The sequence below is a fragment of the Lissotriton vulgaris genome, chromosome 7, assembly GCF_964263255.1.
Source record: "Lissotriton vulgaris chromosome 7, aLisVul1.2, whole genome shotgun sequence".
Lineage (NCBI taxonomy): Eukaryota > Metazoa > Chordata > Amphibia > Caudata > Salamandridae > Lissotriton > Lissotriton vulgaris.
Genome location: NC_141695.1, coordinates 1,346,298,568 through 1,346,711,604, shown reverse-complemented (window position 1 = coordinate 1,346,711,604; position 413,037 = coordinate 1,346,298,568). Strand labels below are relative to the sequence as shown.

Below are 413,037 nucleotides of genomic sequence, written 5' to 3'. Positions count from 1 at the left end.
CGTGCTGAGTGCGCTGTGTAGTTGACTTGTTTTAGCCTTCCTATTAGCCTGTCGTGTTCTGCCCTAGCCTCGAGCAGTTCTGTATCATCCCCTCCCGTCGCCTTTTGCTCCTTGCGCAATAAATCCCTCTCTATCTTTTTCAGGTCTGCTTCCAGCTGTCGGCGGGTGTGTGCCTGGGTTCCTAGGCATAGCCCCCTCAAGACCACTTTGAACGCGTCCCACTCTATCTGGGGTGTGGAGGCAGTGTTATTGTTCTCCTCGAAGTGTTGTGCTGTTTGCGCCCCTATCGAGGATCTGAATGTGCCGTCAAGCAGGAGGTCTGGTTGCAGTCGCCAGGTGGGGATTGGTGGTCGCGGCTGCTCCCAGGCGAGTGTCATGAAATGAGGGTTGTGGTCCGAGTGCGTGCGGCCCATGTATTGCGTGTCTCGTATCGCCGGTAGTAAGTCTCTGGACACCATGTATCTGTCTAGGCGTACATGCAGATTATGCGCCCCTGAGTGGAAGGAGTAGGCCCTGGTGTCTGGGTTGTGGCTGCGCCATGCATCTAGCAGGTCCCATTGCGCGGACCAATCTAGGAGGGCTCGCGCTGCGTGAAGAGCTGGGGAGTTAGGGCGCGGGGGACGGGAACGGTCCAGAGAAGGGTCTAGCGTGCAGTTATAGTCCCCGCCCAGTATCCATTGTGTGCCGTGCCACGGCGCCAGGGTGTTGGACAGTTGTGTTAAGAAGTCCTGTATCCCTGTGTTGGGTGCATATATCGAGGCTAGCACTATCGGGTTCCCATCTATCCTGCCCCTGACTGCTGCATGCCTCCCCCCGGGGTCCACCAGGGCGTCCTGCATTATCCACGGGGTGCCCGGTCGTATCCATACCAGCGCCCCCTTAGCGTAAGAAGAGTGGTGCGTGGCGTATAGGTGGCCACGCCATCTGCGGCGTAGGGTGGCGACTTCCTTCGCACAGAGATGCGTCTCTTGTAAGAGAGCAACATGTACATTATGGCGTTTGAGGTATGAGAATATTTGATACCGTCTAGACGGCGTGTGCATCCCTCTCACGTTCCATGTGCATATAGTGATCACGGACATTGCTTTGTATTGACGGTCTCCCCAGGGTGTCCACCCCGTCCCCCCCCCCGCCCGCCCGCAGTTCGTAAGGAATAGTGATTGGTCCGCACGCCATTGCAGTCTTGTGAAGGGGGAAAACGGGTAGGTAACATGGCCAATAAAACAGGTAGCCAATGAACATCGCAAACATGCGAAATACCAAGAGGTCGGTGGGCAAACGTGCTCCCGTCCATGCTCTCAAGGAGAGTAACAAAGTTTAGTTCAGTTCTGGGGGCGGCCGTGCAGTGCTAGCAGTAGCAGCTGACCAAGTGTTCGTAGTGACATCGAAGGGGGGTCGTTCCCCTTCCCGGTGGGTATGTGAAGGCCCTAGTCGGCCCCAACTGTAAAAGTCATAGGTATAAAACCAACATTTAATGCCATACGTTACGTGTCTTGGCTCATGTGCAGCAGGGTGGCAGGCCACAGGAGTGGGGGGCCAGCCGTCCGGCGTCCGCTGGGCCATCGCCAGGACGAGTTGCAGCTCTCAGTTGTCCGGAGATCTCGTCGGGCCATTCGTGCTCAGTTCTGAGTCCGCAATCTCCATGTGAGTGGCCCTCCGAGCGTTCCTGTGGGGGGCTCAGTGTGCATGCTCTAGGAGACAGTTAGCCAATGTATTCCGAGGTCTGGGGGGTGACGTCCGGTCCGGGATCTGTCTCTGGAGAGTCCGACCTCCCGTAGATCGCTTCGTCGTCGCTTGGAGGGTCCTGTGTGCCGCTGCCAATTGGGTCACTGGGCGCTGGGGAGTTGCTGAGTTCCCGCACAAGGCGGAGGACGTCTTGTTTTTCCTGCTGCGTGGCGTCGGCAGGGGGTGACATCCTCCCCGGCCTGGCCGCGCGCCCCTGCGCTCGCTGCCTCGGGCGCCGTCGTCTCCTGTTCCCGCCGGGTTGGTATCTGTTCGCGCGGGTCGCCGTGGTCCTGGGGGCTGTATCTGTGCCACTGTCCAGCCACGCTTCCACTTCATCTGGGTCTGTGAAGAAATGGGTTTTCTCCCCGGCTATCACTCTGAGTTTCGCAGGGAATAGTAAGGAGTACTGTAGGCCCTGTTGGCGCAGGCGCGTCTTCGCGGCTAAAAAGGATTGTCTCTGCCTTTGTACATGAATGGTGTAGTCCGGGAAGAACATTACTTTGGAGTTTTCGATTCTCACCTCCTCTAGCTTGCGTGTTTCTCTCAGTATGGAGTCTCGGTCTCTATAATTCAGGATGCGGAGGAGCATGGGTCTAGGGTTGGAGCCCGCAGCCAGGGGCGTAGTCGGTACTCTATGGGCGCGTTCCACCACGAATTGAGGCGAAAGTGAGCCCTCTGGCAGGATGGATGTCAGCCATTTTTCCATGTGCTCCTCCGGTGTTCTCCCTTCCCATTTCTCCGGGACGCCGACCAAGCGTACGTTGTTCCTCCGCGCCCTGCCTTCCGCATCCTCAGCCCGGTCTTCAAGGAACTCCACTCGGTTCAGTAAGTCTTGTATTTGGGTATGCGACTGGCTGGCTTGGGGTTGGAGCTCCTTCACGGTTCCCTCCAGCGTCGAGGTGCGATCAGCGAGTTTTTTGTGGTCTTCGCGGAGATGCGTGAGGTCTATGGCCACACTGTCGATCTTAGTGGCTAAGGAGGTGCGCGTGAGTTGAATTGATTCCTCTAGCCGCTCCATGGCTGCCAGCATGACGTCGAGCTTCGCCGCCGTCTGATCCTGGTCCGTGGTTTTGCTAGTTTTGTTCATGTCGCCTTTAGGCCTCGTGCCCCCAGTGCCAGTCCGCGCCCTGGTCCCGCCAGACATCAGCGTCCTATGGGGAGTCCGCTCTTCTCGTCCCGGCACGGTTCAGTCCCGCCTGGCCAGCGGCGGGGAGGAGGGTGAGGGTCGTCTGCTGCTGGTCCGGGCCCGGCTGCTGGTGTCGCCAGGTCCTATCTGCGTGGTGCTCTCAGTCGCTCCTGAGAGGGCAGACAGCTGCTGGGCGCCTCGTGCTTCGGTACTGCGCGATATATCTGGGTGTATGGCACGGCTCCGAGGTGTGCCCCCTTTGTGTTGTGAGCCCGTTTATGGCAAGGGGTTCAAGGTCTGTGTGGAACCCAGTGGGTCGGATATTGCGCTGTCACGGCGGCCGATTCCGCTCGTGTGGCAGCCGCTCGGTGTCGAGCTTCGCCCTGATCGCGGGTGGTGCAGGCCTCCGTCCCCTCAAGCCGTCGCTATGTCCTCGGTGTGCGCCTGTGGTAGCGCCGGTGGGCCGCTGACCTCGTTGTGCTGCGGAGTCAATGGGCGCTGCTTGCGACCGGGGTCCCGTGTGTCGCGGCGTGTGTGGCTGCCGGCGAGTGTCGTGTTGCGTGCCCCAGCCTCCACCGCTCTCTAGCTCCTCAGGCAGCCAAAGCCCAGCCGTTCTCCCCTCCTCACCGCTATGATGCAGGGCTGGTGCAGCCCCCGATGCAGGGGCGACGCGTCCAGGCCTGGCGGTCAGGGCACTCCCGCCGGTCCGCCTCAATGTGTATTCGGGAAGCCCATCCGGGTTCCTGAGGTCATCTCGCCCCAGTTCCTCACCGCCATGGGGGGTGGGCGGCCTCCCGTGCCTTGGCGCGTGGTCCGCTATCTTTTGGTGTCGGCCTCGGTTCTGGGCCTACCGCAGCTGTTGGATCCCCGGTGTTTCCTGGGTCCGCGCCCGGGCCGGCTGCAACTTTCGCGGCCACGAGCGGTCAGCACCTCCCGGTGCGGTTTCGCGGGTCCGATCCGCGCCAAAGTCGGCCAGGCGCCGCGTCGGGTCTGTTGGGGCACTCGCCGGTGGTTTTCGGCGGCCTCAAGATAGAACTGTCCCGGAGAACAGCGTCGGGAAGGGGAACTCGGCGCGGAGCTCTACCCGCAGGCGACCATTTGCTTCGCGTGCTAAGCCACGCCCCCTCAATCAGCATTAATATTAATATTATAATACTAATTATTATTATTAGTAGTAGTAGTAGTATTAGTAGTAGTATTTAATTTTTTATTATTATAATTACAACAATACTGGAAATAAAAATAAATGAGACAGCACCATTTTTACTGATTAAGACTGAAATATTTAGCCATTTTTTCCAAACCTTCCACCAAATATTTTTAACAACCAGTGTGAAGTGGGTGAAATGAGTTTAGGACTAGTCAAAAACAAATCACCCTCAAAGAGTAGAGCAGAGAATGATGAAGAAACACAGGAGGCGACCCTGGAACAGCAGAGCACAACAATGAGGAAGCCAGATCAGGTGAACACTGGTGGCAGAGTCGTGGAGGAGTGTGGTGGCGATACAGGGCTTTCCTGCAGCACTCGAATTGGTGGTGTTACTGTAATCCACCTCCTGGATGTCAAGGATTGGACCAAAATCAAGAACAGCTTCCTGTTAAGACAGGGGGAAGAAAAGCTGAGCATTACAAAAAAAATGTGCAACACATAATTAAAATACACATAGCAGTATTTGTCCACACTATTTGCATTTGTTTGTCTTTAAACAAGTCAAGTCACTAAGGACCTAGGAAAGTTTCATTCAACAGAAATGATGCCTCTAATTTCATCAAATTGCTTGAGAAAAATCAAACTGGTTCCTGTTACCTTATTTAAGTAAATTGTTAAGATATACAGAATTTGGAAAAGGTGAGACTAGTAATGTATTAAGCACTATAACAATAACAGTATATTCACACTTTGCAAAAAAGGGCATGTTGGGACAGAAAAGTACTCTGCATGGTAAAGGACATGTACCCCTGACCTGAGTGCCAAACTGTACGGTTGTCCGAATTTTCAGTCCTGATTTTTTGTCATAGGCAAACACAAAAAATGTGTGTGTGCCATGACATTGGCCTATTTCACGGATCGTGGTCCTGTTGGACCAAGAGGGTTGCCTAAAGCGCTACCCTTATAGTAGTGGAAGACTACCACCTTCAACACAAGCTAAGTAGCACAAGTACAATGGTCGGAGCATACCGGTAGTTATCAGTAGTACTGAACAGGTCCTTTTCACCTTGTGTGACTGGAGTGAGGCCTACAGGATCACTCCGCTTTTTAAAGGTTTGGCTGCTGTGTGCTTAACTCACCCTTGGCCTCCATCAAGTAGATGTGAGTGCTATGCAATGCAGAAGTAGTGACTGAGCTGGTTGAATGTGTGCATGGGAAGAGTACAGTACAGGGATAAAGAAATACTGTGCAGTATACGTGTGGGCTTCTGGGCTATTCAATATTAAATGAGCAGGACAGCGGACGGCCCTGATTATTATTGTTCAATATCCCAGCAGCCTCTGCTCTTTCTCTTAGCACGCTCAGTGAAGATAGGGGACCTTTACATTACTTCAGGGACATTTAGAATAGGTGATTGACTGATAGGGCGTTCCATTACAGATCGGGAGAGCATGTGGGTTCCCTATCCAGAAGAATGGCCAAAAGCCCATCAGCTATTTGCAGATGGGCATCATTAGTTGCTCCACCGTGGAGGTGTGGGACCAAGGAAGTGGGTCATGACCGGAAGTGGTCATCATGATTATGCGACAAAGGGGAGGGGTTAGAGTAGAGCCCTTTAAAAGTGGGCTACCCCCATGACCCCCTCTTTGTCCCCTGATGTGCTGCGGAAGCCGGACTGAATGTTTGCTACCCACACACCCCAACATATCTACATTGGAGCCCATCGTACCCGTGTAATATGTGCCCATTTGGCTGCCTCCTTCGGGAGAAGCCTTTCAGGGGTGAGGCTGGTTGGAAGGAGGGCTGACCTGCTGGTGGCCCTACCCTTCTAGCCCTCCCTCAGGTATCCCAGGGATTATGTGGGGCATGACCAAGAGTCATGGGATGCCCCGGCAGGGACCAATGCGCTATGCGGTCTCTGGGGATATCAGAAATGTTTGACGTGTCAGTTTCTCACCTGGTCTTTCTGTGCTATGTTGCACCCAAATAATGATGTAAATAGGATTTGTGCAAAGCTGTGTTCGGGTTTGCTGTGCATTTTGTGATATTTTCTATTCAGTGGCGGCCGGCATGGCTAGCGGTTGGCGGGGCGGGTGTAGGGCGGATTGCACAGGACGGGGGAAGGGGGTTGTGCATGGTGCAATATATAAAAAACAAAATAAACTTACCTTGCTGCCATCCGGGTCCTAAATCTCTGCTCCTGCTCTCCTCGTGCACATTGCGGAACAGGAAGCAGGCCCCACTGACAAATCACAATGCTGTAATGCAGCGTTGGTATTGGTTTTCAGCGTCCTGGTTTGACGCTCAACCAGGGAATGGGGGCCTGGGCATGTTCTCCATGCAGGCTGTAATGCAGCTTGCATGGAGAACGGGGAAAGTGTTCCCGAGAGGGCCGGCCAAACAGTCATTGCGCACTTAGGAGTGGGCAAACCACTCCTCCACTGCCCTCCTCTAAGAGCAGGGCAGCTCACCCACCCACCTGCTTAAAAGCAGTGGGGCGACGCTCCTCTGGCATAGCGGAGGAGATTCCATTGTTTCTACGGTGTAATGTTATTTGTTTACAATGGTTATTATACCACCTTGTTTCATGTGCAGTAAAAACCCCGTCTTGGTCCCCAGTTTCGTGGCCTTCGGAGTTAGGAACCCCTCCATCACCAGTATCCAAAGTTAGGAATCTGGGGGTTCTATTCGACAACAAGCTAGCTTTTGTCAGCCATGCCAACGCAGTGGTCTCAGCCTCCTTTTTTACCCTAAGAATGGTAAAGAAATTGCTTCCATTTCTTCCCCCAAATGCAGGCAAGACCCTAATGTCCACTTTGGTATTGTCTAACGAAGACTATTGCAATGGCCTAATGTTGAACGCGCAGGAGCAAGTTTTCAACAAATTACAGCTTGTTCAAAATGCTGCCACAAGGATTCTAACCGGCACACCGAAGTATTCATCTATTTCTCCCATCATTCGTCAACTACATTGGTTGCCGGTTAGAAGCCGTACGAAGTTTAAGGCCTTGTGTATGACATATAAGGCATTGAACAACATTGGACCAGAATTTTTTTAAAAGGCCATTTGTGTTTACACACCTAGTCGAACATTACGTTCATCTGCAGCCCAACAGCTTCAAATCCCACGCACAAAAAAAGCCACATGGGGAGACAAACGCTTTGTGGTTGCCGCTTCTAAACTGTGGAAACTGCTCCCTCCCTACATCAAACTTAGCCCATCACTGCTAACATTCCGAAAGCATCTTAAAACCTGGCTTTTTAATCAGTAAACTCCCAATAGGAACCCCTTTGCAATCTGTAAGCTCTAGCGCCGAGACACCAGAAGGTATTTGTGCGCTATAGAAATGTTATAAATAAAATAAATAAAATGTCCTAAGCCAAGAAGTTGAGTTTTTTGCCTTTGTGGGGGGCGAGGGGACTGCGCAGTTCGTAAGGGTGGTTGACCTCACCTGCATTGCATGAGTGAGCACACAATAGAGTAGAGCTTTTCAAACAGTGTGTCCCGACACTACTGGGTCGCCTGCAAATGGTGGGTGTGTTGCAGGATGACAGCAGTATTAAGGGCACTTAGTGCTAATTTAGAGGCATTCCTTTGAAAGAGTGTCTCAGAGTCTGCCACAGCAGCGCGGACTCCGAGACACTCTGCTCTATGGGGGTCGGGCGATTCACAACAAAGCCCCATTAACAAGTAAAAAGAGTGGAAGGGGGGCTGCCGTGTATGTGGGCGAGCAGGGTACCAGGCAGAGAGCAGCGCTCAGAGCTGCAGACACAAGAGCCTTCTCAGACACCGGCTGTCAGGCAGACAGAACTGCTTTTGTGTCCCTGTAACTTCACTGTGGCCTACGAGGATTGCCCTTAATCACACTCAGTTTAAAAACATTGCCGCCATGCTGAGAAGTTCTGAAGGGGTCCCATTACAATTGTAGCACCCCTTCTAACAATGGTCAAAGCTGCCCCATTCATGTTATTGCAGCACAGCCAAGGAGTGCTGGCAATGCCTCACTAAAGGTATGCCAGGGTTGCTTTCACAGACCAAAACTATCTCATTAACACGTAGGGTTTTGCTGAGAATAGAGGAAACTGTCCCACAGAGGGTGCAGCAGCACTGCTGTGCAGGTAATGCCCCCTTAAATGCAGAGCATGACCTGATAACCAATTAGCACTATTGTCCAAAATAAACTACAACAGCCCTGCTAGGAAGTGCAACGGGGGCTCCATTCAACCCTCATGCTCGAATGAAAACGAATCTGTCCATTTAGTGTGAAGACAGTGTTATGTCCCAGCACGGAGGGAGACAGATGGAGGGAGACAGAGAAGAGGGAGACAGAGAAGAGGGAGACAGACAAGAGGGAGACAGACAAGAGGGAGACAGACAAGAGGGAGAGAGACAGACAGAGATGGAGAGAGAGACAGACAGGGACAGACAGAGATATGAACAGACAGACAGAAGCAGAGACAGAGACAGAGGCAGAGACTGAGACAGACAGAGAGGGAGAGGGAGACAGAGGGAGAGAGAGGGAGACAGGGACGAAGACAGACAGAGGGAGGGAGGCAGACAGAGGGAGATGAAATGAAATGAAATTAATTTGGACTTGTAAAGCGCACTGCTGCCCCAGCAAAGGGGCGTCCTGGCGCTGTACTCATACCGCTGTGGAACCCTTCCTGCCTTTTTCCCTATGAAATGTCCACTCCTGGGCACCCCCAAGGTGAAGCCAGGCATCCCAGCGCTGTTGGGGCCGTTGTGGAAACTAAGCAAGCTATTGCAAAGAGTTGCAGAGTGAGACCCATGATTAGAATAGGCACTGAGGAGAGAATTATCAGGTCTGAGGAAATTAAGCCCAAGACCCGCCGAAGCAAGAATTGAACCCTGGTCCCGGGCCAGACCTCTGCATTAGGGTCTGCCGCTCTAACCATTGAGCCACACATCTCCTGATAGATAGAAGGAGATAGATGGAGGGAGACAGACAAGAGGGAGAAAGAGGGAGAGAGTGGGAGGGAGACAGAGGGAGGGAGACAGAGGGGGAGAGAGAGAGAGAGGGAGGGAGACAGAGAGAGGTAGACAGAGAGAGAGAGAGTGGGAGACAGACAGACTAAGGGAGACAGAGGGAGGGAGAGAGAGGGAGAGAGATAGCGAGAGGGAGGGAGACAGCAAGAGATGGAGGGAGACAGAAAGAGGGAGGGAGACAGAGACAAACAGAGATAGAGACAGACAGAGACAGGGACAGACAGAGACATATAGAGGCAGAGACAGGGCCAGACAGACAGAGGCAGAGACAGATAGAGACAGAGGGAGGGAGACAGGGACAGACAGAGACAGGGACGGACAGAGGCAGAGATTGAGACAGACAGAGAGGCAGAGAGGGAGACGGAGAGGGAGACAGAGGGAGGGAGACAGAGAGAGAGAGGGAGACAGAGAGAGAGAGACAGAGGGAGGGAGGCAGATGGAGACAGTCAGGGGAGACAGAGGGAAGGAGAGGGAGACAGACAGAGAGAGGGAGACAGAGGGAGAGATGGAGACAGAGAGAGAGGGAGACAGAGAGAGAGAGGGAGACAGAGAGAGGGAGACAGAGCGAGAGGGGGAGACAGAGGGAGGGAGACAGAGGGAGGAGACAGAGGGAGAGAGACAGGGAGAGGGAGGGAGACAGACAGAGGGAGGGAAACAGAGGAACAGAGACAGAGGGAGGGAGACAGAGGGATGGAAACAAAGGGAGACAGAGAGAGGGAGACAGAGAGCGGGAGACAGAGAGCGGGAGACAGAGGGTGACAGACAGAGGGCAACAGACAGAGGGAAGGAGAGAGACAGAGGGAGTCAGACAGAGGGAAGAGGGCGACAGAGGGAGGGAGACAGAGGGATACAGAGAGACGGAGACAGTTCGAGAGAGAGAGAGAGAGAGAGAGAGAGAGAGAGAGAGAGGGAGACAGACAGAGCAAGTGAGAACCCCATGGAATCCCCCCTAGGTGGTTCGAGCTCGCTACGCTACACTCGCTCGCTACACTGCTTTACTGTGTCCTAAAATAATGCATCTCCAAAAAGTGTGTCACCAACATGAAAAGTTTGGAAATCTGTGCAATAGAGTAACCACCCACTCTATCACACATCTTAAAGGGGATGTCCAAGCCTAGAAGGAGCGCTCCTAATAATGAAGCATGCTACATGTACATGAGGGTTCTAAGTACTATAACAAGCTAGTTTTTTTTTACCTTAGACGTACACCTTACAGTGAGGGGAGTTCTTTTCTTTAGAGTCTGGCAGGAGGATGCTGTGAGAGAAACCAATTCGATCAAAGCGGTTTCTTTTTTGATGTTGTTAGTGTCTTTGTGCCTGTGGGCATGGATCATACCGTGCTCTTTTACTACCTGGGCTCCACCTCTTCTGTGAGCAAGTGAAGCTTGCGCTTCAGCAGACAGTGCTGTATATTAGAACTTCTGCTGCCCTCACTGTACTATTGCGAGTGTGAGCATGGTGCTTCCACGTCCCTTGCCTGGATAAGACATATTCAGGGATAGCTTCTGCAAACAAAGTTGCAACTATTCTGTTTTGTAAGGAAAGGAAGCGTGCACGTTCTTAGATTGTGCCTGTTCATTACTTGTGCATTTCTGTGTTTGTGAGTACGAAACAGCACTTTTAAAGGCAGTGTTGTAGTTACCTGAGTTCGAGCGATGTTTGCAGTACTACCTACTTTAATAGTTTAGTGTACCTGTTATGAGTGTGTGTGTGTGCTCTCTTGCATGTTGTGTGTCAGTGAAGCCAGCACTGTCATCATTGTGGTTCACTTTTTCTAAGCAAGGTTTGCACTGTTGCTCGTAGCTTCTGGTCGTGCTGTACTTGGTTTGAATGTGTATTGGGGAAGCTTGCACTTTTACTGACCCTACAGTAGTGTGCCATGTGTGTGTGTTGTATCTGTTTGAGAGTGCAAGGAAAGTTACACAACTGCTACATTACATATGATGTATCTTTCTATACACACAATGGCGGCTTCTCCGCTAAGGTGAAGGAGCGTCACCCCACTGCCATAAAGCAGCAAAAGAAAGGAAAAAATTAAATATTAATAAAGCTATGTTATAATCCTTTTATTTTTTTATCCTACAGCAGCAGCATGTGTGTGGGGGCGGGGCAGCAGAGCAGGGCAGGAGCGGTAAAACACTCCTAAGTGCGTAATAACTTGGTCGGCCCTCACCGGCGGCCCAAAACAGTCATGTGCACTTTCAGTGTTCTCCATGCAGGCTGCATTACTGCCTGCATGGAGAACATGCCCACCCCTCCAGCCTCTAGCTGAGCGCTGTGCCACGGCGCTCAGACCTATCACAATGCTGCATTGCAGCATTGTGATTGGCTGCGCGGAGTGTTGGAGTCCTGGTGCTTCCTGTTTCTCCCAGAAAGAGGACCAGGAGAGGCAGCGGCTGGCCAGGAGGTAAGTGCTTTTGTTATTAAACCCGACCCCCCAAGCCCCGCCCCCCCAGCCCCCTGCCCCCTACCCCCTACCCACGCAACAGCTGCTTCCAGGCAGCAGCCGCGACTGAATACACATGAGGGAAGACTACAGTGCTGTCTGCAGTTTTATTACATGTGTGTGTGTGTGCGCGTTTGTATAAGTAGGTTGGTTAGCTACTGCATATGCCATACCTTTGGTGCACGAGCATTGATTCTGTGTGTGATGTATTTTAACGCTTGTGTGCTTATAGGTGTGAAACCTGCACTGGTGCTGCCTGTTCTGTACTTACCTGTGTGAGTGAAGCAGAGCTTACATTGTTGTTCACGGTGTTCTAACGGCTAAAGAATTCATAGGAATATTACGGAAGCTTGCTCTATTGCTGCCAGAGCTGTATGTGTTCTGTGCACAAATGGATAGATTTGCATCTTTGTGTCAAGTAAAAGCCCACTGCTGTTTGTCAGTGCTGTGCCTGTTCTGTGCACAAATACTTGTTTCCCAGCTGCTAGCCGAGCTATACCTGTTCTTTATTTATTTATTTATTTATTTATTTATTTATTTTATATAGCGCAAACAGCTACCCAACAAAGGGTTTCCCGGCGCTAGTGATCCAGTGCTTTGATTGGTTCAGGTTCTAGATGTTAAACAACCAGGTTTTTAAGGCCTTCCTGAATTTCATATAGTTGGTTTCCTGCCTAAGTGTCACCGGAAGAGTGTTCCAAAGTGAGGGTCCGAGATATGAGAAGGATTTTCCACCCATTCGCGCCAGCCTGATTTTAGGAATCACAAAGTGGTTGGCTGTGGCTGAACGAAGGGTTCGAGATGGGCGGTAGGGATGTATTAGATTTTGTAGATACTTGGGTGCATTATTGGTTGAGATCCTATGCATAAAGCATAAAGATTTAAATTTCACCCGATTCTCGATTTTCAGCCAGTGCAATTCGCGGATGTACTTGGTGGTGGGTGTGGAGATGGGAATTTTCCACAGTAATCTCGCGGCTGCATTTTGCACTGTCTGTAATCGTCGGGTAGTGGCCTTATTGGCCCCCAAGTATAGCACGTTGGCATAATCCAGTCTGGAGGTTATTAGAGCGTTGATGACAGTTTTCTGGGTATTTTTGGTCAGCATCCAACAGATTTTTTTCAACCACTTTAAAATCGCAAAGCATGTAGCTGACGTCTTCGCAGCTTGTTGATTGAGATTAAGCGATTCATCTATGATGACCCCGAGGTTGCGGGCTGATTTGACTGGGACCGGGGGGGGTACCCATCACGTCTGGCCAGTGTTGGGGTCCCCAGAGCTCTTTGTTCTTACCCAGAACAAGTAGCTCGGTCTTATCGCCATTGAGTTTGAGAAAAAAAATTCTCATCCACTCCGCGATATTGGTTAGACCGAGTTTTAATGACGAGGTATTATTAGATTCGGTGGATGATAGAGAGAAGATAAGCTGAGAATCGTCAGCATAGGAGAACATTAGTAATCCAGTCTCTTCTATCATTTTGGCCAGCGGGCTCATGTAAATATTAAAAAGCAGTGGGCTCAGTATGGAGCCCTGAGGTACTCCATGTTTAAGGGTCATAGTGTCTGAGCAGGCGGATTGGGAGAAAACTTGGAAAGTGCGCTGTTCCAGTAGGGATTTAATCCAATTACAAGCTGCGCCCCTGATACCAATGGAATGGAGTGTTTGTTCAAGTACAGTATGTGACACAGTATCAAATGCTGCACTGAGGTCGAGTAACAGCAAAGCTACCGTTTCTCCACGGTCCAGCATTAGTCAGATGTTCTCAGTGACGCCTAACAAGGTCGTCTCTGTGGAGAAGCCTGTGCGGAATCCTGATTGGTGAAGGGGTAATAAATCATGAGTAGTAATAAAATCAGTAAGGACCCTGTGAACGTGCTTTTATAGTATTTTCGCAAAGGTTGGTAACAGGGAAATAGGTCTAAAGTTGGATGGCAAATTGGGATCTGCTCCTGCTTTTTTCAGCAATGGATGAATCATCGCATGTTTCCACTCCTTCGTACGGTTTCTTCCTGTAAGGATTTATTAAGAAGATTAGTGATTGTTTCCAGGGCCCCGTTATTGAGTTTTTTCAGGACCGAACAAGGTAGTGGATCATTAGGTGAGCCTGATTTGATAGAATTTAATAATTTGCGAACCAGGTCTAGGTCAAGTTTCGGCCAGTTGTTTAGAATGGCTGGAGGTGTTACGTCATAGGGGGGTGTGCAGGAGGACAGAGCTGTTTCAGCAGGGATAATGGGGGCTGAAGTATTGGTTTCAAAACTGGTATGAGTCTTGGCCATGTCAATTGTGGTTTGTTCTATACCCTGATATATCTTATCCACTTTTTCTACGAAGAAGGCTGCAAGGGAGTCGCATTGTGATTTATTAAGGTCTGGGGGAGATTGTAAGGTGAGGGAACCAGCTAGTTCTCTCTCAGTTTTAAAAAGTGTTTTGGACTGGCATAGGGCTTCAGTAATTTTTGTGCAGGCATGTTCAGCTTTGGCTTTAGCACATAGCCTCTGATAATTTGAAAGTTTATTTTTGTAGGCTAGTTTGGCATCTGGACAGTAGGTTTTCCTCCATTGCTGTTCTGCAGTTTTGCAGGTGCTTTTTTCGTGTTTCAAGGTCTCAGTGAACCAAGGAGCAGGGGGGCGGTGGGAATTTTGTTTTAATTTAGTTTTAGGCAGAACGGAATCAATAGCTTTTATAAGCCAAGTTTGGACCGATGTTGAAAACTCTTGTACTGTTGATTTTGTACAGGGAAGATGGCCTTAAAGAAGGAATTGAGGTTTTCTATGTCAAGCTTTTTCCATTTCCTGATTAGTTGTGTAGGTCCTGATGTTTTATCCTTGTTAGAAAATTTTACAAGAAGGGAAAATTTAATCAGAAAATGGTCTGACCAAGGCACTGGAAGGGCAGTGTGTGTGGATATGTCATTTAAGTTGGAAAAGATGGGATCCAACAAATGACCGGCTCTATGTGTGGGGCCGGAATTCTTTAAGGTCAAATTAAGGGATGCTAAGTCCGTTTTAAAATCATTAGCTATTGAGCAATCTTCTTTCTCCAAATGTAAAGTCGTATCCCCTAGAATGGTAAAGCTAGCCATTTTCATAACTAGAGGTCCAATGAGTTCAACAAGGTTAGGTAGCCATTTAGAGGCGGCTCCTGGCGGCCTATAAATAAGTGCTCCAGAAAAGGTAAAATTAGGTGTAAGTGAGAGTTTAAAAATTGCGCCTTCGCAACCCTCATATGGGAGTTTGTTGAATTCGCAGTTATAACGATTTCTGAAGATAATTGCTATTCCTCCTCCTGGTTGCTTTTCACGATCTAGTCTGACAATAGCATATGTTTCAGGGAGTGCCATAGCTAAGTCAGGGCCAGAGCTGTCTTGAAGCCACGTTTCCGTTAAGAACACGGCATCGGGAGCCTCATCCAAGAGTAAGTTAAAAATTTCCGTTTTATGCTTAGGTAATGAACGGCAGTTAATACTGAAGAATAAAAACGATTTTGAACTCGTTTCTGCATTAGTTGTAGGTTTTCTGACCTGCAAAGCTTTTATTACTGCGTGGTCAGTAGAGAATTGGCAACATTGGCATATAGCTTTCTCTAGATCAGGCTCTATTGTCCTGCATGAAGGATGACTTGCGGGTCGTAGGGATAATAGAAAATCTGTTGCATATTTTATGCGTGAAGAGCCAGTTGTGTCTGTTAATGCATTACTTATAGAAGGACATTCTAAGTATTCCTTGGTACCTGATGGAGATGGCGCCATATCTCTGGACACGTCCGGTGCACATCCGAGGCGCGGACGGGCGCAGACGGGCTGACTCTGGCGTGACTCCGGCGCAGGGACGGCGCCCCTGCAAACGCGACCGCTAGCGCGGTACACCACTGTTTCCTTATATCTGGTCCACTAGAGCGCTCCCACCACTCTAGCCCCCACTCAAGATGGCCGCCGAGTGCAGAGAAGCCTGACCCCGGTTTGAAGCTCTAACGGCAGCAAGCGCCGTGAAAAATGAGCGAAAATGCGTGCAAGTGAATTATAAGTATGCTGGGTGCATTACAGAATGGAAATATACAATTTTAAAATTTCGCTAACATTTCCCAAAAACTATCCGTTTTATTCACAGAGCGCAGGGTAAAACACACAAGCTCGGTATTACACCAATGTCACTTCAAGCTAGTACAAAGGATGGATCTCGTTCTTTATGGCTTTTACTGCTACTCTCTGTATTGCGAGGGGAGGGGGAGTGCCATTATCCCGCTTTCCAGTTGTGTTTGTGAATGAAGATTTCATGAATGATGCCTGCACTCCACTGATGAGGATGGACGTTTCAACATTCTATTTTAAAATCTTATTGTAATTAGCTATATTTCTGACAGCAGCAGTTTTGCCTCAGACCAGATAGTAAATGTATGTGGTAAAGCCACAAGGAATGCCAAATTCCGTATGTTTACAACCTGAAAAATTGGTCTCTCGGAGAGAGCGGGGCTCCCGCTACGACTGTGGGACTTGTGCTACGACTGCAGAACCTGTGCCACGACTGCGGGACTTCCGCCACAACTGTGGGACCTGCGCTAAGACTGCGGGACCTGCGCCACGGCTGAGGGATCTGTGCCACGGCTGCGGGATCTCCGCCATGACTGCGGGACCTACGCCACAAGTGCAAACGCCCTTTGTGAATCGGGTCCTAAGTATCTAGTTACACTTCTGGTTAAATAGGTCACCGAAAAGATCTATATGAAATGTGCACATGTTCCAATTCTAGTGCGTAGCCCCACTGGTTGAGAGCACCTTACTGCAGAGAACAGCATATAACCTGGAGATAACAGGTGGTTATTTACTAAGGGTTTCTGCAGGTGCTCGCATGGTGCAAAGCATTGGGTCTGTTTACTTACCATTATAAAAGCTTTTGAGTGCAGGACAGAACTGTGCAGCAGATCTAGGCCCTGGTTTCATTGCTACTAAGAAGTCTCACTCCCAGTAGTGCACTGATAGCACACACTCTCTATCAGAACAGTCACAAAATAAAACATAAATGAGTTGAAAATAAAACAAATTTACCCCTACAATGCAAACTTGTTGCAATTAAGACCAGTTCTATAACCATACATATGGTACAGTAATATCCTCAAATGTTAAACGTTCTGGGCACACACTGGTGTGTGCAATTACACTGATGTGCCTAGAATTATTTAAGTTCTTTGGTTCACAATATAAGCAAAATAAGTGCAAACGTAAACAATGACGTACTAGTGGTAAGGCTACAGCCATGTGCACATACAACAGAACCAGTAGTCAGTCAGCTTGTGTCCTGGTGGACAATAACTGTAATACGTGGACGGCTTCCAAGGAGACCTACGTTTTTAATGTCCTGGATGAAAACGGTGTGAATAGACTCCTTGGCTGCAATTTCGGCCTCCCAGGCGCTGAGTTCATCCCATTGAAAGGCTTCTATTTCCAGCATGGCCTCCTGGGGACTTCAGACAGACAAATGGACAGAGAGAAGACATCAGACTTCCTCAAATGAACAACCAATGAATCTGCTTTCAGAAGCAGTATCTACTCACCTTTAACTTCTGGGTGCTTTTTGACGCTATTTTAATATGCATCCTGTACTACAATGTTTACCATGGCAATATGTTTTATATGCACAAATAACAAACACTCTGTAATTTTGACTTTTGTTGATATGGTATTTGGTTTGTTTACACCATTTTCTCGTGGTAAATGTGGAGTTTTTTCATACAGTAATTAAGGGGCAATTACAATGCGGCCAGTAAAGACTCCAGCCCATGGTCGGAGCCTTCGGGGCAGCATCATAATGGGCTGCTCAGTTTACTCTTCAACTGCCTAATTATGTACTAGGCGGTCAGAAAGTAAACTGGCCGGTCATTCTGGTTGGCTTCTGACCAGGGCCGGACTGGGAACCAGAACCGGCCCTGGCAAAGTGCTCGGCCGGCCCCCCTCTCCCCCTCCGGGAGGAGAGGGGAGGGGGGAGAGGTGCGACCGCGCTCTGTGACAGGGCCGGTTTTCGGCCGTTTTTGTCACAGGGCCGTTTTTGCAGCATAACGGCCATGTAACAAAAACGGCCCCAGGGGCCCAAACCGGCCCCCAACCATGCGGCCCACCAGGGGATTGCCCGGTGCCCTCAACGGCCAGTTCGGGCCTGCTTCTGACGGCCAGTCGGAAGCCGGTCATTAATCTCAAAAGTGGCAGTTTCTGCCCCTGTGATTACGATGCACGGTTTCCAGCATGGTTTCCATGAAGGCCTGTCCAACATGGAAACCATGTCGGAAAGAATGTTTGGGGGCCCCCACCAGGGCCCCCTTGTGCTTGCGACCTATGGTTTGGGGCCGAGGGGGCACCATGATCCCTGCACCCCATGGCAGGCACCTTGCAGTGCCCGCCACAGGGTGCAGGGTTGAACTGCACCTCGCTTTTGTCAATGGGAGGTTGTGTTATGACCTGTTTATGGAGCAATTCCACATTTCTTTTAGTTTTTCATTTTTCTACAAAATAGAACTTTTTTCGAAGGGGAGAAACTCTCTTATCCAATACCCCCATGCCCCTAACATTGTGGTTGTTCAGTTCTCCTTCCTACCTTAGAAGTGAATTTCTCCCAGCCAGAAGTTTGTGCCCATCTCTAAACTCTCAAGGCAATCCATGACACACCTTGGTCTGCCTATTTTTCACCCATTGGACAGTGTTCACTACTGCCTAATTGTACACATTTGTGGTATACAATTACACAATAGTAAAAGTATTTACATCTGCAAGGCAACCTTTTGTGGGTACCTGTCATATATAGCTGGAGACATTTGTTCATGAAGGTTGTGTAAGTGCTTGGATATTATATTTTAGGGTGTCCATGTACATACTAAGGGTTTGAGTAGTAGGAGCAGGTAAGCACCAAATTATGCAGTAGGGCTGACTAAATTATGCAGCAAGAAAGGAAATTATGTGGCATAAGGCGGCACATTTTTTGATAGCATTACTTTATTATTTTTACACGTGATAATATTGTCTGGGCAAAGATTCCACCTTGTTACCTTTTTAAGGGGTTCTGGTTTATATTCGAGCTTTGGGTGTGTAGTGTTTTTTATTTTTTTAAGTGTGTTAAGTATAAGTTTGGGTTTCAGGTAGTTTTGGAGACGTTTTCGGTTTTATTCGTCGCTCAGTGGGGATTGTGTTTCATTTATTATTTTTGGCATGTCAGGTATATGTTTGTGGCATAGGTATTTTTAGGAATTCTCTGTTGTGTAAGGGTTTTGGATGGATAGTGTATTTGGTTAATTATTTTGGGGATGTCAGTTATATTTTGGGGGTTTAGGTAATTTTATGGGCTATGGGTTATTTAGTGCATTTTGAGGCACAAATTTAGGGTTCAGGTATTTTTTGGTGGATTTGGGTAATGTTAGGTTTTTTGTGAGAACTGTGTTTTATGAGTTAATTTAGATATCTCTGTGGTTATCTGGGCTTATATTAGTGCTTTCAGCTGGCATTGTTTTTTATTAACTATTGTTTGGGATGTTAGGTATATTATTAGAGTTCAGGTATTTTTAGGAAGGTTTCCGGTATATTAGGACTTTTTTTTGGTTATTGTGTCTTTTAGGTATTGGGGGTTGAGTACCTTTTAAGGACTTCTGGCTTATATTAGATATTTATGTTAGGGTTGTGTTTTATTCGTTCATTTCTGAATGTCTGGTATATTAAGGGGTTTCTGGGTTACATCAGGGCTTTGAGTACATGGTGATTTTTTTCTAAATATTTTCAGCTTTATTTTCATGTTTGGGGTTTATGGAGTTTTTTAACTCCTTCAGTGCTCATGACAGAATGGTTCCATCATGAGCGCCAGTGCTCCTATGCTCATGACAGAACCATTCTGTCATGAGAACAGGGGCACTAAATCCCTCTGCTGCAGAAAGCAGAGGTTTTCCTTTTTTTATTAGCCTCTGGAGGTTGTGGAAGAGCTTCCCCAACCTCGAGAGGCCAATTTACATTTTTATTCCAGTGCCGATCGCGCATGGCGCCCTGACGTCATTGCAATGAAAATGAAACAAACAGTTTATAAATAAATTGTAAATTGATACCTGTATAGCGCACTACTCACCCGCAAGGGTCTCAAGACGTTTGTACGAATACCGCTGTGGAACCCATCCTGGCTTTCCCTGTGAGGCGTCCACTCTTGGGCACCCCCAAGGAGAAGCCAGGCATCCTTAGAGTTGTGGGGGCAGTTGTGGAGATTAAGCGAGCTATTGCCCAGAGTTGCAGAGTGGGACTCCATGATTGGAATAGGCACAGAGGCGAGAATTATCAGGTCCGTGGAATTTTGAGCCCGAGACCCGCCGAGGCGGGGAATTGAACCCTTGTCCCGGGCTAGACCTCTGCATCAGAGTCTGCCACTCTAATCATTGAGCCACACTTTCAGTTTCATTGTTTCGGTGCTCGTGGGGCTATATCAGCCCGAGGACCGAAAAAGATGAGAGAGGTCTCTTTGGAGAGGGGAGAATCTCCCCTGTCCAATGGTACCCTTCCCTATGGGATCCCTGCTAGGGAATCACCCCAGGAGGGCGATCCCCAAGCAGGGATCCACCCACTAGCACCAGGGAGGGGGGAGCAGCCCCTTGGGCAAGGGCTTTTGCCCCCCCACATTTGTTTGGGCACAACAGTCTTTTTGCCCCCAATCTGCCCTCCCCGAGGGGCAGAAAGCCCACTAGAAACCAGGAATTTCTTTTTTTTATAGATGTTGGGGTGGGGGCTGCCCAAAATGGGCATGACAACGCCCCCACACCCAGTGAAATTCCAGTCTTTATGCCCCCCGGGGGGGCAGGTGTGGTTGGTAGCCTCCAATCTGCCCCCGGGGGGTGGGAAGAAAGTCCACTAGACACCAGGGATTTTTTTGTATTGATGTAGGGGTGGGGGCTACCCGGAATGGGCATGATAACGCCTCCACCCCAAAAACAATTACCACAGTCTTTCTGCCTGCACATTCGGGCAATATGCCCTTATCTGCCCCCCTGGGGCAGAAAGCCCTCTAGGCCTCAGGAATGTTCTTTTTTTTATTCAGGGTTGAGGTCAGCTCAAAATGGGCATGCCAATGCCGACACCTCCCTGAAAAAATGTCACAGTAGTTCTACCCCCCAAGGGGCGGATGGGGTCAGTAGCCCCTGATCTGCCCCCAAGGGGGCAGTAAGCCCACTAGGCGCCAGCGATTACGCTGTCTTTTTTATGTGTGGGTTGGGGGCTGCTGCCCAGAATGGGCCTACCAATGCCCCCACCCCCCAAAAACATAGCCACAGTCTTTCTGCAGGATTCCTGCCCAGGGCGGCAGAAAGCCCACTAGGCACAGACTTGTTTTTAGCAATGTGCCTACCTGTGGATTTTGGGCCCTAGCGCAACCAGCACATAAGGAAACCTAGCAAACCTGTACATTTTTTTAAACAAGACACCAAAGGAAATCCAGGATGGGGTGACTTGTGTGCCTCTCGCCAGGTTCTGTTACTCAGAATCCCTTGCAAACCTCAAACTTAGTTAAAAAAAACACATTTTCCTCACATTTCTGTGATGGAAAGATCTGGTATCTATGTGGATCCACAAAATTCTACCCACTGCTCATTCCCCAAAGTCTTAAGAGAAAAATGGTACCTCACTTGTGTGGGTAGGCCTAGTGCCGACAACAGGAAACGGCCCAAAACGAAATGTGGACACAACACAGTGAAAACTGAAATTTTTTTTGCAAAGTGCCTAGCAAACCGGTACTTTTTTTTTAAACTAGACACCAAGGGAATCTAGGATGGGGTGACTTGTGTACCTCTCACCAGGTTCTGTCACCCAGAATCCCTTGCAAACCTCAACATTTGATAAAAAAACACATTTTCCTCACATTTCTGTGGTGGCAAGTTCTGGATCCACAAAATTCCACTCACACCACATTTCCCAAAGTCTTTCGAGAAATATGGTACCTCACTTGTGTGGGTAGGCCTAGTGCCCGCATCAGGAAACTACCCAAAACGCAACGTGGACACAGCATATTTTCACAGTGAAAACTGACCCTTTTTTTGCAAAGGGTCTAGCTGTAGATTTTGAACCCTAGCTCTGCCGGCACCTAGGGAAACCTAGCAAACCTATACATTTTTTTAAACTAGACACCGAGGCAAATCCAGGTGGGGTGACTTGTCTGGTTCTCACCACGTTCTGTTACCCAGAATCCCTTGCAAACCTCAACATTTGATAAAAAAAACACATTTTCCTCACATTTCTGCCGTGGAAAGTTCTGGAATCTGTGTGGAGCCGCAAAATTCCCCCCAGCCGGCATTCCCCCAGGTCTCCCAATAAACATGGTACCTCACTCGCGTGGTTGGGTCAAGTACCCGCGACAGGCAAGTGCTCCAAAACCTATTGAAGCGACATCAAACTTACCTATCACAAAACAACCTGGTTTGAGTCGTTTCCTGTCGCGGGCACTAGGCCTATCCACACAAATGAGGTACCATTATTATCGGGAGACTTAGGGTAACACAGAAATATAGAGCAGCTGTTATTATCTACTGACTTTCGATACATTTCTGACTTCCAAATGAAAGACAATGTGTAAAAAATAAGTAATTTTGAAAAATGACCTATAATTTTCATGCTAATATGGGTACTCACAATTTTGGAAATGTGCAAATATCTATTGTTTCAAAACTCTATGTTTTGTTCCAATTTCAGAAATACATAGGGGTCTTTCATACCAATTGTTCCATGTATATATTTTCCCAAATTAATTGTTATGTGCCCGGTACATAATAAAAAACCATTGCAAGACGCTGCTCAGTTATTGGCTTTGGGTTCGTCGGCTTCTTGGTGAACCTACAAGTCCTCTATATCCCCACAACCAGAAAGGTCCAGATGCAACGGTATACTGCTTTCAAACAGCTGTCACAATTAGAAAAAGTTACAGGTGAAAACGTTGACACAAAGGGCTGTTTTTTTCAACTACTTTTCAATTTTTCCTATATTTAACGGTTAGTTTCTATAAAAAACCTTGAAGGATCTACACAAATGACCCCTTGCTAAATACCCATTTCTACCATTAACTAGAAGAACTAGAGAAGTGTGGCTCACTGGTTAGAGCAGGCAGACCCTGAAGCAAAGGTCAGACCCGGGACCAGGGTTCAATTCCCGACGCGGCAGGGTCTTGAGCTCAAATGTCCATGGACTCGATAATTCTCGCTTCTGTGCCTGACCTAATCATGGGTTCACACTCTGCAACTCTGGGCATTAAGCTTGCTTAATCTCCACAACGGCCCCCCCGCGGCGGGATGCCTGGCTTTCACCTTGGGGATGCCCTGTAGGGACTATCTCACAGGGAAAAGCCAGGACGGGTTCCCAAGGCAGGCGCGGAGATACCCCTTCGGGGGTCGATTCTGGCGCTATATAAGAAACATAATAACTGGAAAGACGTTGAAAGCAAAAATAATAGCAGAAATAGGCTATGTCCCAGGAAAATGCCAGATCTGTGTAAACAATGTTGGTTTTCTGACAAAAGTCTGCTGTCCCTGAAAGATGGGAATATGGTGATTTCAGCACCACATCCCCTTTTTGTATACCATGTGCAGGGAAAAAACAGACGCTTTTATCTGTAACCCCTTTTCCCCATTAAAAAAAAATATATATATATATATTTAGCTGTATTTTGACTAATTTATGGGTCCCCTCCAGGGGAATCCAAAACCCTGGGTACCTTTAGAATACCCATGATGTTGGACAAAATGGACGCAAATTTGGCGTGGATACCTTATGTGGCCAAAAAGTTACAGCGGCCTAAGCTCGAACCACCCCTAATAGCCAAAAATGGCTTAATATGGGGGGAACCTAGCAGCGAAGGGGTTAAATGTTCTGTGTCATCGTTTAGTTTTTGGGTAGGTAGTGTGTTGTTATTATGCTATTTTGGGTGTTCAGGTATAATTTTGAGTTTTAGGGGGATCTTGGATATATTAAGGTGTTGGGTGGGTTGTGTATTTCATGATGTTTTTGGGGTGGTCAGGTACATATCTGGAGTTCGAGTATTTTAGATGGTATCCAGTAATATTAGGAATTTGGGTGGATGTTGTGTTTTTTATATACATTTTGAGGGTGCTATATATTTTATGAATTGAATATCTTAGGGGCTTCTGGGTTACATTAGGGCCTGGGGGGATATGCAATATTAGTTACTACTTACAGTGTCAGGTGTATATTTTTGGGATTCTGGAAATTTCGGGGGTTTGGGGTTATATTAGAATTTTGGGTGGATATGGTTGTTTATTAGTCATGTTTGAGGGGTGGTGTAGCTTGAACAGCCAGCATGCAGATGCACTCTAAACGAGCTCCGCTACTCATCCTACTTATCCATCACCATGCTTCCGGTCACCCACCATCACGGCTCCTCAAGTACCTCCCTGTTTTCCTACACTGCTCTGCAGCCTTTTTCTGGGACGGCATTGCTATTGTGGAAGATGGAGGTGAGACACGGAGGCTGACTGTTGCTGAGGCCCGTGAGGTGCATTGCAGTCCCTGTGACGAATGCACTGGGATGACATTCTCGAGCACTTTGGAGCAGAGGCTGCACCTGAGCTTCAGGCCGCTGCTGTGGACCGTGGGGGCAAGCCTGAGGTGAGCTGGAGTAGCGCTGAACTCCTGCAAGCTCTGGTAAGGCCTGGCGATGCAGTTTGTGTCTCCGGAGGAGAAGACAAACTATCAGGCTCGCTGCACTCTGAGAGGGTAGGGCAGTGGGCCATACATGCATTAAGGTGTGGACAGGCATCACTGCACTAAAATGCATTAGTCGTGCACACAGAGCTCCCTGACACCTTTGGGAATCATGAGGCACTCCAAAAAGCAGCCTTGCACACAGTGCTTAATGTGTGCACTGCTGCTTTTGCCTGTGAAGCAATCTAGCCTACCAACTGGCATGGGAAACTAATTGTTATGGTGACTGGCACAGTTGGATACATTGTTTCAGTCAAAAATGAATAGTGCTCCCTCTGGTGGTCCTGCCCGGCCTCTCTGAGAAACACATGGATCATCATCAGGCTTGCACGGGCGATTAAGCTGTAAATCCATGAGGGGTGCTTCTTCCTTTGCCAGGCCTGCACACAGGAATAAACAAGCATTTACAATGCAATGGTCTCGGCATTATTAAAGGTAGAGCTATTGGCATTGCTTATGACATTATTTTTTTACAATCATAAATAAATGGCATTGTCATTTACAATGCCAATAGCAAGCCAGCCAGGGTGCAGGGAAGCAAGTACAGCCAGGGTGCAGGGAAGCAAGCACAGCCAGGGGGCAGGGAAGCAAGCACAGCCAGGGGGCAGGGAAGAAAGCACAGCCAGGGGGCAGGGAAGAAAGCACAGCCAGGGTGCAGGGAAGAAAGCACAGCCAGGGTGCAGGGGAGCAAGCACTGCCAGGGTGCAGAGAAGCAAGCACTGCCAGGGTGCAGAGAAGCAAGCACAGCCAGGGTGCAGAGAAGCAAGCACAGCCAGGGTGCAGGGAAGCAAGCACAGCCAGGGTGAAGGGAAGCAAGCACAGCCAGGGTGCAGGGAAGCAAGCACAGCCAGGGTGCAGGGAAGCAAGCACAGCCAGGGTGCAGGGAAGCAAGCACAGCCAGGGTGCAGGGAAGCAAGCACAGCCAGGGTGCAGGGAAGCAAGCACAGCCAGGGTGCAGGGAAGCAAGGACAGCCAGGGTGCAGGGAAGCAAGGACAGCCAGGGTGCAGGGGAGCAAGCACAGCCAGGGTGCAGGGGAGCAAGCACAGCCAGGGGGAAGGAAGCAAGCACAGCCAGGGTGCAGGGGAGCAAGCACAGTCAGGGTGCAGGGGAGCAAGCACAGCCAGGGTGCAGGGAAGCAAGCACAGCCAGGGTGCAGGGAAGCAAGCACAGCCAGGGTGCAGGGAAGCAAGCACAGCCAGGGTGCAGGGGAGCAAGCACAGCCAGGGTGCAGGGGAGCAAAGCCGACTATTACAGGTGCCTCCAATTTATGTCCAGATCTTGGGGCTATCCATACGAGAAACTGCCATGCAGTTAGTATATTAATAAAAATGACAAATTTTCACATTTTGTTTTTAGCCTCACAGCTGCCCTCCCGGACCTAGATTGAACACCAATGCTCTGTACAGCCAGCCCAGAAGGATTGCTCAGCGAGTTAAACATTCACCACCGAGATAAGGAGGTCCTTGTGTTTGAATTGAGGCAACGCCTGACTCAGCCTTCCATGCTCTGTACAGCCAGAAGGATTGCTCAGCGAGTTAAACATTGACCACCGAGATAAGGAGGTCCTTGTGTTTGAATTGAGGCAACGCCTGACTCAGCCTTCCATGTTTCTAAAATTGGCCAATAATATACCATTACAAGAGATCTCTTGTTTACAGAGCTAAATGAACTCGTCTTTAGATCGGCATGACACCCTATAGAAACAGAAGGTATTATAACAGAGCCTATGTGAGGAGGCCGGTTGCACCTTATATATACACATATATATCTACATTGCCTTGTGAATGTGTAAAAAAAGAATGCATGATGTCGGAGTGAACCGTGCCAATACTAAATCATCCATTCAGGACCATTATAACCCATTATTGGTTTGTAATGCTCAGCAGGGCGCTGCCACAGACCCCTTCCGAACAAAATGCAAATCCTGGTTCAGAAATAGAAGTGTGGGCAGGGTCTTTTGTAGAAAAGTCACGAGTAGAGGGAACGTGGGGGTGGTGGGGGGCGACAAGTATTAGTAAGTCTGTGACAGCGCAGGCGGCTGGACATCTGCGGCAGGTCAAGGCGGGGGCATTCCGTAGCAGCCAGGGCTCTGGGAAGTTTTATGGGACAAAGGCTGTCAGCAGCAGTTGACCACCTACCCCTCGAGCGGCCGGTGGTACGGGCGGGTCTCTCGTGCCATATGGCCCTTGGAACCATTGGGGTAGCCTGAAACGTGATCATCTGCATAATGACGCGTGAGGGGACTGTTTATGAGGGATGGGGGGAAGGGGGGGGGGTCAAGTGCAGGAGGGTCGGTGGTCTAGACAGAGGCTAGCGGTAGATGGGACTCGGTATTCATTTCCGTTTCTATGCTTTGCCTTAAATCAGGGGTGTCCAACGCCAGCCTGGGTGGGCGGATCCATGCCAGATTTAGCCATCGGAGCCCTTCACCTTTCACCCTTGATGATTAAATTAGAATTCGCGAATAACGTCAGGCGAAATTCTTAATTCTATGGATATCTAACTACCAGGCACGCTGGCTTCTCGCTGGGGTAAGGACTAAAGAGTGTGGAAGCACGTGGGATAGCAGCGGCAGTGCCACCAACCGCACACTGCATTCTGGTATATGTAGTTACTTGTGCCATTTAAAATGGCGCAGCATTTAAAACGCATCGCCCAAAAAAATAAAGGGCACTGGATTAGTTGTGTGCCCCAGTGTGGTTCTCAAGTGTAGCGCGATGTGGCTTAAATGTATTAAGATTTTCGCAGGTAAACAATTGTTAAAAGTTTGCAAGATGTTTAGTAAAGGACGATTTTCTATTTGTCAAGACGTCCACCTGTACACAAACTCTCAACCCCCTACCCTCAAAAGAGGCAAGGTGTGTGTACAGCATGATGTGGCCTCTCCTTCAGGCTGAGCTTTCCTAAAATGTTACCGATTAATGTGGGTGGGGATGCACAAGAAAGTGCAAGGTCGTTTTATGGACACAACGCATCTTTACACGGCTGTGGCTGTAAAACCAGAAGGATTTAAGTAAAATCATGTGAATTTATAATTTTACCCTGCATCCTTAGAAACGAACCCACTGTATCCGGGCCCGCATTTGTATCTACTAAGGGAGCTAAGGTAGAAGGAGAGAGCGTGATCAGCCAAAGATCACACGGTTTTGTCACATGGAGTAAGCTGGGGTTCAACCCAGGTTTCCCGGTCCAAAGTGGCATCTGAACAACTAGACCAGATCTACTCTTGTTAAAGCCTCACACATTCAGAAGCGGAATGAGCCTGCGTTCATGAGGTCTGAAAATAATATACAAGAAAATGACGGAGTCCCCCGAGTACTAATCCTATTATTATGAAGTGAACAGAGCCAGTTCTAAGTGCTAAAGAAATTGTTCAGCCCTGCCCCGAGCCTCCACGCTAAAGCTGCATGCCACATACCTGCACCATGTCCTCCGGCAGCAGCCAGTCGCCTCCGGAGGGGGTCTTTAGAGAGTCCTCTCCATAGAGACCCGGGCCGCCCCGCGGGCCCCAGGCTGCAGTGGTTTGAGCTGGGCGAAAATGGGAGGTTCCTGCTAGTGCATTCCCGGGTAGAGACGCTGCGGGAGGACATGCTCCAGGGTGTACTCCCCGGCCCCACACACCGCAGCCCCCCTCGCACCCCTCTGAAGCGCCTCGCTGCCTTGTGTAGCAGTGGGTAGGCGCCAGCAGAGGCTCAGAAGTGTAATCACACCGGTGCCGGCGGCTGCTCTGGGCCGAGATCCCTCGTCATGGGGGTGTGTGCAGCGCTGGGATGGTGTCTGGCCGGTGCTGGGAGCGCCCGCACCAGCGGAGCCCAGAAAAGCCGGTTCCACCCGTTTTGGGGCAAAAAGCAGAAGTCCGTCCATATGGGGGGGGGGGGTGCGCTGAGCACGAGTTTCTGTCCAGATCGTATAGCGCAGAGGGAGGGCTGGTGGTGAGGCCCGGACCATGGGTAGAGGCAACGGGCAAATTATGAGGTCTCTTCTGTCACGGACGAGGACGCCACCCCGCCCCATACCAGACACCGGACCAGGGCGGCGAATCAATGCACGGACGCACATTCACCCCTGCCCCAGAACAGAGCATTCCCGGGTAGAGACGCTGCGGGAGGACATGCTCCAGGGTGTACTCCCCGGCCCCACACACCGCAGCCCCCCTCGCACCCCTCTGAAGCGCCTCGCTGCCTTGTGTAGCAGTGGGTAGGCGCCAGCAGAGGCTCAGAAGTGTAATCACACCGGTGCCAGCGGCTGCTCTGGGCCGAGATCCCTCGTCATGGGGGTGTGTGCAGCGCTGGGATGATGTCTGGCCGGTGCTGGGAGCGCCCGCACCAGCGGAGCGAGAAACATCTGGGAATGCAATGGGTACATTTAACTTTCTGCGGGTGACAAAGGAGGAGAGCCCCGGAGAGCAGTGGCAGAGGCGCGGCCGCCGGCGAGGCCCCAGAGGAGGGGAGCCCCGCCTGCGGCACCAGAGGAGACGTCCAGCAAGGCCCCGAGGAAGAGAAGCCCCGCGCCAAGTACCGGTGAGTGCAGCGACCCGGGTGGGGGCCTCGCAGTGTGAGGGTAGAGCGGCCCCAGCAGACAGCTGGCCGCTCCCCTATCTCAAGGCGGCATTTGGCGATTTGGAGCCCCGAGGCTCCCGGGGGCAATTGCAAGTTCCGAGTCCCCAATGGGGGACTCCACCGAGATGGCCGCATTTCTGTAGAGCCCAGGAGGGCTCAGGGGGCAAAGTGCGTGACAGAGCCCCGAGAGGCTCAAGAGCAGTCTTCTTTCTCCCCCAAGCGGCCCCATGTGTTGACGGGTGCACTAAGAACGGCACAAACAGGGGGGCAGAGGCTTACCTGATGTCCTCGGTTGACGCTGCTCGAGCAGCAAAATGGCGTCCGGCAGCTCTGAAGTTTTTCGGATTTGGGGGCGTGGTTTTGCACCCTGAGTGACAGACGACGTCACAGGGCTAAAGAATGCAAAAAATCACGCCCCCGAATCCGAAAAAGACGGAGCCTATTCGGAGGGGCAGCTCTCTCCTCCAATGGCTGGCCTCCATTTAGAAAGCCAGCCAATGGAGGTGAGAGGGGCGAGGGAGGAGGGTTCCAAATCCCTACTAAGAAGCATACGATCTCCTCCCGGAAGCTGGCAAGCCAGCATTTCCGGTCCTCGACCGAAAAAGGACTATCTGATATGCAGAGGGTACTGGTTGTGGCGATATGAGAGAGAAGCATTTGTGATGTGACTGGAATCTGAGTATTTAGATATTTAGTGCCACTGACTGCTAGAAGCCAGACAAAAGTGAGACACTCTTGAGGGAATAGAGGAGAGCTGCAAGTGACTGTCCGCCCCCGCGGACATAGTTTTGAACTGCAGCCTGCTGCTGCAGCCTCTCACCTCCACTCCCCAGCCCGATCAAAGCCCCAACACTTCGCTTACCCAGACACTTGTGCAGCATTCGATGAGTCACTTAGCCTGCCCTGTGTTGATTTGATCTCTAGATTCTGTATCATGTGCCTAACTGTATTAGGGCAAAATAAAGAAAAAGTTCATGGTCTGAGACATGCTTTTACGATGATGTCTTTACTTTTTATCATTTAGGTACTCAAAATCTTTTGTGCCGCATGCTTAATGATGCACTTGCTATCTTGGACAATTGCCTGTCTTTATTTGGGGCACTCGTGTCATTTAAATCCTACGCTACTCTGGTGACGTATAGAGATTTCTCTGTTTGGGAAACCTGAATTGAGTGGATTTTAATGTCATTGTTCGGCATCATGGACATGACCTGTGCTTTACTGTTTTTTTTTACCCATGCTCTTGTGCTTTTAAGCAGACAGCAAATGCTCGCTCAGCGAAGGCTTCTGTTGTTCTTGGTTTCCTATTCCACTTGTGGAAGTCCCAGCATGGTGCTAATAATCACACTACTCTCTCATTGCGCTTCAGTGGACAGTCCCTACCCGATGCAGTGGTCTCTACAATTTTATCACATGCGCAAGCTTCTGGATGCATAAAAATGTTTTCTCCTTTACACATCAAGCACCTGAAGTCAGTTTCCTTCTCTCCTGCATTCCTGTGTTTTCGCATTCACAGTCTGCTTTAAAAGGAGCAATTCTGTTCATGCTCTGGGGAATTGTGACTTGGGCATTATAGTGCTAGGGGTCTCAGCCTGTTACTGAAAGCACTGTCTGGTATGCACATTGTTTCAAAATTGTATTACATACAATAGAAGATAGGCTGATTTAGTGTTCATTCTAAAGCAAGTGTTAACTTCCATTTGAGGGGTTTTGAAGCACTTTCAAGGCATTTTAGAACTTTTCATTTATCAAAAAGGGTGTCTTTTCTGATATTTACCCCTTTCCATGCACATCATTGCTTGGCTTTTCTTATGATAAAGTGGCACTCTAAGTGTCACACATTTCGCAGTTAAATGTCATTTATAAGGGCACTGAAACCATGGAAATGTCACACATAAACGTTCTGAAAACTTGGCAGCTAGAGCTTGTGGCGCCCAGGGCTATCCCTCGGGTGGCCGCCCCTGGGAGGGGTGGTGGGGGGGCATGGGGAAAAGGACGTCGAGCACTTGAAAGAGGTCCGAGAGACATGTAGTATCGCTGTTAATAGTTACCTCTATCAATCATGCAAAGGAGAACACGCAGCCTGCATGAACTATTTTGGGACTCAGAAAAACTGCATGTGACATCCATCGGAGAGCTGCGTGAATGATTACCTGGTAATCCCCTTAGCACAATGCAAACATGCACATACATGACACCGTTCGAGGATCCATCATCTACAGCTGACATTAAAATGACCAAACATCATGGTCCCCCCCCCCCATTAAAGCAGTGGGGACGTGCACAAACGTGATGTGCTCTGACTTGAGGTATAATAACGCAAGTGAACTCAGAACAGCCTGAACTACTGAGGGGAGGTGGGTGCAGGGTGGTACACATATAGCCTGGTCTCAGTCACACCAGTCTCAACAGTCAGACCCACACCATTGCAGCCAGAGAGTTTCTGCCAAACTCCTAGTGCCTACTGCTTGGTGACGATCTAAGTTGGAGTGTGTGTAACAGCTAAGTTCTATTCAAGTCAAGGGAGATTTCTAAGATCTGACTATCTTGTCACGAACCTAGCACCGGCCTGCATTATTTGAGAGTCGCACTGGTGACCCACCACAGCAGCAAGCCACTATAGCAACAAAAAAGTACGACCCTGCAGGGTTACAGCATCACCATTCACTAAAGCATCCAGGCCTATCAACAGTGCCAGCTTCTTAACTGATGTGTTCTCATTCCTTCAGTATCCCAGGCCCGCCAACTTGCCTTACCAGCACCGCCTCATTGCTACAGGACCTCAGCAGTATGGCATTACAACAGAAGGGTCTTATCAGTGTTGAGGTACGCATGATCTTCCTCCACTAATGCCTTATCAGTGCTTTCAGATTCCAGGTAGTATTGGCTTTCCCCAACAATGCATTATCAATGCCACAATAAATGCTTTGCTACTACAATCTCCACACTGTTGCTTCCCCAAAATTTTCAGATTTTACACTCATGACAGTGACATGTCTTATAAATAAAAGGATATTTGTGAGATTACCGATCCATATCATGGTAAATCTCGAAAATGCCTTAATGGTAAAGATAATCGATGAGACTACAAGTAACAAGGTACAAGTATGCAGACTTTAACATGGTACATTAACAAACCAACCTTAAAGTCCTTATACCATTAACACATGCTTTGCACAATATGTACATTAGGCATTATTGCTATGCAATAACGTTTTGTAACAAACAGATCAAACCTATGGAATCTGGCTAAACAATTTTTCCATGAACCAATAAGACCTATAAACGTTATCATTAGTTTGTCATCCACCGATGGCTTGACACCATACACAACCCAGACCTTCTGAAGTGCACATTAACTGCCAAACATTATGCATCCAGTTATAAAATTGAAAACATGGACAAAAGTGCACAGTTGGCAAAACAATATACAATCTCTTTAGATCTTTTTTAAAGAACCTGACAAGCGTTATAGAGTGAACATCCTCTATCCCCAGGGTTTGTCAGATTGACTGACGAACACCAAAGCTCTGGCCTCGCCCAGTAATCTGTGAGATTTTATGTAAAATACCTGTTTACAGCTTGTAACAGTGGGACACCAATCTGCCATTAAAGGTATATTAGCTTCAACAACTGCTTTTCAAAACAAATACCTATTATAGCTTTTCATAATAAACAGATCAGCATCCGACAGAACTCTTTCCACTAAACCAATCCGGCCTATAGCCTATAGCCATTACTAACTCAGCCATTCTCTATTAAGCATAAACTGTTCCACAAGGCAACCATCACACATGTGTACAGAATTACACTTGGGAAAGCAAACTATTGTCTCTATCAAGAGGGCCTAACAAGAATTATTACTGTGCAAATCTTTTATCCCCACAATTTGTCAGTAGGGGTATTTACCACCAATACCCTTGCGTACTACAGTAATCTGTGTGATTCCATATATCAAACGCTGCACTGCAGGCTTGAATAAAGAGTACTAACAATCCACCCTTAAATTCCTGACTTTTACATATGCAGTTCACAATAAGTACCTCAGGCCTACTGTCTTTACTGTAACTTTTCATAAAAAGCAGTTGAAGCCAGAAGCCAAAAGCCCAGATCATTGTCTCGCCACCATAAAAATCTCAGTCCTGTAGTACTGATCAGAAGCTTCCCCACTCGGAAAAAAAGTGAAATAAAGAAGTCTTTTTCAGAGGAAGCAAACATTTTTGCCCCCCGACCCATGCCCCTGGCCTGAGTTCCTAAACTACTCCACTCCATCCTATTCCCAGTAACTTTTTCACCTGCCCTTCTCATATCCCTGCAAACTACCCCTAAGCCCTAAAAACCATCCTGCCCCCTTAAGTCCAAAGAAGTATTACGATCCCTGCCCCGCCCTGAGCCCTTATATGGCACCCAAGCCCTGAAAACGACCTCAACACCGCCCTTTAAACTACACCTAACCCCCTCAGCCCTTTAAACTGCCCAAACTCCGGTCCCCCCACCAGCCCTGGAAACTTACTCGACCCGTTCCCAACCCAGAAAATTACTCCCGACCCACACCAGCCCACAAAACTACTCCTGACCCACCCTCAGCCCACAAAACAACCCCGACCCACCCCTCAGCCCCACTTAAAATAACCGTGACCCACCCCCCAGCCACATTTACCTCACCGTGATCTCTTCCTACTTCCGCCCGTCTGCACGCCCTACCGCGCATGTGCCTTTACCACACACATGGGTGGGTAAGGCATATGCGCGGTAAGGCTTACACAGTTCAGCCTTTGTTGTAAAGGCTGTTCGTTGTTCAGCCTTCGTGGTAAAGGCTGTTTCCCACAAGACAAACATCCCTTACAATTTGAGACACCATTTTTTTTAAACTAGTATATGTCTCCTTTCTATCAAATTTTCACTGTGTACTCAAAAGGATTCTGGCCGTTCGTCTTCTAATAAAATTCTATAGAAATTACACACCTGTGCACAACACATTGTTTAATGGGCACTTTGAAGAGCAGTTATTTCAAGGGCGCAAAGGGAACACTGACAGGTCAGTGAGTATCTGCATAGAAATGCACTAATAAATAAATCAATAATTCTCAAATCTCACAAACATCATGCCGAGAATTTCTTTAAGGAGAGACATAAACGGGAACGCACTGAGTAGAGAGAGGTCACTGAACAGTCGCTCAGATGGAGTTTAGTACTGTACGTGGAACACACTGACAGGAATAACGTTACAGCTAAAGCTTACAGGGCCCTTGTGTATCTTCAAAGAGGAGCAGTGGCAAAAATAGAATCCTCAAATAGCCGTATCGGCATCCACAACAAAGGAAGTACAGTTCAAGTGACACCACGGGGGTCATGTACTAGGGTGTGATGGCGGAGAGGCTGCGTGTTCCGCTAGTGCACAGAATATGCCCTGTGCCTTCTCAGTGCTTGGGGGGGGTCTTCGCTCGCGTGAGCTCTCACCTGCCTGTCTTGGTGATGATCATCTCGTCGTGGAAGTCCTCCCACAGCTCCTTGTCCTGGAGGCACTCTGAATCTGGTACACTGTGAGGCGACGGCCTAGCACCCTTTAAGGTCTATTGGATGGCGGCCTCGGGTGTAAAAAGAAGTGCATCTGGTGTTGTGCGCACGTTCTCGCGCGTGCAATGCCAGGACGCACTTCTTTTTACTCCCGCGGCTGCCATCCAATAGACCAATACAGATACTACTACAGTAGGGGCACCAATGTTGCCCGGCCGGGCCGCCCCCAAAACAGTGCCGTCTGGGGCAGACCGCCCCTCCCTAGCTACGCCTATGGGCCTCTTTTGTTGCCACCACTACTGTTGTCCCTGCTTGCTCTACCCTCTGGAGATTGTTGAGAGGATTATTATCCTTACCATTAAGGGGGGGTTGCTTGTGCTGCAGCACCTAGGGGACTTGTTTGGTGCAGTTAAGCAGGCCCTCTCACTTCTAATTATGGAGCCCATTTTGTTCCTGACCCCCTGGTGAATGCTTGGGGATCCCCAGTGCAGGCTTCACCGTTCCCATTCCTCACAGCCCGTGGCATAATTGACATGCACAGCGACTGCTATTACACTCTCGGAGCTCGGGGGCTGCCCATGCTGTCACTCATCTTGTGTCACTCCCACTTGGATCTGGCAAGCAGGCAACTAGGGGGAGCAGCGGTATTTCCCTTGATCGGGTGGTCAAAATACTGAACAATGGGACAGCTACACACAATAACTCGGGCACCTTCAAAGGCTCCTCACAGACCATGACCAATTTGTAAGTGGTGCTGGGCCCTCAAATGAAGCCACTCCCCTGCTCTCTATCAGTGACAAACTTCATTCTGTTCTGGTGGCAGTGGAGAAGATTGGCACCACTCTGGAGACCACACGACCTCTTTCGAAAGCAAAATCTATGTGGTGATGACGTATCTGACACCACTTAGTGCGGATCACTGCAAACTTGCTGACGAGGATCATACTGCCGAGCTGACACTTGACTTTTTTTGTGTGTTTTTATTATTTTTTTTAGATAGTAACCTAAAACAAATCACTCTCACATTATTTCCTTAGGTGCCCCCTCCCTTTCACGTTCACATCAGTCCTGAGGAAGACCCCTTTAATAAGGCTAATAAGGACCTACATACATTCAGGGTTCGAAAAGTCAACACTACTTTGATGCCAATATCATTAACACCATCGATGCTAGTGTTATTTTCCTCCTGCGCTGATCCTTTAAAATTCCCATTGTTCATGACGAGCTGGGCTCGTCATCAGTGTTTGAGGAGGCTACACCATGACGAGCCCAGCTCGTCATCAGCCTCGAAGGGGTTAACAGTACCTGCTCTACAGTGATTTGTTGTTATATATGGCTTTGTAATACTTTCTATAAATTATCGTTTCTTTTTTAGTTGTTAAATGTTATGCCAATGGAGTAGTAAAATTGTACTACACGCTATTCTCTAACCTCACGTACCGCACCATTTTTCACTGAAGTCACTCACATTTCCCAAACTCTTGCGACACCCCCAGTCTGGCATTTGAATGTGTTTTTTTTTTAATTACCCTCTAATTGAAATCTGTGTTCAGTGTGATTAAATAACACTGTTGCAAGTATATTCTATTTTGAGTGTTTTTGTTTGGTATTATATGTTCCTTTAACACATTTGGATGTACATCAATACTGGGACCACCCTTTATTATACTTGAGGAGCTTCAGCAACACTCAGGAAATTCACTCTTTGATGCGCCTGATGGCAGAGCAAGTTGAGGTCCTGGAGCACCGCATGGAGGATGCAAAAGGTCGATGGCGCCGTAACAATATATGAGTGGTGGGCCTGCCAGAGGAGGTGGAGGGATCGGATGCTGTTGCCTATGTGGAGGAATGGTTGTGCCAGCTGTTGCCCAACATGCTTTTTCGCAGTTCTTCTCTGTGGAGCATGCCCGTGTGCCAGCATGCCGTACTCCAACCTTTGACCATTCCTGTTTTGCTTAGTACACTACAGAGACAGAGATACTGTCCTACACGAGGCACAGAAACTGAGTCAAATTACAGTGGACAATGCCAAGATAATGTTTTTCCTGTACTACACAGTATTGGAGCAAAAACAGCAGAACCATTTTCTCTCAGTTTAATGTCGGCTCAGTGAGCTGGATATCCAGTATGCTCTCCTCTTCACAGCACTGCAATTAAGGGTGGCAGCAGGGACCCTGTTGCATTCTTTTGGGCGTTTGATCAACAGGTTTGAGAGTTTATTTGGAGCAAGTCTCAGTGTAGGGTGGCATTTGCAAAACTTTGCTTGCCACGGTTCGGGGGGGTCTTGCTGCTCTGCATTTCGAGCAATATTACCTCGCTGCCCAAATTCAGTGGATTGCCAGGTGGCTGGTGGGCTTACATCTGTCAGAGACAGCCACGTCTTCTCCTTGTTGAAGCCTGTTAGCTAGTCTGCATCTATTTCATCCTTGCACGAGAAGGCAAGTGTCCGACTCCCTATTGTTAGGGGTTGCCTATTGTTGCTATCGAACACGCACCGGTGTTGACTCTGTTGGGAATGCCCAGGACTGGTGGGCACATGTTGACAACTGAACTGACTGCATGGCACACTGCAGGTCTACACACATTGGGGGACTTGTACAGGGATGGTACCTCGGTGACATATGAGATGCTGATGGGGGAGGCAATTTTTACTTCATAATTCCTTGCTTGCCGCGTTAGGGAATCACTGGGGAGATCTGACTAATGAACCTCACAATCCAATTTTTACATGTAATGGGTAGAGTTAAACATCTCATACATTGGTTTGTTGACTCCCTGTGATCCAATGGGAAACAGCCTTTACAATGTGGTTTTTACCATGCTGTGCCTTCACCATGCATGCCTTTACCACATATTTAAGATAAGTTAGGGGATATGGGGGTCTCCCACCACAAATAATTTTTTTTAATACATAAAGAATGTGGGGTAACGGCATTCATTGTAAAAGCATAAGCATTGTAAAAAATGTGGTGTAAAAAATGTGTGGTGAAGGCATGGGATGTATTTCCCTGCATTGTTCCAGCGTACAACTGATCCTGCACTATTCCACACATCCTCCCGCAACGGCAACACTGGGAAGTGGACTTAACACCCCCCTGCACCAATAGGCACAGGGCTACTTACTTCAGGGTCCAAAGCCTGTGCCATCTAATGTCCAGTTTCAGCTTATTCAGCTCTATATAGTATTTAGGACTTATCTCGCACCAGCCAACATTAACCGGTTTTATACCAGGGTGGATGCAGCTTGGCCGATTTGTGCCCTCTTAGATGCTGACTTACTACACAGATGCTGTGGGCCTGCCTCAGTTTACATAACTTCTGGACAAGCATCACCTCCAGAATATCTGCATGCACCAAGTGCCCAAATTTGCACAAGTGGGAAACACGTCTCCTGAAGTTGCATTGTAGACACAAGAAATACAAGATGACCTCCCATTTCTTAGATTTGGGCTTTATAGTGGGCAAGCGCCTCAACACATGCAGATGGTAGTCTTCCGAAACCCCACTGTTCATAGCTTGAGAACGATCAATGCTTAATTGGGCACAAGTCAAAAGCATAGCCCTGCACAGAGAAGACACACTGAGGCTGAGAAGATATCCCATTACCACTTACTGGAATACTATTCTATCTGACCTGCAGTCTAATCGAGCACACAAGTCTGAAGATAGCACTAACACTGTGGTGGGGATCCCAGGCACATAACCTAAAATTATTGGGTGCTGCCCACTGCCTTATTCACAGCGATGTCCCTCATGCATACTGGGTTATAATTTGGATTCGAGTAGGGCCGAGAGGTTTATGTAATTTGTTTATCCTGTATATTTTTGGCATTCAGGTCTTTTTAGAGGGTTTTGGATTAGATTATACCTTTAGGTTGGTAATGTATTTAATTAACTATTTTTGTGGGTGTGATCTATATATTTACAATTCAGGAAAATTAGAGTGTTCTGAGTCTTTAGGGCTTTGGGTGTAAAGTTTGCGGTATTATGTATCTTTGGGGACTAAGGTATATTTTTAAGATTTAGGCACTATAAGGGGTTCTGGATTAAAATTGGGTCTGTATTTAGAAATTTCTAGGGAAGAAATAATTACAGGTTTCTGGGTTTTTAGGGTTTTGCAATAATTACAGGTATCTGGGTTTTTAGAGCTTTGGGTGGATAGTGTGTTTTATGATGTGTTCTTTGAATGTCAGATATGTTTTTGGGATTCAGGTATTTTTGAGTGAGTTCTGGGTTATATTATGCTTTTTGGTTAGTAGTGTTTTTTATTAGATTTTTCAGAGTTCAGGTATGTATTTGAGGTTAAGCGGCTGATTACGAGTCCGGCAGTCCACGGAGCGCCAGACATGTGGGGACCTGGCGGTGGCGGTCTTCCAACCACCCTATTAGGACCAGGGTGGCCGGGCCGCCCAAGGACTACCTTAACTGCCAGTTATCAGACATCCCTGGTGGTGGTGCAGTGGTCTTTATTTTGCAATATGCTTGGCAGGGCCACTGCGGCCCGCCAAGCATATTACGAGTTTCCTCGCTACCACACTTTTCATGTTGGTGCGACCGCTATGAAAAGTATGGCAGTGAGGAAACTAAGGGAGCCTACAGGGCTCCCTGGTGCCTCACACCATGTGGATGCACACAAAGGGTGCACCACATGTGCCCTCCTGTGTGCATGCACACTAGTACCTGCAGGGCAGGGACTGCAGCCTCCATGCAGGTACTGCCTTTGACGTTCCCATTGTGGTGCTACTTCATAGGCACTGCCCTGGGAAAGCCAAAGATCCACCCCCAGACCAGGAGAAAACATCTGATCTGACGGACGGTTCCTACATGGGTTGGCAGTGTGGCAGTAGGGCGATCCCGTTCGTGTACCGCCAAACTCATAATAAGGCCCAAAGGTATTTTTAGGCTGTACTTGGTTATATGCTGGATTTAGGTGGCTGGTGTGTTTGATTAGTTATGTTTGGGGGTGTAACCAATATATTTGGGATTCAGGAAAATTAGGAGCTTCATGGTTAATTAGGGCTTTGGGTGGGTGATGTATTTTATTAATGTTTCAGGTATATTTTAGAGGCACAAGAATTTTAATGGGGTTCTGGATATATCAGGACCTTGGGTTGGTATTTTGTTTTTGTGACGTTTTTGATTTTCAATTCACTTTTAGGGTTCATGTTGTTTTTATGGGGCTCGGTTATATTTAAGTTATGGTTGGGTAGTGTTTTTTGTTAGATGTTTGGGGGTCAGGGTATATGTTTGAGGTTTAATAATTTTTAATGCTTCTGGGTTTTATTTAAGGTTTGGGTTAGTAGTCAATTTTATTATGTTTTTTAAATTTCTGGCATATATTTTCTGTTCTGGGGACAAATCATGGAGAGTTGTGCAGGGTCAGCACATTGTTAAGAATATTTTTTTTGTGGATGTCGTATCTAAAGGTCATATATATATAACTCTGAATTTCTTTGAATTAATGCAAGAAATGCAAACAGCTCTTTCAGTTTCCAACTCGCTCAGTCTAAAGTTCATACATCAAGTGAGAGAATTTCTGAGTCATATGTCAGAAAGTTAGACCTCTCAAACACAAAAAAACAGGCATATGGCTCTGCAATGAGCTAGTGGAGCTCGTAATATGGGCCCAGGTGTTTTTTAACGGATTCTAGGTTTATTAGTGTTTTAGATTAATATTGTGTTTTATTATGCATTTTTAGTTGTGACAGGCTTATTTTTGAAGTTCAAATATTTTAGAGGGTTCTGGAGTATACTACGGCTTTGGTTGGTACGTGTCCTAAAAGTCGTTGTTTGGTGTGCCAGATATATTTTTGAGTTTAGGTATTTTTAGGTGGCTTTGGGTTGAATTGTGTACTTATTGGGTATATGAGCAGTGTTTTTTTGGGGGGGGGGGTTGTTCTGGTATTAATTTGGTGGTTCTGTATTTTAAAGGATTCTAAGTTATATTAGAGATTTGGGGCGATATTGAGTGTATGTATTTTTTGGGGGGTGTCCACTATATATTTTGGGGTCCAGGTACTTAGGGGGTTCTGGCTTATAGCAGGACTTTGGTTGGAAATGTTTTGTCTTCATTTTAGAGGTGTCAAGTATATTTTGGGGGCTTTTGTTGCTCTGTTTTATATTAGAGTTTTGGATGGATAGTGTTTGGTATATATTTGGGGATTATGTATTTTTATAGGATTCTAGGTTACAGTGTGCTTTTGGCAAAATATGTTATTTTTGGGAATGTTGGGTACATCATTAGGATTCAAGAATATTAGGAGTAGGGTACTTGGTGTAATTTATTAAGGATGATTTTCTCAATATCCTGTATATTTTTGTGTTAAGGTATTTTAGGGGTTCTGCGTTATATTAGGTGTTTTGGTGGCTATATAATGTATCAGTTTTTTGTGGGTTGTGGTATATATTTGGAATTTTGGAATTTTCAAGGCCACTGGAATTATGTGATTCTATAGCTGTGATATTTTCTGGATATTTATAGATTCACCCCATTTGATACATAATTCCCCATCTGCTGCATAATTTGAAGATTTGAACAAAAAACTGTGTTTAGCTCAAACAGAGGAAAAAACAATAACACCAAAATGTGGTTACACGAAATGGCAGATCCTTAGCAAAATTTAATTTCTAGGCCTTCAGTTGCTGATTGCTGTGTTATGATGTAAAACTAGTACTACTGATATTCAACTTTGCCCAGACCGTATTAATAAGTGTGGATAGGACAAAATAAAGAAATAATACTGTCACATATTATGCCGTATTATGCAGCAGCATTTTGTCAACCTGGCATATAACTTGTGCTCTTGGGTATTTTCAACAGGGATTTGGGTTAGATTGGGGGTTTTGCAAGGTAGCGAGTTTTTCATAGTAATTTCTGGAATTGTCTCGAACACTTTGGTGTTCTGGTAATTAGTATGGGTTCTCAATGACATCGGGGAATTGGATGGGCAATGTGTTTTTAATAGTATTTTTAGAGTTAATTTTATTTTTTGGGAGTTCATATAGTTTTCTTAGTGGTTCTTGGTCACCTTTGAGTTTTGGGTGTGCTGTGTTTTATTTGTTTTTTGGGGATTAAGGTATATTTTGTGGATTTATGTATTTTTAAGGAGTTCTAGGTTATATTAGGATTTTTAGCTGGCTAGTAGGTTTTATATGTTTTGAGGATTTCTGATATATATTTGATATGGGGTCCCCGACCTTTTCTGTAGTGGGAGCTACTTCTGATCAGTGAAAATCATTGTGAGCTACTGAAGGCTAAGCAACTTGTGAATTGTTACCAGACGCCTCCACACTCCATAGAGCCAGATGTTTTGGTTTGAACAAAATACTTTGACTAGGGGCACTATGGCAGGACTGCCATGTGTGTCAGTGAGTTGGTGATGTTTGAAAATGATGTGTGTGTACGAATGGGGATATAGATGTACGGATGACAGAGTCGGTGTAGTATGTACTTGTGTCACAGGGCATACCTTTCACCATATGTGGTACCATTACATTACATGTTTAACACAAATGGGAGAAATTTAAAGTACTGTAAAATGTTCTGCAAACATTTTTCCACACTTTAAATTTCTCCAATGTAAAATAATGGCTGTGTTTTTCACTTACAAATATGGCACTGTATAGAGAAAAATTAAATTGAAAAGTTAACTTTGTTTATTTGGGTTCCATAAAACTCATCATTTAAATGTTCCCCCATTTCCAAGTGCTACAATTACAAACACCAAGCATAATGCTCCTAGTGGCCTGTAAACATGGTGTCATGTATATAACAGAAAAATACATTTGTTTAAATGGGGGGAATTTTAAGTGAATAAACATGCTTCAGAAAACATTAAGACGTATTTGGCTTAAGTGACAGTAGAGACAGATATTACTACTTAGGGCCTGATTTAGATTTTGGCGAAAGGGTTACTCCTTCACAACGGCGACGGATCTCTCATCTGCCAAAATATACATCCCATAGCCTATGAGATTTATATTTCAGGGGATGGGATATCCATCAGCGTTGTGACGGAATAACCTGTTTGCTGAATTCTGAATCAGGCCCTTAATGTTTCATTAATAAGTTTTCTTCACTTTAAATTTCTCCCATTTGAAAAAAATGACCTTTTCCACTATAAATATGGCACAGTGTCTTAATAATTTCTCCTCGTATCGGCATGCTAACAAAGCGTTAGTTTTTGTTGCTGCCTCACCCTTGTAAATCTGGGGCAGCATCAAAAAGCAATGGATGTTGCAGTGGAACGCCCGCAGCAACACCCACTGCACGCCCCCATGCAGCAGAGGACTGCAGTGGAAAGACGGATATTTACAACGTGGCGTTAAGCCAGGCTAAGTAGCTAGTGCCCCTTTGTAAATATAGAAAATGGTGCTACACCACGGGAGTGTCAAAAAAAGTGATGCTACGGTGGTGATAGAGGTTTGTAAATGCCCCCTAGTATTTCTAAGGAGGAGTGGTCACACACCCAGAATGAAGATGAAATGTTGAGTGAGGTAAGCAGGAGAATCAGGGTTGGCTGGCCTGAGAAGAGATTTGTGCGTAAGGATCATCATGTTTATTAGGAATTAAGGCACAAGTTGTCCTTTGAAGGATGGTTGGTGATGAGAAATGGTAAAATGATTCCTCCAGTATGTCTCAGATCCAAGATTTTAGGTAGATGTCATGAGGGGCATTTGGCCATAGGGAAAACTAAGAGCAGAATGAAGTCTTTTTACTGGTCGCCAGGGCTGAATCTAGAGATAGAGAGGAAGGTAAGTAATTGTTTAGCATGTGAAAATTCTGACAAAACTCACATTACTTTTAGACCACCATTACAACCTATTGTAAGTCCCAGTATGCCTTTGCAGAGATGGGCCAGCAATATTGCAGGTCCCATTTGGGAGAATGGTGAATAAAAGTATCTTGTGGTACTTGTGGATATAGTCCACAAAGAGGATGTGAGCAGTAGTATCAGTTTTTACAAAAAGCATTATTAGTGAAACTGGTCCTCAGTTCATCTCAGATGTATTCAAGAAGCTTTTATTGGTGAATGGCATTACTCACAAGACCACTTCGCTGTAACATCTGGCTGGCAATGATGCAGTTGAAAGGTTTAACCACCTTATTAAAGGTATGGTTTAACTGCCAAACAACAATGATTTGAATTGGAGGAAGGAGTTAGTACACAATATGTGGGCCTACTGCATTACTCCTTGTAAATCCAATTGCCTTAGCCCTGTTGTGATAATGAGGGGAATAACACCTATCATTAAAGATAATGTTATATGGATGTTTACAGCTAAGAAAGCAATTTGGTCATCAGAGGTGGTTAAACAGAGGCTGAAGCATGCACAGGATATCAGCAAGAAATATTATGATGCCAAATATAGAAGTAGACCTGTGCACATTAAAATTGGTAATTGAGTGACAGTTAAAAGACGTGGTATCTTGAGAAAAGGTCAATGCCGCTTTTCACAACCTTTGGTGAATAAAGAAACTCTTTTATAATTCCGTGTTATTGAACGATAGAAAAGTGTGGCATTTTTCTGCTTTCTCCGTGTGTAAAGGGGAGGAGGGGCTGCACCAGACATTTATGCTCTATCATACACCATCTGACAGTCATAAGTTTGACTAGTTGACGGAGAATGGTTGTAGTCAGGAGGTACAAGGAATGGATGAGGTTATCAGTGATGAACGGCATTCCACAAGGCAAGAACCAGAGACACCCGTAAAGCTGAGTGATGGTTTGGAATGTGTTTCATGTTCTAGCAATAAAACGATTATGCAAGATACCAATATCAATGGTAACTCACCAAATGTTGTGCAATCACAAGTTGAGAACAAAGTTAGTAAATGTGGCCGCGTAGTGAAGAGACCTGACACGTTGTGTGATTTTGCTTGCGAATAAGAAATGTGATGTTTCCACTGTTTATCTTTGTGGACATAATCTTTTATTTGAGCCAGAAAAGTATTATTTTAGGTAGCAATAGTTTTATTGTAGATTTATTACAGAATCCTATTTTTAAGTATGCATTGTTAATGTAATGTTTTTCTTTTGGAAAAAAGGGGGGGGGGGTTAACTTTGTATGACATTGGGGGGATACCGTCCACCTATGCCCAAAGCATTGTGATGTCAACAGGTTCCAATCTGAACACTGGGCATCGGTGACACGGTGAGTTAGGGGAAGATTGCCATGGAACAAACACCTATGTTTTATAAGCATTGGCAGGGTATTATATTAATAAAGCATCTTCAAGCTTCCATTAGTGTCTAAGCTTCATTCTTAAAATTGCTATCAATCGTTTTTATTTTTTCCAAGTGTTACAAGGGAAAAGGAAGGTGTGATTATGCTACAGCACTTAAAAAAATGCCTTAAAGTGTGAATTTGGCAATCTTCAAGATTAATTGATACTATTCTGGGGTCACAAATCAAAAATGATTTTTAGGATATATTGGGTATAGGATTCTTAATACGGTGCTGGGGAGGAGTTATCTAAGGTAAAGAAATATGCTAAAGGTGAACACCCTGCTAGTGAATGTTTAGATAAGAAGAAGACAGTTTTTAAGAACTCAAGGATGAATTGAGTATAGCGATTGAGGGGCTCATTATGATGGCGGACGGACTTCAGTCTATCCGCCATCGTTTCATATTTGGACCCACCAGCCTACAAGGCAGCAGACTCACAGTACTAATTACGATATGACCACCACTGAGGCGGTTGCATTGCCTATGTTTCACATTGTGGCGGGTGCTGCTGGCTGCAGCACCCGCCGCAATGCAAAAAAGAGACAATTTACATATCCCTGCACTACATGGCAGGCATATAGCGGTGCCTGCCACATGGTACAGGGATATGTAGGGGGCACCATACGTGTCCCTCAAGTCCTGTGTCTGGGGGCCAGAGGGTAAGGGGGGCCAGCTATGGGCCGCCACAAAGTCCCTTACCACCTGCCTGGGCACAGAGGGTTAACAGCCACTGACAGACAGGTGGAAAGGGATATCATAATCCTTACGGCGGTGCCTGGCAGGACATTCTAGGCATAGATGACGGTCCAACAGACAATCAGAATCATTCCGACTGTCGGACACGTGGAGGTCAGTAATTATGACCGTCACGCATCTGCCCGCCTAGCATCCGCACACATTGGTATATGGGGAGCGGTAAAGTTGGTTACAATGGCAGGGAGAACGCCACCTACAGCCTGTCGGTGGCAGTCTCCCGCCATCGTAATCGGGCCCTGTGTTCTTACTCAGAGGGAATTATTAAGAAAACGGGGGTGACCCTGTGTCCCTCGGAACCTGGGTAATCAATGGTTAAATAAAAATGGTTCTGTCGGGTAACAACACAAATGATTTGCAAATGCTATTCAATGCACTTTACAAAACCCAACCTCTGACAAAAGCAAAATAGAATCAGGTTCTTGCAATAAATGAAAAGAAGACCTGTACTTGACTTGTTGTATTTTTATATATTCATTCAAAAAATACTCTATACAATTAATACGATGACTATCAACACAATTATTCAAGTGCAAAAAAGTGACAATAGTGAATTGTGATCATGTGATAAAAACAGTATGTACAATAATGATGTATTCCAATACAATCAATATATACAAATATATACAAATGTATTTCCTGAAGGACATCCGCTACTGCGATTTTACAGAATCCTATATATTTCTTTTAATTCGCTAGAATTCTGGAATTGTTGGGCCTGTGAAGAAATGTCGACGTTTCGACCCTTCGGCGCCAGTATCTAAGGTCGCGGCGGGTCTTTTTCAAGACAATATGTACAAGATACGACAGTCCTAGGATCCAAGTGAGTTCAATTTGCCTGGATCAGATTGGCACAAAGTCCTTTAAATCAGGAGCTGTGTAAGAATTGCGGTTTGAAAATAAGGCACGGTTGCTCATATGACGGCTGCAAACATATATAGATATTTACATACACTTAAAAAAAATAAAAAGGACAACAAATGAACTGCAAACAATTGTCAAATATTTCCATTGTAATTATACATAAAAAGTAAACAATATATAAAAATACGTTTTACTATATGAATAATAAATATACTATTCCCACTCCAATTATAGCAGAAGAGAAAGCTTTAAACTCAGGAGAGGTAAAATTTACTATTCCCACTCAAGTCAGTGCAACAGTAGGGAAAGTGTTGGACTCAGGAGGGGTTAAATTTACTATTCCCAGTCCAGTGTGTGCGATGGTAGGGAAAACATTGGACTCAGGCATGATTACATTTACTATTCCCACTCCCATCTATGCAACGGTAAGGAGAGCATTGGACGGAGGAGGGGTCAAATTTACTATTCCCACTCCAGTTAGTGAATTAATGGAATAGCACTTCTGAAGTGTGTAGCTACCCAAAGGCATCCCAGTGCTGAGGCAGTTCATAGAGGCAGAAGAGAGCACCTAAGGGAAAAGCCACACATTTAGTTGTTTGCGATAGTCCAAATGGTTATGATCCTTCCGCAAGGGCAGAGAGAGCGAGTTCCACAGTCTGGCGGCATTGTAAGAAAAAATCTGCCTGCCGCTCTTGGCCTTTTTGATCCTGGGAACTACTGCTGGAAAAAGCTCTTCTGAACGTAATTGCCTATTTACCCGATAGGGCCGGACCAAGGAGATATTAATTGGAGGGCCATTCCCTCCAAGCGACCTGTGAGCAATGCACAGGGCCTTGAAGTGGATTCTCTCCTGAATAGGAAGCCAATGGAGGGACCTCAAGGCGGGTCTCACAGAGAGATGAGACGGGATCCCCATGAATATTCTTGCTGCACAGTTCTGCACTATCTGAAGTTTTACAATTGCAGAGCTTGGCACGCCTAAATGTAAGGTGTTTCCATAGTCAATATGAGACAAAACGAGCGCCTGAATCATCAGCTTTCTAGCCAAGAAGGGGAGAAGGGGGAGCATTTTCCGGAGCATCCTAAGGAGGCCGAAACAAGAGGCTGCAACCTTCCTGGCCTGAATTTTGAAACTGAGGTCCTGGTCCAGCCAGACTCCCAGACTCTTTATCTCTGTCTTTGGAACAGGGGCGGGCCCATACAGACTGGCCACATAGTGATTGCTTTAAAATTGATATGATATCCAAGAACTATAAGCTCAGTCTTGTCGCCATTCAATTTCAAATGTGACAGGTTCATCCATTTGCCGACTTCTTCGAGGCAGGGACGAAGGCCCATAGACACTTCAGGATGATTCAGTGCCACAACCAATTGAGTGTCATCAGCATAGGTAATTATGTGAACCCCAAAAGGAAGCACAATATCCGCCAGCGGAGCCATATAAGCATTAAAAAAAGTGGGGCTCAGGGACGATCCCTGAGGAACTCCACAATGAAGAGGCAGAACTTTTGAGAAAGCCTCACCCTCAAGCACCTGGAAGGATCTTTCCCCCAAGAAAGACTGCAGCCACAATAGGGCTGTACCGGTTACCCCCAGACCTCTAAGTGAGTGAACCAAGATTTGGTGGTTAACTATATCGAAAGCTGCGCTCAAGTCTACGAGAATCACAGCAGAGGATCCTCCTGCATCAAGGATCTTTCTGGACTCCTCTACTACTGATAGTAACACAGTTTCTGTGCCTTGGCGCAGTTGAAATTCAGTTTGAGAGGAGTGGAGGAGTTTATGTAGAAAGTGTGAGGTTAACATATTTCTCCGCTATCTTACTGATCCCCGGAAGAAGCGAGATAGGATGGTAGTTGCTCAAGGAGTCCGGATTCAAATTAGGTTTCTTAAGGTGAGATTTTATCATAGCCCTTTTTCACTGGGGAGGAACTATACCTCTGGATAGTGAGGAATTAATCATGTCAGTAATGGTTGGAGCAACTATATTAGCTACCTGTTTCTGAATATTGGGTGGAGCCGGATCACATGGCGATCCACTCTTAACCAATGTTGAAATGGCCTGGAATGATTCCTGGTTAATAGGGTGAAGGACCTCTAAGGAATGTCACAGATCCCGCACACCGATATCCTCCTGATGGAGGTTAGAGTAGTTATCAACCGAGGAGAAGGAGGAGTATATAGATTGAATTTTATGATAAAAATAGTCTGCATATACATTACATCGATGGCCTGACACATCCAGAATGTCTGGAGGGAGGGGGGCTTTAAGTAATCTTTTCTCAATGCAAAAGGTTTCCAGTGGAGAGTTGTAAGCCAGGGAAATCCTCTCCTCACCGTACGAAGCCTGAGCCCTTTTGATTTCTGCCTTATAGTTTCTGACTGCCTCCCTGTAAACCAATATCTTGCTGAGGAAGAAGTCTTTCCTCCATGCTTTTTCGAACTTTTTGCAATTCTGTTTTAACTCCCGAAATTTGGGGAAATACCAGGCCATCTTATTGGTTCAGAAAAGGGGGTAGTGATTAACAGAGTGTCTGAATTAAGCAGACCACTCTTACCCAGTCCAAAGATCAGGGCTTTATCCATCACCGGTTTTTAGCTCACTGCACCATCCCAGCTCAGAACTTGGCTATATGCAAATTAGTCTGACCCTGGCCCAGTGCATCATGGGAACAGGGCAGACCAAACTACCAAGCCAATTCTTATACTGGGAAGGAAACAAGCTACCGGGGACCGGTTTCTGGCATTTCAGCCGTCTTCGGCCCGCTTGCTTGAATCCTGATGGTGAAATGAGCTAGGGACTCACATCTGAGTATACCCTTCCACGCTTATGGCGGACAAAAATGATTCAGAAAAGGGGGTGGTGCACGCTTATGGTGGACAAAAATGATTCAGAAAAGGGGGTGGTAGCTTGTCTCCTTTCTGGTGAAGAATTGGCTTGGTAGTTTAGTCTGCCCTGTTCCCATGGTGCAATGGGCCAGGGACAGACTGATTTGCATATAGCCAGGTTCTGAACTGGGATGGTGCAGTGAGATAAATAACGGTGATGGATCAAGCCCTGATCTATGGACTGGGTAAGAGTGGTCTGCTTAATTCAGACACTCTGTTCATCACCACCCCCTTTTCTGAATCATTTTTGGCCACTAAGGTGTGGCAGGGTATACTCAGACATGAGTCCCTTTCTCACTGCACCATCAGGATTCAAGCAAGCCGGGCCGAAGACGGCTGAAATGCCAGAAACCGGTCCCCGGTAGCTTGTCTCCTTTCTGGTGAAGAATTGGCTAGGTAGTTTAGTCTGCCCTGTTCCCATGATGCACTGGGACAGGGACAGACTGATTTGCATATAGCCAGGTTCTGAGCTGGGATGGTGCAGTGAGATAAATAACGGTGATGGATCAAGCCCTGATCTTTGGACTGGGTAAGAGTGGTCTGCTTAATTCAGACACTCTGTTCATCGCCACCCCCTTTTCTGAATCATCTTATTGGGCCCTCCTTTTATCTGAATCAGATTTTTCAGAAGGACCGAGTCGAGAGTGCCCTCTATCCAGCTGTTGAAACTTTCATTGGGGGCCGCCAGATTGTTATTCGGGGTAGGCTTTGACCTTTCCAGTTCCCAGGCACACTTGTCTAAGGGGAGTTTAGTCCAGAGATGGGACAAAACTTGTGTAGGTCTAGTATGGAGAGGCATACTTATAGGGTTCCATGAGAACAGAATCAAAGAGTGGTCAGACCAGGGTAAGGGAATGGGCCCTATCTCAGATATATCCTCCAGACTGGAAAATAATGGGTCAAGGAGGAGTCTTTTACCATGAGTCGCGGACAGAACCTTCTGACAGAGCTGATATGCAGCAAGATCCTGGGACACTTCTGTTGCGGCTAGGGAAGTGGGGTCGCCTAACAGAGTAAAATTCGCCACAGTGCTGGCTAGACTTTCAGCTACTTTCAATAGTGATTTGCAGAATTGGCCACTAGTAGAGAAAGCGTTGGACTCAGGAGGGGTAAAATTTACTATTCCCACTCCAGTCAGTGCAGCAGTAGAGAGATAGTAGTTCACTTCAAATAAACAACATATTTTCACAACTCTATCAAATAGCAAAAAAAATAAAATGATTGAATGGTAAAATTATATGTCTCTTTTTTTTTATAGAAATTTTTATTATTGAAGAAAATACATATATTGGCAACCAAAGAGTACAGAATCATAGTTTACAGAATACAATGTCCAATATTACTCAAAATACGATTTCCAAATTTTGTCAAATTTCCTTATCCCACCAATTCGCTGTGCATAACGAAATTCACTTATTCTAACATTTCTCATTTTCTGAAGCCAGGTATTAAACGAAGGAGCTTGTATTCATTTCCAATTCTGGAGCACCAGAGACCTTGCTACTGCCATCACAATAAATAATAGTTTAACCATTTGTTCTAACAATCCAAGATCAGAATCATATCCATAAAGTATTAATTTAACGTTGTAAACAATCTGGATCCCACAATACTTTTGTAAATATTCGAAAATCTCATTCCAAAAAGGCACAATTTTAAACCAGTGAGCTACAGTGTGAGACCAATTAGCAGGAGTGTATTGCTGACATCTAAAACAGATGGCGCTAGCATTCACATACATTTTAGAGATGACGGCAGGAGTTCGATATAGGAGCCATTTACTAAAAAAAAACATTCTCCTCCAATTAGATCTTCGAAGAACACTAAAATTCAACTTATTTATACTTTTCCAGGTATTCATAGTAAGAACATGATTTTCTTGTTCTTGCCATTTTTTGATGACTTTTATACTGAGATCTAATTCAATATGTTGAGCTAAACAACGTTTCCATGTTCCTGGCTTCCTCATCTGAGGAATCAAAAACAAATTGTCCCACAACTGGCAAGGAGAATCAATCATTCTTGGCTCAACTTGTCCCAGTGTTTCAAAAATCGAAACATAGGAACTTAATAACATAAAATTCCCTGAAATTAATTGCTGCATCTCTCCTGATAACAACCAAGCACCTTCTCTTAAAAAATCTGATAGAGTACAGAACCCAGCCCGTTCCTATTGAAAGGCAATATCTGCTCCGATTTTCATTCCCATAAAAATGAGAGAATTCCTTAGGGGAGTTCTAGAATTAAACTGTGGGAGAGAATACCTTTTTAGAAAAACATCACGACGTTTAAAAAACCTATGCATCATTTTATACCGGGTGAGTTTTGGTGATTTAGGGGTGTGCAGAGGAACTGGGGTTTGAACCTCTTGACTGATTTGGTCAAAAAAGAAATTAATAAATACTTTTGGACTCTGCATTCCGGATTTAAATCGTTCTAAATATTGGACGAAATATCCACTATAATAATCTCTAAGGTTGGGAACGGATAAGCCTCCCAGTTCGGTATCCACATAAAGTGTCTTCATTGCTATCCTAGGGCGTTTTTTGGCCCATATAAAGCTTGAAAATAATGATTCTACTTTTGAAATAAAGCTACTAGGTAAAAAACACGGAATAGCTGAGAATAAAAAATTAAATAGTGGAAGTATAGACATCTTTATAAGTTCCACCCGTCCCATAATAGTAAATGGCAGTGAATCCCATCTAGTAAATAAGGATTGTACCTTCTGTAAAAGTGGATCAAAATTCAGCTTAACTAAATCGGAAATCAAAGTAGAAAACATAACCCCTAAATACAGTTTCGGTCTTGAATTAATGCAGCCAACTAAATCATCATGTAAATCCACTTACCACCCACCACACACTAATAGTTCAGTCTTTTTTTATTAATTTGGTAACCTCCTAAGGCCTCAAATTCTTCAAAAAGCTGTAAAGCAGCAGTCTGGGATTGGATATCCGTCTTAATTATCAACATAATATCATCTGCATAAAGTTTCATTTTTGCCATAGATACAATCGGTGGAGGGATATTTACAGATTCACGAATTGCTGTGGCTAACGGTTCAATAAAAAAAGCAAAAAGAATAGGGGATAAGGGGCAGCCCTGCCTGGTGCCCCGTTGGACCGATACTGTGCACACCATAACAGAATTAATAATTATATTGGCTCTGGCACCCGTGTATACATTTTGAATTAAACTAATAATTTGTGAAGGGATTCCGAAGTGTTTTAAAATAGCAAATAAAGTTGTCCACACCACTAAATCAAAAGCTTTCTCGGCGTCTAATAAAAAAATTAAAGCCGGGATTTTTTTTTAAATTATACGTCTCAATGTTAACAAAAATAAACCAAATTACATAATTACATGTTTTAATAATTATTATCAATTAAAACAAATAATATTAATTTAATTAAAATACCACACTATATTCTCATAATCATAAGAGCCAACAATCAAAATGTGATTGAAATTAAAAAGCATAACAGAATTAACACATTACATAATAAATAGCACAATTTGTGATAAATGAATGAATATTTCTTTTACATTTTATTCATTAAATCATTTCCTACCCTATACCTTTATAAACTAAACACAAAACTAACATATAACTTGACAATAATGATAGTTTCACAATTTACATAACTATCAATTAAATAATTAATAGCAAATTAATAAATAATTATCAAACATTATTTCTTTATTTCTTAATAAACTTCCCACCCTATACCCCTACAAAACCAACAACCCACACCTAAAATATAGCTTAAAAATTATAATAGTTACACAATTTACAAAATTAAATAACAATTAAACAATTAATAATAATTAACTAATACTAAATTAATTATTTTAATTAATTAAATTCCCAGCCTTTACTCCCACACACACAACAACCCATACCTGAAATATAAGTTAAAAAAGTCCTTAGTTACACAATTCACATAATTAATAATTAAATCATTAACATTAATTATTCATTAATTATAATTAATTTACTTCCTAGCCTTTACCCCTACAACCCCACAACCCGCACATAAAACATAATTTAGAAAATAAATGGATAACACAATTTAAATAATTAAATATCAAATAAATATTTAATCTAATTAACTTACTTCCCACCCTGTTCCCCTACACACCCCACAACCCGCACCTAAAACCTAACTTAAAAAATACATTAATTACACAATTTACATAATTATCAAATAAAGAATTCATAATTGAAAAGTAATTAATAAATATAATTAATTTGCTTCCCACCCTGTACCCCTACAAACTCCACAGCCAGCTACGATACAAAAAATTACAATAAACAATTAAATTGAATTTAAAAACAACAAAAACTTTACAAACTATATTAAAAACATTGACACTAATTATACCTATATTTTATAACATATATAAATAAAACATATACTAAAATACATAAAAATAATTAAAACATGATATTAATACCAACAATATATTTTAAAAGATATTAACAACAGATATTTTAACATCGATATTGCTTACCTTAGAAAGGAAAATGCTACTTACCATTATGCATCTGTTCTTGGTATGTAGTGCTGCAGAGTTGCACACCATGCATAGATCGCCATCTGGTGTTGGGCTCGGATGCTTGCACTTTGTTGTTGTCTTGGAAGAGTTTTTTGTAGTCACAAGATAGGTTACTCCTCCCTTGGACGATAGTGCGGATGGGCATTGACTCCATCTTCAGATTGTTTTTCGCCATGAGGGGAAATGATGGAGTTTATAGGAATAGAATAGATGTCCATGTAAGTGTATCTAATTAACCCCTTCAGCGCTGCGCGAATTCCGCTGCGGTGCTGAAGGTTCTAAAGAACCAATAGAACCATGACGGAACGGTTCCGTCATAAGCACAGGCCAATCGACGCTCATGACGGAACCGTTCCGTCATGAGCATGGAAGGGGTTAAGATAAAAACTGGAGCAGATACAGGTCTCGGGGAGGCGGGTGGGTGTGTACAACTCAGCAGCTCTACATGCAAAGAACAGATGCATACTGGTAAGTAGCATTTTCCATTCGAGGCATATGAGCTGCTGATTGTACACTATGCATAGACTGTACAGCAGTGTCTCCCCTAGCGATGGTGACCTGTATGTGTTGCAGTTGTCTGAAAAAGTATTTTAAGAACAGCCTGGCCTACAGATGCTTGTTCAGTTCAGTTCATTATGTCTTTATTTCGAATAAAATTCATAAAAGACAGCATACATAATAAAACATTAAAAACATTTTCAATAAGCCCCCAGAATTTAAAAAGAATTTGTCTCAATCGACATACAATCATTTCATAGTAATTAATTTAATTTAAAAGGGGTTTCGATTTCTTTGCACGGATCAGCCACACCCACCCCAAAAATTTGGCAACACAGATCACGTTATCACCGACTTTGGTGCGGGGTTTTGGTACAGGTTTAAGTCTTGGGGGTGTAGGGGCCGGGGGTTCTGACTCTTGTGCCTGGGAAATAAAACCCTCACCCTGGGAAAGCCTAGCTTCCATTTGCTTAAGACTAAAGCTAGCCAGTGTAACTATAGTCCTATCCATTTCTAACAGGTGGTTTTCCATTCGGGAAAGTCTAAGTTCCAGGGGGGTAAGTAACTTTTTAAGTGTGTCCCAGACAGTTTTAAGAAATTCCTCATCACCCCTCCTATCCCCCTCTGCCACACTCAACCCACCCTCTATTGACCCTTCCTTGCTCTTATCGGGTAGAATTACCACCGGGGGATCAAGCACAACACAGCTTAAGTCGTGGGTGGTATCGTTGTCTGATAAAGCAGTGTTGATTTTGGCTATTTCTTCCCCTACCCCAAATGTGCCCAAAGGTCGTCTACTATTAAAAAACTGAGATCTCGCAATTTTTGCCTTTTTGCGAGCATAAGTAGATCTAGCAAGGCTTTTCTTCTTTTGTAGGGCAACTTTTTTAGCATTTGCTGCAGTCTTGGGCAGGACAATTTTAGAGGGGGAGCTTATACCGGCCACAAGAGTAGGTGGTGCAAGCTCCTCCAAGGGCTTAAGAGGTGGTAAATTAGATTTCGTAATAGGCTTGGGTAGGGATGTGGTTGGGGGATGATGAATGTCTGCCGTTGTAAGCAAGGGACGGGGACCTGACGTACGCTCAGGGGTTAGAGCTAGGGCAAAGTTACCTAAAGATGATTTCTTGGAAGAAGCCAAATTAAGGGAGAGTTTTCGCGAAGCTTCTAATTCTAGGGAAACCCTATGTTGCATTTTATTGATTTCCGCATCAATGGCCAGATTGGTCTTTGTGAGGAAATCGTCTAGGGTCCCATTAGGTTTGTTAAGGCCCTTAGCAGTTTTACTGCGACTACCCCGTGTACACATAGTGGATATTCAACAAAATGCTGTGACGCAAGTGGAATTTATCACAATTATTAACAGTCCAACCAAGGGGAGTGGCCCAGCCCAGACCTCTTAGACCTCGAACGGCCTCAAACGGCCCGCTCTTAGCCCGGTCTTCGCCCCGAGCTGCGTCCCGCGCTGCGGGAGTCTGGGGTTATGATATAGGGGGCGTGTTGGGCGGGGGGCGGGCCAGCAGGGAGAGCGGACCGGATGCTGGTGATTGGTCTCGCAGGGGCTCCTGGTAGTTGGAGTCCCTGCACGCTCGCAGCCCCGCCGAAGCCACACACCCAAAAACCGCCTTACCGCTCCTGTTCTCCTGCCGATAGAGCCCCACGAAGTCCCAAACAATGCGGCACCCGCGGAGCGGGTGCGGCGAGATGTGGGTCTATATCCGTGAAAAGCACCTCCTGTTCAGCCGCCTCCGTGTGCAGAGAGAGTCTGTGTCCCAACGGGGGAAGGTGAGGGATGCTTTTTGAGTCCTCAGGTGGGCGGGGGCGGGCCAGCAGGGAGAGCGGACCGGATGCTGGTGATTGGTCTCGCAGGGGCTCCTGGTAGTTGGAGTCCCTGCACGCTCGCAGCCCCGCCAAAGCCACACACCCAAAAACCGCCTTACCGCTCCTGTTCTCCTGCCGATAGAGCCCACGAAGTCCCAAACGATGCGGCACCCGCGGAGCGGGTGCGGCGAGATGTGGGTCTATATCCGTGAAAAGCACCTCCTGTTCAGCCGCCTCCGTGTGCAGAGAGAGTCTGTGTCCCAACGAGGGAAGGTGAGGGATGCTTTTTGAGTCCTCAGGTGGGCGGGGGGCGGGCCAGCAGGGAGAGCGGACCGGATGCTGGTGATTGGTCTCGCAGGGGCTCCTGGTAGTTGGAGTCCCTGCACGCTCGCAGCCCCGCCAAAGCCACACACCCAAAAGCCGCCTTACCGCTCCTGTTCTCCTGCCGATAGAGCCCCACGAAGTCCCAAACGATGCGGCACCCGCGGAGCGGGTGCGGCGAGATGTGGGTCTATATCCGTGAAAAGCACCTCCTGTTCAGCCGCCTCCGTGTGCAGAGAGAGTCTGTGTCCCAACGAGGGAAGGTGAGGGATGCTTTTTGAGTCCTCAGGTGGGCGGGGGGTGGGCCAGCAGGGAGAGCGGACCGGATGCTGGTGATTGGTCTCGCAGGGGCTCCTGGTAGTTGGAGTCCCTGCACGCTCGCAGCCCCGCCGAAGCCACACACCCAAAAACCGCCTTACCGCTTCTGTTCTCCTGCCGATAGAGCCCCACGAAGTCCCAAACGATGCGGCACCCGCAGAGCGGGTGCGGCGAGATGTGGGTCTATATCCGTGAAAAGCACCTCCTGTTCAGCCGCCTCCGTGTGCAGAGAGAGTCTGTGTCCCAACGAGGGAAGGTGAGGGATGCTTTTTGAGTCCTCAGGTGGGCGGGGGGTGGGCCAGCAGGGAGAGCGGACCGGATGCTGGTGATTGGTCTCGCAGGGGCTCCTGGTAGTTGGAGTCCCTGCACGCTCGCAGCCCCGCCGAAGCCACACACCCAAAAACCGCCTTACCGCTTCTGTTCTCCTGCCGATAGAGCCCCACGAAGTCCCAAACGATGCGGCACCCGCGGAGAGGGTGCGGCGAGATGTGGGTCTATATCCGTGAAAAGCACCTCCTGTTCAGCCGCCTCCGTGTGCAGAGAGAGTCTGTGTCCCAACGAGGGAAGGTGAGGGATGCTTTTTGAGTCCTCAGGTGGGCGGGGGGCGGGCCAGCAGGGAGAGCGGACCGGATGCTGGTGATTGGTCTCGCAGGGGCTCCTGGTAGTTGGAGTCCCTGCACGCTCGCAGCCCCGCCAAAGCCACACACCCAAAAACCCCCTTACCGTTCCTGTTCTCCTGCCGATAGAGCCCCACGAAGTCCCAAACGATGCGGCACCCGCGGAGCGGGTGCGGCGAGATGTGGGTCTATATCCGTGAAAAGCACCTCCTGTTCAGCCGCCACCGTGTGCAGAGAGAGTCTGTGTCCCAACGAGGGAAGGTGAGGGATGCTTTTTGAGTCCTCAGGTGGGCGGGGGGCGGGCCAGCAGGGAGAGCGGACCGGATGCTGGTGATTGGTCTCGCAGGGGCTCCTGGTAGTTGGAGTCCCTGCACGCTCGCAGCCCCGCAGAAGCCACACACCCAAAAACCGCCTTACCGCTCCTGTTCTCCTGCCGATAGAGCCCCACGAAGTCCCAAACGATGCGGCACCCGCGGAGCGGGTGCGGCGAGATGTGGGTCTATATCCGTGAAAAGCACCTCCTGTTCAGCCGCCTCCGTGTGCAGAGAGAGTCTGTGTCCCAACGAGGGAAGGTGAGGGATGCTTTTTGAGTCCTCAGGTGGGCGGGGGGCGGGCCATCAGGGAGAGCGGACCGGATGCTGATGATTGGTCTCGCAGGGGCTCCTGGTAGTTGGAGTCCCTGCACGCTCGCAGCCCCGCCGAAGCCACACACCCAAAAACCGCCTTACCGCTCCTGTTCTCCTGCCGATAGAGCCCCACGAAGTCCCAAACGATGCGGCGAGATGTGGGTCTATATCCGTGAAAAGCACCTCCTGTTCAGCCGCCTCCGTGTGCAGAGAGAGTCTGTGTCCCAACGAGGGAAGGTGAGGGATGCTTTTTAAGTCCTCAGGTGGGCGGGGGCGGGCCAGCAGGGAGAGCGGACCAGATGCTGGTGATTGGTCTCGCAGGGGCTCCTGGTAGTTGGAGTCCCTGCACGCTCGCAGCCCCGCCAAAGCCGCACACCCAAAAACCGCCTTACCGCTCCTGTTCTCCTGCCGATAGAGCCCCACGAAGTCCCAAACGATGCGACACCCGCGGAGCGGGTGCGGCGAGATGTGGGTCTATATCCGTGAAAAGCACCTCCTGTTCAGCCGCCTCCGTGTGCAGAGAGAGTCTGTGTCCCAACGAGGGAAGGTGAGGGATGCTTTTTGAGTCCTCAGGTGGGCGGGGGGTGGGCCAGCAGGGAGAGCGGACCGGATGCTGGTGATTGGTCTCGCAGGGGCTCCTGGTAGTTGGAGTCCCTGCACGCTCGCAGCCCCGCCGAAGCCACACACCCAAAAACCGCCTTACCGCTTCTGTTCTCCTGCCGATAGAGCCCCACGAAGTCCCAAACGATGCGGCACCCGCGGAGCGGGTGCGGCGAGATGTGGGTTTATATCCGTGAAAAGCACCTCCTGTTCAGCCGCCTCCGTGTGCAGAGAGAGTCTGTGTCCCAACGAGGGAAGGTGAGGGATGCTTTTTGAGTCCTCAGGTGGGCGGGGGCGGGCCAGCAGGGAGAGCGGACCGGATGCTGGTGATTGATCTCGCCGGAGCTCCTGGTAGTTGGAGTCCCTGCACGCTCGCAGCCCCGCCGAAGCCACACACCCAAAAACCGCCTTACCGCTCCTGTTCTCCTGCCGATAGAGCCCCACGAAGTCCCAAACGATGCGGCACCCGCGGAGCGGGTGCGGCGAGATGTGGGTCTATATCCGTGAAAAGCACCTCCTGTTCAGCCGCCTCCGTGTGCAGAGAGAGTCTGTGTCCCAGATGCTTGTTGCTTAGCCTGCACATCAACACAATAGTGTTTGGTGAAGGTCTGTAGTGTAGACCATGTTGCTGCTTTATATATGTCATCTAAGGGAATGTTCCCTAAGAATGCCATGGAAGCCCCTAGTTTGCGTGTTGAATGTGCTCTAGGGGAAATTGTTACTGTGCGTTTAGCCTTTTGGTAGCATATTTGAATGCATTTTACTATTCACCTTGCAATCCCAGCTTTGGAGATGGGGTTACCTTTATGAGGTGGGGAGAAGGCTACAAACAGTTGTTTTGTCTTTCGAAAAGGCTTAGTCCTGTCAATGCAATAAAGCAGGGTTCTTTTGACGTCTAGTGTGTGAAGAGCTCTTGCTGACACAGAGTCTGGGTTTTGAAAAAACACTGGTAACTCATCTGATTGGTTAAGATGAATAGCAGAGATGACTTTGGGAAGGAATTTTGGATTTGTTCTGAGAACCACTTTATTAGGATGTATCTTTTTTTCGCTCCACTATGGTTTTCATTTCTGGGTGGATGAGCGCCAATCACCTCAAGCTCAATCCGGACAAGACTGAGCTTGTCCTGACTGGCGGCTCATCCAGCCCTTGGTCCTCCGCTTTTTGGCCCCCTATTCTTGGTCCCCCTCCCAGCCCCGTCCCCTCTGTTAAAACGTTGGGCATTAAGGTCAGCCAGGACCTGTCCATGCACGGCCAGGTCAGTGCTGTAGTGTCCTCTTGCTTTCTTTCCCTCCGGTTGATCCGAAAAATCTCCCGTTTCTTCTCCCTTGACTCTCTTAAAATTATTATTTCTGCCCTCATCACTTCCCGCCTTGATTATGGAAACAGCTTGTTCGTAGGTATCCCTGCCTACGAAACTCGCCATCTTCAAGCAATCCAAAATTAGGCTGCCCGTCTCATCTTCCACTTCCCCAAAACTCACCATATCACTCCTGTCCTCAAATCTCTCCACTGGTTACCTATCCTGCAGAGATCCCTGTTCAAACTAGGGTGCCTTGTCTTTCGGGCTGTTGATCGCACTGCGCCGGCGTTCATCAACTCTCTGATTTCTACCCACACCCCTGTTCGCACCCTCCGATCATCTTCCTCTGCCCTCCTCACTGTTCCCCATTTCCGTAAAACTAACACTGGTGGAACTAGATTCTATGTCCTTCCTCTCTCTATGCGCTCTATCCCCATCTTCTCACACTTCCGTAAAGCGTTTAAAACATTCCTGTTTGCCCAGGCCTACCCCTGCTAACTCCTCGGCCCTGTCTGTTCTGTTCACTAGAGCTCTCAGCGCCAGGAAGCCGTTTGGCCACCGTGCGCTCTATAAATACTTTCATTCATTCATTCATTCATTTGTAAGAATGGTTAAAGCCTGAATCTCACTTACCCTTCTAAGAGAGGTAATTGCAACAAGGAAAGCTACTTTCCATGTGAGGAACTGAGGCTCACCTTTATGTAGAGGTTCAAATGGGGGACCCATGAGCCTGGTAAGAACAATGTTTAAATTCCGCACACCGGAGAGGGTAGTAGTCTGGGAAGAATTATTCTTTTAAGGCCCTCCATAAAGGCTTTATTTGCAGGCCCTCTAAATAATGACAAGTGTTGACTGTTTTGTAAATAAGCTGCAAGTGCGGCTAGATGTAACCGTATGGGTGAATATGCTAGATTACATCTTTGTAAGTGTAACAAATCGCAAGGATGTCCTGGATTGAAGCATCCAGTGGATCAACATTATTGTAATTGCAGTAGATGACAAATCTTTTCCATTTTGCTGCATAGCAAGTTCTAGTAGTAGACAGCTTCTTTAATGATGTTCATACAGTCCGGCAGAAGGTTAGGATAACCGAACTCTAGGACTTCAGGAGCCAGATCGCTAGATTCAGTTGGCCTGGATCGAGGTGCCTTATTTCCCCATGGTTCTGCGTTAGCAATGTTGGGGAGAGACGTAATTTTTTGTGTGGAACTACTGAGAGTTCCAGTAATGTTGTGAACCATGGTTGGCGTGCCCATGTGAGAGCCACCAGGATCATTTTGAGAGACTGTTGTCTGAGCTTGCATACTACTAGGGGAATCAGTGGGAGTGGCGGAAAAGCGTATGCAAATCTGCCTGACCAGTTCATCCATACCGCATTGCCTTTGGACAACGTGTGTGGAAACCTGGCGGCAAAGGTTGGGCATTTTGCATTTGCGTGTGTGGCGAAAAGATCTTTGTCTGGTTGACCCCACATTTGGAAAAATGGTTGAAGAATTTTGGGATGAAGTTTCCATTTGTGTATCTGCTGTGTCTGTCGACTTAGCAGATTCGCAATCTGATTGTGAACTCCTGGAAGATGTTCTGCCAGAAGGTATATGTTTTGTGGAATGGCCCATTTCCAAATGTTTTGTGCGAGCTGGGACAACTGCAAAGAATGTGTGCCTCCTTGTTTCTGAATGTAATACATGGCTGTCATGTTGTCCGTCTGGACTAGGACAGTCTTGTGCTGTAGATGTACTTGGAATGGTTTTAATGCTAGAAATATTGCCAGTAATTCTATATGATTGATGTGGAGCACTTTCTTTTGAGTGGTCCATTTGACTTGAATTGAGGGCAACAGTTGCGTTAGTTAATTTCTCAAGGAGATTGGGAAGAAGGCCCCCCACTGAACTCATCGAGATATATATGGCCAAATGTGTAGCCATCGCAACATACGGGGCTGGCGTGTGGGGGTACGGGAAGGTTGAAGCCCTACAAAAGGTTGAAAATAGTTTTTAAGGTTTCTCCTCGCAGTTCCACAGGGTACTGCAACCTATTCATCACTTGGAACTGGGTCTGTCTTATTTTACAGACCTAGTTAAAATTCAACCCCCCCTCCTATGGCACCGTATTTGGTCATCAAATAAAACTATTTTTTGCCAAGGGTTTATCCAGGACTGTATATCTCTAGAGAACGCTCACAAGATTGGATGGGTAGCCTACATTAAAAACTTCTTGTATGATTTGGGTATGACACAATATTATCATTCTCCCATCCTAATCTCAGAACTCTCTAGAAAAGCGTTTAAAAAACACTGCTTGACTCACCTAGAATACCTGCAGCTGACTAATGAGGCCAGTAAAATAACAGTCCAACATATGTTAATAATCCAAACAACCTTGACCATTCAACCTTATTTAACTTTCAATTTTTCCAGCTATGATAGATTTTTATTAACGCTGTTCAGGTTGGATATTTTCCACTGTTTGGTCACTTTCCCAACAACTAACGATTGAGCAACAAATTTACAAACATACCCCTGTGATGATGTCTCTGTCCAATCCACAATCCACACAAACCTATTCTGTAAGTTTTACCGAGAACCAAGGAAACGGTGGCTTATGCCGATTTTAAAAACCATGGGTTTTCGAAGGTGTCGCCCCGCATTTCTTTCTCTCCAATTTTTGGATGAAGAGTGTTCTGCTAAAGCCATAGCTAAATTTCTGAAGTTTGTCATTAGACACAGGCCAAATTTAGACTAAGCTGCGAAAACTATACGCTAGGATTATACTCATCTCTATTTGCTGTATAGCTTAATATGTTTTGGACTGTTTTTAACTGTCTTAATCTTTGCATTTTATAAATTGTGATAGTTGTAAATGAATTTTTTACATGTGTTCTACTAGCAGAACAAATTTGTTTTTAAACGATTCCACTTACTTGTGTACATTTTTAAATATCCTTTTATGGTTTTTCTAATAGATGAAAGCCGAATAAAGGACTATTTAGTTTTGACTTGAATTGTGTGGTTTTATTAGTTGTGCTCCCCAGCCGGTGAATGATGCGTCTGCTGTTAGCACTATCTGTGGAACTGGCTCTAGGAATAGCCGCCCTTTGGACAGGTTTTCTATGTTGCCCCACTGCAGAGAGCAATGTGTGCGGCTGTCCACCAACACCAGATCTGTAAGTTGTCCATGAGGGGTGCATCTGAAGTCTTGCATGAGGAACGATGAAGATGCAAGAGGCCATCATTACTATGAGCTGCATGAATACGCTTGCTGGGAGGGAATGCTGTGGTTGAAATCTGCTGATTAGTTTTTGCATACTGGCTATCCTGGCTGGATTGGGATATGCCAGAGCTCTGGAAGTTTTCAGTGTGGCCTCTAGATACTGATGTATGTGGGAGGGTTGAAGATTTCACTTGGGGTAGTTTACTGTGAAGCCCAAGGTGTGATGCAGCTGGATGGTTTGATGAGTGTGATAAACACACTGGCTGAACGATTTGGCTTTTATTAGCCAGTCGTCGAGATATGGAAAGACATGGATCTGTTGTCTTCTTAAATGTGCTGCTACTACCGCAAGGCACTTTGTGAACACTCTGGGTGCGGTGGTCACCCCGAATGTAAGGACTTTGAACTGATAGTGTTGCTCGTTCACTATGAACCCTAGATACTTCCTGTGGGCAGGGTGTATGGGAATGTGGAAGTAGGGGTCCTTGAGATCTAGTGTGGCAAGGAAGTCACCTTGTTGAAGTAGTGGTAGGACCTGTTGGAGGGTGATCATATGAAAATGATCTGATTATATATAGAGATTGAGGGGTCTGAGGTGGAGTATTGGCCTTAGGGTCCCGTCCTTTTTTGGGATTAGGAAATACAGCGAGTAAACCCCTGTTCCTTGATGTTGTATTGGAACTAAATCTATTGCCTGCTTTTGAAGCAGTGAGAGAACCTCCTGATTTAAGAGCGTGAGGTGGTCCGTGGACATTGGACGCTGCTGTTTGGGTGGTATAGGGGGCGGGGTTGCTGTAAGTTCCAGGCAGTAACCATACTGTATAATTTGTCTTACCCACTTGTCTGTTGTGATGGAATCCCTGACAGGTAGGAACTGTGAGAGTCTCCCTCCGACTGGAGTGGAATGGTCTGCAGGGATTGAGGGGAAGTCACTGTTTATTAGTGGGGGAGGCGAGGGTGTTGTTGTTACCTTGGCCTCTGCCTTTGTTGTTATTTCCTTTGTATCCACCTCTAAAATATCCTCTGCTGGGGAATGTTTGCATGGTGTTTTTTTATGGAGAGGAGGTGGTGTGTGTTTCAATGTTTTTGGATGCTCCTCTATAGAAGGAGAGACAAAAGGAACCACGTGTGGATGGAGACTGTAATGCTCTCATGGATGTTGCAGTCTCTGTGTCCTTTTTCATTTTTTCTAGAGTGCTGTCTACAGCCGGTCCAAAAAGTTGTTCTTGATTGAACGGATGGTTGAGGATAGTTGTTTGAACCTCTTGTTTAAAGCCTGAGATTCGTAACCAGGCATGTCTTCTGAGTAGCACACTAGTGTTAATGGATCTAGAGGCTGTGTCAGCTGCATCAAAGGCACATTTGATTGATGCAATAGTTATTATTTTGCCTTCATGAATTAAATTGTTTGCCTGGGCTTTGTATTCATCAGGTAAATGTTGTAATAGGTGTTCCAGTTGGTCTTAGTGAGCCTTATCATATTTAGCAAGTAATGCTTGTGTTTTGGCTATGTGCTAGTGATTAGCTGCTTGTGCAGCAACTCTCTTGCCAGAGGCATCTAACAACTTAGATTCTTTATCGGAAGTGGTGCGTCACCGGAGGTTTGAGAGCTGGCGCATTTCCTAGCGTTACTTACGACAAGTGAGTCTAAGGGTAGCTGTCCTTTGATGTAGGTGGGATCACCAGGGGCAGCCTATATTTTGTATCAATTCTGGGATTCAGAATTCTAGCTCTCACCGGGTCTTTGAATATGTCAGGAGCATGTTTAATGACCCCTTTTAGCATTGGTAGGATTTGAACAGTTTTTTTTACTGTTCGAAGGTGTCTAGAAGGAAGTCCTCCTCTGCTGGGTCTGAATGCATGGGAACACCATGGTAGACAGCAGCTCTATTTAAAAGCTGACCAAAGCCAATATTGTCATCAGGGGGAGATAGTTTTGTTGGATACGGCTTGGTATCAGGGTTGTCTGGGGGATCTATTGGGTTATTATAATCTTCCCAATCGTCCTGTGGTGTATCTGTGTCAGTATCAGGGTCAGTGAATGGGTCATTGTTGCCTCCCCCACCCCCTAAATTATCATGATCATCATGGTGTGGTGGTGGTGAATGAGGTGGGAGATTTGGAGGCTGTGGAGGAGAGACAGGTTTAGGAGGAAGAACATGCTCAGGGGGAAGAACAGGAGAAGAGGGTCTTAAAGGAAAAGTGGCACAGTCTTTTTTGTTCACTGGTACTACAGGAGTGTCTGGTATGTCCAGCTTCCTCTTCTTGCGTGGAACAGCAGCCACATGTCCTGTTTTGGGGTCTATATAGATTTTTTTCTGCTTTGGATCGACAGGATCCGGTCGAAAAAGTTCTTCCTCCTCGGTAACTGCTTTCGGCGCCGACTTTTTGTGGTCTGAGCGGGGTTTAGAGCTGTGCTCCGAGGCTTTAGGAGATGGTTTGGGCTCCTTTGACTTGGGTATGGAGACAGGAGTCTTTTTCGGTTCCGAGTGCTTAGGTTTCAGATTTAAAGTTGTTTTCGGAGTGGAGGTGATCGGTGCCGATTTGTTTTTGGGAGTGGGTTTATCTCCCGTCTTTGGTGCCGAAGGCGCTTGCGGGACACTGATGTGCGGTTTGCTCGGTCCCGAGCTACCTGAAGGCTTGTCCTTTTTCTTCGGAGCCGGGCCAGGAGGCGGGGCTTCTGAAGCTTGTTTTCGGTCGCGACTGGGGCCAGCAGGCGAAGTCTTGACCAGGGCCTTCTTTTTTTCGGGTGGAGTTGGGGTAGGGGCAGTTGTACTCACTCATTGACCAGTAGTGATGTGGTCATCTGAGTCTGGATCGCCTGCTTCAGACACGATTTCCAGGTCCTAAGAATCCTCCTCCAGGACATCGGGACCTTCATAGAAGATGTCCACTGGTGCCGGAGCTGCTCGCTGCGCCATGATGTGTCGTCGGGCCCATTGATCACAGATAGTCTTCTTGGATCGAAAAGAGGTGCAGGCTTGGCAATTGTTCTCGTTGTGCTCGGGTGAGATGCACAGATTACAGACCTTGTGATGGTGACTGTGTGGGAATTTGGCTCCATACTGGGAGCATTTTTTAAATGGAGTCCTTTCCATGAGCTGTAGGCCCGAACGGCGTGGATAGGCCCAGCGGCACGCGTCGACGACTGGAATCGAGTAGCTGAGATGCGTGTGGAAGATTACACGATCGAAAACAATACCATTGAATTGTAGATAGTTTGCGCATGTGAAAAGGTTTGGAAATTCGGTACAGAACCGGAACGCAAAAGTGACATCCGAACCCAATGGCGGAAAAAAAACAATCTGAAGATGGAGTCGATGCCCATGAGCACTATCGTCCAAGGGAGGACTCACCTATCTTGTGACAAAAAAAAAAGACTCTTCCAAGAAAACAACAAAGTGCAAGCATCCGAGCCCAACACCAGATGGCGATCTATGCATAGTGTACAATCTGCAGCTCATATGCCTCGAACATCAGTATTCTTGTCAAGGATATTCCTGCATCACAATATTTGCGGATCACAACATAAAAAATTTGATGAGGCAATTGAGGAGGACAACCTTAGACACAATAGTGTCTGAAGTTTCTTTACTTAGGGCCTTACTACAAGTACAGCGGTCCACAGGACCTCAGTACTCTTGGCAGCAGTCCAACCACTGCCACACTGCGGTTCCGCCTGTAGTAGTAGGAGTGTGGTGGTCAGACAGCCACAGTACCGCTGCATATGCCGGGAATCCAGGATCTTGTGGCGGTGGCGCAGCAGTCAGGACCACTAATATGCTGGTGGTGCCGCTGTGGCACAGCTGAGCATATTAGGAGTTGCATGTCCACCGCCCCTTTCATGGTGGTGAGCCTGCCATGAAAAGGGTATCGGAGAGGCAACCAAGGGGGCTCTAACAGGGTCCCATGTCGCTCCTGGTGGTGTATGCTTGGGGCACATGTTGTGCCCCCCTGGATTTGCACCCCCAGTACCTGCACGTGCAGGAAGGTGCAACTGGCCCTATGACAACGGCAGTCTGCATGTTGTGCTCTTATATGAGCCTAACAGACTGCCGCAGAACCACCTACCCGACCAGGATTGAATTACTAATCTGGTGGGTGGCAGCACCCCAGTTTTGGCAGTTCCACAGCAGACAAGGTCCGCTGTAGGACCGCCAACGTCATAATAAGGTCCTTTGTGTTATTATAAATGTGGTAACAGCACAACAGAAGGTTGCATTCTTGACATTTAATCAGCTAAAGTGTGTGAAGAACAAGTTGCTATGAAATACTTTAAAATGGGTTAATGTACAAAACACAATGCTAAGGGCTCCTCTATCAGGCAATAAATTGTGAGCAGCCAATTATAATGTACTGAAACACTTCCTTTCAATAAACTGCTTATAAAAGTGTAATGTGTTGTAATGAAATACTAATCGCAGCCAACATTTGGAATACTCTTAACAACATTGCCAATAGCAACCAAAGTTCAAAATTGCACAAACAGCATATTCCCCTGACAACCACACTTTTGTCAGGGTGATTCCAAAATGGTTAATTTATTGTGACAATGTCGGGTGTAGCAAGGGCACCATGGGCCTTAATCCAAAGAAGAAGAATGGACCGAAGAATTGGGGTGCAATAGTCCCCTCGAGCAATCTAAAGCAGCAGATGCACTGTTGACAGCTACGCCCCTGTTATACAATTATGCCTGTCTGCAGTGGAATACTTGCACATCCAATTTAACAGCCATAATCAGTTTATATGCTAACATTTTCATTTTATTTACACTGGTTCGAGGGTTCATAGGAAGTGGTTTGTTTGGAATGCTATCAAATCGTACTGGTTTTCCTCTCTCCAAGGTAATGTTGCAGACGTTTGTCTTTATATTCCACAACATTAAATACATATTTCACCTGCTTTTTTCAGTCACTGTTGCATTCAGAGTACATATCTTGAGAAAGACTTTGCCATCTGTCATATAGGTCTATTTTTACTAGAATTAGAAGTTCAAATGGTTGTCCACGGCAGAACCATGTTTTTAACCTTATTTGCATAACTAGAGTTAAATTCTCAATATAACCTTCAAATAGTGTCCCTGTCTTAGGTCCTTGTATGATATCTAGATGAAATGCATACCTTCTGCTCTTAAGTGGTAACTGAAAGTGTGCAATTCTGGTTCTGGTCACCTTGATCAGAGACAGCTTCAGAGATCGCAGAGCTTCTCAGTTCCATGTATGCCAGTCTAGTTTTTAGGTCTCGGCTAAAGACGCGCGGAAGCGCGTCTCCGCCGAGATCTTTTGTCAGGGACTGTGCTTCCCAGGAGACAGCCTCGGCCACGCGCATTGCCTCTTCAAGGAGGTGATTTCCGCTGGCCATGCGCTCGCGAACGCGCTCAGCTGCTGTCTCCTGGGAAGCAGCAACACCACACACGCATGCGCATACACACACACAAGCACCCATGCACGCACGCACATTCATACATACAGAGACACCCCCCCTCACACATACACACACACGCGCGCGCGCACACACACACACACACAAGTGCACCGAGGCCCCCCCTCCCCCGCCGTCATCGTCGCACACATACATACACACACACACGAGCATACACACACGTGCACCAAGCCCCCCTCCCAGCCTTTTGGAACTTACCTGGCCAATGTCGGGGACTCTGCCCAACCTCCTGCAGGCGCGGCCCCAGGACTCTACACCGCTCACAGGAGCCCCGGGCCGCGAGACGCATCGACTCCGCCTGCCTCCTCTTCCGGTCTGGACGTGGCCCCGCCCCCGTCACAGGCGACCGTGCCTGACTTCCGGGGCGGCCGCGGCGGGCTTCCGGGGGGCATTTTTTTTACCATATGTCTGGGTGAGAGTTGGAGCCTGTGCATTATTAACTCAGTCACTGGATGCAGTATGGTGCATTATTGATTAGTTTTACCTTTCTTATTGATTGAGTATTTTTGGTCAAAAGTGCATGTTATCTTTGTGTTTGGTTTTAGCTCTGACGTGAAGAAGGGCACAGTGACCCGAATGGCATTCTTCACTTTCGATCACGCAAATGTACTGGAAAACCAATGGGAAGATGAATGGCATTTGTTAAAATGAGCACGACATGAATAAACATGCCACGTGAATGGCAATCATCGAGGTAGTCTACATGTATTCACAAGCAGCTGTTAAATGACTGTTGAGTTCTTTTCAACCGAGATAGAAAGATGGTGCACACATGCAGCTGTTTGCATAATCACAGGGTGACAGTGCACCGCGCTATTTATCTCTGGCTCATTTTTCAGAAAGGTACAAAGAATGTCTTCCATCATCTAAAGGAGCATTTGTCCCTCTTGCAAAACATCTGGAGCAGCTGATCCATGTTACACTGTAATGTCCTCAAAAGAATGTCATATCTATGTTTTATAAGGATTGAAAGCACACGCTTCTGTCGTCTGGAGGGAACCTCCCATAAGATAGCATGGGATTCTGGCCTGACAAGCCTCATCTCTCGGTCATCATCTGAAGGTGACACAGTAATGCCTGGACCAAACCCATATCTGTTGAAAGAACTCGTGCTCTCAGCAATGGTGTTTTAAAGATGACACTGAACACTGTACACTGTACACTGAGTGCAGAGTAGTGAGTGCAGAGTAGTGAGTGCAGAGTAGTGAGTGCAGAGTAGTGAGTGCAGAGTAGTGAGTAGTGAGTGCAGAGTAGTGAGTAGTGAGTGCAGAGTAGTGAGTGCAGAGTAGTGAGTGCAGAGTAGTGAGTGCAGAGTAGTGAGTAGTGAGTGCACAGTAGTGAGTAGTGAGTGCACAGTAGTGAGTAGTGAGTGCAGAATAGTGAGTAGTGAGTGCAGAATAGTGAGTAGTGAGTGCAGAGTAGTGAGTAGTGAGTGCAGAGTAGTGAGTAGTGAGTGCAGAGTAGTGAGTGCAGAGTAGTGAGTGCAGAGTAGTGAGTGCAGAGTAGTGAGTAGTGAGTGCAGAGTAGTGAGTGCAGAGTAGTGAGTGCAGAGTAGTGAGTAGTGAGTGCACAGTAGTGAGTAGTGAGTGCACAGTAGTGAGTAGTGAGTGCACAGTAGTGAGTAGTGAGTGCAGAGTAGTGAGTAGTGAGTGCAGAGTAGTGAGTGCACAGTAGTGAGTGCACAGTAGTGAGTAGTGAGTGCAGAGTAGTGAGTAGTGAGTGCAGAGTAGTGAGTGCAGAGTAGTGAGTGCAGAGTAGTGAGTGCAGAGTATTGAGTAGTGAGTGCAGAGTAGTGAGTGCAGAGTAGTGAGTGCAGAGTAGTGAGTGCAGAGTAGTGAGTAGTGAGTGCACAGTAGTGAGTAGTGAGTGCACAGTAGTGAGTAGTGAGCGCACAGTAGTGAGTAGTGAGTGCAGAGTAGTGAGTAGTGAGTGCAGAGTAGTGAGTGCAGAGTAGTGAGTGCAGAGTAGTGAGTGCAGAGTAGTGAGTAGTGAGTGCAGAGTAGTGAGTGCAGAGTAGTGAGTGCAGAGTAGTGAGTGCAGAGTAGTGAGTAGTGAGTGCAGAGTAGCGAGTAGTGAGTGCAGAGTAGTGAGTAGTGAGTGCAGAGTAGTGAGTAGTGAGTGCAGAGTAGTGAGTGCAGAGTAGTGAGTGCAGAGCAGTGAGTGCAGGTGCAGAGTGGTGTGTGCTGTTGAGTGCAGAGTGCTGTGTATTGGCAATGTAAATGACAATGCCATTTATTTATGATTTAAAGAAAAAAAAAGAAATGTCATGAGCAATGCCAATAGCTCTACCTTTAATGATGCCGAGACCATTGCATTGCAAATGCTTGTTTCCTTTGCATTTGTAGTCCTTTTGATGTCTATAAATTGAAGACTACCCCCCGCGAGCTCTGTAATTAAGTCAGGCAATGGGTCTTCAGCTACAGCACCCTCATTTCCCCCTTGCTGGCTGCAATTAAGAATGCAAAGTCCTTAGATAGTGATGCTGACTCCGACTAGAGGGGGAGGGTGGTGGGGGGTTTCGGGAAAGGAGTGGAGGGGCTGCTGTGATGCCACAGCTGTACTATATTCTTTGCAATGTGTCACTATACTTGATTTCTCTCGGCTTTGATTTGCCCTTACGAATGTATGCCTTGATTGTCTTTCTCAAATGTCAATGTTTATTTTTCATGTTAATAAAAATTAAAAAAAAGAATGCAAAGTCCGTTGGGACCAAACTGACATGGACCCCTGCGATACAGGAGGCCTTCGACCGGTTAAAAGAAGAAATGACGAACACACATACTTAGGAATCAGACTACACCAAGGAGTTCTCCCTGTTCTACCATGGCAATGGACAGGTAATGACGGCAGTACTCACCCAGAAGTACCCCTTAGGGCACAAACATATTGCGTATTACACTAGTCAACCAGACTCTGTAAGACAGGGGCATTTCAATTGCGAGTAGGCCCTGGGCGCCACAGCCTTTGCCGTGGACAAAAGCACCTCCATTATCATGGGGCACCCCTCAAACTGCACACCAAACCCACAGTGTTCGCAATCATACAGAAAGGGAAAGGTATTCTGAACACCTAATGAGTCTCAGAATATGAGTTTATGCTATCCAGACCAGCGGTCAACATAGTGCAGTGCCATACCATCAACTCAGCCATCTTCATTGCCCATGAAGAACAAGAAGGACAAGAAGTCCACGACTGCCCTGTGCAGGCACAAGGTAAATCCACCAGAGTAGAAGAAGACCCGATATCCAACAGCAAAGTAATTTTCTTAGTTGGCTCCTCTGTCATAACTCAAGAAACCGGTGCTATGCACACAGGGGCAGCAGTGGTCACAGGAGATAATCAGACATCCTCAGATTCCCTGCAAATCACAGCACAGCTGACATTGCTCCCGTGCCTCCCTGTACAAGCAGCCAAATTGGTGACACTCACTGAAGCTCTTATACAAGGCACAAGGGACACCATCATAGTATATTCCGACTTAGCCTATGTTACAACTACTGTACATTCCAGCATTACCAGATGGAATAGAATAGGCTGCCTCAAATCTGACAGCACACAAGTAATGCACAGGGACCTGTTAGAACTCCTCTTCAATGCATTGACGATGCTGAAACAAGTAGCAGTCATCAAGTGCACCGCACATACAGGAGGCCAGGACTTTATCTCCAGAGGCAACGCACTCGTCGAATGAGCCGCATAGAACGCAGCCTACGGGCCCAGGAGCAATCCACAAGTTCACTGTACAGGAGGCTGAGAAGCAACCTTCAGAGGACTCCTCACTACCTTCTGCCACTTACCGATATCTAATTGTAGTGGTCTGCCCCTTCTCTAGGTGGATAGAAGATGGACCCTGCACACACTGCGACACTAAAGTCGTGTGGCATGCTGGGCCTGAGCGCATAGATAATATAACCAAAAGTCTGGTACTTCCCAACCTCCCTTGTGAGTGGGCAATGTTAATGTGTCTAATTTTATGCGCGCTTTTTTCCCTGCCCATATCAGTTTCAGCACCATTGTAGTAATGCGTTTGAATACCTCTCTTGGAGGTTGGATCGGGATATTATTGAAAAGGTATAGGAGCTTAGGGAGCACTACCATCTTCACGACCGCCATCCTGTCAGCGGTGACAGTGGGAGTTGGATCCAACGTTTAACTTTGTCTTCGAGAGCATCTATCACCCTGCCATAGTTGGTTCTGATAACTACCTCGGGATCACGGTGAAACCAAATGCCCAGATTTCTTATAGGGTCTGTCTGCCATTCTAGCGGGTATTCGGTCATGTGTTGTTGCGTGGAGTCAGTCAGTGGAAATATAGATGATTTGTCCCAATTGATTTGTAGTCCTGAAAACCCCCCAAATTTGATGTAGACTCTCAAGAGCGGATCTAGGTTAATAGCTGGGTCTTTGACATACAATAGCATGTCATCTGCGTATAGTGAGATGTGCAATGGTCTGTTTGGGAATTGAATTACCAGGTGGTGGTGTTTCTGTCTCACTATACAGGCCAGAGGTTCAAGTGCCAGTGCGAACAGCAGAGGGGATAGAGGGCAGCCCTGCCTCGTCCCTCTTTCTATGTTAATGGTCTCTGACACATAACCGTAGCTTATAATCCTAGCTAGTGGTCGGGTGTAGAGTAATTGTACCCATTGGATAAATATCCGAGGAAAGCCCTTTCTATGAAGAATCGTTATCAAATAGGACCATTCAAAGGAGTCGAAGGCTTTCGCAGCGTCTAACATAATCGCTGCTGCTTTTGTGGTCGGTGTGAGGTAGTGCGCTGTGGCAAAGAGCGTTCTTGTGTTGTGCGTGGTGTTTCTAGAGGGGATGAATCCTGGTCATTAGCGGTTGCAGACGAGTGGCCAGGACTTTAGCCAATATTTTTGAATCTACATTTATCAGAGATAAAGGACGATAGGAGTTGCATGCGTCAGGATCTTTACCTGGTTTCAGTAATGCTATTATCATTGCTCCGCGCAGTGTAGCTGGAAGTATCTGAGCTTCAAGTGCCTCCCCAAACATATCAACCAGATACGGCGATAGTGAGTCACTGAATGCTTTGTAGAATTCGCACGTGAATCCATCTGGTCCTGGCGCTTTTCCGTTTGGTAGTGATTTTATGACATCTGTTACTTCCTCTACCGTTAATGGCTGGGCTAGATGCTGCCTCTGATTATCAGACAACCAAGCGATGGCTATATCATCTAGGTATTTTAGTGTTTCTTGTTGTGTAGCCACTGGGCGTGATGTATATAAGTCCTGGTTTGTGTGCACGAAGCTTTGCAATATGCCCGCCTGATCAGTGTGTGTTACTCCGTCCGTCCCAACAGTCTTTGTGATTATGTGTTGCTTGTGTCCAGTGCATATTTTAGTAGCTAGGGCTCTGCCTGGTCGACCGCCCTCCCCGTATGATCTGGCCACATGTCTTTTACTTAAATACTTGATTTCGTCTGTTGCAAATTTTTGATGTTCAGTGAGTGTGTTTCTAATGTCACTTAGTATGGCTGGAGTTGGTGTCAATTCATATTGACGTTCCAAGGCACGGAGTGAGGATTTGCAACGTGAGATTTGTGCTCTGATGTCTTTTAGGATGCCAGAGGTCGTGCTTATACAAACTCCCCGTATTGTTGCCTTGAACGCTTCCCATAGGAGGCCAGCGTCTTCCGTGGTTTCTGCAGTTAATTTGGAAGTATTCTTTAATCGCTTTTCCGATGGTGTCTACATATAGGGGGTCGGTGAGAGCACTGGTATTAAATCGCCAACTGTACGGCCGTGGTATATAATCCGGAATGTTTAATGAGAGTTTAACGGGGCTGTGGTCCGACAGTGTTTTGGGCATGTGTGTTATTGTGCGTGTCCATAATAAAATGTCTTCTGACCCCAACCAGTAATCTATTCTCGACCAGCTTCCGTGTGATACTGAAGTATGTGTCGCTTCGCTGATCCCCGGGTTACGCATTCTCCAGATATCTTTCAGGGATAAGTCTCGCATGATATCCAGTAGTTTGGTTCTGGCACGTGTGTGGTGTTCTGTTGTGTTCCCTGATCTGTCAAACGTGTCATCTAGTGCAACATTAAAATCGCCTCCCCATAGCAGTATTTGATCAGGACCAGAGTTCAGATGTTGCCAGACGTCCTGGAAGAACTCTGGTGCATCTATATTTGGTCCGTATGTGTTAACCAGTGTTATCTGCCTCCCTCGTATTTTGCCTTTCACTAACACATATCTTCCATTATTGTCTGTCGTTGTGTCTACTCTGAAATTTGTGCCTTTTTTAACCAATATAGTAACTCCTCTAGCATAGGATGAATATTTAGAGCAGTGCATTGATTCAGCCCACCGTCTCCCCACCGGTGCAGACGAATGTGAAGCTTCGTGCGTTTCTTGAAACATGACAATGTCAATGTGCCATCTGTCTAAACAAGCAAAAATGTGACGATTTTTTGGGGGGTTTGTGTAACCCCTAATGTTTCATGACAGGACATTCAACGTTCGGTTAGGAAGTTCAGTACTAGCCATAAAAAGTGCTACAAACAGGTATAATCTTCTCTCCATCCAGACAGAGGAGAGCCCACGGTACATTATAGTAATATTGCAGTAGGTTTTTGTGTACATAATAATATTTGTGTCTCGGTGGATGTAAGCAATGCATCTTAAGTAGTCCGATCTATAAATAACAGTAACAGTCCCCCCTTCCCCCCCCCACCCCACAACAGCAGCCCAATCCTGCTGATGCCATACCCTCGATGAACTTCCCAGTTGCATTGAAACTGTGTCGGGGAACACCCATTTGGGGGTCCGCCTGGACTGCACATCACCATCCGAGCTAGCGGATGTGGACGGACATAATGTCTTATACAGCCACTAAACTCCTGCCGTGTATATTCCAGCAGTATACATTTACAGCACAGGACATGGAGTTCACTTATGTTGTAGGCCAAATTGTCCTCATACGCTCTCAATAGTGGTCATGTTCGTGATTTTATCTCCAAGCAGTAGAACTGTGTCTGGCAGGTAGTTATAATGAAGTAACGACATTGTGTGGTGCGGTCAATTTTACCCTTTGCGATGAGCATGCTAACCTTGACGTAGCCCCCTTACACCATATGAAGAGGTGTATGTCTCTTTTGGAAAGTAGAAATTTGCAGCGACCATCCCTCCTTGTCCTATCCACAAAGATTGTACAAGGTATCGCTATTATGAAACAAGTACCTGGGTGCATTGAGTAGAAACAGTCTGTAATTCTGGCAGATTCGCAATATATTTATACAACATCAACCTCTACCCCCCTATTATCGAGCAACAAGCATTAAGACTTAGCATTGTCTTATGATGTAGGTGAGTATCATTGTTCTTGACAGGTACTGTTCGCTACATATATTATTACAGCTCTTTTTCGAGTATCTGGTCAGCATGTCCTTATTTTGTCAAATTTTTAAACATTGCGGTTGTATCTTAACCTGTGTTTGATCCATATCATGGAATGTGTATAAACTAGTACAAACACCCCTCTCGTCACAGTAGAAGGGTTGTCCCATGTACTGACAGTCAATAACGAAATACAGCCATGACTTACCCTCAGGTGGTCTGTCCGTGCCCTTCCGGTAGATATGGGAAAGGGGTTGGCGCTACCTAATCAGTACCCTCTTACCACAACTGACACTGAAGGCAGAACACACATCCCACTGTACATCAGTCTTCATCATGGACCTGCTGCTGACGTTGACAGTCTTTGCGATGATTTATAATTTTCTTTATGAAGTCGTTCGCCGCTTTAGGAGTGGTGAGCAGTGTGGATTTACCTTCCCAGGACACTTTCAGTCTTGCCGGGTAAAACATAGCGTATTCCACTTGTAGTTCTCGCAGTTTCGCCTTTGCTCCATTGAACTCCCTACGAGCTTGTTGGACTGCTTGCGTGTAGTCGGGATAGAATTCAAGTTTGTTGTTTTGGTATTGAAGAACTTTCTGCTCCCGCGCCATTCGTAATATTGCGTCCCTGTCTCAGTAGTTTAATATTCGCGCTACTATAGGTCTTGGTGTTGCACCCGGTGGTGGTCTTGGCGCCAATGTTCTATGTGCCCTTTCCACAATGAACACTTGGGACAGTTTTTCTTTGCCAAACAGGGCGAAGCACATTTCCTCCACATATGTCTCCATGTTGCCTATGTTCGTCGATTCCGGTACGCCCGCTATGCGTACGTTGTTGCGGCGTGATCTCGCTTCCAAATCTTCAGACTTAGACCTTATCACCTCCAGAATCTTTTCGAAGCCTGTGCACTTAGAGGTGCTCGTACGTGATTCATCTACAACTGCAGATATACGGGTCTCTGCTTCGTCTAAGCGTTCACCATGTCGATCTACTTTCGCTGCCATGGTGTCCATTTGTGTCGTTAAATGGTCCATTTTGCCATGCATATCTTGCAGACTGTCCTGTATTGCCTTTAGCATAGCCTCCATGCCTTTGGGTGGTGTGCGTTCTGACTCAGCCTCAGTATCCGAATGTGGGTGTAACCCCCTAGTTGGACGTCGCTGCTCAAAATTAAGTTTCGGCTGCTGCTTGTCAGGTTTCCCCATATTGTCTGAACACCACCTCTTACAATGTGGTGTCAGTGGCGTTTGTGGCAACTTCCGAACCCCAATCTTGGTATATCTGGTGTGTCGTACGGTGTTGCACTGAAGTACAGAGCAGTGATCGGAGTCACGGGCCCCACAGACTCTGCAGTATCTGTTGTTGCGTTCGTCTCCTGTAGACGATACCTAGAAGACGTTTAGCAATCCTGATTGTTAGGTTTCTTCACACCGGGGCTGTTATTGTGACGATGGTGCCTGGGTGGGGTGTAACTTTAATATATGCTACTGTGATGACTAGGATGTGCACTCCATAGGTGTTACCACACAATTATGCAGCGTTTTCCCCCCGCCACATGTATGGTCCGTGTATCCCGAAAAGACCGCCACCGCTTGTCGGTCGTGCACGTCTGGAATTTCAACCACGTCTTGTGCCTCAGTGGTAATATACAACAACACAGTTCAGTATATTATGCAATGCGTCGGCGGTGCTCCATGTGTAGCATATGGTCGTGCTTTGGCAGAGCGCTACACACATTTGCTGTGTCAGGTGAAGATTGCCGCCATGTTTTCGCGCCCTTGTAGCATATACATTTTGCAGCGTGATCGTGACCCAAAACAATTGCAATCGTGAACGGGGTTGCAGGGCCAGTGTTGCAGTGAGGTTGGTTAGATATTGCTTTGAGCAGCGGCGTCGCAGTAAGGACGTCGCTGTAGCCCAGCTAGTTTATAGCCCAACGATCCTTTAAGCCCCCACGTCCATCCAGCGTTGATCCGCAGCCTACAACAGACACGCGATGAATCGGTGTATTGAAAGCTCACACCACTGCTTACACTACCAGCAGACACCACTGTGGCGCGTTATATGTCTCACCCACGGCCAGCTCTTTCAGTTACAATACGGCGCTGGGATAGCATTATACAGTACTGGGCGCCGCCATCTTTGCGAGCCGTTTTCGCGCCCTTATTTGTCTTTTAACGCGTTTAGGCATAACCTTTCTGTGCCAGAACTGCCGCCCATGTATAACCGCTCTAACAATCTTCGTAGTCCTTACCACAGTTTCACAGTGTCCGCTTTTCGGACATCAAAAATTTCATGCGGGACCACAGGAAGATAAGACACAGGTCTGGATTTGCAGGCATTGAATTCAGTTGTAGTAGGGAGTATGGTGGACGAGTTTGGATCAGTATTGCTGACTTTAGCAGAGTTGTAATAGGAGAGAAGTGGTCCAGACAAGTTTGCAACACACTTGAGAGAAAACAAGCATGTACAATTGAATGGGTATAGTTGCTGATGGTAAAGAAGGGGGATTTAGGGTAATCGTGAGGCATTGGGCAGACTCTTCCATAGTGTGGACCGAATTGGTGCAGAGGAGAGTGTGGTAGGATGCAGCTAAGCTGGCAGTCACAGGAAAGATACAAAAGAAGTCAAACAGAAAGATGGTGTTTGTGCTTTGCAAGGTTTTCAAGGATCAGCAACAAAGAAAAAAAGTTTGAGAAATGTGGCCTATTCTGAGACAATGACATAAATGTGCCTTTTTTTGGGAATGAAGCAAATACAAGGAGTTGATGGACGGAGCGCTGGAACTTTTCAGACACTCACCACCAGTCACAGATCTGCTTTGAATCCATCATCGTTCTTTAGCTCACTCTGACACCCCAGTTCAGACCCAGCTATATGCAAATCAGTCTTGACCCTATGCCTCATAGGAACAGTCCAGCCCGAACTGCCAAGCCAGGCCTTCCCTGGAACGGAAACAAGCATCCTGGGACCGGTTTCTGGGTAGTACCCATCATCAGACAGGTTAGCTTAAATCCAGTGGCAAAATGAGCAAGGGACCCACGTGTGGGCATACCCTGCCAACTTACGATGAACAAAGCAAACACAAGGAGATGATGGACGGAGCGCTGAAACTTTCCAGACACTCACCCCCAGTCACAGATCTGGGTTGAAGCCATCATTGTTCTTTAGCTCACTTCAAACCCCAGTTCAGACCCAGCTGTATGCAAATCAGTCTTGACCCTGTGCCTCTTGGGAACAGTCCAGCCCGAACTGCCAGGCTAAGTCTTTCCCGGGCCGGAAACAAGCATCCTGGGGCTGGTTTCAGGGTAACACCCCTCATCAGCCAAGCTAGCTTGAATCCAGTGGCAAAGTGAACAAGGGACCCACATTGTGCATACCCTGTCAAACTTTGGGAATGAGCACTATTTGTTGGAATTACTGATTCTAGTTGTGAAGTTTTTGGTAAAATATTGTGAGGCTAGAACATGGTGAACATGAGACTAGAAATAGTAAGACGTGAGGGCAAGAAACAACCTAGACAGTGTTGTACAGCTTATACTTTCTCAAGTAAAACTGTGGAAATCATTGTAACAGATCTAGAACCCTTTCACCTAGTCACCTATGCATACCCAAAGAGATACACAAGAAAATACCAGAATGCGTTTTCAATATTTATTGAAGGATTGTGATTCTTGAGTAAATTATTTGTGAACAATGTGATTAACACTATGGGAATTGTGAAGAAGATGAACAATTCAACTATTTTGCTGATTACAGAAACAATATGCTTGCATACAAGTACTGTAATATAGTGTACACCTACCTAAAGCATTCTAACATATCATGTCTAAGGTGTGGATCTACCAAATCCTTGTTGGGTGGTCTAAATCCCCTTTATCTCTGGGTAAGTGTCAGCAAGCTACCCATCTTGGTGTAGAACAAGACAGCTTCCCTCGAAAGAGGTGACATGAATCATCTGAGATGGGATTCCGGCATGGACCGACCTCTCAGTGCCAGCAAAATGTTCCTCTGAATAAACAAAGGCTTGATGTCATATATATAATAACATGCTCCATGTAACCATGCCGAAGCCCCAGTCAGGCCGCTATTGTTAATTCTATTGTGATAGTTCGGTCGCTGAGCAGCTTAAAACGAATAACAGCATTGTGTGTGCTGAATTTAGTCCTTGTACAGAGTTAGCGCTTACGAAGGGGTATTGAAAGCAAACTGAGTTCACGAAATGTTATCCTGTGTGTGCACGCAAATAAAAAGTGTGTCAAATGTCATTGTGTTTAAGGGGAGAGAAGGCAACTAAAGAGCGTGAGCATATAAAGATGCTGTTTCTTAACAGGGCCTAATATTCCACGTAGGAGCAGGTTTTCCTCCTGGTTGTAGGTTGGGAGTAAGTTGGATAGGTGACAGGAGGGTTAACTTAACTGTGTATATGAAGAGCTGGTGGAGCTGCAGTGTTTTTTGAGCTGCAATGCGCTAATAAGGAATTTATGGGATTGGTTGCTAGGAACGGGCTTTAACCCCTTCGATGCTCATGACGGAATGGTTCCGTCATGAGCATCGGTTGAGCTGTGCTCATGACGGAACCGTTCCGTCATGACCACACCCAATTCTGAGGATGCAGCACATCAGGAAAATCTCCTTAGCAGCGATGAGGTTAAAGTAGTGAAGTGTGATGGTCTAGGGTGTTAAGAGTTGCCCTTGATTATTGTTAGTGCAGACCTATTCCAAGAAAGAGCCATTTTACACATTATACTGTCATCTGGCGTTGTTATACCATGTCACCCAATGGGTGTCAGTTAAGGAGAGTAAGCCTTCTTTGCCCTAGGTTTTCCGAGCGGGGAATATGGCCAATATGATGTGATAGGAGGCTATGGGGTAGTTATGTCTGAGGGTTGAGCTAGGGATGGGGTTAAGGGCTTGCACTCTGTGAAAGCATCCTCTATTGCCTTTACTGTACACCTATGAGGGCTGGTTAGTTTGGTGAATCTTCCTCCTTGCAACAGCAGAACTTAGGATTGGTGTTTAGCCTGGTGGGCAATTATTGCTGTTGCAAATAAAGACTTGCTTTCTAGGACTATGACTGGGCATGAGGGTTTTTTTTTATGAACAGCTTTGCTGCTGTTGGGCAGGTTTGTGGAATAGGAGCTAATATATAGTTGTACAGACAACGAGCGGATGAGTGAACTCTGTTGGAGGATAGTAGTCGGATTTGAGCAGCAGTGGTCTCATAAGGAACAGAGGAGAACAAGCATTGGCAAAGTTAATAGATCTTGTTGATGCAAGAGCTTTTGGCTTTGCCAATGTATTTTAGTCATGTTGTACACCAAGGTAGCTTCTGCTCAGCATGGCTAAATGTTACTTCTGTAGAGGAGAGTGGCGTGGAATGTTCTGGAGTGGAGTAGAGTGCAGTGGTACAAAGTAGAGTAGAGTGGTGTGGAGTGCAGTGTAGAGTGCCACAGGGTGCAGTGGTGTAGAATAGCGCAGAGTAGAGTGACAAAGTAGTGCTGAGTAAAATATAGTGGTGTAGAGTGCAGTGGCATAAAGTGCTGTGGTGTACAGTGGAGTGCTGCAGAGGGCAGTGGCATAGAGTGAAGTGGTGCGCACTAGAGTGGAGGGATGACTGCTCTGGCATAGACTGAAGTAGTGAAGAGTAGACTGGCATTTAGTTCAGTGGCATAGCTAGCAATGTTGCAGATTAGAGTGTCATAGAGGGCATTGGTGTAAAGAGCTGTCGCGTAGAGTAGAGTAGCATCGAGTGCAGACGGTAGAGTGCAGTGGTAGAGAGTAAAGAGCAGTGGCATAGAGTGCAGTGACATTGATTGCAGTGGCACAGAGTGCAGTGGCATAGAGTAGAGTGGACTGGTGGCACAGAGTGCAGTGGCATAGAGTAGAGTGGACTGGTGTAGAGCGCATTCGCATTGAGTGTGGCAGACTATAGTGACGTAGAGTGCAGTAACATAGAGTGCAGCGGCATAGAATTCAGCGGCGTACAATGCAGCATCATAGAATGTAGTGACTTAGATTAGAGTGGTGCATAGTAAAGTACAGTGGCGTAGAGTGCAGTGTTGTAGTGTGCAGTGGCATAGAGTGGAGTGATGTAGAGTGCAGTGATGCAGAATGCCTTGGCATATAGTGCAGTAGTGCAGAGTAGAGTGGCGGAGAGTTCAGTGGTGGAGAGTGTAGTGTTGCAGAGTAGAGTGTTGTAGAGTGCAGTGGTGTACGGTGACATAGAGAAAAGTGGAGTAGAGAACAGTGGCATAGTGTACAGTGGTGCATAGTACAGTACAGTGGTGTAGAGTGCAGTGATGTAGAGTGCATTTGTATAGAGTGCATTTGTGTAGAGTGCAGTGGTTTAGAGTAGAGTGACATAGAGTGGAGGAAAGTGGGATAGAGGAGATTTTTTCAGAGCAGGGAGAAGTGACGTAGAGTGCAGCGGTGCAGGGTAGAGAGCAGTGGTGTACAGTAAGTGGCATGCAGTGTAATGGCATAGAGTAAAGTGGTGTAGAGTGCAGTGGCATAATGTGCAGTGGTGCAGAGTAGATTAGAGTGGTGTACAGTGGCTTGGCGTAGGTTGCAGGAGTGTAGAGTTGAGTGTTACAGAGTAAAATGCATTGGCGTAAAGTGTATTGACATTGAGAGCAGTGGTGTAGAGTGCAGTGCTGCAGAGTAGAGCGTGGTTGTGCAGAGTAGATTGGAGTGGCCAAGATTGAAGTGATGTAGAGTGCCAGGACGAAGAGTGTAGTGGTGTAAAGTAGAGTGGCGTAGAGTGCATTAGCACAGAGCAGAGTGGTCCAGAGTAGAGTAGAGCGGCATAGAATGCAGTGGCGAAGAGTGGAGTGGTGAAGAGTGGAGTAGATTGCAGTGGAGCAGAGTGCAGTGGTGTGGCGTTGTGCACAGTATAGTGCTGTGGCCAATGCATTTGTACAGACATACAGTTTTACCGATAAAACTATTCAGGGCACAAACAATAATGTGTGGAAAGGCATGACCTAGTGTATTGATTTTTTTTGATCATATCAAAGTATGTGTTTCCAGCACACTTCAGAATTAACTAAAAATGTGCTTCATTGGTCCGTTGCTAATTCTACCATATTCTGAAATGCTTGCTCAGTTCATTTAAAAGTGTGTGCTAGAAAAAAATCTTTCTACCCCCAGTCTTCAGCCAAATTGTCCCATAAATCTCTCACTTTGAAGTCAGAGAACGAAAGGTAAACACCAAACTCCCTCCTGACATCTGACCTGTCTTTGAATGCACAGCATATGTGACAAGATAAGAACAAGATGTCTAGGCCTCTTTTCAGAAAGGAGCACCTGTGGTAGAATACAAGGGGAGTTGGTGTGAAAAGGCTTTGTACCTTGGGAGTGAAAAACTCGCCCTTAACCGCCTAAAAAAATGAAGTCAGCAAATAGAGAGACAGAACATGTGAGTTACAAACCACAAAACAATGGTAAGCAACAGGCAGAATGCATTCACAGGGAAGCTTTCTGAATGTCCCCAAAATGTCTCTGCAAACCAGACAGCTGTACTGTCTGGTAGGCTTCAAACTAAAAAGGAACTAGAGTTTAAGGGAGCAGGAAAAGGGGGAAGATAAGGATGAAATTAAAATAGCAGTAGCAGGTGTATAATGACAAATGTTGAGGTTCAAGGGGATGGTGAGGTATAATTAATTGCGGGAGGCTGTGTAGCTTGGATGAAAGGGTTGATTGGATGTGATGAAATTCGTAGTAGTAACATGGGATGTTCAGTGTGTAAAGCACTGTCAGAAATACAATAGTGTTACCGAGGACCTGTTCCATTAAAGCAGCCTTTTACACACACTATTGGTGTCTGTTGTGGTTTCACTGACATGCATGATTTACATTAAGCTGCAGTTGTTGTCCAGCTTTTAAACCTTGGTCAGCCCCATTGATATGACATCTGTTTGCCTGCATAGTGCAAGAGAAAGGCAGGTGTGGCAGGATTGCCACCCTAAGCAGGTTCACCTTTGTTAGAAATAGCCAGTACGACCATTTGTGCATTTAAAATTGACTTGCAGAATCTAGGTGAAACCTTCACATTGTATATTTTCCAACCAACTAAATGCTTTTTATATATAGTCCAGATCACATACATCCATTTTCATGCATTGTCCTTTTGGTATTTTATTGGGTTAACTTCCCCCCACTTTTAATTGTTAGCTCTCTGATTTCCCACCCTGGGAATATTTTTTCCCTGCCTTTTGCCCCTTCTTATTTTCCCATTTTTAGTAAAAGTGTCTCTTCCCCTCCTTTTTCTCTGTCATTTTTCTTTTATGAATTTATAGGCCAAGACCTAATGTTTTTTCATAGTGGACTTGAGATTGTCCACGAAACCTGGGTCTGTATTATACATTGTGCTACACAGGCACAACTGGAGTGTGCACTTGCTTTAGGCGACCCCGGGGCACAATGGTATTATAGAAGGGGCAGCAGACACTTGAGCGTCCCCTTCTGTAATACAGGTAGCGCCGGAGCACATGTTGCACCAGTGCTATCATGAGAGGGTGTACCCTCATTTGCATGTGGGCGTGGTCCCATGCAAACAAGGGAATCACTTTGCCTCTGCATCCTTGCTGTATTACCAACGTGGGTGAGTTTGCGGCTGCCCGGGGGGCAGCGCATTCATTCTAAAATGGCGCACTTTCCTTGCTTGCATCTGATGCACCTTTTGAAAGTTGCACCATGGGGAAAACAAGGAGTGTGCCATATCCGTAAAAGGGCCCTTGGTGTCTTTTTTAAGAATAACTGTCATATTTTCATTTAGGAAAAAATTCTAAACTGAAGTACATCATCGTAGGACAATGCTGGAAACTACACAGATAACCAGAGCGTACATGATGGGGCCTCACACATTTCACATTCATCACACTTTGCATTTCCACATATATATGTGGCAAACTCTCTCTTGATTACAAGTAAAGGAGGTGCCCATCTTTGGTTTATTTTATTGGTAGAAGGAACTTTATTATGCTGTCTTCTCGTGGTCACTGAGAGAAAACAGGACTATCAAGGACTACAGGAATAAAATACAGTTTAATGTTCACTTCAAAAGAGGGAAATCAACTCTCTAGCAAGCTGGAGTGAAACAAAGAGGAGCTGACATGTAGAGTTATGAAATGCAGTTTATTGAAAAAAAAGCCCACCCCATCCTCGTCGCCAACTATTTTAAAGAAAGCCTGGTCAAACCATACGTTTGTTTTTCAGTTGAAGCTTTATTCAGAAAGCCTGCCATGTCATGATCTCCCCTCCCCATCCCCAGCGCTCAATGGACGACCCTAAACATAACATTCCTAATGGAACCTGGAAACCAAGGTTCCACATATGACTTGGAATCAACACAGTTCTCGTGCTCTGTGGTATGCTGGCCAACGTAGCAGCCAGTTATGGAACCACAAGCTCAACCAATGATCGACTTACCTGGCTGCTTTTCTCCCTAGGACCTCAACCACATGCTGTAGATCAGTATAGCTGAAGCACCCAGACACATCACCTCTTGGGTAGTAATAGAGCAGGCCGAGGCACATCTCTTGGCGGGTGCCTAATCCTCCCTGTACCCAAAGAGAAAGGGAGCATCTGAAAAGTCTATGGTGCCCCATTTTGCAGTAAGTTGAATGTAAGAATAATTATGCAGCTACAAGGATTTTAATGAGGGGTTTTGGGATCGTATTCGGTAACGAGAGCCCTGTTTCCGTATGGACTAATAGGGAGAGAGGAGGGTGATGTGAGACATGGTGACATTGATAACTCATATAGATTAAACAGAAGAGGCAATTTCATTTCAGTACAAGTACAGCTGTAAAGTAAGGCAAGTCAATCTAAGGACACATTTTCAGTATATGAACATATAAGAGGGAAGCTGTTAAAGTATGATGCTTCCATTAGTAGTATAAAGGAAGGTTATTGTTAAAACACCATAGCTGGAGGGACAACATATCAGGAACATCTCTCAGCAGCAACTGACTTCCCAGAGCTAATGCAAAGAAAATAGAACTTTGCAGTACAAAGCTCGTGGGAGACAGAATGCTTAAAGAACAAGCATTTACAATGCATAGGTCTCACAACTGCGAATTTTGGAGCTATTGGCATTGTAAATGACAATGCCTTTAAACAAATTAAAAGACGTTGTTATTTACAATACCAAAAGCAACACCTATTTCATTGCATAACAAGTGTACTTTACTGAACATATCTCGTAAATGGGGATGGTGCTGTGCAGATGAGAGCTGCAGGGTACGTAGTTTCAGCGTAACAGGATTAAATACCACCACTGGTGTGGAGTGGGGTGTAGGGTGACAATGGGCATGTTCACTGTTATGGGGGCTCTAAATTTAATACAATCTGTATTGTGAGCATCTACTGCATTGTAATGTGCAAAGGGAGCGGGCATTTTTATTAAAGCAAAAGAAAAACACTGTAATATGTAAAACAATGCGATAGATCAGACATGACAACAAAGTCAGCTATTGCCATTTGGCATTACGCCATTTGATTAATGCTTCACAAAGGGGAAAAAAACATTTACAATGCCAACAACTCAAAATAATGTCAATGTGAGACCTATTGCATTGTAAATGCTTCTTAAAGACTGGCTACTCTTCTGCAGGCACATCATAATGCTCTCCTTGGAGCCCACTGATCACTGCTTACCAAAATCGACCATGATTAAGGCGGAAAATCATGTACTGCTCACTCAGTACTAATTACCCCCCTCTCAGCTCTGCTTGGTGAACCGGTGTGCGTTTTCTTGGATGGAGAAGCTGGCTGAGCTTGGGGCAGTATGTTTGTGCACTGTCTTCTACAAATCTGTTCAGACTGTGCAGCGCCCTCCAAAGTAATGAGAGAAACCCAAGTCAACTTTTAGCACCTCAAACCACAAAGGGTATCTCGACACTTACGTTGGTGGTATTGTGAAACTGAACCCTTCATTTTATAGACCCCAGAGGGTGAAAGAGAGCTGGCCCTGCAGCTCTTCAGACGTACAAATGACAGCTGAAATTTGGGAGCTGAACCAGAAATCTAATGGCGCGAAGAGACCGAAGGCACATTACAATGACGAAGTTCCACAGGGAACTTCATTAAGCGCTTGTGAACTACAGCTTGGGAGAAGATCCGCCATCCTTACAGCGAGCCTGCCACCCAAGGGACTCTGCCACCATCTCAGCTGGGGGTGGATACATTCTGCTCCCACTGACCCCAGGCGAAGCTCACACATGCCCTGATCTGAAGGGCTCCTGAGGAAAGCATGAATGCGCCGGTTATCATTTCGAATGCACTTCAGTTATTACTGTCAGCACCTCTGGTGCCCTGCACTGCCCTTCCATCACGACCCTGCAGCAGAGACCTGTCCAAAGGCACCCTTCACCCGCCATTAGCTAATAGTCCGGCCCTCCTCTGGGACCGTGGCTGGCCTCCCCCCCCGCCTGCACAATGCTGTGTCCAGCGGCAACGCCCTCCCTTTTGCACTCTGGATACTGGTGTCACTTTGACTGCAGCATGAGGCGCATTTATCACCTCTAACAGTCTGGTTTAATCATACCCTGCGCACATCAGGGCCTTTGAGGTCCAGACAAATCTATTTTTATCTTTGCTGAGGTTCGTCTGTATGGAAGTAACCCAATTTTCAATGCCAGCGCAGTGATTATGGGAAGGAATCACATCAATGCTCGCTTGCTAAAGAAGCGTGAGCGGCTATTCTGAACAAGAGAAAGGGTCGCAGTAAATGGAACAAGAGGTCTATTTCGAACATAAGACAAACTCGTTGTCCATTAAGGCACTGAACTGTGCAAGCATCTGGTAGCTGGAGACGTTTAAAAGAGTGTGTCTGGTGTGGGGTCTGTGATTTGAAAGGTCCGAGTGCTGAATTATGTCGACGTCTGAACACACAGAGTTACTGAGGGTTCAAGAACGACCATTGTCACCTTCAGCCTTGGCAAAGCTGAAAACATGCACCATCCGAATGCAGAGATACTTAATCCCAGAAGAAAAAGAGCAAAGCAAACAGGCTGTATTTGTCTGCATCATCCTGTCCCCAATGCGTCACTTTGTTATGGATGTGTTCATGGAAATGGAAAGTGGGACTCACAAATAAACAGGAGGGAAGGGAGAGGGTGGTGAGGAGAGCCACTCCACATGGCTCATTCAGACTATGAGAAACAGAGAGATGTCTGAGCTGTATCAGAAGCGAAAGCTAAGCCAACCTCTGAGATCATACACAGGCCACATGCCGTGAGCACCAACTTAACGGATGAAGTGTTCAAAAAGAATTTAGGTTTCCTCTTCGATCTCTTATCTTGAGGGGGCCATGTGTTTCTAATTAGCGTGGAGGCACGCACTGCCCTGACCCCTCAAAGGAAAAAATCTTGACAAAACCAAGATTTATTTCCTTTGAGAGGTCGGGGGCAGTGCACTCCTCCACGCTAATTAGAAACACATGGCCCCATAAAGATAAGAAATTGCTTCACGATAGCCGTGAAGCAGACGAGCCTGTCCGGATAGGCCGTCTGAAAAGGAGAAAGGGCAGCGACTACAAACCCCCATTTTTAATGGCAGGCCACCATTTAGCATAAACAATGACACCAGCCAATGAAAATGAGGGGCGGGGCTTTGAGCCCCCTCCTCAAATCTCGTCTTTAACTAAATGTCTCGCATGAGCTGCAACGCTAGGCGAGACCTAAAAACAACCTAGCAATATAATGGAGACACAACAGAAGCCTTCGTCTACAATGCTTCACCTAATTTGTTTATTTTTGTACTCTTTAATAGCTGGTAGTTTTGATCTCTCTGCCATTTTGGCCCTCCAAATAGTTCCTAACTTTCCCTAAAATCTGAAGTTTTTTTACTGTTAAATTGGCATATGTTACATTTTTATGTCAGCTGTAAAGTACACAAAAACTACACAATATGCCTAAATGTCAAATTCCAAATGTGAGATGCAGAAATGTTCCTCCACTCCCAATTAGAGAAGAACTAGCCGAATAGGCTCAGGCACATACCTGGGAAACCAGGTTAGGACTTCTATTTTGAAAGTAAAAACTGAACAGATTTTTACATTTTCTATTATAGATTCAACATTGTTTATCAGCTGTGAATTTGCCTTACAGACTTTAGACCCAGCTGCACAGTGCTGTAATCTGAAATGAAAGTTGCTCACACGCATTAAAAGGGTAAAATGAGTTGATTTGTGGAATGTTACAGGACTCCTGCAGCCAGGCTGCAGGTTTTTAAACTGCAGTTTGTTAAAAAAACAAGTTTCACTAACTCCAGCAAGGGGGTGGGTATGAAAGTCAAACTCAAAGTATATAATTAATCAAGAAAAATTAAGATGATTAGTCAACCAGGATTTTGCAAAAGTTACAATGTTAATGTCTTACATTGTCAGTCTTTAAATTAACTAGCCTGTGCTTTTGGTTTGAATCAATGTGTTGGAGTTGAATTCTCTGTTACTGCCAGGTAGTTAGGGACATTCACATTGTCAATTCTCCCACACCCCACAAGAGGACACCAAGTGACATTAATCAAAGGATTCTCTTAGCAATGTCATTGATACTCTTTAGTTCTTACCCTTTATAACAGATGCATATCAAGGGGGACCCAAAACCCTTGCCTCTTTTGAAGGAAGGACAGTCTCACAGACCTAAATTAGCCTCTGCCTCCAACTAGGAAAACCAACCAACTTAGAAAAGGTGGGATTCTGCTTCAATCCTGCAGGGTTATTAGTGGGTTGGCTTTAGGGGAGTTAAAAGGGTGAGGGTGGACCTTAAGCTAAGCTCAGGTCTGCCATTTTGGGAAATTGGGGTGCAAAGCAATTTTGGGCTCACTTTACCTGTAAGTCAGCTTTGGGAAAGAAGAACTGGGTCATGGTTTGGTAAAGAAAGGAGGGGGATGTGGGGTGTTAAAAATGTCTGAATTCACATGGAGAATGTGGCCCGTGGGAGCTAAGTATACCTATAAGAGCTATTGTAACCACTCATGAGGCTAAGACACTCCCATTAGATAAATAAACAAGATTAAAAGATTACCCGCTGGACGAATTCTCTCTACCTGTTGAAAGATTGTGGAGTGGATACTCCACGTTTCCTTCAATCTCTGGAACTCAGGGGCTTCTTTGGGAACGGGAGAAGCTAGCCTCAAGCTGCTCCACAAGGAGGAGGAAGTTTTGGTCTATTCAGAAGGGGGTTCCATTTTATGAATATCTTTCCCTTGCCTAGGATGGATGAAGGAGAAGACAGAAGGAGATGCACACAGTTGGAAGAAATCCATTAGAGACCAGTGATAACTGGAATTTTGGCAGTAGGTCTAGGAGAAGTCAGGACAAAAAAGCCTCTGGTGTTCAAGTATGCATCATAAGTAAGTTGGTAACTTTTGAGCACCATCAAAGAAGTTATGAAGCTTTTGGATATTTTTCTTCATCTGTGAAGGGCCTAAAGAAAGAGCCAAGTCTGCTGACATGGACTCTTCCTCAGCATGTCTCTGCGCCACTTAGTTATCTTTTGCTGCAAGATCCAGTGTTACAGTGAAAACATGGTGCTCAGCTTATGGATTACTGCCCTGCCAGTGGTTCCAGCATTACTCAGATGATGTATTACAGCCTTCCGAATAGCTTCAAAGCCTAAAGGTGAACCATGAGAGTGGGAAATGGGTTAAAAGTGTGCCAGATTAAGTGCATCAGCAGGAGGTAACCATGCAGGTTCTGAACGGGAGGGGGATTAAATGTCCTTTATACCTGGCTATAGATTTTGGAGTGGGGGAATTGTGGATGGACCAATCTCTAGAACTGTAACCATCATGATGTATGACTACATGATTCGTATTGCTGGCATCGGCATGCACACCTGTATTATGTTGTTGTGCCTGGGAAGAATTAACCTCTATAGATGTTCTTAAGAACAGCTCCAAATTTTGGGCAGTCGTAAATAAACATTTTTTCCAGGATTCCTGTAATGGCCAATTGGATTGTGGCATCCAGGAGCAGGTGTGGTGCTCCCATTTTAAGTCAGTCTATGAAGGGGAAAACTCAGGGGAGGTGATTATATCCACCCCCACTCTGTTACCCTATACTTTAGTGGTCACTGAGATAGAGGTGGCAGACGCCATCGGGATTATGACAAGTAATAAGGCTCCAGGCCCAGATGGCGTACCTGGAGCTCGGAAGCTTGTTTCCGGTCCAGGGAAGACATGGCTTGGCAGTTCGGGCTGGACTGTTCCCATGAGGCACAGGGTCAGACTGATTTGCATATAGCCATGTCTGAACTGGGGTGGCAGAGTGGGCTAAAGAACGGTGATGGATTAAACCCAGATCTTTTGACTGGGTGTGAGTGTTTGATTGATTCAGATGCTCCGTCCATCACCACCCCCTTTTGTACTGCTTTTGGCCGCCATAAGTGTGGCAGGGTATGCTCAGACGTGAGTCCCTTGCTCACTTTGCCAGCGGATTCAAGCAAGCCGGGCTGAAGACGGCTGGAATGCCAGAAACCGGTCCTCGGAAGCTTGTTTCCGGTCCAGGGAAGTCATGGCTTGGCAGTTCGGGCTGGACTGTTCCCATGAGGCACAGGGTCAGACTGATTTGCATATAGCCATGTCTGAACTGGGGGGGCAGAGTGGGCTAAAGAACGGTGATGGATTAAACCCAGATCTTTTGACTGGGTGTGAGTGTTTGATTGATTCAGATGCTCCGTCCATCACCACCCCCTTTTGTACCGCTTTTGGCCGCCATAAGTGTGGAAGGGTATGCTCAGACGAGAGTCCCTTGCTCGCTTTGGCACTGGATTCAAGCTAGCCGGGCTGAAGACGGCTGGAATGCCAGAAACCGGTCCTCGGAAGCTTGTTTCCGGTCCAGGGAAGACATGAATTGGCAGTTCGGGCTGGACTGTTCCCATGAGGCACAGGGTCAGACTGATTTGCATATAGCCAAGTCTGAACTGGGGTGGCAGAGTGGGCTAAAGAACGGTGATGGATTAAACCCAGATCTTTTGACTGAGTGTGAGTGTTTGATTGATTCAGATGCTCCGTCCATCACCACCCCCTTTTGTACCAGCCGACCTCTTTAAATCAGACGTCAAGACCTGGTCTAGAGTTTTAACAAATGTTTTTAATAGGGTATGTAAACTGGGTATTCCGGGTACATGGTCGGAATCCGTTATCGTACCCATTTTCAAGAAAGGTGATAGAGGGGACCCAAGTTGTTATCACCCGATCTCTCCTATTGATTCCGCCTTGAAAGTGTTAGGTCGGGTGGTCTTAGGTAGACTTACTGATTGGCTGGCTGAAACAAATACCCTTTCGGCCCTACAATATGGGTTTAGGAAAGGTTGTGGGACCATAGATCAGAGTCTTAATTTACAATTACTAATCGGGAAATACACAATTGCCAACAGGGGCACTCTATATTTAGCCTTCATGGACCTTTCCTCGGCCTTTGACCGTGTGAATAGGTCCAAACTATGGGGGTTGCTCCTTAAGATGGGCATGGAAAAAAATATTGTATATTTCCTCGCTGATCTACATAGGGACCTCTCGGCTACAGTCAGATATGACCGCTTGGGAAATAGTACGGGTAAGATTGGGATCACAAATGGGGTTAGGCAGGGCTGTATTTTAGCCCCCCTACTCTTTACCCTCTATATTAACGACCTAAGCACTGTTTTAACTGAGGTGTGCAAGGATATACCGAGGGCAGGCACGCGTTTCATTCCGGCATTACTTTATGCGGACGATGCCGCTCTCATAGCACGCACAGCAGTAGGGCTGCAATGTCTTTTAAACTCATTTGCTGCTTTTATGAAAGTGCTGGATCTCAGTGTAAATTTTTCCAAATCGCATGTAATGATTGTGGGCAGTAAACCCAAAAGAATTAAAACTCTGCACTGCGAAGGCAATGTTCTATCTAGGGTGTCAAGATTTCCATACCTAGGGGTTATTTTTGATGATAAATCTACATGGATGCCTCAACTGGTTGCAAAACGTAATGCCTTTGCAAGGTCTATCCTGGTTGTCTTGGGCTTTGCCCGCCAACTGGGGGTGAAGCCGCTGCAAGAGGTGTTAAAGATATACGACTCTAAATGTATTTCATTAGTAATGTATGGAGCTGATTTGTGGGGTTTTAAAAATGTAAAGGCCATGCAGGTAGCAGAGGATAAGTTTCTGAAATCTATCTTATGTCAAGTCAAGTCAAGTCAGCGAATTTATATAGCGCGCTACATACCCAGAGGGTCTCAAGGCGCTTGAGGAGGGGTGGGGAATTACTTGTCAAATATCCACGTTTTAAGTTGCTTTCTGAATGCTAGATGGTTCTGGGTAAGGCGAAGGTAAGTGGGAAGTGAGTTCCAGGTTTTAGCTGCCAGGTAGGAGAAGGATCTACCTCCCATGGTGGTTTTGTTGATGCGAGGTACAGTGGCAAGGGCTTGGTTGGATGATCGTAGCTGGCGGGAGGGGGTGTAGAAGGACAGTCGTGTGTTGAGGCATTCTGGTCCGATTTCGTAGAGTGCTTTGTGTGCGTGGGTTAGGAGCCGGAAAGTGATCCTCTTATTGACGGGAAGCCAGTGGAGGTTTTTCAGGTGACCAGAGATATGTTCTTTACGCGGGATGTCTAATATGAGCCTGGCTGAGGCGTTTTGGATTCGTTGGAGTTTTTTCTGGAGTTTAGCGGTAGTACCGGCGTAGAGGGTGTTTCCATAGTCCAGTCGGCTCGTGACCAGAGCGTGGGTGACCGTTTTCCTAGTTTCGGTGGGGATCCAACGAAATGTTTTTTTGAGCATGCGAAGAATGTTGAAGCAGGATGAAGAGACGGCGTTGACTTGTCTGTTCATCGAAAGTGAGGAATCCAGGATGACGCCCAGGTTCCGTGCGTGGTCTGTCGGGATGGGTGCTTTTCCAAGGGCTTCTGGCCACCAAGAGTCGTCCCATGCAGAGGGGGAGGTACCTAAGATGAGGACTTCTGTTTTATCTGAGTTCAGTTTCAGACGGCTGTATTTCATCCATTCGGCTACTTCTTTCATTCCTTCGTGTAGGTTAGTTTTGGCGATGCTAGGGTCATTGGTGAGTGATAGGATCAGTTGAGTGTCATCCGCGTAGGAGATGATGTTGAGGTTGTGATGGCGGGCGATGGCCGCGAGGGGGTTCATGTATACGTTGAAAAGGGTGGGGCTGAGTGAAGATCCTTGTGGTACGCCGCAGATGACTTCAGTGGCCTCTGACTTGAATGGTGGAAGGCGGACTCTCTGTGTTCTTCCGGTGAGGAACGAGGTGATCCATTCTAGTGCTTTTCCTTGGATTCCGATGTTTCTGAGGCGCTGTAGAAGGGTGCTATGGCAGACTGTGTCGAAGGCTGCGGAGAGGTCGAGGAAGATGAGGGCAACTGTGTCTCCATTGTCCAGTAGAGTTCGAATGTCGTCTGTTGCTGCGATGAGGGCGGTCTCAGTGCTGTGTTTTGCTCGGAAGCCGGACTGTGAGGAGTCGAGGGATTTGTTGGCTTCGAGGAAGGCGGCGAGCTGGTTGTTGACAGCTTTCTCGATGACTTTGGCCGGGAATGGAAGGAGCGAGATGGGGCGGTAGTTTTTGAGTTCGGTGGGGTCCGCTGTGGGTTTTTTCAGAAGGGCGCTGAGTTCAGCGTGTTTCCAGCTTTCCGGGAAGGTGGCGGAGTTGAAGGAGCAGTTGATGACGTCTCGGAGGTGCGGTGCTATGATGGAGTCTGCTTTGTTGAAGATGTGGTGAGGGCATGGGTCTGTGGGGGATCCTGAGTGGATGGAGTTCATCAGGCGGATGGTGTCCTCAGTGGAGATTGGGTTCCAGTCATTAAGGATGTTTGAGGGGGGTGAAGGTCCAGCAGATGGTTGGGTGGGTTGGTCTCCGGGTTGGTTGTCAAAGCTGTTGTGGATGTCTGCAATTTTGTTGTGGAAGAATGAGGCTAGGGAGTCGCAAAGGGCTTGAGAGGGGGTGATGTCGTTAGAGTTGGCCGAGGGATTGGTAAATTCCTTGACGATGTTGAAAAGTTCCTTGCTGTTGTGGGCGTTGTTATCTAGTCGGTCCTTGAAGGCGGTTTTCTTGGCCTTTCGGATCAGTTGGTGGTGTATGCGGGTGGCGTTTTTGAAGGCGTCCTTGGTGCTGGTGGTTGGGTCTTTTTTCCAGGCCTTCTCAAGGGAGCGGCAGAGTTTCTTGGATTTCTTAAGATCATCGTTGAACCAGGAGGCCTTCTTGCTGCCAAGTTTGCTTTGTCGTTTTTTCAGTGGTGCAAGGATGTCGGCGCTGTTGGATAACCATAGGGTGAGGTTGGTGGCGGCTTGGTCGGGGTTTGAGGAGTGGGCTGGGGGGTTTAGAAGAAGCGATGAGGAGATCTGGTCGATGGTGATTTTGTTCCAGTTTCTTTGCAGAGTTGGTTGGGGGTGGTTGTTGGGTTTGGGCTTGTTGTAGGTAAAGTGAACGCAGCTGTGGTCAGTCCAGAGGAGAGCCGTAGTGTGGCTGAAGGAGACATGATTGCTGGAGGTGAAGATAGGGTCGAGTGTGTGACCTGCGATGTGGGTGGGGGAAGTGACCAGTTGTTTAAGTCCGAGGTTGGCGAGGTTGTCCAAAAGGGTGGTGGAGTTGTGGTCGTTGTTCTTTTCAAGGTGAAAATTGAGGTCTCCCAGGAGGATGTAATCTTTGGAGGGGAGTGCGTGTGCAGTGATGAAGTCCGTGATGTCCTCACTAAATAGTGCGCGGGGTCCTGGTGGCCTGTAAAGGAGGGTGCCTCTGAGTGTGGTCTTGGGGTCGATGTGGATCTGGAAGTGAAGGTGTTCAGAGTTGGCGAGATTGACATCAGAGCTGGTTGAGATGTGGATGGATTTCTTATGGACGATAGCGATTCCTCCTCCTGTGTGGCCGGTGCGGTCCTTGCGTATGATATTATACTCTTCTGGGATGGCGATGGTGATGTCTGGGGCGGAGGAGGCATTCATCCATGTTTCTGTTAGGAAGGCGACGTCCGGAGAGATGGTGTCTAGTAGATTCCAGAGGTCGATGGCGTGCCTGTGGACCGATCGGGTGTTGAGCAAGATGCATTGTAGGTGGTTGGGGTCAGGAATCTGTGGTGTGATCGTAGAGGAGTTGTTGTCGGTGCCGATGAATTTGCAGGAGTGGCATGAGAAAGGTCCATGGGTGTGTCCAGGAGCGGCTTGGACGCAGTTGGGGAAGCGGCCGGGGTTAAGGGCTAGGAGGGTGGTGGCATCGTAGGTAATGCGGGAGGGCTGGGCAATGCGAGGACCAGGGGGTCTGGCGCTGGGCGCGGTCCAGGCTCGGACGGGCGTAGACGGGCTTACCTTTGGCGCACCTTCGGCGCGACTGGGGCGCGGTCGCTGCGCGTGGACGCTGCGCGTTGGTTCGTAGGTCATATATGGATGGTGGGGGGGGCGGAGCGTGGGAGGGGCAGCAGCTGGGAGGCGGTGGCGGGAGGAGGGGCTGACCAGGGGAAAACAACAACACAAAATGGAGGGTCAAAGGCGAGCACAGCCAGGGGCAGAAAATGCAAAGCGTGTAATAATAAAGAGCCTAAAGCGCACAAATCAATATCAGTGTAGCGGCAATCACTGTAACAGACTCAGCGAGGACGCGCTACAAATTAATAAATAATTATTTGACAGTGCAGCGCGAGTAAATCAATAGAGCGGCAGAGCAGCGCTGTAGTTAAATAAATAAATAGATGCGTGCAGCGCTAGGCGTTCAGAGAGCTTCACAGATGCAGGGCAGGAGATCAAAAACGATACCAGCGTGATAGGAGACAGGAGCGTGGAGGAGCAACCGGACTGAAGGAGGGTCCAGGCGGTCACCCAGTCAACTTCTGGCTACATTGCGCATCAAGAGTGCGGTGTAGAATACTTAGAAGATCGCATAGTCATAGCCCCACTCTTGAAATGGATAACAATTTGGCTGAACCCCGAGCTGGAGTTGAACCACGAGATTCTCAGGGACTGTTTAGGCCTTGAGCATGGCAACTCCATCCCCTGGCTGAATAATGTTAAAAATTTGGCAGTTAAATTGGGTCGTCGAGAGCTGTTTGATCAGCCGAATAATCTATTGAAGGGGGATGTTAAATGGGTGAAAGACACACATAAGTTGATGGCATCTCTGGCCAGAGAAGATAAGGAGCTGGGTAAACCAACAGTAAGGGCTCACCAGTTGTTAATAACCTCAAGTGAGATGGAACCCTACTTAAGAATTGTTAACAATACTAACCACAGATTCTTATTGACAACGTTTAGATTGAACAAATTCCACCTACTCCTCACAGATCGCCCAGGTTGGACTAAAGAGATAGATTTGGGGATCTGTTCTTTGGATGGATTTTCGATCATGGACACTGCGCACTTTATTTTCTTTTGTGAACACCTTCGCCCCACCCGCAAAAGGTTCATCAGGCCTCTTTTCAAAGACAAGGGTTTCAGACAAGTTAAACCCGCCCTTTTGTATCTACAGCTGTTGTCTAATGTTTGGGAGATTTTCAACATAGCAAACTTCCTGACAATAGCTATGAGACTTAAGAGGAAAATCAAGTGGACCAATTGTACATAGCGGTGAATTAATGAATTGCGATCTAGCACTTTGTCTCCTTTTTAAATAAATTGATTTTATTCTTTTTAATTAGTCTTTTTACATGACATTTGCAGATGTAATGAAATCCCTTACCTATCTCGTTAGTGTATGCTTTTAAATATGATAATGTATTTTATGGATTGTATATGTGTATAAGTCCTCTATAGTTTGTTATAGTGGTCTTGACTTTGATGTTTAGTATACTTTTATGGTTTTTGTTATGAACCGAATAAAGTACTTTTGACTGACTGACTGTTATGCAAAACTTTAAATAAAGTAAAAAAAGAAAGTATGCCAAATGAAGATGTTACCTTCTTCGCTATGATTCCCAGGTTGTCACACTTGGACCTTTTTTGCTGTGAAATTCGACACTTGAGTGGGACCACAACATTAATGGATCCAGCCTTGTGAAGACCTGCACAGTCACAAGTCTCCACTTTGCTCTGTTCACCAATTTCGACTTATTTAAATGAAACTAGAGCCCTGAATGTGATTGGGCAATAAAAGGTAGGTGCAAATTGCGCACCCACCAATTACCATTTGCTTGGCGAGAAGTAATTAGAGGCTGCACAATGTACACCTAGCACTAAGTTTGACAATATAGAATCGGGAATTAAGTGCAAATTGTGTATAAATACGTTGACTGCGTGGTGCACAAACTGGTACTGCATACAATATGCATCTGTGATTGTCAGTGGGTGTAACCTGCCACAAACCAAGGGGAAAAACTGCAACCAATATGTAATCCTCCTTTGGAAGCTAGATTCAGTTGCATGTGAAACAGGTCTGCTCATAAAAATGCCCTCTGTAAAAAGATTTTGGGGTTGATTTAGAATTTATTGGAAGGTTGTTTTTCTGACAGGGGGATGGAGTCCACCAAACTGAGACTGTAACAGCAGTTCCTCTGAAGGTACAGAGATCCCTGCTGAGCCGAAGGTTAACTCTAAAATTTGGCAGGCAGTAGTCTGTCAGGGTGATAGATGTAATGGCCTCTGGAACCCTGATAGACGGCGGGTCACCCGCCAAACCCAAAATCAGGCCCTAGGTCTTAAAGCTTTTTAGAAAGAAACAACATGCCATGGACAATGTAAATACTGTGAGTGATAAGTATGCTACAATAAATTAGAATTGGTGCCCCACACATCCTCTTAGAGTAAGTGTTGACCGTTTCACTTGCTCCCACCTGAAAGTTACAGCCAACATTTTTTACTTGTGTTGAGAGGGAAACGTCTGCTGCATGGTGACAGATGTGCCTCCCTGCCCTGAGTGCCCCAGCTGCGTAGATACACGGATCATTTGTGTGCACGATGATCTAGACCTCTCTTATGGTAATATGGCCTTGTTGGACTAGTAGGGACGCACCAAGCACTACCCTCAAGATATTAGAGGGTAAATGTCCTTACCAGGAGTTAAGTGACATGAGCACAGTGGTGGCAGCATATCCGTTTTGTGTATCATAATGATCAATAATGTGAACAGGCCTTTTTACCTGTATCATGGGAGTCGTGCCTACTGGCCTACTCATGTAAAGTTCTGTGACTCTCGACATAACTGCCCTTGGCCTACATGGATTGTGTGTAGCACCCGACAGCGCATGTTACTTATGTTGGCGTATGGGGATGTGCATGTGCTAGTGTATGATACATTACATGGAGACCTGTGGGTTGCATTTTGGAAAGTATAAAGAAATGAGAGGTACCCCTTAGTGTTATCAAGCGAAATGAGGTTCAAACACCTGAGAAAGCACAGTCCCCTTGATCTAACTTAACAATTACACACATTTAAAGACAATTAATATATAACCAAATATTAAAAAAATAATACGTTTATTCCAAGAATAAGTTTATGCAAACAATATTAAAAACACAATGTAATATACATCCTATAGTAAAACACTGTGTGCAAAATACACAAAAATACAGTTAAAATGAAGCTAATACATTCTCGATTATGACCCGCATAATCAGAAAACAGACAGAAACATGTAAGACATAAACTTTGTTCAATACAATTTGTACATTCAATTTCCTATAATGTCACTTTGCTCTATACATATACACGATCGTTATGCTAGATGGTCTACTTAGATAGTCGTAGCACATAGAACGATCTATTTGACTATTTTGATCATTATTGTAATGTATTAACTTTAAATGTATTTATTGTAAGGAGAATTAACTATTGACCCTTCTGACATGACAGAAAATTATAAAGTCTTGATAAAGATGGTGTAATTTGCTGTATCCATCGAAACGCGTTAACGCGCTTTCCAAGTACAATTCAGGATTCCAACACTTTTGTTGAAATACAGATTATATCCATGTATAGAGCAAAGTGACATTATAGGAAATTGAATGTACAAATTGTATTGAACAAACGTTATGTCTTACATGTTTCTGTCTGTTTTCTGATTATGCGGGTCCTAATTGAGAATGTATTAACTTCATTTTAACTGTATTTTTGTGTATTTTGCACACAGTGTTTTACTATAGGATGTATATTACATTGTGTTTTTAATATTGTTTGCATAAACTTATTCTTGGAATAAAAGTATTATTTTTCTAATATTTGGTTATATATTAATTGTCTTTAAATGTGTGCAATTGTTAAGTTAGATCAAGGGGACTGTGCTTTCTCATGCGTTTTGGAAACACAGGGCCTGAAGAGGCTAGCAGAGGTGAGGACTGCAACCCTCAAACAGGAAATGTTTGTTGCTGAAGTTCCTGAGCGCTGGGGTGGAAGCACACACTGAAGGAAGGGTTGCAGAGCATCTTCTTTGCAGAACAAAGGTCTCTTTAAAACCAGGAAAAGGGAAAAGTGCCAGTGTGTCTAGGCTTATTGTCAGGGAGATAGTGGGACTGATATGGCCGGTATTCAGCACTGTGGACCGTGGAAACTTTATATGGAGGGAAACATAGGCCTTTAAACTTTTATGAGGCATATTTCAGTGGAAGCTGATAGCCAAATCTGATCCCAAGTTACTCTACGAGCCGTATTGTGGATCAGTCAGAACTAGAGCTACTCCTACAGTGGCAGACTGTGCTTTTGACAAAAGCTCAGTGGAGAGGAAAGAGTACTTCAAAGGAGATGACACTCAGGGCCCGATTCACAGAAATAACTTAAGACAAAATCCTAAATTTACTACCATTTTGGTATTCACAGAAGGCACTTGCTCATTTTGGTGTTCACAGAAGGCACTTACTCATTTCGCTATTCACAGAAGTTAGGAGTCCTAAATTTAGGACACCTAAATGCCTTCTGTGAATACCGAAAGTCTTAAAGTTAGGAATTTTTTCAGTTTAGGAGTAGTAAAGTTAGGACTCCTAACTTTAGGACTCCTAAATGCCTTCTGTGAATACCGAAAATCTTAAAGTTAGGATTTTTCTCAGTTTAGGAGTCCTAAAGTTAGGACTCTTTTTTTACTACTCCTAATCTGAGAAAAATCCCAACTTTAAGACTTTCGTTATTCAAAGAAGGCATTTAGGAGTCCTCAAGTTAGGACTCCTAACTTTACTACTCCTAAACTGAGAAAAATCCTAACTTTAAGACTTTCGGTATTCACAGAAGGCATTTAGAAGTTCTAAAGTTAGGAATCCTAACTTCTGTGAATACAGAAATGAGTAAGGGCCTTCTGTGAATACCAAAATGAGTAAGTGCCTTCTGTGAATACCAAAATGGTAGTAAGTTTAGGATTTTGTCTTAAGTTAGTTCTGTGAATCAGTCCCTCAGTACCTGAATTTAAATAAATCAGATACTAAATCACATGTTTCTGGTTTTTAACTATAAAGGTGGGAGCATGAGACCCACAAGTTGTTCAACAGCACTGTTCATTTGCAAAGGGAACTTTGCCAAGACTTCTAGTTGCTGGTACCAGGACTAGGACTGGACTGCTAGTCCCCCTGCTGGGTGAAGGCTATCCCCTATGAAGTCAAGAACACTTCCACTGAGCCTGGAGCACCAGCTTTCTGCCTGCCTGTCAAGGCCAATGGACCCTATGAGGAGGAGCATGTCTGGTAGGAGCAAGGCCGAGAGGGGATCCTGGAAGTGGATCCTGGTGAGACCCCCGGACAAGTCAGAACCCCTGCAGGAGTGTGGGATGCATGTCTGATCTTGCCAAAGTCAGTGACCCCATGTCACCAGGAAAGGAGCCACCATAACGTGTTGGCTGTAATCTGTTTGGCCACCAAAGTCAGTGACATCCATGAAGTACTGACCATCCCCTGTGTGTGCACCAAAGTTGGCTATTCCTGTGTCACCACGAGAGGAGGCAACGATGAAGTGAGGGCCGTCGCCATTGTGTGCGCCAAAGTCAGTGACCCTCATCTGACCACAAAGAGGGCCAGTGTGAAGTGCAGGTCATCATCCCTTTAGGTGCCAATGCTTTAAGGCCAGGGTGGAACAAAAAGGATACACAGTTTACAGGGCAGGGACAGTTGTATGCCTCAGGGTGGTGAGGGTAGGGCTGGGGTACTTCAGGTATGTTGGGGAACGTTTTTAGGGTTCATGGTGGGGGAGCTGGGATCTGGGTAGTTTTTGGGCATGAGGTTAATTTTAAGAGTTCAGGGCAGGGGGTAAAGGGGCAGTTTACATGGCAGGGGGCAGTTTTAGACCTCAGGGTGGGGGTGCTGGGTTGGGGTAGTTTAGGGTTGTAGGGGATAATTTTTAGGGCTCAGGACGGGGGGCCTGGAGTTGGGGTAGTTTTTCCAATATGGGTGTATATTTTAGGGCCTAGAGCAGGACATGGGGAAAAGGGACAGTTCACAGGGCAGGAGTATGATCTTTAGCACGCATGTCCCTTTACCCATCATGTCTTTACCACGAAATTGTGATGTAAAGACATGCATGGTAAAGACACAGTCATGGTAGAGTGTGCGTGGTACACACTTGCATTGTTCAGTCATGCGTTGTACGATCATACAACCATCTTAACCATCTTATTGCCTATAGTGTCTTTAATTTGAGTCTTGAGTCACACCTATCTCCCCCTCAAAGAACCTTGAACTGCTAGACTCGTGCTACTACTGAGAGTGAAGTGCTGAAAGGAGTAGTGCTTGGCCCAATTACTCAGGTCCTATAGTAGTCCGGGGCCTGGGATAACAGGAGCAAAAGGCCACAACCCCAACAGTTTAACCCAGTAGCTCCTGCTTGCTCTGTGGTCCTCTGGAAGGGATTGTCAATTCAGTGATTTATCATTAGTATCTGACGTATGTGAGTCCATGTATTACCTAGTTGTCCTTCAGTTCCACTGGTCCCCAAGAACTGTCCTGACGTGTATGCAGCTAAGTACAGGACATCAAAGACACAAGCTGCTCGTTATAGTTATCTACAGGGCACCACACATCATTCTTGCTGGATCATCAAGCATAATTTATAGATAGGAAATAAAAAAAAGATCCACGTACCAAGGAACAAAGAAAATGGAAAACAGACTCACATAAGTGGTGCTAGTACGATCTTTTGTATTATAGGTGCATTCCACAACAATATCATCTCCCTGTGAATAAACAAGAACAAAATCAAAGCCAGCACATAACGATGTAGACAATATATTAACGTCTACGTAAATGCACCTGGGTAGTACTGGGCATAGGGTGCATGGCACAAAATCTCTGGGAAGTTTCTGTCAACTCATGTCTCACACTACACACTTGGTGCCATATTTATTACATTTGTGGCGTAGGGCAGCACAGCAACTCACTTTGCTGTGCTGCCATGCATCACATGGAAAGGGCAGGAATGCGCTGGATTTTCATAATAAGGTGCATTCCTGTCTGTTACCCCTGAGCTGGTGCAGTTTCGGCAGCCTAGGGCCAACACCTGCACCCTTACATCATGATGCAAGGGTGCCTGTGTTGCAGGCAGAATTCTTTGCGTGCAGGAAAGGTTCCTTCCTGCACATAAACAATCCTGAGAGGCTTTTTCCTCTTAATGCAGCACACATATAAAGAGGAAAAAACGAGGGGACATAAAGATGTTTCTCCTCATTACGCCTCTCTTGGGGATGTGTATCTTTTTGACACATTCCCAGGTGTACGTATCATCGTAAATCTGGGAATGTGTCAAAAATCATGGGAGTTGCATGGGAACAAAGCAAACACAAGGAGATGATGGACGGGGCACTGAAACTTTTCAGACACTCATCCCCAGTCACAGATCTGGGTTGAATCCATCATCATTCTTCAGCTCACTTCGCCACCTCAGTTCAGACCCAGCTATATGGAAATCAGTCTTGACCCTGTGCCTCATGGGAACAGTCCAGCCCGAACTGCCAAGCCAGGTCTTCCCTGAACCAGAAACAAGCATCCTGTGAATAGATTCTGGATAACACCCTTCATCAGCCAGGCTGTCTTGGATCCAGTGGCAAAGTGAACAAGAGGCCCACGTCTGGGCATACCCTACCAACTTAGGGCGAACAAAGCAAACACAAGGACATGATGGAAGGACATGATGGACGGAGCGCTGAAACTTTTCAGACACACCCCCAGTCACTGTTCTGGGTTGAATCCATCATCATTCGTTAGCTCACTTTGCCACCTCAGTTCAGTCCCAGCTATATTTTGCCACTGGATTTAAGCTAGCCTGGCTGATCAAGGGTGTTACCCAGAAACCGGCCCCAAGGTGTTTGTTTCTGGTTTAGGGAAGACCTGGCTGGGCAGTTCGGGCTGGACTGTTGCCATGAGGCATAGGGTCAAGACTGATTTGCATATAGCTGGGTCTGAACTGAGGTGGCGAAGTGAGTTAAAGAATGATGATGGATTCAACCCAGATCTGTGACTTGGGATGAGTGTCTGAAAAGTTTCAGCACTCCGTCCATCACCTCCTTATGTTTGAGGTTCATAGGAACACCCACCGCAATGCTGATGGAATACCTCTCTTGTGCAGAGTAAGGCAATGCAGTGATTTGCACTGCGTTGCCTTATTCCAGATTTGTTTAAGTCATTCAAAGTCATGCAAAGTGGCTTTGCATGGATTCATAAATATGACTTAGAGGTTTGCGTCAAGCATGTACCACATTGGTTGATGCAAACATGACACAAAGCTCTGATAAATATGCCCCTTGGAATCTAAACATCTCGTTCAGATCTTACCACTTTTATGGGGATGGTACTGCTCAAAGGTTTTGTGCGCTGGAGGTTGAAATCATAGTGCATCTCCTGACCAAGGGACGACATCTGAACTCCGTTCCTGTGGGGTGAAGTCAATGTAACATAATTAATATTGGAAACTGATTTCGAAGTACTTAATGAGCATAAGAAGAATGCACTCTTGTAAAGAACCTTGCAAAAGAGGAGGCCTACACGGCTAAGATGATGTAAGAGACAGCTGGACCAGCAATGTCTCTCAACAATTTGACCAGGTGCAATTGCAAAACCAGCACCAGTCTAGAATCCCTTCTGAAATTAATGAAGGGCTGAATGAAGTCAGGTTCACTATAAACCACCCCTAAAGCGTTAAACGTTCTTGTGTTATAACTCCTTCCTGACCTCATCCTGCACACCCTTAACCCTCCTTGGAACCCGACTCTCAGAACAGAGGTGCCAGCAGCTGCACCTAATTGCTAGAAGGTTATGCTGTCACTCATGCCCACTTTTCATTGATATAAGATCACAAGGATTGGCAATCAGCCTCCATGCCACTACTATACAACCTACAGGCCGCAGTCACAAGGGCCGGATTTAGGGCGTTGCGACTTGTGCATCCGCACTGGGTGCTGAACTGGAGGGGGGCACTGCCCTCAGGGGGAGCACTGAGTTTAGTAATAACAAGTACCTGCTGCTGAGTTTCTTGTGTGTCCAGCTGTCAGGCAGAACCAAAAATGTCAAGGTAATTCTTGTGATTTTTGTTCATGCTAGCAAGTGATCGGAGTTTTGTTTAGTGGTAGATTTACCTCGTCATAAAGTAGCACAGTCGGTTAATATGCCTACTGCTAAGAACAGAGATGTATTTTATGTGGCTAGCTGAGTGGAATAGTAAAGCCAGCCTTTACCAGCACTTTAAAACAAATTAAAAGTATGAGAGAGGGGCAATGGAAAGATGAGGGGCACCTTTGCCAGGTGTTACCGAGGGAATCCAAGAAGGAGGTCAGGGTGGGGGGGTGGGTCAGATAGAGATTGTCGCGCCAGGCATCTCCAGCACTAAAGCAAGGCCTGGAAGTCACAGCTGGTACATTTTTGGCTGTGGGGATCATCGTCCTAGACTATTACTCAAGGCAAAAAAGGCAAGGACACCTGAATTATGTGATTCTGCTGATGCAGCACTTAATATGGAGTTACTGCATGTGCCTTATAAGGCTCCGTCCTCCTAATAATTTGCAGATTTCAACAAAAAAAGGACATGGAGGCCATGCGTGGGGACCTCCATTCTCTGGAGTGAACCCATGCTGGGGCAGATCATCCATCGGAGGAGTGAAAACCTAGATGGGATACATTTTAGAACAGTAGTTCCTAGCCTTTCAACTTCTATGGATCCCCATTGAATTGTTAATGAAGCCGTGAACCCCTGCCTAAGTAATTTCTATGAGTTGAACTTAAAAATCAAATACACAAAACACCAGAAATAAATATGCATCATACAAATATACAAATTATGAAATATTTTCTTTAATTCACAACCCAAAAATATACAAAAATCGAAGTTTCATTAGGAAGGTTGGAGCTTTTCAAAATGATTTGTGATGCTCTTTCAAATCAAGCTAAGGACACCAATTCAGGGCCTTATTCACAAAAGTCCTCCACACTCATGGGGGGAGGTCTCCACACTCAGGACAGAATCTCCGCAATGAGAATTCTCCACGCGGAGATTTCAGCCTGAGTGCGGTCACTCACCCATGACCAGGGCTGAACCGGGAAAGCAAACCAGCCCTGGCCGTTACGTCGGACGCCCCCCCTTCCCCTGGCAGGAGGTGCTGGTGGAAAACATTACTGCTGTGATTTTATTGTACAGGCCTGCAGTAACAAAAACGGCCCCTACCGGTCTAAATTCAGTCCCCACACTTCCGGCCTACCAGGAAAACACCCGGTGCCAGCTACACCAATCTCGGCCATGCCCATGACTGCAGGGCCTTCGCCACGAGTGCAGAAGCGCTTTGTGAATCAAGCCCTTAATTGTTTTGCCTCCAGCTTCAAATTAGTTCACATTTACAGAGCATTTTACAATTTTCAATTTAGATTTTTTTGGAGCAAATACTTTATTAATGTGCCAATTTTATTTCATTTTTCTAAATAGTTGCTGCCCTGAGGGGTCCGTGGAACAGAGGTTAAGAACTACTGTTTAGAAGATTTCTTTCTCTGCCCTACCTGAAATGGGCGATCTGTATGGCACGTCCAGCCAGATGAGTGTGCAGCAGACTAGCAAACACCTGCATCTCCTCCTGGGTCTCATCCAGCTGCAGGGTGACAAATGGGTACCGTAAAGTGGAATCCGTGAATAGAAAGATACCGATGTCATGAACATGCGAACTATCGAAGGTCTTACTTATATCCAGTACCCTCCATTCCCATGTCAATGACAACACACTGTTACCTCTTCTTTTTTCTCTATCACACACACACTCTGATACCTACTGACACCCACACACACCCTGACACCTAACGACACCCACATACACATCAGTTTTTGGTCCCATTTCGCTCTCATTTTTCTCATCACTGACAACTCTCATTCTACCCTCCAACTGGTGTCCTCTCTTCTTCCCATCACAAATGTATCAGTACATTCTCTTACCCCGTGCCTCTCCCTTCCTCATTAGCCATCACATAGAAATTACAGCTTTTATTCTACCTCATGCCTCTTCCTTCCACAACTCTTCACTTCTCGTGTCTTCACCTCGCTCTTGTGGCTTTTTTATATCCCTGCCTATTACTTTTGTCACTGTTTTCCTCTCTGTTATAATTCCCTTCTTGGCCTGCTTTATTATACGCCATTTCCCTTCTGTGGTCTTTCCCTCTCTCCCTTCCACCCCCTCCCTTTTCCACCCCTTTGGAATGTTCCTACAGTTGAGCCAGAGGCTGCCTTAGAATGTTGACAAGGCAGCCTGACTGGCAGAGTTGGTAGTCAATGGTCCCTGCAGCGCGACGTGTTAGAGGTTCCTTAGTGGAGGCCGTAATAAAGAGTGACTTGAACTTCACCTACCTGTTTCAGGCGTCTTTGTAACACTGGCGACGAGGGGGGATACATGTTCCTCAGAATGCTGTTTGGACTCGCTTCGGCAGCAGCAGTATTTTAAAAGATAATGCAGCACATACTTGAAGGGGTCCCCAAAACCATGTGCTTCCAAGACAATGTCTTGATCTACGGAGCACACCTGATGAACATGTTTCCTCTCTCAGGACTGTCTTCAAGAGATTCAAAGAGGGGGGTCTTACCCTTAAAGAAGAAAAATGCCAAATCGGGGTGGAAACCACCAACGCCAGCAACAAAGGCCCAGGAGCAACCCTCTCTCAAGTTATCGGTGAAAGAGAATGCATTGTTGCTTTAGCTTCCCGCGCCCTCAACAGCTCAGAAAGAAACTATTTTGTCGTAGAGAGGGAAGCCCTAGACTGCTTTTGGGCGATTAAACATTTCAAGTTCTACCTGTGGGGGATAAAGTTCACTGTTCGCACCGATAACAAGCCCCTCATCTACATGTTCAGTTCTAAAGTATCAGCTAACAGTACACCCAGAGTAGCTAGATGGGTACTAGGCCTAGAAAGCTTCATTTTTAAACTGGAATGTGTTGCAGGCGATCTCAACACCGCAGCTGACTTGCTTTCGAGGGCACTATTAGAACTATCTGAAAACTTTGAAACATCTGAATTTCCCATCTTACAGGCCCACTCCTCCACAATAATACAAGATGAATGGATCGAGAGCATGACCCAATATGCCACACTTTACTGTCTTAAAGAGTACACCCTTCAAGGATGGCCAGTTTCATGTAAAAGCCTAGGCCAAGACTTAGACAAATTCTGGGAAATAAGACACGAGATCAACTTGAACAATGATTACATATAGAGAAACAACAAAATCATCCCTCCAGAAGGTTTGAAAGACAAAATATTAGACTTGGTTCATGAGGGTCACATAGGGAGAAGCCTTACGAAAAATAGACTCAAAGAGCATTATTGGTTCCCCATAATGGACTCTATGGTCGAGACCACAGTCAAGAACTGCACCATATGCGCCAATAGTGACAAAACTAAACGCACCCATATGGCACCTCTTTCCCCTGTTTCCATTCCGGACAAACCATGGGAAAAATAAGCTCTGGATATCATAGGCCCAATAAATAAGAGAGGTGTCACCAAGAGATTTGCGTATGTCCTGATGAACTTTCACTCTCCCTGGGTAGTCACTAAAATGGTACACCAAATAACTACTGAATCCCTGATCAACTTCCTACGAGATACCTTCGTCACCGAAGGCATTCCGGCCAGCCTGGTCACAGACAATGTTGTCCAATTTACCTCGTCAGCCATGTCTAACTTCCTGATCAGCTTAGCCATAACCCACCAGAAAACTGCTCTGTACTGTCCTCGAGCCAACATCTTAGGTGAAAGAGTAAACAGAATGGTAAAAGAGAACATACAGCAGCCTTGCATCAACAACCTACCTGTCAAATGCTCTATTCAAGATGTGCTCTGGGCATATCACACCACCCCCAACCTGGTAACTGGCATATCCCCATTCTCATCGCCCAGGAGAAGAAAATCCAGTACAAAGTTCTTCCCTAACAAAATAGCTTCCCATCAAGCCAACTACAAAGGTCGATAAGATCAAAAGCATGGAACAAAGCATTGAGAATGGTCGGTAGGCGATTGGGTGGCTGTGAAAAACCCACATTCACGGGCGATCATGAATCTAAGTTCTTTGAACCCAGAAGAATAGTGGACATCAAAAACAACACTGTGGTCCTTGAGAATGGGCAAAACTGGAGCATGGACCGGGTGGCTAAATGCCCGAACATAGAGGACACCGTTCATGAAAACGCACTGTCACCGGGGGCCCTGGAGTCCCTGTCACGCCTCCCAGGAGCAGTACCAGGAGACCTACTGTTTCACCCAAATGGCATGAAGACTTTATTATGCAATACCATTGTACCTCTCTCTTACATTGTTTTATGGGGGAAGATGTGTTATAATTCCCTTACTTTTATCAGCCTGCTTTATTATACACCACTTCCCTTATATGGTCTCTCCTTCTCTCCCTTCCACCCCCTCCCTTTCCCACCCCTTTGGAATGTTCCTACAGTTGAGCCAAAGGCTGCCTTAGAATGTTGATAAGGCAGCCTGACTGGCAAAGTTGATAGTCACTGGCCCTGCAACGTGACTTGTGAGAGGTTACTTAGTGGAGGCCGTAATAAAGAGTGACTTGAACATCACCTCCCTGTTCCAGGCGTCTTTGTAACACTATCTTTTCCTCCTCCTTTTCTCTCCCTGTCCCACTTTTGTCACTCTTGCTGTGTTTCACAATCTGATGGTGAGAAATAAATCCCAGTTTCCCAAAAATTCGGTGCTATCCGAAAAAAACGATGCAAATTAAGCACTGTGTAAGTTGTTATTAGCACTGAGAAAAATATTTGAGAAATGACTGAAAACCTGTGGGAGCGTGAATGGAGGAGAACTGCTCTGCTTTAAGAACGGGCAGGACAAGGTGAAATGGCAGTCAGGGAATGCAACCCATAATGCCATGAAAATGGACACAGATGTTAGCAGGCTGGCCTGCCCTTTACCCTGCACCCAGTTGGGCCTACCCTAATAAGCCAGAGTGAATCCAGCTTATATTTAGAAGTTAAGAAAGCATAGCCTCGCGCCCTCTTTCTACCACAGTCTATGACATCAATCACGCTACATGCGCGGTTAGTTTTAAGTCTGAATGTGAGATGTATCTGTGAAGTTCAATATTGGTGCAGTTCAATGACTGCCTTCGCACAAGAGAGAAGCGCTATTGTATATTAACCGCATCGCTGCTGCGGCGATTTTTGCGCTGTGCGGCTTTTTTCATTTTACCGCGTTACATGACGAGCTCAGCTCGTCATCTGCACACGCCACCCGTGGCTGATGACGAGCTGAGCTCGTCATCAGCAGCGAAGGGGTTAAATGATATTAAATGCATTGCATGTGTGTAAAAGTATCTTGTAGGTATAATGTGAGCCTACTTTAAGAGGTGCAAGGATGGTCTACATACCCCAAAATAACATCAGGACTTTGAAGAGTACCAATAGGTACTGGTGTCATCAGGAGCATCCAATGACTGGTATTCTGCACAACTGATAGAACCGTGGGGAAGATCTGGTGTCAAGCTTTTAAACAAACAATGCTGCGTTTGATGACAATGGTGCTAAGTGAAACTCGTTTACCCAGAGGTGGGTTCCTAGCTCACTGTGCTATACGACACAAACTGCACCTCTCTGATGAGGCCAACAAGGCTTAAACCTTTGGGGTTCCTTGGGCACCCAAGCAGGCGGTATATGGTATAAGACTGAAACTGTATGAACATTTTATTTATTAAAATGACACATTCATCTCTCTTGCTTATTTCGCTCACTGCCTGTGTCTCCTCTACCTTCTGCTTGGTTTGTTGTTTGAAGGTGTCATGCCTTGTTTGAGGAGCCACAAGGTTGGCAAGGGCCTGAACAGCAGTGACTGAGTGCATGCCACTGATGGCCTGGCTCCACCCTACTATGGCTCTGCAAAATGGGCAGTGTGCATCCTTTTTACACTTGGCTCTCAGGGTAATATGCCACTGGTGTCCTGGCTCCTTCCTATGATGGCTCAACTCAGCACTAACCAAGATCCAAACCTGGTTCCACAGCAACTATCTTAAACTCAACCCTAACAAAACTGAGATTATCCTCTTCTCGCCCAAGAACAACCCTCTCCCCATTCGATCATGGATCGCGGATCTCAATGCCCTTAACTGCCCTCTCTCCTCGCAGAATCTGTCAAATCTCTTGGCATCACCATCAACAATAATCTTACTCAACTCCCACATTAAAAACACGGCAAAAAGTGCACTTTTCACACTCCGGCATCTCAAAAAAATCAAACCCTTTATTCCGGCTGAAGACCTCAAAGTTATTACCCAATCACTGGTCCTTTCCAAAATCGACTACGGAAATGCCCTTCTCTCTGGTACCCCCAAAATCCATCTTGCCCCCATCAAATCCATCCTCAACCTCGCAGCCAGACTCACCACAAACTGTAAGCGTTTCGACCACATCTCACCCGCCCTCAAGGCACTCAAATGGCTCCCCATTGAAGGTAGATCCTCCTACAAAATTGCCTGCATCACACACAAAGCCCTCTATCGGAAGACTCCAACCTACCTATCAACTAAACTGAAAAAAGCTGGCTGCACCCGAACTCTAAGAAGCACCAACTCTCTCCTCCTCATACCCCCTCTCCTCAAAAAAAGCTCCTCTCAATCCCGCTCCTTCTCTGGCAAGGCCCCAACCATCTGGAACAACCTCCCCAAAGACCTTCGCTGCAACCCCTCATATGCCAACTTTAAAAGAAACCTTAAAATACACTTCCTCACTAAATATTGGGGAATGCTCTACTTTCTGTATATTTGTTTCCTGCATCGCTTTGCTGCTTTTTTGAGTCCTCCTTGCACACTGTAAAATAGCTATATATTATGACATTTTTAGGTTTTGACTGGCCATGCGCTTTGCGCATGTGCCAAAAAACCTCTTGAGTTGTGTGTGTGGGTTTGGGTCGGCCCTCGTCATTCATTGGCTGGCTCCATAAATGGAGCCTAGCCATTGGACGAGGGGCCTGTCCGTCAATGCCGGACCAGACACGGGGGCGTTCCCGACATTCTTTGGCTTTTGCCGACGTCACGCGACGCCGGGAACGCCCCGATTCTGGTCCGGCATTGCCGGCACCTCTCTTGCTCCCCCTCCCGCTTGTTGTTTGATGTATTTCTAATTGGCATGTTGGTACTGCATTATATTGACCCGTGTTTATTTAACTGGCGGATCTGTAGATTGAGGGGCCTATGGTATAGTTAGTGCTCCTTTCTACCTCTGTTCGCGCGCTTGACACGGTATGCGGTAGAGCGTGTATTCACCCTACTCCACTTTTCAATAGTGTGCGTGTTTTTTCTTTCTTACTTCTTGCTGTATTTTCCGTGTTTTGTCTATCTCCGTTACTAACGGGTTCCTTTTCTATATTACAATGCTTGTTTTTTTTGTTGGGGGGGAGAACTTGGCATTACTTTTTAGCAATAACTGTAGCTTGGTGTCCAGCTCGCCATAAACACACGATGTGTTGTATAAGGACCCCCCCCCCCCCTCCCTCCCTTCAATGGTGATCTTCAGCGCTCTTCTCCGATGCATGAGCGCGGTTTCTTGTCTTCTAATTTCCCATTGGTGGCTTTTACAGGCCTCGCACTAGATGGGCTGCACCTGCTAGCTTATAATATATAACGATGTTGCCCTTGAGCACAAGAGCAGAGTCTCTATAGTCTTCCTCATGTGTATACACTACTTGGGTGAAAGTAGTAAAGGTGTTTGTGAGTCGTAACTTTTTTATTACTTCTATGGTTTCATTTGTTTTCCTCTGGAGGAGGGTATTAAGTGATTCCGGTTACCTAGGACTGCATCATAGTTTAGTGTTGGGGCAGTTAAGTACTTACAACACGTGCTAACGACTTGTAAGTGGAAATCCCAGTTCCTAATCTCTGACCTCCCCCTCCCAGTAACAAGGGGCCACATTCCCTGATCCCCACGCACCCCCTGCTGCAATAAATGGGGTTATGGGACCCGGAGGGGATGGACATCTACATACCTATAAACGAGACCCCCCGGGGTTCTTTAGGTCTTCTTACCCCCACAACAAAATGCATCTGTCCGAGAAGAGTGCAGCCTGCAGGAGGCCAAAAGTGACTATAGCTCTGCGCTTTCAGAACCCATCCCCGGCCAACACTAGGAAAGCTAATTTCTCCCTTGAGTGAAATGACGGCGTTTAAATTCAAAGCACAGAAAGTTAAGTGCTTATATTTGCCTCCCTCCAATAGCCTAATCTTCTGGCCGCTAGATGTCGCTGGCACCCGGCGTAGCAGCCTAAGTGGGAGGGACGCATATTTTGTTAGGGTTCTACGCGTTAGTATTATTATCCAGGTTTTTTTATCCTTCTTTAAATGTGGTTAGTCTGTTATGACACACACTTTAAATACACGAGAAGATATGGTGTGGCTTAATTAGTACCCCAGCTGCCGACTTTGGTACAGGGGAGCTCGAGTACCAACGCCTGCTCGCTTTCCTTTAATTCTGGGCTAATTAAGTAACTTCTCCCCTGTCTTCGATGAACACGGACTGTTTGTGATAGAATCTTTAGCTCATGTGAAGCTAATATTCCTTAGCGACATGCGCGCCATATACAACTGAAAAAATGAAGACACCCAAAGTAACTTAACATTAACTGGGGACAATTGAGAGTTCGGTAAAGCGAAAATGACGGTACGTTCTTTGCCTCAGATTTCGGGGGTGGGGGGCGGAGTAGTCAGCCTTTTGACATATATTCACTCACTGTACTCATCTGTGAGAAATCATTATCTGTATCATAAGTATATGAAATGTAAAGCGAACGAGTTAGTTTCTAGGTGCCCAGTGGGTTTCAGTTTGGCCTTCCTTTCAGGGGTTCTCCAAGTGACGAAGCCCATCCTGACCAGGTCCTTGCCTTGCCCATTAAATACTTGATCTGTTTAGTGTGACCAGATCTTTAGAACGAAAAACCGGGACATTTTGGAAAAATAGGACTACAATTTTTCATCCAAGGAATGGCACAGAAATTGCAGCTCTCGTCAACATAGGATCACAGAAGATGCATTAAGTAAACAAATAAAACGTAATTTCTACAACCAACGTTCTTCCTAATGAAACTGCTCTATGAAGAGCTATTAAACCACCTGCTGCACTATTGATAACTAGGACGCGCTGCTATGGACACCCCGCGCTGTTGGGCGTGTTCTGGTTGCGAGCTGTTCTGCTACGGCGCTTCTGGCCGACTCCGATTCACTGAAAAATCGGACACCATTGCACAGTGGCACGAGCCATTTCAATAGAAAGTGAAGATAGCGCATGCTCCTATCCATCAGAGCTGGGCGACACGGCGCCAAAATGAGTGTGTACAACAAGGCTCTTGTGTGGCACTTGAATCATAAAGGCTAACCTGGACGCTGACTATCCACCTATTGTCTCTCGAGTAAGGGTGAGGCCAGAAGTTTAGCAGTGTGAGACATGCAAGTGAATAGGCTTCACAAAACATTTTGGAATATATCAGGCGCGTGGCTTCGAGGACGAGGGGGGTCACATCCCCACTCCCCCACACTCCAATAAATGTATTCTATGCTCTAAATCTGTTCAATCGTGTATGGTGAGGTGTCTGTCGGATTTACCCCCGTTGCAGGTCTGAAAATGTTTGTAGATTTACAAAATATGTTTAAATACGTCTAACAATTCCCACTCGTCACACTTTTTCCACTGCTCCTTAAACGCCCCCTAAGCACTGCTTCTCAATTTGTTAACCTGATTTGTCAGCGTGATTGTTGTAAAATCTGGAGATCGCGTTCCACACACTTAACTGGCCAAGCTACGCTCCTTGATTACATACGTCTTGTCTATCTACACTGCCTTGGACCCTGACTACTTTCCAGAAGACATGGACCCATCCCATATCAGAGCTGGCTTGTCTTTCCACTTAGGAACAGTTCCAGCCCTCTTAAAGTTCACACTTTTGCACATGAACTTGAAATCTCTCCACCTACTTTACCATCTCATCCAACCTGCTTGAGGATCTCACAACCTAAATCAACCGTCTTCTCAGTTGCTACTAATAGCAGAAACTAACTTTTCTCTTCAAGACTGCTCAGACCGTTTTCAGAAGAATATAAATACCCCCTGAATTCCAGCAAATTGTGCTCACTACTTAGGAGTGCAAACTGAACCCCACAATGTTTAACTATAGTATACTGAAAATATATAAGTTCTGTTTCAGGCTGCACATTACTGATGGCACAAAACATCCGTGTCCTTTCTATAGCCTCTGGTAGGCACATGCTCTGTTCATACTTTGTGCGTTCCTGCCCACTGCTCTTTAACCCCCACCCTCTTATCTTTGAACAATGTCTTCTACCCTCGGCCCATCGGCCATTATGAATGACTTGATTGTTTCTGTAATGTCATTCCCCAAACTGGTTGTGCACCTCACTCTCAACGTATCATACGTGGTGTATCCCAGAGCTGTGACATGTTGGAGCTCCAGGCTTATACCAGCTATTATAAGCCCGGAGCACTCCATTGTTTTCAATGGAGCTCCCAACATTCCAATGTTCTAATTGTCAGTACAACCACAAGTGGCGAGGTCCACCCCATCAGGGTGAAGCTGCACAAACCACTTAAATTCACACAATTAAAATGCTTTAGATCTACCCTCCAGTTGCCTTCACCACAGCTATTGAGCATATACTATGGCATGGCAAAGTAATCATTGGCACATTATCCTACCTATTCATCCTACCCTCTCTGCCTGCTCAGGCAGGTTGAAAGAATAATCTGCCAGGCAACCTTGGAGGAATCTGCGAATGTCAACCCATCGACTTTTGCACATCAACGCTGATTTCTTGAGCTGAAATTTGAGCCCTCAACTGCAAATTCAATTTGCCCTCCAAAACCTGGCTTTGATCAGTTCCCATGCTGGCCAGAGTGCTAGTGGTGTGAGCTAATGGTGGATACTCTGGAGCACTAGAGTCTATGTGCTCGTTGCTTCAGGAGTAGGGGGGCGGGGTTTCATGGGAAGAGTGCTTGTTGATGGATGGAAAGTGTGGTTTGCAGACTTGGTAGCATCTCCTGCGGGTGAGGCAGGTGCAGTTGGATGTTAGGCAGTTAATTTTGGCTAGCAGAGTATTGTATGCTGTGGTCAGGACAAGTTGCAATGGAGCGCACGAAGGGTGTTCTCATAATGCAAATTATACCTCCTGTGGGTGGCTGTCCTGGGGCAACATATTATATTCCGTTTTGGTGTAGCTGGACTAAATAAAGAAGTTGTTTGGCAGAGTGAGGCTTCTCTTGAGGTGGTGCGGTCTGCTGGGGTTGGCCCTCAATGGCATTTCTTTTTAAGTGTTACCCAGGTTATGGTCCAGACTAGCTTGAATTATGGTGCCATTATTAAGGACTGGTTTCCTGAGGGCCGCTGTGTGGGTGATTGGGGGGGTGGAAGAAGGTGGGTCAGTGGTGGTGCAGTTGGCATCCCTAGCCACAGTAAAAGATTATGTCCTTCAGGGCTGAACAAGTACACAAGTTGATATCCGAAGATCGGGTCATGCTCTTGTTTTCACACAGGGTGCTGTGTAACTCGTGTTTCTAAGTTTGGTTAAACAATGATCACCTTGACAACCAAAATGCTTCAGTGGACAAACGTTTCAGAATGATAAGACTATTGTATCAGTCCAGAAAGTTGTATGTCCTGTGCGGAGGGTGGTTTGCGGTGTTCTCCTATTTTGAGGCTGGTTAGTCACTGACTAATATTTTCCCTGTGGCCGCCATGACTCCGTGTTTGATATTTAAGGTTAGGAGGGGATTAGGTATGGGGTACTGTTTGTTTAATGAAGTAAAACTTTATACTTTGAGATTCGCTGGTGGCCATAAAATCATATGAACAGCAGGCAGGGTATTGATCCGGAGAAGCTGATTAAGTGAGGGACAGCTGCAGCATGCATCAGCGGGATATCTCCGAGCATGCATTAGTAATATCACAGGGTTTCATTTGGTAGCATCTCTTCTTGAAGTGCAAAATCGGCATGAGGGTGGAAATCAAGATTTCGTATTTTGGCAAAAGCACATTAGGGTGGAAAATCGCCTTTTGCACAATATGCTGCAATGTCTTTTGTGTGCAAAAACACATTTGAGACCAGTCGGCAGATATGGGGAGATTTAGGTGAAAAATTGAGCAGTCCAAATGTGGAAGTCTCATTGAGTAGGAGATGTGTGCATCAGTATGACACCACAATTCTTTCTCAGGAGATCAAGGTGCCTTGTTTCCCATCCAGGTGCTACCATAGTTTTCTTTTTGTCCATTCACATCCCCACTCTGAAGGATTATTGGCTTGTTCCATGTTTGTAACCATGATTTAAAAGCAGCTTTTTTCTCCTTCGAATTCAACCAGTAGTAATGCTACAAGTCATTAGGTGTTTTTAGAAACCGAATCAGCCTGAATTAAGTGTATAATAGCGCAGCCGGTTGTTGATTAAATAAATAGCGTTCTACTATGCCGTGTATTTTGCAGGGGCTATGCTATCTAAAGGTGCCGGTCTAGGTGACAGTAATGCCTACTCGCATAAAAATACATTCCGGATTGCCTTAACGTCCACTCAGGTCACTGAGTAACTGGTCAATGTTTAGCACCTTGAGTTAGTCTCCGTGTGCCCCTGTTGCCTGCTTGTGCCTCCGTGTGCCCCTGTTGCCTGCTTGTACCTCCGTGTGCCCCTGTTGCCTGCTTGTACCTCCGTGTGCCCCTGTTGCCTGCTTGTGCCTCCGTGTGCCCCTGTTGCCTGCTTGTGCCTCAGTTTTCGTGCCCCTGTCGCCTGCTTGTGCCTCAGTTTTCGTGCCCCTGTCGCCTGCTTGTGCCTCAGTTTTCGTGCCCCTGTCGCCTGCTTGTGCCTCAGTTTTCGTGCCCCTGTCGCCTGCTTGTGCCTCAGTTTTCGTGCCCCTGTTGCCTGCTTGTACCTCCGTGTGCCCCTGTTGCCTGCTTGTGCCTCCGTGTGCCCCTGTTGCCTGCTTGTGCCTCCGTGTGCCCCTGTTGCCTGCTTGTGCCTCCGTGTGCCCCTGTTGCCTGCTTGTGCTTCCGTGTGCCCCTGTTGCCTGCTTGTGCCTCCCTGTGCCCCTGTTGCCTGCTTGTGCTGTGTGGGTGTGTGGGGGGCTTTGTGTGGCTGTGTGTGTGTGGGGGGGGGGGGGGTTCTTTGTGGCTGTGTGTGTGGGGGGCTGTGTGTGTGGGGGGCTCGGTGTGTGTGTGTGTGGGGGCTCTGTGTGTGTTTGTGTGTGTCATTTGCGAGAGATAAAGCTAGTGGCATTGTATATGACAATGCCATTTATTTATGTTAAAAAAAACATGAATAAAAATAATGTCAAGAGCTATGCCAATAGCTCTAACTTTAACAAAGGCAAAACCATTGCTTGTTGTTTCTTGTAATTGACGTTCTGCGTATATGATTTGTACTCCTCACACTATGTACTCTAAATGGTTCCTCTAACTTGTATCTAACCAAATATGGAACTTGTTTTGCTGCTTTCCTGTGTATTACCCCTGTTATGTAAATCCCGCTGATACCCTTGGGTGGAGCTAACGCTATATAAAACCTTCAAAATAAAATAAAAAATACATCCTTTCGCCAATCAATGCAGAGAGGTCAAGCGTTCCAGAGTGTCTCAGGGAAATTGTGTGGCAGGTAAAGATTCAGAACTAAAACAATAGCACAATATGTGCAATAATGTAATGTTGAGATCAGTGATTGTATTTTAAGAAAAGTGTTAAGTAGTTTAATCACAAGCGGATTTAATGAGGTACATACAGAATAAACAAGTATACAGGGATGCACTACAGGGTCTATGGGGTTCTCTAAAGAATATATAGAACATAGAACACACTAGCCCTGGTATGTAATCGGGGATGGGAACTAGAGGCACAGGACGACGGGGAGGCGGAGCAGACACAGCTAGGTTACGCAGCGGAAGGCGTACCCAGAGACAAATGTCAATAGAGTGGCCTTCTCCCACGCCTCCCATGAAGAAAGTAGGTTAGAGTTCTTGGGCTAGACTTGGAGTCCCATAACAGTGGGGAGAGCGATAATTCACACCCCACATAGTGGTTGATCTTTATTTAATTATAAAGACGGAGCCCATTAGAAAAAAGGTCCTGATGAATGCCACATACCCACTTGGGACATTGGGCAGACACATGTTGACCACAAACACCACAGTGAAGAGATAATCATTTCCCTAGTCACTGCACACTTCTTTTATCACCATACAGTTGCCCAGTTTATTACAATTAGTCTTTATGACAACTGAAATGGTTTATAGATCACTTGTACTACCCACGGACCCCCACTTAGTTTAGTTTAGAAGTGCATCCCTGTCGTCAGGTGTATGCCCGCCAGTGCTTAATTTGTGCTGGTGCTTTCCGGTGCGTAGCACCAGCACTTAAATGTCAGGGCTGGGGCTACGCTTCTCCTTTGATGATTTCTTTTTGTCCGTAAAAAATAAATCTTTTTACTGCTACAGACTGTGCAGCAGCAGCTGCAGCCACATGCCCGGCCGGCGGCTGCATCGTGTACTGTGTTCGTTCTCATCATGTCGAAGTGTGACTCATCAGCAGTCATCATGTGTAGTGTTTTTTATCCCGCCCGCAAGCCAAGTTCCAATTTAATTTGCGAGTGAGTGCCTGCCTGTCTGCCGGAGACTCACATTTCTGATTTCTATCTATCTCAATCATCACCGTCATCATGTGAGATAATAGGTAGCCAGACCCCGGCCCCGGCCCGCCCAGGCCAAGATAGAATATAAAATTGAGTGTATATATAAATATATATATTGTGCCAGCCAACTAGTTTCGTTTCACGTGGGACCGGACGCCGATGCAGAGAGTGAGAGTTTGAACTTGTTGACAGTTTCGGTTTGAGTGGGTGGGTGGGTGAGCCGAAGGTTCTGATGGGGGTAGTCAGGGGCTGTCCTGTGTGCGCGCGGTAGCGCGCGCAGCCGCTGATTGGTTTCAGTATGGCTCAGGCAGGCTGCCAGTTGCCGCCAGTTGCCACCAGTTGCCACGCCCCAGCATAACCTGCGCACAGTCACATCAACAGCAGGCGCCCCCACCACGCAACGGCCCATGACGACCACGAAGCCGAAGGGCAGAGCTGGGCTGTCCTCTCCTGTCCACACTGGCTGTCCTCCTCCTGAGTCCTGCTGAAACTGCAAGCAGGCAGCAGCAGCAAGCAGAACCGACTGAGCAGCAGCATCCAGTCAGTGTGCGTGTCCCTGCCGACCGGCCTACTACCACCAATAACGGTAAGCACCACGTTAAGCTACATAATTGAATCAATTGTGTAATTTCGCAAAACTGTATGGCAATTTATGCCGAATGCCATCACCGGGCGCCGGGCGGGATGGTGTCCGTCCAGACACCACCTGACCTTCCCGAGAAGAAAACGATCATTTTTTAATTACACAGTACACTAGTCTATTACACATGAATGAATGATCAAATACTCGGGCGGGGCGGGCCGCTGGCCATTATCACAGATCGTGGTGGCACTGAGGTGTTAACGCCACCGGAGAAGGCGGTGCTGCCGCGCTTGTGTGTGATGATGATGATTGATGAATGATATGATATGAGACATGAGGCAAGGGAGGGCGCTGGGCCGCTGGCGGATGCCACATTGCCACAGTCATTTAGGTTTAGCTGGGCTGGGCTCGGGCGTCGAGCCTAAATTCCCACAATAGTTAGTGGTGGCTAGGCCTCAGGCTCGTTTTCATGTGAGGGCGGCTCTCTTCTCTTGTAGGGCTTCGTGTGCAGTACTGTTCGTGTGTCGTGTCTCTGCTTCACACAGGCTTCGTGGCTGTGCACCCTAGTATAGCAATGCCAATCTGGATTTATAAAAGCGCACCAGTCTGGCGCAGATGCCTGTCTTTATTTGGCAAATGGCGTCAGTCACATGTCAGGTGAGACCGTGAGAGACGGGAGTGAGTGACTGACTTAGGTCACAGCCCTGCCCGCCTCTCAAAGAGACTGACCGTCTGAGAAATTTCCTGATATGGATATCGATATTTGTATCTGTGCCATTTTTCTTGGAGGAGAGGCCTATTTAGGCGTTGTACTGGTTTGTTTGTACCGATGTCACCCATGGATGTATGCACTGGCACTGGTCTTGAGTGTGTCTACCATTTAGCATCTGATACCGGGTCTCAGTCTGTCAGTGTTGATTTCTTGACCAGGCGGGCCCCACAGGCCACCCTTCACATTGCCGCATATATTCTCCTCCCAGAGGCCCCATATACAGTGCATAAATTAAATATTAATGTGATGTGCGACACTCTCCTGCAAAGGAATTATGCTCCAGTGTGTGTTGTTGTGCCACTGTGATCGTTGTGGAAGATTGCGAAGTTACATCACCTTAATGCACAATCCTGTCTCGGGCAGGCACATTTCTACAATTCAGTTTAGGGATACATAGTTGCGTATGTTCAAAGGTAACGATTCAGAAAAGGGGGTGGTGATGAACAGAGTGTCTGAATTAAGCAGACCACTCTTACCCAGTCCAAAGATCAGGGCTTGATCCATCACCGTTATTTATCTCACTGCACCATCCCAGCTCAGAACCTGGCTATATGCAAATCAGTCTGTCCCTGGCCCAGTGCATCATGGGAACAGGGCAGACTAAACTACCAAGCCAATTCTTCACCAGAAAGGAGACAAGCTACCGGGGACCGGTTTCTGGCATTTCAGCCGTCTTCGGCCCGGCTTGCTTGAATCCTGATGGTGCAGTGAGAAAGGGACTCATGTCTGAGTATACCCTGCCACACCTGTAGTGGCCAAAAACGATTCAGAAAAGGGGGTGGGTATTCTCAGATGTGAGACCCTTGCTCATTGCACCATCAGGATTCAAGCAAACCGGGCCGAAGACGGCTGTAATGCCAGAAACCGGTCCCCGGGAGCTTGTTTCCTTCCCAGTGTAAGAATTGGCTTTTGTAGTTTGGTTTGCCCTGTTCCCATCATGCACTGGGACAGGAACAGACTAATTTGCATACAGCCAGGTTCTGAAACTGGGATGGTGCAGTGAGCTAAAAAACGGTGTTGGATCTAGCCCTGATCTCTTGACTGGGTGAGAGCTTTCTGCTTAATTCAGAGACTCTGTCCCTCACCACCCCTTGTTGTAAATATTTTTGTCCACCCTAAGCGTGGAAGGGTATTCTCAGATGTGAGACCCTTGCTCATTGCACCATCAGGATTCAAGCAAACCGGGCCGAAGACGGCTGTAATGCCAGAAACCGGTCCCCGGGAGCTTGTTTCCTTCCCAGTGTAAGAATTGGCTTTTGTAGTTTGGTTTGCCCTGTTCCCATCATGCACTGGGACAGGAACAGACTAATTTGCATACAGCCAGGTTCTGAAACTGGGATGGTGCAGTGAGCTAAAAAACGGTGTTGGATCTAGCCCTGATCTCTTGACTGGGTGAGAGCTTTCTGCTTAATTCAGAGACTCTGTCCCTCACCACCCCTTGTTGTAAATATTTTTGTCCACCCTAAGCGTGGAAGGGTATTCTCAGATGTGAGACCCTTGCTCATTGCACCATCAGGATTCAAGCAAACCGGGCCGAAGACGGCTGTAATGCCAGAAACCGGTCCCCGGGAGCTTGTTTCCTTCCCAGTGTAAGAATTGGCTTTTATAGTTTGGTTTGCCCTGTTCCCATCATGCACTGGGACAGGAACAGACCAATTTGCATACAGGCAGGTTGTGAAACTGGGATGGTGCAGTGAGCTAAAAAACGGTGTTGGATCTAGCCCTGATCTCTTGACTGGGTGAGAGCTTTCTGCTTAATTCAGAGACTCTGTTCCTCACCACCCCTTGTTGTAAATATGTTCAAAGGTAGCCTACAGTGGATAGCGGTTGGCACTTAGAGGCGAGCACTTACTTTTGGGGACCAAGATTCTTTTTTTTTCACCTCCCAACAACATCTCTGCTTCCGGGAGAGGCCAGCTCCGGTGGTTAACGCGCCTGTGGCAGCGGCCTGACTAACCTGCAGGCTACAGGCGCGAACCCGGCGAGCTCTCTGAACCCGGCGAGCTCTCTCAACATTTCTTGCTATAAAATGCCCACAGTTGGGATGTAAATCCGGAGAATGTACCTCTAATAATGAACTCAGTTTGTGGCTGTGACTAGCGCAATTTAGACAGGGCTTTACAATTATGAGGCAGTGGAAGGCTAATTTAAGTATCAGAATTAACTCAATGACACACTATGTGGCGCCCCTTTATTTGAAAACAGCTCTACAGAAAAGAATAGTGATTCAACGTTAGCATTCAAGATATGGGGCTTTTATGAGTTGTGCAACGGACCAGTAATGTTTCCAAAATGCTAGAGCTTTGTCAAATGCCTGCAGCTGCGGCAGGGGGCGTGTGACCTGTCACCTGAGATTCAAGAGGCACGGGAAACAGGTAGCGCCCAGAAACGGGCCTGCAGCCGGCGTGCACCAGTTTCAATCAGCAGGGTCTAAAACCATTTTTGGTAATAGCTACAAATCTTGCAGCCGATGATTAAGGTGATTGCTGACGTCACCGCCGCACAATCCTCTGTCCCACTGGCTAGGGCCTTCAATATAGTTATAATAAAACAGTATGGGCTCAAAAGAGGAGGAATAGGGACTGGCAGGGAAATGAGGGGCTGATAGAGTCTCAAAAACTCCAGCTCAGTTACATGACGCATTGACGCCTTCAATAGTACTTTCAAATATAATTTATAGCTTGAAGGCGAAGGTGAACCAGAAAAATGACCTTGTCCTGTTCCTTCATGGGCTTGCGTCCTAGACTCAGCCCTTTTACAACCGCAGGCCTTCACACGGTTTACTACATTACTGTGCTGTCCACCAGATCTATGGACTGCTCTCTTCCACCCTCGGCACAGCTTATTTGTACAGTGCGTGCCTCTAGTACTGCTAAAAATCCATCTGACATGAGTGCAGACAATTCAGGACACTCCTAGGCCAGTCTGGTATCTTCAGCAGTATGGGCTGCACTCACACTCGTGCCAGCAACTAGAAAATTACTCGTTTGTTGTGAGCTGCATTCTGATTGGCTGAGCAGCCAGGGATCAGATCCCCAACTTACATGATGCTGGCGACAGTGCTAGAATCTCTCATGGCCCTTCTGAGACCCCAGAGTTACTGAGGTGCGGTCAGAATTAGTGTGCAGGCAGCAGTGTTGTGAGGGAAGTGCAGGGTTGACAAGTGGCAGCTGGAGGCAAAAGGTGAGACAGGAGCACGAGAACTTCAAGGGGGCAAGGGGAGAGTCCACCAATGACAGAATGCCAAGGACAAGGATACCATTGGCCTGAAGCAGGCTGGCAGATGAGGGTCATAATCCCATAGGCCCCTGTGTGATGAGGATAACACCCGCGCGCTGCTTGACACAAAGAACAGAATACACTATCAGTGCTGTCCGATGATGGCCTCAGCGAAACCACACACTACATTCAATAATAAAATAATGCAAATCGGGTTAAAGAAGCATGTCGCCTGACCTGAGCAGCTCTCCACGCCTGCTTCCGGAATACCTGCGAATATTACAGATTCACCTGTTGATTTGATCAACTTTCCCCAGTGTGAGCCCTGAGCAGAGATTACACACAGCACAAAGGGGTTGTTGAATGCACACTTCTGGATGTCGGAGGACCCTTACCCTCACTCCCTATACATTCCCCAGCCCCCAACATGGCAGAGCAGCTGTCTCCTATTACTTACCAATTGTGTTGAGTCTGTCACAGAGGTTTAAAATTTCAAGCGATTCGCAAATGCTTTGTCAATATCTAATTTACAATTAAATGCAACCGGCACACCTGGGGTCAAATATTTGTGTCTCTGCACTTCAGCTTTTGGTTACAAGAAGCAGAGAGAGGTGAAGTGACTTGCCAAGGATCACTGCACTGGCTGTTCGGAGGTAGGATTGATAGCAAGGTTTAAAGACGCACAGCCCCCATGTTGTCTTCAGCACTTCTCACGCACTCATGTAAGGCTCCCATTCTGAAATTCAGATCATTTATTATATTTGACTTTTAGCAGTGCCACTTGAAGATGTGGGTGGAGCTAATAGAGTAAGTGGGTGGGGCCAGTGGAGGGAGTGGGTGGAGCCAGAAAAAATGGGTGTGGCCTCCGACAAACATTTTAGCACCTGCACTTCATATTTTACAAATCAAGCACTGATGCCCGCCCTCTATAAAACCGAGTTTTTAGAGGGCGAGGGCGGCCTATGATGAAACATGGCACCAGGTGGTGTGTGAGGCCAGTCCTTCACATTTTGTAAGATGCCACCACCAATCACGCATCTTTAAGCAACTGTAGATCTCTTCACTAAGAGCAGCCCCACTTGTGTTCTCTAAAGAATGACAACAGAGAAGTAATCACAATTAAAGCTAAGGTGCAAGTTTACTATGTAGCAGTAAGGGAGATTTCTAGTGTTCTGTGACCTGTAGGTAAGTCCATAGTAAATGACTATTCAGAACTTGTGCTGGGAGAGCAATGGAGAGTAAAGTGTTCTACTAAACTATGTTAGCCAAACGTTCATAATGAAAGTCCTTCAAGCGTATTGAAATATCCATGCCCTGCACTCTCAGAATTACCAAGCACGGGTGTGCTGGTGGATGGGACATGATGAGAGCTGTTGCACTCACTAGGGCTTGTTTGGACACCCTTGCCTCCTTTTTCCATGGCAGTAGCACCATGAAGACACTTCCACTTGTCAGCTTCAGCAGTCGTAGTGGAATGATCTTTCTTCATCGTCCGGGGCACAGATGTGATCGCTAAAGTGCAAAGAAGGTAGATTCAGCACAGGACTTCAGCGTCTTCATCTGCAGCAGTCTCACAATTGGGCAGTCTTTACTTTGTGGTTGACACCGCAAGTCAGACATGACCACTCTTCAGCCAGACTTGACCTGGCAGTCAGGCAGGAAACCCTGGGGACTCTGAACACTTCAGATGTCTGCTCTTCATTTTCCCACATTTCCTCTACACCCCACAGGTTGCACTTCAGACTGAGCCCAGCAGCTGGGTTCTTGTCCATGAGAAGGCATACACCTGTGGCACAAGGCTCTCTCCAATCTCTCCTGGGGCAGGCTAGCACTTCCTAGGATCACTGGCATACCCCCAGCTTATTTTAGCAAGGCTTGCAGAAACCAGGTGATGTCCCCTCACAATTGAGAAACTGGCAATTAGTTATACGAGTTCTGGTTGACCATGACTCTTCTCTACCATGGCCGGTCCCAAGCCCAACTGAGAAAGTTGAAGGGTTGCGCATGGGGCTAGGTACCCCACTATGTAAAAAAGCCTAGCTACAGAAATGTTAACCAAAAGACATCCCGGCCTTGGGGAGAGAGAAATCTCCTTCACAGAGAGCCATGGCTCATGAGGTGAAAGCCAGAGATGCGGGGAAGCCACAGAGCGGATCCACCTGCTTATGACAAAGATCATTTCTATTGGGATTTGGAATGTGAGGACCATGTACGAGACAGGCAAGACAGCCCAAGTGGCGGCGGAGATGAAAAATACAAACCTTGCACTGCTTGGCATTAGCGAGACCAGATGGACACACTCCAGACAGAAAAGATTGACTTCAGGAGGCATGCTGCTGTATTCTAGACATGAGGAAGAGAACAATCCACATACTCAAGGAGTACCACTGATGCTAACATCAGCAGTGAACAGAGCTCTGATTGGATGGGAAGCCCATGATCCCAGAATTATAAAAGCAATCTTGTGCACAAAGAAAAAGAGGATCAACAGGAATGTTATCCAGTGCTATGCACCTACAAAAGACAGAAAATAAAAGGAAAAAGAACAGTTTTACTGCAGACTCCAGTCCATCCTGGAGAAATGTCTTAGGAAAGCCATCACCATACTGATGGGGAACCTCAATGCCAAGACTGGAGGCAACAACACTGGGTAAGAAGAGGTCATGGGCAACCATGGCCTTGTTGACATGAAAAAAAATGGTGAAAGGCTTGCAGATCTCTGTCCCCTGAACAGTCTGGTGATAGGCGGCAGTGTATTTCAGTACAAAAGAATAGGCAAGGTAACGCGGGTGCCACCAGACCATTCAACAGAAAATCAGATCAATTATGTCTGCATTATCAAGAAGTTCCAGAGGTCCTTGCAGGATGTGAGAGTGATGAGAGGAGCAGATGTGGCTTCACACTATTGCCTTGTCATGGCCAGGTTAAAGCTAAAGCTGAAGAAATCATAGATGGAACTGAAAAACCAACGCCACCGATATAACACCACCCTCCTCAAAGATGCACAGCATTAGAGTAAATACTCAGTCACCCTAAGTAACAAGTTTCAAACCTGCAAGAACTAGAGGATGACAGAGACCCAGTAGAAAGTCAGAGGTAGAAGATTAAAGAAAGAGTAACATCTACCTGCCAGGAGGTACTGGGTCCCAAGAAACACCAGCATAAAGAATGAATTTCCATCAAGACTCTCCGCAAAATCCAAGAGAGAAAGGAAAAGAAAGCTGCAGTCAACACAAGCCAAGTAAAAGCAGAAAAAGTGAGAGCTCAAGGTGAAAACATCAAAACCAACAAGGAAGCAAAGAGAAGCTTAATAGCAGATAAGTGAAGATTCATCAAGGGTCCTGCCACAGAACCCAGGAAGCAGCAAGACATGCAAACTTGAGAGAACTCTACGACATAACAAGGAAACTCTCGAGCAAGCCAGAAAGACCTGTAAAAGACAAAGTTTGGAAGACAATCATGGGTCACGAAGGCCAACAATGAAGATGGGTGGAGCACTTTGAAGAACAGCTGAATCAGCCTGTGCCACAGTCTCCACCAAACATACGGCCAGCTGACAAGGACTTGCCAATCGACTGCAGCAGACCAACTAAGGAAGAAATAAGGCAAGCCATCAAACATATGAGAAATGGGAAAACATAAGGATCTGACATAATTCCTGCAGAAACACTGAAGGTAGAAATTGAAATATCAGTAAACATACCCTGGCCCATGCTTGGAAGGATATGGGAAAAAGAACTTCACTGACTATGAGAAGGTATTTAATAACATGGCAGAGAGACCCTTAGAAAACATCCGTCACTATGGTGTGCCAGATAAACTTGTAAGAATCATCAGGAACTCTTGCGCGGGAACGACCTGGAAGATAGTCCATTGAGTATACCTCATGAAGCCTTCCAAGTGAGAACGTAGTCCGACAAGGTTGTTTGCTCTTGCCTTTTCTCTTGCTGCTGGCAAAAGACTTGATCACGAAGATATCCACAACAAGGAAAAGAAATGGGATTCTGTGGACATCTTGGACACAGCTCACCCGCGTGGACTTTGTAGACGACCTGGCCCTACTCTCCCAAATCAATCCACAGATGCAACAGAAGACCGACAAGGTGGCAGCCACATCAGCACAACTTGGCCTGAACATTCACAGGGGAATAACCAAGATTACGACAACTAACACTGCCAATACAACTGCAGTCACTCTTGCAGGTGATGCCCTGGAAGAGGTTCTGGCCCTCACCTAACTGGACAGTGTAATGGAAAAACAGGGCAGCACATACATCAAGGCAAGAATCAGCAAAGCAAGGGCTGCCTTCATTCAGTTAAAGAAGATCTGGATCTTCAAGGACCTAACGCTAATCGGTCCTTCTGTATGGAGCAGAAACTTGGAGGACAACAGAGACCACCACCAAAAAAGTGTGCACCTTCATCAACCTCAGTATGAGGAACATCCTCCAAATCTGTGGCCAAACACCATCAACAACAATGACCTAAGGCAGCAGACTTTCAAACTCCCTGCTTATGAAAAAATCATGAAAAGACGCTAGGCTGGCTCAGTGGGGGAAAGATGGCGGCTGCTTGAAATGCAGTGGCAGTCGCCAGCTCAGCCTTTACTCCCAACTGTTAGAATAAGTGGATAAGACAACCATGGTGGCCTTTTTAGGAAGGAATAATACAGTGAACAATATATATTGCACTAGAAAGATTGCAGCGCTACTTTAGATGCGGAGTTCGAGTAGATTGCAGCGGAGCCAGGGAGATGGCTTCGCTACTCCTTCGAGTTGCCGATGAGGAGCTCGGCTCATTTAACCGCCAATTGGGTGGTTGATGTGGCTCTGCAATGCCCCCGAAGCACAGTAAACCTATGAAGGACAGCACTGATGCTCCGACCCGATAGGGACGCAGGTCCTGTCTTAGGCTCAGAAAACACTAGCTGGGCAAAGGAAAGAGGATGTTGCCGCTCCTGTAGTGGAGAAACACGACGCAGGAGGTCCTACAAACAGGAAGCTGAAAGAGAAAGAGGAGCGATCTACTGCCAACTCGCTGAGGGAGAGCAGCCCCTGATCCCGGAAATATTTGCTGGGAGATCTGCAGGAGCTGGCAAGGAGAAACCCTGCCACGTAGGGGCTCTGGCTACAGAACTTGAGGAAGCAGAAAGGAGGGTAATTGACTCTGCTGTAGTGACCGTTGCTGACCTGTTGGTATTGTCACCCTCAGACATTGAAACAAATGTGAGGAAGGCTTAATCCTTAAAGGAGGGGGCAGTAGAGGACAGGCCTTTGGGAAAGGGGTCCTCATAGGGTCAGGCACTAGAGACTGAGAACACATTGGTTTCATCAATTGTGTTTGTGTCTCAGAAAGTTAATTTGGAGCCAAGCCTAGGGTGGCACGAGTTGATCGCTGGAGGCTCCACAGAAGGAGCAGAGAAGTTTTACTCGCTTACAGACAAGTCGGATATTTCAGGGGCTAGTGAAGCACTTATGGCCAAGGACTCGGCACCTGGCACTTCGGGGGACAGCCTTGGAAGCTCTTGGGTCAGGCCGGTTACACAAAAGCATGCCGTGTCACAAAAAAAAAACGCATTGAAAAAACTAGGGCTGGCGGACAGGGTATGAATCAGATCGGAGTATCACCCAACCATTGAAGTGGGATTACTCCGCCACAAGTCTAACACAGGAGAAAGGTGGCACAGTGGTAGAAGGTACCCAGCAGGCGGGGTCGGCAATAAATCCTGAACTAGAAGCTGCTCTCTCAATTGAACTTATTTACGCCACATTAAAATAAATGAAAGGGGAAGCCTGCATGGAGAATAAGAGAGCGCACCTCACCACCAAATTACTGCAAGGGGCAATGCGTAAGGTTAAAAAGATCTGTACTGAAAAGACCTAAATAACTGTGGCAATGGAGGAACATACCTCAATATTGGAAGCAGGGGCTGAAACATTGGAGAAACAGTTTTCTTCTCAAGAATCTCGTATGAAAGACATGATGTGGAAGCTGGAAGAGTGTGAAAACCACCAACACAGGAATAATCAAACATTTTTAGAAGTTGCAGAAAATGCAGAGGGGAGCGGTTTCAGGTCATACATGTTAGGGTTGTTAAATGGCGCTTTCCATGAGTTGGCTCACTGGGATTGTTTATCAGAGGTGCAAAGAGTGCACAATCTCCCTTTTACGCTAAAGAAAAACCAACAACCCCTGCACAGCGAGAGGTCCAAAGCAATTCTGGTGTTTTTTGGGCACTTCCGCCTGCGCTAGCAAATTTTAAGAAAGCAAAGACAGAGGCTAAACGTGCATTTAATGGAAATGTATTTTTTATTCGGCCGGACTTCTGCCATGTGACTGTTGAAAAAAGATGGCAGTTGCCGCTGTTATTTGTACCCTTTCAGGGGCTTGGGTGAGAAGTATATTTGATGAACCCTGCTCTCCTTAAGGTTATATTTAAGGGAAACCTCCGGGTATTCACGTCAGAAAAAAAAGCTTAGGAATTTCTGAAAGAGATCACGGATGGGGTTGGGCAAGGTCCAGTTTAGGAACGCAATAAAGGCAAGGGTATGATAAACTAGATGATATAGAAGTGTGGTGAAGGGAAGGATAATAAAGAAAAGTCACACTGGGAACTGCGATTTGAGGAGCTTAATTCGTATTGTTCAGGGCGCCGTATACCCTTTGCCGGGACACATATATTGTTTTGTTTATTCTGTCTGTTATTGTTTAATGGCATGGTCACCAGGACATTAAGTGGTAGGTTTTACTAGGGTTGGGGGGGCTGAGAGGCGTTATGGTAGCAGGAGGCATCACCAGGGTCATTTGTGACCTGTTTGTTCGAGGTAGGGGTGGGGGGATGCATGGGTTTTGGTGGGAGGGCGGAGGGTTATTCGAAAGATGGGGTAGGCATTCCAAGCAGTGGAAAAGGATATGGGTAGGTGGGTGAATACGTTCTGGATGGCTGTGCTCAATGTATAGATGAGTAAGCTACAAATTGCTACGATCAATTTATGTGGGCTAAATAACCCCCTTAAAAAACAAAGGGTTGATGTGCATATACAATATTTGAAAGCGGATATTTTATGTTTGCAGGAGACGCATATTGAGGTGAAGAGACGCGATGTGCTAGAGTTTGTGGGCTACCAACTTTATTTTTCCCGGTAACAGAGCAGATAAATACGGCCGAAGGGCCATTGTGGAATACTGTGTAGATAATAAATCTTTTAAACTCTGCTCGGTATACGGGTCAGTGGTTGACGACCCCACCGTGTTTGATTGGCTTTATAATGAATTGTCTGGGTGGCTACTTCTGGTTGTTGTCTGTGCTGATTTTAATATTAATTTCAAAGGGTGGGGTATTAAGACATGCAGTAAGCACTATCAAGGCCGTAAACCAAAGGTTTTTACATCATAGAGTCACTTGGGGTTGGCTCACAGATTATCTGATGTATGGGCTGAGAAGGAAATACATGATCCCAGATGTCAATCTTTTTCGTCCCCCTAACAGGTACGTCAGGTTGGATTATTTCTTTATCTTCAACGGGTTAGTACAGGGAAGCCGGATTTATAAATTCCTATGGGTAACGTCTGATCATAACTCATTGGTGCTAGAGGTTGACGTGGGAATGGTACCTCCTCCCGTCCGCAGCTTGTCATTTGAGAGGGCCCTATTGTATGATGAGGAATATGTCAGTCATATGACAAACTGGATCCTGGTGTTCATAGCGGAGAATGTATGGAGAGCCCGGACAAGTATACCCTGGGATGCTCTTAAAGCGGGGATCCGGTGGGAATACTCAAGATACAGCTGGACCAGCAGAAGAGGGAACAAAAAACACCTGCTAGATTTGTATGAGGTGTTAGCAGCTGCAGAAATGCAGCTCATAGAAGTAATTTCTAGTGGTCTAGAAACTGAAAAGGCCCATTTGAGGGTTGCAGTTGGTAAAGCTGACATAGTTGACATCTCTGCTAAGAAAGCAGCGGACCAACAGGCAGCCGGGAAAAACAAGTCTAAGGAATTCAAGTAAAGGGTGGGGCATTTGTTGGCAGTGCACTCAAGACAGAAGACAGCACAAGGAGAGATCAGGGAAATCCGAGACCCTCAAAGCGGAATGGTTTCCTACCCGGGTGGAATACGCTCTACCTTTCAAAGGTTTTATCAGCAACTGTATACTGAGAAGCGGGGCAAGGAGACTGAAGAGGTAAAGGGGTATCTGGATTTAATGACGCATGAGGAATTAAGTGTAGAAGATTGGGAGCTTTTAGATCAACTGATCACAAGTGGGGAGGTTATTATGGCAATCTCATCAGTACCGGCAGAGAAAGCTGTAGGGATGGAATTGATCCCTGGTGAATTTTATAAGGTTTTCGTATCCTGTATTCAAACCCTTATGTTGGAAGTAGTTTTACAGACACAAAAGGGGATTGATGCATCCGACTCATGGACGTCTGCAAACACAATAGTGTTTCCCAAAAAAGGTAAACCTGTGCAGGAATTACAGTCCTATCGGCCACTCACTTTGGTCAATAGTGATGCCAAAATATTGGCTATGAGATTAACGGTTGTAAGAGAAGATAGTCTCTCTGGTACAACACAGGTTTATCCCTGGTTGGGGCACAACCAATCATATTCAACTGGTTATTACACTATTTGACGTGGCCAAGATATCAGGAGACCCTATGGCACTAATACTATTGGATGCAGAGAAAGTATTTGATAGGGTCTCTTGGCCCTATCTGTGGGTGGTTATGGAAAAAAAGGGATTAGGGCTTGGATATATAACAGCAGTTAAAATGGTATATTGAAAGCCATTGGCTAGGATCTCATTGATGGGTGGTAAGTCTGAGGTTGGGTGACGATTAAACAGGGCACGAGATAAGGCGACCCCTGTTCTCCCCTATTGTTGGCCCTGTACATAGACCCCCTGATAAGGAGAATTAATAGCAATATAACAATTTTACTGTTATGTGTCGGGGATGGGAAACCAAAATACGCCAAGGATTTAGCAATTGTTACCCCTGATCCAGAAGGTGCAGTAAAGGAAATTGAAATGGAAGCAATGAAATTTGGTTGTCTGTCCGGATATCTATTAAATCAAAATAAAAACGCAAATCGTTACTAACAGTAAGGTACAATTGGACGATAGGCAGGTGGTGGCAAATGCGGTACATCTGGGTGTTGGTATTACTTCAGATATGGAGAAAATTATGGAGAATAATTTGAAACATTTGATCAGGAGAACAAAGCTTGACTTTGGGAGAATGAATAATCTTAGGCTTACCCTGATCTGGAGGAGCAACATTGTTAAAATGCTGCTTTTACCTAAAGTACTATAATATTTTAGGGCTATTCCCCTGGAGTTTGAGGGCTACCTGTTAAAGCTATTGCATCAGATGACTTCCAGGTTTCTATGGGTCAATTCTTGTCCCAGAAGGGCTTTGAAGTTTTTGTCACTCCCCAAGGAACCTGGTGGATGGGCAGTGCCAAACTTTGGACTGTATTACTAAGCCACTGCCCTTCAGCAGAAGGCATAATTGTTGTACAACAAAGAGGAAAGTGGATCAGTAGCAGGTGACCCCCCCATCAATTTAACAGCTATTGTTAGGGGACAAGACTAGGGGCTGTCTAATGCGGCAACTAGACTTTCGGTATTTCAAGGCAAGTTCAAAACGCTGATTTGTGCATATAGAATTTGGTCCATGGTCTGGAAGAAATTGGGAATTGGCCGCTTTCATTTTTATACCCCATTACAAAAAAATCCCCTTTTACCAGATCTTTTTAGGATTTACCATGTCTAGCGCTGGAAAAAGTATGACCTGTCCATTTTTGGAGATTTTGTGGGGGACGCGGGTATTTATGGCTTTGACGTTATAAAAAGAAAGTTTGATTTTGGAGCACAGAGAACTTTTTAAATATTTACAGATCAGGGATTTCTTAGGGGAAAAGGGGGGGTTAAGTGAGTTCTCTAGGGTTGATTTAGTGGATTTACTTATCGAACATAAACCCAGTTGGCTTACTATATAGAATGCTGAATTGCAGGATGGTTGATGATATAGATAAACACACCAGATGGTGGCATGAGTCTCTGCAAGTGGAAACTGAGAAAAATAAAGATTCATTAGGCTTTGCTCACTCAATATTAATGACTGCTAACCTGCAAGTTCAGCATTTTAAAACATGGTTTAATCTTAATATCACACTAGGGAAGATTGTTAAATGGGGAGAGGTAGTGGGCATGCACTGCCCTCGATGCCATGGCTATGGGGTGGATCTTATACATATGTTTACAACCTGCCCTAGTCTGGATGGCGTAAAAAGAGATATCAGAAGAATCCTAGAGACGAGGCTGAGTCTGCAGATCACAATAAGCCCCCAAATAATTGTGTTAGGGATTCAAAAGAGAGATACTCCTCCCCATGCACAAGTTTTATGTTTATTGCAATGACAATACTTAGGCTCTGCTTGGCTAAAGGCTAGCTAGATCCTGTCCGTCTTCAAGTCACCAATGAATGGTTCGAATTCTATTTACTATATAGAAAAGGCAGTATATGCTCAGAAAGGTAGAGCAGCTAAGAAAAAAGGTATCCATGTCTGGGCACCTCTGAAGAATTGGATTGTAGCAATATCAGAGGAGGGTCGGAATGATGGAAGGGGTAGTAGTGAGGACCGGGGGTAACTGAGGGGGCGTATTAGCTAGGCATGATTTAATGTATTGTGGTACTGTTCTGGGGTGAAGGTTATGAATTTGGTCTCTTTTTGGATTGGTATATTTTTATCCCATCTTCGATGTATGTACTGTATCTTGTACCTGTAACCAAATGAAGAATGTATTTGGATGAATTGTTCTGCTTGGAATGGGTGTGGGGGTTCTCAGGGTTATATTTATAACATTTGTCATTAAAGATTGTTTTTTTTTAAAAGACGCTGGGCTGGATAGGTCACACCCTCTGCAAACCCACATGAATTACTACCAGCCAAGCCCTAACCTGGAACCCTGAAGGGAAAAGAGGAAGGCCATGAAACAACTGGCACAAGGCCTCAAGGCTGACTGCAAGGAGATGGGCTACACCTGGAGTTATATTGATAGAAAAGCCCAGGACAGAGATGGCTGGAGAGTTCTGGTTAATAACCTCTACACCAAGAGGGGTAGTAGGCATGTAAGTAAGTGACTTTTCTCCTTGGGTAGTGAAGCAGCATGAAGTGGAAAAAAGGTGGGGAAGTTAAGATCCACTTTGATATGGTATTTTCAGACAGGAGATGTGAATAGACTGTCTGGGTTTAGAAACTGGTTTGGCCTGGTTTATTTTCATAGTTAATTTTTCCTCTGCAGAGCAGACAGCTCTGTGTGCAAGGTAACAGCTCCTTACAGCGGCAGAGATGATACTGGATCCAAGCAGGAGTGCCCCTAATATGAGCACAATAAGTGGGAAGCTCTGCACCTGGCTCTCATTAGACTTCCAGATGGGCCACTCAAAGGAAAACAAAGGGCCAAAGCTCTTCTCAGAAACTTCCCTTTCAGTAGCAACTTTCTCTGATCACTCATCCCGTTTCCATGCTGATGGTGGTACTCAGAAGGGACTAAACAACTTTCATTTGCTAAAAAGGTCACATAGAATTTCTAAGCGCAGTCCGTTCTCCATCTATTCATACTTCTGTGTCTCCCGTAGCGCCGCAGCACCACCAACTAAGGGCCGGGCTTTGCTCCGCCAGGTTCCCGGCCGGGCTTGGCTCCGCCGGGGCCCCTCCCACTACAGTGACGCCCTCACCTGCGCCAGGAGACGCATAAAGGCAGCGCCAGCAGCGAACACTGTTGGGGGACACAGACGCACCTGCAGCTTCACGGACGGGCTCAGCTCCCGTAGCGCCGCAGCACCACCAACTAAGGGTCGGGCTTTGCTCCGCCAGGTTCCCGGCCGGGCTTGGCTCCGCCAGGGCCCCTCCCACTACAGTGACGCCCTCACCAGCGCCAGGAGGCGCATAAAGGCAGCGCCAGCAGCGAACACTGTTGGGGACACAGACGCACCTGCAGCTTCACGGACGGGCTCAGCTCCCGTAGCGCCGCAGCACCACCAACTAAGGGCCGGGCTTTGCTCCACCAGGTTCCCGGCCGGGCTTGGCTCCGCCGGGGCCCCTCCCACTACAGTGACGCCCTCACCAGCGCCAGGAGGCGCATAAAGGCAGCGCCAGCAGCGAACACTGTTGGGGGACACAGACGCACCTGCAGCTTCACGGACGGGCTCAGCTCCCGTAGCGCCGCAGCACCACCAACTAAGGGCCGGGCTTTGCTCCGCCAGGTTCCCGGCTGGGCTTGGCTCCGCCGGGGCCCCTCCCACTACAGTGACGCTGTTAGAACCGGCTGTCTCTAGTTGGCAGAGGTATGCACTTCTGACAAATAGGGACACACCTTTTCTAGTCAGGGCAAGGGGATCACACCCTTTGATAACCCCCGCTCACCCCCTTGGTAGCTTGGCAGAGCAGACAGGCTTATCTCAGAGGCTGTGTGTTAAGCATTTATGACCACATACAGTAATAAAGTGAATACACTACAAATGGACACGACACAGTATTATTATAAAAATAAGGATTTTTATATAAGGCTTAGCACAAGACCAAATAACAACAAAAATATACCACAATCTTAATAAATACTCTTGGAAGGGAAAATAATAGTTCAAGCGTAGTTTCTTCTTAGCACAAAGTCTTTAGTATCAAAAGCAACCCTTCTTCTTTAGAACACAGTTCTTGGCAACAATGTAACCCACACGGGAGTCACACGACGTCGACGCAAGGTTAATCCAAAGGTTCAGCGTCGACCGCGAGGAGCGCTACGTCGAGCCCGGAGTCAAACGGACCCCCAACAACACAGTACCTTAGGAAAATGAAGCACACGATGATCAGCGGCGTCGAGCAATCCGGCGGCGCGTCTTCAGTGTCGATCAGGCCTCAGTAGTCGTCGATGCGATGATGCTGTTGCTAGAGTGAGCAGTGCTCACGGCGTCGAGAGGGCACGAAGTCGATGCGATCAGCAGCGGTGCAGACACGAGGTTCCTTGGAGCTGGAGCCGAACTCACTACTCACTGGCGTTGCTGCTGGCGTCGATCAGGCCCGGCGGCCGGCGTCGAGGAAGCGGGACACTGGAGCCGTTACTCACGATGTCGAGCTGGATTCGGCGACGTCCGTCGGCGTCGAGGTTGCTGGTTTCTTTCAGAGGTGCTGGATTCACAGGTTCCAGCAAATAGCACTTTTTAGCAGATGAAGTCCTTTAGCCCTGTGACTTCAACAGGAGACTGGCACTCTTCCAGTCCTTGGAGATTTTCTTAGCAAAGCTTGAGAGTACACACACAGTTCCTCTCTCCTGGTTCCTTGGCAAAAATAAAGAAGCACTGCAGGATTCCCCCCAGCAAACAGCACACTGGCAGAAGGGGTAGGCAAGTCCTTGGATCAGCAGGCTTCTTGTCCTTGGTTTCAGGGTTCCTTGTCAGAAGTGATCTAAATTCTTGGTTCAGGGGTCCTTCTCTTATACCCCTTTTTGGCTTTGATCCCTTTGTCCATGCCGGGGAATTTCCCAACATCCTGGGTCTGTTGTGGGTGGAGCCAGGCAGAGGCACCTGGCCTATTCACTGAGCAGGGCTGGGTCCTCAGACGCCCAGCAGGAGATGGAGCCAGCATTGTCACTGGCAGGAGCAGAGCTATCAGCTCCTGGTAGGAGGTGGGGCCAGGATCGTCCATGGCAGGTACAGAGCCATTAGTCGCTTGGCAGGAGGTGGAGCCAGCATTGTATCAGGCAGGGCAGGCTATCAGCAACTACTCTCCCCCTACTCTCAACACAAATGTCCCACTCATCCCACACTGACTCAGCAGATCTCTGGAGCCACCCAGCTCCTGTCACACACACACCAAACAAGCAGAAACCAGAATTAGTTAGACAAGAAAATAGCCACTTTCTAAAAGTGCTATTTTCAAACCCAGAGTCCAAAAACCATCCACCCAAACGGATGCGTTATTAAACCCCGAGTTCAGGGATACCAACTCGACATTGCACCATGCTCCCCGAGCCAGCTAGGATTATAGCATTATTAATCATGGCAGCCCATTCTAACTAATGGAGAGCAGGTTACCTTACAACAGTGAAAAACGAATATGGCGGTAATTCACTATTAGGACATGCCAACTTGGTCAGGCTTGTCCTACCTTATCCTTACAATGCACCCTGCCCGTGGGCCTACCATAGGGGTGACTAACATGAAGTTAAGGGAAGGTTTAGGGACTGGCAAGTAGGTGTACTTGCGCAGTCAGCGTGACAGTACTAGACTGCACGTAGGTCTAGCAATGGCAGACCTGTAGACATACCTTTACTAGGCCGCTCTTGTGGGTGGCACAAAACGTGCTGCAAGCCCACGAGCAGCATTTGTATTTACAAGCCCTGGCACTCCTGGTGCACTCGACTAGGGACTGACAGTAAACCAAATAAGCCAAATATGGAATTCAATCAATACATCAATTTTACATAGGGAGCACTTGCACTGTGGCACTGATCAGCAGTGGCACAGTGCCCAAAGCAGTATACCAGCAAAAACATTGTAAAACAGTGGAGGCAAACAGAAAAAATGGAGGAGAGACTCAAGCCAATGATGTCAGGTCTAACAGACGCCCTCACCAGCGCCAGGAGGCGCATAAAGGCAGCGCCAGCAGCGAACACTGTTGGGGGACACAGACGCACCTGCAGCTTCACGGACGGGCTCAGCTCCCGTAGCGCAGCAGCACTACCAACTAAGGGCCGGGCTTTGCTCCGCCAGGTTCCCGGCCGGGCTTGGCTCCGCCGGGGCCCCTCCCACTACAGTGATGCCCTCACCAGCGCCAGGAGGCGCATGAAGGCAGCACCAGCAGCGAACACTGTTGGGGGACACAGGCGCACCTGCAGCTTCACGGACGGACTCAGCTCCTGTAATGCCGCAGCACCACCAACTAAGGGCTGGGCTTTGCTCCACCAGGTTCCCGGCCGGGCTTGGCTCCGCCGGGGCCCCTCCCACTACAGTGACGCCCTCACCAGCGCCAGGAGGCGCATAAAGGCAGCGCCAGTACACCGCCCCGTGGGAGGCGCGCGCGCCGGGAGAAGCCCGGGACAAGGGCGGGCCGTCTGTGGCCGTCCGGGCCGACGGAGGCCGGGCTGGGCCACCCCACTGTCGTCTACAAGCAACAATGGGTAAGCGAAAGAAGGCTACAAATATGGAGGAGGGCGGGAAGAAGGCCAAGGTCCCAAGGCATTCCAAATCAATTATGACCTACCTAACATCAGTGGTGGGAGAACTATCTAAGGAAATTGCCAATGCTTAACTTGAGCTGGGGCTGACAGGCACCTCCCAGTAAACTACTGTTGTACCTTCCCCCCCAGAGGCTGGCAATCCACCTGTGACATGCACCCCCCCGCTGTCACTCTATCCCATTGTGACCATCGCCACCCTCCCACCGACATGCCCCACAGCTGAGGTTTCCAACAAATCCCCTCCACTAAACTTGCCTGAACTGAGTCAGCAGACCACTACACCCATAACCAAGGGTGAACGGGATAACAACGTGGCAAGTCCATGCTTACCAAACAAATGAACTATTGGGCAACAAACTGGAGGAGCTTTTTGTCTCCAGAATTGAACCTCTACTGGTTGGGATAGCAAAGGATATTGTGGACACTTTGAACACTTGTTTAGAAGGTCTGCTTAAGAAATGTACATTAATTGACAGACTTATAGCTAATACTATACCTAACAAGGCCCCCCATGTTAACTCAAAGTCCCACGAGGGTGAGGTTCAGAGGATGAAGGTGGGTACGGTGGAGACGGTGCAGGTACAGGCACCTTGCCCGGCCTTACATCCCCTGATGGGTGGAGGGGTCATTAACACAACACCCCCAGCTTTGGAGGTGTCGCCCTTGTCGTTAAAGGGGCAGCCACATACACAACCCCCACCATGTATGCCCAACCCTGCGAGGTCCTGCTACAGCAAATACAAGCTTAACTTACCACCTGAAGCGTCCCCTTTGGTCGCTGTATTTGTTGGGGTCCACCCTTTAAGGGAAGGGGAGGTAGAATCCTCCAGGGACCTTATGGTTAAATCTAAAAAATGGTGTACAGACAAATGTTGTGGCATGAATATCTCTGATGAAATCTTATTCTCAAGGAGGGTGGGTTGGATAGGCAAACAACGGAAATCTATCCAAGGTGACTGTGTGGTTGTCAACTTTAGTAGGGCTGACCTAGCGGATAGGCTCTTTTGGGATGGTTCTGATATATCTCTAACGGACAAATTAAGACCAGTTCCTTTGGGCTTTTTTTACCCACCGCCAGGGCGTATGTTGCATCCTAGTGGCCCCGGGGCTACCAGGGGGGGGGCGCATCTCTGAGTGAGGGCATACCGAATTTATATGTACCCCCGTGTCCCCCGAGGCTCCCAAATATTCCTTTGAGTAATCAACCCTGTGTTCACCAGAATGCTTTTGAGGGCCCCGCTTTGGCTATTGCTAACCGCTTTGCTCCCCTGTCAGGGTTGGAGGACATAGACTGACTATCGGGTGACCCCACTTGTGAGACAGAAGAGGTTGGGAGTAGAACAAGTGATGTATGTAAGATACTAAGTTGGAATGTGGCAGGGCTCAACTCTAAACGTGATGATAAGGGATAGATAAGTTTAGTCTCGGGGCATAACATTATCGCCCTCCAGGAAACCTAGGAACCATCTGCCAGTTTTTGGTTGGATGGGTTTACCAGCTTTGCTAAAGCAGCCATCCCTAGTTGTGTGGGTAGAGCTAAGGGGGGTCTGTTAACCTCATTTTCCCTAGATTTGAAGGGTTCTCTTAGACTGATTAACACTGTTTCGCCTAATATCCTGATCGTAGAAAGGGTAATAAGCCCCTCTAGGAGGACTCTATATATTAATTTTTATAATTCTTGTAACAGGGACAATAGCGACAACAATGTCGCCAGTTTAGATGCTGTTTTAACATTAGTCAGTCAGAATACACATTTCGATGCAGAGTATATATTGTTGGGCGATTTTAATATTCACCCCTGTAAGTTAATGTGTGGTACAAGTCATAAGGAAGGGGGTGAAGGAGCCGAAGGTCCACACTTTGAACACACCACACGAGGAGAAGAACTGGAAGACTTTCTTGCAAATTTTAATTTATATGAACCGGAGGGAGGCCCAAGAACAGCTACTTTCACAGGTACTAACCCCGGAACCATAATTGATTATATTTTTGTTACACCGGGTATCCTAAACAGGGTCATCTCTTATTCCACAGTTCCGTCTCATTATAGCGACCACAACCCTGTTTTACTTGAGGTAGCCTGGGGTGACTTTATGGGGCCAATCCCTGGACCAGCCAGGCCGAAGTGCACTTTGCGCACCTCTGATCAGGGCAGAAAACTCAAATGGGCCAAGGTGATCCCGGAGAACTTTTATGCGGAAGTTCTACCGAAAATTGAGGGACAGGTGGCAGTGTGTTTAGATATACATGCCCAGGACTGTGAAATCATCGGGCTTTTGAGTCAATATGTGGGCAGGTGTCACAGGCTCTTTTAGTTAAATCTAAGAAGGGAGCACCAATCAAGCATTGTTGGTTTGATGCTCCCTGCTCAAATGCACACAGGTCCCTGATGGCTGCCCTGAAGAAAACACCCAGGATTAGGGATGAAATAGCCAGACTGGGGAAAGACTACAAATCAGCTATAAAAACCAGACAGGAAAACATTAAACGGGAAGCCTGGGAGAGCCTCCTTTCCGTGGCTGTCCTGAAGGATAGCCGGAAATTCTGGGAAATCGTTAAACAACCTTTTTTCTCTGACCAAAAAAATGAGGCCATGGATTGTGTCATCCCAGAAAACAAATGGCTGGACCATTTTAAAAATGTGTATGGGGACAACGATGAGGCAGGCTCAGTAGTACCTTTGGTGACTCCGGACGCTACCCAAATCTTTTTTTATAGCTCAGAGGTGGAGAAGGCTATCCGTGCTACAACTAAACATAAGGCCCCGGGCCCAGATGGGGTGCCGGCAGATTTCTTCATACATTCCCCAAAGCTATGGGCGGGGGTTCTGGCCAATGTATTCTTTGCCGTTGATGGCAACCCCACACCCTCCTCTTGGGCCATCTCTAACATCGTCCCCATTTTCAAGAAGGGCCAGCGGGACGACCCTGGGTGTTATAGGCCCATATCCCTTCTGGACTCTACAGTAAAGATCTTGGGTAGAGTCATTTTGTCTAAATTAAGGGATAATGTAGAGAGCTGCGGTGGGTTGGCGGAGGTTCAGTATGGGTTCAGACAGAAAAAGGGAACGATTGAGCAGTGTTCTAACTTACACCTGTTGATCGCCAAATACACGGTGGCCAAGGAGGGGTCCTTATTTTTGGCATTTATGGACCTCTCCTCGGCCTTCGACCTGGTCAACAGGTCTAAGTTATGGCTGACCCTGCTAAAGATGGGGATAGATGAAGGTTTGGTCAAATTCATGGCGTCTTTGCACCAAGAGCTTTTTGCGGCGGTGCGGGTCACCAACGAAGGAAGGTGCACATCCCTCTTCAAGTCCATGCGGGGGGTTAGGCAGGGCTGTATATTAGCCCCCCTGCTTTTTACCATCTACATCAATGGACTGGGTGCTTACCTGGAGGAGGTTGAGGGAGACGTCCCGCATGCAGGAGCGGTCAAGATACCTGCGCTCCTGTACGCGGACGACGCCGTGCTGAATGCACGCACTGGCGTCTGCCTTCAACGTTTACTTAATGCTTTTGGGTCATTTATGGACCAGTTAGATTTAAAAATTAATACCAACAAATCACACACTATGGTCGTGGGCCGACAAAGTAGCAAGAGAAAATCCAACACATTTGAATGCAAGGGTGAGATTGTTTCTAGAGTCTCCACTTTTCCCTAATTGGGGGTTATTTTTGATCAGAAGGGTACCTGGGGACCCCAAGTGAGGGCAAAAAGGTTGGCAGTGACTAGGTCATCGGCAGCCCTTATGGGCTTTGCGGGCAGGTTAGGCGCTAGGCCCATGGAAGCGCTCCTGAAAATCTATAAAAGTAAACCAGTTGCCCTGGCCTCATATGGCTCACCCCTGTGGGGTTATGTAAATTTGGAGCCAATCCAGAAAGCAGAGAACAGATTTATACGGACACTATTATCTGTTCCTCAGTCCACACCGACTTATTCCATTCATATGGAGGTGGGTTTAGACTTCATCACCGATGGGCTGAACATGGCACCCCTGATCTTCTGATTGAAGACGTGGCTTAACGAAGATCTGCCACTCTACCACAAGATCATGGCCGACGTTCTGGCCCTTGACCACTTTAAAAGGATTCCATGGCTGGCCTATTTGATGAAGGCATTTGCAGATATAGGACGACCAGAGCTCTTCACCTCTCCTGAAGTTATTAGGACTCAAGACATCGATATTGTTAAAAAGCAATTTATGGGGAGGGCAAGAGCATGTCGTGAGGAAAGAGAACTAGCGAAGCCAGCAGTGAGGAGACACTACCTACTTGTTAATTCACCTGTATTAGCACCCTACCTTGGTTTCGTCACTATCCCTTTCCACAGGTTCCTTTTAACTAAGTTCAGGTTTAATTTGTTACACTTTTATTTGGGGAACTTTAAAACATGGGACACACCTGATCTAGCCCCTCCTTGTAATTGTGATCACTTTTCTACCCAAGACACCATGCACTTTGTTATGTTTTGTGGTTTTTATTTAGAGCCAAGAAAAAAATACCTGGTACCGGTATTGAAGGAGGCTGGTTTCACACAAGTGAGACCAGCCCTACTCTACTTACAATTATTGACCAACCCACGTACCACTTTCTGTATGGCCAATTTCTTGGTGGCTGCAACTAAAATTAAGAAACATAGTCATTAGATTGATGACCCTTGTAAAAAGTGTAAATTAAGATGTGAGACCCTGGTGTTTTACCAAATGAATTACGTTTTTATTAACCCAACACATACTCTGATTTGTCTGTTGTAAATGATTTGTAAATATTTGTATTGTACATATTTTATAATGTCTGAAATGCTTTTATCTCTTTGTATGATTTTTAACTAAATCGAATAAAGATATCTTGACTGACTGACAGTAGGCATAGCTACACGAAAGCAAAATGGAGTCCTAATACCATAAACCTTTTATTCACTGCCACTTGAATTCTCATCTGAGTGACAGCGCTGGGTCTGGTCATGACATGTGAGTGGAACGTTACGAGAACTGGCTAGTCGGCTGTTGTATCCTATACTACATCCTGAACTTTTCTGAAAACACAACGTTGTATTTGTTTTGCCTTTTATTTAATTATTGTTACCGTATTAACCTGATCTCTGTAGAACGTGCTCCAGCTGATGGTTGCACGTTTGTAGGCAGAATCTTGTGGGGGTTCATTATCTGGTGGTTAGTTGGAGACAGGTGGGTAAAGCATGAACGCTCCATCAGCGGAGGCTCCTGTTCGTGTCTAAACTTGGAACCTGCAAGTAGAATATTGAGTTCATAGCTTCATTGACACTTTTTGCCCACCTAACAATTGTGGCGACAAGTGTTTTTTTAGGAGCCCGATGGTTCCTCTAGTACATGTGATTTGGCATCGGCACATCCAGGAGACGATGTTGTGTTTCAGCAACTGCTTGCCCATTGCAAACACAAGGTATTCCTATGCCAGATAAACCATACTGTTCAACTTTGAGGCAGAGCTATGCAGCATCGACGGTGACATCAAAAAAGTCCTGATCTAGGTTGGGCATAGTCAAGCATTGATGTCATTGCACTAGTCGTCTTTTGACGTTTCAAGATTCCCTCTGCATGGCAGCCATTTTGTTTGGTATTTAACGCCATCCCTGCTGATGATATCCTTCTCCTGTGCTGGTCCATAATGAAAACGGGCGCGGTCATGACGAGCTCAGCTCGTCATGAGCACACGAGCAGTGTATCTCATGACGAGCTGAAGGGGTAAGCTGAACATTTCGTCTCAGACGAGAGCGCTAAGATGCACTTTCTCATAAACCGATACCAAAGGGGATGATGGACGGAGCGTTTGAGCAAATCAAACACTCACCCACAGTCAACTGATCTGGGTTTACTCCATCACATTTCTTTAGCTCACTCCACTCCACTACTCCAGTTCAGACATGGCCATATGCAAATCAGTCTGACCCTGTGCCTCATGGGAACAGTCTAGCCTGAACTGCCAAGCCATGTCTTCCCTGGACCGGAAACAAGCGTCCTGGGACCGGTTTCGGATTCATAATCCTCATCAGCCAGGCTATCTTGAATCCAGTGGTAGAGTGAGCAAGGGACCAACGTCTGGGCATACCCAGCCAACTTATGGCGAACAAACCGATATCAAAGGGGATGATGGACGGAGTGTTTGAGCAAATCAAACACTCACCCACAGTCAACTGATCTGGGTTTACTCCATCACCTTTCTTTAGCTTTCTCATAAACAGCACAAGAGCTTTATGCTAATAAATAAAGTTATTTCGTTTTTAAATGCACTTCATGCCCTTAACCCTTGCATTGCTGGTGTGGGGTGGATTTTCAAGGGAAACTCCCAGAATTGTTGAGAAGTTCTTTCTCAGTCGGATCACATGTTTATGAGGAGTCATATACTGAGATGCTTCTACTGCATGACCTTACCACAGTATGTAGTGCAACCACAGCCCCTTCTAGTCCTTGTAAACCACCAGCAGGATGGAAAACATGGTTCAGAAATTTTGAAAACTATTGGATTGCTATTGACACTAAAAGTGTGATCCGGAGAAGGAAGGCCCTACTTTTTAGCTATATGGGGATGCTGGCCATCCTCTTCCAGAAATAGAGGCTCCTCATAATAGCTTTGAGACATGGAACGAGTGCAAAGAAGAGGTTAGTCAAAGGCAAAAGCAGTTTGGAGGAAAGCGTAATGTTGACATAGAACATTTACATGTTTTCTAGAAAACAAAGTAGCCACAAAACAATAAATTATATTGCCATTCTCAGGATTTTAGCATCAGCTTGTGACTTTCAGAGTAATGTGAATACTTTTTAAGAGATCAGCTTGTGCTATATTAGAGGCCTTAAATTTTTTTAATACTGTGCCCCCCCCAGTGGAATTTTTTCTCACAATTATTTTATTAAATTGCTAATGTTTAAATATGCCTAGACTTACTGCAACATTACGGTTACGTTTTGATATCGTTTTAAAGATACAATCAAATACGATTGCCAAACATACTTTCTGTTCAGGCAGGCCTTACTAAAGCACACAAGTATCCACAGTGTGATTATTAGAAGTTGGGGGTGGGGATTTTTAAGAATCTTTGGAGTCCCTTCCCTTTTGACAAGCTAGGATACAAATAACAAAAGATGTTAGTGATGGCCTATTACAGATCAGCTTACTGCTGCTCATGTTTTTTCAGCTTAAACAAAGCACCTCTATCAGAATAAAGTATTTATGCCTCCCCCCCCCCCCCCCCCCCCTGGGATCACTTGGGCCCCCCTAGGGGGTTCCGTCCCCAGTTTGAAGAACTCTGCGCTAGATTGTTTTGGAAAAAAGGTACAGGATAAGCTTGTATCTCTAATATTTCCACACTGTCAATTAGCTGGCAAAAGAGCTATCTTTTTATAGTACGTGTTAGCAAGTGCTGAGCATGTGTGCAATATGGGCGTTAGTGTAGTGTAAGTAAATGGAAAAAAGGATAGCAAGGAGTGGAAGGACCCTACCAGCCATAAGGGGATTATATCTTATATATGTGGATCAAGATCACGCCTGGGTAATGTCCCTAAGAGCCCACCTGTAAATAGGAAAAGTGGGAATTTAGGGCACTTCTCTAAAGTTTGCAAATCAAGAGTTAACCGTGGTCTTAACACACTTAGGGAATCAAGTGTTTTTACGATCGTTGAAGAAGATAGATCTTAGCAAACTAATGTGCGTGAGAAGTTGAGAAGTGTGATGTTAACTGTGTCTGGTGGAATGCGAAAGAGGAACTTTCCTGTTGTGAGTATTGAATCTGTTGAGGTGGAGTTTACGGCTGTCTCTGGTTCCCCCATCCCAATTGTAGATGATCACACCTTCCATCACTTCTCACACAATAGGAATTTGAAGACATCATAAGTGATCCCCAAAGCATTTGGAGATGAGGGTGTTTCAGTAATTAGGGATCATACCATTAGAAGAAACATACATGTGGAAGTTAATGGCAGGGACATATTTGGCTGGCAAAATAAGGCCAGATTGGTTCTTTAATACTAGGCCTCAAAACTATTCCCAATCTCACTGCATCCTGAAAGTAGTATTGTTATGGGAGTCTGGTAGGAATGAGCAATATGAGAGCGTGGATACTTTATTGAGTGAGTTTCAAGAAGCATTAGCTGATTAGTTTGAATGCATAAAAAAGTTCAAATGTACAATTATCTTAAAAGAAAGTGTAGTGGTGGCCCTCAGGGGTGTTACTCAAGTCTGCATGATGATTTAAAAAATGTTTAGATAACCTATGCAAAGTTGGCATTAGATCATTAAATCTTTTGAGATAAATGTGCAGATTTGAGATCTTCAATAAGAAAACTGTTGCAAATTGCCATCTCAAGCCTAAAATATCTAAGAGATGTGTGGGTGCAACTAGGTAATTCCAAAATATTCTGCACCATCAATCTTCAAGGCTGCCTGTCATCAGGAACAATTAATCGAAAAACCAAAGAACTTACCTACCTTCATAAACCTATTTGGGACATTCAAAGATTTAAGATTACCATTTGGGCTTGCATCAGCCACTAGTATGTTTCAAAAACACATACATTTTCTTATCAAAGATCTGCTATGTGCGCAGTAATTTCAAGATGACATTTTGATATCTGCTGATAATACACAGCATGATGCCATAGTGTATAAAGTCTTAAGGATTTTAAGTGAGAGAGGTATGACTGTTCAAAAGCACAAATGCCAGTTTGATGTGTGAGCTTCACTACTTGGGGCATCGGATAACTTGTAATGGCACTGAAACTAAGGAGTATTCAATTTAGGCAAGTCAATTGAAGACTCAACCCCCTCTTTCATAGGTCTCAGCAAGTATTATGCCAGCTTCATGTGTGGGCTTGCAATGATTAAAAAAACACTTATAATAACTTTGGCGTATGAATGCGAAATTTGTATGGAGTAATGAACAAGAGAGAGCTTTTGCCAAAGTCCTTGAAACGTTAAACCTCTGCTATAAGTGAGGTTGTCATGGAGCACGGATGCAAAAGCAGTTGGGTTAGGTGCTGTGTGGTGCCAAATAATTGAATGTGCAGAAAGAACATTTGCTTTTCTTTCTTGTACCTTAAAAGACTCTGAGATCAACTATAGTACCTTTGAGAGAGTGGCGGGAATGTAGATTATTCACCCATAAACTTTCAAGATTATGTCAGAATAAAACAAATGCTTTCATCTGGGCCAAGTATGTGTTTGGTTTTTTTTGTATCCTACATTACATACTTAACTACCCTAACAAATAATTTTGTATCTTGCATATTTGGCTTGACTTTTTTTCCATTATTGATATCGCGCTCAACTGCTCTGTGGGGTGCGTCCCAGTTGATTGCTGTACGTTCGTGGACAGGATCTAGCGAGGGTTCATTAACTGATTCTCAGTTGGTGATGGATGAATGAAATATGAAGACACCATCAGCGTGGGCTTCTGTTTGTGATTAAACTTGGACCCTATAAAGTCAATACTGTGTTTGGTCCTTCATTTACACTTCATGCCTTCCTAGCAGAAGCATCACACTCAGGGGAACATGTACAATAGAAGTGGAGGAGAGCAGCGTTAGGCTCCTTGGCTTAAGTCTACGCTCCACCGCTTCTGAAACGCAGTGCTGCACCATATTTACAAAAATAAGGCGAGGTTGCGATTGCCACCGCAATGCCGTAAAAAGTGACGGTGTTGAAGCGATAGGGGCTTGTAAATATGCCCTTCACATCCTTGACAGGTAAAAAGGACTATTTATCTATCAGTCACTAAAAACACAGTATGCTGCCACCACCACTCACTGTACCTTGCCAGGGACATAGAGGGTATTGTCTTGCCCAGCCAAGGGGATACCTTTGGCACCTCCATGACATTATAGCCGACTCTGGGCATCAATGTCACTTTTGGACCTAGGCCTGCAGCACCCATGAAGGATGTTGTGCATGCTGAGACCAAAAATAAACTTGAAAAAACAGATTCACTTAAATCTGGGTGACTCAGGGCAGAGGTACACGCCTTTACCCATCCCAACAGGATGGGTAAAGGCAAAACAGTTTAGAGTAAAGGTTTCCCATGTTCAGGAATCTATTTACCTTCAAAATGAATGTTCAATCATTACAAATGAATGAGAACATTAAGGGACCGATTCCGATTCGGGAAAAAGCCCTCCGAATAGCCGAGAGGAGTCTTTTGCCCGTACAAAACGTACCCTGCAACGTCCCCGTACGTACGACGTAGTACGATTCTCACCCAATGCAGCTCCCCGTACGAATCGTACCAGGAACCGTACGACTCAAATTCCAGGACGAATCACCGCCGGAACACGCAGCAAGCGACGTTTGCACGGTTTGAAGCAGGTTTTCCCGACCCAGCAAGTACGATTCGTCCCGTCGACCCTCTGTACGACTCTTTTCCTACGGGAGCTGAAAACGTCCGGAAAAGCAGAGTACGCCTCGAAGAAGGGAACGGAACGGACCCCCCCCGTGTACAATGAGTACACCCCATGATCGCAGGAGTACGGTGCGTACCTCTGCGATCATGGGGTGTACGCACTGTACCGCATGATCGCAGGGTGTACGGTGCGTACCCCATGATCGCAAGGTGTACGGTGCGTACACCCCGCGATCTAGGGGTAAGGTGCGTACACCCCATTATCGCAGGGGTACGGTGCATACCCCTGCGATCATGAGGTGTACGCACCGTACGGTGTGTATGTAAATGTGTGACCCTCTGTACGAATCGCACATACCTGACGTGTACCGTACGAATCGCGTCTCCATTCCACGGTCCTGATCGCACTCTTCGGATCGTACAGCATGTGTACGAATCGTACGCTCCACTGTGAGGGTCCGAGTCGTACGGAATCTCCGGTGCAATTCGTATAGGTCGCGACGATTAGGACGGAAACTGTCCGTACGAATCGAAGTACGCGATTCGGACGGACTAGTACGATTCGTACGGAGTGGGCTCCGGATACGATTCGGACGGACGATTCGTTTCCCGAATCGGAATCGACCCCTAAATAAAGATTTTTTTTAACTGGAACATAAACAACTTAGTTGAGTTTTTTTCGCTAAGTGGAATTTTAGTAAATAAAAGTCCAGATGGAAAACAGTAGTAATGTAGTTGCGGATGCGTTGAAATTGACCATAGCGCTTAATGATAACAAAAAAAAGATGGTCTGGATTGTGGCAATGACCAATTACGAATGGATGCGTTTAATTCAAATATTCCATCAATCACCTTCATTTCCTCCATGGTAATGTGATCCTCATTATTTTCTATGGAGTTGGTTGCCTCACTGCCACTATTTATTTGGGCTCATGTCTTGAGAAAGACTGGGCCTCTTTCAACATTGTGTGTGCTATTTTGTAGTGATTAAAGAGCAATCGTTTTAAGAAACACAGGGCAATGTTGATCTGTTGGCTGTTATATAGCTGTAGTATACTGTATCTTAGTGCGCCCGAACCCACTCTTATAATTTGTAGCCTTGAGGTTTTCAACCACAATTGTAGGCAGCTGCTTGGACAAGCAGCATTGTTGAAGCTTGCTAGTTCTCCCCAGTCACAACGAGCATTGATGTCCCAACAGACCTTTATTAATGAAGACTCTTGTCCAAATATATAGAAGTATTTCCTCTACCTAATAGCAGTAAATTCCTGATTGTGTGGCAGTGTAGAATCGTATTTATTTAGAAGTGGAAAGATCTTGTCAAGATTGCCATGGTGAATCATGTCTGGCTTGTGCTGGTGAATTTAACCTGGCCTGGAACAGTTAATCGTGTCTGGCTTGTGCTGCTGAATTTGGCCTTGAAGAGTGAATCGTGTCTGGCCTGAGATTGTGAATGTTGTCTGCCTTTTCATGTCTAGTTTGTCTAGTGAATATTGTCTGTCTTGGAATGGGGAATCATGTCTGGCTTGATGTTATGAATCTTGTTGGCCTGGAGTGGGGATTTGTGTCTAGCTTGTGGTGGCAAATCATGTTTTCCTTGAAGTTGGCAATTGTGTCTGGCTTGTGGTGAATTATGCCTGGCTTTCGAACTTATAGAGGTGAATCTTGTCTGGCTTAGAGTGGATAATTGTGTCTGGATTGTAGTTGTTAATCTTTTTTTGCATGAAGTGGTGAATCATGTCTGGCTTGGGAATCTTGTCTGGCTGTAGTGATTCATGGGAGCAGTGACATACGGTAGAGAGGACTAATGCATGCCTGCAAACTATCGGGGGCATTGTTTGGTCAATAACATGGGGGGGGGCAGACTTCAGCTTTCCCAACAGTCATGGTGGCATGTCTTGATAAAGCACATTATAGGATAAGCAGGACATGAGGAGGCTTTAGGGACAGTGGAAAGAGACAATAGGAAGGATTGTTAGGGGCCCTTTAAAACAACTTTTTTTCAAAATAATCAACATTTAAGCCCTTCAAAACAAAGAAAGAGTATGCATGTATGTGTGTGTGTAAAAATTCCAGGTGAAATCCGACAGCCACTTCATCATACCCACTGAAAGCCATTGTACACAACTAATTACTACAGAGTACAATTTTAGGTGGGATAACACCCCAAACAGTCCAGCTGAAGCTACGCCTCTGCCAACTAGCTACATACCATAAAGGGGACTTTTAGCCAGTCCAAAGTGTTCCGACAACAGCACCAAGAATGATTTGACATGTTTCACTTTTATTTATTATAAGTACAAGTGTGTGAAGCTGTGAAGGGTTTTCCTCTTCATCTCTGTACAGTTATTTGTAATTTGGAAACCTACCAATGTTCCTTAGCATAAAATTGCAATTTAAAAAAATATATATGGCAGACAAATTAGGCTGCAATATTAAATAGCAGAGTGTGGTAACACCGACAAGGTATTTTATGAGCATGGAATGGTATGCAGACAGAATATCGAGTTGGAAATGTCGACTTACACAAATATCGAGTTGGAAATATCGTCAGCCAAAATATCGTGGTCAAGAATATGTACTTTAAGGTAAGAAATATCGTTTTTAAAAATATCGAACTCATTAATATCATTTGCAAAAATATAGTCGTTTAAAATATCGATTTTAACTAGTGTTATCAATTTCATTTTAAATAAATGTACAATTTTTTACTTCCGTAGCGGGTTGTGGGTTGATAGGGAAATAGGGTGGGAAGAAATTTCATTATAATAAATGGATGATTACTTTTTATTTTATTTTTAGTAATATTTATTTAATTTAGATTTTTTAGTGTTAATTGTGGGAAGTAATTAATTAATAATTAATTATTAATTGGTTGTTAATTAATATTAATTCATTGGTAATTAATTATGGTAATCGTGTTATTTTTTTTTAGGAGCGGGTTGTGGGGATTATACTGGTAAAGGGTGGGAAGTCATTTATTTATCATAAATTAATGATTTTTTTAAATGTATTAATATTTATTTAATTTATATTTTATAGTGCTAATTGTAGGAAGTGATTTATTATTAAGTAATTAATAACAGGTTGTTAACTATTATTAATTAATTAATTAATTGGTAATTAATTATTTTAATTGTGTCGTTTATTTAGGAACAGGTTGTGGGGTTTATAGGGGAAAAGGGTGGGAAGTAACTTATTTTTAATTAATGAATAATTATTTGTTAATTAATGCAAATGAATGAATTAACATTTAAATATGGCAATTGTGTAATTAATTTTAGATGTGAGTTGTGGGGTTTATAGTGACAAAGGGTGGGATGTCATTTATTTTTAATTAATTATTAAGTAGTTGTTAATTGCCATTAATTTATTATTTTAAAATTAATTATGGGAATTGTGTAATGATTTTTAGGTGTGGGTTGTGGGGTTTATAGGGGTAGAGGGTGGGAAGTAACGTATGTTTAGTTAATTAATAATTAGTTGATCATTAATATTATTTCATCAATTGATAATTAATTAGAGTAATTATTTTTTTTTTTAGTGTGTGAGTTTTGGTTTTATAGGGGAAACATTTGGAAAGTAAATACATTTTTATCTGTTTTAATTTGTCTTTTAATTAATAATATTACTTTAATTGACAGTTAATTATGTTAATGATGGTGGTTCTTTTATGAAAAATGGAGATGTGTGTTGTGAATTGTGCAGGAAATAGAAAAGATTACGTTTATGTAATAGTTAATATATTTGTTTATAAATAATTTCTCATTAAAATAGTAATTTGTTTGTAAATAATTTTTACATTTATTTAATATAATATTTCTAGGTATTTGTCATATCTATTTAACATTGTAATAAGTTTCTATTTTGTATGATTTTTTAAATATATTTATGTATTTTTCATTTTCTTTTATTTAAATATTTTGTGTTGGTGAGATTTTGTTTGTTTTTCATTTTGAACTGACTGGAATGGGAATATTAATATTTAACCCTCCGCTATCCAACACTTTCCCAATTGTTGCACTAACTGGATTTGGAATAGTATTTTTTACCCCTCCACTATCCAACACTTTCCCTACTGTTGCACTCGCTGGTGTGGGAATAGCAGTTTTTATTCCTCCACTATCCAACGCTTTCCCTACTGTTGCACTAACTGGAGTGGGAATAGTGATTGTTACCCCTCCGCTACTAAACACTTTCCCTCATGTTGCACCCACTGGAGTAAGAATAGTAACTTTTACCCCTCCGCTATCCAACACTTTCCCTACTTTTGCACTCACTGGAGTGGGAAAAGTTATTTTTGCCCCTCTGCTATCCAACACTTTCCCTACTGTTGCACACACGTAAGTGAGAATATTCATTTTTATTCCTCCGCTATGCAACGCTTTCCCTACTGTTGCACTAACTGGAGTGGGAATAGTCATTTTTACCCCTCCGCTATCCAACACTTTCCCTACTGTTGCACTCACTGGAGTGGGAATAGTAATTTTTATCCCTCCGCTATCCAACACTTTACCTACTGTGGCACTCACTGGAGTCGGAATAGTAATTTTTACCCCTCTGCTATCCAACACTTTCCCTACTGTTGCACTCACTGGAACGGGAATAGTTTTTTTTACCCCTCCGCTATCCACCACTTTCCACACATTCCCTACTGTTGACCTCACTGGAATGGGAATAGTCTTTTACCCCTCCGCTATCCAACACTTTCCCTACTGTTGCACTCACTGGAGTAAGAATAGGGACTTTTATCTCTCCTCTATCCAACACTTCACCTACTTTTGCACTCCCTGGAGTGGGAATAGTAATTTTTACCCCTCCGCTATCCAACACTTTCCCTAGAGTTGCACTCACAGGAGTGGGAATAGTATTTTTTACCCCTCCGCTATCCAACACTTTCCCTACTGTTGCACTCCCTGGAGTGGGAATAGTAATATTTACCCCTCCGCTATCCAACACTTTCCCTAGAGTTGCACTCACAGGAGTGGGAATAGTATTTTTTACCCCTCCGCTAGCCAACACTTTCCCTACTGTTGCACTCAGTGGAGCGAGAATAGTAATTTTTATCCCTCCGCTATCCAACACTTTTACTACTGGTGCACTCACTGGAGTGGGAGTAGTAATTTTTACACCTCAGCTATCCAACACTTTACCTACTGTTGCCTGTTGCACTCACATAAGTGGAACATTTAAGTTTAAAGATTTTTAAAATAGTTTAATGCTTTAATTTATAATATAATGTTTTTTATTACATTTTATGTTATTGGTCTATATATATATATAATACATTTTATATATGTATGTTTAAATATTTTTCATTACATTTATTTGTTATATTTGTTAAAATGTATATTAAATCTAATTATTTTTTTAAAAGTCAAGTTTATTTAATATATTTAATATACTTTTGTATACATGTATTAAAATCGATATTTTGTACAACTATATATTTTACCTCAATATTTTTTTGGTCTATGTTTTTGTACTTACCAATATAAATATAGGATGTCGATATTTTTGATATCGATATTCATAACTCAATATTTGTGTATGAGGATGTTTTGGGGGTCGATATTCTATCAGTGAACCACATGGAATTCCTCTCAAGAAGTTTGCTGGAGCTGGTATGTTTTCATGAACCTGGCTCTGGAAACGAAATACAGCTCTGGATTCAGTACTTTATTGTTAACAGGCACCTAGGAGCCCAGATAGACCCCATACCAGGTTCAGTGGGCCCACTTACATTAAAGGAGTCTCACTTCTGCCGTATTCCTATGGCCCAGAGGTCTTCACTGAAGCTTCACTACTGACCAGCCTCAACAGCCCCTTACACTTTAATAGAGTCTCACTCTTGTCCAGCTGCAATATGCTCATTGACTTTAATGAAGTTTCCCACATGGTGGGTGTTAACTGCCCACTAGACCGATTACTAAAGCTTATACTTCTCAATCATAATTCTTTCAATTCCAGATATTCGTCGTAAAACAAAAATGTTCAATACCTCATGTACGGAATTTTACTGCTTTGATTTCCTCTTGCAGTATTCACAGGGTCAAGAATCCCAGCTTAGCTCCTGTACATTACTGGTCAGACCAACATTTTGTCTTGAAGGGCCTCTACCCTGATGCTTCCACTTAGTAGATCAGCTTTCCACATTTCTACTCACCCCTTCTCATTGTGCGGGAGCGATGCACGTTGGTCTCTTCGATCTCCACTCACCTCTGTGAACTTGCTTGTCCGGCATAGTCCATATACTTTGTACGACTCCATCTTGGGAGGAATAAAAAGCATGCTATCTGGAAATGGCCCCACGCTCAGTGTTCCCAAATCATGCATCCTAACTTCTGGGGTGTAGTAGAGTCGAATCCCCGAGCTGTCAATCATTCCTGGAAGACAGGGACATACACACATAATTACAGGGGTAAAGAAACCTGATGTTCCCTCCCAAATTCAGAGAGCATATTTAACTCACTGTTGCATATCAAGGGGCGTGATCAGGGTTTGAGTCGAGGGTAGATGCCTTCTACCCACTATTCTCAGAGGATAGACGCCATCTACTGACTATTTTCAGAGGGTAGACACCATCTACCATGCTGCAAGGCTGGCTACTTTCAGAGGAGTGTTAAATTCCTTACTTACTTCTCACTGAATTCACAGAAATATGCTGAGCTTGTCCCAATGTCATTTTCTGACACCGGGACACTTTCAGCAGCGCCTACACTTGTCTGCTTTTGTTCCGAGTCGCAACCTGCAGGCAGGAAAGAGGCTTATTAGATTCCAGCTTCATCCATAACAAAAGCCGGAGTTAAGGGGCCATTAACGTCACTTTTTGTTGGAGTATCCTGGCTGGGAGCTATGGGGAGCCTCACACCTAGACGCAATGGAGGGGAAACAAAGGCTCACATCTTATCACTTAACAGGTACTTAAGAGAGGAATGCTTTTGACTTTGTCCAGTCCCTGTTTATAAGAGATGCATACACTGTAAGATGTCAGATGTGTTGGTCACCATAGTATGTACACAAATAACAATTTAAGTGCCACTATTTTGTTTTATTTGTTTTGTAGCGCTTTAGCACTACTCATCTCAATTTTGGTGCCAGAGTGCTTTACATCATACGTACAGATTATACATTGACAATAGATCATATGTGTGTATATCAATATAAAGGATGTGTTACATAAGACAGAGTGGGTTACATGGTGTAGGAGCCACATTTCCTTCATGCCTCACTGTGCTATATTAGAAGTATTACAATGCAAGTAACAAAAGGATCTGTCTTAAAAGCAGTAACTTACTTACTCATTTGCATATAATAAGCTAGGCCTAGGCAAAACAGATCTCTCAAGCACATGCATTGTCCTCCATAGTTATCTTACCCTTATTAATATTCCCTGAGATTGAGCTGGCACATAAAGATCTCTGCAGCAGCTGCCTTAACCCCAAGATATTTTAAAATACAGACATTGCAACCAATTCATCAGAACAGATTTATTGCCACATTTCTCTTTGTTGCTAATTTGTTTGTGGTAGGGTTTAAAAAAAATAAAGGTATAAATTGAGGCCCAGATTATGTGTTGGGGTTGTGTCAATATTTTGGAACAACTCCAATGCAAAATCTAATTTGTTAAATATTGTAATACACTCAAATGTACTCATGATAGACCTGCTATACTTATGTGAGGTCTTAAGATCCAATGACACTTTCGGAGAGGTCATGGGTTGTGATGCCACATGCGATGTCACAAGCCATGATGTCATTTCCTGTGATGTCACAGGCGGTGATGTCATGCCCTGTGATGTCACACCCATTCTGCATAACTTAGTAAGTACCCTACTTCAGTTTTTAAGGACTTGAGCCCTGGGCGTGATTACAAATTGACTGGCTTTAAACAGCCCTTACAGATTGTGCAGATTGTGGTGCTGAAACAACAGAGTGCTAAGGAACCCTCCAGAGATTCTGATTTGAGCAGCAAGGAAGGAATTCACCACCCAACTTAACAATCATCTACAAAAAGCCATGGCAAAGCCAACAGGTCAGGATTTGATGTACTAACGCATTTAGTGTTCGTACAATAGAGCAAAAAACTCGTATGAGAGCAAGGTGAGCCAACGGGGGAGGGTGTGGGGGCTTTGGCTGTAAAGTAGTCCCTAAAGCAGATGACTATAAGCAATTGAGTGGAGGCAGAAAATAGCGCCCCAAAACAACGAATAGCATTAGGTGAAGAATAAATAATCCACTGGCTGAACTAAGACACGGTTGACAAAGTCTCAAACCAATCGCTGAGAAAGATTTGCCCAAGATCGCTACTGGTTTGAGGAGTTGGATAAAAAGGTCATCTGATGTATATTGTTAGCAGTAGGTCTGTTTGACAGCTGTACTGTCAAAACTCAGACCTGGAAAGGCATGGCTGTAAGGGTTCAGGATGAATGGAGTCAGGAAGGAGGGGCTAAATTATTCACTAGCATTTTATTGCATATCTTATGCATTTTCAAATCTTTCTCTATCAGTCTCAATGCTTTTGGCTATAAAGAACTTGGATTATACAATGCAGTGATGCTTTCATTTTAAACACCTTTACATTTCCTGTATGCCTGTTAGTGGACCTTAATGTTGACTTTGTGAATGGCTTCAAGGTGTTTTGAGTCAATACAACACTGCAGCGGTAATCAGCTTATTCACCTACAGTACCTGGCAGGGCGTGGAAGTTGTTGTAGTGAATTTCGAGCATGACGTAGGAAGGATCTCCAACAGCCCCCATAGATACCCCAACATTGCCAGGGAATTGAAAGGCCTGAACATCAAAAGAGAGGTAGAGAAAAAAGTCAAACCTTAGTGAGACATCTTAGATACTTTTCATAGAGCTAACTTTCAAGAGGTTCCCCCGCCCAGCCTCCAGCAGAAATGTTCCCTCTTACAAAGGATTTTGAGATTTAAAATAGTGAATCAGTTAGCCCAAGGCTCTTTTCGAGGTAAAGGTGGTTCTCCCCGCAAGAATAATTTTCAACAAACATCGGCAAAGACAATAGGTATGAGTTTAATGTGGCAGTGGTGGTGGTAACTGAGTGAATGGATGAGAGGTGCAGGTGCAGGTGGGGGAGTGGTGTCAGGAGAATGGCAGAAGATGCAGGTGCAGCTCAATATTGCGTGGTGAAGCAGAAATAAAAAGAGGAGCACAATGAGGTCCAGCATTTGAAATGATTTCAACACTAGTACTTTGCAGCAGGGATGTGTAGAGAAAGAGGCTAGATACACTGTCTCTATGGAATGCATCAACACACTGCAGAATAGTTCATTTTTTGAATTTATTTATTTAATGCATTTTTATATAGCGGAAACTTTACCCAAAGTTGTTAGAGCGCTTTACAAAAGAACCAGGTAAGTTACAAAAGGTACACAAGATGGACTTAATATGCTAACAAGTTACATATATACAGTTACAATGTAATTCACTGCGAGCTAGGACCATTCCTGCTCTCTGAACAGGGCACTGTCTGTGCAGTTGCCAGTGGCTGTTGAACTGTACCAAAGCCTGTCACCTTTAGAAAAACAGACAGGTTGGTGGACAATGGCAGTGGTGAAGATGTGTTTTCACAATGCTTAACTATGCTACTTATCCGTTCTTTCCACCAACATGGAAGCTAACCTCCCTCAAATTCTGTGCACCATACACCTATTGTGCAAAACATACCTTAACAAGAGGGGCGACTGTCAGTTCTAATCGCTTCGGACATACTACAGTACTGGTTGTTAGCCTTGTATTTTATTATTGTATTTGCTGTAAATCTTGTATTTTATTATTGTATTTGCTCCCCTTATGTCTTTATGTCATTATGTTTCATCGACCAGCCCATTCTTCACTTACGCCAGGTTTATAAATGGTCTTTTATGTGAGCCCTATTTGATTCAATGCCTCTGTAGATTCCCCATTTGACTCATGTACTGATCGGTTACCTTCGCTTCCCTCAAATTGTAAAGCGCTCTGATATCCTTCGGGATCAAATTCGCACTATATAAAACTTTATAAATAAATAAATGAATACAGACTGATTTAAAGAGATAATGTTGGTCAATCAATTTAGGATATGAAAAAAAGTGCAGTGATTAGGCGAACTTCATTAAAATGGCTTGAAATCATTACTGGTTGTGTCTGTTCTCTTCCAATCATCTTAAAATCCCAAAGACTCAGGATATCTATCAGGTTATGCTGCAGCACCGCAAGGATACTAAATTGGAGAACTTAAGAACTCAAGGAGCAGTGCGGAGACTCCAAAGCACGGTTCGTAGAGTTGCTAAGACTTGTAGTGAACTTGCATCCAGAGTAGTGGAGGCTGAAGAAAGAATTTCATCGATGGAAGATGCAATGACCCAACAGAAGACGCAGATTACCGGTTTATTATCCTTGCGTGATGACAGTGACTGGAAACTTGTTGACTTAGAGAACAGGTCAAGACGGAACAACCTACGGGTCCTGGGTATACCAGAGGGAAGCGAGGGGAAAAATATACGTCAGTTTACTATAGATCTGTTTACTGAAGCCTTTCCCGAGCTAACCCAATGGCAATGGGAAATAGAAATCCAAAGGGCACATTGTTTACGTTTCAATATCAAAGAATCCAGAGGGACTGCAAATATAAAACCAAGGGCAATCCTGATATGCCTGAACAACTTTCTCGAAAGAGAGGCACTTTACGACCTAGCTAGACCTGCCCTGAAACGGAAGGGGAAAGGTACAGAATTCTTTGTAAGGCCTGACTTTTGTCAAGTGACAGTTCAGCAGAGATGGCAGATGCAGCAGCTTATACCCCTCTTCCAGAAAAAAAGGAGCGCAGGCGTTTTTGCTCAATCCAGCCAAGCTTAAGATTATATATAAGGAGAAAACCCAGTTTTTTGCAGCAGAGAACAGGGCTAAGGAATTCCTGGACTCATTATAACAATATTACAACTGAGTGAAATTAATTGATTTAAGTGATAATGATGTCGATATCTGCTGTCTATTTTTAAGGAAGAAGTGAAGTCTTTGCTATCTGTGCTCTCCTTCTTATCTGATCAACTCCTGTGATCGATTCTTTATTGTCTAGTGTTTTTCTCTCTGATATGATACGGGAGAGGGGGGATTGGTAATGGGCAGAACGGGTAGAATGATAGTGAATGACAGTGAGGAGTTGTTATGGCTGAGATACCCGCCACCCCCTCTCAACACAATCCCCAAAAGGAAGGGAAACCGGAAACTGTTCTTAAAGTTTTTGGATGTGGGATGGAGTGACCATCCCGGCCGTATTTATTAAAACAAAAAATTTAAAACATTAAACGTTTCATGTTATGTACAATTTCATTATCACATTACGATGTTTGGCTAACCTTAACATAATCTCTAATACAGAGGTTCTCCTAGCCGAACTAGCATCCTACAAAACATTCTCTAAGAACACTGAAATTGTACATCCTAACGTTTAAGGGCCAACGGCAAGGTCATAACCGGTGTCAAGATCCCTAACCAGACTTACCCCTCCCACTTAGGAGGGGCGATGGCACAGGGGCTTACCACAAGTGCAACTACTAACAATTTCCCTTGACTTGACGGGGGCACTTAAGACTCGACGCCATTTAAAGGTCGTTCGAACACTTGTGTGTGGTATCTAGAAGGTATCGTTGACCTCTCCCCACCCCACACAACTTACCGCATCTGCCGTCGCAGATGACACTAGCCCCGGGAAATTCCCCAGGAGGGGGCTGTAACCCCTCCTACAAAGGAAGGGGCCTTGACCGCCTTTCCTTTACTTCCGGCGACCCGCCCTTAGACGGGACCGCCTCCCCACTGAGGGGCCAATGGCCACCTCTCCCGAGCGCTCCCATCCGTGTTGGGTGACGCCCACTCATAGGGATCTACCAATTAGTGCTCACCGATCATGACCTTACCGCCTACCAAAAATAAATACGACAGTTCTTCAACCTATGAAAACATTGGTCGCTACGACCGAAGGAACATGCTAAAAAATGCAACCTCACATCAAATCACTTTAATCGTAACAACCTAAACGATATTCACCCTCTTTATTAACCACAAACTGATACTGTTATAGCCTGTAAACGAAACGGAAAAAACACACTTATCAATTCACTTTATTGCACAACAACTTTGCTGTCCTCAGGGGCTGGTGGGTGGGTCAAAATTGGCTCTTCGTTCCGTCCCGAGCTCACGTGTAGCGAGGAGGTGCAGCTTCGGAGCACAAGAACAAGAGGACGTCTTCTGGTCTTGCGCCTTCTTTTATCCGTCTTCAGGGCGGGCGAAAACCCGCCCCTGCCCGCCCCGGGGGCGTGGCTGGCTGCGTCGGTGTCTAGGCCAGCCCACTCTAGGGCGGGAAAAGGCGCGCCCCGGCTACGCCGCTTCGGGCATACCAGCCGAGACGCGCCTCCCGCCCAAAAATGGCTTCCCGGGGGGATCGAGGCACTCATCCATACGTTCGGGGGGACCGAGTGGTCGCCCCTTTCCATATGGCTGAGATACCCGCCACCCCCTCTCAACACAATCCCCAAAAGGAAGGGAAACCGGAAACTGTTCTTAAAGTTTTTGGATGTGGGATGGAGTGACCATCCCGGCCGTATTTATTAAAACAAAAAATTTAAAACATTAAACGTTTCATGTTATGTACAATTTCATTATCACATTACGATGTTTGGCTAACCTTAACATAATCTCTAATACAGAGGTTCTCCTAGCCGAACTAGCATCCTACAAAACATTCTCTAAGAACACTGAAATTGTACATCCTAACGTTTAAGGGCCAACGGCAAGGTCATAACCGGTGTCAAGATCCCTAACCAGACTTACCCCTCCCACTTAGGAGGGGCGATGGCACAGGGGCTTACCACAAGTGCAACTACTAACAATTTCCCTTGACTTGACGGGGGCACTTAAGACTCGACGCCATTTAAAGGTCGTTCGAACACTTGTGTGTGGTATCTAGAAGGTATCGTTGACCTCTCCCCACCCCACACAACTTACCGCATCTGCCGTCGCAGATGACACTAGCCCCGGGAAATTCCCCAGGAGGGGGCTGTAACCCCTCCTACAAAGGAAGGGGCCTTGACCGCCTTTCCTTTACTTCCGGCGACCCGCCCTTAGACGGGACCGCCTCCCCACTGAGGGGCCAATGGCCACCTCTCCCGAGCGCTCCCATCCGTGTTGGGTGACGCCCACTCATAGGGATCTACCAATTAGTGCTCACCGATCATGACCTTACCGCCACAGGTCCGGATAGTTGACCGGCTATCCGGACCCCCCACAAAACTCCTACCTATAGGTCATGCTTTAAAGATTTTAACCAGGCTAGGAAGTCTCCTATGAGTAACTCGTTCCCCGCCCTCGACAGATGCACACCATCCCCCAGATACATACTATCATCATTAATACAATTATGCGAGATTGAATGCAATGTCTTGGACCGGAACAACCTACTTACTTTGTTATTCAACTTTTTAACAGAATGATTCAAAGCAGGGATCGAGATAGCCCCCCGCCACACTTTTCGTGGAATCATATGAGACCACGCAATTAGGCACCCCGGAACTCTCCTCGCTAACCAACTTACCGTGGAAAGCATAGCCTCCAGGAGCAGTCGTCTACCGGTGGTGACCAAATCATTGCCCCCCAAATGTACTATGACTATGGACGGCGGTGACCTCATCCGCCCTAACAGGCCCTCAAAAAATTCCTGAAACTGGTCAATACAGAGACCGCCCCTTCCGTAGAAGGACACTCTGTACCCGTATTCCCCAGCTATGTGAATCATGTCACCTGCTTTGAATACGTCTGCGGCCCGTCTCACGTATGAGTGGCCCACGACCCACACCTCCTTCTTCACAGCCGGTGACGTGCGACCGCTGGCCTGGTGTTGGGTCGACTGCTCAGTTTGCCCTGCCGCGTAAGCTTGCACAACTGAAAATAAACAAAAGACAAGAGGCGTGAGTACATGAATACAGCTTCACAACATGTGCAATCGCACGTACCTCTTATAACAATTGGAGGACCAACGCCCCACACGTTTCACTTGTTCTACATTAAGACCCCTGGCTGTAGCTTCAGTGGCAGCCCCTATGCGAAAGGAGTGGGTCCCAAATTCGCCCGGGTCCAAGCCCGCTGCGGCAATGGCCATTGCAAGCACCCGTTGAAACTGAAACCTCGTCAGCGGGGTGGCGTCTGCATGCCTCAACAATGTCCCCCCCCATGCTGCCACTCTCTGTGCTAGGTAATCTTCTAAGCACTGTACCGGACACATGGATGACTCGGGGTTCCTGCGAATGATCGTACAGTCCCCTCTCCCATCTTGGTCAGTCTTAGACCGGGGAAAGGAGACAATCATCGCGTCCCCCCTGATCTGAACATGCTCCCTGCACAAGCCCCCCGTCACATCCTGTTTGTTCCTTGCAACCAGCTCACTAACTCTCATAGCCCCGTGAAACGCCAGCGTAAATGCAGTCCGGAACAAACAGGTCTCAAAAGGGGACGAGCATGTATTCGGGAGTGTGGCCAGTAACAGGGACAACCTGTCTAGACCTATCGGTCGCCTCACATCTACTCTGCGACCCTCTAGGCGTTGCCACCCACGCAGCGCTTTCTGTACTGTGAAAGACGCTGTTGGGTCCAGGATGCCATGGGCCCTGGCAACAAAGGAAATGGCGGCACGATGCCTTTGGGCCGTAGCCACCGATTTCCCAGCCCTGTGTAAAGACATAAGAAAGAGTACTACCCACTCTTCCTGACCCCAAAGACCCCCTCTCTCTGCCCCCAAAAAGGCTAAATAGGCCTGGAACGCCCCTTCATATGCCTTCCTTGTCCTGGGTGCTAGACTCTCTCCCACGAGGTGACGAAGTTCGGGGCACCGAGAGACCAGAGAGCTTCGGGGAAGGGTGCCGGCTCCGGGTCCGCTGAAGGAAGGAAACCCGAGAAAGCCTGCATGTGAAAACGAGACAGTGCATCAGCAGCCTGATTCATCACTCCTGGGACATGTTTTGCTCTGAAAACCACGTTCAGTTGCATACATAGTAAGACAATTTCTTTGAGCAGCCTCAAAATCAATTTACAATGGGCTGACTGACTGTTGATGCACTCTACTACGGTCATATTGTCGGACCAAAAGACTACAGAATGATCCCTGAAACCTTCTGGCCAGGTTCTCAGGGCAACGAGAATGGGAAATAATTCAAGGAAAGCGATATTACTCGTTAGCCCCTTCTCGTGCCACCATAGGGGCCATCTTTGAGCAGACCAGCTCGTGCCGAAGATGGCGCCAAACCCTATGCTTCCTGCTGAATCCGTCCATAGCCCTAGCTCTTCCGAGGACACGGCTGGCTTGTTCCAGACGACTCGGCCATTGAAGTCCGCAAGGAATGCTAACCATATCCGCATGTCCTGGCGGACCTCAGCCGATAACCTCGTGCGATGATGACCCTCCTTCAGGCCGATCATCGCTTGGGCAATGGAGCGGGAAAAAGGGCGAGCCATTGGGATTACTCTCAAGGCAAAATTCAACTTCCCCACTAATTGTTGCAACTGATGCAGTGTAACCTTGGGTGTGTTCAAACATACTCGGAGGGCTGACCCGAATTGTAACACTTTGCTAGCCGGTAAACGGAAACACCCCTCCCTTGAGTCCAACTCGATCCCCAAAAACTCGAGGCAAGTCGTGGGACCCATAGTTTTACCCGGTGCCAACGGCACACCAAAATGACCCATCAACCCACAGAATTCGTTTAAGGCCTGGGCACATTCGGGATTTCCGGCGGGGCCAAGGAACAAAAAGTCGTCAAGGTAGTGCATCACATTTCGAAAACCCGTCTTTTTAGTAAACACCCATTGCAGGAAAGTACTGAATTGCTCAAAATAGGCACATGATATAGAGCACCCCATTGGCATACACTTATCCATGTAAAATGATCCCTGGAACCCGAATCCCAAAAGACGCTGGTCGTCTGGGTGTACCGGGAGCAACCGGAACGCTGACTCGATATCGGATTTCGCCATCAACGTCCCGGGCCCCAGGCGATTCAAGATGGCCACTGCCTCATCAAACGATGCGTATCGCACCGAACAAACTTCAGGATCAATTGCGTCGTTCACCGAAAGGCCGTGTGGCGCAGACAGATTATGGATCAGACGAAACTCACCTGGGTCCTTCTTGGGGACCACCCCTAACGGAGAACAAACAAAATCCGGTACCGGGGGTACACTAAACGGGCCAGCGACCCGTCCCCGGCTAACCTCTTTCTGAATTTTTTCCTGCACCACAGATGAATGTTGTAAAACAGAAAGCTGATTCTTGCAAATCCCTACACCCTGAAAGTCCCCTACCGGGATGCGGAAACCATGTGTAAAACCGTTCCGCAGCACCCCGGCAGACGCACGATCGGGGTAATCACTGAGCCAGGGGATCATTGCCAAGGTATCAATCGGGGTCGGTAGAGGCGCCCCTCGGACTAAATTAGACCTGTTTGGCGCCTCCCTTGCCCCCATTCTCACCCGTTCTGGCTCTGCACGCTGACTCAGGATGGGATGACCCACACGTACTACATTCGTGTTTAAATTTACAGGACCCCGGAGGCCTGGTACATTTCCCTTTGTTGAAGTTATAACAGAAACCCTTTCTCCCGTTATTACCTGCGGGCCTCGACTGGTCGTCGGTGCTCGTACTTGGTCGAAAGGGCGACCCCACATTTTGGCGGGAGTAGTCAACAACATTACTCCCGACCAATGGCATTCGTAACATTCCCGATTCTTTCATTTTATCCCACGTTAAAGAATCGTAACAATCCCAGGTCAAACTCTTGTTATGTTCTTTTTCCTTCCTGAACAGGTTATCATAACAAAACCAATGGTTACCTTGATACGCCGTCGAGTAACCCATAATTCGTGATTGGTAAACGGGAAACTCAGGAAGCAACTCAGGCCTACGTTCCCCCAAAATCGACGTAAAAATACCCCAGGCATTGCCCCAGTTCCCAATGTTCTCATTTACCTTAAAGGCGGCCATTTTTGCGCGCCAAACACTCGGATGCATTAGGTCCTTCTGACTTTTTACATGCTCCACATCGTAATGATCAACAAGCAAGGAAAAAATATTCACGTATTCCCCTGCCCAGATCTTTTCCTTTATGGCTAAAGGCACATGCTGTCCCAATCTCTCTCTACGAGAGGGTGCTGACTCGTCCCGTGCAATCGGCAATGGCCGCTTACCTGAACCGGACGCAGCTTCTGCCGCTTGCGGCTTGTCTATCCCTGCCAACGGTGCGGACACTCTAGCTGCCACCTTCTTCTCGCGAAGTTTTTTGATCAGCGCCTGTGCCTCAGCAGCCGTGGCGCCATCACTGCTATCCCCCAACCATGCCGCTAGCTGTGCTGCCAGCTCGGGGGGCATGTCTTCCTTAGGTGTCGGGGTGACGACAACGGGGATTGGATTCCCCTCGATCGGTACTGGGGTCGGCGCCTCGAGCGGGGCAGAGGGAGCCGGGGCGTCCCCCCCAGCTGGAACCCTTTTCGATCTCTTAGGTCTCCCTCCAGCCGGTGGTTGGCCCGATCCCTCCTCCCCATCTCGCTCCGCCAGCCGCTTCTTTATGTCGGACATATCCTTAAAAAGGGCCCGAACCATCTGCTCGGTCGTCATTCTCTTTGGGCCTTTCTTGGGCATCTCTCCGACGAAGTCTCTGAAAGACAAAGAAAAAGATCAAAACGCTCAAAATTGGCTCTTCGTTCCGTCCCGAGCTCACGTGTAGCGAGGAGGTGCAGCTTCGGAGCACAAGAACAAGAGGACGTCTTCTGGTCTTGCGCCTTCTTTTATCCGTCTTCAGGGCGGGCGAAAACCCGCCCCTGCCCGCCCCGGGGGCGTGGCTGGCTGCGTCGGTGTCTAGGCCAGCCCACTCTAGGGCGGGAAAAGGCGCGCCCCGGCTACGCCGCTTCGGGCATACCAGCCGAGACGCGCCTCCCGCCCAAAAATGGCTTCCCGGGGGGATCGAGGCACTCATCCATACGTTCGGGGGGACCGAGTGGTCGCCCCTTTCCAAATGTCCTTAGATATGTATTTCCAGGGGAGGTAGTAACATGAGCACTAAGATTATCACGAGCATTGTTCTTTATTTTAGGTCTTGGCTTATTTAAGTTACTCGCTGTTGGGGGATGGGTTATGATTGGAGGTATGCACACCTCACTTCTCTTTCCATCACATATGAGGACCCAGTTCTTCCTTTGCCTTTTGTGGGAGGGGTCTTGGGAAGGAGTGGGTGGGCGTGGGGGGGTGGGTGTGGGTGGAGGGGGACAGGCAAGTACAAGTACAAGTACAGAGCAGAATCTTTGTTCGTATTGCGATATTACAAGTTATGTATCAAGTTAGTGGTGATTAAAAATGGACACATGGTAGATACTCTCAGGGTGGAAGTCAGTAGAAATGTATTATACTATGGACTTATTCAGACACGATATATGATTTTTTCGTTATGATTATGGCTAGGCTTAGAATATGCTCATGGAATGTGTGCAGGCTTAATGACAGGAAAAAGAGAGGAATTGCGGCGCAAATTATTCAGACTCCAAGATGTGACTTGCTTTGTTTACAAGAAACTCACCTGGAATGGAATAACAAACATTTGCTTTCGGATTTGGGTATGGAGACTGTAGGAGTCTCTAGACAAGGTTCAACAACTAGAGGAGTGGCAATTTAAAAAAAAGGGAAGTGGTATCTGTAAAGGCGTTAAAACTGATGCTTGAGGGAGGTGGGTGATTACGGATTTCTGGCTAGGGGATAAATCCTGGACAATATGTGCCATATATGGCTCAAATCTCGACGAACCCGAATTGTTAAATTTTCTCCGCTTGGAACTCGCAGAATGGCCTGCTCCGCTTATAATGTGCGGGGATTTTAACATTAATCTTGAGGCACAATTTGATGTTATCCATGATGAAGGGTATCCTGGTAGAAAAGTTAAAGTTTATAAGACCTTAAGAGGTTTAGTGAACGAATTCGGTCTGGGTGATGTAGGATTTGAAAAAAATTTGGGTGCTCCGGGATATACTTTTCTTTCATTCCCTCACCAGAAGTTTTGACTATTTTTTTGTAACATCTAGATTAATTAATGATCTTGATTATGTTATCTTCCCTAAAATATTCTCTGACCATAACCCCATCTTGATAGAAGTCCCTACAGTAGAAAAAATAGCAAGGCCCTCACGCAATCAGTGGACATTTGAACAAAAATTACTAGCAGACACTTCCTACATAGAGCACATGGGGAAATGGATAAATGATTTTATGGGATTTAATCGTGGCTCTACCTCTTTACAGTGGAGAAGTGTGGCTCAATGATTAGAGCAGCAGACCCTGATGCAGAGGTCTAGCCCGGGACCAGGGTTCAATTTCCCAACTCGGCGGGTCTTGGGCTCAAAATTCCAGGGACCTGATAATTCTCGCCTCGGGGCCTATTCCAATCATGGAGTCCCACTCTGCAACTCTAGGCAATAGCTTGCTTAATCTCCACAACGGCCCCCACAACGCTAAGGATGCCTGGCCTCCACTTTGGGGGTGCCCAGGAGTGGACGCCTCACAGGGAAAGCCAGGATGGGTTCCACAGCGGTATTTGTACAAGCGCCTTGAGACCCTTGCGGGTGAGTAGTGCGCTATACAAGTATCAATTTATTATTTATTTACAAATGGTTTGGGATGCACTGAAATCGGTGATACGGGGTGAAACACTATCATATTCCATAAATAAACAAAAACAATTTCGAGTTAACATGGCTTCGCAATTTAAAAAGTTACAAAACTGCGAATCTAAGCTTATAACAGCAATGAGGTTATCATTAGATACTGAAGATATAAAATCTGAATTAGCAATCCAAAAGTCAAGGGTGTACGAGAATTTTGCTCAGAAACTAGCTGAACAAATAGCTCTTAACCAGGCTAAAATGTATGAAGTAGGAGAAAATACTGGACGAATCTTAGCTAAGAAAATCCACCAAAACGAAGCTAATAATTCAATAAAAAGTATTCAGGATCACTCTGGTCAAAGCGTGGAAAAATAGAAGAGATTCTTGAAGTGTTTAGACAATACTATTCTGATCTTTATATGGAGGAAAATCTCATGTACACAGTAGAAAGCTTTTTGGATTATAATAAAGCAGGATCTATGACTAGATTAACAACAGAGCAGTCTTTAATCCTAGAAAGAGATTACTTGGGAGGAAACGGAAGCGGCTATTCTTTCTTTGGCATCTGGTAAGGCCACAGGGCCTGATGGAATTCCCTTAGAATTTTATAGAATGTTCCGACATATATTAAAAGAAGATTTAATTTTGACTTTTAAAGAGGCACAGAATGGCAGACCACCAGAGTCATGGAGACACTCAATTATATTGGCCTGTTTGAAACAAGATAAACCATCCATCTTACCGTCTTCCTATAGGCCGATCTCTTTAATAAATGCCGATAGTAAGATCTATTCGAAGATTCTGGCCACCAGAATTTCCAAGATAATATCCCCTATAGTTTCAAACTTCCAACATGGTTTTATTTCTAATAGGGATACCACATACCATATTCGGTGTCTTATTGCTGTTATGGACTGGGCTCAGGCGACAAAGACGCCTATAGGAATTACCCTGTTGGATGCCGAAAAGGCATTCGACAGGGTAACATGGTCGTATTTGTGGGATGTGGTGAGCCAGAAAGACTTTGGACCTAGAATGTTGCAGGCTTTGAAAGCTTTATATGCTATGCCAACTGCCTCCATTAAAATAGCAGGAAATGAATCCGCTCCTCTACTGATATCTAGAGGAACCCGACAAGGATGCTCATGTTCCCCACTTTTATTTGACCTATATATTGATTTTTTTTAAATAAACTGAATTATGCTAAAGATATAGAGCCTGTCAAAATTTCTAGGATGAATTATAGAGCATTAGCTTATGCAGACGACATCGTAGTAATTACAACAAACATTCAAAAAACAATTCCAGTTATAGAAAATTTGGCATGTCAATCCGGCTCCTTTTCTGGCTATAAATTAAACACTTCCAAAACCCAAATATTATATTTTGCAGAAGATCCTTTGCCTCTTACGCATTTCAAAACGGTCTCAGAGGCTACCTACTTAGGCATTAAAATTGGCACCCCACTGTCTGATATCCCGCGTACAAACTTTGAGGCATCTTAAAAAAAACAATTCAATGTTGGAAAGAATAAATCACCTTCATTTTTCACTAACTGGCCGGGCCAATATCTTAAAAATGGTGGTCCTTCCAAAGTTTTTATACATGTTTCGTGCGATTCCTTTAGAATTCCCTCCTATCTGTTTTACAGAGCTAGAGTGAATGTCGACCAGAATCCTATGGAGTTATAAATGACATAGGCGAGCATATAAAAAATTCTTCTACAAAAAGAAAGAGGAGGGTGGGGTATTCCTTACTTTCTGTATTATTATTTGGCTGCTGTTTTACAGTATATAGGTCCATTGGTGACTGGCGATAAAGCTAGACTAGCTCCGTGTCATTCCCCATCCATTTATGAATTTGCTTTAGGGAAGGAGTATAAAGCAGCCCTAACAAAAATAATTGAAACTAGCTATTTTAAAAAGACACGATTCAAGGTTCTGAGAACTGCACACAAGGTATGGATATTAATCAAATGTCAAAGCGGAATATCGAATATAACACTATATACTCCTCTTGATGCTTCGCACATATTGCCATCGATTTGGCAAGATAATGTGAGGTCTAGATGGAACTTGAAGGGCATTGGCTGGCTTGATGACATAATTTCTAATGGCTCTCTTTTATCTTTCATGGCCCTACAGGATAAATTTAACCTATCTGGCTCTGATTACTTTAAATACTTTCAAATTCACAGCTATATTACTAAACTAAATACACCTTTAGATAGAATACCTATTATGGACAGCTTACACAAGAAAACGCCAATCGGTATGTGTTATAAATTATTGTTAGAAACCTGCCTTGATGATTTGGAATCAACTCAAGGAAAATGGGCAGTAAAACTGGAAGTGGAATTAGTCCATTTAGAGTAATCAATCAAATTAGCTAAAGAAGTCTTAATTACAGGACGCTCCAGAGCACAACATTACATGGCAATTTTTGATCTCTACTTTACTCCCAATAAGATATCGAAATGGCAGACTTCGGTGGGAACAGTGTGTAGAAGATGGGGGGAGGCTCCTGCAGATGCAACACACATGTTTTTTCATGCTTAAAATGAAGGGACTGCTATCTTCCATTGAAAAATTCTTGACTATGGGCCATATGTATCAAGATACCCATTTGCGATTCTCAAATAGCGATTTTTAAGGAATCACTATTTGAGAATCGCAAATGGGTATGTATGTACAAAATCGTATTTTGTTTGTTATTCCGTAATTGCGATAAGCAAATTGCGAATCGCAATTAAGGAATACTTTCCCATTCATTTCTATGGGCCAGGAGGCCCATAGGAATGAATGGGAAATAATTCACAATTTGCGATTCGCAATTTGCTAATCGCAAATTGAGAATAATTTCAAGGGTGCAGGGGTGTCCAAAGGACACCCTGTTGCACCCCTGAAATATGCATGGGTGCACATGTGGTGCACATACATGCCCTAAGGGCATGTATGTGCGTCACATGGCACTTTGAAAAATGCAAAAATATGCATTTTTAAAGGAATTCGCAACTTACCACCAACTAGTAGTTGGTGGTAATTTGCGATTCCTTAAGGCAAATTTGCGAATTTTTTGGGCTTTTTACATTGTATTTAAGGAATCGCAAAATTTGCGATTCCTTAAATGCAAACACAATATAAGGAATCGCAAATTTTGCGACTCCTTATTTTTAACGCAGATTTCCTTGATACATACCAATTGTCCAAATTGCATTCGCAAACGCCGAAATTCTGCGAATTTCGGCGTTTGCGAAGTCAATTTGGCTTGAAACATATGGCCCTTTAGTTCTTCACTCGGGAGTATCCATTACGTGGGAATTACTTTTGTTTGGAGTGACATCCGAAGTAATACCATTAGAAAGAAAACACTTTTTAATTATATGCTTGACAGTCACTCGGTCCTGTATCACCCGAGAATGGACTAGCACTGCCCCTCCTGCCTTTGAAACTTGGCGAGCGGGTGTACTTGCTAAATTTAATCTTGAGTTGGCGATATATAGAACTAAGGGGCGGAGGAAAAGGAGTATGGGGCTGAAAATATGGACACCTCTGATGAAGAGTGCTATCTTATTGGGTGAGGCTCAATGTCCTACTAAAGAAGATACCAGTGATCACAACCACAGGACTCTCAGTAAGCTTACAGAAATATACTTGTAGGACAAAAGGCCTGAGTTAGAGTTTGACAGACAGGAAACTCAATTGTGTTGCGATGGAGAACCCTCTCCACCATACTCTGGGATTACCCGCCTCATTAAGATATGGGCAAACTATAAATTTGTTGTTGATGGAGACCCTGTTAACTCCAAACTGGCCCAAAGAAGTAGGAGTCAACATAGGAAAAACATTATACCACCTGCCCTATTTAGGGGGGACTTTGTTATTTTCTTTTTTCTGTCCATCACCACTGAGTAAAACATGGTTGCTAGAGAGAGAAAAATACAATAATGACACTCTCCATCCCTGGGGGAAAAGTCCCAGGGTGTAAGAGTCATTAGTTTTTTGTTTTTTAAAAACAAACTACTGCCTTTGAAGTTGTGTTTTTGAGAAAGAAAAGATGTCAAATGTTTGGTGGACTGTCGTCAGAACCAATGGTGGATGCTCATGGACTTTTTTGTACCCCGAAGGGAACCACTGTGATGGCAGTTCCTTTCAATATGAATACAAGCGTTATCCCAGGCTAGGTAAACATCTCCCAAATGCACTCAAATGTAAAATGGTCAATGAGTTCATACGTATTGGAACTTTAATTCAATAAATTATTTATTTGTATATTCTTTTTTATTGCTCAGTTTATTAGTTCATTGGATTTTACTTTTCCTCAGTAGCATCCATTCAAAACATGAATTTCGGCCCAATGCATTTCGGGCATTACTCTTCGTCAGGGAACTTATTCTGCAAACATAGAATTGACAGCGACTCAGTAAATTTTTACTTCTCTGAGTCTATAAATGATAATATACATGTCATATTCATCGATTGATTAGGGCCAGTGAAATTGCTCGAAGCTCAAAAAAATTGATGAGCATTTTTGCCATTGCTGAAGAACATTTTCCTTTTATGCTGTGGTCTTGAAGATGGGCACCCCAACCTTCCAGGGAAGCATCTGTAGTGATGATAAAATCCGGAATTGGAGGCTGAAAACTGAGCCCTACGGAGATATTCTTGGTGAACCTCCACCAAGAAAGCATTTCTTTCATAACTGAAGTTACTTGAACTATGTTGTCGAACGAACCTGAGATTTGGAGCCATTGATTGTCCAGCTCCTCTTGAATTGGCCTCATTTTTAGCCGTGCCTGAGGCACTAGCAGAATTGCTGACGATAAAATCCTCAGAAAAGATTTGATCATTCTCACTGAAGCGAACGTTCTTTTTAGAAGATCTGATGCAAGAGAGATGAGGCGAGATATTCTGTCTGTGGACAAGAATGCTTTGTCTTGAATAGAGTCTAGTTTTGCTCCCAGGAATTGAATTACTTGGGAAGGACAGAGGCTTGACTTTTGGGCGTTCAGTGATAGGCCCAGAGAGTGAAACATTTGCAGGCATTTCGTTGTTGCGAGAGACGCGTGACGAAAGGATGGAGCCTTTATCAGCCAGTCGTCCAGATATAGGAATAGTTGGATGCCTTGCAGCCTGAGATGAGCTGCTACCGGAGCTAGAAATTTGGTGAAGACTCTTGGAGCCGAGCGCAGGCCAAATAGGAGGACTTTGAATTGGAACTGTGCACCTGCCACAATGAATCTCAGGAACTTTCGATGCTTGGGATGAATTGGGATGTGGAAATACGCATCTTGGAGATCTAAAGTTGCCATAAAATCCGCATGACCTAGAAGCTGAAGAATTTCCTGGAGTGTTACCATGCGAAAGGATTTCTTCTGAAGGTACTTGCTTAGCATTCTCAAGACCAAGATTGGTCTACAATTCTCAGACTTTTTCTTTATCAGAAAAAAAGTGAGAATAAAATCCCTTTCCTGTTTGAGAGAGAGGAACTTTTTCTATCGGCCCTTTTGACAACATAGATTTCACCTCTTTTCTGAGTAGAGAAGGATGCGGTGGGTTTTTCTTTAAAGGTAGATGAGGAGGGGGAAATTTGGTGAGCTCCAGGGTGTGTCTGAATTTTATTATATCCAATACCCACTTGTCTTTGGTTATTTTCGTCAAATTTTTGAGATGTTGGGAAATTTGAATGCTTGAGGCATATCTGGTGCAGGTGCAATAGGAGTGTCACTGTTTTCTGGCAGAATCTCTGCCCTGAGGTTGACGTTTCCTGCCTTGTTGCCTGTAAGCGGCCGCCGGAGGATTCCTATAGGTTTGCTGTTGTTGTTGGTAATTATATCCGTATCGACCCTGGCTCCCTTGTTGTTGGTACTTCTGGTAACCTCCAAGAAAGGAGTAAGAACCTCTACCCCTTGCTCCTCGAAAAGGTGTCTTTCTGTAGTGCAAGGTACCTAATGATTTGGCAGTATCTGTGTCCTTCTTTATTTCTTGCAGTGCCTCATCGATATGTTTGCCAAACAAGAGGTCGCCATCAAAAGGCATGTCCAGGATTTTTGTTTGGACTTCAGGGTGAAAATTAGTGGATTTCAGCCAGCCTGGACGTCTAAGGGTAGCTGCTCCAGCAAGCGGACGAAATCCAAGAGAAGCTATATCCATAGAGATATCTATGACTTCAGAAGCGGCTCTTTCACCCTCCATGAGAATTTTCTTTGCCTCTATTTTCTTGTCATCAGGCAGATATTCTATATAAGGCGAAATGTCCAACCACAATTGTCGATCATATCTGCCTAAAATAGCTAAACAATTCGTAGCCCGAACTGTAGCGCCTGCCATGGTGGTAAAGCGTTTGCCTATGTTGCAAAGGTGCCTATCATATTTGTCAGGTGGAACTGTTATTGGAGTGGAAGGATTCCTAGATTTTCTCTGCGCTGCTTGAGAGATAACGGAGTCTGGTTTAGGTTGACCCAAAAGGCAGGCAGGTGCATCACCTGGCGCTTTGTATTTTTTGTCAATCCTAGGGAGGATCGCAGGAATGGAAAATTGAGTTTTCATGATCTTTACTCCCTCCTCCCATTTATGATCAATTATAGGGATTGAACGGGTGGATTTCCTGTTCAAATCTTTAAAATCATACAAAAAACAGTCTGTTTTCTGTACAGGCATGGAAAGATGAAATCTAGAAGTTGCCCTTTCTATAATCGTATGGAAACCTCCTATGTCTTCAGGAGGGGAGTCCACATCTAGAGGTACCGGTGAAGCCGGTGTTGGGATCAGGTATTAGTCCCATTCATCTACGGTAGTGGGTGAATTAGGAATTTCTCCATCTTCTGCTACCATATCTCCGTCATCATCTTGCAGCAACTGTGAAGGCAACGTCACTTGGGGCTCAGAAACTGGTGTTGCAGGGGTCAAAGGTTGCATCTCTGTAGGTGCAGAAGCTTTTTGTGGAGCTGTGACTGGAGGAAAACGGTCTTGAAGCAAAGTTGCAGGCATTTGAACCATTGGCTCTTGATGGAACAATTCTTGAGGTCCTCTTACAGACTCACATGGTTCAAAAAATTCCTCCTCTTCGTCATCCTCTTGATATTTTATTCTGAGTTGAGAAGGATCATGCGCCTGTCCAAAGGGACCTCATCATCTTCAGATTCCTCCAAATTATGACTAGGAGGTAAAGGTGAAATGTGAGACACATCATGGTAAAATTGCCTGGTAGATGATAATTTGGAGCTCAAAATTGGCGTAATTTGTAAAGGCGCAGGTTTTTTACGCTTCAATGTAGCTGAAATATAAGTGGATGGCGATTCATATTCTGCCGAGATGGCTGTAATAGACGGCATCGTCGACGTTGTAATCATGGATGTAGTCGACGGAAAAGACATTGTCAACGATGTGGTCGTCGACGTCATGGTTGAAGTGGTCGTCGACGGTGGACTCGTCGTCGAGAGTGCAATCATCGTCAATGGTGGGCTCGTCGAAGATAGTGTCGTCGACAGTGGGCTCGTCGATGGAAGCATCGTCGACGGCGGGCCCGTCGACCGAACTTGTAGCATCGTCGATGGGATACTCGTCGATCGAAGGGTGAATCGTCGTCGACGGCGGAGGCATCGTCAATGGGATCGTCGACAACGAAGCAGGCGTCGACGTGATGAGAATCGTCGACTGTGTTGGGGCACTCGTCGACGCTGAAGATCCACTCACCTTCTGTGGAGATTTTCTCATCGGTGAAGATGTTTTACCTGTCGACGGAGGCTCATGAAGAGATTCTGAGGTAGTTTTCAATGAAACCTTCACCTTTTCTCCAGATTTTATCTCAGAAGAGAATGAGGATTTCTCTTTTTTTGAGGAAGAGTGACCCACATCAGAATGAGATTTCTTCAGGGTCTTAGTCAGCTTCTCAGGAGGATCCCCAGATCTATCCTTCGTCTTGGATAGGGGATGGAGGCTTGAGGACTTCTACTGACTTCTCCTTCAGATACCACCTCAGATGATGCCTTCAACTTCTCCAACCAAACCAGCAGACGACCTTCTCGATCCTTCAAGGTGTTGGCAGGAAAGGTTCTACAGATCCTGCAGTCCTTGACCTTGTGAGGTGGGTAGAGGCAATAGGTACTTTCTTTATGTGGATCCTCAAAGTATAATCTCTTCTTCCCACATGAAGAACAGTCCAAAAACAAACTTTTCTTGGAATCAGACATTCTTTTTCTCAAGAAGAAAGGTTTAAGGAAAAAAACTGAGCAGAGCTCAGGGAGACTCCCTAACACACGAGGTGCAGTAGAAAATCTGAGGGTTTGCCTCTCTGTGGGGAAGATTCTAAGAGGGGGCTGCTGCCTGATTGGCTGGTTTCCAAGTTTGGTTCTTTTTGCAAAAGGACTAAGATAGGCTACTGTAGTGACTTTGCTATCTACTATAGCCTATGGTGTGATGTTATTATGACTATAATGTATATGTTTTATTGTTCCGCGAGACTCCCACCTCGTCGGCGGGGATGATTCTAAGCATGTGAATCTATGAAAGATACCGCAATACTGGATAACTAGATGCTTTGCACACATGCCCCAGTGAGATAGGAAGCAAAGCATGCAGATATGGTAGCCGTCTCATAAACTTTAATTAGCCATTTGAGAAGCTGCATGTATGAGACCAGAATTAAGCCTGTAATAAGTAACACAAGCTTAAAATATCTAGGTTCAGGGCCATTCAACAGGCTGTCTGGTGACGCACTTTGGCCAATTCTGCATCCCTAATAAAGAGATCAGACTGGCTCTCTGCCCGGGTAGATGGATTGAGGCCAGTTTGTAGGGTGAACTGTTGTTGTCTTGTGCCTAGGGGGCTCAAAATACATTTGCTTTCTCAGGAAGCCTGAGAAAGCTTGCAGAGAAAGTACAATTCTTGGTACAATAACCAATTTAAGTGCTGTAATGTACAACTGTATGTTTGTACTAGAAGGAGATGTACCAATGAAAAAGAACTCCAAAAAAGGAACATTTAATGCATCTTCTGGATTAAATGCCTTTGTTCTCACATCGATCCTGTTGCAGTTTTTCTCATAGGCACTTGCGTTAAAGAGAGCGTCAGATGCAGCACTAACACCATTCACCATAAATATATTGACATAAACACCATAAATCTATTGCCTCCCATTAAGGGTGGGGCCGATAACAGAAGTTACTGACCCCACCAGAGTTACGAGATCCACGGGAACACCAGAGATCTGGATGAACATAAATCAACTAAAATTAAATCCAGACAAGACGGAGCTGGTACTCACTAGGCCCTCAATTCTTGCAACAATAACTTTTGGCCAGCTGTCCTGGGCCCTCCACCCGTCCCAGGCAGTGCGGTCAAAAGTCTCGGGGTCACAATCAGTAGCGATCTCTCCCTAAAGACCCAGGTTAACTCTGTGGTCTCTTCCTGCTTATCCACTTACGCAGGATTACAAAAATCAGCAGATTTCTCTCCTTTGAGGCCCTTGTCCAGGTCATTCTGGCCTTAGTCATGTCACGAATAGACTATTCCAACTCCCTATATGCCGGGAACCTGTCTATCAGCTACAGCGGCTTCAACTGGTGCAGAACCAAGCGGCCAGACTCGTACACGGCCAATTTAGGTCACACCACGTAAAACCCCTTCTGAAAAGTCTTCACTGGCTTCCAGTTGCCCAACGCTGCCTCTTTAAACTAGGCTGTCTGATCCACAGAGCTCTCTCTTCCCATGGGCCAGTCTTTATAGCTAACAGAATTCAGCGCTACATCCCCCGTCGCACCCTTTGCTCCGCCAGCTCCAATCTCCTGATTCCCCAGTCTTTCAAGCGTAAGAAACACAGTGGACTTCGATTCACTTCCTGCCACCCCAGTTCTGGAACACACTACCACCTGCACTACGTCAAATAGAGTCTTACCCTATGTTCAGGAAAGCTCTCAAAACATGGCTGCTCTCCCAGGCCTACGGCCAATAACTTACACGCTCTGTCTGTCCACGCCTCCACATACTTAGAGCCAAGAAATCGTTGGTGAACGAGCGCTCTATAAAATCCTATTATCATATTATATCATATCATCTTTCCCTTCGAGCAGAGACTTCAGCTCCGGAAATCTGCTGAAATCTCCATGGGAAAGTGCGTAAGAAAAAATGTGGAATTAATAGGTGCCGGCTACCTCTTTGCACCTTTCATTCGGCTGGAAAGTGGATGGGCCTCAAAGTACAGCCTCCTGAACCAATCCAGACACTACTATCATGATATACCTAGCATGGGAGCAGCACCAGTATTGGTCTAAGCAACCTCATGTCTCACTCAGACAGTGCCTGGGAGCCTGTGGCTTTTCTCCAACCTGGCTGTGCAACACAGGTGGGTTGGAGAAACATAAGTGCGCATGTCTGTTTGTCCAGCTTAAGGCAGCCGGCCAAACTGACATGCTCACTTATAAGTGCACACTACTACTCCTCCCTGCCATGCCTGGCCCACCTTATACTCATTGCTTGGACTCCATCGCGACTCAGACAGCGATAATTAAAACAATATTACCATTGTGTTATTTTCATTTTATTTATCATCTGCTGGCTCTGGGCAGTGGGGTGATGCTCCTCCGCCATTACGGAGGAGCTGTCCCCAAGCAGACACTCAGGGTTAAACTTGTTATGTACTGGATTATCCCTTCCCACAGAGATACCAGTATCTGGTAACCTTGGGGAGTATGGAAATCCAACCCATTTACTGGGGCACTTAAATTGAGAGCCATTGTTGTAAGTTGTCAGTGTGGGTGGAAAAGGGTGAAGTGGAGGTGCACACTGTCTAAATATGTCCTACGCTAGAGCAGACTGCGTGGCAAAAGAAGGCCTCTGCACCAGGTGCTCATGTAAATGGTCATTGTACATGCAGGCTAACAATTGGAAACACTAAAGAGAGATATTTTGAACAAATGTATTTGTACTAAAATAGGTTTTAGATGGGAGATCGCTAAATTAAAGTCATTTTTATGTCTCCCTTCTAAAAAGGATCTGTTGGCATGCATGAGTGATCGGAGTCGACTGTATTTTTTCAGATGTAAAATACTCCTTCATGCATTGTAAAAAATGCCATCCTTTGAGGGGGAAAGATGCATGTGAAGAGCCAATTACATCAAGAAAGAATACTAGACAGGGCTGAGACAAGATGCGATTGACAACGTTAAACCATAGGGAGGAAAGAAGCTGGTCCAAAAAAGCCAGTGGTTGAAGAGGTGAACCCAAAGAGCGCTTTATTTATTGTAAGCAACAGATCTGGTTAAATGTTGCGCTCTCAAACCGACACCTAAAATATGGTCAAATAACTTTAAGGCCCACTTCCTCAGAATTTGGTCATATGTTTACAGGCATTTTAAAAAAGAAACAAGAGAAAATTAAGCGACTTCAACTTAGGACACTGCAGCCTTATTTCTCCTCTGCAGTAAATCCTGTGTTTGCTTACTAGAGAAATGTGTGTATATTCCTCATTGTTACTGTTTTTTTGTGCTGTTTTATATAGCACAAACTCGACCCTAAGGTATTGGAGTGCTTTACATGAGCACCAGTTGCGTTACATGAGGACACATTCATTTTTGTAGTCACAGGGAGAGTAAGTGATTTGCCCAGAATCACAGGATATTGAGCCGACGCCCAGATTTGAACCTGGTTCCCCAGTTCCAAAATCAGCAGCTCTGGAAGTTGCGCATATCCTCACCCTCTCCCATCCTCTCTACTTTCTGAGTGAGAGTTTCTGAAAACACTTCAGCCCTTTCAGCCATAAAACAGACCACTATCCTTCAGCAGCTCGCTGCTTTACTTGTGTATTACTATCAAAAATGTCATTTTGAAGGAATGCCCACTCATGGAAAATCAACTAAAACGCTTTGTCGAAATTTGCAACAAACTGAATTTATCTGGCAATATATTTTAGTTAATGTTAAGGCGATTTAATAAACTTGCCAATCAATTGCTGTTCAACCTTTATGCTTGATGCACAAGTATAAGTGATCCCTATGGGGGAAGTGTAGCCTTTGACTTCCACGGTAATCAATACAAAACCTTCATTCAATAGGTTTGGACTGTGATTTACAAACACATTGTGATCAATACTTCTTAAAGAAGTTACCATATTTGGAACAATAACCAAGGTGCTTACTACCAGGAGAAATAAAGGGAAGCCAGACCAGACGTCAACAGTACTCCTGGTATACAACAGCATCCCTAATACCATGCCAGCCAACACTCCAGTCCTCCAAAACATGACTCCCATTTTTAACTTATCAAAACATACACTTTCGCCTGAGGATATCTTTGTATTCAGCCTTAGGTTAATGATAGCTAAAACCACCCAGAAAGGTTTGGAACCTTGTTTCCTAAGTAAGAATGAACACAAATTTCTGAACCCAGAACAGTAGAGAATACCACTCATTTATACTCTACCAAAGATCCATTAGAGACTAATCAATCCCCCTGGGAGGCCCATCGTATCATGATGTGGCTCAATCATCGAAACGCTTTGCCAATACATAGATTTGTTTCTGAAATCCTAGGTACCCATGACAAACTCAAACATGAGGGATACCATGCACTTTATTACCACGATCGAAGGCACTGTGTTCAATACAAGTCCGGATCTGTTGGTGACCATGGTTATTCAATAGTTGTACACAAATATACCCCAAGCCGAAGCACTCAGGGGATTTCTGATGTAATGGACACAAGGCAACACCCCCTGCATGTGCCAAGCTGGTTCATTGTGGAACTCATGGAACTTGCCATGTTAAAAAACTATTTTCAATTTGATAATTTCTTTTATTTTCAAACAAAGAAAATAGCGATGGGCGCATTGTTTGTGCCGGATTTGGGAAACATCTACATGGCTAACTACAAAACACAAAAAAACCTTGACACACAACAACCTATTTAGTAACAACATACTAAAATGGGTAAGGTATATAGATAATGTCTTTCTAATCTGCAGAGGTTCCCTACCTGACCTACACTCAATCCATTTGTGGCTCAACCCTCTATCCGCATACATACAGTTTACATACATACAGTTTACCATGCAACAGAGTCCAAATAGTATCCCCTATCTTTCTTTATTCATGGGTGGGAGTAGAGCAAGGAACAATGTTTGTCTCACTTTACAGGAAACCCACAGACAGAAACTCCCGGCTTCATCATACCAGTAGCCACCCCAGACGTCTGAGGGACAATATGCCCTTTGGCAATTCTTGCACATTTGTAGGAACTGAACCAAAAGATCTGTTTTTTCAGCGAGTCCAAATCATCATAAAAAACTTATTGAGAGGAGCCACCCACAATAACTAGTAAGACAGGTAAGAAAAAGAGCATGGTATAACCATAGGGAGGAATTGTTGAAACCGCAGTTGAGGGAAAACACCATGGAATGAATAGCTTGAGTAACTACCTTCAACCCTGCAAGCAATGAGGTTAAGATCGTGAAAAGACATTGGGGGTTAGTGTGAGATCACCTTACTACTAAAGAAGAACCCTTATTTTCCTTCAATGAAGCAAGAAGTTAAAGGATGCCCTAGTAAAGGCAAATTTGCCACAACTGCCCCAAATCACCCTTGATACACTATGTGGCTTACTTACAGTAATAGGCCACTTTAAATGCGGCCAGTATGTTGCTTGCACATACAGTATGAATACAAATGTTTTGTTCTCAGAAGAATATTAATGTTACATTGACTGGTTTTTCCAACTTCAATACCCAGGACATTGTCTATGCTTTATGGTGCCCATGTTATCAAATGTACATAGGACAAACACCGCAGAAGGTCAAATGCAGGATCCTACAGCACAGAAGTACAGTCAAATGTGGCAAGGCAGGAGCACTGCTTGTTGAACATTTCCAGATGCACCACCACCCCAGTGAGGACATACAGTGGTTGAACAGATTTCACTTGGCCCACGGGCGGGAATAAAGCAAACCTTCGGTCTCAAAAAGAACTATTATGGATAGATTAACTTGGTTCAATTGCACATGGCCTGAACACAATTGAGGACTGGAGACAAGCAGCCTTCATCTAAAACTCCAGCTGATGGACATATCAACGGTACAAAAGGGGGTGGTGATGGACGGAGCATCTGAATCAATCAAACACTCACACCCAGTCAAAAGATCTGGGTTTAATCCATCACCGTTCTTGAGCCCACTCTGCCACCCCAGTTCAGACATGGCTATATGCAAATCAGTCTGACCCTGTGGACATATCAAGCCAGACATTTAAAATCCTTTCTTTGTATGTGTTACTTTGCATATGCTGACTGAAGTGTTGATAAGTATTTGGCGTATACAATACAATTCATATATAACTACACACACTGGTTCAAACCAGGATATTGGACAACACAATTTTTTCAGTTATGACACACACTGAATTTGAACCTAGACTATTCTTTAAATTAGTTTATTCTTTTTTCATGAACCATTCTAACCTAATACCTACCAGCACAAGATATGTAACTTACATTTCCATTAACAGATTTTTTTAGTCACTGCCAAACCCATAGGGTAGATTTTTTCAGAATGACATTCCTTGCGACTTGGTGGTTTGCATTCATTCATGACTTACACAAGTCTGTTTTTATCATTTACACCATATTAAATAATTCTAACATGGGGCCATTTACATTACGGGAGGCACGGTCTACATCACCCCTACCGCATGCACGTTCTTACATGTACGCATCACATTAAAAGGACCCAACGCATCCCTACGCTTATGGGTCAGGATCGACTCCGGCCTAGCGCAGCGGCTATATTCATTGTTTCAGCTACTTACCGGATAACTTACTATCATTAAGGTTATGATTTGCTCTATTCCTTTGTAGTTACACAGTTCATTTTGACAGTTAAAATGGGGACTGGTGAGTCCATAGGGCCTTGATTCCTCTTTTACTATTTCTCTTGTATTAATTACTAAACAGTTGACACATTGCTTTTGCTTCTGCATGCAATTCACTCGTATAGTTTGGTTTCAGTTATCCCTGAGGTGGGGCAACACCGTTTATAGAAGGTACGAGGGTTGTTCTCTTTGCAGTAATATCTACAGGTGAGCTGTCACACACTGGCTAGATAACTTTCTCGAGTGATACAATGTTTTATGACCCATTTTTTCAATAAGGAGCCCATCGCAATAAATTAGGTTTCCAACATAGGTGAAGGTTATTGAATTTAATACAGAGTTCCATTTACGACTGTTGTTTTTCTACATATGCACTGCCCAGCGATTGTTCGCCACATCATGGATGATCCCCTTTTTTTATCGCACTGATCCTTCTGAAATTTTGGTCACATGCTTCATCTGGTGAGTTCCTTCAAAACACAGCGGACCACACATGATGTCCATATTTTCTAGGATAACTTATGTAATTTTTCCACAGAATCTTCCAGAGTGGATGCATCAGATGTGACAGATCACCACTAAGAAGTTTCATTTTAACCTCCCCTGTCTCCTGAATAAGGGTCTGATTTAGATCCTGGGGGAAGGGTTACTCCTTCGTAACAGTGACGGATAGCCCATCTACCGACATATAAAAATCCCACTATATCCTGTGGGATTTATATTTCAGCAAACGGGATATCCTTCACCATTGTGATGGAGTAACCTTTCCGCCAAGATCAAAATCAGGCCCAGTGTTTGTTACTTACTCCAACGGGTGGTTCCTTGTAAGTTGTAAACAGACCACTTATAATGCTTACATTGCAGGGAGTATTGATTGAAACGTGCTTCCTTACAGCTTGCCAGTCCAAACACAAGCAATGAAGATGTTTCATTAAGACCATCACATATATCTCTCTGTGAAAGGGACGAGGAAGCCGCCAGCCAGAAGTGCACTAAAACGGGCAAGAACACCCAAAACAGACCGGAAACCACCAGCGGTGTAGTTGTGCGAGGTGACGTCGAAGCATTGAAACAGAGGAAGGACGATAAAAACAGAGGAACACTGAAGGAAGGGCGGCACTGTCTGGAGACGGAGAGTCGGAGAGTGGCGGAGGACGAGGAGGCCAGGTGTCGAGGAAGAGAAGGCGAGGTACCGGAGGAGCAGTACATCGGAGGCGAACTGCAGGAAGAGCGGAGGACCGGAGGCGAGCTACAGGAGGAGCAGAGGACCAGCTGCAGGAGTAGCGGAGGACCGGAGGCGAGCTGCAGGAGGAGCGGAGGACCGGAGACCAGCTGCGGGAGGAGCGGAGCAGCGAAGGCGAGCTACAGGAGGAGCAGAGCTGCGAGAGAAGCTTATGTGTTGAAAAGAAGGGGTCCCAGTAGGAAGGACGTATGAATAGAGAGAATTTAAGACAAAGTAAATAGAAATAAATGCATCTATAATGTTTTATTCACATTATAGGGAAAAGTTGTCAAAACCAAATGTACAATACAAAATTGTATTAGTGCCCCTGGGGGTAAGGGGGACGTGCAGTCGTGAGGGTAGTGTAGGGGGGGAATTAGTGACAGTAAAAACACGTATTATTCAGACATTATCATAGGTTCAATGTCAAATAGACAGCATATAGATATTGAATCAGCTTGAAAGTTCAGAGTACACATGCCCCAAAGTCCATACTGTACAAAGTTTGGGGTAGGAGGAGGCTGTGTAGGAGCTGAGAAAGTCGACGTTTCGACCCAAGGGAGGCAGGAAACATTAAAATCCTTGCAGGTGGGTCTTCATCAGGACGGGAAGAGGGTAGCGGGGCAGGCAACCTAAATTTGGGTAAATATTGAGGATCAGTAAATTATTTAGAGAACTGGGTACTTGTTAAGTTACATAAGGGTATACACGTTTAGCCAGACTAACCTGTTTTAATCAGTGTTGCTGGGTTAAATTAATTTGCTGAGGTCGATATAAGCATTCAATCCTAAGTAAGGAAATTTAAAAATGCCCATTAACATTAGAAAAAAAAAAGAAAAAAAAAGGAGGTGCTCATGTCGAGAGCTAGAGGGGAGAGAATATCTCAGAACTTACTTGGAAAGGTAAATTACATATCCCACAAGGGTAATGAGGAACGAAACGATCCGGGTGCTGGGCTGGGGACCACTCCAAATATCTGAATAAAGGAGGACATACTTCAGATTGGAAAGGGGGGCCGTTAGTCACTCAAAGTCAAATATACACGATGGTAGTGATCGGTAATGCTTACCGATATGAGGGAAAGTCACTTTCGTGTCCCCGTTGACGGAAAGGATTAGTCCGAGTCCGTAACCTAATACACAGGAAACACGGGGAGAGCGTCAATTTGGAACTCTTGACGAGGCAGGCAAACATAGATCAGGAATAATATCCGGAGCTGTGTGGGAGGAAAGACTTACCGGTTTAATCAGAGCGCAGCAGATAAGGCGCACACACCGGCAGCCCAAGGAAGGGAGAGGACGCCCCGGGTCCGGACGCCAAAGCCCTGTTCACAGGCCGTGGCCCAAGGCAAGTGCCTCTGAGGGGTATATTCTGGTGGGGTTGGTGGGGGGAATAAGAGGACACAAAAAGTCAATGATTCTGTCGGCATCCCTCCCTGCACACCCAGTCCTTTTTCCTTTTATTTCTTGAACCTCTCCCAAAATACGCCTGGTGATGGTAGCACACAAGGAGTTATAGAATAACAGGTGTGATTAATTCCAGCCCTTTCTTTTCCTTTCTTCCCTTCTGAGGAGGCTCATGGGGAGAAGTCCGGAAAGCGGCAAGACGAGCCCAGAAGCCAGGACTAAGAAGTGGACGGTCCACCCTGAACCCAATCCAAGATTTTTCTTCAATTCTTTTTTTGTTTGTTTTGTTTTGTTGTTTTCTAAAAAAAACTTGCATCAGTGAAATAAACTGCCCATTCAGTTATAACAGACTAAAGTCCTGAAAATAAAGGAGCTTGGTTGAAGTCTAAAAGTGACCCCGTTCTTGTGTCAGCCACTTGGACATCCTACACTCTCATTGTGAGATTCTTTACCACAATTCTCGGGTATGTCAGTAGATTATGCATAGTAGATTATGCATACAACAAATTTAAAAACCATTCAACGTTTGCACATTTTATTGAAACATAACTCTTTCATTCTCAGGTGTCTCCTATATATATATTTCCTTCCTGAGGATGACCCTTGTCTAAATAATCTGTATTTTGGGTCAAAACATCGACAGCTATTACCGTGGACTGTTTTTTAATTTGATTTAGGATTACAACACTCTCCCATGGATTGTTGTTTAAAATATCCATCTCTCCTTGTCAGTCACATGTATATACTTGCATTGTGTATAGCACCAGCACACTTTTATTCACTTTGTCACTTGCACTGCACCATCACACCCTCAGGAGCACCTTGTTTTGGAAAAGAATGCTCTGAAACATGAATTGGTTATTGTCTCAAATAAGATAATTTCTTTAAGAAATATTGAATAAAATGTGTTTGTAAATAACAGTCCAAACCTATTGAATGAAAGTTTTGTATTGAACAACGTGGAAGTCAAAGGCTACACTTCCTCCATAGGGACCGCTTGTGTCGTTACTAGTTGACTTACCCAGGTGTAAGGGTTACTGGGTTGCCCCGTATTCTTTAAACTGATGCACAGGTATGCCTAGTGTGATGCTCTTTTGGTAAAGGAATACAATACTCTGAAATGCGTTGCTGTTGAATTGTTATAAATTGAAAGAAAAACAGTTTGAAAGTTTATTCCATAAATGTGCATCCCTTAATCATGAAAGGAATCCTAAACTAGATGTGTTCTTTACCCGTCGCGACTCACAGTTCTGGAAGTTCAACAAGAATACGGTGAATTGTCACCTAATGGGAGTTTACCAATAAATTATAATAGAACTTTGGCTTCTCTGTGTCCCATATGACCAGTCCACCACTGTAAGTGGGACTAGTGTTAATCTCTTTAAAGCATTAAGCCACTCCATCAAAAGGTAGTGACTTTTAGAACCTTGTAAAATATGTCCCAATTAAGACTACACTTCACACAGGCTAATAGCTCACTCCTGAACTTCCCACAAAAAAGTGACAGTGGAGAAAATATGCTCTCCAGGTCTATATCCAGGTTACACAATATTGTGACAAGAATATCAAGGACTAAAATATTGAGAAGTAAGTATGTATTTTTTAATCCTAACTCTATATTTACATACTTTGATGATATACATATCTTCAACGTATGTAGATATGGAGTTAAGAATAGAAAATCCATACCACCATTTACCTTCTTGATATTTTGGTTGTTGATATTTTTGTTCCCGAAATGTTGGTTGCGGTATTGTGTGACCTTTATAGCCCCTCCTCAATATGTCATAGTATAATCAACTCTCCAGAACCGTTCTTGTTAATACGCTTCATCTCAAAACATATTGAAACCATATTCAATATACCACAAAAATAGCATCACTGGTAGCACCTTTCTGCCAGCAATACTTCCCAGTTGATACTCCTCAGGTCTCAACAAACTACTCAAAGACACCAGTAAACTCACTGACCTATAGAACTCATTAGCCACAATACTTAATTCTGTCTGTTCCCAGTCCCCTTCTACAGACAATTGACCCTTCTTGGACATCTTTGTCATGCATCTCCTTGGACCCTTGCCCTAGAACACTCATAAAAGATCACAGGAAGCCACAGAGTGGTTTCTTTCTTTAGTTTCTTGTAATGGAAATGTTTATGCACCTAAACACAATATAACAAAAGAGCATTAGAAAACCAAATAAAGCTAAGAAGAAAGTTAACTTTTATCTATTTTATTGAGCACAAGAATGTCAGAAACCCCAAGATCTAGGTGCAAAGTAACACACCAAACACACACACCAAATAAATAACAAATAGTAAAAGAGACGAAAAGTATTCTAGTAAATTAAGGTCAGGGCAAAATACAAGAGTTTGCAAAACTCTATAAAAGAAATTGGCAACATACTTTTCTCATAGTTTACCTATAGACGCCCACTGCAATATCCTCCAAACCTCCAAACTTACCCAAACCACAGACAAAGCAAAATTATTCAAATCGTGAGATGTCTATTTGCTCCTTACTGCACTACAGACGGCTGTTGCAATTCCTTTACTGCAAATAACATATTTGGACCCACAGACTTGACAATTGCGACCAATCACAGACTTTCCGTGTCCAATAAACCAGCATCGAGCCCCTGAAGATTTCCAGGGTCACACTGAATCTATGTGCTTTGCTGACCTGTTCCAAGCCCAATTCAGATCTTGTCACAGCACAGACATAGTTATGTTGCTAGCATAGTGATCATCTTAGGAAGATCCAGTCATCGGCACTATGATTATGTTAGTTTTATGAGCGACAGTTTATACTATTTATCCTGCCTGCCTACTGCCTAATTTCGCTAATGTCACTATATAAAGCTGTATCTTGCAATAGTTGGGTTCACTCTAGTCTACACAAGGGACAGGGTCAAAAAACAGGCATGCTCAGCACACAGCTATCATCAAGAGCAATTTTGAGAATATACAGTGATACATAAAAGTCAATGATTGAACATCAACACAGCGTCTCCCAAATGAATCAAATAGGACTTTGGTTTACAAGAAACATATAATTCCTTTATTCTTTTGTATATAATTATTTTTGCTAAAAACACAACACAGATTCGATAGCCGATGCGGCGCGTTTCGTCCCAACGGGACTTCTTCAAGGCTGTTACGTTTTTAACTAGTTTGCACAAATAGTACACAGCAAAACTTTGTTGTCAAAAGGAATAACCTTAGCGGAGAAAATCTTGGTATTAGAAGAGAAGAAAGAACACACAACTATTATGGGTACTGGATACTGAAGTATATAAGGGTATTGAGTAACACAGAATGCATAAGATGTCACTCAGCGACGTGGACTGAAGTCAGGATGCAGAACAGTTCGTCAGACAAGGCACAGGATCAAGACTGATTTGCATATAGCTGGGTCTGAACTGAGGTGGTGAAGTGAGCTAAAGAACGATGATGGATACAACCCAGATATGTGACTGGGGCGAGTGTCTGGAAAGTTTCAGCTCTCCGTCCATCATCTCCTTGTATTTTGCTTTGTTTGCCCTAAGTTGGCAGGGTATGCCCAGATGTGGGTCTCTTGCTCACTTTGCCACTGGATTCAAGCTAACCTGGCTGATGAGGGGTGTTACCCCGAAACGGTTCCCAGGATGCTTGTTTCCGGTTCAGGGAAGCCTTGGCTTGGCAGTTCGGGTTGGACTGTTCCCATGAGGCACAGGGTCAAGACTGATTTGCATATAGCTGGGTCTGAACTGAGGTGGCGAAGTGAGCTAAAGAACGATGATGGATTCGACCCAGATCTGTGATTGGGGGTGAGTGTCTGAAAATATTAAGCGCTCCGTCCATCATCTCCTATTGTTTGCTTCACTCTAGGCTAGCCATTTACAAATGTTCCCTCTCCCTCTGTAGGCCTCATTGTTGAGTAATGTGCTGTGAAGAATGTTGTAATGTGTGAGCTAGTAGGAGATGCACAGCTGCTAACTTATGTTTGGTGTGTTTTCATTGCAATAAAGTGTGATTCCTTTAGCTTCAAGTAGGAGTTAATTTTTACAGGAAGTGGAACTGAGGATGGAACATTTTGAGAATCAGAGATATATGGGAGTGGGTGTCATCTATATGTGGTGACAGATGGTTGCCAGTTGAAGGGGATGGAGAAGTGAGTACTGTTGAGGAGCTTGCTGAGTGCAAAACATTTATTGAGGAATGGTAAGTCCAAAGACATGCAGATTTTGCCACTGTAGTGTTTTAGTATAATCAGCTTGTTTAATATCGATCTGCATCTACTGCCGACTCCACAATACTGAATACTAACATATTGTCAAGTAAGTAGATATGCAATTAAGAATAGAAAATCTAAACTTCCCTATGTATGCTTACCTTGACGATAGGTTGGTAGCAGTATTCTGGAGTCGATATAAATGCAGATCAGTTTTATTAACCTCAGTATTGTCACATACTACCACTACTGCATGACATCAATTGGTTTTCCAGTAGGACCATCAGATCTACTTTCGTTTAGTAGACGTAGGTAAGCTGGTTATGAATGAACACAATCAAGACCACAGTGCACGACTCCTATATCGCCATTTGCCACCCTGCCTTAGATGTATTCTATTGGTTTCTCAAGAGAGGTCCAAGTGATACTCAGAAGGTCGACTCCTCCTTGGAATGCTTCAATAGCAGCAGAGTCACTGCATGCTTGCTGGGCAGGCCTACCTAGCAGTGCAATCCCACCAGAAGTGACACATGTTTCACGGATACCCTAGGGCACAACATCCTCATCAGCATCACCTCCGCAGTCTGTCTAACACCCCAACAAAGGTTTAACTCCTTTCATGGCAGTGTGGATCTTCTGCAGCAGCTCCAATTCCCACCATCTACAGCTGGCTCTGCAGCCTGAAAACCTCTTTAAATCTCCATTCTACCACACCAACTTTTTTTAAAGGGGAGGGGCTCCTTTTCTCCACCAATTGGAAGCCAATCCCAAGGGAACATTTGTTAATCCAGCTAATCGACAAGGGCTTTGCCATACCTTCTATTCTTTCCCTCTAGAATGCCCTCTATTCACCACAGATGACTTTCTGGGAAACTTTCAAGGAACTTTTGAAAGCCCCGGTCCCGCCAGTCGTGTATGATAACCCTAAAGAAAAATGTGAAGAACTGGCTAGCTTCTTCCATTCAAAAATAGAGAAGATATTATCCTCCCTGCCTACGATCCCTCAAATCCCTGAGCTGCCTGTTAGCCCAATAAGATGCCCGACTGAGCTAGCCTCCTTTGGCCCTTTCTCGGAAGAGGAGGTTATAAAAGTACTGACAGAGATGAAGAGTGGATCTCCAAGTGACCCAGTGCCAATGAAATACCTCAAGCTTGTGTCAAACACTCTATCAACCCCGCTGACTGACCTTATTCATCTTTCGCTCTCTCATGGTACAGTGCCCCAGAGATGGAAGAAGGCTGTGGTAAAAGCTTTATTGAAAAAACCAGGCCTGGACCCATCCAACCTGTCCAACTTTAGGCCAATATCACTTCTGCCTGGGTTCTCCAAAGTTGCAGAGAAGCTGGTCAATCGTCAGCTTTCTTACCATCTAGAGTCCAACCACCTGTTGGGAGACTCCCAGACTGGTTTCCGCCCCGGTCAGGGAATGGACACAGCCTTACTGGCAGTAGTGGAGGAAGCAAGGAGCACTCTTGATACAGGAGGGTCAGTGGCAGTGATCCTCCTGGACTTGAGTGCTGCCTTTGACACCGTGAGTCATCAGGTGCTCCTCCAACGTCTGTCAGAGGTAGGTGTCTCAGGGACGGCCCTGAAATGGTTGGGATCTTTTCTCTCTAATCGTTTCTACCAAGTCTGAGAAGGGGCAGAGCAGTCGACCCTATTCCCTCTTCAATGTGGAGTCCCGCAGGGCTCATCGCTGAGCCCTACCTTATTTAATATATACATGGCTCCACTTGAAAGAGTGGTCGCCCCCTCAGGGGTGAAGATCATCAGCTATGCTGATGATACTCAGCTGGTGGTGGGCCTCACCCAGGTGGCAGAACAACCTGAGGTTTTACACGACTGCCTGGCCAATGTCTATCGCTGGATGTCTCACTCTGCCTTAAAGCTTAATGGAGGAAAAACCGAGCTGATGCTTTTGGGTAATTCCAGCCCCTCCATTATTGCTAGCTGCTGGCCCCGGTCTCTTGGTGACCCACCATCTCCCAAGAAGGAGATCAAATCCTTGGGAGTATGGTTGGAGGAAGATCTGTCCTTTAGGACCCACGCCAGGAAGACCGCGGGGGTTTGTTTTGGTCTGCTGCGGTCTGCCCGTAAGGTGCTACCACTGCTTCCTGATTCAGCTAGGAAGCTTCTGATACGTGGTTTAATCCTATCGAGGCTCGACTATGGGAACGCGTTGTTTCTCGGTGCTCCCGAAGCGACCTTTAAAACCCTCCAACAGGTGCAAAATGCAGCTGCGAGAGTCCTGATGGATGTTCCCAGAAGGCAGTCTGCTGCCCCGGCCCTTAAAATGCTTCACTGGCTCCCCGTGAAGGAGCGGGTGAAATTTAAAGCGCTTTGTACAGCCCATAAAATTCTGCATGGCAAGGGCCACCCCATCCTGTTTAACATGGCCCGTCCCTATAAGCCCCCACGTCTTTTGCGCTCAGACCAGAAACATCTTCTGCAGTCAGCGAGAGTAAGGAGAGCTCGCTCTGGGGGCAGGCGTTTCTCTGTGCAGGTGGCGACTCTGTGGAACTCGTTGCCCCTTAAGATTCGCTCAGAGCCCAAGATCCTACTGTTTAGGAAACTTCTCAAGACCTATTTGTTCCCACAGTAGTGATTAGACTGAGCTCCTCCTTTGGTCTGTTCGCGCCGGGATGCCCCCAGGTAAGCTGTGCGCGCTATAAATTTCATATAATAATAATAATAATACAGAACAAATGTGGTGCTCTTGGAAGAGGCAAGGGATTTTACTCTCTTTATCTCTTCATCCCCAAGAAGAACGGAAGCTTGAGAGCCATCCTGGACAACTGGTTCTTGAATATAATCATTAGGTAAGACAAGTTCAAAATACTGTTGCTGAGAAAGCTTCTGTTGACCCTCGACAAAGGGTTCCAGGACTTCCAGTTTGCATACTTTCATCTGACAATCATACCTGCTCTGGGGCACTACCTGAGGCTCATAATGGGAAATCAGCACTATCAGTTTACAGTTCTGCCATTTGAGTGGACAACAACACTGCTAATTTTCAATATGGTGATGGTTTTGACTTCCCTGCAGAGGTCAGGGGTCCATGTGTTCCTATACTTGGACAACTGGCTAGGAAAGGTGGGTCCTCTGTAATGGGCATCTTTTGTGCACAATGGATGAGTAGCCTGTAGGAAGGCTTTTCCTTTTCCTTAAAGGACTGCAAATATTCAGGACATGACTCAAATGTTTATATTGTAGATATTCAAGATAAGATTTGATGTTTTTCCCATTTCCCAGTCTGTATGTCCTATGCATGCTGGGCTGGATGGCTTAATTCATTCTGTTGGTGTTGCACACCTGATGGTGAATGACAGACTTTCAGTAGTGCCTGAGGAATCAATAGCTCCGCATCAAGGAAGCCTCCTATCTCAGATGCAGAGCTATGCTTCTGTACTCCCGGATTGATAGATGTGTTCCTTAACCAGTTGGTAGACCATCCATTCAGTCCTGAATAGTTGCAGTCTATTGCAGTTACAGACACCTTCTGTTTGCCCTGTTTGCATCCAATTAATGTCAGAGCAGCACCCGCACATTAATGTATTAGAGGGAACAGCTGACAGTCTGCCTTTCTATGAAGGCTTTCCTCCCTTCCCTCTTAGAGAATGCCATTTATATTCTGAAAGACAACATCATGATTTGTCCCCTGCATTGTGAGGGATTTGACTATTGTGAGCCCCACAATGGGGAATTTTCTCAGTAGCAAGGCATCTTATGGACCCAGTCAGTGTGAAGGTGTATTTTAGGATGCCTCTCCTTAGAGGACCACGAGTGAGAACTTCATCCTGAAATGACAGAAATGGTCATCTCCACATTGGGGTGTTTAGGAATGGACTTATTTGCAACCGTCAAGAAAGGAAACAAGGTGACGCAGTTCCAAAGGATGCCGCAGCTCACAAGGACGGTACCTAAAAACAAAATGATAAGATATGCTCTGGAATATCCCACCCTCCTATGCCCGGAACATAATTGACTGAAGCTCAACTTAGACAACACTGAAGTAACAATTGAAGGATTCTATAGCATTCTGAAATAAATCCAGGAGGAGTGTGTGCTGCAAGTGATTAATAGCATGTACCTGATCCCAATGACACTGGTTTACAAAATCAGTGTCCCCTTGAACAGCAGCATAAGGGATAAGGGTCTCCTTTTTTAAGCCTTTGTTTGGGGTTTTTTAAGGCCATTGAGGCCCTCCTTAAGAGCCCTCAAGTAGAACGAAGAAAGACCCTGTACTATCACACCTGGTAGTAGCTTGAGCAAGGTCAGGGGATGAAGGCACAATCCAATTCTCTGTAAGTCCCTAAGCAATGGATAATAACTGTAGACAATGGTGATACTGTACAGATTTGAGGATGTAATCCCATTGCTTTTAGCAGGGACATGACTTGCTCTGGTAAACATGCAGTATTGCTTCACCCAGGAATAATGGGTGGATTAATGCTGCATCGCACGTAATTAATGATGAGGTGAGTTACTCTCATTATGGACCCATTTTGAAACTAGATGCTCTCTTTAATGCAGGCCCTTAGAATTCTACGACCTCTTTTTTGGAACTATGCATGCTTTCTTTAATCCATGCCCCTCTTTCAAAGCATCATTGCAAAGGAAATGCCCTCTATGCAATCTTCCCATTGTGCCTGAATTGTACACTTCAACCAGCACAGATCACAACATCCTGGAATGCGGAGGAGTATCTTGCTTCAGTCACATTTCCCTTACTCTGCATAATTATAAAAGATTTCTTGTGATGTTCCAAATAGTATTCAGGTTGTCTTCTACACTCTTTAAATCAAACTCTACTAGATCTTGGATCCCTTTATCTACTCCATACTTAAAATAGGTTTGGTTATCAGAAGAATTTTGTCTGCTTAAGCTCTGGGCATTTACTCCTTTAGACCTCATGTTCAAACTACAGTTCTCACTGTTCTGAACACAATGAAAGACCTATTTTTTCCTTTAGTCTTCTGTCATTATTCAATATGGTTACATTTTGGTTTAATCTGCAATCCATTTGGTTTATTTTTGAAAAGTACATTGATGCTCCTTTGATTGGGTACTTCAGGAAAAATATTAAAACAAAAGAGCAACCATAATCATGTATATCAATCACAAGAGGAATTTTTATATGTGTGGGTATCCTTGAAATTTGCATCTTTACAAGTACAGGTATACCTCAGAATGTGGGCCCATCTTGGCATACATTTGTGGATAGGTAGGGGGATGAAGGAGATAATGCAAACAATATGTGATTTTACTTAAGGGCATCATGAGATTTTGAGTTTATGGTCCTAGCTTATTTTCCAAGTAAGCATATGGCGGTGTGTCAGCATATTGCCAGCAGCATTGAAATTGATCTTGTGTTAAGTTTCAGCTAGATTCAATTAGAATGCCCTTCTTCAGGTCTATAATTAATAATCATATCTTTAAACATAAGGATAATTCCTCCCAAAGTACCCCTCTCAATACCTGGCCTTGGTATTAGGGGCCTGATTAGAATGGCGGTCAGACTTACGTCTAACCGCCATCCCTTTGGAAATGGGACCACCTGCCTAGCTGCCAGGAGTCCTGCACCCAAAATCATGATGCAACCTCCTTCAAGGAGGCTGCAATGTGTATCCTTTGTATTGTGTTGTGTGCTGCGGCCTGCCACATGGTGGGGGATATGTAGGGGGGTACCATATTTATTTATTTTTATAGTGCTGGCTAGACCTGGAGGTATCAGAGCGCTTTACATAAGGAAACAGCGTGTTACACGTTACAAAAACAATTACATTAAATACAGAAAAGTTACAAATTCAATGCAGGAGTTATTAGCAACCATGAAAAACATGATCCACAAAAAAAAAGAAAAAAGAAAAAGCCCAAGGAGTGAAGGGAGTTCACGGGGGAGACAGCAGCGGAGAAAGAGACAAGACATAAGTCTGAGTTCTTTCTGGGTAGGTGACGGCCATAGCAGGGTGCCAGAGCCTGTCTCCCTTATAGCTGTCGGAGCAGCTCCACCGGGAATCGGACATACATTTCGGACTCCCCTGGATAAAATTAGGATCAGGAAGGGCCCAAAAGTCTAGAGACCAGAGACGGGTTGGTAGAGCTAGCAAGGATGGCAGGTTAGGAAGGGGTGTGTAGCTTGGCAGCCATCTTAAGGTCAGGCAAATCGAGTCTGTTGATCTCCAAGACTCTGTAGGTGGTGTTGTCTCTAGATCTTAGGATTGTTTCCTCAGCTAAGCCCATTGTTCTAGTGGAACATCGGGACCCCCTTGTCCGATGGGACATCTTCACATACCGGTGAAAATACATTGGTGGGTGCCAATAAAGAGTCAGGCTCAGTGAGCACTGCTTAGAAAGTAAGTGTTGAGTTACATAAGAATATAGAGGGTCAGCTCCGTGATCCCCGTGGGCCCGCTTCATTATCCAGGCACAGGTCGCTGTTTTCAACTGAGGTCCTATACGAAGCTGCCACCTGTCTCGTGGTTGCTACAGGGGTTAACCCGCTAGGGAGGCCCGTGCCAGCCACAGGATGTTGGGCAGAATGGAACAGTCCTCCCCTCCGTGGCTCCTCCCTCTGTTACACCCTACTAGCGCTGATATTCGATCGGCGGGCAGCTCATTCACAACCCCCATTCGGGGATGCATCCAGTGGCAAAGTCGGATCGGCGCAGCGTCCCGGGCTCCACAAGATGGCAGCAGCTTCTTCAGCGGTCGGAATCCCCACGTCCCGATCAGCTCACTGCCCTCAAGCACCAGCCACCCCGCAGACAGGGCAACCACGACCCTACAGCTTGCCATAGCCTACGCCGGATTTCCGCTGATGTTGGTGCACACTTGTGCCAGCGCACAAAACACACATTATCCCGGCCGTTTTATACAGAGCCGGGCCGAGTGCGGCATGCAGTTGCAGGCAGAGCTCGTTTCACCCCAGGAGCGATACCCATCTGCTCCACGTCTCAACGGGTGGTCCAATATCGGCAAGAGTAATACCACAGGTGCAGCTGAAGGATGGATTAATGCAGGATCTTGGCTCGGCCGGCGGAGCTCAATCAGGCAGCGGCCATTCCTGCTGCAGGCCCCCAAAGTCCCTTTCTGCCAGTTTTTTCATGGCGGATTATTGGCCATGAAAAAGAGGGCGGAAAGGGGCACGTAATCCCTACAGTGGTCCCTGAGCAGGCACCGCCTATGTTGTAGGATACAAGTCCCTCCGACACACAGACGGGCTCATTTAACCCGTCAGATGTGTGACAGTTGGTCTCTCCGAGTGCCAGACATCCGCTCGCCATCCTAATGTGGCCAGCGGTAAACAGCATCACGATGGCAGTGGGACCGCCACCGATGGGCTGTCAGTGGCGGTCCCACCGTCATCGTAATCAGGAACATAGTTAGCACATTGCCTGCAGCATTGGAATGGATCTTGCTTTACAATTTAACAAGTCCACTTTTTAGTAAAACAAATGTGACATAAACTACATAGCACCATTTGCTCTATTTTTTCTTGATTGATCCACGCTCTTGAAGGATGTAAGTATATTGGCCATGGAATTGCAAGAGATCTCGCATTATCATTCAACAAGTCTACTACGCAATAAAGTAGCTGTGCTATGAAAATGTAGAGTAACAAAACACACAAACAAACCACCAATTATCAAACATGGATGCAGCCACAAACTAAAGGAATGATTAAAATGTGTCTAGTGTTGAATATGAAACTATTGAAAGTTCATTTTAGCAATTATCTCCTCAAAGTGACTAAAACATGGTCTGCGGGCTCTCAAAAAATCTCACACATTTAATCATAATAATATAATTACTGATCCTTAGCCTGCTTTATAAAATAGTGCCATTTTACCTGTAATACCAGACTCTATCCTGGCCCTGGAATGATATGTGTGCACTAGCAAGGGTATTAATAAAGATCTTTCATATTCATGCAACATGACAACTTGCAATAAAGCAATTGTGAGATGAACAACATTAAACTATGTCCTCTTTATTTTTTGTCGATGGATCTGAGTCCTGGCACTAAACATGCTAGCAGTGGCATTACCGCACACCTTGCATCATAATCCAACAAACCTCTTATCGATGTATGACAGTCTATCAAGGATGATGTAATCGACCTAGCATTTTATTAAAGCCTTTCCCTCACATCACACCCAGCACCATTAGCTATTGTATCACTTACCTATAATATCTATGTGATGTAGAGGTTAGATAGATATAATAGATGCAATATTACTGCCATGCAAGTTAATGCATGCAATATAGTGTATATATCAATCGATGCCAAAAATACAAAAAACTGACATCAGTAGCCTACAGATGCAACTGAAAACAGAATACGGTAGGAGTAGAATACAAAACAAATTACACACACACACATACATAAATTAGATTGTGATTGTGACTAAACACTGTCTATTAACTCTTTTAAAATGCTGACTTGTTTCAGCTATGAATAATTAGAGTGATCATGTCCAGGGCTTCAATTGATTACCATAACTTTAAAAAAAACTGTAGTCCATTCTTTGATACTAAGCTCACCTCAAATCCCAATGACATTTTTCCCACAATAGCAGACTGTGTTAACTAAGCAAAAGTCATCTCAGCAGCCTTTGCATTTTATACAGATGTTGAGCTCAAGGGTATTGTGTAACTCACCTCTCCACCAACAGCCCAGGCAACAAGAACTTGCACACATTGGTAATATAGACTACTGTTCATCTCGCAGTCCTCTGTATGTTGGGGGATGCTGGTCAACGTGGGGCAGGCATGGAGGACCATGTGGTGGACAAACGCTTCATTTCCAGCCTGTATGGCTGGCTCAAACTGCAAAAATATAGAATACAAAGCATATATATAGAACACATTACCTGAAATGAATAGTTTCCTGGTACTTGAATAATAGGTGTCAAATCACTGGCAGCCTCAGTGTAAAGAAAGATTGAGATGGTCTTACCAGGCTTCAAACCTGTGCCCTGCAAAATACATACCAATCTCTGCCGTTGGAACTCGCAGAGCTATAACACATGCTAAGAAGGAAAGAGTGCCAAAACAATAACCAAATGCATTTTTTAAATATACTGCTTAAAAAACTCAGGGTAGAGGACTGGATTCTCTTTGGTCACCATACAAAACTGACAAGCGCATATGCCCTTTTAAATTATAAGTAGGCTGTGGGGTTTTAGGTTTAAACCTATAATAACTGATAAAACCCCACTGAAAGAAAAATAGCCCTCACCGGTGAAAACATATAAACACTGAAAAAACACCTGCACAACCACAAACTAAATGCCATTCAAAGAAAGGAAAAAGAAAGTGAAAGAGTCATTTTGTTCTTACTGAAGGGGTCAATAAAATTTAACTTTGTATTACAAGCTAGCAGTAGGCAGTAAGAAAGACTGGCTAACATTATTCTGCTTGAGTTTTGTTCTTTAGGGATGCCACTAAAATATTGTTTCTTCTTCCTTTTACTTTTTTCAGTATTATGGCCTTTGGTCTAAAGATGCAGGGTTTAGTTTCATGTTTTAGGTTTAGTTTAATTATTTTATAAACTGTAGAGAATCAGGACATATCAAACTCACATTTGATATTTTGGCTGCATTTGATTCTTTCACTAATAGGTAAAATGGCTAGTTTCATAAAAATCTTTCCTAATATGTGTCATCACATTTACCCACAGAGAATGGGTAAAAACCCTTAATACATCAGACCATAGTTTCTAGTGGGTCAGTATTGATAGTAGGTGAATTCCCAACACCTCATGCTTTAAACATTAAAGGCAAGGTATAGTGACAAGTATATATTACCAAGCATCTGGGATAGTGGTGAAAACATGACACTAGACTTTTGGAAAGCATGGAACGCAGAGTCACTTGTTATGCACTGCAAAAAAGGTTCTTTCCAAGTTCAACAAAGATTGGAGTGATATTGTTTGTATTTGTAGTGATTCAGCTACGTATATAAAAAATGTGTGTGATTACCTGTCAAAATTGATACTCGAGCTGAAATGATTCCCTGTAGAAGATCCTTGCCACTTGTTAGATGGTATGCTGAAAGCATCTTTACAATCTTCAGAGTTAATGAGGGATGCTATTGACTTTTTAGTCCATTCTGGTGCACTGTTTTCTTATGCCCAGGAACTAAAACACAGATATTTATCATTTTGTGCTTTATGTGGCATCAAAGAAAGAGTCATCCCAACTGTGTCCCTTAGCTGACGGTTCTCAGCCCAAGGGGCTATGAATGCTGAGAGGGCCTTTTCACAGAAGTTTACATCGGAAGGAAAGCACGAGCGCACATGACCAAAGACTGACTGAAGAAGTATTGTATGGTGTACTGTAATAAGATTAATTTGCAAAAATCTCTTTGGACGTCATATACACTATACGTACACTGTCTATATACCATGTTTTTTCAGTGCAGAAAGCAAGCGATGATAAAAGCAAAACGTTCCATAAACACCGGAAAAACACTTTTTCTGTTGTTTTTAGTGGCGTGAAAGTGTGTAACCACTGATAACAACTGTTTTTTAAGATATTGAAAACAGAAAAAACCCCACCAGAATTTACCAAAAATAGAAACTGAAAACAGGACAGCCTAATTATAAGCCACCCCTAACCTTCAGGCTTTTGGTGATGAACTTTGCTGCTAAAAATATTCTTTTTCAATCCATTCCATGTCCTTAACCATGACCGTTGCTGGTTAAAAGGCAGTCCAGCAACATCATTGGGTACAACCTATCTCCTGATTCTTTCCTAAGAAAGAGTTTTTTCCTCCACCTGTCAAGTGTTGGATGCTACGATGGCCTGTTGGGTTGCTCTCTTGATTGTCCGAGGTAAGGGGGACTCCTTGCAGTAGCCACTGTACCACCCTACACAGAGTAGTATACATGAAAAATGTCAAGTGCCCCCTTAAAGGGATCCGAAACAAAAGGAAACCCCCTTAAAAGGGGAAAGAAAACCCTTTTGGAAATCCTGTAGCTCTTGATTGAAGATGATTATAATTAAAGAAATCAGCAAAGAACTGAATTCAACACCTTAAGAAGTAAACAATGGGTCTCATCATGATTCTCGATTAAATCTGCCATGTACAGGTTTAGCAAAAAGAGGGCAATGACACAACCAAATTGCACCTCACAAATGATGTCCAAATAGGCTAAAACTGGTCTTGGGCTGGGTGTGTTCCCGTTCAGAAGGGGCAAGACTAGGCAGTTCGAGCCGATAGGCCAGCACTGGAGCAAGACCAAGCCCCATTTGCCTAAGGTGATCCCTATCTGAAGGGACACAGTGGGCAAAATATGTAGATTCCAAGGGGCATATGTATGGAACACATTTTTAGTCGCAAACGCTGCGAATCGCGATTCGCAGCTTTTGCGACTAAAAATTCAAAAAAGGCAATGTATATGCAAAATCGCATCACAATATTAAGGAATCGCAAAATTTGAAATTCCTTAATTTTGTGTAAGCATTTAAGGAATCGCAAATTGCGATTCCTTAAATGCTATGCAACAAGCACCCAAGTTGTGCGGTTTCTCCTTAAGAAATCGCAAATTACCACCAACTTGACTTGCGATTTCTTTCAAAAATGCACTTTTTGGCATTTTTCAAGGTTCCATGGTGCGCACATACATACCCTTAGGGCATGTATGTGCGCCATATGCGCACACATGTTCATTTCAGGGGTGCATCAGGGTGTCCTTATGACACCCTTGCACCCTTGAAATTATTCTCAATTTGCGATTCTCAAATTGCGAATAACAAATTGAGAATGACTTCCCATTCATATTTATGGGCCTCCTGGCCTATAGGAATGAATGGGAAGGTATTCCTTAATTGCCATTTTGCAATTTGCTAATCGCAATTAGGGAATACTAAAAAATCGCAAAAGAATTGCGAATTTTTTAATACATCCCGTTTTGCAATTCTGAAATAGCAATTCTCAAAAGTCGCTATTTGAGAATCGCAAAAACTGATTTTCATACATATGCCCCCAAGCAGGCGTGCAACACCTTGACTCAAAGGGCTTCAGCCCCCTCCCCCCCGTCGTGTGTGGCAGCCCGGGATGAGACAGCTTCCCGGGCACACAAACAGTCGCACCTGAGCACTTCACAGGTCTTTATGAGACCATTTGCATGTTAATGAGGCCTTGCTGTTGTTTCACCCGTTCTAAGAGCCCCGGCAGCTCCACTCTGCCTACTGAGTAAAGATTCAGCCCCCCCCCCCCCGAATTTTATTCTAAGCCCCCCCCCCCCCGAAATGAAAAATATGGACCCATGTGTCTGAATAGTGTCCCTAACTAAAGTTTCCACTGTATGGCTTAAAGTAGTCAAATACAGTATTATAATCAATCAAGTAACAGTACTAATGTTCTCTATTCATTCTCATTGTTTCTTTTCCAATATGTTAGCTATTGTTGAAGATTTGCATCTTAAACTTCTTTTGTTAGGCAATTAGTTGTTGGAGACTATCCATTTTTAGGTGAATTTTCAGCAATGTTACCCTCAATATCCAATAACACAATAAGTGTAGATTTTCAAGGAAGATTTCTCTCATCGAATTCATATGTTGACAGTTATTCTCATTATGCATACGTCATTTAGGAGTTGCCTAATAAATGGTTCAGAGTATTTCAGAGTAATCTTTATTAGATTGTTCTATGTGTCACTTTGAGCTCGGGAAGAAGACACCTTTTCGTCTTTTCTGATTAGCTGCTCTGACTGTGAATTAATTGTTTAAACTTTCTTCAATTATTGAGCTCATTTTTATTTACTGATATTTGAATCATAGATGAACATTCAAGGGTTTTTCCTTTTGGCAACTAAAAGTCAGAACAGCAAATTTGTATTTTCTTATATACTATGGCAAACCGTGTAGGCCACTTCTGTGCAAGTTGCCACTGCTTATTTCATTTTATGCAGTTCAATTGATGTCTGCTGTCTTTCTGTTAGCAATACAGTTTGCATTTCTTTGATATTTTCAGTCTTTTACATTTATATTATCAATGGCCGAAGCCTAAAGATCCGATTGTTGTGCTTTGCTTGTGCTCTCACCTCACAGTTTGCATTTCATAATACTTTCAGGGACAGAAGTACGACCATTCCATTTTGCGAGTAGCAAATTGAGATTTTTTGCGACTCGCAAAACAGAATGTGCAAATGACCTGCCTCATCAATATTCATGAAGCAGTTCGCAATAAGCAAGTCATTGGGATTGGGCTACAATCACAGAGATGGTGACCTGCTTGGGACAGCAGATCACCATGTCTGTGCTTGCTTTTTAACTGGGGGTGAATGTTTTGCCATTGTGCAACATTCCGTCCATCATCTTGTGTGTTTTGCTGTTCACCCTATGTGGTAAGGGTATGCCCAGACGTGGGTCCCATGCTCACTAAGCCACTGGAGTCAAGCTATCCTGGTTGAAGACGGCTGATAGCCAGAAACCGGTCCTAGGATGCTTGATTCCGGTCCAGGGAAGACATGGCTTGACAGTTCGGGCTGGACTGTTCCCATGAGGCACAGGGTCAAGACTGATTTGCATATGGCCATGTCTGAACTGGGGTGGCTTGGTGAGCAAAATAACGATGGATTAAACCCAGATCTGTGACTGGGGGATGGTCCATGAGACCACTGCCTGCCTTTAAAAAATATTTTTGCATACATTCACAAAGGTTTGCGACTCGCTTACCACCTACTTCAAGTAGGTGGTAACTGTGATTTATAAGCAACCGCAATATTCGCACATACAAGTGTGACTCTCTATATGGAAGGGATGCCCTTGGCACGGCCCTTCCTAATAGTGACTAGCAAACCCTATTTTGCGAGTCGGTAATAGGTTACCGACTCGCAAAATGGGGTTTGTACATACCACAACCCATTTTAGCTAAAAGGGTTCCTACATCTGGCCCAAAAAGCTTTCTTTCCAATTTTTTAATGGCAGGCTGTGGTCCGTTGGACCACTGCCTGCTTGTAAAAAATATTTTCGCTGCCAAACTAAGGGGGAGGGGTTCCCTGTGGACCCCTTCTCGTTGGAGACTTGCTTACCACCAATTTAAAATTGGTGGTAACTGTCATTGTTTTGCGACCAAATTTGTGGTCTCAATACAATCGTACAACCCCCTGCGACTCACTATTAGGAAGGGACGGCCTTAGCACGCCCCTTACAAATAGTGACTCACAAACCCTAGTTTGCAAGTCGGTAATAGGTTACAGTCTAGCAAAATAGGGTTTGTACATGCTACAATCCTTTTTAGTGGGTGTAAATGGCCCAATTTTCTGTTTTCCAACCGCTAAAATGGTCGTACATTTGGCCCTCAGTCTTTTACACTTTATATTATCAGTGGCCGAAGCCTACAGATCTAGTTGCTGTGCTGTGCTTGTGCCCTCACCGTACACTGCTACAGTGCACGCCAAAATACCATAATGCCATAAAGCTGTAGCACCTCTCGTTAATTATCAAATGTTGGACAAGGCTAAGACGGAGGCTACAGTGTCAAACCAGGTTGTATGACCCAAAGAAATGGATGCTGTTACTGAGAAGCTGAGACAGACAGCAGAAGCCCATTGGTGCACGAGTGAGGAAACCTAAATAAGCCCCTTTACTACAAAGGTAACACAGAGAGCTAATTGCACTAAGTAACAGGTTCCTTGATCAACAAAGCAGGTGGGTTAGCCTGCTCGCCACAGTGGTTGCACTGAGTCCCAGTCTGCAGCAGGAGACTGTGGAATTTTGGGGCATGCGTCAGGCAGTTGCTCAGGTGTGTCCCCCCAACCCCCTCCCCCAGGCCTCCTTACCAATTTTAAAATAAGTTGTGATATAGTGGTATTTGTCTATTCCTCCTTAAGGGGAAAAATTATCCACAAAACGTACAAAAGCATAAGGCACCATAGATACTGCATTGTACTGTACTGAACGTGAGGATTTGGGTGGGCAGGTGAGGCAGTAGCACAGCAGGGTGGATGCCTTCAAGAGGTGATGGTGTCACACACAAATACAGAGCCCAATTAAAGATCCAGTCAATGCATAAACTTATAAAGAAATTTAAAAAGAATAGTTAGGCTTAGCACAACTTTATTTAGTCATACGTATTCCTAATCACTAACTCGCTTTCAAACATTAATCTCTCTACAGTGTGACCTTCACAGGGTGATTGGCAGTGTTGTGCTAATACCCACTTTTGCAACATCACACATTTTATCAAGGAGACAATGGGATCGGAGAAACTCAGAGTCCAATATAATGTTCTTGGAAAACTGGAAGCTATTGCACAGAGTCGTCAAAAAGAGGTGTAACAATCCAATGCAGAGAAAGCAAGGAAAACAAACCAAAAGTTCAATATCAAACTAACCCCCCCCCTCCCCCCCATAAATGACAAGAGAAAAGAAACACATCAAGGAGCAATCAATACTAGTTGGTGCAGAGGGTAAACACTCACAAAAGAACAAGTAAAAGAAAGATGATATTTCAATAACTAAATATTACTTCAAGGGCACTGCAATAACACTAGTCCTCCCTTAACCAGCTCAGAAGTACTAGAGGCCAACACATTGATACATTTTGTTCACCAAAGCCAAAGTTGAATAACAGAATACTGAAGATCACAACAAGAGCAATAGAAGGAGGTTAAAGAGCTAGCGGACATATTCATTTTAAAGGTATCTTAATCTACTACTCTAACGGGGCCTCTTCTACCTGCTTCACAAGAATCAAAGGCAGTCACATTATTACCAACGGCCAAAAAATACATCAGGGTCCAAAACAATAGCACAAGTGCATTACAGTCTCATGGAGGTAGAAGAATTAGTGGACATGCCAATCAATGAGCTATCCTAACGACCTCCCCCTTTCATCTTTAGTTAAAGACAGAGGAAATAATGGTGTGTGGCCGAGAACACCAACATTGTGGTCGCATAAGTGCGAACCCCCGTCCCGGTATAAGAAAAACATCTATCATTTCTCCACGTTTGGGCGAGGAGGCAACCCCCTCAAAGTGATAAAATACGGCAATTGCGGAGTGGCAACAGAAAGAGCGTAAAAGATAATTCCTGAGGTTGCGAAGGCATAGTGAGGCGACCAAAGGGCCAGCCGCAGGCTACGGGTCCGAGACGCCGGAGGCCAGGCATGCAAGAGAAATCTACTGGAAGTCCCCATTCAGCATGACATTGATGCAGGCTATATGGTCGTGGATAAGAAGTGGGGGGCTACCGAGAAACACAGAAGTGCTGAGAAGGTGGAGTCCTGGTAGGGATAGAGCAACCGAGTGAAGAAGAATACAGGAGGCGCATACCCCAGGCCCGAAACCCAGATGTGCTGAGAACGTGGAGCCCTGGTAGGGATTCTGCGACCGAGTGCAGAAGACTACAGGAGGAGCATACCCCAGCCCCGATACATAGCATCGGAGTTGGCACGGGCTCAGCACTTAGGTATTCGGCAGAGAAAACCTTGACTCATCAAGACAGGAGAGATCAGATGATTGCGGCGACAGCAGGGAGCGGATGAGAGGCACGGGGCAGATCGGATTCTCACATTTTTATGAGGCCTCCATCCGGGTGAGTCTGCACTAAGCGCAACACCGGAACCGACACGGAGTGAAGAGCGTAACCCCAAAGCACTCGACAGTCCGAAGCATGACCCTGCGAGGCCGGAGAGACCGGGCGGCTCCAGCAAAGAGGCAAAGGTCATGCCCTGAGTCCTAGGAGGCCCCCACCTGGGTGAGTCTAGCAGCTGCAAACTAGGCAACTGACCCAGGAGAAGACAGCAGCCTGGTAAATGGGACAGTGACCTCCCAGGAAACAGTGGGAGAGACCCATAGAGAGCAATAGAGTCAAAGGAAAAACAGACACTGCAGGGGGAAAAACAAAACAGAACTCAGGAACCCTGCAGGCTTCCAGTGGCACAAAGGAGCACGTTGGAAGGCCAAGGTGCGTAGTAGAGGCCTAAAAGCACAGTGAAATAAGGCCTGACTGACAATTACCTGGACAGATAGAGGGAAGGCCTAGGCAAAAACAGTCCCCAGATTCCAGAGCACTGATGAAGAAAAGTCCAGTATAGAGGAAGGGGATGAGGCGCGGAAGCACATGAGAAGGGAGTGGGCCTCATTGTAGACAGCACTAGCGGCGTGGGAGGAGAAGCCAAGTCTAGGAGGGGAATACGAGGCCTGCACTAGCACGAAGGTGAAGTAGGAGATACGCACAAGATAACGTGGATCACTGCCATTGGACGCTTCAATCTCTGAGGACTACCGAACCTCAGGAGACATCTGCGATATAAGCCCCTCTGGCAGGCAGGGCCATAGAAAGGAGAGACATGTGAGAAGCTGGATTTTCCTCTTACACCTTACCCTCAATAACCGAAACTGAAGAGTAAGTCAGGGAACACCCAGCCTACCACGCAAAAACCCTCACAACTACCCACCGACAAAGATGAGGGGTACCTGCTGGCACAGAAACCTCACTGCACTTCCCCTAGAAAAAGTACCGGTGGCAATAGCAGACAGTAAGGTGGCGCTTCATCAAGATATAGTGGCAGTGTCAGTGGGGCTGTGATTACTGCAGGCTCAACACCGTAAGTCCTACAGGGTCAATTGAGTTGAATCCACAGTCACCGAACTTCTCCCGGAACACAAACAAGGGGTCTCGCGCCTAGATGACCTCACCACAAGAGTGACAGAGCTTCAACGACGGGCTGAGGACGACGAAGGGCGGAACAGAAGAAATAACATCAGGATAGTGGGCATTCCTGAGTGCACAGAGAGCTCAGACATGTTAAGGTTTCTAGGAAATGGCTGAGAGAAGAAATGCCCTCAGACTCCCTTTCTAAGTTATTTGCCCTAGAAAGGGAGCATTGAGTACCTGGGAGTGCGCCTGCCCTGGGAAGATGTCGGAGACCGTTAGTGGGCATCCTGCTACATTATAAGGACAGGGATTTGATTCCACAACAAGTACGCGCCCACGGGCCCTATATCATGGGAAACAGCAAAGTGTTGATGATCCCCGATTTCACAGCCCGAGTGCAGGCACAGCAAGCATCCTTTATTAAGGCCTAGAGGCAGTACTCTGATAATCCTGGCAAAACTCAGGATTATCCAGAGAGGGTGACGTTATGCACACCAAGTCTTCATTTTTTTCTTCCTTATTTAAAGTTTCAAATTGTTGGTTTTTTTTGGAAATTCTTTTTATTGTTGCATCAGAAGGATCACAGATGTAAATAAGTTTCACACAGTAGAGCGTCAACATTCCGCTCTTGCCGCCAATCATGCAACTTTTCTATTGTTATTGGATGTCGTACCCTTCATATGAACTCTTTGCTCTTGAACTAGCAACATAAATAAAATACATAAACCGAAAAAAAATCCCCCAAATCAGCAGCCCACCAACCCCGGCTTTCCTTCCTCCCTCACTCCCGTCCCCCCCACCTATCTGCTGTGGTGCACCTGGGAAATCCAGAGTCCGGAACAGGGCATCAAAGTACACATACATCGTTCGTTGATCTCCATCTTACATATTACCTCGTCTAGGGTCCCACTGACCTCATGTGCCCAGTCCGCAGTGACTCATTCTAGTCCATGGTAGTGTCTCCATTTAGCCCATATTTTCCGAATTTTTTTGGGGCAGCCTCTGGCTTTATAAGTCACTCTCTCTGCCGCCATGTACAGATCTAGCCCTCTCCTCCATTCCTCCAGATCTGGTTTTTCGGGCACCCCCAAACGTCGTGCTATGTCCCTTTTTGCCACCACTAAAGCCAACAGCAGAAAGATTATCAAGGGGCGGGTGAGATCTACTTCTGTAGTCATGCCCAGCAGCGCCAATCTAGAATCCCGTGGGATGTCCACCCCCAGTACCTCGTCCAGTTCCATGAACCCACCTTCCCAGTATTCTTGAATAACTGCACATCCCCAGATTGTATGGAAGAAATCGCCAGTGTGCTGGTGGCATCTAAGGCATACAGTGTCGGCAATCCTACCCATTTTAAAGAGTCTAACCCTGTTGAAGTAAGATCGATGGAGCACCTTAAATTGTATGATGCGGAGTCTCAACTTTATCGCCACCTCACGAGGGTGCATGAGAGCGAGCTCCCAGTCCAGATCCTCCATGTTTCCCACGTCTGCCTCCCACTTGTCTCGCAGGGCCTGTAGGTCACCCAGCATATTATTAGTCAGGGTTTTATACGTTAGGGATATTGCCCCCCCTGTATCTGTTCCTGTAGCAATCTGCCCTCCAGTGGCGTGTATTCTGTGATGTCTGTAAGTGTAATGTTTTGTGCCCTCCATGCATGCTGCAGTTGAACGTATTTGTAATACTGGGTGTTGAGTAGGCCAAATTCATCTTTAAGCGCCTGAAAAGTTTTCAATTCCCCCCTTGCTATCACGTCTCCCACAGTGGAAATGCCAATGTCATCCCATCTTCTGAAGCCTTTCAGCTTGTTAAGCTCCCCTAGCCACTTGCAGCACCATAGTGGCGTCTGGCGAGTGGGCCTCTTGTCCCAACCCATTCTTATTGTCGCTCTACGCCACACCGTCAACGTAATTCTGGTGGCAGGGAGGAGCTGTTGACCCCCCGTCTCTCTATAGAGGTAGTGTAGTATAGTCTTGCTCGACCACTTAGATCTCTCCAGTGCATAGGTAGGGTGGTCGGCTGCCGCGTGCAGCCACTCATTAATTGGGGCGAGGTGTTCCGCCCAGTAGTAGGCCTCTAGGTTAGGAAGCGAAATCCCCCCACTATATTGGTGTCGTTGCATTGTGGAGAGAGCCACTCTTGGCTGTTTCCCCAGCCACAGGAAGGTGCGCAGATCCGCATGTATTTTATTCATGGTCGTATTCGGCAGAGGATAATACTCGTTTTGGAGCGCATAGAGAAACTTAGGCAATAGGACCATTTTATATAGGGCGGCGCGACCCAATATGGTGAGTGGGAGCTGTCTCCATCTGTCCATCTCTGTCTTCGCTCCCACCATTATTCGGGTTATATTGTCAGTGAAAGAGCGTTCCCTATCTAGGGTTATGAATATCCCGAGGTACTGAAAGCCTTCCTTAGTGTGTATAAGTAACTCTGGTAAACACTCCCTCCTCTCATTGCCTTGTGGATCATAGAGGACCGATTTGTGCCAATTTATCGTGTGTCCCGCCCTCGCCCCGAAGTCACCTAGCTCTCTGAACAGTGCCGGGATTGTCCTATCTGGGTCTGTCACGAACAATAATACGTCATCGGCATACAGGGATAGTTTTTCCTGTGTCGCGTCTGAGCCTCCCCAAGTGAAGCCTCTAATTTCTTGATTAATCCGGATCCGTATCGCTAAAATTTCAATTGTAAGGGTAAATAGAAGAGGGGACAATGGGCAGCCCTGGCGAGTTCCCCTCCCAATCGGAAATTCGCGGGACAGTCGCCCATTGATCCGTACCCGTGCTCTCGGGTCTGAGTACAGGAGCCGAACCCATTTCAAGTACTTGGATCCAAATCCAAACCGTCGGAGCGTCTCCATTAGGAAAGGCCAGTGGACTGCGTCAAATGCCTTCTCCGCATCCAGGGAGAGGAACCAGTGGGGTTCACTCCTCTCACGGACCTCTTGAAGCCAATTGTGGGTGCGGCAGAGATTGAGTTTGGTTGCCCTGTCCGGCAGGAAGCAGGATTGGTCCATATGTACCAGCTCTGTGATGACCTGTCTTAGACGCCTAGCTAGGACAGTGGCCAGAATTTTCGTTTCTATGTTTAGGAGGGAAATTGGGCGGTAGGAGGAACAGTCATCCCTAGGCTTACCCTCTTTGTATATCGGGACAATAGTGGCTAAGGCTAAATCTGGGGGGAGGCTCCCTGTCTGGTACGAGTCTGTGAATAGGGTCTTCATATGTCGTTGCAACAAATCCGCCGTCCGTTTGAAGAATTCCGCCGGGAAACCGTTGGGTCCCGGCGTTTTCCCGGGTTTCAGCGCTGTTATGGCTTCCGATATTCCCTCTAGCGTCAAGTCTGCCTCGAGGGCTACACTGGCCTCTGTGGACAAGATCGGCACCTCCATGTCACATAAGTATCGTTGTGCGTCCTCACAGTCCCCCAAATCCCTGGCCCTTTAGAAGTCCTCATAGTAGGTCGCAAAAGCGTCCGCTATGGCCACATCCGAGTTCACCCGCCTTTTCCCTACTATCGTGATCTGATCCACCCACCGAGTCGCTCGTTCCCTCCTGCTCAACCAGGCTAAAAGTTTTCCGGACTTGTCACCTACATCATATAGCCGGTGCAGTGTTGCCAGTGCCTGAGTACGTGCCTCATCCGTGACTAGCTCCCTGTAGTGTCTCTGTGTGTCTAGCAGCTTCCTGAGGCGCGCCTCCCCCTTCTGCTGATGATATTCTGCTTCTAGAGTCAGGATGTTCACCTCCTCATTCGCTATCGTCTCCTGACGTTTCCGCCTGACCTCCCCCAACCTACTCTGAATGCGGTCTCTCAGGACTGGTTTCATAGCTTCCCATAGGGTATCTCCGGAGTCAACAGATCCCTCATTTTCGGCTATGTAGACCCGTATATATCTGCTCGCAAGCCCCACAAAATTTCCGGTGTTTGAATGTCCCATGGCGCTAGTCGCCATTGCGCCTGACTCCCCCCTCTCTCGCACCCCAGGTGTATATATAGCGGGGAGTGATCAGAGATCCCTCTCGCCTTGTATTCTGCTAGATCTCCCGTCGAGATCTCCTGCCTGGATGTGAAGATATAATCTAATCTGGAAAAGACTTTGTGGGCCCCCGAGTAGAATGAATATGTTTCCTGCGTTGGGTGGAGCCATCTCCATACATCAGTGAGGCCGATGGTGGTCATTTGCCGCGCTAGGGGTGTTGTGGATCCTGCAGTGTGAGGTGACCCGATCTATCCTGTGAGGTGCACATTACATCGTTAAAGTCTCCCCCCACTATCTGTGTTGAGTCGGCCGTGTCTAATAGGATATTCATGACTGCCTTCAGTGTGCGTGCCTGCAACTTGGGTGGGGCGTATACTGATATTATCGTGTATTTACGTCTCTTCCACAGCCCCTGGACTCCCGCATATGTACCCTGTGGGTCCAGCCAAGTGTGTGTAACCGTGAATGGCGTCGCTTTTTTTATGAGAATCGCGGCTCCCCTGGAATCCATTGTGTAGCCTGCATGTGCTAAGACAACATACCGACCTTGCGCTATAAATGTGCATTGGTTTCCACTGAGGTGTGTCTCCTGGAGGAGAATGATGTCAGGTGCCAATCGTTTGAGGTAAGCGTTGACCAAACTTCTCTTAATTTTACATCCCAGGCCATTTACGTTCCATGTTAGCACTGTGACCCCCGCGTCACCCATGCGTGGATTATCTAGTGTACCTGCCATTGCATGTCACAGTGTCTACCCGGTGGGGGACCTCGAGGTAAGGATGTCACCAAGTGTGGGATGGCATTTCTCTGCTGCTTCTCAACTAACTCCCCCCTCCCCCCCACAACCCCCCAAAACCCCAACATGAGGTAATACCGGAACCAACTCCCCCCTGCACCCCCCTCCCCACCTCCCTCCCCTTCCAGCTGCGTCCCAACCTGGGACCAAACTATCCACGGGAGTAGGTCTGTCGCCCTCCCACACATCCCTCCCCACACTAGACAATAACCAGTTCTAAGAAACTCAAAAAGAAAAGAACAGTAGGGGGTGTGTCAACTTGCTTGCTCCGTAGCGCCGAGCCGCTATCTTCCCCGATCTTTGTGCACCAATAGTCACGAATGTGAGTCTTGTGTATCCATGGTCGGGCCTCGACCCGAGGAGTCTTGTTCCAACTGGTGAATTTCTTTGACCAGCGGGTGCATCGAGTCACCCAAGAGTTCTTCCTCCTCTCCCCCGGATGTGCGGCCCTCCGATTCCTCCATATCTTCTCCTTCAGAGCGGATTCCCTTCCTCAGGCAACTGAACCGCGAGCCCGCAACAGAATCATTGCCTGGGGACGCCGATCTGCCTCCTCTCTTGTCCGCCGTGCCTCGAGTTCTGTACAGTGTTGCTGTTGTCTTCTGTTGCGTCCTCCGTGCTTTCCGCCGCTGCGGTTTCGGTAGCTCCCATCGTGGCCTTTCCCTTATCAACCTGTCCAGTGCATCTCGGCCAATTCAAGATGGGACGCTCTTCGAGCCATTGCCATGCGTCGTCCGGGTGTGCAAAGAAGATGGATTTATCCTTGTAGATTACCTTGAGTTTGGCAGGAAAGAGGAACATGTATTTGATATTCAGAGACCTCAGCTTTGCCTTTACAGAGTCAAACGAGCGGCGCTGTTTTGAGACTTCCTGACTGTAGTCTGGAAAGATCATAATAGTAGCGTTCTCCAAGCGGATCTCCCCTAAGGTTCTGGCTTCCCGGGGAAAGCAGCTGTGCACCGTCTCTGCGGCACTTCTTCCAGGTGCCACGAGGTTGTGTCTTCCTTCTGGTGTCTTTTCGGGCTCGTGCGGGATGTTGTAAGACGGATAACTGGGCAGCTCGGCCGGAGCTCCGGCAAGGCACGTCTAGTCGGCCATGCTGCTGGCCAAGCCCCTCAAAGTTTCAAATTGTTATTCCATTTGCGTGCTATTTGGGTTTTATAATGGTTTGTCCTGTGCCAAGAAATGTAAGTAGATTTCCAAAGGAGCGACATCTCACTCCTGCACCAAATGCACAGCATGCGTTGCTCGAAAAGCAATACCAATACTTTGTTACATTCATCATAGTTTTTTGATTTTATTCCTTGTATTCCTCAATTTACATGTTGTTTTACATCTTTTGTCACAAGTCCAACGTTTCATGCATAGTAAATTTCTAATTATGACGGCTATGCCAATCCAGGCTTATTTTGCTGCCACACGAAAATATACACGAACTTCCTCCATAGAAACAATGAATCATATATCCAATGCATTTCGGGCTCCCTTTTTCGCCCTTCATCAGGGATTTCACTGTGAATATTTAAAAAGGACAATATTAGACCCTATGCGACCCCACATTCACATTTCAAATATACGTACATTCCACCTTGTGTGGTAACTTTGTAACGTGCACTTTCCCGCCAAATATGCATTTAACCTTCATTATCCTGGAGGGCACTACACATTTCTTCAATACGCCTGAGGAGACATGGTCTTGGCTGGAGGCGTATGAAAAAGGCATTCCTCTGCACGAACCACGGCAGGACCCCTGAGGGATGCAGCACGTATCAAGGAGCAGGCAGCTTTGCCACAAGAAAGCAAATGCACTCCAGAAGCCCACAACCTCTCAGACACAACAAGACAGGAAAGCTGCACTGCAAGCATTGGCATCACTGTTATCGCCTAAAAAGTCTGACAAGCTGAAAGGTTCATCCTACGATCAATTAGCTCAATCGACTGACTCTGAAGACAACACATGATTATCCTGACCTGATGGGCCTTGAATTATCTTTCGAAGACAACATCAAACTGGCCCTAGTTAATATGTATAGCAGGAGCATCTCCAAGACTTTTGGTCTTCATCTTCTAAACAACTTTCTTACTACTAAGCTCAAAGCAGACACAACTGTGATTGTAGGCGGGGATTTTTTTTTTTTAGAAATCTTTTTATTAACAAAGTCACAAAGAAAAGAAAAACATCAGGTGAAGTTACAATTTTCTCACTAGTCAAAAGGTACAGTCTCACTTGTACAGAATAATAAAAACAATGTAAAAGTATTGGGTCACGGGGATTCTTATGCTTCCACCTCCAGTTGACGTGCCGGGGGCGTACAAATCTCTCCACTGTAACTATTCCAGGCCCCCTAAACCTTTTCCCATTTCTCAGGACAACCCCTGGCCACATATACCGACTTCTCCCTGAACATACACCAGTCTAGGTCTTCCGCCCATTTGGAAACCCGGGGCGGCTGGCTGGCTCCCCATAACTGAGTGATATTTCGTTTCGCTATCATACACGCCAGGGTTATCCATTGTTTCCCATATGTATTCAAGTCCGTGGGTTCCCACACATTCAGTATACATCTACGGGCCTCCGGCCGTATCTCCAAACCCAAAGCGCCTCGCATCTCGTCGTGAATTTTTGTCCAATACTCCTGCACTTCCACTCAGTGCCACAGAATATGCATAAAGGTGCTGAGCTCTCCAGACCCCCTTCGGCACTCCGCACCTTCCATTTGCCCCATTCGTATCAGGCGAGGCCCCGTAACATACGACCTATGTAAAATCTTTTGTTGCACCAGTCTAAGTCTCATCTGAATCACAACCACCCTCTGGGAGGAGATCGCCTCCGTCCAGTCTTCATCATCTAGCTCCACCCCATCAGCACTCCATTGCATTCTAATGCGTCCCAGCGGGTCCCCCATATTATTGACAAGCTTTTTGTATATTAAAGAGATAGTCTTCTCAGGGAGGTGTCCGTCTAACACTCTATCTTCAAGAGGAGAGGCCTCTGGGAGTGTGGAGTCTCTAGGTATGTGCGTGAGGAGAGCGTGTCTGACCAGGAGGTAACGGTAGCACTCACTGTCATAAAGGCTGTATTTCTGCTTGAGAGAGTCAAATCTATACATTGTGTCCCCTCCCCACATGTCCTTAATTTGTGCGATCCCGATGTGATCCCACTTGTCGAATCCCTTAGACGTCCACAAACTCCCAAGTCTCTCCGAATTCCATAAGGGGGTGTCCAAGGTAAGTTTCCTCTCCCAGTTAAGATATCTATTGGCCGCGTGCCACCCGTGGACGGCATGTGCCGTTGGACCTGTCAGGGAAAACCGCCAAGGCCTGACATAAAGCGCCTGATGAAATCACCACCTGGTGCCTGTCAATCGTCCATGGCATATCCTGGATCCCCCGGAGGTCCATATACAACATGGTTCACTGCCGCTAGCTGAGAAGCCCAATAGTATTTCCGCAGATCTGGCAGTCCAATCCCTCCACCGTATCAAGGAAGAGTGAGTTTAGAGAATGCTATGCGGGGTCTTCCGTCCCACAGAAGTCTCCTCTGGAGGGCTTCTATATCTTTAAAATAGGATGCCGGTACCGCGTCCATTGTATTCTGGAGTATGTATAATCGGGGAAGGGCCATCATCTTAATTAGGACTGCTCTACCCAACAAGGAGAGTGGAAGAGCCTTCCAGCGCTCCACATCCCTTTTAAACCGGTCTAGGGGGGACCCAAATTATTGGCATACCATAACTTCGGGTCAAGTGTAACATATATACCTAGGTATTTAAACCCTACCGGCTCAATTTGTATGGGGCATGACTGCGGTATTACTGGCGGCTCACCCTTGAGGACGAAGAGCACTGATTTTGTCCAATTGATTGCAAATCCGGAAAACCATCCGAATATGGCGAGCACATCCAGAAAACAGATCATAGATCCCCTGGGGTTGGTAAGGTAAAGCAGCATATCATCGGCATACAGTGAAATTTTGTCCTCCCATTCCAACGTCCACCACCGGCCTCGTATCGACCAATCCCATCTAACCCACACCGCCAGTGGCTCCAGGGCCAGGGCAAAGAGAAGCGGGGACAAAGGGCATCCCTGCCTTGTGCATCTTCCAAGGGGAAAGTTGGCCGACTTGCAATAATTTACTACTACTCTAGCCAAGGGATTAGCATATAATAGACGTACCCAACCTATGAATATCCGGCCCAAAGCCCATCTTCACCAATACTGCGAACAGGTAGGACCACTCAACCCTATCAAATGCCATAGTAGTGTCCAAGGACACCAGCACCGCCGGCTCCTGAATCGTCGGGGATCTACCCAGTATCCCATGCAACCTGAGCAAGGTAAGAGCTGTGTCTTGGCGGGGCATGAAACCCGACTGATCCGGGTGCATCAAGGTGATGATTACCTTAATCAATCTAGTGGCAAGTAGCTTCGTCAGGATTTTGGGCTCAGCATTGAGCAGTGAGATTGGTCTGTACGAGGAACAGGGCGTCTTGGGCTTGCCTGTCTTATGGATAACCACAATATTTGCCACCTGCTGGTCATACAGGAGCTGACCTGTCTCTCTACTCTCTGCGAACATGGATCGGATAAACGGGGCGTATTTATGAGAATTTAATTTATACAATTCTATAGGGATTCCGTTCGGGTCCGTCGCTTTCCCGGATCTTACCCCTCTAATTGCCTGTGCCACTTCATCATCAGTGAAAGGGGAATCCAGGTACCCCCTATCGTCCTCTGACAGTGTAGGCATACGGATGTCCCTAATCATAGCACTATTCTCAGCCTCTGTATGTCCACTGACCGAGGTGTATACTCTTCTATAATTTTCGGAGAACTCATCTGCCACTGCCTGTGGGTCCGTGACTATGATAGAATCAATTCCCTGTAGCTCAGATACCAGCCGCGATGCCCATTCCTCCCGCTCAAGCCACGCAATCAGTTTCCCAGCTTTGTCTCCACGTTCATATATTCAGCTTTGCGTGACCTTATTTTGAGCTACCGCCTTATCTCTGGCAAGGCTTTTGTACTCATATTGTCGCAATTGTAAAAGGTGTAGGTCCACCGCTGCGGCCGTCCTATCCACCTGTTCTTCCAACCTCGTCACGTCTGTTTCCACCCTCTCAACCTCTGCCTGATGCTTTTTCTCTTCCTGCCACCAGGGACAGGACCTCCCCCTGCACTACTGTCTTATATGCTTCCCACAAGGACTGCGCCGAGTCGACAGTACCTGCGTTTTCTTGGAAGTATCGATCTGCAATCTTAGCGATCTCTCTCTTAGAGGCAGGGTCTTTTAAGTGACACGCACTGATAGGAGCCACTCTACCTGCTGCAGGCTGACCGGTTTCCACATGTAACCACATGGGTGAGTGGTCAGATATCCCCCTGTCAAGGTATTGTGTGTCTCTGACTGCAGCTGCCTGGGCCGCCGGTATCAATAATTAATCTAGCCTGGACATGCTGTGGTGTGCTGCGGACATATGTGTGAAGTGTGCCTGTGTCGGATTACGTATTCACCAGCTATCCACAAGCCCTATTGTTTCAAGGAAGTCCGAGAGCCATCTATGGGCTGGTCGAAGTATTCTTGCCGGGTGTCTGTCAATCTCCCATCTAGTACTGCATTAAAGTCGCCCCTAACACCAGGAGGCCCAGGGGCAGGGTGAGAAAGATTGTCCCCAGGTCGCCGAAAGTGTCAGTTGAAGGCCAGGCGGGACGTAGATCGACAAGAAGGTAACCGTCCTCCCCCCCACATAGCCAGGGATTTTAATGTGTGTTTCAAACCTTCTGCACTTCAAAGAGTATTATCTGGGGATGAAGACCTCTATTGGGGCATTCCACTAATCTCAAGCCCGTGCTTATCGACTCTCCCAAAGGTGGCACTACAATTGTTGGACCTTTGCTTATTTTCCCATCTGAGAGCATGTAATGGCAGAACTATATCTGACGTAGCGAAGCACCCTACCTTCAAGAGAAATTCCTATTTGAATTGAATGGATGACTTCCTAGTGGACCTTCAGTCCTGAGAAAATGTTGCTAATATGAAGTTAATTCCAAGGTATGAGAGCAATCACTTTCCCCTCCTCACCTTTTGTGGAAACCTTGTACGGGCACACTGGGGCCAATGTTTTCCCCATGGTGAGCTGCTGATCAGTAACAACCAGAGGAAGGTTAAATTATTATTATTATTATTATTTATTTTTATAGAGCGCGTAGTCACCCGGAGGTATCCCAGCGCTAAAAGATCCTATCTCTTCAGGTCAGTGGGACAAGGGGGAAAGGGGAGGAGGAACAGAAGATCGGAGTTACGGACAAGCATGATTCATTGGGGAAAAAGGTGGGTTTTGAGCCGGTTTCTGAAGCGAAGATAATGTGGTTCGAGTCTCAGGTCGCGGGGGAGTGAGTTCCAGAGGCGTGCGGTGTGGACTGAGAAACGTCTTCCTCCTGCACGAGCTTTCTTAAATCTGGGGATAATGATGAAGTTTTCCGTGTCCGAGCGTAAGGGTCTTGAGGATTTGTAGGGTTTGATGAGTTTCCTGAGAACAGGGGGGCCTTGGTTTTGTAGCAGTTTGTGGGCTAGGCATAGGGCCTTGAATTTGACCCGCTCCCTTATTGGAAGCCAGTGGAGGAGTTTTAGTGCAGGTTTGTCCGAATCTCTGGCAGGGGTCTTTGTGAGAATCCGGGCCGCAATGTTCTGAATTCTCTGAAGCTTGTTCAGCGTCGCTTCGGGGGCGCCCAGGTAGATTACATTGCTGTAGTCAAGCCTTGAGAGTATTAGGCCTTGAATTAGCAATTTTTGGGAGTTGGGGGGCAAGAGGGGTAGGATTTTCCTCAACGATTTCAGGAGCCCGAAGCAAGTCCCGGCTACTTTCTTTGCTTGCACGGTGAACGAAAGATTGGTGTCGAGCCACACACCCAAGCTTTTTACTTCTTCTTTTGGCTCCGGGGGGGGACCCACACAAGCTGGCCAGATGTCCGGGGAGAGTGTGAGTCCTTTCTGGCCGAGGAGCAGAACCTCAGTTTTCGTCCCGTTCAGTTTTAAGGCTGAGTTGTTCATCCAGCGCTGGACCTGCGTAAGGCAGTTAAATAGATCTGCTGGTTGTTGTCTGGGGTGGGATAGTGACACAACTAGTTGTGTGTCGTCAGCGTAGCTGACGACGCTCACTCCGAACGGGGTGATGACCTCCTCCAATGGGGACATATAGATATTAAATAATGTGGGGCTCAGGGAGGAGCCCTGAGGCACGCCACATTGGAGGGGAGTTTCGGAGGAGCAGGTGTTATTTTCCCAGATCTGATAGGTCCGTTGGGCCAGAAAGGATGAGAGCCAGGTTAGGGCGGAGCCTTCCACACCGACTCTCTTGAGCCTTTTGATGAGGAGATGGTGGTTGACGGTATCGAAGGCCGCACTCAGGTCGAGGAGGATCACTGCCACTGATCCCCCATCGTCTAAGAGTGCTCTGGCCTCCTCTACCGCAGCCAGGAGGGCGATGTCCGTGCCCTGCCCCGGTCGAAAGCCCGTCTGGGAGCTTTTTAGCCTGTTGTTGTCCTCCAGGAACTGGGAGAGTTTTTTATTAACCAGTTTTTCAGCAATCTTGCTGATTCCTGGGAGTAGGGAAATAGGCCTATAGTTAGCCAGATTTTCGGGATCGAGGGAAGGTTTCTTTAGTAAGGCTTTAACGACTGCGGCCTTCCAGCTCGGGGGTACGGCTCCCTGTTGGAAAGAGGCGTTGATCAGGTGGGTAAGGGGGGGAACAATCGTGGGAGCTACCTCCTTGAGGATCCGAAGCGGGGCGGAGTCCATGGGAGATCCGCTTTTTATGGAGTTTAGCGTGTTTCCCACTTCTTCGATCGTAACTTGACCCCAAGAGGAGAGACAGGTGGGTGTCAAGGTTTGCGGGGGGTCGTTTTCCTCGCACGGACTCGCAGGGGGATTGAGTCAAGGATTTTTTGTATTTTTTCATGAAAGAAATTAGCCAGCTGTTGGCATTTTTCCTGATCGGCCTTAGGGTCTGGGGGGTGTCTCGGTCCAGGTTCTGGGGTCTTCAAGAGCTCTTTTAAGATGACGTAGGATTCTTTGCTGGAGCATACCGCTTTTTCTATTCTATCCTGGAAGAATGCGCTTTTGGTTTTACGAATAGTAGTTTTGTAAATTAAGAGCGCGGTGGAGTAGGCGTCTTTATTTGCTTTCGACTTATCCTTCCTCCAGTAGCGTTCCGTTCTCTTGCAATCTTGGCGCAGGGCTTTCAGTTCTGGGGTGTACCACAGAGCAGGGGATATTCTTTTTTTTTTTTTTTGAAAATCTTTTTATTAGCAAAGTTGTAGAGCAACAACAGAATATAGATATGTTTACACAATACCAATGTTAAACTCCGTTGCACATGTATGCGGTTGCTCATAGCAAATATACAAGCTTGGTAAATTCGATTTTTCATTTTGTCGATGAATCATTACAACTAACAAACCCCATTCATTCCCGATCCCACCCTCCACCCTGCAAGTTCCCACCCTTCACTCTCTAAATAGGCATATGATCTAAATATCGCTATGTGGGTCGCACTCTAGTCATTTACACATAGTTAAGGTCAATACACAGTCTGGTTAGGTAGCGGAATGCTACAGACGGGTTCGACCTACCCGTGTTGCCTCATAGTGCACCGCAGGTATTGTTCGTGGCAGTGCATATGAGAATAAGCATTGGCGTAACCGCACCCCAAGTGGCTATTCACCAATATCCTCTTCATCACTGTCACTGCCAGCCTCAAACACCCCCAAAGTGTCAAACCATTCCAGTGAGATAGGTGTCTTGCGGAGGCCCCTACTCTCTTCCCTTTGTAGTGCCTCGCCCTCAGCCTTACCCCAACGTACAACTTCCGCCCTCCACAGGTCAGGGTTGGGCGGTTTCGATGACTTCCACCGTATTGTGATGGCACGCTTAGCCAACAACAGGGCCAGATCCGAGAAGCGCGCCGCCACGGTCCTGGTGCGGGTCGATGGACCTAGCCCTAGGAGCATGTGTTCAAGTGTAGGTGATCGGGTCAAGGTACCAGCCTTCTCAAGTGAGTCATGGAGCAGGGGATATTCTTTTAGGATGTTTAAAAGTGGCGGTTTTAGGGAGGAGTTTGTCTAGTGAAGAGGTAATCCACTCATTAAACTGTTTATCGGCCGTGGCCGGATCGGTGGAGAGCTCAGGGGTGGAGTTTGAAAGGGCGGTGGCCCATTCCCCAGGTGCAAGTTTGTGCCACCGTCTATCGGTGACCTGGATTTTCAAAGTTTGAGGGTTCGTAGTGGGTACTTCCCAGGAGATAGGGACAAGAAAATGATCCGTCCAAGGAAGGGTCAGGGGTGGCCTGGTGATGATGGTAGCCACATTAGTGAGGATGGGATCCAGTAAGTGTCCCTTCTCATGGGTAGGCTCATTGTTGACCAGTCGGATATTAAGTGACGATAGGTCCTGAAGAAGATCGGAAGCTATCCGGTCCGTCGGGTCCATGAAATGCAGGTTCAGGTCGCCAAGGTTAAGAAAGTTAGTGGCAGAAGATGCTAATTGTGAAACCGATTCGATGACGGCATTGAGGAATTTCTCAGGAGCACCTGGGGGGCGGTAAATCAGTAGTCCTGACAAGGAATGAGCAGGGGAGGTTTGAATGGAAAAATGGCAACTTTCACAGTCCTCGATGTGGGCGTTGGAGGTTCTACAGATAAGCTGTTCCCTGTAGATAATGGCTACCCCCCCTCCCCTCCCTTTGGGCCTGTGTAAGGCTTGAAAAAGATAGCCTGGGGGGAGGGCCGTGACGATGCCCGAGTCTGAGCTGTCCGATAGCCATGTTTCCGTGAGAAACAGCAGATCGAAATCATGGTCTAGAATTAGCAAGTTTGTTTCGAGCGCATGTTTAGGAAGGGAGCGGCAGTTAAGGAGTCCTATCTTGAGTCCGGGTTTAGCTGGGCTCTGGGGAGTAGGATTGCAGCGCATACAGTTAGAGAAGGGTTTGCCTTCAGTGTGCGTGTGATAACAGGCCAGGGTTTTTTCCGGTTAGAGTGCGCGGAGCATGTCTCCTGAGTACACCAAGCGGTCAGGAGGGACATCCGACAGAGTTCCTGGGTGAAGGACTGGGTTATTTAAGACCCAGCGGTGCCAGGGAACAACACCTGAAACCTTCGTGGGTAACCTGCTCCGGCGTACAAGTGACAGAGACACGGGACACTTCCTCCGGCGTCAAAGATTCGAGCTTTATTTACTGCAGGGAACACAGAAATCACGGCAAGTACAACGCGTGCTACTTGTGGAGACTGCTTCAAATTGGTTCTGTGGATCGCTCCTTTTATACATAATTCACCCATAGGTTTACATGGTACACAAAGGTTTATGGCTCAGTTCTCATAGCTATCCCCTAGAGGGGTCGCTTTGGTCTCTTTGATACATTCAAGGTCCGGAACATAAGTGCGGAAACATTTGGGTTGTTCCCAACTGTAAAAACCCATCTTCCCTCCATTAGTGCATTCCAATCAGCAGTAAAACAGATCGAAGAAGGAACAAGAACAGGTGCGGAGGAAGATGGAGACAGTGGGGATTTGGAAAGGGTGTAAAAGGGGGGGTATCGAGAAACACGAGCTCCTGGCATCAAAGGGACGTGCCTAATGAGATGCACGGCTGAGACAATAGACCGGCACGGCAAGATGAGCCTCGAGCGGGGCCATTTGCCTTACAGTATCATCCCCCTCGTCATAAAGACACTTTCTAAAGGACATGTGTCTTCCGTACATATCTTGGGAATCCCAGGGTCGCGAAGCGGACAGCGTCCGTTCGCTGACTACTTGAGGGCAAGAGACAAAATGGATGCCATATCTAAAATGGAACCCGTGGGTACAGATAGAATAACCCACATAACAGACGAACGGTTTAGGTTAGCACAGCAAAACTGCATACACCCACTAAACTCGTCATTTGCGGTTCATAGATACCGGACTCGACCATATTCGTGCGAGTCAAAAACATCACTTACAATTGCCACGGAACCTCAGACGCTCCTTTTGCCCTCATGTAGGCAAGCACTAGTCGGAATCATACTCGATATTCATCAGACCATCTAGATGTTGCTGTAACATAGCTCTGTCCAATCGAGCTTCTTTGGTAACAGGCGGCTGTCTTATACACGCTGTAGCACAGAGGCCACATAAGGCAGGACCACACTGCACGCAAAGGCAGCACGTGAACAGGAACGCCACAACAACTCTGACAATCATCAGAATCTTCCAACCCCAAGTCGACATCAGGCCCCAAAACCACCCAAGTAGCGTCCAATCCCCTACGTCCACGTGTATGGACTCAGAGATCTTATGCAACTTTGAGATGGCTTGATAAACAGTCGGAGCGTTATCAGGAATGAAAATACAGCAGCTCGAATGGATCACCTTGCATACCCCACCTCGATCTGCTAAGATCACGTCTAAAACCATACGGATTTGTAACGTCATAAGTCTATCCGCCTGAAGTTCTGTGGTGATATTACCAAGGGCACTGGCAGTAATATTAGCTGTCGATTCCACCACTCGAGTCAACTGTCTCAGGTTCCTACTATTAATCATAGGCCCCCAAAACGGGAGGAAACCCTTGAAAAAGTCTCCTGCCTCTTGACCGGCAGTGTCCTCTTCGCTAATTACGCCCCTCACAACTCTAGTCTTGTGATAGTCTGCATCTACAGTGAACGTCGGAGGCAACAAATTTGCGATAAAACATGAGCCCACAAAGTCGAAGGGCAACCATGCATACGCACGATCATGGCAGATAAAATATGTACCCTTGGCAGTCAGGAACACAGGGGACGAGACCATCGGCAATATGTAATTTTCAGTGCAAGCACTCTCTCCAAGTCGGGCTTTCGATCTTCGGCCACGACCTATTAGACAAAAATTACCAATGTGGGGTACGACCCATATCGGGGGCGAGCTTTTAAGCTGTTTTTCACTAGTGAACACACTATACTCGCCTCTACTCAGGACCCTATAGGCTTGTACCTCTTCTTCTGGAATAAGCGATGGTTCATAGATATCTCTATCTAGATCCTCTATCGCTATAGACAAAGGCTTTTGATACGAGCCAGGGCCAGAGTAGGGGGATCGTGGCTCTCGATTGGGGTGGGAACCTAGTGCGCTTCGAAACATTGTTTGAAATGCTCGAGCGGAACCCTGGGAACTGTACGGCAAAACCAAATATGGAATTCCCTTATCTGTGGTATGTGGCATCAACCCACACACCCAACAATTTGTAGTGTTAATCACTAACTGGTGTTGGTGAAGAAGCTGAATAAAGGAATTAATGCGAAATTCTGCACGTCTAGCCTGCTCGTGTTCGGGTAAGATATGGAAAGAATGAGGAGATGCAGTAGAGGTGAATTTAGAGTCAGAAGTAGGAATAGGTGTAGGTATGGCAGAAGGTAAGAAGTACGACATCATATAGTACACCCCACCCGCCAGTAATGCAGAAACAATCAAAAGCAATACAAATATCTGAAACATAAAGCATTTCGTACGACTAAGTTGCTGTAGCTCGAATCTTTGTGCCTGTACTCTTTCCACATCCATCAGCTTTGAAAACGCCATCCCCTATGACCGTCCGCAACGTTTCTTGACGCACTTCGTTCTGTGTAGCAGTAGTCAATTCCTAGGAGTTCCCAGGAACCGACGGTCTTTAACCTAGCGTCAAGACCTACTAACCAGAAAGAAGTACGCGCGCGGCCCTACGGCCTTTATTTACAATATATATATATGCAATGTCTCTCAGCTGTGGAAGCAAAAATACATAGGAAAAAGAACCCTTCAATATGTACAAGAATATTTGCAATGATACAGGTGTTCAGACTGATCGTGGAAAACGGGATAATGCAATTGCCAAGGGGCAAAACAACACTTTATTTGTCCTTAGTACTGGATCGCAAAAAGTATCGAGTTTTCCCAGGACGTGTCTGTTCGTCAAACAAAGGATCCGTTGAAGAGACAGCGTTCTGTTGATCAGTTGAATGTTCTGGTCTTGAGTCTTTTGATGACAAATGTTCAACAGTGTCTTTCTGCTGCACTGTGGATTCTCCGACAGGTTGTGCGTCGCTGAAAGGAACAAACGCCGGCGATCCTTCGGTTTCAGTTGATGCAATGCCTCTCCTCACCCACGAGTCTGCCGGCAACGGAATAGGGACTTTCTTCGTATGGGTGGCGTGCACCCAGTTTTTCCGACCCTCTAGACGAACAGCAGTTCTCGTGGCAAGGAGGACCTGGTAGGGTCCGGTGAACCTGGGCTCCAAGTTCTTCTTCTGAGAAAAGTTTCTGGTAACCACCCAGTCTCCAGGCTGGAGCTGGTGGCCTGGACCCTCCGTCTGCGTCGGCAATGCTTCGTAAACCTGTTGGTGAATTAACCTCAGTTTAGCAGTCAGATCATGAAGATAGTCAATCAACATTGGGTACTCAAGATCACGGAACACACCGGGTCTAGGGACCCCCCACACATTTGCAGGACGACCGAACACTATTTCATAGGGACTAAGCCCTACTCGGGAGTGTACGGTTGCCCTTGTTGATAGTAAGGCTAAGGGTAAAGCGTCAGGCCACGAAAGACCAGTCGTAGCCTGGATCTTCGCTAGTTTTAGTTTAAGGGTGCCATTATACCCTTCAACCAAACCAGCTGACTGGGGATGATTGGCGCTATGGAATTTTTGATTAATTCCAAGGCCTTTGCACACACTCTTTATTACACTCCCCACAAACTCACTTCCGTTATCAGACCACACAACCCGAGGCATTCCGTACCGAGGAAAGTATTCCTTCAGTAGGATTTTTGCCGTTGACAAAGCAGTGTTGTCCTTGAGAGGATAGGCTTCGATCCATCGGGAGAACGCGCAAACCACAACCAAAACGTATTTCAGGTTATTGCATCGCTCCATATGGATGAAGTCTAATTGAATCACCTCAAAGGGACACGAAGGGGGAGCAAAACTACCAGGAGGAGTTGGGGTTCCCTTACCAGGATTGTACAACATACATACCATACAGTTCTTAACCAATCGTTCAGCACATTTCGTGATACCATCATTCTTCCACACAGGAGACAGCAACTTACAAATACCTTTCACGCTAATATGTGCTAACCCATGTGCCATTGTCACAATAGCCAGCACATACGCATCTGGCAACATCCATCTCTTATGTTCCGACAAGTCCACCCAACAACCACTCGCATCCAACTTTCCCGTACTTTCATTCCACTTCTTCTTTTCAGTCTCGGTGGCCTCATTTTGTATCGCCTTCACACTCTCGATAGTGTACTCACACATACTAGTCTCCGCAGGCCACCTAACCGAACTTGCCACATACATCCGAGTGCTAAGGTTCCGGGCAGTCTCCTTAGCAGTCTCATCCGCAAACGCATTACCACGTCCAACATCATCCGTCACCTTACGATGTGCACTACATTTAACAATCGCTACCTGTTTAGGCAACGTAAGTGCATCCAAAAGATCGTTCACAAGTTGGCCATGCTGAATCTTCGTACCATGCGATGTCATAAAACCTCTCTCTCTCCACAACCGTCCAAAACTATGCGCGACACCAAATGCATACTGACTGTCAGTATACACATTCACACGTTTATCTTTTGCCAACACACACGCTCTAGTTAGGGCAATCAGCTCCGCAGCCTGGGCAGAATTCTGATTCAATCTCGCAGCTTCCACAACAGTACTCAAAGTTACAACAGCATACGCAGTGGTCACATCACCATTCGACAATTTAAAACACGAGCCATCTACATACAATGTTCCATCTGGATCTTCTAAAGGAGTGTTTTTAAGGTCCACTCGACCTTTTGTTTCCTCCTCTGTTCGCGAATAGCAGTCATGGGCTGCTATTTCATCTGACTCTGTACTAATGGGTAAGTTGCCGGATTCAGAACATTGCAACGTTTTATCTGAATATGACTTGCCAGCAACGTCAACTCGTATCCAGACAACCTCGCACTTGTCAAGTGCTGAGTTTTCGTACGATTCAAAAGAGTGTCGACTGCGTGCGGAACCATCACCGTAAGCATATTATCCATGACCAATCCTGCTGATTGTCGGATGGACACCGCAGCTGCCGCTGTTGCTCTCAAACAACTCGGCAATGCTCTAGCTACCGGGTCCAAGGTCGAGGAAAAATATGCACATGGACGTTGCTTACCACCAAAAGGTTGCGTTAAGACACTCAAAGCACAACCTTCCCTCTCGTGAACATATAATGTGAACGGCTTACTGTAGTCAGGGGCACCTAACACAGGAGCAGAACACAATGAATCACGTAATTCAGAAAAACTTTTCTGACATTCTTCCGTCCATGGTAAAGGAGTTGGAACATCCTTGCACGTAAGAGCCACCAATGGTTTCGCTAGCAATGAAAAATTCGGGATCCATTGCCTGCAATACGACGTAATACCTAAAAAGGCACGCACATCTCTTTGTGTTGTTGGCACAGTCATTCGCGCAATTGCTGCAATTCTCTCTGGGGTCAACCGCCTTCCCTCCTTTGACAATAAGTGACCTAGATAGGTTACTTCTTGACAACAATATTGGAGTTTAGAAGGTGACACCTTGTGATGTAGGTCACAGAGATGTTGCAGCAACGACACCGTAGCAATTTTGCAAATGTCCTGAGTATCCGCAGCTACCAATAAGTCATCGACATATTGGATTAAGGCCGCACCAGCCGGCAACGTAAATGCATCCAGTTGACCCTTCAAGGCTTGACTGTAAATCGATGGACTCTCACAGTAGCCTTGAGGAGCGCGTTTAAACCGGAAGCTGCGCCCACCAAGAGAGAAACCGAAAAGGTCTCTGCTCTCTTCAGCAATCGGAATACTGAAGAACGCATTCTTCAGATCAATCACCGAAAACCAAGACGCAGAGGCTGGAATCAGAGTCAGTAGCGCCGTGATGTCAGGCACAACAGGGAACTGAGGAATCACAATTTTATTTACCTCCCGTAAATCGATAACAAAACGATAAACAGGTGGTTTCGAAGGATCAGTTCGTTTTAAAATAGGCAGTACAGGGCTGTTGCACACGTTTCCCCGAGTCTCTTCAATAACGTCTTTGTCGATCAAATCATAGATGATCGCTAACAGTGCTCGTTCACCATCAAGAGAGATACGATACTGGGGAATACGTGGCAATCGCACATTAGATTTCAACTGAACAACATAAGGGGAGATGTCAAGCAGGCCCACATCATTGGGACCTGTTGCCCATAGAGATGCAGGAAGAGAACTCAATTCCGGTGGAAGCTTATCGAGAGACAAGTACATAGGAGAGACAACCCTCTCTCCCAACGTAAGCTTTACACCCGCAGGAGAACAATATAGAGTTGCATACAAACGTTTTAGCAAATCCAGACCCAAGAGATTTTCGCCACAACCAGTAGTCAAAATCAACGGAGCTTCAAGCTCACGTGGCCCAATTGTAAGAGGCAAAGGGCGTGAAACTGGATTGCTAACGGGGGCACCAGAGAATCCAACGGAAACATTTGTTAAGCCAGACAAAGGTGCGCCAGGGAGTTTCGAATGCATAATGGAACTTTTCGCTGCACCAGTGTCCAACAGAAAAGGCTCAACGACGCCCGATGTAGCAACTGCGACGTAAGGCCCTCTCTGATCAACCGGAACTGATACCACTCCCTCTCCTTGTCTATGGCTGTCCTAGTAATTACTGTCGTCAGTTCCCTGATCGACGTAATAATCGTCTACGTTGTACTGCGCAGATCGTCCTTGCGATGATCCACGTTGATCAAAACAATTATTAGAGTTTGATGGGTTATCTGATCGATCGTTTTGAGCACCACGACCTCTACCACGTGATGCCTGCTGCGAGCCACCACGACCTCCTCTAGATGAATTACCACTATTACGATAGTTCAAAACAGGACAGTTGAATTTTATATGACCCTCCTGTCTACAATAGGCACATTGATTGTACCCTAACGAAGATCTTTGGGAAGAGGAGTCATTTCTAGATTGTGGTCGATTAGATTGCGACTGCAATCTATTTTGCTGTGAAGCATTCTGATTCGAACGCGGAGGATATGCTTGCTGTAACAACACTTTAGTTTTAAGTTCTTTCGTCTTTTTATCAGCTCGGTCGTTCTCCTCTTTCTCTCTGTTCTCATAATACTGTGCTGTAGCCAATATTTGAGCCGAGGTAGAAACGGCCCACGCACTTTCAGAGTTTTTCAGCTTACTGCCCAAGTCAGGCAATAAGTTAGAGACAAATTTATCCACGAACAACCGTTGACCACCCTCAGTGCCCATATCCTGCCCACTATGATCGATGAATGCCTCCTCAAATCTCGTAAAGAAGTCGGAGACACTCTCGTCCTTTTTCTGCTTACAAGCTGACAATTTGTCCCAATTCACCCTCATAGCTGGCATAAGAGTTTTCATTAATGTAATTATTCTCTGAGGGAGAGCAGCAATCAACTGCTCGGGTTTAGCACCACCAGTTTGCAACCCATCCGCCGCTATAATGGCAGCCCAATCACCGCCCAATTCGTTAGGATGGTTTTCCTGACGAATCTTAGCCCAGACCGGTTGCGGTACTACATTGCCAAACAGCATATCAATATCGGCAAGATTCATTATCGTAGCGTCTACAAGCTGCGATAACTCTTTATAATACCCTGCAGGATTCTTGCGAGGGTCAGGCAAAGATTGCTTCACCTGCAACACTTCTGATCGTTTCCACGGGAGATGAATCCACACTCTCTGGAAGTAGGGTGGAACAATGGGGTTAGCATTAGGATCGCCTGGCATCCACACAGGTGGAACTTCCCGCATGGGAAACTGACCAGACGCATCTAACTGCCTCTCAACGTCCTCAACAAACAAGGCTTGAGGTATAGGAGTGGGACGGAAAGATAACAACCGCTCAACAGCACGTCGAACGTTGGTATCCACTATCAGTCCATTCGAGAACTGTAGTTGTAGATCAGACAGAGTGGTCAACACCTCGTCAGGTGCATCGGCCGATATCTGATCGCGCAAAACTTTACACATTTCTTCGAAAACAAATCTTTGTGTTGGTACATTGAATTGACAGAACGTATCAAGTACAATACGTGGAGGATTTCTAAGAGGATGCGTCATCCAACCCATCGCCATGTTATATAGCGAAGCGCGTTCCCTACCGCCGGGAAGCTGACTACGTCTCTGAGGACCATCTGAACCAGCGGACCCAAGGACGGGTCCAAGGGAATGAAAGAAGTTAGCCGCAACAGGAGAAGTACGACTACGAGTAGCTGAAGAAGTATAGCACAAGGGACTGACAAGAGAAGGAGTAGAGACAGGAACAACAGCAGGAGTTAGTAGAGCAGGAACAGTAGCGGGAGCAGGAGTATGCGGAAGTGGAGGAGCAGTGGGAATAGCAGCGGGTAAGGGAGCGGGAACAGTCGGAAGAACAGGTGCAGGTTGAGGAACAGGCTGAAGAACAGGTGGAGGAACAGGTACAGGGGGGACCACTGGAGCAGCGGTACCCTGTACATACGGAGGTGGCGACTTCATAAGATAGGACATTAAAGGATCCTCAACTGGTTCTTCCTTCTTATCCGACTCCGTAGGCAAAGCAGGATAACATTTATCTATGGACATACGCTGTAGCCTATCGAACACTTCCTTTTCCTTATCCTCCTTATCATGCTGAAACTGCTCTGCTTTCTTTACAATGGTAGCAACACCATCTCTCTGATTTCGTTTAGTCTGTCTGATCTCTTTCTGTCGGGCTTCTTTACGCCATAACCGAAAGGCATCAAACATGGCCGGTCTTGACTTTTTCGCAAATAATTTAGCTTCTAAATTGTCTAAGATTGGAGTCTCGAAGCTACCATGAGGTGGCCAACTAAGGACACCATCCTTCTTAGTATACCGAATCCAGTAATCATTAAAAGTAATCGGGCCTAGCCCGTGCTTACTGTAGAGCTCATAAGTGGGAGTTCCAACCGGAGGTATCGGACACGAGTCCTCCAGTCGGGAATCCATACCACAACGTCTGAAACAACTAAACAAAGTACAGCGACCAGGCATCTTGCACACTAGCCGTGTTTCACAAACTTCAAGGGTTACGGGATTTACCAAGTCCCAGCAAAGAGCAAAAACCCTCGGTTTTTGGCGTCTGCAGTCGTCAAATATCACAACAAAGTACCAAGAACCACAAATGCAATGGAACCATGCAACAACTAAGTAACCACAACCAAGAACTCTGGGAGCGACCCACAAATACTTAACTCAAAGATCGATGGCGTCACCAGGAAGGCCCGTCAATCGTCTCGCTATACCAAGGTCTACGCCAGGCGCCAAAACAGGTCTACAGTCAGGGCAGCAGTCCGTCGCAGCCGTCAGGAGGCGGGAATCTTCGCGGGAAAAGTCTTCGGGCCACTTATTTCGACAACAGGATCGATGAAGCGGAGTGCACCTTCCCTCGGAGATTTCACACGAAGTTCCTCACGATCGTCGGGCTTGGACCGGTACCACTGATGCAGCCCCACATTGGGCGCCAACTGAAGGACTGGGTTATTTAAGACCCAGCGGTGCCAGGGAACAACACCTGAAACCTTCGTGGGTAACCTGCTCCGGCGTACAAGTGACAGAGACACGGGACACTTCCTCCGGCGTCAAAGATTCGAGCTTTATTTACTGCAGGGAACACAGAAATCACGGCAAGTACAACGCGTGCTACTTGTGGAGACTGCTTCAAATTGGTTCTGTGGATCGCTCCTTTTATACATAATTCACCCATAGGTTTACATGGTACACAAAGGTTTATGGCTCAGTTCTCATAGTTATCCCCTAGAGGGGTCGCTTTGGTCTCTTTGATACATTCAAGGTCCGGAACATAAGTGCGGAAACATTTGGTGGTTCCCAACTGTAAAAACCCATCTTCCCTCCATTAGTGCATTCCAATCAGCAGTAAAACAGATCGAAGAAGGAACAAGAACAGGTGCGGAGGAAGATGGAGACAGTGGGGATTTGGAAAGGGTGTAAAAGGGGGGGTATCGAGAAACACGAGCTCCTGGCATCAAAGGGACGTGCCTAATGAGATGCACGGCTGAGACAATAGACCGGCACGGCAAGATGAGCCTCGAGCGGGGCCATTTGCCTTACAGTATCATCCCCCTCGTCATAAAGACACTTTCTAAAGGACATGTGTCTTCCGTACATATCTTGGGAATCCCAGGGTCGCGAAGCGGACAGCGTCCGTTCGCTGACTACTTGAGGGCAAGAGACAAAATGGATGCCATATCTAAAATGGAACCCGTGGGTACAGATAGAATAACCCACATAACAGACGAACGGTTTAGGTTAGCACAGCAAAACTGCATATACCCACTAAACTCGTCATTTGCGGTTCATAGATACCAGACTCGACCATATTCGTGCGAGTCAAAAACATCACTTACAATTGCCACGGAACCTCATGGGCCTGGGTCCGTCTGGGCCCGGACGGGCCCAGACGGGCTTGCCTTTGGCACGCCCGCTGCGCCCGTCCGCTGCGTGTCCGTGGGAGACACATGCTTATGAAGGCAAAGGGGGCGTGGCCTGGAGCGAGTGGGCCTGGCCAAAGACCGGCTCACTGGCTGCTGGCGATGGTGAACAGGGCGTTCCCTCTGCAGCGATTAGCTCTGCTGCGTGGGGCAAAGGAGAAGCGAGCGTGGTCTCCCTGAGGATCGATCAGGTGAGAGAAGGGTGATCGTGACACAAGATAATAATACACAAGTTTTAAAATCACAAGTATACAAAAGTTTTAAAAATAGCGCTCCCGGCTGTGCCTCAGGAGTAGGGTCTGATGAGAGCTCAGAATTCGCTCTGCTTATGAAGGCAAAGGGGGCGTGGCCTGGAGCGAGTGGGCGTGGCCAAAGACCGGCTCACTGGCTGCTGGCGATGGTGAACAGGGCTTTCCCTCTGCAGCGATTAGCTCTGCTGCGTGGGGCAAAGGAGAAGCGAGCGTGGTCTCCCTGAGGATCGATCAGGTGAGAGAAGGGTGATCGTGACACAAGATAATAATACACAAGTTTTAAAATCACAAGTATACAAAAGTTTTAAAAATAGCGCTCCCGGCTGTGCCTCAGGAGTAGGGTCTGATGAGAGCTCAGAATTCGCTCTGCTTATGAAGGCAAAGGGGGCGTGGCCTGGAGCGAGTGGGCGTGGCCAAAGACCGGCTCACTGGCTGCTGGCGATGGTGAACAGGGCGTTCCCTCTGCAGCGATTAGCTCTGCTGCGTGGGGCAAAGGAGAAGCGAGCGTGGTCTCCCTGAGGATCGATCAGGTGAGAGAAGGGTGATCGTGACACAAGATAATAATACACAAGTTTTAAAATCACAAGTATACAAAAGTTTTAAAAATAGCGCTCCCGGCTGTGCCTCAGGAGTAGGGTCTGATGAGAGCTCAGAATTCGCTCTGCTTATGAAGGCAAAGGGGGCGTGGCCTGGAGCGAGTGGGCGTGGCCAAAGACCGGCTCACTGGCTGCTGGCGATGGTGAACAGGGCTTTCCCTCTGCAGCGATTAGCTCTGCTGCGTGGGGCAAAGGAGAAGCGAGCGTGGTCTCCCTGAGGATCGATCAGGTGAGAGAAGGGTGATCGTGACACAAGATAATAATACACAAGTTTTAAAAGCACAAGTATACAAAAGTTTTAAAAATAGCGCTCCCGGCTGTGCCTCAGGAGTAGGGTCTGATGAGAGCTCAGAATTCGCTCTGCTTATGAAGGCAAAGGGGGCGTGGCCTGGAGCGAGTGGGCGTGGCCAAAGACCGGCTCACTGGCTGCTGGCGATGGTGAACAGGGCGTTCCCTCTCCAGCGATTAGCTCTGCTGCGTGGGGCAAAGGAGAAGCGAGCGTGGTCTCCCTGAGGATCGATCAGGTGAGAGAAGGGTGATCGTGACACAAGATAATAATACACAAGTTTTAAAATCACAAGTATACAAAAGTTTTAAAAATAGCGCTCCCGGCTGTGCCTCAGGAGTAGGGTCTGATGAGAGCTCAGAATTCGCTCTGCTTATGAAGGCAAAGGGGGCGTGGCCTGGAGCGAGTGGGCGTGACCAAAGACCGGCTCACTGGCTGCTGGCGATGGTGAACAGGGCGTTCCCTCTGCAGCGATTAGCTCTGCTGCGTGGGGCAAAGGAGAAGCGAGCGTGGTCTCCCTGAGGATCGATCAGGTGAGAGAAGGGTGATCGTGACACAAGATAATAATACACAAGTTTTAAAATCACAAGTATACAAAAGTTTTAAAAATAGCGCTCCCGGCTGTGCCTCAGGAGTAGGGTCTGATGAGAGCTCAGAATTCGCTCTGCTTATGAAGGCAAAGGGACGTGGCCTGGAGCGAGTGGGCATGGCCAAAGACCGGCTCACTGGCTGCTGGCGATGGTGAACAGGGCGTTCCCTCTGCAGCGATTAGCTCTGCTGCGTGGGGCAAAGGAGAAGCGAGCGTGGTCTCCCTGAGGATCGATCAGGTGAGAGAAGGGTGATCGTGACACAAGATAATAATACACAAGTTTTAAAATCACAAGTATACAAAAGTTTTAAAAATAGCGCTCCCGGCTGTACCTCAGGAGTAGGGTCTGATGAGAGCTCAGAATTCGCTCTGCTTATGAAGGCAAAGGGGGCGTGGCCTGGAGCGAGTGGGCGTAGCCAAAGACCGGCTCACTGGCTGCTGGCGATGGTGAAACAGGGCGTTCCCTCTGCAGCGATTAGCTCTGCTGCGTGGGGCAAAGGAGAAGCGAGCGTGGTCTCCCTGAGGATCGATCAGGTGAGAGAAGGGTGATCGTGACACAAGATAATAATACACAAGTTTTAAAATCACAAGTATACAAAAGTTTTAAAAATAGCGCTCCCGGCTGGTAGAATGCTATAGCAATAAAGACATGAGTATACTAAATTTCACAAGGGCTTGGTTACTACTTTGTTTACTTGCACAGTTTGAATCAACACCTGATAGGATTATCCGATTCATAACAAATGTTTCAAGGAAATTAAAACCCCCCTTCTAGAAAGACCACCCCTCAAAAGGTAGAAGCGACGCGGTATAATGGAGACTGCAGGATAGCTAACAGCAGACTGCTTGGTGCTTTTAAAGAAGAGTGTCCAGAAGATATCCAGCTTGCTAGAGCCAACCACAAAAAAGCAGTAAAACATGCAACATCTGTCTGGGATACTACTATTTGGGATAATATCCTAACTGCAGTTCACAGGGGACCCAGTCAAGTTTCTGAAACATATTTTCTCATGGTGCCAGAACTACTAGTTAGTAGCTCTCAAACCTCCCACCCTCCAATGGTTCCCGATAGATCGGGCTAAGCTGAACCTAATAAACCCTATCCCTATTTTCAATTTCCAAAAATCTCCAAGTAGCCTGGAAAAGCGCCTTGGCTAAAAAGAACCCAGCTGACCTATTTATCTCAGAACCAGTCATCTGGGCCCCCTACCTTACACGCGTTGCTAGCGCTTTGATGGCAGGAGCAGATATACCCACATCCTGGAAAGAAGCAGAAATGATCTCTATACATATTATCAGCCAATCAGTTTAATCTATTCTAGTCAAAAAATATTTTGTAAACTTAATCTCAATCGATTACTCTGATGGCTAGACAAAAACAAGATCCTAACGCAGTTTCAGGCTGAATTCCACTCCAAAACCAGCACGGAAGACCAAGTCTTTAGGTTTCAGCTAATCAGATGGAAAGAGGTTGACATAAAAAGGGGCAGTCTCTATGTCACTTTTGTTGACCTCAAGGCAGCCTTTGACATGGTCCCAAGGGATAAGCTTGGTAAATACTTGATGGTTTAGGACTCCCAGTCCCCCTTCTTGATATTATCATTTGGCTTCACTGCGATAAGTGTGCCCAAGTTTGCTGGAGTGCCAATGGAGAATCCACTGATCCCTTTAAGATCAAAAAGGGAGCTTAGCAAGGCTGCGTGCTTGCCTCTATGTTTTACGTGCAATTTATAAACTAGTGCATTGATTGCCTATTGGATTGTAACAATGACTCCCCGGTACTCAGGGGAAGTAAAGTACTGGCTCTAATATTTGCCAACAATACTCTTTTAGTATCCAAAACCCCCAAACTCCTAGAGACCCTTTTGGAAAAGTTCAATCTATTCTGTTTGGATCATGGCCTATTAATCAATGCGAGCAAATCAAAATGTATGGGCATTTATCCCCACAGAAAATTTTGGGGCTACTCATATTGGATGGGGAAAAGTTGGAACGCACGTTCAGTTTTGATGACCTTGGCATTCGTCTATCTAGTGCCAATTTCTGGACAAGCCAGGTCACTCAAAGCATGCTAATCCTTAATTATTAAGCGGTCACTATACTAAAACTAGCAAACAAAACTTTCCCATCCAATTTCCCCCCTCCTGGAAGTCTGGAGGGCTCAAGCTGTTGCTACAGCAGCCTATGGGCCAGAGATGTGGTGTACAGCAACTCTAACACCTTAAAGTAGCTGTCCCAAAGCACTTCCTTGGTGTTCAAGCAAAACTTAGGTATTCGGCCCATAGCCCCCCTAGTCACTTTGAAACTGATCCTATATTGGCTGCAAGTCTGGTCAACTCCCAAGCTGAAACACTACAGGTTGGGCATAAGAGATGCTTTGGACAGGTCACAAGGAAAGGTGCTATTGAACAAGTTACTTACCTTCGGGAACAATGTATCTGGTAGAGACATAGTCTAGCCGCAGATTCCTTAACTTAAACTATCCCCATGCGTCAGACTGGATCCGGAAAATTTTGGGCAGCAGCACCTCCGCGCGCCAGGGGGGCGGCGCCGTACGGCTCCGCCCTGACGTCGTCCATGATCGTGACGTCAGCGGTGCCATATATGCCCTGCCTGGAGCGCCAACATCAGTTTTCGTCAGAAGACTTTTCCGCATCAGAACGCGAAGCCACCACCAAAAACTGTGAAAATATGGGAACAGTGTGCAGAAAAAGAAAAAACAAGGTATGGTGAACAATATCACCATAGAAGCGCAGTGCCAGGAACCGTCTATTGTAAACTGGGGGAGGAAAAAGAACCGAGCACCACTCTGGGAGGGACCCCACAATTGTTAAGTCCAAAACCTACCCTGGGGGCAGAAGAAGATGCAGAGCATAGGCATGATTCAAACCCTTGGCCTGTGTGAGCCTGTGCCACCAGAGGTACAAGATTTACCCTTGAGCCATAGCTCCTAGGTGAACCATCACAGCAGCCGGCATAAAGGCTGCAACCACAATATATGACAGTGACGGACAACCAGTCCAGAACCCAGGAGTACGGACTAACTACCATAAGTCGTCGCTCAAAAGGAGAGCTCAGATCCGAATAAGAGACCTACCGAATGCAGCATTGTCAGAGACTGAAACCGCTAGAGTGCAGGAGAGGCAAGAGACCTCAAGCGTTGAAGAAGGGGAGGATGGCGGGTAGAAGAAGTAGACCCACATCGGACAAACCAGCGTAAGGATTGTAAAGGACACATGGCATATGAGCATACCGTCCAATCACAAGAATGGGTAGAGCAGAGCCATCAAACAGAATGTAGCCTAGTGAGTCGTAGTGAAGAGAAGACGTCACCCGGTAGAGGAATACAGCCACCTAAGGGGAGGCAAAGGCAAGAAGCCCTCAATGAAAATGTTGTCACAGGACGGGGAGGATGGGCAGGCATTAAGGAATCTGCAGCTAGTCTATCTCTACGAGATACATCGTTACCAAAAGTAAGTAACTTTTTCATCTGATAGAGACGTCTAGCCACAGATTCCTTAACTTAGAATAGATACCAAAGCCATACCCATAGATGGTGCGGGACTGCGACTGAACCCCACTATGGTCCAGAGAGAACCTATCCATCAATAACATGAGCAAAAGAGTGTTGTAAACCAAAGGACGGAACACAGTTGGGACAGAAATGACAGCGCAGCCAACCACTAGACCCTTACGCCCTGAAGAGAGCGGGAATCAAGGGGAGGCTAGGGCACCACAGCCCATTAAGAATAGCAGGAAAACCCCCATATGTAGAGGGGATTAGAGAAGGAAAACACTAAGCCAGAACGCTTGTGCCTGATTGAAAAATGTTGAACTTTGAAAGAGTACGAGCAAAGAGGCATGAAGGATCCACAGGATCCAAGGTGTCGATAAGAGGTCAGAGCTAGCCCCATCTAAACAACTTGAACAGCGTAAAACACTGTTGAACCTGCTCCTGTAAAGATACGAAGGCAGCAGAATATTGACCCCTGCCCAATACGGGCCGACATAAAACAAAAACACACCTAGTAAAGAAACTGGCGTGAAAAGGGAGTTCAGCACCTCGCAGAAAGTAGAACTGAACCTATGGCATGAAAGAACCACAGGTTGCGGCAGTCGACAAAGCCAACCAAAAAGATTGGTAAGAGTTATGGTGAAAACAACGCGGACCGCCTCCACATGTACCACAGAGGAAGAGTACTGCGGAGACCCTCGCCAGCCAGACATGTGTAAGAGCGTTGAAAGGATGCCCACACTTAGCCAGAAGGACGCTCATACGCGTCCAGAAGGAACACCAGGAAGCAAGACAGCCGGAACAGCTGAGATGCGCACAAAAGCAAGAAGGCAATAGGGCACAAACATCAGAGAAGATCTGGTGATGTAAGAGGACAGGGCCAATACCAAGGCAGGAAAGTCCGCACAAGCCATTAGGAAGAACATGGCGCAAAAACAGCCTCAAGAGGATGTCGAAACCCGGCCAAACCCAGGGACTAGGGTACTCTCAAAAGTACCCACATTTATACAGAAAGTGGAACTAGTCCAGGCTATAAGCAGCATCTGCCTCTGGTCTGGAAGAGAGAACATCCCCTCGCAGGACAATTAGAAGAAAAGACAAGCCTAACAAGGGAGTACCCAGGACCAACTCACGGGTCCTAGACGCCATGAGGAGCGGAGTTCAAGGAGAGCCAGCTCCACAAATCCGCCACTTTAAGAATGCCAGCAGAACATAGAAATCCCTGCGCGGAAGCAGTGGAATGTTGAGAAAACTGCTGGGGGATAAGTCAAAAGGCCATAATAACGCACAACAGAGATGCCCACGGCAACTCCCTATTGGCGAGAACAACCCAGAAGGGGCTGGGGCCAAAAGACGGACCATAGGACCATAGGACAAAAATCAGGATGCCAGGCTATGTGAGGTAGATACCACAAAGCATAGACCTAGACCAGGAGTCGAAGAACCACAGACAATAGAGTGATGCGACCCTGCCGAACACAGTAAAGGGAGGCACATGAGTCCCAGGGAGATACCCACACTGAAAACTCCACAGGAGCGTACGAAGGCAAATGCAGACACCTGCCACCAGCCAATACCCCACATAGGGGCAAGGGGCAATCCCTGGCGAAAAGGGGGGGTCCTCTTGGCAAAACAGACAGTTAGAGGACTGAAAACAAAAATAACCCAGCCATACGGCCATACAGACAATACAGAGACACTAACCTGCCCCTGGGCTGGGCCGTAAAGGAAGACCCGCAACAAGAAAGAAAAGTCAGTCAGTGGAACAGCAGAATTACGGTAGCCCTAACAGAAGCCTGGAGATCGCTCAGTCTGCCTGGGACCCAAAAAGGTCTATTCCGTTAAATGTTATGATGATTTTCGAAGTTACCTTGGATCTGTATGAATATTTGTTTTAAATTGATTGTGTTTTTATGGCTATAATTAGCCGCAATAAAGTTTTTTGAATTGAATTAAATGGCATGTCCTGGAGGCTCTCCCAAATATTATCAGGGAACCACTGTCACGCATCCAGGCATGGCGGAGCGAAGCCACCGACCGTGCAAGAGCACAGCCCACAGAGCCTGTGGTATCCAGGGAGGAGCGTATTGAGAAATGTGCCAACTCCTTGCCGTGAAGCACAAAACAGAGAAACTCCGGGCGCAATTCCTCCGGAACGGAAGGAAGAAGGTTAGCCATGGCGTCCCAGAGTGCGGAGGACGCACGTGCAAACACGCATGTAGTGTTGAAAGCGCGGACAGCCGCGCTAATAGAATCAAAAAGCTGTCTTCCACATGCATCCAGCCACTGGGATTCCCGGGTGGGAGGAAACAAAACGCAAAATGAAGGAGTCTTGTAACCCAAAAGCCGCCTGAATTACCAGGCCCTGAGCAATAGGGTAGAGGGACAAGCAAAGTGGATCCCCTGGGGCAGGACGGTGCCTACCAGCAATGGCCCGATCAACCTGGGCTCCGGAATAGGGCCGTGCCCATGTGCCACGCAGGACTTCTAATTATGCACCCCCAAGGGGTAGCAAGGGCAACACTGTAATGGGGTCGAGATGAAGCACATCCATCAAGGGATCGGGATTGAGGGGTACCACAGGAGGCTGAAAGCAGAGGATAGTAGCTGCCCTGTTGATAGTCCGCGCATAGGCAGCCCCTAACTCAGTAGTCACCCAAGGAGGGACAAGAGGCCGTCTGTAGGGCACGGTTGAAGACTAATCCTCCCAGTTGCCATAAAGAGCGGGGCTGTGGAATGACCCGATGGCCATGCCACACTAGGAACCTGCACCAGTGGCCCCCGACCAAGGGGAAGCAGCAGCTACCGTAAGGGCTGCAGCGGATACGGGTGTCGCCGGACACCATTGAGGAGTCCAAATCAAGGAATCCGGAGGAAGATCAACCTCAGGCATGGACGCCGGTGTCGATGAACGTATGGACACCCGTGGCGATGGATGAGTCAACAGCGGCATCGGTGGGCGCTGTGTCGAGTCGACTGGACGTCGACGACTTCCACTGGGGACTCTGCCTCGACTTCGACTGGTGTTGGATCATGCGTTGCCCCAGACGTGGGATCAGGCTTAGAGCCGGGTGTTGGTTTGGACATCGAGCCCGGCTTCGGGTCGACGTGGTGCCCAGCTGCGAGCCTGGCATCGAGCCCGGCGTTGTCGACGCCGCTTCCGCAGCCACGGAAGAAGCCGCACACATGCTATGCGTTGACTAGCGGTGTCTACTAGAGTGACCAGGACGGTCTGGGCCTCGGCTCAACATTGTCGCCCCTTAGCTGACCCCTTATGAAAGGAATGGGCACCGAAGGCGTGCCTACGGGAGGTGGACCTCAGTGGACGCTTGTGGCTCCGCTTACCTTTTTTAGGGCACAGGTCACGGGAGCAGCCTCTGGAACGAGTCACCTCTGGAGAGGGAGAGCGGCAACTAGAAGAGGCTGGGCTGGACAGCCGTGCGGCCAACAGCTTCATACGGCGTTTCCGTAGGGACTTTGGCTTCATATGTTGACAGTCGCCGCATTCTTTGGAATCGTGGTGCACAGCAAGGCACCACATGCAAATATGGTGAGGGTCAGTGCGCCTCATAGGCTTTGAACCTGGAGGGCTTTGCATACTGTTCAGGTACAACACCAACGGTGCCGAGAATGCCCAAAACTAAGCCAGGACCCGCTGGTTTCCTGGATCCACGTTGTCATGCAGAAAAGAAGAAAACTGATGTTGGCGCACCAGGGTGTGGCATATATGGCTCCGCTGATGTCATGTCCATAGACCATGTCAGGGCTGAGCCATACGGCGCTGCCCCCCAGCGCGCAGAGGTGCTGCTGCGCAAAATTTTCCGGATCCAGGCTGACGCCTGGCGATATTCTAAGTTAAGGAATCTGCGGCTAGACGTCTCAATCAGATTCTATGGTTCGATTATGTCAAGCAGTCCCTTTTTACATTGGGTCTACAAGAGCATTGGGAAGATTCAAGCACAATTTTACCATCAGCGGTAAGAAAACTGAAACTCATAAACTGGGAACATGAAGAGGTTAGACTCTCTAAATATCAAGGACTTGTACCTTTGATTGAACAATTCTTAGAGTACAAGCGACTTGCGCAGTTTGATGATATTGCTACCCGTTTACTAAAGCACTTCATATAAGGTTCAGGCTGGGCACCCTTCCACTTGCCATGTTTAACACCAAATGGAATGGTGAATGTAAAATGTTCCCGCCTGCAAGGGGAACGATGAAACAGATGATCATCTACTGTTCTTCTGTCCAATTTACCGCAAAAAGAGGAGGAGTTGGATTGCCCCTCTATGCCGCTTTTAGGTGTTACACAGTATAAGGTAGCCCTGAGAATATGCAGAGCAGACACGTCCCCAGTTATTGTTTTTTCTATTGCCAAGCACCTAGAGAATATCTGGCTAATACAGAGAAAGAAATTCTCCTCACACCACCCTAGTTATAAGCTAGCCTTGAATAGTTATTCTCCTGATCCTGAGCATTTTTAGAAAAACGCTCCTTTATTCCGTTAGTGCACTGAATTGTTCTATTTTATTGCTTCTACTCTTCTCTTTTTTATGCCATTCGTATATAAGCTGTAATGCTTTAATGAATATTTATAAACAATTGGTATATAATGATGCACTTTACTTATGACCTTTTAATAGTGTTCTTTTAAAGAAAGATTGGCTAGACTTTAAGCATTACCTAACAATACACTAGTCAAGAGGGCAGATAGAAATATGTTTTGTATTGTTTATTCAGTCACGTAAGATCCACTAACAGACTAGCTTCACTGTGGTGTACAGTTAATATTTACTTCAGGTTGTATCTTGTGTCTTGCCCTCCATACTTGTTTTTATTTCTTGACAACTGGAAATTAGTGCAAGACTTAACAATGGTAAAGGGATCCAATAAAGATCCATATATATACTGTGTATAACCTAATAATAATTAAATGTGTTTTATATGTCCGTTTCTTTTCGTGTACTTTTATGGCCTTTGGCTGAAATAAAGTGAACTGAACTGAAGTGAAGTTCCATTGGACAGAACGGAACTGTAATTTAGCCAGGTCTGGTGGCTTAGTGTACTAATCCGTCCACTGTAAGGACCTGTGTTGGACCTCATGGTCACAGGGTCAAATCCTTGTGGGTCCACTCAGCCTATCATCCTTCAGAGGGTGATAAAATGAGTACCATTGAGTTAGGTAACAACAAACATCTGTTATACAGCGCCAAGATACCCTTGAGTGAAAGTACACTTTACAAATACACATGTTATGTTATGTTCATTTGTTGGACCGGATATCAATCAAGTTTGTGACTAAGTAACCCTGTCCGCCAAACTTGCAATCAGGCCCAATATCTTGAAACCAGCCTGACTAAGGGCCTAATTCTGAGGTTGGCAATCCACAGAAACGCCAAACCCGCGGTGGAAGTGAGGAGGAGGTCAGTGACCTCTGCACCTGTGGTCCGACTACTGTATTACAACTAAGACGGTCGGATCACCATAGGACTGCTGCAACCCCCAGAGATCCATGATCCCTGGCGGAGGCGCGGCAATCTGAGGACCGCAATATGATGGTGATGCTACAGCACTGCCAAGCATATTACAAGGTTCTTCACCACCACGGATTTCATGGCAGTGAGCCTGCCATGAAACCTGAGGCAATGAGGGAACTTAGGGGGCTCTAAAAGGCCCCTCTTCCCTCATGGCCTGAGGATGCATGCAACAGGCCACATGGTGTGCCCCCCTGTCTGCATGCACCCCCTTTCCTGTACAGCGTGGGCTGCATAGTCAATGCAGTGCAGGAACGGGCTTTGGCGTTCCCATTGCGGTGCCTTTTTAATAGGCACTGCCATGTGAACGCCAAACAACCGCCCTCCAGACCACAAGAAAACTTGTATTCTGGTGGGTGGCCAGCGGTGAGGTGTGGCAGTGTGAGAGCGGGCGGTGGCATGCCGCCCCACTCCCACACTGCCAGACTCTTAATCAGACCATAAGACTTTTGTTATAGCATGTAGACTAAAGAACCTTGAGTGCCACAGCCTGGCTATACAGAAATAATCTTATAGAAATAGCACATGAGTTTGCGTACTTGGGTGCTACCTTTGATTAACAAGCATTTACAATGCAATGGTCTCGGCATCATTAAAGGTGGAGCTATTGGCATTGCTCATGACATTTCTTTTTTTTCTTTAAATCATAAATAAATGGCATTGTCATTTACATTGCCAATACACAGCACTCTGCACTCAACAGCACACACCACTCTGCACTCAACAGCACACACCACTCTGCACTCAACAGCACACACCACTCTGCACCTGCACTCACTACTCTGCACACTCACTCTGCACTCACTAGTCTGCACTCACTAGTCTGCGCACTCACTACTCTGCACTCACTACTCTGCACTAACTACTCTGCACTCTGCACTCACTACTCTGCACTCTGTACTCACTACTCTGCACTCTGCACTCACTACTCTGCACTCTGCACTCACTACTCTGCACTCTGCACTCACTACTCTGCACTCACTACTCTGCACTCTGCACTCACTACTCTGCACTCACTACTCTGCACTCACTACTCTGCATTCCGCACTCACTACTCTGCACTCACTACTCTGCACTCACCACTCTGCACTCACCACTCGCCCTCACTACTCTGCACTCACTACTCTGCACTCACTACTCTGCACTCACTACTCTGCACTCACTACTCTGCACTCACTACCCTGCACTCACTACTCTACGCACTCACTACTCTGCACTCTGCACTCACTACTCTGCAATCACACTCTGCACTCACTACTCTGCACTCACTACTCTGCACTCTGCACTCACTACTCACACTCTGCACTCACAACTCTGCACTCACTACTCTGCACTCACTACTCTGCACTCTGCACTCACTACTATGCACTCACTACTCTGCACTCACTACTCTGCACTCACTACTCTGCACTCTGCACTCACTACTCTACGCACTCACTACTCTACGCACTCACTACTCTACGCACTCACTACTCTACGCACTCTGCACTCACTACTCTGCACTCACACTCTGCACTCACTACTCTGCACTCACTACTCTGCACTCACTACTCTGCACTCACTACTCTGCACTCTGCACTCACTACTCTGCACTCACTACTCTGCACTCACTACTCTACGCACTCACTACTCTACGCACTCACTACTCTGCACTCTGCACTCACTACTCTGCACTCACAACTCTGCACTCACTACTCTGCACTCACTGCTCTGCACTCTGCACTCATTACTCTGCACTCACTACTCTGCGCTCACTACTCTGCACTCACTACTCTATGCACTCACTACTCTACGCACTCTGCACTCATTACTCTGCAATCACACTCTGCACTCACTACTCTGCACTCACTACTCTGCACTCTGCACTCACTACTCACACTCTGCACTCACTACTCACAACTCTGCACTCACTACTCACATTCTGCACTCACTACTCACACTCTGCACTCACTACTCTGCACACACTACTCTGCACTCACTACTCACAACTCTGCACTCACTACTCTGCACTCACTACTCTGCACTCACTACTCTGCACTCTGCACTCACTACTCACACTCTGCGCTCACTACTCAAACTCTGCACTCACTACTCTGCACTCACTACTCTGCACTCACTACTCTGCACTCTGCACTCACTACTCTGCACTCTGCACTCACTACTCTGCACTCACTACTCTGCACTCACTACTCTGCACTCACTACTCTACGCACTCACTACTCTACGCACTCACTACTCTACGCACTCACACTCTGCACTCACACTCTGCACTCACTACTCTGCACTCACTACTCACACTCTGCACTCACTACTCTGCACTCACTACTCTGCACTCTGCACTCACTACTCTGCACTCACTACTCTGCACTCACTACTCTGCACTCACTACTCTGCACTCTGCACTCACTACTCACACTCTGCACTCACTACTCACACTCTGCACTCACTACTCTGCACTCACTACTCTGCACTCTGCACTCACTACTCTGCACTCACTACTCTGCACTCACTACTCTGCACTCACTACTCACACTCTGCACTCACTACTCACACTCTGCACTCACTACTCACACTCTGCACTCACTACTCACACTCTGCACTCACTACTCTGCACTCGCTACTCTGCACTCACTACTCACACTCTGCACTCACTACTCACACTCTGCACTCACTGCTCACACTCTGCACTCACTACTCACACTCTGCACTCGCTACTCTGCACTCACTACTCTGCACTCACTACTCTGCACTCTGCACTCACTACTCTGCACTCACTACTCTGCACTCACTACTCTGCACTCTGCACTCACTACTCACACTCTGCACTCACTACTCACACTCTGCACTCACTACTCACACTCTGCACTCACTACTCACACTCTGCACTCGCTACTCTGCACTCACTACTCTGCACTCACTACTCTGCACTCACTACTCTACGCACTCACTACTCTACGCACTCACTACTCTACGCACTCACTACTCTACGCACTCACACTCTGCACTCACACTCTGCACTCACTACTCTGCACTCACTACTCACACTCTGCACTCACTACTCACACTCTGCACTCATACTCTGCACTCACTACTCTGCACTCTGCACTTACTACTCTGCACTCTGCACTCACTACTCTGCACTCACTACTCTGCACTCACTACTCTGCACTCACTACTCTGCACTCTGCACTCACTACTCACACTCTGCACTCACTACTCACACTCTGCACTCACTACTCTGCACTCACTACTCTGCACTCACTACTCTGCACTCTGCACTCACTACTCTGCACTCACTACTCTGCACTCACTACTCTGCACTCACTACTCTGCACTCACTACTCACACTCTGCACTCACTACTCACACTCTGCACTCACTACTCACACTCTGCACTCACTACTCTGCACTCGCTACTCTGCACTCACTACTCACACTCTGCACTCACTACTCACACTCTGCACTGTCATGAATCACGTTCTCCACAAGCCTTACACTCATCTACACACGCATTCACATGCAGGCGTAGTTTTTCCCACTCAGGAAACCCACCCCTGTCCCGTGCAGCCAGCACGCCAGTAGTATGTTAGTGTGTGGTAATATAATGCTTTTTGTGTATGTAGATACTGTGCTTCTGATGTTATACTTATTTGCACAATGATATTTGCATTGACCAAGTGCTTCTGATGTCATACTTATTTGCACGAAGATATTTGCATTGACCAAGTGTTGTTTTTAGAACTGTTGCCGAGTTATTTAGAATCATTGCCGAGTAGAGCTAAGCTCAGAATAGATCACTTATTGTAGAACTGGACGGGAGAGAGAACGGCTCTGAGCAAGGATTGAAGGTGCCGGGTCAGCGCGCTCGCTGAAAACGACACGCAGGTGTTTGGCGCATGATGCGTCATCAGGGGAAATCGAAGGTGCCGGTTCAGCGCGCACGCTGAAAGACGGCACGCAGGTGTTTGGCGCATGATGCGTCAACGCTCCCTGGGTGTGGCTGGGTGTGGCGCTTCTATAAATAGCCACACCCAACGTAGAACAGCGCTTTGCCTTCCTCATCGCCCTTCGAAGGTTTCCCGGAGTCTCCTGAGATCTGAAGACAACGCCCAGCGCTCGGAGTTAGAAGGTCATCATTCTTTCAAGCACGTCCTGGAACGAAGGAGAAAGACCTTGAAAGCTAAGTTACTGGTTTCCTTCTTATTTACATTATCAGGCGCCCATCGCAAGCAAGCTACAGCCAATTTGTGAAGTAAAGACTTACCTGGACAGTTTTCAAGAAAATTAAGACTGTAGAGAATCTTTGAGAAAGGAGCATATTTACAAGAACTTTTTTTGAAAAGAATTCAAAGACTTTGAGAAGTATCAAAGTAAAACAAATGTTATTGTTGTTTGCAATATTTTGTCTTTGTTTAAATATTATTCATATTAGGGAAATGAAGGAGAAGAACAGCATGGTGAGAATTCTGAGTAAGTGAAAGGTGATTTTAGTAAAAGGCACTGTGTAATGCAATTAAAATAGAAAGACAGTAACTCATAATCCTTATCTACATATTGCCTTTCAGAGGATTATCACTGATAAAACAACCTTCTGCACCGTCATAAAACCTCGCCCAGACTTCCTCCTTCACGACGACAACACGGACGCGACGCTACGTTATTATCAGTCGCAGGTAGGCTTATGCTTGAGAACAGGAGCAAATCTTTAGAGACATGTTAGGAGAATATCATTAGAAATACAAGAAACAGTCTTTACAAAGATTTTCCTTATTGCTTCGCAGGTCGACAATCAAGGAAGCAGGTAGCGTCCACGATCCGGCCTACCTCCCTGTTTTCTATTTAATTGCCTCAGTGTAATTTAACAATCACTAGGTGTTGCCTAGAATTTGGGGAAGTTGGCCCATAACGTCTCTGCGAAAACCCACATCAAGCAACCTACAGGTAAGGGTGCTTGTAACCTTGACATGCACTCACTGCTCACACTCTGCACTCACTACTCACACTCTGCACTCGCTACTCTGCACTCACTACTCTGCACTCACTACTCTGCACTCACTACTTTGCACTCTGCACTCACTACTCTGCACTCACTACTCTGCACTCACTACTCTGCACTCTGCACTCACTACTCACACTCTGCACTCACTACTCACACTCTGCACTCACTACTCACACTCTGCACTCACTACTCACACTCTGCACTCGCTACTCTGCACTCACTACTCTGCACTCACTACTCTGCACTCACTACTCTGCACTCTGCACTCACTACTCTGCACTCTGCACTCACTACTCTGCACTCTGCACTCACTACTCACACTCTGCACACCACTACTCTGCACTCTGCACTCACTACTCTGCACTCACTACTCTGCACTCACTACTCTGCACTCTGCACTCACTACTCACAACTCTGCACTCACTACTCACACTCTGCACTCACTACTCACACTCTGCACTCACTACTTTGCACTCACTACTCACACTCTGCACTCACTACTCTGCACTCACTACTCACAACTCTGCACTCACTACTCTGCACTCACTACTCTGCACTCTGCACTCACTACTCACACTCTGCACTCACTACTCACACTCTGCACTCACTACTCTGCACTCACTACTCTGCACGCACTACTCTGCACTCACTACTCTGCACTCACTACTCTGCACTCTGCACTCACTACTCTGCACTCACTACTCTGCACTCACTACTCTGCACTCACTACTCTGCACTCACTACTCTACGCACTCACTTTTTTACGCACTCACTACTCTACGCACTCACTACTCTACGCACTCACTACTCTACGCACTCACACTCTGCACTCACACTCTGCACTCACTACTCTGCACTCACTACTCACACTCTGCACTCACTACTCACACTCTGCACTCACTACTCTGCACTCACTACTCTGCACTCACTACTCTGCACTCTGCACTCACTACTCACACTCTGCACTCACTACTCACACTCTGCACTCACTACTCACACTCTGCACTCGCTACTCTGCACTCACTACTCTGCACTCACTACTCTGCACTCACTACTCTGCACTCTGCACTCACTACTCTGCACTCACTACTCTGCACTCACTACTCTGCACACACTACTCTGCACTCTGCACTCACTACTCACACTCTGCACTCACTACTCACACTCTGCACTCACTACTCACACTCTGCACTCACTACTCACATTCTGCACTCACTACTCTGCACTCACTACTCTGCACTCACTACTCTGCACTCACTACTCTGCACTCTGCACTCACTACTCTGCACTCACTACTCTGCACTCTGCACTCACTACTCTGCACTCACTACTCTGCACTCACTACTCTGCACTCACTACTCTACGCACTCACTACTCTACGCACTCACTACTCTACGCACTCACACTCTGCACTCACACTCTGCACTCACTACTCTGCACTCACTACTCACACTCTGCACTCACTACTCACACTCTGCACTCACTACTCTGCACTCACTACTCTGCACTCTGCACTCACTACTCTGCACTCTGCACTCACTACTCTGCACTCACTACTCTGCACTCACTACTCTGCACTCTGCACTCACTACCCACACTCTGCACTCACTACTCACACTCTGCACTCACTACTCTGCACTCACTACTCTGCACTCACTACTCTGCACTCTGCACTCACTACTCTGCACTCACTACTCTGCACTCACTACTCTGCACTCACTACTCACACTCTGCACTCACTACTCACACTCTGCACTCACTACTCACACTTTGCACTCACTACTCTGCACTCGCTACTCTGCACTCACTACTCACACTCTGCACTCACTACTCACACTCTGCACTCACTGCTCACACTCTGCACTCACTACTCACACTCTGCACTCGCTACTCTGCACTCACTACTCTGCACTCACTACTCTGCACTCACTACTCTGCACTCTGCACTCACTACTCTGCACTCACTACTCTGCACTCACTACTCTGCACTCTGCACTCACTACTCACACTCTGCACTCACTACTCACACTCTGCACTCACTACTCACACTCTGCACTCACTACTCACACTCTGCACTCGCTACTCTGCACTCACTACTCTGCACTCACTACTCTGCACTCACTACTCTGCACTCTGCACTCACTACTCTGCACTCTGCACTCACTACTCTGCACTCTGCACTCACTACTCACACTCTGCACACCACTACTCTGCACTCTGCACTCGCTACTCGGCACTCACTACTCTGCACTCACTACTCTGCACTCACTACTCTGCACTCTGCACTCACTACTCTGCACTCTGCACTCACTACTCACACTCTGCACTCATACTCACACTCTGCACTCACTACTCTGCACTCACTACTCACACTCTGCACTCACTACTCTGCACTCACTACTCACTACTCTGCACTCACTACTCTGCACTCACTACTCTGCACTCACTACTCTGCACTCACTACTCTGCACTCTGTACTCACTACTCACACTCTGCACTCACTACTCACACTCTGCACTCACTACTCTGCACTCACTACTCTGCACCCACTACTCTGCACTCACTACTCTGCACTCTGCACTCACTACTCTGCACTCACTACTCTGCACTCACTACTCTGCACTCTGCACTCAATACTCTGCACTCACTACTCTGCACTCACTACTCTGCACGCACTACTCTGCACTCACTACTCTGCACTCACTACTCTGTACTCTGCACTCACTACTCTGCACTCTGCACTCACTACTCTGCACTCACTACTCTGCACTCACTACTCTGCACTCACTACTCTGCACTCACTACTCTACGCACTCACTTTTTTACGCACTCACTACTCTACGCACTCACTACTCTACGCACTCACTACTCTACGCACTCACACTCTGCACTCACACTCTGCACTCACTACTCTGCACTCACTACTCACACTCTGCACTCACTACTCACACTCTGCACTCACTACTCTGCACTCACTACTCTGTACTCTGCACTCACTACTCTGCACTCACTACTCTGCACTCACTACTCTGCACTCACTACTCTGTACTCTGCACTCACTACTCACACTCTGCACTCACTACTCACACTCTGCACTCACTACTCACACTCTGCACTCGCTACTCTGCACTCACTACTCTGCACTCACTACTCTGCACTCACTACTCTGCACTCACGACTCTGCACTCTGCACTCACTACTCTGCACTCACTACTCTGCACTCACTACTCTGCACTCACTACTCTGCACTCTGCACTCACTACTCACACTCTGCACTCACTACTCACACTCTGCACTCACTACTCACACTCTGCACTCACTACTCTGCACTCACTACTCTGCACTCACTACTCTGCATTCACTACTCTACACTCTGCACTCACTACTCTGCACTCTGCACTCACTACTCTACGCACTCACTACTCTACGCACTCACTACTCTACGCACTCACCACTCTGCACTCTGCCCTCACTACTCTGCACTCAGTAGTCTGCACACTCACCACTCTGCACTCACCACTCTGCACTCACTACTCTGCACTCACTACTCACACTCTGCACTCACTACTCACACTCTGCACTCTGCACTCACTACTCTGCACTCTGCACTCACTACTCACACGCTGCACTCACTACTCACTACTCTGCACTCACTACTCTGCACTCACTACTCTGCACTCACTACTCTGCACTCTGCACTCACTACTCACACTCTGCACTCACTACTCACACTCTGCACTCACTACTCACATTCTGCACTCACTACTCTGCACTCACTACTCTGCACTCACTACTCTGCACTCACTACTCTATACTCTGCACTCACTACTCTGCACTCTGCACTCACTACTCTACGCACTCACTACTCTACGCACTCACTACTCTACGCACTCACTACTCTGCACTCTGCACTCACTACTCTGCACTCAGTAGTCTGCACACTCACCACTCTGCACTCACCACTCTGCACTCACTACTCTGCACTCACTACTCACACTCTGCACTCACTACTCTGCACTCTGCACTCACTACTCTGCACTCACTACACTGCACTCTGCACTCACTACTCACACGCTGCACTCACTACTCACACTCTGCACTCACTACTCTGCACTCACTACTCTGCACTCACTACTCTGCACTCTGCACTCACTACTCACACTCTGCACTCACTACTCACACTCTGCACTCACTACTCACACTCTGCACTCACTACTCACATTCTGCACTCACTACTCTGCACTCACTACTCTGCAATCACTACTCTACACTCTGCACTCACTACTCTGCACTCTGCACTCACTACTCTACGCACTCACTACTCTACGCACTCACTACTCTACGCACTCACTACTCTGCACTCTGCACTCACTACTCTGCACTCAGTAGTCTGCACACTCACCACTCTGCACTCACCACTCTGCACTCACTACTCTGCACTCACTACTCACACTCTGCACTCACTACTCACACTCTGCACTCACCACTCTGCACTCACCACTCTGCACTCACTACTCTGCACTCACTACTCTGCACTCTGCACTCACATTCTGCACTCTGCACTCTGCATTCACACTGCACACTCACTCTGCACTCACTACTTCACACTCTGCACTCTGGGCACTCTGAACTGTGCGCACTCTGCACTCACACTATAATAATCCTTATGCAGAATTCCTCTAAAGTATAAGCAGCTTGGGTTTTTCCTATAAGCGCCAAAGAGTCAATGATAGGAAAAGAGGGCAGAGAGTGCTAACCCCATCTCCCCACCCACAGACAACCAAAAATTATCTTCTGCGTTGCTTTGTTCTAATAAATCATGAATAAGGAATTTAAAGTATATGTATGGGCGAGTGGAAGGTGATCTATCGTATTCAATATATTTTAACACAATTGGTGTTCATGGTTACCTTTACAAACGTGAGATGAAGATGATGCTCAGTTTTTAGTTATATAAGGATATTTTGTCGAGTACATTCAAGTTCAACCCACTGGCTGTAAGCAACAAGCTGAGGATCAACGGGCGCGAAACAGCGTGGTGGGCGCGCACGAGACGCAGCGTGGGCGTGCACATCAGCTGAAGATCGCCGGAGAAGACACCGAGTCTGCCTGCTGCCATGACTGACCCGCTGCGAGGGAAAGAGCCCGGTGAGTGGGGGTAGAGGGGGGCGGCAGAGAGGGAGTGGGCAGAGAGGGAGGGTGTGTGTGTGTGTGTGTGTGTGTGTGCGTGCGTGCGTGTGTCTGTCTCTGAGTGTGTGTCTGTGTGTTCGCGGCTCGTGACTGCCTGCCTGCCTGCCTGTGTGTGTGCGCGTCCACAGACCCTGGTCGGCTCGTGCACCGCTCTATCTCCCTTGAGGAGCTTCTCAGCTGCAATAGGTCTCGAAGCCGAGACCTAAAAAGGAAGTTGGAAACCGGGCCTGTCAAAATGGGCATTGAGATATCAAAAGCTGTTAGGTTTTTATTGAACCTGGCTTCCTCTATTGGTAAACAACCCATAGGCTGGCTCCTAGAGGTCTAAAAAAGAAAGTGCTTACCTGTCTTATCTTATGGCTCTGGCGTGTGGGGCTGTAGAAATGCGAGAGTACTGCAGATGGAGGGAAATAGGGTTAACAGACACATTTTGGGTCTACCAACTAGATTCCCTACCTTTGCCATCCATGAGGAGTTAGGGCTTGCATACACGGAGTACTTGATCAAACCTGCCTGCTACTGTTATGGTGCTTAATTTGATGTACTCCGCAAATGGCATTCGACAGGGAAATCATTGAAGACAGCCTGTCCCGCGAACAAGAGTCACGAATACCATAGTTCTTCCATATTCAACAAATTGAGCAGTTCCTCAATCTTTTCAAATCCTTGGAGCCTAAACTCAAAAGACAAAGGTTGGCTAAAAGCAAACTACCTTGCTTCAAGGAGGGAAGCTGTTGACTAAGCCAAGAGCTTTAACTATGAGCATCTCATGATCTGTATAACTGCGGTGGCTGAACCATATCTGGATATGGTAAGCAACACTTGGGATCATATCCTACTCGCTAAATTTAGATTTGGTATCCTCTGATGTAACTCATGCTTTGCCTTGGGGCAGTTTGAGTGGTGTGATTGCCCCTGCGATGAGTACTCTACTCAAACTTTACTGCATCTTACCTATTTTGTACATTTTATGTTGTATGTACCAAAAGATTTGTAATTCTCTTACTGAGAAGATCAAGTTTCATCACATGTAAGCTGCTCTGCAATTTCTTTAGTATTTCAGTTCACCTATTTTAACTTTGTTCTATGGCCTCTTTTTCCTCTTCTCTTCTCTAGCCTTTTCTTTCTTTTTCTTTTTCCGGGTTAGTGTAGTGGGTTCGGCTTTCTCTACATCCTATTTCTATACTTGTGCCTTGACCTCTCTGGGGCTTTGGTGCCGTGGGGCGGACAACAACGATGGTGTTAATATTAATAATGTGCTGGTTTATCCTGATGTCGCATGTCTTAATGCCGTTGATCTACCCGGTAGCCAACTTGGTGTGGACACATCGTTTTTCTGCTCGCCCCCTTTTTGTGATCCGAGACACTGTACGACACCTGATCCTTCCTATTTTATATTATAAAATGAAAACCTCCTATCCTGTTTCTGCATCGAACTGCATTTACAACCGCTGCGCTTAGTAATTTGAGTTACTATGCTCCCCAGGGACAATGATTTTGAAGTTGGATTGTGATACTGTACTGAACTGCTTAGCGGCCAGCCCTGGGGATTGTGGGCCCGGGTCTGTATTTGAGTGCAAATGTTAAATAAAGGTTTAAAAAAAAAAAATATGATGATGACTGATTAATAAATAAAGGCTATATCCGTCCCCCACTTTACAAATGCATTATATCTTACGGTACTTGTTATGCGGCGGAAGGGATATCCGTCATGATTGTGATTTATTATCACATCTGCCAAACTCTAAATCAGGCCCTAATTCACGCATAATATTTATAATGTATTAATAAAAAATTTTAATAGGTCAATTATTTATATTTGGAACTTTTGTTTTAATAGTCAAGCCTATTGAAAATGAGAAGGAGTATAATATGTTTATGAATAACACGTGGTCTAGCGAATCTTCTATTCATTCTAATGTATTTTGTGAGTTTTCTTCAGTAGCCACTACTGTCCAGCATATAGGTGAAATGGATCACTGACATAATATCGAGGGACAGAATATCGACTATCACAGATATCGTGTAAAAAATATCGACAGACAGAATATCGAGTTTGTATCTACAAACAGGTAAGTACAAAAATATCGAGTATAAAATATCGTTTACTAAAATATAGTTTATAAAAATATCGGCTTTATTAAAAACAATGTTAAATTAAATTAATATTAAAAATTAACTACTAAAATATACTTAAAAATACTTAAATTAACTTATAATAATTAAATAATTAATAAAAGTTATAAAAAAAAATCACATTTGTTAAAACATATATATATATAGTAACCTAAAATAATTAAATAATATCCAATATTATTACCGTACAATAGCAGAAGTGTTAAAATTACTATTCCCACTCCAAAAAGTGCAATCGTAGGGAAAGCATTGGATAGCTTAGGGGTTAAAATTACTATTCCCACTCCAGGGAGTGCAACAGTAGGGAAAGCGTTGGATAGCGTAGGGGTAAAAATTACTATTCCAACTCCAAGGAGTGCAACAGTAGGGAAAGCGTTGGATAGCGTAGGGGTAAAAATTACTATTCCCACTCCAAAGAGTGCAACAGTAGGGAAAGCATTGGATAGCGTAGGGGTTAAAATTACTATTCCCACTCCAAAGAGTGCACCAGTAGAGAAAGCGTTGGATAGCGTAGGGGTAAAAATTACTATTCCCACTCCACAGAGTGCAACAGTAGGGAAAGCATTGGATAGCGTAGAAGTAAAATTTACTATTGCCACTCCAGTGGGTGCAACCGTAGGAAAAGCGCTGGATAGCGTAGGGTTAAAATTACTATTCCCACTCTAGTGGGTGCAACAGTAGGGAAAGCGTTGGATAGCGTAGAAGTAAAATGTACTATTCCCACTCCAGTGGGTGCAACAGTAGGGAAAGCGTTGGATAGCGTAGAGGTAAAATTTACTATTTCCACTCCAGTGGGTGCAACAGTAGGGAAAGCATTGGATAGCGTAGGGGTTAAAATTACTATTCCCACTCCAGTGGGTGCAACAGTAGGGAAAGCGTTGGATAGCGTAGGGGTTAAAATTACTAATCCCACTCCAGTGAATGCAACAGTAGGGAAAGCGTTGGATAGCGTAAGGGTAAAAATTACTATTCCCACTCCAAAGAGTGCAACAGTAGGGAAAGCGTTGGATAGCGTAGAGGTAAAAATTACTATTCCCACTCCAAAGAGTGCAACAGTAGGGAAAGCGTTGGATAGCGTAGGGGTCAAAATTACTATTCTCACTCCAAAGAGTGCAACAGTAGGGAAAGCGTTGGATAGTGTAGGGGTAAAAATTACTATTCCAACTCCAAGGAGTGCAACAGTAGGGAAAGCGTTGGATAGCGTAGGGGTTAAAATTACTATTCCCACTCCAAAGAGTGCAACAGTAGGGAAAGCGTTGGATAGCGTAGGGGTTAAAATTACTATTCCCACTCCAGTGGGTGCAACAGTAGGGAAAGCGTTGGATAGCGTAGGGGTAAAAATTACTATTCCCACTCCACAGAGTGCAACAGTAGGGAAAGCATTGGATAGCGTAGAAGTAAAATTTACTATTCCCACTCCAGTGGGTGCAACAGTAGGGAAAGCGTTGGATAGCGTAGGGTTAAAATTACTATTCCAACTCCAGTGGGTGCAACAGTAGGGAAAGCGTTGGATAGCGTAGAGGTAAAATTTACTATTCCCACTCCAGTGGGTGCAACAGTAGGGAAAGCGTTGGATAGCGTAGAGGTAAAATTGACTATTTCCACTCCAGTGGCTGCAACAGTAGGGAAAGCATTGGATAGCGTAGGCGTTAAAATTACTATTCCCACTCCAAAGAGTGCAACAGTAGGGAATGCGTTGGATAGCGTAGAGGTAAAAATGACTATTCCCACTCCAAAGAGTGCAACAGTAGGAAAAGCGTTGGATAGCATAGGGGTCAAAATTACTATTCTCACTCCAAAGAGTGCAACAGTAGGGAAAGCGTTGGATAGTGTAGGGGTAAAAATGACTATTCCCACTCTAGTTAGTGCAACAGTAGGGAAAGCATTGGATAGCGTAGGGGTTAAAATTACTATTCCCACTCCAGAGAATGCAACATTAGAGAAAGTAAATACTTCATATATTATTATAAAAAAATTAAATTAATATGTATAAAAAATTATTTAAAATTAATTACCAATTTAATATAATATTATAATTAATCAATTAAAATTACTAATTAACATTAATTATTACAATTAGTTACCTATTAATACAAATTAATTACTAATTAACTATTAATTATTTAATAATCAAAAATTAATTACCAATCAATTAGAATTAAATACAATTAAATTAATTTATTTATTTAATTAATTATAAAAAAATTACTTCCCACCCTATTCCCCTATAAACTAACAACCCGCTACAGAAAATAAATTACTAAAATTAACATAATTAGCAATTAATCAATTAATTAAAATTAATTACCAAATAAAATATAATTTATTACCAATAATTAATTATAAATTAATACCAATAAATACATTTACATATTTAATTAATTATAATTAAATTACTTCCCAACCAATTCCCCTATAAACCCACAACCCGCTACACAAAACAAATAGTAAAATTAACATAATTAGCAATTAATCAATTAATTACCAATAAAAATGTAATTATTTACCAAATATAAATTAATTAACAATTAATTAAAAATAATACCACTAAATAAATTTACTTATTTAATTAATTATAATTAAATTACTTCCCACCCTATTCCCCTATAAACCCACAACCCGCTACAGAATTAAATTACGCAAAAAAGAAAAATACTAAATTCATTAATACAAACTCTTCACACATATTATAACATAAAAAAACACTATAAAAAATGAGATATTAATAAAAAATCGATATTTTTAACAATCTATATTATATACTTCGATATTTTAACTTTCTATATTTTTAACATTTGATATTACATTACTTACCTTAAAAACGATATTTTTGATATCTATATTCTGTCCATTCGATATTTTGTCCAATCGATATTTAAAACTCGAAATTATGTCCAATCGATATTTTGGAGTCGATATTTTGACTGTACACCAGGTGAAATATGTCTCCATGTTTTTCAGATTTAACAGTAAACACTACAAACATGCTTTTTTAGGTCTCGCTGGTGTCCAGCGAAAGACCTATTGTTGCAGAGTTGCCGGGAATGTGAGACAGGGGATGTGCACGCGCAAGCCCTCAGCGATTTCACCTCGTGGGTGCGCACGCCCAGCTGGCGCCGTGCACATCTCCTGTCTCACAGTCACAGTAAATCAGCCTCTCTCAATCACAGCCACACTCACGCATGCGCACACACACCTACACCCACCTATACACACGCAGACACACACACGCACACACACACTGCATACACACACACACACACACAGCCACCCCCCGCTCACCTGGCTCTTTTGTCACGACTTCCCTGGTATCTCCGCCGCATCACCTGGTTTTCGTCGCAGGTGGCGCTCTCTGGCGTGTCACTATCTAGAACTTCCGAGTTAGCTCTCCGTAGGCGCCTTTTATCATAGACGACTGCGTGCAGGTCGTGAACGCACATGTGCGGCTGGGTCTTCATGCCAGTGCAGCAGCAGCAGGGCCGTCCTTCTCTGGCGCAAGGTAAAGAATGGTTTCTTTCTGAGCGTAGTTTTATGGCGGGTCATGTCTTTCTAGCCAATCACAGAGCTTACTGGGAAGTGCAGACCTGCGAGACCCATGCTGCCAGTTGATTTGCTGGGGTTGGAGTGTGGGCGTGTCGCCGCCGCTCCAGCTGAACAGTGCCTCCTAGGCTTACTCTTCGCTCACAATACCTGCACTGCTCTCACGTGTGCCCCGCTGAAGACAAGCGCCGTCCCCTAGCTTCCTCTGAATGCTCCTGAGCCGCCGGTTGTCTGAGATAATTACACACCACTTAATTCCACTGCACTCAATGCAACACAGTCTCCAAATACCACTCAGTGCAACATAATTACATGCCACACAATTACACTCTACTGAATCCAACATACACTCCTCACAATACCACTCTGCCACATAATTATATGCTAATTACACTGCGCTCAACGCAACATACACTTCAAATACCACTCAGTGCCACCTAATTACACGCCACATAATTACACTGCACTCAACGCAACATATACTCCAAATACCACTCAGTGCCACATAATTACACGCCACATAATTACACTGCACTCAATGTAACATACACTCCAAATACCGCTCAGTGCCACATAATTACACGCCACATAATTAAACTGCACTCAATGCGACACACTCCAAATACCACTCGGTGCCACATAATTATATGCCACACAATTACACTTTACTGAATACAAGATACACTCTACACAATACCACTCAGTGCCACATAATTATATGCTACATAATTACACTGTGCTCAATGCAACATACACTCCAAATACCACTCAGTGCCACCTAATTACACACCACATAATTACACTGCTCTCAATGCAACATACACTCCAAATACCACTCAGTGACACATAATTACACACCAAATAATTACACTGCACTCAATGCAACGTACACTCCAAATACTACTCAGTGCCACATAAGGAATTAGTTACTTACCTGTACACTATAGTTTTCCAGTATTATCTTTCATAGATTCACATGCTTGTATCTTTCCCGTCGTCATGGTGGGAGTCTCATGGTGCATCATCGTCATGGTGGCCTGTACTGGGTGTTTGAGTTGTATTTTCGATATCCCTGTTGGTTATAAGGCTGATATCTGTTGGTCTGATATGAGGATCTCTGATTGAATTGACCTCTTGCACCCCTTTTACGAAAGGACTGAAACCGTCCTTGCTGAAGAGACCCCAGCGCTCTAGCAGTATCCATGTCAGATTTGATGCCTTGTAGCAATTCGTCTATATGTTTCCCAAATAAATTTTCGCCATCAAATGGCATATCCACAATTTTCGCCTGCACCTCTGGACAAAACAATGTTGCTTTAAGCCAACCTTGTCTGCGAAGTGAAACTGCCCCAGCCATCTGTCTGAAAGCCATAGATGAAACGTCCATGGCGATGTCAATTGATTCAGCAGCAGACTTCGCTCCGTCTTTGAGGATAGCCGCTGCTTCCTCCTTTCTATCGTCTGGTAGCGCAGACAGTATGGGTGCCAGATCTGACCACATTTGCCTGTTGAAACGGCTAATAAGGGCCATAGCATTGGCTGCTTTAATAGTAGAGGCTGCCATGACCGCAAACCTCTTACCTGCACCGTCCATTCTCCGTCCTTCTTTGTCTGGTGGCACCAAGGAAGTAGCCACCGGGTTCTTAGAATTCCTCTGCGCCGCCTGCGTCACAACTGACTCCGGTCTGGGGTGTCCTATTAGACAGGCTGCAGCAGACTCTGGCGCTCTATACTTTTTTTCCGATTCTTGGAACGGAAACCGCTATGGAAGCCGGTGTCTTTAAAATTTTTAGGCCCTCTTCCCAAACGTGAGGGATAATCGGTATTGATCGAGTTGATTTCCTGGCATCATCCTTGAAATCATACAAGAAACATTCCGTTTCTTTAACTTCCATATCCAAATTAAATCTCTTCGCCGCCTTCTCCATGATGTCATGGAACCCTCCGATGTCTTGAGAAGGAGAGGTGGATGGCAGCGGGGTAGGTGACGGGGCCGATGGCAAGATGTATTCATTCCATTCCTGCCCCGAAGCATCATGAACAAGCTCCCCTTCTTCAGGTTGGTCATCCTCGTCGGATTCCGTAAGGTCATCCCTTATTGTTATCACTGGCGGTGATCTCACCCCCTGCTCTTGAGAGGTAGATTGTGTCCTTGGAGGTTGTGAGGAAGCCACCGGAGTAGATGATTGAGGGGCGTTTGCCTCAGGAAAACGACGGTAGTAGTCATTTATCATGAACCTGAGGTCAGATACAAGAGACACAGGTATGGAAACTGTCTCCTGTCGCTCTTCCTCTCGTGATTCCTCCTGTTGCTCTTCCTCCTCATTATAATCACATGTTTCCTGGAAAGACTCATATCTAGAGGACTGAGCCCTGTCCTTGAAGGAAAATACCTCCTCTTCGTCTGTGTCCTGGCTCTTTATTCTGAGCTGTGAAGGGCTGTAGGCAGCACCTGAGGACTCCTCTCCATCTGAGTCTTGTTCCAATAAAGAAGATGGGGGTTGAGGTGAAATCTGCATCCAAGATGTGAATTCCGCAGATTTGCTGATAGTCGCCGATCCCCTGGACGACTGAAATGACCGGATAGAAATCATAGTCTTCGACTGTGGCGATTTAAAAGCCTTTGCCGTTGAAAGTATGATTTTCGTCGACGGTGTCGTCGACGACGCGGTCACCGTCGACGGAGCCGTCGTCACCACAGCCGTCGTCAACGGGACCACCGTCGACGAGGCCCCCGTCGACATCCTCGTCGTCGAGTCTTTCGTCGACGATGTCGTCGTCGTCGCCGTCGACGGTCTCTTCGTCGACGGGATAATCTTACTCGTCGACGTTGTTGTCGTCGACGTTGTCGACGTCGACGCTGCTTTAGATCCTATCGTCAACGAAGCCGTCGTCGTCGAAACAGTCGTCGGCGACGGTGAAGTCGTCGACGGAGCTGAAGATTTTTCCACAGATTTTGAAGTAGAAGCTAGGGAACTGGTCGACGGAGCAAACCCTGTCCCTTTCAGACCTGAAAGCTTCTTCAGAGGAGTAATAGGGAGAGAGGACGCTGCTTTCTCTTTAGATTTAGATTTCTTAGGCTCCACTTTCTCCTCAGGAAAAGAGGCCTTTCTCTTTTTAGGTGTCATTTTTGAAGATTCCTCCCCAGAATCTGTGTCTGATGTGGCCTTCTTCTTCTGAAGCCATAACAGCAATCGAGCCTCTCTGTCCCTAAGAGTTTTGACAGAAAAGGTTCTACAATATTTACAATCCTTAGCAACATGCTTAGGGTGGAGACAGTATAGGCAGTCCTTGTGTGGATCTTCAGAGTAAAGCCTGGCCTTCCCACAGGATCTTCAAGGCCTGAACAGCCTCTTTTTAGAGCTTTCAGCCATAATGAAGAAAATAGGTATACACAATACCTTAATCCAGTAGACAAGACAGCAGAAGTAAAAGGTCAATAGTTCACTCAGGAACAGTAAACTGAGCAGAGCTCAGGGAGACTCCTTTCTCACACGAAGGCGGTTGGAAATCTGAGGCAGGAAGCTTCTGCTGGGGAGTGTGAGGGCAGGGCAGCAATGCTGATAGGCTGACTTGGTCTGGTAACCAAATACTACAGTCCCTATGGGGTTTTTCTATGCAGTTTTCTTCTCTATGATACTGCTTTGGTCATTCTGTTACCGTGAGACTCCCACCATGACGACGGGGAAGATACAAGCATGTGAATCTATGAAAGATGTAATACTGGAGAATTACACGCCACATAATTACACTGCACTCAATGCAACATACACTCCAAATACCACTCAGTGCCACATAGTTATATGCAACATAATTACACTGCACTCAATTCAACATACACTCCAAATACCACTCAGTGCCAGATAATTACACGCAACACAATTACACTCTACTGAATGCAACACAAACTCCACACAATGCCACTCAGTGCCACATAATTATATGCTACATAATTACACTGCACTCAATGCAACATAAACTCCAAACAATACCACTCAGTGCCATATAAATAAATGCTACATAATTACACAGCACTCAATGCAACATACACTCCAAATACCACTCAGTGCCACATAATTACACGCCACATAATTACACTCTACTGAATACAACATACACTACCCATATTACCACTCAGTGCCACATAATTACACACCACATAATTATACTCTTCTCAATGCAACGTAAATACACTCCACATAATACCACTCAGTGCCATATAATTACACACCTCATAATTACACTCAACTCAATGCAACATAAATACACTCTATCTGTCTATCTATCGCGCTCACTCTATCACCATTACTCTGTCTATCGATCACCCTCACTCTATCTATATGTCTATCTATCGCCCTCACTCTATCTATCGCCCTCCCTCTACCTATCTATCGCGATCCCTCCATCCATCTAACGCCCTCCCTCTATCTATCGACCTCCCTCTATCTATCGCACTCACTCTATCTATCGCATCACCACAGTATCACTCAGCACCACCACCGCATCACTCAGGGGCACCACAACATCACTATGCGCTACCACAGCATCACTGAACTCCACAGCATCACTCGTCACCACCAAAACATCCCTCAGCACCACCGCAGCATCAATCTGTGCAACCGTTCAACAATAACTGGTTCAAATATGTTCTCTCAATGTTTCAAGATTTATTACAAATGTCACAAAAAGATGTTAATATTTCACTTCTGTTCCTGGATTTTTGTCACAATGAAATACAATGAACAGATTCTTCACAAAAGTTATTTACAAAAGTTTAAGCTATTGTCATTATAAATTACAATAAGTTTTATTTAAGTATTAATTATTTAAAAAAATGTAAAGCTATTGCTATTTGTAATATCAATACATCTAAGTCACGTAAATACACCACATATTGCATTACAAATGCTATAGGTGTCACATTTGCAAAAGTTAAAACTATTGGCATTGTAAATGACAAAGTTATTAAATTCGCTATTTCCAAAACCAACACATAAGTAAAAAATGTGTTATTTACAAGACCAATAGCTCAAACGTTCCTAATGCGAGACCTATTGCATTGCAAATGCTTGTTATTAAAACTTTGCACATTTAATAATTGTTGCAAATTTAATATGTGGCCAACTCTGTTCCAGGGTAGTATTATCATTTTCGCAGCGCTTACTCCACAGAAGTGTTTGATACTTTTCTGGAATAGGAAAGTCTGTTTGCAAAGATACTTGCGAGCTAAGTCCATGCTTTTTAAAACATATCTGCAATTCAAAAAGCGAAAAGAATAAATACTTTAATTACATCTGTGGTTTTTTTTAAATCTAATTTTTTAGAGTTTTATATAGCGTGAACTAGACCCGAGACATCGGGTATCACAGCGCTTTACATGAGCACCAGTTTTGTTACAGAAGAACACATTATTTTTTGTTAGGCATGGGGAGATTAAATGGTTTGCCCAGAATCACAGGATGTTGAGCTTCGTTGCCGAGACTCGAACCCGGTTCCCCAGTTCGAGGTCGACCGCTCTAGCTGTAAGGCTACATCCTCTCCCCTCAATGTGTACATACAATGCTTGCATACCTTATGAGTAAATGGTGGGGAAAAATCCGATAAACATATTAACATAGGCTTCTAAACATGTGAGGACCTAAGATTTGAAGACAAGGCCCTGCAAGGTATTGCAAGGTATTGGCAGGTATTGGGCAGGTCATCCCACAAAACGGTCAAATGTGACTCAAATTCACAGACTGAATACAGTGCATTGGGTCCAAGACTGTTTTTCTAAATCAAGTGCTTGACATCACTGTGCTGCCAAGGAGAAACGCTATGTTCACACCATCCTTGTGATGCTTACTTTATACTGCACAAACCATGCTGTAAGGTCCTCCTACTACAGGACTTTATCAAAACAGGTATTAGTGTCTAAAAATGGTTGCCTTAGTACAACATAGTATATAGATCCACCCCTACCTTGTAGATATGATGCTTGCCTGTAACCGAGGGAAGCTGGGTGAAAGTGCAGGCGTAGGTAGTCTCTGATGCGGGAATTGTGTACTGTAAAAGAGAATTGATAATCTGTGAATGAGCAATCAGTAAACATGCAAAAGACTCAGCTGCAAAAAAATGCTTCTGTTAAACAAACAACGCCAATCTGTAAAGCAGAGTTACACTGTGGTACTCTCCTGGAAAAGTGTGATACTATAATTGACTAAAATACAATACTTTGTGGAATTGTAAGGGACTATGATGTGCTATTCCCCTGTAATACATAGGTGAGGTAATGTACTACCCTATATTATGTAATACTATTACAGTCTTCAGCCCGGCTTGCTTGAATCCAGTGGTGTGGAGTGCATGGGACTCACTTCTGAGCACACCCATCCCACTCGGGGTGACAAATGCAAAAACTACAGGTGATGGACAGAATGCAGAACGGCTGAAGATTCAAACAAGCCGGGCTGAAGACGGCAGGAATGCTAGAAACCGGTCCTCGGAAGCCTGTTTCTGGTCCAGGGAAGACATGGCTTGGCAGTTCGGGCTGGACTGTTCCCATGAGGCACAGGGTCAGACTGATTTGCATATAGCCATGTCTGAACTGGGGTGGCAGAGTGGGCTAAAGAACGGTGATGGATTAAACCCAGATCTTTTGACTGGGTGTGAGTGTTTGATTGATTCATATGCTCCGTCCATCACCACCCCTTTTTGTACCGCTTTTGGCCGCCATAAGTGTGTCAGGGTATGCTCAGACGTGAGTCCCTTGCTCACTTGGCCACTGGATTCAAGCAAGCCGGGCTGAAGACGGCTGGAATGCCAGAAACCGGTCCTCGGAAGCTTGTTTCCGGTCCAGGGAAGACATGGCTTGGCAGTTCGGGCTGGACTGTTCCATGAGGCACAGGGTCAGACTGATTTGCATATGGCCATGTCTGAAATGGGGTGATGTGGAGTGCAAAAAAACGATGGATTTGGGCCCAGATCTCTGTACTGGGGTGAATGTAAGACATTGTTCTGCATTCTGTCTATCACCTGTAGTTTTTGCATTTGTCACCCCGAGTGGGATGGGTATGCTCAGACGTGAGTCCCATGCACTCCACACCACTGGATTCAAGCAAGCCGGGCTGAAGATGGCTGGAATGCCAGAAACCGGTCCTCGGAAGCTTGTTTCCGGTCCAGGGAAGGCATGGCTTGGCAGTTCGGGCTGGACTGTTCCATGAGGCACAGGGTCAGACTGATTTGCATATGGCCATGTCTGAAATGGGGTGATGTGGAGTGCAAAAAAATGATGGATTTGGTCCCAGATCTCTGTATTGGGGTGAATGTATGACATTGTTCTGCATTCTGTCCATCACCTGTAGTTTTTGCATTTGTCACCCCGAGTGGGATGGGTATGCTCAGACGTGAGTCCCATGCACTCCACACCACTGGATTCAAGCAAGCCGGGCTGAAGATGGCTGGAATGCCAGAAACCGGTCCTCGGAAGCTTGTTTCCGGTCCAGGGAAGGCATGGCTTGGCAGTTCGGGCTGGACTGTTCCCATGAGGCACAGGGTCAGACTGATTTGCATATGGCCATGTCTGAACTGGGGTGATGTGGAGTGCAAAAAAACGATGGATTTGGGCCCAGATCTCTGTACTGGGGTGAATGTAAGACATTGTTCTGCATTCTGTCTATCACCTGTAGTTTTTGCATTTGTCACCCCGAGTGGGATGGGTATGCTCAGACGTGAGTCCCATGCACTCCACACCACTGGATTCAAGCAAGCCGGGCTGAAGATGGCTGGAATGCCAGAAACCGGTCCTCGGAAGCTTGTTTCCGGTCCAGGGAAGGCATGGCTTGGCAGTTTGGGCTGGACTGTTCCCATGAGGTACATGGTCAGACTGATTTGCATAAGGCCATGTCTGAACTGGGGTGGCGTGGAGTGCAAAAAAACAATGGATTTGGGCCAGATCTCTGCACTGGGGTGAATGTATGACATTGTTCTGCATTCTGTCCATCACCTGCAGTTTTTGCATTGATTACGAGTTTGGCAGTCTGACCACCCAAACGCTGTGTCAGCATCTGGCAGTAGACAACAGCGCTGGTGGTCTTCAGACCACTGTATCAAGAGTTTAATATGATGCCGGCGGTGTGGCTGCAGAGATCTTGTGGCGATTATTTTTTCATACGTATCAATGCCTTTGTAAACATTTCGACTGTATATGTGTCAAATGCACACATATGCATGATACATGTGGAAAAATACCATCTACCCATTGACCCATATGTGGACAGTCCAAGCAATGCGTATATGGCATAAAAGGACTCACCTGTATATTGCCGCAACCAGGATAGCAATCCTCAGGGTGAAGATGACGGTATGAAGGGGGGACCTGAAGAAAGGAATCCACGTCGAGCTCTAATGAGAAGAACACGAAAGGGGTGAGTGCACACCCCAAATGCTTCATTTCCGCCAACTTGAAGCTGGCGGACCAAGCCAACTCGTTATGGGGGCATCGGCTAAGCTCCTCTGTACCTCCATATGATCCCTGACCGCGACCCCGGTGGTCTGCGTTATGCTGGCTGTGTCAGCGGTTTAGGTGGGGTCTTTGCAATAGCAATCCACCCAACTCGTAATACAGCGGTTGGACTGCCGAGCTCACGGCAGTCGGATAGCGGCCGCATGTAATGCAGTCCACACACCGCCAAACTCATAATAAGGCCCTTAATGTTTAGACTGATGTAGTACAATATTATGTGTATTAGTTATATGAAAATTATTTCTGATGTTGGTTTAGATCTTGCAACAGTTTTTGGGGACTTTTGTAGTTTATTGTTTATTTTATAATATGCTTTTGGTTATTATTTCTAAGTAATCTACTTCTTTGTTGTTTATGAAGAGTTTGACTTTATATTTATAGTGTAGGTTGGGTTCTACCCAGTGTGGATTGGAAGACATTGTGCTATCCCTCCACTGCGTTGTTTGTTTTCGCTTCCTGTGCCAAGGTGCTGTCATAAGCTTTCAACCATGGTATTTGCAATTTGGATTGGAGACTGTGTCCAGAGCAATGTAGTATGCCAACCCTAGGTGTCTTCGAAATAATCCATTAAGGGGCTTAGTTTGTCTTCATTTTGTTGGTAGAAAGGGCTTTCTATTTGTACACAGCAGTGGTTAGCTATCTTTATGACGGGGACAGAGACTATTGCTATTATTTCTTTATTTCAATGTCAAATTGGCTGTTTGCAGAATATTTAATTCTTTGGGCCCGATTACGAGTTTCGCGGTGCGGCACCACCAAACTTGTGGTGAAGCTGCATGCCAGATTAGGAGTTTCCTACTGTCTGCCGGGCTTTTTTTTGGCGTTCCCAAGGCAGTGCTTTTAAAAACAGGCAACACAATGGGAGCCCCAAAAATAGTTCCTGCATGGCATGGTCTAAAAAGTCCATGCTGTACAGGAACTGGTGTGCATGCACACAGGGGGGCTGCGGTGCCCTAGGCGGGATGTGATGCAGAAAGGGGACGGGCCTCTGGCAAGATCTCAGCAATCCCACTATGTGGGACTTTTTAGAGGTAACACGAGGGGTTCTTTGCCCCCAAGGACCCTCAGCATCCATGGGGACTTCATCCCCCCAAACCAGTAGTGAACCACAAAGGGCAGTTGCAGAGTGATGGAGAAAGGGGACAGGGCTACAACGAGCTTTCTGCAATCCCAGTACCAAATTGGGGTAGAATGAGTTGAACGCTGCGTTCAACTGATTCTACCGGCCGCAAGTGTGATCGGCACCTAGCCGGGAATTAATTTATCGGACGCCAACTAGCCTACTTCTATTAAATGTTTCTGGTTACTGCAAACGCATCATTAAGGAACGCATTGACACGTGGCGTATAAAGTAATTGTTACTATTCCCGCTCCTCGCTATTCTCCATTCGCACCGCCTACCCAGGCAAAGCACTACTTCAGGCTCGCAAATCTCCTTGTCCTGATGATGATCCAAGTATCAAGTCACGGATCGAAATGTCGTCCACTTTTGTAACAGCTTACACGTTAATCTGATTTGTTAAAACTAGTGCAACAGCGGTTTTCTCAAAAAGCTTGCCGTGATCAAATGTATTGGCTAAAAGCTTTTTCCTGTTTTGCCTGAAAAATGTATGTTTATTTGTGAATGTTTGTTTGTTTCTTTGGTTGTTTTTTGAAGGATACAGGATTGTGTCCCACTCGATCACTCCTTGTTTGATTACCACTGAATTACCTTGATTCATTAAATAAGTTTCCGGCTGGACATCGTGTTTGTAGTATAGTACTGATTCCGGTCTATATTTATCGTCAACTAAATTGTAACATTTGAAGGACCAACTGTTTTTCATAATAATTAAGAGTCAGAGGGGCACAAAAAGATTGCACTCAGCGCTCCACTTTCAAGATGTTTATTTTCAGCAACACATTTCAACCTAAACAGGTCTTCGTCAAGGCCTTGTTTCCATAGTGTGCCCCATCAACCATTGAAATAACCAACAGGGTGAAAAACATAGAAGAAATACTAATGCTAGTTCTCATAGAGATCAAGGGGATACAACAACAGAATATTAAAGCTGATAAATCAATATGTGCATAATTGAAGCATGAGAAAAATATTTACAAATTATAAATATAAACTGCAGACATGAGGATATCTTTGCAATAATAAAAGCCAAGTGAACAAATTCAACATAAGATTTTTTAAGATTGGCAGCAAAAAAACTTTACACACTTGTATGTGACACAGATCTCACTTTTCACAGTATTAGTCACTAGGATTGGCACAAATTGTGACCAAGTGTCCTCTCCACATTAATCAGTTTGAAAAGCATTCAAAATGACACATAACCAAATACAAGCCAAATGGACTGATTAAAGAATTATCCGATCATATGTGACTGAAATCCCTTGTCACAAGTTAAATAAAGTAAAGAGGCATAAATCATGGCCAAGTGGCCTTTACAATTCAATTTGCAAGCATTCAACATAATGCAAATTCGATTTCAATCATCCTCAGGTACCTTCTTATTACATGACCTTTTCACATATTTCTCGCATTTGTGCCGGTATATGAGCCTAATGCCTTGTATTTTCTTCATTAGATGTCCCTTCATCGCTAGTCCTGAAGAGACCCTACACTGACTATAGGGTCAAAACGCCGTCGACACAAATAAGAAGCGAACCATTACACAGCGCATGTTATTTCATATTGCTGCTGTCTACATAGAGATTATTTCTTGTTAATGGTCGACTTAAAAAATTGTATAAACCTTGTATATAGAAATTCACACTGTCACTTAACTTTGGGTTCCCGTTCTCACTTGGGACACAATGCACTAATGTTTTTTGATTTTCAAATTATGTTTATATTGCTTTTAGTCTAAAAAATGTATAAAAATGTTACATGGATTCTCCTGTGTTAGTGTTTCTTTCGCCCTCTGTCATTGAGGTACCCTCTAAAATATTGCAATTTTGCCTCCTTTATTTCAAAGGTATCTTATCAACCCACAGGAACTGTTGTTTTTCCTTATATAACTATTACCCTGGTTCCATAGTGAGTAGGGTTCCCCTGTTTTCCTTCCTGTACTTTAATGTAGGGCCTTTAACCTAGCTCTTTAGCCTTGGGGATTGGGGATGGATCAGGAGAACACTTTACAGGCAAATAAACATTGACACCAAATCATAATGCTAGCATCAAGGAGTGGGCACAATAAACTTCTTTGGAAAGTGCAACTTCTCCCAGTAGCCGCAATGCCACCCTGTGATACGCAAACAAATGATGGACGGAATGCTGAATAAATCACACATTCAGCCCCAGTCAAAAGATCTGGGTTAAATCCATCGTTCTTCTGCTCACTATGCCACCCCAGATTGGACCCAGCTGTATGCAAATCAGTCTTGACTCTGTGCCTCATGGGAACAGTCCAGCCTGAACTGCCAAGCCAGGTCCTCCCTGGACCTGAAACAAGCATATTGTGACCGGTTTCAGGGTATTACCCTTCATCAGGCAGGCTAGCTTGAATCCAGTGGCAAAGTGAGCACGGGACCCACGTCTGGGCCACAATGTCACCTTGTGATACGCAAACAAATAATGGACGTAATGCTGAATAAATCACACATATTCACCCCAGTAAAAAGATCTGGGTTAAATCCATCGTTCTTCTGCTCACTATGCCACCCCAGTTTACCACCATGTACAGCAATATCTAGGTGAAAGATGTCAAATGTTCCTTAAGAGGGCCTGGTAGATAGGTAGAAAAAGACACAAAAAACGTCTTTAGGGATTTGGGGATTTCTTTATTGCACTTAATAATGGAGGTTGAAAAGCACTGCATCAAAACCTCTCTGAATTCAGAGTTGAGAATGGGGACAGCATGAGATGTTTCAGAAAAGAGAATTCTAGAGGGAACCTGCTAAGAGAGCCTACAATCAAGGATAAAAAGGTAATGCATTAAAAAAATCAAGCAACAAATGTATTGTGAGACATCCTTCTCAAGCCTAAGCCTTCTTCTATATATGATATAGCTAGAACATTATATCACTTATATAATTGTTGAAGAAGAATTAAAGCATTGCTTCCCCTTGTACAATGCAGGGCCAGTGGAGGACGCCACTGCCAAGTGAAGCGGTTCTAAGATGTAACAGCCAGGCATAACCTCATGCACAAACACAGAGATGACGGGGACAACCAGTGTGCCTTACTAAACATGTCAAAACTGGAACCACATATCCAGAGTGAGATAAACTGATTGAAGTAATAGAGAAACAAACACCTAAACTGTGAACCCCAGATCCCTCTGATTCTTGTTTCAGTAACCTGTAGAGTCGTTAATTCGGCTTGCATGCATCCTTAAAACAAAGGGACTTAAAACCTAAGAAAATCTCTATGATAACCACATCCTCCCTACAATCACCCAAGTCCTCAATATATATCTGATTATATTTGACATAAAATGTTGGTTTTTGCAGATTGGACGAGTATGCATGGCATCTGGTCCACACATATTATGGCTTATGGTAGGCAGCAATGATAGGATTGCTGAAACATACACAACAACTGGTATCATTTAAAATTCTCGCATTAAGCACTTGGTCCTCCTGGTTCTCATGTTTCGTGACAATTGGTGCCCTCCAAGTTACTTACCCCATTACTTGTAACGGTGAAGGTGAGTGATATACTTGGGGAAGGTGAGTGCTCAGCTGGGCTCAGCAGGAAGACAGACGATGAACTTCGGTGCTTGTCATGAAATGCAATAGTGTCATCTGAGCCATACGCTGCAATCACGTACATAGCCCCTTCCTGGGAAGATAGAAGACTGTTAGCTCTCATTCTTTGATGGAAGTCCAGATAAACCAGTTTTTCTAGAGTATGCCAATATGCCATCATGACAGCCATATGCAATTGTCTCCATGGATGAAATGTTGACATTGGGTTGTTGTACAAGCGCCTACCATGCAGGTTCTTGATAGTGCAGAACATCTAAAACTAACTGTTCATTTGGAAGGAATGGTCTACCCTTATATCAATGGCTAGTTGGTGACATGGCCAAGTATCTCTTCTTGCAAATGGGATCACCGCAAGGTGAGTGGCAGGTTTTTATCCCACCAATTTTTGAACATCTTGAATGTGTGAGCAGAGTTTAGAATCCAGCCTCCATCAACCCCTGACCATCTGCAGAATGGCCGATTATGAGTTGCCCAGTAGAGAGGGCATGGTAATATGAGGTGTGTAGTGCTGTTGCTATAAAGTATTCCCACCCCTGTAATGGGCAGCTTACAGTTTGAGAGTAATAGCACATGGGTCTCAGAACTGCGTTTACTGCATATTTTTCCCAAATGTGTTAACGATTTCCATTTCCATTAAACTTTGTAGGCACGTTACCACTGCGTTCAATTCAGCACCTGGTAAAATTTGTAATTGAGTGGGGTGGTACTACTCTCCACAAGTCATAATCACCTCCAGACAGAGCTAATGAGAGTTATGTTCAGGAAATGCAAGGAAAGTTTTCTTGCAACTAAGTTGGCTGTGGGTACACAACAACTAAAAGACCTATTAGCCTTACGATTTATGCATCCCAGAAGGCAAATGTCAGGGTACGTCTGCCTACACCAACTTGATGACAGAATAGGATGCCAAGTCTTAAAAACATTTTAAGGGACGTTTTGGGCAAATTGGTCATTTCAAAGGATGGGTCGGAGAAATCAGTTTACTTTAGGATCAGGAGTGTGGTGAAGACAACATGGTCACAATCCTCCACAAAGAAATGCCTGGTACTCTAATATCACTACAGGAGCTATCCCAAAGTTAATGAGAAATATAAAATGAACCTAGGGCTGGATATGTCTGCGCTAAAATGAAGTAACAATTTGCAGGATAGAGAGGATACACGCAAAATACTGGTTGTTCAATACAGTGAAAGGTCAATGGTTAAACCAATGCCATTTTGCTTGTCATGTATACCTAAGTTTACATTACATGACTTTAAAGAGATGGCATTAGCCAACACATTTTTATCAACTGTGTGATGGGGACCTATGCGACACCTTCCTGCACATAAACATCATTACCTGCAATGCAGGCCCCCTTGTGATATGGCGCAAGGGTGTCGGCATTGGCGCTAGGCAGCTATTTTTAGCGCTAGCCCTAGGGAAAGTATAAGGGTGCGCCATATTGTAAATATGGCGCATCCATGCGTTTTGGAAATGGCGGAGAATGGCGCTGCAAATTTGCCACAGTTCCGCGCTCTGTCATTTCCTTGTAAATATGCCCCATTTTCATTTCGGTCTTTTTATCATGAAATGTGGTAGCATAAAAGTTTTGAAGTACGGTGACAAAACACATTTATTTTATCACTCACAATTACCTGGTATTTAGGAAAAAACTGAAAACACATTTGTTATCCTAGGCCACACCTATTACCCAAGGACCCCCGCCCCTCCTTGAACTCCTCACTTAGGATGTGCTCTCCTTAGTGCTGTGATATCCTTACGGATGAATGTTTGCTCTCTATAAATAAAATGAATTAACCATTGAATGCACACATAGCTAAAACCACTCTGATTTATTAATAGTCTCTTTTAATTAGGACATTTTTTGAGTAAAAACTTGACACAATGTATTCATAGATTTAAGAATATAGCTTTACAAAGCATCACTGAATCACATTTTTGCAAAAAAACTGACTTCCTTCTCAATTTATTATAACTGTATTCTGTCTAAAAAAACCTAGGCCGTACAAGTACATGAAAATATTGCACATAGCTATAATCACACGTAAAATTTTTACAATGATTGTACATTAAAAACAGATTTAAAATGAGTTCATAAAGGACTTTTAGGATTCAACGACATATCTACCTCATCTACCCACCTACTTCAAAATATAAATATAGAAATATATTAATGTTAAAAATATAAAAATAGTACATGTTATTTAATTCTGACATAGGTCACCACTTATTTTGAATAAGTACATATATTATATATATATATATATATATATATATATATATATATATATATAAAGACCATAGGTTTCACACCAGTTAAAGTTAGGAATTAGCATTTAAAAAACCTATTAAATTCACTGAAAAAAACATAGGTTTGACACCAGTTATAGTTAGCTGGAAATTTTACTGACATAAAACCATTGAAATTCCCACGTTATAGTTAGTTGGACTCTCTATAACTTGCGCACCTGCAATGCACTGCTGATGACGTCACATATTACATCACTCATGACATGGTCAGTGACATCACTCATGACATCACTGATTTATATATGTATATGTAAAGGTCGATGGAAGAATAAATGTTTAAATAAGTGTCTAAATGGATGGGTTTTTTTTTAATGATTGGTTTACTGGCTTATTAAGTGTATCTTAGTGAATACATATATTACCGAGTAATGTTTAAATATTTAAATATATGTATCAGTGTTTCACTTTGTGTATACGTTGCTGCATGGGTTGGTGAGTAGCTACATGTGTGTGTATATGGGTTATTAGATGGTTTTTTTAGTATCAGTATGAGTGTCTGTATGGTTTGGTGGGGGTATTACTTAGCACATTGATGCATCAATGACTGACTCACTGTTTGTATGTGTTTTGAAGACAGCATATGTGCAGGACTGTATGGGTGGATGAGTGAGTATATGTGTGTGTTAGTGAGTGAATGACTGTCTCACTAGTGTCTTTATCAGTAACAACATATGTTTTAATCTAGTATATGTTGAGTATTGATGAATATAAGTGAGTATATGTGAGAGTGAGAGATTGTAAGAGTTACTGTTTAAATAAGTACCGTATTTTCCGGCGTATAAGACGACCTTTTAACCCCTTAAAATTTTCTGGGAAGTCGGGGGTCGTCTTATACGCCGGATACAAAAATTGGCGGTTTATTTCACATAGCGCGGACTTCACCCGAAGGTGTCAGACCGCTTCTCAGTTGAAAATGGTGGCGCTTAGGGAACTCCAGCACAACAACAAAGAACGTAGGCGATGGTGGCACTGTGCAACAACACAATATCAGCCCGTCGCCAGGCACTGAAAGCGGTCTTGAAAATAAATTACTTGTACAGTTACAGCCCGTCGCCAGCCAGAGGCAACTCAAACGCTGCGCAAGGTTTAAACTAAAACAAATGGCGCCGTGAGCCCTACCTAGACTGCAGCTGCACATCCCCCAGGCAGACGAGGCGCTCCTCCACGTGTGCTGATCTCTCTCTCCTTCCGTAATTCTTACGCTCATCGGAAGGAGAGGAGCGTCAGTACCACATGATCTCAGTCCATGGAGATAGAAAGGGGACTGTAGGACGTTAGGAAGTGGGGGTCGTCTTATACGGCGAATATAGCATGAAACCTACAGTTTGTCAATGAAAGTAGGGGGTCGTCTTATACGCCGGGTCGTCTTATACGCCGGAAAATACGGTATGTGTTTCTATAAGTGATTGTTTAAGAGAGTAAGTATGTGTAAGTTTCCTTAGAAGTAAGGTGGTAGTGTGTGTATAGCTGTATATGCAAATAAATGGATGTTCAATAGTTTGATTGCATGTATGAGTATGTGTGTGAGTAACTTTTGGATGACTGTTGGTGTGTAACAGGATGTATAGGTGTATCACTAAATATGATGAGTGAGTATATGTATGAGTGACTATATAGAACTGTTGGTGAATGAGTGGATGTGTATATAGATGGTGGAATTACTGAATTGGTTGTTGTAACTGGTATGGGTATCTCCATTTTTTAGAAAATTTTTGTTTCTATTTTTGAATATGTGTTTCAAGGGTTACATTACACTGAAAGAAGGTCTGTCACTCTGTCACAAGGATGGTGTCATCAGGGATGTCATGAGTGATGTCACTGACCATGTAATGAGTGATGCAATATGTGACGTCATCAGCAGTGCATTGCAGTATAACTGGTGTCAAACCTATGGTTTTTTCAGTGAATTTCATAGGTTTTGTAAATGCTAATTCCTAACTATATATAGGGCCTCAAACCTATGTTTTTTTCAGTGAATTTCAAAGGTTTTTTAATAGCAAATTTCTATTGCTATGAAATATAATATTTTTTATAATGAATCCTATATTGTATATTTATGTAATACTATTTTTTAGGTTTCGACCTTGGCCGTAGCACCGCAGGTGCTACGCCCAGGGCGAAAGCTTTTGTTTACACTAGGGGGAATTGAACACTCCCCTTCTTCCATTGGCTAGCTCCATAAATGGAGGCTAGCCATTGGAAGACATCAGCGTCAATCCCTTTCTCCCGGTCAGAATGCGAATCGTGGGCGTTTCTGACTATTTTTTTAAATCCCGCCTCTTGATGTCGTGTGTCCCGGGCCGCGCTGTGATTGGCTGTCGGCCCGGGACACCCCAGTGACGTCATTTCCCGGCCCGCGCTGTGATTGGCTGCCGCCCGGGACACCCCCGTGACGTCAGCCAATCACAGCACGGCCCGGGACCTGACTTGTTATGTATAGCTAGCTCATAGAAGTCGACATTGTTTTTTTGTTGATAAGACTGGCTTAGATGATCAAATGTGTGTACTTTCGAGAGCTCGGGCCTAGGCCGCGTCTGTTTTACGCCTTGGGCAAGGCAGACTTAAATAACATTTTGTTGTTTTTTGGAGACCTATACCGGGACTATTATTTCTTCTCTTTTATACTGTTTAAAAGCCAGGCCTTGCACCCGCGTCTTGGCGTTGCTATGGTTACAATCTTCAAACTAGAGCTGCGCGCCATCCGCACGTGCAGGAACACCGACTAATCTGACTTCACGTCCGGCTCCGCTGAGCTGGCCGGTTTGGTGCCGTTTGTGCTGTCTTCCCGCCCGCGCGGCACGCAGCCAATGGGGAAGGAGCGGAGGGCTCCGGCGCGCGGCCAATGAGGCGGCGGAGCTGATAAAGGGCGGGGCCCGCGGTCGCGCACCGGCTCTCGCGCTGGTTTTGGTCGCCGGGGGAACCGGGCCGGACCCGAAAAGAACCAAGGGATCGCGGAAGCGGGTGGAGCATGTGCGACGTGGAGACCCGCGGGCCCCCCGAGCCCACCCAAGCCGAGCCTGCGGCGCAGAAACCGGCCGCAGTCCGGGGGCAGGCGGACAAGAGGGTGCTGGGTAGGGGCCATGGGCCGCTGGGGGGCGGAAGGGCGCGAGGGGGGCCGGCGGAGGAGGCCTCGGTGCGAAGGCAGCAGCCATTGGCTGGGGGTTGGTCGCGGGGCAGCAATGCCCAAGTGTCTGATGGGAGTAGCCATGGGGTGTTTTGGGTGGGGCAACACGCAGGCGTCATGGCCAGTTTTACTAAGGGTTGGGATGTCATCCAGAGGGAGGCAACAACGTTTTGGTGGAGGGGGCAGCGGCGAGCGGAGTAAAGAAAAGGGAGCTTGGCAAGCAGGGCCTTGAAAGTGAGGTGTAAAGTAAACCGTGAGGGCTGTAGTTAAGTTGCAGACTGGGATATCGAGTAGGATGATGTGGAAAGAAGCAGGATAATGTAAAGTGCGAGGGACAGTTTGGGGTATGACCCTTGCCTGGATTTAATGTGCTTAGGCAGTGTCTGTACTAGTGAGTATCGAAACAGGGCATGCTGTTGATGGTTAAGAGGTTGTTCCTTGAGGTCTGGGTGTTGGTTAAGGTCTTACTCAGATTTCCATGTCTTAACATGCATGGTTTCGAGCCCTTCATTTTTAACCTACAAGTCTTAGGTAGTTGGGTGAGTTCGAACACCATGAAGGCACAATAAAACCACAATCCCCAGAATGCACCACGTTATTTCATGACAGCGCAGGATTCGGAATAGACTGTCATGGTGCAAACCATAGGCAGTGAAGAGTGGTAGAAGTGGTACGATAATGCAGGGTGTGTGAAAAGCATCTCCCGGGGGTGCTTATGAGATGTATGGTGAGGATAGAGGTATTCTAACAGTGTGTGTGGAGTAGAGGTGCCTAAAAATTTTTAAAAATTGGGTGAGTTCTAGGGTAGTTATGAAGTAGGAAGCGTGATGAGGGTGCACGTTTTGTATCTGAGAACACGGAGGCAGCAGTACATAGATGCAAAGTTACGTGGTGTATTAATGTCTGGCAATGGTTCGGAGGCAGACAAGGTACGAAAAAGCTCAGTGAAGGTGGTTGGAGGGTGCAGACTGTGATAATGCTGAACATATGAATGGTGTAAGCAGTTTATGGAAGATAAGTTAAAGTTTTAAACCATGTGCGTCCTCGTCGAATGGTAACAAGCCTTTAACTGACTAATTTCTGTTCTATTAGCAACACAGGTGCAAGGCAGGCACAGTGAAATGGTTCAATGTCCGCAATGGCTACGGATTCATAAACAGGTATTTAATATGTTGATGGGACGAAGTGAAATATTTACTCTGGTGAAATTTCTGGAAGCTAGTATGAGAATGTGGGTGTCGGAAGTTGGGATGGGAGGAGTTTGTAGTTGAAGTGATTGGTTAGTGGCTGTTCTGTGGCAACAACGCCTGTGGAATGTGAGCGCTGGCCACTTTTTCATGTGATAGAACCTAGTCACTTTTTTAAAGCCAATTAACACAACCAACTTTAAAAGGATTGTCTGTGAAACTTCGGCGAGAGCGATTATATTTAATTATATTTTATTGTTGAAGCAGAGGACATTGCTTATTGCTAGTTGGTAATGGAACTTGTTTGTGACAAGTTGCGCAGTCTACAGTGCCTGTATGTGGTTGCATGTGTCCATATTCTTTTATTTACATGGAGTTTTGCCACATGATTCTGTCTTTCATATCCACAGGAATGACACCAAAGAAGATGTCTTTGTGCACCAGGTGAGCATCTTCACTTTTATTCTCATTCTGTTGTCTCAACAGCAGTTCTATTTTGCGGGCTACTTATCATGCTTTGAAGGGTGACGGGCCTCTTAGAATAAGTACACCTTTGTTCTGCGATGTCTCTCATAGGGTATGGCCTTTTGTCGATGCAATTGACTGCAAGAGAATTAACTTGGTATAGGTTTGTTGGCTGATCTGCTCCTAGCTTATAAGTCTCACATACCAAGCTTTCTCATTGTAGCGTCTGCAGGTATTATTATTCGATACTACTTACTTTGGCTAGGGTTCTTATAACCACAATTTAATGAACCTTCCCCAACACAGGGTCATTGAGCAATAGTCGGGCTTGTGCGGTGTGGGGGGGAGATGGGGGTCTTTGCTGCCAGGTTAACATCGGAAAAATATTTTGTATTGTAAGTTTACTGACTCGAGGCAGGGAAAAAATAGGAAACTGTACAGCCGGGCTTAAAAGGGCCTGCAATAAATCGGGGCAGGTAGCCTTGTCTTAACTAGGAGTGCTAAACAGTATGTCGTCCTCTGTAGAAAGGCATCTTTTTGGATAAGAGCTGAATTTAAGCACCCCATGTGCTGAAATGTACTTGGTTTTTAGAATGGGGTGACATTTTGCACTGAGAATCAAATCTGGATAGATAAAATGTTTGCATGACTACCGGGGTGTTTAATCTGATACTTGACCTTTCTGAGTGGCCGGAGTTCGTCATTTGATTTAGTAAGTGTTACGTTTTTACTTTGTAAATCTCAGGCATTTGCCGCTTGGTAGCCAGTCTAGATAACGCAGTGGCTGTTCTAGGCTCACCGAAGTGTTACGGTGTAGAACATTGTAGCGCCGAATTGGCTTCCTTTGCCATTTTAAGCATCTGCGACGTGTTCCTGCAGCAGGATGTGTGCAGCAAGCAGCCAGCAGCACACAGGACCGATATGATACATTGTGTACTTTGGAAAGAATTGTAGTTTAGGCATGCAGTTCACCGTAGTCTGCCAGGCAGTGGTATCACGAAAATCGGGTTTCTCACCGAACGTCAATCTGATTGGCGCAGCTGGTACGTGTGTGTTGCAATATTTATATAAAATGGTCTCAACTCTTGGAATTAAATCTGTCATTTTCTGGAGTTCAAACATACTAGCCCTCATTTTTAAACCGTTTCTTTTACTTATTTTTAAGATGTATACTATCATTTTCAACACTGTAATAAACTATCATGCTCTGGTTTAGTGTAACCTGTACAGTTATAAAATGTGTATTAATCCCTCAAAGATTCGAAAACAGTACGGGGACACAAGAACCCTAATGCAGTAGTCACTGCTGCATACCACGACCACATTATTATTTGTAATGTCGAAGCAACCCTTACTACAATGCCCTCCTTTTTCCACTCTTTGTTTCTCTGGCTATTTAAACTACTTCATATGTACGGTGACCAGACTTTTAAAAACGATATCGGAAAATTCTGCAAGTATATAAATAGGGCTACACATTCACATAAACAGAAGAGCTTAAGCAACCATCTTCACTAACATTGTGAGGTACTATGGGGAATCATGTGCAACGTTTAGCCACTGTGCCATCTGTTAACTGAATCACCGTGTGTGGCGGCTCTGGGTGGGTGTGTGTGGCGGCTCTGGGTGGGTGTGTGTGGCGGCTCTGGGTGGGTGTGTGTGGCGGCTCGGGTGGGTGTGTGTGGCGGCTCTGGGTGGGTGTGTGTGGCGGCTCTGGGTGGGTGTGTGTGGTGGCTCTGGGTGGGTGTGTGGCGGCTCTGGGTGGGTGTGTGTGGCGGCTCTGGGTGGGGGTGTGTGGCGGCTCTGGGTGGGTGTGTGTGGCGGCTCTGGGGGGGGTGTGTGTGTGGCGGCTCTGGGGGGGTGTGTGTGGCGGCTCTGGGGGGGTGTGTGTGGCGGCTATGGGGGGGTGTGTGTGGCTGGCTCTGGGTGGGTGTGTGGTAGTAATTGCTGTCTGCTGAGCTTTTCCATAGGGTACAATAGGTCTCACATTTTCGAGAGATTAAGCTAATGGCAATGTAAATGACTATGCATTTATTTATCTGTTTTCAAAACCAACACATAAATACAAATTTTGTCATTTACAATGCCAATAGCTCTAACTTTTCCAAAGGAGAAACCATTGCATTGTAAATGCTTGTTAATGTATATTGTTCATGTTCATTTTTTATTTTTTTATTTTTTTGCTCTGGAGCGCTCCCGGTGCGCGTACCGGTGAGCGCACCGGTAAGCGCTATTGCCGCGAACGAAAACATCATCGTGAAGTACCGCGTAGCCGCGTGATGCGTCTTATGACGCACGGCGTAAGCGCACCCGAAAGCGCCCGAGCGCATACGATCGCGCTTACGCTACGCGCCCCGGTGCGCGCCCCGGGGCGCGTAGGGTCATGTGACCGGAAAATAACACTTTTCTTTGGTTCTGAACAGTTTTTTTTTCCAAATGATGAAAGCCCCCACCTTTTTTCCTCATTCTCACTTTGTACTTCGACTGAGGGAGACCTGTTTGCAGATCTGTTTTTTGTTAGTGAGAAATGGCTACAGTAGCAGCAGCAGCAGGAGCATGTCAACCACCACCACCACCACCACAAGGACAAGGACCACCACAACACCACAGTGGTGGTGAAGAAGGAGAGGAGGAGGAGGAGGAGAGGCAGTTCCTGCCTGAAGATAATACCCCCTATAAACCGAAGGAGCACTTTGTGTGGGAGTTTTTTAAAATCCCAAGGGGACTAAAGAAAGTAAATGCTCCTAAAGTGACATGTCTGATCTGTGGCACTGTACTTTCCAGGGGGAACCCTGCCAAAAAGTATTCATTTGGGAACCATACAATGCTTCGCCATATGCAACGCAAGCACCCTAACAACTATAGTGCGGCAGAGGTCAGAGAACTGACCAGAAACCCTCCCCAATCTTCTCCCAGCACCTCCCAAAGAAAACAACCCACTCCATCGGGTCCAGAGACAAGGGAGATGGTCCCAAATATCCAACCCCAGTTTGGAGATTTTAAAATAGTTTGTAAATTTTGCGGGACTACAATTTGCTATGGAGAGCAAAGTATTAAACTGATTAACCGTGCTGGAGACAACCACAACTGCAGAAATAAACCTTCATTTTTTCCTGATTTTTTTTGCTCCAGTTGAGCCGTTTACAATTCCCTGTTTTTTGTTTGTCCCCATAAAAATGACAAAAAAATATAAAATTGTTCATAAAAGCCAATTAAAGTAAAAAATGTTCCAAAAAACAATAAAAAAATATAAAACAACAAAAAGAATAAAAAAACTGTTCTTTTTAGAACTACCTCCAATTTATAAAAAAATGCTGCATTTTATAAAAACCCTTTCATTCTTTTTTCCCCATGGTACGCACCCCGGTACGCTCCGCGGTGCGCGTACCGGGCGCTCCCCCTGCGCAAATCGAAAAAAAAATTTAAAAAATGTTTGCCCCGTGGGGCCCTTTTATGGCCCCCACATCATACCTAGGGGGTCAGGGGGGGTCTACACTGCCCCCTTTTGGTCATTTCCCCCTTTGTTTTTGCCACCTCTTGTGTCTAGATCATACCGAGACACAAGATGGCCGCCGCTCCGGACTGTTTGGAATGTTGACAGACACCCATGAGCCAATCAGCTTTCCGCTCGCGAACTCGCGTAGCGCGCTGGAGCGCGCCCCGGTGCGCGCTTATAGATATATATTTTTTTTTTAACCTAAATTACTCAAAATCCACTGGAGCACATATCTTGAGACATAGCAAAGGCACATCGGGCTACCAGTCCCTACAATTTTGCCAAGTTTGGTGGAAATCCATTCAGCCGTTCGGGCAAAAAGTGAGTGCAACCGCCCTATGGAAATTAACATGGGGAAAGCACGTTTTGGGACCCCCCTTTTATCTCGGCCCCCGCTTCACAAATCCCCCCCAAACTTTCAGGGAAGGAGCGGAGCGGAGCTGGCCATTTTCTTAATATAATTTAACATTATTTTCAATGGGGTTTTATTTAAGTCTATACCTCCATTTTTCTATATAAGACGGTGTTGAGGTACCACTAGTTGGCTATGTGTAGTGTTGGGCATATTGCAAAACTGTAAGTTATTACAAAAGTGCCGTTTTTGAACTCCGAAAAAGTACACAGAAAAGTACATAAATTGATGTTGCCATGAACAAACGTATTTTTCATGAAACTTAAGCCTGATGATGAGTCTTTGAGTATGGCTGAGTCCAGTGGCCCAGGGGTTGACTGTCTTAGTCTATCAGAAGTATGAGCGATCCCTTCCAGTAGCCACATTGCTGCCGATATTAGGTAGTGCGTTAGCAGAAGGTGCGTCCTGGAAAAGGCCCAGAATGGAGGAAAAAGCCAGAAGGCAAAAATCATTCTGAGGACTTGGAAGTGCTGGACTAGAACGCTGACCAATGCTGACCAGACCAGGGCTTAAAGTCAGAGACAGCACTGTCCTTCCAGAAGAATTCTAAGAAGGTAACAGAAGAGGACTATAGGAGCAGGATAACCCAGAGGAAGATAGGATGAGAAATGGCAAAACGCCAGGAGAGAATTGCTATGCATACAGGAGAGCTGGAACAAGACGACATGTTTGCATGAAGTGTTGCATTATTATTATTATTATTATTATTATTATTATTATTATTGCATTTATTGAGCGCACAGCTACCCAGAGGTTTCCCGGCGCTTGCCTTGGGAACCCGTCCTGGCTTTTCCCTGTGAGATAGCCCCTACAGGGCATCCCCATGGTGAAAGCCAGGCATCCCGCCGCAGGGGGGCCGTTGTGAGATTAAGCAAGCTTAATGCCCAGAGTTGCAGAGTGAGAACCCATGATTAGAGCAGGCACCAAAGCGAGAATTATCAAGTCCGTGGACATTTGCGCTCAAGACCCTGCCGCGTCGGGAATTGAACCCTGGTCCCGGGTCTGACCTCAGCTTCCGGGTCTGCCTGCTCTACACCGTGAGCCACACTTCTCCACGAAGGAGATGAACCAAGTTCCCTCCTTTTATAGGCCAAAGGAACAGGAAGTACCTAAGAGACAAAATTGGATTGGGAAACAGACAAAAAAACTGTGAAGGCCATCATGAATTGGGTAAAAAATGATTCCTCAGAAATGTCCCCAATTGTTTCTGAGAGAAAATAAAGACTGGAAATATGCCCCTGGTGTTCCTGACAGAGACCCCCAGGAAGACGAAAAGTAGCATAAGGAACAACATCAGTGGACCCAGACACCTGAAAGTAAGTTAGATTGAGAGTGTGTCAGCCCACCAGCACTCTCACAGACCTTTCGGCTCTGCGGAACCCATGCATTACACCCATCCGAGATAGCCTCGGGCGCTGGCATTGGATGTGATCCTGGCAGCAGTGAAACAGTGTGCCCCCTTTGAAGCTCCAGGTTTGACTGGAAATTGCCTGAAAAAACATCCAACCAGAACCGTGGTGTGAACTGAAAAAGCATCTTTCTATGACCATTCAACAGGGGGATATCCCTTCCAGTGAATAAGAATTAGAAGTTCTTCCTAAAGTAATGTGAATCAAAAATCTCTTGAACTTCAAATGCTGGTTTGTTATTCACCAAAATAAGGGGGGCATTGGAAAAAGATGCTGATAGGGATCCACACTGTAACATTTTAATTGGGAGGAATGAAACACTGGATGAATCTTCCAACTCAATGGCAATTGAAATTTAAAGGCAACTGGAGTCACGATTTGGATGATCTCAAATAGACATAGAACCAAGCTTTAAATATTTGAGGGAAAGATGAGAAGGCAAAAACTTGGGGGTTAACCAATAGCCTGGTCAAAGGCGTGTGTCTCAGCAATAAATGTCTAAGTTGGATCTGGATGTCATAAGCCTGGGTCTTAAGGAAAGGCTTGTTTCAGTTTTCTGAAAGCTTTCTTGTCTACAGAATCTCACTGGAAACCGAGGCTCAGAATATCTTTCTTAAGTAAGCGGTTGATGTTATTAGTTAATTGAGCAAAAGTTCCCACAAATATCTGGTAGAAATTGGCAAACCCCAAAAACACTGCGCTTCTTTAATTCTAGTAGGGGCTGGTAAATCCAGAATGGCAGACACTTTACATGGGTCCATTGAGATTCCAGTGTTGTTTCATATGAAACCCAGATATTCAACTTCATATTGGTCAAACTCACACTTTTTAGGTTTGCAAAAAATGGGATTCTAATGGAGCCTGATCAACAAATGACAGACATGCTGGTGGAGTAACAAGGGATCACTGGCATAGACCAAGATACAATCAAGATGCAGTACAACAAATTAATTATGTCAGCAAAAATATTAAAAGTAAACTAACGGTGTTCTAAAGGCCATTTTCCCTTCATCCCATCCTTTATTCGGAGAAGATGGTATGCTTCACAAAGATCTAATTTGCTAAACAACATAGGGGCTCATTAGGATGGCAGGCGGTCTGGAGTCCGTCCACCATCCTGGTGTGAACCGGGACCGTCCGCCATACATGCCACGATCCCGCACCACGAATCAGGATGTGACCGCCACCATGGCGGTCGCATTTTGGTTTTTAACATTGCGGCGGATGCTGCTCAGAGCAGCACCTGACGCGAAGCTAAAAAGCCATGTTGTGCATTTCACTGCATTCCGTGGCAAGCACCACATGGTGCCTGCCACTTGGTGCAGTGAAATATATCCCCCAGTGCACAAACACCCCTCCCAACACAAGGGGGGCTCACAACGGGCCCCCAGAGGCATTCTCTGCCAGCCTTTTCTTGGCGACATTGCCGCCATGGAAATGCCGGTGTAAGCCTTCATCCTAATTTGGTGTATGGTGCCTGCTAGGCACCACCAACATTTTGGTCCCAATTGTCCGTCTGCCAGGCAATCACAATGATTGCCTGTGGCGGTTCCGTGGTGGACTGTCTTTGCATCCGTCGCGGACTGAACTGGATTCCCACCGCCATCCTAATTCGGTGGTGGGAAAATCAGAGTCCGATGGTGAAAGAACTGCCTCCGCATGGCTGGAGGTGGTGGTCCTACTGCCATGATAATGACCCCCTTAGTGTCTCTTATGGACTCTAACATATCTTTAGTCAAAGGAAGGGAATTATCTGTCTTTTATTGTGACCTTGTTTAACCCTCTAATTTCCATGCAGGGTGTTAACTCATTAGATTTCTTCAGAACAAAGAACATGGAATAACCAACTGGATAGGAAGATAGAATTATTAGGCCATTCAGTAAATGTTCTTAAAAGTATTGTTTTAAGACTTCTTTTCAGACTCTGTAAGGGAATTAACTCTTTCTTTTGGTTGCTCCAGATTCAATAGGGATGGCACAGCCAAACACCTGATAGGGAGGTAGTGTCAATTCTTTGTGTTTTTCATAAAGATCCACATCTTCTTGGCACTGAGCAGGTATATCTAGAAGTAGGTTTATCATATTGGAATGCAAAACCTGGTCTGGAGCTACTTCCTTGGGAATCCAATAATCTTCAGAAAAGTAACACAGCTTGTAGCAGAACTGAGAAGATAGAGAAATCGTTCTATTCTCTAAGTTAATAAAAGGCTTATGTGGAGCCAACCAAGGAATCCCTAAAATAGCAGTATGACTGGGAGAAGCAATGAGGTCAAAGGATACAGTCTCTTGATGTTTTACCAAAGGTCTTTCTGTCCCTTTCCCTTTCATAAAAGGACGGGATCTCGCATTATTGGGCAAGCATGGATCAAATGTTCAAGAGATCCTCAGGACATGTATAAGCCATTCTTACGAGGCTGTTATTTTTCAAAGTTGGAAAGGGAGCTGCGAGCCAACCCTATTTGCATTGGCTTATCACTACAAGTGGATGACTCTTCGGGAGAGACTTCAGTTTTTTGAGTAATAAATTGGAGACCCCCAGCCGCAGGAGAAAGCCAGACTCTTCGCATTTCTGTCCTGCTTTTTCGCAGGCAATTCTCTAATTTTAAAGCTTGATCTGTAAGTGCTGGAAAATATGGACCGAGTGAATCAACTCATCAAGAAATTCTTTTCTGAGCCCTCTGCGAAAAAGAGTCATCAGGTTGCATTCTCCCCATGTGGTCTCGGCTGCCAGCGGACTAAATTGGGTAACGTAAGTCGGAACATCTTGTCCACCTTGCTGAATTTCCCAAAGAGCTTCCTCAGCTGAGAATTCCAGATCTGGCCTTTCGAACATCCATTTGAAGGTGGGTAAAAAAGCCAAATAATTAGACAGTCTGGGGTCTTCTACTGCTGCTAAAGGGGTAATCCAAGCTAGACCTGGTCCAGACATGGCACTAATTAAACATTCCACCTTCACTCGATCTTGTGAGAAGTGAGCTGGACAAGAGGCCAAGAAGATGGTCAATGAATCCAGGAAATCTCACAATTTATTTGAGTCACAGAGAAATGGTGCATAGCTGAAGTAACTGTTAGAATGTTAGAGGCTCTGAAGTGAGGGATTGACATAAGACAAAGTTTTGAACTTGCATTTGCGGTAGCTCCTGCGTCTACTCCTGGATTGTCTGAACGAAGGCCTGAGCCTAATCCACTGGGTCTCCCTGGCTTTTGGCTTGGGATTGATCCACGTGGAATGCCTGAACTGATTCCATGTCTTTTGTTGTTAGGACTTGTTTTTGGGAATTGCAAACGTTCATAAAGTTGATGCCTGATAGTGTTCCCCAGGACCGTCATGCTCAAATAACATAAAAGTGATGAGGAACAACAGCTCTTGAGGTACCAGGACTGGTTTGGAACCACGTGCATGGCACATCACCTCTGGATCACCAAGACATGAAGTTCAATTAAGCTTTGCCAAGAGGGGCTAAGAGGAGGCCAAAGGGTCAACCTTGTAATATCACCAGGGTTCAAAGCATGTCCATTGCCACTTCTGCTACCCAAGACATTAAGAAGAATTAATATTCCAGGCTGGGACAACAGCACTGAAGTTATTTTCTTTCCCACCACATTACAGACTTTTTATCTGTCTGTTTGAGCTCCTGATGCTTTAGAACGGTTTGAGAGAGCCTGGCTTTCTTACATTTGGCTTTGGTCATGGCCAAGGTGCTAGGCTGTATTTGAAGACACAAATGGCCTAATTATGAGTTTGGTGGACAGGGTCACTCCGCACAAATGTGACAGATATCCATCCCGTCAGCCAAATTACAATTCCATTATATCCTATGGAACTTGAAATATGGCGGATGGGATATCCGTCACGTTCGTGACAGAGTATCTCATGTGCCAAATTTGTAATCAGGATCATAGTCTTCATTTCTACATGGAGTTGGAACTCTTTATTCTTAACATGCCCTCTCTGGCTCTTTTGGGTGATAGATAATTAATGCCATACCCATTATTTTATTGACATGTAAACTGATGGTCAAAGTCCACTGAAAAAGGCAGAACCAGCCCTATGAAAATTATATAGAACAGTGGTGGCTCAGGAACAGGAGATCTGGGGATAAAGTCTAATGAACTATTGGAGATGTCATGATCTTCTGGTCTCTTAGTGCAACGCATTGTAGAACAAAACGTTTGATGCATTTGGTTGTCTAGGGGGACTTGAACATTTCATTTAGATCTGGGTCAGCTTATCCTTTGAAGTCCTGTCTTAGAACATTTGCCTATAGAGAATCCTCCACCACAGTAAACAAAAGCCCTTGGTGTCACTGCAGGATGGACTGCTGCAGCATCAGTATCTATGTGAGGCGGAAACTGGTAAATGCCTCCTTTTATGGTAGCATCTAATGGGAGTAGGCTCAATAAAAGACTTCCTATGTTGTAATTGAATCTAGGACCCTAGTGTAATTTTCCTGATTCATGCCCTTATATAGGTATACATTATCCAATCCTTATATAGGCATAGAAATCAATACCATATTTAGACTGAGCCTATGCAGCCCAAATACGGCATGGCTAATTCCACTAAGTTCCGAGAATCAACAACGATTTCTTAGAAAAACCTGCCTTCGGTAGCTAGGGACTTCCCCTCGCCTGAATACTAATTTATCTAGGGAATCATGGAGTTTTCAAATAACTGAGTCTTTGAGTGAGGTTATTAAGTCCAATCATACGTCAAACTCGGCACCTTCAAAGTATAAATATGCCTAGATTTGCCCAGACAAACACACAGTGGTTTGGAGCAGATCGACTAACTACTTGCCCAACGCCTGCAGCAGCAAGTGCCGAAGGAAGCCGACCCTCCAGCTGACGCACTGAGAGACGCTGTCTTTTCTCTTGCCGAGAAATCCAGCTCCTGTGTTTCCAGGCTACCCTTGCGGGTTGCTGGGAAATCGATTCCTGAGAGAGAGATACAAGACCTCCTTCATTCTAAAACCAAGGTATGGAGCTGTTTAGACCCTTAGAGAATTCTTGGATAGATCCTTGACAGAGAAATACTAAACTTAAGCTACTCCTCACTTACTTCTTCCTTTGTACTAGACTTAGGTTAGGTACACCGGGGTAGGCGTATTTTAGAAGCCCAAGTTGAGTACTTTTAGTCATTATTTTATTACTGTATGTATTTTATATGTTTTAAGGCAATTTATGGCTTAGAAACCATATCATGCTTTTACAGTACTACTTTATAATACTTTTCGTATTATATGCCCAGTACTTTATAACCTGTATTACTATTGTAGCAGTACATTTCTTATGCTTGAGAAAGAAGACTGTTCAATAAATACCTTTTATTGAAAACGCCTGTCTCTCTATTTTCTCAGCACCTCTGGTGAAACGAAGCATGCACGATTGACTGAGTAAAATATTCATCTATTGTTTCCGCGACTCTAGGGATTGATTTCTTATTCTTGGGAAACAAAGTTGTCATGTTTATGCGGTTGTCAGAAACTAATCCCTTCTTGTTTATTCGAGAAAGTTTCTAGTGACCTCTGAGCTAGCTAGCACTCACAATTAAGTTTAATATATACGGTAGAGACCTAGTCGACCTCAGTCCTACGTCTAACCTATAGTATATGTTATTCGAATGCGCAGAGCCTATTGGGAATATAGGAACTACACTACATGGTGCCAAACGTGGGGCGTCATGTAGTATAGAGCCTATTGGGAATATAGGAACTACACTACACCTAAAGGTGCATGCAATGCAGTATGACTGGTTGACCGATAAAATAAAGGTAATAAAGGCAATACGGGACCGTGGATCCTTGTGATTGTGTTTCTCAATGAAAATGACGGCTTTATGGGATATTCACCCAATTTAATTTTGCTTATATCATCAGCCAGAGGGTTCCACTATCAGCCATCTTCCTGAACTGATCAAGTAATTGTTGAAGGTATTCTTAAATAGTAAACTACTTTTTGAAAGAGTATGGCACGTCCATGAATGTTTGACTTGGTTCAAATGTATTACTGAAATAGACCTCCTACAGGGTACTATTGACTAAAAACGCACCATTGGGGATTGGTGCCACAGGTGAAGGTGCCGGGCTAAGTTTCCATATACCCTAAGCATGGGACATGTAACCCTTTCTCATGATTCGGATATGGGAGTTTCGTCAGATGACGTGGAAGAAGGCACAAAGAAGCAATAGAGTTAAAGCAAATGCATGAATACATTTCTTGAAATTTTAGTTTAGTGCATACTCTTCTTATGCTTCCTCTGAGGTGCCCTCTGATCTTAAGCAGTTGCTACTCCAAGGAAAGGGGTCGATATCAGATAGGGATTAGTGTCCCCATTTTTATCAAAATCTATAATTTGTGTAGCAATAAAGTTTCAGAATTAAAGCCCAGCAGCTTCAAGGGATGCCTTATGAAGAGCCTCTGGTCCAGACAACGCTAAGACCTGGGAACATATTAATAGAAATGGGAACTCTTAAACTAATTAGAGCAAACCCTTTAGCTTGTCTTGGGATTATTTAGAAGAATCAATTTCATAATATTGTGGTTTTCATATACATTTACAAAAGAATGTAGCAACAATATTGACTACCAACATACTCTCAAGGTAAATATACATAGAGGAGTATAGATTTACTATACTAAACTCCACATCTTTTTACATTGATAATATGTTGGTAGATGATATCATGGATACAATATCTTTACAAGTTGATATTAAAACCACATTATAGAGCAGGGGTACTCATAGTACGGCCCGCGGGCCAGTGGCGGCCCGGCAAGCCTTCCCTGGCAGCCCGCGGACCTTGTACACATCATACCAGTGTTTAAATATATATATTTTTTTTAAAAAGAGTGTCTGCAAACTAAATTACAGCAGCGCGACTCCGAGACTCTGCTGCTCTGTGGGGGCTGGGCGATTCCTGCCATAGTTAGAGTGGAGCTGCAGGGGCGCTAAGAGGTGAACACAGCCTCATTAACATTCTAATGATCTTCATTCTAATGATCTTTTAAAGACCTGTTAATGGGCTCGGTGCAGCTATGTGTGTGTGTGTGTGTGTGTGCTCCGAAGCTGTCTCAGCCCGGGCTGACACAGAGGCAGGGTGAGATGACAGAGGGAGAGGGAAAAAAAGGAAGACAAAGTGAGCATAGTTTTTAACATTTAATTGAAACTTGAGCACGTTCAGGTCAGTGATTTAGTTCCTGTTTACATTGTATGTGTTAATATTGCATAGTTGCATTCCCTAAAAGTGTTAGCTATTTTAAGGATTCTGTTCATGCATTATTTTTCATGTCTCACATTACTCTTGTACAGTGCATACCTTGAACTGGAGCTTAGGCTGAGGGCACTGCGAGTTTCTCACAGTGCCTGTCAAATAGTGAAAAAGATGTTCAGAAATCTTGATGGACATCAAATCCTGGCCTCTCAGCAGAGCGCACAGGGCAGTGGTCATGCGTTCCAGTTGCAATGTGATTCTGTGCATATGGGTTTGATGGAGGTATACTTTTTTCAAAATAATGATGTTAAAGAACATTTAGTGAATGCTTGCTACTCGTAACAAGTCATCCTTAAATTTTACGCCCTACCACTTTCAAATGTCACCAGTCACCACTGTGATGGAGGGAAAGGGAGATCGGGTGAAGGAGTGAGAGAGAAAAAGGGTAGGAGGGAAAGGGAGGGAGGAAGGGAAAGGGAGGGGGAGGGAGGGAAAGGGAGTGACAGTGAGGGAGTGAGGGAGGGAAAGGGAGACCGGATGAGGGAGTGAGAAAGGGAAAGGGAGACAGAGTGAGGGAGTGAGAGAAGGAAAGGGAGGGAGAGAAAGGAAGGGGGGAAAAGGGAGTGACAGAGTGAGGGAGTGAGAGAGGGAAAGGGAGGGAGGGAAAGGGAGTGACAGAGTGAGGGAGTAAGGGAGGGAAAGGGAGACAGAGCGAGAGAGGGAAAGGGAGACAGAGTGAGGGAGTGAGAGGGAAATGGATTCAGGGAAAGGGAGGGGGAGGGTAAGGGATGGAGGGAAAGGGAGGGAGAGAAAGGAAGTGACAGAGTGAGGGAGAGAAAGGGAGATAGAGTGAGGGAGTGAGAGAGGGAAAGGGAGACAGGGTGAGGGAGTGAGAGAGGGAAAGGGAGGGAGAGAAAGGAAGGGAGGGAAAGGGAGTGACAGAGTGAGGGAGTGAGAGAGGGAAAAGGAGACAGAGGGAGGGGGGCAGAGTAAGGGAGAGTGAGAGAGAGAGGGAGGGAGAGGGAGGGAGGGAGACAGAGAGAGAAAGAGAGCGAGAGAGAGAGATGTGTGTATGCCGGGTCTGGTGGCTCAATGGACGAAGGTGTCCGCTGCAGGGACCAGTGATCAACCTCATGTTCAGTTTTTTTTTTGTTGCTCTGGCCCCGCCCCCTCCCCCACTGACCCCACCCCCACTGGATCGGCCCTCGGACACAAACCACAGTGTAAATTTGGCCCCCGAGAGAAAGTTTGTGAGTAGCCATGTTATAGAGGTACACCTCTCGGAATCCTCAAACACTGAATGGAGATGCAACTCAATTGAAAATTGCTGAAATTGAAGAATCTATAGGATTAAGTACTGCTTGCTGTTCATTATAAGGATATTAAAAGTCACCAAGACATTCCATGACCATATTGAGGAAAGAGGACGAAGACCTGCATCCTTTATAAGGGCATAGAACTCCAAGGTGACGTGCAATAACTTTTCAACGACATGAGTGTGTATTTTATTCCTTAAAATACATGGTGACACCATGACCTATCTCACAAAAGTTCTTAATGTCTTACTCATTCATGAGAAAGAGATAGCATATTTGCTGTCTTAAAGAATAATAGTAGACCTATGTGCGAAAATGAGGGCACCAGAAAGAAGCCACTATTTTGTTTCAAAAAGATATAAAAATTAGGGTCATGTAAATCAGATTCAGAAAATGGTCTAGCTCAGAATGTACAGCAATATTCAGAAATTCCTGTAAGCATAGATATGATAAACATATTTCATTTAATTTCTCTTTTCTGCTGTTTGCTTTACAAAAACAGATTTGCAGAATGAGAATCCAGCTCTCTTTATTTTTAAACTGCAGCTGTACTTATTCTCCGTGACCTTGCTTTCGCCTTAGCTGCTGGTTCTAGCTGAGGTACTCTGAGTCACAACTGAACTGTGAAAACGTATTACAGTTGAGCAGCTACGCCATTTCATAGTTACAGGCAACTAGGGATGTCACATGTCACTTGTCTTGAGGAACTTAGAGACAGGGTTTTAAACAGGGATTGCAAGCTTCCTTGCATTATATAACTAGATAACTGGTCGAACGCCAACTCCTCACAAAAGCACCAGACAAAACAGATGTAGGCAACAGATGTAGGCTCCAAGAGGTCAGACGCTGAGGCAGCCTCCTGGACATTGTACCTCCCGATCATGAGCCTTTTGTAGAGGTATAGTGCTATGAAAAGCTAAAATAGCGAATTCATCTCGCCAAACATTTTAGAAAGTAGGTTGCTAAGCAGCTCCACAAAGAAAACTAGACAGCACCAAATTGCTCAGGCTCAAGGAGAAGCTTTGGATATGGAGCCAGGAACACAGAGAGCGGACCATGAATGCTCTGTTGGTATTATAGGTAAGAAATAATTCTGAACTTGCAGCAGCTAGGTTGGTAGGGTCGGGCAGGGCTTTGTAGCCCAGAAACCTCAGTTGCTGAGGAGGAGGTGCCCTCGTGAAGTTGGCCTGAACGCACATATAGTGTGGCTACAATCTCCGGAGCACTGGACTTGTTGAAGCAGTTGGTGTAGTTAGCAGGACTTCGTAGCCCAAAAACCCCTGTGGCTGAGGAGTAAATGCCCTGGTGAAGGTGAGCTCAACGCACATATATAGCACAGATACAATCCCAGCAGCATGGGACGTACCCAACCTGTGTTCAGGCAAAGATCGGGCTGCTTTTAAAAAAAAAAGATTTATAAAACTTATCTTGCCGCCACCGCAGGCGGGTCCCGCGTCTTCTCTCCTGTTCGCCTGTGTCCGACTCCAAGTCGGAACAGGAAGCAGGCAGCCAGGCTTCCACCCCAAAGTCAATCACAATGCAGCATTGTGATTGGTCTGAGCGCTGTGACACGGCGCTCAGCCAGGGGCTGGAGTGGTGGGCATGTTCTTCATGCCGGTTGTAATGCAGCCTGCATGGAGAACAGGGAAGTGTGCACAGGAGTGTTCTACCACTCCTCCCCTGCAGCACCGCCCCACTCCTCAGGCGCTGACGCAGAAGGAGGAAAAAAAATGAGAATAACATTCAGTTACTATCATTTTATTTTTTATTTTCTTTGCTGCTTCGGGCAGTAGGCCAATGCTCCTAGCAGAGGAGCCGCCACTGTTGTCTTTCCAATCTTAGTGCTTCTTCCAAGACGGGCAAGGGCCTGAAGCAGACCAGGAGAATGGATTAAGCTATGACTCGACTGGAGAGACTAACCACTGACTCAGATCTGACCCCATGAACAAAACTCTCGATATCACACAAGATCATTGTCCACCCTGAATCCTCCACCTAAAGCATGCCCATGTGTTCTTATACTTGCTAATGTCCCTGTTTTAAATGTGGGGTCAGGGGACGATGACATACATGTAAGAAGTAAAGTTCTGCACTTGGTCTCAAGGCATTTAGGTTTCAATACAAGCAACTCTGAGCACATCCTCCTGGTGAAAAGAGTTCCCTGGATTGAGCCCACCAGGAAAACCTATCAAGCACACTGTGTAGTTATTCATTTTACCCAACCTACCAATGTGAGATCTTTGCTTGTCAGCCAATATCACGTTGATGAAAAACGCAGCAGTGGCTGGGTTTTGCCTCTGGGCTTTATCTATAGATCACCCATACCTCACCTCCCACCCTCTTCAGTGGCGGCTCCTCCGTTATGGTGGAAGAGCATCGCCCCCTGCTTATTACCAGCAGAGCAAAGGACAAATGAAAAGATAATAAAACGATTTTATTATTATTCAATTTTGCGTCTTTCCAGCCAATGGAGGGGCGAGGATAGCTACAGTGATGCTGAAGCGCCAGGGAATAGGAGGGGGTGGTGGGCACTGCTAAATGCGCATGATGGTTTGGCCGGCCCCAGAGGCACGTGTTGTAATCTGCTTATTTTCATGTTGTCATGTTATTTTCATGTAGCGATATATATTTATTTATATATTTACTTGCTTAGCCAAGCTCTGCCTATGATGTAGTTATGTTCTGTAATAGAACTGAGGGAGCAGAACTCAGTCTATGTTCTTATGGTAACATCTTGGGAGAGCTTTTGACAGTTGGCTGGGTGAGCTGTTGTATCCTGATTACTTTGATTGAATAAACCTAATATTCATCCTACATGAAGACTTACATCTCTTTCTCTGCATCAACCCACTTTTTAACTACAAGTAAAGCCACCCTGCGTGGCTTTTCGTGTCCTTGTAAATACAGCCCCTTTTCACGCAGCACTTTGCGTGAAAAGGGCGTGACATAGGTATTGCTGTGGGTGTTCCCACGCAACGCCCATAGATTCTGCCGCATATCCAGATTTACAACATTTCATAAACCTGGGAATGTGTCAGAATCCTACGCCTCCCCAGGGGATAAATAAGGAGGCACAACGAAGTGAAATGCTTTTTTATTCTTCTTGTTTTTCCTCTTTCTATGCGTGCTGCATTCTGCAGCACAAAGAAAGAGGAAAACACCTCTTGTGATTGTTTTTGTGCAGGAGGGTGTCCCTTCGGGCACAAAAACAATCATCCCCGCAACGCAGGCACCCTTGCACCATGGTTTACTGGCGAGACACTGGAAGTAAATTTGCAGAAAGAAAATGAGCCGAGGTGCACGAATATACTGAATAGAATGACACGTTAATCTAAAAGGCTGTGGCTGTTTGCACAGTAATTACATTGTATTGCCTTTTGTTGCTTATCGTAATGTATTTATTTGTTTAAGACATCGAAAATTCAAAAAAAATTACGCTTCAAAGAAAATCATGCTTGTGAATCACTTTTGCTGCGTGAATTCGAGGAAAATTCTTTTGATATCTTGGCGCGTGGTTTGGCACCTTGGGCCAGGCCAGACACCTGGCTCAGCTCTGTACTAATCTCCCTATCACTGTCTAACTCACACATCGCTAATTTCACACGGTTGTACCATTCAAGAGATCTGTACACACTGCTGGACAATTCAAAGGATTTTAATAGAATTCACCAATGCAGGTCCCAAAAATCTCTAGACTCTGACCACTTGTTTACATCTCACAAAGACACTCAGATGATCGCAATAACAAGGCCCATTTCAATAGATCTCTCCATCACCCACCACATGGCTACAAGCCGCGTCCCATTAACCAATAACGAAGCAGCTGCGAGTAAAATCAAAGCTAATGACTGAACATTGCACGGTGTCTAATCCCCTCTAGCGTTCACTTTTAGGTACTACTACTGACAGTTACCTGGTGCGTTTTAATGCGTTGCATGTTTGTTTGAGTGAATATTTCCTAATGGGAAGTGGAACAAATTCTCAGTATATTACGTTCCCATGAATTGATGAATCTCACCGTGATTTCCAGATCATGCACATCGCATGTTGAGAACTCACGACTGAATCTCATGGAAGTGAAACTTCCGTTCTCGGTCAAAGCCATCAGGCGGTAGTCCTGCTTCTCGTCCAACACCGGGGCTGCTTTCCCTACACCATGATAATCCTACACAAGAGGGGAAAGAAAGAAGTGTAAATAAGTGAATAAACAGAATGTGGCGGAGACGTCCCGCTAGTGCCCCCTCCACGCAACAGGTGCTTCCGAACAACAAATCACCCCAGCCCCATCACTACCATCACCACCTTAATGGGTTTGATGTATCTAGACAATTTTTCATGTCCCACATGTATCACATCTGTCTGAAAATGTAGCAATTCAGCACTCTCTGCTTCATGTAACACAGCGCAGTAACTTGCCTTGCTGCTATGCGTTGCGTTAAAGATGAGTACATCTGCCCCAAAGTCTCCTACTTGCACTTTAGTTATATGTACTGCTTTTCTTTCGTCAAATTCTCTTTTTTCTCAGGGCTTTCTTTTTCTCCCCTGATTCATGTACATTCTTTAGAGGTGTACTCTAACTATTTCCCTCCACTGACCCATGATGGCTAACTGGTGTGTTAGGTCTTCTGCCCCTAAGCAGCTTAAAAGGTATCCTCCCTATTGTGAAATGTCATGTGAATCTGTACATTTCCGCTTTTTGCTCCACCTAATCTTTCCAATCTATCCAATCTGTGTTCTTACTCATCAATAGTTGGATAGCTTCCTGTAGCAATGTATTCAGCTATTACACAACCCTGTGGCATTTGAGATGATATAACACCAACTTTTTGGGTTTTATTCTCCTCTTGCACAGAAAGCACTAAACTTCGTTTGACACTAGTTGAACCCCATTGTCTGTCACAATTAGTTTGGGAAAACCCCCTTTACTGAATACTTTACTTCGGTCCACATGTAGAAAAATGAGGAACTGCTATTTCCTAATTGCGATTCTTACCGAATCGCTTTAGAAATTTGCAATTTCTAATTTAAGAACACTTGCAAATACTCAATAGAACAGATGGCAAATCGACCTTTCTCACAAATGTTAATGAGGTAGGTCACAATTCACGACCATTTAGGAATCACAGCCATCACAGGGATGGTGGTCCACTGGGTTCAGCAGACCACCATGTCTGTGACTACTTTAAAATAAAGCAATCTTGTATGTAATGCAGTCTGTTTTCCTTAAAGGAAAACAGGAGGCGTTCAAAAAAGAAAATTAAACTTTTAAGTTTATTTTTTTAAGAGCAAGCAGGTGCTCCCTTGGACCACTGCCTGCTCCTAAAAAATATTTTTTTAACATTCTCAAAGAGGAAGTGGTCCCCTGGTAAGGCTTTGTCATGTATGGTAGGTGGGAGAATAGGCTGTAGTTGGAAGTATGGGTCAGTGGATGGTTTCTTGAGCAAGGGTATGATGGTGGCTTGTTTCCTGGTGGCTGGGAATGTGGCTGAGTCGATAGAGGCATTGAGGATGGGTGTTGGTGCGTCACTGATCAGTAGGAGTGCTTTGGTGAAGGTATGGTGGAGGCAAGGGTCAGAAGGAGGCCCCAAGTGAATGGTCCTCATGGTGCCAGTGATTTTTATTGTGGTGATGACAGGCCACGAGGTCAGGGTTCGTTAATCATCTGTGATGGGAAGTTGCGATGTGACAGTGCTGTGCTCTGGTTGAGCGTTGAAGTTGCTGTTTATGGAAGTGATTTTGTTACTGTAGAAATCCAAGAGCTAGTTGCAAAGGTATTGTAAGGAGGTGATGTTGGAGGCAGCAGGAGGTGTGGGGACATCTTTGAAATATTGCTTTGAAAGTATGATCTACAATTGGTTGGGATCCTTACTGATGGGCCTCTCTCAAGTGTTGAGGCTGGCTACCTTTTGGTTGCCATGTGTTGTGATTAACTGTGGTGTGCTGCAAGGCTCCTCCTTTTCCTTGATGCAATTTAATCTCTGCGTTTAACCTCTGCTACATCTCAGCTACTCATTTGGATGCCAAACATAGATGACACATTGATCATGGTTCAGCTGAACCAAAAGGCACCACATCTTTGACCCAACTTGAATGTTTTTTTTGGACACTGTCTAGCAATGGATGGACCACAACTTCCTAACCATTAACACCGACAAGTCAGAGCTCTTACTTTTCAGAAGAAAAACTTCCCCAGAGCAACTGTTTACTGACTTCTTCCATGCGTGAACCACCAATCCCTGTGGCAAAGGTCAAATCAATTAGAGTGATTCTTCATGAAAATCTGTTCCTTCACCCCTAACATTTCCCCTTTTGCCAATCCCTGCTTTGGATTACTGAAGGCACATAGGAAAATTCTACCATTCCTTGCAAGTGATTGTTGCGCTACAGTTATCTCATGCTTTCCAGCAAGGTTGGCTACTTTTATTTCCTGAATTAAAGCTTCCCTGGTAGGTCCCAGAATATCCCGAATTATGAGGTAAGACTGTTCTGTAAACTAACGAAAAATGATCATGTGATGTTTTGAAAGTGTGAGCTTCACTGGCTGTCCTTGGGCCAAAGAATCAGGTGTAAGACCCTCTGCCTCTCTCATGAAATCTGCTACAATAAAATGCCATCATGAATCCTCCTCGTCTTCTGGTTCCCAGATAAATAAACCTTGCCGTGAGGGGATAGTCATTCCGCTTTGATGACCCTACATTTTGGAATGAGCCTCAGTTCTCCTTCAGATGAAGCAAAAATTATCTGGTCTTCCGGAAATCAATCAAGTTTTTCCTGTTAAAATAACAGAGGCACTGGCCATTTACCATACTTTCATTAATGCTTGCTTTGGTACCAAAGGTTTAGGTTGTTTTAGTGTCAAATAATTCCATAATGGACATCTGTAGTGAGGTGTGAGAGTTTAGAACCTTATGATGACAGCAAGGTGTGGCAAGTACTGTTGTGCATAAGCTTAGGGTGTAGAGTGCAGTGGAGAGGGAAAAAAATAGACACCATTGTGTTTGCAGTTAAATATCAACTTTTACTTAAAAAAAGACCAAATGCATAGTCGCATAGCGTCCACCCATTGGAGATTAAGTTAAATCACCAAGGAAATATTGTGCAGAGGGACACTGCACTTTTGCCTTAGCAGCAATTTGTGGAGGAAGCTTATCTGTAAGTGAGACTCTGTTACGCGTTAATATAGACATGTCAGGCATTTTTTTAATTGTGCATGTTCACTCTTAGTACTTCTGTTAGTATTACTGACATACGGCAGATGCTAATTGTTTTGCAAGTCAATGGTACTCATTATGTCAACCTCTGAAGGATGAAAGGCTGAGTGGTACAAGGATTTTAACCTGCAGCTACGGCACTGGAGTAGATACATTATCCAGCTCAGCTATCATTACAGGTCTTTGTGTCATAAGCTTGTTTGATAAAAAATGTTTTATAAAACTATAAGTGGAGTTTTATGCAACAGTTGCTCTGGCAAATATTGACCTTTATAGTGCTAAATATATCTACTTTCTATGTATTGCATTATGAACCTCTTCACAGCAACAGAAAATAAACGTATCTTAACATTTTTCTTCTAATGTCAAATGTATTATTTACTTTCAAAGGCAAACTTGTTCTCCATTAGTGTCTGAGTTCTCACTGTATTATCTTTTCACAATCCTTTGTGAGCGTAAATGAGAGGTTTTATGCTGTACACAGAGGGTGCAGGGCATCCCTGATGTGTTTTTTGTCATTCATCCCCCTTGCATATGGTTATCATGCAGGAAGACTGATCAGGTCGAGAGTGGGGCGCAGGAGGCACACCAAAGCAATGCAAAATAAACAAAACTTCTGCAAGCTCTTAGGGACTGAAGAGGGGAGAAGCAATACTTCACGCAAGGCTGACCTCCAGCCTCGCAGTCCAGCACAGCCCATAGAGCCCCTTCAGCCAATGGTTGTTGAGCCCCTGACGTCCACCCCCTCTGCTTTTACTTTTAGCACACCTATTTCTACTTCTGTTGTCTCCCTCATCAGGTGTTCCCATCCATCTACCCCTCTTTATCATCCCTCCTGCCTATCGATCTTAACTATTATCCCATCTATTTTGCCCTCTGTATCTTTCTGTCAGTTCTCTTTACGCTCCAACTCTCGCACCTCACTGATCCCTCTACCTCATCGCTGTCTCTACCTCCCTTTTCTGTTTATGCTATTTCTCCTACTATTATATTCTCTTTCCCTCTATGTCCTTTTCGTGCCTCCTAACGTCTCTATTTCTCTTAACCATCCGAGCCAGAGGTCATAGGCTAGCCAGAGAAATTAACCCATGCAAGCAGAGAAATTAACCCATGCAGAAGCAGGGAGGGGAAGGGATTTAAGAAGAGCAGTGCTTTGATGTTCCCTGCTGCAGCAAGAATGCCAGTTGTAAAGAGGCATGTATTTGTGATTAAACGTGTCTTGCTATTAAAGCTATGATTTTGACTACTATGTGCATGTTTTATTTCAATATTTTGCACTATTTCACTAAACATCCACTAAGTTGCCCTCACCATGACTCTCCTACAAAGAGATGAACAGGGTGGTAGAACACTGAATCCTTTGAGAAAAAAAATATATTTCATAAACAGAAATTCCAGATCCACCTGCAATAAGAGACAACTTTATCAATGCTTGTTCACACTTTCTTTAGATACCATTTGGCTGGCGGACACCAAGCAGCTTGAGTTTTTAGCTGATATTGTGTGCCCACATTTCTGCGAATTTAAAGTACAATCCAACACCATTTGACATCAAGAGGATTTCGATTTGCCGAAAATGTAAAATAGATTTTAATTGTTCAAAACAGGGGACCTACAAATATTTCTTGACGGGGTCCAAAAATTATTTTAGTGGCTCTCCCCCTATTAGAGGCATATGATAACAGACAGCAATGCAGAAGGTGGGTAGTTAGTCTGGGAAAAGATCTTTAGAAAAAAATACCCTTTAGGCTCAATTTTTTCATGTTTTACTGCTGATAACAAAGGCAGCAGCGCTCCAATTCTTGAGTGTTTAGTGGGCTAGGAGTAATTTCTGAGTATAGTTAGAAATTCGATGTCGGTGCCTGGCCTCCCTCTTACACGACTAAGCATGTTTTCTAGACAATATCTGGAAAGATTTCTTATAGCTGTTCTTTTTCACCCCCCTCCAACCCCTCAAAAGGCGGGACGGTGAAGGGCTCAATGATGGAGAAGGACAAGAGGGAGTGAAAATCAAATAAAAGGAGACAACACTGTGGGACATCAAAAAAGACATACTTCTTGAAATAATATTAAAAAAATGAGAACAGCAACAGAGACGGAGAGAAAAAAGATACCTCTACTAATGTGTATATAATTCGAAAAATGCAGAGAGAACTCACAATGAAAAAGATTTCCAAGCAAAGACTTCATAGGGTTGCTGATAAGTAACTGGTTTTGTAAGAAATAGAGTGAGACGTCTGTATTAAAGGCTTGTAAGAATTTCGATTTCACCCTCCCCCAGTAAATTAGTAATATAGATTCCAAAGGAAGTACAAAAGAGAAGACAAAAGAGGTACTAAACGCTGCAATCTGATCCTGCCTGCTGCGCTCCATTTAGTAGACCATGACGGTATAAAGTCCGGGGTGCAGCAGTTGCAGTGCACCGGGCCCTAAGTCCTGAAGGGCCCCTCTGAAACCTGAATATGGTTCAATAAGGTCCCATTTCTTTCCTTGCACTAGGGCCCTTGACACACAGGCTGCGCCACTGGGTAACTCCAGTGCCTCCGTTCTATGATAAACAATCTATCCTCTTGTCCATCTCACCTACCGAGAAGTAGACCGTCTTGTTGGGGTACACCCCGCCCATGACGATGTCGGCTCCGTCCATCCCTCCGTTGGGGCTGAGGCCGAACCCCAGCCACCCCGTGGTCTGCGCGCGCAGCTCGAACACCGCCAGCCTCGCTGAGCGGTCCAGGCCCCAGAGGAGCTCCACTGTCCCGTCCTCGCGCAGGGCCTGGGAGAAACTAAGCTCCAACGGAAGCTGGGGGGTGACCAGGGGCAGGACGCCACAGAGCAGGGCCCAGCCGAGTGCCATCTCTGGGACCCCTTCAAGCGCCACGGACCGCTCTGGAGCAGGGTGAGAGCTTCGCGCGGCTGCACTCAACGTGTAAGTGACGGGAACGATAAACGACAGGAAATATTAGATTGTTATGTGAAATACATGCCGCGGTAAAATATTGTAAAGTAACCACCCCTAACTTCCTCGCCCAAAACAATGAAGGTCTTTCTTAAAGGACTATTATCTGCAAAGCTGGACCCACCCCACTCTCAGAGGTTTCAGTTGCACAAGTGCTGCTCAGCATCCCCTCCCCTGCCACCACACCTTACACATACTACCGCACTGGCATTGTTTCCGTTTCTAGGTTAAATACCTCCTAGCATGTAGTATTACATTCCCTTTTGTAGAAGGACCGATTGTCTAACTGAGGAGTCTTACACTTGTATCTGTTCCAACGTTACCCTATGAGATGTGGCATGTGGGAGCTTCCCAGAGTCAGCCAGTAATAGTGCAGGCTGCATTCTTGTCCACATATGAAGGACAGGGGTGTAGCAGTGCAGGTTTCATCTCACTGCCCCATGTCTGCAAGGTCCACCACCACTTTAAGGACTAATAGAGGCGTTCATTCAGTCCTTGAGTTTGTCCACAGCAGCAGCAAGGAGAACAAACAGCTCCCGATTTAGAGTGGTTCAGATTTACATGCAGGGATACCATTTCCGGCGGGTACCCTTACCCCCAAATCCAGCTATTCTTTTTGTCCGCAGAATGGGGAATAAAAGGAAAATCTGCAATTATTAGTTCCTATTCCACAAGTCGGAATCCCCAATCCTAGGACAAATCCACTTCCATTTATTACCTGCTTTTAGTAGGTGGTAAAAGAGAGCAGGGGGCTGTGAAGGGTGGGGTTCATGAGGTGGGAATGGGAGGGGGCAGGGGAGGTTGGTGCTAGCCAAGTGGGAAACAGTCCGAGCCCTCTTCATGCTGTAAGGGGGGGATGGGGTTCTCTTGCAGTTAATACTTATTTGATGTTGCTAGTTTAATGTTCTGGTTGGTGAAAGCAGGAAAAGTGTGTGAGAAGTTGGCCTGATATGCAGTGCTCACTATTCTAGTGATCACTATGTATCAGTCCAAACAACCCTTATTGATGATTGGTTGTAAGTCAACCTTATAGACCAGCTATCCTAGTAGCATGGACAAGAGCAGTCTTTAGGCTAAACTCTAGAGGGCGTGTTAAGCCAGCTGTTATACCATCACATATACCCCTTGAACACCAAGTGAAAGGACACCACACAAGTTGTTATGAAAATAAACAGATATTTATTTATAACAAACAGCACTGGACTCTTTATGAGGACAGGGCGCTAAGCACAATACAAAACTCTTGAAGAAATACCGAAAGTCGCACAATTTACACAAATGCCCGAGGTGCACGAAAAACCATATACTATGGAAGTGGAATGCGAAATTACTAGCAGGTAAGTACTACTCTCAGAGACTTTAGAAATGCTAGGCCTACAATGCTGAACCCTTAGATTAGAAGCAGGAGGCCTAGGGACGTCGTGTGCAGAGTGGGAACTCTCACGCGTAATGCGGGACAAAGTCTATGGATGCTAGTAAATGCAAAGTTAGTGTTCTCTGGCGAACCCGACTAGGTAGGTCAAAAACGAAAGTGGATCTAGACACTTAGAGAGTGGGTCTACGCTGGAGCACCGTGGTACTCGGTTTACCTAGCCCAGGGGCTGCGGCTGCATAGGGTTCAAGTGTCGTCGGGTTTCTTCGTTGACGAACCAGGAGCCTGAAAGAAGAAGTTGCTGGCAGGCGACCAGTGAAGATGGTTGATGTGATCCAAGCCTGGATCGGTGATGGAGACGACCTGTAAGCAGAGGGGACCAAGTTCTGAATCACTAGCCAGTGATTAGATGGGCACCAGGATGGAACCGGATGAAGTCACCTCGACCAGGTGAATGGGCGACGCTGGGCTCTGCAGTCTCTCGGACCAGGAGGCGTTGTCGGCGACCAGGATGGAGGTGCGAGCTGTCCCACGAAGGTATCTGCTGTCGGCGATGCTGGACCCAGGATTGGGGCAACAACTCTTGGCAAATGCAAGCCCACGCGGTGGACTCAAAATGGTGCTGGAGCTGCTCAGGGTTAGGGCTTCTCAAACCCTAAAGCACTCACTCGAGGATCCCACGGCGGTCGTGCTGGATAAGCGTAGTGCAGTTCTGAAGATGGCCGGTCCCTCGAGGTCTCGTCACACCCACGAATCTCAGCTGGGCTGATGATGCAGGTAGAGGTCAGAGGTGCCAGGGAAGCCGGGTCTCGTCGTGCTGGTCGGTCTGGTTCCGGAGGAAGGACATGCAGCAAACCGCAGGTTACTTAGTTGGTGCCCGCTGATGCAGGGTGACTGCTCCTTAGTCAGAAGGGAGAAATCTTGAGAAGAAGTCTTGAGTTCCTTTCGTAGAAAGTAGTTTCAGGATTCAAAGATGATCTAAGTTGGAAGGGTCCCCGCTCCTACCTTTATTCTAAAGAAAGGGGCTGGTACAGGACTAGGTCCTGCCCATGGGTGGGACCAGGAAGGGGGGTGGTTACACCCCTCTCCCTTGTCCGGACTTTCCCCAGCTCAGGGGCTGCTGTGCCCCTAGAACTGGTTCAAACCGGCAGATGCATAGTGAGCACCGGGGTGCCACTTGCAGTCACCTTCCATTCAGCCCTGCCTACCTGGGATACACAAAACCCTGTCTGGGATGGTGCTAGCACCGCCCCTGACAGGAAACCCTTTGTCCAAGCTCTCCTCGCTGGAAGGACTCCCAGCAGCAGGAGGTCAGACTTGTGTCTGTGGTGGCAGCATCCATTTTGTGATGCTGAGGCTCGAGTTAACTTTAACCGGGGTTCACAGTTACATACATGTCGTGTCCCTCTAGAAGGGTGGAATGCTAACCCCGTCACCAGAATTGGCGAGGGGTTAGTATTCCAATTCGCATGACACCTTACTCGACATGTTTTGATAAAGCGATACCAGAGTTGGCAAATAACCGCGAGGATTATAATGCACTTAAGTGTATATGGTATGCGTTATCATGGAACAGCTATTAGGACTTGGTTCCGCAAGCTGCAAACGGGCTCAGCTCATGTCAGAGCGCCATCTCACATGATTCCAAGCACTCTGCCTTCAGGATTGTTAAGGCCTGCCATAGGAGTGACTGATAGGAATACATGTGTCCATTTTAGGGTTAGATATAGGTATACTATATCTAAAGCAAAGGGTGATTACACCACCTTGCCCCAGCTGTCGTGCAGCCAGTTGTGTCAGATTTAGATGGCCAGCCAGGGGTGGCATAATACATGCTGCAGCCCCTGGTAGGCCCTGGGTACACCTATGCCCTGGGTACAGGGACTGATAAGGTGGCCCAGTACCAATTGGTATATGCACCTAAGGTACATGGAATCCATTTTACAGAGAGAGAGCAGTAGGCATGGGGCCCTGAATAGCAGGGTCCCAGGTCAACTAAGTCGGAAAACCAGCAAAACAACAGGCAAAAAGTTGGGGGTAACCATAGTCAGGTATCCACCTTCCTACATAACCCCCCGCCCCCCCAAACGAAAGGAGATAAGGCTATCCTTGGCCAGGTAAGCCTATATTGCCTGAGTGGCCATATGAGGTGGTACATGCACTGGCATGGTTAACCCCTGTATCATGGTCCACTAAGCAATCCCTCACCCTAAGGGTATCTGAGGGTCTCCACCATAGGGAATCTCTACCTGTGGTGTGTTTTGGCAAAGTAAAAGGCTGGTGGGGGAATGGAGTACTGTAGTGAGACTCCACTAATGTTGGGCTCAACTTCCTCCAATCACTATCCACCATATGTGCCTTTCTTTCCAGGACTGAGTTGCTGTGAGCTCTCAGGGTCAACCTCTGGCTACCTAAAGCTGGAGGCTGAGTCCCTCTGTTTGGCTTACTGGAGGGACAGGTCAGGTTTGGGGGTTTTAGGCCTCAGGTTTGGCTGTGCCCAACAGTGTCCAGCTGTGGGAGGTCCCTAGCTAATTTTAAGGGGGATCCCTCAGGAGTTTGTTTTATTTTCACTGGGCTAGGGTTACTAGCTTCAGTGCCCTTAATCTGCTGATTGGGGAGTTCTTTTGGACAGGGGGCCCTTTGGGGTCCACCACTGGCCTCCCTGACCTCTACAGCCCTGGGCTGACTGAGGCATGGTAGAGAGGGGCAGGTTACCTGCTCCAGACTGGGTCCCACCTTGGAAGGGTCCACTGACATCAGGGGCTCTGCCAGGCTAGGCCTGACTACCTCTGGGGCAGTTCCTTCACAAGGGGTCAGATCAGTTCCCTGAGGAGGCTTATCCTTTCCTAAAGTCTGGTGGGAGGGAGATTTCTCTTCCTCCTCAATGCTCTCTGTCTGAGTGGAGTGATCCCTAGTTTCAGGCTTCACAACACTATTATCTGTCTGAGTTTGAGCTGTGGCCATCACAACTCCACCAACCTTTTTCAGGAAGGGACTCAGTTTGGGTATGGGCTGTGACCATCACAGCCTTGCCAAACTGTTCAGGAAAGGCATCTTTCTGGGATAGGGCTGTGACTGGCACAGCCCTCCTGACCTGTTCAGGGAGGACATCTTGGACTGGGGCTGTGGCTATCACTGCCCCACTAACCTTACCATGGAGGTTTACCATTTTAAAATGGGTTTCTTGCTCTACCTCAGCCCAGGTTGAGATCTCTAAATCATTCCCTAGTAGGCAATCTACAGGCAAGTTTGGTGACACTGCCACTCTCTTGTGGCCAGTGACACCTCCCCAGCTGAGATTGGCCACTGCTATGGGATGATCTCTCTGTACTCCATCAATGTTGGTTACCTGGTATGTGGCTCCAGGTATAAGTTGCCTTGAGGGGACTAGGCTCTCAGTCACCATGGTGATGCTAGCCCCTGTGTCTCTGTAGGCCTCAACTTTTGTACCATTGATGAGGGGCTCCTGCCTGTACCTGCCCAAAGTGTTGGGACAAGTTGTGAAGTTGGCAAACCCCATGCCAGTCTCACAGACAAGAGTATCTAAGTTTGGGGACCTGGTTAGGCCAGAGTCCCCAGGAACTCCCAAAGTAAATGCACCCATATTCTTGGGGGCACTCCCACCACCTGGGGGATTACTACTAGTAGTAACAGGAGGCCGGGAAGTTTTATTTGGGGGTATGTTCTCCTTATTGTTGTTGGCCTTGCTGTTTGCAGGTATGACAATAAGGTTTCTTTTGGGTATTGGGAGAAGTCTGGGACCCACCCTTTTCAGAGGATTTTTGGGGCCCTGTGGTTTGATCAGACGATTTATTCCCACCCTTCTCTTGAGGCTTGGTTGATTCCTTCTTTTGGTCACGCCCCTGGTTCTTAGGCCTAACCCTGGTTCTGACCCATTTGTCTGCTCTCTTACCCAATTCTTGTGGAGAGGTCAGATCAGAGTCTACCAGGTGCTGGTGTAATAACTGGTTCTGACAATTATTTAAGACTTGCTCTCTCATAATAAGATTGTACAATCCTTTGAAATCAGTAACCTTACTTCCCAGTAGCCAGCCTTCAAAAGCCTTAGTGGCACAATCAACAAAGTCAGTCCAATCCTGAGACTGGGTTTTCTGGGTGTCTCTGAACATCAACCTGTACTGTTCAGTTGTTAAGCCAAACCCATCAATCAGTGTATTCTTCAGGACTTGGTAATTGTTAGCATCCTCAGCTCTAGTAGTGAGGAGCTTATCTCTACCTTTGCCTTCAAAGGAGAGCCACAAGATAGCTGCACACTGACTCTGGGGGACACACTGGACAGTGCAGGCCCTCTCCAAAGCAGTCATTCATTTGTGGATGTCATCCCCTTGCTTAAAGGGGGGGCACTATCTTACTCAGGTGTCTAGTGTCTAAACTCCTGTCCTTTTCTCTAGGTAAAATGCTGCCACCAGTGGGGTCTACCCCACTCAATATCTGCTCTCTAGCAAAGGCAAGTCTCTCTTTGGCCAGGGCAAGTTCTTCCCTTTCAATCCTCAGATTGACTTCCCTCATCTTAGCTTCATGCTCTCTTCTCTGAGGGGATGTCATCCCTCTGTGAGAAGAGGTCTGAGAGCCATTGGTTCGAATGGATCTGTTAGAGCCTCTGGATAGAGACCTAACTCGTCCACTCCCAATGTTAAGCCTGCCTGAGAGTGGCCCTGGGGGTCCCCCAAATCCATTCTCATGCCTGCTTAAGTTGGTCCTGGTGAGTCTACTGACTTCTACCTGACCCTTGTCTGCCTCATCCCCTGACAACTCTGGTTCCTCCTCCTCCTCATCACTACCTGTTCCATTGAGGTGGAGGTCAGGGTCCCCAAGGGTTCCCTCTAAGGGGGGCATGCTCCCATCTGGATTAGGAGGGCCTGTGTTAGAAGCCCTCCTGGCATCATAAGTCTCTAAGAGACCAATCAGGAATGGGATGGTAGGGTTAGAACCCTGTTTTAGCTTCCTGGAGGTACACACTTGTCTCATCTCCTGGAAGCTAAGAGCTGCATATCTTGATATGACCTGTGGAGGGTCAACTGTCACAAGGGGGGCCTCTGAGTTCCCTCCTTTGTCTGACATGCTTCTAGTGTGGTGTAAGTGATGCACCTACCTACAGTATTTGTTTGCCTACTGATCCCTTGCTAAGAGTTGTAGTCAGGGTGTGCTAAGCCCTGTTGAACTACAACAGCTGGTTCAGTAGAACTCAGAGTATTCTAAGCTAAGTTATATGTACCTTTGTACTTATGTGATCTTTCAAATGATATTCTTAGGATACGTGTGGTAAAACAACAGCAAGCTCAAATCCCAACCGCTGCTCACCAATGTGAGAAGTTGGCCTGATATGCAGTGCTCACTATTCTAGTGATCACTATGTATCAGTCCAAACAACCCTTATTGATGATTGGTTGTAAGTCAACCTTATAGACCAGCTATCCTAGTAGCATGGACAAGAGCAGTCTTTAGGCTAAACTCTAGAGGGCGTGTTAAGCCAGCTGTTATACCATCACATATACCCCTTGAACACCAAGTGAAAGGACACCACACAAGTTGTTATGAAAATAAACAGATATTTATTTATAACAAACAGCACTGGACTCTTTATGAGGACAGGGCGCTAAGCACAATACAAAACTCTTGAAGAAATACCGAAAGTCGCACAATTTACACAAATGCCCGAGGGGCACGAAAAACCATATACTATGGAAGTGGAATGCGAAATTACTAGCAGGTAAGTACTACTCTCAGAGACTTTAGAAACGCTAGGCCTACAATGCTGAACCCTTAGATTAGAAGCAGGAGGCCTAGGGACGTCTTGTGCAGAGTGGGAACTCTCACGCGTAATGCGGGACAAAGTCTATGGATGCTAGTAAATGCAAGGTTAGTGTTCTCGGGCGAACCCGACTAGGTAGGTCAAAAACGAAAGTGGATCTAGACACTTAGAGAGTGGGTCTACGCTGGAGCACCGTGGTACTCGGTTTACGTAGCCCAGGGGCTGCGGCTGCATAGGGTTCAAGTGTCGTCGGGTTTCTTCGTTGACGAACCAGGAGCCTGAAAGAAGAAGTTGCTGGTAGGCGACCAGTGAAGATGGTTGATGTGATCCAAGCCTGGATCGGTGATGGAGACGACCTGTAAGCAGAGGGGACCAAGTTTTGAATCACTAGCCAGTGATTAGATGGGCACCAGGATGGCACCGGATGAAGTCACCTCGACCAGGTGAGTGGACAACGCTGGGCTCTGCAGTCTCTCGGACCAGGAGGCGTTGTCGGCGACCAGGATGGAGGTGCGAGCTGTCCCGCGAAGGTATCTGCTGTCGGCGATGCTGGACCCAGGATTGGGGCAACAACTCTTGGCAAATGCAAGCCCACGCGGTGGACTCAAAATGGCGTCTGGAGTGGACCAGGAGGGTCCGGGTGCTCCTCTGTTGGAGGGGAGCCAGGGCCAGTCTGGAGCAACCAGACCAGCGATGGAAGTATCGTAGTTCGTCGTCAAGAGGGCTACAAGCCAGCAGGCAAGTGGCCGGACAACGCGGTGAGCAGCAAAGAGCAGAAGGGCCCCACGCAGATCTCGTGGATGCTGGGGGGCTGGACTTCGGTGCTGGAGCTGCTCAGGGTTAGGGCTTCTCAAACCCCAAAGCACTCACTCGAGGATCCCTCGGCGGTCGTGCTGGATAAGCGTAGTGCAGTTCTGAAGATGGCCGGTCCCTCGAGGTCTCGTCACACCCACGAATCTCAGCTGGGCTGATGATGCAGGTAGAGGTCAGAGGTGCCAGGGAAGCTGGGTCTCGTCGTGCTGGTCGGTCTGGTTCCGGAGGAAGGACGTGCAGCAAACCGCAGGTTACTTAGTTGGTGCCCGCTGATGCAGGGTGACTACTCCTTAGTCACAAGGGAGAAATCTTGAGAAGAAGTCTTGAGTTCCTTTCGTAGAAAGTAGTTTCAGGATTCAAAGATGATCTAAGTTGGAAGGGTCCCCGCTCCTACCTTTATTCTAAAGAAAGGGGCTGGTACGGGACTAGGTCCTGCCCATGGGTGGGACCAGGAAGGGGGGTGGTTACACCCCTCTCCCATGCCGGACTTTCCCCAGCTCAGAGGCTGGTGTGCCCCTGGAACTGGTTCAAGCCGGCCTATGCATAGTGAGCACCGGGGTGCCACTTGCAGTCACCTTCCTATTCAGCCCTGCCTACCTAGGATACACAAAACCCTGTCTGGGATGGTGCTAGCACCGCCCCTGACAGGAAACCCTTTGTCCAAGCTCTCCTCGCAGGAAGGACTCCCAGCAGCAGGAGGTCAGACTTGTGTCTGTGGTGGCAGCATCCATTTTGTGCTGCTGAGGCTCGAGTTAACTTTAACCGGGTTTCACAGTTACATACATGTCGTGTCCCTCTAGAAGGGTGGAATGCTAACCCCGTCGCCAGAATTGGCGAGGGGTTAGTATTCCAATTCGTATGACACCTTACTCGACATGTTTTGATAAAGCGATACCAGAGTTGGCAAATAACCGCGAGGATTATAATGCACTTAAGAGAATATGGTATGCGTTATCATGGAACAGCTGTTAGGACTTGGTTCCGCAAGCTGCAAACGGGCTCAGCTCCTGCCAGAGCACCATCTCACATGATTCCAAGCACTCTGCCTTCAGGATTGTTAAGGCCTGCCATAGGAGTGACTGATAGGAATACATGTGTCCATTTTAGGGTTAGATATAGGTATACTATATCTAAAGCAAAGGGTGATTACACCACCTTGCCCCAGCTGTCGTGCAGCCAGTTGTGTCAGATTTAGATGGCCAGTCAGGGGTGGCATAATACATGCTGCAGCCCCTGGTAGGCCCTGGGTACACCTATGCCCTGGGTACAGGGACTGATAAGGTGGCCCAGTACCAATTGGTATATGCACCTAAGGTACATGGAATCCATTTTACAGAGAGAGCAGTAGGCCTGGGGCCCTGAATAGCAGGGTCCCAGGTCAAGTAAGTCGGAAAACCAGCAAAACACCAGGCAAAAAGTTGGGGGTAACCATAGTCAGGTATCCACCTTCCTACAGGGTGTTCTCACACCAGAGAAATACATGTGCATTAAAAACAGGCCAGTTGTAACTGGGCCGAGTTTAATCCCACCTGGGATACCGCTCTGCCCTCCTGATAATGGGGGCCTATAGAGTTAATGATGATGGTGATTTGCAGTGATATGGCACCTACTCCTGATGTAATGATTTGAGGTCTTCCCCTTCATGACCCAACTATTCATACATGATTATCCTATTATCTAACCCTGTCAACAACCCCATATCCATCCTCATATTATATGCCATTTACCCATGGCCTAATAATCCATACTGGCCTGCCACATGGTAACCCAGTCGCCCGAAGCAGCTGTGCCCCAGGTTCATCTGCAAGGAAGCCACCTTCATCATCAACCACTTTAATTGCCACTCTTTGCCCCTCTAATTCATGGTCTTAAAGAAAGCTGAATAGATGTACAGGAAACAGACATTCCTCTAGCCCTTTACAACAAGCATGCATGCGTTGTTGACTCCCCCTTACCTCTTGCTAAGGAAAACCCTTGTGATAGGTCTACCCCAGTCTTGAACATCAATTGCTCCTCCTTTGACAGCCAGACTGTCTACCTCTTCCGTCCGTGCTAATAGTGCCATGCTATTCTGACCACTAGACCCTGCTGGAGCTACACTTAAGCAATTCACTACCCTCTCAACCTTGCCCTCAGCTCTTTCTCTACCCCTTCATCAGGTCCAAAACCTTGTCCAGGTCCTAAGATTTTCCACACCTTCCTCAGCCTCACCAGTAATCATTATCTTTCCAATATTCTATTGGTACGCCTTTGACCGTCATCTAAAATTCACCCCTGCGCACCATCACCCTCTTCTTCAAGTGATCCCCAGCATTCCCTCCATCTCAATAACTGATCCATTGTTTTTAGGTAGGTATGACCTAAAGCTAGCCAGAGCTATGTAAACGAAGAGGAAATAGAACCCAGAGAGGGATTATGGGTCATCTCTATTCAGCAAGTGTTTTGTTGGAGTATTAGGCTTGATTTGTTGGAGTGTCAGTCACATTTTGTGTCAATTCACAGGGGTCATCACTCTTCAGCCATTGATATGTTAGTAGTGTATTTCACATTTTTTATCAACCAAAAAGACAGCAATTTAGTGACTAAATTGTATAATGAGTGACAGTGTTTTTACAGTTTGCATCTGAGTCCACCACCTTGAGAAGGCGTGAGTATCAACAGTCTGCAGCCACAGCCATGTCACCTTGTGCACAGGCCCTCCAGGCACCTGTAATGTTTAGTACAGACAAAAGGACACAGCAGCGGTGCCACTCATTTGAAGGGACACTTTCAGCAGCATTTATGGTGCTCCACATTGGGATTGGCAATCCGAGGCACTCTCCAGTGCCGAGCACTACCTAGATTGTATTTGTTTAGTAAGGCGGCTCTACTAATACAAAGCTTTGTAGGATGAGGCCATTCAATGCTCCACTGGAAAAGCTTGGGTTTCGTTGAGCTCATATTCTGCATGTTGCCTCGGTGAAATAATTAGGCCACCCGTTTTTTAGTGCTTATTTTTTATGGACTGCAGTAGTGTTTTCTCTGTGGGATCCAATTTTTTTTTAAATCAGTGCTTATCGGTGTTTATTCAGCTGCCTAACCTTCAAAATAGACAAAACTGTATTTTCCAGTGTTTACAAAACATGTCATTTTTTTGCAGTGACTGTTATAAAGCACATAACTATAGGAGAAATAATGCAAGGTATGTAGTGTCCTCCTATAGGCAGAGTGTCCAATGGACTTTTGTTAGTGTTTTAAGCATAGAAAGTATGTGCATTGCACTCTCACTCACATCTCATTACCCTGTCTCACATCTCATTACCTATCACACTCACCCTGCCAGGAGGAATCTGGTATACAGGACGTTTAATGGATTAACAAACTAAGAATGCTACGTTCAACTGCTTTGATAAACACATTCCTGGACAAAGTTAGGGATCATTCACCTACTTGTTACTGATTATTATGACACTGTAGGGGCGGTCAGCCCTGCTAACAGCTTAATACTTTGTGAAACATTTAAAACTGTGAATTAGTCAAGATGAATATGTTTACACAGAGTGGTCTGTTTTCTCATTTACTATAGGTTTGAATCTAAAACAGGTTAGACTAGAAATAATCCAGAGGATAGGCAGCGTCTGTGTGACGCAACACGGAGGAAGCATATGCGCATAACCAAATTTAGTCTCATTAATTTTGAGTATTATGAAGTTGCAGCCATACCGCGCTGTAATCACCAGGAGAGAAGGAGCCTGCACGTACAGAGTAGGGGAACAAAAGGAAGCATGGAAATCATTGTGGCGAGCCACAGCCTCCATATATGGAGGGTAACAAGAAGCTATTATGCAGCTATCAAGGGCTGACAGCCATCCTGATTGTACTCCTGTCGCTCAAAGCAGTTTACATAGGCAGACGAGGGTTCCAACAAGATTCCCAGGTAGGTGGGCATCTCCTAGGAAACCCACAAGTATCAGCAGAAGCTGAACCAGTGAGAGTACTAGCACTGCCAAGCCCACTTCATATTGATGCAGGTCAATAAGCTAGAGCGCAGCTTCAACAAGACAAATCACTACAGCTTCATGCTGTAAAACTTGCTGCTATGAAATGGCCTCACTACCGCGACTATTGCTCAAAATCTGTGCACGATCTTCTCCCTCTATCATCAACTAGACCCGGAAGTGCCGGCGGCTGCGGCCCTGGTAGACGCCGCAAAGGCATTTGACTCCGTGGAGTGGAGGTGCATGTTCGTCACCTTGCGCAAAATGGGGTTCCCGGAACCCTTCCTGAAATGGATTTCCCTATTATACACAACATCAAAAGCACGAGTACGCATTAATGGCCTAACGCCCGATCCTATTTTAATTACTAGAGGCACAAGGCAGGGGTGCCCTCTATCACCCATGCTCTTTTCTCTGATACTTGAACCATTAGCCTACAAAATTCGACAGAAACACTCTGACACGACTCTGCAATTCACTCTCAGGCTAATCAGCATTCCACTATACGCTGATGACATGGTACTTTACACTACACTGAAAAAGGAGAAGTGGAAAAGGGGGTCTAAGGGGAATTAATTTACCGACCTTGACATCTCAATACCCCTATTCAATAATAGCAACAAAAGAAGGACAAATGTCCGGTCAAGGAAGAGTGTGTACTGTACTGGATACTAAAGAATTTATGTACAAAATGACAAGAGGGAACTTGATGCGCAAACAAAGTGTGATCAATATAATTGCAACTTGTATTGTCCTCTAGGTGTTGCTCCAAGGTCAAGATACAACTCTTGCCACCAGTTGTAGGGTAACCGGTCTAACAAGTAGACCAGTCCAAACGAATTCTAATTCACAACCTGAGCAACTCTAGGTATAGAGTATAAGCAATTGAGTCCAAAAAATCACTGATTTTCCAAAGTATTTTTTATAAATGTAGTCTCTTCTTTATTCTTCAAAAAGTTTTGGGCAGTCACAGCATACAATTCTTCTCATAGGTTCCTACATACATCAGTTGTTGCCAACACGTGTTTCGTCCAGCTCGTAAGCTAGAGGACTTCGTCAGGGCAATTAAGAAACTTATATCCAGAATTATTTGGGTCTCTAATGCGGTCTATGTATGGAAAAGCTTGTATATACGTAGTCTCTCTTTATACATAGAGCGCAAGAAATCTAAAACCAGCTTGAGTTCCTCAGATCTGTATTCTATGAGCTTGTACTGTCTCTAATTTCTTCCACAGTACATCCGGCGTTTATCCTCTCTATTTTATGATAAACCCGGTATGGTGAAAGTAATCGGGCATCGTATTTTGGCGCGGCGTCTACTGGGTACTAAAGAAAACTGGGAATCATACAGCAACCAGAAGAGGTAACACCAGGCTGAGAAACTCCCATCAGCCCACCCCAAAAAAGCTTGGAAACGGGCATCCAATAATAATTGAGAGGCCCTGCTGGAGAAGCGGCCTGAGAAGGCTCCTCTAGATAGGCTTACCTTTGTAAGCACATTCAGTGTCCTCTCAAATAAAATACAAAAGGCAGTGCGGAGACATTGGGGCATCCTTAATGTAGCAGATACAAACGTACCCCTTCCTCTGTTCTCTTTTAAGAGAGCACCTAGCTTACACGACAGCCTGGTCCATGCTAGGTGGCTGTCATGCCCGGAATGCCATCTAGGTGCATGGAAACAAAGGTGGAGGCCGTTGACTCTCCAGCAAAACATTAGGCGCCCTTTACTTAGTGGTTCTGAAAAATTGCCAAATTGTAATACAGAAAGGAATTGTTTGATAAACCACTTTGTTTTTAATCACTGTGTATAAAAAAATTTCACTACACACTTTGCGCCGTTCACGCTGCTTTCACTGTCACTTGCGTAGCCGTAGTGCCACCCTCGCTTTTTGCACTCGTGCACCTTGTACATCTTTGCGCTGTTACTTGTTATTTATTAATTACAGTGCTGATATTAACTGTAACTATAATTGTCCTATTCTACGTAAAAATGTTGATAAAATGATGCCTTGAGCACATATGAAATTCAAAATGAGTTTCCTTGTTCTTTGATGGATAATACTGTATAGATATCCTGTATACTTGTCCAAAAATAATACCAGTTGGGATATTGTTTGCTGTATATATTTCTCTACCCCAATCCCAACAAGGTTGACGGGGTTTTCACTCCTGTTCTTTATACAACATCATACTAATCATCCGCACCGCTAAGAGAATAGCAGATGCTATCTTGAGATTCAGACACTGGATGAATAGAGATTCAGACACTGGAAGGTCAAATTAAAGCTACCTGTAGCACCTTGTTTAAAAAACGCATGGATGAAACAAATAAAACAAACAAAGACTATAGAGATAACATTCTTATCAACAAGATTGAAAAGTTCAAGAAGGACTTAGCTCGTTTTTCGCTGGTCAAGATCTATCCTTATACTAGCGACAATTTTGTGGCACCCGAGTACAATAGCAAGGGAAGACGCTATGGGTCCAACTATTCCACTTCAGGGTCTGACTCTAGCGACTCGGATACCTCAAATACAGCTGGCATGCAGAATAGAGGGGGTGGCCAACAACGGAGATTCTATAAGAGAGGAGGGATGCAGAGAGGAGGGATGCAGGGTAACAACCAAAACCCAGGACCTTGGTGGCCCCCAGGACCCTGGGGTTTCCAACCACCACCCTATGCACAACAGATGCACCCCTTTCCACAACATCCTCAGTTCTTTTAAGACCCGTCTTTTTTAGGGAGAGGCCGAAGTCACAACCGCGGCAGAAAAAGAGGACAAGAGACCATCCATTGGGAGACGGACCCCACATTTCCCAACACACGGAGCAGTAGGGCGGCCCAACAAACTACCAACACAGAGGCGACCGAAACCTAACGGTTAATCTGAGTACACGCAGTTTGACACCTGACGAGCATGACATTCTGGAAAAAGGGCTAGGTTTTGTCCCGACTAACAGGGGCAACCCCTTTGAAACAAGATGTGAACTTGAAAAATTCTTTAGGAAAGTACGCTTGCACTTCTTTTTCAAAAATAAGAATGACAATGTAACGATAGAGGACGGTAGTCTGACCAACACAGGACTTCGTCCCCAATCGACATTCACTCCTCTTATCCATCAGGTCCCCTCACAGGTGATAACATTTGAACAGGCTGTGACACACAATATCATGGCCTTATATGATACTAATCAACACTGTTTCCAGAACCTCTCAACTAGAGAAAGGAACGCACTTACCAACCTGTCTAAAGATGCATCGATAATTATAAAACCAGCGGACAAAGGGGGTGCAACAGTGATTATGGATGCGGTTACATATCGAGAAGAATGTCTTAGACAATTGAATAATACCCAAGCTTATCGATTGCTGCCCAGTGATCCAACCCCACGACTTCTCACAGAGATTAAAACTCTAATAGATGAGGGCAGTGCTGAAGGATGGATCACACCCCAAGAAGCAAGATTTTTGGTAACATCGAATCCGGTCATGCCCGGGTTCTATTGCCTACCAAAAATACACAAGGCAACAAGACCTCCACCTGGACGCCCTATCATTTCCGGTATTGGTTCCCTACTGGAACCTTTGTCTACTTTTGTGGACGTCTTCCTCAGACCTCTTGTTTAAGAGATGTCTACCTTCTTGCAGGATACGGCGGATGTTCTTAGACTTCTTCCAGAGGTTGAATTCAACGCCGCGACTGACCTGCTGGTCAGTTTCGACGTAGAGTCCCTCTATACATGCATTCCGCAGGAAGAGACTCTCGAAACAATCAGACAACTCCTTACCTCATGAGATCTGGATAGCATCACACCTATAAATTTCATCATGGAGTGTGCTAGAATAGCAATGACGGAGAATTTCTTCAAATTTGAAGACCAGATTTTTCTCCAAACCTCTGGTACATCTATGGGGAGTATTTTTGCCCCTAGCCTCGCGAACCTGTATGTTCATCGGTTTGAACAGGACTGTGTTCTCAACCATAGCAACCCCTTCTTCCACCAGGTGGTGCTATGGAAGAGATACATAGATGATATCTTTCTGGTATGGCGAGGCACACCTTTAGAGATCAGATCATTTCATGAATGGCTCAATGAATAAAATCAGTTCTTGAAATTTACTGTTGAGTTCAGCCGTGATCATCTCCCCTTCCTCGACATCTTGATTTTTCCAGAAGGAGGTAGACTTGAATGCGAACTCTATACCAAACCAATGGCGAGGAACTCCCTACTCGTCTTCAATAGGCACCACCCACGGGCACTTCGTGAAAACCTCCCCGTGGGCCAATTCTTGCAGATTAGAAGAAATTGTTCCTCTAAAGCACTGTTTGACAAATATGCAGCAACCCTATCCATGCAACTACAAGAGCGGCAATATCCGAAACATCTTGTTAAAAAAGCTTGGAAACGGGCATCCAATAATAATCGAGAGGCCCTGCTGGAGAAGCGGCCTGAGAAGGCTCCTCTAGACAGGCTTACCTTTGTAAGCACATTCAGTGTCCTCTCAAATAAAATACAAAAGGCAGTGCAGAGACATTGGGGCATCCTTAATGTAGCAGATACGAACGTACCCCTTCCTTTATTCTCTTTTAAGAGAGCACCTAGCTTACGCGACAGCCTGATCCATTAGCACCACTTGAGACACACCTTGGCTAGAGTTAACCTACTGATATCCATTTCTGCACCATCAACTGATGGATTGGGCGAGGTTTGGATTCACCATCTAAATCCCACATGATGATGCTCCGCCATGAGGGTGGGCTGATGGGAGTTTCTCAGCCTGGTGTTACCTCTTCTGGTTGCTGTATGATTCCCAGTTTTCTTTAGTATCCAGTACAGTACACTCTCTTCCTTGACCGGACATTTCTCCTTCTTTTGTTACTTTACACTACACACCTGGATAGACATCTCAACCCGCTCATAAGAGAATATGTACAGTATGAACAGTATGCCGGTCTAATTGGGACAAATCGGTGATTATCCTACTGACTACCATTACTGAGGAACCAGAGTTAGAATAGCCTTTGAAGTAGAGCACTGACCCAGTCAAGTATTTGGGGATATGGATCCACAGAGACCCAGAGATAGTCATAAGGGAAAACTATGGGACGGCAATGACTAAACTGGAGGAGCAAGTGGAGAGATGGATAAAATTGCCTCTTTCCATGGCTGACAGAATAGCCCTCCAGAAGATGATCATATTACCCAGGTTTCTGTATTTGTTTTGGAATGTGCCCATATGGCTGACAAACGCTTTCTTTGACAAATTGCGCTCTGTGTTCCAGAGACTGACATTGGCAGGAAAGCAAGCCAGAGTGAGTTGGAAAGTCCTCACCCAGCCGTACTACCTGGGAGGATTTGAGGCGCCCGACCTACAATAGTACTATATTTGCGCACAAGCTCAGCACGCACACTATTGGACGTGACCACATGCATTTATACCACATGTAGCAGTGGAACATGACAGCATCTCCCCGAAGCCGCTGTTTGCACTACTGGCCGAACCCATATGCTACACACCAAAAGACACGATAAACACAGCAAAAAACACCTCGAGAGCATGGCATGCACTGGCGCACAGAGCGAATAAAATACCGGTATACGCGCGAGCCTTACCAACAGCTAAGCACCCCAGCCTCTCTGTGACACAGGAACCCAGAATGCAGAATTTGCTGGAGGAGATGGGTTTCGGCACTATGGGTCAAGCATTCACGCACACCACATTTCTTAGATGGTCAGACCCCGCCTTGTGTGCACATCAAACCCCTATGAAAAATGTTGCATACTTGCGCTTTTGTGCGGCCATGAAGACGCTGTACACTACGTTCCCTAACGAACCAAATCAGATGGCCCGACACGCACGCACTTGGTAACAAGACTCTACACTACAGCGCAACGCGAACAGGCCACGGAGATTACGACACCTAAATGTAGATGGGAGAGGTTGTTAGGTACACCACTTGACGAACAGGACTGGCAATATAGCTGCACCCAGCTCACACTCCTTACCTCTAACTGTAATCTACGAATAATCCATTTCAAATTTCTACATCAGGTGTTCTACACGCCCACAAAACTACACAGATTGGGACTCAGGGACAACGACTCCTGTTATCGATGCAATGCACCCGGTGCAGACTTTCTGCATGTGGCATGGTCCTGCCCGGGTCTGCAGGCCTACTGGCGCGCGGTCACGGGGGCATTACAAACCATGCTCGTGGAACATATTCCGAATACGCCGCAGACGTGCATTTTGGGAATCAAGAAACTCAAGCAAGCTAGACGAAGGAAATTTCTGGCAGCGGCACTGCTCCTTGCGAAACGTAGAGTAGCGATCAGATGGGGGTAATAAGAGACCGCCTAGGCTAAAGGACTGGATCACTGATATGACGTATTGTAAAACGACTCGAGAGGCCTATGCTGAAGAAATACCAATGGCGTCCAGACCCAGGGACTTCTGGGAGCCGCTGACACTATACTTGCAAGACACCTCCAATTAAACACAGTACACAACTGTTACTCAGGTCCCACACTGACGTGGAGGCCTATATGAAAAATCTACTTGTCTAAGAGGTGGCAGTCAGACATGTACGAATATGTGGGGGGGAGAGGTGGCGAAGTATGTAATGTTCTTGTTCATCGCGTGCTCTGCGCGTGATACCAGAATAGCGTCAGCCTCGCACCACCTGTGTGCGTGCGTCAAGCGACCAGTGACAGTTATGTTTGACTGTTATATTTCATCCCCTGTGAACTGTGCAGCCGCACTTTCCAGCAGCTCCTGTGGGACTCAATAAATATTAACTTAAATTCATTACGTTGTACTCGAGTTACTACAAAGTATTACGCAATCATTGATAAATGTCCCGCTATGTGTGTTTCGGAACGTTGAATTTTATGTACAATACGATACTCCTCTACAGATGTAAACTGTTAAATTGTACTATTGTTATACAACATTGCAAGATGTGTATCTGCTGGTCAGAATAAAAAAAATTATATGAAAAAAAAACTAGTAAAAGCACAAATTTCAAGAACACAAATACCGTTGTTAAAAATATAGTTTTTTACTTAAATTGAAAATAAAAATATTGCAATCAAAAATATCGTAACCTTTAAATAAACATATAATATGTAAAAAATATTGATTCACATAAAAGCCTGCAAGACAGGGAAACTGTTGTATTCTCTCAACAGACCATTAAAGAAAAAATATTTACCTCCAAACAACGAAGGGTCAGATTATGACCCTTGCAGTTCAGGGAACCACTGCTGCATATTTGTGGTCCAACCGCCCGCTTCCCCGGCGGTTACACTGCCAGATTATGAGCAGGGCGGGCAGAATGCTGCAAGACTGCTGCCAACATGTCTGCTACTGTGGTGGTGGTGGTGGCAGCGGAGTCAGAGAGGTGGTCCAGGAATCATCTCCGCCAGTCTGATCACAAACTGCCTTTCTGCCGACCTCTGCATGCCGGAAACACCACCATGCGAGGGTCGGCGGAAAAGCAGTTCAAGTGGCCAAATCTGAGCCGAAGATACATGTGCCCATGTGAATTGTCACTGGTGCACATGGGCTTGCTACAATATCTTCTTTAACATGGTCATGCACTGTCAAAGTTCAGGAGCATCTGAAAGGCACACAAACGCCTGATCACATCCCGTATGTGTCCAGCCGTCAACAGTGTGTGCAACGTCACCATCCTCAAGCATGTCTACAACATGAAGGGAATCGCCTTAATGACACTGCCACTGTTCACCCTTCTGCCCCACGGCAAAATTCCTAATTCAGCGAGTGTGAAGACCGGCTACTTGGCGGAGTGCTCTGTCCTGCCGCCGTAGTGGGACGGCTGTAAAACTGCTGTACTCATAATCGGCCCCTAAGTAACCAAGTAAGTAAAACTCATATTTAAACTAAAATGCAAGTATTACTAAACCTAATATTGTATAGTAGCAAATATATATTAAAACGCTCTCCAACTTCTCTTTCCAGAGACTTTCTAAAAGAACAAACTACGACTTGAAAAACGAATAAGCTGCCAGAAAATAACAACTATCACAAATCAGCAAAGCTATACCAATGTAAGTATACATAAATTAATTTAAAAACTATCAAATCACCCAAATAGTGAGCAAAAATAAACCTAATGTCCCAAACTCTACAAACAAATTAACATTTGAAAAGAAACTTGTTTTTTTTTTCCATCCAACAGAAAATAAATCACCTGCTCCACATTAGAACACCCCCAACGGAAAAGCTGCAAAATCCTGTGAAACGTTTTAACAGAGTAAGTGTACAAAATAGAAGCAGATGCATCCATTTACATGTAAATAACAAATGTACAAACTTTTGTCATGTGTCCCAGTTAGGCCTAGAAGTCAACGCTGCCATTTTCCATGAACACAGGTCTTTCCTAAAGTTGCCTTCACTTGTCACATCGATTTGTGACATACATTTGCATTCTTGATACTTTGGGTTAGTTTCCTAGAAACACTGAACTTGCTTACACAAGTCAAATTCGCAAGAACACCATCGTATTGCCTTGGCGCTATGTACAAGGCCTGCAAGTTGTGCAAATGTGTTTGTTATTTTCGTCCAAATTGCGGCACAGCTATCTGTAACAATGGCAGCATGGTCACAATCCCAGCCCAGGGCAAGGATGCCTTTTTCTATAAATAAACATCTGTTTCCAGATGTGATCAGATGAGACACCTCTGCTGACATCAAGAGGTTCTTGCATGCTGATACTGTTGCCCAGCAGGTGACTTACATCTCAGTGAGGGGTGTCCAACTCGAGACCAAGACAGGGTCCTACATTCTTAACCACCAGGTAATGGGGTTGAATAATCCAGTAAGGGGGCTGTTGGCAGAACATACACAAACACCCTAGACATGAAGTTTAGGGTCTGGACAGAAGGAGTACGCCATATTGTTATAGTATTTCATATGCTTGCTTAAATATTTGTTATTTCAGCATGACCATGGAACTTTATGTATTGTTCAGTGTCCTGTTACTTTTAATAACTTTGATAGCTTCTGCTTATTAATCATTGCAGCACATATTTTCTGTACAATGAGCACATTGGTTCAATAAACATTGAAAATGCCCCTCTGTATATTCTGTATATTTCTCTTAGTAAAAGAGAGCACAAGTGTATGAGGAAAAGGTTCTAAATCTGTCACCACGATTCCATGTTCAGTAGTTGTCAGAACCATTTGCTCCCTTTCTAGGTTAGGGGGGCATACAGTGGCACTGTGAGCTAGCTTGTCAAAAGGACAACATACCCTGGGGGGGTGCACAAAATCAGTCTGGCATCATCCCAAAGTTTGTCATCCACAAACGCGCATTTCGTACTGATTAGTGGAAACTACATGACGTGATGCCCAACGTTGGTTGGGTTCCTATTTTGTATGGATCAATTGAGTTGTTCAATCGTGCCTGCTTAGAGACCCCTACACACCTGTTAACCAGAGACGTCCATGATGGTGGGGAATATCCTCCTCAGTTGAGTAGGTATATCCTATGTATTGGCTGTTGGTAGTTCAGGCTTGAAAGGATCTAATTCCTACTGTGATAGGCTACTATGTACTTCATTTTTTTGCATAACTCAGCACAGAACATCTCTAAGAACTGCAGATATGCAGTTACACAGAAAGTACTACAAAATGGCCTTACATTAAATGGTTGGACATTACCTTTGTGGTAGAGGCACACGAAGCATATAGAACAGAGGTGTTTTATTCTTGGGTTACATTCTCAGCTGTAGATGCTGTAACACAAGTATTTCACATATATACTGAGGGTGAAACATTAGATGAATGCACTCCATATGAGGCAATAGAAGTTCCTCTCACTTACCAAGAACATATTCATTGGTGTAAAGCGCCCTTCCACACACTATATAAAATGTGAGAATGAGCCCACTCAGCAATTAGGAGGCGACATGGGCAGTCCTAACCAGATACACACCGCATCCCGGAATCAATAAAATATTCACCACTCAGATGCTGGGAGCGAATAGGCTATTATGCCACTCTGGCATTTTTCCAGTAGGTTTCAGGCTAATGGGCTGCTTTCGGAGCTAGAAGGGCTGCCATGACCAAATCATGCCCCTGTGACCCAATTCCAATAAAGGACTTAATTTAAACTTTATGGCAGGGCTGATTTTGTTCTCCTGCTTGGCCCTCTACACAACCAGTGTAAAAATTGGAAGCTGGAAAGAATAACCTTTCGTGTTAAAGGGGAGAAGTGTTTGGCAATGTCTCTCTGTGACACTTACTGGTGATTTTTATTAAAAATAAATAAATGTAATTTTGAACATAAGTACTCATTATTTCTTTTTTGTTACCATTTGTTACAAATGGTACTACTGGCAAATCCAGACAACAGCAGGATCTGGGCAATAAATACCAAGGACATCAGCTGCTCTGCAGGCACAGGATGAAGACAGCAGCACTACAGCAAGGAGGAAACTACCACTAGCATGGAGAGTGAACTGGCTCAGAGAGTCATGTGCACTCAGTCTAAAGTACTCCTGGTGGATGCTGTGGAGCCTACTGACGCAGGTGTAGAGCTGTGTACCAGATGCCAAGAGGAGTTGGATGATGGGGTTCCTCCTGTCTAAGAAGATACTTCAGTGGTGTTCCAGGAGCAGGCTGCAAATTCATTGTGGTGCAATCACCCATGTCATCAATTCAGAACCCCACACCAACAAGTCCTTTAGCTGTACCCACTGCTATATCTCCTCCTACAAGTGTCGTCCTGCAAGAGCAACGACCAAGGGTATCACCACCAAAACCCCTGAGCCTTCATATGCTAAGCCCCACCACCAGAGTATGTTACTGTGGCTACTTTGCAGGAGCCCATGAGGCAAGTGGTTGATGCATCTGAGGAGGAGTTTGTTGAGGTCATCAAATGAGAACCTGAGGATGGCCAGGAACATTTGCCCCCAATCCAGAGTAGCTTCTCTGTCCCACCATCTAGGTTGGGGGACTTTGAATACAAATCTGTTTACGTGTTTGATTTCAAGACATATTTTATTACTTTTGGACTGTTCTTTGGGCTATTTCTATTGGACATTTTGAACTTTACTTCTTTTGTCCTCATTGCGCTTTATGAATAGACTTGTCCCCTGATGTTCCCAACATGCTTTTTTATTTTGCTCACTGCTCTCCAAGTTCACTTTCGCCTCTGAGTTAAGGCCCGAACAAATGTGTAAAATCATAACATTAAAATCTTTGGATGTAACATTAAAAAAATCAAACTAGGATTTATTGCTACTCTTTCATTAATAAGCGGGCAAGACTGTTGATATATCTAAGTGTGTAGTAGTACTTGAACATTTTAAATTACACTGAGGGCCTGATTAAGAATTTGGCGATCCATAAACTTCCGTACTGGCAGTCGTGGTCTAACCACCGCAAGCTCGGCGGTCCGACTGCCGTATCATGAGATGGGTAGATTGCGTGTCCAAAGACTGCGGTTGAACCGCTGACACCGCCAGCACACCGCCAACCGCTGGGGTCACAGTCGAGGAAAGGCAGCTGCATAGGGCAGTACTGAGCTCCACCGCAGTCCTTATTACGAGTTGGCTTTCTGATGAGCCAACGGTTGCGGTCTGACCACGACCTTTGAGTTGGTGGAAACAAAGGATTTGGGGCGCCTACTCACCCCTCTCATGTTCTTCCAGGCAGAGTTCAAAGTGGATCCCTTTCTCTAGGTTCCCTTCACAACAGCTTCTTCACCCCGAAGAATACACCTCTGTTTGCGGCGATCTACAGGTAAGTTCTTTTTGTACCATATACCCATTGCCTGGACTGCCCACATATGGGCTGGGTGCTGGCAATGGGTAGGTGGTATTTTTTCACATATATCATGCATATGTGTACATTCGACATGTGCAGTCAACATGTACACACAGGCATCAATAGACATGGAAAACAACTGCCCATGCCCGCAGGACCGCTGCAGCCTTACTGTGAGACCCACAGTCAACTCGTAAGAGGCGGTTTAAAGACCATCAGGGCTGTGGGCTACGGGTGGACATGGTGTTTGGGCAGTCAGACCGCCAAACTCATCATTAGGTTCTGAGTGTGTAACAAATACATTAACATTTTTTTTAAAAACGTTGTATATTACTAGAAACGTATATAAAGAGATACGAGTGGATGGTACGTAAAAATTATGATTATTTTCCAAGGTGAAAAATAGAGCTGGGCCATTATTATGTGTGTTGTGGCTCTGCCTCCCCCCAAACACACACACTTTCCTGTCTCTCTTAATGTTTTAATTACATTGTCTATGTCCCTGTTCTGAAAATCGTTTTCACTCCCTGATGGGAAAGTCAGGCACTTTTCTCAGACAAATGCATTTTTTCGCATGTGCCACATGTCGCAGGTTTTACAGGCTTCCTGCAACCCTGCCCCTCTGTGGCCTACCAGGCAGCAGGGTGACTCCCTCTCTGTAACGTAGAACATGCTCAAAAACAGAACACATTTAGGGGTTTTATGCGTCAGCCATCTGTTTTCTGAGCCGGTTTGTCATTAAACGAGGGTATATCTTTCTCTATTTGACACCAAAGGGGGTGTGATGAGGAAAAGTCATTGTCCCCAGCACACCGTGATGAGTTCGAAAGCACGGAGTTCATAGGAGGCTGCCATAATGCCTGGGAAAAGAGGGGACAGCAGGGTGGACAAGTAAACTGTGAACACGTTGCAAAATGTAACAATATAAATTAAGCAACCGTCAGCTAATTGGAAGCATTTGTAGTGAATCTGATCAACGTCTTGCGAGTGTATAAGGCACTATGCAGCTTCATAGCACTCAACACTCGCACTGGTACCTGAGAATTCTGAGGTGAGGGTAATGTGACTATGACTACCTAGGTAACGTGGATTGGGTCAAGTTACAAGCGAGTGACCTCACCTGCGAGCACTTTTCTTCACGTTTTCGTTTGTATTGCCATGTGTTCTCCCTCCCCATCTCACTCTCGCAGAGTAGCGTCATTTGCTATGCGAGAGTCCATGGCAGTCAGGGTAAAGCAAACAAGGGGCATGGTGTGCAAACAATGTCTGGCACCTGGCCAGCTAATGACGGAAAGCCTGTGTGGATATTACAGGGTCACTGCTTTTGGCTGTTAAAGATTTGCCTGGGAAAAAAGTGCAGGTCGAACTGGACATACACATTGGGATTTTGAATTAGCATTTCTCCTTTGGTGACAGTCTGGTAGATGCACTTACACATTAATGGGGTAACCCAGGGTGAGCCACAGGACCCGGGTATAGTTTGATACAAACAATAAAATGGTCCTAGTGGCCAATTATACAGTGTTAATTTACGTATTGGTGAGTTGCCTGCACAGGGATGTTTAAAAACTTCAATTTTTCTCAATCCTAATTATACACTGTTCCACCACTCTTCAGAAGCTGCAAGGGGACTGGGAGACGGTTGTGGGCGCGTTGGAAGAGGAGGACTAGAGGGAGGCCCTGGCGGCTCCTAGGGAAGCGGCTATAGCAATGCACCTCCGCCTCATCCAGTTTAAATATCTGCACAGGGTCTATTTTACCCGGGCTCGACTGTACCTGGCGCGCTTGATCGCCTCCCCGGAATGTCTTAGATGTGGTCGGGATACCCACGTGATGTGACGCACTCGCAATTTGGAGGGATGTTTTTGCTCATGCGCATTGTTGCTAAATATGGCCGCTTGGCTTTAACCATGCTCTCTGCTAGCTCATGCTGCTTTTGCATATCTGTCTTTCCTGCACTAACCCTCAATGCTATAGATATTACAAAGTAAGGGGTGCAGTGAAGCTCTCCATGGTATACAGTGTATTCACTTTTTTCTGTGTTTCTAATTTGTTTTCGCTTACTTTTCATGTACCGCGTATTTGGGGCCTGGGAGTGGGGAGCGACGCCATCTCTGAATCCTCCCACAACCCTGTCACATGATGAGGGAAAAGCCGAACCGCGCAGAAGCAAACCCAAGCCAGCTGGCTCCTGAAGCTGAGATGCGCCTGAGAACATCTTCCATGCACTGGGAAGAGAATTCGGCTGTACCCAAAGTTGCTACAAATGTATAGTCTCATGTGTACTCTATTGTTTCTCACCTTTCTCACACCCTGGGAACTGGAATGTAAGGGGTGGGTACTGAAAAATAAATATTAATTATGGGAACCCAGAATTTAGGAGGTGGCGATGACCTAACCACCTCTCTTGACCAATCGAAAGATGGGACCTTGTCACTTGCAACAATTGTGGGTGGTCTGGGGGTCCAAATAGAGTATAACTAGCCTAGTTTAGTTAGAGAAAATTGTACGACTTGTCCGAGTAGCTGACCTGTCACTGACCCTACGAACTCTATAGGTGATTGATACAGAGCGCTGCGGAGCACTCTGTCCGTACTTTCCACAAACTCCAAGGGGTGGAAATAGTCTTAAGTGCTGGCGAAGCACTTTGCTGGGAGATTCGAAAACCCAATCGGGGTTATTGGCGGATTCCGTGCAGAGAGGGGGTAACACAGGCGTTGCATCCGAAGCTGCAGGTGTTGGTCGTGCCCTTTGGTGAGCCCAGTCCTGACCCAAAACCTGAGGGGTATCCTGTCCTGACTGTCCTGAGCTGTACCTGCTCGCCTACTGGCATTCCGAATCCTTGAGGGTCCCTGTCCTCGCCTTTTCAAGCTGACCCGTGGCCAGGGTTGGTCCTTATTTCCGTCCTAGGTAATTATACCGTATGGGTGTCTGTCTAAACCTTGCTCCTACCTTTTTCCTTTTCCTAAATAAAGCACTCTTGCCTGTGGTATTCTCCTATCACCATTAAAGTGACTTTTATGCAATTGTTTATTAGTAATGTTCCACTTTTTCCCCTACCTTTAGGATATTATTAAACTGACTGTCAATGGTAGCTTGTTCCAATTTTTCCCTTCCCTTTAGTATGGTTGCTGTGAATTTAGTAAGAATAGCATAAGGTTTAGGAATTAGTTTAAATATTAGTGCTCATAGAAGGTCCTTCTCCTGTCCCTGCCTTAGTTTAAAGTTGTCCTGAAATAGCATGTTCCCTAATGTTCATACTCTGTAGTGTTCCCTAGTAATCTATGGTGCTTGCCCTAATCCATAGTTACATTTTGGCTTTAATTTTTATTATTGATGTTCTGATTTGTATCTGCCTCATAATCTTGGCATATTAATTCTAAACTTATTCTACATAAACTTTTGAAAACCCCATCAGGTGTCTGTGGTCATTATACTTCACGAGGTATTATTAAATGTATTGAATGTGTAAGGTATTTCTACTCTGATAGGAACCTTGTTGCCTGTCCACTGCTAGCTCCTGATCCATCAGGAGTAATGTGCCTGTGGTAAGTCAGGTACATGTATAGTAAGTGGTGAGAGAGTCACCCCCTGAATTACTCATAGCAGCGTGTAAGAAATCACCCGGTTCACGCAAAACGCAGTCATCATATGCACGCCAGGGCCCAGTGCGTGGAAATTGGTAAAATAGTGACCCGGGTGAACTGCGCGCTCTATCAGTAATTTTCTGGTAGCAGAGTTATGGTTAGGTCTAGTTAAGATAGGTAGACAAGATAGTTAATAAATAAACCGTGAAAATAAAAATGTGCTGCTGAGATTTCAATTATGCTAGATTTTATATATTGTTTCGATTATTGCGAAAAAGGTGTTGAAAAGGTTATAAAATGCTTTAAATGATTGCTTTGCATTGCTGCTATATGTAATATTAACTGAATTGTCCGTAAGTGTTTTTATGTAGTCTGAAATCCCCGGGGAATAGTATAGCGGGTGGTGAGTAGAATCCATCTCGCACAGAGGTCGCTTGTCAGGAGGAAAAGAATTAGTGCATGGTTAGGTAAAACTGGAAGCGCTAATTAGGATCTTTTGTGTTTTGAATAAATGATAGCTACGAGTCCTTTGGTATAAAACTTCCATTGTGATATCACCTAGTAAGGGTCACATACGGAAGGAGTAATAGGGTCTTGGGAGCTTGAATGGTAAGCAAGGTAGTCCGCTGGTGAAAGCCTGACTTAGTACATATCCCGGAAAGAAGTGGATAAGTCAGAGGAGTAGCAGGTTCTATATTGCGTGAGTGAAAGGTTAGGCAAAGAAGTCTATCCGAAGTGAATGAGAAGTAGACGGAAGTGGTTTACTTGTAGTGAGAGGAAAACTTTCTGTCTTTTTAGAACACTCCGACACAGCGGCGAACGTTTCATATTGTTAACTAAAATAAGCTCTTGCACTTTAAGAAAAATTCAAAGTTTCCGTTACCTTGTAAAGGAGGGAGTCGGTCGGAAGGCTGCTCTGACGTCACTCCGTGCCGCGCTGGTATTGGTCAAGACAGCGGGCGTGTAGTGAAGCTGAAATTGTAAGGGAGGGGTGATTGCCGGAGCGTGAGACCGCATCTCGCGAAAGGCCGCGCACCCATTGGTCAAAAGCTTTTGTAATCACTGTGTTGATTGGTTGTCGCGAAATAAAAGTCGCGCTAGCATTGGAAGCACAAAGGTAAACAAAATTAATCAAGCCGAGTTAGAAGCTAGTCTGGAAAGGTATATGTGGTATCCTGAATTCTTGCCTAATCCTCAGAATCTAGGTTTTTATAAAGAGCAGATGCTAAGAGGTAGACCTTACAATATGTACGGAGGAAAGAGAAAGTTGTCATTTGCCGAAAAGATTAAAAACTATTTCAAGAAAGACAAGCCCATACGAACCAGGGAGGGTGTGATCATTCCACCTCCAAATACTCCCGCCTCCTTCATGATGTTTGAGAAAGGGTATCATACCTGTGTATGGTTGGAGAATTGGGTGAAGTATACGGAAGATGATGGAGTCTTAGCATTTCCCATTAATGGTACCTTTAATGGTAGGATACTGTTTAACTTGAGAACCCGAATGAACGAATTGCATCCCGACCCAGATTAACTCAGTATGAAGCATTAGAGGAATGGGAAATTGAAGCTCTAGAACGAGACAGACCCCGAATGGATAAGGGAGTGAGTAAGTGGTACCCAAAGGTCCAAAAAGAAACTAAAGAGAAAAAGATGCAACAGTGGAGACAGAATATGATGGTTGAAGGACTGTTTCCAATGTTCGGGGTACTCGAAGAGGGGAAAGGAAAATGTACGGAGAAAACACGCCCCTTAATGGCTATGGGAGACTCCGAAGATGAGCACCTAGAGGATTTATTGATGAAAAACCCACCTCCCTATGTTGCGGAATCAGAATCTTTGGGTTCACAAAACTCGTTTTCTAAATATCCCAGATGTAGGAGGGCCAGTGAAACAGATGAAACGGGTACGGAAAGTAAAGCCAGTGATAGTGATGGGTTCTGCAGACCTAGTTCCGCGGTCCCAAATTACCGACCTTTTGGGGAAGACCGACAAGTTTGGTCCTTCCGACTGCCCCAAATATTTACCCTACATTGGTACCCCAAGTGATGCATGAAAATTCTTCAGAAAGGGTTTTGCGTGAGCGAGAAAAGGAAGCCCTGAACAAACAGCGAATGGATTTGATTCAGACTATAGCCCAGATAAATCCCAGTCCAGATTCACTGACTATCCCAGTAACTATTGGTCCGGCTATACCTCTTTATGGGGATAGACTGACTAGTCCCAGAACCCCTATTATAACTCCAATTTTACCAACCCCTATCATTCCTCCCCCTAGAAAAGAGCCGCTCATAGTCGATGATCAAGAAAGTGAATGTGAGTCTGTGATCTCCTTAATGGATCTGCCTATCAGGGAACCTGGAACCAGTGTACCAAGGGCAAGACATCAGGCTAGGACAAAAGAGGTCCTGATTGGAACCACTTCAGGGGTCAGGAGTGCCACTGTAGTTTCTCCAGAAGAATTGGATAGATGGACCAAGGAATTAAAAAAAGACACCCCTCAACCCAAACCTTTGGAGATCTATAGGCTCAGGATCGAAATAGAGGAGCTAATGGCTGGTAATATAGGATTGGACCGGTTAAACTCCTTTAATGAAGAAGAGTTACTATTTATCAGTAAAAACCTTACTCGAAACACTAGATTGCTCCATGAGAGATTAATGGACACTGCTGCTGACATGGGAATTGATGTTAGTCGCTCCAAAGTCCTTCAGAAACCTTACAGAGCAGATTTCTCCGACAAAGATTTAGAAAACATGAATGTGTCCGGGAAACAAACCCAAATAAAAGAATTACTGAAAATCCTACAGAAATGGGGGGATGTAGAAAAATGGAAAACCCGGTGGGCAAAGAAAAAGGAAGACAGTAGGGCTAAACCCCAGACTTCAGAATACGTACTCAAAGTAGGTCCCGCAGAGAAATTGTGTCCAATGAGGGAGGTCCCTGGGGGAAAATATGTCCATGTCCCTTGGTCCCGACAAGATATTGTGTCCTTTACTAATGACTTTCCAAAACTACGAGAGAAGCCAGTCGACTGGTACAGACAAGTCGAACGCTTCATAAAGGTTCAGAAATGTCTTCTGAAAGACCTGGATGGGTTTTTCGACATTGTAGTACCCGTAGATTTGTGGACCGAATGCAAAATTGAAATTGATTGGCCCAGTGATGAATATGAGAGAGACTCCAAAACCGGAGCTCCCTCACCTGAGGTAATGAGAAAATATGACCAAGTCATACAGTACCTGAAGAAAAAGGTGCCCGCAAAGGAAACTGATTGGACCCGGATAGATAGAACTACCCAAGAGCGCGATGAAACCGTCCACTCCTTTTATGAAAGGTTACTGCAGGTGTTCAAAACTTACAGTGGAATCGATAATGTGGACATGAAGGATATGACCCATTTCAGTTACCGATTCGTGTTAGGATTAAGACCTGAAATATCCCAGTGGATCCGAGATAATAAAATCAGCTGGCAAGGTAAACCCATAGATGATGTCCTAAAGTATGCCAAGTACTGTGAGGATGAGATAGAAAACAAGAAAAAAGCCCTTAAGGAGAAGGTTATGTGGGCACAAGTAAAATTGGCGGAACAACAAGAGAAACAGTTAAGTAAGATGAATAATAATAATAATGCACAAAATCCCATTGCTGGGGGAGGAGGGAAACCCCGGGTAAAAATGAGTCGGGAAGAGGCTATGAAAAAATTTCCCTGTCACGGGTGCGGTCAGATAGGGCATTGGAGAGACGAGTGTCCACATTTGATGGCTGGTAATGCCCCCGTAAATGGTTTAAATCCACAGGTGCAGAAAGAGGGGATACGGAAGAACCAACCTCAGGTAAAGCAGCCTCCATTGCCTCGCGCTCCTAGACAAAATTATAAAAATCAGGCTCAGCAGAATGAAAGGGCCGAGGTGTGGGAAGGAGAGAATGAAAGAAATGCAGCAGCTTCACAGTTTTTGTTAAACGATTCTTTCCTTTGTGATGACCAATACTGACGGGGCCTGAGGGGGGAGGACAAGGAGTGCGTACTTGGCGCCTCCTTACCGGTAGACCAGACAGGACCATACATCGAAGGAAAGGTTGAGTGAAAAGACGTCACCTTTCTATTGGACACTGGTGCTACCCGTTCCACTGTGAGAACTGTGGATGTTCCTAACCTACCCCTCTCGGGAGAAGCCATCCAAGTAGTGGGTGTTTCAAACCAAATAATCAGTACTCCAGTAACTGAACCCATGGAGATTTCCATTGGAAATTTCAAGGAAATGCACAGATTTGTGGTCTGTGACTCCAGTCCTGTAAACCTGCTAGGACGGGATTTGTTGTGCAAAATGAATTGTACCATCTTTTGCACACCAAATGGCGTCGTAATTTAAACCCCAGATGAAGATAGCCTGTACAAATTGATGCTACTAAAACCAGACACAGAAATTAAACTCCTGTCCATTAAAGACTTACCTGAAGAACTACAGCTAAAAGTGGTTCCTGAAGTGTGGGATTTCACTGGAAAAGATGTAGGCTTAATGGCAAATGTAGACCCAGTTAAAATAGCAATAAAATCAAATGCTGTGTACCCCAGAACAAGACAGTACAAAATGAGTGCAGAAGTAAAAGCGGGAGTCGCAATTGAAATAAACAGGTTCCTTGAAGCAGACATCATACAAGAAGTAATGAGCAGTCCCTGTAATTCGCCCATAATTGGAATCAAAAAGCCTAGCGGAAAGTACCGGGTAGTGCAGGACCTGCGCAAGGTAAACCAAATTGTTGTACCTTGCTGTCCCATTGTGCCCAACCCCGCAGTGATACTGTATCCGATTCCTTGGAATGCAGAATGGTTCACTGTCATTGACTTGTGCCATGCATTCTTTTCCATTCCATTGCATCCTGAAAGCAAATTCCTTTTTAGTTTTGAATTTGACAGCCACGTCTATTTCTGGAATCGTGTCCCCCGGGGGTACACTGAAAGTCCATCGATTTTCAACCAGATCCTAAAGAAATGCCTTGAATCGTTGGTACTGCCAAAGGAGTCTGTTTTGGTACAGTACATAGATGACCTTCTAGTGGCGTCCAAAAGTCAAACCGACGGTGTCATTGACACCATTGCCTTGTTGAATCACCTAGGCAAAGGAGGACATAAAGTGTCGCCAGACAAATTACAGTTCTGTAAAAACTCAGTGAAGTATCTGGGGCACCAGATAGAGAAAGGGATCAGGAAAGTTACTACAGAAAGGATCAAAATAATTAGAGCAATGGAACTACCCAGAACCCAGAAAGAAGTAAGAATGTTCCTAGGAGTTGTAGGGTACTGCAGGCAATGGATTGTAGGATTCGCAGCTCTAGCCAAACCCTTGATAAAAATGACCAAGAAGGGAGTGGAAGATCCAGTTAGTTGGGACGATGAAAGCATGAACGCTTGGGTAAAATTGCGAAATTGCCTGTGCTCAGCCCCTGCTTTAGGAATGCCTGATTATTCCAAGAACTTCTTTAGACACAGACAGATGCAGAAGAACAGCTGATTAAATAGAATTAGATGCTAAACTTTCAGTTATGCTTTGACTAATTAATTAGGTCTGAAAAGATGTATTTGTTTTATGCATTTATTTCTCTTAATGGGAGATTTTTGCCAACTATTTGATTTTTGATTAGCCTTGCAAGACTATATTTTTCTTAGAAACTCTTTGAGTCTTGAATGACATTTTGCGCCACATTCCTATATGTAATGCTTATATGCAGACTGTAAAATGTTCTGTATTAATGCTATTTTTCCTGTTTTCCAAATTCTGTAACCTGATTGATATTTTACTAATGAATAAAGGGTCAGAGAAAACTTAACTTTTGACTTGAAAATAAAACCCTTTAAATACTCAACAACTCTCTTTATTGGCTTAAAATAATAATTGCATTTTTGACTGTTCATGATTATTAAAGTCTCCTGAAGGTAATACATGGTGTGAAGGGCCCAACACCTTTTGAGCGGTAAATTAGAGGTAGCATGAGGGTTTTGCATTGAGAAATTACCAGAAGAAATTACCGCTCCATCAGTTTTTGGTAAGCAGCGGATGGTCATTATTGATTAGTTTGGTGATTAATGATTATTGATTTCACCATCAACTACTCAACTAATGGATCATTGACCTTAAGAAGGGAAATAAAATAATTGCCCAAGTTAGATAAATGTCCAAGTCCTGATTCCTGACTCCAATGCTCAGAACCTGAAGACTGGCAAAGCAGTACTGGAAGGTGATGCAAGAAGTGGTGTGAGTATGAATAGGGTTGTGAAATGTTGTTAATATGCTAGCATGTTTTTTGAAGTGTTGAAAATAGTAAGGATTTTTACTGTTGGTGACATTTTGCTCATTTTGAATTGATGGTGTTATTGATTATATTGGTAATTTCATAGGATATAATTTTTGGTTATTGATTACATGTTTTAACTCTTTATGTTAAGAAGTTAGTGTCTTGTTCTATGTTGTTTGGAACACGCAGGTATGCACACCTGTGGAATCCCGGGAAGGAATAGCGGGTGGTAAATGGAAGCCACACTGCACTGAGGTTACTTGTCTGTTGGAATAACACTGAGAAGCTAGGTAGGGCTGGTAGTGTTAAATTAGGGACTATTTTCTGTGTGAGTGATTGATAGCAAAGAGTTCGCTGGTGAAACTTTAGTCTGATATCACCTAGAAAGGGTCACACTTAAGGAGTAGCAGGTTCTTCTGAGCTTGATTGATAGCAAAAGGGTTCGCTGTTGAAACTTTGGCCTAAGATATATCCTGAAGGATAAGTCCAAAGGAGTAGCAGGTTCTTCTGAGCTTGTGTGAAAGGTAAGCGGAAGGGATTTACCTGTAGTGTTTGAAGAGTAAACAGAAGGTCTTACTTTGTGAAGGGTAAGCGGAATGTGTTACTCGCAGTGAATATAAATCTATCCTTTATTTAAGACAACAGACAGAGTAGCGAATGTATTTATGTTGTTACTAACAGAGTTATTGATTAAGAGAAATATTGCAGTAAGATTTTGTGGAGGGTCAGTAGTAAGAGTGAAACTGACTAAAATTGAGACTGACAGCTTTGGAGAAAAGAAATTGCATTGAACTATTGCAAAAATGAAAATGTTTGAAGGTTTAAAGAAGCTGTTAGGAGGTAAAGTGAAAAATTCGTTTTTTATTGGTGATGCCCCTGAAGGAACACCTGTGCATTTTATGTCTACCAATTTGGGACAAAATACATGTATGTGGGTTCACCAATGGTGCAAGATTACTGAAAAAGAGGGTGCTTTGAGCTTTCCAAAAGATGGTACTTTTGAATTGCAAATTATTGACAAATTAAGGGAAGTCTTATGTGAAATAAAGACACCATCTAAAGCTGCACAATTTGAGGCCTTAGGCATGTGGGAAAAGGTAGCAAGAGAGAAAGCAAGTGAGGATAAAAAGGTAAAGCACCAAATGCAGGAGAAGAGAATTAATGATGATCAAGAGCTTCAAATAAATAATGATTCAGGGGATAAAATAATGGATGCATTGTTAACTGAGTGTCCACCACTTTATGTGGATCCCATTAAAAATACAGAAAATAGTGTACCAGTAAGCACTACAGTGGCTACTGCTTCTGTTGAACAGAGAAAAACACAGATTGAGAAAACTGTGCAAACATTTCAGATTGACCCATTACCTGTTGATTCAGCACTGACAGTGATACCTCCAGGTGTTACTGCTTCAAATGTGCCTGATTCAGTCCAAGAATTGCTAACTGCAGATGCACAGATAATGCATAGAAACATTATGACTGTCCCAATTAATATGGTCCCTACTGAAAAGGTTCAAAGAGCTGCAGAAGGAGTGATTATGGAGGAATGCATTTCAGAAACTCAGAATTCACAGATTATTGAACAGAAATTACCCCAAGCACTGAAAGGTGAGGGAAAAATGGTATTTACAACATCTGCAACTCAGAATAAAATAAATGTAATTGAAAATGTGATTTTTCAAACCTGCTTAGAGGAAGCAGCAGTGATTAAAAAGATAGAAAACATGGGAGAACATATTAACACAGGCCCTGAAAAAGAGAAAGAGCTTAGTCTTTTAAATTCAGCACTTGAACATGGAGAAAATAACAGTCCATGCTGTTTAAATAATGAAAATGCGAACCAGTGTCAGGAAAAAGAATTGATTTCCATGAGTAAGGAATCCGTTGCATGTGCATTAACTACACATAATGGCCTGACAGATTTGTCTCAAAAATATGAAATTGATGTTTCAGGAAGTTTCCCATTTCAGAAAAGTGTCAGGGTACATATGGATGATGAAGCAAATGGGAAAATGTGTTCTTCAGAAATGCAACTGCACATTGCAGAAATAAAATATATGTTTAAATGCAATGGGTTTGAGAAATTAGGAGACAAATGGGCAAGAAAACATGAGAAGAAAAAGAAACCACCAGACCTAGCCAGGAAACTGGATAAGGAAAAGAAGCCACCAGATTTAGTTGAGAAAAATAATAAGCAGAATGAGGGAGAAGCTTTTGCTTACTCATTGAGAGAAATGGTGGGAGAAGTGCATGTTCCTATGCTACAGAATAAAAGTGAACTTGCAGCATTTCTGAACACATTCCGACAATTGAGAGACAGAATTATGCTGTGGTACCCACAAGTTGATGGATTTGTTGACATTTTAAAAGAGCTGTGCATTAATTTGGAAATGTTCTTTTACATTGTCATGCAGACTGAATTGTGGTTTGAATCTAAAGTTGTTCAAGGGCCAAGTGAAGAGGCAATGAAAAGGGTTTGCATGAACGCACCATCATTTTCTGTTGTTATGGAGGAAAATATAGCAGTGATGATTTTCCTGAAGGGCAGAGTACCAGCAAAGGATGTTGATTGGGTGCAGATTAAAAGAACACAGAATGGAAATAAAGGTGTTTTGGTTTGTGAAAATTAAGGGATGGATGTTGTACTGCTGGAAAATGTGTCCTTTTGCCATCTTTATAGCAGATTTGAGCATTGGAAGAAGAAAAATAAATTTAAACATGATGCACAAAAACATGGAGAAATGCAGATGCAAAATATACCAGCTAAGCAAATGCAAATATCAGTTCAGAAACAGGTACCTATGGCACGAATTTTCCAAGCAAAGATGGTCCCACAAAATATGGAAAAGGCTAACATTAATTTAAATAAGAGGTCCAGAGCAAGAGTGAATTATTTCCAGAGACAAAATCAGAACCCAGTCCAACAGGTTGCTGTGTTTGAAAATGAGAGTTTTAACCCTCACAATTCTGCATTTACCAAGTCCATTGTGGAGGCAGTGGAAAGTCCAGACTTAATTTCAAGAGTTTTAAACAAAGAAATTACAAACCCAGTTTTAGAAAAATTTGCACCAAAATTAGGCCCATTTGAGGGAAACTGCAAAACCGTTGTCTGTGACTCTGGCCTAGCAGAAAAACAATTCTTTAGCAAATTAAACAGCACAGAATACTGTACATCAGATAATGTTATTTTTCAGATTCCTGATGAGAATGTACAATTTAAAATGGCCCAACCAGAAACAGCTGTAGCATTATTTTCAGAAAAGACAGTTGAAAAATTACCTTCTGATTTTGAAAAAATAATAAACAAAGAAATAAGAGAGTTCACAGAGAAGGATGCCAGATTAATAAAATGTGCAGAACATGTCTTATTAAAATTAGAACCAAATGACATGTATTCAGGAACACCATCAGTTGCAGGAATTTTACCAATAAAAGGATTTTTTATGAAATTGATTGGAAGTTTAGGTAACTTTCTGATCACAGTTTCACAGAAAATAAATGAAAAGAACAGAATAGTGCAGGAGATTAAAAGCATATTTTTTCCATGTTGTCCTGTGGTACCGAATCCAGCCAATATATTTTTTCACATTCCATGTGCTGAAGAATGGCTTATTTTTGTTGATTTTTGCAAAGTCCATGTAACAGTGCCATTGCATGAGAATAGTCAGGAGTACTGTCAAAAAGAAGATGAATACCTGGGACACAAAATTGGAAAGGGAGGTAGAAAGGTGTCACCAGAGAAGGTGGAAATTATTCACCAGATGAATCCATCTCAAATTCAGAAAGAAGTCAGCACATTTTTGGGAATGGTTAGCTGCTGTAGAGTGGTTACTAAACCTTTCCCTAGTGGCTAAGCCTTTACTGAGGCTGACACATGAGGATGTGTCTGACCCGCTTCCATTGGACAACAACTGCACAAAAGCATTCCTAGAGTTGAAAGAGAAAGAATGTTGCGCCCCAGCACTAGGAATGAGTGTTTATTTAAAAGAAAATACACCAATTTGCAGTGAGAGGGAGGGCTGCACTCTCTCATTGCCTATTCAAAAAGATGACTGTGTTCAAAGCTCTGTGATGTATTGCCCAATGACCTTTGACCCTAACTTCACAAAAATGTCAGCAAATGATTTGGTTTGTGATGAAACTGAAAATGAGTGTCTAAATATCATGAAAATATGCATAAAGCCAAATTCAGACTTTAAGGATGAAAGCCTGAGTCAGCCCAACAATGTCCATTTTGTAGATGGCCCATGTTTGAAAGGTGACACATTAAAAGAAGCACATGCTGTGCTCCTTATGCATTATGTTGTCAAAGCTTCATGGCTTTTAGTAATTACCCCAGTCCAAAATTCGAAATTGATTGCCCCTACCATAACATGCAGTATATCTGCTCAAATGAGAGTCACTGTTGTCATGGGAGAGAGACATGCTTATTCAGTTGCACACATTTGTGTTCTGTTAGCATGTACATTCTATGGAATCTTCACAGTTGAATTAAAAGAGGCTCAAGAAAATGTTTTTGAAGCAGCACAACAGGGTTGTATCAGAACTGTTTTTGGGAAAAGTGAAAACTGCATAGTGGCAAAAGTGTTATTGCAAAGACTGATGCCCAGGTATAGATTGCCAGTTTCTCTGAAATCAGATTATAATGTGGTCTCAAAGATAATGAGTGCAGAACAACAGTTTGGACAAGGAATGGATTGCAGCTATCTGCCTGAAGTGTCAAGCATAATAAAGCAACACAATGGCAGCACTGAGTTACCTTTTGCAAAAGACGGTGTCTCACCAACACCAAAGTGGCTTGAAAATGCATATGCAAATGCACTTGTGGAAAAAAATGAGGAGAACACTAGCCATTGCTGTGTAGGTCAGGTTGATGTACAGTGTGCAGTTTCTCACCAGATTGCAGCTGCTACACAAGATCTGCATAATGGATGGTGCAACGGCTTTGATCTGAGAGATGCTGTGGTGAAGCATCTGAATCTGATCAAAGTGAAAATAAGAGTGAAAGGCATTGGTTGAAAAATTGCAAAGGATTGATGGTGCTCTGTCAGAGTTTCTCAGCACCTAAGTAGTCTAATTTGCATTGAAAAGGTAGAGAATGCCACACTGTATGAGCCATTCTGAAGGCAAGCTGATGACAAAGAGAAAAGAAATGCTGAAACTGTCCTGTTGAATCCTTTTTTATTATTTTAGTTACTTATTTTAAAGAAGACTAACTGTTCCAAGAAGCTACTTACAGAACTCTGCACTAAAACAATTGAGCTTGGCTATATATGATCTGATTACAGATAGACTTGTGTTTGCCTTAGAAATAGAAGTAAAATTGTTATATGCTCAGCTTTTGCAATAAAAAAAAAGAAAGAAAAAAAAAAGAAATCACTTTTGAAAATGAAATATGGAAATGTGTGATGAATTAAAAATCATTTTATTATGATTTGAATTATCAGAAGGGTGGATTGATGGAGCAGATTTCATCTGCAGTCAGGCATTGTTTTATTTTTGTGCTTCAGACAAACTGCATTTAAATTGCCACGCACCTTTTGGTGCAAGTTAAAAACATGGCACATGTAAAACATGAAAGCGAGGCCTATTCAGTCTCAAATGCTTTTGCTGAATTAACATGTGTTTTTGAAGTGTAGAGAAAAGTGGCCTTTTTAGCTTTGAAGATTAATAGAATGTGTTTCTTTCTTCCCAGCTCATCCCTAAATGTACTATTTCTGTCTTAATAGACTTTGACTTGTTGCATATTTTGATAAATATTTTCAGTTAATAACATCTCTATTTCTTTGTTGCACATTGCACATTTATTTTACATGTTGTCATAAATAATAGAAAAACTGCTTTACACTAGTAGCTTGGCTAGGAAAACATTTATAATGAGTATTAGTATGGAGTTTGGAAACATAATATGCTGATTTACATGAAACTAATATTATCTTTGTGTTTGCTTTATTTTGGGGCCTACCATTAAATGGCTGCCTGTGAAACCAGGCATGGCTTGCTTTGAAAGAGAAGAGAGCATGCGCAGACTGTGGCAGCTTGACTCATACCACAAAGAAGTCAAAGACACCTTGAACTGTACATTCTTGTGATTGTGCCAATGTACCAGTTTGATAAAGTATCCGTCCTGCTGCGCTTTGACAGGAAGGAAGGACACTATAGACACATTTTCCCTAGTAAATGTTGCAAATGTTTATAAATGTATTATTCATGTATACTTCTTTTGTTAAAACTGATATAGTCAGGTTTTTTGAATGCGTCAGAAAAATGAGAACTCATGCCACCATGACTAACCAATCAACATACAGGTTTTCCTGAAATGCAACATTTTGTGTAGTCTGCCAAAATTTTGTGTCTAAAAACTGACAGGGGCTTTTTCTCAGCTCAGCTGGCTTCTTGCTCATTTTGGCTTAGGCTTCTATGGGTTAGGTACGAGAAACGTCCCGGGAGATTGCTGAAGGGAGGGTTTGCGTCCGAGGAGTGTCAGGGGGAGGTTTCTTGCTTCCACGTCATATCTTGGCCACATTCCCTTGAGGTCTGGTGAAGGAGGGCCTGTCTCACTCCCTGCTTGCTCTTTAGACACAGACAGATGCAGAAGAACAGCTGATTAAATAGAATTAGATGCTAAACTTTCAGTTATGCTTTGACTAATTAATTAGGTCTGAAAAGATTTATTTGTTTTATGCATTTATTTCTCTTAATGGGAGATTTTTGCCAACTATTTGATTTTTGATTAGCCTTGCAAGACTATATTTTTCTTAGAAACTCTTTGAGTCTTGAATGACATTCTGCGCCACATTCCTATATGTAATGCTTATATGCAGACTGTAAAATGTTCTGTATTAATGCTATTTTTCCTGTTTTCCAAATTCTGTAACCTGATTGATATTTTACTAATGAATAAAGGGTCAGAGAAAACTTAACTTTTGACTTGAAAATAAAACCCTTTAAATACTCAACAACTCTCTTTATTGGCTTAAAATAATAATTGCATTTTTGACTGTTCATGATTATTAAAGTCTCCTGAAGGTAATACATGGTGTGAAGGGCCCAACACCTTTTGAGCGGTAAATTAGAGGTAGCATGAGGGTTTTGCATTGAGAAATTACCAGAAGAAATTACAGCTCCATCAGCATTGCCTTTCCCTAGATCGGTTTTGGAGGGGGGTGTTTTCCTGCCTGTCGGAGGGTCTGGGATGGGGGCTCCCGCGAACGCCACAGCTAGCTCTGCTTCACGTCATTGAGGGTATAGGGGGTAGTATTTACAAACGGCACCTCATGCAACTTTGCTTCACACTGGCAAAGCAAGATATCGCCAGGGCGTGGAAGGCGCCGCAGGCCCCATCGGTGACCACATGGAAAAACGGCTTCAATTTTTGTATGGGGCTGGAACAACCTATCTTTGTGGCCAGAGACGCCCATGCAAACATTACAAAATATGGAAAAGATGGGCGGATTATCGGGGGTTGTGGCTGGAGCCGCCAGCTGCTATGGAGGCTCATTCGCTGGGATGAGTCTTGATACACACTGGGATGTAGGGGCGCAGGGTGGGGGGGATCCGGGGAGGCGTGTATTATTGTGCTAAGATTCTGTTGCTATGTACCACGGCTGTGGCAAGGACTATGCGGACATTGTGCGACTTCGGGGGGAGGGGGGAGTTGGGGGGGTTTTGGTTGTATTATGCCATGCATTTTTATTATTTCCTTGGATGACATTTGCGAAAGTCAGTTGCTCCTGTAACAATATACGGTATGATTCGGCAGATAACACTCGTGTGCAGAGCTCTGCGATGTGTATGCAATTGACAAATAAAATATGTTTAAAAAAAAAAAAATTGTCAATGGCAGCTTATGCTGCGAGCGGTTTTGGCCCACAGAAGAAGCTCCCATTTAAAAATGGAAGTTTGACGCAGCACCATGAGTGATCACATCCTAATTGCGGTGTCGAAACCGACGACCTGGGGTTGGTCAGTTCCCCATCCGCAGTGATGTTGATCGAAGGCAACTCCGTCCGACATCGTAATCAGGGCCTTAATGTTGTTTTCCTCTTTACTCCCGCTAGGATCCAATAGCAGGACCATCAATATGTGAATTAACACTGTATAATTGGCCACTAGGACCATTTTGTTGTTTGTACCAAGTCTGGTAGATGCAGGCTGTTTTTAATTTTTAGAAACACACAAAAGGTAATGGGAGGAATGCTTGTAATTTGTCTAACAACTGGCAATCACTCGAAGTACTAGCCCAATCCTTCGTCCTTTGCTCACCATGCCACCTCAATTTGGACCCAGCCATATGCTAATTTGCATATGGCTTAGTCCAAACTAAGTCTGGGCAGTGAACTCTGGAGTGGAGTGTTTTTCCTCACTCGCGTTCATCAACGTCAAGGTGGCAAGCACAAGCGAGGTAAATCCACCTCCTGGTGAGATTTTTCCTTGTTCGCGATCTCCAATGTCACGTTGGTGAGCGCAAGCATGGAAAATCAAACTTCCGGCGAGGTTTCTCAACGCGGACGGTCAGATTTCTCATTGTGAGTGGTTGCCTATGCTTGCGACCGCTTGCGTTGAGAAACGGTCCATTCGCATTGAGAAAGCTGCTGCTCAAGTAAAATTTCTACTCGAGTGGTAGAAAGGAAGCAGCGCCCGCTTGCGCTGTGCATGGTGCCATTCACGATGATTGCACAGTGCGGACAAGCACCTGGCGCTGAAAATCACAGCGAACAACAAAATGCACTCCGTCTCTTGCAGAACTCAGCGTAGCACGGCAGAGTTTTTTTTGCTGCCTTAGTCCAAACTGAGGTGGCATGGTGAGCAAAAGAATGGTGGGTTGGAGTGCTACCCCAATTGATTGCCAGTGGTTGAACTTCTTGCAAGCAGCCTCCCATTACCTTTTTGTGTGTTTCATGCTGGTCATTTTCCCCTACTTTCATTTTTCTGCCCCGTTAGCCAGCACCATCTCCATGGTAACCTACCACGTATCTTGGTTTGCGAAAAGTTCTCCACCTGGTTTTCAGCTTAGGCGCCTTTGGGGAAGCTGGAATGTGTGCACTGTGTGGTTTCTTGGCACTCATCCCCTAAGCTAATGTCATTTTATTTCTAATGTTGCATGGGCGCTTTTGGGCATGCATGTGTACGTTTCTTTATGAATTTGGGGACACGGAGCAATGTCGTGTTTGATCATGGTACTTACACTCTTACAAATAGCTCTGTGGGGAAGAAGGAGAGAGTGGTTTATTACAAACCCACAGGCATTAGGTATATGCTGTCTCATCATGGTGGAGTCTTTATTAAAATGAGCAAGTGTCAGAAAGGACTAGAGACAGAACTATCGCTACCATGAAATCAGTAGAATGGCAGTCTAGTGAGGTCGTCACCTCTGCAGTGTCACTAGGCGGATCTCTTTCAAAACAGCCATCAGACTTTGTGGATGCGGATACCATTTCAGTGTGATTGTGTCACTCTTCAGACTCCATACTGTAGTTGTGGAAAACCTGCAAGCACGCCTCACTCATGGAAATTGTGCATGTGTCTTGGAAACCAACAAACCTCTTCGTAAAATTCTTATTTACTATAGCGGGATTACAAAGAAGAGCTACTCACATTTACAATTTCACGGCCTTGTGTAAAAGGCATGCCTCTGGGGTCCCTGTTGTGCTTTTCTAACCGCTAAGCAATTATAAGCAACCACTCTGAAATTGTAAAAATACTCAAAGAGAGAAGATAAAGAACAGATGGAAAGGATGAAAGCCTAGAGAGAGAGACCAAGAAAACTTGAAGAAAAAAAGGGCAATAATGTCAGAGGGAATTCAGGATTTGGTCCTATGGCTCACCACTTTTAAGGTTCACCAGCCGCCCCTGGTCACACAATCTGAGAAAATTCAGAACTCAGTTCCCAGACTATATCCGCACAGTATGACTCAGGCTCCTGACTGCCAACATCTGCAAGGATGTGCTTATGGCGATTCTTGGGGAATACAAATAATTTACAAACGTAACATAACATGACTGCACAGGTGTATAGATATTTAAAGGAATGCACCCATGGAAATAGGAATGTTGAGAGTTCTGGGTCAATGGTCTGGGTGAGACAAGCCAGCAGTCAGGAGTAGTGTTGCTCCACCTGAAACATGTAGGACCAGAGCAAGATTCACACCAGTGTTCGACAAAGACGTTTTAGGGCAATGGCAAAGTGGGCGCTGGCCCAGGGCGGGCCCTAACATTTCACAGGGGCCCCTGTCAACTCTCTGCCTGAGCCAGATCTGTTCTGTAAACAATCAGGCCCTAATAACATTAATGATTCTTAAACAAACACAGATTGTTTTACATACCGGTATTCAATAAGGTATTTTTGGACTCTGTAACAGGCATTTTGCTGAGAAATGTGGTGTTTATGTTATTTAATACCATGCAACATTCAGAAAAAACTTGTTTCTTTTAAATCGAAACAGGAACTCACACATATGAGAAATGTTTGGGTGTCACAGATTATTTACAATTATATTAGTGAGCTGCTGCCATATTGCAATACTGAAAACACACGTCAATTTCCCTGAACACTGGAAGCAAATACATTTAGAATTTGAACCAGTGTGCCTGTGCACTCAGTGACATGGCCAATGTGGGCAAAAAATGCTGAAATTGGATCATAAATTCAAATGTGTTCCGAAAAGGGCCCCTAAATTATGTATGCTCAGGTCCCTCAAAATCTTAAAATGTCCCTGATGTTCTAGTTCAGTACACAAGTGATATAATATAGGTGGGTCAGGAAAATCATGCTAATTGGATTTATTCTCTGCAAAACCTCAATGTGCAAAGACTTTGCACAACAATTTTTATAACATATTCTGTCCACAACTTTCATTAGTGAGAGAAGTAACCTGCTCAAGCGGTTGTGTAGGGAAAAACTGTGTTTGGCGTAGCCCAAGAAAGTAGGAGAATTCACGAATTTGACTAAGGTGCACAATATATAAAATGTATAAAACAAATTCTTCACATCCCTACATCCCTACTTCTGTGAATCTTTCCATTTGCTCTGTCATAATGGTCTGTCATAATGAGCAGTAGTTCTAAGAATCCTGTGTACTTGGCAGACCCAAGATACTATAGAACAGAAGGGAAAGTAGAGAGGTACCAAGCCCAGCCATGGGCCTGAGAAGTGGGACCCTGGCCTGTTGGACCTGTAAGTTCTGTAGTTTTCTTGTCCGGCATTTTTTGGTGGTCAGGCCCAACTAGCTGATGGTAGAGATGAGGAAGGGGAGAGGAGTTGGCCTAACGGCTAGGGCGGTGGACCTCAAATCTGGGGAACTGGGTTTGAGTCTCGCCAATGACGCTGAACATCCTGTGATTCTGAGCAAATCACTTAATCTACCCGTGCCTAACAAAAATAATAATAAACAAAAAAAATGTGTCCTCATGTAATGAAACTGGTGCTATGTAAAGCGCTCTGATACCCGATTTGGGTCAAGTTCGCGCTATAAATAATAAAAAAAGTGCCTATATATATATATATATATATATATATATATATATATATATATATATATATATATATATATATATATATATATATATATATATATATATATCCCATGTATTATTTTTGTGCAGGTGTTTTTGCCTCATTTGTAGGGATTTAGAAGCATAAGAGTCAAAGCACCAAACAAGATTTTGAGTTGAGAGTGTTTTAGTCATAATTGTTAAAAGTAGAGAGCAAACGCACTTTCAAAAAAGTAACAATTAGTTGCTTCTTCGTAATAGAGTAAACATTGCACCAGGTCTTTTTTTTATATACAAAGGCCACTTTTGACACAGTAGCCCACCGTCTTTGGAACGTTTTAGATGGGTTGGGAGGTCCAGGTCTCTTGTTATCATGACTTATTTGATTGCATTCCAATAACCACTGAATGGTGAGATAGCATCCAAAAGGAGAGATCACCGGCAACACTACCATAGATAGGAGTTTGCACAAAGGGTATATGCATGCTACCATTGTTTTCACACTTACGGGACCAATTATGAGTCCGGCGGTCCAAGGACCGCCAAACCTTCGTGGATGCAGTGGTGACAGTCCAACCACCACCGCAATGGCGGTCCGACCGCCCGATTACGAGTAGGGCGGTCGGACCGCCGACGATGTCAAGGAACCGGCAGGGAGTTTCAGTCAGATGCCACAATGTGCTTGGTGGGACCGCCTTGCAGGATTATTGTGAGGCATTCCCATTGCCGTGGTTTTTCAAAGGCACCGAAGCCTTTAAAAGAGGCAATACCGTGGGAATACCACGCCACCTCCCTGTCTACAAATGACTTGTAAACTGGTGGGCAGGCGGCAGAGAGTCTTGTGGTGCTTGGGCACTGCAATAGAGTACCAGCTGCCCCTGTACCGCCGAAACTCAATCAGGCACTTAATGTCAACAGTGTGATCAGAATGATCGCAAACTGTTTTAAGGATGTCCCATCCCCAGCAAGTGAAGGTATATTCTCCCAAGTTTTTGCTTACGATACTCTATTAACCTGGTAGATGCCCATGGGCATACAATCCCTCTTTAATACGTTCTCTGAATTTTGCTAAATGTTAGGCTTGGTAATAAATAAGCCAAGACAAAGGTAATGGCTTTTAACCCTCTTCATTATTTTATACTAAGAAAGAACTTGTGTTTTTTTTCCAAAGGGGGTATTTGATTTCGATTATTTAGACATCAAAGTGGTTTCTAATTTACCTTGGTCCTCCACACAGATTGATATAAGCAGCCTTGTACTGTAACACAGAGCAAATGCCACAATGATATTTGCTTACTATTTGGTTCTTACGATTTCTCCTGTGCCTAGACTATATATATTCTTTGACCTTATCATGACGTTGGCAGTCCTACAGCAGTGGCACCAAAGAGCCGTCCGCTGTAGGACCGCCAGATTAGGAGTAAACTCCTCTGTTATGACAGTACAGCATAGTTGAATCAAGGAGATTTATTGAATAAAACATGCAGGAAACAGGCGAGGGCCAGGTAGCACGACTTCCTTCCAAGACACCGGTACCAACTGATGTTCTGGGTGCAATCCGAATAGGAACAGCAAAAGCATTCCATGACACGCTCTGCCCAAGCGCTCCAAAGAACATTAAGGAGAAATACAATACAAACACTAATATAACAACATAACATATCACCCCTCCTTACAATGCAAAGAAAAATACAATAGCAAAACGAACAATGCAAAACGACAAATAACCACCCACAAAAAGATACATGGAAAATAAAACAAAATCACATACTCTTTCAACCATCCAGGAAGAACTCTTTTTCTCTTACCAATATCACCTGTATTAACAGTTGCCTCAACGGACTCACCAAAGCCCAAATGCCCTTCCTCGCTTTTACAAAAAGAAGTATCCTCTGAGGAAAAGACATCCTCCTGGACATGTTGTCTACTCTCTTTCACCTTTTGGTTAACCTCCCTCGGTTCATTCAGATGAACATCATCAGAAGATAGTGCTTTGATCAGAATAATCTTTCACCCACTCTGAATCACCCGATCCTTCCTGAAATGGAGTGACCTTTAATGGAATGATTTATGCTCCAAGTCAAAAGCCACCCTTTTGAGATTCCAGTACCCTTCCATCCTTCAGCCTGACCGCATTATGCAGAACTTCCACAACCTCTTGCCGTGATTCAAATTGATTCTCACCCTTAGGAACTTTCATAGGTCTTTTGAAATGGACCAAATCCCCCAATGCAACAGGAACAGTTTTTGTACCATGATGCTCATCGTAGTACTCTTTACTTTTTTATGCACCAACTCCAAACTGTTTTTAACTTAACTTCCACCGGAGACCAGTGCTCTACCTTCCCCTCCATAAGCCAATTAGGACTAAATTTGCATCTTGGCTTCCTGCCCCTCATCATCACAAAAGAAGACAGTCCAGTAGCTGAGTCAGTGGTCACCCTATATGCCCAAACAGCCTTTTGTATCTCCAACTTCCAACCCATATGTTTGATCATAGCAGCTTGAATCACACCTTTCAACACCCGGTTGAAACGCTCCACAGTACCATTACCACTTGGATTATAAAGCGAAGTGGTGCTGTGCCTAATGCCACTCTTCACAAAATAGTCTTTAGCACTCCTTGAAGTAAACTGCACTCCATTATCACTTAAAATGCTGACAGGTAAACCTTCCATGATAAACAATTTGTCCTAAAACTCCAGAACAGTATTCATGTCCACTTTTTCCACAATAGAGACAACAGGCCACTTGGAAAAGAAATCAATGGCAACCAAAGCATACTCTTTGTCATCCCCTGGTCCAAAAATGTCTACAGCAATGACCTCCCAAGGTATGCTAGGAAACGAACATTCACTCATAGGAGGTCTTAAAGTCTTTAAGGATTTGTTAGAAGAGCAACAAACAGCACACTCTCTTACACACGGAAAGGAAGACGACACCGGGTAAGTTAGAAGAGCTTCCTTTAATAGGTCTGATGGAGCAGCGATTCCGGCAGCAACTGCCATCAGAGAACCTCACATTCCAAACTCCAGAATCTACATGGAATGTCACGAGCCGCCTTGTGACAACAACAAGGTACGTACATCCCAACACATCCCCCTCCCCTCACTAAAACAAAAGATACTTAACTACCCTCCCCCACCCAACACATTAACCAATACAAACTAAATACAATCCCCAACACTAATGCATACAATGATGAATAATAAACTTAAGGGGGGGAAAAAAAATAATATCTAACAAAATCACAAAATCTAACAGGAGTAGATATAGTTCTTGGAAGACCCAGATGAGGAACAACGTTGCTGTTTGGTACAGACACGCTTGGACTGGTAATTTTAGTGGGAAGAGTCGAATCATGAGTGCCTACACCAAATTTGTCTTTCACAAATTCTACCTTAGACTTAGGCACAATAGAGACGAAAGACTTGTTCCAAATTTTTCAATTTTCCAGTACAACAACATGATCTCTTACTTCCTTGACTCGGACAGGGGGAGAAAACCGAGAATAACCTTTACGCGCAAGCATAGGTTCTTGATTCTTACCCAGTCACCTCGACACACGGGAGATGTTTGTAAATATCCTCCAGGCAGTCAAAAGTGAAGTAAATGTTCTTTATTTAGGTAATAGGTAACACCTCAGCCTGCTAGTTCCACCTTCAGCACAGACAACCAAGTAACTGCTTAACAAGATCAAAGGTATACATTCCAAGCAGAGGCTTGGTAATCAGAGTTCCATAACTCTGAAATAAGAAAGCTAGAAAAGACTTACAATGGCTGACAATGTGACATATAATACAGAATATCACAATGTTCTGATGCCATCAGATGCATATTTAGCCTGAGCTGCAGCTCTGATATCAGCCACCTTCCCTATTATCAGTTCTCTTCTGCATCAAAACAGCCCCAAGACCCACATTGCTGGCATCAGTGATGACAATACATTGAACAATGTGAGTGGACGTGCTTGTACAATCGCCTCTTTCAATGATATAAAATTGTTAGCACACTGCTCAGACCAAACATATCTCATGTTTTTCTTCAGAAGATTACGCAAACACACAGTTCTATCCGAGAAATTTGAAACAAATTTTGCATAATATTCAACTAACACCAAAAAGGAACGTAACTGATCCTTATTTTGGGGTTCAGGTCCGTTTTGGATAGCATCAAGAAGCTTCATTTTGGGTTCCACCCCATTTGCAGAAATGTGATGGCCCAAATAATCCACACCATCCTTAAGACATTTGCGTTTATCCTTCCTTAGAGTTAAACCACTGGTCTTCACAATATCTAGCACTTGCTTGACTCTGGCATTGTGTTCCTGTACAGTCTTTCCATAGATAAGAATTTCGTACTGAAAGAATACGACTCCCACAGTGTTTTTAAATAGGTTACCCATGAGACGTTGAAGCACTGCAGAAGCCGACGCCAATCCGAACGGCATTTGTAAATAACGGAACGCACCTTCAGGAGTCACAAATGACATAAGAGGTTGACGGTCTACCCATAAGCAAGAATTTAAATCGCGCAAATCCACACACATTCTAAGCGATTTATCTGCCTTGCGGGCTAAAACTATGGGAGACAACCACTCAGACACTTCGATTGGTTCAATTACTCCCATGGCACACAATCTCTCCAGTTCAAGTTTCAATTCACCTCGCATACTTAGTGGTACCTTACGTACTTTGTGTGCTATTGCTCTAGCACCTTCTGCCAGAACAATGCGATGTTGAAATCCCTTAGGTTTGCCAAGTTTATCATTGAAAATTTCAGGATAATTTTGAATCCAATTATTCTCAACAGATGAATTGGTACTGACAGAATGTACTGGTGAAACATCAGGAAGATTGGCATAATACTGTCTAGCTTCCCGTCTAGATAAAACCATGTCTGTATGATTAGGATCAAGAATGATTCCCAGCACACCTTGTTCATGCCATCCTAACAAGTTAACACCTTCTTTTACAACATATACAGTAGATAGAGTACAATCACCCTTGAATTCTAACTTACCTTTGAATTTGCCTAAAACTTCTACTCTCTTACCCCCATAAGCAAACATTTTTATAGATGATTGCGTCATTGAAATTTCACCTAAACTGTCAAAGTCCTTGACATTAACCAGGGTAAAAGGGGAACCTGAATCGGCAAGAAACTTAGTGTCAATGTTATTCAAACTAATAATGCACACAGGAGATGTTCTTCTTTGAGATTCTTCAATGGAAGCAATTTCTATGACACCCTCAGATTCCATAGGAGAAGCAGATAACATTAACAATTCATAACAAGTGTTATCTTCTTCATACTCCACACTGAGATCCTCTATGTTTTTCACAGTACGTGACGATCCCTTCTGTATAACAGTCACTTTGCACATACGTGCTAGATGTCCTTTTTTACCACACTTGAAGCAAGATTGGTTTATCGCGAAACAGAACTTGAAATTTCCCAAGTGTGATCTGCTGCCCCAACGATAACATGATAGTTCTTGACCATCATTTCTTGATCTAGGAACTGACGCAGAAGGAGTACGAGAAACATTCATGTTGACAGCTTTGGTTGGTTTTGCAGAGGATTTGGTGCTGACCAATTTAACTTCACTAGATGAAGTAGATGACGTAGATGCACTTAACTCTTTCATGCAAAATTGAGAATGTTCTACGCTTTTCGCTAAAGTAAGAGCAGTCTCCAAATCTGGATCATCAGAGGATAAAAGTTTTTCTTGAACTTTCTTGTCGCAAGGGCGTTCAATTAATTGATCATGAATAATTTAATCTCTAAATTCTCTGTAGTTGCAATTAACCCCTTTGATGCTCATGACGGAACGGTTCCGTCATGAGGCACAGTGGAGCTGTGCTAATGACGGAACCGTTCCGTCATGACCACACCCATTGCTATTATCCCTCAGCACCGGAGGGAAATATGTGCAGCAGCGATGAGGTTAATAGCTAAAATTCTCAAGGCTGCGACAAAATCATCAATAGATTCACCAGGCAGGTGTGAACGTTGTAGAAAGGTATGCCGCTCTAAAACAATATTGCGTTTGGGATTAAATCTTTTGTCATGTGTTTTTATGAGTGAAGCATACTCATCAATGACTTGTGAATCACCAGTGCTGACACTTGTTCTCACAGTAACACTGTTTACTTAAAGTCTCAAATGCTAGATTTGTGCGCACACAACAGTCAAGGTTTGTTGTTGACTTGAAATGCCTCACGCTAGGCCACACGCGAGCACAACAAGCTTCAAAAGACTGATTCCTTCGTAGTAGCTGCTTCGCGCTGGGTGAACGCGCACGCAGAAGGTTGCTATGCAGCTACCATAGCAACGGGCGTCAGAGCACACGTCATTGATTTCAGAGACGTGTCAGTGGAGCTCGCGCACCAAGGCAATGGCGCAGGCAAGGCGGCATAAATTAAAATAAAACCCTCACCAGAAGAAGGTCTACAGCAAGCGCTCACGGAAGGAAATCCACCAACAGCGCTCGTGAGAATCAACACAGCGTGACCACAACTTCAGTCGACGTCGAAGATTCCTTTGAATGATGCTTCACACCAGTTGCCTCGAAGTGGAAGATTCACCACGACGTCCAGCAACACACCAATGGGAAGACTTACATCAGACCAGCCCGTCGCCAGTAAAAGGAAGACGACACCGGGTAAGTTAGAAGAGCTTCCTTTAATAGGTCTGATGGAGCAGCGATTCCGGCAGCAACTGCTGTCAGAGAATGTCACATTCCAAACTCCAGAATCTACATGGAATGTCACGAGCCCCCTCGTGACAACAACAAGGTACCTACATCCTAACACACACCTCTTTACCTCCTTGTCTACTCCTGGCAACCAAAAATGCCTTTTACCACTAATTTCGTTCTTATGACCTTCATGACACAATTGCAACACTTTTTTTGCGTAAGATGACATGCAGAATTATCCTTTCACCTCTCAAAATGTATTCCTTGTCAGCAGATAGCTCCATTCTTACCTCCCAAAAAAGCCTTAAACTAGTGGTTATGTGATCCTTCTTAGGCCAACCCTTACAGATATAATGAGATGTGGTTTGTAAATCTTTATCCTTACGTTGCTCCTCCAACCATCCCTCCTTGCTAATAGCTGGTATACCGGAATCCTGTACAAATGCAATACTATAATTTCCCCAAAGATCATCCAGACATTCTTCCAAGGGTACAGGTAATTTCGACAAAACACTCAGCCACGACTTTATCCCTGCCAGGGACATAGATAATTTTATATACATATTCTTTCATCCTCATGGAAACCCTAGCCAATCTAGCAGAGGCCCCAATGCTACCTTCCGTGGTTAGAATTCTCACCAACTTTAAACCAGTCACACTGGACCCCATACCCCATAGGGTCACCCATAGCTTTTACCTTGGGACGAAATCAAATGTGGCACAAAGGTCGAAAAATGCCACAACGAGGTCACTGCCTCTTACCAACTGCTTTCCACTTGACAGGTAGAAAATGAAATACCTGATCAATGAGGCTGGTCTTGGCTCTAAATCCTGCTTCTAAGTTAGAGATTGCATGGTTGTCATCCACTTTAATAACCGTTCCAATTTTTCTTTACAAAAAACCTTCTGGAGGTTATCCAGAAGGCTAATGGGTCGGTAATTTTATGGAATACCTAGATTTCCCTTTTTAAAAACAGGAACAATCTCAGCCCCCCCCTCCAGGTGAGTGGTATCGGTACGCATGCTGTGCTTGCATAGAGATGGTATTAATGGAAGGGACCCAGATGTATGATCAGATTTATAAAGATAGCTTGGAATTGTATTCAGGTCCGGTGCTTTCCCTTCCTTCAGTGCTTGAATCTCCAGAGCAGTCTCTTCTAGAGAGAACCTGATCGGTGTAGAATGCTCATCCCAGCTAGGTAAACCAACAGAAACAGTTAGGGGCTGATCTGTGTCTGATGTACATGAGCAAAGATTGCTAAAATGGGCTACCCATTCACAGGGCAATATAGAAGATTCAGCAGGAGTCAAAGAGTTCCCACCACAAACACTAACTAACAGCCAGAATTTTTTCTGGTGGCTTGCCGATAGGGGCCTCGAGGAGGTTAGCCCAAAATGTACTTTCCCAGGAGGTTTTCACTGACTTTATTTCATGCCTGTACAGGGCTCTGCTCACCCTAATCTCCTGGCTATTTCCACATTTCATTGCTATTAATAAACTATTTTTTGCCTCTCTGCAGAGATTGTTGAACTACTCGGTCACAGTGTTCTCTCTCCCAGTGCTACGTGGCCTGTAAAGGAAGTGATCCCTGAGTCTATCAGACATTTTATTATGCTCAGTAATAATCATTCCATTATCCCCCCAGTTATCATGCATGGCCTTCATCTGCATGGCAAGAATGGACTACAGGCTTAACATGGCATCTGGAGAAGAATTTATTACCTCCCATTTCACATTCCTGCAGTTGTTTGTGACCTTCAAATGTTGATCGTACATATCACTTGAGGTTGGGAGGACTAATGATAACACCTGACAGATGCATATTATTAGGGGATCAAGATCACTCTCATCCTGTACAGTTACTACCATGTTCTCTATTGCTTCCATAACATAATATCTAGCAGAACATAATCAAGGAAGCTTATATAGGTAGTACATCTAAATCCTTAAACTGGTATTATATCAGAAGGTGAGCAGCCATTTCATGCTCGTAGCCCAAGGACTAAAGTAATATCCAACAATTGGAGGGCACCCCAAGATAAGTTTTTCCTAGGTGGAGTTGTTAGCTCTGGTATACTCCATAAATTGGACCTTTTCATGAGATAGATCCTGTGATATGGCGTTCGGCTCGTATGTCTGATTAAAATCATCCACAACAATCAAGTAATGAGAACCTGAGTGGCTCACCAACATCTTATCCTCTGTGTGGAGAGCTGGTGACTCACAGAACATTCCTAAGCTTCTGTTGTAGATGTTGAATAACACACAAGCAACACCCTTTGAAAAAGAAAACATTAGCCCTTGGATGTCCCGGGATCCTAATTGGAGTTCAACTACTGAGCTGCAAAGTGATGCCTCACCCAGGAGAGCAAACCGCCTGATGAATGTCTAGCTACAGATCCAGTAGCTGGAAACCAGAAACAATTAAAAACACACCTGAAAATTGGGTCTAAAACCCAAGTATCATAGAAAAGGCAGATTTGGGGGCCGATTAGGATGGCGGACGGAAACGTGCTCCGTCCGCCGCGGAAGGTGGCAAGATACTCCGGACCTGGCCGCGGAAAAACCGCATTAGCGATTAGGATCAAATGTGACCGAAACGCCGACCGCGGCGGACGGAGCACAACAATCCCCGTCCGCGGCGGTCGAAGTACACCCGATTCCGCGGCATGCGGACGGAACCTACAAAACACCGACCGCCGCGTACGCACATGACCAGGAGAACAACATCCTCCCCTGCGATACCTGCGTACTTTCCGTGTCCGCAATTAGGATAACTCCGCAAGTACCTCGGTAGCCACCGCGATCCACGTCCGCGGCTGGAGCAATGCAATGAGAAACGGGGCACCACTGCGGAAGTCCAACATCCCTACAGTCAATCCAATGGCATACATACCGACAGAATCCATCACCAAACACAGCAAAATGGCCGACAACCCACCTGACACATCTAAACCAAACACAAGACACATTTACCCACCCCCAAAAACTGCATAGACCACACCTGACAACACACCCACCTATCACCTGACTGCCAATCAACATTCACACAGGGCCAACACACAGACTATAAATTGACTCCCACCCACTCCCGAAATCCTCTGCATCCCAGCATAGCTGACAGCAGGAGACAATACTTGATTTGACTAACAGCAAACTATTTGATTCAGACACATTACCCACACCCAAACACACCCTGCACACAAACACCCATCCACACCATACCCAAACAGCACACACCAGCACCTCCGCACCCCACACAAACACACCCCCCGAGCACCATGGCACCCAAAAAGAATCCTAAATTCTCCGACACCGAGCTCAAGGTAATGGTGGAAGAGATCCTTCGTGTGGAACCCCACATCTTCGGGTCCCTCGTGCAGCAGACGAGCATAGCTCGGAAGAACATTCTGTGGGACCGTATCGTGACCAGGGTCAATGCCTCCGGGAGCGTTCCGAGAACCAAGGCTGACATCCAGAGGCGGTGGCACGACCTGAAGACCCGGGTGAAGTCTATTAGAGCCAGGAACTTCCTCCGGGCCAACCACACCGGCGGTGGAACCCCCCGGAGCCCCTACCATACACCGAGTGGGAGGAGAAGGTGCTGACCATCCTGCACCCTGACACCCTCGATGGACTTCCTGATGGAGAAGAGGCTGGTAAGTACCAACCAACCACCACAAACACAACAACACGGTGTGGGCCACACAACTCTGAAGACACATCCCACATACCCCAGCCTTGCATGCAGTCCACATACTCACCAACCTCAAAAGCACTCCTACAGGCCCCCATGTCCATAGAGAGGGTGTTGGGTGTGGTGTGTGAGGGGTCGGAACTACAACTACCAACAGGCCCCCATGTCCATAGAGAGGGTGGTGGTGGTGGGTGTGGTGTGTGAGGGGTCGGAACTACAACTCCCAACAGGCCCCCATGTCCATAGAGAGGGTGGTGGTGGTGGGTGTGGTGTGTGAGGGGTCACTACTCCGACTTCCAACAGGCCCCCATGTCCATAGAGAGGGTGGTGGTGGTGGGTGTGGTGTGTGAGGGGTCACTACTCCGACTTCCAACAGGCCCCCATGTCCATAGAGAGGGTGGTGGTGGTGGGTGTGGTGTGTGAGGGGTCACTACTTCGACTTCCAACAGGCCCCCATGTCCATAGAGAGGGTGGTGGTGGTGGGTGTGGTGTGTGAGGGGTCACTACTCCGACTTCCAACAGGCCCCCATGTCCATAGAGAGGGTGGTGGTGGTGGGTGTGGTGTGTGAGGGGTCGGAACTACAACTCCCAACAGGCCCCCATGTCCATAGAGAGGGTGGTGGTGGTGGGTGTGGTGTGTGAGGGGTCACTACTCCGACTTCCAACAGGCCCCCATGTCCATAGAGAGGGTGGTGGTGGTGGGTGTGGTGTGTGAGGGGTCACTACTCCGACTTCCAACAGGCCCCCATGTCCATAGAGAGGTTGGTGGTGGTGGGTGTGGTGTGTGAGGGGTCACTACTTCGACTACCAACAGGCCCCCATGTCCATAGAGAGGGTGGTGGTGGTGGGTGTGGTGTGTGAGGGGTCGGAACTACAACTCCCAACAGGCCCCCATGTCCATAGAGAGGGTGGTGGTGGTGGGTGTGGTGTGTGAGGGGTCACTACTCCGACTTCCAACAGGCCCCCATGTCCATAGAGAGGGTGGTGGTGGTGGGTGTGGTGTGTGAGGGGTCACTACTCCGACTTCCAACAGGCCCCCATGTCCATAGAGAGGGTGGTGGTGGTGGGTGTGGTGTGTGAGGGGTCACTACTTCGACTACCAACAGGCCCCCATGTCCATAGAGAGGGTGGTGGTGGTGGGTGTGGTGTGTGAGGGGTCACTACTCCGACTTCCAACAGGCCCCCATGTCCATAGAGAGGGTGGTGGTGGTGGGTGTGGTGTGTGAGGGGTCGGAACTACAACTCCCAACAGGCCCCCATGTCCATAGAGAGGGTGGTGGTGGTGGGTGTGGTGTGTGAGGGGTCACTACTCCGACTTCCAACAGGCCCCCATGTCCATAGAGAGGGTGGTGGTGGTGGGTGGGGTGTGTGCCAATGCCGACTGAATGTCAACCACTAATACATGTACACGTCTAGGCAACATTACTCATCATCACATTCTTCTTTTGCAGGAGATCCCAATCTGACTGCCGCCATTGACACCAGGCCTCCAGCATCCCCAAACTCCGAGCACTCATGGGACGATTGTGCAGCCACCTCCGGGGCAGAGGATGGTGCCGGACCAAGCACCCAGCCAGGGACCTCTGCCACGCAGGTCACACCTGCAACTACAACGACAACGGGCACTGGCATCACAACAACACCGGCGACTCGCACGTGCACAGCTGCCTCCAGCACCACCTCCACCACCACCACTACTACCACCACTTCTGCCCCTGCCACCCTGCCCAACCCCGCCGCCAACGCTGGGCCAGCGCCATCCCAGCCACGCAGGGAGACAGTCAGGCAACCCACCACTGCAAGGGCAGATCCTGCAGGCAGGAGCAGGGCGGAAAGAAGGGCTGAGGACACAACACTGAATGCTGTGCAACAGTGCCATGAAGCACTAGTCCGGGTGGAGGCGGGCTATGCACGTAGCCAGGAACATGCTGACCGGGCCCACCAGGACTTTGTGGACAACACCGCCATGTTGGGGGCCATCGAGAGGCGGCTTGGCCAACTGGTCGACATTTTCAGCACCAGGGCATCCGCCAACACCACCCCCCCCCCCCCCTCAAACAACGGCACCGGCCACAACACCGCCACCGCCGACTGCGCCCCTGGCGGCGGATGTGGTACCGGATCAGCCTGCGCCCCTAGCTGACCCCGTCCCGGCACAAAGACGGAGGGGCCGTCCGAGGAACGAAGTGGTCGAGAGCAGTGTTGGAGCACATGGCACACGCTCCAAGAGGAGCCGACAGTGACTCATTGGAGTACCTGAGGCTCCGATCCAACCTGGAAAGTATCCGGTCACACCTCCCACAGGCCTGCTGCAGTAGGCACACACCACCCTATGTGGTGTCTGCACGGCCATTTCATCTACCATTACCTTGGACTGTCACTCCCCCACCCCTTCACTCCTTTGTAAATATGCACCTACCCCTATGCACAATCTGTAAATAAATACCACTTACTCACTCAATGATGTGTTGCCTCCATGTTTATTCACATGATTGCATCAGAAACAGACGTAACCAGGTTCAGGGATCCAACAGGTACCGAATCATGCCGCAACGGAGTGACCTAGGGAAACATAGAACCCGCAAACAGACGTTAGTAAACAGCATCACACTCATCCCAACTCACTGCAGTGCAACTTACAACAAACCACACACATCACTACACGAATGGCTGACACTACACACATCATGGAGGAGTGCATGTACTCATAAATGAAGACACACACACACATGCATACATCACATAACAAAACACATAGATGATCCCCAACACAATGACACTAGAGCAGCACACCGACACAGGGCATACACAAGCAGCACAAGAGGGGCACACTCACAGTCAAGGGAAGTAGCGTTCAATGAGCTGGCGCCTCTGGTCCACACCTTCCTCCTCACCACTATCCTCATCAGTCGACATGGGTGGGTCGGGAGGGCGAGGAACTTGCTGTTCATCTGGGTCCAAGATCAGTTCTATGTTATTTCGCACAGCCAGGTTGTGGAGCATGCAGCAGGCCATCACAATCATGCATACTTTGCCAGGTGCGTAAGGCAGGTCCCCTCCAGTCTTATCTAGGCACCGAAACCTAGACTTAAGCAGGCCAAATGTTCGTTCCACCACTCGACGTGTCCTACCATGGGCATCGTTGTATCGCATTTCTCCTGCTGTGGTGGGATTGCGAATTGGACTCAGAAGCCAAGGCCTGTTTGGGTAAGCCGAGTCGCCTGTGTATGTGGGAATTAGAGAGAGAGAGAGACATCAGTACCTGAACATGTGGCCACACCAAGCCACCCAGATATCACTCCAGTCACCACAGCATACTCACCAACAAGCCAGGCTTGTGCCGGACGCAGATTTGCCATCAGTCGTGGGACTATGCTGCTCCGCATGATGTGGGCGTCATGTGCAGAGCCAGGAAATCTTGCACACACATGTGAGATAATGTTGTCGGCCTGGCACACCACCTGCACGTTAAGGGAGTGGAAGTGCTTCCGATTCCGAAACACCTGCTCACGTGCCCGTGGCGGAATGATCGCAATATGCGTGCCATCAATTGAACCCACAACGTGTGGAATGCGACCCAGAGCATAAAAGTCTGCCTTGACCGCTGCCAACTCTGCCGCCTGTGGAAAATGTATGTACTCATGCTTGTACAGCATCATGGCTGTCAGTACATCCTTGAGTACCGTGCTGAACATGGCCTGTGACATTCCCCCGGCATGTCCTATAGTGTACTGGAATGTGCCTGTTGCAAAAAAATGGAGTGCCGCCATCACCTTTTGGGTGGGTGAAATTGAGCCTGGATAAGTTCTCCGCGGCTGCAGGTGACGAGACAACTTGTTCACAAGCTCCAGCAATCTACGTCGATCAAGCCTGAATTTCCGGATCACCTCCTCGTCCACCATGTCCTCCAGCACAGTATATGGGCGATGGACATTTTGAGCCCTCCTGTGTGGGAGTAAATGGAATGGAAGTCAATTCACATACAACGCATGTCTGTGCAACTCACACACATGTCACCGCACTCTATCCAACATGTAATAGGCAGTGTACGCTTTGCTTATGTGTGACACCTCTGATTGTCACATCAACATGGATTGACGTAGCAATGTGCACCCACCAGCTACATGATGTGTTGCAACATGTCCAATGCACTCTGTTGCACCTCAACATCACTGCCAACAAGGCATGTGACATGACCCAAAAGTGACGGTCATTAGTGGCACACCGATGGGCATGGCATGGAAAACACGGGATAGAGCCTGAAGTGTGGAGTCACGCAATCACGCACACAACCCTCATCATGCAGCTGCTGACAATTAAACATAGTGCATCGTGCATCGTCAGCTGACATGCACTCATTGACGCCGCCATGGCGGTGCACTGCTTCCGCTGTTGACGGCTGGCCATACGCGGCCCGCGTTCAACATTCCAATTGTCTGCACGTGCTAGACACCGGGACGGATGCTTCATTTGCAACAAAGTTGTAACAGTGGCGCCACCATGGCGGGGCACGTATTCGGCGGGGGAGGTGGAGGCCAATACAGCCATAAGCTGATGTCCATGCACATGACAGGTCATGACCCCCTTACAGTGACATTGCATCAGCCAGCCTACACCGGCCGGCCCAGCTCTACCCACTACCGCCGTGCCAGACCTAGGCCATGACCGCCGTTGCGGCCGTGCCAACTACCGCCGCTTCAGGCCCCTCCACTACCGCCGTGCAAGACCTAGGCCATGACCGCCGTTGCGGCCGTGCCAACTACCGCCGCTTCAGGCCCCTCCACTACCGCCGTGCAAGACCTAGGCCATGACCGCCGTTGCGGCCGTGCCAACTACCGCCGCTTCAGGCCCCTCCACTACCGCCGTGCAAGACCTAGCCCATGACCGCCGTGCCAGGGCCGCCAGGGCACGGCGGTAGTGGAGGGGGCCTGAAGCGGCGGTAGTTGGCACGGCCGCAACGGCGGTCATGGCCTAGGTCTTGCACGGCGGTAGTGGAGGGGCCTGAAGCGGCGGTAGTTGGCACGGCCGCAACGGCGGTCATGGCCTAGGTCTGGCACGGCGGTAGTGGGTAGAGCTGGGCCGGCCGGTGTAGGCTGGCTGATGCAATGTCACTGTAAGGGGGTCATGACCTGTCATGTGCATGGACATCACCTAATGGCTGTATTGGCCTCCACCTCCCCCGCCGAATACGTGCCCCGCCATGGTGGCGCCACAGTTACAACTTTGTTGCAAATGATGCATCCGTCCCGGTCTCTAGCACGTGCAGTTGCCGGTGTGTGAGCGTGACGGTCTGTGCAAGTGCAGCCAATGGGAGGTGTGGACATGGGCCACGGTTGGCCAATTGCAAGTACCGTATGGTGTTCACCGCAACACCAGGGCCAATCATTGGCCCAATTCCAAACACGCTCTCACGGCGGACCAATGGCTGGCGCCGTATGCCACTGACATGGCCACAGGGCCCTATATATGTGTGATGTGCAAAAGCAAACTTTCTACGATGACCACCGACTGCTGCCTGTGACCATCACCTCCACCTGCTGCTGCGGAGCTGACCACCAACTGCTGCCTGTGACCATCACCTCCACCTGCTGCTGCTGCGGAGCTGATCACCGACTGCTGCCTGTGACCATCACCTCCACCTGCTGCTGCGGAGCTGACCACCGACTGCTGCCTGTGACCATCACCTCCACCTGCTGCTGTGGAGCTGACCACCGACTGCTGCCTGTGACCATCACCTCCACCTGCTGCTGCTGCGGAGCTGACCACCGACTGCTGCCTGTGACCATCACCTCCACCTGCTGCTGCGGAGCTGACCACCGACTGCTGCCTGTGACCATCACCTCCACCTGCTGCTGCGGAGCTGACCACCGACTGCCGCTCTAGTGCCATACTCCGTGACCTTGCCATGTCTGGAGTCAAAGAGGTCCGGTCTCGTCCCTTCACCGCCGCGGAGCTGGATGTCCTCGTGGACGCTGTGCTACGCAACTACGGACGCCTGTACGGCGCACCCGGACAGGCGGTAAGTGTCGTGGGGGATGAGTTGTGGTGCATGAGGTGTGATATGGCACCTGGTCTCTGGGAAACTTGGCGGTGTGATGTGTGAACAACTAAAGAATCGATATGTGCATGGCTGCTGAGAGTAATGTGTTGCTCCTATCTGTGTGACTGGCCAACTGTCCCCTGACTTCCACCCTTTTGTCTCCCATCATGGTAGGTAAAGCTGCACCTTCGCAAGGACGTGTGGAGGAGCATTGCACGTGAAGTACGAGCAGCGGGGGTGTCCAATAGACGACATACACACTGCCACAAACGCTGGGACGACATTTCCAGACTGAGCAAGAATGTAGCGGAAGTGACACTAGGGCTGATTCCACGGACGGCACGTCTGGCCCGACGCTCAATGACCCCTCTCATGCACCGTATCATAGCTGTGACGCATCCTGACCTGTCCGAGCGGTTGCGTGTGGATGAACAGCAACGTGGCGGTAAGCTTACTGTCAGTGTATGTTGCTTGTGAGTGCAATGCATGTATGGTTGCCCACACACATTAGGGTCTTCCGTCTATTGTGAGTCTATTTCCAATGGCATGTTGGTGAGATTGCCACAGTTAACTTTTCACTTGCACATGCGGAATGTTGAGACGCCACCTGCTAAGCTGTTCAGTTGTCATGCACATGCTGTAGTGCTCCGTCACCCCTTGGCAACACTTGTGTGCTGATGTAGTTCCTCATGCCCAGTGTGCATGCTGTACATGTATTACGGCCAACGCCACAGAATTCCTGTGAGGATGACTGCTTGGGGTGGGCTGTGTGCAGGTTGGGGGATCGATGGACAGTGTCATCAGTGGCTTTAGGGATTCCGCAGCAGTACTGTACGTGTGTGTGCCCATTACTTACACCCATTTCCTGTGCTTTTCAGCTTTGGCAGGGGGCACTCAGCCACAGACGGCGGAGGTTACAGAAGGCAATGCATCCGGATCAGACGTCGCGCACACGCAGACTGACACCGAAGGGGCCAGCGGCGGAGAGGGGGACAGGACCGTCCCGGAGGACTCGCATGTGGAGACAACATCGTCATCATCTTCCGACAGTGTTGGTGAGTCAGCACTGTTGTCACAGACTGGGAGTGGACAACCTACACCTTCGGTCGGGACACAGCACACAGGGCCCACCCTGCCGGCAACTGCACCATGTACTGTTCGTGCACGCAGGAGTAGGGGGAGCAGAGTGGCGTTCGGTGTCGGCACCGCTGCCCCAGCCTCGGTGACCCAAAATTCACTTTGTGCAGAGGCTGTAGATCTGCTGCGACAGCTGTGTGTGGGCCAGACCAATATGATTAATGCATTCCAAGACCACGATAGGAAGTTAGGGCAGGTGGTGGCATTCATGGAAGGTATGCATGGTGTTCTGGCTGGTGTACACAGGACACTGCAGTCATTGTCTAACAGTGTGTCGTCTGCCATTGCACAGTCGCATGGACTGGGTGGTACTTCTGTTCCACCATCTACAACTCAGGATGTGTCAGGGGGGAGTGAATTTTCTGATCTGGACTCTAATACAGGTTATTGCACTAGAAGCAGCGTCAGCCAGCACGTCAAGGCACGGAGGCCTCAGACCCCATTCCCTAGGTCAGGTAACTGTGTTCACAAGGACAACGTCAGATGTAGTGGAGTACACACACGTGAGGCAAAAGAGGGTTTGGGTGTAATGGCTACACATGCTGCACAGCCATCCCACACACAAGGTACTACCAGGCCAAAACTCACTCCCGCTTCCATTGACACTACCCTGTACGAGGACAGTGAGAAGACGAATACATCTCTTGAGGGCTCGCATACTCCCAGTGCCAGGGACACTAGGAAGGAAGGTGCCACTCCCAAGGGCAGGGAAAGCAGGAAGGATGTAGGCACTCCCAAGGGCAGGGAAAGCAGGAAGGATGTAGGCACTCCCAAGGGCAGGGAAAGCAGGAAGGATGTAGGCACTCCCAAGGGCAGGGAGCCTACGAAGGAAGGTGCCACTCCCAAGGCCAGGGACAGCAGGAAGGATGTAAGCACTCCCAAGGGCAGGGAGACTACGAAGGAAGGTGCCACTCCCAAGGGCAGGGACAGCAGGAAGGATGTGGGCACTCCCAAGGGCAGGGATACTACGAAGGAAGGTGCCACTCCCAAGGGCAGGGACAGCAGGAAGGATGTAGGCACTCCCAAGGGCAGGGATACTACGAAGGAAGGTGCCACTCCCAAGGGCAGGGACAGCAGGAAGGATGTAGGCACTCCCAAGGGCAGGGATACTACGAAGGAAGGTGCCACTCCCAAGGGCAGGGACAAGAATAGTCACAAGACAAACGCACCTAAGAGGAGCACGGACAGTCCCAGGGGCAGGGACACACACGGGCAGAAGGGGTGTCCTGCTGATATGTACACCACAGACGACAAGTCTGCTGCCTGGAAGAGGGCACCATCCAGGGAACAGGGCAAGTCCACAGACTACAGTACTCCGACGGAAATGGAACATCCAAGGCCCAAGGACTCGCCCATGAAGAGTGGCGCTGTCAGGGACAGGCATACATCACCCATAGTTGCTCCGAGACAGCTGTTTTCTGGCAAACGGAATACAGAAGACTCAGCAGTGGAGTCACCCCTTACCTCCACTCCCATCATGGCCCGTCAGGGACGGATGCAGGTGGACCCTGTCGTGGCATCCCCCATGACACATGTTGCAGAGCCCACAAGGCAGCCACACAGCAAACGACAAGCAGGCTCCAGCACGTCCCCAGAGACCATTCCCCCCCCAGCACATGCACCTCCCATGGTGGGTGACATTGCTTCTCAGTCCGGTCGACTTGTGAGTCCTGTCCTGTCCAGGGTGCAGGCACATGTCCAAAAGAAGCGTAGACACACAGCATTGACACATGCACAATCCGATATCGGCCAATTGCAACTATCCCCCGCTCCCAGAGCCACCCTGCCTCCTTGACCATACAGCCCTGTGGCTCATCATTTCAGTGGTCACAGTGGCGCTGGTGCAGTTGACTCGCATGTGTCTGTTAGTGGCAGGGTATCAGTCGAGACATGTCCTGTATCAGGTGCTGGCAGTGTATCTGGGTCTATGGGCCATGTGTCAGTAACTCGGGCTGTGTCGGTGTGTCACACTCCTGCATCAGGTGCTGGCAGTGTATCTGGGTCTATGGGCCATGTGTCAGTAACTCGGGCTGTGTCGGTGTGTCACACTCCTGCATCAGGTGCTGGCAGTGTATCTGGGTCTATGGGCCATGTGTCAGTAACTCGGGCTGTGTCGGTGTGTCACACTCCTGCATCAGGTGCTGGCAGTGTATCTGGGTCTATGGGCCATGTGTCAGTAACTCGGGCTGTGTCGGTGTGTCACACTCCTGCATCAGGTGCTGGCAGTGTATCTGGGTCTATGGGCCATGTGTCAGTAACTCGGGCTGTGTCGGTGTGTCACACTCCTGCATCAGGTGCTGGCAGTGTATCTGGGTCTATGGGCCATGTGTCAGTAACTCGGGCTGTGTCGGTGTGTCACACTCCTGCATCAGGTGCTGGCAGTGTATCTGGGTCTATGGGCCATGTGTCAGTGACTCGGGCTGTGTCGGTGTGTCACACTCCTGTATCAGGTGCTGGCAGTGTATCTGGGTCTGTGGCTCACGTGTCAGTCACTACATCTGTGGCTGTGTGTCACACTCCGGTTTCTGGTGCTGCCAGTGTGTCCGATGCGGGTACTTCACGCAATCCACCTGATAGTGTGCTGTAAGTTGCTGTACTGTGCCCTCTGATGTACCTGCTCTGGTGCCCACACTACCCTGTTGCTGCCCTGTTGCTGTTCTGATACTGATGTACTGCATCTGATGTACCTGCTCTGGTGTCCACACTGCCCTGTTGCTGCACTGTTGCTATCCTCATACTGATGTACTGCATCTGATGTACCTGCTCTGGTGTCCACACTGCCCTGTTGCTGCCCTGTTGCTGTTCTGATACTGATGTACTGCATCTGATGTACCTGCTCTGGTGTCCACACTGCCCTGTTGCTATCCTCATACTGATGTACTGCATCTGATGTACCTGCTCTGGTGTCCACACTGCCCTGTTGCTATCCTCATACTGATGTACTGCATCTGATGTACCTGCTCTGGTGTCCACACTGCCCTGTTGCTATCCTCATACTGATGTACTGCATCTGATGTACCTGCTCTGGTGTCCACACTGCCCTGTTGCTATCCTCATACTGATGTACTGCATCTGATGTACCTGCTCTGGTGTCCACACTGCCCTGTTGCTATCCTCATACTGATGTACTGCATCTGATGTACCTGCTCTGGTGTCCACACTGCCCTGTTGCTGCCCTGTTGCTATCCTCATACTGATGTACTGCATCTGATGTACCTGCTCTGGTGTCCACACTGCCCTGTTGCTATCCTCATACTGATGTACTGCATCTGATGTACCTGCTCTGGTGTCCACACTGCCCTGTTGCTATCCTCATACTGATGTACTGCATCTGATGTACCTGCTCTGGTGTCCACACTGCCCTGTTGATGCCCTGTTGCTGTTCTGATACTGATGTACTGCATCTGATGTACCTGCTCTGGTGTCCACACTGCCCTGTTGCTATCCTCATACTGATGTACTGCATCTGATGTACCTGCTCTGGTGTCCACACTGCCCTGTTGCTATCCTCATACTGATGTACTGCATCTGATGTACCTGCTCTGGTGTCCACACTGCCCTGTTGCTATCCTCATACTGATGTACTGCATCTGATGTACCTGCTCTGGTGTCCACACTGCCCTGTTGCTGCCCTGTTGCTATCCTCATACTGATGTACTGCATCTGATGTACCTGCTCTGGTGTCCACACTGCCCTGTTGCTGCCCTGTTGCTGTTCTGATACTGATGTACTGCATCTGATGTACCTGCTCTGGTGTCCACACTGCCCTGTTGCTATCCTCATACTGATGTACTGCATCTGATGTACCTGCTCTGGTGTCCACACTGCCCTGTTGCTATCCTCATACTGATGTACTGCATCTGATGTACCTGCTCTGGTGTCCACACTGCCCTGTTGCTATCCTCATACTGATGTACTGCATCTGATGTACCTGCTCTGGTGTCCACACTGCCCTGTTGCTATCCTCATACTGATGTACTGCATCTGATGTTCCTGCTCTGGTGTCCACTATGGCCATGCTCCATCCTAGACTGTGACTTTGCTCCGAATCTGCGTAAATAAAATGGGGATTAATGTGTCGTGCTTTGTCAGAGTCATTCTTGCGTGTGTGATGCTGGTGTGGATTGGTATTTTCTTGGGGGCGGTGGGTTCTGCTCAGGACCCAAGTCCTGCAAAAAGAAGTGGGGGGACGCTGACATCACGACAGGAAGTAACGACACAAAAGGTGGCTTCCACTCAGTTGCAGTTTATGGTTATCATGCTCCCTGTTAAATTGGTGGGGGACGCCGTCCACCCGCGTGGTACCCCGACTTGTGCCCTGCTTCTGCTACGTGTCACTCTCCCCTACCTGGGTCACGGCCCTTGGAGGCGTAGCCGTACACAGGCATTTGTGCATTTTGGGACTTGTCACTCCCCCCTCCCTACCTCACCGCCCTTGCCGGTACTCCTCTCCAGACAGCGAATGCTTAGGTGCCTACCTGCGTCGTCGTCGATGGTGGGCCAAGACGAGGACGTACTGGATCGCGTAGAGTATCGGGTAAGCCTGTAGTGCAGGGTCCATGTCGGCGTGCGGCTCGTGGTGGGTATGGTCGCTGTGGAGCATCCGCCGTGTTCAGGCAGGTTGTTTATCCGCAGCGCTTTTATGTGTGTTTTCCGCCATCTTGATTTGGAGGTCGGTCCTAGTCGTCAGTCCGTACGGCGGAGTCTGTGGTAAGGTTACGTCCGCCGCGTAGTTGGGTGTGGTGGTGCGGCGGACCTTGTTCTACCGCCGCGGACGGATTTTGGCACGTATTTCGTATCCTGATTTGGAGGTCGGAGTGTCCGCGACGGGCGCACGGAAAATAGGCCTGTTCCGCATACTCAGGGTCTGCGGAGGCACTTCCGTCCGCCATCCTAATGACCCCCTATGTGTTTGTCGATAAATTGTCCCCAAGTTGGGTTGTCCAATTTGGATCTGATCCCCGTAATATTCCAACTTAGGATACCTGCTAGGCTAGCTGATGGAGGAACAGGAGAAGCATCTATAGCTGTAGCACAGGGGGATTGCTGTATGCTGGAGTGTAATACTAGCACAAGTTCTCTATTGCCTTTTGGACTAAAAGTAGCTGACGCACCAGTATTAGCTATCATGGGTCTAGGTACACCATGGTGGGTGGCAATAGCATTCGTGTAATGAGCAATTTGTGGGTAGAAGAGGGTTAGTAAAAGGTGTAGATGTTAAACTGGGTCTTCTGTTAGTCGGCCCAAGAACTGAGGGAACCAACGTGTTCAAAAAGACGTCACCAATGTGTCAATTAATCTCGATCAAGAGGGATTGGTCATCGCTATGTGAAAGAGGAGCCTGGGGACGGCTGACTCTTATTTCAATTTCTGGGAGAAACCAGCAACATAGTTTGATTTCATACAGAGGGAATTTCAGAGTGCTCATTCTTGTAGAAAAAATTAAATGCACAAAGGAACAAGGATTTGCATTATCTCCTGTGTGACAGTTGAACAGTAAATTATGGACAATGGAGGTGGAGCTAAAGTTAACAATCACACAGTCACCGGAAAAAGTTTGGGCAGCAAACCAACCCATTCCACCCATCGCACCATCATTATACTAGAGCCCATTGAGTAAGGAAAATTAACACTGTTCTTAAACTGGGTGACCAACTCAGTTGTGTTCATGGGTAAGCATGACACTTTAGATGACACTACCACATATGGGCATGCCTCAGGGGGGAGAGCAATGACAACACAATTAAGTGTATGTTTAATATCAGTTCTCCCAGCCCGCCTAGCTCCTTTTCTTCCATGTTCAATTTCATTCCTGCCCCCAACCAAACGTGCCTGTGTACCCCCCAGCAGCACACTTCTAGTATGTAGAGGGTGCTGGATGCCAACCCTATCCGAGGACCAATTCCTTGTACACGTAGCATCCCTTTCCTTTGAGATTGTAGATACAAGAGAGATAGAGTTTATGACCCGTGAGGCAGTCATTGATGCAGTCTTTGGGGACAGAGTGGGTGCCCTAGGCAGCTTAAGGTTACCAAGTTCGACTTCTATCACACCTAACCGATCACTTATTGGCTTCAGTTTTGCTTCCAATTTGCCTATAAATCTTCCATAGAGGTTCTCCAGTAGTTCCTGAAAGAGACGTTTTAAGGCAAGGGCTCAGTGGGCTCTGGCCCAGGGCCAGGGCCCCACCTTCCATTGGTGCCCCCCTTTTAGTGATGGTAAAAGGCCGGCCTTTTGGTAAAAAAATTTACTTCTTGTTTTAAATAATTTTATTTGCTTGCCTTCCAGCTCATCAGCCCATGCCGCACTTATCTTTGCAAACTTGTACAGAATGGATTAAAGATAACATTGTGACTTCAACAGTCATGTTGCGGCTGGGCTGGGCATGCACATTGAGCTTCCGGTTTTAGGGGGGGTGTGCATGCCCTGACCAACCACATTTGCCAGTTCAATCTGAGGACAGCATAAACAGTTACTGAGGGGTAGGACTATTACATTTCTGAGTGGTGTCTTATTGTTTGTCCATCCCAATACCAGTGCAATCACAGCCTCTGAAGTGCTACATGCATTTCTGCCCCACAATCTGAGGTAGTTCATGGGCAGCAGGATGGCAGGCAGAGGGTTGCCAACTTTCTGCTGTTTTGCACCGAATCACTGACAAAATATTGATTTTACAAAAATCGACCTCCACTAACATCGAGTCTCAAACATCGATATCAAGAACATCGACTCCCTATACATATTTAAATAATTACTAAAATATCGATCCCACATTATCGATGCACAAAAATATTGACTACACTATTATCGATAACAATTTTATCGAATACCAAAATATCGCCATTTATTATTAAATATAGGATACAACTAGAATATCGATTACACTAATATCGACAGCACTTATTTCGACTCTCTAAAAATATCGATAACTCTAAATAATTATATATTTATTATATTACCACTACACATGAACACTATTACTAATACACCCATAAAAATATATTTAACATAATAATAAACGTTTACAAACTTATATATCACTATACCTTTTATTATTTTTTACTATGTTATTACTATATTTATATAAACACTCATTTAATACATACAATGTTTTTTCCTATTATTATTCTATTTTTACTACAAACAATAATTAAATACATTTTTATTAAAATAATTACATTTTCACTACTCCTCTGTATAAACCTTTAACTAACATATAACTTCATTCTTTTACTTAAAAACATTCAAACTAACCAATGATAACTCTTCTCAACGTATGTGACCAATCAGAAAGAAACACTAATTAAGCATACCCTATATAAAGATTTCACAATTATACCCTAAAACCTGCAGGCAATATTCAGCGTGAAGACATACTGCCAGTTTTTGGAGCACCCTCAATATTCTTCTGTGCATGAAAATACTACTAAATACTACACGTAAGTAATCATATAGCTCTGCAAGATAATTGTAATCTTTTGTAACCTACTACTCATATTCAAAATTTTATAACTAAATATTTCTTTCTCTATCTCCTTTTTCCAACAACAGACTCTACTATAAAAAACAGTTGAACATTTTCTTCAAGAAATACTACAAACTAACTATAAAGTAGGTATATACCTAATTCTTGGTTTTAACTTGAAGCCATTAGACAAATAGTTAAAAGAACAAATATTTTGAAACCTGTGTCTTCTGTTTTACATCCTAAAAAATTACTAAACCCAGGTTTTTTAAACGAAATAAGTAAAAATGCTTTTGTAAAAAATGTCACTTATATTTTATTTTCATAAATAACTTTTTACAAATACTATATATTTTCTCACAACAGATAACAGAACTACGAAAAGCAGCTAATTATCATCCAAGAACAGACATTCAACAACTAACCATAAACACTTGGTAAGTACAGAATGCAAACACATATACTCATTGTATGCTCTAAAACATGGACAATGTTAATACTTGCCTTTATTACTACTTCTGTTAGTATTTTCTTAAACTGTTAGCTTTTGTAATCCCAAAAAAGTACCTTTTTCATTATGAAAGGTTACACACTAGCAAATGTCTAACCAAAATACACAAATATACATTTCCTATAATATAGTTTACTTTCTTTCTACAGACCTATAAAAACTAGAACAGCATCTAACTGAAAATACATCTACTTTCTAAAGCTACTACTTTACTGTTGGTAAGTAAGAAGCTACAAATGGTACATTTTTTATTTAAAATGCTAGTAAAGTTACAAATGTTCCTAATATTTTGAATACAACTTTTCTAGATAAAAGAAAACAAGAATGACAGAAGATGCAAGATTTATTACATCTCAGAAAGGAACAATTTTATTATGCTATATGGGGTATACTTATACTCAGGAAAAACAAAAAGACCTTAAAGTTAACTGGAAATGTACTAAGTATTACTCTAACAAATGCTATGGGCGTGCTACAACCAGAGAAACAAGTGTCATTAATACTACTGAACATAACCATCCACCTAACATCTCAGAAATAGAGGTTAGATCGACTTTAGAAAATATAAAAGAATTAAGTAGCACATCTGACCTACCAACAAGAGTAATTCTAAAAGAATTACTACCTAGAGTACCCAGAGAAGCAAGATGTCAGTTACCATCAATTGCTTCAATAAAAAGAACAATAGCTTTGACCAAAAAATCCAGTAGACCCACAATATCAATACCTAAAACTTTTGAGGAAATCATGATTCCACCTGAACTTACCATCACACATAATGATGAACCTTTTATCTTCTATGATAATAATAACAAAGATAAAAGGATAATCATGTTTGCTACAAATAACAGCCTTAAAAAATTAAAAGAAAGTCAAACATGGATGATGGATGGCACTTTTACCATATGCCCTAAACCATTCTATCAATTATATACAATACATGGGCAATATCATAATACCTGTATCCCATTCATCTACTGTTTGTTACCAAACAAACAAACAGCAACTTACACAGAAATATTGCACAAAATTAAAGAACAAACATCAGACTACTTTCCACTAAAAATAATAATAGACTTCGAACAAGCTATGATTAATTCCATTCTTAAAACATATCCACACACATCCACACAAGGATGTTACTTTCATTTTAACCAATGTCTATGGAGACATTTACAAAAATCTACACTTAGTGTTGAGTATGCAACCAATATTACCTTTGCATACCAAATAAAACACCTAATAGCTCTGGCATATGTGCCAATAACTGACGTGGCTGAACATTATAATCTGTTAATTGAAAGTCCTTTCTACACACAAAACGAACAAAAACTTGCTCCACTTTTGGATTACTTTGAGGACACCTGGGTAGGGAGACTACACAGGTCAGGCCACAGACGCCAACCTAAATTCCTAATTCCCTGGTGGAATGTATATCTACCAACCCTAAACCAAGAAGCCAAGACAAACAACACAGTTGAGGGTTGGCATAAGGCCTTCCTATCTTCTACTGGACGAACAACTCCCACACTACACAAACTCCTCACAGCAATCCAAAAAGAGCAAAGTTTTCAAGAATTACGAATGGACCAATCTGTCTTACAACTAAAACCCAAACTATCAAGACAAACTGCCCAAATGTATCAATATTTACAACAACAAGTACAACTTTACCCTACAACAAGAGGACTAGAATACTTAAAAATGATAGCCAAAACATTAAACTAACAATACTAAGTAAATCAAAGGGTCAAATCCTCAAAAATCCTGAAATATGAAACCACACATATTAATATAAAATAATTTTTTCAGTATTTTGTCTAATATATTTATTTAATTAATTATATATAGACAAAATAATTATCTAAGTATATTAAATACATTTCATAACAACACTTTTCCCACCCAACATAAATATTAATAATAAATCACTTACCTTTCACAGCAACATCATAGGCAAATCCAATAATACATTACAATCCATGTAGAGAGAAAAATTCTCAAAAATCGTAATAAAAATGCCCAATAAAATGTAAAAATACAACTGTGCAAAATCCATCCAGCATCCAAAGAAATAGACTGTTCAAAATCCATTAAAAACCCGAAAATAATTTAAAAATGTAATAAACGCTCCTGGAAACCCGAAAAATAAAGGAAGTATTCTATACATCTCAGTTCAAACAACTGAAACACACTTCCTTTGATAAAAAAAAACGTCACAGCTCGGAAACGGAAATAGCTGTATCCAAACACCTAGAAGAAAAAATTAAACAATCCCACCCACATAACACTTAGAAATATAGCATTAAATATAAACATTACATACTTGTTTTTTTACAAAATAGACAAATCCTGGCACAACCTCACTAACTCCAACTACTTCGAACCACAAAAAGCCTGGATTACCGAAAAACGTACCTACTCAACTCCATACTATCTAAATAGTCATACAGTAATCCACAACCACTAAATAACAAACGACTACCTTCAAAAGTTAGATGAAATCGTTAAAATATACCTAAATACACTCTTACCTGCTCAGACGTGAAGTAGCTTCCAACCGCGACCTTCACTCTCCCAAAATGACCCAAAAAGTCAATGAGCGGTTACAAAATAAAAGACCCAAATAATACAGTAATGAAAGAAATAGTGCAATAAATGCCCAAAACATTTTTTTTTTTTAAATATTTTTTATTTTCTTTCATTTTTTCCGTAAGTTACATTTGCAATAAATACAGTACAGAATTTTCTCACAATTATACAGTCATATATATTATCATACAACTAGAACCAACCAAATAGAAAACAAAACAAAGTAAATTATAGCCTAACGTAATCCTAGAATAAGAAGAGTTTTTATGCCTTACTATTCTTCCACTCTTCTATAGGGCGCCATATCTTCCCCCCCAATATTCTTGCCCTTCTGCCTTTCTTATCATAGATGGCTTTCTCCATATTATATATATGTAGCATCCTTGCCATCCATATTTGAAATGTCGGTGCAGATTTATCTTTCCAGGCTTTCGCAATAATTAGTCTGAAAACTGCTGTGGCCACAAATAAAAATTCAGGGTAGTTATTATTATCGCCTATACTGATGCCTAATATTAACAGTTCATCTGTTAATTTCACTTTTAGTCTTAAAGATTTCTCAAGAAATCCCTCTATTGCCACTTTTAAGGTGCATAGCTGTGGGCACTGCGAGAACATATGCGTAAGATTAGCACTTGATGAATTGCAGCGTGGACAAGTTATACCAGTGCTACCCCCCCATTGTGCAATTCTAGCTGGTGTGTGATATAGTGAGAAGATGGTCTTATAATGTTGTGTTTGTAGGGTAGCAGAACAAAGTATGGTTCTTCCTAAGTCTAATGAGGCTTGCAGAGATTCCGGGTGGGCCCCAACTTGCTCAACCCATTTATTACTAAATTTCTCCCTATCATCAATTTTATACTCCTGTAATTCTATATACAATTGTCTAATTGATCCCCTTAAGCCACTCCCTAAGTAATCCATAATCCTACAACAAGTTAGATGAAATCGTTAAAATATACCTAAATACACTCTTACCTGCTCAGACGTGAAGTAGCTTCCAACCGCGACCTTCACTCTCCCAAAATGACCCAAAAAGACAATGAGCGGTTACAAAATAAAAGACCCAAATAATACAGTAATGAAAGAAATAGTGCAATAAATGCCCAAAACATTTATTTTACTGTGAAAAATAATGACAAAATGTTAAAATATACTTACCAACATGTTAAAATGTATATATTTTTTTAAACTTACAAGTGTATTATATTCATACTTTTAATATTTATTACATTAAATATTAATAATGTTTAATATTTAATGCAATATTAATTAAAAAATAATCTGATACAAATGTCAAATTTACTGTATATTGTTTCTGTATTTATTTTTAACCATATCACTAACATTTAAAAATTATTATTATTAATAAATATTTTTTAATAATAACAATTTTAAAATATACAAATAATTGTATAATTTACAAATATTCAGATAATGATGTTAATGGTATGATGTACAATATTATTAATATCTATATTTCTTTATAAATATGTGAATTCTTTTATAACATCATTTCTACAGCACTGTATTATGTTTACAAATTAAAAAGATGTTTTTTATTATCAATGTATAAATATTTAAAATTGTATCAAAATTTTTGTACTCTATGGATAGTATTCCTCATTGTATAATCATGTTTTCTATGTGCCTAAAAAGTATTTTCCTAAACAACTAATCAAAAATGTTATTTTTCTAATTACATTGTACTTATAATTTTTGATTATGATATTATACATTGATTTGTAATACATATATAATTTACTTTATTTAGGATGTAAAAAATAAATAAAGATTTGTTTGAAAAACAACTGTGTTATTTTTATCTTGTAGCTATTGAAAAATCATAAATAAAATTATTACAAATATATTTTTCTTATATTTTACAATATATATAGATATACAACATTTTATTAAGGTAGGTGCTGGATACTAAAACTATTTAAATGACTATTCTAACTCCAATCTACTATTAATTACAGTAGGTGCTGCACACTGAACCTATTTAATGTACTATTCCAACTCCAATCAAAATTTATTTAGGGTAGGTGCTAGACACTGAACCTATTTCATTGACTATTCCAACTCCAATCAACATTTAATTATGGTAGGTGCTGGACACTGAACCTATTTAATTTACTATTCCAACTCCAATCAACATTTATTGAGGGTAGGTGCTGGACACTGAACCTATTTAATTTACTATTCCAACTCCAATCAACATTTAATTAGGGTAGGTGCTGGACACTGAACCTATTTAATTTACTATTCCAACTCCAATCAACATTTAATTAGGGTAGGTGCTGGACACTGAACCTATTTAATTTACTATTCCAACTCCAATCAACATTTAATTAGGGTAGGTGCTGGACACTGAACCTATTTAATTTACTATTTCAACTCCAATCAACACTTAATTAGAGTAGGTGCTGGACACTGAACCTATTTAATTTACTATTCCAACTCCAATCAACATTTAATTAGGGTAGGTGCTGGACACTGAACCTATTTAATTTACTATTCCAACTCCAATCAACATTTAATTTGGGTAGGTGCTGGACACTGAACCTATTTAATTTACTATTCCAACTCCAATGAACATTTAATTAGGGTAGGTGCTGGACACTGAACCTATATAATTTACTATTCCAACTCCAATCAACATTTAATTAGGGTAGGTGCTGGACACTGAACCTATTTAATTTACTATTCCAACTCCAATCAACATTTAATTAGGGTAGGTGCTGGACACTGAACCTATTTAATTTACTATTCCAACTCCAATCAACATTTAATTAGGGTATGTGCTGGACACTGAACCTATTTAATGTACTATTCCAACTCCAATCAACATTTACTTAGGGTAGGTGCTGGACACTGTCCAATTTACTTTACTATTCCAACTCCAATCAACATTTAATTAGGGTAGGTGCTGGACACTGAACCTATTTAATTTACTATTCCAACTCCAATCAACATTTAATTAGGGTAGATGCTGGACACTGAACCTATTTAATTTACTATTCCAACTCCAATCAACATTTATTTAGGGTAGGTACTGGACACTGAACCTATGTAATTTACTATTCTAACTCCAAACTACTATTAATTAGAGTAGGTGCTGGACACTGAACCTATTTAATTTACTATTCCAACTCCAATCAACATTTAATTAGGGTAGGTGCTGGACACTGAACCTATGTAATTTACTATTCCTACTCCAATCAACATTTAATTAGGGTAGGTGCTGGACAGTGAACCTACTTAATTTAATATTCTAACTCCAAACTACTATTAATTAGAGTAGGTTCTGGACACTGAAGCTATTTAATTTACTATTCCAACTCCAATCAACATTTAATTAGGGTAGGTGCTGGACACTGAACCTATGTAATTTACTATTCCTACTCCAATCAACATTTAATTAGGGTAGGTGCTGGACACTGAACCTATTTAATTTACTATTCTAACTCCAATCAACATTTAATTAGGGTAGGTGCTGGACACTGAACCTATTTAATTTACTATTCCAACTCCAATCAACATTTAATTAGGGTAGGTGCTGGACACTGAACCTATTTAATTTACTATTCCAACTCCAATCAACATTTAATTAGGGTATGTGCTGGACACTGAACCTATTTAATGTACTATTCCAACTCCAATCAACATTTACTTAGGGTAGGTGCTGGACACTGTCCAATTTACTTTACTATTCCAACTCCAATCAACATTTAATTAGGGTAGGTGCTGGACACTGAACCTATTTAATTTACTATTCCAACTCCAATCAACATTTAATTAGGGTAGATGCTGGACACTGAACCTATTTAATTTACTATTCCAACTCCAATCAACATTTATTTAGGGTAGGTACTGGACACTGAACCTATGTAATTTACTATTCTAACTCCAAACTACTATTAATTAGAGTAGGTGCTGGACACTGAACCTATTTAATTTACTATTCCAACTCCAATCAACATTTAATTAGGGTAGGTGCTGGACACTGAACCTATGTAATTTACTATTCCTACTCCAATCAACATTTAATTAGGGTAGGTGCTGGACAGTGAACCTACTTAATTTAATATTCTAACTCCAAACTACTATTAATTAGAGTAGGTGCTGGACACTGAAGCTATTTAATTTACTATTCCAACTCCAATCAACATTTAATTAGGGTAGGTGCTGGACACTGAACCTATGTAATTTACTATTCCTACTCCAATCAACATTTAATTAGGGTAGATGCTGGACACTGAACCTATTTAATTTACTATTCTAACTCCAATCAACATTTAATTAGGGTAGGTGCTGGACAGTGAACCTATTTAATTTAGAATTCTAACTCCAAACTACTATTAATTAGAATAGGTGCTGGACACTGAACATATTTAATTTACTATTCTAACTCCAAACTACTATTAATTAGAGTAGGTGCTAAACACTGAACCTATTTAATTTACTATTCCAACTCCAATCAACAGTTAATTAGGGTAGGTGCTGGACACTGAACCTATTTAACTTGCTATTACAACTCCTATCAACATTTAATTAGCATAGGTGCTGGACACTGAACCTATTTAATTTACTATTCCAACTCCAATCAACATTTAATTAGGGTAGGTGCTGGACACTGAACCTATTTAATTTACTATTCCAACTCCAATCAACATTTACTTAGGGTTGGTGCTGGACACTGAACCTATTTAATGTACTATTCCAACTCCAATCAACATTTAATTAGGGTAGGTGCTGGACACTGAACCTATTTAATTTACTATTCCAACTCCAATCAACATTTAATTAGGGTAGGTGCTGGACAGTGAACCTATTTAATTTAATATTCTAACTCCAAACTACTATTAATTAGAATAGGTGCTGGACACTGAACCTATTTAATTTACTATTCTAACTCCAAACTACTATTAATTAGAGTAGATGCTGGACACTGAACCTATTTAATTTACTATTCCAACTCCAATCAACATTTAATTAGGGTAGGTGCTGGACACTGAACCTATTTAATTTGCTATTCCAACTCCAATCAACATTTAATTAGGGTAGGTGCTGGACACTGAACCTATTTAATTTACTATTCCAACTCCAATCAATATTTAATTAGGGTAGGTGCTGGACACTGAACCTATTTAATTTACTTTTCCAACTCCAATCAACATCTAATTAGAGTAGGTGCTGGACACTGAACCTATTTAATTTACTATTTCAACTCCAATCAACATTTAATTAGGGTAGGTGCTGGACACTGAACCTATTTAATTTACTATTCCAACTCCAATCAACATTTAATTAGGGTAGGTGCTGGACACTGAAGCAATTTACTTTACTATTCCAACTCCAATCAACATTTAATTAGGGTAGGTGCTGGACACTGAACCTATTTAATTTACTATTCCAACTCCAATCAACATTTAATTAGGGTAGTTGCTGGACACTGAACCTATTTAATTTACTATTCCAACTCCAATCAACAATTATTTAGGGTAGGTACTGGACACTGAACCTATTTAATTTACTATTCTAACTCCAAACTACTATTAATTAGAGTAGGTGCTGGACACCGAACCTATTTAATTTACTATTCCTACTCCAATCAACATTTAATTAGGGTAGGTGCTGGACAGTGAACGTATTTAATTTAATATTCTAACTCCAAACTACTATTAATTAGAATAGGTGCTGGACACTGAACCTATTTAATTTACTATTCTAACTCCAAACTACTATTAATTAGAGTAGATGCTGGACACTGAACCTATTTAATTTACTATTCCAACTCCAATCAACATTTAATTAGGGTAGGTGCTGGACACTGAACCTATTTAATTTGCTATTCCAACTCCAATCAACATTTAATTAGGGTAGGTGCTGGACACTGAACCTATTTAATTTACTATCCCAACTCCAATCAATATTTAATTAGGGTAGGTGCTCGACACTGAACCTATTTAATTTACTATTCCAACTCCAATCAACATTTAATTAGGGTAGGTGCTGTACACTGAACCTATTTAATTTACTATTCCAACTCCAATCAATATTTAATTAGGGTAGGTGCTGGACACTGAACTTATTTAATTTACTTTTCCAACTCCAATCAACATCTAATTAGAGTAGGTGCTGGACACTGAACCTATTTAATTTACTATTCCAACTCCAATCAACATTTAATTAGGGTAGGCGCTGGACACTGAACCTATTTAATTTACTATTCCAACTCCAATCAACATTTATTTAGGGTAGGTACTGGACACTGAACCTATGTAATTTACTATTCTAACTCCAAACTACTATTAATTAGAGTAGGTGCTGGACACTGAACCTATTTAATTTAGAATTCTAACTCCAAACTACTATTAATTAGAATAGGTGCTGGACACTGAACATATTTAATTTACTATTCTAACTCCAAACTACTATTAATTAGAGTAGGTGCTAAACACTGAACCTATTTAATTTACTATTCCAACTCCAATCAACAGTTAATTAGGGTAGGTGCTGGACACTGAACCTATTTAACTTGCTATTACAACTCCTATCAACATTTAATTAGCATAGGTGCTGGACACTGAACCTATTTAATTTACTATTCCAACTCCAATCAACATTTAATTAGGGTAGGTGCTGGACACTGAACCTATTTAATTTACTATTCCAACTCCAATCAACATTTACTTAGGGTTGGTGCTGGACACTGAACCTATTTAATGTACTATTCCAACTCCAATCAACATTTAATTAGGGTAGGTGCTGGACACTGAACCTATTTAATTTACTATTCCAACTCCAATCAACATTTAATTAGGGTAGGTGCTGGACAGTGAACCTACTTAATTTAATATTCTAACTCCAAACTACTATTAATTAGAATAGGTGCTGGACACTGAACCTATTTAATTTACTATTCTAACTCCAAACTACTATTAATTAGAGTAGATGCTGGACACTGAACCTATTTAATTTACTATTCCAACTCCAATCAACATTTAATTAGGGTAGGTGCTGGACACTGAACCTATTTAATTTGCTATTCCAACTCCAATCAACATTTAATTAGGGTAGGTGCTGGACACTGAACCTATTTAATTTACTATTCCAACTCCAATCAATATTTAATTAGGGTAGGTGCTGGACACTGAACCTATTTAATTTACTTTTCCAACTCCAATCAACATCTAATTAGAGTAGGTGCTGGACACTGAACCTATTTAATTTACTATTTCAACTCCAATCAACATTTAATTAGGGTAGGTGCTGGACACTGAACCTATTTAATTTACTATTCCAACTCCAATCAACATTTAATTAGGGTAGGTGCTGGACACTGAAGCAATTTACTTTACTATTCCAACTCCAATCAACATTTAATTAGGGTAGGTGCTGGACACTGAACCTATTTAATTTACTATTCCAACTCCAATCAACATTTAATTAGGGTAGTTGCTGGACACTGAACCTATTTAATTTACTATTCCAACTCCAATCAACAATTATTTAGGGTAGGTACTGGACACTGAACCTATTTAATTTACTATTCTAACTCCAAACTACTATTAATTAGAGTAGGTGCTGGACACCGAACCTATTTAATTTACTATTCCTACTCCAATCAACATTTAATTAGGGTAGGTGCTGGACAGTGAACGTATTTAATTTAATATTCTAATTCCAAACTACTATTAATTAGAATAGGTGCTGGACACTGAACCTATTTAATTTACTATTCTAACTCCAAACTACTATTAATTAGAGTAGATGCTGGACACTGAACCTATTTAATTTACTATTCCAACTCCAATCAACATTTAATTAGGGTAGGTGCTGGACACTGAACCTATTTAATTTGCTATTCCAACTCCAATCAACATTTAATTAGGGTAGGTGCTGGACACTGAACCTATTTAATTTACTATCCCAACTCCAATCAATATTTAATTAGGGTAGGTGCTCGACACTGAACCTATTTAATTTACTATTCCAACTCCAATCAACATTTAATTAGGGTAGGTGCTGTACACTGAACCTATTTAATTTACTATTCCAACTCCAATCAATATTTAATTAGGGTAGGTGCTGGACACTGAACCTATTTAATTTACTTTTCCAACTCCAATCAACATCTAATTAGAGTAGGTGCTGGACACTGAACCTATTTAATTTACTATTCCAACTCCAATCAACATTTAATTAGGGTAGGCGCTGGACACTGAACCTATTTAATTTACTATTCCAACTCCAATCAACATTTATTTAGGGTAGGTACTGGACACTGAACCTATGTAATTTACTATTCTAACTCCAAACTACTATTAATTAGAGTAGGTGCTGGACACTGAACCTATTTAATTTACTATTCCAACTCCAATCAACATTTAATTAGGGTAGGTGCTGGACACTGAACCTATGTAATTTACTATTCCTACTCCAATCAACATTTAATTAGGGTAGATGCTGGACACTGAACCTATTTAATTTACTATTCTAACTCCAATCAACATTTAATTAGGGTAGGTGCTGGACAGTGAACCTATTTAATTTAGAATTCTAACTCCAAACTACTATTAATTAGAATAGGTGCTGGACACTGAACATATTTAATTTACTATTCTAACTCCAAACTACTATTAATTAGAGTAGGTGCTAAACACTGAACCTATTTAATTTACTATTCCAACTCCAATCAACAGTTAATTAGGGTAGGTGCTGGACCCTGAACCTATTTAACTTGCTATTACAACTCCTATCAACATTTAATTAGCATAGGTGCTGGACACTGAACCTATTTAATTTACTATTCCAACTCCAATCAACATTTAATTAGGGTAGGCGCTGGACACTGAACCTATTTAATTTACTATTCCAACTCCAATCAACATTTAATTAGGGTTGGTGCTGGACACTGAACCTATTTAATGTACTATTCCAACTCCAATCAACATTTAATTAGGGTAGGTGCTGGACACTGAACCTATTTAATTTACTATTCCAACTCCAATCAACATTTAATTAGGGTAGGTGCTGGACACTGAACCTATGTAATTTACTATTCCTACTCCAATCAACATTTAATTAGGGTAGGTGCTGGACAGTGAACCTATTTAATTTAATATTCTAACTCCAAACTACTATTAATTAGAATAGGTGCTGGACACTGAACCTATTTAATTTACTATTCTAACTCCAAACTACTATTAATTAGAGTAGATGCTGGACACTGAACCTATTTAATTTACTATTCCAACTCCAATCAACATTTAATTAGGGTAGGTGCTGGACACTGAACCTATTTAATTTGCTATTCCAACTCCAATCAACATTTAATTAGGGTAGGTGCTGGACACTGAACCTATTTAATTTACTATTCCAACTCCAATCAACATTTAATTAGGGTAGGTGCTGGACACTGAACCTATTTAATTTACTATCCCAACTCCAATCAATATTTAATTAGGGTAGGTGCTCGACACTGAACCTATTTAATTTACTATTCCAACTCCAATCAACATTTAATTAGGGTAGGTGCTGTACACTGAACCTATTTAATTTACTATTCCAACTCCAATCAATATTTAATTAGGGTAGGTGCTGGACACTGAACCTATTTAATTTACTTTTCCAACTCCAATCAACATCTAATTAGAGTAGGTGCTGGACACTGAACCTATTTAATTTACTATTCCAACTCCAATCAACATTTAATTAGGGTAGGCGCTGGACACTGAACCTATTTATTTACTATTCCAACTCCAATCAACATTTATTTAGGGTAGGTACTGGACACTGAACCTATGTAATTTACTATTCTAACTCCAAACTACTATTAATTAGAGTAGGTGCTGGACACTGAACCTATTTAATTTACTATTCCAACTCCAATCAACATTTAATTAGGGTAGGTGCTGGACACTGAACCTATGTAATTTACTATTCCTACTCCAATCAACATTTAATTAGGGTAGGTGCTGGACAGTGAACCTACTTAATTTAATATTCTAACTCCAAACTACTATTAATTAGAGTAGGTGCTGGACACTGAAGCTATTTAATTTACTATTCCAACTCCAATCAACATTTAATTAGGGTAGGTGCTGGACACTGAACCTATGTAATTTACTATTCCTACTCCAATCAACATTTAATTAGGGTAGGTGCTGGACACTGAACCTATTTAATTTACTATTCTAACTCCAATCAACATTTAATTAGGGTAGGTGCTGGACAGTGAACCTATTTAATTTAGAATTCTAACTCCAAACTACTATTAATTAGAATAGGTGCTGGCCACTGAACATATTTAATTTACTATTCTAACTCCAAACTACTATTAATTAGAGTAGGTGCTAAACACTGAACCTATTTAATTTACTATTCCAACTCCAATCAACAGTTAATTAGGGTAGGTGCTGGACACTGAACCTATTTAACTTGCTATTACAACTCCTATCAACATTTAATTAGCATAGGTGCTGGACACTGAACCTATTTAATTTACTATTCCAACTCCAATCAACATTTAATTAGGGTAGGTGCTGGACACTGAACCTATTTAATTTACTATTCCAACTCCAATCAACATTTAATTAGGGTTGGTGCTGGACACTGAACCTATTTAATGTACTATTCCAACTCCAATCAACATTTAATTAGGGTAGGTGCTGGACACTGAACCTATTTAATTTACTATTCCAACTCCAATCAACATTTAATTAGGGTAGGTGCTGGACACTGAACCTATGTAATTTACTATTCCTACTCCAATCAACATTTAATTAGGGTAGGTGCTGGACAGTGAACCTATTTAATTTAATATTCTAACTCCAAACTACTATTAATTAGAATAGGTGCTGGACACTGAACCTATTTAATTTACTATTCTAACTCCAAACTACTATTAATTAGAGTAGATGCTGGACACTGAACCTATTTAATTTACTATTCCAACTCCAATCAACATTTAATTAGGGTAGGTGCTGGACACTGAACCTATTTAATTTGCTATTCCAACTCCAATCAACATTTAATTAGGGTAGGTGCTGGACACTGAACCTATTTAATTTACTATTCCAACTCCAATCAACATTTAATTAGGGTAGGTGCTGGACACTGAACCTATTTAATTTACTATCCCAACTCCAATCAATATTTAATTAGGGTAGGTGCTCGACACTGAACCTATTTAATTTACTATTCCAACTCCAATCAACATTTAATTAGGGTAGGTGCTGTACACTGAACCTATTTAATTTACTATTCCAACTCCAATCAATATTTAATTAGGGTAGGTGCTGGACACTGAACCTATTTAATTTACTTTTCCAACTCCAATCAACATCTAATTAGAGTAGGTGCTGGACACTGAACCTATTTAATTTACTATTCCAACTCCAATCAACATTTAATTAGGGTAGGCGCTGGACACTGAACCTATTTAATTTACTATTCCAACTCCAATCAACATTTATTTAGGGTAGGTACTGGACACTGAACCTATGTAATTTACTATTCTAACTCCAAACTACTATTAATTAGAGTAGGTGCTGGACACTGAACCTATTTAATTTACTATTCCAACTCCAATCAACATTTAATTAGGGTAGGTGCTGGACACTGAACCTATGTAATTTACTATTCCTACTCCAATCAACATTTAATTAGGGTAGGTGCTGGACAGTGAACCTACTTAATTTAATATTCTAACTCCAAACTACTATTAATTAGAGTAGGTGCTGGACACTGAAGCTATTTAATTTACTATTCCAACTCCAATCAACATTTAATTAGGGTAGGTGCTGGACACTGAACCTATGTAATTTACTATTCCTACTCCAATCAACATTTAATTAGGGTAGGTGCTGGACACTGAACCTATTTAATTTACTATTCTAACTCCAATCAACATTTAATTAGGGTAGGTGCTGGACAGTGAACCTATTTAATTTAGAATTCTAACTCCAAACTACTATTAATTAGAATAGGTGCTGGACACTGAACATATTTAATTTACTATTCTAACTCCAAACTACTATTAATTAGAGTAGGTGCTAAACACTGAACCTATTTAATTTACTATTCCAACTCCAATCAACAGTTAATTAGGGTAGGTGCTGGACACTGAACCTATTTAACTTGCTATTACAACTCCTATCAACATTTAATTAGCATAGGTGCTGGACACTGAATCTATTTAATTTACTATTCCAACTCCAATCAACATTTAATTAGGGTAGGTGCTGGACACTGAACCTATTTCATTTACTATTCCAACTCCAATCAACATTTAATTAGGGTTGGTGCTGGACACTGAACCTATTTAATGTACTATTCCAACTCCAATCAACATTTAATTAGGGTAGGTGCTGGACACTGAACCTATTTAATTTACTATTCCAACTCCAATCAACATTTAATTAGGGTAGGTGCTGGACACTGAACCTATGTAATTTACTATTCCTACTCCAATCAACATTTAATTAGGGTAGGTGCTGGACAGTGAACCTATTTAATTTAATATTCTAACTCCAAACTACTATTAATTAGAATAGGTGCTGGACACTGAACCTATTTAATTTACTATTCTAACTCCAAACTACTATTAATTAGAGTAGATGCTGGACACTGAACCTATTTAATTTACTATTCCAACTCCAATCAACATTTAATTAGGGTAGGTGCTGGACACTGAACCTATTTAATTTGCTATTCCAACTCCAATCAACATTTAATTAGGGTAGGTGCTGGACACTGAACCTATTTAATTTACTATTCCAACTCCAATCAATATTTAATTAGGGTAGGTGCTGGACACTGAACCTATTTAATTTACTTTTCCAACTCCAATCAACATCTAATTAGAGTAGGTGCTGGACACTGAACCTATTTAATTTACTATTCCAACTCCAATCAACATTTAATTAGGGTAGGTGCTGGACACTGAACCTATTTAATTTACTATTCCAACTCCAATCAACATTTAATTAGGGTAGGTGCTGGACACTGAAGCAATTTACTTTACTATTCCAACTCCAATCAACATTTAATTAGGGTAGGTGCTGGACACTGAACCTATTTAATTTACTATTCCAACTCCAATCAACATTTAATTAGGGTAGTTGCTGGACACTGAACCTATTTAATTTACTATTCCAACTCCAATCAACAATTATTTAGGGTAGGTACTGGACACTGAACCTATTTAATTTACTATTCTAACTCCAAACTACTATTAATTAGAGTAGGTGCTGGACACCGAACCTATTTAATTTACTATTCCTACTCCAATCAACATTTAATTAGGGTAGGTGCTGGACAGTGAACGTATTTAATTTAATATTCTAACTCCAAACTACTATTAATTAGAATAGGTGCTGGACACTGAACCTATTTAATTTACTATTCTAACTCCAAACTACTATTAATTAGAGTAGATGCTGGACACTGAACCTATTTAATTTACTATTCCAACTCCAATCAACATTTAATTAGGGTAGGTGCTGGACACTGAACCTATTTAATTTGCTATTCCAACTCCAATCAACATTTAATTAGGGTAGGTGCTGGACACTGAACCTATTTAATTTACTATCCCAACTCCAATCAATATTTAATTAGGGTAGGTGCTCGACACTGAACCTATTTAATTTACTATTCCAACTCCAATCAACATTTAATTAGGGTAGGTGCTGTACACTGAACCTATTTAATTTACTATTCCAACTCCAATCAATATTTAATTAGGGTAGGTGCTGGACACTGAACCTATTTAATTTACTTTTCCAACTCCAATCAACATCTAATTAGAGTAGGTGCTGGACACTGAACCTATTTAATTTACTATTCCAACTCCAATCAACATTTAATTAGGGTAGGCGCTGGACACTGAACCTATTTAATTTACTATTCCAACTCCAATTAACATTTATTTAGGGTAGGTGCTGGACACTGAACCTATTTAATTTACTATTCTAACTCCAAACTACTATTAATTAGAGTAGGTGCTGGACACTGAACCTATTTAATTTACTATTCTAACTCCAAACATTTATTTAGGGTAGGTGCTGGACACTGAACCCTAAAATCCAATATTAAACATTAAATATCAATTTAAATGTATCACAAATATTTTAGAAAAATGTTTTACTTTTTTTTTTTATTATTAATTTCTCTAAAAATATTTCAAATGTGAATATTTCGTATAAACTTTTAAAAGCACTACCCACCCTTATCCCCTATAAAGACTAGAACACGCTACATAACATTATTTTACTATTTTGAATATAAAATGTTAATTTTTTTAAATGTTATTAAAATGTAAAAAATGTAATTAAAATGTCAAAACATTTTTTTAAATAATTACGTTTTTGTATATACTTTGTAAAACACTACCCACCCTTATCCCTATAAACCCTATAAACCACTACCAAACACGCAATTAAAATTTACATTAAAAATTTAATTTGAAAAAAAAAATTCAATTAATTACATTTTTCTTTTTTATTATAATTTTGAAACTATGTTACATATTTTTTACATTTTTTATATATATTTTTAATTACACTACCCACCCTTAACCCATATAAACCCTATAACCCACTACTAAACATACATTTTATTTGTAAAATTTTAACTTTTTAATTTATAAATATTTTCTAAATGTTTTCAAAATTAAAATTTTAATTTCTAATTTCTAATTACATTTTTTAAAATAATACATTTTAAATATATACTTTTTACTACACTACCCACCCTTATCCCCTATAAACCCTATAACCCACTACCAAACATACATTTTAATTTCAAATGTACAAATTCAAATTCTAAAAAAAATTCGAATTTTTTTCAAATTTGTAATTTTATTTTAAAATTTTAAAATATTTAATAAAATGTAGTAATTTTTGGTATATACTTTTTAAAACACTACCCACCCTTAAACCCTATAAACCCTATAACCCGCTACTAAACAGTTAATTACAATTTTAATATACATTAATTTATTCATATTTACTTCTTCTCTCTATTTTTTTTTTCAATTATATTTTTTATTATTACTAATAATATTTTTTTAAATATACATTTTAAAACACTACCCACCCTTATCCCCTATAAACCCTACATCCCGCTCCTAAAAAATTATCATACTTTATTTCACTATTAATTTCTACTATAAATTGATATACATAACATTTTACACTATAGATACTTAACATACATTAAAAAAAACACTATATAACATGTCAATATTTTGTTTCATCGATATTTTTGCCTTCGATATTCTCTATCTCGACTTTACTGTCCTCAATATTATTTATACAAACATAAATTGATATTTTATATATCGATTTTTCTATTATCGATATTACTTACCTTCGATTTTACTAACTCGATATTTTGGTTAGTCGACATTATCAACTCGATATTTTGACTGTGTACCGTTTTGCACCATGTGCTGGTTGTGGCCATCACGAAGGATCTATGTGTTGATCCTTCAAACAATCTAAAATTAGGACCAAATGGCAGATTAGAAATACTGAAAAGGGGGCCTCTTATGAGCAGTTTAAAAAATATTTTCAGGACATGTAGAAAATTACAAAATATTTCTTTTGTATTGCAAATGAACAATCACTGCAAAGCAGTTGACAGTGAATGCTGCTTAGCCAGGTGGCCTTTTAGGATTTAATGCTCTAGTGCTGCCACCCAAGAATCCCAAACTAAGATAGATTTTATTGTTTGTGTTCAATCTAGTTGGGTGAGTGCCGAGGTGGATGTCCTTTGCTTAAACTTCTTGTAGTTTGAATGCACCACTCTAAGCCTACTCTGAGGTGTATGAAATCTTATGTCCTCTGTGTTTGGTGTCTTAGAGTGCTCTGAAGCATCCGTAAGCAGATCTCTTTGGCATTATGCAAAAGAACAAACTCATGATTGGTGTACAAAGTTAACAGGCCCTGTATTCTTTATGTTTTCAAGCCACATTAAAGCATACACTTAGCAGCAGCATTAGACACCCACATGTATGGTGGAGGTTTATTTCTTGAGTGATTGCTGTAGCTAGTCTACACCCTCACTGATTCTTGCTGTTAAGTCATTGTTGGGGAATAAAATGTGTGTCTTATTTATTATCTTCCTGTACCTCTACAAGCAACATATCTATTTTCTTCCAAATCTCCTTTAAAATGTGGGCCAGTCCATTTGGCGGCCTAATGAGATATATAGGAACATTTCTCCTTTCTGGACCTATGAATGGCTGGGAGGGCTGAGTTAAAGCCTGTTGCATATCAGGCTTTGCTAACATGTGACTACTACCATGTGTCACCTTTCCTATCAGCCTTTGCAGAGAACCAGGTTTGTGGGCAAATCTACTTTTAAGGCAGCACACCTCTGTATTTGGTGTTTCCAGCTGTTCACTGGCAACTGCACAAAACGTGTCCATCACAATACACTTGTGGAAAAGCACAACTATGTAAGTAACTAACACTCTTGTGTATCAAAGAGCTTCGCCATAAACATAGAATAGGGAAAACCCTGCTGTACATCAGGTACTTGGTTTGCTAGAAGCTGTTATAAAGGTATAAGACATTAACTGCCTCACTAAAGTGAAATGAAGTTTTTCAGAATTTCATTTATAGAGTCATAAATTCTCTAGAGAATACCCAAAATAGATGCATAAAGAAGTTACTTGACTTAACATGATCATTCTCAGCAGTAGATTGCCCAGTTAATGAAACAATGTAAACAGGCTTTCTCATAAATTGGGTATGGATAAGGTGCAAAAAATTCCAAAGTGTGACACAGAGATTCATAAATTGTGTAATACTATCAAAACATCAGTAGTGGGTGCTTGTAAATTGATTCCATTATACAAGAGTGCTGATAGGTTCAAAAGCAGTACGGATACGGAACCCCTCATAGGACTAAGGGCATTTAGTTAAAGAACTGCGCAGGAAGGTTTTTTCACGTTGTTCCTAATGTAACACTAGCTGGAAAAGAACAAAACGCTCTCACACTAAGAGACTCCAAATGACTTATGGACGCAGTGAACTAAGCTTCACACTCCATGAATCCATCAGACTCACAGGTTCAAATCCTATAGGTCTATATAGCTTTTGTTTTGCCTGAGATTGATGAAATAAATGCTAGTGAGTTAGGTAGAGATAAATATATGTTATTCACACCAAGTTGTAAAGATGCCCTTTACTGACATACAGTATGTTATACAGTTAAAGCTACAGTACAATAGGCCTAACATGCTTGTGCACCAATGGTCATTGTGTTTAAGCTCCTGCTGCTAGTGACACTAGTCTGTGCCCTACTGGAGGCTTCCCCAAGTTGACCTTGCTGTGACATCTGGTACGGGGGAAACAGGGATGTTGGATACACAAACTTAAATCTTTAAAAAATGTGTGAAGTTCTGAGTTTTCATAAATGCATTGGCATCGTCAAGATCTGAGTAAGCATGTATTTCTTGCATACTAATGTTACTTGTTTGCTACTGATCTAATGAAATTGTCCCAGTACATAAGTATGATAAACGCCATATTTCTTGCCGCATTATTAAGTAAAATAGTATATACATTTTGGGCATCATTTACAAGAGGTTTGTGCCACCAGAGCATAATTTTTTTTTTTTTTTAAATTTTTGAAAACCTTTATTGTGCAAGAAGAATGGTACAAATACGGGCCTACAACCGTCAGGCCGGCCACGACACTTTTATGCACAGAGGCAAGCTATACTGTCCCCCAGCGCCATCAGGCAATATAGCAACAATTAACAGCAGTTACACTGAACGGAATCATGTCGCTAGGGAGAAGGAGCATTGAAGGTTAAAATTTTTAAATTTTAGTCTAAAAATAAATCAGTGAAGAATAGAACCAAGGAGGGCTGAGTCCGTACATTAACTTCACCACATGGGCAGGCAGCATAAAGAAGTAACAACAGTAGTGAGGAACCCCCCATCAAATCGGCAGTACAGTACAAAGCAACAGGAGAGTCAGTTCGCATTTACGCACCACCCACAGTGCTACCCACTCCCTACTAAACCCCTATCACAGACTCAGAACAGAAAGAAAGAGAAAATCATAAAAGAAGATCATACATAGGCACCATAGAAACTAACTAAAACTAAATATAACCCCCCACCCTACACACATGCAGAGGCTACGGCCTGCCCCCCCCCCCCAGCAGAGTGTCTGTCGCCCCAAAAACCCGAATTTAAGGAAGAAAAGAGAAGTAGAGAGAGGAGAAGAAAAAGGAAGGGAAGAAAAATTTCACCAGTGATATAGGGAGCAAGGAAAGAAATCTATCCCTGGACTCCCATTAAAGAACGACGGGGAGGAGGGCCACATCGTACACGCTCGGACACCGCCGGCTCATTAAACATTCTCTACCCCAGTATCGGTAGCAAATAGCTTCACCAGAGGTCTAACCATTAGGGAGAGTCAACAAACAGTACACAATGTCATATGCAAAAGTCGGGTCCCTCGTAGCCTCCACCCGCCAGTATATCAATGCAGCGAGGGGACCGCCTAGCCCTGGCCCGACTTGGGATTCATTCTATCACCCACCCTACGTGGCAGTCCGATGCAGTCCGAGTCGACAAAGAAACATGGCCGGTCCAAGGATGGGGGAGGTGCACAGTCGCTGAGAGAGCATCGCCTGTCCCCCGTAGGTAGTATTCCCCTATTAAAACGCTCTTCCGAGGCATACAGGCGACAAAAGTCACGAGATGGGGAAGTCAAACTTTTCAAGGAAGGAGCAGGGGACAAGGCAGGAGAGCAGGCTAGCAGTGAACAAAGCAGCGAGACTGATACACGAGGCAGACAGCCAGTCAGAGAACAAAGGGGAGACAATGTTGCAGCAGCAGTTCTGACGGGTGGCAACAAATCTCCAGAAGCCTCAGCAGTAGTTCCCTCAATCGCTACAGTAGCACCAGGAGGCGGCGATGGGCTGGCAGACTGTAGCAAAGTCAATTCCAGACCTTGTCGGGGGTAAACCCCCTGCGCTCGGCTCATATCATGGGCACAAGTATCAAGTGTCTCACTCAGTACTTTGTAGTTATGCAGCATCTCCGATCGTACCTCACCCAAGATCGTCATCACATCCCTATAGGTCCATTCCGGCTGCAAGTCACGTAGCTCTTCACTCCCGGAGGAAAAATCAGATCCGGCCCCCTGCACGAAGGTGTACTCGCCTTCCCAAAAGGAAAGCACAGTGTCATCCCCACAGCGCCGGAGATCAGGCACCGCCATCTTGTCCTCAGTCCAGGGAGTGCTGGAGGGGGGGAGAAACGGGGGGCCGCGGGACCCGATCAGGAAGCAGTTGTCGTCCCTGTAGCAGACTGTATCCCCTCCTGTTTGCCATGTAATCATAAGACAGCCGGTTGCGAGGTAGGCGGACAGGACTGTGAGGAGCTCACCGGTAATAGGCACAACAACGGGAAGAGCCGACCAGCATCATGGCGGCCACGAACAAAGGAACCTCAGGCAAGCCCTCTCACATTCGTCCCGGTGCAGCTCCGTGTGCTCTCGGCAGGTCAGCGAAGGCAGGTGTCAGCCAAGCAGCAGTCAGGTGAAAGCACCCCCGTGTTGTATTCAGCCGCCGCAGCAGAACAATCACCTCGGGGCAAACGAGGTCCGGCAGGCGGCGAGAAGCGGGCGGAGACCCAGGGCAGCGGCGATCCGTTCAGGAACTTCCGACTCCGGGCGGGCGGAGAGGTCAGAGGGACACCGTCAGAATCGGCTCCTTTTCCCGCACATTTCAGGCAAAAGGATCCGCAGAATAACAGGCAGGATGTAGGTGCGGGTCTCCAGAGCCGGCGGAGCTGAGCGACCACACGTCCGTTCAGGTCGCCATCTTGGCTCCTCCCCCCAGAGCATAATTTTTAATGCCGCTCCAATGGCGCAGGACTCTCAGTCATAACTACAAGGCCACAGAAAGCCACCCTCAGTTGCTTTTCATGGCCTCGTAGATATGCTGTAAGGCAACGCAGCGCAAGTTGCTGCATTGACTCACACTGCCTCGGGGAGGCGTGCCATGGGCGTTGCGGTAGGTGTTCCCACTAAATGCCCATGGTTTTTTACACATTCCCAAATTTACAGCATAACGTAAATCTGGGAATGCGTCAAAACTCTGCCGTTCCCCAGGGGTGGTTTAACTGTTGTTTTTGTGAAGGAAGGTGTCCATTCCTGCACAAAAACAACCTGCTTTTAGCACAAACCACCTTGCACCATAGTGCAAGGGTGCCTGCATTGGCGCTAGGCAGCCATTTGTGCTCCAGAGTAGTGTAAGAGGACAGGAATGAGCCCTATCTCCTGCTCATTTCTTTTGACACAGGGCAGCATAGAAAAGTGATGTGCAGCACTGCCCTGCATCAAATTGTTGTAAATTAGGCCCTTTGTCTTTTTAAACCGTTGCTGTATGAGTGGAAATCATTAATGCTCAGGGGAGAAAGGTAAGCTGTTTAACCATACAGCTAACATTGGCCGGCTCCGCTCCACCAGCCTCGCCCTCGCCACCGTCCCACGGATCCGCAGAACCATCACCGGAGGAAGATCTTTCACCTACTTGGCAGCCAAGACATGGAACACCCTCCCCACCCACCTACGACTGACCCAGGACCATCTCTCCTTCAGGAAGCACCTCAAGACCTGGCTTTTCGAGTAGTAGCGGCACCCCCCCTCCCAGCGCCTTGAGACCCTCGCGGGTGAGTAGCGCGCTCTATAAATGTTCCTGATTGATTGATTAACAAGAACAGAGATCCATTGCCATTTCCATGAAAAACCTGTCTACCTGAGCGGGAGGACGAAATGGGCAGGTCATGTTAATCTAATTTGCATAGTTAAATATAAAAATGGCAGTCCAGCAAAAATGTCCTATTAGGAGGTACCACAAGTAATGCCTACTAGGATTAGGGTGGTGCATTTATTTTCATAAATCACTATGGGCCTGATTATGATATAGGTGCTATTTATCGCACCTGATAAATAAGTATACCACTAGGTACAATATGTATTGGGTGGGATAAATAGCACCTAGTACGGGTTTCTGGGGAACAGCATGTGGATTTTGGTATTTAACGCAACAAAATCTGCATGATTTGGTAAATACTGTATGCGTTTCCCCTGTTAAATTTAAGCACATTTAACCTTGCGAAATTCCAAGAAGTTTGAGGTATTTAATGCATACGACAACTATCACATGCGTTAAATAACACTCAACTCGTAACTCCAACTTCTGCACAAACGGGTTTAAGCAGTGGTCGGAAATTAACGACTTACTCGTAATCAAGCCCTTAGTCAGCTGTGGATTTACCACTATGTGAGTGCGCTCTCATGATCCATCAGATGAGAAATTAGGACTTGGGGCAAAGTGACCCTTTTTGGTAGAGAGGCAAACCTCTACCTATTGTAGAAAGGGCCTGAACCCCATTCCTAAGGTAATGCAATGCGTTATCGCCCCATCCCTACAAGTGGTGCCTGCTTGACTCTCAAGTTGTTAGTCCAATGTGCTTTCTATAGTCTTCATTATACATCCAATAATAATATTTAAGAATACAAACTATTTTACTGCTATTAATACTGCAGGTTGTTTTGTGTAGATTGCTGCCTGAAAGCCGGAGCCTGACTTCACTGAATTTCAGATGAGATGACACCTCTGATTGTACACTAAATTATCTCCTGATAATGTTGCAGCATCCTATCAAGGTATGACCGAACCTCTGAATTTTGTTAAGGGAGAAACAGCTGATTATATTAAAGCTTACACCTTGACTGCCTTTGATGCACTCTCTTCAGTGCCTGGGAGCGCAACCATCTCTAGTCACAGACAGCACTGCCATTTCTGGTGCCTGAGAGAGGAGCCTTCTGTAGTGCCTGAGAATGCATCACCTCTAGCCACAGGCAGCACTGCCATCTCTGGTGCCTGAGAAAGGAGCTTTTTGTAGTTTCTGAGCATGTGCAGTTGCAAGTGAACAGCTGGAAACACCAAATACAGAGGTGTGCTGCCTTAAACGTAGATTTGCCCACAAACCTGGTTCTCTGCAAAGGCTGATAGGAAAGGTGACTAATCAGTAGTCACATGTTAACAAAGCCTGATATGCAACTGGCTTTCACTCAGCCCTCCCAGCCATTCATAGGTCCAGACAGGAGAAATGTTCCTATATATCTCCTCAGAGTCAAGATTCAGTGAGGGTGTAGAAAAGCTGCAACAATCACTCAAGAAATAAACCTCCACCACACAGCTGGGCGTACAATGCTACTGCTAAGTGTATGCTTTAATGTTCCTTGGAAAAATTAAGAATAAAGGGCCTGTTAACTCTGTACACTAATCATGAGTTTGTTCTTTTGCATAATGCCAAAGAGATCTGCTTACAGATGCTTCAGAGCACTCTAAGACACCAAACACAGAGGACATAAGATTTCATACACCTCAGAGTAGGCTTAGATTGGTGCATTCACACTACAAGTTTCAGCAAAAGATATCCACCTCTGCACTCACCCACCTAGACTGAACATAGAAAATACAATCTATCTCAGTTAGGAAATCTTGGGTGGCAGCACTAGAGCATTGCATCCTAAAAGGCCACCTGGCTAACCAGCATTCACTGTCAACTGCTTTGGAGTGATTGTTCAATTGCAATATAAAAGAAACAATTTGAAATTTTTTACATGTCCTGAAAATATTTTTTTAAACCGCTCACAAGAGGCTCACTTTTCAGTATTTGTAATCAGCCATTTGGTCCTTATTTTAGATAGTTTGAAGGATCAATACATAGATTTTTTTCATGATGGCCACAACCAGCACATGGCGCAAAACAGTAGAAAGTTGACAGCCCTGTGCCTGCCAGCCTGCTGCCCATGAACTGCCTCACATTTTGGGGCCGTGATGTATGTAGCACTTCAGAGGCTTAGATTGCACTGGTATGGGGATAAATAAACAAGACACCACTCAGCAATGTAATAGTCCTACCCTTCAGTTACCGTTTACTCTGTCCACAGATTGAACAGGCAAATGTGGTTGGTCTGGCCATGCACACACCCCCTAAAACCAGAAGCTCAATGTGCATGCCCAGCCCATCTTCGACATGACTGTTAAAGTCACAATGTTATCTTTAACCCATTCTGTAAGGGTTTGCAAGGATAAGTGTGGCATGGGCTGATCAGCTGAATGGCAAGCAAATACAATTATATAAAGCAAGAAGTAAATTGTTTTTAAATGAAAGGCAGGCCTTTTTCCATCACTAAAATAGGGGGCCCCCATGAAAGGTGGGGCCCTGGGCCAGACCCACTTTGCTAATGCCTTAAAACGTCTCTGTTTGGTGATATTTTAGGAATGTTTTTATTGTGCATTCAACATTTTTATGTACTATTATTATTATTATTATTATTATTGAAAAGTTTTATATAGCGCGAACAAGACCCGTGGGTATCAGAGCGCTTTACATAGAGGTAAGCTAAGCAAATTAATAATATGAAGTCCATTAAACAGCATATAAGTGTGAGGTAGATAATTATAAGGCTTTAGTGAATGCATAAATAGCCACCTTCCATTCGAGCATATAAGGTGTGAGGTAGATAATTATAAGGCTTTAGTGAATGCATAAATAACTACCTTCTATTAGAGAGGTTATCTATTACATTATATCGTACTATAAAGCATAAGATATTAACATAGTCATTTTCGTCGTATATAAGAGGTAGTAGGTTATATGGTTTCAGATAGTGGTATAAGTTCACTTTAACAAGAGGTAGCAGTAGGTGTTCGGATTAATCACAAGAGGTGTCATCGGTTTTGCCTCATTGTTTCTCTTTCATCTAATTCCCGTCGAACATTCTCTTTTGAGGACGTAAGTGTTTAGTTTGAGTACAGGAATGTAACACATAGCGTTCCATGCAATTTTCTATGTAAGGTATTTACTCATTAAGAAGCTCTTCGCTTCCCGCTTAAATGTTGCTGTGTTCGGAGTCGTCCTAATGCTAGGGGTATTTTTTTGGCTTTTGACTTTTGACCATATTTCCACCTTTATCGGCCTTCCTGATTTCTATGGTCTTATCCTGTTGCAACCTGTGAATAGCTTGTTCCCTGGCCCATTTTAAATTCTTTGTATGCCTGGGTTTTCTCTGCGGCTTCTCAAATACCTAACACAATTATTTTGTCACTTTCTCCTTAAAAATGTTATTGTTTGTCGTACCAGGAGGCCAAAATTTAGATCATGGTTTCAATCCTCTCTCAATATGGACATTCTCGACAATGTAAAGTCTATTTAATAAAGTTTTAATACTGAATGAATTTGTCCTCCTCCAATGATAGTGACAGTTGCTAATCATACCAGTCATATTGTATAGGAGACGGTAATCTTGGAATGATCAGAGCAGGCTTCTTAGGACCTTGATTGTAATATTCCTTTAATGTTAACAAACAAATATATTATGCGCTAGAGAGTCTGCTGATGGAGCCACACACACTGCACACACTATTGTATGCACCAAAGAAACTAAGGGCCTTGCCGATGGCGACGCAGGTCGTTTTTGATGTCTGGCGGCGAGCACTGAAGCAAATGGGGTGGTGGCAGACCCTGACGGAGGAGACTTCCCTCTGGCACAACGGCCGCCTCCAGGGGCTGGCTACCCTAGCGGAATTTGCGGGTTGGGATGCCATCTAAACTGGGAGATGTTATGGCCGGGACGACGCTTAAGTCGTTCCAGGAGTTGAGAATTGAATTTGACATGCCTCATACACAGTTTTTTCGGTATTTACAATTTCGTCATGCCCTGGCTCCGGATCTGGAGGGTCTGAGATCCCTTCCTGAGTTTAGCCCGCTGGAGGCCCGCATCTTTATGGGGGAATTAGACACCAAACAAATATCTCGCATATATCAATCTTTGATCATACACTGCTCCTCTGATTTAGGCTCCCTTAAGGAGAAGTGGGAGGAAGATGTGGGACCGCTGGAGGAGGAAGATTGGAATGAGGCTCTGGCGAGTTCTAGAGGCGCGGCCATTTCGATTCGCCTCCCGCTCATCCAATTTAAATATTTTCATAGGGTGTACTACACGCGGCAGAGGCTATGGAGAGCGAGACTCATTGCGTCCCCGGAGTGCACTAGATGTGGGAGTGAGGAAGGTACCTTCCTCCATACAGTGTGGAGTTGGGGACGTCTGGACAGATTCTGGTGCGGTGTCTGGAATGGCCTGGATGAGGCGTTGAGTTGGGTGCTCCCGCGCACGCCACGCTTGGGACTGCTGCATGTGCTGGAAGGAGTGGGGGGCAACATGTACTAGAGGCATTTGCTACTATTGGGACTGATGATAGCCAAACGCGACATAGCAAGGGCCTGGAAGGACCCACAGCCCCCGTCACTTCTCGCTTGGAAGAGGGGCCTAGATTTCTGCATGGGGATGGAGAAGCCCATATTCCTGGCTCGTGGTTGCCCCAGTAAACATTATAAGATATGGAAGAGATGGTCAGATTACAGGGGTATATGGCTGGAGCCTCCAGTAGAGCAGGATCCGGATCTGAACATATGAGAGAACTTGCCGACCGGATGAGTGTGTGCGAGTGGCTTGAACAGTCGATTGTCGTGCGGGTGGGAGGGAACTGGATGGGAGGGGAGGGGGCGGTTGTTGGGGGGGACTCGGGGGGGTCGAGGAGGGAGCCTGGTTCACTCAAACTGTTTTCATTGTTAAGACTACAAAAGAAATGACTGAAAGTGTTATTGTACAAATGTGATGATTCTTGGCAGATACCTCTGGGATACAGAGATCTGTGGCTACCCATGTGACCAGTCAATAAAATTTGTTTTGAAAAAAAACCCAAACAAATATATTTAAACAGATCCACTTGTATATCCACTGAACTCCCCACCTGGGATGGGCAAAAACGAAATCCCTTACTTAGTACATATATTTCATGTTTATTCAGACACAATTTGACAGTTTAATGATCACTAATTCATCTACATCCAAATCGCATTTGGCAAGATTGTTTGACACTCTTGAGTACAATTCATTTTATGTTTCCCATCTCTCTTAATATCAACTGCCCCATCTAAACCTTCCTGGAGTGAATATAAACTTACATTTATTCCACTTTTTTTCTTTTTTCCACCTTCTACCACCTCGTCTGGTTTTATGTCTTTTCTTTGCTGTTCAATCCTCATTCTTACTCTTTCCATCTGCTTAAAAAAGAGGAAGCACCCTGGGGTGTTGAGGTACTAAGAGATCTATCCTGTGTTGTAGTTCTGTCAATCGAACCGAAAGAACTACTACTAATAGAGTGATACACCGTTTCCCCATCACGCTCTCTTTTCCTATCACCCGCCATGTTGACATTGTCAAATTTACGTGCAAAGGTACAGATCCTACCCTCCATACATTATGTCATCTCTTTTGATCTTCTTAAATTTCTGTCCTGCAAGTACATCTCATGATCTTGTATTATTCTACTCAAAATGTCGTCATTCTTTTCAATTGAACTAAGAGTTTTTTAATACGAAATAAAAAAGAAACAAGAATTTTGGATTTTTGATGGGGCTCTTTTTCATTGGGTGCACCGCTTTATTTATAGATTTAGGTTATCTGTTTTGCAGAGGTGTCTAGGAGTGGCTGATATCACTAGGGAGTGCGCCATATGTAATTTAAGGGACAGGGGAGGTGCGAGCTGAGCTTCACTGCTTGTATCCCGAGTGCCCAAAGGCCTTTCAGACTGGTGAAGAGGGGGTTAAAGATACTTTCTCTAGTTTATGTGAGCATGTATTCAGTGCAATGTGCATCAGTTATAGGACTTTGACAGAGTGTAGTAGTAAATTACTGTTTGGCCTATTTGGTAGACATCCCCAAAAATGTCAAATCCAGAAATGTTACCACAGGCCTATGTGATACATGTCTTCCCCTTTCAGTAATTGTAGTGTTGCTTCTTTGCACGTTCGTATATTTTTTCATAGGCAGAATTTTTTTAATAATGCAATAAGGCATAGCAGGTAGCAAAAATGTGGGGCAAGGACTCTCTTTTTCAACCACACAACTTGTAGGCATTATTACCTCTCAGCGTCATTTTCCTTGTCTCAGTCCTTATGCTTTTTGGGCTTCTTTTAAGTCTACCAGGTTTAAAAATCCCATGATTCCCTGATATAGTCCTGCCATGTACCATGCATCAGGGGTTAGACTAATGCATTTTAGTACTGGTGTCTGTATTACAGCACTAAAATGCACTAGTCACACGTAATTACAGCTCCTCTCTTTTGTTCAATGCGGCACTGCAATTATAAAAACAAAAGCCAGCCTGCTTCTTGCACCACCGTGCTACTGCCTCAACGTGCCACTGCAGACAACTTTACTCCATGCCTGGAGTGGAGTCACTGTTGTTATGGTCACAGTGAACCATAAGTTGATACTTTGTTTACTCTTTCCATACAGCGTGCCTTTCTTTTTGAAACAAAACCAAACATTGTGAGCTGAATGCCGTCAGAGCCTCTCCCAGCAAATTGGATATGGCAACTGCCTGCAAAAATAAACAAGCAACAGCTCTACATGCAGAGAGCCGCAGAAGTACACTCAAACATGCACGCATACAGCAGACACTCACCCCTCCGTGGCACTCCTCACACCCTCCTGGGTCACTGGGTCCCTCCGTGTCTGACCACTCACATCAAGAACCTCTGTGACCAGCTGTGAGCCCACCAAAGTTGGTCCCTTCTCCTCTGCTGCATGCACTGTATGTAACTGAAATAACATGTAACATGGGTTTATTGCAACTGCTTTGCTACGCCTGACCATCACAAATCCACTAAAAACATTGAAGAAGTCCAGATATCACACCACCTTCATGGTTCACTCCATAGGCTTCAAATTTAGCATGAGCATGTCATAACCCCAGACAGGCCCAAATGCATTGATGGAATTCTTTTCGCTCCATCCGTACATCCATACTAGGATAGTTGATCACCTTCCCTTCTTTGGCAGCTTTATATACCATTGTAAAGAGATATAAACAAATAGGATAGATCAAAGTGTGATATGTGTACCATGCTTTCACAAGGGCCAGATTCAAACACATCTAATTATTACTCATAACAAATCATGATGTCTTGATGGTCGAGTTGAACACCAATGTGCCATCAATTACTGTTGTGGCAGACACCAGGTCACATGCAAAGGCTCGTTGCACACTCATGACATTTTGCACCCCAAATTACATCATATGTCCACTACCTGAAAAGTCAAATTACAGCTGTAGACATGTGGTTTAGCTATGTATCACATTTTGCAGATAAAATTCCATGTAAACATTGCAGTCCCAACATTTGAGAGTTAGATACTCTTGATTTAACACAACACTCCATATAGCCATATGAACATCCCCTATCCTGCTTGGTATGGGTGATGATGCCAGTCATAGATTGTATATCCGCAAGATATGGGATCCCTAGAGTCCCAATGGGCAGGCACATCACACCACTCTTTTGTATAGCACACTCAGATTGCCTTGTAAAAAATCAGTGTAGACAGTTCCATATGTTCCCCACAGTTCTACATCTCACTAACTCATGCATGTCACCTGTCAGTATTGAGTGTATTTAAACATTATTGCAGATGAACCATCAACTGGCAAAGGCACACTGGCCTACTTGTAGACACTACTGCTGACAGGACCAGTGATGTTTGAACGCCATTTTCACTATAACCAGTACTTACCAATAGAAACTATTGTACAGTCAGTTCATGTTCAGACACATGACTTTTGCCTTACTCTTCACATATGTTACTCTGCACACTGTGACAATATACATTTTTGTGTGACTCCTCACATAGGTACCCTGGGGGGGAGATGTCAGGCTCCAGTGTACTGCCCATTTGCAGACCTACACACTATGGAAAAGCGACATGTTATCCATAAGTTCCGTTTGAATTGTCAAACAATCCTGAATTTATGTCATCAGTTGGAGTCTGACCTCCTACCTCACATCAATAATCTTAGATCAATACCACCACTTGTTAAACTCATGTCTGTTTTGCTTTTTTGGCCACAGGCTCATTTCAATTGACTGTTGCTATTTCAGGTGGAATGTCACAACCTTTGCTCAGTCTGGTATTCACAGAGGTGCTAGCAGCACTTTTGACCAGCTATATCCAGTTACCCAGACGTTAGAATTTGGCCAATATGAAGGAGGACTTCTATGGATTTGGTCATATCCCACATGTAATTGGATCTATTAATGGCACTCATATTGCCTTAGTACCACCACAAGCCAGTGAGCAACTGTACCGGAATAGGAAGCATTTCCATTCTATCAACGTGCAAGTTGTATGCTTACCGGATTTGTACATCTCAAACGTCTGTGCCTAATTCCCAGGATCTGCAGAATTATTCCTTCGTACTCGGAACACTGGCCTACATGTAGACACTACTGCTGATGGCACCAGTAATGTTTGAACCCCATTTTCACTGTATAACCAGTACTTACCAATAGGAACTAATGTACAGTCACTTCATGTACTGTGAAATCTATGTCATTTCAAATGCAATAGGGCCACCATCACATGGGAGTCAGCAGTGAGGGTACATAACTCCTCACCCAAGCAATACCAGTTGCCTATGTGGTACAAATGTCACCCAGATTTACTGAGAACGTGAGATGATTACTCACTTCACTCAGCCAGGTGTGTCTGCTCAAAAGGAGAGCACTGGATGTGGAAAGGCCTCTGCTGTCTTCCGGGTCAGAGTGACAATAGGCACAGCACAGCAGCATGCACATACTACCACACTTAGACTAACAATTACTTATCTTGTGTGTTGCACATGGCCCACCACCAATATGGTTGGTGAAATGCTTGTCTGCAACAGTCAAAGTTGGCAATATGACATGTATAACTCAGGCCAGGACTCACCCCCTTGTTGTTGCTGTTGGGCCCTCAACTTCCCATTGAGGTCCGGGTACACCACTGCCAGAATGCAGGGCATCAGCGGCTCAGGGTCAGGCATTGGCAGGACTTCCCCAGCTGTACCTCCATGATCTTCCAGGTCCAGCACTGCAGGTCCTCAAACCTCTGTCGGAAGGGCGCTCTAGGCTGGTTGTAGACCCCAAGGGTCCGCACCTTCCGGGCGTTGGCTCTTCAAATGGCCTTCTTCAGATGGGCGTTGACCTCTATGGATGCAATAGATGAAGAAACAGTTTGTAACTGGAAGTGTACGGATATATGTATGGTTGATATGCATCTGTTTAACACTTAGCACAAACATTCATCAGGGGTCAAACAATACATGTTTCCATGTCACATGCTAAGCACAAATACAGCATGGATACACACTTTTGTGGTCATGCAACGACTAACCTCAACCCTGGTCATGACCTACACTGACTGAGCCAGCCAACTTACATAATGTAGGGTAAGGCCATCCTACATTGAATGTGATGTGAGGTCCCATGACACACAGCACACCATTTGGACCTTCTGAAGGGTTAACTACCTGTGCATGAGTATCCAGATACCTTTACTGCCAGGCCCATTGCCGTTATGCATATGCTGCTAGAGGCAAGCAACATAGTATACACAACATCCTAAGACTGGGGTCACAAGGTAAGGGCTGTTATGTGTGACACTCAGAGCTACCTCTCTAGGGGCTGTGGGCACATGTGGACTACTTATATGAATATCCTAGTAAGACATAAAGAGTTTGTGCTTTTTGTCCCGCCATCACAGGACACCCCTTTTGCAATACGTGGCACTGTAACAGGAATGACGCTCAACATACCATTGTATGTGTAGCGTGACAGGGAATACTGTAGCCAAGCAGATGAGTTACATTCCTACATCTATTTAAAAGTAACACACAATCTACACTGTTCATGTGTCAGATGTGCAATAGGCCTGTACATTGTGAGCAACACTATTGGAAAAGTGTCAACAGACCTGTGTGAGTAAGGGGACAATCATTAGTGACAGGCACACATTGAAACTGGGGGTCAATAGAAAGAAGTATCAGGTCAGGGTATCACCTCAGTCACCATGCCTCATGTTAGTCATGTAACAGCTATCAGGGCTACTAGTGGTACAGGTAACTCTGTCTGGTAACATCCATGGATCAGCAGGTCTATGTGGATATTACTCTGTGCAACAGTTCTCCTGTCACTGTTAGGTCTTGCTCTATGCTGGCTGAGGCTTCTTATCCCACATGAACCTCGCATATCCAACAATTCAGTACAGAAAAATGAAAATTCTGCCCATTTCATATGTGATCATATGTTTGTGTGGCACTATGAAGGGGATTGTGAGGTATAGCTACCTCCCAGACAAATATTTTACCAAGTCTGATGTGGGCTGGGTGATCAGTGGGATGGTACACTTGGCTAACATCATCCTAAAAATGCCAATAACAGTATACATACATGGCTCATGGTGTAAAGCCTACACATAACAATGCATATATACCATGATGTGATTTGAGAACTAATCGAAGCTACTTTGAACTTGATCCCCACATAACGATATGCCTGCAACACAAGTAGAAATCCCCCTTATCACACATTGTAAAGGTGCCCTTTTCTCCACAAAGTCTAGGGCCCCATAATCCATCACATGTGTGCCCTATGTAGGGGCCACATATTGTATGCAATCAAAATAATGTTTAAACTCTGACACTTAGAGGCACACTGTAGCCTATGGAAATTGAAAGGAAGCAGTGAAATGGAGTACAGTATGTATTTGAGAAACTTAATTGTTCATTGGTGAGCCACAGAGCTTGGCATACAGGGGAAGGACCTGGTCCACCGGGGTATCAAGCTCCTCTGGAATGAAGGGAGGGTCTTTCCCCTGTAGTGCGTGCCATGATCACTTCCAGAGGTGGCAAACAGCAGCTAAAATGAAGGCGGAATTGATAGCATCAGTGTTAGGAGGCAAATTTGATTTTTTCCAGCCGTCATGTACATATACACATGCACGGTCACCAGCATTGGTGCACACAGCAATTGGGCCGCGACCGCCGCTATCCTCAACCTTAGCCTTCGGTTGTGACCGCCGTGCATGCGACAGCTTACTGTGCAGCGTCCATTCAACATGTCCTATTAGCATCTGCCATGTCAATGTTTGGGAACACTGTATAGGTGACAGTTAGGTGTGTCACAGCCACTACAAATGAGGGCAAACATATTTAAATTTGAAATGCTCCATTCCCATTTCATGTCCAGTACAACATTTCATTTGTATAGTGCATTACTGTGCACATAAGTAAAATGTGTGCAGCGTACTGTACATCGCGGTTTTCAGTATGTCACATGGAACATTATGCTACACTCACTATAGTGCCAATTTACCTTTTCTGAATTGATGATGTGTACAGTTCTGTAACAGACCTGTGAAGGCCACCTTGGGGATAACTGGTGGATGTTTAAGATGTGACATTGATGATGTAAAATGTGCAGTGCTTCATGAAGTATTATTGTTCAGACACATGACTTTTGCCTTACTCTTCACATATGTTACTCTGCACACTGTCACAATATACATTTTTGTGTGACTCCTCACATAGGTACCCTGGGGGAGGGAGGAGACGTCAGGCTCCAGTGTACTGCCCATTTGCAGACCTACACACTATGGAAAAGCGACATGTTATCCAGAAGTTCCATTTGAATTGTCAAACAATCCTGAATTTATGTCATCAGTTGGAATCTGACCTCCTACCTCACATCAATAATCTTAAATCCATACCACCACTTGTTAAACTCATGTCTGATTTGCTTTTTTTTGGCCACAGGGTCATTTCAATTGACTGTTGCTATTTCAGGTAGGATTTCACAACCTTTGCTCAGTCTGGTATTCACAGAGGTGCTAGCAGCACTTTTGAGACACGTGACCAGCTATATCCAGTTACCCAAACGTTAGAATTTAGCCAATATGAAGGTGGATTTCTATGGATTTGGTCATATCCCACATGTAATTGGATATATTAATGGCACCCATATTGCCTTAGTATCACCGAAAGCCAGTGAGTAAGTGTACCGGAACAGGAAGCATTTCCATTCTATCAACGTGCAAGTTGTCTGCTTACCGGATTTGTACATCTCAAACGTTTGTGCCTAATTCCCAGGATCTGTAGAATTATTCCTTCATATTCGGAACAGCACCATACCCCAGCTGATGTCACAACTACTACCAGAGAGGGCCTGGCTGGAAGGTAAGCTGTCCTAACTTTGTGTGGGAAATGACAGGTAGTATGATCTGAAAGTATGTAACTAAATGTTACCCTTCTGTCTAGCTTTCATCTAGGAGACTCAGAGAATACCAGCCGGCACCGTTGTTGGCACCGGTGAGGAATCCTAAAACGCCAGGGAAAGACCGCTTTAATGAGACCCATGGAAGAACACAGTGACCAGTGTAGCAGGCTGTTGGGCTCTTGAAACCAGATTCGGATGTCTGGACAGGACTGTGTGGAGCCCTTTTCTACTGTGTAAGATCGCTGTGGTGTGCTGCATACTCCACAACATTCCCCTTAGACAGAACATACCTTACATCGCAGTGGATGCGGGCCATGAAGACCCACCGGGTGGGGACCCTGAAATGCCAAATGAAGATGATGATAGTGGTGCGGAGAAAGGAACTGACTTGCGTCATTATCTCATCCAAAACTACTTCTCCTGAGTGAAATTATGGTGTGAGACGTGAAGACTTTGACTTTTCTTGCAACTCTTGTGATGTTGTGAGGGTGATGTTAATGCTACATACTAGGAATATATGGGTCTGGAAATGTCTGGGTGAAGGTGTTTGTATTGTAAGTGTGCTTTGTTCAGCAGTAAATGTTGTCTTAGACTGTGTTCTCTAGAAGTTAACAATGTGATGTGTGTCATATGTATGTTTTCTTAGTTAATCTCTCTGTGTTGGTCTGTTTAGGTACCCTCACCATGTCATCTTCATTTGGATGGTTCAGAGTTTTGACATTAACAGGTCTATGATGCTGTTCAAATGTATGAGGTGGACATGGATTAGTCTTGGGAATGGCTGTCACAGAATTTGGATGTACAAAGTCAGTACAAAGACAGCTTGCACAACGACAGGATAGGAGATACCTAGCTTCCGTTGGACTTGTTCCTTGTGGTGTGATGGTCATAATACAATATATGTGCCATCACAAGATCCAACACAATGTTGTGTTGTGCCAAAATCATGTTATCTGCCTTCACATTGGCTAATTCCACATTGCCTATGAACTGGCTGTAGCTGTTGATGTGTCTCTCTCCTCATTGTAGGTCAAAGTGCTTGTAGCACATCACTGACACTTGTTTGTAACATTCCACCAGATTCAAGCACCACTGGATTGAAATGACGCTTTGGTCTGAAACTGTTGTACTGACACATGTATGTTTCTTTATTTGATGTAGGATTCCTTTTGTGAGGTAGGCAATATGGCTCCCTCTGATGATATAGACCTAATTTATTGTTGCCTATTGTGTAGGATATTGTCAGATGTATCCTCTCCTTCCATGTTGTGAAAGTCTCCAAGTGACTCTGTGATCACTGACACAGAATAGCTGAATCATGTCTAATTTGCAATGTATCTGACATCATGTCAGCCTATGATTTGAACCATGGAATAAAAATGTTCTCAGCCCAGACACTTGTGTGTATGTG

At 45.0% G+C, this 413,037-nt stretch overlaps 1 protein-coding gene across 1 annotated transcript; it reads right to left on the bottom strand.

Moving 5' to 3' along the window:
* Positions 1-4,038: 4,038 nt before the first annotated feature.
* On the bottom strand, positions 4,039-305,061 carry LOC147703663 (putative DBH-like monooxygenase protein 2). The gene is made up of 13 exons (XM_086932002.1): positions 304,779-305,061; positions 298,999-299,145; positions 273,962-274,117; positions 266,799-266,882; positions 199,932-200,099; positions 158,573-158,675; positions 156,101-156,267; positions 106,538-106,626; positions 104,330-104,426; positions 102,676-102,735; positions 85,101-85,231; positions 16,800-16,917; positions 4,039-4,446 (listed from the first exon to the last, which is right to left on the bottom strand). The coding sequence occupies exons 1-13, from the start codon at positions 305,043-305,045 to the stop codon at positions 4,231-4,233; spliced, it is 1,803 nt and encodes a 600-aa protein (XP_086788128.1). The 5' UTR covers positions 305,046-305,061; the 3' UTR covers positions 4,039-4,230.
* Between the last annotated feature and the right edge of the window lie 107,976 nt (positions 305,062-413,037).

Excerpts from the sequence above, each read along its gene's own strand:
- LOC147703663 (XM_086932002.1), bottom strand. The coding sequence starts at position 305,045 with ATGGCACTCGGCTGGGCCCTGCTCTGTGGCGTCCTGCCCCTGGTCACC. Across the intron at positions 156,268-158,572 it reads CAACTTCCACGCCCTGCCAG|GAATGATTGACAGCTCGGGG; the intron begins GTACTGTAGGTG and ends CCTGTCTTCCAG. Across the intron at positions 85,232-102,675 it reads ATCGTACTAGCACCACTTAT|GGAGGATTAGGCACCCGCCA; the intron begins GTGAGTCTGTTT and ends CTTTGGGTACAG.